At 42.3% G+C, this 576,716-nt stretch overlaps 12 protein-coding genes, 2 long non-coding RNA genes, 1 other non-coding gene and 3 pseudogenes across 29 annotated transcripts in view; 9 read left to right on the top strand and 9 right to left on the bottom strand.

Moving 5' to 3' along the window:
- NIP7 (nucleolar pre-rRNA processing protein NIP7) overlaps positions 1–45,039 on the bottom strand; it is a 66,794-nt gene extending 21,755 nt beyond the window's left edge. For 3 of the 8 annotated variants that reach the window (XM_060650321.2, XM_060650320.2, XM_060650324.2), the window contains exons 1-4: positions 44,930–45,039; positions 44,720–44,806; positions 44,486–44,624; positions 43,459–43,599 (exon numbers count right to left, since the gene is read on the bottom strand). In XM_060650321.2, coding sequence (XP_060506304.1) covers positions 43,459–43,599; positions 44,486–44,624; positions 44,720–44,806; positions 44,930–44,985 — 423 coding nt within the window. In that variant the 5' untranslated portion in view covers positions 44,986–45,039. Of the gene's footprint in view, positions 1–9,504; positions 9,586–22,608; positions 23,042–32,740; positions 33,347–39,361; positions 41,707–42,142; positions 43,244–43,458; positions 43,600–44,485; positions 44,625–44,719; positions 44,807–44,929 lie in introns of those variants that run through there. The other 5 variants (XM_060650318.2, XM_060650323.3, XM_078438927.1 and 2 more) reach the window with 5 other exon arrangements.
- On the top strand, positions 8,600–32,515 carry TERF2 (telomeric repeat binding factor 2). Of its 3 annotated transcripts, none has more exons than XM_060650312.1 (10): positions 8,600–8,993; positions 9,097–9,192; positions 9,844–9,974; positions 20,004–20,090; positions 21,141–21,287; positions 23,239–23,345; positions 24,677–25,069; positions 29,640–29,725; positions 31,753–31,793; positions 32,306–32,515. In XM_060650312.1, the coding sequence occupies exons 1-10, from the start codon at positions 8,615–8,617 to the stop codon at positions 32,462–32,464; spliced, it is 1,626 nt and encodes a 541-aa protein (XP_060506295.1). In that variant the 5' UTR covers positions 8,600–8,614; the 3' UTR covers positions 32,465–32,515. The 3 variants fall into 3 exon arrangements, with proteins under 3 accessions (XP_060506295.1, XP_060506294.1, XP_060506296.1); XM_060650311.1 differs by having other exon boundaries at positions 31,750–31,793; XM_060650313.1 differs by lacking the exon at positions 20,004–20,090 and having other exon boundaries at positions 31,750–31,793.
- On the top strand, positions 11,106–11,178 carry TRNAK-UUU (transfer RNA lysine (anticodon UUU)). Its single transcript has one exon. It is a non-coding gene; the product is annotated as a tRNA-Lys (tRNA).
- On the top strand, positions 35,755–41,660 carry TMED6 (transmembrane p24 trafficking protein 6). Its single transcript, XM_060650316.3, has 4 exons — positions 35,755–35,967; positions 37,209–37,335; positions 38,973–39,124; positions 41,427–41,660. Exons 1-4 carry the CDS (start codon positions 35,755–35,757, stop codon positions 41,658–41,660), a joined length of 726 nt encoding a protein of 241 aa, XP_060506299.1.
- Positions 45,040–45,263: 224 nt separating the features above from the next.
- COG8 (component of oligomeric golgi complex 8) lies at positions 45,264–53,959 on the top strand. 3 transcript variants are annotated; one of them, XM_060650309.2, is made up of 6 exons: positions 45,264–45,670; positions 46,898–47,105; positions 47,916–48,743; positions 50,557–50,725; positions 51,507–51,683; positions 53,578–53,959. In XM_060650309.2, the coding sequence occupies exons 1-6, from the start codon at positions 45,264–45,266 to the stop codon at positions 53,733–53,735; spliced, it is 1,947 nt and encodes a 648-aa protein (XP_060506292.1). In that variant the 3' UTR covers positions 53,736–53,959. The 3 variants fall into 3 exon arrangements, with proteins under 3 accessions (XP_060506292.1, XP_060506291.1, XP_078295052.1); XM_060650308.2 differs by lacking the exon at positions 53,578–53,959 and having other exon boundaries at positions 51,507–51,954; XM_078438926.1 differs by lacking the exons at positions 50,557–50,725; positions 51,507–51,683.
- LOC144614627 (uncharacterized) lies at positions 50,128–51,609 on the bottom strand. Its single transcript, XR_013552512.1, has 3 exons — positions 51,495–51,609; positions 50,545–50,720; positions 50,128–50,418 (listed from the first exon to the last, which is right to left on the bottom strand). It is a non-coding gene; the product is annotated as an uncharacterized LOC144614627 (long non-coding RNA).
- A 3,201-nt stretch (positions 53,960–57,160) lies between the features above and the next one.
- Positions 57,161–68,210, bottom strand: VPS4A (vacuolar protein sorting 4 homolog A). Of its 2 annotated transcripts, none has more exons than XM_060650315.2 (11): positions 68,002–68,210; positions 64,489–64,600; positions 64,258–64,405; positions 62,834–62,892; positions 62,599–62,718; positions 61,955–62,111; positions 61,267–61,415; positions 60,833–60,914; positions 60,382–60,601; positions 58,763–58,903; positions 57,161–58,049 (listed from the first exon to the last, which is right to left on the bottom strand). In XM_060650315.2, exons 1-11 carry the CDS (start codon positions 68,020–68,022, stop codon positions 57,948–57,950), a joined length of 1,311 nt encoding a protein of 436 aa, XP_060506298.1. In that variant the 5' UTR covers positions 68,023–68,210; the 3' UTR covers positions 57,161–57,947. The 2 variants fall into 2 exon arrangements, with proteins under 2 accessions (XP_060506298.1, XP_060506297.1); XM_060650314.2 differs by having other exon boundaries at positions 62,834–62,895; positions 68,002–68,209.
- Positions 68,211–73,571: 5,361 nt separating this feature from the next.
- On the bottom strand, positions 73,572–180,983 carry SNTB2 (syntrophin beta 2). The gene is made up of 7 exons (XM_060650325.2): positions 180,381–180,983; positions 134,145–134,358; positions 119,230–119,440; positions 108,078–108,220; positions 89,486–89,682; positions 83,560–83,744; positions 73,572–81,005 (listed from the first exon to the last, which is right to left on the bottom strand). The coding sequence occupies exons 1-7, from the start codon at positions 180,958–180,960 to the stop codon at positions 80,913–80,915; spliced, it is 1,623 nt and encodes a 540-aa protein (XP_060506308.1). The 5' UTR covers positions 180,961–180,983; the 3' UTR covers positions 73,572–80,912.
- Positions 180,694–181,428, top strand: LOC144614626 (uncharacterized). The gene is made up of 2 exons (XR_013552511.2): positions 180,694–180,808; positions 181,213–181,428. It is a non-coding gene; the product is annotated as an uncharacterized LOC144614626 (long non-coding RNA).
- A 10,012-nt stretch (positions 181,429–191,440) lies between these two features.
- On the bottom strand, positions 191,441–222,957 carry UTP4 (UTP4 small subunit processome component). The gene is made up of 17 exons (XM_060650326.2): positions 222,838–222,957; positions 221,556–221,716; positions 217,701–217,892; positions 216,479–216,563; positions 214,654–214,743; positions 211,820–212,031; positions 205,088–205,259; positions 204,893–204,984; positions 203,600–203,696; positions 202,778–202,842; positions 201,400–201,522; positions 200,861–201,017; positions 198,731–198,837; positions 197,612–197,707; positions 194,341–194,526; positions 192,754–192,864; positions 191,441–191,638 (listed from the first exon to the last, which is right to left on the bottom strand). Exons 2-17 carry the CDS (start codon positions 221,712–221,714, stop codon positions 191,522–191,524), a joined length of 2,061 nt encoding a protein of 686 aa, XP_060506309.1. The 5' UTR covers positions 221,715–221,716; positions 222,838–222,957; the 3' UTR covers positions 191,441–191,521.
- Positions 222,922–231,764, top strand: CHTF8 (chromosome transmission fidelity factor 8). 2 transcript variants are annotated; one of them, XM_060650331.2, is made up of 4 exons: positions 222,922–223,028; positions 230,701–230,758; positions 231,020–231,137; positions 231,540–231,764. In XM_060650331.2, the coding sequence occupies exons 2-4, from the start codon at positions 230,736–230,738 to the stop codon at positions 231,762–231,764; spliced, it is 366 nt and encodes a 121-aa protein (XP_060506314.1). In that variant the 5' UTR covers positions 222,922–223,028; positions 230,701–230,735. The 2 variants fall into 2 exon arrangements, with proteins under 2 accessions (XP_060506314.1, XP_060506315.1); XM_060650332.3 differs by lacking the exon at positions 222,922–223,028 and adding an exon at positions 223,305–223,425.
- On the top strand, positions 231,761–234,244 carry DERPC (DERPC proline and glycine rich nuclear protein). The gene has a single exon (XM_078438925.2). The coding sequence runs from the start codon at positions 231,761–231,763 to the stop codon at positions 233,393–233,395; it is 1,635 nt and encodes a 544-aa protein (XP_078295051.1). The 3' UTR covers positions 233,396–234,244.
- A 2,794-nt stretch (positions 234,245–237,038) lies between these two features.
- On the bottom strand, positions 237,039–246,320 carry HAS3 (hyaluronan synthase 3). Of its 2 annotated transcripts, none has more exons than XM_060650329.3 (4): positions 246,204–246,320; positions 241,772–242,407; positions 238,765–238,866; positions 237,039–237,962 (listed from the first exon to the last, which is right to left on the bottom strand). In XM_060650329.3, exons 2-4 carry the CDS (start codon positions 242,405–242,407, stop codon positions 237,039–237,041), a joined length of 1,662 nt encoding a protein of 553 aa, XP_060506312.1. In that variant the 5' UTR covers positions 246,204–246,320. The 2 variants fall into 2 exon arrangements, with proteins under 2 accessions (XP_060506312.1, XP_060506310.1); XM_060650327.3 differs by lacking the exon at positions 246,204–246,320 and adding an exon at positions 245,644–246,173.
- A 13,241-nt stretch (positions 246,321–259,561) lies between these two features.
- On the bottom strand, positions 259,562–452,677 carry TANGO6 (transport and golgi organization 6 homolog). The gene is made up of 18 exons (XM_060650333.3): positions 452,531–452,677; positions 436,802–437,442; positions 433,664–433,780; positions 430,614–430,755; positions 424,671–424,807; positions 421,423–421,585; positions 415,541–415,623; positions 399,167–399,279; positions 397,555–397,731; positions 394,142–394,274; positions 391,279–391,467; positions 383,925–384,059; positions 375,405–375,914; positions 372,249–372,306; positions 341,760–341,900; positions 307,563–307,714; positions 296,827–296,940; positions 259,562–261,708 (listed from the first exon to the last, which is right to left on the bottom strand). Exons 1-18 carry the CDS (start codon positions 452,625–452,627, stop codon positions 261,532–261,534), a joined length of 3,279 nt encoding a protein of 1,092 aa, XP_060506316.2. The 5' UTR covers positions 452,628–452,677; the 3' UTR covers positions 259,562–261,531.
- LOC132690222 (mesoderm-specific transcript homolog protein pseudogene) lies at positions 294,010–296,439 on the bottom strand (annotated as a pseudogene).
- Positions 419,647–420,311, top strand: LOC132691285 (ragulator complex protein LAMTOR1 pseudogene; annotated as a pseudogene).
- Positions 452,678–461,082: 8,405 nt separating the features above from the next.
- On the bottom strand, positions 461,083–544,499 carry CDH1 (cadherin 1). The gene is made up of 16 exons (XM_060650334.2): positions 544,322–544,499; positions 543,323–543,437; positions 485,957–486,174; positions 484,177–484,320; positions 483,922–484,077; positions 483,019–483,163; positions 481,498–481,673; positions 481,109–481,237; positions 478,918–479,100; positions 477,383–477,627; positions 473,466–473,611; positions 470,315–470,539; positions 469,770–470,000; positions 466,754–466,884; positions 465,022–465,165; positions 461,083–464,097 (listed from the first exon to the last, which is right to left on the bottom strand). Exons 1-16 carry the CDS (start codon positions 544,367–544,369, stop codon positions 463,888–463,890), a joined length of 2,646 nt encoding a protein of 881 aa, XP_060506317.1. The 5' UTR covers positions 544,370–544,499; the 3' UTR covers positions 461,083–463,887.
- A 7,142-nt stretch (positions 544,500–551,641) lies between these two features.
- Positions 551,642–554,108, top strand: LOC132691331 (peroxiredoxin-1 pseudogene; annotated as a pseudogene).
- Positions 554,109–576,716: the final 22,608 nt, after the last annotated feature.

Below are 576,716 nucleotides of genomic sequence, written 5' to 3'. Positions count from 1 at the left end.
GCCGTGATTCCCATGCACACTCAGAACCGGCAATAGCCACATAATCTACCCATGTCTTGCTACACTGCAGCAGATGGGAATGTGCTCCTATATCCTAATCTTCATGTGGTAACTCATTTGTTATTCACCTGATGCTTATCGAGTGCCTACTGTGTGTAAGACCCTATGCTCTCTCAACCACACGCAAGATTGTACAGGGGGTGTGGTATGGATTTCGCCACTGCCATGGGTGGTGGTGCTGGGGGCGAACGGGTGAGTTTGTCGGTATACGTGTTGGCCGGTGGCTGGGGTTTGGGGAGGGAGCAATGTGTGGGTGAAACTTGGGAATCCTGCAGCACGACAGTGGCAGAAATTTTTTAAAGGCCCAGCCCTGCCCTCAGTGACACGTATGTGTGTCTAACAAACATGGAGCCAGCGCAACTTCTAGCTCTTCTTAGGCAAGTGCTACCGAGGGTCGCCAAAAGCCGAGGAGTGGGGCGGGGCACAGTCTTTCCCCCCTGGGCCCTTCTAAGCCAGATAAAATATCATGCAGATGCGACACATGTGGGAAATGCGCCATGGACAGCCAACAGATGGCAGTCATAAAAAGAGATGACAGATTCCACCGTCATTCACGACCCACCCAAATGTCACGTCCGCTGGGCTCTTTCCCTGGCAGTTCCTGCCCCAAGCAGGTGTTGTTTTCATGTACTCCATGGCAGTTAAAATATAACAACAGAAGGGAAAAAAAAACCCACCAGAAAACAAACTGCTACTACTATTCCCCAAGGCTTACTGTATCAGAACTTCTGACCACATTACTGCATGACCCCATTTTATTCTCCCAACAGTGTAGCGAACTCAGAGAAGTTAAATAACCAGACAAAGGCTACACAACTGGTTTAGTAGATGATCTTCACATCCTTTTTGCTTGCACATCTCATCACGTAATTTTGAAAAATTGTGTATCCCTAGAAACAGACATTTATGTCTGAAATGCATCTACGGCCACTTAATTTATAACAAAGGAGGCACTACAGAAAGCAGGGGTGTTTTGTTTTGTTTTGTTTTGTTTTTTGAGAGAGAGAGAGAGAGAGAGAGAGTGGGGGAGAGGGGCAGAGGGAGAAAGAGAGAGAATCTTAAGCAGACTCCGCATTCAGCAAGGAGCCCAACAAAGGCCTCAATCCCACAGCCCTGGGACCATGACCCGAGCTGAAATCAAGAGTCAGACGCTCAACCGACTGAGCGCCCAGGCGCTCCTGGATTTTTTACTAAATGGTGCTGTAATAGCTAGATACCCATATGGGGAACACTACATCAAATCCAGGTGGATAAAAGACAAATGTGAAAGACAAAAATCTCCGGCTTTTTAGAATATATGAAAATATTTTCTCAGCTTCTGAATAGGAAAGGATTTATTAAACAAGCCACTAACTGCTCAAGATAAAGGAAAAGAATGATAAAGAGAATGACTCAATTACACTAAAGTTACACATTGTGGTTCACAAATACACTACATAGAGAGTATACTAGATAAACTACAGAGTAAGAGAAGACAATTGCAACAAATGTAACCAAATGCTCATCAGCTTGTTGCAACACTAGGCAAAGGCAACAGTGTTAAATGGTACAACTACTTTGGAAAACAGTTTGGCATCCTTTTTATACAAATGTTATACAGTTGCTCCTTGAACAACATGGGTTTTTTGAGTGAACTGTACAGGTCCACTTATACATGGATATACACTTAATATTTTTCCTTATACTTTTCCTTATTTTTAGTAAGTTCTACATCCAATGTGGGGCTGGAACTCATAACCCTGAGATCAAGATTCACATGCTCTGCAGACTGAACCAGCCATGTGCCCTTTCTCTTAGAATATTCTTTTTTTTTAATTTTTTTAACGTTTATTTATTTTTGAGACAGAGAGAGACAGAGCATGAACAGGGGAGGGTCAGAGAGAGGGAGACACAGAGTCTGAAACAGGCTCCAGGCTCTGAGCTGTCAGCACAGAGCCCGACGCGGGGCTCGAACTCACGGACCGCGAAATCATGACCTGAGCCGAAGTCGGCCGCTTAACCAACTGAGCCACCCAGGCGCCCCGACTCTTAGAATATTCTTAATAACATTTACTTTTCTCTAGCTTATTTTATAGTAATAATATAGTATATAATATACATAACATACAAAATATGTGTTAATCAACTGTTTATCGGTAAGGCTTTTGGTCAATAGTAGTTAAGTTTTGGGGGAGTCAAAAGTTACATGCAGATTTTTTACTGTATGGGGGTCAGTGTCTCTAAATTCTGCATTGTTCAAGGGTCAAGTATAGTTCACAATTAAAAAGAAAAGAAAAGAAACCATTGACTAACAATGTGTATCTCCTTCCATATTTTAAAGTTGACATCTAAAAGTTTCCATCTTGGGGCACCTGGGTGGCTCATTCAGTTAAGTGTCTGACTTTGGGTCAGGTCATGATCTCATGGTCCGTGAGTTTGAGCCCCACGGAGCCCAGAGCCTGTTTCAGATTCTGTGGCCCCCTCTGTCTCTGCCCCTCCCCCACTTGCACTCTCTCTCTCAAAAATAAACATTAAAAAAATTTTAAGCCTCCATCTTACTTTTTACTACTTGAACAACAATGCTTATAGAAGCCTTATTTTTAATTGTCCCAAATAGAAAACAACCCAAATATCTATGGAAAATGACTAACTAAATTGTTGATTTTCATAAAATACAACACCACTCAGCAATAAAAAGGAATGACATGGATGAATCTCAAAAACGCTGTTATGCAAATGAAGCCAGACACAAAGGGTATCTGCTGTATGATTCTATTTATATAAAATTCAGAAACAGATGAAACTAAGATGTTTGAAATCCAAACAGTGGTTGGTGGATGAGGAGTGACTTGAAGAGGGCATCAGGGAACATTCTGGGGTGATTCATCATACATTTAACTAGATGCAAAATATGTACTTTCTGGCACATTATGGATCTTAACATTTAAAAATAAAACTGTGATATCACTGCCATAAATACATCCAATGAAATATAAGTACCATACTGATTTGATACTCACCATCATCCATTTAAAAATTTAAAAATATGGACAAGCCCTTCTTGACTAGTCATTCATTTTAAATCATTCTTTTTATCCTTGAAATCCATGTCTCCCACCATCTATTACTCTAATGAAACATGTTTTTATGTTTGAAAGTCCCTTATTCATCATCTATTTCTCTGCAACAACAGATGACCATGTATTTACATTTTTTCTTTTTTTAGATTTTAAAGTCTTTAAAAATATGCTATCACCACAAGGGTTTAAATATTAATTTTCTTTGGACTTAAGCTAACATTATAAGTTATACCCTAATAATATCAATCAAAGCAGCATAAAGTTATGTCCACTGAAAGTGAATCTCTTAATGAAATGAATGAAGGAGTAGTTAATGGGACCTTAAGTAGTCTTTTTTTTTTTTTTTTAGTTTATTTATTGAGAGAGAGAGAGAGAGTATGCACACGTGCACATACAGGGAGGGGTAGAGAGAGAGGGAGGGAGAGAATCTTAAGCAGGTCCCAAGCTCTTACCGTGAAGCCAGAACCAGGGCTGGAACTCACAAACCATGAGATCATGACCTGAGCTGAAACCAAGAGTCAAACGCTTAACCGACTGAGCCACCCAGGTGCCCCAGGACCTTAATTAGTCTTGAACTATGCCAGTATTGGTATCCAAACTTAGTTTCTTACAACATAATATACACCAGAGTGGGATGTAGATTATATGCCTTACCTTTTGCAAGGTGGGAGACAGATGATTGGGGCAGAGAAACTGGCAGGATCTCTGACTTTGGAGTATTCTCAGATAAGTTTTAAGAAAGATAACACATGAAGGTTGATCCCCCTTGAGAAGCCTTCATGCTTAGGGATATGTATAATTCCAGTTTGAAGATGGCCAGTTTAGAATGTGCTGGAGATGGGATTCTATGTCTGACTACCAGCCTAGATTCTTTCAACTGTGCCATACAATCCTATTTTATTTCTTATCACTTTGACCTAAAACAACCACTTTAGGAATATTTATTTGCCTTTGGGGGATGGTGGGCAGCTATGGAAGGAATACATTACCATTGCTCAAAATTAAAATATAGTATCATTTTTACATGTCAGTCTTCCATCTAGACCTTGAACTCTCACAGGGAAAAATTAGTGTTTTATCTATATTTGTGGCCCTAGAACCTATTGAGCTTCAACTCACAAAGCAGGGCCTCAATAAATGTTGAGCAAATGCCCATGGAGGACTAGACTATTTTTTTTTTTCTATGATCTCACAGCATACTACCTAAAAAATCTTACCTAACATAAGACTGGAAATGTCCTGTCCTGGACTGGAAGTTATTAGGCTCTGAAGCTTTCTTGAGCTTCATACATGAGTCAGGCATCATGCTAAGGCTTCATTAAGGATAACATTTATTGGGGATCTTTTCCCTCTACTCCTGTAGAAAATTAGGAAAAATTAGAAAAGTCTAAGGAAGAAAATATTTGAAATCTCTTGTCATTCTATCTTGGTTAATATAAATAGATATGAATTTAAAATTGGACTCACAACAAAAATAAAATAAAATAAAATAAAATAAAATAAAATAAAATAAAATATAAAAATAGGAGGCAGACATAAATTCATTATAACATCTTGGGCAAGTCAACCTCCTGGAGCCTCAGTTTATCCATCTGTAAAACTGGCATAATAATACCATTTTTTGTAGAATTTTGATGAAGATTAAATGAAATAACAGCATTTACTTACCCTAGCATAATACATGGTAAATAGTAAATGTTAACAAAAAAAGTGTACATGATTATAACTTACATAAATTTGTGGTCACATTATATGTTTCAATTATTTTTCTCTTCTTATTATATCTTGAGCATGAAATCATCTTTGGGTACATATTTATTTATTTTCTTGTTTTTTATGGGGGGGACATAATTTTTATCACAGAGAAAATTTCTTACTATGAACACACCAGGAGTTACTTAATAACCTTATTTTTAGATCTTTCTAGTTCTAATTTTTTGTACACTATCAGTAATGCTGAGATGAAAATGCTTGCACTCAAATCTTAGTGCACTTTTACAATTATTTCTACAGAATGAATTTCTAGACAATGGAAGTTTTATGGCTTCTGCTATTTGTTGTTGTTTGCTTGTTTTTGTTTTTTGTTTTGTTTTGTTTTGGTTTCCCTGAATTGCTCTTTGGAAAGTTTTTATAGATTTACAGTTTCACCAGCACTGGCCAAAAGTACCTGTTTCACAGCACCCTCCCTGACACTGGGTATTATTATTTTTTTTTAACCTTGCCAATTTAATCGACATGTATCAGGCATTGTTTTACAGGCTTTACCTCATTTCATGTTCACTACAATCCGATGAAGTGTCCATTTGGCAATCTGTCCTCTTTAGCAGATGGGGAGAAACAAGACTACTAGAGGTTAAGTTCTTACTCAAGCCAGTAAATTATTAGGCCAGGAGAAGCCTGTTGATCATTAACTTGCTGACTGTAGCTTTTCCCCTATACCACACTGCCTCCTGCTGGTGCCCAGAGGGAGGGCAGGAAGCACTGAAGCTCCTCAAAGCAGAATCCTTAAATAAGAGTTGAATATTTGTGGTGAGTAAAGAAGAGACAACCATATGATGGTGGGACTTTGAAAAATGAGGAGAAAACTAAACAAGCTTTACACTTAATGTTTACACATTTTATGTAAGTTATAGCTTAATTTAAAAAAAAAGGAAAGGAAAAATGAGAATTTTGATAGAGAAGAGGAGGAAAGACTTTTCAGGAAAATACTGGATGTGTTAATAAAAATATTTTATGCTTATTGAGCCCAAATAATGAGCCAAGCCCTCTGTGAAGGGCACTGGAAATAGTAATTCACTTAATTTTCATACAACCCCATGAGGCACGTCTGTTGTTTGTGCCTCACAGATAATATAACAGAGGTAGATAGATGGCTAAGTAATTTGCCCAAGCTTATGTGACTAACAAGCAGAAGAATCAGAATGTGAGATAGGAAAATTGGCTCCTGGTTAAGGCAGGCAGGCTGGGATGGCTAAGTAGCCCAAATCACCAAAGATCTGTCATACTCAGAGGCCTCTTCCTATTCTGGAATGTCCACAACACAGAAACTTGGAAAGACCAGGATACTATACAGATTCAGGTCTATGTCTAACTAATTCAAGGGTCTAGCATGTGATTTCTCAACCTCAGTGATGCTGCCACTTGCCCACCTGAGTTATTCTTCAGTGGTCCCAAACTGGGTCTTTGCTGGCACTAACCCAAGGGGTCAGGTAGAAGAGGCTTTGAAGCTCAACCAGTTGCTGGGCCTCTCAGGGAGGGGGCACACCACTCACTACAACTGGTATTTCTCTATTTGGTATGGGTACTGGTTGGTAGATTCCAAGAGCATCAAAGACAGCTATTGGTGACTCACATCCTATGTCCCCACTTCCTTCCTACATTGACTCCAGGCCCACTTAGTTCTTTGGAAATACTCCTTACCCATTCATTCCCCTGGCTGTGGAAGATAGGGATAATGATGTTTCCAATGAAGAAGTGGGGAAAGGACTCTCCAAGGTCTATTGGCAAGCCCATCACAGAAAAAAAAAAAAAAAGTAAGGTTCAGGAATGTGTCCAGCAAGGTGACGGTTGCAAGTGGATTTGGAACTGGAGTTGGACAAGAAGAGAACCTGGAGAAAGAGAGAAGGACCATGATTTTTTTAAAATCCTCTCCAGGCCAATCTACAAGGCCAAAAGGGAGAAAAGAACTCAGGGAAAGTATCCTGTGCAGTCATAAAATTATATAGACAGCTGTTCTGTATCTAGAAAATCACAACACAAACACATAAGAACTGGGAGTTTGTCCTAAGAATGTCTCTGTTTTGGTAAATATAGTTTGCTGGTGGGCATGAAATTACATTTCAATAAATATAATTTGCTGGTGGTATGGTCTTTCAGTGTGTATCAAAAGCCTTCCTCATGTGCCTAGTCAGTTCGATCCAACCTCAAGAAATGTGTCAGGCTCTGGGCTAGGTTCCAGGATGTAGAGTGAACAAGAAACTAACTCTAAACAATGTATTTCAGGAAGGATGATATATGAGCTGCTAAGGAGGAAGCAACAGGGTGATTTAACCCTGCCCAAAAAGCCAAGAAAGGTTGAAATTCTCTTAAATGAGGCTTGACTGACAAGAAGGACTTAGTTAGGCTAGAATAGACAAGATGAAGCTTCCAGGGCGATTGAGTAGCAGGTGATAAGGAAATGTTACAAGTTGCACATATGTGGGGCACCTAGGTGGCTCAGTAGGTTAAGCATTTGACTTTGTTTCAGGTCATGATCTTGTGGTTCGTGGGTTCAAGTCCCACGTCAGGCTCTGTGCTGACAGTTCAGAGCCTGGAGTCTGCTTCAGATTCTGTGTCTCCCTCTCTCTCTGCCTCTTCCCCTCTCACACTCTGTCTCTCTCTCTCTCTCTCAAAAGTAAACAAACTTTTAAAAAAATAAAAAGAAGTTTTACAAACGTGAGCTCAAAATGAGGTTGGCAAATAGGCAATCTCTTCAGGCTTTAAATGTAAAGTTAAGGTGTCTGCAACTTGTTCAAAAACAAAAGGGAACTGTCAAAGAGTATTAAGTGAAATATTTGGATATGTGTTCTACTGTGTATCCTTCAACTCACTAGTTCTACTTTAAGGACATGATCTTAAGGAAATAATTATAAATTTGTGCAACTATACTGTTACAAGTATGTTTCTAATATTGAGACTGTCTAAAATTAGAAAATTTTGAAATTTCCTAAACATCTTACAGTAGGGGCTTAAATAAAGAAAACTTTGGTTCACCCATATATTAGAATGCTAAAGATTAGTAGCTGCTAAAGATGCTGTAGGGGAAAAAAATGTAATGGCATGGAAAGATGTTGATTATGCATTAAATGAAAAATGAAGGTTATATAAAATATATATAGTATAATACCATTTTTAGTAAATACACACACACACACACACACACACACACTAGGTATGCAAAAGACATTGGACATAGGCTATAAACCTAAACTGCACGTCAGTTTATTCTTGCCTGTGAGATTATGGGTGATTTAAATGTTAATCCTTTTGCTTATTTTTTTTTAATTGTTCCACAGCAGGTACTATTTTTGTAATTAAGAAAAATTATATGTCTTATATGTCGAGAGGTTTCTGGGGTGCCGGTCATATTCTTGACCTCGATTGGGTTTACACTGGCCTTTGCTTTAAATTATTTGTTAAAAAATGTAAATCTATTTAATAAAATTTCCATAATGTGTGCTACATTTCACAATTTTAAGTGCTAAATAAGCTGCACATATTTATCTTTCAGTATCTTATACGCAGTCCCAGTATCTTATAGTATTCCATCATTTAGGAGCAAAGTTGATACTTGACCGCAAACTGCGTTGGTTTACCCTCCTGGACGGCTTGGACTCCAAGCCCCATCAGTCATTGCGGCCTGCATACTGGGAACTACGGGGTCCGAGAGGGAGTTAGCGATCCATAGTCTTTTCCCTCCCAGAAGCCCGCGGGCGGCTAGGAACGCAGTCCGTGTCATGGCCGCGGGAGCCGGGACGGCAAGCCCCGCTTCCGGCCCGGGCGTTGTGCGTGACCCGGAGGCGTCACAGTCGAAGAAGCGGCCCGGCCGGGAAGGCGGGGAGGGCGCGCGGCGATCGGACGCGATGGCGGGAGGAGGCGGGAGCAGCGACGGCAGCGGGCGGGCGGCAGGCCGGCGGGCGTCCCGCAGCAGCGGGCGCGCTCGGCGGGGGCGCCAGGAGCCGGGGCTGGGGGGCGCCGCGGAGCGGGGCGCGGGGGAGGCACGGCTGGAGGAGGCGGTCAACCGCTGGGTGCTCAAGTTCTACTTCCACGAGGCGCTGCGGGCCTTTCGGGGTAGCCGGTACGGGGACTTCAGGCAGATCCGGGACATCATGCAGGGTGAGGGCCGGACCTAGGGAAGGAGGCTGGCCGGGGAAGGGGATTTGTGGGGCCCGGGTGTCGGGGCTGGGGGTCGCCGAGCCAACGATGTCTTCTTTCCTAGCTCTGCTTGTCAGGCCCTTGGGGAAGGAGCATACCGTTTCTCGGCTGCTGCGGGTTATGCAGTGTCTGTCGCGCATCGAAGAAGGGGAAAATTTAGGTATGGCAATTTTTGTGTTCTCAGGGCTTACTAATTTAGGGTTACGTTGTTGTTTTCCAACTTATGTCCAGAACTGAAGGATTCGGGGTGAAGGTGCACTACTATGTCTCGATCACAGTGGTCTTTTTCCTTCTAAAATGAGTCTATTCCCTGGGTCTAGTTTTCTCCAGTTAAGATTCTCTTGTCTGCTTTTCTATTTTTTATTTCCTCCCACCTGTTTCTTGCTTGCCCCAACTTTGCTGCGATCTAATGAGTTATGTTAAGATGGCCAAATTTTTCCGGGTAGAATGTTTTCCAGAGTATAAGCACTTTTTTTTTTAATTGAACTTAAGAGCTGTTAGCAAAACTGTCTCCAGTTTCTGGTCGCTTGTATCTGAGGAGGATGTGTGTAACCTGAAATTTGAGATGCAAATACATGGGTTAAAAAATAAATTTTTACCTGTCTTGAAAATTAAAAAACAGTCACTTCAAATTCATTGGCTTGAATTTGAACTCTTAACATGTTTGTAAGCTTGTAGCCAATTTGTTAGCAAGTTAAATGCAAATGTTACCACATTTACATGTGTCTTTCCAGATAAACATGTATTTTGGACATGTTGTTTCTGCTTCTTATAAAATCTCTTAAAGCGAAAATTGTGCTCTTTGTCCTAGACTGTTCCTTTGATATGGAGGCTGAGCTCACACCACTGGAATCAGCTATCAATGTGCTGGAGATGATTAAAACGGAATTTACACTGACAGAGGCAGTGGTGGAATCCAGTAGAAAACTGGTCAAGGAAGCTGTAAGGCTCTGTATTTATTTCTTTTTTTCTTTTGGCAAAAATCAGACGTCTTTGAGCATACCAATGCTTATCTTTTCTGTGTGATGATGGAGAGAGCAAGTGAACATATTGAAATGTAGACACACACAGATGTTATATCTCTTCAGGTGACCCCTTCCCAGGTCAGGCTTGGAAAGTGTTAATGGCAGGTACGCTGCTTTTGTAATTTTGGTTGCCTTCCTTGTGGCCTTGGCAGAAGAGGCATTACAAAGGAAATGGGTTGGCATTGAAGACTGACATTTTGGAGGTTATTACACCATTCAGGAGCATCGTGAAAGGGCTAGAAGTAACAGGCCTAGGATTTGGTCATCCTTGTTTATAATAAACCAAAGAGGATAACTGGGGCTTTGAGAAATGTGGGACTGACTTTGAAGAGGAACATTGCCTTTGAACAAACAGAATCAAAGGTGCTGGGATAATCAGCCAGTTAGAGAACCAGTAATGGTAGAAGGCTGGCATAGCCAGTGTTCTTAACAAGGAAAAAGCTACTGGGGTATCTGGGAATTTGAGTGTGTGTGTCATGGCTTAGCTAGCTTCAGATAGTAGAACTTACTTTTACTTAAAACACAACAGGCAGTGGAAACCAGTCAGAAAAAAACCAAGGCTGCGGGGGGGGGGGGGGGGGGGGCGGGGTTGTGGAAGCAGATGTGGAGGTGGGGAGTGAAGAATTAACAGCTGAGCATTGCCTTGGTGGTGGAAAGTAAGGAAACTGTTAAGAAAAGAAAAGGATCCTAAAAACATAGGATCTCAGGTAGGGGTGTGGAGATAAAACTTTGCTTAAGCAAGGAAGACTTTCTGTCCTTTGGCTGTGTGCTGGGTACTTAGGTACCCTGTTAAAAAAAACAACTAGTGTGTGTGAGGTACAGATATTTATTCAATTAAGGAGCTACTTTTGGTTTTGGAGAGAATGCTCAGAGAATCCAAATTCCAAAGAGGAATAATTCCAAGAATAGATTTTTAGTATAGGTAAGTCAAGTTTGTGATGGAGGGACAATGTCAGAGAAGACATATTAGCAAAGGAGGAGAAATCTATGCCTACTTTCAGAATAGCTAAAGATCTTTTGAATGGGAAGAAATGGTACACCATTGCGTGCCTGGCTGGCTCAGTCAGTAGAGCATGAGACTTTTGATCTCAGGGTTGTGAGTTCAAGCCCCATGTTGGGTATAGAGATTACTTAAAAATAAAATCTTAAAAAAAAAAAAAAAAAAAAAAGGAAGAAATGGTACCAGTTCAAAATAATTCATGTAATTCCTATTAAGTTAGGTAGCAGATTCAGAAGTGCAATTCCTTTAAAACACAACAGCTACATAGATTTATCTCTATCCCTTCTTCTGGAAGAGTATTTGTGGGTTTCATCTGCATATTTGTTGTTTTATTATTATTTTTTTTAAGTTTATAGATCACATTTGGGGCTTCCTTAGGAAAAATCTGTTAGCGAAATGCAAATGACCTTAAAACTGTCAACCATACTCTTAGTTGACCTTGTTCTTTTCCATTTTCCATCAGGTACCAGATTTCTTGTTATACTGACTGTATTATAAACTGTTATTGCTGTGGACCAAATACCACAAAATTTAGCAGCTTAAAACAGTTAATATGATCTCTCATTTTCCAAGAGTCAGGAATCTGATAGTGGTTCAGCTGAGTGCTTTTGGCTTGAGGTCTCTCATGAGATTATAGTCAGGCTGTCTGCTAGGATTGCAATCATCTCAAGACTCATCTGGGGTTGAAGGATCTATTCTCATGCTCACTCACGTGGTTGTTAGCAGGACTCACTTCCTTGCTGGTTGTTAGCTAGAGACTTCAGCTCCTTACCTCTCTGCAGGGCTGTTTACAGTGTGATGGCTTGCTTCCTTTAGAGCAAGTGATCCAGGAGAACAAGAGCCCAAGACAAAAGCTGCAGTCTTTTATAACCTAATTTCACAAGTATCATCACTTGTGCCATATGCTGTTGGTCACACACACCAGACCAACTATGGATTAGTGTGTAATGGGACTGTGCAGGGTGTGGGGATCACTGCAGGGCATTTTAGAGGCTGGCTACCACAATTACCTTGAACTCTTATTCAGTGATACTGTATCACTTGCCTCCTAATTTCTTATTAAAAATTTTTCATTTAGATTCCTAGAATCTGTTAATGGTCATCTTTGGGAAAATGCCATGGAGTACCTAGGCTCATTGAAGCTTTCTGATGCATTTTCAGCTTTTTGTAAAGTTTCACAACATTCATTTAAATGTCTATTAAATTTTTGTTCAAGTTTATCAAATAAGTTATTTGTTAAGTTAGAACTTTTCATTGTATGATGTAGGCATTTCTACAGGTCTTTGGTACCCCTTCAGGAATCAAAAAACTAGTTTCATAAACAATGCCAAAACATTAGTTGACTTTCTGTGCATTGACTTTGCACTAATGGTGTAAAAGTAGTGATGGGTAAAATTGCTAGTATCTTGGCATGACCAAGGTGGTGGTAACCTGTAGAGTAGTCATTGGAGTCTTCATTGCCACATTCTTGCAGTTTAAAAAACAAATAAAAGCCAGTTTCAATTTAGAAGATCACTGATAAAGCAGTAAAATTATTAATTTTATTAAATCTAGACCCTTGAGCAAAAATCCTTTCAGTATTTTGTGTGACAAAGTAGGAAGTTTGCTCGAAGCATTTCTGCCATATACCAAAACTTGATGGTTGGCTTCAGGAAATCACTTGTGTGACTGTTTGAGTTGCATGCTGATCTAGCACTTTTTTAATGGAACGAACACCTTTCTTTTTTTTAACTGAAAAGAACTGACACATTTTGGCTGTTTAGGTGTGGGCATTTGGCAGTCATTTTCTTATAAAAGAGCAAAGGGAATTTGTCACTTCAGAGAAAACAATGATAGTATTTGTTGCCATTGATAAAAACTGACGCTTTCAAGTAAAAATTTAAATTCTGGAAAACTGGTATTGATGTGCCTGACAGTTTCCCAATTCTTAGATTTTTCTGATAAGATTGATGGTGATTATTAATATCGGTTATTTTCAAGGTATTTTTAATGAATGTGTCAACATTTGGAAGATCTACATAATTCAGTAAATATTTTCCAAATGGCCAATGCAGTATATTATAAAATCATTCATGGGTAAAAGATCCATTTAAAATGCAAGACAGACTAACGGATTTTAATGTAACAGATGATGAAAAGTTCACTTGCCCAAGTTTGGTGTAGAATCAAAGAAGAATATCCACAATTTTCTCAAAGATCTGTTAAAAATACTCCTCCCTTTTCCAACTTCATATGTATGTGAGGATGGAGTTTTTTAGTATATTTTAACCAAAACAACACATCACATCAATATGAATGCAGAAGCAGATATGAGAATCCAACTTTCTTCTATTAAGCCAGATATTAAGGAGATTTGCCAAAATGTAAAACAAGGCCAGCTTTCTCATTAGACTTTTATCTTAGAAAATACAGTAATTTTTCATAAAGATATTTATATTACCCTGCAATGAGTTTGTTGTTTTTAATGCATTAATAAATATTTAAAATTTTTGTTTTATATTTGTAATATATTTCTAATATATTTCTATAACCCACAAAAACAGAAGTTCTTTGGGGTCCTCATTAACATTTAAAAGTATAAAGGAATCCTGGAACGCCTGGGTGGCTCAGTCGGTTAAATGTCTGACTTTGGCTCAGGCCATGATCTCACGGTTTGTGAGTTCAAGCCCTGCGTCAGGCTCTGTGATGACAGCTCAGGGCCTGGAGTCTGCTTCGGATTCTGTCTCCCTCTCTCTTGGCTCCTCCCCTGCTCACACTCTGTCTCTCTCTCAAAATAAATAAAGATTAAAACAAAAAAACGTAAAAAGGAATCCTGAGACTAAAAAGTTTGAGAACTGCTTCTGTAAGCTGTTAATGGTATTGAGGCTAAATTGGTTTTCTCTTCGTAACTGAAAGATTCCTCAGGTTTCTGTGGAGAACAGCAGAGAGTAACATGTATGCTATATTATTGGGAAAGCATTTATTTGTTGCTTTTTGCTGTGTATCATTCTCCCCTGCACCTTTGGTAACAGCACTTTTTCTTTTGAGGCCTTACCCAATTTGGGGGGGCTGGGTGCATAAAACACACTCTTTAAGTACCTTAATTTTTGAAATAAAAAGCTTTGTCAGAGCTTTTTGAGTATTCCTGTTTCCCACAACAGCCTGGTTTCTTTCTGAGTTTTTTTCTTTAGCCTTTCTTCCCTTCTGTGAGTTTTGGTTTTCTCTTTCTATGTGCCTTCTGCGATTTACTGCCCCCCCTCCCCCCCGGTGTTGCCCAATATAAACTTATCTTGCCTCTATTGGAAATCTGTGCTTGGAATTTCCTTTTTATTTAAGTTAGCCAGAGACCATTGCTATTGCTTACACCCTAAGAACCTTAGAGATATATACATAAGCAAAGAAATTATACTGCTTTCTGAAAACTTTCAAGTGAAAAAGAGTTCATTTCTTTAAAACAAACAAACAAAAAACTTTCCAGGAAATTAAAATAGATTTAAAAGATAAGCTCATAGCACAAATGTTGGAGGCAGACTTTTAATTTAGATTTTGAAAGCATTCATATTTCCTTTCTTATTTTACAAAGTAAATATAGTAGGACCTGGTTCTAATTCTGGAAAAGACAGAGTAAGCATATTCTCTTCTGTCTTACTTAATGCAAGTCTAAGTCCTGGACAGATTGTGTGGAGCACCTATCTGACAATTCAAAAATGTAAATGATAGTAAGCAGGTGAGGAAGAAGACGAGAATTTGAAGGTCCACCAACTGGTGATGAGTAGCTGACCACTTTTTCCTTCTCTGTTACCACCTAGCCTGGACTTGAAGGCTCCCGAAACCTAGAAGTGCACTCTAGGTGGGAAGAGAAAGAACTCCAAGAAAGGCTTTCTCTGGCCTGAGGAGCAAGAAAGAGATCTCCTGAGGGTCAGGGAGGGTGGGAAAAATCCCAGGCTTTTTTTTCTCCCTTCTCTCCTGCCCCAGCACCCAGGCAATACTGCAGTGGTGGCAGCAGTGGCCCAGTGATGACACTGGCAGCAGGGCTGGCACCTAAAACTGAAGGAAGAGAACCCTTTCTCTTTTAGCAGTGGAGCTGTAATCCCTAGAATGCAGAGCAAATTCCACTGCTTCTTTACTGTCTATCCTGCTGCTTGCTGTGGATACAGATGCAGTGTATAGCACAGTGGGGGAACTAAACCCCAGGAATGCAAGGCTGGTTTGGAACTTGAAAATCAATCAGTGTACTCCACTCTATTAGTCCAAAGAAGAATAAAACATATGATCTTTCAACTGATGCAGAAAAGGCATTTAACAAAGTTCCTGATAAGAACACTCAGCAAACTAGGAATAGAACTTTCTCAACCTGATAAAAGACATCTATGGAAAACCTATAGCTAACATCATCCTAGATGGTGGAGGATAGAATGCTTTGTGCTTATAATCCAAAACAAGGCAAGGATGTCCATTCTCACTGTTTCCATTCCATGTCATACTGGAAGACCTAGCCAGTGCAGTAAGTCAAGAAAAAGAAATAAAAGACAACAGACTGGAAAGGAAGGAAAAAAACTGTCCCTATTTGCAGATGGTATGACTGTCTATATGGAAAATCCCATACAATATACTAAAAAGTCTATAAGTAAGTATAGCAAGATTGGAGGATATAAAATCAACATACAAAAATTATTCATATGTCCAGTATATATTAGCAGTGAATGACTTGAAATTATCAAAACAGTGTCACTCATAATAGCTCCCAAAAAGAAGAAAAATAAATTCTTAAGTATATGTCTAGTAAAACATGGGTAGGATCTTTATGTGGAAAAACACAAAATACTAATGAGAGAAATCGAGACCTAATACATGGAAAGGCACACCACGTTCATGGACTGGAAGATGATATAGTTAAGAGGTCAGTTCTCTCCAGGCAATGGAATGAAGACCCCAATGACTATAGTACTAAATAACCAAAACAATTTTGTAAAAGAAGAACAAAGTGGAGGACTCACTACACAATTTTAAGACTTACTATAAAGCTGCTCAGGACTATAAACATAGGTTAATGGAACAAGAGTCCAGAAATAGGCCTACACAAATATGACCTTGATTTTTGACAAAAATTTGAAAGAAATGCAATGGAAAAGGTATTCAACGGAAAAGGATAGTCTTCAACAAATGATATGAAATAGCTGGATGTCCATATGCAAAAAATGAACCTTGACCTAAAACTTACAAAAATTAATTCAAAATAATCTAAATGTAAAATGTAGGTGCCTGGGTAGTTCAGTCAGTTGAGCAACCAACTCTTGATTTCAGCTCAGGTCAGGATCCCCGGGTCCTGGGATTGAGCCCAACTGTGCTGAGCGCAGAGCCTGTTTAAGATTCTTTCACTCTCAACCTCTGCCCCTCTCCCCCACTCATGTGCATACACTCTCTCTCTCAAAATAAAAAAATTAAAATAAATGCAAAATGTAAAGCTGTAAAACTTAGAGAACATGAAAGAAAATCTTTATGTCCTGGACTTAGACAAAAATTCTTAGCTATGACGCTGAGCATGATACATAAGAGGAATTTTTTTTTAACTATATTTATTTCAGGGCACCTGGGTGGCTCAGCTGGTTAAGTGTCTGACTTCAGCTCAGGTCATAATATCATGGTTCGTGGGTTCGAGCCCCATGTTGGGCTCTGTGCTGACAGCTCGGAGCCTGGAGCCTGCTTGGGATTCTTGTGTCTCCCTCTCTCTCTGCCCCTCCCCTACTCGCACTCTGTCTCTCTCTGTCTCTCAAAATAAATAAACATTAAAAAAATTTTTTTTTTAAACTTTTATTTTGAGAGAGCACCCGTGCAAGTAGGGGAGGGGCAGAGAGAGAGAATGAGAGAGAATCCCAAGCAGGCTCTGTGCTGTAAGTGCAGAGCCCGACACGGGACTAAGAGGAAATTTTGATAAGAGGAAATACTGGTAAATTGGACTTAACAAGAATTTAAAACTTTTTTTCCGAGCAAAACATTTAAGAGAATGAAGACAAGCCATAGACTGGAATATTCACAAATCACTATCTGACAAAGGACTTGTGTTCAAAATATATAAAGAAGCCTCAAAAAAAAAAAAAAAAAAAAGCACCATTTAAAAAATGGGCAAAAGTCTCCTCAAAGAGAATGTACAGATGGCACATAAACACATGAAAAGATGTTCAACATCATTTAGTCAATAGAGAAATACCAATTAAAATCAGTGAATACAGGACATACTATTATCAATAGAGAAATACCAATTAAAATCAGTGAATACAGGACATACTATTAGAATAGCTCAACTTCAAAAAATACTGACACTAATGATGTGGAGCAACTGGAACTCTCACACATTGCCAACGGGAGTGCAGAATGGTATACCCACTCAGGAAAACAGTTTAGCCATTTCTCATATAAAGTTAAACATACATTTTCTGTATGACCCAGCAATCCCACTTGTGGTTATTTACTTTAGAGAAATGTTATGTTTACCCCAAAACTTGTACATGAAGGTTTTAGCATCTATTCATAATCACCAAAATTTGCAGACAACCCAAATATCCTTCAGCGGGTGAATGGATAAACAAAATGTAGTACAGTAGCCCCCCACCCCACCCGCATCCATAGTTTCACTTTCTGCAGTTCCGTTACCCACAGGCAACTGTGGTTGGGAAGCAGATGATCCTCCTGACATAGTCAAAAGGCAGAAGGCCAGTAGTAGCCTATGGCTAAGTCTTGATACTTATTACATCATTCACCTCATGTCCTCACATAGGCATCTTACCATTTCACATCACAAGAAGGGGGAATACAGTACAATAAGATATTTTGAGAGACAGACCACATTCACATAACTTTTACTATAGTATATTGTTACAGTTCTCGTTTATTGTTGTTAATCTCTTACTGTGCCTAATTTATAAATTAGACCTTATCATAGGTAAGTATGTAGAGGAAAGGGGAGGGAGGACTACAATAAATTCATACAATGGAATACTACTCAGCTATAAGAAAGAAAAAAACTATATAGATGTTATAACAACATAGATGGATCTCAAAGGCATTTATACAGAGGGAAAGAAGCCAGTCTCAGGGCTACAGCCTCTAAAAAATAAGTGCCACATACTGTATGAGTCGATTTATATGACCTTTTTTTTTTTAATTAAATTTTAGTTAACATACCAGACAATATTGGTTTCAGTAGAATTCATTGATTCATCACTTACATACAACATCCAGTGCTCATCACAAGTGCCCATTTTAATACCCATCACCCATCTAGCCCACCCCCGACCCATTTATGACATTCTTGAAAAGATGAAACTGAGAAGATCACTGGTTGCCAGGGGTCAGGGATAGGGGAGGGGTGACTAGAAAAGTAGCACAAGGGAGGTTTTTGGATCCATGGTTTTTGTGTCCTCTGTGGCCGTTACAGGATTCAGTAGGTGTTTTTAAATGAAGAACACTACACCCCCCAAAAAGTTCATTTTACCGTATGCATGTTAAATAAAATTTAAAAACATGATAGGATCCAAATGATTTTATACAAAGTAAAACCTTTGAATTCTTCAAGAAAGTTCAGTATAGTCTTAGTATAGTTATTCTGCGGAAAATGATGTAAAAGCAAATGTGGTCATGACTAAAATGAAAAGACCTACTTTGTACCTTCCTTGGGCAGCAAGAATTTATATATGGTTGTGCCTGCTATTCAAGAGCATTTGAATTTGTATGTATATAGTATATGTATTTGTATACAGTTTCCTTTGTATGCTGAGGACAGAATCACCAGAGATTAATACTGAAATCCCCTTGCTATTCCTCCTTCTCTTCATCTGTATCTCCTTCAGTTTTTCTCTGAAATGAAGATTGAAAATATCTGTGGACGAGTTTTCCTTACCGTGTGTGTGTGTGTGTGTGTGTGTGTGTGTGTGTGTGTGTGTGTGTGAGATATGTTTCTTATACCTCTCTTTGACACAGGATTTAGAGTAGCTACTTTATTCTGTCAGATAACTCCAAATGCTCCCAACTTTCCCCTGGCTTTTCTAATTAAAAAAAAAAAAAAAAAAAAAGTACACATATATTTTTAAAATATCCCTTGGGGTGCCTGGCTGGCTCAGTCAGTGGAGCATGTGACTTTAGATCTCAGGGTTGTGAATTTGAGCCCCACATTGGGTGTAAAGATTACTTAAAAAATAAAATCTAAAAAAAAAAAATCCCTAAAAATTTTTGATCACTGTCATTTTACCTCTGCATATCTTTTCTTGGGGTTTCTTTATGAAAGGACTCTTCTTTTTCTCTGTAGCTGATGAGACTTTTTCATTCTGCCGGGAATTTTGCCCCTTTTGTGTGTTACATGTGGATGTGTTGGATTTGTTCATCTCAGTAATTTCCTGTACACTTTTAACTGGAGTTGCCAGCTGGGGTTTTACGGTAGTGAGAGGCTGTGTTGGTTCTCCTACAGAAATGGCCTCAGGCCTTTCCTGAATGGAGAGCCGAACCCTATGGTCAGCAAATGGCTTTTTCCCCCCCAACAGTCTATCATCCCCACTCTGTCCTCATCATTATATCAAAGCTTTGCGTCCAAAAAGAACAGATCCAATTGTTCTGGGGACCTGGAATGACTCCTGTCCATTTTGCTTTTCCTTGGGAGGCCCTATTCAATTTGGGTAAATGGTCTGTAATCCAGAGGATCAGATTTTGCTTTATCAGCTATTTTTTAAAAATCCAGTGTAATGTTGAAAATCTACTACCCTACACAATGAAAGAAGAGTGCTTACAGTTGTTCATAATGCCTGAGCAGTGACTGTTAGTTTTTAAGTACAGGAATTTGATAGATTGTGAAAAATTTCTTGGGTAAATAAGGCTCACTTTTACTTTTTAGTAGTTTATTTTAGTACCTGATTTTCTGATTACTCCTGTCATTATTACAACAGTTAAAAAAAAAAAGGTTTTTTTCCCCTTTTGTAGGCTGTCATTATTTGTATCAAAAACAAAGAATTTGAAAAGGCTTCAAAAATTTTGAAAAAACATATGTCCAAGGACCCCACAACTCAGGTAAATTTGATATACTTTTGCTTCCCTGACTTAAATCCATCTCATTGTTTTTTGTGGGGAAACAGGGAAAGGGTTTCTTTGTCAGGAATGTAATTTAAATATTTGGCATCCTTAGCATGTTGTCTTTTATATACGGGATAAAAACATTGTGAGATTGACTTTTCAAAATTTATTTTGTATTGTACAAATTTACCTAAATTATTTTCTTGCCCATTTCTGTCTGGTTTGTGGCAGAACTTTATTTAAGTGATCAGCACCAGTTATTAAGCTATCAACTTCGGTAACGCTCCTATTACATAAATGCTGATTCTGCAGACTTGAGAACCAGCCTTGGTGAGGACTTAACTCCTCTATTTTCTGGTGTCAAAAGCTCTGTTGGTGCCCTGCTCTTTTTTTTTTTCTTTCCTTTGTAAATCTAAATTTTAGTTTTTGAAAAGGTAATACATGTACATAATAAAATTCAAAAAGTACAACAAAAGAGCTTAGTGAAAATTCTCTCATCTCTTGACTTAGCCACCTCATTCATCTCCTCATAGACAACCAGTGTCTTTTTTTTTCTTTTATCCTTTCAGAGATAGTCTAGTCTATGCATATGCAAGCAAACAAGCCTATGTGTGTGTATACAGAGATACATACATATATCTATTCTTCCTGCTCTTCCCATATATACCTGTGAGCATATTCCTACACACTAATTTGAGCATTTTGTAAATTGCTTTTTTCACTTAATATATCTTGAAGTTCATTCTGTATTAGCACGTAAGGAGCTCCTTCATCCTTTTTTTCCTTAAGTTTAAAAATATTTATGTAAATGTGTAAAGGTACTTTAGATCCTAAGTTCTTCGTATTGTTTTATAGCTACATACTAACCCATTATGGCTGATCCATAATTTATTGCCCTGTTCTTTGTGGTAGGCTCCCCTTCCTATATATGAACACTGATGGCCATTGACAGCATTTGAAAGTAGATAGTGTTGTCTCAACTCACCATCACTGAATTTTTACTAGAGTTCTCCTTTCTTATGTTGCAAATATCGGTCCTTTGTGTAGAAGCTGAGAAATGATCTCCTGAACATTATCCGTGAGAAGAACTTGGCCCACCCTGTTATCCAGAACTTTTCCTATGAGACCTTCCAGCAGAAGATGCTGCGCTTCCTGGAGAGTCACCTGGATGACGCAGAGCCCTACCTCCTCACGGTGGGGCTTGGCCTTCTCTTCCCATAACTGTGATGTGGCCTTGAGGATGTGCAGGCAATTAGAAAAGGACAGCTCTTTTTAGAAGTGAAAAGAGTAAATGTGTGTAAAAGACTTTTGATTTATATGCACTGTCTTCCTTAATTAAATGCCTTAAATATACAGAAGCGGAGATTCTGACAGAGGCACATGGAACATACCTGGTTTCCTTCACCTTCCATTTATACCTCCTACATGTGATTAATCTGTTGTGGTTAAAGTAGGGGAACACTTGAAATGAGTGGTGGTTCCCAAAGGAGATGGAATTTGAGTTCAGTTCGGGAGCAAGAGTGGTAGATACAGTATAATAGGGTTGTTAAGAGGAGGAAGGAATAACTGGAGAAGAAAGGTGTGATGAGAAGTATAAGGCATAAACTAAATGAAGACGTTCTTTAATTGGATCAAAGTGATCAGCATAAAGAATGGCAGCAGTGAGGCTCAGGACAGCATGTGGAAGAATAAGAACCTAGTGTGTCCTATAGGGTGGCCTGTGATATTGGAAAACTGAGTGAGAGGGTTTTGTTTTGGTTTGATTTTGGTTTTAAATCACCAACATCTGAGAATATCTTAGCTCAGGGAGGCTGGCTGATTCAGTCAATAGAGCACATGACTCTTGATCTTGGGGCTGTGAGTTCGAGCCCCATGTTGAGTGTAGAAATTAATTAAAAGTAAAATCTTGAAAAGAAAGAAAGAAAGAAAGAAAATATCTTAGCTCATAACAGTAGATCTGCCAGGCCCATATTAGACTAGTGTTAGGTGTCCTAGCAGTCATTTGGCAGATGTGAAATTATCTGTAAAGCAGATAGTTTGGAATATTCAGGGAGCAAGTGTCAGGATACTTGAGCCTGGCCTGGGGTCCTTTATTTTGTATTCCAGATAACTGGAAAAATAACCTTCTACTGTTGGGGGGGTGTGGGGGACAAAACTTTGTTCTTTTTTTTTCTTTTTCTCTCTTTTTTTTTTTTAAGAGAGAGCATGTGCAAGTGGGGGAGGGGCAGAGGGAGAGAGAGAGAATCCCAAGCAGGCTCCATGCCCAGCGCAAAGCCTGCGTGATCCCAGGACCATGAAATCATGACCTGTGCCGAAATCAAGAGTCAAACGCTCAGATGATTGAGCCATCCAGGCACCGTCCCCTCTTTTTTTTTTTTAAGTAGGCTCCATGCCCAACACGGGGTTTGAACTCATGACCCTGAGATCAAGAGTCACACGCTCTACTGACTGAGCCAGCCAGACACCCTTAGAACTCTCAGTTCTTAAGACACCACTTGTTACAGATATGTATATCTGAAACAGAATGATACTAGACTAATTGGAAATGTATAAAACTTCAGTCAGAGGGAGACAAATGGGCAGTTGGAGTTAGAGCAGGATTGGCCCACTCAGGGCTTTATGTGGTATAAGTAAGGATTTTCAGAGTTAATAGGAAAAACATATTTGTGAAATATGTTTTATAAAAAAATTTATACACAAAGTAAAAGATATTAATATAAGCATTAGTTACCCCAAGTTTGGAAGAAAAAGTTTGACTTTTGTCCATGACCCCAAAAGTATATTTGGCGTTCAGAAACTAGATTAGAGATGAGATTAGAAGAATGGAAGAGGAAGTAGAGTCAAATCACATACTTGTTTGTTGTCCAAAAGGTTGAATTCTTGCAGTGTCAAGATGGTCAGCACCACTCAAATTGAGTTCTCCTTTAGTATAGAAAATTGTGAGCCATCTTTTGAGGAAAGAAAAAAGCAAGACATTTGAGATAGTTCTTGTGAATTCTTTCCCTTTGTATGTCCTCCTCTAGTTTATGCCTTGAGTGGATTTATAAGTGAACATGTTTGCATGTTGAGTATGTACATTCATGAAAGAAGAGATTTAATGAAATTCTGTGACTTCCTCTTCCTGATGACATCCTTCTTTTCCCAGATGGCCAAAAAAGCTTTGAAATCTGAGACTGTCGCCTCAGGTACAGTGAAGGAAGATAAACAGCCAGCACCAGAGCCTGTGCAGAAGCCACTCAGAGAACCTGCAAGGTGAGAGGGATGCCCTTTTGCGATCTTGGGCAAAACATAAGGGTAGTCTGTTGGAAGCAGTCTCCTTAGAGTAGAATCAGTTAGTTTCTCCTAGTACTGACATGTTATTTGGTGACTTATATAAGGCAGTGTGGGAGTTACAGAGCATACCTCGGGAAAATGAGAATATTGAAGATGCGATGTCATATCCCTGACAGAAGTTCCTGACTGGTTGTTCCTCAAAGGTTCTTTCCTTCTCTGTTGTCCTGTCCTTGCCCATATTCACTCATTACGTCCTTGTGGATACCTGATCTCTTAATGCACTGTTCAGACTTGTGAATCAGATTCCCAAGACAAGTTGTTAAATAGGGGTTACAGGTTTAGATGCCTTTGGGGGCCCAGTAGAAAATGTACAGGAGTGAGTACAGGATAATGCATTTCAGAGCATGTGAGTGTGAACCAGAGAGGGCATGCTTTTCAGCTTCGTGTGATTGTTGCAATGTGGAAATGTCCAAGGATGCCCAAACTTCAGTTCAAATTTTTATGTGAGACATCCAGTTTTGTTTTTGTTTTGTTTTTTGACGTTTCCCAGTGTGGGGAGGCAATTAGTCCAATTTAAAGAAAACAAAACTTGCATAGGTTAGGCAACAAGACATATCTGTCAGCTGGGTTTGGCTTGTAGGTTGCCAGTTTGCCCTCTCCTAACAGTTTTTAATTTAATTATACCAGTTATTCCAAATCATAGTTGAACTTAACTTTATTATGAAAAGGCAGTTTCTCATTGTTCCAAGACTGGCACACTTCTAACTCTGACAATTCTCAAAATCCCATTTATAAGTGTACTGTAGGAGAAAGGGGGCAGAATGGAGACCAGTCTTTTCCTTCTTTCACATGAGGGTTGAACTGGAGAGCTGGAAGAGTTTAGACTTCAAGGTGAGATTGCTGAATTGTCATTTGGTTGCCCAGACAGACTCGTAGCTGTTCGGCACTATACACAGTTCTGACGTAGTTGCTATAGTTCATGCAGACTAAAGGGATTAGCATGCTGGCTAAGGAGGTCTCTTGGAAGAGGAGTGTCATTGGCCCTAGTCCTTTAAGGTTCTCTTACTTGGGAGTTTAAACTCCAGAGCTCAACTTCTATATCATATAAAGCCTCTATTTATGCTTATAAATGGAAGCTTTATAATTAAAGGTTGTTTTGAGCAACTTTTTTTTTTTTTTTTTCCCAAATGAAGTGTCCTCAACTTGAGGAGTCCTCTAATTTGAAGCTTCACACTTTGGAAAAGTTGTGGCTGTTTGGATGAGCACCAGTAATGGTGAGACTGATCTTTGTATATCTGCTTCATGTGTAGGCAGTTACGGAGTACTCCAACCACCATTGGAATTATGACCCTGAAAGCGGCTTTCAAGACTCTGTCCAGTGCACAAGATTCTGAGGCAGCCTTCTCAAAACTGGACCAGAAAGATCTGGTACTTCCTAATCAAGTGTCTCTGCCATCACCAGCCCTCAAAAACAAGAGACCAAGAAAAGATGAAAATGAAAGTTCAGCCCCTACTGAGGGTGAGGGTGGCTCCGAACTGCAGCCCAAGAACAAGCGCATGACAATAAGCAGATTGGTTTTGGAGGAGGACAGCCAGAGTACTGAGCCGAGCACAGGCCTCGACTCCTCCCAGGAGGTCGTCCCGGCATCACCATCCAAGCCCACCGTTCTCAACCAACCCCTCCCTGGGGAGAAGAATCCCAAGTATGAAGACGTTCTTTGTGGCAGTTTTGGGGCTGGTTGGTGGTCCTGGTTGGGCCTGGTATTGCTTCCATGAATGAAGTAACTTTCAGCTAAGTTATTCACCACCAAGGCTTGCTCAGACTGCTAGAATGTGACTTGGGAGTGGGGAGTGACGACATAGCCATCCCTGCCAGTTCTGAAGCCCCACCCGTGGGCTTCGAGGCATTGCACTAGGCGTGAGTGAGGATGGAAGGGTTTCAGAGCCTCCTACTCATTGCTGCTTTCATTTTTAGCAAACTTCTGAGTGCCTTGACTACTAAGTACCAGTCTTCCTTGTTAAAAGAAATTTGTCTGAGTTAGGCCACTTTAGACTTTGATCCTTAAAAAAGATTTATGAATATTTATAGTTTTGCACCTTCTATGAGTATTTAAGACTTGGCAAACTCAGTAAATATCTCCTAATCTCTCACATTCTGCTAGGCTCTGTGGGGCAGTGGTTAGAATGCTTATATTTTGCTCCCTGTCATGGGCTGGCTCTTAAGTTTTGCTACCCTTTGTGCTCTCTTGTGGATCCTTCCTGTAAGCAAACTGGTTTGCTTGTTCTGTCTGGAACATACTCTCTTTGTTTCTACTGCTGTACTCTTCTTGCTTCCTCTCATTCCCCACAGTTGGGTTTTCATTCCTCCATCATTGCTTGTGAGAATCCCATCCCTCCTTCAAAGGGAAGAGAAGCTGATATTGATGAAGTACTTTCCATGGGCCAAGCACTTTTCACATATTATTTTACTGGATCTCTAGAATCCCCACTCTGTAAGTGATATGTTAGCCCCACTTTTAGATGACAAAGGTTTAGAAAAGTTATTAATTTGCCTGAAATCACAAAGCTGAAAAGTGGCAAAGTTGGGCTTTGGGATTTTTAACCCTAATCAGTCTTGACTCAAAAAGTCAATGGCCCATACACCACCTACACCAAGATGCTTCTTAAAATTCTGCTTCTTCCATGAATCTCCCCTGGCAACCCTGCTTTAAGTGATCATCTCACTGGTCATCCAAGGTCATTGCCATCTCTACCACTGCTCTGACATGCATGTGCTAGGTGCCCAGAGAGGCTGTGGCATCTAAATGATTAATACTCAGGCACAAATCTGCACAATACATACCATTACCTACATTTGGAAGTGAGTGAGTCATTGACTGGGCAAGCAAATGGAGCTCAACACACTTTTATTCTCATTTGATACATGATCTCCTTTATTCCTTGCAGCAGTCCTGTAAAGCATAGATATTACTGCTATGAACAGATGAGGAAACTGTAGAGAATGCATGATTACAGTGGTTTTATAAATGGGAAGATTCGTGAAGATTTAGACCTGTTTACCTCTCTCATGTGTCAAGCACATGAAGTTTGAAGGGTATTTTAAAGCAGAGGTTGGCAAACTACAGCTCCTGGGCCTAATATGCCTGGCACCCACTTTTGGAAGTCAGCCACAAACATCACATACGTATTGTTTGTGGCTGCTCTTGACGCTACACTGAGTTGAATAATTGCAACACAGACGGTAAGGCCTGCAAATCTGAAGGTACTCTCTGGTCCTTTACAGTAAAAGCCTGGCTAAAGGATTTGCTCATGAGGTACCTCGGAGCTCCAGGGAAGAAGAGTTCAGTCTGCTCAGCAAAGTTGTGGGTGGAACAAGCCTTGCAGAAGAGCAAATGTTGAGCTGACCTCGAAGGATGAATAAGAGGTCATCAAGCATATTGTGGGGTGGGGGTTCTAGACAGCAGGGATCTCTTGTATAGTCATGAGAAAGCCTAGTATGCTCCAGAAAATATCATGTATTCTGTATGGCAAAAGAATATAATGCACAGAGAGGATGAAGGGAAGAAATGTGTGGATGGGTAGATGGGCTAGGTCTTGAATTCTTTTTGTATTCTATCAGTCAGAGGTTCTTAAGCTGGGCTTCCTATCACAGTGACCTGTGGGATGTTTAATAAAATAGATAATCCCAGGATCCTGAGTACTGAATTAGAAGGGGCAGGATCTGTAATCTGCTTTTCTAACTATACCCCAGATAATTCTACTACAGCTAATCTGAGGGCCTGATGAACTACCACTGATGGCTTCTGAATAGGCACTGAGGCAAAGAGATCAGATAGGTGGCTGGAGACTGGTACTGAATGAGTAGTCAAGATCTGGAGGAAGCTGGGCTGGTGGAATCGAAGGCAGGATTAGGGTATATCATCTGGAGGGCAGGGTCACAACTAGATTTTTATATGTCCAATGGCACTTGGCACAGGGCAAATGCTTATTAGCTATTTGTTAACCAAATAAAATAATAATTCTTGGTTTCTTGCAATTTAAAGGGTCCTACCCAAAACTTACATAAAAGGCCAGCAAAGGGTTAACATTTTAGGCTTCCTGGCCACTTGTGTCTCTATTGCTTATTTTTGGTTTTGTTACAACCCGTTGAAAATGTAAAAACCATTCTTAGCTCAAGGATTGTACAAAAACCAGCAGCCAGAGGCTGTAGTTTGCTGACCCCTCTAGACCAGACCCCTCTAGCCCATTCACTGCTCATCAAGTTCTAACTTTACCAACAGGAGCTTAAGGACCAGGAAGTGACGTGACTTGCCTAGGATTGCACAGCCACCTCACAGTGAGATGCGGACCCAGATTTCAGCCCCTTCCACAACAGAAGTTAGGCAAAACCAAACGTGTGTACACAGAATAAGTGTTGCGTTCAAAGGAGGAGCAGGAGGTTGCCATAGTGGTCTGTGCAGATTGTCTGCAGGCAGAGTGAACAGACACATGGGTGAAAATGACAGTCCCAGAGGTTAAAATCAGTTTTATCCCAGCATGGGGATAAGCAGGCAGAAAACTAAAGCTGTAATTCTGACTTTTATTTATAAACAGTAACACAGTTAATATCCTGAAAAGGAAAAACATCATGTAATTTTTTTCACTTTGTCTCAAGCAAATTATTCTCAGAAATAATATTTTTGGGGATATGACCCAGCTTAAAAATAAAGTAAAGTAGATAGTTTACCATTTGTCTCAGCCATGTAGGCAATTTCATAGAAAACTCCTGGAACTCAAGGAATTTTTTCCAAGTCTGTGTACTTCTTAAGTGAACAGCTTTCATTACTCATTTGCAAAATACCTAGCCAGTCTTAAAAATAAATTTCCATTCATAGTTGGGGAAAGGCAGAGGTTTGTCTCTGTACTCTCTTGGTCAAGTTTTACAAGTCATTTGATCTATATAAATTCTTCAAAATTAAAATCAGATACTTTACATGTTTGCTTTGTAAAAGATGTTACAATTCTGAGATCAGATTTGTGCTGTGTTATGTTCCGAGGGCCATTTATTATTAATCGGGTAAACATAGTTAAAGTTGAATAGGAAAGACTGACTACAATTTTCATTTATTCACTAATTCAAGTTTGGGATTATTTCTTTAGCTTTGGGACTTTTTTTTGATTACACTCAGGTACTTAACATTTCACTTTTACAGGAAGGATTCTTATTTGTTTACACTCTGATCCTCAGTGGTTTAATTTATTTGCAGCTCTTTGATAATCCTGTTACTACTCTAGCATTTAACTTCTCCAGCTCCTGTTAGATTATGTGTTACTGTGCTAGATGGTTGAGGTAGACAAATGAAGATACAGAGCTTGCCTTCAAGGTGCTTATGATTAAGGGGTATGCTGTGAACTGGCTGTTTAATAAAGTGGAAGCACAACCACAAGGGCAGAGGAGTGGAGGCTTTTTGTGTGTATTCGGGGCCAGGACTTAGGGTAAGCTTCATTGGGAATGATGGCCTTAAAAAATGGGTAGAATTTTACTTCGCAGGGAAGGGAATCCCAAGCAGAGGGAAGTGTAGAGAGGAAAGAACAGAGCTTATAGAAGGAAAAGAGCAGAAGGCATGGCTGCCGTTTGTGCTGATGTGGGTGGAGAGAGGAGGCTTTGGTAGCAAGAAATTGTCTGGAGCCAGACTGGAGGATCTTCATTCACCCATACAGGCTTCAATGTTGAGGCAGGGAGAAGCCATCATGGAACAGAGATGAGGTAATTTCAGACTGATGTTCAGGTGGTTTTGGAAGGGGAAGGGGCTGAGGACAGAGACTCCAGTTAAGAGACTAGTGATACTGGTGAAAGGTACCAGTGCTTGGACAAGGGGAATGGAGAGGGAAAAGAATGCAGTTCAGAGATTGGACCAGGGCATGTCTTTGAACATGGAGCATGTCTTTGAAGAACTGGGAGCAGTTTGCATGTTCTGGGTTAGAAGAATGCCGAGTGAGACCTTTAAAATGAGAATCCAAACCAACCAACCAACCAAGAACAGGAAAATGAACAGATTTTGAGGGGGACAGTGGTGTATTCATTCATTGCTGAGTTTGAGGGATGATCCTGCAGCCTGCGGGACAATGACATAGAGACGCCTGGCCAGGTCAGGACTTTGGGAATTGTAAATGGATCTTCACTGTGGTCACAGAACAGGGAGGAGTACAGGCCATGAGAGAGCCGAGGGTAAAATATGGGATGACCCTGATGAATCTGTTTTACATCTTGTCCTCTTGTTGATCTCCCCTCAGAGTACCCAAAGGCAAATGGAACAGCTCTAATGGGGTTGAAGAAAAAGAGACATGGGTGGAAGAGGATGAACTGTTTCAAGTTCAGGGTAAGCTAGGACATTCTCCTTGGTCTCCTTGACAGTAGCTGAAGTATAGATGCCTGTTACTATCACATTAATGTTCCAGAAACTGCTTGTCTCCAAACTAGTATAAGTCTAGTAAGTTCCTCATTGTGATTCACGAGGAGTCAGTTTTATGTCCTTTCCCATTAAACGATGGAGACTGTCAAAGCAGCACTTTAAACAGAATTTTTAATTAAAAAAAAATTTTTTTTAGTAGGCTTCACACCCAAGTTCTCAGGGCTTGAACTCACAGCCCTGAGATCAACAACAGTAGCATCCTCCACCGACTGAGCCAGCCGGGCACCCCATGTTTTTGTTTTAATAAATCCTATATTTAATTCTAGCTGATGTTCTTACTAAAGTCTTTTAATTAAAGGTAGAAGTGGCCCTTCCCTGCATTTCTTGTTTAAGTAAAAAAAATCTCTTACCAGTTTATTTTTTTCCAAAGTAAGAAACTTTACTTTTCCATAATTAATATTAAAACTTGTAGCATTTGCATCAGAATATCTCCCACCACATACTTTGCATTCTAATGGAAATATCTTAAGTACTAAAACATAATCTTGGAGATTCTAAAGACTTTGGTAACACAGCAACAACAGTAAACCTTCCAATCTCAATTTTATCCTTAAAAAGTACCTTAATTGGCACAATCATAGTTGGCAAGATCAAGATCACACAGGAAATGGAAGTAACAGAAAATCAATAAAAGTGGCATAAAGTATTTAAAAACAACAGGATCTAAAAGTTCCAGAAAACATCTACTTCCAGTGCAGTCCAGATTTATCAGCTTTAAAATCTGCTTCCACTACAGTATGAAGTACTTCCACGATTTAAAAATAAATAACCTGACTCGGTCTGTAAATATCCCTTTTCCTGAACCACCACTACTGCTGTAGGAAGCACTGCTGGGACAGCAGCATCTGCTGCAGCAGACCTCTAGCAAGTTTCACCTGTGTGCAATTTTGCCTTTTCTTGCAGCTTTTTAATGGCTCTTGTTGGCTTGCAACGGCATGTCTTTTATACTAGTATACCCTCCTCTAGCCCTCTGGCCTTTCGAAAAATTATCTTTGTGCATTTTTTTGAGGCCTGATGTCTTTCCTTATGGTGAGAATGTGGAACTTGAGCAGATCTCACATGGTCTCTCTGAGTGGGAAACAATAATTACTATCCTGTTCTTGTTTAAGGCTTACTATCCTGTTCTTGTTAAGATCTTGAACCACACTTTACGTACATAAAATGATCAGGGATTTGAAAATTCTGGCATACGACAGTAAAATTGTGTTATTTCAAAGCAGTGGTTAGCAAGGGGTTGTAAAGCAGAAATTATACACACAACATTATAATACACTTCACTTGAACACAGGTTTGAACTGCACGGGTCCACTGACATGCATTTTTAAAAAATAAATACAGTATAATACTGTAAATGTATTTTTCTTAGGATTTTATTTCTTACTTTCTTAACCTTTTCTCCAGCTTACTGTAAGAGTATAGAATATATTACATATAACATGCAATATATGTGTTAATTGACTGTTTATGTTATTGGTAATGCTTCTGGTCAACAGTAGGCTATTAAGTTTTTGGGGAGTCAGTGTAGATTTTTGACTAGATTGCGGGTTGGGGCTCCTAACCCCCCACATTCTTTAAGGGTCACTTGTATATGTGCATATATTAGACTTTTAACACAGTCACTCAGTAATTTTAAAAGTCATGTAGGTTTTTACTAAAAAGCCTGAAATCCATCATTAACCTTAATTGAATGTCTTTATTGAATGTCTGTCTGTAAACTATTTGCTCTGTAGAGATTCTCATTGGCTGAAATGACTGTTACCTTGTAAACAAAGGACAAAAACAAATTACCATTTAGTGACAGCCTTTCTTCTCTCAATGTTGGGAAATTCCAATTAAGTTTTCCTTTTAAGAACATTTGATGTCTTTTTCTTGTGGTTTGTTCACAAGAGAAAGGTGAACTCTGAAATGAATCTACTTTTAATGTTTTCCAGCAGCACCAGATGAAGAGAGTGCAACCAGTATAACAAGAAAGCAGGTAATTTAAAATTACATTTTCTGACCTTTTCTGGTCGTGTGGATAGAACAAAGGTAAAATAAGTACGCACACCTCACGGCATACGGTGTATTTCCATGCACCTGGAACATGCATAGGACATAGGATGTTTCCATGCACCTGGAAGAAGGTCTTTCAATTTTCCAAATAATCCAGGATTATTCCACATAATCCAAAGTAAGTTAAAGGAAGAAATTCTCTGGAAGAAAAACCTAGGAGGACAGAAACCTGATACATTTTCCTATGAACAACATACGTTTGAAGTTTTTAATGCCGAAGTGATTATTAGTTGCCAATGAAATGGCAGGACACGGAAAATTATTAAATGTCTAAATCCACAGTGTTAGCTTATCTATATCATGTTTTAAAAACATAAACCCTTCTTTTGGGTTCAGATTATTGTCCTACGATTCTTGAGTTTACCTCTTCATTGTAGGAAAATGTTAATCAGTGGAGAGACAGGTTGTGATAAATATTTTGGTTTTCTTTTGCAGAAGTGGACTGTAGAAGAAAGCGAGTGGGTCAAGGCTGGAGTGCAGAAATATGGAGAAGGAAACTGGGCTGCCATTTCCAAAAATTATCCATTTGTTAACCGAACAGCTGTGATGATTAAGGATCGCTGGCGGACCATGAAAAAACTTGGCATGAACTGAAACAGGCTTTCATTTCCACAGAATTCACAGGAGCATGGTTCCTAATAATAGCCCCTGATAGTCTGTTTTTCTTTCAGAAGCTGGGCTGGGATGAGAATTTTGGGCATCCTCCTCCAACATGGGGGAGGTACCAGTTCTACTTCATTGCTGTTGAAGATCATGGAGCTGAGAAACAAAGCCAAGTCCACCCCATGTCCTTGGCAGAGATGACAGGCACATAGCTTGTACAGTGCCAGAATATCATTAGTATTTCCCTTCTTTAGTGGTTTGCTTGAATTTAAATCCCTGGTAATCAGTAGAACCTTCTCCTAGGAAATGGTGGAGTCTGTTAGGAGCCACTCATGACTCTGACCTGTTAAAACCAGCAACGTGAGCATTATTTGGAGTGAACTTGTTCCAGGTAAAGCTTTGGCCTTCTGATGCAAATGCAAAGGACCTTCATCTGTCATGAACCCAGGTTGATGAGAGACCAGTCCTGGTGGAATCAGTGTCTCTTTAAAAACTCTAGCCAGTTGTAACATCAACATCTAGACCTGACAGCCTTGGCATTTGCTCCCATTATTTGCTGGGCTAGGCAGGCAGGTTTAACCTCCACCTCTCCTGTGGTTGAACCAGTGTGTTTTTTGGTAAAATGGTGATTGTAGATAAGCTTAGCCCTTTACCCCAGTCCCCCTGCCCAAGTCTCTTCCTTATGCTGGACTTTTAAAGCTTAAAAAAATCTTGACTGAATATAAATGCCTAATTACATTCTTTGTGAAATGGTTGCTTCCGCCTGATTCCCTAATTGTGCTGTGTTAGTGTCTTGCTCTGAAACTCAACATTCCCTTCTCCTTTTGTACCTTGTTGTGCTTGCTGTCTCTCTCGGACATCCTTAAAGACTGTCTTTTTGGCAAAAAAAAAAAAAAAAGAAAAAAAAATCAGTAAAGTGTTTTCTGTAATCTTTTTTTAAAATATGAGAACTAATTGTCCATAACTTGTAGCACTCTTCATTAAAGTCTTGCTTCTCTCAAATGTTAAGTAGCTATTTAATTCTAGCAGAGCACGTATGAGCAGATGGAGGTAGCACCATGTTGAACAAACTTTGCTGAACCATGTTGACTGTGTTAAGAAGCTGATGTCAGCTTGTATTGGGTGTTTTAATCCTTGAAAGCCATGTCCAACAGAGATGTGGAAACTTCCTTTTAATTTGTCCATTTCTTCATATAACATATTTTGGGACAAAATTCCCCCTTTCTCACATTTGAGTGAAAGGCAAGTTGTAAAGAAATGCTACAGTTTTAAAATTCATCCTGTACCTACAAGTTAGAAACTTTATAGAGCTTTTTTATATATTTACATGTTTTGGAATTTAGTATCCTGTTTTCCTATCAGTTAATCCCAAATGAAGCTACAGTGAAAAGGTGAGACCCAAATCCCATTGATCTGGTTCCCCTAAACAGGGTTAGGATCCAGAAGCTTTTCTCTCCTCCACTCTCACATTATTAGACTCTGCTCTCTAGGTAGAAGAGAGATGTGGGATATATTCAGGGAAGCAGAGTATCCCTATCAGTGTTTCTCAAACTGAGAAATGCATAAGTCCATTAACGCTTTTTAATGTAACTTCAGAGGTGTTTTTATGATAGTATTATTGAAATGGGTACACACATAAAACTATGCCTACAGCTTCCATAGAACTATGAAATGTACTGTGAACTGATGATTCTTTTGCTGAATTTAAGTCACTGCTCATGACATGGGTAGCGTTGGGACTATAGCCGTGACAGGATGTGGGTGGGGGTGCCTGTGCCACCGTGCACTGAGAAGTGATCCCAATCTCTCGCACCTTCACCTTAGCAAGACTGCTGCAAACCACTGTGCCTGAAGGGTACGGTGATGTCACGTAGCCTTCGCTAGACCTGAACACTATTACGAAGTCTGTTCTTTGCCTATTAGCTTTGTGACACTTAAGATATTACCACTTGGAGTCAATGCACTGAATTCTGAAGCAATACTTGGTTAGAAGGTGCTAATGCTTTTTTGTTTTTTTGTTTTTTTTTTTAAGATTATGGCTGAAATAAAAACATTATACACTGTCAGCACTCAAAGACTGTCTAGAAACACTGTCCTGGTAGGTAAGAGGGTGAGGCTCACTCAAAGCCCCAGCTGCACCAGCCGCGCTTCTGGGACAGTGAGCCGGCCACCTCAATCTCTGAATGAACATTTCCTCATCTATAAGTCAGTAGGTAATGGTACCTCTCTTGCAGGGCTGTTGAGAGAATAAATAAGCAAGTAAATCTCTTAGCTCAATGCCAGCCATGAGGTCAGTGGATCAGTGAGCCTTTTTCCCCGCTGTGAGTGAAGAAGTGATAAATAAAAGAAGAAAGATCAAGAGTTTGAATAATAGAAATAGTCTTTTAAGTGGGTTTTTGTATAGTTTTAGATGAATATATCAGTCAGGTGGGAGAAAGAACAAGGATTATCAGTGGAGGGGTTTCACCACTGCCTCTCGCTCACTTTATCCATTAAAATTTTTGTACATACTCCTATGCTGTGCTTTTTGCTCTCTAACCTCTAGCACTGGACGGAACAAATTCTGTTGAAACAGATCTGCCCCATATGTCCTACTGGGGCAATAGGTATCATTTAGCAATTAGATATGAATAAGAGAAAGAATCTCCCCGGCCAAACCTTGTCAGTATATTCAGATGGTTGTAAATAAACTTACCAAATGTTTACCCCCAAGAAGCAGGTATGAAAAACCATAGCCCAAAGGAAGGAGAGAAATATCTCTTCTGAAGTAGCAGATTCTATCTAGCACCCATGAAGTAGGTTTGGTAAACCACTGAGGTATTTTTGTTTTTGTTTTTTTTTTTTTTACTGTTTGCTTATTTTTGAGAGAGGGAGAGGGAGAGAGAGAGAGAGTGTGAAAGCAGGGGAGGAGCAGATAGAGAGAGAGAGAGGGAGACAGAATCTGAAGCAGGCTCCAGGCTCTGAGCTGTCAGCACAGAGCCCAACTCAGGGCTCTACCCCATGAACAGTGAGATCATAACCTGAGCCGAAGTCAGATGCTCAATTGACTGAGCCACCCAGGCACCCTGCAGTGAGTTTCTGAGGTAAAAACAAAACCTCTTCCTGTGAGCCAAGCATGGAGGTATCACGCCACTTCTATTATGGAATATCCATGTGTGGCCCCGAAACTGGCCTAAGTGTGACTTGCGAGTTAATGATTACCCTAGCAGGTGTCTTAAACTGCTTGGTTTCACTGGGCTTGTGCAAACAGTTCACCTACAGAGGAATCTTCAGAAAGCGGCATGTTCCCTTTGCTCTCTGGAGCTGGACTGGTAGTTCTGAACCTAGTGACCTCTGCTAGGAGCCTGAAGACAGAACCCTTTAGTGGTTCTGGGGACCAGCCACACTTCCATGGAGCAGATCGATCTGACTTTGCCATCATGATCCCTCCAGGAGGCACAGAGTGCTTCTGGCAATTTGCCTACCAGACTGGATACTTCTATTTCAGTTATGAGGTAAGTACAAGGGCTCCTCTAGCCATACTGGGGACTTGTCTTTTTTGTTTGTTTCCTTTTGTTAAGTGGGTCAGGTTTTACTCGAATACAAGATTGTTTGTCTTTCTTATGCTGTGATTCCCTACCTGTTAATGAAATGGACCTGCAGTTAAGATGGAAACCCTCCATGAATGAACAATCCCTATAACATATGGATTGACTAATCAAAATGGGGGCAATGGAGGTGTGCTCAAAGCCATGGGACAAACAAGCTGCCTCTTCCCAGAGAGGTAATCGTATATTAACTCAGATTTGGAGATGAGAGGGGAGAGAATCCACTTTTTAAAACATTAAAATAATATGGATGTGGTACAAAGTAAAATGAAAACCTACATGAACTTTGGCAACAGACCCTGAGATTTGAAAGAAAGATGCTTCTTTACGGGGCTAGGGGAGCCAACATTTATTCTCTTGCTTTTAGGGGTAATTCTGGCAAATTAAAGAATCACTGACTCAAGATTGCTCCATTTGGCCAGTCTTGTTTCTTTAGGAAGGTAAATGTTTAAAAGTTGCCTGTTCACAGGCCAAGTACATTTATCCATCCTGTGGTCTTACACCACACTGCCCAAGGATGGTGAACTCAATAGTAAAGTCAGAAGCTGTTCATTTCCTTGTTCTTTATCTTAGAAACCTGTTAACTTTCTAAATTTTATTTACATAGTAATAGACTCTATTGATCTCATTCCATTCCACTGTAACTCAAAGCTTATTTTAAGTTAGCTTATCAGAGCCTTTTCTTATCTCTGAATTTGGAACAGTAGCTACTAACCAGCTCACTGTAGCCTGGGCTTATCAAGACACAGCTTGGGGACAAGTTCCTACTGAATGCCTTATTTATTTGCTGTCAAGCAGCAAATAAGCCTACATCAAGGACACTAGGGAAGTCAAAACCAAGCAAGTTCATTCAAGAACTCCATAGCCAAAACATACACATCAGTTGATACACGATGTATGGTCTGAGACATGTCTTCTTAACTGGAGTGCTATTGGCATTTTGGGCAATTCTTTGTCCTGCAATACTGTTTCTAACACAGCAGAATGTTCAGCATTGCTGTCCCTTCCTATCTCCCCAACACCACTGTTGTCTCCATCCAGATTCCCAGAGAACCACTGTGCTGATGATCATGAATGTCAATCTTACTATTTAGCTAGCTCTTGGTGATGTAGCAGGGGTTTTCTCCCTCTTTAATGTGTCTTGGCAGGTGCAGCGGACACTGGGAATGTCACATGACCGGCATGTTGCTGCCACAGCACATACCCCACAGGGTTTCCTCATAGACTCCTCTCAGGATGTTCGGGGCCAGATTAACTTCTCTATCAAAGAGACAGGTCTGTTTTTATCACCACAGCTACTGTAATAATCCTAAATTTCTTTGAAATTGGGTAAATAATGAGAAGTACTGAAATTACTTTTTTCAGTTTGAGAGAGGGCCAGTGAGCACGTTAGTGGAGGAGGGGTGGGGGAAGGAGACAGAGAGAGAGACAGAGAGAGAGAGAGAGAGAGAGAGAGAGAATATACCAAGTAGGCTTCACACAATCAGTGTGGAGCCTGACGTGGACCTTGATCTCCCGAACCCATGAGATGATGACCTGAGCCAAAATCAAGATCCGGATGCTCAACCAACTGAGCCACCCAGGCACCCCTGAAATGATAACCTGAGATATATTAGCCCTGGCTTTTTCACACGGGGATGATCAAACAGTAGGGGGAAGAACCCAGTTTCCAACATCAAAAACCAGCCTTCAACACCAATATCAAATCTTTCCCGGAGACTGCCTGTAGTGGAGGACATTAAGCAGCAGGCAGTTGCTGTCAGATTCAGGGCAGGGTCTCCAGGTGACTAATTACTGTAACTCCAGGGTCCAGAAGCTCAATTTTATCTCATCATCTCCAACTGATGAGGTTATGGGAAAGTGACCAAAAGAGAGACCCATTTATAATACAGAATTCCAACTAATAAATTTATTACATGATAACATTCCTTTCCAGTCACCAGAATACTTGAGCCAGTTATGAAATAGCAGACTCAGAACAAAAGGAAATGCATGGCCATGAAAATATCCACAAACAACAAAACACTTCCCCAGTCATCAGAAAATTCCTACAGCCAGATTGAGCCTATCCCCACCCTGGACAACACTGGTCAGTTTTAATTGCCCTCTCTACTAGCCAGGTGTACAGAAAAAAAAAAGTGTTTCTGAATCAGGGCATAAAACAATCCTTCACTGTGTAGCACAGGATTTTCAGCACCATATGGTATCTGGCATCTTTGGCCCCCATGTACCAGCAGTGCCTTCTAACCATTAGAACAATCAAATAACTGCCACGCCCTTCTAATCCCGCTCTTCCCTGCTCCCACACACACACACACAAAGGGAGGCACACACAAAAGGGAGGATCCCAGTTGAGAACCAGCACTAGTTCATACCCCAAACCGTTAGCTCCCGTACAAACCACCTTGCAGAAGTTACTCCATCCAGCAGGATAGCTTCTTTCATTCACAACACATCATTTTCTCTAGTTTCAAGTTCAAGACGGTATCCCCCAGTAATGGTGTACAAGAAGGCAAATAGCATGCTCTTAATTTCAACTCATTTTGTTGAGAAGAGCTTCAGTAAGAGATGTGGGAACTACAGGTGACAAAGGAGAAAACATGGTTTCCTATCTAGTATAGAACCAATTTACTTAATAAATTTACTTCTTATAAATTTACTATTTTATAGAACTCAGTTACTAATATTTGGCAAAACAGTATCATAACTGATACTCAGTAAAGTAAGTTTCATGGAAGATCACGTAAGGCCTTCCACCTTAAACATTCTATCTTTGTACTTCCTAAGTGAAAAGAAGGTATTAAGTAGCACATTTAACACTGGTAAACAGGTATCTCCAGGGAAATCTAGAGGGTGGGAGTTCAACAAAGGGTGGAGGCCAAGACTTGGTAATGATCTAGGGATTCCTACAGGTTTTTATCAGCTTTGTCTAAAAAATCAGCAAAATCACTTTGGTTCTGTCCAAGTTTACCTCAATTTTGGAGTTTTCTACGAGGGGCCTGAGATGGACCACAAACAGAAGAATGAAAGAAAACAACTGAATGATACTCTGGATGCAATTGAGGTAACTGTTTTGTGAGAGAAACATCTGTGGAAACATCCTTGAAAATTAGTAATATCATCTGAGGGCTCATTTGGGGAGAAACCAAACAGGCAAGAGGATTTGAAACCTTCAATTTTTATAACTTAGAGCTCTTAAAATTCCTCACTTGTTTATAACAGGAGTTGACAAAATATGGTGCACAGGCCAAATCTGGCCCAGTGCCTGTTTCTTTTTTTAAAGTTTATTTATTTATTTAGAGAGGGAGAGAGAGAAAATCCCAACCAGGTTCTGCGTTGTCAGCACAGAGCCTGACACAGGGCTTGATCCCACGAACCCCTAAGATCATGACCTGACCCAAAACCAAGAGTTGGATGCTTAACCGACTAAGCCACCTGGACGCCCGTTTTTTCAAATTTTAGATAGAATTCACTATTTTAAAATGTACAATTCTGCGGTTTTTAGTACATTCCCAAGGTCATGCAACTATTACCTGCATCTAATTTCACAAGTTTCATCAGCCCCAAAAGAACTCCATACCCATTACTCACTCCTCCTTCCCCATGCCCCCCTCCCCAGTCCCGGGCAATCACTCACTAATCAACTGTTTCTTTAAATTTGCCTATTCTGTGCACTTCACATGAGTGTAATCATACTATGTGGCCTTTTGTTTCTGACTTCTTTCACTTAGCATGTTTTCAAGAGTCATCCACATTATAGCAGGTATTAATACTTCATTCCCTTTTATGGATGAATATCCTCTTTTATGAATGTATCAGTTTCTTATCGACTCATCAGCTGATGACATTTGGGTCATCCACTTTTTGGCTATTAGGAATAATGCGGGTATGAACATTTGCATGAAGTTTTTGTGTGAACATGTTTTCATTTCTGTATACCAGTTAGTAGGATACTCTGGTGGGTCATATGGTAACTCTGTTTAACTTTATGAGTAACTGTTTTCCAGTGCCTAAACCATCTTACACTCCCACCAGCAGTATCTGAGGGTTTCAATTTTTCCACATCCCTGCCAACAGGTTACTGTGTCTTTTACTAAAGCTGCTCTAGTGGGTGTGAAGTTGTATCTTGTGGTTTTGAGGTATGTGTCCCTAATGACTAATGACATTGAGCATCTTTCCATGTTTTTTGGCCATCTGTATACCTTCTGTGGAGAACTGTCTATTCAAATCATTTTCCCGTATTAAAATTGGGCTGTCTTTCCCGGGCTGGCCTGAAACCCAGGCCAGAGCACAGGGTCTGGCCAAGGAGGAGGGATTCTTGACTCAGATTCCAGGAACTCCTTGATGCTTTTTGAAGAGGATGAAGGTAGCTAGCTTTATTACAGACAACTCTGACCGCATCCCCTATCTACCCAGAAGAATGCAAACCCCCTTTTTTAGTCTTCTCAGGGAGTTCTGAGGGATCATTCCCTATTCAGCTGCCACAGTTGGGAGAGAGGGGAGGTATGAATTAAAAGTCCACATCACAAAAAAAAAAAAAAGAAAAAGAAAAGAAAGAAAATAAAATAGGGCTGTCTTTTTATGGTTGAGTTGAGTTTTAAGTTTTTTATATATTCTGGATCCTTATCAGATAAATGATTTGTAAACATTTTCCCTATTCTGTGGGATGTCTTTTCACTTTCTTCATAGTATTTTTCAACGCACAAAATCCCACTGCGTATTTCTGTAAATGAAGTTTCACTGAAACACAACTATGCTTGTTTGACAATTATATATGGCTGCTTTTATGCTAATAAGAGCAGAGTTCAGTAGTTGCAACAGAGACTGTATCACCTACAAAGCCTAAACGATTTACTATCTGGTCCTTTAATAAAAAGTTTGCAGGGACACCTGGCTGGGTGAGTCAGTACAGAATGTAACTCTTGATTTCAGGTTCATGGGTTTCAGCCCCACGTTGAGTATAGAAATTACTTAGATAAATAAATACTAAAAAAAACCCCAAAAACCAAAAAAAGTTTGCATGCAAGCCCCCATCTTCTACCATCTACAAAAAACAGAAAACATCAGCCAGAGGGGCAATGATGTACTGAGTACATGTCTAAATCTAGAGATACTCTGAAAGAGTTTTAGAACTGAAATTTTTCATTACAAAAATTTTGTTTTTTAAACCAAAGTCCAGGCGATGTTTTCATAGAGAGCAAAACCAGGTTTACCAACAACTACAATAACCAACTTATTGTATGTATCATAAAATTATAGAAGTTACTCAGCTTCCAGATAACTTAGGTTAGTGCTTCTGAGCAATGGGGTGAGACTAGATGGGTGGTAGGGAGGACTCTTTTTTAATTTCATTTTCTGTCCCACAGGAGAGTACACGGAAGATGCAGAACAACATCTTTCACATGTGGCGGTATTACAACTTTGCCCGCATGAGGAAAATGGCTGACTTTTTCCTTCTCCAATCAAACTATAACTACGTGAACTGGTGGTCGACAGCTCAGAGCTTTGTTATTGTTCTTTCTGGAATCCTGCAGCTGTATTTCTTGAAGCGTCTCTTTAATGTCCCAAAGGTTACAGACACAAAAAAGCCAAGATGCTAAGCCAAAATGACTACAGCACCCTAGTCCTTTTCTTCTGAGTCACGAGCTTTGTAAAATTATTGGAAAAAAAATCAACTTGTTAGAACATATTAGTCTATTGCTCTCCTTTCCTATTGCCTCAAAATGGCAATAAATAATAAAAATGTATAAGTATTGATATTGGCTATTACAAAAGTGTGCGCTAAGTGATGCTACCATCAAAATACCGTTCATCATACAGCAGTCCCTTAACTCTAAGTTTATCTAGAGGGTTGAGAACCATGGGAGGGAGAAGAGTTGAAAAAAATGGGACAAAAACATACACATCTCAGTTTTATGCGTTGCATACAAAAACAGGAATTGGCAGACTGCTTTTTTGTAGTTGAAAAATGTTTTATTTTTAGAGATGTCACCTTTGGAATTTAAAATAAGCAGGAAAAAAAGAAAAGCAGTAGATTTAAAACAGGCAGTTTAAAAAACTTAGTGGAATTTTTTCATTAAAAAAAAAAAACATTTTAATAATTCCAAAAATAATTTTAGGAAGCATGGGAAGAGCTGAATTATATCAAGGTCTCTGATTAGTGCTGTCTAGTCGAGTTAAGTAAAGGCTCCCATGGGAAATCACATTTTAAGAAATCAAGGTGATGAAAATACCATTAGCCTGGGATCATACCATCTCAGAAAAAGAAAAATCAAGAACGAAGATATATAATCAAGCTGTATTCATAAGACCCTATCCTTAGTAATAGAAATACCCAGTATATGCAATATAAAAATAATTTTACCATTTATTTAACACCTATCATTTGCCAGGCACTGTGCTTAAGTGCTTTACAAACGTGACTTCTAATCCTAAAAACCATCTTTAGGTTAAAGCTGTTTTTTTTTGAAGAAGAAAATTAAGCTTAAAGTATAATGACTTCTAAGGCCATACAGCTGGTAGGTGTCAGAACTGGGGTTTAGATCCAAGATTTTCTTCCATACCACACAACACCCACCGTATAGAAAACTGGCAGGACAAATTGCTCTTATTATTTTATCCAAATTTCATTCATAAAATCCAACACATGGCCTACCATTCTCATGGCAATATCTAACTTTCATCATATAAACAATGAAAAAATCCTTTGTGTTCTTATCATGAGTTTGAAAACGGCGTTATCACAGATAACAATAAGCTAGCTATTCTTGTCCTCAGTTCCAACGACTTAGAACCTGTTACTCAAGACAAGAAGCCTTCTGATTCAAATATAAAACACAGCATTCTATTTAGTCACAAACACAAAGATCTGAAATGCCATTTTTGAACCATTTCCACTTAAGAATCCAGCCTGCATTCAATCGCAATAGAGAGAATATTAAACTAAGAAGTCCCTGAAGAAGTCAGTGTTGACAAAATTCAACATGATGATGGAGCCTACACAGACACGGGAAACAAAGCTAGGCCCTTCCACACAGCCACAAGTCCTTGCGATGATTTCGTTTTAAGTCAATGTCTCTTCATGCCGCACATATTCCCCAATGTCTGCTTGATGAAATACCACAATCGCCATGGGGTCTACTTTCCTGCAGTCTTGTGTAGACTTTGCTGCCACCCCAAAACCCTGGGATTCAAAAGAAGAGACACTGATTCACTCAAGTCATTCAACAAGCATGCATCGAGGGGTGGAAATAACGAAGATGAAAAAAATGCAGTTCTTATCTTTGAGAAATTCAAAAGGTGCTGAGAATTTAGTCTCTGAAGCGCACAGATGGAAAATGCAGCCTTCTAAATTAAAAAAGATACTTGACTTTTCTAACAGCTACCATCTCTACTCACCAGAGGGACGTCTGCCATGGAGTACACCACCACTCCCTGGTACTGACAGGTATTTTCAGTGATTCGACCCAGTCCAGATTTCAACACATGGTTCCCATACAGGAAGGACTGCTCTGCTCCAGGCTTTATCCAGACTTTATACTATAAAAAAAACGACAACAAAAAAACCCCACCATTAAATCTAAGAGACATTAAAATGCTAATAATTATATCCCATAGATTAGTCAGCTGTTGGATATGTGATTAATTTTCTTTTATTTTTTATTTATTTATTTATTTATTTATTTATTTAATTTTGCTGTGAAAAAGCTTTATTGTTTTAATTTGGTCCACGGATTAATTTTCTTTTAATAAGAAAAGGATTCTGTCTTTAGAAAATATATATGTTTACTTATTTCGAGACAGAGAGAGGGTGAGCACGGGCACAAGGTGGGGAAGGGCAGAGAGAGAGACTCTTAAGCAGGCTCCACCCTCAGCGCAGTGCCCAACTCAGGGCTGACCTCACAACCCCAAGATTATGACCTGGGCCGATATTAAGAGTTGGATGCTTAACTGACTGAGCCACCCAGGTGCCGCTATGTGATTAATTTCTCGAAAGCATTTTAAGGAAAAGAGAAAGACTGGACGGCTATCTCAAATTGTTCGTTCTCCGAACAGAACTCCCAGGAGGTTCTTTATTCGACTCTACAATCTCTCTCACGGATAGTTTAAGAACTCTTTTTCTGGATCCCTCTCTCTGTGCTCCTCACCAAAGTCACCTACTGGCTTTTCTACTTTGCTGAACGTTACCACGACTACGCAGCCACACAGCATTCCTATGCCAGAGCCCGAACCGTGCCCAAGCAGCAAGTCCTACAAACATCTCTACGTGTGGTAGTGACCTAAGCACTGTCGGGGACTCCGAGGCGGAGAAGCCGCCCAATTATCTGCGTTCTGACGTGGCCCTCATCTTTGACTTCCTTCATCCCCAGTTGCCGACTGAATACCACCCCGCTCTTGTCCCCCCCCCCCCCACACACACACAAACCTTGGCATAGGGTGCAAGGTAATCCAGAGCTGTGATGTGCAACCGGAACTTGTGAGTCTTCGTGAATTTTCCGAAGCAGGTCCCCAGAGACACCAGCTTGTCCCCAGAGATGTTGGCGGCCAACTTCAGGATCTTCTCGCTTGAAGGGTAAGGAGAAAGAAGGTGTCGGCTGCGGGAAGCCGGCGGGACCCAGTCCTCCCCCCGTCCACGTTGGTCCACCCGGCACCGCCTCACCTCACGTAGTACACCCGGTCGTTGTGCAGCCTGAAACAGTAGGTGCCGTCGGGCCTGTCGACCAGCAGCTGAAGGTTCTCCCCGATGCTGAAGGCAAAAAGAGCACTGGAGACGGCGCCCCAAAAGACTCCTCCCAGCGCCGCGCCCCCACTCCACCCACGCCCTTCCCTGCCACAAACACATTTCCCCTTCCCCTCGGCGTGCTCTTACTATTTCGCTATCTTCTCAAACATTACGCGGGTCTCTTCTTCAGTCAAAGGCCGCATTTTCCCGCTGGGTTGCAACACCGAATCCGCGTGCCTCAGCGTCCGGAAACGGAAGTCAGCCGCCAGCCGCTCCCTGGCAACCCCAAAGCCTGCCTCTCTAGCCGCATTCGGTTTGTTCCCCCACGCTAGCGCCCCGCAGCGTGGAGGACCGTCGGAGAAAGAAAGCCGGACGGATACGAAACCACAGCGATCGGAAGAGTGCCCCCGCTGCTTCCGGTGCTAGATTCCGAGCCAGCGCCCTTGCCGGGCGGGAGGTGAAGTGACGCTGCTGCCAGAAGATGGCGGCGACGGAGACTATTGCTTCGTCAACCACCGCCACGGCGTCGGCGTCGGCCGCAGCGACCGCCACTGCGGCGGCTCTCGGGGAGGTGGAGGATGAAGGACTCCTGGCATCGCTGTTCCGGGACCGCTTCCCCGAGGCCCAGTGGCGGGAGCGGCCCGACGTGGGCCGCTACCTCCGGGAGTTGAGCGGCTCCGGGCTGGAGCGGCTGAGGCGCGAGCCCGAGCGCTTGGCGGAGGAGCGGGCGCAGCTGCTGCAGCAGACGCGCGACTTGGCCTTCGCCAATTATAAGACCTTCATCCGCGGCGCCGAGTGCACCGAGCGCATCCACCGCCTCTTTGGCGACGTGGAGGCGTCGCTCGGCCGCCTGCTCGACCGCTTGCCCAGCTTCCAGCAGAGCTGCAGGTGCGGCGGGCCCGGCACTATAGAGGGGCTTTTAGCAACTGTAATAGCTGACGTTTATGATGATAGAAATAGCTAACGCTTACATAGCACTTACCATGCGTCAGGCTCTCCTTTGGGCATTTAAAAAATCCGTTTAAATTCCACAACAACTTTCGAGGTAGGTACTGTTATTCCCATTTTATGTATGAGGAAGTTGAGACAGGGAGCTTAGTGATTGTTCAGTGGGCACAGCTAGTAAGTTTCGAAGTCAGAACTGGGAACCAGCAGCACGTCCCTCCCTGACAGGACTGTTGGGAGTACTAAATAAAGAGATTCCATGCCAAGCGCTTATTATTGGGTCTGACATAGTTAACACTCTACGGTCGTCAGCAACAGTCTTCTCTCTCTCTCTCTCTCTCTCTCTCTCTCTCTCTCTCTCTCTCTGTCTCACACACACACACACACACACACCAGCTGAGACCGTCCAAAACTTCTAATGGATAGAAGGCTGACAAGGAAATCCTTCCAGTTGGAGGCAAAAATTATCAAAAAATCCCTTAAGCCGTAATTTGCCTCTCTAGATCCTCAGTGTATTATCCCTAATTCTGCCTTTCAATTTTTCACCATAAAAGCTCAGGTTTTCTTTTGAGTCTTTGGATATTTGACAATAGCTCCTGTACCCTTCCGCCTTCCAGAATAGGTAGGGGACCTCATAAAGCAGGTCACTGCAATTACGGAGGAGTGAAAACTGCTAAGAATTAAAGCTGAACAACAGCAGAAGAGAAAAATTAAAAGGGCTGAGGGAATCTAAGGTTAAGGTTGTAGCTTCTAAGCTAGTTAGTGCATTTTTATGAAAAGCATAGCTATTAAAGGAACATTTACCGTGTGTAAGGTTCTGTGTTAAGTTTGTTACACACATCTCATTTAATCCTCACCTCCTTGTGAGGTGGGTCCTATTACTATTTTACTAATGCAGAAAGAGTTCAGAGAGCCTAAGTTAAGTACCTTGTCACAGTTTAAGTGGCAGATCTGGGTTCACATATGATAAATAATCGTGTGATTTGGGACAAATTGCTTAGCCTCTCTGGGATTAGAGTTTCCTCAAGGGTAGTAGTACTTACCTCAAAGGTTTGGTGTGAAGATTAAGTCATAAACCATGCAGCTCAGTGCCCAGTCCATAGTAATCACTTGGTAAATGTAGCTGAGTTGTGGGTGTGGAGCAGTGAGTGACCGAAATTCTCTTACCAGAAACTTTGTGAAAGAGGCTGAAGAGATCAGTTCCAACCGCCGGATGAACACCCTGACCCTAAACCGGCACACAGAAATCCTGGAAATCCTGGAGATCCCCCAGCTCATGGACACTTGTGTCCGGAACAGCTACTATGAAGAGGCCCTGGAGCTTGCGGCCTACGTACGCCGACTGGAAAGGAAATACTCCTCCATCCCGGTCATCCAGGTAGCCAAACTGTCCCAAAAGGACTCAAGCTGATGTTCTTATAATCAGTAATTGTGTGGTCATCGCTGAACCTTTAGGCAGACACCTTAGGGAAACTGAGTTTTACATCAATTTCTGCCAGTCAGGCAGGCTTGAACATAAAATATTCATTCATTCATTCATTCATTCATTCATTCATTCATTCAAGTGATAAATACTAATCATGTGCCAGGCACTAATCTAGGTGCTAGGGAGAAAGGAGACAAGGCAGACAAGGCCCTGGCTTTCATGAATGAAAGCTGATAGTTGGTAAATAAATGATCCTTTCAGATAGTGGTAAATGAAGAAAATAAACCAGGGAATGTTTAGAAGGAGACTAGATGAGGTACCCTAGGTAGAGTGGTCAGGAAAGGCTCTGTTGGAGAAATAATATTTAAGCTGAGACCCAGATGATGAGAAGGAGCCCGCCACAGGAAGATGTGGGGAAGGCGCAAACCACAAAGTGGAAAAAATAAGTATAGCAGGCTCAGGAGGGAACACGTTAGGGGTATTTAAGAAATACAAAGATAGGAAAAAAAAAACACAGTGTGCCTGGATTGCAGTGAGCAGGGGGACAGTATTAGGAAGTGGGTGTAGCAGAACCACACAGGGCCTGTAGGCCACAGTGAACCAGACCTTTGTTGGTAACCCTGTACACATCAGCTTTAGGAAATCTTCGTAAGTCAGGAAAGCAGTGGTCTGCCTCTCTAGTCTGTAACATTCAGGGGTAGTGGAATGGGTTCCAGAAAGTATTTTTCCCATTGTGGTATGACTGACCCCCTTTATTGTCAGGGCATTGTGAATGAAGTGCGCCAGTCTATGCAGCTGATGTTGAGCCAGCTGATCCAGCAACTGAGGACCAATATCCAGCTCCCTGCCTGCCTCCGTGTCATTGGCTTCCTGCGGCGCATGGATATATTCACTGAGGCTGAGTTGAGGGTGAAGTTTCTTCAGGCCCGAGATGCTTGGCTCCGTTCCATCCTGACTGCCATCCCCAATGATGATCCCTATTTCCACATCACAAAAACCATTGAGGCTTGCCGTGTCCATCTGTTTGATATCATCACCCAGTACCGTGCCATATTTTCAGATGAGGACCCATTGTTGCCGCCTGCCATGGGTGAGCACACTGTGAACGAGAGCGCCATCTTCCATGGCTGGGTGCTACAGAGGGTCTCGCAATTCCTGCAGGTGCTGGAGACCGACCTTAACCGGGGGATAGGTGGCCGCCTAGACTCTCTGCTGGGTCAGTGCATGTACTTTGGGCTGTCCTTCAGCCGGGTGGGGGCTGATTTCCGGGGCCAGTTGGCTCCTGTTTTCCAGCAGGTGGCCATCAGCACTTTCCAGAAAGCAATTCAGGAAGCAGTGGAAAAGTTCCAGGATGAAATGAATTCCTACACCCTCATCTCCGCTCCAGCCATCCTGGGCAGCAGTAACCTGCCTGCTGCTGTGCCAGTCACTCAGCCAGGGACCTTGCAGCCACCCATGGTACTCTTAGATTTCCCACCCCTTGCCTGCTTCCTGAACAGTATTCTGGTTGCCTTCAATGATCTGCGCCTCTGCTGCCCTGTGGCCCTGGCACAGGATGTGACTGGGGCCCTGGAGAATGCCCTTGCCAAGGTGAGCACATACTGCTGGCTCTCTACTGGGGCTTTCTTTGGCAATAGGTGGCCAGACTTTTGTAAAATATAAACCAGTCCATGTGTTAGGTGGTTGCAGACTTAGGTTTAGTGGGGTTTTAGAGGTTTTTCTGATTGAGCAGCTCTGGTTAGCTCCCCCTCATGGGACCTAGAACAATTCATGAAGTGGCTTACCTGTAATAATGATTCAGTAATGTTCCATTTGTTTTCTGTTGTTGCATAACAAACTCCATAGCAGCCTAAAACAACATATGTGTATCATCTCCCACTCTCTGTAGATTGGGAGTCCTGGGTTCTCTGCTTAGGATCTCTCCCAAGGTTGCAGTCAAGGTGTTGGCCAGGCTGCAGTCTCATCTGAAGCATGACATCCCCTTTCAAGCTCATTCATGTTGGCAGATTTCTGTTCTTTGCGATTATAGGTCTAAGGCCTAGAGGCCACCTCAATCCATAAGCCCGTTCACAGTGGGGCTTTCTGATTCTTCAAGGCCAGTGGAAGAGCGTCTCTTAAGGAAGTCCTCAACCCTTTTTTAAAAGATTCGTCTGATTAAGTCAGGCCCACCCAGGATATCCCTTGATTAATTCAGTCAGCTGATAGGGGCTTTAATTACCTCTGCAAAATTGTTCACATTTGTCATATTATATTGGTTAGAAACAAGACACACATTCTGCCTGCAATCAAGGGGAAGGGATTACACAAAGGAGTGGACACCGGGGGGGTGGGATTCAGAAGAGCCATCTTAGAATTCTACAGAACACAATAAATACTAGCACCAGTCATATCCTACACATTTTTTACATATTTAAACCTTAAGATAGTGAGGTGCTTCTTAAAACTTACAGCATCTTATAATTGCTGTCAGCCAGATGGCAGCTGTGACATGATTATATAAAATCTTTCTGGGCCGGGGCGCCTGGGTGGCTTAGTCAGTTAAACATCTGACCTCAGCTCAGGTCATGATCTCAGGTTCGTGAGTTCGAACCCCGTATCAAGCTCTGTGCTGACAGAGCCTGGAGCCTGCTTTGGATTCTGTGTCCCTCTCTCTCTGCCCCTCCCCTGCTCACACTCTTTGTCTCTCAAAAGTAAATAAACATAAAAAAAAAAAAAATTAAAGTCTTTGTGGGCCCAGCTCTCTCTCTCTCTTGAGCTTGCCTGCTCTCATATCTTCGATACAACTGTTAATGGCCTCCTGTAAGAGGAAGCAAGCATGGGCAATGAAACTTTTTTGTCAGTGAAATTCAGGTAATAGTTATCTCCTAATGTTTATACAGAACTTACTCCATGCCAGGTAGTATTCATCATACTTTATACCTATTAAGACCTGATCCTCACAACCCTAAGAGGAAGGAAGGAAAGGTACGGAAACTGAGGAGCAGAGGGCATGAAGTGTTTAATCACTTGGAAGCCACAAAACCAGCAAGCGGCACAGCTAGGACTTGAACAAGAAAGTGTAGCTCTGTTATTTGTGTGTGGAACTTCTTTTCCAGGTCTGTCTTCCTTTCCAATTTTCTAGTGGTCTAGCTTCCTGGAACCTCAAAGGTCTTACTCAGTAAAAACCTTTTATAGTTTTGCTTCATTTTTCTGAATCCGATATAGTTCTGGTCCATCTCCTGAAGGAGTCAAGAACCTCTTGATGCTCTTCCACTGGAACTGGAACCTGTGCCAGTAATGAAACATGTTGAGTCAGAAATATATCAACGAAGTGACAGAATTGTGGAGAGTGACCACAATTCTGAATTTAAACAAGACAGTAATGTACTGTTTGGAAAGACTTTCTTTATGCCTTGTCCCCTAGGTAACTAATATAATCCTGGCCTTCCATCGTGCAGAAGAGGCTGCTTTCAGCAGTGGGGAGCAAGAGCTCTTCGTCCAGTTCTGCACCGTGTTCGTGGAAGACCTTGTTCCATATTTAAATCGCTGTCTCCAAGTCCTTTTTCCACCAGCTCAGATAGCACAGACCTTAGGTAAGACAAAGGAGGGGAAAGATCTTTAAAACGACAGTACTTTACTGATATAATTCACATACTAAATAATTCACCCGTTTGTAAAATTCAATGTTTTTTTAGTAAATACACAGACACGTAGAACCATTACCACTATCCAATTTTAGGACGTTTCCATCACCCCCAAAAGATCCCTCGTGCCCAATGCAGTCATTCCCCAATCCCACCTTTAGCCCCTGGCAACCAGTAATCTGCTTTCTGTTGCAGATTTGCCTTTTCTGGACATTTCATATAAATGGAATCCTACAATATGTGTTTATCTGGCTAAGTGGAAGAAATTAGAAAAGAATCACATATTGTATGAATGTCCAGAGAAGGTGTTTTAAAAAGATTTTTCCGAATCTGTCTTCACTTGCCTGTGCCCACTCTCTCTGTGCTGGGGATGGGGCATGGAGGAGACAGAGCTTCCCGAGGGGCAGTGGGCCGGTGATGACCACACCAGCGGAGTAGCTGTTGGGCACTTTCTCCCAGCCTTTTCCTTCCACAAGGAAGCCAGTGCCTTCTGACGTTCTCTTGGCTGTTAACTCCACCCACCTACACTGTGCTGTTCCAGATTACTTTCAAAGTCTCTCTTTACAGTAAAGCTTCCTGTCCCATATCACAAAGATGACTTTTACTGTATTGAAGAATGGAAATTGTATCTGTCACTCCCCCCCTCCAAGTGTTTTTTCCCCCTGTGATATCAAAATTTAAATTTATTGAACGTTTTTTTCTATTTCACTTTCTCTACCTTTTGGCTCAGGCATCCCTCCCACTCAGCTCTCCAAGTACGGCAACCTTGGGCATGTGAATATCGACGTCGTCCAGGAGCCTCTCGCCTTCATCCTGCCGAAGAGAGAGCTGGTCCTGTGTCTAGACGAAAAGGAGCTGGTGCCCGAGCTCCCAGCTCCAGCCCCGGAAGTCCCCCCCGAGGAGTCAGGCGTCGAGCCGGTCGCTGCGGCTTTCCCCGAGGGTGCGCAGGAGCAGGCTGACGCGGCCGAGCCGCTGCAGGCCGAGGTGCCGGGTGCGGACACCTAACTCGCGCCGGCGCGGGGGTGGGGGGAGGCTGGTGAAAGCTGGGGACAGCCCCGGAGGACAGGCTGCGAGGGCATTCATCACAGCCCGTGAAAGGGGGGACCTCCCGGTCACTCTTGCAAATGGTTCGTGATACTGTAAAAAACGGAATTAAACAATAAAGCTGACTGACGTCACGGAGGCCGGCTGCGCGCCGGGGGCCGGGCAGGCGCTCTCAAGGCGCGCGGGAACTGCGCTTCCCGGCGTCCCCCGCGACCGGAGCGCTCATCTACGGGGGCCGGGGAGGACCGCGGCGGCCGGGCAGCTGTGCTCGGCGCACCGGGGGCCGGATGGGGGCCGGACTGCTGCTGGGGCCGCTGCTGGGGCGGTCGCGTCACTGCTTGGGGCCGACACCGCCGTGGGGAGAGGGGACGGGGGGCCACAGCGTCCGGGCCTGTAGCTCCGCCTCCGCCCCGGACGGCCTCGAGGGCCCGGCGCGCCAGCGGTCTTACTGGCGCTACGTGCGGCGCCTGGTGCGGGGAGCGCCCGAGCCGCCGTACCCGCGCGTGTGTCAGGTCGGGGACCCGGCGCTGCGGGCCGTGGCGGCCCCGGTGGAGCCCGCGCAGCTGGCGGGGCCCGAGCTGCAGCGGCTGGTGCAGCGGCTGGTGCAAGTGATGCGACGCCGGCGCTGCGTAGGCCTGAGTGCTCCGCAGCTCGGGGTGCCGCTACAGGTGTTGGCCCTGGAGTTCCCCGAGGCACTCTTCCGCGCCTGCGCGCCGCGCCTGCGCGAGGCCCGCCAGATGGAGCCCTTCCCCTTGCGCGTGTTCGTGAACCCCAGCCTGCGGGTGCTGGACAGCCGCCTGGTCACCTTCCCTGAGGGCTGCGAGAGCGTCGCCGGCTTCCTGGCCTGCGTGCCCCGCTTCCAGGCCGTGCAGATCTCAGGTGCAGGGGGTGGGCAGTGGCCGTGGGGCGGTTGGATAAACAGTTGCGTCCCTCCCCCAGCCCATGGAGGCGGCGACCTCGGGCCCCACGAAACGGTTTTGTCAAAACTCCAGTTAAAAGTGGAAGCGCAGGCTCAATGAAGCCTTCCGTCAGGAACTAAGAGCAGGACCGGGGAGTGGATTTGATTCAAGACTAAGCAATTGGGATAGGGGAGGAGGCTCGTGTAGCAGCTGAGCCAGCTCGCTGGGAAAATGTATTGGGGCTGAGAAGGTGACCTAATTCGATGGTACCTCACTCCAGGTCCTCTGCTCTGTGCCCTTTAGTTCGCTGTCCCACACACAGACTTTTGCCTCAGTTGCATCTGTCATGGTCGAGTGGAAATAGTGGGACCCAGCTTTGCCCAGTCCAGGGTGATATGCCATTCCTGGTCTGTCGTAGTACAGGATGTTTTGTGAAATGGAATTCGTTGCTGGGATTAGGATTGTTCCTTTTAAGCAAGCCACTTGGTCCAGGTCAGAAGGTAAATGGTATCCCTTTATTTTATAATGTACTGAGTTGAAATGCTTTTAGGAATTGAAATCAAACAGTATTTCAGAAATGAGAGGAATGTTCAGAAAGGAAGCACCTTACGAAGATCATTTCTCATTTCAGCCCCATAGTAAGCCCAGCAACCTAATTGTAAGCGTTAGAGCCACAGTGAATACCTGGTAATGGGCAAAGTTAAGGCATCTTTTCTGGGAAGGATAGGGGTTGCTGTCTACATTCCCTTCTCAAGTTGCCTCTTGTGAACAGGAACAGCCAAGGGTCTGGGAAAAGTGGGGAGGTTAAAAACAATGCAGTTCGGCGTATTCTTACCCAGGCTGTAAATTACTTTGCAGGGCTGGACCCCAGAGGGGAGCAGGTGGTGTGGCAGGCGAGTGGATGGGCAGCCCGTATCATCCAGCATGAGATGGACCACTTGCAGGGCTGCCTGTTCATCGACAAAATGGACAGCAAGACATTTACAAACATCCACTGGATGGAGGTGAATGATTAGTTTTCCTGCTGCACCTGAGGATTCTGGAAACCAAAACACAAACACCTGGGCTCTGAGCTGGGACTGGCTTGCTTGACGTCAACTTGATATTGGCTTGGCTCTGACAGAAAACAATGGATTGCCAAACCAAACTGGAGAAATATGTTCAAAATGTTTGCCCTGAAATCGGCCATGGACAAAATACTGCCTCCAATTTGAGAAGAAAATAAATTTCTCCAAAGAGAGACATTTCCTGATGATTTTGTATGGTAAAACGTGAGGCAAATAAATAACCACTCTTAGTAGACAAGATCTCATAGACCTGTATAATCTATCCCAAAGCCAAGATTTGATAATAACATAGTCCCAAAATATCTGAAAGCTTTGCTTAAAAATGCAGGTTAAGGCTGTGGTTGACCATCTTCACAGAGTTCTTTTTACAAAGGGCTTGTGTATCATACCTGCGAAATCCTTCTTTGCCTTGGACACCAGTGTGCGTGTGTAAGTGAAACAGGATGGCCACAGTTCATGGAAGTGTTTAATGACAATATTAACGTAAATGAGTACCCACACATTTTACCAGGTTTACACAGTTTTGATCTCCACCTTCTGCCTTCTACCTTTAGCAGATTTGGGGATGATTTTCCTGCTGAGATCTCTTGGGCAGCTGGTACTCTTTGGGTGGAGGTCATGGAGCATGGCTAGGGGAAGGATGATAGTTGAGACGGAGCAATGAGCCTCTTCCTGTCACAGTTAGAAAGCAAAATGTGCTTCCTGGTCACCACACTTGTTTTGAAAAAATAAATTAGCATCATGTTGACCAATGAGTAGCCATAAGACACTGTAAGAGCTTTGTCAGGAGGTGAAGGAACTTGTTTCTCAAGATCCTGGTTTTGCCTCATTTTTATGTTGAGTGTTTTACAAGGCAGGTACCCTTACCAAACAGAGCCCTCAAAATCCAAGTACCCATGTAGTAAGTCCAGTAAGTTATTTAGAAAAAAAACGTGTTTTATTTATTTAACGTTTATTTATTTATTTTGAGAGACAGTGTGAGCTGGGTGAAGAGGGGAAGGAGGAGGGGCAGAGAAAGGAGGAGAGAGAGAGAATCCCAAGCAGGCTCCATGCTGTCAGTGCAGAGCCCAACATGGGGCTTGACCTCATAAACCATGAGATCATGGCCTGAGCTGAAACCAAGAGTCAAACACTTAACCCGCCGAGTCACGCAGGTGCCCCAGAAAACAACATGTTTTAAACAGCAGTTAGCTAAACAAACCCAGGAAAGACCCACTCTCCTGTGCAGCTTTCTCTAAACAGGCCATCTGGGGGTCATACTATAAGGCCAAGCAAAAGGGAACTGGCTCTCTGTGCATTAAACTTTGGAAGGGAACAGGTGCCAGCATTGCTCCAAGGTTAGATACTCAGCCCCTGGGGAAGTCTATAGAAAACTTATTCATACTAAAAACATGGATCCTTAGGAAATTAGAATTCAATGAGCCTCCATTCCCTTGGACAATGTTTATAACCTCCTGCAGGGTGGCATCAGAATATTCTAAAAATTTTTTTAATGTTTATTTATTTCTGAGACAGAGACAGAGCATGAACGGGGGAAGGTCAGAGAGGGAGACACAGAATCTGAAGCGGGCTCCAGGCTCTGAGCTGAAAGCACAGAGCCTGACGCGGGGCTTGAACTCACAGACTGTGAGATCATGACCTGAGCCGGAGTCGGAAGCTCAACCAACTGAGCTACCCAGGTGCCCCAGGCATCAGAATATTCTAATGTTTCCTTACACCTTACAGTGCTCTGAGGTTAACAGTTCTTACTGATGCCTTTGTAATGTAGGTCTGTAACATTTGACTGAAGCTTCCTGACCTGGGGGCCCAAGAGTATACGGTAGCTCAGAGTGGACCTTAGAGAAAGCTTGAAACTGTCTATATTGCTGACAACTTGAGGTTTACTATTGTAACCAAACCCACTTAGAGGAAGGATCTGTTCAACTAAATACTGTAGACCAAAGGCAACAAATCTGGATTTGTAATAAAATCTCTCCCATCTCAGGCAGATACATCAGCCAGCAATCAGCATCTTGAGCTAAGGAAAGTTTTAGAGGTCAACTACCAAAGTGAAAGTGAAGGTAGACAGAAGGTTTAGGATAGAATTCCCAAGTAGGGAAGAGGGGATTTCACGGTTAGCATGTAGGGGAGGAAATTCCTCTGCACATATTAGCCATGTTTAACATAGATGGTGAAGCCACCGCATCGGTTCAGCCCCAAATGTGAATAGGACATTCGTCACCCTGCTCCGAGTCACTGGTGGTGGAGACAGGAATGGAGAGGCATGGCGTGCTGTGATGAGCCACGGCAGCCCCAGTTTCCGTTAACCTCTGTGACTTGTCAAGGTGTTTAAGCAGTAGAAAGGAAGATTTAAAAAAATAAAGTGAGGAGCTCCTGATTCAAGTAAAGGTGACCGGAGGCAGAATAAGAAAACACAAAAGGCTAAAAGGAAACCGCACAAGCAGAGGCAGTGTCCTATGCTGGCTTCTAGTCCAGCACTTACAAACAGTAATTGGTGGCTGAGGCAGCAGGTTATCGAGGCAGGGCTAACGCACCCAAGTGGAGAGGAGCACTTGGGCCCGAGCCTTCGAGGAACCCATCAAAAGCTGGCTCAATTCAGCAGCCATTCCTAACCAAATCAAAGAACACCACAGTGGCAAGGCTAACGTGATCTAAGGTGGGCCACGTAATCCATTCTGGACAATTCGGGTTTTACTAAGATATAGAACAATAATACCGGCTTCTTGAGGGGGAGGAGGGCTGGAACAACGCGACGCTGGGCCTTCTGTATGTTCACATGCGCGTGGTCAAAACGCGACAGCCTCCTCGACAGACGGCATTTCTAGGGCTGCCCGCTCTGGAGCCTCGGGCGTCTCATGATCAGGAGTCACAAATCCAAATGGCCACAGGGGCTGGGCAGGCAACGCAAGGGAAAGAAGCAGTCCATGTGGGGATGGCTGCACCGGACAGCGTGTTCTCCTCCTGAACAGCGCAGCCCCTGCTCGGCTGCGGCTGACAGGATGTCTCACGGGGACGCAGGCCCAGAGTTGCCCGATGTCCCCAAAGCCAGAACTCTGAATTTCCACATCAACTCTCTTGCTTTTTCAATGCTGGCAGCAGACCAAAGCAAACACAGCTGCAGGCCGTGTCTGGCCCACAGGCCCCCCGGTTTGCAGGGAGAACTGTCCAGGTCCCACATTTGCAAGGCCTTAAGGCGAAAAAAAGTTCTGGCTGACCTGACCGGAGAACAGGCCGGGGAACTGTGACAGCTGGCAATGCCCTCCTCTGCTGACGAGAAGAGCACGGAGAGAAAACCAGAGGGTCTTTCCATTGGAAGCAAGCGTGGCCTTCAAGAAGCCCCAGACAGGAATCAAAGATGAGATCACTCAGGTGGCTCAAGAGGGAAAAGGATTTATTAGCCCATTTCCAGGGCAGGGTGCCAGGGGCAGTGGCTGGGTTCAGCGTTCTCACATTCAGAGGGAAGAGAAGGCAGCAGTGAAACCCTACCTGACTGCCCTCACTCATTCTGATCTACATAGCTTTGTGCTCACAAAAACCATCCTCTCCTCCTGCAGGGAGGACACAGGGCCGGGGATGCTGACGTAGGGGTTGGGAATGGCTTGGCTTTACTCTCAGCCTTTACAGGCAGGGCTCGGGCTGGCGACCCAGGGCATTTGCCATTGTGTGCATAAGGAGTAAAACTTGGGTTAGAAGGAAAGGGCGGAGGGAGCTGGCAAGCCATTCTGACGGTCTGCACCAACCCCACGGTGTGGGCTGCTCCTACTCCTTGACGCTTCTGGGAGATTTTAACTTTATTTATAAAGAAGACAAAAATCCAAGCAGCATTAATTTAGGGGAACAAAGAAAGGTTCAAAAAACAAAACAAAACGTGGAGGGGCAGGACAAGGAGTTGATGAGCATCCAGAAGAGGAGGAGAACCAGTAGGAAGAAGTAGGAAGAACCAGTATTCCACCCAGTGCCGAATGTGCTTCTGTGTCTCTGCGGCCCCGGAGGCCCTTCCTTCCCACTCCCCGGCTGGTGGCCAGACAGCAGAGGGGACGCCAGAGTGACGTGAAGATGAGCCCCGGAGCCCTGTCTGGCTGCTGACATGGGGGGGTGCCGTGGATTTTTTTTACCCCAATCAATTCCTCCCACCTTCACCATCACCGAGTGAAGAAATTTTTAACTCTCCTGTCCAAAGTCCTCTGAGAATTTCTTCACTTTCAGGAGGTCCTCTGCATTCACGGTGGGCCGAGTGGTAGCCAGAGACCGGAGCATGTCCGACTGCAAAGACAAGGGCATGAAGCTGAGGAGCCAGGCTCCAGGTCCTCGGCCTCCCCGTGTCACAGAGCCATGTGGTCCAGGGCAGGAAGAGGCCTCCCCTCGTGGTCACTCCCAGCCCCAAGTGCAAAGCTCCCCTTGGTTGCCCAGCTTCTGCTTGAATGTCTCCTGTGACAGGACAGCTCTTCCCTCCTGAGGCGGCTCATGTCGTTTCCAAACAGGCCCACTCCTCATCTGAGAGAATCCAAGCTCCCCTCATCTCTTAACTCCCACGAGAAGCTCTTTCTGACTCCACACCCACCACACCAGCCGCACTGGCAGGACACCTGCCACACACAACAGGCAAGACCGTCAGCAAGACCAGGATGAGGAAAGGGCCAGACTAGTTCCATGAGGCTGCCTGTGCAACAGCATCAAAGCAAACTGCTGAAAGACACGGTCTCCTTCTGGGCACAAAGCAAGCCAAACCCGTGGAATGATGCAGTCACACCAGCTGGCCTTTTTTCTTGCTGAAGAAAGTAAAATGCTAACACTATGGCCTCATCCTGGGCCCGCAGTAAGTCTAATGGCAGGAGCTCCAGCTACCCAGAGCCCCATCGGCCATTCTGTTTGGGAGGAGGTACAACAGCCCAGGACAGAGAAGCAGAGCTTATTTTCAGACCCAAGGCCCCAATTTTCTGGTCTCCGTGCAATCCCTGGCCCAGCCAGCTGCTTACCATGCAAACCACAGGCTCTAAGAGTTTGTCACCAGGGACATCCATCCAAGTCATCTCCATGGCCTCTGGGTCCCCTGGGGAACATGGGGTCAGGAGGTCATCGATCATAACGCTAGGGTTGGTGCGGGAAGGGCCACAGACCTGAAATCAGAGGAGTCTGGCTGGAGGGGTTGCCCCTCAGCGCTTGGGGAAGAGACAGGTTGCCTCAGGTTCTGAGTCACGAAGAGAAGGGAATGGTAGGGAATGAACGCACGCCTGGGTTTCGAGGTCATCAGTCTGAGAAGGCAATGACTCCTTCAAAACTCGGGTTGGTAGTCAAAGTAGCTCGAAGTAGGATCTCAGAGGTTTGTGATTAGCTTGCTATTCCAGGCGCTGTTCTCCAGAATCTCAGTTTGGGGTCCAGAGTGCCCTGATATCTTCCTCTTGCTCGTCCACTCCGTCAGATCTCACCACAAATGCAGTGACATCAGAAATGTCTTTCCAACCAGTCTGCTTTATTGGCAACATCCCCCTGAATATCCCCGAGGCTAAGTCCCTCCTTCCTTCAACTGTTGACTCAAATGTCACCTGGGGTGATGTACCCCTTAAGAGTACAACCTGGGGGCGCCTGGGTGGCTCAGTCGGTTGAGCGTCCGGCTTCGGCTCAGGTCATGATCTCGCAGTCCCTGAGTTCGAGCCCCGCGTCGGGCTCTGTGCTGATAGCTCAGAGCCTGGAGCCTGCTTCAGATTCTGTGTCCCCCTCTCTCTCTGCCCCTCCCCCACTCATGCTGTGTCTCTCTCTGTCTCAGAAATAAATAAACATTAAAAAAATAATAATAGGGGCGCCTGGGTGGCTCAGTCAGTTGGGCATCCGACTTCAGCTCAGGTCACGATCTCGCAGTCTGTGAGTTCGAGCCCAGCGTCGGGCTCTGGGCTGATGGCTCAGAGCCTGGAGCCTGCTTCCGATTCTGTGTCTCCCTCTCTCTCTGCCCCTCCCCCGTTCATGCTCCGTCTCTCTGTCTCAAAAATAAATAAACGTTAAAAAAAAAAAATTAAAAAAAAAAAAAAAAAAAGAGTACAACCTGCCCACCACGCTCCAAACTCCAGAACACCAGATGCCCTCCTCTGCTCTGTCCTTCCCCTCATCACCCTCAAAGAGACAAATTTCACCCCAACTAGACAGGAGGCTCCTACAAGGCAGAGATTTATTCTGCTCTGGTCACAAATGTCTCCCTGGCTCCTAGAACAGCACCAGGTGCAGAGTAGGACCCTTGGCCGACACTGGGCAGAGATGTGCTGTGTGAAACGAGATCCTCCTTCTAGCGTATGATTTTGTGCCCAACACTTTTCACACATCGAGTGGGGCCCCACATGTGGCGGCACAGCCGGGGGTGGCAGAGGTGGCTGCCGTGGCCTCTGGCTTCACAGTCTGAGGTAGTCACACTCAAGCAAGAACTACAGGAAAGGACGGAGCAGGGGCAACCACAGCCCCTGGAGCCAGAGGGCTCATTTTGTACTTGCCCTTGATTCTCCAAGAGACCAAAGATGTATCATCACCTGAGCAGCCAAGCTGCGGGCCAAGAAAACAGATATCCGTGTTCCTATGACACTCCCTAAGCGACTCCCTGCCGGCCACTCACCTTTTTGAAGTGTGTTGCCGACTGTACTTTTCGAACAGGTTGCATGAGGGAGTCCCGCACAATGATGCTGATGTCAGCGCCTGAGTAGCCTTCCGTCTTCCGGGCCAGCTCATGGATGTTGGCATCAGTGAGGTTGTGGGGGGTGCTCCCCAGATGCAACCGGAACATCTGGGCACGGGCAGCCTCCTCGGGCAGCGGGATGTAAATCCGCTTTTCAAACCTAGAGAGCCAAGCACAGGGCAGGACTTGAGAGCAGATGGTACAACGGTCTTCATGGAGAAGGGCGTCGGGGTCCTCCCGAAGCTGGCCTCACCATGGACCCTGCTCGCCACGCAGACACGAAGAAGCCTCCACGGAAACGGGGTCGGGTTGCACCCACGGCTGCCAGCAGCAGGACTGACCACAGGTGGAGAAAGGCCTCAGCCCCTGGCTCCTACTGGGGAAGACTCACCTCCTTCTAATGGCTGAATCCAACACCCACGGGATGTTTGTGGCACCGAGAACCAGGGTCCCATCGTTGTTATTCCCCACCCCTGGGGAGAGAGGGGAACACAGATGCTGACCCAGAACACCCGCAAGGACCAGGCAGAATCCGTGGGAAGCACCCGATGCAGGGCCATCCCTGTGCCACCACTGGCAGGGCCACCAGCAGCTCTGCGGGGCCCAGAGCCCCGAACCCTGCCTGGCTCGGGGAGGGCAGAGGGCCGGCAGCGGAGGCCACGGTGACCTCACTGAAGGCCTGGGGAGATGGAGCTGAGAACCGCTCCCCGGACATTTTCTCTCCTCCCTAAGGACAACCAGACCCAGCCGCGGCTAAACGATGAAGCCCGGGGCTGGCTCTAGGTAGACCGAGAACCAGGGAGGGCACCCGGCACGGGCACGCACCCTGCATCTGGACCAAGAACTCCGTTTTGATCCTTCGAGCAGCTTCGCTCTCATTTTCATTGCGGGACCCGCAGAGGGAATCCACCTCATCGATGAAGATGATGGAAGGCTTGTGCTGCCTGGCCAGCTCAAACAGGTTCTTGACTAGCCTGTGAAGGTGACAAGCGGGTCTGGGATCGGGACACCCACACACATGCCCGGCCAGGGGCCCAGTCACTGCTTCTCTCGCCTTTCCCACAGGCGGGTCAAGACTCCAGTCATGCTTGGATTTCAGAAAAAGTCATCACACATCCACTGGCAGCACTGTACCAAGGGGAACAGCCTGCCTTGGGGACAGCCTCACTCATTAGCTCTGGATTTAGGACAAGTCCCTTCCCCTCCGCTCACCCTCAGTGCGATCTTCTGCAAAATGGGAGTCGGTGTGGGAAATAACTGAACCACACGAAGTCCCCAACAGGGGACACCCACCTGATACCCAGAGACTGCAAGCGCATTTATTTCCCTTCCCTTCACGAGGGCTCCTCTCTCCCAAGTTCCCAGTCAACGTCAGCACTCTTCGTCAGGACAGCGTCCCGTGCAACAAGCTAGCAAGATCCCCCTCTGCTGGCTACTTCTCCCTGACACCCAACAGCGGCTCCTCTGGGAGGTGCCGTGAGGGCAGGGCAGCAGGGCCTGGCAGCTGACTTACTTCTCACTCTCCCCCAACCACTTAGACATCAAGTCTGAGGAGGACACAGAGAAGAAGGTGGAGTTGTTGGCCTCTGTCGCCACCGCTTTGGCCAGGTAGGATTTGCCTGTGCCAGGGGGTCCAAAGAGCAGTATCCCTCGCCAAGGCGTACGCTTGCCTACGAGAAAGAACAAACTGAGGTGAGCTTCTTCCCGACTAGGGAAAGGGAACAGAGAAAAAGAGGAGACTTAAGGCGGGAGAGAAAAGTTCTACAAGACAACAGATTCTAGAAACGAAGGAATAAAGGGAACTGAACAGCCTGCTGAGAACTTGCTCCCAGCCCCGGCTCGTGACCCCCAAGACCTTGCAAAGTGACACTGGCCGGCACTGGTTCCTGACCCTGATTACTCACTGGGGTGGTCAAGTCAAAGTTCTAGTCGCAAAGGTGTTTCTGACACCAGGGAGGAGCCAGATGACGGCGATGAGCAGGTCCCGAAGCCCCTCCCGACTCAGAGCCCGTGGGAAGGTCAGGCCCTCACCCACTGATGGCCAAGAGAGCCGAGTCGCTGCCTGCTCCTGGACACCTTCAGCGTGGAAGCCCTGAGCTGGCTTCCTCAAAAACCTGCTGCTTTTACTATCTGGACCTAAAGTAGCTCCACTCTTACCTGTGAACAAATGTGGGAATTTAATTGGCAAAATGACAGCTTCTTTGAGGGCCTCCTTGGCCCCCTCGAGCCCGGCCACATCATTCCACCGAATGTTGGGCTTCTCCATCACAACAGCACCTACAAGAGGCAAGCGGAGCCTTTGACCTGGAGGCTGACTGTGGAGCCTGAGCCGACCCTTCAGGGGTCCTCACCATGTCCCCCTCCCATTGCTGCAGGGCCTCGGGCCTCTTACCCATCAGTTGTTCCTGCAGTTTCTTTTTCTCTGGATTATCCCCTTCACTGTCACTATCGCTGCTGGGAAAGGAGACAGAAGAGGACATCTAAAGCGAGAGGCGGTTGGGCAAGGAGGCATTGAGAGCAAAGTCAGGCTCTGGCTGCTGGCCCAGTGGCAGAGACGCCTGTCCTGCTCAACAGTAGAGACCCACAAGCAGGTAACTCAAGAACATTCGGGCCGCCTGTTCTCGACACTCCCTCCACATCCTCTAGGAAATACTCCCGTCACCCATCCTTGTTTCTTCATTAAGGGAGCAAGAATAGAGATGTGTGCCCTCTCTAGAAGGCCGATGAGGGACGTGTGCTTTGGCTGGACTTCAGGAGCAGCTGGGGAGGCAGCTGGAGCCGTCCCCGGCCTTTCACACAGACTTACAGCCAGATGGCAAGTGGCTGTGACTCAGAGAAGAAGTGAAGTTTAAGTCTAAAGGGGAGCACTCAGGAAGGGAACATAGTCACTGGCCTCACCCCAGGGCCAGTCCCCTAATGGGACATAAGTGGTTGGCCCTCCTCAAAACTCTTCCAGCCCCCTCAAGATGCCTCACCCCCTGGCCCTCTTCCTCTCTTCTGAGAGCGCGTTCCCTGGCCTGGGCAAGCCCGTCCACCCGGGAGCCACGCCTCTCAGCTCTGGTGGGGCAGCTGACACATCACCTGCCTGTCTCCTGCTCCGTGACACTCCTGCCTGGGACCCTCCCCGTGGCCTCCAGGACACCACTGGCCTTGATGCTCAGCTACCTGGGATCTCTGTGGTGGGTAAACTACAGATGTGAGGAGAGAGGCTGCAGGGCGAGCACTGGCTTTGTAGCTGGAAACAGAAGCCCTGGGTGTGGGTCCAGACTCCATCAAGTACCGGCTCAGCGACCTAGACCGTATCTCTGAACTTGAGTGTGTTGCCCCATCGGTCAGATGAAGACAAGAACTCTGACTGTAACAGCGGCAGATACTTTTTCATCCTGACTGCAGGCAGAGCTCTCGGGGCTTTCCCCGTGTCCTCTCATTTGCTCCTTAGAGCAACACTGGGCGGGCAGGCCTGTTATCCCCCTTCTATAGAGGAGGAGCCTGGAGCCACAGGGGTCATGGCACTTGTCCACGGTCACTTGGCTAGGAAGTGGCAGAGCCAAGATATAGCCTGAGAGTCTGACTGCAGAATCCAAGGCCGGTGACCTCCACGCTGGCTCCCTGTTTCACTCACAGCTGAGGCACCGCCCACGGAAGTACTCTGCAAATCACCTGCGGAGAGCAGCTAGGGGCCTTGTCACTAGATGGGTGCAATTCCCCAGGAGGAAGGCGCTATGGAAGTCGAAGGCATCATGAGCACCAAGAACGGCAGGGAGGTGCTCACGGGGGCTCCGGTCCCGGCCGGGTCCTCCCCTCCTCCGTGCTCACCCCTTGCTCTCACTCTGATTTTCTTTGACTGGCTTCTTGCCATGCTTCTCTTTGTTTCGTAAATAATCCTTCAGCTTCTCCGCTCGGTCTAGGTACTGCATGCACTTGGCTCGAATGCTCTCCTTGGCCTTGTCGCTGTGTGCCTCATCTGCAAAAGGGGAATCAGAGAGGGGGTACCCGCTTTGCTCTTGCAGGGGTTCTGCAGCCGGGGAGGGCCCTGCTGTGACTCACATTTGATAGCGTGTAGGAAATACTCCACAGCATGCTGATAGAGCCGGAGTGCCTCCTCGTAATTCTTGGCTTTATCCTCTTCTGTGGCTTTTGTCACCAGGTCAATGGCTTTCTGGAAAGGCAAAGCAAGTACCTCAGTGCTTCCCAAGAGACCCAAAAAGCCCTTGGGGTCCCAGGCAGCAGGAATCCTGTGGATCTGTGGGTCGCACACCATTATGTCGGCCTCTATTTCCAACATGAACCAGAAAGGCCTTAAGAGGAAGCTTTAAATGACAGCCGTCCCTCTTCACAATGCGCTCATAGAGTGAAAAGCAACTTCCTTCTCAATTTCGCTCTGGATTTCAGCAAGTGGAAACCTGATCAAATATCTCAGGTTAGAGCTCAAAGGGAGAATCCACTTTCTATTCCGTGCCTCAAGGGAAAGAAAGGTGGACCTGGACCCGGACCCGGACCCAGCACCGGACCCAGTGCCTGGAACAGGGGAAACACCAGAACGAACTGACTGCTGTGCTGCTCAGCATGAAGGCCAGAAACCGCATTTGACCTCGAAGGCCAGAGAAGAGCCAGCCCTGAGTTTTATGAGACGGACGAAAGGGATCTCTACTTCCTTCTACTGGCCCAACTTGCTTCTCTAGGGTGAAAAGGGAAATTTGCTACTTAGGGAAGGGATGCTTGGACACATGGGTCAGTAAAGCAGTAGCTTCAGTGAGAAAAGTGCTTGCTTACCCCAGACCCAGATATGTGCTACCAATTAAGGGGAACGGTCCTCTGGAGTCTTGTAAGAACCCTTGAAAGTGTCTCTGTGAATCTCACAAACCCTGTAGGCCTGTGCTCTAGACTGAACCTAAAACACGCTGGATCTTTCAGGCAGCTGCCCCACACCTACATATCCAGTTTTAGAAACCATGGCTTCACCAACCCAGGAAGCATTACCAGAATTATCTTCCCCAAGCTGATGAGCACTAGACACGAGGCGGGCAGATCCCACTGTAAACACAAAGTTCCATCCACAGCAAACAATAAACCTCCTGATCAGCTCTTGGCAGGGCCCAGGCTTTGTGCAGCCCTTCCTCATCTGAAAGTAAGAGGTCTCCGAAGGACACAGCTAGTCCTACAAAACTAACAGACTGGAGTAGGTTAGGCCAGATTGATGAAAACTGAACTCACCAGGTTGAAAAGATGAGATAAGGTGAACGGGGTGTTGGCTACTATTTTCAAGCTCTGCTACCTCCACTACCTAAAAATAGAGAATGACCAGGAGCCCAGAATCTTCTGGAATGATTAGCTTAAACAATTTTTTTACATTTATTTATTTATTTATTTTGAGAGAGAGCTAGTGGGGGAGGGGCGGCGGGGGGGGGGGGAGAGAGAATCCCAAGCAGGCTCCACACTGTCAGTGCAGAGCTCAATGCGGGGCTCAGACTCACAAACCATGAGATCACGACCTGAGCTGAAAACTAAGAGTTGGACGCTGAACTGACTGAGCCACCCAGGCGCCCCCTGGAATGATTCATTTAAACACAAGCTTCTTGGGTCTACTCTCCCCGGACAGTGGCTCTTGAGCTAAGACATGAAACGAGTTCTCCTGTCCCTGATGGCTTCTCTTCTCCAGAACCAATATGCCCATCTCCTTGGACTTTTTCACTCTATATGCATTCTTGTTTGGGTCTGTCCTTTTGAAAGGCAGAGTTCAAAAAAGTAATCCGGGCATGCTCTGCCCACTGCCCCCCGCTTCTAGATACTTTATTAATTAATGCACCTAAGAGCACATTAGGTCTTTTTGGCATCTGCATAGTGTTTCATGTACAAGAGGCCGCTGGTGCAATGTGAGAAGGAGTAGTTTTGCCTAACACAACGGTGAGGTGATAGATAAAACTGCCAGCCTGCCACAGCTCTCGTAACACAGATGGCAGAGGATGAGGGAGAAAGACAAGGGTAAGGAAGATGTGTGAACACAGGGGCTGGCAAACTTTCCGTAAAGGAGCGGACGGTAAATGTTAGACTTTCCTGGCCATACAATCTCTGTTAGCAGCTGGCTACTCAACTCTGCCTTTGTAGCCCAAAAGCAGCCCAAAAGTTCCGATAAAACTTTATTTATAGACACTGAAATTTGAATTTCATGATTTTCACGTGTCATGAGGTATCTTTTCCCAGCATTTTAAAAATATAAAAACCTACGACATTATGATAAGTGAGGGAAACCAGTCAGTCACAAAGAACCACATATTGTATGATTCCAGTTATAGAAAATGCCCAGAATAGGCAAATCCATAGGGAAAGTAGATTAGTGTTGCCTAGGGTTGGGAGAGATAGAGGGTTTGGGGGATGACAGTAAAGGGTGTGGAGTTTCTTGGGGGGGGATGAAGATATTTTAAAGTGTGGTGACGGTCACACAACTCTGAATAACTAAAAGCCATTGAATGATACACTTTGAATGTGGTTTATGTGGTGAGTTAGATCTTAGGGTTTTTTTTTTTTAAAACATAAAAACACTCTTAGCTCAAAGAAAAAAAATGTCTGAGCAGGTGGGATCTACAGGCTAAAATTTACAACCCCCTGCGCTAACAGATCACAGCTTGTGCTGGTGGACGGTGGTGTCTGGCTTTGGACCCTAACTAATTCCTGGCCTAGTACCCCGATTTATTCCAGGCCTGTTCCCACCTTTTCCTCCGCCTTCAGGAATCTGAATGCCACCCATCCTGTCCTGATCCAGCCAAACGCCCCTTCTTCCACGAAGTCTTGCCTAACTCCCTCACACGCTTTATCTGTCATGACTTACTGAGCACTTACTATGTAGCACACACTGTGCCAAGAACGCTTTACCTGAATTACTCAATCCGGAGCCAGTGTCACAACAACCCTACAGGGTACTACCCCATTTTACTGACAGGAAACGCGAAATTCCAAGATCAAGTAACTGGCCCAAGGTCACACGCCAATGAGCGAGCGGCAAAGCCAAGACCGAAGCCCAGGTCGAGGCCTGAGCATGTTTCTGTTGGCCGGCACAGCAGGACCGGCAGCACCTGGAGGGTGGGTCAGTCATGCATCCAGGTGGCGCCACCCCAGCACCACCAGGCAAGATCTAGGGAATGAATGAAGGGTCGCCGGCCGACGAGAAGAAATCGGGGCCCCGGGGAAGGAGCGGGGACTCGTCTTCAGGGAGGCAGGGAGGGAGGGCGAGTAGCCCGACTGCGGGGCCGAGCTTCCCGGGCGGCGCCGGTGCGGTCCGCGAGAGGCTGATCCCCGCGGCGGGACCTGGGCGCCGCCGGCTGCACTCGGCGGCCTCGGGGCTCGGCCCGACTCGGCCGGGGGGCGGGGGCGCGGGCGTTCTGGACAGGAAGCGGCCCGTGGCTCCGAGCGCGTGAAAACAAACAGGCGGAGGCGGCGACAGGGCGGCGGGGCGGGAGCCGCGGGGCCGGCGCTCCGAGCAGGCCGCCCGCCCGAGTGCTGGCTCGCAGGCCCCGCCGCGCCTCCTCCGGCCTCCGGAAGCCGAGCCCGGCCGCGCCGTGGTACCTGGAGGGTTGACGTTGTCATTTCATCTCCTGGGTCCGCCCCACACCCCGCGGCGCTTCTTGCGGCCTCGGTCCGGCCCCGGGTAGCCGAGCTGCTGGGTCCGGCGCGGGGACCCCGGCGGGTTGGCGCTGGGCGCGGGCAGGGCAGCCGCTCGCAGCGGGAGCGAAGTCGGAGGGCGAGCGAGGAGCACGGCCCAGAGCGGTCGGGCCCGAGCCGCGCGACTTCCCCCCAGCGGCCACAGCCGGCACTGCAGGCAGCCCTCCCGGCGGCCGGGGGTCTGTGCCGGCGAGGTCCGGGGTGGGGCCGGGCGGAGGGCGTGTTAGGGGTGTGTTAGGGGCGGGGAGCCCAGCGAGGGCTGGGGTGGGGTTGGGTGCGGGGCGTGGCCAGAGTCAGGACCGAATAGAAACCTCCAGTCCTAGACCCCATTGCTGTGAAATAGCGCCTGTAGGTCAGTTTTTCTTGCACAGTATAAGCCTAATTTCCCAGAGCTTCGGGTTTCTGATATTTAAGAGGATGTACTAAAATTAGTATCTTGTCTGGCTTTTGGGGGGAATGAATGAGCTAACTAATGTAAACACAGCGTACCCCACACTGGGGGGATTCAGCCTGTTAAGTATTATTATAATGCTGGTGGCTCTGTCTAAAGCCAGCTTTTTATTTTATTTTATTTTATTTTATTTTATTTTATTTTATTATTTTTATTATTTTATTTTTTAAAAGATTTTATTTTTTTAAGTAATTTCTACACCTAATGTGGGGCTCAAATTCACGACCCCAAGGTCAAGAGCTCCAATTTCCACTTACTAAGCCAGCCTGGCACCCCTGTTTTTATTCTTGTTTGATTTTAGACTTTTTCCTCTTTTTAAATGTTTATGTATTTCTTTTTGAGAGAAAGAGGCAGAGAGACAGAGAACCCCAAACGGACCCACACTGTCAGCTCAGAGCCCCACATGGGGCTTGAACTCACCAACCATGAGACCACGACCTGTGCCTAAATCAAGAGTCTGATGCTCAACCAACTGAGCCACCCAGGTGCCCGTTTTTGTTTTTTAATATTAGCCCTTCTACTTTTCTCTTTAGGAAAGCGGGTCTTCTTCTTCTTCTTCTTCTTCTTCTTCTTCTTCAGATTTTTATTTTTTTAAAGTAATCTCGACACCCAATGTGGGGCTTGAACTTAAAACCCCGAGATCAGGAGTCACATGTTCTACCAACCGAGCCAATCAGGCGCCCTGGGAACATGGCTTTCGTAAACCTCCAAAGCTGGGGGCTTTAGCCTGGTAAACTTCAGTATAGTTTCTGGGGATACAGCAATGATCAAAACAGGTCGAGGGCAGCCTACAGTTTGAGAAGATGATGTTCATCAGGAAAAATGATGTGGTAAGTGTGTTGAGGCCCATGTGTGAAAGCTCCTGAGTGTCTAATAGGCAACTTACATAAGATAGGTGGTCAGGAAAGGTTCCGTTTAAGAAAAGGTAACTCTAGCTCTAGTATGCAGAAGAGATTGCAAGGATGGAGTGACTATAGCATGTGAAGCTACTGCTATAGTCCAGAAGAATGAGGGAAGCCTGGACTAGGGGCAGGGCCATGGAGAGACATGCACAGAATAGAGAGAGTTTGGAAGGCAGATCATAAGCACACAAATGGGTTAGATTTGGGGTATGGTGAGGGGCAGGAAGGGACGGAGATGACACCTGGGTTGCTGGCCTCAGAGCCTGAGGAGGTAGTGATAACACTGAAATAGAGACTATATTAAACAAAGACCAGGCTCAGGGGGGTGGAGGAGTGAGGAAGATCACAAATTTGAGGTGCATTTGAAACATCAAGGGTCAGTTAGGCATATGCCTCTGGAAGTCAGAATAAAGAGGTGGGAGACGTACGTCTGCGGGACGCGCGGGTATAGGTGGGAATGAGATCTCCTAGGGAAGAGCAGGGTGCAGGGGGAGGTGACGGGAGAGCCTAGGACAGAGCTTGGAAGTTTATCGACAAAGGAGAGGAGGATGAGCCTGCAAAAGCAGCTCAGAAAGACAGCTGGAGAGAGAGGATAGCCACAAGAGTGTCTTGAGAGCCAGGGAAGGAGCGCTGGATGAGGAGTGGGAAGCACAGTGTCTAACGCAGCTGAGAAGACAGACGGTGATATGAAGACACCAACCGCCTCAGCCAGAGATGTTTCAGTCAAGTGATGGGGGCGGAAACCATACCACAGTGGGCCGGGTGAGAGCGGGTCACCAGGGGGCACAACTCTTTCAAGAAGTTTGGAGGAAAGGAAGGGAGCCCTAGGGCATTAGCTGCAGGAGCTGAGGGGTCCAGGAAGGAATTTGTGATGGTTTTTAATGGGAGAAGAGTTCAGCATATTTAAAAATCCAATAGGAGGAATCTAGTTGAGGAGGCTAATGAACGGGAATGGGATCAAAACCGATGTAAGAGGACTGGCTTTAGACATGATAGGTGCAGGGAAGAAGATAAACAGATGCCTACCTAGGTCAGCCAGAAGATAACAAATTGGGCGGGTACTTCTGGGTGGCTGCGGTTTTCTCGGGGAGCTAGGAGGAAAGAGAATCTGTTGCGAGAGGGACAGAGACAGAGGTGGGAGGCCTGGGGTTTGAGCAGAGTAAAGACGGTTTGAAACCCTTTCAAGTGAACCCAAAGTGAGCAGTGTTAAGGGCATACCTGGTAAAGGCTGGCAACCTCTACAAATGTATAGACGTACCACTTTGCCTTGGATTTTTCTCCCCAGGAGTCAGCTGCTCGGGCAGATGCAGGAAGAGAGCTGGGTTCCCCCAGGTGGCTGCTATGAAGACAGAGGAGCAAGGGATTCACAGGTTTTGGTGAGGGTGGTGCCGCAATGGTAGGCTGTGGAATCAGAGCTGGGAAAGGTGCGGGACCGACAAGAAGGTGAAAGAGTGGGTAGACTAGTTAAGGACCCAATAGACTGAAGGGTTGTCACAGTGGGGACGCACTGGAGATGCTTCAGTTATTGATTTCGGAAGATGCTCTGTTCCAGCAATAACAGTCTAGGGGGCGGCAGTGGGAGTGGGAGGATGGGGGAGCTGGGGTGAAGGGGCCATCGTCATACATGAGGAGGTTGAGGAACCAAAAGGCCAAGCAAGGTGCTGAGCGTGTCTGTGGACGGTGGAGTCAGGATAATGGCAGGAGTGGCAGGACAGGGTTTGCTGAGCCTGGGTGACACAGGGAGACACACACACGTACAAGTCATGGCTCCTCAGCTTCTACCCTGAACACTGCTCTTTCAGACACTAACAGAGCTGAGTGGGGAGGCTTTTATTTGCTGTTATGCACCTGACAAAGGCACTGCCCTTTTATTTATTTAAATTTTTAAAAGTTTGTTTGTTTAGAGAGAATGCGCACATGAGCTGGGAAGTAGACAGAGAGGGAGAGAATCCCAAGCAGGCACCGTGCTGTCAGCACAGAGCCCAATGTTGGGCTCGAACCCACAAACCGTAAGATCGTGAGCGGAGACGAAACCAGCAGTTGGAGGCTTAACCGACTGAGCCACCCAGGTGCCCCAAGGCCCAGACTTTTTAAATCATTGAGAGGGCAGGGCTGGGTCTTTTTCAGGGCTTGATAGGGAACTCACTTCATATTTGCTGGATGTATTAATAACGAATTCATTAAGAAGAAATAAGGGACCCTAACTGACAGATGAGAGCGAGGCAGAGTTGAGAACATACTAACCTCCCACACTAGACAGGGCTGCACAAGTTGGAAGACAGAATCAAAACACAAGTCCCTACAATTAAGGAGGGCTGTGTTAGTCTGCTAAGGCTGCCATAACAAAATACCACAGGTTGGGTGGCTTAAACAATAAAAACTCATTTTCTCCATGGTTCTGGAGGCTGGAAGTCCAAGATCAAGGTGTTAGCAGGGTTGGCTTCTTCTGAGGTCTTTTTTCTTGGCTTATAGATGGCGATGCTTTTGTTGTGTCCTTGCATGGTCTTTACTGTATGCACAGGCATCCCTTATCTTTGGTCAAGCTTCCCTTTTTTTATAAGGACACCAGTCAGATTGGACTAGGGCCCACCCCAACGGCCTAATTTTAACCGAATCACCTCGTTCAAGGCCCTATCTCCAACTACAGTCACATTCTGAGGCGTGGGGGGTTGGGTTCAGCACTTGAATTTGGTGGGACACATTCAGCCCATGGCAAGAGCTGGGTTTGAGATCTACTGGCTCTGTGCTCACGTTCTCTTTGCTCTGCCTACTCAGCTTTCTTGGGACTCTTGCTTAGCTGCTGTGTTCCAAGAGCCTGAAGTACACAGACTGACCCTGCCGACAAAGCAGAGTTTCTCAGAGGAAGCTCCCCATCCTGGAGGGAAGCTGCTTCCAACGGCAGCTTGGTCACCCGTTTCTCCTTAAAGGATACCTTGAAAACAGACTCTGAGAACCCCTCAGTGCTGCAGTGGTGTGGCCATTGCTGGGGCTGGGGGAGTCAGTGGAAGAGGGAAAGGGGAAATAAAGGCATTAAATTTATTTGTGGGCTGGCACATGGAAGATGTTGAGGCTTCCTAAATCTGAATCAGATCAAGAACTTCCTATTCTAACTTTCTCACTAGAGCAGAAATCAGATTCTCAGCTCCCACACGTTAGAGCTCCCACACTTCAGGTAGAGAGTCATTGACTTGCAAATACACGGTTCCATTTGTTCTTTCTTGCACAGCACTTTTCCAGATAGGATTCTGCTGATGCTGACAATGTGGCACTTGTGGTAAACCTGAGCTTGGACCAGTGAGTCAACTTTGCTTAGCTAATACAGCCTAGTAAGATCAGACTATACAAACGTCAGCATTCTAGGGCTCATGCCAAGGAGTAGATTCTTAACTTGGTTAAGGAGCCCTTGGATGGGGGCCGAGAGTGGTGTGGAAGAAGAGGAACAAACACTGAGTTCAGGTGAATAACAGTTTGGGAAGGTAGGGCCAGGCCAAAATCTCAAGCAAAGTGAGTAATGGACACCCAAATAAATGGAGCACTGATGATTCCTAATATGATTCCCGAGAAACCATCTCCCCTCTTCTGTGTGACTCAAAGTATAATAAAGCTCAGACTGATCCAATGATTAAGCTCCTGTCAGTGAAAGTCAGTGATGGAACTAGAACCACAACTAGGTTTTTAGGAATTTGGAGTTGCCCTAAATCTGCTTAAAAATGGCACCAGAAGAGACTGATGAGACATGACCATCAAATGCCACATGTGATACTGGATAGGATCCTTTGCCAGAAAGGAAAAGGAGAGGTTGCTGGGACGATGGGCACAATGTGAATGGGGTCTGCGGATTGGGGGGTAGTGTTGTGCCAGTGTTGATTTCCTGGTGGGGAGGGCTGGACGGTGGCAATACAGGACGGTGTCATTATGTTTGGGAGGTACACACTGAGAATTTAAGGGTGATAGAGCATCATGTCAGAAAAGACAAGAAGATAAGAGATGATAATGGAACAAATATAAAATGTTAACAATTGGGAAATTTGGGTGAAGAGGATGTAGATCTTTGTTTCGTACCGCTCTTGAAATGTTCCTGTAGGTTTGAAACCATTTTAACATAAAACAGAAAAAAAAAATACAAGTCTAAAAGCATTTTTTTATTTACAGTATAAAGGTTACAAAGGTATATATGTATTTATATATATAATACCCTTAAGTTACAAATTTTCATTGTAATGTACAACGCTATATATGTTGATGTGCAACTCAAGGGGAAGTGTTGTCTATGCATTTATATTTATTGAGTACACATAAAGCTTTTTTTTATTATTATTAAGAACACAAATACTGCCCTGTTTTATGCCACAAGTTTTGATTTGGTAGCCTGGTGATACCAGATGATTTGAGAACTAAATCTTAAACAACACTTAAAAAGAAGTCCTGTTTAAATACAGTGTTCTAAAAAGAAGAAAAAAACAGAATATCACATACTTTTAATTTTTTGTAGAAGCATTACTCTAGCCTTCTAAGTCTTAATACTTAACAAAAATTAAAGTCGTGTGGAACAAAATACACACAAGGGAGTATAATCAGAATTTGCACAGATTAGCCATAATAGGCCTTCATAGGTAGTGGTTTGCCACATTATCTTCTAGAAGATCTTGGATCCGGTACCAAAAGGGAAATATTCTTTGGGCACCAAGGTCTTATCATGCTGAAGACATCCAACAGATTGTAAACATAATACTGGAGTCTTATGCCGGAGAAAAAAGTACAAAACTTTAAAAATGGGTTCTTGTAATAAGGGTAGATTTGCTATAGGTGTGAAGAATATCACTGAGAATGATGATTGTGCCAAACCCAAAACTTAGTTGAAATCATTTCCTCTCTCCCAAATTCAGGTAATTCACAAAACAGAGGTGAAAAACATAACCGACACCCACTAGAACAGGACTAAGATAGAAGGCAAGCAATTCTTCCAACTTAGGAGGAATAGACCCTTACACCACAATACTTATGTGCTGGTTCCAATTCCATATAATCGTTAGCACCTGATTGTCGAAGTGTAGGTTTAGAGTAAAGGCCATCACACTGAAGGCAAGCTGGATGGAAGGGACTGTTACTGTATGAAAATTATGAAAAAATTCAATTAACCTCTCGTTTCCTTGAGGTGTCCTTTTTATTGAGTTTGAATGCCAGAGTGTTCTAGAATAAGTGGAATTTTGCCAGGTTTAAAATATCTTCAATTGGACACACCATCTACCATGTGTAAGGACTTCCAACAAATGAGACATTTAAAGGGTCTAAGTGTGGAAATGAATGGGTCAGGACAATTTAGAAATAGGGGTAGATGAAATAAATATTCAGCTTTGCTATTTATAATTAAAAGAAACATTTCTTTAAAGTTTATTTTGAGAGAGAGAGAGAGAGAGAGAGAGAGAGAGAGAGACAGATATGGGGAGGGATAGAATCTCAAGCAGGCTCCACACTATCAGTGCAGAGCGTGACATGGGGCTTGAACTCACGAACCGTGAGATTATTATGACCCGAGCCCAGAACAACAGTCAAATGCTTAACCAACTAAGTCACGCTGGTGCCCCAAGAAGCATTTCTTTAAAAAGGCTTTCCTGTTGATCCACTTTGGGTAATAGAGCTTAATTTTTGTTGTTGTTGAGATTTATCTTCCTAAGGATGTTCTACACTGTTCTTCCCAAACTAAAGTCTATTTTTTTTTAATATTTTTATTTTTAAGTAATCTCTACACCCAACATGGGGTTCAAACTCACAACTCCGAGATTCAGAGTAGCATGTTCCACTGAATGATCCAGCCAGGCGCCCCACTAAAGCCTAATTTTGCATTAAAAAACTAAGCATAATGAAAAGACTAACCTACTTAAGTGTGCTTGGAGTTCTTTCATGTTGGCATGGACCAAAGACCAAGCATCATTTTAAACATTTTCCAGTTAGCCAGAGTAGCTGGACTGCAGATGTACTTTGGTAAAAGTATGAAGTGGTTAATTGATAAACAGATGGCAGGGTGTAATTGAGAAATAATGGGTTATGTGCTACTTGCAGGCAGGAACTTTCTTTTGGACCCTGAAGAAAGCCTGTGAAGAGTTGTGTGTTAATAACTGCTTAGTACATGGAATACGTGAATTAATGCGTCGTTAATTAGCCTTGCAGTGTCAGAATTTCCGTAGGCCCCCAAAGAACCTTTTGTCTATGCATAAAAGACTTCTATTACTTTGGAAGAGGTGACAGAACATTCAGGTTCCAAAGGTGTATATGTGACTGGCATAAAGAGGGGCTCAAAAACTAAAACAAAGCATTTGCGTCAACCGCACGGAGCTAAGATTACAACAGAACTGAGTAAGGTACTTAGAGGACTCAGAAGTTAGAAATCTATCAGGGTAGCTAATCTTACAATATAATAAAGTATCGCTTCTCTAGCATAGCTTTTTAGCTTCAACCAATCTATTTTGGAGCAATTCAAGAATTACAATTCAGATGGTGGATTTTGTTGAATATAATCAAATGTTCATTAGAGAGCAAGCAATCATTTGCAAACGGCCTTCTTTATGAATTACATCAAATTTAGATTCACTTTTAAAACTTAAATATACTTTGGTTCAGTCACCTGAAGTGGGAAGAATAAGAGGTGGCAAGAAGTTTATGTTCAAGTTTATCAGTTTGAAACAAAAGAAGAAATCTCGTTAAAATATTTTGTTGAGTTAATACATAACAACAACCATTCTTCTAGTTGGTGGTTTAGCTAGTGTAAAAAAAAAAAAAAAAAAAAAAAAAAAAAAAGACAACAGATGTACAGGTGTGCCCCATGAGCCTAGTTTTGGTTACCTTAACTTGAAATTCTATCTTTGATAGAATGAACTTGTATCATTGATCTGCCAGATGTGTTGTGTGTGTTGTAGAGAAATGGTTTCAAATCTGCCACTAAGTAGTCTATTACCAGCATAAAGTAAATTTCAGTTATCAGTACACCATAGGAGTAGCTAAATTGCTCAAAACCACATAATCCTGAAATACAACATAATTATTTTATAACTGTCTGCCATCACACATTTATTGTCTATACACCCAGCACAGGGAAGGAGACAGCTTTAAAAAAGAGGGAGGGGGGGACTGCTGCTGTCAGTATTAAAAGACAGTACGTAGAAAGTCAAACTAATTCTGGATTACCAAGCAATCTCGAGAGAGAGAACAGCAGCAAATGGCAGATTCTTATGCTTTCATCTTCAGGAGGGGGGTTGGGGGGAAACCGCAATAACATTTTAAACTTAACTGAAAGAGATTTCCAAACTTAAGATAAAATATAACACCACCTGGCATATTATAGACCTGATCGAGATCTACATACAAAAAGAATGAATGGGATTATGGCCAAATTCAACTTAAAGTTTAAGTAGAATCCCCAATTTAAAGAAGTCTTTTTTCCTTGGGTAGATGTTTGATCTGACTGGAGCAATTTGCTTTGAGACCAAAGAGATCTGACATTTCACTTCTTCATGATCAGCTGAAAAAAGATGACCTTTGGCTTTCTAACCAGCCATTCATTCATGCCACCAATGGTGGATGGCAGCGACAAGGAAATGTATGCTGGATATTTGGACAGTTTAAATATTATGTACAATCAATAGCTTATAACCAGTGAAAATAAGAACAGTTCAGCGTAAGTGTCCAAGATACAAAACAGCAGAGAAAGTGCTTAAGTCTACGGGTCTTCCCTGAAAGCTTCAAAAATGTTTAACTTTTAAGTAGGTAGGGCTTTTAATAGAATTTGCATAGCAGCGTACAATATAATTTGCATTAAAAAATATGGAGATTCTTCCATGTTTCTGAAAACATACAAATATATCCACATGCATATAAATTAATAAACAAGAAGACCTGGAGGTTCTCACAAAATTAAAAAAAAAAGTTCATCATAACTTTTTCTCAAAGTGGTCACGCTTTTGTCCATCAAAACCATTTACAGTGAAAACTTCTTCTGGGAGAAACATAATCTTGTCCAGATTCCACACAGCTTCATTTTATTTTTAAGAAAAAATTCTAGTTTATTAGCTAAGTGCATCTAATCAACTGAAAAAAGCTTGGTTACCATTCTGCCTAGGAAGATAAATTAGGAAAACAATCAGGGACAACTTTAATCATTTGTTGGTTAGATTAGATTGGTAGGTTAGATTAGAGAAGAAATAAATAATTCAATCTCTCCTGCCATCCAATAATGTTCAATAACAAAGTTTGTGAGGGTATAGCTGATAAAAACATGCACTATCAGACTTCACCTAGCCTAAAAAGTGCTCAAACATGGCTTTAAAATAGGTGAATGACAAATAAGGTAATATTTTTGATTGCCTGTACAGGTCCCAATATGTAATCTGAACCTGTCTACTAGGTAGGTGAGTTTTCAGTTCGAACTATCTAATAAATACTGTATAAACATACATTTAAGTATTACTTCATATAAGATAATAGATACTAATTTCTAGGTAAGGTTTGTTTGGTAACTTCAGGAAAGGACTTACCTTTTTCAGAATAAGAATGACAGCCTTTTTTTTCTTTCCTTTTCTTTCTTTTTTTGGAGAGGAAAGGGAGAAATTTTAAGGAATGAGAAGGAAGTATTTTCACACACCAGGTGGCTACTTCTAGGCTTCTGTGTGGAATATGGAGAAGATGTCTAAGCCCCAGGTCTGGGGGCGGGGGGGGGGGGGGGGGAGGTCGAGGGGCACAGGAAGCGATCCATTGGAACGAGGCACACACTACTCTGCAGGTTCCTTTCCGTTCTACACAGGCAAGCCCACAACATTCCCAACAATTTTCCTGATTTGAAATGAAAAAGAAATGAAAAGCTGTTCTATAAAAGATGTGAAATATCAAAAATGCCCATTTTTAGTTATCATTTGAAAATAATTTGCCATGTTTTGGCATCTTAATACAAAATACATATTAATCAAGGCTGTCCTATCCGTAAAAAGCTTTTCATCTGTGGTTTGAAAGTTCCACAAACACACTTAGTTGAATAACAATCTGGTCACCCACGAGTGGAAAGCTGCTGATGTTAAACAAGCAGCTTAAAGGCTCTTGCTCTCGGGGGTGCTAGTGGTCAAAGGAAATCTCCCACACATTTTCATTTCACATTAAGACTCGAAAGATTTAAAAACCTTATGGACCTTGGTGACAATTTAAGCTGGAACAAAATGAGCCAAAATGGCTCACATGCTTTTCCTTCTCCTGCCCACATTTTCATCACACCTTTTTTAGAGTTCTTTTTCATGTAAGTGATGAGCAGGGTGGCTCAGAAGTTCCCCCTGAAAATATTCTCAGTGGCTTAGCCTTTCACACTAACAAAGAAAACCTCCACCAAATGGCTTCGCTGCAAAGTCTGTGACTGCATTGTGCAACGTTTCAGATTAATAATGCTCTCACTGCAAAGTGTCTAAGCTCCCTTATCTGAGGGTATTATGTGTTGAAATTCTGCTTCCAGAAATCATAGCTGGACCTTCAAGATATTTTTTTTCCTTCCCTATTTGCAAATTTACTTCAGCTGGAGCCAAATACAGGTTTATGAACCTTTAAAACGTAAAAAAAAAAAAAAAAAAAAAGCCCTTGAAACACATATTCTAGTGTAGATGTCAATTTCCAGTTTTAAGTGGACCACATCATTCATTGTTGGAACTGTAGCTGGGGGGAGAACAGTTCTCTCTCCCCAGCCTGTGCATGTGGTTATTCTCACCGTACACAAGGGGAAGGAGGACCGACTTATGGGCACAGGGAAAACAGTGGGGTTACAATGTCTAACTCAAACTCTGTTCATAAGTCTGCTCTTTCAAATGTCCTACCTAGGTCAGTCGGCACTCACACCAAATAGCTCGTGTTTTCCATAGGATTGTGGGGTTTTTTTCCTTCCTATTTGGAGTGCTACCTTCCTCCACTCTCCAAAGAGCTCACACCCTCTTACGGCATACCTCATAAATCTAGTAAGTGAGAGCTCGGCATAGACTTTTCTTCGGAGAACACAGAACATCCAAGTCAATATTACCTTCTCTTTCAGATCTGGGGACTGTGGTCATCTTGACATTTTAGACAGCTCTTATATTATTTTGAATGTTTTCAGATATATACCTCCTTCATAATTAGGAAAAACAAGCTGAATGTGTTTCTCTAATACTACAAAATCAGCAATCTTACTGCTACTATGTCCTAAAGATGATGTCCGGCAACGCTTAGCAAAACCCAGGTAGCTATCCCATGGTCTCGTCACCCTGCCCACTGTCGAACGCATTACTACACCAACAGTGAGTCTTGAATTAGCAGCTGCCTGTCTGTACCAATCTGCTTCCACAAAGGGCCAGGGCCAGGGCCCTGCATGGGCTCACAAAACCCAAAGCAACGCAACATGATGTTTGTGAAGAGCTGCCTTTATAGAGTCTACTCTTTAAACAAGCAGGCTCTCCAGAATTTATCTTCCCCAATGAGATCTGCCCACTAGAAAAGATACTACTCAGGAAATCCATCTTAAAGACTATTCCTCAAAACTAGGATGGATTATCTCCCTGGAATGGCAGTGATATCCAGTTATTCATATAGTGACTAATAAAGCTCCACTAACCCTAACCAAAGGCACATTTGGTAAGCAATAAAAAATGGCTTAGGCTAAAATGAGGACTTTCTTTTAAAATAAATCTTATCCCCTGGCTCCTACCAAAGATAAATCAGAAAAATCTAAAACAAGCAAAACTCTTCTTTCAAATCAGTGGCTTCCAACTTGGTTACCACTAGAAAGGAAGTGGAAGGCAAGGCAAATAAAAATTTGCAAGTTCTAAGTCCTAAAGTTAGCACTTATGAGTGGCAAAGCTCGTGATGTGATGGGAAGTGATGGCCAGGGTGGGATGCAGGAGAGCCAGGACACATGGAAGAACACTTGGGTGTGCAATTCCAGGACTTCCTAGGGTGGAAGGAATAAATGACAGCCAGCTCCGACAGAATGTACAACCTATCTGGAATGGCCAAGAAGCACAGGCTGCTGCCAACTAGCACCTGGGAAGAGACGGTCAAATGAAGCAAGAGACCAAGGCTACGCTCGAAACAAATCCTGTAGGAAGAAGAAAACGAAAACAACTCTTCGATATTTGATTACGTCCCCAAAAACCCCCACAATGAGCCATCCTTCTTAACAGGGGAAATAAACCTAGTTACTTAGAAACCACATTAGGAAACTACACAGTCAATCAACAGCTTCATGTTGGAGCTTATTAGAGTACTAGAATTTCTGGCCAAGGTAGCTTGTGAAAGGCAGGCTCTTCTTTAAACATGGTTACTGTTCAGCAGTGATTTGCAGGTCCTTGTCAAGGCACTGTGCTGGAGGAGAGAGAGCTTTCTTTTTGTGCTTTTTTTTTTTTTTTTTTTGAGGTGGAAATACTTCTTGTGACATTCAAGACTCTTTTCTGATTTTCTGCTGCTCATACAAGCAGTCCCATACGAGTGACTTTGGCTGACAAGAACGTGTGCAACACAAATACAATCGGCTTCGGACAAGAGTGCAGGTCCATGGTCTGTGGAGAAAGCGCATCAGTTTAGCACTACCATACACAGAAGCTTTATTTGCAAAAAAAAAAAAAAAAAAAAAAAAAATTTAAGGTTTATTTTCAGAGAGAGTGTGTGTTGAGGGAGGGGCAGAGAGAGGGAAAGACAGAATCCCAAGCAGGCTCTGCACTGTCAACGCAGAGCCTGACACAGGGCTCGATCCCACAAACTGTGAGATCATAACCCAAGCAGAAACCAAGAGTCAGATGTTTAACTGACCGAGCCACCTAGCCGCTCCTACCCAAAAGCTTTAATAAACAGACACAAAATAAGCAAATTTGGACGTGATGTTCTACTTTTTAAAAAGAATTTGGATTAAGAATGTCCCAGATTTATAGAAATTCTTGGGAGTTTCTTAAAGCCACAAATGAAAGTATACTCTGAAGTAAGATCATTCAGTGGAGGAATTAAATACTGGTGTGAGCTCCCACATCACAATTAGAATACAACTGGTGGTGTACCAGATCCCACTATGCCTGGTAGAGAGAACTAAAAAGTAGAAGATGTAAAAGAAAGAGGAATATCTTATATGGAAACCATTCATTATGGTTATATTCCCAGGAGGAAATCACGGTGAACTCAACTGAAATGTGACTATGGATGGGTCTGATTTTTGACATCCCTCATAGGTTTGTAATGGGAATGAGAGCTCCCAAGGCTCGTTAGAAGGGCTAGCTATACCCTCCTAAGCACAAGTATCTAATCTGGATGGCTGACACCAGATGAACAAGGAGACCCGGCGTCAGGCTGAGTGAAACGAGTGATTCGTCAATCATTGGCGCTGATACATAGACTAGAAATTGGATCTTGTTAACTATGCCTTTTAAAGAAAAGTAAAACCTGATTCAAAATATAAATTACAGAGCACTAATTTCATCAAACTTTGTATATATTAAGTATAAAGCAGGAATTAAAACTATATAGCCAGGGGCGCCTGGGTGGCTCAGTCGGTTGAGCGTCCGACTTCGGCTCGGGTCATGATCTCACAGTTCGTGAGTTCGAGCCCCGCATCGGGCTCTGTGTTGACAGCTCGGAGCCTGGAGCCTGCTTCACATTCTGTGTCTCCCTCTCTCTCTGCCCCTTCTCTGCTCATGCTCTGTCCCTCTCTGTCTCAAAAATAAATAAACATTAAAAAAAAAAATTTCAAACTATATAGCCAGGATTGCTCTAACACCTGGCTTGCTAAATGACAACTGCTAATAATAATTTAATAGGTTAATTTAATAGAAGCATTTAACTCTCTCTAATGCTTCAGGCTTTTGAAAAGCCCTGGTCCATGCCCCCATCATAGTCTCCTAAAGGTTTATCTTTGAAAATAAGATTTTTAGACATAATTTCTTATTTGGAGGTTGAACTCCATTATCTCTAAGATCTCTTTCAGTTATAAAATTTCAAGATTCTGTTTTGCAAATTTCCACCTATGGTGATTGTGTCAAGAGACATAATAGTTCATGTGTAAGATTTGAACTACTGGCTGAAAACTGATAAGAGAGACAAGGCATTATTTTACTCCTTTATCTTAACTTATGATTTCTGAAGTATACTCAACACACTCTGTAGTTCACTAAGGGAAATCATGAATTCCTGTTGACATTTTTTTTTTTTAAAGACAAGGATATCAAAAAAAGAGCATAACTGTATGGAGATACCCATGTATCTTTTTTTTCTGATCATCACAATTTCTGTAGCGACCAAGTCACTCTGTTACTTTTAACTCTTATCTCAACCAACTGCTAATAATAGCAATGGATAGAATTTATTTATTATAGTTTACCAGCTTTTGTACTTTATATCTCATATTCGATAAAAGCCTGTTTCTTAAAAGGGCTGTATTTTTTTTATACCATTCAAACAAAACTTTTTTCTTTTAAGTTTATTATTTTGAGAGAGAGAGAGAGAGAGAGAGCATATGAGCGAGGGGCAGAGAGAGAGGGAGAGAGACAATCTCAAGCAGGCTCCATGCTGGCAACAGTGAGCCCAGCACAGGGCTCAAACCCACAAACCGTGACATCATGACCTGAACCAAAATCAAGAGCCAGATGCTAAAGTAACTGAGCCACCCAGCTGCCCCCAAACAAAACTTTTTAAAAAGGGAATGATTTTTGGGCACCTGGGTGGCTCAGTCGGTTAAGCATCCAACTTCGTCTCAGGTCATCATCTCATGGTTCATGGGTTCGAGCCCCGCATCGGGCTCTGTGCTGACAGCTCAGAGCCTGGAACCTGTTTTGGATTCTGTGTCTCCCTCTCTCTCTGCCCCTCCTCTGCTCACACTGTCTCTTTCTCTCTCACAAATAAATAAATGTTAAAAAAATTTTTTTTTAAAAAAGGGAATGATTTCCTAATGTGGGGAACAGAAAACACACACACACAACCCCCTAAACCCAAACCCAATACATCTTGAAGAACAATTTTCTGATTGCAAATGGACTATCAGTCCATAATTTTCTATGCAAAAGGTAAGAAGCAATGAGAAAACAAAAGAATATCTATTAGAGTAGACATGGTTTTCTGTGACACTCTTACCAGTTCTCCCTCAGGACCACCAAAATCCAAATACAGATTTCTGATGCCATCATCAGCAGACATTTTCAGCCTTTCAAAGGGGTAGCGGTACAGTATGCTGCTGGAACCTCCATTTTCCTTGGAGACAGTGAACCCATTTTCATAGTGGACAGTGAGTCTTACCTCTTGGCCATTTAATGTGCAGCCTGTTGAAGACAAGCAAAAGCCATCATTAATAAAGTTACTGCTTCAGTTATTGAGTGGAAAAGAATTCTTCTGACTGCAAAAAAAAGGAAAAAGAATCTTCTTTTGAGAATGTGCAATACCTAACCTACTTGGAACTCCTTCAAGTAAATCTTTTTCTGGTTGCTTGCATCCACATCTTGATGGAGATGAGAAAGCGATGGCCATAACTCTCCACGACATCTGATTTGATTCAGTTTAATTCAGTGAGAGTATCAATTAAACACCTGTGCTGGAAGTAGGCTGTGTGAGGTACCGGAGAAGTAACAGGCACGGTCCCTGCTCTCCAGGACTTCATAAATGAAAGGCATAAACATGAAATCCCTAACCACATGAGGTAGAATAGATAGAACACGACTAACAATAGAATGAATAAGGCCAAAGTCAAGGAAATGTTTCCTGGAGGAGATGGCACTTCAGATAGGCCCTAAAGAATAGGTCAAACTGCTTAGGCAGTGAAGTATGGGAAGGTTTCAAGTATGGGAAGGTTTCTACCAAAGGAGAAAAGGCAGAAATGCCTTTCAGGGGCAGTAACATGGTTTGGTTGGTATCTAGGAAGAGGACAAAGATAGTGTTTATTATCAAAGGCAAAGGCTATAGTTGGCAAAAGTCATACAGTCGGACCTATCAAAGATAAAATTCAAAGGGTTGATCTGAATTGACAGGACAAAAAAAATTTTGGTCATCAAGATTGGCAAATAAATGTCTTCTCTCAACACTGGTAAAGTTTCTGTTCCATTAACACCTGAGCACAGTTTTGTTGTTAGTGCAGTGTTGTTGGTGCTACAAGTGTGAGGCCCTCTGAGACCTGGGAATTCACATAGCAGTTTGTCAGTTCAAGTCCCGAGTCAGACTCCGCACTGACGGTACAGAGCTTGCTTGGGATTCTGTGTCCCTCTCTCTCTGCCCCTCCCCTGCTCTCTCTCTCAAAATAAATCAACTAAGAAAAATAATCTCTGGAGGTAGAACTTGGGCATCAGTATTGTTAAAAAAACCCTCCTGGGGGCACCTGGGAGGCTCAATGGGTTAAGCATCTGATTCTTGATTTTGGCTCGGGTCATGATCTCTTGGGTTCTTGATATCAGGCCCTGCTTTGGGCTCTGCGCTGACAGCATGGAACCTGCTTGAGATTCTCTCTCACCCTCTCTCTCTGCCCCTTTCCCACTTGCACATGTTCTCTCTCTCAAAATAAATAAATAAACTTAAAAAAAAAGCACAACTCTCCAGGCTATTCCACTGTGCACAGAGCATTAATACTGTTTTTTGGGCACAATTCCTGATGATTAGGCTAACCTTATTTAAATAAGTAAATATAAGACATTGGGATTGGGACAAGAGGGCCAGTAATACTCCATTACTAGACTTCACAGAAAATCCTCAAACTAAAATTCTAATGTTTCTTCTAGCTTCTCAGTGAATATTACATTGTAAAATTCTTTAAAGCGATGGTTGTGGTGATGAGGTTAACTCATGGCTCCTTAGGCAAAAAAATAAAAATTACTGTTTTTTCCCATTATACAACTATGATATAACTTTAAAAAGTGAGACATAAAAGTAGCCTATTATTGCACTTGGAGTTAGGTATGGAATAAAAGCCAGGGATGTCAGGTGTATAAGACAGTATCTTCCTCAACAGCTAGGATGTGGATGTACACACCCACCCATCCTCTCCTCTCTCTGTCCGTTTGTCCCTCTTCCAGGGACAAGGCCAATCCCTCCATCTGTGCTTTGGATCCCATCCATTCCCACCTTCTCAGAAACTGTCCAAGGTTGATTATTCCTTCTTCCTCTGCATTTTCAACATTTCCCTTTAAACTAGATCTCTCCCATTAACCTTTTTAAAACTTCAGGTTTCTCTCATTATTGGAAGAAATGCCATCACTTGACTCCTTACCTTCCTCTTTCTCTCTCTCTTTTTAAAAGATTTTCTTTTTAAGTAATCTCTATACCCAGTGTGGGGCTCGAATTCACAACCCCAAGATCAAGAGTTGCATGCTTCATGGACTGAGCCAACCAGGTGCCCCTTGTTCCTTTCTTATAGCTATTTGGTCAAAGGCATGAAGTAGGTCTTACTTATTTTTATTTCTCTCATTACAAAACATAGCACTTTGTAATTAATAAAACAGTAAATATTTGTTGATTTAGTGAATTAAGAGAAACTGATACTGTATATGTCCCCCAGGAGTTTAATCTGGGCATAAGAATGAGTCATTGAGAGGGGGAAATTCAGGGGCTTAAGGCACTGGTTTTGGAGTCAGAAGAGACCCAATTCAAGCCCTACCTACATTAACCCCAGTTCTTCATCTTTTTTAAGTTTATTTTGAGAGAGAGCATGTGCACAAGTAGGGAAGGGTCAAAAAGAGAGACAGGGAGGCAGAGAGAGAATCCCAAGCAGGCTCCACACGGTCGGCACAGAGCCTAATGAGGAGCTCGAACCCACAAACTGTGAGATCTTGACCTGAGCTGAAATCAAGAGTCAAAGGCTTAACCGCTTAACCAACTGAGCCACCCAGGCACCCCTCCAGTTCCTTCATCTTAAAAATGGAGGTGATAAAACTTGCCTTAGAAGGGTGTGTGTTAGAGTTACAGGAAACTCCTGTATTCCACTCATGACTTCTAACAACTCTGATATGTACTCACTATTCTTTCTGCTTCTCATTATTCAAAGGAATTATTCTTTCTGCTTCTCATTATTCAAAGGCACGGGCTATGCCTACCGTATCCATTTTAGTATAGCCAGTAAAAGCAGAGTATATACTCAATCAGTATTTACCCAGTAGATGAATAAAAAGGGATTCAAGACGATTTTATAAAACTGAGAACATGGATAAAGCAAACCCTTTGGTCATATGTCCTAACAATATAAATACTTTAAAATGCTCATTTTTCTGGGGCGCCTGGGTGGCTCAGTCGGTTGAGCGTTCGACTTTGGGTCAGGTCATGATCTCATGGTTTGTGAGTTTGAGCCCCACATCAGGCTCTCTGCTGTCAGCATGGAGCCTGCTTTGGATCCTCTGTCCCCCTCTGTCTGTTCTATCTGCTCTCTATTTATTTAAAAATAAATAAAACATTTTTTTATGCTCATTTTTCTTCTCCTCTTGCAGATTTTCTACATATTTACTAATGCAACTCTTCCCATGTCTACTACTTCTTAGTAGTAGTTCTTGTTTGATTTAAAAATTTTAATAAGCTTAGGTAATTGGTATGATGAAATTAGCCTTTAAAAGCATACTTCTTAAAGCTCTAACAATTATACACATATATGTATTTTCCTATTTTGAATTCCTGTGGAATTCACAGGATGGAAAATGATAAAGCTTAATGCACCCGAGGGAAATAACTGTGTGCTCTGCCTAGTGATCCTGAAGTTCACATTTGCTAGAAGGAGAAAGTCTTTGTGTATCAGAAGGATTACTGGTCAATTCTACTGTAATCTAATAAAGGTTTAAAGCTAAATGAACATTATGAAGTTCATGTATTGCATTCACTAGTAAAATCTCATAGGTAGTCCCTAACATTTTCCTAAATGAGTAAACTATATAATACATAAATAAATAAAACATAATGAAACACACGAGACAAAGAAACAGAACTTAAATGATTTCTTCTTGTCAACTTCCTTTCTTTAGGCCACAGATATCTGAATATGTAGTACAATGTGCCATAATTATAATTTTAAATAAACCTTTCTGAATCTCCCAACAATTTAACATCAAGGGGTATCGTGCATCTGAAGGACATGCTGGCTTACGTATGTGTGTGTGTGTATACGTGAAGGTGGATGTGCACAGTAAGCATACACATATTAAGACATAACAGATCAGGTGTGTGCATGCACGCACATACAAAAACACATCTGAAAGGAATTCGGGCTCTCATCAAAGCAGTTCACCTTCAGCCAGTTTAATATATCTGACAGAGCTCTAAATACAGTAACGAACAAGTACGTTTGTTGACCTGAATTGTGGAAATGAAAGTATTACCAAGGTAAGATTAAAATACAGCTGTGAATGAGAATAAAAAAGTTCCAGATTACCAAAAAATGTTTCTTTTGTCTATTTTAAAGTATAAGGACCCAACCAGTCCTTCTCTCTCCCCAAGCCATCTGCATTTAAACAACTGTGAGCCAGGGACTGGACAGATTTTTATTTCCTGCCACAAGTTTAGCTGTCAGACACAAAACAACATGAAACTAAAAAAAATGTTAAAAATCCAAGTTGCATTCTTTGTTTTGGGAAACATATCTCTCTGGATCCTTGAAGAGGATATGGTGATCCCAGATGCCAGTCAAGGGCCTAAAGAGTGTTCTTGGGCTCCCCAAAGGAACACGGGGCATTGTAGACCTTCACACTGAGGACACAACCCAGAAAGCACATTCTGTGGCCAAGACAAAAACCAGAGTCCTGCAGCCCTTGATGTGGTGACTAACATCTCCAAAGAGAAAATGGGCAGGAGACAGACAAGTGAGAAAGACAATGTGGATATGGTAGCCTTGGTCAAAATCCAATGTGTGGTCTTACTAGTCATTACTTGAGTCATCATTGTGGTTGTGAGGAAAGTACCGAGCAGGTCCTAAAGAGTTGAAGAATTAGGTCATTTTGACAACACTTAAAAAACTGTCGCTGTGCCAGTTTTAGAAGATGACCCACAGAAATGCTGCCTATGCAAATTCTAAAGCCATGGAGATCCCTCACTTTCCAAAAGCAATGGAAAGAAAGATAAGTATCACAAGACATTCTGCTCTTCACACATTTTCTCTTTCTAAAAAATCCTATAAAGCTATGTTTATAGAATAAAATGCATAGAGAAGAGGGGCAAAATCAAATAAACTGACTTTGCAGTCAAGATAATCAAAGTAATTCAAACCCTATTAGAAACTCAAACATTTTGACTATTCTTTGTTCTTGCTAAAATGGAAAGTAATCTGGAAATATCTATACAGATGTATATATGTACATACACACAAATATATACAAATGAAACCATAAGGGTGCCTAGGTGGCTCAGTCAGTCAAGCATCCAACTTTGGCTTAGGTCGTGATCTCACAGTTTGTTAAGTTTGAGCCCCACATCAGGGTCTCTGCTAATCAGTGCAGAACCTGCTTTGGATCCTCTGTCTCCCTCTCTCTGCCCCTCCCTCGTTTTCTCTCTCTCTCTCTCTCTTTCTGTCAAAAACAACATTAAAAAAAAGAAACCATATAGACTAGCCACAAGAGGGCGTTTCAACAATGAAAAGACACCACCAGGCTTCTTTCCTTTAGATGCTTATTTCAGTAAGTACTGAGCACACCCTTGCAAACTTTTGAAGACAAATTCCTACTCAAAATTCCTCATTTTTCTACAGCCATAAGCCTTGCCAGATGCTTATATTTTAAGGATGTCTATCCATATCTTAGACACCAAATCTTCTGAAATAGACGGTTAGTGCATCTAGTACTTCATTAATGAATCTTTATACTATCACATACAGATTAATATGAGGAACAGCAAAACTGCCATGTTGTACATAGGGTGTTATGAATGAGCCACGTACAAGGCTACTACTGAAACAGAAAAACCAGGTTTCTTTCTATCATGATAATTTTAAGCTGCCATATTTTGGAATATTTTTAAGTCTGGCACATATGTTAATAGTTTTTACTTTAAAATAAAGTATAACAGTTCCATTTAACTACTGCTAGAAGTGATACATCAGGATCTATACCTAGAGAGACTTCCTTAATTAGTTCAGCAGCAGCATGACAACCCTGAACGAGTATCCTGGTCCAGGTTGACAGATCCCGATGTGTCTCCACTCTGAAGAGATGCATCTCAATGCCCTGCCGAGAGCCCGTCCGAGTAGCAAATGTAAGGTCAGATCCAAGTGAGGGTGATCGACATCCAGAGCCAGAATGAACCAACCTAGGATCACAAAAAGGGCAAAGATCAAAAAGTAATTAATGTATCGTTACAGGAACATGTCAGCAATTTATACTGAAAAATAAGCAAAAAATTATAAAAGCCCTCAGCAGTTATTGGAAAAGTACATTTCAAAACAATATTATATAGTCTTTGAAGTATATACTATTCTGTTTTCCCATAAAATGGCCCCTATTGTCACAGGCACAACACTGGGCTGGATGGGCTAATGCCCAATTTTCCACTGGCTTTTTTATGCTCTCAAAAGACTATACATACCAAAAAAAAAAAAAAAAAAGATTCAGTTTTGGTTAGGAAGTGTTAAGCCCCCACACATGCACAGCCTCCCCTATTACCATCGCTCACTTGACGGTAATTTTTTTTTTTTAAACGAAGAATGAACCTACACTAACACATCATAATCATCCAAAGTCCACAGTTTACTTTAGGGGTGACTCTTGGTGTTGTACATTCTATAGGTTTGGACAAATGTGTAATGACATATATCCATCATTATAATATGCAGAGTATTTTCAATGCTCTAAAAATCCTCTGTGCTATGCCTATTCATCCACCTCTCCTCCTGGCAATCACTTATCTGTATACCTTTTACCTTCTTTTCTTAGTTGCATTAGCAACTAAGCATTGCTGGTATGATGTTGAAAAGGAGTGGCAAGAGGGGACAGGACATCCTTGCCATGTTCCTGACCTTAGTGGGAAAACTTCCTGTTTCTTCCCATTAAGTATGATGTTAGCAATAGCTTTTTTGTAGATAGTCTTTATCAAGTTGAGAATGTTCCTCTCTATTCCTAGTTTACTTTTTTTATTATGAGTGGGTGTTGGATTTTGTCAAATGCCTTTTCTGCATCTCTTGATAGAGTCATATGATTTTTCTTATTTACCTTGTTGATATGATGGATTACTTTAATTGATTTTCGAATAATGAACCAGTCTTGCATATGTGGGATAAATTCCATTTGGTCATGGTGTATAATTTTTTTTATACTTTTTTTAATTCATTTTGCTAATATTTTGTTGAGGACTTTTGCATTTATGTTCATGAGAGATACTGGTCTACAGTTTTCTTATAATGTCTTTGTCTGGTGTTGATATTACGGTAATGTGAGCCTCACAGAATGAGTTAGGAAGTATTCCCTCTGCTTCTATACTCGGAAACAGATTGTAGGGAATTTTTTTTTATATTTATTTATTTTAGGAAGGCGCATAAGTGGGGGAGGGGCAGATGGGGGGGACAGAGCATCTGAAGCAGGCTCTGCACTGACAGGCTGACAGCAGTGAGCCCGATGTGGGGCTCGAACTCACAAACTGCAAGATCATGACCTGAGCTGAAGTCAGGACACTCAACCGACTGAGCCACCCATGTGCCCTGGAATTTCTTTCTTAAATGTTTGGTAGAATTTATCAATGAACCCATGTAGGCTTGGTGCTTTCTGTTTGGAAGACCCTACACTTTTCACAAATATTAATTAAAAATGGGTGTTAGATCTAAATGTGAAATGTAAAAGTATAAAATTTCCAGAAGACATTAAAAGAGAAAATCTAGGTGATCTAAAAAGATACAACACCAGGGGCGCCTGGGTGGCTCAGTTGGTTGAGCGTCCGACTTCGGCTCAGGTCATGATCTCACGATTCATGATTTTGAGCCCTGCGTTGGGCTCTGTGCTGACAGCTTGGACCCTGGAGCCTGCTTCGGATTCTGTGTCTCCCTCTCTCTCTTCCTCTCTCTCTCTCAAAATGAATAAACATTAAAAAAAAAAAAAAAAAACTTTAAAAGATACAACACCAAAAACATGATCCACAAAAGAAAAAAGGTGTTAAGTTTGAATTCATAAATTAAAAACTGCTGCTCTTTGAAAGACACTGCTAAAAGAATGAAAAGACAAGCCAGAGTAGGAAAAAATATATGGAAAACAAATACCTGATAAAGGACTAATATCCACAATAAACAATGAACTCTTAAATTTCAACAATAAGAAAACAGAAAAACCCAGTTGAAAAATGGGCAAAAGAGTCACTTCTTAGTATATATCCAAAAGAAGTGAAATCAGATTCCTGAGATATTTTACATCTATGTTCACTGCAACATTATCCACAATAGCCAAGAGGTGGAAGCAACTTAAATGTCTACTGAAAGATGAATGACTGAAGAAAAATGTGGCATTTACATACAATAGATTATTATTCAGCCTTAAGAAGAAGGAAATCCTGTCATATACCATAACACACAAGAACCTTTTAGATAGTATACTAAGTGAAATAAGCTAGTCACAAAAAGACGAATACTGCTTGACTCTACTTACATTAGGTATCTAAAGGGGTACAACTCAGAAACAAAGTAGAATGGTGAGTTGAAGCCAGTAAGTCGTATCAACTACTGTGCATCTCAAGGGTTTCAATGAAATGCTTACGTGAACATTTCTTCATCTAACTCCTGGTTGACTAGAGCAAGGACCATTATTTCTGATAAACGTTGTGCCTGGGGACTTTGAACTTCAGTCTGTTCAGAGAGCATATATTTTTTAGGCTGTGCACATTATGATAAGAATGAGACATAATTAATTTCTGTTCCTAAAGTAAATAGCCAGTGAAAACTGATTTTCTAAATTTCGAAGCTACTCGACTATAACTCTTGACTTCCATTCACTTGAAATGTGATACTGTTCCGGGGCGCCTGGGTGGCTCAGTCGGTTGGGCGTCCGACTTCGGCTCAGGTCACGATCTCATGGTCTGTGAGTTCGAGCCCCGCGTCAGGCTCTGGGCTGATGGCTCAGAGCCTGGAGCCTGCTTCCCATTCTGTGTCTCCCTCTCTCTCTGCCCCTCCCCCGTTCATGCTGTGTCTCCCTCTGTCTCAAAAATAAATAAAACGTTAAAAAAATTAAAAAAAAAAAAGAAATGTGATACTGTTCCATTATATTAAAAAAACAAAAAATGATGTGCCATCTTTTTACTTAATTTTTTGCTTGTTTTTATTTTTATTATTTTTTTAAATGTTTACTTATTTACTTTTGAAAGAGAGAGAGAGAGAGAGCACAGCAGGGGAGGGACAGAGACAGAGAGGGAGACATAGAATCCAAAGCAGGCTCCAGGCTCTGAGCTGTCAGCACAGAGCCCGACGTGGGGCTCGAACCTATGAACCATGAGATCGTGACCCGAGCCAAAGTTGGACGCTTAACTGACTGAGTCACCCAGACACACCTTTTTGTTTGTTTTTAAATGTTTATTTCTTTTTGAGAGAGAGTGTGAGCGTGAGCAGTGCGGGCGGGGGGGAGGGGGGGGAGAGGGGGGAGAGAAAGGGAGACAGAGGATCCAAAGTAAGCTCTGTGCTGATAGTAATGTGGGGCTTGAACTCACCAACCATGTGATCATGACCTGAGTTGAAGCTGGATGCTTAACCAACTGAGCCACCTAGCTGCCCCCATCTTTTGCTTTAAAAAGTGAGTTCAAACTCATTTGTGGGGGGCTAGGTAGTGATGCTCTTGAAATACTTTTAGATGTAACAAAATGAGAGCCTGAACTAATGTTTTGGGGAGAAGGTTCAAATCAAGTATGAGACAGCAATGAAACAAAGTACAGAAGAGAAAATACTGAGAAACAATTAGCAAAAAACCCCAGAGTTTCTATCATACATTGTATATACTCTGTCCCATACTTTTTTTTTTTTTAATGTTTATTTTTGAAAGAGAGACAGACCGCAAGTGGGGAGGGGCAGAGAGAGAGGGAGACAAAGAATCCAAAGCAGGCCTCAGGCTCTGAGCTGTCAGTACAGAGCCTGACGTGGGGCTTGAACCCATGAACAGTGAGATCATGACCTGAGCTGAAGTCGGACACAACCGATTGAGCCACCCTGGTGCCCCCCCATGAGATTTCTTAAGAACAGAGTTTCAAGGACAAAGACATGTAACATTCATGAACTAAAAACTATTTTTAGATACAAGGGAAACAGCAGAATATTGTCTAAGAAAGTACTGAGTGTTAACAAAATATATTTTAAAAATCCTTTCAACTAACAGTGAAAAACTTCCCACGAAGAAAAAATCTCAAGCCCAGATGGCATTGCTGGTAAATTCTACCAAATATTAAAAAAGAAAAAAAAAGAATTAATGCCAATCTTTATGAACTCTTCAAAAAAAAAAAAAAAAAAAAGACAAAGGAACACTTCCCAACTCATTCTATGAAGCCAGTAGTACTCCAATACCACTCAAATATCCTCATTAAAATACTAGCAAATTCAATCTAGCATAACCAAATAAGATCTATCCTGTAAGTGCAAGGTTGGTTTAATACCTGAAAAGCAATATGGTAATATACCATATAAACAGATAAAGGACAAACCCACATGATCATTGTTATTAGATATGGAAAAAGCATTTGACAAACCCCAAACCCTTTCATGAAGAAAATACCCCAAAAACATGGAAGAGAATTTCTTCAACCTGATAAAGGGCATCTATGAAAAACCCATAGCTAACATCACACTTAACGGTAAAAGACTAAATGCTTTCCCATTAAGATTGGGAAACAAAGATGTCTGTTTTTGCCACTTCTATTCAACATTTACTGGAGATTTTAGCCAGAGCAACGAGGCAAGAAAATGAAATAATAGGCACCCAGAATAGAAAGTAGTACAACTACCTCTTATTTGAAGATGATATGATCTTGTACATAGAAAGTCCCAAGGAATCCACTAAAAACCTATTAAGCTAATAAGTTGAACAAGAATGCAGATCAAGATATAAAAATTAATGTCTTGATTATATACACTACCACCAAACAACCTAAAAAGGAAATTTAAAAAACAATCCGAGGCGCCTGGGTGACTCAGTTGATTAAGTGTCTGACTCTTGGTTTTGGCTCAGGTCACGATCTCATGGTTAGAGTTCGAGCCCCACATTGGGCTCTGTGCCACTGTGTGGAGCCTGCTTGGGATTCATTCTCTCTCTCTCTCTCTCTCTCTCTCTCTCTCTCTCTCTCTCTTTGCCCCCCTCCCTCCCCTCACCCCCCCACCCCGGTCTCTCTCTCTCTTTCTCCCATCTGAGTACTAATCAGGTCCAACCCTGCTTAGCTTCTGAGATCAGACGAGATCAGGTGCGTTCAGGGTGGTATGGTTGTAGACTCTGTGTCTCTCTCTCAAAAATAAATAAATAAACTTAAAAATTTTTTAAAGAAAACAATCCATTTAGGAAATAAATTTAGCAAATGAAATATAAAACTTATACTCAGAAAACTACAAAGCATTGCCAGAAGAAATTAAAAACCTAAATAAATAAAAAGATACACTGTATCACAGACTAGAAGATAATATTTTTAAGATGGCAATATTCCCTAAATTGATGAACAGATTCAATGTGATCTCTACCAAATTTCATGTCTTTTTTTTTTGCAGAAATTAACAAGCTGATACTAACATCCAAATTAAAATGCAAGGGACTCACAATCACCAAAATAATTTTGAAAAAACAAAATTGAAGGATTCATACTTCTGATTTCAAAACTTACCACAGGTATATAACTGATAGTCCAGAAAAAAAAAAACAAAACCTTACAGTTATGATCAATTGATTTTTGCCAAGAGAGTTCAATGGAAAAAGAATAGTCTTTTCAACAAATGGTACTATGATAACTGGATATTCCCAAGCAAAAGAATGATATTTGACCACTACTTCATACTATACACAAAAATTGACTCTAAGAATTAAGTGTAAGAGTTATAAAGCTTTTAGAAGAACACAAACAAGTAAATTTTTGTAACCCTGGATTAGGGAAAGACTTCTCAGATTAAGACACAATAATGAGACACAACATATGAGAAGACTGAGAAATTGGACTTTATCAAAATTAAAAGTTTTTCTGCTTCAACATTTTTTTTAAATGTTTATTTACTTTTGAGAGAAAGAGAGAGAGACACAGAGGCATGAGTGGGGTAAGGGCAGAGAGAGGGAGACACAGAATCTGAAGCAGGCTCCAGGCTCTGAGCTGTCAGCACAGAGCCCAATGCACGGCCTGAACTCACAAAGTGCAAGATCATGACCTGAGCCAAAGTCAGACGCTTAACCAACTGAGTCACCCAGGTGCACCAAAAGCTTTTGTGTTTCAAATGACACTATCAAGAAAGTGAAAGACAACCCACCGAATGGGAAAAACATTTGCAAGTCATATATTTAATAAGGTATTTGTCTACAGAATATATAAAGAATTCTTACAAATGAATAATAAAAAAGCAACCCAGTTAGAGGATCAAGGATTTGAATAGATATTACTCCAAATAAAATACACACATGCCAAATAAGTACATGAAAAGATGCTCAACATCATTAGCTATTAGGGAAATGCAACTTAAAACCATGAGGATGAGCTACAATGTATCATGCTAAGCGAAATAAGTCAATCAGAGAAAGACAAATACCATATGATTCCACTCATATATGGGATTTAAGAAACAGAACGGATGAACACATGGGAAGTGGGGGGGAAGAGAAGAGAGGGAAACAAACCCCAAGAGACTCTTAAGGATGGAGAATAAACTGAGGGTTGATAGAGGGAGATGGGTGGGAGATGGGCTAGATGGGTGATGGGTATTAAAACAGGCACTGTTGGGGTGCCTGAGTGGCTCAGTTGGTTAGGTGTCCAGCTTTGGCTCAGATCATGATCTCACGGTTCGTGGGTTTGAGCCCTGCATTAGGCTCTGTGCTGATGGCTCGGAGCCTGGAGCCTGCTTCGGATTCTGTGTCTCCCTCTCTCTCTGCCCCTCCCCTGCCTGCTCTCTCTCTAAAAACTAAGTAAAAACATTAAAATTTTTTTAAATAAATAAAAAATAAAAAGGGCACTTGTTGGGGTGCCTGGGTGGCTCAGTCGGTTAAGCATCCGACTTGAGCTCAGGTCATGGTCTAGCAGTCTGTGAGTTCCAGCCCCACATTGGGATCTGTACTGACAGCTCAGAGCCTGGAGCCTGCTTCAGATTCTGTGTCTCCCTCTCTCTGCCCTTAGCCCACTCACGCTTCTGTGTCTCTCTCTTTCTCTCAAAAGTAAATAAACACTAAAAAATAAATAAAATAAAATAAAACAAAATAAAATGACATAACATAAAAAGGGCACTTGTGATGAGCACTGGGTGTTGTATATAAGTGGTCAATCACTGAATTCTACTCTAAGTGGTTTCATGTCTCACATTTAGGTCTTTAATCCATTTTGAATTTATTTTTGTGTATGGTGTAAGAAAGTAGTCCAGTTTCATTCTTCTTGTGTGTTGCTCTCCAGTTTTTCCATCACCATTTGTTGAAAAGACATTCTTTTTCCCACTGGATATTCTTTCCACCTTGTTGAAGATTAATTGGCCATATAATTGTGGGTTTATTTCTGATTTTTCTCTTCTGTTCCATTGATCTATAGGTCTACTTTTATCCCAATACCATACTGTTTTGGTTACTACAGCTTTATAATATAACTTGAAGTCCAGAACTGTGATGCCTTCAGCTTTGCTTTTCTTTTTCAAGACTGCTTTGGCTATTTGGGGTCTTTTGCAGTTCCATACATATTTTAGTATTCTTTCTTCTAGTTCTGTAAAAGATGCTGTTGATATTTTGATAGGGATTGCATTAAATGTGTAGATTATTTGAGTAGTATAGACATTTTAACAATATTTGTTCTTCCAATCCACAAGCATGGAACATCTTTCCATTTCTTGGTATCGTCTTCAATCTCTTTCATCAGTGTTTTACAGTTTTTAGAGTACAGGTCTTTGACCTTTTTGGTTAGGTTTATTCCTAGGTATCTTATTGTTTTGGTTGCAAGTGTAAATGGGACTGTTTTCTTAATTTCTCTTTCTGCTACTTCATTATTAGTATATAGAAATGCAACAGATTTCTGCACATTGATTTTGTGGACTGTGATTTTACTAAATTCGTTTATTAGTTCTAGCAGTTTTTTGGTGGAGTCTTTTGGGTTGGCTGCATAGAGTAGCACATCATCTGCAAACAGTGAAAGTTTTACATCTTCCTTACCAATTTGGATGCCTTTATTTCTTTTTGTTCTTATTGCTATGGCTAGAACTTCCAATACTATGTCAAATAAAAGTGGTGAGAATGAACATCCTTCTCTTGTTCCTGACCTTAGGGGAAAGCTTTCAGTTTTTCCCCATCGAGTATGATGTTCGCTGTGGGTTTTTCACATAAAGTCTTATTATGTTGAGGTATGTTCCCTCTAAAACTACTCTGTTGAGGGCTTTTATCATGAATGGATGTTATACTTTGTCCAGTGCTTTTTCTGCATCTACTAAAATGATCATATGGCTTTCATCCTTCCTCTTATTGACGTGATGTATCACATTGATTGACTTGCAAATGTTGAAACACCCTAGCAACCTAGGAATAAATCCCATTTGATCATGGTGAGCGATTTTTTTAAATGTATTGTTTAAGTTGGATTGCTAGTATGTTGTTGAGGATTTATCCATCTTTGTTCATCAGAGATATTGGCCTGCATTACTTTGTGTGTGTGTGTGTGTGTGTGTGTGTGTGTGTGTGTGTGTGTGGGCGTGTGTGTGTGGTGTCTTTGTTTTTTTTTAAATTTTTTTTTTAATGTTTTATCTTTGAGACAGAGAGAGACAGAGAATGAGCAGGGGAGGGGCAGAGAGAGAGGGAGACTGAGAATCCAAAGCAGGCTCCAGGCTCTAAGCTGTCAGCACAGAACCCGACACGGGGCTCGAACTCACAACCCGCGAGATCATGACCTGAGCTGAAGTCGGGCGCCCAACTGACTGAGCCACCCAGGCGCCCCTGTCTGGTCTTGATATCAGGGTGATAATGGCCTCATAGAATAAATTTGGAAGTTTTTTTTCTTCTATTTTTTGGAATAGTTTGAGAAAAACAGTTATTAACTCTTTTTTAAATGTCTGCTAGAAATCGTCCAGGAAGGCATCTGGTCTTGGACTTTTGTTTGTTGGGAGTTTTTGATTACTGATTCAGTCTCCTTGCTGGTAATTGGTCTGTTCAATTTTTCCATTTCTTCTTGCTTCAGTTTTGGTAGGTTATGTGTTTCTGGAAATTTATCCATTTCTTCTAGGTTGTCTAATTTTTTTAGCATATAGTTTTTCTTATATTCTCTTACAATTATTTGTATTGCTGTGGTGTTGGCTGTTATTTCTCCTCTTTCATTTGTGATTTTGTTTGAGTCCTTTCTCTCTTTTTATAAGTCTGGCTAGAGGTTTATCAATTTTGTTGATCTTTTTAACAAATTGCTCCTAGTTTCATCGATGTGTTCTGTTGTTTTTTGGTTTCTATATCATTTATTTCTGCTCTAATCTTTATTATTTCCTTCCTTCTGCTGATTTAAGGTTTTGTTTGTTCTTCTTTTTCTAGTTCCTCTGACTGTAAGGTTAGGTTGTTTGAGATTTTTCTTGCTATAAACCTCCCTCTTAGAACCACTTTTGCTGCATCCCAGAGATTCTGGACCATCGTGTTTTCATTTTCATTTGTCACCATGTAATTTTTTATTTCTTCTTTAATTTCCTGGCTGACCCATTCATTGTTTAGTACCATGTTATTTAACCTCCATTTGCTTGTGCTCTTTCCAGATATTTTCCTGTGGTTGTAGTTTCATAGCAGTGTGATCAGAAAAGATTCATGGTATGACTGTGATTTTTTTAATTTGTTGAGACTTGTTTTGTGGCCTAATATGCGATCTAATCTGGAAAATGGTCTATGTGTACTTGAAAATAATGTGTATTCTGTTGTTTTAGGATGAAATGTTCCAAATATAAATGTTACATCGATCTGGTCCAGTATATCATTCAAAGTCACTGTTTCCTTATTGATTTTCTGTTTGGATGATCTGTCCATTGATATAAGTAGGGTATTAAAGCTCCCTACTATTACAGTGTTACTGTTGATTAGTTCTTTATGTTTGTTATTAACTATTTTATGTGTTTGCATGCTTCCATGTTGGGTGTATAAATATTTACAACCGTTATTTCTTCTTGTTGGATTGTCCTCTTTATTATTACATAGCATATAATAAAATACTTTGTTATATACTTTGTTAATATACTGACAGACTTGTCTCTTGCTACAATCTTTGTTTTAAAGTCTATTTCATCCAATATAAGTATTGCTACCCTGGCTTTATTTTGACGTCCATTTGCTCAACAAGTGTTTCTCCAACCTGTCACTTTTAATCTGTAGATATCTTTAGGTCTGAAATGAGTCTCTTGTAGGCAGCATATAGATGGGTCTTGTTTTTTATTTACTTATTCTGTCATCCTATGTTTTTGGAATGAGGCATTTAGTCCCTTTACATTCAAAGTAAAGTGGGTGATGGGCATTGAGAAGGGCACCTGTTGGGATAAGCACTGGGTGTTATATGGAACCCAATTTGACAATAAATTCTATATTAAAAAAAACAAAGTAATAATTGATAGATATGTATTTACTGCCATTTTGTCACCTGTTTTGTGGTTGTTCTGATAGTTTTTCCCTGATCTTTTCTTCTCTTGCTCTCTTTCATGGTTTGCTGGCTTTCTTCGGTGATATACTTGGATTTCTTTCTCTTTATTCTTTACATATCAATTACTGGTTTTTGATTTGTGGTTACCATTCAATTTGTATATGATATCTTTTGTATATAGCAGTCTATATTAAGTTGATTGTCACTTAAGCTTGACCACACTCTTGACTCCCACTGCAATGTGTTAGGTATATGGTGACATATTTTTTACATCTTTTATTTTGTGAATGCCTTGACTGATTTTTATGGATATACCTATTTTTACTGCTTTTGTGTTTCTTACTTTTCATACTCATAGTCTTTCCTTTCCTCTCAAAGAATCCCCTTTAACATTTCTTGAGGGCTGGTTTAGTGGTCATGACCTCCTTTAGTTTTTGTTTGTCTGAGAAACTGTTTATCTCTCCTTCTATTCTGAATGATAGCCTTCCTGGATAGAGTATCGTGGCTGCAGATTTTTCCCTTTCAGGACTTTGAATATATCATGCCACTCCTTTCTAGCTAGCAAAGTTTCTGCTGAAAAATGGGGTGTCCCCTAGTATGTAACTATCTTCTTTTCTCTTATTGCTTTAAAATTTTTTTTCTTTATCATTACTTTTTGCCACTTTAATTACTATGTGTTTTGCGTGAACCTCATTGGGTTGATTTTGTTGGGGGATCTCTGTGGCTCCTGGATCTCGATATCTGTTTCCTTCCCCAGGTCTGGGAAGTTTTTAGCTATTATTTATTCAAATAAATTTTCTGCACCCTTTTCTTTCTCTTCTTCTGGGATCACTATGATGTGAATGCTATTGTGCTTGATGGAATCACTGAATTCCCTAAGTCTATTCTCATTTTACATAATCTTTTTTTTTCTCTAACCTGCTCGACTTGATTACATTCATTACTCTGTCTTCACGGTCATTCATTTGTTCCTCTGCTTCCTCTAGCTTGCTGTTTATTCCATCTAATGAATTTTCATTTCATTTATTGTGTTCTTCAACTCTGGTTCTTTTTTAGCTCTTTGTTAATGGTCTCACTCATGTCCTCCACTCTTTTCTCAAGTCCATTGTCTATCTTTATGACCATTACCTTAAATTCTCTATCAGGCATATTATTGATCTCCATTTCATTTAACTGTCTTGCTGTGATTTTGTCCTGTTCTTTCATTGGGGATATAATCCTCAGTCTCATTTTTTTTTTTTAATGTTTATTCATTTTTGAGAGACAGAGACAGAGTGTGAGCAGGGGAGGGATAGAGAGAGAGAGGGAAACACAGAATCTGAAGCAGGCTCCAGGTTCTGAGCTGTAGCAAAGAGCCTGATGCAGGGCTCCAACCCATGAACCACGAGATCATGACCTGAGCCGAAGTCAGATGCTTAACCGACTGAGCCACCCAGGTGCCCCCCTAAGTCTTCTCATTTTGTCTAACTCTCTGGGTCTGTTTCTCTGTGTTAGAAAAGCCAGAGATGCTCTTCAAAGTAGTGGGTGGGGCATGTACATTTAAGAAGGTGGCACCGGTCCTCTTCCACAGGGGATGTGCAGCCATTGAGGACACTGGGGCCAGTGGGGGCCACCTCAAGCCTGTGTGGTTGGAGGATTAAGGTTTAACAAGGTGCATGCAACCTCCCTGGAAGGTGGCCAACTGCCACCACCAGGACCAAGGCCCAATAAAATGAGCAGGTTGGGAGACATGGTGTTGAAGTTTATGCAGGTCTTCTACGGGAGGGGACCCAAAGGCAAGTGTGACAGGAAAGGGTGGATAGGTGGCTCAGTCAGTTGCGTCTGACTCTTGATTTTAGCTCAGGTCATGATCTCATGATTCAGTTCATGAGATTGAGCCCTCCATCGGACTCCATGCTAACAGTGCAGAGCTTGTTTGGGATTCTTTCTCTCCCCCTCTCTCTCCCTGCCTCTCTGCGGCTCACACTCTCTCTCCCTCTCAAAAAATAAGTAACTTTTATTAAAAAAGAAAAGGGGGGATCCACCGAAGCACACGGTGAAGGGGTGGCTTGTTATAAGCAAGTTAGGTGGTGAGTAGTGATGGCCGTGTGTTTATGCTGAGGGGCAGGGGAGGGAAATGGAGAAATGGCACCTATAAGATCCTTTGTTCCTGGAGGGGGTCTCTCTGCAATCCCTGCCTCTCTGGGACCTGCTTTGAGATAAGTAAATTACTCTCCCTCCCATATGACCCAGGTGTTTTTCAAACTGCTGCTTCTACATTGGATCTCCTTGGGTGTTTCTTGTGCTGTCTCTATAAGGGTGGGGTCTCAGCTTCCGACAGCCCTTGGGGCTCTCCCAGAGCCAAGCCCACAGATTTTCAAAATTCCAGACTTTAAGCACGGCTGGTTATAAGAACTCATGAAATTTAGCCCCTCAGTTTCAAAGCCAAATGTTACGGGGATTTGCCTTTCCTGTGCAGGCTTCCTGACGTGATAGCCTGTTTCTTGCCCTTCTCTGTGCCTGTGGCTCCCTCTGTACTGCAGACGGCCAGGGTCCTTTTAGCTCCCCACCATGTCTCTGCCCTTTCTACTCTCTTCAGTGTAGCCTCTTCTCTACCTTTAGTTGTGGGGTTTGTTCTGCAAGCCCTTGGGTCGTTTTCTGTGTTATCTACATTGATGTGTTATCTAGTTGTACCTGGGGGATGAGGTAAGCTTAGGATACTCCCACTCTGCCATCTCTCCATAAGTTGTTTTTTTCAAGTAAAAAATGGCAGTCCATGAAAAAACATAGGGACCTAAACCAGCAACTCCACCACACACTTGTTTTTCTTTGAGACAGCTATCATACCACAGTACACGGCAGAGGTGCTTTGTGAGTACCTCCCACCTCATCTTACAGAATATTAAAACTATGAATATTCAAGGGTTAAGATTAAATAAACTCATATTTGTACTGCTCCAACAAAGGCACTTTGAAGTTAAACTGGCATTCCCCATCTCCTCCCGCAAATCTGTACAGTTTGGTGCCAAGAGCCTTGATTCATGCTAAGGCACCAGCAATTTTACCAACTCTCGGTACAAATATCAACAGGGAAAAAAGCAAATAATATCTTAGTATTACTATGAAAACAGTTTTCAACTCACAGACCCCCTGAAGAGGGGATCCTCAGAGGTCCATGAAAATATGCTTAGAGAGCTGCCTCCCTGAGCTGGTTCCTATAGAACCAACATGCCAATTAAACATGAATTATCTCAGCAAGAGTTACGTAGGTTTCAAAATTACTCCACATATGATCCAAGTAAGATAGAGCATGGGGAAAGTGCCAGGGTGGATTCTACCACATTCAGTTTGATTGTTAATCCCATGACAGACGTTAAAAAATATAAGGTCTAGGAGAAATTTTCCTACAGGTTTTGATTATGAAATATCTGGCAGAGGAAATCTAATTCAAACCAGCTGCGGACTCTTGCTGAGCAGCAGTTGGTTAGAACATACTGCCAAAAGGCCCCCTTTAGTGGGGAGGCCAGATGAGCTCATGCAAAGGCGTTTTAGCAGCTTTTGTCCCCTAAGTCCCATAAGCACAACACCACTTCAATTTTCCACACTGTAAAGTAGCCACACTTTCTTTGGATCTTTTTCTCTTTCAGTCAAAGATCAAAGTTTATAGGAAAAGACTACAAAATGCACATCCTGCAAAATCCACAGCCTTCTTAAAACCATTGTGTTTTTCTACCTGTGTCATGTTTCTGACTTACTCTCTAGAAATAAGTAAAATAAAATTAAATAAATTAAATAAAAATTCTCTTCATTTATCACTCTCATATTTTATTTAATTCGTCACCAATGTGAAGTAATAGCTATTAGGTACACAATACACATACACACACCTTGGTTTCTAGGAATCTGTAAATGTGCAAGCCAATAAATGATGTTAATTTATATTACTCTAGCAACATTCTTTGATTTTTAAACCACAATTAACTCTTATCAGGGACCACCTACCTTTGTGGGTAATCAAGGTCCTTGATTTCTTTTCCTTTCCTACGTCTTTATACTATCTTTTTTTCTTTGTCTCATCTACTCATAAGAACATTTTCCAAAGTATTAGAAGTAGAATTAGTGAAAGTGAATATTCAGCCCTTTCTCATTACTCATAAATCTCAAACCCTCTCTTTCCCCCCACACTAAAAAGACATAAACGTACCACTTTCTGGCCTTGCTTCTCTCTGCGGGATACCTCTTGGTCTGGTTCCAGCCTTTGGTTTCTCTCAGTGGCCAAATTCTACCCGCTCTGGGAGGCAGAGGATGATTAAGCCCCACTTAATTCTATCTTGCAGTGACTTCAACCAGTTCCACCTGGCTGACAAGGCCACATGGAAAAAATAAACCTCTCAGCTGCCTGTCATCTTAAGTTCCTAATCCCCTGGTACCTCCTGAACAAGGAGGAAAGAATCCCTACTGTTAAATTAATTAAACCTCTTAAGAAACAACATGTTCAGAGAACTACAGGCTCCACCCATTTAATTGATGGCCAAGTTCAATTTGCATGTCTAGGTTGATACAAATAATACATTTTAGTTCCTTAAGTTTAACATGAAACTTTCACTACTTACACAAACTAAGTTCCTCTTTTAACAATGGAAACAAACCATTTATACATTTTACACAGAATTTCTCTTTGACAGATTTTCACTCAATAAATAATAATAATTATAATTAAAGCAGCTAACATTGACTTGAGCATTTACAATGTGTCAGGTACCACTGTAGGCATTTTACAAGTATTAACTCATCTAATACTCACACCCACCCTATCTCATTAGGATTCACTTAATAAATTAAAATTCTACAGCACAAAAAGGTTAAGTAACATGCTGCCAATTACCCACTATACATGGCAGAATAAGGACTCAAACTCAATTTATTAAGGATTGGTCTTAGTCTCTTCTATTACATCTTTGGATTTTGGGGGCGGGGGGAGGAGTTGTTTTAATTATAATAGCTTTACTGAGATATAATTAATGGCTTTCAGCATTTTCAGAATTGTGCAGTCATCGCCACACTCAAGTTTTAGCACATTTTCGTTACCCCAAAAAGAAGTCCTATACCCATTAGCCATCACTTCCTATTTCTCCCAACCCCTGCCCCTTCCCAGGTAATGAATAATCAACTTTCTGTTTCTATAGATTTGCCTATTTGGGCCATTTCACATAAACTAAGTCATGAAATATGTGGTCTTTTGTGTCTGGCTACTTAGCATGTTTTCGAGGTTCATCCACATTGCAGTGTATTCTTTTTTACTGATGAATAATATTTCATTGTATTGATATACCACGTTTGTTTACCACTTGGTAGACACTTGGGTCATTTTCATTGTTTGGGTGGTATGTATAATGCTGTTATGAACATTCCTGTATAAGTTTTTGAGTGGACATAAGTTTTCATTCCTTTTGGTGACTCAATGTTTAGCCTTGCGAGGAACTGTCAGACTGTTTTCTACATCAATTGCACCATTTTACAATCCCATCAGCAGCGTATATGGGTTCCATTTTCTCCACAGCCTGGTCTACACTTGTTTTATAATTATAGCCATCTTGTGGGTAGGAAGTGGTATCTCAATGTAGTTTCAATTTGCATTTCCCTCATGTTGAGCATCTTTTCATGTGCTTATTGCCCATTTGAATATTTTCTTTGGACAAATGTCTATTCAGATCCTTTCCCTATTTTTAATTGGTAATTTACATTTTTATTATTGAGTTGTAACCGTCCTTTTATTTTCTAGATACAAGTCCCAAATTAGATGATTTACAAATATTTCCCCCCATTCTGTGGGTTTTTTCACTTTCTGGATGGTGACATTTGAAGCACAAAAGTTTTTAATTTTAATTAAGACCAATTTATTTTTTCTCTTGTTCCTTATGCTTTCGGTGTCCTATCCAAGAAAGCTCTGCCTAAACCAAGGTCATGAAGATATACTCCTGTATTTTCTCCTAAGAGTTTTAGAGTTTTAGCTCTTAAAACTTACTTATCTCTTTTCCCTATTTGCAAGTTAATGCCACACTGATAGTATACACAGAACCACCCCATTTCCTTCTGTAGTACGAAGTACTTTCGGGATCTAGGCCCTGTATGTCACTGGCCAGAACTTATCTGTTTATAGGACTGTACCTTCTAGTATTGAACTCATCTATGGGATGTCACAGATTTCTGCTCCATGCCTCCAGTGACACACAATTAGGGAAATGTGTAAGGATAAAGCTACCCTCCTTGCATTGCATGATCATAACTGAAGTAGAAGCTTCTTCCATAAAATTTAAACTTAAGAAATCTCAATAGTCATATTCATAAACTCTAAATTTTGGAAAATACAAATTTAATTGATATAATTATAACTACTGATAGGTCTACATGTTTTCATAGGATTCCTGTCAGACTCCCAATGTAACCATGACCAAGAAACTATAATTTAAGTAATAGAATTAAACTCAATTAAGATTTATTGAGGGCACACTATATGCAAAGCATCATGGGAGTGCTGAGATGACAAAGTCATAGTTCTTGACCTCAAAAGGTTATAATTTAGTGGGGATTAAAAAAAATCTGGAGGGGGGCGGGAACAAAACCAGAGAAACTCATAAATTCAGTCTTTCTGCAGGACCCTTATGTCCTCAAGGAATTAATGAGGGTGCACCTGCCTAATTCTGAGGCTCAACAAATCTTTTATCACTATTCTGTGATCTAGGTGCTCCAGCTCTAAATTACAGAGAAATTCCTAAAAGCTATATAAAAATTATATTTTTATGAGGGGCACCTGGGTGGCTCAATCGGTTGAGCATCTGACTTCAGCTCAGGTCATGATCTCACAGTTTGTGGGTTCGAGCCCCACATCAGGCTCTGTGCTGACAGCTTGCTCAGAGCCTGCAGCCTGCTTCAGATTCTGTGTCTCCTTCTCTCTCTCTGCCCCTCCCCTGCTCATGCTCTGTCTGTCTCTGTCTCTCAAAAATAAATAAATGTTAAAAAAAATTTTTTTAATTATATTTTTATGAAAATGGCATATATAAAAGAAATTGGCAAATTGAAGGAAATCCTATAAAACGTGCAAGTCTTCCTATAATTTAAAGAATATTCTTCTTCACATGAATCTTTGTCTACTCAAAGCAGGAACCCCATCATCCCCCTGACCCCACAACCACACTGCTCCCTGGGGGACACACCAGGGGTGACTCCATCATTTAGCTTTTTTTTTTTTTTTCTACCCAATACTTTTCTGTGGAGCTCCTTCTTAATGTGTAATTTTTGAGTTACTTCAAAACTGGATTATTTTTTTTAAGCCCAAATAAAGCTGAATGTGAATATGTTTTCTAGTCTCACACCAGTTTCCAGTTACATCTGAAGAAATCTTGGCCCCCAAATCTACATATCTCTATTCTTTTCCCTTCCAACTCTCCACATCTGGCATGCTAGAAACATCCTGTTGCTTCAGGTCAAATCAATGTTTATTTGCTGGCACCAAAATTGTGTGCTCTTATGCCAGAGACAGAATTGAAGAATATTTTGGCTGAGTTATGTGGTTTATCCACAGTACCACATTCTGGTTTAAATGATTTCATCACTCAGTCAAAAGGCTGCCACAATTTCAGTGGTTTTCTAGTCACAGTCAATAAAGTAAAGGAAGAAAAAAAACCCTACTATTTATCTTCATGACTAAGCAAGATTTGAAGGGAGCAATTAGGAATCTGCTTCAACAACTTAAAAAAAATGCTAATGAAAGAAAACATTTATTCTGAGCTAGGAGCTGCAAAATAATAAGGTTGTGAAAGATAAGTTTTCGTCTCAACCAACTATATCTCAACCAACAACTTAAATGCTATTTTAAATAACGAAGATAATAGAATTCACCTTACATTATTTTTAGATTTAGAGTAGGATAGCTTTTTTTTTTTTTTTGTCATTATACTTACCTTGTAGCAACAAGGGGGTAGCTATGACATGGTGATGCCCAGGCATCCCTTGTCCATGGCATACAGTCATAAAGCAGCAAATCCTTCTCAGTCACAGCCATAAGGACAGGTCTCCACTGTTGTCTTCCACCATCTAGCTTTGCCTGTAACAATGGTAAAATCCAGAAAGCAGAGCTAACTATAATGATATATAGCTGTAAAAGTCCCTTCAGTGATGGTCTAACATTGTGGGTCTCCATTTTGTTCCCTGATCCTAAGAGACTTGAGGAACAGGAAACATCCCATCAGGTTCCTTTCCACTGGCTGGGACTCTCCAATAGGAGTGTGAGGTGGACCGTGCAATCTGAAAAAAGCTCTCCCAGAGTTACAGACATTATCTAGTGATAGGACTCTGTTTTTACAGAGTTGCCCATTATATTTTAGGAAGTTTCTGTTTCTGTTTTAAATGTACCATTGCATTTACGTACATAAAGTTCAGTTAACTCTGTGAGGGCTTAAAAATGTAGGAAAACAACTACTCTTTATCCATACTGTCAAGGACCCAAAGCCAAAAAGCAAAAGACGATGCTCAAGAAAAGCCCTGGTATATCAAAAAATTTCCCCCATGAGATGAGGAACAGGGAATGCTTAATGATAGTGTTATTTTTTAACAACGATCCTTCAGCTATCACTGGTGGCTTCAAGGGATATCGAACTGATGAATCACTTATCTCTCAAAGAGTTATCTTTAAAGCTACTTCTTATTTTTTCTTCCTTAATGATTTCTGAAGGTAATTTGGACATGTCAGAGCACCTTAAGAATGTATCTATAATCTGAAAAGTGGCCTGAGTGGTTCGGTTCTGTGTTATAACATCTATTACCAGAACTTTCCCCTCTTAGTTATAGCCATCAGCTAATTCCAGGAGTTGGAAATGAATTCTATCCAGGGAAATGCCTCATGTTCTTGGATGTGCTGAAAGCACAAAAGGTATGACCCAACTCTGAGATTCCAGCAAAGTACTGTAGAAATAGTTATGCTTCTCTGGACAGTGAACCCAAGCTTTCTAAGATTCTATATTTAGTCTATGGGTAACTCTGGAGGGAAAATATCAGTTCTAAAGAGGTTGTCTTGGATTCTTACATTTTTGGGTCAAGATAACCCAAAGGGATTTCTAAGTCTTTGTCTCTGAGATTGTTATGGATAATACTGCAGTAGGAAAGATATGGTAGTCTTCCCTAGGCATGGTTTTGCTTTTCACGATTTCAAAACCTACAGTCAACCATGGTCAGGAAGCAGATGATCCTCCTTCTGATGTATGGTCAGAAGGTCAATCATTGCCTAATGCTATGTCATGATGCCTACATCATTCACCTCACTTCACCTCATCACACAGGCATTTTATCATCTCACATCATCACAAAAAGGGCTAATACAGTACAATAAGATATTGTGAGAGAAAGAAACCACATATAGCCTTTATTATAGTATACTGTTATAATTCTTCTTTTTCATTATTAGCTATTGTTAACCTCTTACCGTGCCTAATTTATAAATTAAATTTTATTACATGTACATAAGAATAGGAAAAAACATTATATATATTTTACATTCAGTGCTACCTGTGGTTTCAGCCATCCACTGGGGGTCCTGAAACAGATCCCCTCACTTGGGGTGCCTGGGTGGCTCAGTCTGTTAAGTGTCTGACTTTGGCTCAGGTCTGATCTCACAGTTCATGAGTTCAAGTCCCACAGCAGGCTCTGTGCTGTCAGTGTAGAGCCCACTTCAGATCCACTGTCTCCCTCTCTTTGCCCCTTCCCAGCTTGTGTGCTCTCTCTCTCTCTCTCTCTCTCTCAAAAATAAATAAACATTAACATAAAAAAAAGAAGAAATATATCCCCCATACAGAAGGGGAACTACTATAACATAAAATTTATCTTTCAAAGAGGTTAAAATGGCAACCTGACTTTTTAAAATTAACTTTTCCTCTAAGTTATAAGAGAGATTTTAAAGGCTCGATCAGAGTATATGCAGCTGGAAAACCCAAATTAAATGCATTTGTTCCCAGAGAAGATATTTTAGGCAATAAAGGAAAATCGCTATTATCAATAGAAACAATATCCACTTTTAAGATAGAACTTTTTGTTCAACTAACAACTTTTAGGGGCACCTGGGTGGCTCAGGCGGTTAAGTATCTGACTTTGGCTCAGGTCATGATCTCATGGTTTGTGAGCGCGAGCCCCGCCTTGGGCTCTGTGCTGACAGCTCAGAGCTTGGAACCTGCTTTGGATTCTGTTTCTCTCTCTCTCTCTCTCTCTCTCTCTCTCTCTCTCTCTCTCTCTCTCTCTCTCAAAAAATGAATAAGCATTAAAAAAATATTTTAAAAGACCCACAATTTTTCAAAACTATTCTTTGGACCTTTGGAGTCAGTGTTTGGAGAACTTCTTTTCCCTCTTCTACTTACCATTGTAGAAAAAAGAAACGTCAATTTAAGTCATTCTGTTTGCCTATTTGCCTGAAGTTATAAGGATACTATTTGCTCTCACTGGAGTCAAAATGCTGCCTGCTCTATAGACAGCATGTATTTTTGTTGTGGTAGCAGTCCAAGCAGCTTTGGGGCTCCACTATTAAGGTTTTGGCCAGAGAAAAAAGGGATACTAATGTTAGGGTTCTGGTCTGTTTGGGTTTCAGCACCCACACATACACACACCTGGCCAAACAACAGCCTTCTCCAGATTTTATTTTTTAATAAAGTTGTAGAGCACTAAAGATGAAAAACTAATGGTTACTATTCATTCCCTAAATCCTTAATCCTATAAATCAATCTTTTTGACAGGTGATGTACTTCTGTTCTTTATTTTGTTATTAGGATAGAAAACAGAGAAGAAACTAAATAAACCATTCCAGTAATGCTCATTTAGTGTGTATGTTCTAATTTGAGTCTTTACACATTTTGAGAATGATCAGGAACAAAGCTGTGGAAACAAAGCTTTCTTTGGCTGTCTTGTCTTTTCTAATGAATACTCAAAAGCCTAAAAACTACTGGTCTTAAAGGCAAATACGTCCCCCATTTGGTGGACTTAAATAAAATTCTCTTTTAAGACTATAACCAACTAAATAAACTATCAGTCACATAAAAATCAGTATCAATGAAGAGACAGAAGTCCCTATGGAGAGAAGAGCTTATCTATTGGTTATCAACTACCCGTATTATAGGTTTTCTCCGTTTTAAACAAACTGAGTTTTTAACAATGTGAAATAACAAAACAGATAAATGAGAGACTATTTAAAGTTAAATTAATGATCCTTCCTAAATTTATCCCTGTAAAATGACTATCTTTTCTAAGTACAACTGAAACAACTTCATGTATACAAGATTTTCAATAAATATATCTCATGCCAAAAGAAATGCTTATCTATATTGAAAAGATTATATAATATAAAATTATTTTGACCATTTTCACACTCAAAGAATTAAACAATGTTCCAATTAGAAAAGTTTTGGCATTTGCTTAGTCCAACCTTTATCAGATACATAAACTCAACATAACACTTCTGAGAAATGTATCCAGTCTTGCTTGAACACCCTATACTCTGATTTGGATAACCCCCCAAAAAAGTAAAAATCAAGAGTATTTTAGAAATAGTACTTGGAATTAGTTCAGTGGTACGATTTTTCAAAGTGATTAAACTTTCTCACTTAGTATTATTTCCCAAACCTGAGCTTGTGTTCTTGGATAATATTTTATAGTTAGTGACTTCTCTGCTTTTCTTATACATATGTATAAACATACACAAAAAAATTACTGAGCATCTACAGTATACATAGCATTAGGCTAAGTTCTTTGGAAGCAGGAAAGATTTGGGGAAAAAATGTGCTCCTGTGTTCTAAGAGCTCAAAATTGATCGGAAGACTCACCACATAAATATGGCCCATAAAGTACATATTGTAATGAACTGGTGGCTTTATTTTTCTCCTTTCTACTTGTCTTCGTGTAGCATAAACTAAATTAATTTCACTTTGAAAGTCTGACAGCTCTCATGTACTGCTGGTGGGAATCTGATGGAAGGCAATTTGGCAACATTTATCAAAATTACAAATGCATATACCCTTTTTAAAACATTACGTCCGCAAATTCTTTACTACTCTTCCCTTTAAGAGGTGGAACCTTTGGGTGTAGAGTGAACTTAGTAACTCACTGCTAATGAAAAGAAAAAAAGCAGAAGAAACTAGGTCAAAAAATGGCACTGTGGCTTCTATCTTGTTCTTTCTCTCAGATCACTCACTCTGAGGAAAACCAGGAGCTATGTCTTAAGGACACTCAGGAGGCCCTGCACCCAGGCCTCCATGGCAGATAACTGAGGCCTTCTGCCAACAGCCACGTGAATGAGTCATACTAGAAGCGGACCTGCCAACACCCCAGTCAAACTGTCAGATGACTGCTCCCTGGCTAACAGTTTGACTGCAACGTCACAAGGGATCCCAAGCCAAAATTACCCAGTTATACCACTCCCCTATTCCTGATTTTTAGAAACTATATGAAGTAAATATTTATTTTAAAGCCACTAAGTTTTGGAGTCATTTTTCATATAGCGATAGATAATTCACACACCCTGGGACCCAGCACTTCTGGAGATTTCTTCTCCAGGTATAGAAATATCCCCTACTTTCTAAGCTCTCAATATCCAAATACAGGAACTGTTGCATCAGTTACATTTTTGGATAAATCCCTTACTAACCAAAGTTTTACTACTCACTCCTGTAAACTGAAGAACCAAATATATTCAGATAATACAGGTTCCCTTATTATCTGGTATATATGAACTTGGAAACCAAAGACCATGGATCGCATATGTATGGAAGGATAAACTACAAGGTCATTCACAGTACCATCGCCTATAATGGCAAAAGATTGTAACAAAACTGGGAGGAGTGCTTATTTAATTATGGCCACACAATAGAAAACTATACAGTTATGAGAAAGAATGCTCTCTCTGCACTGATACGGAAAGACTGCCATGATATATTAATGAAAAAAAACAAGGTATAAAGTAGTATGCATAATATGTTGTCTTCTTTTATAGAAAAAAAGAATATGTGTTCATATTTGCTTTTATTTGCATAAAGACACTCTCAAGTGATTGTCTGGAAGGGAATGAAAGTGATTACCTCTCTAGGGGAAAAGGGTGGGAATTGGCTAGATGGGGGACAGAAAGGAAAGTAAGACTTTTCACCTATTAACTTTTTATTCTGACCTTTGAACCATGTGAATGTATTACCTTTTAAAATCATGAACATTTCTAACATGGCTGAAAGCACAGCACAATTACTACTCAATTGAGTTTTTCAATCAGCATATAAAATTTTATTTATTTATTTATTTATTTATTTATTTATTTATTTTAAATGTTTATTTATTTTTGAGAGATATTCAGACAGAATGAGAGTGGGGAAGAGGCAGAGAGAGAGAGAGACAGAGAATCCGAAGCAGGCTCCGGGCTGTCAGCACAGAGCCCGATGCGGGGCTCAAACCCACGAACTGTGAGATGATGACCTGAGCCGAAGTCAGACGCTCAATGACTGAGCCACCCAGGCGCCCCTCAGCATATAAAAATTTAGAAGCAATGAACTTATGTAACTCAACACCCAAAAAACAAATAATTCAATTAAAAAACGGAGAGAAGACATGAACAGACACTTCTCCAAAGAAGACATTCAGATCGCCAACAGACATAAAAAAGATGCTCAACATCACTCATTATCAGGAGAGTGCAAATCAAAACTACAATGAGATATCACCTCATACCTTTCAGAATGGCTAAAATAAAAAACACAAGAAACAACAAGTGTTGGCAAGGATGTGGGGGAGAAAGGAACCTTCATGCACTGTTGGTGGAAATGCAAACTGGTGAAGCCACTGTGGAAAAGTATGGAGGGTCTTAAAAAAATTAAAAATAGAACTACCCCACAATCCAGTAGGATTGTAATACTACTGGGTATTTACCCAAAGAATACAAAAATACTAATTCAAAAAGATACACACACCCCTATGTTTACAGCAGCATTATTTACAATAGCCAATCTATGGAAGCAGCCCAAGTGTCCATTGACAGATAACTGATTAAAGAAGATGTGGTACAGGGGTGCCTGACTGGCTCAGTCAGTAAAGTGTACAACTCTTGATCTAGTGGTTTGAGCCCCACGCTGGGTGTAGAGATTACTTAAAAATAAAATCTTAAAAAAACAGATGTGTGTGTGTGTGTGTATATATATATATATATATATATATACACACACACACACGTATACACATACATATATATACATATACATATGTACACACACACACACACACACGGAATATTATTCAGCCATAAAAACAATGAAATCATGCCATTTGCAATGACATGGATGGACCCTGAGTATATTACTATGCTAGGTGAAATAAGTCAGAAAAAGACAAATACCATAGGATTTCACTCATATGTGGAATTTAAAAAATAAAACAAATAAAGGGGAAAAAAAAGAGAGAGACAAATCAAGAAACACTTATTTTTTTTTTTGAGGATAAAAAGTGCATTTTATTTTTTTTTAAGTTTTTATTTTAATTCCAGTTAGTTAACATACAGTATTATGTTTCAGGTGTAATTCAAACAATTTCATACATGACCCTTGTGCTCATTACAACCAGTGCACTCCTTAATCCTCATTACTTATTTTACCCACCCCTCCCTCACTTTCCCTCCAGTAACCATCAGTTTGTTCTCTATAGTTAAGAGTCTGTTTCTTGATTTGTCTTAGTTTTTTTCCTTTGCTTGTTTATTTTGTTTCTTAAATTCCACATGAGTGAAATTATATGGTGATTTGTCTTTCTCTAACTGGCTTATTTCACTTAGGCTTATACTCTCTAGCCCCATTCATGTCATTGTAAATGGTAAGGTTTCATTCTTTTTTATGGCTCAATAATATTCCATTGTATCTATATACCACATTTTCTACAGACATTCATCTATTGATGGATGCTTGGGCTGCTTCCATACCTTGGCTACTGTCAATAATGCTGCTATAAACATAACAGTGCATGTATACTTTTGAATTAGTGTTTTTTGTATTCTTTGGGTAAATACCCAGTAGTCTGATCATAAGGTAGTTCTATTTTTAACTTTATGAGGAACCTCCATGCTGTTTTCCGCAGTGGCTGCACCAGTTTGCATTCCTACCAACTGCACAAATGGTCCCCTTTCTCTCCACATCCTTGCCAACACCTGTTGTTTCCTATGTTTTTTATTTTAGCCATTTTGACAGGTGTGGGGTGTTATATCTCATTGTAGCTTTGATTTGCATTTCCCTGGTGTTGAGTGATGTTGACCATCTTTTCATGTGTCTGTTGTTGGTCTTCTTTGGAGAAACGTCTGATCGTGTCTTCTCTCCATTTTTAAATTGGATTATTTGCTTTTTGGGTGTTGAGTTTTAGAAGTTCCTTTATATTTTGGATACTAACCCTTTATCGAATATGTCATTTGCAAATACCTTCTCCCATTTGGCTACTTTTTAGATTTGTTGATTGTTTACTCTGGTGTACAGAAGCTATTTTTTTTTAACTTTATTTATTTTGAGAGAGAGAGAGAGAGAAAGCACGCGAGCGAGCATGAACAGGGGAAGGGCAGAGAAAGAAGGAGAGAGAGAGGATCCCAAGCAGGCTCTATACTGTCAGCATGAAGCCCAATGTGGGGCTCAACCTCACCAACAGTGAGATCATGACCTAAGTTGAAATCAGCAGTCAGACACCTAACTGACTGAGCCACCCAGGTGCCCCAGTGCAGAAGCTTTTTATTTTGATATAGTCCCAAGAGTTTATTTTTCCTTTTGCTTCCCTTGCTTCAGGAGACATATTTAGAAAGGTGTTGCTATGGTCAATGTCAGAGAAATTACTGCCTGTGCTCTCTTCTAGGACTTCTATGGTTTCATGTCTCACATTTAGGTCTTTAATCCATCTTGAATTTATTTTTGTGTATGGTGTAATAAAGTAGTCCAGTTTCATTTTTTTCATGTTGCTGTCCAGTTTTCCCAGCACCATTTATTGAAAAGACATTCTCTTTCCCACTGGACATTCTTTCTGCCTTTGGTGAAGATTAATTGGCCATATAATTGTGGGTTTATTTCTGATTTTTCACTTCTGTTCCATTGATCTATAGGTCTACTTTTGTCCCAGTGCCATACTGTTTTGATGACTACAGCTTTGTAATATAACTTGAAGTCCGGAATTATGATGCCTCCAGCTTTGCTTTTCTTTTTCAAAACTGTTTTGGCTATTTGGGGTCTTTTGCAGTTCCATACATATTTTAGTTTTCTTTGTTTGAGTTCTGTGAAAAATGCTGTTGATATTTTGATAGGGATTACATTAAATGTGTAGATTGTTTGGGTAGTATAGACATTTTAACAATATTTGTTCTTCCAATCCACAAGTATGGAACGTCTTTCCATATCTTGGTGTCATCTTCAATCTTTCATCAGTGTTTTACACTTTTCAGAGTACAGGTCCTTGACCTCTTTGGTTAGGTTTATTCCTAGGTATCTTATTACTTTGGGTGCAAGTATAAATGGGATTGTTTAGTGTATAGAAATACAATAGATTTCTATAACTTTTTTTTTAATGTTTATTTTTGAGAGCAAGAGAGAGTGAGCGAGCATGAGCGGGCAGAGAGAGAGAGAGAAAGAGAGAGAGAAAGAGAGAGAGAGAGACAAAGAATCCGAAGCAGACTCCAGGCTCTGAGCTGCCCACACAGAGCTTGACGTGGGGCTCGAACTCACAAGCTGTGAGATGATGACCTGAGCCGAAGTTGGATGTCCAACCGACTGAGCCACCCAGGCTCCCCAAAATGCAACAGATTTCTGCATGTTGATTTTGTAGACTGTGATTTTACTGAATTCGCTTATTCTAGCAGTTTTTTGGTGGAGTCTTTTGTGTTTTCTACATAGAGTATCACATCATCTGCAAACAGTGACAGTTTTATTTCCTCCTTACCAATTTGGATGCCTTTATTTCTTTTTGTTGTCTTACGTCTATGGCTAGGACTTCCAGTACTGTGTTGAATAAAAGTGGTGAGAGTGCACATCCTCGTCTTGTTCCTGACCTCAGGGGGAAAGCTTTCAGTTTTTCCTCATTGAGTATGACGTTCAGTGTGGGTTTTTCATATACAGCCTTTATTATGTTGAGGTATGTTCTTTCTAAAACTACTTTGTTGAGGGCTTTTACCATGAATGGATGTTGTACTTGTCAAGTGCTTTTTCTGCATCTACTAAAATAATCATATGGTCTTATTCTTTCTCTTACTGATGTGATGTATCACATTGACTGATTTTCGGCAAATACTGAGTCATCTTAAAACCCCAGAATAAATCCCACTTGACTGTGGGGAATAATTTTTTTTAATAATATTGTTGAATTTGGTTTGCTAGTATTTCATTAAGAAGTTTTGCATCTATGCTCATCAGGGATATTGGCCTGCAGTTCTCTTTTTTAATGGTGTCTTTATCTGGTTTTGGTATCAGGGTAATGCTGATCTCATAGAATGAATTTGGAAGTTTTCCTTCCTTTTCTATTTTTTGGAATAATTTAAGAAGAGTAGGTATTAATTTTCCAAGAAACAGACTCTTAACTATAGAGAACAAACTGATGGTTATCAGAAAGGAGGTAGATGGAGGTATGGGTGAAATAGGTGATGGGATTTAAAGGGTACACTTACCATGAAGAGCAGTGAGTAATGTATAGAATTGCTGAATCACCATATTGTACACCTGAAACTAATATAACACTGTATGTTAACTATACTGAAATTAAAATAAAAAACTTTAAAAAAATTTAGAAACAATGATAAACATAACTAAAATACTAAAACTTTCAAAGTCAAAAGTACTTATACCATGACTTTCATTAGTTTCTTCTCTTCTTAGTTATCCTAATTATACTTCCTCAAAATTATCACGGTGTTAATTCTGTGTTATAATATATTATAAATTATTATCTGAAATGTTTATAAAATTTTAGAGTCATAAGAAAAACAGATTAGTAGAGTCCAAAGTTGGTCTCTATACAATCTCCTGGGAAGCTATCAAACAAGACTGCTGGGCCCCACCAAAGATCTATCAAATCAGAACCCTGTTGAGGTGGAAGGCCAGACCTCACAAACTGTAGTTAAAACAAAACAAAAACAAAAGAACAAAATATTCCTGGGCTGATATTGACATAATCCCTGCCCCCCTGGACACACATGAGGGATTTAGGATTCAAAGTGATGAAGAAACCTTTAAAAAGATCTAAAACCAGTGAAAGCCAGAACTACCACTTGAACACTCATCTTGGAACCCTTAGTCCAGTCTTCCTTTTTCAACAACTTTTGCCCCAGCTGACAGTGAAAGACTCAAAAGAAGGATGTACTGTAACATCATGTATACTCAGAGTCTCCCTTCCGTCAAAATGGGATTTAATCTAACTTGGATTAAGTTTTTCCTTTCCTTTTACCCAATGTCCCCTTAGGTTTTGTTTCTCCTTTTTTCATTTTGTAGTTGTGGAAGACAACTGTACATTTGTATTGAATGGCTTATAAGATAATTTGCATATTTTATGCTTTTCTCAGAACAGGGGAGTAAGCTTTCTGGCCCTGAAACTCTTGACAGTAGACTAGAACAGGGGTTGTGAAACTAGGGCCTATGGGCCAAATGAAGCCCAGTACCTGTTTCTGTAAATAAAGTTTTATTGAAACAGAGCCACACCTCTCCATTTTCATACTGTCTACTACTGTTTTCTTGCTACAACTGCAGAGTCAAGTAGTTGTGACATTGTCTGGCCCTTTGCAGAAAAATTTTGCTGATCCTACTCTAAAATCATGAAAATTACCCTCTGTCATTAAGGACAGAGATGGTAATAAGACTATCTTTTTAGTTATGTTGTAATGATGATTATCATGACAGTCAGTTCTTCTGGTGCAGGTGATAATTAGCAACAAATAACTAAATGATAGGGAGGAGAAACACAAGACCGACAAACAAAAGATCTGCAAGTTAGATATCCAGGACCTGACCGCATGATAAATATTACAGATATATGAAATGGGGGAAACACTTTGGCTCTGAATGGTGACCCAGGGGGACCCTGCCCTGCCTGTCAACCCACCTGTTCTGCCAGCCAGGCAATGTGCTTGACCTCCTTGCTGCCTCCTGCTGTACTGGTTGCACCAAGCATGGCATTGAGTTCAGCCAATACCTGTGGGAGGAGAGCCATTATGTTGGTGTGGATAGCTACGAACCAGGAGTGTGCTGTGGCTGTATCCTTGCAGCGTAGGATCAACGTGTTCCTGCTATCAGGAGAATGTAGTTCTATCAATCTGTGTGGAAAAAGAAAAAAAAAACAAACAGTAAGCTAGATCAGAAGTCATCAAACCTGCCAGAGTGCAACAAACATAACTGGAAATCTATTTTAATTTTAAATCCCAAAATAAAGATACTTTCTCTTAATTCCTTAGGGTCCAGTTCCAGAGAAAACTACATATGGAAAGATAATCATCAGAAAGACTAACTGCTGGGTCTGTTGTTTTAGTGTGTTAACATAATGACCTAAAATGAAGGAACCTATTGTATGGCCTATAGTAAAACACCTCACTTTGCTTTAATTTCCATGTCAAAGAAATGGAAACCATGCTTGTTGAATGTCATAGGCACATTGTAAAGAAGGAATTGATATTTTTTTAAATATGCAGAAAATTCTGGTATAAGGTATTGCTTGGTAAATACATCTGACTGCCAAATAGTGAACTGAAATTTCCACCATGTGGAATAAAGAAAAGAAAATAACTGAAGAATATGACTCTTTATGAAAATCTGAAACTGTTTTTTAGTATCTGGGTAACATTATATGATTAAATCAGCCACTGAGTCATAGTAGAAAAACAGTTAAGATATCTTCAACTCTATAACTATTACTTGTCAGTGCTCAACTGAGAACAGTCTATACTTCAAAAGTAACCTTTAGGAATTTGCTAAAATTTTTTACAACTACATTGGTCAAATTTCTTAGAAAGCAACTTATTGAGTGCTTTCTTCTGCTTTGGTCAAAGTTTTTGCCAAGATGAGTTTTAAAAGTCAAATAAATGTTGTGCTCTAACGGGGGAACATATGTACCGTTCAAAATGGGAAAAAGAAAAAGCTCTTAGGAGTGTTCTTCTTGGTGGGTTAGAAACTGACCAACTGCTACTGACCAAGGACAGATCTTTTTATTCTTTCATCTTTCTGAAGACAGTTTTTCCTGCCTTGAAGCACTGTCACGAGATCCTACACCACCTGTCAAAGATAAGCAGTTTACATGATACTAGCATTCCTGCCTTGAAGTTTGCGCCCCTCTCTTTTGCCACATTTCTAAACCCTTTATGATTACAAGTATTTTAATTTGACACAGTTAATATGGCAAATATTCACTGTCAATTGGTCAGTCTGTCCTTTCTTAAATAAACATTTATTGAGCACCTACTATATGTCAGTTAGTGTGAGACACTGACATTGGAGATACAGTGGTGAAAAAGAAAAAAAATAGTCTCTATCCTCATTGGACTTATTGTCTAATGGGGAAGGTAGAAATTACAGGTTACAAAAAGTGCTCCTATAAAGGACTGTGATTACTATGAAGTTCTTGTTTAAAGGAGGCAAGATGGTAGGGGTGAAACAGGACTGCAGGGGAGGCCCCTATACCTCTGAGGCACACTTACTGAGCTAGTGTCCTGCTTTGAAGCAGGTTTTATTTGTTTATTATTTTTTTAAATGTTTATTTATTTTTGAGAGAGAGAGAGACAGAGTGTGAGCGGGAGAGGAGGAGAGAGAGGGAGACACAGAATCTGAAGCAGGCTCCAGGCTCTGAGCTGTCAGCACAGAGCCCAACATGGGGCTCGAACTCACTGACCATGAGGTCATGACCCGAGCCGAAGTTGAGTGCTTAATCGCCTGAGCCACCCAGACGCCCCTGAAGCAGGTTTTAAACACATCTACCTTATATTACCTACTCACCTATCTATTCACTTGCCCTCACACTAGAGTTAGTCATCTAGTTATCAGTCTATCCATGTTTTATATGCCTTCAAAGTTCTAGGGCAATAGCCAAAAGACCAAGAAGTTCTAGAAAATAGCCACAACATAAAATAAAATCTGGGAACAATCAAAACTTCACTTAAGCCCATACTAGAAAGTTCATACTAGTCAGAAAAAAATCTTTAGATAGCAAGTCATAAGCTATTTGCTTTTATTTTACAGTTTTAATGAATTTATTTATTTGATTTCCTATCCTATAACTACATATAGTGAGAAGTAGCTTGAGACCAAAATTTAGGGGGTTTGAGTAGTAGGTTAAGTCTGGATACTAATAGGTAAGCAATGTGGAATCCTGAGGATTTTCAACAGGGGAACAACATACCAAAACAATTAAAAAATAATTTTATGAGGTATCTGTACATCCATGTTTATAGCAGCATCATTCATATAGCCAAAAGGTAAAAACAACCCAAATGTCCACCGATGGGATGGATAAACAAAATGTGGTATTATATAAACAATGGAATATTATGCAGCCTGAAAAAGGAAGGAACTTCTGACATAAGCTACCACATGGGTGAACCTTGAGGACATTGTGCTAAATGAAATATGCCAGCCACTATGGGAGAAATATTGTATGAGTGCACTTTATATGAAGTATCTATAGTAGTCAAACTCATAGAAACAAAAACCAGAAGAGTAGTTGCTAGAAGAGGGGGGGAATAGGAAATTGTTGTCTAATTAATAGGTACAGAGTTTTAGTTTTGCAAGATGAACAAGTTCTTGAGATTGTGGTACTATATATACACTTAAAATGGTTAAGATGGGAGGAGTTTGGGAGGCTCAGTCAGTTAAGCGTCCAACTCTTGATTTCAGCTCAAGTCATGATCTCGTGGTTCTTGAGTTCGAGCCCCATGTACAGCTCCGCGCTGACAGTGTGGAGCCTCCTTGGGATCCCCTCTCTCCCCTCTCTTTCTCTGCCCCTCCCCCACTCATATTCTTTCTCTCTCAAAAATAAATAAACTTCAAAAAAATGGTTAAGATGGTAAATTTTATGGTATGTGTATTTTCCCACAATTAAAAACTGTAAAATAAATTAATCAGAAATAATCTTATGGTAGCATGTAAGATGGATTACAGTGGAGAGAGAAATGGCCTGGGGAGATTTAATTGGACCCAAGAAAATCTACACAGAGCTCACCAGGAGGACAGACTCCTAGATAGGAGGAATTCATCCATCCTAAAAGGCAGCAAAAGTAGAAAGAGGAAGATAAACAAATACCTTAGTATTCATATTGACCTTTATCTAGTACTTCATGTTATTTTATCATATTTATTATTATTTTTGATGTTATTTTTCACTATATCAATTGTTGCTGTCATGGTATTTAAGGTATTTATTTATTTTTTATTAAAAAAATGTTTTTTTAATGTTTATTCATTTTTGAGAGAGAGAGAGAGAGAGAGCACAAGCAGGGAGGGGCAGAGAGAGGAAGACACCGAATCTGAAGCAGGCTCCAGGCTCCCAGCTGTCAGCACAGAGCCCGACATGGGGCTTGAACTCACGAACCACGAGATCATGACATGAGCCAAAGTCAGACGCTCAACCGACTGACCCACCCAGGGACCCCTTCAAGAAATTTATTGTCTAAAAAACTGATTATATTCTCTAGAAGAAAAATAGCTATACATCTGTTATGGGACGAAGATTTAAAACAGTACATTATACTCAATAACAATAAACTATTACACTAAAAGGTAGAATAATTTCTATTTTAATTCTTTGGATGAGTTAATAATTGTATTATTCAGAGAAACTGCTTGTCTAATCATTAAAGTAGCCAAACTTAGAGTAAATTTACTTAATGACAAGTAGTTATCTATAAAATACAATGCTAGATTATTAATGTGTGAATATAAACACAAAGCAAGCTGTTTTATATTTTCTTTATTACTTATACTAATCTTAAAAAAAAAAAAGTATTTCCAGTATTTCTAGAACTCCCTATATACCACAGCAATTGAGCAGCACACACATTTAGTCTATTCCTTCCTGAAATCCCACTAAATACAATTAAAGGGGATTTCTGAAAAACTTAACGGACTTTTTCTTTTAGCAGGAGTAGGTTTACATAGAAAAATGAGTAAGAACTATAGAGAACTCCCAAATACCCCTCTTTGCCTCTCCATAATATACCTTAATATTAACATCTTGCATTAGTAGGGTACATTTGTTACAAATGATGAGTCAATTCTGATACAATATTCCTTTAAAAAAATTTTTTTTAATGTTATTTATTTTTTGAGAGAGAGAGAGACAGAGAAACAAAGCACAAGAGGGGGAGGGGCAGAAAAAGAGGGAGATACAAAATCCGAAGCAGGCTCCAGGTTCTGAGCTGTCAGCACAGAGCCCGAGGAGAGACCTGACTTGAATTCACAGACCATGAGATCATGACCTAAACCAAAATCAGACATTCAACTGACTGGGCCACCCAGGTGCCCCTAAGAATTGTTAGTTAGGCGCCCCTCAATACAGATACAATATTAGGAACTAAAATCCCAGTTCACTCCTTGTGTTGTATATTGTGAGTTTTGACAAATGTATGGCATATCTCTACCATTACTGATAGAGAATAATTTCACTCCTCTAAAAATCCCCTTTGCTCCACCTATTGATTCCTCCATCATTCAGGCCCTGGCCCTGACTTCTGGCAACCACTAATCATTTTACCATCTCCATGGAATCACACAGTATGTTGCTTTTTCAGACTGGCTTCTTTCACTTAGCAATATGCATTTAAGGTTTCACCATGTCTCTTTTGGCTTAAGGGCTTATTGTTTTTGTTTTATTGCTGAATAATATTTCAATGTCTGGATGTACCACAATTTTTTTTATCCATTCACTTACTGAAAGACTTCTTGGTTGCTTTCAAGTTTTGGCAATTATGAATAAAGTTTCTATAAACATCTGTGTGCAGGTCTTTGTGAGAACATAAGTTTTCAACTCCTTTGGGTAAATACCAAGGAGCACAACTGCTAGGTCATAGAGTAAGACTATGTTTAGCTTTGTACAAAACTGCCAACTGTCTTCCAAAGTCTCTGTACCATTTTTTATTCCTACCAACAATGAATGAGTTCCCATCGCTCTACATTTCTCTCCAGCATTTGGTACTGGTGTTTCGGATTTTATGCGTATTGTGGTATCTCCTTGTTTTAATTTGCAATTCCCTGATCACATAGGAAGTTGAGCACCTTTCATATTCTTTAAAAAAATTTTTTTTCATGTTTATTCATTTTGAGAGAAAGAGACAGAGAGAGAGAGAGGGAGGGGCAGTGAGAGAGGGAGATACCGAATATGAAGCAGGCTCCAGTCTCTGAGCTGTCAGCACAGAGCCTGATGCAGGGCTTGAACCCATGAACTGTGAGATTGTGACCTGAGACAAAGTTGGATGCTCAACCAGCTGAGCCACCCAGGAGCCCCAGCACCTTTCATATTCTTATTAGCCATCTGCATTTTTTCTTTGTGAGGTGTCTGTTCAGATCTGCTGCCCATTTTTTTTTTTAATATATGAAATTTACTGTCAAATTGGTTTCCATACAACACCCAGTGCTCATCCCAAAAGGTGCCCTCCTCAATACCCATCACCCACCCTCCCCTCCCTCCCACCCCCATCAACCCTCAGTTTGTTCTCAGTTTTTAACACCCAATTAAAAATGGGCAACAGAGTTTATAGCAGCACTCTGTTGCCCATTTTTAATTGGGTTGGTTTCTTACTGTTGAGTTCTAAGAATTCTTTGAGGGGCACATGGGTGGCTCAGTCAGTTAGAGTCTGACTCTTGATTTCGGCTCAGGTCATGATCTCATGATTTGTGAGTTCAAGCCCCACGTCTAATGCGTGGAGCCTGCCTAGGATTCTCCCTCTCTCTCTCTCTGCCCTTCCCCTGCTTGCGCATTCTCTCTCTCTCTCTGTTTCTCTCTCTCTCTCTCTCAAAATAAATAAAAAACATTAAAAAAAATTCTTTGTATATTTTGGATACCAGTCCTTTATCTGATAAGTATTTCACGAAAGATTTTCTCCCAATCTGTGGCTTATCTTTTCATTCTCTTAACAGTGGGTGAAAATTAGTTTTATGTGTCACCTTAACTGGGCTAAAGGATGCCCAGATACCTGGCAAAACATTATTTCTGGGTGTGTCTGTGAGGATTTTTCTGGAAGAAAGTAGCATTATCAATAGAAAATGGCCTTGGGGTGCCTGGGTAACTCAGTGGGTTAAGTGTCCAATTTCAACTTATGTCATAATCTTGTGGTTCGTAAGTTTGAGCCCTGCATCAGGCTGTCTGATGTCAGCACAGAGCCCACTTTGGAGCTTCTGTCCTTACGTTCCCTGTCCCTCCCCTGCTTGTGCTCTCTTTAAAAAAAAAAAAAGGGTGACTGGGGGGTTCAGTCGGTTAAGCATCTGACTTTGGCTCAAGTCATGATCTCAGTTCATGGGTTTGAGCCCCACATCAGGCTCTGTAGTGATGGCTTAAGAGCCTGGAACCTGCTTCGGATTCTGTGTCTGCCTCTCTCTCTGTCCCTCCCCCAGTCACGCCCTGTCTCTGTTTCTCAAACAAATAAAATAAAATAAAATAAAAATAAACATTAATAAATAAATATTTTTAAAAAAAGAAAGAAAATGGCCCTTGCTAACGTGAGTAGGCATCATCCAATCCAGTCAGGGCATGAAGAGAACAAAAATGTGGAAGAAGGGTGAATTTGCTTTCTGCTTGAATTGGGACATCCATCCTCTCCTGCTCTTGCACACTTGCACTCTGGGTTCTTGGGCCTTTGGACTCAGACTGAATTACACCAATGGCTTTCCTGGTTCTTCAGCTTGTAGACACCAGATCATAGGACTGGCCTTCATAGTGCACTAAGCCAATTCCTATAATCTAGCTACCTCTCTATCCATCTAACCATCCATTCATCTAACCAACCACCCATCCATCTATCCATCCATCTACCTATCCATCTATCCACCCATCATCTATCCTACTATTTCTGTTTTCCTGGAGACCCTATTACAAGTGTCTTTTTTCAGAGCAGAAGTTTTTAATTTTCATGAAGTTCAACTTATCAATTTTTTTGTTTTCTGTATTGTGCTCTTGGTGCTGTATCTAAGAAGTCATCAGCAAACTTTAAAGGGGATTGATTGATAGATTGATTGTAAGTAATCTCTACCCCCACTGTGGGGCTCGAACTCACGACCCCAAGATCAAGAGTCACATGCTCTACTGACTGAGCCAGCCAGGAGACTCTAAAGGGGACTTTTAAACAGCATAATCCTGGGGCACCTGGGTGGCTCAGTCAGTTGAGCATCCAACTCTTGGTTTCAGCTTAGGTCATGATCTCATATTTCATGGGTTCAAGCCCCATGTCAGGCTGTGCGCTGACTGTGTGGAGCCTACTTGGGATTCTCTCTGTCCCTCTCTCTGTCTCTGCCCCTCCCCTGCTTGTGTGCGCTCTCTCTCTCTCTCTCTCTCTCTCAAAATACATAAATAGGAGCACTGGGGTGGCTCAGTCGGTTAAGCATCTGACTTTGGCTCAGGTCATAATCTCACGGTTCGTGGGTTCAAGCCCCGCATCGGGCTCTGTGCTGACATCTCGGAGCCTGGAGCCTGCTTCAGATTCTGTGTCTCCCTCTCTCTCTGCCCTTTGTCCACTCACACTCTGTCTCTCTCTCTCAAAAACAAACATTAAAAAAATTTTTTTAATAATAAATAAACATTAAAAATGTTTCTAATAAACAAAAAGCATAATCCTGGGGTGCCTGAGTGGCTCAGTCAGTTATGCATCTGACTCTTGGGTTTTGGCTCATGTCATGATCTCATGGTTTCGTGAGTTCAAGCCCTGCGTCAGGCTCTGTACTGGCAGTACAGAGCATCCTTGGGATTCTCTCTCTCTCCCTCTCTGCCCCTCCCCTACTCATGCTGTCTCTGTCTCTCTCAAGTAAATAAATACACTTAAAGATAAAAATAAATAAAAATAAAGAGCATAATCCTACAAGAAAGAAGAGAGAAGAGCAACTACAACAAAATTTTGGAGGCTGGCAAACAGAAAGAGGAGTGAAATAACTTAGCAGACTTAAGAAAAATGGGGAGAGTAAAATCCCAGCCAATCCATATTACAGAATACTGAAGAGGATGAGCAAATTAGAGGCACCACTTACCTCTGGGAGTGGGAGTAAAACACACAGCTAAAATGAAGAGGCTGGCTGAAAGTCTCTTCCAGCATTTCCCACACCCAGCAGCCAGTGACTGCCCCACCCTCAACCCAGCAAAAGATTCATATCCGCTCTCATCCCACTCAACTGGTAGAAGAGCCAGTGATGTCCCTAATTCAGTCCTTCTGTCAGGTTGGTTGTTCAGGGCCATTTATTTCCACCTGGCTGCTTTGGCACTGTAACCAGCTTAACATCCTTTAAACACATGCTAAAAAGTTTGGTTGCAAAACCATGACGAGAAATTTCTTTCACTCCTCCTACTGACCTACTTAGTACTAAAGATAGGAATCTGTTCATCCTTCTCTAGGCACAAAATGTTCACCTTCTGAAAAAGCCTTTACACTTCATACTGTTTCTGGGACAGTCTCTCAGACTCCTTCGACACAGTCTAAAGTCTGAAAATCCTGATGTCAAAGATCCTAGTTATTAATAACTGGAAGAATGGAAAATAAATCTGTTATAAAATAAAACTAAACCTGATTAAACAGGATAAGATACTAGGACCACTAGGCTGGAAAAAGATGAAAACAGACAGTACATTAGTTTATAAGGCAGGAGCACCAATTTTTCATGAAAAGAGAAATCTAAGTGGGTTGTTTTTTTTTTTGTATTTTTTTAAATGTTTATTTATTTTGGAGAGAGAGAGAGAGAGAGCAGGGGAGGGGAGTGGCAGAGAGAAAGGGAGACACAGAATCTGAAGCAGGCTCCAGGCTCTGAGCTGTGAGCAAAGAGCCCAATGTGGGGCTCAAACCCACAAACCGCAAGTTCATGACCTGAGCCGAAGTCAGACGCTCAACTGACTGAGCCACCCAGGTGCCCCTGAAATCTAAGTGTTTCTTAAGAACAGATTGTGAAATAGAAAATTAACTTACAAGAAACCGAAAAGAGACTCCAAAACAGGACTGAGGATTCTAGGATGCAGAAGACTTTGTCTTTGGAAAAGGAGCCCCAGAACTGATAAAGGAGACAAAGTATTTCAGAAAGTCTACTACTGTTTTAAAAGAAAAACTCGAATGAAAACTCTGCTAATAAAAATTTGAAGGCAGTCTGCCAGTAATTGTTCAGCCTACAGGAGAGAGGAGGAGACAGCTACAGTGTGAAAAGTTTTGGCTTCTAATCAAACCACTGAGGATTTCCTGAGAAATGCAAGTACATTTTGATCAGATGAATCAAATCAATGTTTAGGTACACCGGAACATAGGATTCTGTAAGTCTAGCCTGCCTATTTCTTCTTTTAGTAAAGTCTTGGAGATAACATATTTTATTCAGTAACAATCATATTGTTTTATAGGTCATAAAGCCAAAATTTAGCTTTTATGTGGAAAATAGCCAATGTGAAGATGACCAAGACTTTGTGAACCACCTCAAGGTTAAAGATTTATATTTCTGAAAAGTAGCATTTTAAAAAAAATGTTTGTTTATTTTATTTTTCAGAGAGAAAGAGCAAGCACAAGTGAGGGAGGGGCAGAAAAGAGGAAGACAGAGAATCCCAAGCAGGCTCCACACTGCCAGCACAGAGCCCCACACGGGGCTTGAACTCAAGAACTGTGACCTGAGCCAAAACCCAGAATTGGACACTCAACGGATTGAGCCACCCAGGTTCCCTGAAGAGCAGCATTTGAGAACATCTTGTCCTTGCTGAACTCCGTACTGCCCACAATGCCGTTTGTGACAGAATGGGCTCGTGTTCTCTCTCTGGACTCAATCATTATTTATTTAGCTTTCACTTCCCACAGTGAACTCCCTAAAACTATCAGAAGCATCTAGTGAGGTCTTGAGAACAAACTTCCTCCTCCTTATTTACTCATTCTGATGATCAGCACTTTTTTCAGCTCTAGATGTTGAAACTAAATCAAGGTAGTAAAACAGAAAAAAAGGATGTTTCCCCTCTCATGTCAAATAAACTTTATGTCGAAATGAAAGACGATCCAAAAAGAGATTCCACTACATACCACCAGAATAGTTAATATTAAAAAGACTGACTCCACCAATGTTGGTGAGGATGTGGAACAACAAAACCGCTCATATACTGCTGGTGTATTTAATTTGTTAATACAGTATTAATTTACTGATAATAGTATTCATTTAAGTGGCACAATCACTTTGGGGAAAAAAGTCTAGCAGTTCTTGGAAAACTAAACCTGTTTCTTTTAAAGATTTTATTTTTAATAATCTCTACACCCAGTGTGACTTGAACCTATAACCCCAAGATCAAGAGTCATATGCTCTACCATCTGAGCCAGCCAGGCACCCCCAAAACTAAACTCTTAGACCCTGCAATTCCACACCTAGGAATTTACCCAAGAAAAATGAAAATATACGTCTATAAAGGGGTGTACAAAAATATTCATAGTAACTCTATTAATATTAATTAATATTAACTCTGAACTGGAATTAACTGCTAAACTCTAACTTTATTAACATTAACTCCCATCAATGGGAAAATAGACAACGAAACTGTGATATATTCATATAACACCGTAGCATTCAGCAATAAAGGATAAAAAATTTTTGATATATGCAACAAGATAAATGAATCTCAAAACTTTAGGCTGAGTAAAATAATTCTACCACAAGAGTACATATAATTACATTTATACAAAGTTTTAGAATAGTTAAAACTGGGGCGCCTGGGTGGCTCAGTCGGTTAAGCGGCCGACTTCGGCTCAGGTCATGATCTCGCTGTCCGTGAGTTCGAGCCCCGCGTCGGGCTCTGTGCTGACAGCTCAGAGCCTGGAGCCTGTTTCAGATTCTGTGTCTCCCTCTCTCTGAACCTCCCCTGTTCATACTCTGTCTCTTCCTGTCTCAAAAATAAATAAAACGTTAAAAAAAAATTAAAAGAAAAAAAAACTGATCTATACTAGAAAGTCAGAACAGTGGTAACCTTCAAAGGTGGGAGAAAGAATTGACTGAGAAGGGGCACAAGAAGACTTTCCAGGGTGATGGCGATGTTCTTTATCCTGATATGCTTGGGTTACAAAACTATATCCACTTGTCAAAGTTTATGATTTGTGCCTTTTATTATATGTAAATATTTCCTCAAAAGGAAAAAAAAAACTACAATGAATCACCCAACTACTTATTTATATACATGCTTAAGTATTTAGGAGGGAAATATATTATCTGCAATTCACTTTGAAGTGTATCCAAAAAAAAGTAAGAGGGAGTAATGGATGGATAGATGGGTCAATCTGTGCTAAAGCAAGTATAGTAAAATGTTCATGGAGAATCTAGGTGGTGGGAAAATGAATGTTGACTATAGAATTCTTCTGACCTTGCTACATGCTGGAAGATTTTCCACAATAAAATGTTAGTAAAAAAAAAAAAAAAAAAAAAAAAAATGATGGGAAACCACATGCCTACCAAGGGCTTAAAAACCATATTAAGTATTTTCCACATTAGGAACATTCAGGCCTATTTCTTGCTCTGAGTTTTACAAGAGACTGTGTTGAAGATTAAAGTTTTCAAACAGAAATATGGTCAGTTATATAAAACTGCAACTTGATAAATGTTTTGCTCACAGATGTCCTAACGAGACCTGTTTTTACTGTTACCACAATGGACTATTTTTTAACATGGCTTTAAATGTTGCAGCTATGTTACTTGTCATGACATTTTCCTGTGACAGAGCTAAGATAAACTTAAGGATCAAAGAGCTTCAGGTGATTTTATAGATATTATCTTATTTATCCTTGAAGTAGTTCTAAAAGACTCTAGTTGAGCAAGCGTTATCATGTCAATTTTACAGACAGAGAAAACAGGACAGGGGAATTAAGGGATGTATTTAAGGTCCTAAGGACATGGCCCCTATAATAACAGTATACTGAAAGCTTACTATGTCAATTTTACAATCATTCTCTTATTTAATCTGCACATAAGCTTTCATTTTATATAGGAGGAAACCAAGGTTTACAGAAAACAAATAGCTTGGCTAAAGTTACAAAGCCCATCATCCTAACTTCTATCTAATTAGTTAATGGGTTCTGAACACTTAGCAGTTCTGACTGCTAAGACAGACAAGATAGATGTTCACATTCTTGTGGACATAACTGAAGTTATGCATAATCTTGCCAGGTACTTGTAATTCTACTTCTTCTCTTTTTGTCTAGTCAGCACACTGAAATGCAAGTAAGAGTGATATAGAAATAACTTTGAATCTCTTCCAATTTATATTTTATAAAAAGCAAACTATCTACAAATTTTAGTACTTCAAGTAATATGAGAAACAAATTACTTTGCAGCATTAAGACTGAGAATCTGCAATCGCCTGAATCTTTTAAGACCTTTCCTTGTATTTTATAACACGGTTCAGAAGACTAACACATCTTACTGAAGAGCAAGGTGTAATACAATTCTTGTATCCCAAACTGCCCTCTCCAATTGGTTTTGAAGGCCTATTTCAAACCTGATCATGCACCCAGTGTCTTTAGCATTTACCATTTATGCTACAGAGAATGCAGCCCCAAGTTTTAATGAACTCTAAAAGATGTCTAGGTAGAAGATAAAGTAGCACAACCTTCAATAATACAGCCAAGTCACATCACCTTCCTCCTTCTTTTTCTCCCCACTCCCGACACCCCAGAGTTCTACAGAAACTTTATAATACTTTAGCTTTTTCTCTAATATCCAGCTATATCAGCAGCACTAAGGGTGCTGTAGACTGAATGCTTGTGCCCCCCCACATTCATATGTTAATACCCTAACCCTCAATGTGATAATATTAGGACATGGGGCCTTTGGGAGGTGATAAGTTCATGACAGCAGAGACTTCACGAATGGGATATGTGTTCTTATAAGAGAGACTCCAGAGAGCTCTCTAGACTCTTCCGCTGTGTGAGGACATAGCAGGAAGATAGCCACCTATGAATCAGGAAGCTGGCCCTCACCAGACACTGAATCTGCCAGCGCCTTATCTTAGATTCCTATCCTGTCCCAGAAATGTGAAAAATAAATTTCTGTTGTTTATAAGCCATTCAGTCTATGGTATTTTGTTACAGCAGCCAAAACAGACTAAGACAACAAATAGTCTATTTTCATTCTCAGAAACGATTTACAATGAAGAGACTTAGCCTGAAAACTTTGGTCAGCCTGACAACCAGTTGATAAATTTAGTTGCTGTTCGCTCTTTATCACATTGTTTCTCTATTCTAGTTCCTTCTTTGTGGTCCCTACTAATTTTTTTAGGTCCATGATTAACCAAAGGCTCTATATAAGTATATCTCATTTGAAGAAAAAAATTAATTTTGGCTTAAGAGGCAGAAGTGATTCTTTACAAATTAAATTCTTACTTTATGAAAAAAATAGAGCATTTCATTAAAGACTAACGTTTACTGTATTTTGATATGATTTAACATGCACACAATCTTTCAAAAATAAACCTATATGTAACTCGAAACAATTTCTATAATATCTTGAACTTTTAAAAGAAAGCAAACTGAGCCTGGGTGGCTCAGTCAGCTAAGCAGCTGCCTTCGGCTCAGGTCATGATTTCACAGTTCGTGGGTTCAAGCTCCACATCAGGCCTCTCTGCTGTCTGTGCAGAGTCTGCTTAGGATCCTCTGTCCCCCTTTCTCTCTGTCCCTCCCCCCCTTCTCTCTCTCTTTCTCTCAAAAATAAATAAATTAAAAAAGAAAAAGAAAGAAATTATCCAATCCAGAGGTGCCAGGGTGGCTCAGTCCGTTAATCGCCCAACCTCAGCTCAGGTCATGATCTCACAGTTTGTGAGTTCGAGCCCATATGGGGCTCTCTGCCATCAGTGTGGAACAGAGCTTGCTTCAGATCCTCTGTTCCCCCCCTCTCTCTACCACTCCTCTGCTCTCTCTCTCTCTCAAAAAATAAATAAATTAACACTGATACTGAATCAGTAATTACATTGGTTGCTTTAAAATTAGATTGGGGGCACTGACTGGCTTGGGCAGTGAAGCATGTAACTCTCGGTCTTGGGGCTGTGTGAGCCCCACATTTGGTGTGGAGATTACCTGAAAATAAAATCTTAAAAAAAAATTATTCAATCCAGCTCTCTCTTTTTACAAATAAGGAAACTCAAGGGGCGCCTGGGTGGCTCAGCCGGTTGGGTATCCAACTTCAGCTCACGTCATGATCTCACAGTTCGGTTCATGAGTTCAAGCCCCACATCAGGCTCTGTGCTGTCAACAGAGCCAGCTTTGCATCCTCTGTCTCCCTCTCTCTCTGTCCCTCCCTCACTTGCACTCTCTCTCTCAAAAATAAACAAACTTTAAAAAAAATAATATGGAAACTCAAGAGACATTAACTTGCCAGGATCACATTGCTAGTTGATGCAGCCATACCTATGATCAAATCTCTGACTCTATACGCTAGCCACAATATAAGGAGTTTCCATCTAAGGGGACATTTAAAAAAATTTAACAAGATTTTTTAAAATTATAGAGTAATTTCATATTGAGAGAAGGACTAACACTCCAGAAAATATAAAATGAAGAGCAGAAGCCCTTCCTCTCCTACCTTCTAATCCTATTTCACTCCCTGGTAGTAACCACCATTAAATTTCCTGCCTGTTTTTCCAAAATATTTCTATATAAGTACATGTACATATGTGTGTGAAGTAATTTAAATATGGAACTCCAAAGATTATTCACTCATCTCAGGCTGATGTTTTCCTCCGTATAATATAGTCAACAGTCATATTATTAAAAATATACATAAGTTATATTGCAACATGTCCTTAAGTTTATAAAGCTGTAAATGATGTTCTTCTTAGGTACAGCTCACCTGTTTTCCAGATCCGGCATGCTTAGGTTTCTAGCAGCAAAGCACATTTTGAGAGGGATGACCTTCCTGTCCTTGGTGCTGTTCTGGTGTTTTGGAGAACCAGAGTCCTCACTGCCACTAAAGCTTGGTGACTGAGGAGATGCACCTTCCCACGGTAGATCTGATACTAATGATGGCTTCTTGATATATGGTGTTACTTCTCGGATGAACTTGACTATGAACAAAAATCAAAGAAGAAGGTTACTGTTTTTGCTTCCTATGAAAAAATGACAACTGAAATACACACAGACACATAATATCTGCCAGGAAGTGAAAAAAATACACTAAGTTAAAGAGCTAGCACACAGAATCTTAGGATTGGAGGGTATTTTGAGGCCACATAATCCAAATGAAATACCACTACTATGTTCTAAAAAGTTTAACTTTTGAGCTTTTGCATGTATTGTTCCTTCTGCTTAGGACTCCTCTCTTTCTGTCTGTCTGGTCAACTCTACTCCAAAGTCACCTCCTCGGCAACCTTTCCTGTCAACTCTCTGCAGGGTATTACCATTACACCTCTATAACAACCTCTTGGCACCCTGGGTTGTAATCCTTGCTAATACTTCCGTTTGCTTGCTGGGTCTGAGTTCCCTAAGGGCGGAATTATGATTTATTCTGTCTTAATATCCAACACCTAGAGCAGTGTGTGCTCAATATATGTTTGAATAAATGAGTAAAGAAATAAATGAACAATTAAATACTTGAATTATTTCCATAGTTAACCAGTCACAAATGAATCTTCTGGTGATAGATTCCGTACCTCCTGAGACAGTGCTACCTAGCTTTAGACAACTCAACATTTACAAACTTCTTGAAACTTCCACCATTGGTTTGCCTACCCACTGAAGCCATACAGAAAAAAACTTAATCTTGGGGCGCCTGGGTGGCTCAGTCGGTTGAGCGTGTGACTTCGGCTCAGGTCATGATCTCGCGGTCTGTTTGATTCCCGCGTCGGGCTCTGTGCTGACAGCTCAGAGCCTGGAGCCTGTTTCAGATTCTGTGTCTCCTTCTCTCTCTTCCCCTCCCCCGCTCATGCTCCATCTCTCTCTCTCTCTTTCTGTCAAAAATAAACATTTAAAAAAAAATTTTTTTAAAAAGAAAACAACTTGGGGCGCCTGGGTGGCGCAGTCGGTTAAGCGTCCGACTTCATCCAGGTCACGATCTCGCGGTCTGTGAGTTCGAGCCCCGCGTCAGGCTCTGAGCTGATGGCTCGGAGCCTGGAGCCTGTTTCCGATTCTGTGTCTCCCTCTCTCTCTGCCCCTCCCCCGTTCATGCTCTGTCTCTCTCTGTCCCAAAAATAAATAAAAAACGTTGAAAAAAAAAAATTTTTTAAAAGAAAACAACTTAATCTCTTCCACATGAGGATACTTCAATTATCTAAAGACTGAGATTATTTTTCTCTCTCTTCTCCCAACTCTCCCAACTAAGCTAAGTATCTCTAGTTCAATTCAATTCAACACAATGAATAGCTTTAGCTACCTACCATGTGTCAGTAATTAGGCTAGCCACTAAAAATACAGTAACAAATGAAGCAAGAACCCTGCCCTCACAGAATGCCCCATCTAGTAAGGGAGACAGCTATGTAAACACCATTACAGATTTGAAAACAAGTACAAAAATAAAGTGTATTCAAGATAAGGTATTTTGATTAATGGTAGCCCCAAATTAAAACACAGCTTTAGTAGATGGAAAACTTTTTTCTTTTTAAGTTCATTTTTAGGACTCATAAAATACTTCTTTTACCTCAGTCATGACTGGCGACTGCTGTCATTTGAGGCATAGGGTTCTTGTTTCAAAAACCAGATAAACCGCAGTTTATTAAAATTTCAAATCGCATTAAAAATGTAAATAGTTGAATGCAGACGCATCAGTTATCATTACCTCTGCTATCACGATCTATCAGTATTCTACTTCCCTCTCAAATTCTAATGTGGTAGGTCATCAGAGTAGTATCATGGGAATCGAAAAACTAGAAAGATGATCATTATCAATGTTTATCAATATCATAATAGTCAGTATTAATATTCTACAGCATTAGAAGCTTTACAAGCCTAAGAAACTAATAACAAATAGATTATTAAATCTAAAAAATAATTTCAGATGTTTCTAAAAACATGCTTAACAGTATTTAAAATATTTTGTCTTTTGAACTAATGTACACACACAAAACAAAATTCAAAAAGTATAAAAGATTTTATAGTAAAAACTCTAGATTTCTAGCAGCCCAGTTCCCATCCCTTGAGGCAACCATATGGTCTTTGAGGGATATGCTAGATATGCTAAGCGTATGTAAAAATAAACACACACACGTGTACATTACTTCACATAATGGTAGTGTATAATAACTACTGTTCTGCACCTTGCTTTTTTCATTTAATAATATTGGTAAGTCTTTTATAAGCCCATTCTACAGCTCATTCTACAGCATGCTTTGGACTCAGATGCACCTGGATCAAATACCAACTGTGTTTTCCAACTCAGTTACTAGACTTCACTTGACTGTTCTAAGGTCCTCACCTATAAAATGGAAGCAACACTAAACAAGTAAAAACTTCAGGCATATACTAAAAATTCAATAAATAATACATGCCTTTCTTTTCCTTCTCTAAATTGAACAGTTAGAAAAGTTAAAAAATTTTAACAGCCATCAGTAGAAAAATGAAATTATTTTCTTGTAAATTATTAAACAAGATCTGCTGAAATTAAGCATAATCCTAGAAAATGTAACAATGTTAATGCCAGCATGTAGATACAGTTTATGGGTGTTTCTGTATGTGTGTGGGTGCTTTCTATGCATAGTTGTAATATGTGCATTTCCAGGTGGAGAAGGTAAAAGCTAGCTGCCTCGGGTCACCAAGGAGATTTTTTCATCCTAGAAAAATGAGCAGAGGTGCAGCCAGTATATCCCTTGAGTGGCTGACTCAGGCATTTCAGTACATTTTTTAGTTTTATGCTTTCAAGAAAGAATTAGATCACAAGAACTTTAGCAGAAATTCCTAAGTTTCCAGTCACTGCCAATGGTAGAGATTTGTTTTCTCAACATTTAAGACACTATAACCACTATTGGGCTACCAATGAAAGGAAATTATAGGCATTCTAAATGACTACTCTTGAATATTATAGTGGCTGGAAAAGGACCCTTCACGATATACTCAGAAGTTTATTCAGTAACACAGTCGATCACTGAACTGATGACTGCACGTATGTTTAAACTGACATACGTAAAGAGCCTATTTCATGGCCTTATGAAAGAGCAGTAGTTTCACTTGAGTTGATGACAATGATGTCCATATCCCAATCTAACTGGTCATCCATAATGGGTAAAGAACTGTTTCTTTTCTTTCTTTTTTTTTTTTTTTTTTAAGTTTATTTATTTACTTAGTAGGGGGAGGGGTAGAAAGAGAGGGGGAAAGAAAGAGAATCCCAAGCATTAACAGCACGGAGCCTGACGCAGGGCTTGATCTTACCGACTGTGAGACCATGACCTGAGCCAAAATCAAGAGTTGGACACTTAACAGAGCCAACCATGTACCCCTAGACATCTGTTTCTAATTTACCTGAGATTTGGGAAAGGTGGGGAGTTAACAGTGTTCTGTTTTAGTCTTATTAGACCTCTCCAGTTACCACAGTACTTTAAAATGGACACCTGGCTAGATAAGTAGACTCTACTACACCCCTTCATGGCAGTCAGGTCGACTCAGAACTCAATATATTTCACAATCTCATTTTGCCTCATAGCTGAAAATCATCCTCAAAATGTTTAATTAAACACTATTTGTAGTGTTTTAGGTGTTTAGATGTTTATCACACTTACTGAAAATGAAAGAGGCTTCCCTGCACCCTAAGAGCATCATTATAACCCTTTTGTCATTAGAGTGACAAAAACACATACATGTACTGTATATGCCTCTGGAGAGATGTCTGGAAGGATTTTCATCAAAATACCAACAGTGCTTATATATAGGTGTAAGACTGCCTTCTTTTTATAATATAGTTCTATATATTTGACATTCTCATGAATCCATATAATTTATAAAACTTAAGAAATGAAGATAATTTATTCTGAAACCTTGCTCAAACTTTAATGATGGAACTATAATGCATTGGATGGGATCCAAGATCCAACTGATTCTTACCGAATTCCATGCTCAGGTTTATAGGAGGCCCATGTATTTTAATGAGGTACTCTGCTTTCCTGCTTTGGGGCATTAGGCAACATCGGATTTTGAGCTGAATGCCATTTTATGATTTTTTTTTCATAATGCAGACATAACTTACGCTGTAAACACCAGTGTTCTAGTAAATCAATCACCTTCTCCTCCAAACACCTTTTCTTCCAAACATCTCTCATACCGTAATTATCTTCCTCTTTATCTCTAACACTTATCCTTTTCTTACCTAACCTGGTGACCTTTACTATGAGTTTAAGTGAAACCAATGAATCAGACAATGCGGGCAGAATGGTGCCATTATTTTCCTAGATGGCCACCAGAAACATTAGGGAGGAATTATTTACTTTCAGTAAAAAGTCTTTTACATTCTCAACTTGCTGGTGTCTTTCAGCTCAAGTATCCTGTCATCTGGGGTTTGAGTAGACTGCACAATCTAGGGATTGGCACTATAAACCCTAAACATATTCAGAGTGATTATGGTTCCACTATACCTTTCTATTTTAAAGCAACATTGCATATTCACTAATTCACTGCACTCCTGGTATATGCCAGGAACTGTTTTAGCAACTTAGAATGATAAATCCATGAACAAGACATACAAAAAAAAAAAAAAAAAAGGATAAATGTAATTAATAAGTAGAATACTACTTGGTGATAAAAAGTAATGAACTATTGATACACTGAGCAACTTAGATGAATCGCAAAGATATGCTGAGTAAAAGAAGCCAGTGTTGAAAGGTTACATTCTAACGATCCCATTATTGAAAAGACAAAAATATGTGACTAAGAACAGATGAGTGGTTGCCAGGGTTAGGAATGGGAAAGATGTGATTCATTTTTTGGAGGATGGAACTGTTCTGTATTATGACTGTGGTGGTCATTATAATTTATACGTGTGTTAAAACTCAGAACTGTATACCATAAGATGGGGAAAAAAGGCAGTTTTACTGCATGATAATTAAAAGATAAGAAAAAAAAGTAAATTATATAGTATGTTTTAAGATGTTAGGTGTTACGGAAAAAAAACAGTAAGAGAAGGCAGATCAGGAATGCTGCAAGGGGGGGTTCATTTGCAATTTTATTTTATTTTTTTCAATTTGCAATTTTAAATAATACGGTGGTTAGGGTAAGCCTCATTAAGAAGACATTTGAACGAAGACTTAAAGGTGGTGGGGGAGTTAGTTATGCAGATATCTGGGAGAAGCATTTCATAGGGAGAACAGTGTCAAAGCAGTAAGGAAAGTCAGTGTGACTAGTACAGGGTAATCGAGGGAGAAAGAGTAGAAAGTGGGGTCACAGAGACAGTGGGAGTGGGAGGCAGATCATGTAGTGACTTTTAGGTTCACTGTAAGCACTTTTGGCTTTTATTCTGAAATGGTAATACATAAGGAGTTTTGAAGCAAAGGAGTGACATGATTTAACTTGTATTTTAATCGTCCTCACTAGTATACTGAAAATAGAATGAAAGAGGAAAAAGGCAAAAGGAGGAAGATCAATTATTAGTGACAGATTACCGAGGCACCTGAGTGGCTCACCCAGTTAAGCACTGACTTGATATCGGCTCAGGTTGTGATCTTGCGGCCATGAGATTGAGCCCCGCAACAGGCTTGTGCTGGGTGTGGAGCCTGCTTGAGATTCACTCTCTTTCTTTCTCTGACCCTCTCCCCTACTCACACTCTCTCTCTCAAAATAAATGAAAGGAAGGAAGGAAGGAAGGAAGGAAGGAAGGAAGGAAGGAAGGAATGGGGCGCCTGGGTGGCTCAGTCGGTTGAGCATCCGACTTTGGCTCAGGTCATGATCTCGTGGTCCGTGAGTTCGAGCCCCACCTCAGGCTCTGTGCTGACAGCTTGGAGCCTAGGGCCTGCTTCAGATTCTATGTCTCTCTCTCTCTGTCTCTCAAAAATAAATAAACATTAAAAAAAAAAGTGAAAGATTATGGTAGGGGGACCCAGGGGACAGGAATGAATGTGGTGAGAAATGGTGAGATTCTCTACTAAAGGTAGACCTATTTACATATCCTGACAGGATGGGGCAGGAGTGGGGGGGGCGGGGGGTGAGAAAAAGGGAGAAATGGAGAATAATTTTAAGATTTTTGCCCTAAACAACTGGCAGGACAGAGTTGCCTTCAGCAAGTTTAGGAAGAAAGATTAGTGAGTTGATACCTGTATTAAACAACCAAATCTAACTAGCAGCCAGATACATGAGTCTGTAGTTCAGGAGACAGGTGTAAACCCGAGCTACAAATTTGGGGACAACTGGCATATGGCTGATACTTTAAGCCATAAAACTGGAAAAGATTACAGTATAAGTCAGGGTCCCAGCAGCAAATGAATGAATGGCACAGGATTTAATAAAGAGACAATTTATAAAGTTGTGGGCAAGAGTTCAGGGAAACACAAGGGAAAACAGAGTGTGATATCCTGTTTACATATCTAGGCCTAAAGGAACCAGGACAGGAAGTGGTTACCAGACCCAGGGGAGTACTGTAGGGGGCTGACTAGTGACCTTCAGTCAATTCAGCTAGATTGGGAGCCAAGGGGATAAATGCTCCAATTTCACTTTCGTCCTTCTTTCCCTCCAGGCCCTCTTGTTGGGACTCTACATTGACCAAACTCAACAAAAGCCAAAGGGCAAAGCAGCTTGTTGATGTAATTCATGCAGGTCAGCCTCCTGGGAAAGAAAGCAGGTAGAGAAGGAAGAGTGAACCTAGAGGGGCAAATGGAAGACTTCCAGCATGACCGCCAAGGAAGTAAGCATAGATGTGGAAGAGGACTCTCTACTATTAAAGGACAAGGGAGAAGAGAATGAGCAGCAAAAGAGACAGGAGACTCGTGAGACAGAAGAACTCCATGAAAATACTGGCCTACAATAGTTCCAAGTTCACCCAAACTGAAAAAGCCATGCTCTGATCTTACTAACCCTGACTTGGTTCCTTCCTCTCTTTACCACATTTTGGAAAAAAAAAAAAAAAAAAAGTTTATGCTTGTTTCTATTTTCTCCTTTTGCTCTTTAAACTTTCCTGAATAAAACTGCATTTGAAAGAGTTACTAATGTTTTCTCACTCAATCCAAATTTCTCAATCCTTAATCTTGCCCATTTCAACATGTGACGGTGTGCTCCATCAACTGTTTTTATTCCTCCTTTCTATGCCTTTATTTTCAAAAGCCTTGTTTCTCCTCACATACCTGCAATGTAGCTGCTCCCCAAGGCTCCAATTTTAGCGCATTGTTCGCACTTTGTCCTCTAGTCCCTAGCAACTTTCAATGCTAGATCCCCAAATTTAACATGGATCTCTAGAACCAGTTTCTCTTGTTGGTCCCAATTCCTGCCACTTGGGTGCTGTCCCAGCCCTTCAACATCAACATATCCAACTGTGAACTAATCTTCATTATCCTTAATCCTCTCCTGTGTGCATTGTTTTCATTGCTAGCATTAGCATAAGCATTTTTCTAGCCATCCAGTATCTAAACCAGTAGTATAGAAAGTTTAGTTAAAGCCCAATAATCTGTATCTTATTTTGGATTAAAGACCTAAATGTGAGACCTGAAACCGTAAAACTCCTAGAAGAACGTAAGAAGTTATTTCTTTGACATCAACCAAAGCAACAATTTTCTAGCTATGTCTCCTGAGGCTAGGGAAACAAAAGCAAAAATAAACTACTGGGATTACACCAAAATTGAAAGTTTTTGCACAGTGAAGGAAACAATTAACAAAATGAAAAAGCAACCTACTGAATGGGAGGGGAGAAGATATTTCCAACTGATATATTTAATAAGGGGTTAATATAGGAGATATATAAAGAACTTACAAAACTCAACACACACACACACACACACACACACACACACACACACACACCCCAAATAATCCAATTAAAAACGGGCAGAGGACCTGAATAGACATTTTTCCAAAGAAGACATATAGATGGCCAACAGCCACATGATAAGATACTCAACAGCACTTATCATCAGGAAAATGCAAATCAAAACCAGAGTGAGATAACACCTTACACTCATCAGAATGGCTAGAATCAAAAGGACAAGAAATAACAAGTGTTGGCGAGACGGTGCAGAAAAAGGAACCCTCATGCACTACTGGAAGTAATGTAAATTAGTATAGCCACTGTGGAAAACAGTATGGAGGTTCCTCAAAAATTTAAAAACAGGAATACCGTATGATCCAATAATTCCACTACTATTTACCAAAGAAAACTAAAACAGTAAAAACACTAATTTGAAAAGATATATGCACCCCCATTTTTACTGCAGCATTATTTACAATAGCTAAGATATAGAAGCAACCCAAATGTCCATTGATAGATGAATGGATAAAGAAAATATGAGGGGCACCTGGGTGTCTCAGTTGGTTAAACATCCAACTTCGGCTCAGGTCACGATCTCACAGTTCTCGGGTTCGAGCCCCGCATCGGGCTCTGAGCTGATGGCGCAGAGCCTACCTGGGATCCTCTCTCTCCCTCTCTCTCTGTCCCTCCCCCTCTTTCTCAAAAATAAATAAACATTTTCAAAAATTAAATTAAAAAATAAGGGCATCTGGGTGACTCAGTCGGTTGAGTGTCCGACTTCGGCTCAGGTCATGATCTCACAGTTCGTGGATTCAAGCCCCACGTCCGGCTCTGTGCTGACAGCTCAGAGCCTAGAGCCTGCATGGGATTCTGTGTCTCCTTCTCTCTCTGCCCCTCCCCCACTCGTGCTCTCTCTTTTTCAAAAAAAAATAAACATTAAAGAAATAAAAGAGAAAAAGGCAGGAAATTCATGTCTCTTTATATTTTCTTTGTCTGAAGACATGGGAGGAATGATTTGTGAGGCTGTAACAGTGAGGAATAACAAGATGATCACCTGAACCTCAGATCTAATACAAATTTGATTTATAATACTTTGGATTTGCTTACCATCATTTCCAAAGTCATACTTATTTTCTCATTATTGCCTTATCATTTAACCCTGTGGAGTTAACTCATTCCTTCTTGCTAGTCACCAGGAGGGAAAAGTTCCCAGTACAGAACCCAAGCATGTCCTCAGAAGCAGTTCATGTGCCTGTAAGATACAATTTCTACATTTTCCAGTTAAAACAAGTAACTATAGTTCATGTTGGTCCTGTGATTTTCAATTCATTTCATTACCCGTCTTTCCTTCTCCATTCAATCCAAGCCCTTTCTAAGTCAATAAAAATAGGATATATCCTTTTCAAGCATCTCAAATTACTCTTAGAAAGACAAGGAGAATCAAGTTTCTTTTGGAACCTCTGAGCAATAGTGGGATGAGTCTAAATAAGACAGAAACAAGGTAGCTCTGAAATTTGTTCCCAGTAATTAAAACTTCAGGATTTTTGAAGTATAGCCTTTTATAATACACTTATGCAAACTGGCAAAAAAAAAATGATATAGTTTTTAGGCCTCAATCAAATTCTAACATGGATATCTATTACTTTTGTACAAAAGTATTAGCTTTCACACTTTGATATGTACAAGCATAGAACAAAACGCTAGATTGAAATAATTTGGGTCTTTGGACTCTTTACTGTATAATTTCTCCTTGGTAGTCTTTTTTTTTTTTTTTTTTTTTTTGGGACAGAGAGAGACAGAGCATGAACGCGGGAGGGGCAGAGAGAGAGGGAGACACAGAATCGGAAACAGGCTCTAGGCTCCGAGCCATCAGCCCAGAGCCTGACGCGGGGCTCGAACTCACGGACCGCGAGATCGTGACCTGGCTGAAGTCGGACGCTTAACCGACTGCGCCACCCAGGCGCCCCTCCTTGGTAGTCTTTAACTACTAATCTTACATGGTAAAATTAGCTGTGGGTCATTTATAAAGTAAATATATTTTAAGTGAATTTAAAAGGTGATTTTCTTTAGAATGTTTCCTCAAACTGGAAAAAATATGCAAGCTTTTCAACTTTTTATTAAAAAAAGTTTTAAACATCTTAGGTTTGCATTTTTAAATGTTTCTGTAAGGAAGAGAGCTACCAGCAAACTTCCCTGTGGAAAGTGCCATACATTAAGTATGTGTGTTTAAAATCCTATATATAACTAATCCAAAAACTGAGAAACACTGCATCTGAAAAATGACTTCAAATTACATATTTTTCTTTTTCTAATTGCTTCTCGGCCTTTTGGCTAACATCAAGTGTAGTACATATTTCTCTTTTCCTTTTGGTGTTGAGATTTGTATTTATTTTCTATGTTCTATCTCTGTTGTTATGAGTCAATTCCACTTTTAGTGCTTCTCTTTCTCCTAATAAAAAGAAGTATCACTTTATGAGAAACAGCCTTCCAATCTGTTTCAGACCATTCTGCTTACTTCAAAACGTACAAAGCAGAGAGAGAGGACAACTGACAACAGTAGAAAAGTCTTGACCACCTAACAGGATTAGAAAAAATAGAAAGATAGGACTTCATTTAATTTCATTTTCATTGAAGCAGAGGCAATTTGAAAAGTAAGCTGCATAAGAAGGAGGAGACTGGTTAGGAATAATTGATACTGCTTCTTAGTCTCCTGCTGAAATATTAAAATAGAGGCTAGTTTTTTGTGAGGAAAAAATGAACCCTACCATATTTTATAAAATACCATAAAATGACTCATACACTATAAAACTAAGGACCAGACTAAGGGTATCAGAGTTTCCAAGTGCCAAAAGCGAGTTCTCAGTTTTATATCCCCCCCAAAATTATATAGTTAGTATGTCCATACAGTGATCAAGAAAATATGCCACTTTGCTAATAGCAGTTATATTTGCACTGCAATTATAGGGACTTCTATTTTTGTTTTGTTTTGTTTTTGAGAGAGAGAGAGAGAGAGAGAGAGAGAGAGAGAATAGCTTAAGTAGACTCCACGCCCAGTGAGGAGCTGGACACAAGCCTCAATCTCACCAAGGTGAGATCATGATTTGAGCCAAAATCAAGAGTCAGATGTTTAACCGACTAAGCCACCCAGGTGCTCCGGGGACTTCTATTTTTGAAGTTAACTGTTCCTATAATGTTTAAGCTTTTTACAATAAACACGTGTTCTATTAAAGTTTACTTTAAAACACATGCTGCCAGTTAATAAAAATGAATTAAAAAAGTAATTTCAGAAATAGATTCAATAGCAGAAATTAGGCAATAGTGGCAGAAAAGTCACTATTCAATAAATGCTGAAAAAAATGGAGTATCAGTATCGAACTGTCTTAGATCCACAGCTCACACCCTATAATGCACTTGCATTAACCTATAATCGATGCCCTTTGCATCATTTTTATAAAATCATTAAAGTATAAAAGCAGAGCATCAAACTTTAAAGTCAAATGACTCTCAGTTCAAGTCTGGATATCACATTTGCTTTTGGGGACGTTTGAAGCACATAATTAACCTCTCTGAGCCTCAGTTTCCTCATTTATAAAACATAAAATACCATTCCTAAAGGGCTATTGTAGGTATTAAATGAGATAATGAACGAAAGGTACCTAGGCCTGTGCTTGAGTGTCGTAGGTACTGAATACTAGTGTGTACGTGTGCGTGCAATTATTACAACATACTTTGGAGGGAGTATAGTAAGATAGAGTCTAAGATTTGAGTTTGAACTGACCAGATTCGAAGTTCAGTTCTGCCAGTTATAAACTTTGTGATTTGGACAAATAATTTCATTTTTCCAATTTCTAATCTATAAAACTCTAATATTAATCCTAATGCCAGTTTTACTGAGTAAATGAGAGGATTAAATAAGATTAACTAATAAAATAAAATAAAAGTAAACTGTTTGAGAGCCTGGAAAATAGTAGGTGTTGAACAAAAATGATTTACAGAATGGGATTATTATGCAACTTTAATGTTAATTATTTAATGAAAATCTGGAGATGGTAGTGAAGATATCTCCAGAAAAACAGCAATTGTTCTTTGTCTCCCCTTTCACAAAAAGACCAATTTTGACAGCACATAGCCTTCTTCATTTATATTCCTGTAACACTCCCCTTATCACTGTAATGGTACTTGTCATGTGTCACAGTTTCTGTTTTGCCCATCTCTTCCACTTGACCAAGGTACACTGAAGGGATTAAACTCAAGACACCATAAAAGTCCACCATAATTACAATACATCGCTTCTATAGTGTTTATCTACCTGTGGTTCTTTTACTTTTTCCTTCTAGTCACTTGTCAGAGCTATGTTGCAATTTGTGCAGGACTATTTAGGGCCCTAATACATTCTCTCGCACATTCATGAGGCAAAATCCATGTGTTTTTCTAGTATGCACACAATCTTTCTGTGACCCTGGCTTGACATTACATTTGCTTCTAACCCTTTAGAGTAAGTTGTACCCCACTCCATATGACATCATTATAACAATATGCATGCTTAGAGGGCGCCTGGGTGGCTCAGAAGCAGCCGACTTCAGCTCAGGTCATGATCTCGCAGTCCATGAGTTCGAGCCCCGTATCGGGCTCTGTGCTGACAGATCGGAGCCTGGAGCCTGCTCCTGTGTCTGCCTCTCTCTCTGCCTCTCCCCCATTCATGCTCTGTCTCTGCCTTTCAAAAATAAATAAATGTTAAAAAAATATCTGCATGCTTAGTTACTGCACAAATGAATTTTATCCATTAGTCAAAATTTGGCAATATTATCAATAGTGTTCGTAGCAGCGATCACTAACACACAGAAGATGTGCTGTAAATAGTGGTTAGATGAAGTATGAGAAATTCTGTCACAAATATAGATATATTTTTGTAGTCCTAATTTCCCTGTCCTGGTGAATCATGAAAAGTATTTATGGCATGAGTAATAAAATCCAGTTAAAAAGTGTTGCTAATAATGGGTCGTCTGGCTGGCTCAGTTGATGAGGCATGTAACTCTTAATCTCAGGGCTGTGAGTTCAAGACCCATGATGGATAGAGAGATTACTTAAAAAAAAAAAAAAAAAAATGTTGCAGGGCTCAGTCAGTTAAGCGTCCGACTCGAGATTTCAGCTCAGATCATGATCTCACAGTTCATGAGATCAAGCCCCAGGTGGGGCTCTGTGAGCGGAGCCTGCTTGGGATTCTCTCTCTCTTTCCCTCTGCCCCTGCCCCCTGCTCACACACACTGTCTCTCACAAAAAAAAAAAAAAAAAAAAAAAAAAAAAAAAGTAAAGGTTGTTAATAGATATAAAGTTTTTGCAAATATTTGGATAAAGGATTATTGCTCAACACTGTTAGGTGCCTTTTGGATATGTGGGACCGGGTCACTCCTTCCATATACTATTGGTTATCACATAACTTCTGTATGTATCATCTTTGTTGAGGTTCTCCTCAGCTAAATTTGCTATTTGAACAAATCTGCCATTAGAACAAAACTCTCCTTAATAAACTATTATTTACTTAAACACATGGCTTATGGATACACAGTTCTCGCAGTGACATAAAAATTTAATCCTATTACGAGAGGTCAGTAATGGATTAAAAAATTCCTTTACAAGAAAATCCTTTCCTCAATAAACTCAGGCTTTCATCTATTCCTAACATAAATGATAAGAAATAATTTCTTACTCTTAAAAACTATGTTTCCCTCTTTCATCAACAAAGAACTCTCTCTTATGTATTAAGCATATGGGATATTTACAATGTCTGATATATATATATTCTGTCCTCATGTTGTGTAGTTGAGAAGGAAAAAGAAAACACGTACCCTCAAAAAGACCAACTAATAAAGTAGAAATTATAAAAGACAAAATGTGATAAATGCTATAAGAGAAATAGAAATAAAATGTTATATACAATTGGATATAACAAAAGCAAATAAAACAATTGAAAAATACTTAATAAAAATGCTAATACAGTAACATTTTCCCATTAGACCAAAAAAAATTTTTTTTAGCTGTTTAAGCTTCAAGGAAATCCTTATCCTTATTTTTGTTGCTAAGTGGATGTGTCCTGGACTAGCTGGACACACCGGATGGTTTGTTTAGATCAGCACCTAAGTGATAACTATAGACGGAAACACAATATTAAGCAAGCACAATAGCTGTGTTCAAGGGGTCAGCAAGCACTCCATCCTGCACATCCAGTCAGAGTTACCAGTGGGGAAGGAGAATGCCATCCAAGTTTCCATATCTTTAAACACTTGGTAATTTTTTTTATTGTACAAAAGAACTGCTATTCGTAACTGCCAAGCTTTTGTTGTCATTAGGGATTTTCTGACCAAATTGGCAGAATTAACTGAGTTCAGGAAGAGGAGAAGAGACAAAGATGTGTTCATGTTCTCTTCCCCCTCATTCTTATGTAACAAACAGCTAAGGAGTCAGTTTTAGTAGCCTGAGAATTGTCAGAGTTCATAGGAATCAACTGGTGAACGCTGAGCTGAAGTGCAGTCCATTACTCAGTCCACATCAAACAAATGGATTCACTGATAATTTTTTACTAATTTTTTAAATTAAAAAGTAATGAAAACAAAAGCTGGAACACTTGAGCATCAAAATAAATCATAGTGGCATGGAATTATAACCTATAAAATAAAGAAAATAGCCATGAGTCCATATTGATATAAATAATTGAACAAATAAATAAATGGGGGGGGGGGGAGAAGGGACAGCTCCTAGAGAACAATTCCAATTAATAAGTGTAAAAGAATGAGAGAAATAGAAAATCATCATTAGACCACTATAATAATAATTGTGACAGGCATGACCCGTTGATGAATGCTAAAATTACTGAAAAGTTTAAAGAGTAAAGGGTGAAAGTTTAAAGAGTAACAGGATATTTGCAGTTTCAATTAATCTCCCCCAAGATATCTGTTAATTACAAAGGGGAAAATGTAACATTATGTGGAGAAACCTGACAGTAATCAAAATTTACAACACTGGTATTGAGACATATTGATGTCATGGGCCCTATGTTCTCATATACACTGAAAAGGAAGTATCACCTCTGTGGCATTCTTGCTATAAACAACTAGTAAGCTCAGTCTATTCATGATAAAACCAGACAAATTGAAATTGACATTCTACAAAATGACTTAAATGATTTGAAACTGAATACCACATAGGGTTAGTTAGCAAATCTATCATCTTACATAATTAGAATTTTTTTGTGTGGTGAGAAAATTTAAGATCTACTCTCACAGCACCTTTCAAGTGTATGTAACACAGTATTGTTAACTATAGTCCCCATGCTGAATCCCCAGAACTTATTCACCTTATAGTTGGAAGTTTGTAGCCTTTGATCAACATTTTCCCATTCCCCCCACCCACTTTTACTTCATTCTTAATGAGCCAGAGTAAATTTGAGGTGTGAGAATAATGACAAAAGCAAAAAATACCGTCATTCTAAAGGCATCTATATTTAATTCCAAAATTCCATTAAGGTACTATTATAGAGCAGCTTTGGACATTTGAGGGTTTGCCCTTGCAACTGACAGTCAATCTGTGTTAATACTAGGTTCCTATAATCAGTAAGAGGGCTTATCTTGAGATTATATTTATCTTTATGCATGCTAAATCCTCCTCTCTCTCTCTCTCCTGGAGATTATGCCAGGAAAGAAGAAAGATTCACCAGTGTAAGCACACATGAATTACAGAGGTACACTCAATATAGCCTAAATAAATTACTATACTTAGAGATTAATGAAATAGCTATCAATTTCAAGTGTATTATGTTTGGCCCCCTTCTCTCTCTCTCTCTTTCTTACTCACTCGCTCACATTCGTCCAGTGTCTTGGGGACAAATAGTAATCTAAAAATAGATAACTTACAAATTGTAGGGCTAGCAGACACCTTAGTGATAATTCAGTCCAACCTGTTCATTTTTAAACTAAAATTAAAATTAATTGTAATTAGTTGAATTAAACTAAAGCCCTAGAAAAATGAGGCTGAGAAAAAAGAAAACTTCTTCAAAGACATACAATCTGTGGCAAAGCCATGGCTAAAAACCCATGTCATCTTTTCCCGAATATATCCTCAGCTTTCAGTTTGCTTTTTTATCTTCTTATTTTTATTTTTTTTTAATTTTTGTTTAATGTTTGTTTTTTTTACGAGAGAGTGCACATAAAAAAAAGAGAGAGAAAGCGCACGTGGGGGAGGAGCAGAGAGAGAAGGCAACAAAAGATCTGAAGCAGGTTCTGTGCTGAGAGCAGCAAGCCCATTTGGGCGCTCGAACTCACGAACTGGGAGATCATGACTGAGCTGAAGTTGGACATGCAACCAACTGAGCCATCCAGGCGCCTCTGGTTTTTTAGATAGTGTAAAATCATAACTAGCTGGCTAACAATCTTGCAGAAAAGTAATTTTATTACTACTACTTTACCGTTAATTTATTTTAAAGACTCAGCCAGAGTCCTTTCACCTTGTTATAATTCACCTTTTCTATATGAGACATAAGACTTTAAAAAAAATAATCAGAGATCAATGTTTAACTCACTAGTACACCCACTCTGAAACACATGGTGCTTTCTGAGCCATCAGAAGCACAGTGGGGCTGGAAGAGTCACAGACACTGTCTCCTTCCTTGTCATGACCATGGCAGCAATGGCAGGGGAGAGGGTAGTTAGAATAGTGGCACAGTAGCCCCAGCCAAGTGAAAACTAAATAAAAATCATGAGGTAAGAATACAATTTTTCAGGGGCACCTGGGTGGCTCAGTTGGTTAAAAGCATCCAGCTCTTGATTTCGGCTCAGGTCATGATCTCACAGTTTGTGAGTTCAAGCCCCATGTTGGGCTCTGTGCTGATAGCGCAGACAAGGCTGTTTGGGATTCTCTCTCTCCCTCTCTCTCTGCCCCTCCCCTGCTTGTGCGTGCTCTCTCTCTCTCTCTCAAAAATAAACAAACATTAACAAAAAAGAATACAAGTTTTCAAAAGAAAGCTATTCCTTTTTGGAAAATATTGTGCTTCCCTGTGACCATCCCTTTAGAACCTATATCTCCGTAAGTGTCTTAATGACGTTTCTTTAGATTTCAGTTTCTTTATATGTAAAACCTATCCTTTTTTTCTTTTAACGTTCATTTATTTTTGAGACAGAGAGAGACAGAGCATGAACAGGGGAGGGGCAGAGAGAGAGGGAGACACAGAATCTGAAATGGGCACCAGGCTCTGAGCTGTCAGCACAGAGCCAGACGCGGGGCTCGAACTCACGGACCGTGAGATCATGACCTGAGCCAAAGTCGGACGCTTAGCCGACTAAGCCACCCAGGCGCCCCTGTAAAGCCTATCCTTAAGGGGTCATTGTGAAGATTAAGTAAATTAAAGTATGGAAAATGATTTCAGAAATTATAAAAGCCACACAAATTTGAGAAATTACTGTTATTACCTAATGCAGAACTTGACAATCATTTCCACCAGGTTCAGAAGTTAGCATGGTATCTGGCAAAATGCAGATGCTCGGTGTTTATTAAATGAATAGTGAACAAACCTGGCTAAGACCTCCTCCCAAGGGCATTATCATAGAGCATAATGGATTACATGTGATGGGAATTCAGAACAATGACCGCAGTGCCTTTCTGAGTCTGACCTATACACATCAGAGAACTGTGAGAGCTAAGGAGATAAAGTTCACAAAGGAGACTAGGGCTCTGAGAAAAAAAGGGTCCTCTCAGTACCTGTGTTCTTGAATGTATAAGCCCATCACATCACACAAAGGACATAGAGCAAAATAAAGCTGAAAATTTAAGTGGAATACAAGCCTCTTAAAAGAAGACAAAATTGAATAATTCTTAAACTTGGATTATTCTGCTGAAATGTTCAGTGACTGGATAAAATGTTTTGATACCATACATACTAATTTTTAAAAATGCCTCAGTGCTCTAATTTTACAATTATATTTTTATTTTCTGTTGGTAGAAATCCCAAAAGTACAAAAGTGTGAAATATTATCTCAGCAATAATGCAAAGAGGATGCCTAGAATGAGTAGGAAAGCATACACATATGAACCATAATGGGATCTTTAATAGGAAATGTCTCCCTTTTTTATGTGGGTTAAAAATAAGAACTGGAAGAATACAAAAATACTAACTCAAAGGATATATGCACCCTGATGTCTATAGCAGCATTAGTTACAAGAGCCAAATTCGAGAAACAGCCAAGGGTCCATTGATTGATTAATGGATAAAGAAGACGTGTTACACACACACACACACACACACACACACACACACACACACACACTACAATATTACTCAGCCATAAAAAAAGAATGAAATTTTGCCATTTGCAACAACATGGATGGAGCTACAGTATTATGCTAAGCGAAATAAGTCAGTGAAAGAGAAATACCATATGATTTCACTCATATGTGGAATTTAAGAAAGAAAATAAACAAGCAAAGGGAAAAGAGAGAGGCAAACCAAGAAACAGACTCTTAACTATAGAGAACAAACTGATGGTTAGCAGAGCGGAGGTGGGTGGGGGGATGGGTTAAACAGGGGATGGGGATTAAGGAGGGCACTTGTGCGGAGCACAGGTGATGTATGGAGGGGTTGAATAACTATTTTGTATACCTGAAACTAACATTACGCTGTATGTTAACTAACTCGTTTTTAAATAAAAAAAAATAACCTGGAAATCTCTGACAACACATATGTCGGGCTCCCCAGCCTCATGCAAAATTACAAGTGTCCAGTTACTTTTCTCTTGTCTTCTTTCTCAATAATCTGCACCCTCCCCAAGAGACAATAATGTGGCTCCTTGTTCTCACATAAAATAACCCTCACTCTACAAGAACTTAAAATGCACTTCATAGATCCAAAACTGTGGTAAAATACTGAACTCCTGAGACCCTTAGGTCATGAAATCCTATTCTAACCCTGAACACAGCATATTTGAATTTATTTTTTAAAAATTTTTTAATGTTTATTTTTTTGAGAGTGAGAGATGGAGAGTGTGAGTGGGGGAGGGGCAAAGAGAGAGGGAGATACAGAATCCAAAGCAGGCTCCAGGCTCTGAGCTGTCAGCAGAGAGCCTGATGTGGGGCTCAAACTCCTGAACCTCGAGATAATGACCTGAGCGAAGTCAGACGCTTAACTGAGCCACCCAAGGCCTCTGAAGCATATTTGAATTTATAATTATTGGTAAGTAATTCTTACTAAGGGTTAAAATCGATATTTTTTGAGTTTTATTTGTGCTGAAGGCACAACACACTGTACAAAAATCTTAAAATAATAGTATTTCTCATAGTATAGCCTATTGGAATAAGGAAGAAGACAAGAAGTACATAAGTAGGAACATAAAAGAAAATAGATATAAAGCTCTCATGGTGTTAAGTTTCTCACTGAATCAGCATTTATAGATCAAACCTATTAGAGGCAAAATACTGGGAAACATAAGATGAAACATGACATTCCATGTCTTCAAGAAGCTCAAAATACAATAGAAGACATAATTACACAATCACCATCCTCACTACTCATCTGTGTTGTATGTGCCAAAAAGAGTTACGTGTTTTATGTGTATAATCTCATTTAATCTCACAACAAGTTGGGGTCACATTACCCCCACTTTACAAATGGAAACCAACATCTTAGAGAAGGTAAAACAAAACAAAACAAAACAACATGCCACTCTGCCATTAAATAGCAAAGATGGAAAGAAAGACCAAGCACATAACTAGTTAGTACTCTTATATTTTACCACTGAACAAATAATTAAGCATGATTATAGAAATATATATAAAATCTATTATACAAAGTAAAAAAGGTAACCTAAAAGAATACTTTACTTTGAAGACAGAAGATAGGATGGGGCCAGTCAGGAAAGGTTTCACATAGGACACTTGGATCTCTGAAAGATAAGCAGAAGTGCCTCAGGCAGACAGGGTAGAAATGAGTGATCATGGCTGGGGTTACAGCATAGAGGCAAGAAGGAACACGAAACATTCAGAGAAATGTAAGTAGGTAGGAAAGGCTAGAGTAGAGGCTTCAAGGTGGAAAGCAGTGATCTGCTATTGAAAGATTGGCTAGGGACTGCGTTCGCGCTTTCCCCTGGTTAAAAAAAAAAAAAAAAGAAAGATTGGTTAGGGGCGCCTGGGTGGTTCAGTCAGTTAAGCATCTGACTTCAGCTCAGGTCATGATCTCACAGCTTGTGGATTAGGGCCCTGTGTGGGGCTCTATGCTGACAGCTCGGAGCCTGGAGCCTGCTTCGCATTCTGTGTCTTCCTCTCTCTCTGCCCCTCCCTTGATTTGCACTCACTCTCTCTCTCTCTCTCAAAAACAAATAAATAAACATTAGGGGTGCCTGGGCGGCTCCATCGGTTGAGCGTCTGACTTCAGCTCAGGTCATGATCTCGTGGTTTGTGAGTTCGAGCCCCACGTCGGGCTCTGTGCTGACAGCTCAGAGCCTGGAGCCTGCTTCAGATTCTGTGTCCCCCTCTCTCTCCGCCCCAACCCTGCTTGTGCTCTCTCTCTGTCTTTCAAAATGAATAAACATTAAAAAAAATTAAAAAGGGGCGCCTGGGTGGCGTAGTCGGTTAAGCGTCCGACTTCAGCCAGGTCACGATCTCGCGGTCCGTGAGTTCGAGCCCCGCATCAGGCTCTGGGCTGATGGCTCGGAGCCTGGAGCCTGTTTCCGATTCTGTGTCTCCCTCTCTCTCTGCCCCTCCCCCGTTCATGCTCTGTCTCTCTCTGTCCCAAAAATAAATAAATAAATAAAAAGTTTAAAAAAAAAAAAAATTAAAAAAAAAACATTAAATAGAAAGAAAGAAAGAAAGAAAGAAAGAAAGAAAGAAAGAAAGAAAGAAAGATTGGTTAAGGGTTATCAGCCACCATGAAAAGTAGTCCTGGCTGTTAAGGATTATTCCTCCTTAAAGAGCTACGAAGGCAAGTGTACAAAAGGAAAGAAGGGCTCTAAAAACTACAAAAGAATTTTCTTTCAAAGCAGAGTCTGAGATCACTACAAAAACACAGATCACAAACTTCCTCAGATAATGCATAAATGTATATTTTATAAGAATTAAGTTAGGTATGTCTGGGTGGCTCAGTCAGTTAAGATCTGACTCTTGATTTTGGCTCCCAGGGTCATGGGATCCAGCCCTGAGTGGGGTTTGGCACTGAGGTGAACATGAAGCCTGCTTAAGATTCTCTTCTCACTTCCCCTCTGCCCCTCCCCTGCTAGTTTTTTTTTTCTCTCTCTCTCTCTAATAAAAAATTAAATTTTAAAAATAAAAGAAGTGAGTTAAAGAAAGTCCACAAATAGATTTTAATCATGCATCAAACATGTCACATGAGTTGTGAGCAGGACATTATAAGACACATACTACAGTGTTCCTGCCCTCAAGTAATAACATATAATCAGGTAAAGGGATTGTCTCTGTGCACTCCAAAGATACCTGCACAGGTTATCCCAAATTTAGCTTTAGCCTTAATCCACAAATCCAAGTAAAACAAACCGCAACAACAGAGGCCACATGGGAAAACCTTTTCAATATAACTTGCTTCTTTTTTATTTCAAGTTTATACTGAAGAATAGTTAAAGAATGATTAAATAGCATTAGAATCTTGACATTTATAATGGTTAATTAAGCAGCCTTAAATATATACACACAAAACAAGTTTTTTTAAGTACATGCCCAAAAGTACTATGGAATTTTGCCCTAAGCCTCAATCCAATAAATATAAGATTTCCTTTTTCCTTTCATTACTTTACAACAATTTCATCTCCCCCCTTTTTTTTGAATCACAAAAGTAATTGGTCACCCTGTAAACATTTTAATATCACAGAAGTACATAATATAGTAGATGAGATGGCTCTGTGAAACTTCCCTAAATGATCATCGTGAGAACACAAACTGCTTATCACTATTATAATAAATCATGTAGGTACATCTATAAGAATATAATAATATATTCTCTTACCTTATAAAATGATCCAAAATAAACTATAAACAGAAGAAATCTGGGGAAAGGGGAATCTTTAATTTATACACTTTCCTATTGATTGCATTTTTTAAAATACTCAATTATGTTGTGACAAAGTTATTTTTAAAAATTAAATAATGGGGCACCTGGGTGGCTCAGTTGATTGAGTGTTCAACTTCGGCTCAGGTCATGATCTCATGGTTCATGGGTTCAAGCCCTGCATCGGGCTCTGTGCTGATGGCTCAGAGCCTGCAGCCTGCTTCAAATTCTGTCTCGGGCCCTCCCCCGCCCCGCCCCTGGCTTGTGCTCTGTTTCTCTGTCTCTAAAATAAATAAACATTAAAAAAATTTTTTTTTAATTAATGACAATGTCAAATTTACCAAAAACTGAGGAAATTACAAAATAGAGATCTCCAGAATTTTGCTGTGTATATCTGTGTATATAACTATCTTGCTAAACTTTTAGGGTTTGTCCTCTAAAGTTGTACATTTTCCTAGTTATGTAAGAATCAACATTTGGAATGAATTTTGATCATAATTAGTAAAACTGTAGGCTCTGGAGCCAGATAGCCTGGGTTCCTATCACACCTTCTCTACTTGCTAGCTATTCATACTTGGGCATATCTCAATACTTCAAGTTACTTACCCTTAAAATAAGGGAAAACAGTCCCTCCTTCATGGAGTTGTTATGCTAATTAGTTAAATGAGGCAAAGCACTTAGAACAGTATCTGGAACACTGTAATTGCTCAATAAATGTTAGCTATTATAATTGCTACCCATTCTCTTAACAGTAGTAGTATTAATTTTTTAAAAATATGCCAGATATTGGGGTGCCTGGGTGGCTCAGTCGGTTAAGTGTCTGACTCTTGATTTCAGTTTAGGTCAAGATCTCATGGTTTGGTTCGTGAGATAGAGCCTCACATCGGCCTCCACACTGACAGTGCAGAGACTGCGTGGGATTGATTCTCTCTCCTTTCTCTCTGCCCCTCCCCACTCGTGCTCTCTCTCTCAAAATAAATAAGTAAAATTTAAATGAATGAATGAATGAATAAATACGGCTCACAGAAGGTATTCCTCCTGTAGGGAAACTGGAGATTAATTACCTACATTTTGCCCAAATAGTGTATTTACTGGAGACATGAGTAATGACAGCTAAACAAAAAGTTAAAAGGTAGGAGCCAAGAGTGGCTTCCCATATTCATTAACACTTCCTAATAGCATAACTATGCAAAGGGCCTGAATAGAAAGACAGGATTTCATGAATATACAATAGATTCTCTCTTGTTTTGTTTTGTTTTGTTTTGTTAGAGAGACAGAGCAGAGGGGCAAAGGGAGGGAGAAAGAATCTTAAGCAGGCTCCACACTCAGTGCAGAGCCTGACACAGGGCTCAATCCCACAACTCTGGGATCATGACCCAAGTTGGAATTAGGAACAGACACTTAACCTACTGAGCCACTCAGGCGCCTCTACAATAAAATCTTTTTATTTGAGGAAAAGTTACTTACCTTTTTCCTCTCTCAAATTCATCTAAAGTTACCAGAACCCTGAAATTGTGTTTGGGATCACTAGGGGACCATGTGTGTGAAATGTCAAAGAAGTAGACTGTAAATGTTAGATGTAGGAAAGAAAAAATGGGAAAGATAGTATTATCCAATTAAAAGAAAAAGCCCGCTAATTCAAAGGGATACATGCACCCCTATGTTTATAGCAGCATTACTTACATTAGCCAAGATATGGAAGCAACTCAAGGGTCATTGAAGATATGGCACACACACACACATGCAACGGAATATTATTCGGCCATAAAAAAAATGAAATCTTGCCATTTGCAATAACATGGATGGAGCTAGAGAGTATAATGCTAAGTGAAATAAGTTAGAGAAAGCCAAATACCATATGATTTCACTCATATGTGGAATTTAAGAAACAAACAGGCAAAGGGAAAAACATATGAGAGAGAGAAATCAAGATGTAGATTCTTTTTTTTTTAATGTTTATTTTTGAGAGAGATAGAGTGCTCACCAATGGGGGAGGGGCAGAGAGAGAGGGAGACACAGAATCCCAAGCAGGCTCCAGGCTCTGAGCTGTTAGCACAGAGCCTGATGTGGGACTCAAACCCACGGACTGTGAGATTATGACCTGACCCAAAGTCAGACCCTTAACCAACTGAGCACCCAGAGGCCCCTGTAGATCCTTAATTATAGAGAATAAACTGATGGTTAACAGAAGGGAGGTAACAGGAGCAGGGGGGTGGGGGGTTGGGGGTAGGGGGAGATGGGTTAAATAAGTGTTGGGGATGTAGTGAGCACTGAGTGAAGTATGAAATTGTTGAATTACTATATTTTACACCTGAAACTAATATTACACCGTATGTTAACTAACTGGAATTAAAATAGAACTTTAAAAAAAAATAAAAAAGAAAAAGCCATTATGTCACACACACCAAACAAGATGCCAGAACACACACCCAAGGATCAATGGAGAGAGGGAGAAGGAAAGAAGGAAGACAAAACTGCTGGTCTTTCTCCCTGCCTTATGAGGGATCACAAGAAGTATCTGTGAAATTTGAATTCCAGTAACAACCTCTTCCCTGGGATAGAACTGAGGGCAATTACAGAGAAATTACTGAATATTTCTTCCCTTGAGAGTAAACTGGGTCATGCATATGTGGATTCCCCTTTGCTAAGGGTGCCACTCTGTACACAGCCAATTTAAAATACAACTTTAGGGAAACAAAACAAGATTATCAGTACATAAAAACTGAACATATGTGGATGATGCAGCGGTAACATCACTGAATAATTTCCATTACTACTTCCATAACTGAATTCAACTCAACAGTTAAACAATTTAAATTAAGCAGAAAGGTAATTTGATGCCAAGAAAGATGTGGTAAACTGGAGAGTGGAAAAATACTTGCTTAAGCCACAGACTATTCATCTGAGATGGATCATTGAAGGGGCCCATGCTGTAGATTTCCTTATGCTGGTATATCATCTGAAAATATCTGGCTTCAGTTTAAAACAGGATATTCTTAAATGTCTTAAGTTTCCCAAAGCTTAAATCAGCAGTCAGTTCATTTAGTTTGTGGGCAATGCACTAACTTAAGATCCTTTCTTTCCACAAACCAAAATTAATCAATCATCTGTCTCTGTAAAGAATCTGTGCTTCTGAAAGAATTTTAAATCTATGTTAGGAAAGGCCTGAGGTAGTAGGTCTAAAAGGAGGAATTGTGGCAAAGTCTCACTTCTTAGAAACTGCTGTCTCAACATGTTTTTCTTCTGAGGAGCAATAAAATTCCATATATGATATAAGACTTGATGTGGGATGCCTGGGTGGCTCAGTCATTTAAGTGTCTGACGATTTTGGCTCAAGTCATGATCATCTCATGGTTGGTGAGTTTGAGCCTCGCACTGGACTCCACGCTGACACTGCAGAGCCTGCTTGGGATTTCTCTCTCTCCCTCTCTCTGCACCTCCCCTGCTTTCTCTCTGTCTCTTTTTCAAAATACATAAATTAAAGGGGTGCTTGGGTGGCTCAGTTGGTTAAGTGTCCCACCTTCGGCTCAGGTCATGAACCCATGCTTTGTGGGTTTGATCCCAGCATCAGGTTCTGTGCTGACAGCTAGGAGCCTGGAGCCTGCTTCAGATTCTGTCTCCCTCTCTGTTTGCCCCTCCCCTGCTCGTGCTCTGTCTCTGTCTCTCTCTCTCAAAAACATTAAAAAAAATACTATTCCAAATAAAAAAATAAGAACTTTAAAACTTTTTTTTAACATTTATTTATTATTGAGAGACAGAGACAGAGCACAAGCATGGGATGGGCAGAGAGGGGAGGAGACACAGAATCTGAAGCAGGCTCAGCACAGAGTCCGAAACAGGGCTTGAACTCACAAACTGTGAGATCATGACCTGAACCAAAGTCGGATGCCCAGCCAACTTCCCCCAAAAAGGGAAGGAAAGGATTTAAGGAAGCTGCTTTAAATGGAAAAGAAACAGCAAAAATCCAAAGATGAACATTATTTTTAAAAGTAAAATTATTTTAAAAAATAGTGCATAAAATTCATGACCTGCATTTAGTATGAATAGTAACCATCATATTATATTTGTTGTAAGCTCTATCTATCTATCTATCTTTAATTCAGAGAGACAGAAAGTGCAAGCAGGGGAGAGAGACAGAGAAAATCTTAAGCAGACTCCAGGCTCAGTCCAGAGCCCAACACGGGGCTTGAACCCATGACCCTGAGATTATGACCTGAGCTGAAATCAAGAGTTGGACGCTCAACTGACTGAGCCCCCAGGTAGGTACCCCATTAGCTCTTGAAAGGTACGAACTTTTGTTTGTTCAAAATAATGCCTACTAAATGGGAAGATGTGAGGAGTTACTCCTGCTTTCTTCATTAGCCTTGAGTGAAAATTGGGAAGGACAAAAACAATGAAAAAGCCTCCTAGCCAAAGAGAACAGAGGAGACAGGGCCAGAGGCTATAGCCCCTTGATCATATAATATGAGGCTGCAAAAAAGTGTGCCTAGCTCAAGGTTAAATTTGATATGCCTGTAAGGGATCACAGAAAGGCTGGGAACAAAAAGATGTAACTAAACATCACAGATACTCAGGTAATAGCTGAAATTATAGGAGCAAATGACCTAAACATAGGTTGTATACAAAGGAGATGAATGAGGATCCTATCACCTTCTATTGCTTCACTGACCTCCTAAACTAGCTAGCACCAGTTTCTCCCAATAGGCAGAATGAGATCCTGAAACAATTTTCCATGCAGATATGAAGTACAGAAAGGAAGTGAGGTTAACATTTTTTGAACACCTATCATGTGCTGGGTTATATAAAAAACTTGACATAACCTTCACAATCATTTGACTGAGAAAGAAACTGAGGCTTAAAGTTATTTTCCTGACATCATGCAGAACACTAGGTCTCCTTGGCTCCAAAGCCAATGCTATTTCTATAATATAACACAATCATCAGCACAGATTCACTTGGGTATATTCTGCTCAACAGTACTTTCTCTTTCCCTGGAAGAGAGGCAGCCCTGGCCTGTTCTCGTCACCTTACTGGGTCATAATAAGCCACTGATTCTCTAGCTCTTGCCTTAATTATGGCTCTCAGGCTGTGCCTCGACTGGCTCATGACAGCTGTTCAGCTTACTCCTACTGCTGAGGAGATGCTGCAGAGACAATGTCATGGAAAAGGCATGCGTGAACTGCTGGTAAGTTAAAAAACACGTAAGAAGCAGAATTCTACCAGGGTCAAGACTTCTAATTCTATCATTCTCACTAGTGGAAAGGATAAGGAAACAGTCCACAATAGTGGATATTTCACAAATAATTTACATCTTCACTATTTGTTGTTGTTTTGTAGCAGCAGCTTTACCTCTCTAATTACACTGTGCTCAAGCAAATATTAAAATTCATCTTCCGTCTCAGAGTAAATGCAGCAGATGTGGCAATTCAACGCTCCACCCGGAAACAGGACAAAAGAAACCTGACGGAGATGAAAAATTCTAGGAAAATAAGTAGCAAAACTGATCCATCTTACAAGAATCATTAAGAGTTGATTGCTCAGAGAAAACGTTTTAACCAAACATAAAACAAAACAAAACAAAACAAAACCAATTTATAAAAAAATAAATTCTGGGTGCAGTACAAACTTAAATATGAAAAATAAAACTTAAAACACAAGAAGGAAAAAAGAAAGAAAGAGAATGTTTTAACCAAATTTAAGATTATTATCCTCCAAATAAGAAATCCAAAATAACTTTTCAAACTTTTTTCCAAAAATCTGGGAATAGCTTCTCAGGGGAATCTCCTGGGAGGCGGAGAGGGAGATGTGTTGCTGTTGACAATAAACACAAAAACACAATCTAACAGGGTTAAACATTCCTTTCAGATGCACTTTGTTCCCAAACTGGTTAATACCCAATGATTTACTAACAGTCCCCACCCCCAACCTAAAAATACATTTCTCCCATAAATAATTTTAGATTTCTTCAAATGGATATAATGAATACCTTACTAAGCAGTATTAAAGGGTTTTATGTCCATGCCTTTTTAATCCTTCCTATTTCGCCACATCCTCCCCTCCCCATTCAGCGTATCAACTTGGCAAAAATAAGTTAGCCTGGTATTTTAAGTACAGACCTGCATTTGAGACAGTCTTACAAGTTCAAGACTGCAACTTTTGGCTCACTGCATTCTCTCCCATTTATTCACGTTAATGAGTAGTCCTCCTAGTTTTGTGGCATTAATACCATTACAATGCTACAACTGTACAAGATGCTTAAACAAAAGGTAAAGGAGGCATCAAGATCTTTTAAATAATCATGCATTCACAGGTAAGACTTCATTATTCCAGGTAGCAACTTCTAGGCCAGGATGCTGTTTTCCTATGGCTTTCCTGAATATTCTGCTTCAAAACCAGACCCTAAAAGTGTGATAGGGAGTAATTATAATAAAACAGAGAGAGAGGACTCCATTTGTCTGATACTTCAGTGATCCATTGCTGAAGAGGAAACACACATAAATAGGTCAGGAGCGTAGAGCAAAGTGTTTGCTAAAAGTTACACAGCAGTCTTCTGCCATCACCCCACAAAGAGAAAGAATGAAGATCTTTAGGGTAGAAGAACCTTGTCAACCAGTTGAGGACAAAGTGATAGCAAAGAAAAACAGTCAATATGAAAAAATTATTTCAAGATGGATCATAGGTCTAAACTTGAAATGCCACCATAAAACTTCTAGGAGAAAACACGGAATATCTTCGTGACCTTGAAGTTGGCAAAGATTTCTTAGACAGGACACACAACACCAACCGTGAAGAAAAAATTGCAGCTCAGCTAAATATCCTTAATGGAAACGAGTAGACAAGCTACAGATTAGAAAAAAAAATCACAACACACTCTTCTGACAACAAACTTGTACCTGGAATACAGAGTTCTATAAGAATAACTAAACAACTGAGTAAAAAATATATCTAAAAGAACTTGAACTTTAAGATATAAAAATATATCTTAAAGAACTTGAACTTTTAAAGATACATGAATGGTCAATAAACACGTGGAAAGGTGCTTTTTCTTTATTCACCAGGGAAATGGAAATTAAAAGCCACAACAAAATACCATTTCATAACTATTACAAGGGCTAAAATAGTAAGATGAATAACATCTGATGTTAGCAAGGATATGAAGCAATTGGAACTCTCATACATTGTTGTTAGGAGTGTAAGATGGTACATTTACTCTAGGGGATTGTTCTGCAGTTTCTTTTAATGTTTTTTTTTTTTTTTTCACGTTTATTTATTTTGAGAGAGAGTGAGAGCAGGGGAGGAGCAGAGAGAGGGGGAGAGAAAGAATCCCAAGCAGTCCAGAGCCTCACTTCCTCAATTTCATAAACCATGAGATCATGACCTGAGCTGAAACCAAGAGTGAGATGCTTAACCAACTAAGCCATCCAGACACCCCTAGAGCATATGGGGGTCATAAGATCGTGCCCCACGTTGGGCATAGAGCTTACTAAAAAAAAAAATTGATACAGATAAAAACTATGAATCTCAAAGGCATGATGACAAGTGAAAGAAGCCTTATGCAAGACAGTGCCTACTGTATGGCTCCATTCCCACATAAAATTCAAGAACAAAACTGGCAAAAGAAATCAGAAAGTAGTTATCTGGGCTGAAGATAGGGAGAGAAATTGACTTGAAAGAGCAAAGAGAACCTTCTGGGGGTGATAGAAATGTTCAACAGCTTCTGTAGTGGTTACACAGGTATATATAATTGCCACAACTCATTGGGCTGAACACCTAAGAACATATTATTGTATTAATTATATTCCAATTTTCAAAAATGTTAAGGAATCAGAATTAATCCAAGTGATAAATAGTCCAGCACAAAGAAAAATCTGACAGCTTTTTAATTTCATCTGAATTTTCAAGACTGAAATATTTAAAATATGCTAAAGGGGCGCCTGGGTGGCTCAGTCGGTTAGGCGTCCGACTTCGGCTCAGGTCATGATCTCACGGTTCGTGAGTTCGAGCCCCGCGTTGGGCTCTGTGCTGACAGCTCAGAGCCTGGAGCCTGCTTCTGCTTCTGTGTCTCCCTCTCTCTCTGCCCCTCCCCTGCACATGCTCTGTCTCTCTCTCAAAAATAAATAAAGAGTAAAAAAAAAAAAAAATTGAAAAAAAATATGCTAAAAAAATGTAGTGTCAATATCATGAACATTCATATAACTCAACTTGATCAATCTTAAACATTCTGTCATATTTGTTCAGGTTTATTTCCTCACAAAAAGCCCCCATGAACCTCTCTTTGACTCCATTCATCTTCTCATGCCCTAGTAGTAATCATATCCTGAATTTGGTGTATAACAAGTTCATTATTTTTCTTTTATTTCAACTCCAGAGACCTAAAAAATAAACTACACTGAAAGAGCATTTTTAGGGACCTGTATTTTAAATAACCTTTTTATACTTGAGATTTAATGCTCTGTATATTCCATCCTTCTTTCATTTAGCAAACATACGTGGTAACAGTGATACGAGTGATGTTTTGCTAGGTGCCAAGGACACAGTATACAGGAGAATCCCTGGCGTAAAAATAATTTCATGCCAGTGTGCTAATGCTAATAGAGAATACATAAAACTTTTTCAAAAGATGTTGATTCCTTACCTAATCAGAATATTCCAAACATCTAAATCATTATGAGTAGATTTGCTTGACAACAAAGGCCAACACAAATATAATATTTATTGCAAATAATTTCCCCCTTTCTCTTGATTTTTCACACTAAACAGGACAAAGAGAAAGGAATTATTTGGCATCTAAGTCCTAGAGTTTGGTCTTTCTTTGCCAATATTCATTAAGAGAGTCTTGCCCTCATTCACTAAAGAACAATGAAGAAATCTCAAGTTACACAATAATCAGTGGCAAAATTAATTGCAATCTAGATTACTCAATATTCCTTCTTCCTAAGTGATTCTTTTCTGCTTGAAGAAGACAGCTTTATAAATGCTGCCTGTGTTGGTCCAAAGGAGATTAGTTACAATGAAAGATGGAAAAGCAAAGGCTGATTTATCTGCAGATCTACAACATAAAATCTCTTATCTGATACTTGTGTTTATCTCTATCACAACAATAAAGTTCACAATAAGGTATTACAAATCCTGAGGCTCCATCTGAATGATCAAAAAGAGATTAAATTGTATTTAGGGTATTTTTAGTGTTAAAGATAACTTGATTATATTTTAACCCTCTGACAATCCATGATGTATTTGTACACAATCAGTTTATTTAAAAAAAAATCTTTTTACATTTATTTATTTTTGAGAGACAGAGCACAAGTGGGGGAGGGGTAGAGAGAGAGAGGGAGACACAGAATCTGAAGCAGGCTCCAGGCTCCAAGCTGTCAGCACAGAGCCCGCTGTGGGACTCGAACCCACGAACTGCGAGATCATGACCTGAGCCAAAGTCGGACGCTCAACCAACTGAGCCACCCAGGCGCCCCTACAATCAGCTTATTTTAACAACAACTCTTCATTCTCTATCTTATATTTAGAGTGATAAAATATGAGAACTAGAAGGCATCCTATTTTTAACAGATAAGAAATACAATGCCTTAATGCTGAAATTATTTTTTCCAAGGTTACATAGAATGCTAACGGCCGTCAGAAATGCTTTGCTTTATTTTTCTCCCAAGTATCTTGTCCTCTTGTGCTTGGGTTTAGAAGTATTTTTGGTGTCAGAAGACTCAGGTAGTTTCTGTAACGATCACGTCCCAAGGACTGGAGATATCTTAAAGATCCCAAAGACTTCTTTTGAGACCCAAGCACAAAAGAAATAGAAGAAAATATAAGAAAAAAACCCAAAAACAAAAAGATAAGAGCGGGAGGAAACTGGTTGGTTGAAGAATAACAAGAGTGGACCAGATCGTTCTCGCAACCACAATCTCCCTAGAGAGAAGCAGAGGGAAAACATTTTTCTTGTCAAAATATACATATGAAAATATATATACAAATATATATGAATATATTTATAAATCTGCCAGACCTGGCTACTAAAAAACATCTTGGCAGCATTTAAAATTATTTTATTTCTTTATTTACCAATATCAATGCCATAGACTAATCTTGTAATATTATTACTCCATATCCAGAAACGAAATTAACAAGTACAAAAATCAACTCTATGACACTGTAGGTAGACAAAGCAGATCAATATTAAAACATCTGTGGTAAGCAGTGACTTGCAGAAATATCACTTTAGTCTTTGTCTTATTTTTTGGCAGAATTTATATTTGCCCAGAGCCAGCTTAATTTTTTTCAATTACTTTTACTTTATGTTCATTGAAAAACAAATGCAGTTTTATTCTACAATGTAATTAATAATCTTTGAAGAGACTAATGCCAAACATTTATCCTTAGCACCTAAAACGTAGTACTGTTTACTAGGGTTTTTAAAAATATAGATAGCCCTTATTGCAATGAAACAGCTAACAATTTAAATACTTCTACTGGCCACCAATTACAGCAGAATAAGGAGGTAAATCCAAGACGCTTAGTGTTCAGTGAAACAGATTGTATTTCATTTGGGCAAACATTTATTTGTAAAAGTAAATATGGTTTAGAGATGTTTTTCAAAAGTAAACTAACACAGGGGCGCCTGGGTGGCTCAGTTGGTTAAGTGTCCGACTTCAGCTCAGGTCATGATCTCACAGTTCGTGGGTTTGAGCCCCGCGTCAGGCTCATGCTGACAGCTCAGCGCCTGGAGCCTGTTTCAGATTCTGTGTCTCCCTCTCTCTCTCTGCCCCTCCCCTGTTCACACTCTGTCTCTGTCTCAAGAATAAATAAACACTTAAAACAACAACAACAATAGTAAACTAACATAGTAATATACCAAAAATGGAAGAGCACCAAAAAAGTTTGGCTACGGGGTGCCTGGGTGGCTCAGTTGGTTGAGCATCTGATTTTGGCTCAGGTCACGATCTCATGGTTCGTGAATTCGAGCCCCATATCTCTCTCAAAAATAAATAAATAAACTTAAAAAAAATTAAAAGAGCTTAGCAGAGTGAGCTCTCAATAACATCATTATTATTTCCATTGTTTTAATTTTTAATTTACAATTTAGTTATAAAATATTTTGAGGCACCTGGCTGGCTCAGTCAGTACAGCATATGACTCTTGATCTAAGGGGTCATAAATTCGAGCCCTACGCTGGGCATACAGATACCTTAAAAAAAAAAAAAAAAGTTTTTTAATTCTATAGCTTCAACATTTGCACTGTAATAGCAGAAGCAAGTTTGCCTAGAAACCACCCCATTCCACATTTCAGTTTGGCGAGGATGCCAATCTTGATATAACAGCGTTGGGCACATGACCCAGGTCTAGATCACAGTCTCCATCACCTTAGAAATAGTGCTAGTTTGAAGAGGTGGACAAAGCAGAGCTAATCAGAGTCCTTGCCAGAGACTGAAATGCAGGTGCCAGAAGAAAAATGTTTCTTTTTTAACAGGGGTTATTAAGTTAGGGTGATATATTCCTAGACTGCCAATGCTATTTTAGCTGACTAGGCAGAATTAGACTCCACAGCAGGAGATGTTGCAGCCAAGATAATCTGAGCCTTTGGATCCCTCTGGACCTAAACCTAGATCCGCCCCCAGTCTTAAGAACTATGTGAGGCAATACGTTCCACTTCTGCTCAGTTTGGTATGGGTTTCTGCAACAAAAATACTTCTTACTAAAAACTGTATGCATCTATTTCAATAGACAAAGATTTTTCTCTATCCCAACCTACCTCTACCTTCAAGGCCTGCCCCTGAGCTCTATCTATACATTTTTGTTGTCTATACATGTTTGTATACATTTTGTTGTCTATACATTTTTGTTTGTATAGATGTAGACATCTATACATTTTGTTGTATCTATACAGTCATGATGCATACTTGTGAAGTTGCTTGAAATTCATACAAAAGTAATGTTCAAAAACTCAAATAAATGCTGGGAATGATTTATTAGTCACTTCAGAGTGTCAAAAGTTTTTGAAAATTTCCAACTAGCTCATCTGTACCCAAGTGTATTCTTCTTGTGTTCCTTTTATATCTGTCTATAAAGTTTCTAAATCCCTCAACTAATAGAGTAATTAAGACCATCTTCTGATGTTTTTAGAACATCATAGTAGATCACTGTTGTTTATGTCTGCCTGGTATCCATTTTCCTTTCTTCTAGTAACACCATGTTGACTATCCTTGGAGACACCCCACTTGCAGTCCACATAGAACCAGGGGAATTACCCTATTCCCTGACTCCAAGGTGAGTACATGATCTGGGCCTGGCCAATCAGAACTCCTTGCCACATGATTGGAACATGGATGAGTGGGGTCCAACTTCTGGCAGAATGATTGGGAAATAGGTGTTACAAAGACATTAGTTTTCTTCAAATGAATTTATGAATTTAATACAATTTTAATCAAAATCCTAAAGGATTTTTTAATGATAAAATCATTCTAAAATTTACCCAGAGAATTAAGTATACTCTCATACCACCCTGCAATTGTTTACTGTTATTTTTCAAATTTTTCTTGACTGGTATAGTTCACTTGAATGATCAGATATTAAATGTTAAAGGTTTAGTATGTTATAGTTTAGTATGTTACAAAACACTCAAATAGAATATAATACAAAATCCAGAATCAGACTGCAGAATACAACAAATTAATTATATAAAAGGGTCCATTTCAAATCAATGAGGAAAGGCCAGGTCATGCCTACGGTGACAGATACACAGCATGTGTACTATACCTCACCCGTGCGGCACACTCATTGCAGACATCACTAATTAAGCAGAGCATGCTTTCCTGTTGGACCCAGGTATGGCTCTGGAATCTTTCCCTACATGGCACTCCAGGCAGCCCCATCAATCTATTAGACAACTCATGCAAGAGCATTATTTGGCAAATAATGCTAAGATAATCAGCTGTTTGGAAAAATAAAGTTAAACCTCTATGGCAGACCATATGCCAAAATAAATTCTACGTAGATTAAAGAGTTAAATGTAAAAAAATGAGACCATAAAAAAGACTAGAACAAAGCTTTTGCAAAAGATATTCTCTGAGAGAAGCATAAGCTCTGAGATGAGGAAACGTGAGAGGGAGTGATGGCAATGCCTTGGTTCTTGACATCACTGATGCAGGGCTGCTTAGTTTTTTCTGGAGTCCTGAGACTTGTCTGTATCTTTACAGTACCACCACTATTTTACTTAAACTAGTTTAAATAGCCTTCTGTGCTTTAAAACCAAGAGCACATTAAATAAGGCATATATACTTTCTTTCAGAAATTTTTTTGTTGATCAACTCCTTTTACTACTAATAAAGAAGTTTATGATTTTTTTTTTTTTTTTAAATAAGAGAGAGGGCGCCTGGGTGGCTCAGTTGGTTGAGTGTCCAACTTCAGCTCAGGTTGTGATCTTGTGTTCCAAAAGTTCGAGCCCCGTGTTGGGCTCTGTGCTGACAGCTTAGAGCCTGAACCTGCTTCAGATTCTGTGTCTCCTTCTCTCTCCCCATCTCCCACTCATGCTCTGTCTCTCAAAAATAAACATTTAAAAAATTTTAAACGAGAGAGAGAGAGAAAGAAAGAGAGCACGCATGAGCAGGGGAGGGGCAGAGAAAGAGGGAGAGAGAGAATCCCAAACACACTCTGCACTGATGGCCCCTGTGGGGCTTGATCTCACAAACCATGAAATCGTGACCCGAGCCTAAATCAAGATTCGGACACTTAACTGAGACACCCAGGTGCCCCAGTCTATGACTTTTCTGAATCCCTTTCAAATCAAAGCTTCCCATTTTCTGACTGTGAAGTATAACATTTTATATACATGACAGATTATTCTTAACTGTAGTTATATGTCAAAGCATTCTAGCAACTTCTAGCGAGCCAGATTACAGAAACAAACCAAGTTGGAGTTTAGTAACTTTTACTCTTTCCAAAAAGCCAATCTACTGACACCATAATCACTGGCACTTTGTTCCTATACAAAATCATTTCATGAGATTTGTTTTTAAAATGAAATCAAACACAAATTGTATGAAGAAATCAGCGTAGCTTCCTTAGAATGGCACTCACATAAAGTGAGTAAATCAACTGTCTTTCTCCAGACACAAAACATTAAGTGTACCAGAACATACAATCATTTCTCTGAAGCTAACAGCTCCTTTCTCTAATCTAGGGGGGGAAACCCTTTAAAGGAAGAATATGCTCTCATGCTGTGTGACCAGATGTAAAGTACTGTTTATAAAACTAAAATTTTTCTTCTCAGTGCCCAGAGCCAGCAGTCATATCACCTAAGTGCTTTATAACAAAGCTAAATGGTATAAGCTTAACACCCTCCCAAAGTATTCCATTTTTTCCCACTGTCAACAACCATTCTCCTATTATCCCCGGAGAGAAATCTCAGGGCTAATTGATGATATCCAATCTGTACCCAAAGCCCATCATTTCTTCCTTGAAAACAGTGGCTCTCAATTTTCCACCCAATGTCTCTGATGGATCAAATGCCTGGCTAGCAACAGAGGCGCACTGCCAGAGATTCTCCACACGTGTCAAATCTTTGGGAGCACAGGCAGTCAGAAGGAGGCTTTCTGGGTGGAAAAAGGTCCCCGGCGGATTCTGCTGACCCCTGGCAAAAATCATCTGCTTTAATATGTTTCCTGAATTGCATCTTCGTATCTATTCCCTGCTACCACCACTACCCCATTCAATGATTATCATCTCTGCTTTGGGTTGCTTTTTACTCTAACAGCTGTAGTTTTTCCTACCTTTTGTCTTTCCTCTTTGCATTGGATCCAGATCATCCACTGCTGCCAACCCAAAATTCTGTTCCCATCATGTCACTTCCTGGCTCAAAAATGGATTGCATCAGTTCCCCACTCCTTCTATCTCTTCAGCCTCTTCCCTTGCCTGTTGGCCTTGTTTCCTTGCTCTACAAATATGTCCCAATTATTTCCCATGTAAAACAAAATAAAGAACAACCAACTACAAAACTAAAACGTTCTTTGGACATTTCATTCAACTCTAGTTACCATCTTTGCTTCTTTGATTTTTCTGAGAACTTTTAAAAAGCATAGTCTATTCACTGCCTTCTGCTCCTGTCATTCTGCTGAAATTGCTCTTATGAGAACTTTAATGATCCAGTTCTCTAATTACCAAATCCAACAGATTTCATTTTTGTTCTTTACTTTCTTGGCTTCTGATGCTGATCACATCCTCCTTTTCAGATTCTTGCCTCACTGACTTCCACAGGACCATTTTCTCCCGGCTCTCTCCCTACCTCCTGGACCATTTCTTTCCAGATTCTTTTCCTCCCACTCCTTGCTTCAAATGTAGGGGTTCTGCAGGGTTCCATCCTGGTTCTATCTCCCTTTTTTATTTGCATCCTCTCTTGATGATTATATCTATCCTCATGGCATCAATTACCACCTTACCCTAACATCTCCTAAGTCTTCATTCAGTTCTCACATTTCTCTTCACTATAGACCACACTCCAGACCCGCTATTGGACTTTTGTGCCAGAATGTCACACAGGTAACTCAAATTCAACACGTCCAAAACCAAACTTATCTTCACCCAAAACAGAGTTCCTCCCCTGTCAATTTTGTTATCTGGTTTCCTAAGCCAGAAATCTAGGAGTTTCCTCCACTTTCCTTTTTCCCTCAGTCCCCAAACCGATCATTTAGACCTGCTGTTTCTATCTCAATATTTTTCAGTCTCAATATCCTTATGGTGTCACAACAGCTTCCTAACTGCTTTCCCTTACCTCATGTCTTGAGCTCCTACACTCCATCTGCCACTCTGAACCTCCTAAGACATCACTCCCTCACTTATTTTTAGTATTTTCTATTTAATGTTTATTTATTTTGAGAGAAAGAGAGGGAAAAAAACATGAATGGGGAGGGGCAGAGAGAGAGACTCCAAGCAGGCTCCACACTGTCAACACAGAGCCTGATGTGGGGCTCAAACACATGAACGTGACATCATGGCCTGAGCTGAAATCAAGAGTTGGACACTTAAATTACTGGGCTACCAAGGCACCCCATCATTACCTCATTTAAAGCCCTTTAAATTAACCTGGTGGCTCCTAGGCCTAAAACTTCTGACAGCACACACCATTAGGAAAAGCGTGAGCCTACACTCTCAATCTGTGAATATTGTCTAATATATGTATATTATTAAACATCCATAAAATATAGAAATCAAGAAAGAATGAGATGAAGATGAAATAAAAACACTAACATATTTCTGATGATGTCATACTATCATTGTTACTACATTACTCAAACTAGAATATACTCTTAGGGTCAAGTTCATTAATAATGACAATGTATTAATCCACATTTCAAATAAGTCTTCTTGGTAATTTCATTTTTTAGGCTGACTTCTTGACGATAGGGTTACCTTGAGATGTGACAAAGAGCTCCCATTAGGAGAAATGTTGGCTTTGCCTTTTTGTTATTGTTTATAGTGTTATAATTGCCTTCAATCCACGGTTTCTTTGTGCAAATCTTTAAGGCACTCATTTATTTTGTGAAGACTAATTTAGTTAAAAGCACATGCAATATATCCATTCAATCATGCTCAAGAAAACTGCAGTAAGTCGCGGTATGAAAATAGCAGACTAAACAAACAAACAAACAAATAAATAAAACAAGAGCAGACAAATTAGTAAGGTCGCCACTAGCAATCCCTTTGCTTTGTGAAGCTTCCACTCTTTCCTTGAGATTTCACCTTGTGTACCAAATGTGTAATGGCCCTGTCTTGTAAGACTAAGAGAACAAGTGTCACCAATACATTAAATATTAATAAAGCTCAAATTCTTTTTTCAGGTTGAAAAGCAAATATAAGCCCCACTGAGAGACCATTGCTTGCACTGCACACAAGGCACTTGATGATCTCTGGCCTCCGCCCATCTTCCCAAGTACACACTTCCCGTACCTTACTTACCACGCTTTACTTCTCTCAACACACCAGCTACTTATCACTTTCCAACCTTTGACACGCTGTCTCCTTTGCACTTCTTTCTCTCCTCTAGGGCACCAAATTCTCACCTCTTTTAAAGCACTTATCACAAACCTATTATAACTATTTCCTTCCTAGCCTAAAGGGTGGGGATTACTCCCAATTTTTAATTCCCGGCATCTACCACAACACCTTGTTTGCAGTAGCTACTTAATAAATGTTGACTGACAGAATGAAAAAGGTCCAAATTCCTCTGGCTGGCTTTCAAGGCCTTGCATAATCTGGCTCCAATTTATCTTCCCAGCTTTATTTTCTTCCAAGTTCAATCCTATTCTCCTCACTTCCTATCATATGTCAAGTTCATTTTGGCTTTTGCTCAGATTATCCCCTCAATTTGGAAGGACTTCCACCTACAGGGAAGCAACCTGTCCCTCAAGCCTCCGATCAAACGATCCTTTCCCCATGACGGCACACTCTGCTCTTCCACCCTATAACTGATCATTCCCCTCAGGGAACTCTTGAAGAGGGAGTACTACCCATTTGATCAATTTCTGTGTGGCAGTTTTCTCTTTCCAATTTCAGTGTCAGCTCTTAGACACCAGGGACTACCTTCAACTTATTTTGCACGCTGACCTCTCACAACACATTACAACATGATAATGTTCAGGAGATCCTAAGAGACCTGAGTGACTGGCTGTACGTAGCACAGTACAAGGCAGAAAGCAATGACCTGGGTTTTAGTCCAAGTTCCACCACTAATTAGCTAGTTGACCTCAAACGTGTCGTTTAACCTCTCTGGTCATTAATTCCTCATCCAGAAGATGAGACTTTACAACTTTAAAAAATCCTGGTAAGAGTTTTCCTTTTGCCCAAAGAGCATTAAAATTTTTCCTCTAAAAATCAAGAGAAATTCTGAGACCTTTAGTAACTCACTTAACTTTAATGAACTTTAGCGTAATCATTTGTAAAACAAAGATAAAATGCCCATCACTTCCAAGGACTGTGTAAAGGTCAAATGAGAAAATACAGATAAAAGTGCATGGATAATTTAAAAATGTTAATAAAAATGTAAGGCATTATTATCTTATTTAGGGGAAAATGCAAGCAAGTGGCATTATTTGTTGTTCAATTAGGATAGGATGTAAACCTAACCAGGAACAGTGATTGGATCCTTGAATAGTCAGTCAGCTCAGAATAGCTGGACACTTCCACAGCCACAGGCTGTACCTCATTCCTTATGTACAAAGACACACATTTGATCACAAAGTAAAGCAACCTTTATCCCGGAAGAATTACACAGCAGGTAATATATTAAAGTTACTGAGTTATCAGTTAAGATCTAAATTAAAGCCTGGTTTTGGTTTCTAAAAATGTTCTTAGAATTTTCATAACCACTCCATATTAGAATCAATAAACTTCTCATATTTTGATAATAATTTGGGGGACATATTTTAGCACGAGACTCTATGAGAAGTAAACTGGTTACAAAAACATAGTTTCTCATATAAACATGTCTAATCATTCAAGTGAAACATGATGAGGCTAGTTAAACAAAAAGAAAGGAACACAGAAACACAAACTTCCTGACAATTTAGATGTTCTTGTAGAGATAAATGAATGACTACACACACAAAATCTCAAAGAAAATGTAAAATGTTTTCCTTAGAAGACTCCCAACTCGTCCAACATACACTGAAGAAACTGGCAGTATAGGAATCCAAACTAGCTTCTTTAACTTAGCAGCCTAGTAATGTCAGCAATATGTTACATGTCCCCTAACACACACAACGAACCATATTATATAGAACAGTGAAAATCTCAAGCCATTCTGGATACAAAAATTATTTTCAATTTTCAAGATACGTTTCATGCCAGTCCACTTCCTCTATACACTTAACCATTTTCTTTTCAGTAGATTTGATAACAAAACTTAGAATTACATTTAGGCAATAAATGATTTTCCAACAATATTCCAACGAGAATTGCTTCAAAAGTACTGATCATTTCTCAAATTATCAAACGTTTTTTTTAATGTTTATTTATTTTGAGTGCAGGAGAGTGTGTGTATGCCAGCAGGGAAGGGGCAGAGAGAGGGAGAGAGAGAATCCCAAGCAGGCTCTGTGCTGTCAGCACAGAGACTTAGGTGGGGCTCAAACTCACGAATCCTGAGATCATGACCTGAACTGAAATCAAAAGTCACATTCTTAACCAAGTGAGCTATCTAGGCATCCTTAAAATATCAAACCTTAAGTTGAACACTTTAAAACTGTCTTCCCTAACCTCTTCTGGAACATTTTCCAATGTATAGTCTAATTTATGTTCACTTAGTTTATTTCATAGCCCTAAAAAATATAAATGCTAGAAGCTACTTAGACCCTATTTTTAGCACTCAGGATACACTAAATTCAACATCTAATATCTGACAGGTGAGTAGTCACCTCTTTATGCTTAAAATCTGAATAACTCTGCATGGCATATCTTAGTATCAATGCTAACAGTCACTAGCTAAAACTGCAAGTACACAGTGAGTAGCAAATTTTAAGGTTCTGAGTGATAAAATCACTTCTTGACCTTTTGGCTAAAATCAAGGGTAAGGTATGGGGGTGCCTGGGTGGTTCTGTTGGTTAAGTGTCCAACTTCAGCTCAGGTCATGATCTCATAGTTTGTGGGTTTGAGCCCCGCGTCGAACTCTGCGCTGACAGCTCAGGGCTTGGAGCCTTCTAAGGATTCTATGTCTCCCCTCTCCCTGCCCCTTCCCCGCTCATGCTCTCTGTCTCAAAAATAAAACAATAAAAAAATTTAAAATCAAGGGTAAGATTCTACAATAAATAAATAAATACATACAATAACAATAAATAAAATAAAAAAGAAGAACAAAAAAATTAGAAAAAAATCAAGGTTAATGTTCTGAATGGTAAATGTGAAGAAGAAAAAATCAGAGGAATAGGAAACTAAATGCAAAATTTTTTAAGTTTATTTATTTACTTTAAGAGAGAGAACACATGAGCAGAGGAGGGATAGAGAGAGAGGGAGAAAAGATGAGCAGAGGAGGGACGGAGAGAGAGGCAGAAAAGATAAAGAATCTCAATCAGTCTCCACGCTGTCAGCGCAGAGCCCAGGGCGGAGCTCAGTGCGGGGCACAAATTCAAGAGCCATGATATCATGACCTGAGCTGAAATCAAGAGCTGGACACTTAACCAACTGAGCCACCTAGGTGCCCCTAAATGCAAATTAAAAATAAAAATGTTGGCCTATACAAGAGATGTTAGGAAAATAGGAAAACAAGAATCTTTGCTTCTAAGAAATGCAAACTCATTTCTTTCTTTCTTTTTTTTTTAATGTCTATTTATTTTTGAGAGAGAGACAGAAAGCAAGCAGGGGAAGGACAGAGAGGGAGAGGGAGACACAGAATCCGAAGCAGGCTCCAGGCTCTGAGCTGCCAGCACAGAGCCTGACATGGGGCTCAAAGCCATGAACCATGAGATCATGGCCTGAGCCAAAGCCGGACGCTTAACCAACCGAGCCACACAGGTGCCCCGCAAACTCATTTCTTAACCTGTTCGCCTAAAGTAATTCTTTTTCTTACCATGTTTTTCTTTTCAAGTAAAATGGAACCTTGGATTTTTAACTTGTTATCCTGGCTATTCTGAGAGTGCTCGTGTTAATTCAGAGCATACCTTCATGACCCAGTCCTACCTTCCTCATTCAGAGTTTTGTTTTTGTTATTGTAGATTACTGCCATATTCCCAGATATCAAAAAGTATCAAATGAATAACAACCCTTTGAAGGCGGTATTATCATCATCCTGGTTTTTCAGATGAGGAAACCAAGGCTTAGCAAGGTTGAGTAACTTGCCTAGGGGTTACAAACCACTACTCAGAAACAGACCCACGTCTGTCTGACCACAAAGTCCTCACTTGTACTTACCCTCACCGGGCAGAATAACTTCGTAATGTTTCTCATTTGTGTGTATTTTCTGGTGGCAGCTTTCTCTTAGGGGAAACTTTAGCTTCACCATCAACCTTTTCCCAGGCATCCTCAACCTCTGATCCCCATTAAGGTCTTCTATACATCTACTCCTTCCTTTGTGTCCTCTCCAGAGTTCTATTATAACATCACTTTAGCCCTTTGCTGCGGTTATTTCTCCCCTCTCTCTCTTATGTCAACTCCAAACTTCCTGAGGGCAGGAATCAGGGAACTTCAAGCGCCTCTGACACATGGCAGAATTGAGTAATGTTTGATGTATGAATGAATAATCCTGACAAATCCATGGGATAATAAGGAGCCCTTTAGCTCAGTTCCCTAACCACAGGCAACCAGAGACTACTGCTTTCCTTTACCAGGGGGTGGCAAGGGCATGCCTAAGATTCCCTGCCCACACCACAAAAGAGTATCACTGTGCTGCTTAAGACAGCTTTTCAAGTTTTGAGACATCTAATGGAGGAACACTATGGTTCCAAAACTTGAAGGGCTAAGCATAAAATCTATCTTTTAGCTCTCGATTTTAAATAATGTTTGCTTCAATTAAATGACTGTTTTCAGTGATTTTGCATATTCTAAGTAATTTTATTTTTATATCTCTTTGTCTTGAAAGTGCAATTGCATACTTCCACACACATATAAGGACAAAAACTACTTGCCCTTTTTTTTTTTTTTTTTTTTTTTTTTCAAAAACTACTTGTCTTTTACAAATTAGGAAAATAAAGTAGAACCTGTGTGTTAGGTAAAAAGGCACTCAATAAATATGTTATTATGCTGCTGTTTGTAAATCCTCCTCCTAAAAACACATGTGGCCTATTTTAGACTAATGAATACTGGGAAACATTTACTAGATGATTTTCATTTAACTGATATGAATACCAGGTTCAAAATATACCTAAACAAAAGCTGTGTTTTTAAAAAAATATATGGTGTAGGGGCACCTGGGTGGCTCAGTCGGCTAAGCCTCTGACTTCAGCTCAGGTCACGACCTCACTGCTCCTGAGTTTGAGCCCTACATCGGCCGGCCTTCTGCTGTCAGTGCGAGGTCCACTTTTGCTTCCTGTCTCCCTCTCTCTCTGACCCTCCCCAGCTCGTGCTTTCTCTCTGTCTACAAAATAAAAAATAAAAATTTGTGGTGTAAAGAGATGAAATATCTGTCCGTTACCACCGAGTACTACATAAACAGTACTACTTCAATATTCTGGCTCTGGGGCTCCTGGCTGACTCACCGAGTGCTGACTTTGGCTCAGGTCACAATCTCATGGTTTGTGGGTTCCAGCCCCGAGTCCGGCTCTCTGCTGACAGCTCAGACCCTGGAGCCTGGTTTGTATTCTGTGTCTTCCTCTCTTTCTGCCCCTCCCCACCTCAAAACTAAAATAAACATTAAAAAAAATTCTGGCTCTAAGAATTTATAACCAAATGCACATCGAGACCAATTTCAAGGTACATATTTAAGGTTACAATTTTTAAAATAATTTTTTTAAGTTCCTTTTACTCATTTTGAGAAACAGAGAGAGCACAGGAGGGGCAGAGACAGAATCCAAAGCAGGCTCCACATTGTCAGCATGGAGCCCAATATGGGGCTCAAACTCACCAACCATGAGATCATGCATGACCCGAGCTGAAATCAAGACTTGACCGCTTAACCAACTGAGCCACCCAGGCATCCCGGTTACAATTTTTTTTTACATACCCACTACCCAAGCCACAGTCTACAATTTTACTCCATTTATTAACACTAATTTCTGAGAAGTGTCTGGTCCCACCTATAGTGAGATATAAATAATACTTGTAAATAGAATATTATAAAGATGGGACACAGAAATTTCACACTTGGAGCACATACAAACTAACATTTTCCCAAATATTTACAAGCAGATTTGGAAAAAAAAAAAAAAAAAAAGTGAAAATCACTTTGCCAAGCTGGACTTCTGACCTCTCAGTTTGTGACTGGCCTCCCATTCCCCAATCCCTTCTGTTCTTCCTCTGCCAGGAATACCCTCCTGACTCATCTCTGCCTATGTCCATTACTTCCTTGGAGACCTGGCTCAAGATTCAGCTCCTTGAAAAAGGCCTCCCTGACGAATCCTGATTTCCACTACTTCCTAACTTTGCATTTCCTTGGCATTTATATATAGTTTGCATTACATAATCAGTAACTTGTAAGTTGTTTTGCATTTTTCCATCATGTCCCCAACTAGAGACCAAATACAGAAACATTATCTGTTATATCCTCGTCTATATAGCCAGTAATAAATGCTTCTTGAATGACTGAATCACCAGTGAAAGAAAGCCAATTGCTCACAAATTTCTGAAGTAAGCCAACTGGCTTTTCAGATCACATTTACAATACTCTACCACGTGCAATATGGATGGGTCCTTCAAAGAAATGAGATTTAATTGGGCCTGCCATAAATTCATCACGAAGGATCCAGGTTACAGGTCACTATACACTTAAAGTAAAAGTAGTGGCTATTCAAACCTATCTTGAGATTTAACATTTCAGGCTTCATTTAAAGCCTTGAAGCAGCATGCCTGTGAATGGTAGGAAGCTGGCACCAGTCTCGTGCAAAAGGGGCAAAACTCTAGTTGGCAGTAAATGTTCAAACACGTGAGCCTCCACTGTTAAACAAGGCTCATTAGCCACACGAACTTGCTGTTTCAGCTTTCCGTCTTCAATGAAGTGCTATGATCTCTTTTGGTTATTGTTGAGAGCCAATGATGGGTTAAATTCCCATAAATTAACCAGTAGTTTTGGTGGTTTGCCCAAGCATACCACTGGCATGGGTGTGGGTGATTTTTTATTTATTTATTTTAACAGACCCTCTCGCCCCAGGAAGCCAGATGTGAATGAAGAAAGCGCCAACCGGGCACTTCTCGGGAGGCAAACCGAGACCTCCAGGACTCGAGCCCTTCAGTTTCCCCCTAGTTCTTAGTGTCAGCTTATCGTGCAGAGGCGGGGCTTCAAGCGCGGCTGCTTTTTACTAAATCTCAACCGACTCTTCCTTAGGGACTGAAAGCCAACTTCTCCTGCAAGGACCATCAGTTTTTCCATACTCCAAGCCCTAGCAAGCAGAGTCAAGGGGGAGCCGGGCCACTAGCGCAAGGAAGCCGAGGACGCGGAGGGGGAGGGACCGGACCCGCTCCGTAAAGGGCAGGATAGAAGAAACAAAGTGAGCGCCGGCCGGCCCAGCGCCGCCCGCCCGCCCGCCCGCCCGCCGCCCGTCGGCCCCGCTCACCCTCCAGCAGCACCTCCTTGCCCGCGCGCTTCAGCGCCTGCACGGCCTGGTCGTGGGTGGCCTGGCGCAGGTCGGTGCCGTTCACCGACAGGATGGCGTCGCCCAGCCGCAACGCTCGGCTCTGGTCGGCCGCCAGCCCCGGGAAGATCTTGGAGATGAGGATGGGCATCCGGTTCTCGCGGCCGCCCTTGATGCTGATGCCCAGGCCGCCCGCCTCCTGCTTCACTACCCGCACCCGGCGCACGGGCGGCGACGCGCCCGCCTCGCCCGCCGGGCCCCGCGGCGGCGCGGGCGGGCTCGGGGGACCCAGGCCGCGGCTGGGACTCCCGGGCAGCGAGTCGCCGGCGCCACCGCCGTTCGGGAGGCCGTTGAAGGCGGCCGCCGCCGGCCCTAGAGAGGGCTCGGACTCAGCCGCTGCAGCGTCGCCGGTGAGGCTTAGGCTCTCTCCGCTGAGCTCGGCCACCACCCGAACCCAGCGCTCCCTTAGGAGCAGCTCCACAAGCCCCGCTTTGGTGGCCCGCGTCCACACCGCCATGGCCTGCCCCGCTCCCGCCGCCGCAGTCGCCGCAGCTACCCTCATTCCAGTCAGGCAGCCTCGGCGCTTCCCCCTTCCCGCCCGAGGGGGCGGGCCCGGCCCCCCCACCACCGCGGTCGTTTATTATTCATGAGGGGCCACGCCCATCGTCCGGAGGGGCGGGGAGAGGCGGGCGGAGCTGCTTCCGGAAGGTTAAGTTGCAGCGCTTAGGCTAGTTCTTTGCTGCTCGCTGGATATGGACAGCCTGAGCGCTTTGGGGCTCCATCTCAGGTTCTCCTCCTTCGTTTCGTCTCCAAGGGCCACCCCCGAAGCTCCTGACCTCCACCGCGTAGCTCAAGGGAGCAGCCCCGGCATTGAGAGCAAAATCAGCTTCAAGAAGCACTTTGCAAGTCTGCAAGACTGGGTTGCACGTTCACTCTTGCATTGATTGGTTCATTATGTATTTACTGAGTGCTCAGCCCTGTGCTCCTTTTGATGCTTGGAGATGAGCTGAATAAAATGTACCACAGTTGAGAGCTGGCGGTCTAGTGGGGGAGGAGAGTGGAGAACCAACCATCCTGGTGTGATACTGTGTTGTTAAGTAACATGTAGAAAACGCCCTGAAAGCAGAGTAAAAGAAACATTCGTTTGGGCTTGGGGTCAGCTTCACAGAGGTATAGAAGGTGAGTAGGTGTAGCAGAGGGAATTGCATAAGGAAAGGTCTGGAGACAAGAATACAGGCATTTGTTACTCTGCTTTGTAATCACCCATTTGCTTGCCTAGAGTGACAGAGGGGTTTCTTTTTCAGCCCTGCAGCCACTATAGGTAGGCCTCAAAGATATTTACAGGATGATGATTACTTAGGAAGATGTCAGAAATCCACTGTGAACAGAGCATAGGGTCAGTGGAGGTAAAAGGATAGGACTGTGAAAAGTTTCATATAATTAAACATGGAAGAGTTTGGACTTGGCTTATAGATCTAACCTTCTTGCCCTGGAGGTCATGGCCTTTTGCTGTGGCAAATGTTGGTGGGTGTCCCCAGAAACTGTATGCACACTGCAGAGCCTGCAGTGGCTTTTATCCAAAGATAAAGGTGGTGTAGTCCACCCCCTTGCAGCTTCATGGGCTGGGAGAGCTGAGGAAACTGAGGCCCAGAGGTCCGAAGTCCACAGTGAGGAAGGAGAAAAAACTCAGGTCTCCCAGATTCCTGGGCATGACTACATACCTCAAGCCTCGAAAATGAGGATCCAGAAATCACACTGCTGAGACAGATCTCAGCAAAAACATGAGGTCAAGGTGCCCTCTAACTTCCCTTCAGCCCTAAAAGCACAGTCCCCATGTTTTCACTTGTTGGGAGTAGGGCTACAAGCAGAGGGAATGTACACCGATTCCTGTAAAAGGGTCTGTATACCTGCTTGCTCATGAAGTACATGTTGAAGCTCGTGAGCCATGTTCTTGCACCTCTCTATGAATGCACATTCATGTGTGGGCAGGAACTTTCAAAGAGCCTCCTATACTAGGAGTTAAAACGATAAAAATGGAGACTGGAAAGTACCCAGAGCCCAAATGAAGAAAGAATTCAAAATGATAAAAGTATCTTACTAAAAAAAATCGTTACAGCAGAATCCTCTTTGCAATTAGTGGAGCAGGATTTTCCAAGCTGCAAATGTCAGCAGAAGCTCAAACCTCCAATCCTCTCCTAAATCAATTGTAGTGAGGCCAGTTCCCCGTTCCAGCAGGTCCCAATGTGCCTAAGTGCATCTGCAGTCACAGACGTTTCTGGCTTTGCTCCAGCTGAGGTGTGAGCCCCCAGAGGCCTGAGTTACATGAAATTTCTGCTTTTGAGAGAGCACTTGACAGCTGATTCCTTGGAGTATAAGCATTATTTTGAACACTTTTACATGCATAATTATCCAGAGGTTGGGCACTTGAAGACACCTTTATTAGCAAAAGAGAAGTGCTATAAATTATTTCTAAAAGTATCAATACCTTTTGATCAATAGAGCTGGAGGAAGTCATAGATCTTCCAAGTAGTAAAGGCACTTACATAAGATAGTAAGTTATGTAACAAAATATTTAGCTCTAGGAACAGAGAAGGTAATGAAGATTGCTATTTGGATTATTTGGGAGTTTTTAAGCTATTTTTAGGGACACCTGGGTGGCTCAGTGGGTTAAGCCTCTGACTCTTGATTTTGCCTCAGGTCATGATCTGAGATCTAGCCCAGAGTAGGGTTTTGCAAAAACAGCATGGAACCCGCTTGGGATTCTCTATGTCCCTCTTTCTCTGCCCCTCCCCTGCTGGTGCTCTCTCAAACATTTAAAAAATTATTTGTAAATATATCCATTTAAAATTCCAAATTTATTGAACTGCTTTCACAAGGTCCTCCATCAGAATCTAAATTTCAGTGTTCTCTCTCATCACTACTTTCAGATTAGCCAAACTCATCCAGTCAGTGTCTCCCAATGATGTCCTGCATGTTCCCCACTGAGGCATCCTTCCAAACACCTCCTTGCCTCTCTCAACTACTTTCCCACCTAGCAAGATCTCATCGTAGTTTTCACTGTCTACCCAATTTTGGGGGGATTTTTCCTCTAAACAATTTTATTGTATACCTGCCTGTTTTGCCCAAGTAGGTTATAAAATACAGAAGGGCAGGGACCACCCACTGACTTCATTTCCTGCTATTCCAAAAATATTGCCTTGCTGAGAAGAAACTCATTAAACATGTGATTGATTGAAATTCAGTGCCTCCTGTGCTGTAGTCATTTCAAATAATCCCTCTGAAGGTTTACTGGTTCCTTGCAGAGTGAAAATTACCATCTAGGAAATCTCAAGTAGTGGGAATCTACTTACTGTGGATAATGAAATCTGAAACAAAAAGAGTACACATCTGTTTCCACGGTTTCTTAGGGACAGTGAGACAAGATTAGATAATTCTTTGAACATGTTATTTTATCTACCTCTAAAAAAGGAAATGGCTGAGATAATTCCTAATAAGCTTTCATTCCTGTCACCTATCAATATGTAATAACAGGCTGTTATTACTATTCTGTTTCTCAGAACAAGGGATGGATCATTGCTAATTTATTTTTTATTACTCCTTTGTATATTTTTCTGTTTATCTTAGAGAGAGAGAGAGAGGCATAGGTGGAACAGAAAGAGAGGGAGACAGAGAATCCTAAGTAGGCTCTGCACTATCAGTGCAAAGCCTGACGTGGGGCTGGAACTCACAGAGTGGTCGTGACCTGAGCTGAAGTCGGACACTTAACCGACTGAGCCATCCAGGCACCCCTATTTTTGATTACTCCTTTAAAATGAGGGGGTTAAGGGGCGCCTGGGTGGCTCAGTTGAGCCAGTTGACCGCGAGATTGTGACCTGAGTCGAAGTTGGACACTTAACCGACTGAGCACCCAGGCGCCCCATGAACCTGTTTCTTATTCAGAAAAATTCAGATACCTTCTGCCTTTAATGGGGGTTGTAAGGGTTAACTGGGATGTCGTATGCTGTTTTACAATACTGTACCTTCCACCCTTTAAGAATTCCATAAAAAGTACCTGCTCCTGATATTGTTACCTGTTGATCTTAAGCAGCAGCAAAAATACAGCCTTTGGTAAGAAGTCTCAAATTAAGAGTCTATACTTTATCTAGGAATGTGTCTGCCATAATACCATTTGATTCCAGGATTAAAAAACAAATGGCCAAATTAATTTTGGTGACAAACAGATCTTGTATAAAGCTACAGTTTGGTTGAAAGGGAGTACATATTGCCAAGAGTCCGTCAAAGGAAAGAATTAGTGGATCTGGGGTTCGTTCCAAGGTTTGAGTGTTGTGTAATTTCATAAGGAAGGAGGGCCCCAGGCAAAATTGCAGCCCTTAGCAAGCCTGAAGGTCACCACCACAAAGGCGGCCAGATGCCAGAGGAGCAAAAACAAGAGCTGCTCAATTACTACTAAAGAAGAGACCAAAGGAAGAATGAAGCTTGTAAGAAAACCAATCCAACATGCAACTTTGAAAATTTATCCATGCGTAACTCTTTCCCAGTTATAAGACAGTGAGATCAATTGTCCCTTTCAATAGGCAGTACTCCTTTGCCTTCCAGGAGAAATATCCTAAAATGTGTTTTTCTTTCCAGCACAAACATGATGTGAAAAGAGGGAAAGGTGCATATATCGTTTAGCTGATGCAAGCACATTTTAAAATTCATCCCACCAAGATAAACCACTATTTATCTGAAACCCACAAAAATGTATTAACTATCTCATGCGTTATGACTATGAAAACCCACATCTGCTAACCACATTCTTAATGAGCAGCAGCTGGTGACAGTTTTGTAGCTCTGTGACTTTCTTTTTAGGAAAATATTCATAAGGACATACTAAGCAGAAGGTTAGTTTCATTGAATCCACTTACTTCTGGAAAACCATCAGTAGTTTTTTGTTGTTGTTGTTGTTGTTTAATGTTTATTTATTTTGAGAGAGAGAGAGCAAGCAGGAAGGGGGAAGAGTTTATTTTGAGAGAGAGAGAGCGCAAGCAGGGAAGGGGGAGAGAGAGGGGGAGAAAGAATCCCAAGCAGGCTCCATGCTGTCCACGCAGAGCCCAACACAGGGCTCCATTTCATGAACCATGAGATCATGACCTGAGCTGATATCAAGAGTCAGGCACTTGACCAGTCGACTGAGCCACCCAAGCGCCCTGGAAAATCACCAGTGTTTTTAAGTCACAGTCATAGAAATTGCACAATTTGCCATGAAATTTAAATAAGTTCCTCAAATAAAAATCCCCATTCCCTCAATACCAGTTCCAACAGAATTTCCAGTGCCTCACCATAAGTCTTGCAGTCAGCTTCACCTCTTCTTTCCTAGGTCACCGAGCTCCATATCATGTTTACTGAGGCACATGGTGTATTTAGGCCTTCATCTCACAGCTTCAACTCCTTCTTCAGTCAGTTAACACAATGGCCCATTAGAGGATCCTAGACCCCTTTGAAAATCAGCTGTATGCTGTGGACACACCTCAGACAAGTATTCACTTATGCAAAATACAGCATTCAAGCTCAGGGGATCAGGAAGCCTCTAAAGGCCTTCCATGGACTCTTTCATGGGCTGAATTGTGTCCCCTCAAGGTTTGTAGGTTGAGGTGAACCCACAGTACCTCAGACTGTCAGTGTATTTGGAGATAGAGTTTTAAAGAGGTAATTAAGTTGAAATGAGGTCATTAGGGTGGACCCTAATCCAACATGACTGTTGTCCTTATAAGAGGAGGACAGGACACATATACATACATAGGGAAGTCAAAAAGATGGCCATCCACAAGCCAAGAAAAGGCCTTAGAAGGAAACAATGCTGCTAATAATACCTTGATCTCAGACTTCTAGCCTCCAGAACTGTGAGAAAATAAATCTCTGTTGTTTAGGCCCCCCAGCCTGTATTACTTTTATGGCAACTTCAGTGGACACATACAGAACCCACATTAAGAACCTACACAACAGCCTGGTTTTTTGCCTCCCTAACTGCCAGTCTCTTCTGGCCCTTACACAAATGGGCATGTTTACTGTGTCATTCCTTTGAATTTGAGTAGTTCACAACTGTGTTTTCTACTGAATGAAAATTCTTTTTATTTATTTGAGATGGGGGGAGGGGGAAAGACAATCCCACGCAGGCTCTGCACTGTCGGCACAGAGCCCAGCACAGGGCCTGAACTCACAAACCGTGAGACTATGACCTGAGCCAAAACCAAGAGTTGAATACTCAACCGACTGAGCCACCCAGGTGCCTCTGGATGAAAATTCTTAACCACAGACTTCAAGGCCCACTCATACCTGGTCTTATTTCTCACTACCTGTTGGCTTAAGCGTTCTTTATCCAAAGTTTATTTACCTTTTCTACACACTTTTCTAAACTGCTTAGCTTTCCTCTGTGGAAATTGCTCTACTCTTAGCTTTTATAGGAACCTCACCTGCTTCTTAGCTACCATACGCAAGGGAAGCTCTCACCCTACGGGGCAAGCTTTCCTAAATAAGACATGCATGCTCTCATTACTTTGGTAGGGTCTGCCTGCCATTTTGGCCTTATTTTTCTCCATTCCCAATATATACGCTGTGTTTCAACCATGTGGAACTACTGGTAGTCCCTGAACCAGGCTATGCTCTCTCTTGCTTCAAGCCTTTGTACTGAGAATGATCTAGGAATGCCTCTTTTCTTCTCTCTTCCCCCTTGATCATTACCACCCAATTCCAAGAGTTATTAGCTCAAGGACCATCTGCTACCTTCACCTGATCTGCTAACTCTACCAGTTAGGTGCCCCTTATCTGTGCTCATCTCTAATGTAGCATTGTTGATTTAGTTGTTTCTCCCCTTCCAGCTAGGCTATGATGTTCTTGAGAGATGAGAACATCTTTTATCTGTTATGGGTAGACAGCATATAGTAGGCACTCAATAAAATTTCAGTTCTGTAACTTCCTAAAGACAAAGGACACAAAGCTAAGCCTTCATATCTGCATCTTTGCTGTCCATATATGAAAGCTACTAGCCACATGCGGCTATTTAAATTAAAAATCAAATAAAAATAAAAATTCTGTTCCTTTGCTGCACATTTAAGTGCTCAATAGTAGGTGGCTCAATAGTGGTTGGGCATCAAACTTCGGCTCAGGTCATGATCTCATGGTTCATGGGTTCATGCCCCACATTGGGCTTGCTGCTGTCAACACAGAGCCCACTTTGGATCCTCTGTCCCCCCCCCCGCCCCGCCCCTGCCCCTTCCCTGCATGTGCTCTCTCTCTCAAAAATTTAAAAAAAAAAAAAAAAAAAAAAAAAAAAATATATATATATATATATATATATATATATATATATTAAAGTGCTCAATAGTCACATGGGATAGTAACTATCTTATTGTACAGCACAAACAGAACATTTCCACCACCACAGATAACTGATCTGTACCTTAAAACACCTTAGAATATGAAAGAAAAAAAGCCAACACATTAGGGAAAAAGAAGAGGTTATGAATATGTAATTTAGTTAGCTCAACAGCCAAAACACATTTTAAAAAAGTGAGCAATCTCTTTAGTAAACAAATGCAAAATAAAATGAGATATTTTTCACCAATTAGATGAACTGAAACTGAAGTCTTCCACTACACTGGCAGAGCGTAAAGAAATGAGTACTTTAAAACACTGTGGATAGAAATCTAGCCACTCCAAAGGGCAATGAAAAGTGAAAGAAAACGAACACTATATGAGCTAGCCATTTCACTCCCCAGAGAAACACCCCCAAGGAACACTACCCCACTACAACACTCTGTATGATTTACACACAAGCCTGCCCAAAGCACTCAATAAATCAAGTTAAATCAAGCTAAATCGAGCTAAATCAAGCACTCATTCAGACCAAGAAATGCTTAAACACCTTCCCTGCAGCCTGTGAGATGGAAAATCTTTGGTGTATCATGCTTGCTAATCATATTTACAATTGGGTCCCTACAACCAAGAGACAGTAGGGGAACAACTGTAAGGATGCCACCTTGGCCTCTCACGAACTGTTGTGTCACCATGGGAAAAATAACTTCCCCTCTTGGTCTCCATTTCCATAAGTATAAAAAGGAGGCCATGAGGCAGTTTCTTTCGCAAATCTTATTTCTTCTACCCTCAACCGCAACAACAGTCAGAACAGCTTCACTTTTATCTGTATATTATGGTTCAGAGTACTGTTTGAAAAAAGTTTTGATGCTTAAAAAAAAAAAGCTTAAAAAAACCTCCACGCTATGCTTCTTGCCTCCAATATTCCAAGATTTTAGTTTCTGTCTAATCTGCTATAAATCTCCAGGCTAAAGGGTACATTATCCATCTAGAGATCAGATTACTAACTACTATATAAGAAAAGTGAACTTTTAAAGCATTTAAGTTGGCAAAAAAGACCTTTTCTAGGTTAGTTCTCAGATCAAAATTTTTCTGTAGAATCCAAGTAGGAGCCATAGTCTGCAAAATGCCCAGAACAGAAACAGGCTGCTTCTAGGTTTCAGAGATTCCTGAAGATAGAGTCACCCTGGAACACCACACATGCACCGAAGTGTTCCTCTTATTTAAAACTGCTTTGCCTTCCCTTCCCCTGATTTCTCTTAACTTGCCCCAATCAGTTTCTGCTTCATTGGTATTCAAAGTTCTCTACTTAGGAAGAATTTCAAGACCCAAAGATCTTACTTCCCATACCATTTATGGAAATCCAAATCACTGACTGGAAATGTTGCAAAGGAATGCTTTCTACTTTCAAAACTTTTACTTCTTCACTCATGATCTGTGAGCCCTTTCTGTCAGAATTACACCCTCCATAATCCTTACAAGATTCCAGAATATATTTAAGGTTAACTAAATCAAGTCTTAAACTAGACTCCAGTTCATACTTTCTGAATTTACAGCTCTAGAGTCAGTGAAAAGTGAGTTAATATTTAAGGCATCCTAGCCTCCTTCTAGTCATACTCAATGAACACCAGTGAATGGAACTTTGGTTTCAACCACACAAAAGACCTGAACACTTCTTAAGAAGGGCAGGATCTTACAGTCTACTGATCCAGTCTAAAGCAGACCAGGACAGAATGCCTCAGGAAATCTATTCAAGTAAGAAGAAAGGAAAATTATTTTATACAGAGGGCCTAAAAGCTTGCAGCTATTTGTTTAAATTACTTCTAGGGGCACCTGGGTGGCTCAGTCAGTTAAGCGTCTGACTTCAGCTCGGGTCATGATCTCACCGTTCGTGGGTTCGAGCCCTGCGTCAGGCTCTGTGCTGACAGCTCAGAGCTTGGAGCCTGCTTCAGATTCTGTGTATCCCTCTCTCTCTGCCCCTCCCCTGTTTGCACTCTGTTTCTCTCTCTCTCCCAAAAATAAATACATATTAAAAAAACTTAAAAAGAATTATTCCTATTATGGGAATTTCCATGTCTATGTGGATTCCCTGTATATCTGCTATTTAATGTGATTTTCTCTTGCTAAAAAATAAAGAACTCCTATTTCTGTAAAAACAAAAAAACCTGAACAGGGAGAGAAGTGGCATCCATTATAAACCTGTTTTATCTACTTCCTCTTAGCAAACCTGAAATAGGCTGTCCTTTATGTTATAAAGTACTGGGCTTTGCTTCTCTCTTATTACTTCTCTATTAACTCTCTTCCCACCTATCTACCTTAAATTCTCACTTTTTTAATTTCCCTTTCCAGGGTGGAGGATGGGCTTCATCTTAACAAAAATGTTTCTCACCAGCATTTTATTCATGATGTCATCAGAACCCATATCCTTCTCTGCCTGTACCACAGCCCTCCAACCGAAAACCAAACAAACAAAACCACACATTCTGGATTTCCACAAGCATGCAACAGAATACATCCACTCAGATGGGAAGGAAATCGATCTGCTCAGGTCAGGTTAACTTGAGTTCTTCACTTTCTAGTTTAAAAGACTACATTAAAACTAGTCAGTTGATAATACCCATGGGAGTAACAATGTGAAAGCAGTAGAAGATGGAAAAGGTAAGATATATGGCAGGCTTTCTGGTCCCACCCTCCACACCTACTCTCAACAAAAATCCCTGCCCAGTGTTTCCTTAATCTTTGAAACTGGCATATTAACATATTATATATTAATATGTAAACATCAACATTAATATATAAATATTAACATAAAATATTAATATTTATATGTTAATTTAATATCAACATATTAACACTAATATTAACATATAAATGTATACAGTATATATTAATTTTAACATAAAATATATACAGTATATTATATATGTATACATTTTTGTATACATATTATGTATGTATACCTATATTATATACATTTATATATGTGTATTAGGTGAAAGATGGTTAATGAAATTAGTATCCCAAGCCTGATTTTTTCCCTTTATTGGTTTTTTTTTTTTGAGAGAGACAGCAAGAGAGAGTGGGGGAGGTGCAAGGGGGGGGGTGCAGAGGATCCAAAACGGGCTCTGTCTTGACAGCAGCAAGCCCAGTGTGGGTTCAAACCCATGAACTGCGAGACCGTGACCTGATCCCAAGTAGGACGCTTAACCGAATGAGCCGCCCAGGCACCCCTGATTTTTTTCCCTTTAAATAAAATAAATGGCTGACTGTCAGAGGCCAAAGGCTTAAGTTTTTGAGATGGGGCTTTGCGTTAAAATTCTTCCTTGAAACATAAGGCTGATTATCACTATTGGTAGTTAAGCTATCTTGAGCAAACAGGCATAGCTCCCCTGCCCTCTAGGGCAATGCTGGGCAGGTCCCCACACCTCTGCATTGGCTGCAGGCAGGAGGCTGGCAGACAGTGAAGGTCATCAGCCCTCTGAAGCAAGCCTCAGGCAGGCGTTAGGGAAGAAAAGATAAGAACCATCTTTTTTCCCTGAGATTGTGGTCTAAAGAACAAACAGGATGAAGTGGTAGCTGCTTAGAACATTATCCCAACTACAAATACCTTGGAATTCCCATTCACTTGAGTCATTGAAGGGAAATTACTGTCCATTATTTTGGAAGATAACATTCATAATGACTAGTCCTAAAGAATAACTTTGCTTTATTATCATGATTTGTGAAAACAGAGCAGACAGTTCAAGGAAGGGCACAGACCGTGCCCTATTTTAGGTCCCAAATTTCTTCTTTTTGATGGGTGGTGGGAGCTGAGCGATGATGTCATCCAGAGGCCGTTCTACTGCCACCAGTGTTCTTTCATCCAAAAGATCCATGAAGAGCAGAGGCTGTAGAGAGATGACAATGACTCTACCAGGAGTTAGGCACCAGGGCTAGTCCTGAACAGACTAACTAGAGGTAAAAGGTCAGCCTCGTTCAAGGCTGGAGTAATTGAAATCTCTGACAATCCTTCCTGCCTTAGGACTCAAAGTAGTTGGTGAAGTTGGGAACTTTATTTTTTATTTTTTAAAAGTAATCTCTATACCCAACGTGGGGTTCCAACTCACGACCTCAAGATCAAGAGTCATACGCTCTTCTGACTGAGCCAGCTAGGCACACCAAGGTTGGGAACTTTTAACTGACTTCGTTAATAATAAAAGATTTCAACAAGATTTTTCATGTTTTTCTATATAGAACATCTGTTCCATAATTTCTTAGGAATCAATGTTAAGCGACGGCTTTGGAGCCTAGATTCTTGGCAAACAGCAAGTTACAAATGCATCAAGAAACTAATCATACTTAAATAATTTACAGATGTCCCTCTTAAAAAAAAATTCTTACAGACCCCTGAGAAAATGTTCCAGGACACCCAAGGAACTCTAATCTGAGAAGCATGAAAATGGAACTTTGGAGTTGGCACAAATAGTTGTAGTATCGTAAGTTCAATGAATATTTGTTTCATATACAATGAAAAGCTTAGCCAAGAAAGTAAAAGTCACAATGACTAAATTCAATGACTTCCACTTGCCTGAAATTTATCTTGTGGACCATTCTCCAATTAGAAGTCACATTAGAAGAAGAAGAAAAAGAAGGGGGGGGGGGAGAGGGAGGACGGGGGAGGGAGTGGGACAGGGAGAAGGAGACTGAGAAGAAGGAGAAGGAGTAGTAGTAACAACCTTTCAAGGCCAGCTTTAACACAAAAACACCACCTAAGATTCAACATAATTTCTCACCACCTACGTATTTCACTTTGGGGAAGTATGATGTGCACGCCTCTAATCACCTCAAAGATAATGAAATACAAATGTAAGGAACAGACACCCTCAGAAAGGTACCTGTCTCCCCAAATCAGGTATTCTGCATATAAAATGAAGGTGCTCTTGTCTGCTTAATGTGGAGCTTATTACATTTTGATAATATCACAAGGAACCAACCGTCTAGAATATAATGCAAGATGTTTTACCTTATATATCTTAGAAATTTTAAAGGCATGGGCGGTACGCCTCCTGATGACATCTGATTCGTTCGTGGGAGGAAGAGGATTGTACAGTAAGGTTTTGTCATTTGGAAGAGGCTAAAAAGACAAAGACATACTGTTTAAATCGTCATTTTATTGGGCTTCTACAGAACAAAGGATTATAGTGACTTTTCAGGCAAACACCACCTTCCAACCTTCATATTAGACATTTTCTACCTCCCTGGCTCTCCTTACTTCAGTAAGAAAGCTGTAGCCACTCTTCCAGGTATACTGTAGAGGGTGGGAGTATGAAGCAAAGAGCATGGTATTCTATACCAGCAAGATCAAAGGGCCCAGCTGGGGATTCTGGCCAGTCTTGTCAGTAACACTTTGTGAGACAGGAACAAACTGGCATGTACAGGAGCTCAGCCCATACAGGCTCTGCTTTCTAGACTCTTGCCCCAACCAGATCATGGACAGGCCAAGTGACTAAAGTTCTCCCCAGGCCAAAACTGAAACACAAACCACCCCCACTGATGTCACTGACACCTCAAGAGATGGCGTCTGGCCAACCAAGTGATATTTCATCTCTGACTTCCTTGGGAAATAGCTCTGCCCAGCATGAGGAAGTGATGGACTTATCACCGATGCTTGACAAAAAATATGGACAGCCCTGGGCTGAGTTACAAAGAGGCAAGTGAGTGGGAGAGGCCCTTCCTGTATCACTCATCCTGCAGAAGGCACTTGTCAGCCAGCTCTGTTTCCCACGCCCAGAGGATACAGGGTCCACGAAATGAGTTCCAGTGACACATCATGCACATCTCCTTGAGAGCCATCTGTTGCTTTCCCCATGGTTCCTTCCACCCCCACCTTTACAGATACACCAAAACACTGTGCGTTAGGTGTAACCTAGGCCCAAAGTGCATTACAGGCATGGCCACAGCTCATAGGGCTCCTAGGAATAAAGTATCTGCCCAGAGAAGACATTTAAATTTGGGGTGAATCAAAATAGCAGCTGGCAGAGGGTGGAATCTAGAACTGAAAAAAATGCTCACATACCACCTGCATCCTAGCCATAAAGAACAGAATTTTCCTGGATGGGCTTTTTTCAAGACATTAAGACCAACTCTTCAAGCTTACAGTGTTTCAGCATATTCAGGCAAGGGGCAAAAGTGGTCAAGACCTCAGCCTGTGTCTCCTTTAATAAAACTGTGCTATTTATTCACTCACCCCAGGGTGCAAAGGTGTAAGTGATTCAGCCAAATCAATGGTATTCCCCATGACAGTTACCTTCTGAACACTGACCTAATCACTTTCCTCCTTAAGTTTATATGTTCATACGCAAAGCAGAGAAATGGTCAAAATCAGCAAAAACCAGTGCACAAAGGCCTCCTTCTGCCCTGGGAGCCTCACAGGCCTGAGAATGAAAATAAAGAACTCTGCAAAACAAAAGTTCCTCTCATCCAAAGAATATGTCAGGACATTTTATTGATTCTTCCTTCTCTTAACTCATACTTGTTGCTTTTAGAACTTGAAAATTCTTAAGTACAGATGAATCAGTGTGAGCACAGGTAGTAGTAGTGGAGAACTCACCAATGACTTGTCTATGATGCAGAACATATAGGCATCATGGAGAAGGATGTGCATTGGTCTCTTGGGATGAAAACTGATGTGTGTGATGGGAGTATCCCTTTGGAGCCAAAGGTAATGAAACCCTTGCTTCTGGATGGTCCGGCTCCACTCTGTATACTGTTTGTCTGGGATGCTGTACTCAAATACCTGAGAAAGGATACGATACAGGAGAAATGCACACTAGTACCCAGAAAACCTGGAAGGGTATCTCTCATTCCTAATCAGAAAATATCTATACAAAACCTGACTATATCATGCTCAGCTTTACGCTTTCTACTGTTTTTAAGTAAAACATTTTTAAGGTAAACTATGGCACAGTAAACAAAATAGCACAGAAAGGTTTACAGTGAAAAGTCACCCTGTCATCTTGACATCTCCCTTTCCCAAGAGTAGTCTATTTTGTTCTTTTTAAAATTTATTTATTTTGGGAGAGAAAGAGAGCAAGCAGGGGAGGTGCAGAGAGAGAGAATCCCAAGCAGGATCTGCAATGACAGTGCAGAGTGGGGCTCAAACTCTCAAACCAAGAGATCATGACCTGAGCTGAAATCGAGAGTCCAATGCTTTACAGACTGAGCCACCCAGGTGCCCCCAAAGCAGCCTATTTCTGTTTAAAAAATGTTTTAATTTATATCCTAGTTAGCATATAGTGCAACAATGATTTCAGGAGTAGATTCCTTAATGCCCCTAACCCATTTAGCCCATCCCCCCTCCCACAACCCCTCTAGCAACCCTGTTTGTTCTCCATATTTAAGAGTCTCTTATGTTTTGGTCCCCTGCCCTGTTTTTATATTATTTTTTCCCCTTCCCTTATGTTCATCTGTTTTGTGTCTTAAAGTCCTCATATGAGTGAAGTCGTATGATATTTGTCTTTCTCTAATTTCACTTAGCATAATACCCTCTAGTTCCATCCATGTAGTTGCAAATGGCAAGATTTCATTTTTTTTGATTGCTGAGTAATGCTCCATTGTATATATATACCACACCTTCTTTATCCATTCATCCATCGATGGGCATTTGGGATCTTTCCATACTTTGGCTATTGTCAATAGTGCTGCTGTAAACATTGGGGTGCATGTGCCCCTTCGAAACAGCACACCTGTATCTCTTGGATAAATACTTAGTAGTGCAACTGCTGGGTTGTAGAGTAGTTCTATTTTTAATTTTTTGAGGAAACTCCGTACTGTTTTCCAGAGTGGGTGCACCAGTTTGCATTCCCACAAGCAGGGCAAAAGAGATCCTTTCTCCACATCCTCGCCAACATCTGTGGTTGCCTGAATTGTTAACGTTAGCCATTCTGACAGGTATGAGGTAGTATATCGCATTGAGGTTTTGATCTGCATTTCCCAGATGATGAGTGATGTTGAGCATTTTTCATGTGTCTGTTGGCCATCTGGATATCTTCTTTGGAGAGGTGTCTATTCATATCTTTTGCCCATTTCTTCACCGGATTATTTGTTTTTTGGGTGTTGAGTTTGATAGGTTCTTTATAGATCTTGGATACTAACCCTTTATCTGATATGTCATTTGCAAATATCTTCTCCCATTCCATCGGTTGCCTTTTAGTTTTGCTGATTGTTTCCTTCGCTTTGCAGAAGTTTTTATTTTGATGAGGTCCCAACAGTTCATTTTTGCTTTTGTTTCCCTTGCCTCCGGAGAGCGTTGAGTAAGAAGTTGCTGCAGCCAAGGTCAAAGAGGTTTTTGCCTGCTTTCTCCTCGAGGGTTTTGATAGCAGCCTATTTCTTATTTACATCTTTCCAGATATTTTATGCATACAATATATGCTATTCTGCATGTTGCATTTTTCATTTAGCATTATACCATGGAGACTGACCCATGTTGATACCAATAACTTTATCTATATATCACTCTTGCCTCCTTAAAGAACACACAACAAGCCATTCACTTTCTGGATGTACCATGATTTACTTATCTCATCTGTTTAATGGACACTTATTTCCAGTCTTTCACTACTGTAAACAAGGCTGCAATGATGATCTCGGTATCAATCTTTTTGCACAACTCAAGGTTTATATCTACAGGAAGAACTTTTAGAATTAGAACTTGTGAATCGAAGATTACATGGATTTAAATTTTTTTTTACATATCTCACTGTGTCCTTCCAGCACTGTGTACTATCAACTCTACTGATCTCTGCTAATCTAAAAGATATAAAAAATTTCCCACCAGCTTTAATAACTGAAGCCCCTATGGGACCAAATGCCAGGAAAAGGCATCAGGTGGACTTATGTGTGACAAAGACAAACATGTGGCTTCACTAATCTTTCAGACTCTAGTCAAGGACAAAAACCCACAAAACTGAAATGAGAGATTTCATTTTCTAAATAGAACATATACATGTGCGTATGTGTAAGATCATACTTAATCTTTCCAACAGCTCAGTGAGGAAAGTATTATGCCCATTTTACAGATGAGAATATATAAGTATTGATCATTTCACAATGTGTTCTATAACTCAAATATTAAAAAAAATTTTTTTTTAATCTTTATTTATTTTTGACAGAGAGAGAGAGACAGAGAGAGAGAGAGCAAGCACGCGAGTGAAAGAGTACAAGCAGGGGAGGAATATAGAGAGAGGAAGACACAGAATCCAAAGCAGCTCCAGCTCTGAGCTGTCAGCACAGAGCCCAACACGGGGCTCAAACTCACGAACTGCGAGTTCATGACCTGAGCAGAAGTCGGATGCTCAACTGACTGAGCCACCAAGGCGCCCCCACAATTCGGGTACTTTAAAGATCTTCTTACAACTTGGTATGGAAAAAAGCAGTAGGCTATGCACTCATTTTGGTAAGTCTGTTACAGACAACAGACTTCACTATGGCCTGATTTCGTTATTTCAAAACTGAAGGTGAAATACATGATCTTTTCGTCATTTCAACTCTTAGGACCTTAATACCCAGTCTAACACCTGGGTCTATGTCATCTCTAGTCTATAAACAATCAGTAAAATGAGTACTTAAAAACTGCTCCTCCTTCCTGTACTTCTTTACTCTATAATCTCAGTGCTTCATCATTCCATTGTGCCCATCAAGCCAAAGGATATTACTGGCCTATAATGTACCCAGGCTACACACAAAGTTTCACTTCACACAGGAGGAAACTACCTACATATCATCCAGTACTTTTAATTAAAAGCTCCTCCAAAATTGTCATTATCTTAGCTTCCTAGTTATTATCCAGCAGAAAGGAATTAGAAAGCGCTGGTATCTCTTACCTGCTGATCAGAATGAGCAATGACAAGGTTGTTGGTATTGGGGGCAATAGCCAGAGCAGTCACAGGGAAATTATAGGCAGGTACTGTGCAGTGAAGCTGAGAACAAATGACAGACACAAAAGATAACTCTATATACCTCTTTTCAGGAATGACTCGATGGTCTAGGTCAGTTTTTAAATAGCGTTCCTTAGAACTCAAAAGAGTTCTATGGAAGCTCCCACAAACATCAGGCAGTACCCACAAATAATATACCTTAATTTTATTTAAAATTAAAAAAAAAAAAAACCCACACATTTAACGCTCACACAACTGACAGCATTTGCAGAAAACTTCAGAGTAAAGCTTTTGCTGCTATCTCTCATCTATATGAATTGTTCATAAACACATCATTGAACAAGGAATCTGTAGCTCTACAGTAAATTTAAAAGAAACTAATGCCTTGACACGGACATTTATGCAAGTTGTAAGACATGTGCAACACTACAGTGTCAGGCAAAGCTCAAAGAGCAGTACATGCTTCTGCCACAACGTCATAAAGATTAAGTTATGCAGTTAATAGACAAACTCACTAAATGTTGCAGTTTGGTATTCTATAAACTTTTGATGCTCATTCCAAGTTTTGGGTAGTTCTTAACTGATTTTTAGGATGAAGATGAAAACTTGTAAGGGATCAGTAGTAATTCAATGTGTGAATGACAAGATCATTACTGATTAATGAAAAGTATTTTCCTGTTACTCCTTTGTCAAACTTCTGTTTAATTTAAAAATACCTTGAGATTACAAGGCAAGCTGTTAAAAGAAATTGTTACGATCTGCAACTAGTCATCTGGGTAAATCAGAATTTTCCTCACCATAATATAGAAATAATCTGGATGTGAATTCATCATCCATAAATCCTTAATTTCAAAATTTTGTACAAGCGTGTTTTCACTGTTCCAATTGACTGATTTTAATGTTGCAGATTATAGTTTTGGGGCTCCAAACAAATAAAACAGGAAAAATTCTTAGTTTAAAAAAAAAAAATGTCCACTAATTTTCCAGGTCATACCAATCTGCTTTGAGTCTTGTAACTGCACGGTTAACTTCCTCTTGTTTCCTACTACTACACCCTATGCTTACCTTTAGATGTTTTATGTTGTACACATGGACTCCAGCACTGGTACCTGATGCAGCTAGCCAATTCCCATCTGGACTAACTGCCAAAAGACACATGGACTCCACTGTCCCTGTGCAGACAGAACAATAGTTAATCTCTAAATTCAGTGTCCACAGCCAGCCCTGGCCTGGATATGATGGCAAAAGTCAATTAAGACTTTTATGTATTTATTTGTTATTATTTTGTATTGTTTTTAAAGAGGAAGAAATTTTTTTTTAAGTTTACTTATTTATTTTTGAGAGAGAGCACAAGGGAGAGAGGGGCAGAAAGAGAGGGAGAGAGAGAATCCCAGGCAGGCTCTGCACCGTCTGTACAGCCTAATGCGGGCCCAAACTCACAAACCATGAGATCATGACCTGAGCCGAAGTCGGGAGCTTAACCGACTGAGCCACCCAGGCGTCCCAAGACTTTTATTTAAATCACAATTGGATAATTTGATAGTTTTGCAAGTAAGTCTTACATGTTAGTCTACTATTTTCATTTAATTAGCCATCCATCATGTAAAGAGGAGCCAGAGATAAACCTGAAGGCATCACTTGCTCAAGCCTGAGTGAGACACTGCCTACCAGAGAAATGGAGAATCAAGGCAGCAGCTACCTAAAGTCTGTATTTTAATTGCTTCAAACTCCTTTCCTACCAAATGGTTTTTAATCAAAGCTAAGGACAAACAGCAAGCTCAAAAGGCTTGACGCATATCTTTAATTTATTTGGTACCTGCTGTATATTTAGCACTAAGGGAGCATGGGCACATATGGGCCATCTTTGTCATCAAGGGATTTTAAACCAATCTGGCAAAATGAAGACTTGTGGGTTAAAAATCAAACAGTGATGTTATATGCCAAAATTTGTGCTGCAAACAACACCCCCAAAGGATGAAAAAGCTTTATAACAAGACATAAACCAGATGCTAAAGATGGGTGGAAAAGGATGGAGAACATGAGCTAAGTGACAAGGACTGGAATACACAGGTTTGAGGGCTATGAAGAAACCAGCTTGACTATAAGAGGACAAGAGATGGAAGAGGAGGAGCAAATAAAGTAGTATCTATAATGCCGAGCCTAATTTTAAGAAATGTTAAATGCCAAATACAGAGTCTAAGTTGTTTTTAATAAAAACATATACAGGCACTCAAAATACACTGTCTCTTATTTATCTGCCTCCTAACTTGTGGGTTTCTTTTCCTGTATGCTTCTGGAGCAGCTTATGAATAGTGAAAGTTTAAGTTAAAAGAGTTGATGTTTTAGGCTGATGGAGTCTAAATGACAGTGAAGCTGCTATATCTAGGGCAAGAGAGAAGGGAAAAGGCCCACGGCAAGTACTGGGTACTAAGTTCTCAATCATGAACTCAGCAACAGTTAGCTATACATAGTTACTCAGTCATGCATACTCATGCTCTCAGAGAACAGGGGTGACAGGTAATACAAATGCATGTGTAAGTTCATCTTTATTGAAAACCACCGATCAAAAAAATTGACACGTCCAAAAAATTACCTATATATAAACATCTTATCAGAAATACACAAAAATAGCGGTGTCTGAGTGGCTCCATTAATTAAGTGTCTTGACTTCAGCTCAGGTCATGATCTCATGGCTCTTGAGTTCAAGCCCCACATCAAGCTCTCTGCTGACAGCTCAGAGCCTGGAACCTGCTTCACATTCTGTATCTTCCTCTCTCTCTCTCTGCCCCTCCCCCAATCACACTTTGTTTCTCCTTCAACAATAAATAAACATTTAAAAAATTAAAACAAACAAAAAAATACACAAAAATATTAATGGCAGTTATTTCTGGGTGTCAGTATTAAGATGATTTTAACTTTCTTGCTCTGCTAAAAAACTCGAAGGGTGATGAAATTTCTGGCCCCAAATAAGGACTAAAAAAATCCAGTGAGAAAAGAGTAGGTGTAAGGAACATTTCAGATCTCATCAAGCATTTTCACCAGATATCTCCTCCTACTTTAAATTGCAAACATGTGAGTATTTACAGGGTGGGGAAGAGCATTAGGGAGCCCTGACAATGATTTAGGTTTAAAAGGGAAAAAAAGATACATCAGAGACTGACAACTCTCCCCCTTGGCCAGTTACCAAGTTCCCACCTGACTGAGGCTGGAAAGTATGCAGGTGCTTGAAGCTTCCTTCCAATAGCCGAATGATATGTAGAGACCCTTGATTTGATGCCACAAAGAGCTTTGTTGAATCTTCAGAAAACAAAATCTGAAGGGCAGAGCGAAGGAATGCTGGCATTTTGGAAACCTTGGGTGAACCAGTAGTAAAAACCAGTAAGAGAGAGAAGTGAGACCTAGAATCCATCAAAAATAATCACAGCCTAGCTTAAAAGACATTAATACTCCCTGATCTAAGGAAGCCAACTGATCAAGAAACACTAACATGCCCATTATAACCTTTCCATCCCCCCTTTCATCTCTGCAAAAGCCTATGCTTTATTGCCACTTTCTGGCATTTCCCTATTCCTCCAAAAACATAATCTATTCAAAATGGAAATAAAATACTGTTTTATAAACAGCTGTCTCCAAATAGCTTTTCATGATTCATACTCAGTATGTTCTGCTTCACACAAAAATCACACACTTAAGGAATTTTTTCTTGTTCAACCAGACATTGGGTTATCACTTACCCTTTGGAGGCTTATGTTGTCATGTTCATAATTCAACCGATAAAGAAAAAAACGAGAAGTTGTAGAATAGGCTATCCAACTTCCACACGGGGAGATACAGCTGCAAATAATGTTCTCAGGACCCTGGCAATGTCAGAAATCAGGATGAATATTCATGAAAAACTTCACTTTGTCAAGGTTCACTGTGATATGAATCCTCAAGCTGTTGCCACTCTGGCCATAACCACAAATACCTACACATAATCTTGACACACATATGCTATGTGTCACTAGGATTATTTCAGAGGTACAGCACCTGAATGGTGTGGCTTGATTTCCAAAACCAAGAACAGAGGTCTATGAATATGTGAACTTCTCTCAGCCCTTCGTGTACCTTAAAGATGCCTTCACACTAAAACCTAACTAGAAACCTGAGAAGAAAAGCATTTAATACAGTAAGGTTTTGTAGGCCAGGTGACTTGGAAAACTAATTTTCTGAGTTATGTTTGTTTCATTTTCTCTATGATACCTAACAACCTGTAAGAAATAGCAAAAAAAAAAATCTGAAAAACAAAGGAAAAGTCCAATGTAACATTATATAATTCAAAAAACTCCCAAAATATCTAATTATATGTATGTATGTATACATACATATACACTATCACACAGAAAAATACCTGGAAGGAGAAACAGCTAATCAATTAATTATTCCAGGAGAGTTGACTAGAATTTTAAGAGGCATTCAAGAATATAAACTATGAATAGTGTATAAATTCTTGATAGTAAAACTGTATTTGCAAATATTTGTGTAATTAAAATAAGGACATTTAGGGGCACCTGGCTGGCTGAGTTGGAAAAGCATGTGTTTCTTGATCTCAGGGTTATGAGAGCAAGCTCCATGTTGAGTACAGAGATTACTAAAAAAAAAAATTAGAACTTAAAAAAAAAAGACATTTAAAAGGAAATTACAAGGCAGTGTGCATGTTATATTCTCATTACTGTAGAAGGGAAGGATATACACCTGCACACATGGGTGGAAATTTTTTCTAGAAGGACATGTAAGAAACTATTGGCAGTGATTATCTCTGGAGAGTGGGACCAGGATTTGGGTAAGGAAGAGGCTCATTTCTCATTGTATACTCTTTTACCATTTCAATTTTATAAAAATACACAAGTTATTTACATAACAACAACAACACACCAATTTTCTGTATTCATTCATCCAATAAATTCTGCATGCCTTACTTATAATCACAGGAAACCCAGTTCTGTTGACAAAGTACTTCATTCAAATAATTGAAGATTTTAGACTTTTATGATGTCGACTAAGCCTCAAAATTCATTATGAGAAAACGGTTCTGGATTTCACAGCCTGGACACACAGATAAAACTTCCTTACCTTTGTCTTGAGGTGCAGCAAATGATCTGCGTCTTTAGAAAGTGGAAGGGTATCCCCATTCTTTCCTGGAACAAGAAATTTCCCTGAGTTTTTCTTCTCAAAGAAACGTTATTTGTACATTTTTCTTCTAAAAAGTCATTTCTAGGTAGAATAAAATCTCTACCACTGGAAATAAAAAAAATGTCTGACACAGTAAACCCAGTTTTCTGGGTTTATATAAAGAGGAAAGCAGTGAGTACTTTCTTAACTTCTATTTTGGTGCCTCAGATGTGGCCCATGGTATATCACTAATTCTCTGAAGCTTTAACACACAGCCAGGCAGTGAGATGGGTGGGAGTGGGGTTTGTGAGACCTCGACTTCAACTTCATTTGCTCATTTTGGAACCTAAAGCAAAACCCTCCTATCTACTATAAAACAACAGAACCCAAACATTTTCTCAACTGGTCATACAAAAAGCCACTAGACTATCACCCCAGTAAGAACCACGTGACCTCCTCCTTCTCAATGCAGGGCTGTCACCACCCAATATTAAATCTTGTCATTTTCAGCAGTGTGTTTTGCTCCCAGGGCAACCCTCACCTCCACTATGCCCTGCAGGGCACCTTACAGAATCATAAACTTTTAGCATTTGACCCAGTAACCTGCTAACAATTCTAACACTGTGAAGAACTCCTTTGGTCTCTCCTGTGGCTGGGAAAACCAGAAGTTGCCAAAGACAGAAAAATACTTCCATTTTTCCACAAGCAGAATTTCAACTGCAATTCTAATCCCTCGCTTCTCTCTCCAGTCCTCTTAGTGGCAAAGACTTTCTCTCACTGTACCTGTTGCAACTGTAGATCCCAGTCGCCACAGTTCCAAGTGATGAGCAAACTGGAAAAGGAGAAGGTGCCTCTTTTTTGAACAGGAAATGAGACGTCGCTGTATCCAAGAATTGAAAAGTGATAAATAAGCAGGGTTATTTATCGCCTCAGTACTAGATACAGCAGCAACATCCTAGCACGTTTTTTACTGATGAAATCCATTTACTTCATAAAAATGTCCTAAGTACTACCATATGTCAGTACTGTCCTAGGATCTAAGAGCATAATGATAAATAAAAACATAGCTACTGCCCTCGAGCTCGTAGTCTAAAAGGACTGACAAAGAATTAAACAGGCAGTTGCACCAAGTGTGTTAAGAATTTTAATAGAACTAAGCACATCATGTAGTGAAAAAAAGTAGAAAGGATATCCAATGTAGCCTCATAAAGCCAGGAGCCCTGATGAGGCTCATTAATAAAGACAAATCAGGCAAAAAAAGGTAGGGCAGGACGTTCCAAGAGGAATGGCATATGAAATAGCTCAAAGGTAAGAGAGCATTACAGAGAATAAAGTCTTTCAGCACACTAAACTAGGTGGGGGTAGGGATGAGGTGAAGCACGTGTTGGACAAGAGAGGGGAGAGAAGATGCTGAAGGACGGGCCAGATCAAGACAGGTTTCAGAGGCCATGCTAAGGAATTAGGTTAGCCTGAAGGACCAACCAAAAGCTTTTAAGCATGGAATGATGAGCAAAGTTGTTTTTTGAATGGATCAATGGAGAACAGGCTGAAATGGAGCAAATATAATAAAATGAGATCATTAACAGGTGAATGCAGTTGAGAAAAGACACCGATTCAAACTAGGATAATGGCAGTGTTAAGAGAAATGACTAGATTCACAAGACAATGAGGAGGTAGACTAAGTAACGTTTACTGGTTGAATGGAACGTAGAAGCAGGTAGCGGGGAGAAGGGTTTCTAGCTTGGGAAGATGTCCTTTTACCTAGAAAGGAACACTGGAAGCCTGGATTTTCGTGCTCCCACCCAGAATAATAGAGTCCAGCCTTAAAAACAAAAAAACAAACTTCCCTAAACCACAACTATCCAGAAGAGGGAATGATTTCCCCAGAAAGTGAACTAGGAGTGTTGCTGTACATCTCTTGGCCCCTGTAAATGTTTTTACAGGACGCTTACCTCACAAACAGAAGAACGAAGAAGGTAGGTAACTATACAAGTCCTATAGATTTGCCCAGAAAGCGTGAGCTGTACTCAGTCTTATAGGACAGAGGGACGGTGGGGGCCAGGGGACAATACTTACATGGGGAAAAGTGATTTTTCGGAGAGCAGCATCGTAATTCTTAACCTCCACCTTCTCCATGAGAGGACGAATGACTAAGTGGGTGTCAGTGCCTGCAGTGGGAGGGGAGAGGGAAGGCAGCAGAGTTGGAAAAAGCCCCACGTGAAAATAACCAGAGCCGGGTAAAGCGGCAGCCTGGCAGCGAGTGCAACCCACCTCCAGATATCAGTGCCGTCGGGCTGTGGGCCACGGCTCGGACATCATGTGTGTGATGCTGGAATGGCTTTGTCCGCACCCACTGCTTCTCACTGCTGTTGGAAGTCACAGAGACCAGCTGAAAATGGAATACTGTCCCCTCGGCTGTGCCCACCACGAAACTGTCTTCTTGCTGAGAAATTAAATCATTAGGGAGGTACATTTGAGCAAAACAGGGCCCAGTTTGAAAAATATTCCCTGAGGTTTTCTGTCTGCACAGCTTAGGGGAAAACCTATGCCCAAAACCGTAAGGTACGTTATGGGGTCTTTTTCCTCCAGAAGCTGACAATTCCATTAGAGGAGCAAGCTCACACACAGGTAATAATGTGCCCTCTACTGACAAAATTAACAATGTGTACCTCAAACAATTACAGTGCTTTCAAACATACAAACTAGACCCCATTAGAAAAACAACAAGAAAGATCACCTAGGAGTAAATTTAATATAATAAAAACGTATCATCAAAAGACTTGGAAACAAGGACTCAGATACGTGTACGCCAATATTCATAGCAGCATTATTCACAAAAACCAAAACATGAAAATCCAAATGCACATCAACAGATGAACAAACATAATCAGTATATACATATAATGAAGTATTAGCCTTAAAAAGGGATCAAAATTCTGATAATGGTATTAATGTGGATGAACTTTGTTTGAAAACATTATGCTAGGTAAAATAGACAAAAACGGACAAATATTATATGATTCCACTTAGATTTCCTAGAATAGCAAATTCATAGGGACAGAGAGTAGAATAAAGGTTTTAAAAGGGCTTGGGAAAAGGGAGAAATAAGGAGTTACTTTTCAATGGGTACAGTTTGTGTGATGAAAAAGTTCTGAAAATGGATAGAGGTGATGGTTGCACAACACTGTGAATGTACTTAATGCCAGTGAATTGTACTTAAAAATGGTTAAAATGGCGTATTTTCTGTTATGTACATAAACAGTAAACAAAAAAAAAGTACTGAGAATAATGGAAGAAAGACTGCAAAACTGTAGTCAAAACCTGAAGCTCATTGCCTTCTTTTTTAGGGATGAAGAGAGGGTGGGCTGAGGAGGGAGGGAAGTAGCTATCACACAAGGACCCAGGTGCCTAGTCCTCAGTTTTAGGCTCTCTCTCACCAGGATGTTGAACACTGTGATTTGTGTTAGTTTTAAAAGGTCTTAGTATGTCCGCAATTTTTAAAATTCCTTTGTATGCTCAAAACCATTCTCATCTTAACTCCGGCTTAAAAAAAAAAACAAACATTTAACTTTGAGCAGGGGAAAAAAAATAGGATGGATCTTTGATAAGGCAGTGATTAACCTAGGAACCTGGACCAGCAGTTAACCAATCAAACAGTACCAAGACTAGGTTAGTCAGGTAAGAAAAATGAGATATCTAAACACGTATGAACATGTAGCTGGATCAACTACACACTCCCTGTGCTAAGAACCATATATATGTCGTGTAATCTCTAGTCCTTGAGTAACCTGCAAGGTTAAGTGACCATTTGCCCTACGAGGAGAAAGTGTGAATGACTTTGAAATAAATGTAACAGGGGCGCCTGAGTGGCTCAGTCAGTTGGGTGTCCGACTTCAACTCAGGTCATGATCTCGCAGTTCATGAGTTGAAGCCCCGCATCAGGCTCTGTGCTGACAGCTCAGAGCCTGGAGCCTGCTTTGGATTCCGGGTCCCCCTCTCTCTCTGCCCCTCCCCCATTCACGCTCCGTTTCTGTCTCAAAAATAAATAAACATTAAAAAAAAAAAAAGAAATAAGCATAACAAGTACGTATCCTTGTTTAGGGAGCGCTTTGACTGTCTTGGAGCCAGTTTACAACTCTGTAAACTCTAGTACTGAGAGTTAGGCCAAATAAGTTTGCCTGATGGAATGCAACTGCTAACTGCTCTGTGGACACGGAGTCTTGCAACAATTTGTAAAACTCATTTCAGCATTCCTAATGGCTGTATAGAACTCTGTGTTTGTGAAATTGTCCTTTGAACTGCTTATAACATCTTACTGGTTTCCTTGTTAATGAGTTACAGAAAATCTCTGACATTTCCATTTCATGTTTGTATGAGTAATGATTTTATCTCCTCCCCCCCCCCCCCCCCCCCGCCATCATCATTGAATAGCTCTTTACACAGGTAAGGAAACGAACTTCAAGAGGTCTACAGATACGACAAAGACACATGGCCATCTGCCTTCAAAGCCTTTGCTCTGGGCACACCACACCACCTCAATCTTGTGCCAGCTCTCTTTGAGGTAATTTGCAGGCACATGATTGTGAGAAGGAAGGAAAGCGTATCTGAAGGACAGCATATAACTTAACCCAAACCAGCCTCTCCCTTTCCTGCTCTAAGGATACTATTTGAAAACCATTATCCAAGGAAGAGTGGAGATACTGAGCAGCTTAGGAACTTACACACTGTCCTCCACACCCAACTAAACAGTTTATTTATATACAAGGGGGTGGGGGGTGCGGTTTGCACAAAGTCCCACCAAAAGAGAGGGACCAAAAAGACAACTCTAACTCACTCCACATCATCTTTCCCCAAAGTAGAATCATAAAAGAACTGAAAAGGAAAAAAGAAAACGCCTTTCTCAGGGCACAGAGGGAACAAACCAAGGCGAACGCTGACCTGAAAAGGGAGGGGGAAGTGTCCTAATTTAATCACAGAGTGACTGTTTCACACAGAAAAACAATCTCAAGACTGACCTCTAAATGAAAGCAAATGTTCCCTACAACTCTCTGCAGGAATCAGTACTTGCCTACTTGATCAGGGTGAAAGACATCTAAGATCAAAGGACTGGGTATTTGCCACCATCCACTCTTCAGTCAATGAAAATCCATTAAAAAGATATCTAAAAATAATCAACTGTGCTGGCAAGAGAATGTAGTGGAGAAAACCCTTGAAATTAGGATCAATTTCAAAAAAGATGTGAAAATGCCAATACCACACTCATTCTGTGCCAGGTACTGCACTTAGCACTCTACATGCACTACCCAATTAATCCTTCCCAAACGCTATGAAGTATGTATTACTAGCATCCCTGTTGTCACAAAGAAAGAAACTAAGATTTAGAAAGAAGCAGCCTGCCCAAGTAGCCTAAGTGCTACAGTTGGGGTTCAAAACCAAGTATGCCCTAGTTCATAGGGTATGATAAGCATTTTGAGGGCTGGAATTTGTACAATTACATTTGTCCACTAAAAAAATAAAAATAAAAAAATAAGTAACAGTTTACTAACTCTCAGGCACATATTTGCCCACATTTAACTATCTTTGAAATCAGGATATCTTATAGCTTTCAACCTAATGCATATGTATTATTTTCAGATAAAGAGCAGTATCAAAACTTGCAGAATGGGTGGCACCTGGCTGGTTCAGTCGGTAGAACATGCAACTCTTCATCTCAGGGTCATGAGTTTAAGCCCCAAGTTGGGTGTGGAGCCTACTTAAAACAACAAAAACTTGCAGACTGGTTGTCAAAAACCTGAAACAAAATCTTGGGACTACAGTAGGACATCATCTACCAACACTATGGATGGCTGAGAGGCATGTGTGGGAAACATGGACCCTGATGACAGAGTTGAAAGGTGATTCAGAGTCCATCTGTACATGTGAAGAAGTTTTGGGAAAACCTTATTCACTTTATTTCATTCATACTTTCCTGGTTATATATGCACAAGACTAATATAATAAAAATGTTATGCTTTGGTCTCAAAAAGCTCTTCAATAAGAGCTATTTAGAGAATAACTATTTACAAGAATGATAAGAATTTATAAGAATATGAATTCTATGTTTAAATTTTTTTTAATGTTTATTTTTGAGAGAGAGAGAAACACAGAGCATGACTGGGGGAGGGGCAGAGAGAGGGAGACAAAGAATCTGAAGAAGGTTCACTCTCTGAGCTGTCAGCACAGAGCCCGATATGGGGCTCGAACCCACGAACCACAAGATCATGACCTGAGCCAAAGTCAGATGCTCAACCAACTGAGCCACCCAGGTGCCCCAAAATTCTCTGATTAAAAAAACATCGTGTCAGTTTAAATCATAATAGTCTGTATTACAAAATACAAATTTTACATTTCAAGAAAATCACTGTTATAGTTTAATTGGCAGTGTTTTTCCTTTCCCATGATAACAAAATTATGGCATGTCTTACAATCATTTGTATCTAATGATTCAATGCAATACAGTAATTATAGGCACAGAGTAGAAGAAAGATCAAATAGTAAAATGGTATACAGTACAAATTAAACCTGCCTCCTGCCTGCCAGCCCCAACTTTAAAATTACCATTAGCGTTTTTTTAAATATATATATATTTTTTTAACGTTTATTTATTTTTGAGACAGAGAGAGACAGAGCATGAACGGGGGAGGGTCAGAGAGAGACGGAGACACAGAATCTGAAACAGGCTCCAGGCTCTGAGCCATCAGCCCAGAGCCCGACGCGGGGCTTGAACTCACAGACCACGAGATCGTGACCTGAGCTGAAGTCGGACGCTTAACCGACTGAGCCACCCAGGCACCCCTATTACCATTAGCGTTTTAAAAAAATGTTTACTTATGGGGCGCCTGGGTGGCTCAGTCAGTTAAGCATCCAGCTTCAGCTCAGGTCATGATCTCGCGGTTTGTGGGTTCGAGCTCCACGTCAGGCTCTGTGCTAACAGCTCAGGGCCTGGAGCCTGCTTCTGCCCCTCCTCTGCTCATGCTCTGTCTCAAAAATAAATAAAAACATTAAAAAAAATTTTTTTAAATGATTATTTATTTTTGAGAGAAAGACAGTGAGTGGGGGAGTTGCAGAGAAGAGGGGGAACAGAGGAGTACAGGTGGGCTCTGTGCTGACAGCTGAGAGTCCAACGAGAGGCTTGAACTCACAAACTGCGAGATCATAACCTGAGCTGAGGTCAGACACTCACACCAACTGAGCCATCCAGGCGCCCCTACCATTAGCATTTTTAATCTTTTCAGGAATGTTGTAAGTATATATATTAGCAAAACTACATATGCAGAAAATATCAAACATAAATATCTAATACAAAATCTGCTTCTTTTCTTAACACATTACTATGTACTACTTCATGCACTATACTGTGCTACTTTTCCCCCTTAATGTATTCTCTTAATTGTTACATAGTAACAAATATCCACATCTTCCTTGGTCTTTGAAACATGTGCATAATATTTGAGTGATTACACTTTAAAAAAGCACCAGGGCACCTGGGTGGCTCGGTCAGTTAAGCTTCTGACTTCAGCTCAGGTCATGCTCTCACCGTTTGGTTTGTGAGTTCGAGCCCTGTGTCAGGCTCTATGCTGACAGCTCAGAGCCTGGAGTCTACTTCAGATTGTGTGTCTCCCTCCCTCTCACAAAAAATAAACATTAAAAAAAATTTTTTAATGGCACAAAATTTAATAATTAAGTCTTAAGTTTAATAATTACAACCATTTTGGATCAAAACTCGATTTTTTTAAACATTTCTTTTTCAAAAATATTTATTTTTGAGAGAGAAAGGGAGCACTTGTGTGAGCAGGGGGAGGGGCAGACAGAGGGGGACAAAGGATCTGAAGTGGCTCTGTGCTGACAACAGACAGCCCAATGTAGGGCTCGAGCCCACCAACCATGAGATCATGACTTGAGCTGAAGTCAGATGCTTAACTGACTGAGCCACTCAGGTGCCCCTCAAAACTCTATTTGAAAAGGAAAATTTCTCTTGGTCATTTCAACTTGTTCTTCATTACACTTACATGTGACATCTAAATGTTTCACAGGGCTTTAAGACCCATCAAATTGGTCTCATGGAAAATCTGTGAAGTGGGATAGAAACAACTTACGGGCAAGAAAAGCCAGCATGAGTGATCTCTACAGTACATACTGCATGTCCACACTTAAGACACCAAACAAGCCTCAAACTAAGAAGACAAAGGATCTCGTCAGCAAATCTCGAAGTCACTTTCCATGCCCCACTGATAAAACAGCCAAAGGTTTCTGATTAAGAATTGATGTTACCAAAAGGGAAGAGGCACACTTGTTCAACACGAGTCTGCTTAAGTCTTACTGAAATAGGGATAATTTAATATTTTCTTATTTTAAATTTTTTTTAACATTTATTTATTTTTGAGACAGAGAGAGAGAGAGCATGAACAGGGGAGGGGCAGAGAGAGAGGGAGACACAGAATCTGAAACAGGTTCCAGGCTCTGAGCTGTCAGCACAGAGCCCGACACGGGGCTCGAACTCACGGACTATGAGATCATGACCTGAGCCAAAGTCGGAAGCTTAACCGACCAAGCCACCCAGGCGCCCCAAAATTTAATATTTTCAAAATCATCTAATAAAATCATCTAAATTCCCAAGATAAGAAGCAGGAGAAGAACTGCACAAAGAGAGGAAAATAGCACCTCTCAAGATTCTTCTAGGATACTTGTGGCCTATCTAAATCAGACTGGATTAACTGTGGGTGGGGAGTGTCTGAAGAAAACCTCCCTGCTAACTAATCTAGAGAATATTTTCTAACTACTTTTTAAGAGAATATGAGGGTTCAAAGAAATTATGTGGGTTTCAGATACATTTTCCTAAACTCATCTTCCTTCAATGCAACACTGAAGATTAGGGAACACCGTTTGTGTTACATTACTGATACAGCCTTCCCTACTCATCCCCCAGGTTATACAGTAACCGTTCAAAACAGGGACCATACTCACATCAGATACGGCAATAGACTGCACATCAGCATTTGCAATGAGATGGTTCTTCACAAGTGTCCCAGTGGCTGAGTCCCAGAACTGCACCTTCCCAGCAGAGTCCACACTTATGACAGTGCCATCAGACAAGAAGGCCACGCCCCATATGATACACTTCCGCTTAGACACACCCATATACTGCCTATCCACCAGCATCTTATGAACAGCGCTCCCTGAAAAATAAGAAAAGCCCAAATTTGAATGGTACTTACCTCTTTTGTCTTCAAAACCCGCCTGTGGTAGGCATCTATTAAGTCAGCTGCCTGAGCACATCGCACAAACAGCCAGTAAACAGTAGAGTAGTTGTGGTAAACTCAGTCTCGGAACACCAAAATGGTTACCTGAAGATTGTGGGGGAGAGGTGGGAGGGGTAGCTGGAGACAGAAATTTGGGAGGGGCAGGGGAAGGTGAAATTGAAAGAGACATTTGAGACTTCACTTAAAACTGCCTAACTGCAGTGTGCACGATACTTGGCTCTTTTCTAAAACCCCACGGGAAAGGGGGAGAATCAAACAGTACAAAATTTGGGGAATTAAAAAAGCAAACATGGAATGGTAACTGATGTAGCAGAGTTCTAAAAGCAGTATGTCTCAAGTCAACAGTGGGGAAAGACAAGAAGCCACACTTGATTTATACCATGAAATCCTTAGAAGACTTGGGAACTGCTGATGCCCAAAACTCTAGAAACAGAAGTTAAAGTGGAACTAAAAGGAGAAATTAGGTTGAAAGTAAGTTTATGAAACTTAACATCCTTCAGATACCTATCCCCTAACTAAAAAGCCAGGCAACTCCCCAACTCCACCTCAAACAAAACTGGAGACTTACTCTCTGAAGAGAGATACCAGGAACAACTGAGGGTAGGATTACTATATGGGAAATAAGGTGAAATGTTACTGAATATTGAGAACACTAGTTGTCTTGTCAGAATTTAGGTGGAAAGGCATATCATCATCAAGCAGGAGAATTAAAAAAACATTTCTGGGAAACATGACCAGCACAAGGAAGATGATTTAAAAAGCCAGTCTCTTTAGAGTTTCCCCAAACTAACAGTCCAGTCAGATCATTCTTCAGTGGAGCCCACGAGCAGTTAAGCTCCACTCTTGTGGTGAGGAAAGCCATCACCAGACAGGTAAACAAAGCTTTAATATGAAAGGCAGAGGCCAGAGAGAATACCAGAAAAAAAATGAATACCAGAGAGAAAACAGCTAAGATGAAGAACACTTGACAAATATAATCTTGAATAGCCTTAGAAAGAGAAGGCAGTAAATAAGGAAACAAACAAACAAAAAAGCACTATAAAAAAAAACACTCAGGAAACCAAAAAGAACTTTGGAAATGGCAGAAATGAAAAACTCAGTACATGACTTAAAAGATAAAGACAAGGGGCACCTGGCTGGTTCAGTCAGTAGAGCGTGCAGCCCTCAATCTCGGGGTTCTGAGTTGGAGCCCCACATTGAGTACAGAGAGTACCTAAAAATAAAATCTTCAAAATCAGTCCATCAATAAATGATAAAGAAAAACTCTCAGGAAACAGAATAAAAAGTCAAAGAGATGAAAAATAAGAGGGGGAGGGGCACCTGGGTGGGTCAGTGGGTTGAGTGTCCCACTCTTGATTTCGGCTCAGGTCATGAGCCCAGGGTTGTGAGTCAGCTCTGTGCTGATAGCACGGAGCCTGCTTGGGGTCCTTTCTCTGCCCCACCTCTGCACGCACACACACTCTCTCTTACAAAATAAATAAATAAGGTATAAAAAAATAAAAGAAGGCTCTGTGAGAGAATCGTTCAAGATAAAAGTGGTAAGGTGCCTGGGTGGCTCAGTCAGTTAAACATTCAACTTCAGCTCAGGTCATGACCTCATGGTTCTTGAATTCGAGCCCCACACAGGGCTCTCTGCCATCAGCACAGAGCCCACTTCGGATTTTCTGTCTCCCTCTCTCTCTGCCCCTCCCCTGCTTGTGTGCGCGCTCTCTCTCTAATAAACATCAAAAAAAAAAAAAAAAAAGATAAAAGTGATAGAAAGAAAATCAGATTTATATGAGCCTAATTTATGCAACTGGAAGAATCTGATGAGTCAAATGTATAAATATACATTTATATATGTGGAAGTAAACATCAAAGAATTAGCTAAGAGTTACAGGTGGTCGCCTTTGAGGAGTGAAAGAAGGAATACAGGGGGACTCCTGCTTCTTTGTAACAAGCCTCAAGGAGTTCTTCTTTGACTATGCGTGTATAACATACAATAAAAAATTTGTTTAAGCATGAAGGAAAAAGAAAAATGAGACAAACCAGATCTGTTTTACTTCCCATCTTAGATGGGAGTACAGATGGGCCTATTGAACAAGGTGAAGTCAGTCTCATCACTGAAGGATTCCATATTGCAATTTTTCAGGCCAAGAACAGAGAAAGTAGATGGTTCTCTACCTTTCTGATCTCATGCCTCACCAATTATGGTGCTAAGACCTAGTGTTCCTCAGAGAGGCACTTACTTTTACCAAGGTCTGGTATACACAAGTATTTTAACTGATCCTTTGTAGTAAATGTCTTATTGCTCCAGGGGGAATTTTCAAATGAATTCTTATTACAAATAAGATAAAAATATCCATCTGATTGAAGAAACAGGATTCCCCCAAAAGCAGCAGTAGCAATCCAAAAAAGGAGTGAAATCCATGGCTAACATCTCAGAAGGTTAAAGAGAGGTTAGGCCCTAGAGGTCACAAGGCACAAGGGCTCAAGCTTTTGGAAACTAGCAATGTGAATCAAGACCCAAACCCCAAATGAACTGAGAAAAACAGTCACCTGATTTGACAGCAAACACACTAATGTAGTCTATGGAGCCAGCTGCAATGTGGGTACCAGAGGGATGCCAGCTGAGACTCAGGATGCGACCTTGGGAGTTGTACAACAAAAAAAGAAAAGGACATACACATAAATACACAGTAAAGGGTAACTGAGTTCTCCTTTGACAATTACCTACAGGTCTGGCGTTCTACACTCTTAGCTCTCATCTACTACGCTCTGGTGAAGGACTGTTTTATAACAGATGAGGATCAACTCTGCCCAACTCTGGAATCCATAATGAAGTATTTAATATCACTTTAATAATGTAGAAACGGCTGATGGGAGTATAAAGAAACACAACCTTTTGAGGGCGACCCCTTTTGAGGGTGACCTGTTAAGAACATAACAAAATTTAAATCTGCTTATTTGGCTCAGCACTTTTACTGGGAATTAATCAAGGAGAAATACTTGTAGGAGTGTGAAAAAATATGTATACTGGAATAGTCATTGCCGTCCTGGTTGTAGTAGTGAAAAACAAAAAAAATCCATCAATAGGAGCTTGGTAAATAAATTATGGAACACCATTAAATGGAATGCCATGTAGACTGGCATGACTGGCATGGAAAGATGTCTGTGATACACCAAGTGAAAAAACAAGCACAAGCACTCGTGTGTATTCATTTATATAAATATACAAACACGTCTTGAAGATTATTTGCAAAATGTTGCCTACAGAACAGAACGAGATATTTCCTTTCACACTTGGCTAAGCACATGAATTTTGAATAAGCATTATACCACCTTTATAATTAAAAAAGAACACTCAAGGGACACCTGGGTGGCTCAGTCAAGTAAGCGTTGATGCCTGATTTTGGCTCAGGTCATGACCACGCAGTTCGTGGGTTCAAGCCCCATGTTGGGCTCTGTGCTGACAGTGTGGAGCCTACTGGGGATTCTGACTCTGCACCTTCCCCAACCACTTTCTCTCTCAAAATAAACTTAAAAAACAAAACACAAACAAAAAAACAAAAAACCAAGCCTGGTTGGCCCAGTTGGTGGAGCATGTAACTCTTATTCTTGGGGTTGTAAGTTTGAGCCCCATGTTGGAAGTGGACGTTACTTAAAGATATTTTAAATAAAGAATATTTTTCTTTAAAAAAAAATAGAAAAAGAACACCCAAAAGGCATTAAAAACAAAAGGGACTCTGATTAGCAGATGAAAAATATTACTAACAGACACAGAATACATGGGATAGTTATTATTTTCTAAGAGTCTGCAAGCTATGGCTCAAAGGCCAAATCAAGTCCATCAATTATTTTTATAAATAAAGCTTTACCAAAGCACAGCCATACCCATTTATTTATCTATGACTACTTTTATAGGACAAGAGAGTTGACAGAGCATATGGCCTACAAAACCTAAAATATTTACTAACCTCCTGTTTTTACAGAAATAGTTTGCCAACCCCTGCTCTAGAGGTCGGTGTCAACTGGGTGGAACATGGACAACTGTTTGCAAATTCTAGGTTTTAGTATTTATGCACTCTGTTACAACTTCAAAAAAAACGAGAAAGTGAGAACAAAGTGACTTACACAGAAACATTAGCTTTCCTACTCTGGATTTCTAGTTTACTATATTACTTAAGCAGGCAACCACCACTATGCAACGTGACAGAGAAAGCCTGAGTGGAGGATGGCTTCGAGCACATACCCTATATTGAGGTAAAGTTAGTGTGGAGAGAAAACATTACCTGGACCCATGGGAAAACAGCCCATCCCCAGTGGCACAGAAACATAACTTCTTGTTGAGGCTACTCACTGCCCCCACCAAAATGACCCTTACTTTTCTGCCGATCAAAATTTCTTTCAAACTGGATTTTATCTGGGGTGATTTGAAATAGCTTCACAGATCCGTCTTCACAGCCAACCTATTAGAGGAAAATAGAGAAGATAAGCATTTTACGTAACTAAATATATGTATTTATAAATATAAACGTTTCTTCCCTGAAGCTATCATTTGCTGTGAAAGAGAAAAATAGTTTGTGACAGGAAAAAAAAAAATTACTGCTACCAAGAAACTGGTAGTGTATTCTTGGCAGGCTTCACATCCTAGCCAGAAAACAGGCTAATCAGTGGCCTAATTCCTGTATAGGACATGGAATAGAAGTAGGATTTCACAGCATACCTCTGCTAGAGACCCAGAGCCTAAATAAAACACCCATTAACTATACAATGTAAGTGAAGAAACATCAAGATATTGTACAAATTAGTACAAATCAAACAAGAATCATAGGCTTATCCCAGAAAAATGAAACCTCTGGAAACACCCATTTTAATAAGTCTGTGTGAGGGGGGAGGGATAGTCTTCTCAGTCTGCACTCAATTTTTGAGACATTGTGGTAAAATAGTTCCACAAGTCAACTTGTGGAAGGACCTCTCAGAAGTTGTAACATACATTAGTGTGTTGTCAATCTACAGAAGAATTTTGTATTAACATGCCATATTCTGAATTGATATTTATCATAAAACATAAAGCATACCAGAGCAAAAAACAGCTTCCACATCTCCCAATTCCAACTAGTTTGAGAAATACTGAACCAAACGAACCCTCTCATTTCATAAATGAATAAACAAGGTCCAAAGTAGCAGTAGAAATGATGTAAAAAAACAAGAGATTTTTTTAAAGTTTTTTTTTGTTGTTTTTTGAGAGAGTGTGCTTACGTGGGGAAGAGGTAGAGAGACAGGAAGAATCCCAAGCAGGATCCAAGCTGTCAATGTAGAACCTGACACAGGGCTCAAACTCACGAACTATGAGATCATGACCTGAGCTGAAATCAAGACTCAGACGTTTAACCGACCAAGCCATCCAGCTGCCCCAGGACAAGAGATTTTTAATCCCCAATATCAATTCCAATCTTGCATCGCGGTTGCTGGAATCCACTTCAGAATGGAATTGCTACATGTCATAATATAACTTAACTTTACTCTCCTGTAAACACAGGGAAGAATGTTTACGTGAGCATAAGAGAATTCTTGCTTTAAATTACCAATAGCTGCTTACTGACCAAAAGTTGAGAGCCACAGGGGCTGACAGCCATGCTCCAAATGGGTCCTCCAAAGGCATCCACGGCATATTTGATGTTTAATGCCTGCAAATCATACTCGATAATCTCTCCATTGAGTCCAGCACTAAAGAGTCGCTGTCCTTTTGCCCAACACAGAGCTTCTGTAGCCCGAGACTCATGACCTGGAAAAAACTACAGAAACGCCATAACATGTCAACCCCCATTGAATTTATCAGCTAACAGCACTGAATGGTCACAGGCAACAACGTCAAAACTAAAACACTTGCCTAGAAATGACTACATGGGGTTTTGTTCTACCAGAAGATCATGTCTATTAATATTTTCATTTTTTAGATTCAAATTTTAGTTACCTATACAGTTGGTTTCCTTTTCCCAGGACTTGTCCTCCAAACCTTTTCAAAAGAATAAAGTTTGTATCCAACTGTATTTGATATATGAAATTTTTTACAAAATCAGTGTAAATATCTTGATTAGGTGATGGTTTCACAGTACACATGTATGTCAGAGTTATCAATGTATACACTTTAAATTTTTTTAAGTTTATTTATTTCGAGAGACAGAGAAAGAAGAGTGCATGTGCACGTGGGAGCAGAAAGAATTCAAAGCAGGGCCCTCATGGTTAGTGTAGAACCCGATGCAGGGCTTAAACTCACGAACCGTGAGCTCATGACCTGAGGGAAAATCAAGAGTCAGACGCTTAACCAACTGAGCCACCCAGGTGCCCCTTGACATGTATACTTTAAACACATGTTTATTGTGTCAATTTTACCTATAAAAAGTTTTCTTAAAAATAAAACAAATGGACGCCCGGCTGGCTCAGTTGGAAGAACATGTGACTCTTGAATTGAGGGTTGTGGGTTTGCGCCCCACCTCCAACTTCTCATTCAAGTCTCAGAATCTTTTTTTTTTTTTTAAGATTTTTTTTTTTTTTTTACATTTTAAGTTTTTATTTATTTTGAGAGAGAGAGAGAACGAGCAGAGGAGGGGCAAAGAGAGACGGGGACAGAGAATCCCAAGCAGGCTCGGCACTGTCAGTGCAGAGCCTGATGTAGGGCTTGAACCCACAAACTGTGAGATCGTGACCTGAGCCGAAGCCAAGAGTCAGCTACTTAACTATCAAGTCTCAGATTTTTTAATGTTTATTTATTTTTGAGACAGAGAGAGACAGAGCATGAACGGGGGAGGGTCACAGAGAGAGGGAGACACAGAATCTGAAACGGGCTCCAGGCTCTGAACTGTCAGCACAGAGCCTGATGTGGGGATCGAACTCACAGATCATGAGATTGTGACCTGAACCAGAGTTGGAAGCTCAACCGACTGAGCCATCGAGGTGCCCCTCAAGTCTCAGATTTCTAAGTGCTTTATGAGCACTTATAAAGGTTTCATGTAGGGTCCCTTGGGTTGTTTAGTTGGTTAAGCGTCTGACTCTGGATTTTAGCTCAGGTCATGATCTCATGGTTCGTGAGTTCGAGCCCTACATCAGCCTCTGAGCTAGCAGTGTGGAGCCTGTTTGGGCCTCTCTCTGATCCTCCCCTGCTCGCTTTCTCGCTCTCAAAATAAGTAAATAAACTTTAGGAAAAAAAGAAGTTTTCATATATATCAACACTTTATTCTTATATCTGCTCAGCACAAAAAGCACTGAGTAGGTACAATTTTTCTTCTCTTTACTTGAAAGGACACAAGTACTTGTGGGTTAAGGGGCTTGCCCAAAGTGCCACAGTCAAATGTGAAGAGAACATTTTAATTCTTATTCCAAGCCCCTACTCTTTTCACTCTAACGGACAAAGTTTTTTCTTGTTTTGAGAGTGATTAAGAAGTAGGGAAGGGACTATTGAAAAAGCAAAATACTAAATTATTGTTGAAATAAGAACAGATGAGAAAAAATAGGAGACATTCAGTAAAGAATAACTGACATATTCACTAAATAAACATGAATGCAGGAGTGGTTCTGCACTAGACACTTGCTAAATGCTGGGAATAATGTCATCAATATCACCCACATGGTCCCTGTTTTCACAAAATTTGAAGTTCAATGGGGAAGAAAAACATTAAACAAATGTACAAACTATTATGTAATTGTAATTGTCATAAATGATAAGAAAAACCACAGGGTGCGACAAGCATGTACCATAGCACATTTTTCACAGCATAGAATGTGACTTATTTATGGTAATCAGCAATTTTTTTAACTTTCTTTTTAAGTTTATTTATTTTGAGAGACAGAATGCATGCACAGCGGAGGGCCAGACAGAGAAGGAGAGCAATTCCCAAGCAGGCTCCGTGCTGTCATCACAGAGCCGATGGCAGGGATCGATCTTGTGAACCCTGAGATCATGAACTGAGCCAAAATCAAAAGTCGGACGCTTAGCTGACCGAGCCACACATGCACCCCAATTTTTTTTTTAACTTCTTAGTTCTTCAGGGGTCAACTCAATAAGTCATCCCTTTCCAGGATTCCTAAACCCACATCATCAGAGTAAAAGCACCTCTCCACTAAGATTCTAGGCCTGTGCTTAGCTTTTTTTTTTTTTTTTTAAGTTTATTTATTTATTTGGAAAGAGAGAGGGGACACCCATGTGCGTGCATGAGCAGGGAAGGGCAGAAAGAGAGGGAGTATGAAAACCCCAAGCAGGTTCCACACCGTCAATGTGGAGCCTGATATGGGGCTTGATCCCACAAACTGTGAGATCCTGACCTGAGCCAAAGTAAGAGTCTGATGTAAACAGACTGAGCTACCTAGACTGCTCTGGTACTTAGCTTTATCATAAAATTTACCTACTATTTGAAAACTGTATACTTCTATTTCCCCACTGGACTTTGAGCTCCTTCAATGTAGGGCCTCTGACATTTGTCATAATGCCTAATACTTGCCACTCATCACTCATTCATTTAGAAACAATTACAGGATGCCTTAATTCCAAGTATTAAACTGCTGGGCACTAAATTCATGCATTTATCCATCTACCCATTCATAGGCATCCATTCAGTGCTTAGGGCAATACACATTCATTAATGTAAAATGAATTATTTTGTTGCACCTGCAATCAGTAATCAGTACTTTTGAAAAATATGCTGCTATAACAGCTCTCTGCATACACCCAAATGGTATTTTACTTTTACTCCCAATTATAGGCAGTTCAGTCTACATTCTCTCAGATGAACTTAGAAATCCATCTTCCTACCATCGTCACCAAAAAGTTTGATATTAAAATGTTTTTGGGCACCTGGGTGGCTCAGTCGGTTAAGCATCTGATTCTTGATTTCAGCTCAGGTCATGACCTCAGGGTTTGTGAGATGGAGCTCTGCAATGGAGCTCTCTGCTTGGGAGTCTTTCTCTCCTCTCTGACCCTTCCCCACCCATGTGCTCTTTCTCTCTCTCTCAAAAAATAAATTAAAAAACTTAAGAAGAAGAAGAAAAAAAAAAAAGGATTCATTGTTTCTTCTGAATTGACAATGAAATAGGTATTGACAACCCCAGCAGGAAATTCCACCTTACCAAAGTTGCACTGGTGCAGAGACTGATTGTAAAGCAATGGGTCTTGACAATTTCCCTTTTTTGTTGTGCTCCAAAGATCCAGCAAACCTCAGTTTCCAACAGACAGTGGGCCACCATAATTTCTAGGTTTCTTTCTAACCAACGTTATAGATCAAAACTCTGAGCTCAGTCAAGAGACTGCATATTTACTACACATGTTATATAGTTCTAAATAACCCAGAGAGAGTACAGTCACTTTCTTTTGAAGTCCTTCAACACAAAAGACATACACGTTGTAGAATTCAACTTAGTAAGAAAATTAACTCAGCAACACCAAATCAGGCTTCCAAATGACTTACTTTTTCCTGAAAGTAGTTTGCTGACAAGTTATAAATTTCCACAGTGCCATCTGTTCGTGAAACAGCCAATCTGTTTGACTGGTTATTGTAAGCCACACAGCGGATCCCTGATGGAACATAATTAAAGAAACGTACTCGATGGACCTTAAATTCACCCATTCCTGGAGGGGGGCGGGGGGGGGGAGGAAAAAGAGTCATTATTGTGAAACGTTAACACCAGTGTGTCGCCTGTATTGTTCCTCACTATTGTTAACAGCAGTATATCACATGTATTATTATCGCCATCCTGTATGGAAGAGTCTAACTGTACCTGAGATTCACTTCTGAATATCTAACTAATGATGCTTTCACACCCCCCACCCCCGCAAGAACCTATCAAACTATTTCCAGAAGCGCAGGATGCTTCAGCAGAAAAATTAAAAGATCGACACACAGAGCATTCCCCAGACTCCTAACAATCCTGCCAATTACCTGAAAAAGTACTCTGGGAAAGAAGAATGACAAAATACTGAACATAACCTCATTCTCTAATTGGGTGTGCGCACTTTAAGGAAGGGAGGCACATAGAGTTGACCGGTTGTATTCGAGGCAGAAACTAAGGTACTCCTGGAAAACACCACTAATACTCGCAAAAAGCAAGAAATATTGACAGCCTAAATGGGTCTCTCAAAGCCCGGTCCACAGAATTTCTGCATCAAAACCATAAGGAAAAACGGCTTTTAAAAATGCAGGACTCTGGGTCCTACTCCACAGCTCCAGAATTCCTCTCTTGGCTGAGGAGAGAAAGGGGGTAGACTAGGAATCTGCATTTTAGCGAACACTTCTAACTTTATAGCACTCTAAGTTTACAAATTACAGACTCAAGCTAAGGTAGTGACTGACAGTGGGACTCATGGGGCTGGCAGAACCGAGAGCTCCTCAAGGAAAGAAGCGACGGGACTTAGTTTGGCATCTGTCAACTATCCCCTCCACACCGCCGCCAACAATCACACTCGGTGAAGACAGGGGCCGGGTCTGGTTCGCCGCTCGCTCGTCTTTCTTCAAGGTTAGGAACGCGCGGGCAGAACAGGCGCGTTCCGCCGGGCCCGGCCCAGCTAAGAAGGCGTCTGAAGTGCGCGCTAGAACTCCGCCGCCCCTTCTCTCTCCGGGAATCTACGAGCAGCACCCACCCACCCACGGCACAGGGGGGACAGCGAGCTCCGCCGGCGTCTGCCAAGAGCAGGCCGCAGCCCCTCAAATTTCTTTCTCTCCCGCTGCTAAACATACCCCTTCCTCAACTCACCTATGGCTGGGGGCTCGTCTCTCTCTACCGCGGCCCCACGTGCGCGCGCGCTCGCGTGCTCTGCCCCGGAAGTGCTCGCGGCGCAAGGCCGGAAGTGCGCAGGCAGTGCTCGCGGCGGCGGCGACGGCGGCGGGAGGTTCGGTTGTCGCCCGTTGGCCGCGCGGCGCCGCGCTCGGCGGCCGCCATTGCAGGTCAGGCCGCGGGCGGGGGTCGCGGGAGGCCGCGGGGATTGAGGGCTGAGCCTGGGTTGGGGGCGAGGGTGCGAGGGAGCGGGAAGCTAGGGAGCTGGGGCCGGGTGGGGCGCGCGGCTCGAGGAGAAGAATGGCGAGCCGAGGGGCGGGGAGCGCGGGCGGGGGAGGGGCGGCCGGGAAGGGGGAGGGGAGCGAAGAGAGCCGCGGAGAGGTGGGGGCGAGCCCAGAGGAGCCCCCGGGGTGGGAGGGCCGGGAATTGTGGGGGAAGGGAGCGGTGTAGAGACGGAAGGCGGAGGGAAGGAAGGGAGCGAGCGGGGCGGAGCGAGAGAAGGGCGGAAAGGGTGGCCGAGCGCGGGCGGAGGACGGAGAAGGGGGCGGCGCGGGCCGGAACCTCGAGGTACGTGCGGGAAGGGGTTCTTCCCCGGGTGGGGAGGGAGTCCAGCACGTGAGGCTTGCGGGAGCGGGGTAGAACTGGAACCCAGGAAGTAGCGGGCATATCAGAAAGCGTACTGGGGGGGGGGGGGGTAGGACTATGAGGTTTGTTCGAGGGGACATTTTTAAGTCGCGGTGGAGGGGGGAAGCTGCTGGTAGAGGTAATTGGGAGGGTGGTTGCAAGAAAGAGTGCTCCAGGCTCTTTGTAGGCGGAGTGAGAGACTGGGGAAGAGTGGGGTGGGGTCCTGGAGTAGCTAAGCACTTCAGATTGAAGAAGGAACAGGGCAAGATCTGGAGAATGAGGGTGGTAGAAGGACGTGTAAAGAGAAATCTTTGGGAGGAGGGTGGACGGTTTGGAAGATCACTCCAGTGAGGGGTGTGGAGGAATGCAGTTTAAAGAATACTTTCCTTGGGAGGTAGGAGAAAGGGTTAATTAGGTTGATAGGAGATCCCACCGAAAGTCTGGGGGTGAACTGGAGGGGGTTGGGGAAGAGAGGGAAAGCGGATCGAGAAGTCCCAGAAAGTGGGCGGGACTAGACGTAGGAAGTGTTTGTAACTGAAGGGATGGGAGGGGGTCAGGGGTGAGGGAGGAGAAAGTGGGAGCCGGTTGGGGGGGGAGAATCCCGGATAGTGTAAGACTTCAAGCAGGGCTAGAAAGGATGGGCTTTGGGGTAGATAGGGGTTATAGTAAGAGGAGGAAGGGTTCAGATGGGGCTGCAGAGTAGCAGAAGATGGAGAAAACTGGAGTAACTCAGATCGACTGAAGCCATCTTTTTCACCCATTGTCTACAAATACCAGTAACTGATTCCCTCCATCATGGGAATCCTAAAATGTGATGGGAAAGTACCACGTGTATGCATAGTATCCACACATGTTTTTGAACACACTCTTCACTAATGAAAAGTTTGGAAGCATTCATTTCCACCCACCCTCCATAGCCCCTCTTTGGAGGGGAGCAAGCTTCTCATTTAGAAACCGAATTTTAGCGGTTAATGACATAAGCCTGTCAAGAGACAAGATTTTCCCTTTGAAACTTAGACCATCTCCTTCAGTCACAAACCACAATGACACTGTTAATAAAAATAACCTGCATTCATATATGACAACTTCCTGAATTGTTGGTTTAATGGAAAGGCACATAGAGAAATAGTGATCTTTAGAGGAAAAAAAAACAAAAAAAACCCTTTCAGAACTTAATCCTTGAAGCAGTTTGGTGAACCTTGACTGTCCTGTTTGAATTGTTCTCACATTAATGTAAACTTGGTTTTACTCTGATAACCTGCTGCTTTTCTGGATGTTTTAGTCCACTGTAAATATTAATAATTATACAGTATAGTATTAAGACATTATTTTGGACATATACTAAGAAAATGTCACATTCCTCCCCATGTAATAAATAGTTTGACCCTAAAGGCATACCACGTCTTAGTCGCTGTTCTGAGGATTTTACATTCATAACCTCATTAAATTTTCACAACAATCCTTTGGGATAGGTTCTTTCTTATGCCCCATTTGTTGGTGGGGAAACTGAAACTTACAAAGTTAGATTACTCCCACCTCCTATATAGGGTAAGTGACAGAATCCAGGTCCGACAACTTGAGTTCTCACAGCATTTCTAAACAAAGAACAGTCCTGGGACTAAATAAAAGTTTGGTAAATGCTAAGTGTTGGCCTAGCAATTTGAAAACACTTTGTGTCATGGATTTAGTTTTTTTAAATAAAAAACAAAAATTTTTATATTGAGAACTGTAAAGTTTAAGCCTTTATTCCCTATTTTAAAAAACAACATACAAGATGCATTGAAAGGTGTAATGAAAATTTGTAAAATACTACTTAGCTCTAGTGAAACTTAATTTGTAATTACCCTTGAGTCCCCTTATTTGGGTAAAAACCGTATGTTCTGTTAAATCTATACCACACTTTGTTCTATCACTTTGTATTTTGGGGGCAGTTATCATTATGAGGCTCATTGCTCATTCATTTTCAGTTCTCTGTAAGACAGCAGTAATATTTTAAAACAGTTTAACAATTCAGAAAGCAAAGTATAAGAAACTCACTGACAAAGAATGTACTCTCTTCTTTCGGCTCATGTTGCCTTCTAAATTTTGAATCCTGGAGGTGACATTGAGTAGATCCCTAGAGATTTCAAAAATCTAAATTTCAGCAATTGAATATGTTTTCAACTACCTACCCCACAGATGTAATAGCTGCTTTGGCTGCAAGTTTTGTAGGTTACTTGGTGTGTTGTAGACATGAGAAAGGCTAATAAACACTGAGTGTAAAACACTCAGAAGTGATATAGATGTACTGTATTCAAGGGGCTGTGGGAGAGGACTGCTGGAGAGGCCATATTGTGGAAGCGTTGAGGTTCACATCCCAGCTCTACCGCTTACTAGCTGCGTGACCAGTTACTTAACCTTTAGTTTCTCTGAGCATGTTTCTTCATCTATAAAATGGGAATAAGTGTGTACATCATTAGGGTTGTTTTCATAGTTAAATGAGAAAATCAGATAAGTGTCCACAAAAGTTTAGCTACGGGAGAAATTAAGCTTTTTATATCATAATGCCTGGATTTTTTTTTCCTCTTAAACTGTGTTTGCACTCTGATTTTTCAGGTTTTTAATAACAACTTTACCAGTAATTAAGTTCAAATAGAGGTAGAAGTCAAATGATAGTTCTAAATAAGGTACATCCCAGATTGGTCTGGTTCTAGTTAAATCTTTTGAATTTTGGGTAGCAATCCATTTTAGCTCCGGATTGGTTTTAAGAATGCTGGTTCCTTTGCTGTAATTTGTTCAGGGGTCTCAAAATTATCAGGACCACTGTTCCTGAGAAACAATAGTGTGTTGATTTTACCCAGGACCTCCAGACTAGCTTCATGTCTGAAGACTGGGGATGATCTGGGGCAAGCCATTTCTAGAAATTTTTAAGCCCCACAAAGGGCTTTTTTTTTTTAAGGGAAAAAATTAGAGTTAATTAGAATGTATAAAGTGCTTTTAAAATTTCTTTTATAGAGCTAAAGTCACTTGACTAAGTTAGGAATACAGAATTATGTATTGTTTATTTAGCTATATGAAGGCCCAGAAAAATTAAGCAGAAAAAAATACCCCTTTGTTGAGATGTGGGAGTTGGGGGGGAGGGGGGGGTCAAAATAATTCATTTCAGGGAAAAGAGGTTGGGTTTTCTCCTCACTTTGCCATCTCTTCAGGTCCACACTCTAGCTGTAGCCTGTGAGGCTCCACTCTGAAGTACAGTGAATTAAACATCTTTTAAAAAGTGAATCACAAAATTCTCCTTGGCTCTACAGTTACACATATTGTCAACTTAGAATTATTATTCGTAAACCAAAGTAAGTTAGTTGGTCCTAGCCAGATCTGGGATTAAACTCAATACTGTTGAGAGAGAGGTGGCAAACAAGCTCTTCCATTGACTCCTTTTAGTTTCATGATTTGCTAGAGTGTATTCTTCAGGCTGTGTCTTTAAATGTTGTTTTTGATAAATCTGCAGTTTCTACACAGTGTTTTAAAACAAACGTAGAAATTGTTCTAGTTGCTTTATTGCTGGAATTAGTTGAAACTGAAGACTCAGAAATTTTTGTTTTGTTCTACAGGAAATATTTATTGTAATGTTACATCTATTATTACTAATAGGATTTGGTTTGCACTATACTTCTTCACTTCTTCATTTTCCTACTACCTGCCTATTGTCAAGGGTATAATAGGGACAGATTGGGCTGCATGTTCTCAGATCCTTTTTAGACAACTCCACATTAAGTGAAATACACATTCCCTGTTGCCTCCATCAAGTATGTCCTCAGTGAAGTACCAGGTAGATCTGCCTGCTCTGACCCTGAGAACAGTTGCAGACAGGAGTAATCTCAAGGAGCAAGAGAAGGAAGGAATAATAAAATTCAGGTGATAGGCTATTTAAAAACATTTTTTTAAATGTTTATTTTGAGAGAGTGAGTGTGTAGGGGAGGGGCAGAGAAGGAGGGAGAGAGAGAATCCCAAGAGAATCTCTATCTGCTCAGAGCCTGACTCGGGGCTTGATCCCACAAACCTCCAGATCATGACCTGAGCCAAAATTAAGAGTGTGATGCTCAACTGACTGAGCTACCCAGAGGCCCCCAATTTTTTTTTTTTTTTTTTTAATTTGAGAAAATGCGAGGGGGGGGGGCGGAGAGAGAGAGAGAGAGAGAGAGAGAGAGAAAGAATCTTAAGCAGGCTCCATGCTCAGCACAGAGCCAATGGGCTCGATCCCACAACCCTGGGAGGATGACCTGAGCCAAAAATCAAGAGTCCAACTGAACCACACAGGCACTCTGATAGGCTATTTTAAAGTCTAATTTTAAGGGGCACTTGGGTGGCTTAGTTAAGAGTCCCAACTCTTGTTGGCTCGGGTCATGATCTCACAGTTCCGTGGGTTTGAGCCCTACATTGGGCTCTGTGCTGGCAGAATGGAGTTCTTTTTCTCCCCCTCTCTCTGTCCCTTCCCTGCTCACGCTGTCTCTGTCTCTCTCAAAAATAAATGAATTTTTTTAAAGAGTAGAATTTTAAAATTTGCTAAAGGAATGCCCTCTCCTACATTTCTTACTACCTTGGTAAATACATCCTCGTGTACATAAATGTAGTCAGGCCAGTCTACAGGTTCCTATGAGCTAGATTTCTATAAGTAGGAATGAACTTCATTCCTGTTCACATCTGCAGCATCCCAGTAGGACTAGCACAAATTTTTACCAGCCTGACTAGGTACAGAAGCAGGATGGTGAAGATGGTGGAGCTGTAGGCCAGGGAATTTTTATTTTCAGGAACATTGCTGGATGTCTGCCAGCGTCAGGAGATCTACTGAGGCAGGGCTTCCTGCATAAGTGGGTAAAGCTGCGTGTGCTCTCAAGTACCAGGGATTAGTACGCAGGTACAGGTATTCCGGCCCAGCTATCAGGCATCTATTTTCCTTTGCCCACTTAGGCCACTGTTGTCAGTTCCTGTTCTAACAGGAAACTTTCCGGGAAATGTGGAATACAATTAAAATATTTCTGCAGCCCATATGTACTCGTCTCAAACATGCTTCCAGAGGCCTTAAAGATTGATTTCCTTCCTTGCCGTGGTCTTCCTAGAACCTCTGTATCTGTGTGAACATGTAATTGTTTCCCAAAGTATCTATATTTTGTTATAAATATACCCATCAAGTAATATGTAGTGCGTTGTCAGTCATCAAAAGCTTAGTTATAAGAAGCCTTTAATCTGTATGCATTTATTAACCTTGAGAAACCTTCCAACTTCAGTTTCTAGTTACTAAGTCTTTTTTGATTCATGGCTAAAGTATACCTACCATTCTCTAAATTACAGTCACAATTATAGTGTGGAAATACTGATTTATTTTTTCCCTTCTCTAAAAAACTAGCTATTTATCTTTAAAGCATTTATGCATATATGTGGTCTTCAAAGTAGGCTAATGAGTCAGATAATCTAGATGCTAGCCCCATAGTCATTAAGTGACTTGTGTATGATGACACAGTGAAGAGTTTCTACACTTCTAGGCTGGAACCTGACTTTAGGTCTTCTGATTTTAAATTGTAATCCTTTCTCCTTCAGGAAACCTTAGAAGAATTTTAACAGTTCTTTTGGTTATTCTGGGTGGTAGTGGTAGGGCCTCCTTATCTTGTCACAAGACGTTTGCCCTTGAGCCTGGTGTATTTGTTCTCAAGCAGTGCCACAACTGGTGCTACTGCGGAAGGTCTGTTTTACTCAGAGATTCCTTGATTCCCCCTTGCCCTTCTGACCAGCTCTTCCACGTATGCAGTGCCTGCCTGATGCTTTGGTGCCTTTTCATTCTCACCGATACTTGGTTTTCTCCTTTGGGAGCATATTGATTATGATGGGTGTAGCATAAAGTCACGAGGCCTAGGTTCTTATGTGTGAACAGCATCTGATTCGTAATACAAATTCAATAAATATTAGCTACTGTTTATATCTGAATTTAAGACCAGTGAATTGACTGACCTTATGTTCCCAAAGTGTTTGGTGCTCAAGAGTAGAGGTTCTGCTGTCCTGGAAGGCTTTTGTCAACATACTTTTCCCTGAAGATCCAAAATGAAGGTCAACATACCAGTGAAGAAACCTGTTTAACTTTTTAATCTGGTGTTTGCATGTGCTTGCTTCAGCAGCGCATAAATTAATCTGTTGTTTGCTAACCTTGAGCACAATTAAACCTATTAACCTGCAGTACTACAACTGGTAAACACTAGACTACTAACTTTCCGCTAAGTTCCATCAATTCATTGGAAGGACTTATACAGAACCCGTAGTTTAGGTTCTCCCTATCCCCCTAACCCCCCAGGAATGTATCCTTTCTAGAAAGACAAGTGAAGATAGTTGTTTCAGGCAAAAATTCATTTTAACCCATGCTTTTAGAGTACCACAAACTTGCCACCAGGTGGTACTGTTGTATAAAAGGAAAGTTGATGGAGTGCCAGGGTATTTTAGTACCAAAGTGAAAGATGGTCAAGGCGTATGATGAGAGTCATGTTAGAAATCAGCTTACCATTCACTAAAGTTGTCTGAAGGACTTTTTCGTTTCTTGGCTTTTGTTAAAGAAGGTCTTTTGAACCTTGAAACATAACCAAAGTGTTAGACATGAAGTTTATATCATCACCAAAGGAAAATGTAGAATCTAAATGAATTCTTTAATTTCTTAAGAAACATGTAGACTAGGGGTGCCTCAGTCTGACTTCAAGTGTCCGACTTTGGCTCAGGTCATGATCTTGCGTTCATGAGTTTGAGCCCTGCACCGGGCAGGCTCTCTGCTGTCAGCACAGAGCCCACTTTGGATCCTATCTCCCTCTCTCTGCCCCTCTCCCACTCACACTCTGTCTCTCAAAAATAAAAATTAAAAAAAAACAGAAAATAGAACATCCTTGAGAAGGGCAAGTTAGCATTGTGGTCAGCAGTGTGGGCTCTAGTGTATGTTTGGGTTCAAATTCTGGCTCTTTGACTAGTAAATATGTGACCTTGAACACAAGTATAATACGTGTTAACTTTCCACACTATTGTTGACCTTTGGTGGTCTTAAGCAATGTTACATGTACGGTGTCAACTCAAAAAGATTTACATCTTAAAAGAGTTGTTAGGGGAATGAAATAAAATTTGTCTAAAGCACTTAGAAAAATGCCTCACATACAGTACTTGATATATGTTAGCTATCATTATTATTGTCCTAAATTTTTTTTTCCTCTACAGCTTATTTTCAGTTGCTTTTTAAAGACGGAAAGCTCATGGTGCAAATTGTTATTTCCAGGTGAGTACATTTTGAGACTTCTTTTGTTTAGCTTGAATGATTAGGGTTCTGTAGGTTTGACATTTTCCTGAAAGAATTGGGGTTCTCAGGTGCATCTTGCACACGTCCTTGCATTTCAGTCTCTAGTTCAGTGCCTGGCACTGCCTAATTTCCCAAGAACTTATGCTCAACAAAGTTCTTCTGGGCCTTGAATGGTGGTGTAGGACACTATTCATCCTTCACCCCTCAAAAATATTGTAACCGCCAGCCCTTTGCTTGCAGTGCCGGGGCTGGAGGCCTGGCAGAATGGGTGCTGATGGAGCTACAGGGGGAGATCGAGGCTCGCTACAGCACTGGATTAGCTGGAAACCTCCTGGGAGACCTACATTACACCACTGAGGTGAGGGGACTTTTCTTTCCCTGCCTAATGCCTCAGGAAAGCAAGCTACACCAAGGTGGTGCTCCCAGGACCCAGAGTGAGGACTGCCCTCAGGTTTGTTATTCGAGGTCTAGCTAATCTAATGTATCTGCTTGTTCTCCCCCAACCCCTGCAATAGCAGGGGAATTTAGCTTTGGGGAAGCTGGAAAAGTCACTGTTCTAAAAAGTGGAAATTCTCTTACCTGGGGTTAGAAAGAGTAAAAAGGGCATGAGGGTGGTTGCCTGGTGTGGCTCTTCAATATTGTTAGAGCCAAACCAGGGAGTGGAGGTGCCAGCATTGCCTTCCAAGAGCATCTCTGGAAGGCACCTGAGTATTATGACCTTGCCCTGAACCTTAGGCGTTTCGTTCTTGTTCTGCTAAAGGGAATCCCTGTGCTGATCGTGGGGCATCATATCCTGTATGGAAAAATCATCCACCTGGAGAAACCTTTTGCCGTCCTTGTCAAACACACTCCTGGGGAGCAGGACTGTGATGAGCTTGGCTGCAAGACTGGCACCCGGTACCTGGTGACAGCACTCATCAAAAACAAGATCCTTTTCAAAACTCGCCCCAAGCCCATTATCACCAACGTCCCCAAGAAAGTATGAAAGAACCCCGGATTTTCCCTAGAGAGCGGCCAACTCCTTGGACTCGTGCTCAGTTGCCACCTCGAGGACGACTCGACGGTTCCTTGGGACCACAGGGGGGTCCTGTCCTAAACACAGGTCACCCGCTGGGCATGAACTCTGATCCCTTCCTTATGGCAACTGGTTCTCTTGGTGGAAATTTGGCCCCATTTCCAAGGAACCCATCGCCTTTTCCAACTTCATCAGGCTCATTGGCTTCAAATCCAGCACCTTTCCCTGCTGGTGCTCGTGATCCAGGCATGGCTTCTTTTCCAAGAGGGATGAATCCCACTGGCACAGGTGCAGTTTCTTTCCCAAGGCCTGGTGGCCTCTTGGGCCCAGGTCCAGGCCCAGGCCCAGGCCCATCTCTAAACCCAAGGGCAGGGGCTCTACCAGGCCCAGGGCCTCTGTCTAATCCAAGGTTAGGGGGTCTCCCGGGGCCAGGTCCTATGTCCAACCCAAGGGCAGGTGGTCTCCTGGGAACAGGTCCTGACCCCAGAAGTGGCGGCCCCATGGGCCCTGGATCTGGGCCCAACCTGAGAGCAGGTGTCCTGTTGCCTTCTGGGAATGGTGCTCCTAATCCTAGGCCTGTTGGCCTGGGACCAGGACCCAGTCCCAATCTGAGATCAGGCTTCGTTGGTACAAACCCTGCCCCGAGATCAGGTATGTTTCCAGGCCCTGGCCTTGGGCCCAACCCAAGAGCAAATAGCCTGGGCCCAGGCCTTGGGCCCAACCCAAGGGCAGGTGGCCTGGGACCAGGCCCAAATCTGGACACCAGAGCAGGTGGCCTCCTGGGCACGGGATCTGGTCTTAACTTAAGGATGGCTGGACCTCAAGGCCTAGATCTTGCCCCCATTTTAAGAGCAGCAGGTCTATTAGGAGCAAATTCAGCTGCTTTCTCACAGGCTTCTGGAAACGTGGGCACAAGCCCATCCTCTATGGCAAGAGTACCTGGCCCCATGGGCCCAAACTCGGGTCCTGGTTCTCGGGGAATTGGCCTTCCAGGGCCAAATCCATCTCCCATGTCCAGAGCTCCTGGCCCCATAGGCCCTAATTCAGCTCATTTTTCAAGGCCAGCTGGGCCTATGGGAGTAAATGCCAGTCCCTTTCCAAGGGGGACCGGTTCAGGGGGGCTGAATCCAGCTGCCTTTTCTCAGTCTTCTGGCACATTGGCTTCAAATCCAGCTACCTTCCAGAGGTCTGCTGGCCTCCAGGGCTCAAGTCCAGCAATTTTCCCAAGAACCTCTGGGCCACTAGGCCCCAACCCAGCTAACTTCCCAAGGGCCAGTGGCTTGCAGGGCCCAAGTCCTGCTGCCTTCCCAAGGTCTACTGGCCCATTAGGCCCTGGTCAGGTTACTTTCCCCAGGTCAGCTCCTGGGCCCCTGGGCTCTTCTCCAGCAGGCCCTGTGGGCATCAACCCAGCTCCTTTTGCAAGGCCAACTGGGACCCTGGGTCTAAACCCGGCTTCCTTTCCAAGGATGAATGGCCCCGTGAGCAAGACTTTGGTCCCATTTCCTAGAGTGGGGAACCTCCCAGGCACAAACCCAGCTGCTTTCCCCAGACCAGGGGGTCCTATGGCTGCAATGTACCCAAATGGAATGTTACCCCCTTAAACACTTTTCTCTCCAGGACCACTCTGGTTTCCAGGCACCGTGGTTCTGGGCAGGAGCTGTGTTTTAGGTAAAAGGGTAGATCTGGAGCTACAGTCTGAAGTACCATAGCTGGGGCTCAAGTTCAAATGAGCCATCTTTTTCCTCCGCTTCTTTCTTGACTGAAGGTGAAATGTTACTTGTGAGAGATGGACTACTGCAGGTGGGAATGATCCTGACCTTGAGAGAAAGGATCTCCAGCCCTCCAGAAGCCTGCTGTGCTTTTGTCCCACAGCTTTCTGCCCCTTGTTTCTTACTAGTTTCTTGAATTGTTCTTGTGGACTTTTCCTCAGGGATACATTGGCCTGCAGGTCCCAATTCATATGTAGTCCTCTGCTCACCACTGGAGAATCAGCTCACTGCTCTCTAGAACTGTTGCAATGGTGAATGGACCATGCTTCAGCAGCTCTGCCCTGGGCAGCTTGGACCTGGTCATCCTCTACTGCCATACCTTTCCCTGAGGGCTTGAACACAGAACAGGGAGGTGGGCAACCACTTCAAAGACCCACCAAATACAATTTTGCTTGATTAACTGGGCCTGCAGCTTCCTTCTCCTGGGACTCAGAGGAGGCCAGAATCAAGGCTCCACCGCTCACCTAATTCCCTCTCCACTAGTACTCCCGATCAAAGAACCTCAAAATTTAAACTGACGTCAATGGGAATATGGGAACTGGGGTAGGGGGTGGGGGGATGAAGGGGAGAAATCACTGTGCTTCGTTCAGCCTGAGGTGAAAGGATGGTTGGTGTTTTTCCTGCATTGTATCTTTTCTTACTGTTTCTTTAATAAATGGGATGAGAGGGCTGCCAATGTCACTCCATTGAGTTACCTGTTTCCACAGGAAAGGAATTTTACCCAGTGCTTTTCATTGTTTTAGACTGGCCACAGTCCTGTATTATCTGCCAGATAAAATGCTGTCACTCAAGGAGGAAATAGTGACCTTTACCTTAGCCAGGACTCCCTTGTCTGCCAGTGATTTCACCAGAGACCTTGCCCACCTTCAACAAAAGTTGGGCTGTTGTAGGTGTGCAGTTAACAGTAAAGTGGGCCTGCTGTATTCCCCAGGTCCAGAGGCAGCTGTGAACACTTACCTGTTTTGAGTTCCACTGCAACTACCTTGACAAAACCATTTCTATCTCAAGTACCTCTTTGGAAATGGAATAAACCAGTTTAAGGAAGAAGTAGTCCAGAGATAACCAGCATTATGTGAGAATCTTTATTTTGACAAGTGCAGTATAAAATTTTGACCTGAAAAGTAAAAAACAAAAACAAAAAGTAAAAATAAATATGTTTACAAATTATTGTAGAAAGAATACAAAAGGCTTAAAATTCTCAATGAGGAAAAACCAAAATGTGTCCAGTTGTATATAAAGGCTCTTCCCTTGCAAGAAACGGGGATAAAGCTGAAGACCCAGTTTGGTTTCGCTGCTGAAAAATGTACAAAATAACTTAGAAAAACCAGTCGAGGTCAAACGTTGTGGGCCCACTACTTGTACCTGCCTACCCTTGTTCTGAGCACAGTTGAAAACCACAGTGCAAGGCAGAGCTGATGGTAGGACAACCAGTTCTCCATCTGGAAATCCATCCGACATTAACCTTCAAGTAAAAGCTGAAGAAAAACAAGCCCTTAGTTAAGTGTGAGCTCTGCAGTTGGCTGGCTGACCGGATTTCCTCCATTGTAGTGCTCAAAATAGTTTACTTGGCCAGCAAAAACACGCAAGAGCCTGGAACAACCGCCTTTAGCAAATGCCTGCTGCCTGTTCCCAGCCTTCATGGGTTGGACCCAACACCGGCCAGCAATCTTCTCAGAAGCTCGAGGTCTGTGTGATGTAGCGATGTTGGTTGCACCTGGAAAACTCTTGTGTTCATGGGAGATGAAGGAAAGCACCAGGGTTTGCCAATCTGTGGCTCAGAGCACACTTTGTTCCTGTGTAGGAAGCACCTGGGCACACTAGAGTCTTGCCCCTTCAACTCCTGTCAACTTCAGTGCTGGTTCTGAGGGGCTAGCAGGCCCTGCTAAGAATGGACATTTGGAGAGCACAAGTACACCTGCAAGCAAGCAACCCCTAAGTCAAAGGGTTAGTCAAGATTCCCAGTTTCAAACTCAAGAGCTGAGAATTGTCTGTGGATTGCAAATGTCTAGAAAATGCTTTCCCTCGCTCCCCCCCCCCCAAAGGGCAGAGAAATAAAAGCTTCAAGGGGCGTGAGAGAGAAAACAAGAACCTTAGGATTTAGGAACCAATTCCATCTCCAAGCTTGGTTTCTGGAAAGAAGCAAATGCAATAATGACTATCCACAACTTGGCTGTAATAATCTCCTTGAGAAGCCACTGAAGAGAATGGACAGTTTCAAAGATGACCAGCTTGGATTGGAGGCTTCACTTAGGGAACACTGAAAAGGTTTTCACTGGACATGATTGTCAAGATCTGTAGCTTGAAAGTCATGCACGCTTAGCCAGCTGCTAAGGAATCTGTATAAGCACTTCCAAGATTGTGACTAATTTGGTCAGAGGCTCCTAATCATTTTTCCCCCCACCTGCTGAGGACAGGGTTGCTTATTGCAGAGGGGCTATGAGAGTCCAGACTCTGCCTCAGTTGCTAACTTGAAAAACTTACCAAATGAGAAGGAAGGTGGACGAGGTGACTTGGTGCATCACCTTGAAGCAAGCCAAGTGGAGGCTGTCTTAGACTCAGAGCTGAGTTTGAGAGAGGAATTCAGGAGTGTGCAGGATCAGGTACCCAAGCCCTCAACTTCTTTTCTGAGTTTAATCTTCCTGGTAGATGACCAAAACCTTTCCTCTCCCCAGCAGAGATCACAGACAAGCTCATCTCGATGTCGGGCAGTTTTCAGGTGAGCTACATTCAGCCTAAGGCCCCCATATAGGCCATGGCCTTTAGCACAACCACCAATCTTTGTTCCTCCTGGCAAACTTTCATTTTTAACATATATGTATATACACATACACACTTAAAAGGAGTTCAGTGCTAACTCTCTGCTAGTTTGGCTCATCCTTGGGATGTTGAGATGTGGAATGGAGTATGTCATGTAATAAAGCACCATTCCTGGACCCTGTTTTCTGATGCCCAAAGATCAGGCTTCTGGGCCTTGTATCAGGCACAATCTTATTGCATTGATAGATTTGGGGGTGAGGGTGGGGGACACATACTAGCCAGCCCAGATCTCTCAAATTCTCCCACCACCTCTGGTTGTGTTCAGATGGGCTAAGAGAACCCCTTCCCGCAGGCTGTCATTGCTCACTTACCTATCAGAAGTTGCCACTGATTGGAACTAATTGTTTTAGCACACTTCTGGGTTGCCTTTGGATCCCGGGGCAGGAAGTGGAATCTTTCCCAGAGGCCATGACACACGCAGAGGCCAACAGACAGGTGGCATGAAAACAAGTCGCCCCCTGAGCTGGAAAGGTGTTGCCTCTAAGCAGAACTGCCCCAGGCCATAGTACAGTCACCATTCTTTGCACTTCAGATTTGTCCTTTGGACCATTGACGGACTAAAACAGCACTCCCTCCTCCCTCCCACCCCATCTTTTCTCTTCCATTCCCCTTCCCTCCCTTACCCATTGCACTTTTCCCACTCTGCTTGGGGGCCGTGTCACACCTCAGCATAAGCTAGGCTGTACTGCTCTGGCTTCTTCCCACATCGCCGGGCGATGATGGCCAGATACAACATGAGGAGGGCTACCCAGTAGCAGCCATACAGGATGGCCCCAGAGACCAGGAAGGCTAGCTCTGTCTCGCTGAACAGATCCTGGCAATACGCCGTGTAGGCCAGTCCCCCTAGAAGGACTGCCACCCAGATGGACACAGGGATGAGGCCAATGAAGTTCACCACGATGGTTTTTCGGCCAGAGGTGCCCCAGCCAGACTTGTTGATGGTAGCAATGGCAAAGATCTTGGCTGGCAGGAGGCTGGACATATACAGAAGGGAATAGAGGGACATGAAGATCATTTCTGCATTGCCCCGAAGGAAGCAGGCATAGGTAGCCTTGATAATGCCCACCAGCTGCACCGTCAGCAGGAAGAGGAGAATATTCCAGATGCGGCCTCTGTAGAAAAGCTGTATGACTGTGGCAATGAGGAAGAAGGGGAAGAAACCTGTGACCACTGATTCGTAGGTCATCCAGAGGTGGTGCTTATGGAACCACAGAGAGTTGTAGAGCCACTCTCGGAAGTAAGACTTGCTCCAGCGGGTCTGCTGGTTGAGCCACCGGAGGTACTTGGTGGGAGTCTCTGTGAGGCACTTGGAGCGTGCTGTATACTTAGTCCGGTAGCCGAGGCTCAGGACTCGGTTGGTGAGGTGGCGGTCATCTCCGAAGCTGCACTTGCTGCCCAGGAACTTCTGATGGTACCAGTCCTCCAGGAATTGCTGGAGGAGGCTGTTGCGGTACATGCCCAAAGGCCCACTAATACACTGCACGCAGCCGAAGTAGGACTGGCAGGCCCGCTCCACGTTGAAGGCCATCCAGTACCGCACACTGCTCAGGAAGGAGATCCACGAGTCATACTTGTTGAGGATCTGCAAGGGAACCGGAGATGCTGGGCCTCCTCACCTGAGGACTTGAGCCCCAGGAGATAGACAGCAGAGACCATGAAGCCTCCTTACCCTGAGTTCTGAATCCCATCGCTCAAACTCCTGGCCATCAGTCCTAACCCAGCCAAAGCTAGAAAACCTGAGGCTCGGAGGAGCCAACCACACCCAGTCACTCTCACTGTGGTGTGGACTGGCCCAGTGAAGTTGCTCTAACAGCGAAAGCCACCTTCCATCTCAGCAAACAACTGGATGGTGGCAGAGAGAAGGGCTTGAAGATGCAGCTCATCACCCCAGCCCCCTATCCTGACCCTTCTGCACTCGGAAAGCTTCTCAGGAAGACTTGGTGTGTCACCAGCAGTACCCTCTGGAGGAAGATGTGGCCCCTTATTCTTAACCATACTGCCCTGTTCTTAACCATTCAGGGCAACTTCCTGAAGAACAAGGGTTTTCTGAAGGGTCCAACTTTGGAGGTGCTTGCTGCACCAGTGCCCCCAAAAAGCAGCACCCTCCGTGATCAGTAGCCTCAGGATACTGAGCCCCTCCCAGCAGCATAGGCTCTCTACATACCTTTAGTGATTTCCTTTTTCCTCAGGTTGAAAAAGAGCAGGATAGGGATGGGGTAGCAAGTGAGTTCTTTGATACTAGTGAAAACTGTCCAAGAAGAACCCTCCCCCCCACACACTTCCAAAATACTAGACATTCAAGACGCTCATTTTCCAGGCATATTCACTGTATTAGGAAGAAGAGTCTAGGCCCTACCCCCCAGGAGTCCCTGATTACTTCTTACTTGTACATCTCCTCCAACTCCCCCTACTTGGGGGTCCTCCTCCAGGACTCGAAGCATCTCGATGGTGCAGGCTGGATCCAGCACGGTGTCAGAGTCGCACACCTGTAGAGGGAGGAGTGCATTATCAGCCCATTTTGACCTGAGGCCTATGCACACCACATGCTGCTCACTGCTGCAGGGACATAGCCGCCTCTCCTAGGATTCACTTCCAGCTACCAGCAAAGAGATCTATACTAAATGCAAGAGGTGCGGCAAATAACAAAAAGAAGGAAAAGGAGACTTTAGATACCAGGTTTGACAGCCACTGGGCTGAGAGACAAACCCGGGAGACTTGGTGCCAGGCCTGGAAAGGGAGAAGGGCTTAGCACTGGGCAAGTTTTTAGCTTCTACGGAGACAGGCTCCACAAAAATGGCCGCCAGACATTTCCCTGGAGTCCCTGGGAAAAAAGGAACACATCATTGAAATCAGATGACAGTACAGTAGCTAGGCCAGGGCAGGCAGACCCTCCACATTAGGCCAAGAAATGGCTCTTGCCAGAGGCTACTGCCCGAAGCGCTCTCCTAGGATTCTTAACGAGGTCTCTTCCCAGTTTCAGCCTCTGGTACCAGTTTTGGACAACCTACAGCCCAAGAGCAGGATGCATCTACCCAGTCATAGGCCCCCCACTAATAGGGCTGCGAGGCCTTCTGTGCTCCTTTGGCCAAGTCTCTGAGGTCAGGGCGCGGTATGTTCAAGGGCTGCCCTCACCTGCATTCTCTGGGAAACAGGAGCTGGAGTCTGGCGCCTGACACCATTTGGCCATCCTGACACGACACCTGGACTTTATATACTCTGGATGAGTGTGGAGGCTGGCAGCTGCTGCCTCCAACTAGGGCCTAGAACAAATCCTGCCCACTTGTCCACATTCCCCGGGGAGAACTCATGGTCTGATTCTAACAGGTGGCTCCATTAGTAGTTGAATCTGAGCTATGAACTCTCACCCAGGTGGCTGACTCCTTGTCTATTTTCTAGAAAATTACACAGAGCCCAGATAACCACTGGAAGAACAACAGAGCAAAGAGCAATACCCACAGATGAGCCTACACTCGGCTTTCCAAAAGCCTAAAATCCTTTTACTGAAGTTGCTAATCCTGCGGGAAGGGGGCTGCCCTCCCACCCCATGCCCCGACCCTGCTGGAAGACGTGCTGGCTACAGACCAGCAGCTAAAGGTGGAGGGGGATCCAGGCAGAGCCATCACACCTGCTCCCTCCTACCTCCTCACCAACCTCGTGCTGGACTCCCAGCACTTCCTGAACTTTACAGGCCAAGTTTTCCAGGACTGCCCGTCTCAAGACCACTTCCTCCCCTGACCCTAACCCATTCTTCATGCTGCTCAGCTTCCCTCACTCCAGGGAGGTCTTTCGAGCAGAGCAGGGTTAGAGTAGTTAGAGCTCCTGCCTGCCTGGGTTTCCCCCTGGCTGAGGCAGGGCCGTCTCCCTCGGGGAAAGACCCACCAGTAGCAGGGCTGTTGGAAGACAGGCTGGAATCCACCAAACGTGACTGAAGCCCAAGCTGCCCCAGGCAGTGAGTCCAGAGCCATAAAGGCAAAGGCTGGCTCAGGTGTGTGAGCCTATTCGCTGATCCACCAGAACACACAAGTAATGGTCAGTAAAGGAAGATGTGTGGCAGGTCGGGAAATTCTGTGCTTCAAGAGAGCAGATGACAATGTCCCTGTGGTTTGAGCATGTGCCAAGTCTCAAGGGCTTTTCCTGTGTCCTCTGAGTCTCTAGGAAAGCTTTAGAGGCCCCTTGACTCTAGATGAACTAGAGAATCAAATGCCTCAACAGCCCTCCCTACAAGGCCGTGGAGGTCCTTGGGCCTAGGAAGACAGAAAGAAGTCAAGGTACCAACTCATTTGAGGATGCAAGTTTCAAAAAAAGCCAAAGCCAAAATGTCTGTGGCAAGCTAGTTTTAGGTGGGTACGGTACAGAACATTTCAATATCAGGGTCCTCAACGTGCTGTCACCAAGACTGGGTTGGTACATAGGTGGGCTACCACGACAGGCGCTATTTATTCTGGCATGTGCAGAGAAGGAATGCAACAGAGAAACGGACGGTGTGGATGCTGGACCAAAAATCTGGGGTTCTGGGTGCAGTTTCTACTTGGTACCGACATGTGTGTGGTTTCAGTCAGTTCTTTCTACATTTTGTTACTTGAGAATCGGAGCTATGTAATCAGCCTAATAAAATTTTCAGGCTAATGTCAATGACAGTTTGGACCAGAAGCTAGACTGAATCTGTTCAGGATCCCGACCTGCCGAGACTGCTGAAGGACTAAGCTGGGGGGTGACTCACTGCCGTGTCTCTCCATCTCACAAATGCAAATCTGACACGGGGTAGAGAAGGACCCTTTGGCCCATAACTAAAACAATACTTGAGTGCTTTGGAGCATGATTTATTTTACTCTTCACCACACCTTCTTATGGAGAGACTCATCTCCATGTTACCAGTGGCGAGGCAGTATAGCACAACAGGTAAGGGCAGACATGAGACGGACTGCCTAGGTTCAAATCCTATCTTTGCACCTTAGTGCTGTGTGAGATTAGGCAAATTACTTACCCTCTCTGTGCTTCAGGTTCACCTTCTATGAGTGAAAATAATAGTAGTACTTATCCTCTAGGAATCCTAGGAGGATTAAAAGAATGGTCTCTGAAGCTCCTGCAACGGTGTGTGGTATGCAGTAAATGCCGCACGCCGATCTGCTCTTCTTAGTAGTGGGATACCAGTCCAGAGACCCACCCAAAGTCACAGAGCTAAGTAACAGAAGAACCAGGATCCCATCCCAGGTCTTTCTGACCCCAGGACTGCTGTTCCGAGCAGCAGCTGTCTTGTTGCCCTTCTGAAGCGCAGAGGAGGGGTGTGCTCAACACAAGAGACCTAAACTGGACCTAACCTCCCTGGACAGTATAGGCCCAGCTGGCCGGACACACCCCCATGTCTGCATGCTTCTGGGAAGGCACGCTTACCTGGATGTAGTCCACTGAATCACCAAGAGCCTTGAAAGCCGTGTACATGACCTCTCGCTTGCCTCCCCACTTCTGCATGATGCAGGAGAAGGTGCTGGTTCTCACCACATCCCGCACACGGTCCATGCCCTCCTGCAGGCTGGCCTCGGTCTCCCCTTCACCTGCCTCATGGAAGTTGCTGCGCCACACAAAGAAGCCAGCTTGCTCAGTGCCGCCTAGCACCTCGTGGAAGATGTCCAGCATGTAGGCGTCCTCCTGGCGATTGCCATCCACCACCATGACCACCTTGAGGTCAGGGAAGGCGATGCGCTGGGCGGAGCGCAGGCACTTGCGCAAGTAGTCGGGGTCCTCCTGGTATGCCGCGATGCACAGTGCCACCGAGCGGCGCGATGGGGAGGCGAGTTTCAGCGGCCGGCCCGCCCGCCGCATGCGCCGGTGCTCCAGGAAGGCAAACAGGCTCTGGATGAGCAGGTGCAGGCCCAGGATGGCACCGTACAGGCCGAAGGACAGGTAGTGCTTCTCTGTGTGAATGAACTGGTAGCCTGTCACGTAAGCCGCCAGGATGCCACCCAGCACCGCCAGGGCAAACAGGCTGGTGCCCACCACACGCAGGGCTGTCGTCAGCTGCACCGGCATCTGGTGGGAGGAGGGAGGTGTGGAGTCAGGCAGAAGGCAGCGTTTCTAGTCCATGGGAGTGGGGGTGTTTTCTCTGGGCCTGGCCCAGAAGAGGGGAAATGATCCACTAATAAAAACCACTGCCGCTGACTGCGCATGACTAAGACTGTTTGTACAACTCGGTAGTCAAACTACTGGGGTTCAAATCCCAGCTCTCTCACTGTCTGGGTGACTGTGTTCTGCCCCTTAGTTAACTCATCTGTAAAGTGTGGACTACAGCTGTACCTTGTAGCATCTTTAAGGGTTAAATGGATTACATATGTAAAGCATTTAGAGTAGCATTTTTTGTTAGACAAACCAAAGCCAGAAAGAGCTAGGTGATCCCCACATGGTGGATGGCGGTCCTGGGGTGTGCATGACCCAAAGCTCTCCTAGGCAAGCTTCAGTTGGGGGGAACCTGAGGCCAGAGGCAGCTCTGAGCACATGAGAGGCCCAGGGAGAGCAAAGAGGAGGATGGCCAGGGAGGTAGCCAGTGGCCAAGAGCTTCTACCTGCCCTGTACCCACTAGGGAGCTGCACAGTGGGAGGGGAAGCAAAGCACAAGCACCAATGAGGCCCATGAAAAAGTAGGAGAGGCAAAGAGGAGAAAGAGCAGGAAACATAAAGAGGTGGAGGAGGCAGCTTCCCTTTCTTCAAACAGCAAAATCAGACAAAGTTCCCCCTGTGTTCTCTGCTTTCTCACCTTTTTCTCATTTACTTGAGAGGCAGGAAAGAAAGGGAAAGCAACCAGGGAAAAGCAGACAAGGACGAAAAGGAAATGAGAGTTGGGGTGTGGACAGCTCTCCTGGAAGCCCAGCAGTCAGGGCGTCGGAGGGAACTGCAGCCACCACTGCAGCAGCCTGGGAGGGGAGGGGGGGCGGCCTGGGAAGCCCCATCCACTCGGTCCTAGTGCCCGCACGGAATCTCTGTGCTCAGCCACAGGCCCTGCCACTCCTGGAGATGCTGCCGGGTTTGGTCTGCACTAAGTCAGGGCTCCCAGTAGCGCCCTGTTGGGAACAGCTGTGTTTTAATGAAAAGAGCCTAGGACTCAGCACCGGAAGACTTGTGCTTGAGACACAGCTCAACCGCCTCCTGGCTGCCTGACCTTGCCCAAGTTGTCTGAGACGTGGTGTCCCCCGCCTAAGAAGGGGTTCTAATGATTTCTGGCTCCGTAGGTCTCAGGTAAACAATTTGCCTGAAATTGGAAGCACTTCCAGCCCTGATGGACTATCCAAGTGGGGAGGCTGGGGAGGTGGGGAGGGTCTGATGAGGACAGCTCCCCCACTCCATTCATACCCAGGCCTCCTCCCCATCTACTCTTTGCCACCAGCCTCATCTGGAGGATCCCATTTCCAACACCACCCACCCGCCACAGGCAACGGGGTCTCACTTCCAACCTTCTCCAACTCTGGATCTGAGCCCCACTCCCAACACAAATGCACCTGAGCACAACTCCCCTGAGCCCCACTCCCAACACAAATGCACCTTCTTGCCAGGGGAACAGTGTCTGTTCCCTTACCACCTGCCACATAGGACGGGTCAGAAGCACGCAGTCACTGCCTAAATCAGTCTGAGATTCAGGCACCAACAGCATTCCAGCAGCTGCGGTCCGGAAAGTGCTGTTGGCAGCCTCGCCTCCTCGGGAAGCGCGGGCTCCAGGCGCTCTGCCCCGCCATCCCTGGGAGCCTGCTTCCTCTGCAGGACTCCCAGTCTTCCGTGCCCCCCACCCCCACCCCGCCGCCATGCGCCTGCTGCCCAGGGGAACCCCGGGGCTGCACCTACTCCAGAAGGGTCCCCGTCGCCCTCTAGACTTTACATGCCAAAGGGGCGCCTCTGGGCACCGCCGCCCACCTGCGCCGCAGGAAAGGGCAGGGGGCGCCGAGGCCAGCCCAGCAACCTGCCGGGTGCTGGCGCCCCGCCTCGGTGCAATGCCGGAGGCGGTGCCCACCAGGTTAATGCAGCCGGGAAGGCACTCGCCAGGCTTCTCACCCCCGCCTGAGCCTCGCCTTCTGGCACAGGCGGCGCCGGCCACACCCACGTGCCGGTTTCCCACGACTCAGCGGGGAAGGAACGGAAAACCCAAGAAATCAGTCGGACCAGGCCCCGCTCATCTCCTCTGGGCCCCAGTTACCTTGGCAAAGTGTGCCTGCAGACAAAGGCAGCATCTCCGATGTCGCCGGCCCCTTCCTTTCCCGGGCAGGACCCCCAACCCCGCACACGAATTGGAGGCACTACCCTGGCACCCCTACCCCACCGAGGGCCAATAAGGTTCCACAGCCAAAGACCCCACGAGCAATCAGGTGCTGGTGCGGTCTCTGGAAGGGGCGCCCCTGCCCAGACAGGGGGCCGTGCCAACCCAAGCGGGCGAAGGGTAGCCTAGATCGCCTCTCATCCACCCCCATTTCGCTCAGAAGGGATCCGCTAGAGCTCGGTCCCCCTAGTATAATGCGCACCCGGCTTCAAGGACACGAGGTTGGGGGGAGCTCCCTAGAACACTTCTCCCCCCCACACACCCAGATGACGGAAGGAGAAAATCCTCAGCCAAGGACGCACGCCGCCAATCTACACCCGAAACTTTGCGGGGCTGCCAGTGTGCAGCCTCTCCAGCTGACAGGTGTGCCCTGCTACGAGGCCCACACTCGGCGGGATGGAAACTTGTGCGCGGGGCTGGGGCTCTTTCCCTTGCGCCTGGCCGGCCGTCCACCCCCCCACCCCCCGCCCCTCCGAGCCTGCTAGGAAAAGGGAGGCTGGGCCCAAGGATACACGCGGCCGTGGCCCGGCTGACCCGCAGGGACCAAGGCGCTGGGCATTTCGGTGCCGGACAGGTGCGAACCCCCAGGGTGGAGTGGGGGAGGGAGAGACTCCAACCAGCCTCGTGCCCCGCACCGTCGTCCGCCCCCTAATCCATTCACAAAACAGGAGCCGCAAGGGAGGAAGGGAGGAGAGGCTGGAGGAAGAGAGGATGGAGGAAGAATGGGAGGAGGGGTCAGTGGGGAGGGGGCTGCAGGAACCACCGCCCGGGAGCCTGGAGATACTGCAGCCCTCAGCCGGCCTGCCGGCGCCGGACGCGGCGCCCGCACGGCGGGGGAAGCCGGTGGGGGTCGCCGGTGGGGGTCCGCCGTGCTCGGCAAGCGGCACCCCTGGAGCCCGGCGCAGCCCCCGCGCGGCGCGGCGCGGCCCGCCCCTCCGGTGTGGCCGGCTGGCCGGGCCCGCGCTCACCGTGCCGCCGGCTGCCCGCGCTCCGGTACTCAGCAGGCCCGCGGCGGCTCCATGCCCCTCCTCCTGCTCCTCGCCGCCGCCGCGCCTCGCTCCCCGGTGCACCGCCGCCGCTGCGCGCTCCGACTGACGAGTGCCGGCCCCACGGAGCCGCCTTTAAGTACCGAGCGCGCACCCGCCGGGAGAGGCGCCCTCCTCCGGCCCCAGGGCCGGGAAAGTTGGAAAGAGTGGGAGGGCTCCCCCAGAGGGCCGCGAGGAGCACCCCCTTCTTAGCTCAGTCGGAGAGGGCTACACGCGGCCGGTGCTCGGCGGGACGCGGGGTCCCCCGTGCACGCGGCTCCAGATTCGGTCTCTGCGCCCTGGTAAGGTGGGTTCCCCCAAGGCAGCCAGAGGCGGAGCTCCTCCGCGCTCGCCTCCGGACCAGCTGCCCAGGAGGAGGCGGTCATTGTGCTCAACCTAGAACCTGAAGCGTTAACTTTCAATATAACCCCTAGCGACTTCCAAAACTGTTAACTCTCCGTCCCCCATCCCCCGCGCCCCGCTAAGCCTCAAAATCTACTCACTCTGCAAGCCCGCGGAGGCGATGGAAATCTTCCTGCGGTTGCGGCACGCGGAGAGGTTGTTCGTTGTATAGGGTACTCCCTAAAACCAAGACAGTAGAACCTTCCTGCCCGCAAAAAAAAAAAAAAAAAAAAAAAAAAAAAAAAAAGAGGCAGAGGCGCAGAAGAGAATAATTGTCAAATATAAAAAGACTGTTCAAAGAAGGTGTTAACAATTGTGACAAGCTTAGCTTTGAATTCCGCAGTGGGGCGCTGATGACTTTAAGGGTTTGCAAAACCTCCAAATGGTTTTGCAGGAACCTTGGAAGTTCCGGTGTCTTAAAGCCAAAACCAATTCCTCCTCCCCCTTTTTTTTACACTTTTATTTCCGACATCCATAACCTCCTAAAATTCCCAGATGACCTTATAGCCAGTGTTTTTCAGGTTCCTTAAAAGCTGGTGCTAGACTTGGATGAGATGGAGTGGGGTCAGGGAGAGGTGAGGAATTGTTAGGAGAGGAAGTTTAGAACCAGCTAAATTAGAACCCTATTTCCAAATCTCGGAAAAACTTGAAGAGAAATTATAATTAAAGACTAGTAAAAAATGAATTTACGTGTCCTCCAAACACACCCGAGATAATTTCCATCGCTTCTTCCCAACCTGCAACACATTTATAGGAACCTGAGTTGCAGTCTACAAGCTGCTCCTGCCCACCCTAGGCTCTAGGCCACAGAACTCATTGCTGGGTCCCACAAGCAAACAAAGACCCCTGGCAAAGACACCTACTCCACCCACTCCCATCGTGCATTACAGAAATCAGATCATTTCACACTTTGGCTTGAGAAAATCATCACAAATATGCTATATGGTTTAAATATTCTTTTTTGTGTGTTTTAAAAACTAGTATTAAGGGGCGCCTGGGTAGCTCAGTCGAGTAACGGCCGGACTGGATTCCAGCTCAGATCCTGATCTCATGATCCGTTAGATTGAGCCCTGCAGTGGGCTCTGTGCTGACAGCACGGAGCCTGCTTCAGATTGTCTCTCTCCCTCTCTTTCTCTCTGCCCGGGCCCCCCAAATATAAACATTAAAAAAAAAAAAAAAACAACTAGTATTGAATCCACAATGGGAATGTGTTTTGAAACTTGAGACAGGACCTAAGAAGAGCTAATAATATGCAGGTTGATAGAGAAGCCTCTGGTTAAGAGGAAGGCTTTGGAGTCCGTCCTGACACTAGCTGCAAGGCCCTAGCCTCAGGGTCTGCCTCCCAGAAATGGGATTGAGTATCTACTTAACAGGGTTGTTACAAAATTGAAGAATGGGGTGAAAGCAGAGGCTCAGTGAAAGTTAACTCCAGTTATCCTCCACCAGAGACCAGCATCTGTTTGCAAATGCCGTGGATTCTACAGGCTCATTGCTCCAGGATGTGATACTTGTGACCGGAAATTCAGAGACCAGTGTTAATGAAAAAATGCCTTGTCTCAAATGCGTTATGGACTCCCAGAGCCCCAGGCCATCTCCTCCACCTTCAGGGGCATCATCACAGAGCCTGGAGTTGCCAGAGACTGAAAGAGCTATCTGATCCTACCTCCCACCCCAATTTGCAACCTGCAACATTTTAGATCAGGGAATACAAACGGGCTGGGTGGGGACAAAATGAGTGTATCTGCCTGGGGGGAGTGAATATCCCGTTTAAAGATACCCCAGTAAGGAGAAGGGCGCAGGTGCTCTGTTTTCAAGAGAAATCTGAAATCCAGATTTTTATGGGAAATCTCCTAATTTTTAAGTGTTAGCAACTAATTCAAATGTTGAAAGAAAAAAAAAAGAAGAAAACACTCCACAGGCCAGGCAAAATGTGTCTGTGAGTCATATACAGCCAACTGGCTGCTTGTAAGTGACCTGTTTAGAAGCTGAAGGAATGGAACAGCCAGTTTGGAAAGATCTGTCTGCCCTCAACGCAACAGCAGCATGACTTCTCTGGGATCAAGTTTCCTGGGGATGTTCCAGGATGGTCTCATGCCTAGTTAATTTCTAAGGCTTCAAATTTGCCCCACAGGCTTATTGCCTATCTCACTCAGTTGGCTCCAGGGAGTTTTATAGTTGGTGGGCTAGTCCATTAAAAACTCCTAAATGAACAGCAGGTCCAGATGCAACATCATGAGAACAGTAAACATTCTGCCCATACCAGTTGGCTTGGCCCCCTGAATGGCTTCCCATAAGAAGCAAATTCTCTTTTTCTAATCTGCAGGGCCAGCGACCCTGTGTCACCAGGCAGCAAGTAGGGTCTCTACCTTTGTCGCCAGCCTATGCCAGAGAGGATTTGACTGTAATTAAGATCCAGTTTGTGGTGCCCTATTTGCATTCAGCTCATCAAGGGCAAGAGGGGGGATCTTTAAGGGGCTGATACAATAAAGCTCAAGTTTATCTCTGCTTACCACTGGGGATTTAGGAATAGGACTAATTCCACACCTAATCATTTAAACGCGTGAATTCAGATGTTGTTGAAATGGCTTTTACACGGGTTCCAAAGGATAAGCCTCTTCATTCGGCTCAGTAGTAGAAGATGTGTGCTGTATTTCAACATTCACTTAACAAACACTGAAGACCAGCTCTGAGAAGAGAACGATGCTTTGACACCAGAAAATCTCAGGCTGGTCCCTGCCATCTAGACAGTTATCCATTTTGAAGACAAATACACTTCAAAAATGGTCATCATACAAGACAGTTTATATAATTAGATGTTGATAAGAGAATCCAACTAGAAGAGTTTGAGGATTTCAGGAAAGAGATCTCAGGGAGCTGGAATAGGCTGAGCAGAGTTTCATGGAGAACTTGAGATGACTGTGCAGAAAGTCAGGAACATTCTAGATGGGAAGAGTAGCTTAAGAACAGAGCAGGTAGAAGAATGGATGAGGCATGTTTGAAGGGCAGTGAAGAAAGGCCTGGATGAAACAAGCCATTTACACTGAAAGGGCACCTGGTTTGGCTCAGTCAGTGGAGTGTGCAACTCTTGATCTTGTGTTGTGAGTTCGAGCCCCACATTGGGTGTAGAGATTATTTAAAAAAAATAAAATCTCGGGGCGCCTGGGTGGCTCAGTCGGTTAAGCGTCCAACTTCGGCTCATGTCATGATCTTGCAGTTCGTGGGTTCAAGCCCCACGTCGGGCTATGTGCTGACAGTTCGGGGCCTAGAGCCTGCTTCGGATTCTGTGTCTCCCTCTCCCTCTCCCTGCCCGTCCCCCCCCCCCCCCCGCTCCCCGCCACCGCTTGTGTTCTCCCTCTCTCTCTCAAAAATATATAAATAAGCATTTAAAGAATTTTTACAATATCTTTAAAAAAAAGAAATTTGCACTGAAGAACTTGCAACAGTACCTGCTCTAAGACGTGCCAGGCAAATTCTAGCTGCTGAGGAGGAGGATGCTAAGGGCAGATTCTGGAAGCCTTGAATGACTGAATAAGGACTTTGGGCTTTATTTGGTAGTAATGGAGAACTATTGAAGAAGTCCGAGCAAGGTAGGAATAGGTTACCAGTATTGTCTGGGGACGACTGAACTGTGGTTTGGAGGTAGGGAGCGGGAATGGGTGGAGGAGGCATGTTAGCAAGCCCATGAACCAGAGCAAGGGGGCTGCATGCAGTGGGAACAGTTGGTGCCGCCATCAGGAAGCACCGCTAAGGGCAGGCAGTGTCACTGTCTTGGGCACAAGTGGCAGGAGAAGTGGAGCAATCATCAAGAGAAAGAGATTCCTATCGTTTGCAGGGTTGAGAGGGCCATTCTCAAAGCTTTGGAGGGCTTCAGGTCACTGAAGCTGACAGTTCCACAAAAAAAGATTTCATCTTTCCACCAGTTTTCAAATCCAAACTTGTGAAATGCTCAGACACCTTGCACCAGTAGGAGTCTGCCGTTCAATCTCCCTTGTCATCGCTGGTGCTTGAAGCTGCAGGCCAGCCCTGCCAGGAACCAGGTGCTGCACAGCTCTGCTCTGCTGGTCTCCTAGTGAGTGACAAGGCGGAGGGGCGGAGGGGCATTCGGGCTCCACAGCCGCCCCCCTCACCCTCGGACCTCACGCTTCAGTGCCCCTCGATGGCATGCAGCCCGCAGCTTCCAGCGAAGCAAAGCAGAATGGGGAATGGCAGCCAAGCCGTCCCTCCAGGCTGCCTCCCATCGGCTCCCCTGGGCCGAACAGAATCAAAACCTCCTGAAGCTAATGAAGGTGAATTTAAACTGGCCTCCAAAGAATAGCAGGTTATGTCCCCCAGCTGACTAAATAGGGCTTCCTCTTCGAGGCAGCTTAATCTGCAACACCAGGTTAATACATAATTCAAAGTGGAAAGTGTGTGCCTTGACTACAGCGAGGCAGCTACTACCAAACAAAGTTACCCTTTCATGACTTTCCCCTCCTACTGACAAGTACTCTGTAATCAGTACCATTTCTAGGTGCTATGTTTGAAGAAGCAGGTGTAAGGACTTTTCTGTCCTGCAGTTGCAGTGGTAAGAGTTTAACTCCAGTCTGCCTCTCTCTCTCTCTCTCTCTCTCTCTCTCTCTCTCTCTCTCTCTCTCTCCTTGGATGGAAGAATCATTTTCATTTCAAATTAAGGGGCCTCTGCTCTGCTGGCGGCAGAGCCATTAGCCCCTACCGAGGGGCCAGGTTCTTTTATGCTGGCTTGAAGGTCAGGATTAGGAGGGCATACCAGACCGATAACGGAATATCAGACCAGACCTGGAGATGCTTTTCTTGGAATCCTGAACAGAAAGAGCTCTTCCCGGCCATTTTTCCTTTCTCTCCCTCTCCTAGGCAAATGCAGAAAAAAAAAAATCCAGAAGGTGATTTTCAACCATAATCTCCTTCATGTTGGGATATGGTACAGCTACTAAAAACTATGTTCATGAAGATGAGGAAGATGCAAAAATGTTTCTGATGCAATGTTAAGTAAAAAAAGGCAAGATACAAAATTGTCATGTATACATGATTATGTTCACTTTGTTGCTTTCTTTTAAATCCTATAAAGTAAAAGGCAAGAGAGAAGTTCACCCAAATATCAAGATCAGGTTTGTCTGGGTAGTGGAACAATAGATTTTTTTCCCTTCACTTTTTTCTCTGTGGTTGCCAAATTTTCTATTAATAACTATAATAATTTTGCAATAAAAATGTATTTAAAATGATATGAGTCTTGAATTTGTAAAATTTCCTTCTAAGCTGGGGCAGGGTGGGATATAGTCTATATCACACACAAGTTCAGGTGTAAAGGGTTTAGGAACCTCAGTCTACAAAGAAAGCAGTCAAGGGGCACCTGGCTGGCTCAGTCAGTAGAACATCTGGCTCTTGATCTTGGGGTTGTGAGTTCCAGCCCCACACTGGGTGTAGGTATTACTTCTTTAAAAAAAAAAAAAGGCAGTAAAGTTGGGAAGGCGAGGATATAGATAGAATTAGTGGTAGTCAAAACTTCAGTAACTTGCTTTATTTAAATCCTTCCCACCGATCCTTTGAGAGAATTTAGCAGGGAAGGAGGCAGTGTGCATCCAGCACCTTTGAGTGAATTATAAAAAGACTTCTTCCTGGCAACATAGTCCTGAGCCAGCATACATGGTTTGCTTGGTACACCCCAGCTGATGCCAGCCCCCACTCACCCCCTCATCCAGGATCCTAGTGATCCCGGGTAAGGGAAGAGGGTGCACATGAATATGGGCTCTAGGCATACCCTGAAAGGATGCTTTTCCTGAAAAAAAAAGGGTGTCCAAGAATGATGTCAACAGCACGGCACTGAGGCTGGAGGAAGCCCCAGGGACAGGTTCTCTGGGCGTGGTAAAGAGCCCCTCATGCAAGTACCCGCGCGTGTGCCCATACCCACGTGCGCACCTCACTCACTGTACTAAAAGTGGACACATGCATACATGCTCATTACACAAGCACACACCCACTTTCTGGACTTTAGTAGAACACTATCCCAGTCTACAGTCCCAGCCGCTGTATCAGCAGGAGGGAAACAGATTGCTTAAGGTAACCTTGTTCCAAATTCATTTGGCTCTTGTTACAATAACATCCACAACAGTTTTTAAATGTGCTGGCATTTCTGCTTTATGTCCCCTTTCTTGATGAAAGACATCATTAGTCACTGTTACAGAGGAGGTCCAAAGCCGGATCCTCCGTAAAAGCAATTAGAGAAGAGCCAATGGTGGAGGCAGATCTCATCCACTCCTTCATGGGGAAGGACCTCCCCCAACCCCACAAAGTATGCCCAACTACCAGATTTTCTTTTTTCTTTTTTTGGCTAGGACACCCCCTGCCCCCAACACACACACACACACACACACACACACACACACACACACTCTTGCACAAGGTAAGCTAATGCATTGGTTCTGGCATCTGGCCGTTGCACGTTAGACTTTTAAAACCTTGGGGCTTTTTAAAAAACACTAATGCCTGGACCCTATCCCAGATCAATTAATTTAGTAAGAATCACTGGGGGTGAGCCCCAGGCTTGAATTTTTTTTTTTTTTTAATTCCTTAGGTGATTGATTCTATTATGCATCTGAGGTTAAGAACACATCCTGAGGATTCTCCTCGGCTGAGATTTGCAAGTACATATCTGGCACCAGGAGGACAGTAGAGAGCCAGCCAATCCTGGAGGTGAGCTCCAGAGAGTAGAAGTGTCTGTCCATTTCCCTCTAGCACCTTGCCTGCTGCACCTGACTGAATTAACTGACCTTAAAAACTGAACAATGAACTAATGAGCTACCAAGCCAGAAGAAAAGAAGAAAAAGGAGAAGGGATGCTGATTTAAACTGGAAATTAGGAAGGAGTGCCAGGGAGAAACACAGAGGAGGACAGGACCAGATGGGAGGATCAGTCCCCACATCCCCGCAATACACCTGGAATTGGATCGACATAGTCTTTTCTTTGGCTCAAGTGCTGCCTGCCTTCTCTAGGAGAAGTGGGGGGCGGGGGAAAGCAGCCAGCTCTTGTCAATGGCAGGACAGAGCTGCCAAAACCCAACTTGGATCAGCTTTCAGTTTCTAAACAACAGAACTTCGGCATTTTGGGGGCTCTTCCTATTAACCCAAAGGATGGGTTGGTACTGGGTCTGAGCTGCTCTCTTTTGGGGCATGGGGTCCCAATCTCTCTCCCTTTGTTCTGGCCTTGGCCATGGAGAAATTCCCACATGGCTGACGCTGGAGCCTCCAACACTGATACAGTTTCTTTGGGGAGTCTGGCCGGGAGCTCATCCCACCCTCCAGCTCTCTGAAGCATCAGTACCACCATTCTTTCAGTAAAGACAGCCTAATTCAGGCTGGCCCTTCCTGAGGATTAATATGGTCACCACAGGGTTTGAAGTCTTGAAAGCGGTGTGTGGTCTAATAGAAGGTGTGTGTTGTATGTGGGGGGGGGGGGGTGGGGGAGGGAGGGGCAGGGACGATTGTTCAAGTTCTAGAGACTCTGGAAGTAGGGAGCAGGTGGCTTTGTTCTCCCCAGTGCCAGGCTACCTTGGCGTGTGATGACTAGGGCTGTACATCAGAAAAGCCCCACCCAGACACTGTTCTGAGCAGGCTTCAGCTCTAAGGCAGACAGTGAAGATTAAATCTTACATCATTTAATAAGCCACTTAAAGGCCCCGCGGCTCTTCCTAGTTCCCCAGCAGAGAGGGCGCTCCAGCAGCTCAGAAGCTCCCCGCGAACTGCTCTCTGACAGTGTCACAGCTCTCACCGCCAGCTGCTCTGGGATGGAGGGAGGTGCTGGCTGTGTGGCCAAGCCTAAGAATCCGTGAATAGAGGAACGAGTTTCTCTGCCCTACTGCACTCTCCCCTCCCCTTCCTCTTTCTCTTCCCATATGCAAGAACTTACCTGTCTGGACCTTATGCTTCCCTTCTGCAAACGAAGGCTGTTAATTTCAGTCTCAATTTTTTCTCTCTCAGGGATGGTATGGGACAGAGCTATCAATGTATTTAAGCAAGAAATATAGACACAACAGATAATAGTTTAAACTGATCCACTGTGATCATTCTGAAAATGAAATCTGAGAACTGAAACGCTGCTTCCAGGAGATGAAAAGGTAAAAAAACAAAACAAAACAAACAGCCAACCTTCAAAGGGGACATTTCTGGGCTCTGGTAGAAGAGGGATAATAATAATACCTACCTCACAGGCAAAGTGGGAGGATTTAGTGAATTAATATACCTCAAATGCACAGAAGAATGTAATAAGCTCTTTATAGTGTTAACTGATTATTATGTACAGTGCTGGAGAGCAGTCATTTATCTTGGATTTTACAAGATGAACTTGATACTTTGAGGGGCCATCAGACCCTACGTCCTGAGTCTGGTTTGGGAACCATGGTCATTATCCTGGGGACACTCCAAACCCCCTGAGAGGGCAAACCCTACATCTCAGGACAGAATCTCAGAACTGAGAGTCTGGTAAAAATTATATTTTATTTTTTTAGCAGGCTGTACGCCCAACGTGGGGTTTGAACTCACAACCCCTAGTTCAAGAGTCACATGCTCACTGACTGAGCCAGTCAGATGTCCCCGGTTAAGAATACTTTTTGGAAGCCCTGTAGGGCCTCAGGATTTCTCTCCAGGATGAGGACTTGTAAGCTGCTGAGTGTACCTGCCAAGTGTGTTATTGTGCTCCCATTGGTGGTTTGGTGTACAGAAAACTCTAGCCCCTGAAGATTTCCCAGTCCTTGAATTATTTAGAGAACGGTGTCAACACTTTGCCGTGGAGACTGAACCTGTATTTCACGGTGTTAAAATGTCAACTGAGCATAGGGGAATGCATCCAAAAAGCACATACTTTTTGGTGGACATTTTGGTACTAATATTTTAAAATGTTCAGAGCATTTTGGTCCAACATTCTGTCCTCCTAGGACCTAGCTTATAGAAACACTTAAGTATGTAAACAATTGTGTTGAGAATCACTGGAAATTAGCAACAACTCAATAGACCATCAAGAAACAAATGCATAGGGCTCCTGGGTGGCTCAGTCGGTTAAGTGTCTGGCTCTTGATCTCAGCTCAGGTCTTGATCTCAGGGTCACGGTCTAAGGGCCTTGAGTTCAAGCCCCATGTTGGGGTCTGTGCTGGATGTGAAGCCTTCTTAAAAAAAATGCTTAGGGGCGCCTGGGTGGCTCAGTAGGTTAAGCATCCAACTCTTGATTTTGGCTCAGGTCATGATCTCACAGTTCATGGTGAGTTCGAGACCTGTGTGGGGCTTTGCACTGATAGCATGGAGCCTGCTTAAGATTCTCATTCTCTCTCTCTCTCTCTCTCTCTCTCTCTCTCCCCCCGCTTTGCGCCCCCCTCACTCTCTCTCTCTCTCAAAAAAAAAAAAAAAAAAAAAAAAAAAGCTTAAACCAGCTGTAGCTCACCTATACTACAGAAGACATGCCCCATCTCAAAGGAGAGAGATCTATAAGCTCTGGCAGGAGAGTGTCTCCAAGATATATAACTAAGAAAAAAATACGTGGGACCCTATTTATGGTTCAATCCTACTTTTGTTTTTGAAAGCAGTAATGCATGTCTGTATTCGTTTGGAAAAAGTATGAAAGGAAAGAAATATCTGAAGGGATATACATCAAGTTGTCAGTGGTAATCTTGGGGTAGGAGTGGAAGTGAAATTGTGGGCATTTTTCTTATTTTTGTTACATATATATATTAAATTTGTCAGTTTATGTAACATGTGTAATTAGAACACACACATACACACACACAAGCAGCCAGGGAATCCATACCTGAGGGCTCTATCACTCCCTGTCGTCCTCAGAGGTGTCACGGGGCAGGCACGGGGGTCTTGGTAGGCACACGGCAGCTTGTGTCAGCACAAATCAAACTATATCTTCGTGGGACACCTATGCTGAAACCCCTGAGCTTTCTTCCCAAACTGTGCTCTAGTTGAAAAGTTTTTGCTCCTATACTTATTTTTGGGGGATGGGGGCAGATGGGGAGAGCCTCTATAGTATTTAACAGGTGTTCAAGAGTCTCACTGAGACCCAGAAACACGGGGCCAAGTCCAGCCAAAGGCGGGTAACAACAGCTTGCCTCCCTGTTCCACGAGGTTGTTGTGAGAATCAGACACGGTTTTGGATGCACAACGACTTTCCAAACGAAAGGGAACACAGAGGAACTGATCCTCCTGTTCTAAGCCCCACGGGGACTGCAGAGGGCAGGGAGGGAGACAGTCCCTGAGCCCTCCGGGAAGCACACAGCTTGGGAGTCAACGTAAAGAATGGTCGAGAGGGACACCAGGAGATGATCCTTCAAATAAGTGGGCACAGCCCCTTCCAGGGCGGATTGTGGGGGTCTGCATTTCCTCTTCACCTGCCGGCAGGCAGCCCCAAGCCCCGCAGTCAGGGCAGAGAAGACAGCCACGGCGGCGGTGGCGGGCTCCCTGGAAGACAACTTCCCAGCCCCCAGCAGCACCAGTCTCAGCCAAGCTGAGCGGTGCGAGCGAGTCAGAGGTACGCGCACTGCAGTGAGGCTGCTGCATGTGACTGCAGAATGTCTGTGGCTGCAGAACTTGCCGAAGGACACGGCCAGGCTCTCACGGGTCAAGCCGGCTGCCGCCCAGGGGCTGGGGGATGGAGATGCCTCGTGGTCGGCGGGGGGTGGGGGGGAACAGTGGCGGCCTCTCACAGCCCACCCTGGAACTCAGCTCCCCTTTCTCATTCTCTCCCTTGCCGCTGACATTCCAGCTGAGATTCTGGATCTCTGTGCAAAAACACTCCAGAAGCCAGTCTGGTTTTGCACAGGTCAGAATCATCCAACTTCTTCCTCCCAAACGATCCACTTTCACATGTCTTAGCCATCTCTCCATCTCAGCAAAGCGCTGTTGAGGCGGGCAAGGCTCCATTCGGCAACCCTCCCACCCCCCAACGAGGGGTGGGGGCGGTGGGTGGGCGAGGGCAGCCTGACACATTTGCTTTCCAGGGAAGGAGATGGTGAAGCGATGGGGCTCACCACTTCATTCCAACTGAGAAAAAAAAGTGGCGGGGTATGAAACGCCTTTGGGCTACACGCATTTCCCGTTTTACGGCATTCACACACTCAGCCTCAAAGCACTGAAGCAGAAGTGGCTTCAGGGAGAGATAGGTCTGTGGCTGCCCCCGCCCCCTGCCCGCTCAGAGTGCCCCATAAGGCTTGAGAGATGTGGCATGTCACACTGCCCCATCCTCTCCGCGTCCCTCTGGCTCACTCTGCCACAGCCGCACTGGCCTGCCGGCCCTCCCTCAAACCTGCCGGACACACTCGTGGCTCCAGGCCCTTGCCCTTGCCATTCCCTCTGTCTGTAATGCTCTTCTCCCAAATATCTTCACTGTCAGTTGTGATCCTTACTCAAATCTCAACTTCTCAGTGAGGTCTTCTCTAGACAACTGACCTCAACTTACAGCTCCCATCCCTGTATGCTCTACACACACCCTCCTGACTTAATTTTTCTCCATAGGATTTAAGCTCACTTGACATTCTTCTATGTTATTATTTATTTATTGTCTGTCTCCTTCCGTTACAATGTAAGTTTCCCCTGAGGGTAAAGGTTCTGTCTGCTTTGTTCATTGCTGTGTCCTTAGTGCCTGGCACAGCATCTGGCACATAGTAGGTGCTCAATAAATGGCTGTCACTCTTGCTGTGATTTGCTCTCCTAATCTCCAGTCCCTGCCACCTCGGCCCTTATACGTAGATGGGTGAGCGGAGCCACAGGAAAGTAAAACAATGGAGAAGAGAGGTGAAGAAAGGAGAATATTAGGACGTATGGACAAGTATGTGTGTGGAGGGATGGTAAGGAGCAAAGTGAAGGTTAGGAGACTTCCGATTAAAGAAGAGAGGACTTGTAGAAGGGCAAGTGCTGAGGAGGAAGAGACACATAACAGAGAGGGAAACTCTCCAGAGTTCTGGGAAGTCTAATCTGAGCAAGCAGTATATGCTAGAGCAGCAGGCCTGGGGTCTGGCTGCAGCCAGGGCTCTGGGCCCCTGCATGTCTCTTGCTACAGGGCCATCCTCTGTAAGCCGAGGTGCTGTGTGAACAGTAGGCCTGGAAAGAGTTGGAAGAAACCAGGAAGGAAAAGGAGGGGGAGAAGGCAGGACAGGGCCAAGTAAGAGACCCCATGAGTGATCCAGGTGATCACTGGGCAGACTGCTGGGTAGTGGAAGGGACCAAAGGTGAGAGGCTAAGAGAAGTTCAGTGGGATGGATAAGGAAGCAGACTGGAAGGGCAGCAGAGGGAAGACAGCCTGGGAGGAAGGGCAGAGGTGGGAGGCAAGCCTGAGGCAAGTTGCTATTACATATTCCATAGAACCAGACATGCCTCCCAGGCCCTGTGCAGGGAGGCCCCGGGACTGCTGCTGCCATCTGCCCTGGAGTTCTGTTCTGTGCCTCTTTCTTTTTTCTTTCTTTCTTTCTTTCTTTCTTTCTTTCTTTCTTTCTTTCTTTCTTTCTCCTTTCTTCCTTCCTTCCTTCCTTCCTTCTTTCTTTTTTTCTTTCTCTCTTTCTTCTTTTCTTTACTTTTCTTTCAGTTTTGTATTTTTATTATCCTAAAGCTCTTTTCTTTTTTTTCTTTTAGTTTATTTATTTTTTCAGTAATCTATATACCCAATGTGGGGCTCAAACTTCTGGCCCTGAGATCAAGAATCTCATGCTTCTTTGACTGAGTCAGCCAGGCGTCTCTATGCTAAAGTTCTTAATTCTTGGGGCACCTGGGTGGCTCGTTCAGTTAAGCATCTAATTTTGACTCAGGTCATGATGTCGCAGTTTGTGGGTTGAAGGCCTACGTTGGGCTCTGTGCTGACAGCTCAGAGCCTAAGCCTGCTTCAGATTCTGTATCTCCCTCTCTCTCTGCCCCTCCCCTGCTCATGCTCAGTCTCCATCTCTCTCTCTCAAAAAATAAATAAAACGTTTAAAAAATTTTAAAATAAATAGGGGCGCCTGGGTGGCGCAGTCGGTTAAGCGTCCGACTTCAGCCAGGTCACGATCTCGCGGTCCGTGAGTTCGAGCCCTGCGTCAGGCTCTGGGCTGATGGCTCGGAGCCTGGAGCCTGTTTCCGATTCTGTGTCTCCCTCTCTCTCTGCCCCTCCCCCGTTCATGCTCTGTCTCTCTCTGTCCCAAAAATAAATAAAAAACGTTGAAAAATAAATAAATAAATAAATAAAGTTCTTAATTCTCATGTTCCTTCCCAAGGGCAGATGGAGATTATATATATTATATAATATATTATTTAATATATAATTAATTATACATAATTGATCTATAATTATATTATATACTATATTGTTTATATATTTTAAATATTATATAATATGTAATATAATATTATTTTATATAATATATGAAATAATATTATATAACATTATATAATATATATTATGGACATAAAATAATTATATATATATATTTGGAAATTTTTAATATTTGGTCATGTTTAGGAGGGTTACATTACAGTGTCTTTCCCTTGAATTTGGTAACAAGGTCAGAAAAAGTCACTCTCTGAAATGGAATCCATCAAAATCAATAAAGAACAGATGCTTTTAGCTACTTGCCAAATAATTCAAATTAAGAGGCAATTTATAAATGGAGATACAGGGACTAGAATGCTTGGTGAGACACTCCTTAGGAGTTCAGGTTTTGAGACTAGAGTTTCTCAGTCTAATCAAGGTGATCAGTTAGGATATATCTTCAGAACTGGAACGCATTTAATGCAAATGAAGTTGTAAGTGAATTCAATCATCTAACATATCCAATCTGATGATCTGAAGTAGGTTGTATGGAGTGTGGTTCAAGGAAGGCCAAGAAACAAGAATTTTTAGGATATATCCAGCTGGTTCAAAGGAGATTGTTCTCTGGTTTCAAACCCCAATCCTGATTCTCCAGACATCCTAATTTGGAGAATGGAGACAAATCCAGCTACACTAGCTGAATGGAAATATTCCCTAAAAGCATCTAATTGCCTTTGTTCTAATTCTTTGCTTACTAAGCTAACTCGTGATCCACATCTAACTGTAAGACAGCCTCTGTAAAGGAATGCGTGCCACAAAGGTTCTAAGCTAAGAACCACATCTGTAATCCTGCTGGAGAGAAATGTCCTGTTAATTGGCAAATGGGCACGCTCATACACGGTGCCTTCAGTCACCTAAGAGTTTTGGGAAATTGTGTTTTGGTTGCCCTAGGCCTGATTACCCCAGAGAGTGGAGATAAAATCCTGTACCTAGCCCCGAAAGCTGAGGACTGGTCCAGGAGCTCTGGGTTAGCCTTGCTGAGGTGTTGACAACAGGGAGGGCTCATCCGAAACACTCAGCCAATCTCTCCTTTTTCTCTTCTCTTTTAGCTGCAATCAAAATTCAGTGGCCGAAATACATAAATAAAGAGGAGCCCACAGTGCTATATCTGATAGGATTTCAATAAACCTTGCTTCAGGTCACCAATATGCTACACGCTTTCCAGCACACATTTAATTAACCCATTGTCTAAGCATTCCTTCCTGAAGGAGCAGAGCGACCAAACGCTATATATAAACTCTCTCATCTGAGATGTTTATGGCTCTCTTCTATAATCAGGGCCCTTTCATGCAAATAGCAGCAGGGGGAGCTAAGAAAATGGCCCGGGAGGACAAACACAGGGCTACTCTTCATCTCTGGAAGATTCAACAAGCTTGACTCTCTTCTCTGGAGTGCAAATCCTCCTCAGTGACACAGCTTTTCATCCCAATAGCCGAAGACCAGATTCAGACCTATTATTCTTTCCAGCCAAAATAATTTTATTCCATTTTGCATGTTTTGATAACAGTTTCCTTCCCCTCCCTACCTCCAACTGCATCTCTATACTCTGATAAGCCTCTTGAGTAGCCAAGGATGAGTAGCTCTGGCTGCTCTTCATTATCACAAGGAAGAACAATCTCACTATGAAAGAATGTCAAGATATATGACACATGTGCCACTCAGGAGGGTGGTCAACCTCTTCTGTTCAAGTCACAATAAGAGAATGGTCAATTAATCAAATTCTACCAGTTGTGTTAAAAATGTACTTCCATCGAATTATATATATATATATATGTATATATATATATATATATATATATATATATATATTTCCATCAAGTAGACTTCCTTCTCTAAATGCTCCAGGCCAGTGAAAAATGTGCAGATAAATGAGATTTGTAATCTTTTGTCTTCTAATGACACATGCTTCAGGCTGGATGCAGGATGCTAAATAGATGCTTTAGGAAGGTCAGCCTGAAGGCACAAATGACCAGATACATAAAGCCATCCAGGGTCAGCCATATTGCCAGCACCAAAGAGGCAGTGGGGCCACCTGCTGGAAGGACTGGGCACCGCTCTTGGTCCTCTACCTCCTTGATGTCCTTAGAGCCAGGTCTAGGGCAGGACCACAATCTTTTTCTCCAGCTTCTGTGGTGGGAAAAGGAAGTTTCTCATGATCTCATCCAGCTCTTCAAGGGCCAGCTGGGCGTGGAGCTTGGCCACATCATCGGGCTCCAAACGCACCACGTGTTTCAGCAGGTGGTAGAGATCCTTAAGGACATCCCTCAGCACCTGTATGAGAGAGACAGTGTCATGACTATCTGTCTACTGTTCCAAAATTGCTCACAAAGACCTATTTGCCTTCTCCTGAGAAGTTCTGTGAGAAAACTTGCAGGCTCCCTTAAGAAGATAGTGCATGGCCTTCTCAGATGGAAGGAGGAGCAGCTGTACTGAGATAGGCTTCCTCTGGGGTTTCTCATGACCCCTGACACCTCACTACACTGGCCTTGGGGGCTGCTACTCCCCAATATCTCCAGGCCAAAGTATAGATCCCAGACCCCTTCCTTCGGTCCCAAAGCATAGCAAAAACCTTAGAACCACAGACAGGGAATAGTGCCCAGACATGGTTACTCCTAGAGCACAATTACCAGCATCTTCCTCTCTAGCTCCCACAAAGCCCTCTGCTGACACCCATCTGCAGACATCTATCATATGAAACCCAGAAGGCTCTCTCTTCAACAAGCATGCCTTTCCTTGCCACTACTTTAAAACTTTTCTACCACAGGGGCACCTGGGTGGCCCAGTTGGTCAAGCACCCGACTTCGGCTCAAGTCATGATCTCTCGTTTGTGGGTTTGAGCCCCTTGTCAGGCTCTGTGCTGACAGCTCAGGGCCTGGAGCCTGTTTTAGATTCTGTTGTCTCCCTCAATCCCTGCTCCTCCCCTGCTTGCATGCTCTCACACACATTCTCTCTCTCTCTCTCTCTCTCTCTCTCTCTCAAAAATAAATAAACATTAAAAAAAATTTTCCACCACAGTTCCATCTCCATGCCGTTCCTCAAGTCACTATAATTTGGTTTTCAATTGCAACCCTGTAACAGGAGACGAGAGGGCTGTGTAGACAGAGCCACACCCAGTCCTCACGTCCCATGTTCTCATCTTATGCTCTGACACGGAATTGGGAGGGTGCCAACGCACCTACTCCCAGGAGCTCCTAATTTCCTTCAAAATCTTCCTGGCTTTGCAGTTAGAGCTTCTAGAAAGAAACAGGTTTCAGGGGTGCATGGGTTGCTCAATCAGTTCAGTGTCCCACTCTTGATTTCAGCTCAGTTCATGATCCTAGGGTTGTGGGATCAAGCCCATGTCCGGCTCCATGCTGAGGGTGAAGCCTGCTTGAGATTCTCTCTCTCTTTCCCTCTGCCCCTAAGAGGCCTTAGGGATCAAGTGGTCAAACTAGGGGACTGAAGACACTAGGTCACAGGGGGGGTCACATGACTTGTCTGCGACTACTTGTGAAATTACTTCTGGTCTGGGCTCAGTGCCTCAAAAGCTACTATTTTTGGATCACGTACTGTACTAGGTATTTTTCATATATTATCTAATTTTTATGCTGGTCATATAAAGGAAAGTTATTAGCCTCGTTTTACAGATGAGAACATAGAAGATTAGAGGGGTAAGTAACCTCCCAAGATTACTCAGCTAAAAAAAATGGTGGAGCCAGATTCGAAACATCCAGAACCTGTGTTCTTATTTATTTTTACTGAAAGGTAAGGGGCACCTGGGTGGCTCAGTCAGTTAAGAGCCCGACTTCAGCTTAGGTCATGATCTCACAGTCCATGGGTTTGAGGCTGGCATCAGGCTCTGTGCTGATAGCTCAGAGCCTGGAGCCTGCTTTGGATTCAGTGTCACCCTTTCTCTCTGCCCCTCCCCTATTCACACTCTGTCTCTCTCTCTCTCTCTCTCAAAAAAAATAAATAAATAAATAAATAAACTTTAAGAAAAAAAAAGAAAAGGTAATACAATACAAAAAATTATGTATGAAAAATATTAGCCTCTCTTGTACTCCAGACTCTTAGTTTTCTTTCTCAGAGACTATCATACTTAATTCTGAGAAATGTGCTAGGTGTTTACAAGCATATATGTTTCCCCCCTCCATTCATTCATTCATTCATTATTTATTGAGAGACAGCAAGACAGAGCATGAGTGGGGGAGGAGCAGGGAGAAAGAGGGAGACAAAGAATCTGAAGTAGGCTCCAGGCTCTGAGCTGTCAGCACAGAGACCAACGTGGGGCTCAAACCCACGGACCATGAGATCATGACCTGAGCTGAAGTTGGGCACTTAACTGACGGAGCCATCCAGGTCCTTCTCCCCATTCCTTTTGAAAAGCACAGAATTATATTCTACACTGTTATGTGCCATGATACCTGGTGACTTAATATACTTTGAAGATCTTTTGTATAATTGGCTGTATAGGATGAATGTCAGACAACTTATTTATACACACTCCCAATTAAACTCATTTAAAAAACTCTTTTGCTATTACAAATGTTGATGCAATACTCTGCTACTTAAGTCTTTGCAGACATGAACAAGTATATTTATAGGACAAATATCTAGAAATGGAATCTCTGGGTCAAGAGTTCATGCACACATAAAATTTTGATAGATGTGGCCAGAGAGGTTGCAACAACCTACATTTTTACCTAACACTGTGAAAATACCTGTTTCCCCATATTCTCCTCAGTGCTATGTACTGTAAACTCTTATCTTTGCTAATCCAGTAAGTGAAAAATAGTATCATGGTGTTTCAAAATTGCATCTTTTTTTTTTTAATTTTTAAAATGTTTATTCATTTTTGAGAAAGAGACAGAGTGTGAGCAGGGGAGCAGAGAGAGAGAGGGAGACACAGAATCTGAAGCAGGCTCCAGGCTCTGAGCTGTCAGCACAGAGCCCGACGTGGGGCTTGAACCCACAGACCGCGAGATCATTACCTGAGCCGAACTCGGGCCCTTAACTACTGAGCCACCCAAGTATACTCATGCCTATACTTCAGTTTGTAACTCGTATCACAACTATAGCTTAAATATTTATTGTGTAATTAAAAGTACGTTTTCCTCACTAGATCACATATACTACTGACACTGAGGCCATATCTTGCCTTGTTCATTCTGGTGAAGTCCCAATGCCTCATACAGTGACTGTCATGTGGCAGATACCTAAAAGATTTATGAATGAAAGAAGGCATGTATGCATGCTACTCCTGGCCAGTTTCTCACTTGGTAAAAACTAAAAATTTTAAGAATATCTATTGAAATGATGCCAGACAACCAGGCTCGCTTCATGGCTGTGTGATCTGTGCAGTCACAGCAGGTCCCCCAATCAACAGGGCCACATGCTTGGTTCAATGATCTCCTTTTGTTGTCCTACAATTCTTTTTTATTTTTTAAGTTTATTTATTTATTTTGAGAGAGAAAGACGGAGAGCAAGTGGGCACTAGCAGGGGCAGGGGGTGGGAGAGAGGGAGAGAGGGAGAGAGGGAGAGAGGGAGAGAGGGAGAGAGAGAATCCCAAGCAGGCTCCATGCTGTCCGTGCAGCACCCAAAGCAGGGCTCAATTTCATGAACCATGAGATCCTGACCTGAGCTGAGATCAAGAGTCAGACACCTAACCAACTGAGCCACCCAGGTGCCCCTAAAATTCTTTCTTTCACCATTCTTTTACAATTTATTATTATTATTATTATTATTATTATTATTATTGAGAAAGAGAGAGCATGGGGGCGGGAGGATAGGGGCAGAGCGAAAGAGATAGAGTATCTTAAGCAGGCTCTGTGCTCAGTGTGGTGCCTGACGCAGGGCTCAATCCCACAACCACGGGATCATGACCTGAGCTGAAATCAAGAGTCGGACACTCAACCGAGTCACCCAGGCGCCCCTATTGTCTTAAAATTCTTAATTTTCTCTTTGACTTTGTGTTTTGAAAGCGAAGTACAATGGGACAGAGGAGCCTCAGTGTGAGCAGATGAGATATGTCCCACATGTGTGTCCACCATTCTTTGCCAGTGCGTTCTGTCCACAGCATCGGCCATGCCCCTTGAGCACAGAATTCCGATGGACCCACAATGTGTGGGGGTTCAACAAGACTTGAAGCCAGTAAAAGGGCAGCATGCTTGTCACGATGGTGACTGAGCAAATGGAGGCACTAACAGCCCTGAGAGGCCACACTTCCCTGATGAATCAGAACTTGCTTCAAACACAGAAAGAAGGCAATGGTTTTCTAAGACACCTGGATGAGTCAGATACCCTACTACACCCTTCGTGTTGCTTTTCTGTTTTAGCCAACCATTTGCTCTGAAAATGATGACAATACACAATTCTTGTTCCTTTCAGTCCCTTCTTATTCATCAGTAGACTGAAGTTAAAGAGTGCTGGCAGCATGCGCACGAATCAAGAAGTGAGACAAAAGCAGTTGAGTTAGTTTTGTGCAAAGGTTCCACTGTTCTAAGAAGGAAACACATATGCGTGCACAAGCCACAGAATACAATTCGTGTAATTTTGGTGATTCTACATATGAGTTAAATGGTCTTATAGTTGCATTTAAAACTGGCATTGCACAATATAAGGAGCTACTGCAAACTTTGTGCTAGTAAGCTCACATTCAAAATTTCCTCTACTTAGAACAGCATTAGTGGCAAATCATACACACGTGACAAGTCGAAGGAGCGAAAGACTGTGAAAGAAAGGAAACAACCTTATATTTACATATCATTAATGGCATGTTTTCCTCATTTCTTTGAATCAGGGACACCACATTCTCATTTTCACTGGGCGCCACATATTACGCAGTGGGCCCTGCAGACAACTCTCGGAGCTCTTTGCCCTGGGTCACTACACCGAGCGCCCGAGTCCCGTGGGCCCACCTCACAGACACTCCGCCCCAGGCCTCGTGCAGCCGTTTCCTGGGTTTTCTCAAGGAGCTGCTGAGACATAAAGGAGTGGGTCTTCCGCGCAGGCGTGTCTGGTGCTGACTGGGGTGCTCCCCCGCTGCCCTCTGGTAACCTCTCTTTCTTTCCTCGAGGCTGGCGGCGTGAAAAGGAGAGATGATTCCCGAAAGAGGATGACTCCCCAGAGCTAGTGCCTCATGATTACTCACTCATTCAATAATCATTATTAAGGGCCTGCTTCGTGCCCAGGCAGCGTGCTGGTGACAGAAGGATGAATAATGCACGAACCCTACCCTCTGGCAGCCACAGCCCAGCGGGGAGGCAGACACACACACACCAGACGTACGACCTCCTCTCGAAGAGATAAGCTCCGCACTTCTGTGGAAGCAAAGGAAGTGATTTCTGCCTGTGGAGGTGGGTGTAGGGAGAACATTTCCCCACCAGGCGACGGGGGCTTCACTCAGACTTTTATGTGTAGCCAAAGGGTGGCACTGCCGAGTGGCTTGGGGAAGCCATTGATCAAGTCCCCTCAGCCTCAAGTACCCTCAGTTAAACGCAGATTCTAAGCGAGCCCAGGCTGCTTGTTATGTGAGGTTTATTTTATTTACTTTTGTAAAGGTTTATTTATTTATTTATCTTGAGAGAGAGAGAAAGAATGTGAGCACGACCAGGGAGGCGGAGAGAGAGAAAGAGAAAGAGAGAGAGGATTCCAAGTGACTCCAAGCTGTCAGTGTGGAGCCTGACTCGGGGCTTGAATTCATGAACCGTGAGATCATGACCTGAGCCGAAATCAAGAGTTGGATGCTTAACCGACCGAGCCACCCAGGTGGCCCGCAAATACAGTTTAAAGAAAGTCTCCTGACACCCTTTTACAATGGCATTAAGCCCAAAGTGTCTCTTACACAGAAATTCTAGAGTTCCCAGTGTTTATTACAAGGTCTTCTTTTTTCTTCTTCTTCTAGAGGAATCTTTCACTTACTCAGAAATATCTTCGACAATTTTTGCTAGAGCCTCCTAACATTCAAAATAAGGTTAGCTTTCACTTGTTAAAAAGGGAGCTTCTAAGGCATTCTGTTCTGCTAAGGTACTCTGCTCTTTCCTGGTGTGGGTAGGAATGTTCCCCTTGGCACTGCTGTGTCCTTAAAATAACAATAATACTTGTGCCAACACCACTTCATACTTGAGGGGTGCTGAGTTCCTTGTTATCAATTACCGGATCTCCTTTTTTGGGTAACTGAGTGTTAGGCAAAGGCTCCTTCTTAATTAATGGGTCTATTTTAGCAATCCACCCTGGCAAGGCTTCTTCCCATTCCCTGTATCGCTGGGGATCCCACACATCACAGGACTTCCTCTGGACTCCCCAAGGATCAAAGCTTCCTGCCAGCCAGGGATTGTCACCAAATCCCACGGATCAGGGGCTGAATACAAGGAGAGTTCAAAGGTAAAGTTACTCACAGGAGCCACTGTGGTGGGCAGGATATAGGCAATCCCATGGAGGAAACCTTTCATTAAGAGTTCAACACACCTGCTCTTCCTCCCCGCCTCAAGCATCAAGGCCCAAGGACTCCAGGGAAACGTAGAGGGGGTAAAGGTCTGAGTGGGGGTGGGTGCTCTCATACGGAGGAGATCTAGCTTAGCTTTTTGTAGCTGATGGTTGAAAGAAACATTTTCACCATCTGAGAAGCTCCTGAGCCAGGGATATCTTAAACAAGTACCTAGGTTCTTAGTCTAAAAACTCTTTGGAAAGGGGTGGGGTTCATTCAGGTGTTTTATTAAAAGAATTTTGAGCTTGCATGCCACACACACACACACACACACACGTGGGGGGGCGGACCTGATCAGAATGTGGGTGGTGGAAGAGTTCAACCAAAGGAGAACAATGGAGAGAAAAGCTTATTGAACACACTGCAAAGGATCAGCGGGCAGGACAGCAAAGGAGACAGTCGGCCAGTTGGCAGTGATGGGGCTGTAGTTAAGGAGGGGAAAAGAGAAGATATGGGAACATATGGAATTTTCCTCTTTTGGGTACCTGTGCCTGGTTGTAAGTAGTCCATTGGTCAACATATTTTGAGGTGGGTTGCCTAATGAACCTGTCTGCAATTCAGCCTGGGGTCACTGTGGGCCCTTTTACCTTTCTCAGGTTTCCACTGCTCAAGCCTGTTGCCTAAAAGCAGTGTCTACAACGCAAACACACACACACACACACACACACACACACACACACACACACACACTTTCTCACCTCCCCTCCCCCTTCCTCTCAGCTCCTTGAAGCACACAAAGCTGATGCTTCAGGGACAAGGGCAGTCTTTAGGGTTAGACATGGCTTACAAAAGACCAGATGAGGCAGGGCATACTAATAAGGAAACGGTGTGAGCAAAAGACTGCCTTGGGCACACAGGTGCATTTTCAATGGCAAAGGAGGAAAGCAGTTTTGACTCTTTCAATGACCTTGACCCTAAACATCCTTGAAGTGGTTGTTATTTATATCTTTGAGTTAAGATCAAAAGAAGAAATAAATGGCAAGTATCTTTCTTCTTTTTAATTCCTAAATGTATGTATTTATTTGATTATAAAAGCAATATAACCACAACCTATAATATCTGGAACAGAGGAAGAAAACAAGTCTCTAGTCAAAAAAGTACCTAATACAAGCTCCATTTGTAAAGACATTTTGTAATTAGATTCATTTACATTTTTCACAAATTATTTTAATATTAAAATTTTTTTAAATGTTTATTTATTTTTGAGAGAGAGAGAGGGAGACTGCAAGCTGGGGAGGGGCAGAGAGAGAGAGGGAGACTGAGAATCCCAAGCAGGCTCCAAACCATCAGCACGAGGCCCGATGTGGGGCTTGAACTCATGAACCGTGAGACCGTGACTTGAGCCGAAGTCAGGTGCTTAACCAACTGAGCCACCCAGGCGCCCCAAATTATTTTAATATTTTAAGTCTTTTATATTTCAAGGTGATTTTACAAATGGAATTTAGGTGGATGAAATTGCTATTCTTCTGTTATTATGTGGGACAGGACACAACACAAATGGTCACAAGTAAGACATTTACAGAAATATAAACTCTAGAAAGATGTTATCTAACAGAGGATTTCCCATCTATAATTTCTTAATGTTTAAGGGAAAATGGGCCGCTAAATTTAAAAGGATAGGGGCGCCTGGGTGGCTCAGTCAGTTAAGCATCCAACTTCAGCTCAGGTCATGATCTTGCGGTCTGTGAGTTCAAGCCTTGTGTTGGGCTCTGTGCTGACAGCTCAGAGCCCGGAGCCTGCTTCAGATTCTGTGTCTCCCTCTCTCTCTGCCCCTCCCTATGCTCTCTCTCTCTCTCTCTCTCTCAGAAATAAATAAATGTTTAAAAAATTTTAATTAATGTTTATTTATTTCTGAGAGAGAGAGAGAGAGAGAGAGAGAGAGAGAGAGTGTGTGAGTGGGAGAGGGGCAGACAGAGAGACACAGAATCTGAAGCAGGCTCCGGGCTCTAAGCTGTCAGCACAGAGCCCGACACGGGGCTTGAACTCACAAACTGCAAGATCATGAGCTAAGCTGAAGTTGGCCGCTTAACTGACTGAGCCACCCAGGCGCGTGCCACCCCCCAATTTTTAAATATAAAAGGATAAAAAAGTTAAATGCTAGCATACACTAATTGTACCTAGAAATCCAATCTTCCCATAGAACCAACAGATAAGGCAAAAAAAGGATGAGAAAGAAAGAAAACTAAATTCCATACAATCCTATCAACCTACCATTGTGGCTAAGAAAAAATATTGGGCACAAAGACAGAAACAGGGACATTTAGACATTGAAATAAAAGGTAGGGGCAGACAAGAGAATGGGGGGTTGGTGGTGGTGAAAACTGGAGTTAGTGGGTAGAAACTGGCCTGGCAGGCAAAAAGATTCTCTAAGTTGAGGCTCAGAAAAGGAGAAGACCCCAGAATCTGCCTAGTTCTGTTTACAAAATATTGGAATAAGCATTTGGCATAGAATGAATCTGTCAGAAAGCCACAGGCCAACTGCTAAGGGCCCTCATTTTGATGACTGTGCCTCCCTGTTAAGACCAGTGTATGACTTGGTGGCTGAGGGCAGTGAGAGTGGACAGATGGGGCTAAGTACAGAGAGTCAAGGATCATCAACAGAGCACAACTCAGCCACCTTTTCCCAAACCATGTGCAGGAGGCTCTGCTAAGCATTCTGGGTAAGAGGACCTGTGCCCACCCTTCAGGAGCTCACCACTGGGTGGGGGAGACAGACGTGCAGAGCTGAACCTAATGACCCAGAGGCAGGTGGATCAGGTGGGGTGAATTTTGATGCTCCCAGTCACTAGCTAGGGAATCTTGAGCAAAAGACTTCAGCTCTAGGAATCCCAGTGATCTCATCTGCAAAATGGGGATAATACTGCCTCCTTGTAAGGTGGTAAGAATGAGAGTTAATGTCTGTAAAGATCCAAGCACAAAGACCTGTGTATGGTGAATGCTAAATAAGTGTGTGTGTGTGGGGGGGTGCCAGTCTCCCCCACTAATACTGTAATCTGTGTCCTTCTTGTTACTCTTCTATCCTTGAGGCCTAGGACAGAGCCTGGCATGTAGCAGCTCTGGCGTTTGGTACATTTTTGTGTGTGTGTCTATTTACTTATTTTGAGAGGTTGGGGAGAGGGGCAGAGAGAGAGGGAGAGAAAGAATCCGAAGCAAGGCTCTGTGCTGTCAGCACAGAGACCTACTTGGGGCTCGAACTCTCGAACCGTGAGATCATAACCTGAGCCAAACCCAAGAGTCAGATGCTTAACTGACTGAGCCACCCAGGCGCCCCTGGTGTGTAGAAAATTTTTGACGAATGAATGAATGAATGATAACAACAGCCAATCCTTACATAATACCTGTTATGTGCCAGCTATGGTTCTAAGCATCTCATCTATAGTAACTCACTTAATCCTCACAACAATGCAATGAGAGAGGTACCATTATTATCTCCAATGTGCCCACGGCCACACAGCTAGTAACAAGCAAAGCCAGCATTCCGACCCTGGCAGCCTGACTTGAAGCCAGTGTTCTTTATTAATGACTACATTTTCCTGCCTCGTGAAGTGGCTATTATGTTCCCTCTGCCGAAGTGGGCAGCGTAAAAGCACACTGCCTACCTTACAGGTTGATTGTAGGATCAAAAGAGACGATGCAAGTGAGAGTACTCTGCTATGATAAGCCAAGTGATACATAATTCAAAGTAGTGTTGCTATTATTACTCTGACATTGAAATAATTGGATTTACCACCACGGGGCTAAGAAAATGAGGGGAAAGGCACGGCTCTGAAAATGAAAGGGAGCAGAGGCCAAAAAAAAAGAAAAAAAATGTGTTAGGAAGACGAAGGGGAATTAGAAGAACAGGTGAAAGAAGGAGAAAAGGGATTTAATGCAGTCTGAGTGCAGGATCAGGGCCAGAACCGGTCCCTGACAATGGGTTCCTGACAACTGCCCGTGTTATTCCACAGGGCTGCAGACACCAGAAAGAACTCTGCTGGGCAATCAGACAGGAGCCAGGCTCTGAGGTCTTGGAAGCGTGTAGCCTCTCTAAGATCATGGGCAGGAAACAAATAAATTGGGGAAGGAGAAAGGGGCTAGACAATTCGGACATCATTCAGGGAGCTCTGGCCTGACGAAGAATAAATGCTTTACTGACAAAACCCAAACCTTCACTTTGATGGGTGTATGAAAAAGAAATTAAGACTGATTCAAATAGAAAGACTGGGCTTTTGAGACACCTCACTGAAAAAACGATGGAAAGGTCGGCAAGGAAAGACAGGATTACTATTGTCTAAGAGATTTCTATCCATGCCTGACAGAGACTCTCAAACATGCTGAAGTTCACGGAAGCATTATTATTAACCAGAGGTTACTGAGCTTTTCAAAACCCTTTTATTTCCAAAGTATTTTTCTCTGCTAGACCTAGAGATAAATGGCATTTTTACCCTTTCTGGTTTGTGTCTGGCTGTTAAATGCGGAGGGTATCTCAAGTGCAAATTGGAGAAAGGGTGGGGAGAGGATGAGGGGAGTATCATGTGTGATTTTCACTGAAGAACGAAGGGGGAGATTTTTAACTGGTCAAGTGCCGAAAATGCAGGGACGTAGGCAGGTTGGCAGTTTAGGGACAAAGACCAAGACAGACACTATGGTTAACCCCTGGTAGGGGTGACAGTTCGGGAGTCCTAAACAAAAAGTGGGCGATCAGACTCACCGACGCAACCCCTAACGGCGTGCCCTTAGGCTGGCTGAGGCTGAGGCACGCTATCCAGGGCTTCGAGGGGCCAGACCCGTGCCCACTGGGCTGTATCCCTCTCTCAGTGGCAGGGCCAGGAGCGGTCGCAGCAGCATCTTTCACAATGTCTTTAAATAGCAACCTGAGGAAGGCGGCAGCTTTCCTTCACCCCCACAGGCACGGAAATAGAACAAAGAAGGCAGGAAAAATGGCCGGAGTGTGTGCAAAGGCAGCAGGCTGCTGCTTGTGGGAGAGGAGATGGGGAGCTTTGTCCTTAAAAGGTGATTACAATCTCAGCTTTTAAACTGTGCTCCGTGACCTCGCGTGGGGAAAGGGCTCCACTTTGCTGGCCTGGGAGGCTCTCCCCAGCAAACACCCTGCTAAGGGACCCCAGTCCTGCTCCCCGCCTGAGCTTGATGCCTCCCACGGGATGAATGCCTGCAAAAGGCTCACTACTACCATTTACTTACTGAGTGTTTATATGACGTTTCAGTCACTGTGCTAAGCCCTTCGCACACAGTATCTCATTTAATCCTATAAGACAGGTGCTGTTAGGTTCAGTTTAAAATTAGGGAAAAGAGGATTTAGAGCGGTTTCAGTGACTTGCTCCAGGACACGCCAGAGTTCAAACCTGCGTCAGGGCTAACTCTATAAACCTTGCTTTTAAATATGTGCAGTTACTAGGAAATCCAATATGCAAAAGGAAGCGATGGAGAAAATCTGACCTTTTCCCTGCCCCATCAAAGTTGTTTATTTGGATGGAGCCTGGGCAGGGAGCAGGGGGAGCTGTAATTGGGCTACTGGCTGACCATAGGTTTGGGTTTCTTTTGGGGCATCCTGCATCACCCCAGGCAAACCCCGATCACACAGTTTCAGGTCTAGCTGAAATCGTCCACAGGGGAAGGACAGGACACTCTCTTGAGGGCATCTACTCAATGGAATTCTAGACTCTGTGCACAATGCCTCAGGAACCAAAGGCCAGAGAAAACCAGTCACTGACGCATCAGAGGTCCTGATGGGGTTTGCATTATGTACTAATACGTACATGGTGTGGACTAGACCAGAAAGAAGAACCCTGCTACCCACACCAAAGTATGGCTACAAAGCCCACATGTTGCCTCTGCACAACAGCATCATTCTAGCGTAGTGATTTCCTACCCTTGTTACACATTACAATTCCCTGGAGAATGTTTAAAATGTCTGGGCCCCCACCTCACACCTAAGACTCAGATTCATAGGGGTTAGGACTAAGGGCTTTTTAAAAAATGTTTTAATTTATTTTTATGATTTTTATGCTCTCCAGGTGACTCTAATAAGGAGCCAGGATGCAGTAGTGTGGGAGGTTAGGAAAAAACCCTGGGTGGGAGACTAGGAGTTACACCATGGTTTCGAAAGTAACAACACTGCCTGGGAAAAATCTAAGTGCCAGTTTAATAAGGGTGACGTGATTTGGACATAACCTATTACACTTCTTGGAATTTTCTTAACTATCAACAGTCAGGTTTTTATTTTCCAAAGGGAATGGGGTCAAAATCATTTTAAGATCTTATTTTTAGGGGCACCTGGGCGGCTCAGCCGATTAAGCATTCGACTCTTGATTTCGGCTCAGGTCATGATATCAGGATCATGAGATTGAGCCCTGCATCAGGCTCTGTGCTGAGCATGGAGCCTGCTTAAGATTCTCTCTCCCTCTACCAGTTGTGCTCTCTCTCTGGAAAAAAAAAAAAAAATTTATTTTTAAGTAATCTCTACACCCAACGCGAGGCTTGTACCCACAACCCTGAAAGCAAGGGTCACATGCTCCACCAATTGAGCCAGCCAGGTGCCCCTCAAAATCATTTCTGATCCACAAATTGGCACTGCATCGTTTTTCCAAAATATTTAAAAAATTTCTTCTTAAACAATGTGTACGTGAAGTGCGATTCTGAAGACATAGAAAGTTACAGGCTACCAACATGCGTTCTTCAAGAAGATGAAAAGATAAAACAAATGCAGCTGTCTCTGTTGCTACGTTAGCTGGAATTATGGCAGAAACCTTTGCCCAGATGGGAGGAATTAAGGGAAATACATGCGTTAGAACTTTGAACAGAAGTGTATATATATACATACCCATACACATATACTGCTATATATATAGCACACACATAGTATATCTATGGGGTGTGTGTGTGTGTGTGTGTGTGTGTGTGTGTGTGTGTCAAGAAGCCAAGTTGTGAAATGCAGAAGGTTCTGGCGGAGCATCCATATGCATCCTATCACTCTGCCTCAGTTCTTCTTCTCCCAGCTGATTTGGACAGCATGTCTACAACCCAACTGCAATGAAAACTTTAGGCATTTCTAAGTAAAGGAGGGTAAAATTCCCTCCTAGTGAGAACTTGTTTCGACAACTTCTGCTCTTGGGAAACCTGAACACTGGAAGAGCTTGGAAATCCCAGAATTTCCAGTTGAAGATCTAGCAAATCTATTTATCATAAAGGCAGGTGGAAAGAAATTTCAGAGATGTGTTCCATGCTTCGTAGAGAAAAGATTTCGTGCACTCTCTCAACAAACATTCATTAAGTACTTACTTTGTGCAAAGCAGTGTGTGAGATGTGGGGAATACAAAAGTGAATGGAAGGAGTAGTCAAATTCACACAGACAGAGGGAATGGGGATTGCCAGGCGCTGAGGGAGGGGAAAATGAGAGTTAGTATTTAAGGGGTACAGAGATGAAAAGAGTTCCGTGGAGGGGTGGCGGTACTGGTTGCCCAGTAGTATGAATATACTTAAAGCTACTGAACTGTACATTTAAAAATGGTTAAGATGAGGGGTACCTGATCCCAGAGTCGTGGGATCGAACCCCATGTTGGGCTCCACAAGAGGCGTGGAACATGCTTAGGATTCTCTCTCTTTCCCCCTCTGCCCCTCTCCCCTGCTCATGCTCTCTTTCTAAAAATAAAAAAATAAAAGAAAAATATTTTAATGGTTAAGATGGTAAATTCTGTGTTATGTTTCTATTACCACAATTTAAAAAAAAAGGTGGCTGGTGTGTTCAGGGGTTCACAGTCACCTGTTGGCATCAAACATGAAGAAATCATCACACTATCTCCTCTAGTCCAGAGCTGATATGTAAAGTACTGTGGAGCCTGGAGAAGCGAGGACTAATTTCACCTGAGAAACCAGGAAAGGCTTTTCACAAAGAGTGTAAAATTTAAGTAGAGTCCTAAAGGATGAAAAAAAGCTAATCAGATGGACAGGTGAGGGGAAAAGAAGGCATTTGTGGCATAAGAAATAGTAGGGACTGGCACGCCTGGGTGGGTCAGTCGCTTAGGCATCTGACTCTTGATTTTGGCTCAGGTCAGGCTCCGTGCTGACAGCACAAAGCCTGCTTGGGATTCTCTCTTTCCCTCTCTGCCCTTTCCCTGCTCATGCACTTTGTCTCTCAAAATAAATAAACGAGCATTTAGTAGAGACCAAGATGTCGGCAAGAAACAGTCTGCAGATTATCTGGGGCTGGCATGAGGTTGTCAGGGCATTTGAGGAGAAGTACGGAGGAGACAGAGAAGTCGGGGGGGAGATCCAGAATATAAAGGGCCTTGTGTGTCATGTGAAGAAGCCTGGTTTTTATCTCATGGATCAGGGTAAAAATGTTAGCTGGGGACTAGGCTTCAGCAGATTTGCATTTCAGAAAGATCTCACTAGCTGCAGTTCCCCTACCATGCTGACTGAATGAATACCTGTCAACCCTGGAGAATTACAGAGTCGAAGCAAGTGGAGTGGTTAAGGAAATAGAAGTCATAGGAATGCAAGTTTGTCCCAATATACCTGTAACAGTTTACCTCTTCCTCAAGTATCATCTCAGGCCAGTTCTAATTAGTTCCGTCACAACAGCCAAGCTGGCAATAAGGGAGCCTGAGTTTGTATTCAGTTCTACCTCTTACTGGCTGTGTGACCTGTGCATCTAAATGTAAGTATTCTGGACCTCAATTTTCTTATCTGTAAATAGAGTTAATAAGCATGTTTATCTCAGAGGGGTTGTTAGGAGGATTCCACGAGATCATGAATGTGAAGAAGCTGGTGCTTTGCCTGCCATACATAAGCCCTTAATAAATGTTCTATTATTAAATACTAACCCTCAGAGAACATGCAATGTATTCAGAGCAGATTTGCTAAGAGCAAACAAACCATGGAGCAATGAGCAATGAGCAATGAGCTGGAACAGACTCCAGAGCATCAATCCTAACTGTCATTTCACTCCAAGGAGGGTAGGGTCAGAACTCCTTCCCTGCAGAGGATGAAGCAAAGAGACGTGGGTTTTCCAACCCAGAGGCCCATCTGATTATTACAGGAAGAAATGATTCCAATCAGGCTGCAGGGCAGAAGGAAAGTCCCAGGACTCTTACTCCCCAGCCTAGCAGCCCTGAAGGTGTTTGGTCTGCTCCCTGCTTTTTTCAGTTCTGTATACACTGGGGGAAGTTGCTGGATGGCGTAGTCCATGGTTGGCCTGAACTTTTGGCAAGAGATAGTGGAACATGTGGTAGGGTAAAAGGAAGCCAGGGCTGTTTCCTGTCTCTGCTCTGTGAAGAGTTCACTCTGGCAGGTCCTGGGAGGTCAGGGCACCTGGGTCCAAGGCCAGCCCCAAACACTGTCCTCTCACTGTTCCATCCTTCTCCAGGGCAGACAGTAAATAAGCTGTCAGGAGGTAGTCTGGCCTGTTTTCCTTTTGGGTATCAGGTTTCCAGGATCTGAAGCAGCCTTCTGTTGGCCGATTTGTGCAGAAAATGCCCAAGTGATTTGGTCGCTGAGTCCTTCAGATGACAGTCACTGAACATTCAGGCCTGTCCGTGCTGCCTGGGTTTATCTACTACTGCTCTGCCACTTACTAGTTGTTGGAGAAGTTACTTATCTTCTCTGTTAGTTTCCTCATGTATAAAATGGGGATATTAATCATACTTAAATGGACAATGAAGATTAAGTGAATTAATTAATGTAAAGCACTTAGATATAAGTGCTATCATAGAGTAAATGCTCAAAGTATTTTTATGGAGTTTCAGAATTGCAACTACCATATAAACTAAGAGAAAATAATATTTTCATTTGTTTAGAATTTTACAGACAGCAGTTTACTCTTTCGGAAAATCAAGCTCTACAATGTACTTCTGAGCTGCTCGTCTGATATCTGTATGATTTTGTGTTTGTAGGTGTTACATTCATGACGACTCTACATACAAGAGCAACCAAATAATAGTTCATCATATCTTAGAGTTGGCCTAGACATTTATATATCAAAATATATGTTATTTTGGGGGTACCTGGGTGGCTCAGTCAGTTAAGGGTCTGGCTTCGGCTCAGGTCATGATCTCACGGTCTGTGAGATTGAGCCTCGCGTTGGGCTCTGTGCTGACAGCTTTGAGCCTGGAGCCTGTTTCGGATTCTGTGTCTCCCTCTCTCTCTGCCCCTCCCTTGCTCATGCTCTGTCTCTCTCTCCCTCAAAAATAAATAAATATTAAGAAAATAAAAAAAGAAACCATGTTATTTTATTATAAACTCTTAGCCTTTTATTCCTCCTTTATATATTATAGTTGGGGCATTATGTTGATTTTTAAAATATACATGTAGGTTGGGGCACCTGCGTGGCTTAGTCGGTTAAGCAACCAACTTCAGCTCAGGTCATGATCTCACAGTCCGTGGGTTAAAGACTTGCATCGGGCTCTGTGCTAACAGCTCAAAGCCTGGAGCCTACTTCCAATTCTGTGTCTCCCTCTCTCTCTGTCCCTCCTCCGCTCACGCTCTGTCTCTCTTTCAAAATAATAAACATTAAAAATAAAATAAAATATACATGTAGGTAAAGAAGTTACAAATTTCATTTCAGGAGAATAAAGGGGAAACAACAAAATATTTGGTATAATAATTTGTTATAATAAAAGTGTGTTGGGTCTGATCAAGAGAAAGGGAGCTGACAGCAGATACTCCCAAATCTGGTGCTTTAACTTGTGCTCCCTTTATGATGTCACCTAAGATACCCTGGAGAATAAGACGAACCTTGTTCCAAGTGAATGAGTGAATTAAGTAAAAGGAAGAGGGAGAGATGCTATCTTTTTATTAGCACTTGGCCAATGCAAGTGACCAGGAACAAATGGAAATGAGTGCTCGTTCTTCCTGGCATTAGCTTTGGAAATTTGTAACCACTGTCTCTTCATGAACTTTATTTCCTCATTCATAAAATAAGCAGTTGGATTATTTCCCAAAGTATGTTCCATGGAACATTATTACTTGGCATGCTTATAATGAAAAAAGGGTTCCTTGGTAAAGGAGTTGAGGAATTGTTAGTTTTCTTTGCTGCAGGCCTTCTCAGACTCTTTAATAGGCTAACATGTACCTAATCGCCAAGAGAAAAACATATAGTCATATGCAGCATTTTCCAAACTTATTTGACCATGAAGACCTCATGTCAGAGGAACAACTCATAAGTTAATAAGCCAAGGAAAATTTTTGTGAAATAAAATTAAGGAGTCTCTAAGTCCTCTTCCACCTCTAACATTCTAAAGTTCTGAGTTTGGGGGTGCCTGGGTGGCTCAGGTGGTTATGTATCTGACTCTTGGTTTCATCTCAGGTTGTGATCTCGCAGGTTGTGAGTTCAAGCCCCATGTCAGGCTCTGTGCTGATGGTGTGGAACCTGCCTGGGATTCTCTCTCTGCCCCTCCCCTTCTCATGCTCTCTCTCTCTCTCTCTCTCTCAAAATAAACAAACTTTATATATATGTGTGTGTGTGTGTGTGTGTGTGTGTGTGTGTGTGTATAAATTCTGAGTTTGACAATACTTTCTTCTTTCTTCTTGGCCTTTTTACATCAGGAAAGAAGGGTAAGGGGTGCCTGGCTGGCTCAGTCAGAGGAGCATGTGACTCTTGACTTTGGGGCTGTGAGTTTGAGCCCCACACTGGGTATAGAGATTATGTAAAAATAAAATTTAAAAAAAAGGATAAGAAGGGCAAAGAATAGGCTATCCTACAGGAAATAAAATAGTGTGTCTGATACAGAAGAGGAAGACAAACCAAGTTCTAACATATGTAGATCTATGCAAATGATGGTGCAGAAGAGGCAGAAAGGGTACAGTCTTAAATGTCAGGGCTTCCAAACTGTCATGTATGTTATCACTAGAAAAGGTTGAACGTTGATATTTTAGCAGTCACAGTAAGGTACTGAGTTGTAATCTTTTTGGCTTTATTTCTCAAACCCATCACTACTGTCATAGGATTTGGCCAAGTTACTGTTGCGGCAATCTATGGGACTATCCCCTACTCCTAGGCACTGACCCCAGCTCTTCTCTCACAGATGGGTACAATGGAGGCTGAACGTGGTTTTACACAAAACAGCATTTCCATATACCCTACCTGGCCCATCTACGTTGGTCGATAGGGGGATGGGCATCTGATCCTAGCTGGAATGTTAAGTTTCTTTCCTGGAATTTTTGCATTTGGGGCCAGGTAGGGAGGGAATCTCTGAGTGTTGGGTGTAAGAGCAACCATGGGTCACTGTCAGTGGTCATATTGCTGTCACAGGAGGAAAGCTAGATGCCAGTGCAAAAGAACAAAGATGAAATACAGAAGAAGCAGAGACAAGATATGGGGCATTTTAATTCCTGATTCTAGGAGTCACTGGTAGCCAGCTCCATCCATATTTTCCCACAACATGACTATTCAGCCCTTCTTTGGATCTCGCAGGCTAAAAAGTTCTCTGCTTAAGCTAGTTTCTGTTGCTTAAAGAAACAGACTAGGTTTCTGCTGCTTAAAACCAAAAGAGTTCTGACTATAGTCACATATGTCCTCCATACCTACTTTCTTCATCTATAAGAGGGAAGAACAGAAGCTGCCGTCTCAAAGCTGGTGGACTGAACACATGCACACACCAGTCCTCTTTCCTGGAACCCCACTAAAAGGACAGCAAAGGGAGAAAAAATGGCATTAAGCTATCAGAACAAAAAGCACTAACAAGGCAATAGCAAGAAAAGTTTTGATGCTAGAAAGCAGATAGATGAATTCTAGGGTCATAATCCTGATTTGCCCAGGTTAATATGTTTTACATCTGTTGCACTTACATAATTAATAAGTGTCCTCTTTCTCTCTCAAAAGTGTCTTGGTTTGGATAAAAAATCCATTCACTAAACCCAGAAGCAAGCCTAATGTACCACAGAAACTCAAAAAAGTTTACCTCTTAAAATGGAGGTGAACAGAAGCCCTGGTTGGAAGTCTGTTTGAGTACTAAGTAGGTGGCCTGATGCCTTTCATTTTGTGTACCCAGGTAACTGCCCTTCCCCAACCACAGCAGAAGCTTGGAGTTTACCCTTTTAGAGGATCCAACCAAAGAGACTATGGATAGACAGACATCAGGTACTGATAAGGATGAGGCTACCATGTTGAAAATAGAAGGATTAAGTGAAAACCTGCATACAAAATGACGAGACTGCCACCCTCCTTCTTCCACTCATCTTCCATAACCCTGGCAGCTGGGCTCACATCCTCTAGGTAGAAGAACAGAAAATTCTCTGACCAGCCCCAAAGAAAACAACTTCAGAGAGTCTTGATGTCTACCAGTGAAAGTAAGTCTCCTAATGAAATGACTTGGCTATATCATCACCCTCCTATAAAGTTCACCAGTCCATAAGTATTGCCCATGCACACAAAGCATTGTTAACTTGTAAGTGCTGTGTTCTTAAATCTTGCAGTAGTCTTAGAAAGTAACTAGTCCACACAAGAGCAAGCGAATGAAAGATTATAGGAGATATGTCTCTCAGAAGGTGAAACTATTAGAGCACTTGATATGTTTGAATCTTTTAAGAGATTTATAAACATTTTGCATGGGGGACAAATTGGTAATAGGTACTTTTACAGAAAAGTAACAAAAATAAACCTGAGACATTTATTAACATCAGAAAAATCCAAAATTCATACAAGAAAGGAAATGTAACCATAGTAGATAATATGGCTCAGTTGTGGATAATATTTACAGTCATAGTAACATAAACACTAAATGTTGATATAGCAAAAACTGTAATGTAATTGTATAGGGAAAATGGGGAAGGAGAGTGCATATATTTGGGGCATATTAATAATAATACTAATACATATTGAGCTTTTAGAACCTATACGTTCTAAATGCTTTATATACATAAGGTCATTTAATTAAAAAATCTTAAAAAATTTTTAAATGTTTATTTTTGAGAGAGAGAGAGAGAGAGAGAGAGAGAGAGAGAGAGAGAAAGAGAACTCAAGCTGGGAAGAGGCAGAGAGAGAGAGAGAGGGAGACACAGAATCGGAAGCAGGCTTTAGGCTCTGAGCTGTCAGCACACAGCCTGATGCGGGGCTCGAACTCATGAACGGTGAGATCATGACCTGAGCCAAAGTCAGATACTTAACCGACTGAGCTACCCAGGCACCCCCTGGTCATTTAATTTTAAAAAACAGCCCTATGTACTATGATTATCCTCATTTTTACAGATGAGGAAATCGAGGCACAGAGAGGTTAACTAACTTGTGCAGGGTCTCACTGCCAGTAAGTTGTAAAGCTAGGATTCAATCCTAGACATTCTAGCTCTAGAATCTACATTCTAAGTCTAAGCCACTATGCTGCTTCATTGATTCTCACTGCAGGCCAGTCTTCTGGACCTTAGGAACATAATCACTGACGAAGTCCCACTTGTACATATTAGATCTAGCAGGAAGTCAAAAAGTGTGTTGAAAAATCAAGAAATAGCAATGTAAGCATGCTACTTAGAAATATGGAAGTAGGGGCACCTGGGTGGCTCAGTCAGTTGAGCAACTGACTTTTAAAAAAAATTTTTTTTAATGTTTACTTTTACGAGAGAGTGAGAGAGACAGAGCGTGAGTGAGAGAGGGGCAGAGAAAGAGGGAGACACAGAATCCGAAGTAGGCTCCAGGCTCTGAGCTGTCAGCACAGAGCCCAACGCGGGGCTCGAACTCATGAGCAGTGAGATCATGACCTGAGTCAAAGTTGGATGCCTAACTGACTGAGCCACCCAGGTGCCCCTAGTTTTGAGTATCCGACTCTTGATTTCAGCTCAGGTCGTGGTATTGAGCCCCGCGTCAGGCTTTGCACTGCAAGTGGAGCCTGCTTAAAAGTCTGTCTCTCTCTCTCTCTCTCTCTCTCTCTCTTTGTCTCTGTCCCTCTCCCCTGACTTGCAGACAGTCTCTCTCTAGAAATAAAAAAATAAAAATAAAGAAATATGGAAGTTAGGGTGCGTAGGTGGCTCAGTCAGTTAAGCATCCAACTTTGGCTCAGGTCATGATCTCATGGCTCATGAGTTCAAGCCCCACGTTGAGCTCTGTGCTGACAGCTTGGAGCCTGGAGCCTGCTTCAGATTCTGTGTCTCCATCTCTCTCTGTCCCTCCCCACTCATTCTCTCTCTCTCTCAAAAATAAACATTTAAAAAAAGAAATATGGAAGTAAACACTTAAAGAAACAGCTAATCAAATTGAAAACAGTTGCTAATGGGAAGAGAGAATGGAGGGTAAAAGGGAGGATGGGACTATGGATCTTTGATTTAAGCTTTGTAAAACTATGAATGACATTTTTAGATATGAAAATCCCAATTAAAAAACAAACACACATATGGGGCGCCTGGGTGGCTCAGTCGGTTAAGCGGCTGACTTCGGCTCAGGTCATGATCTCACGGTCAGTGAGTTCAAGCTCCGCGTCGGGCACTGTGCTGACAGCTCGGAGCCTGGAGCCTGTTTCAGATTCTGTGTCTCCCTCTCGCTGACCCTCCACTGTTCATGTTCTGTCTCTCTCTGTCTCAAAAATAAATAAAACGTTAAAAAAAAACTAAAAAAAAAAATAAAAACAAACACACTAACAATAAAAAGACAAGTAACCCAATTTAAAAAATGGGCAAAGATTCTGAATAGACATTTCTCCAAAGCAGATATCCAAATGGCTAATAAATCCATGAAACAATGCTCAACATCTTTAGCCACCAGGGAAATGCAAATTTAAACTACACCACCTCACACTCACTAGGGTGGCGATAATCCTAGCAAATGATAAGACAGTAACAAGTGTTAATCAGACTGTGGAGGATTTGGACCCTCAGACATTGCTGCTGAGAATGGGAGATGATGCAGCTGGAAAATAGTCTGGCAGCTCCTGAAAAAGGTAAATGCAGAGATACCATATGACCCAGCAATTCCACTCCTAGGCATATACTCATGAGAATGAAAGCATATGTTTGCATGGAAGTGTGCACACAAATGTTCACAGCAACATTATTTAAAATAGCCAAATAGTGGAAATAACCCAAATGTCCATCAACTGATGAATGGATAGACAAACATGGTATATTCATACAATGGAATATTATTCATCCATAAAAGGTTATGAAATCCCAATGTAGGCTACAATACAAGATGAACCTTGACTGCATTATGCTAAGTGAAAAGAGCCAGGCCCAAAAGGCCATATATTATGTGATTCCTTTGATATGAAATGTCTAGAAAAGGCAAATCCATAGACAATAGGTAGATTGGTGGTGGCCAGGAGCTGGGGACAAGCGGGGAAATGGCGGGTAATGACTGCTCTTGGCTACAAGGCTTCTTTTGGGGGGTAATGAAAATGCCCTGGAATTAGATGGTGGTGGTGTTGGAACAATTTTATAAAACACTAAAAACCCTGAAATGCACACTTTAAAAAGGTGAATTTTATAGATACGAGTTATACCTCCATTTAAGATTAAATGAGATTAAACAAAATACGAGGCAAGGGGGAATGGGGCTATTACGCTATCAATGAACACAGCACTCATTTACCTCCCTTTAGATCAGCAGCCGTGGCCTGGTGGGAGTGTCTTCATCTGCCTGGACCTGGCCTTGCCTTTCTCCCATTCAACTTCCCTTAGGTTGGCTCTGACTCCAGCCTGGCACACTCCTCGCCTGACACCTTCTAGCCTTCCTCTCTCAGACGCTAGCTCAGATCCTGGGACAAATACGCCCCTGAAAAATGCCCCGGATACTATCCAGGGTTTTCTAGCTATAAACCCTCTTTAACTCAGTGATGTAAGGGTATGATATCTGAATTACTATCCCATATACAAATCTTGTATTTGACAAATGGTAGAGATCCTTGGAAAAACAGGCATTCATTAATGACTAAACATCTGATTGTTACTGTGTGGGAACGAACATTTGAGAAGTTGTGCTTCTGGTCTGACTGGGTATTAGAAAGGAAAAGATAGAAAATTATATTGGGCTTTAACAGAATAAGACAAGCTTCTAAACATACATAACAGGTGTAAAAAATCACCATAGTTTTTCCTGGCAACCCCTTGCCACACAGAAGTGATGAGAACTTTGCTATTTACAGAAAACGTAGATGGCTGAATAGGAAATGGAACTTGGTACAAGTCTTGATTAACTAAAATGTTACTTTAAATATTCTCACCATGGCAAAGAACCTGGTGATTGCTTAGTGGATACTTTCATCAACTACTGGTGTACTTATTTGCTTTAAAATAATCTTTATTTGCTTTTATTTTATTTTATTTTATTTTACTCTGTTCTATTTATTTTTAAGTAAACTCTACACCCATTGTGGGGCTTGAACTCATGTCTGTGAGATCAAGAGTCGCATGCTCTCCTGACCGAGCCAGCCAGGCTCCCCTGTTTACTCTTTCTTTAAAAAGTCAGTGGCCGGGGCGCCTGGGTGGCTCAGTCGGTTGGGTGGCCGACTTCGGCTCAGGTCATGATCTTGCTGTCTGTGGGTTCGAGCCCCGCGTCGGGCTCTGTGCTGACTGCGCAGAGCCTGGAGCCTGTTTTGGATTCTGTGTCTCCCTTTCTCTCTGACCCTCCCCCATTCATGCTCTGTCTCTCTCTGTCTCAAAAATAAATAAACGTTAAAAAAAAAAAAATTTAAAAAGTCAGTGGCCCAGAGGCACATGGGTGGCTCAGTTGGTTGAGAGTATAACTTCAGCTTAGGTAATGATGTCACGGTTCGTGAGTTTGAGCCCCACGTTGGGCCCTTTGCTGTGAGCACGGAGCCAGCTTCGGATCCTCTGTCCCCCTCTCTCTCTGTACCTCTCCTGCTCATGCTGTCTCTCAAAAATAAAGTTAGGGAACAGAAAAGCCAGGTAGAGTACAGGTTAATCTCTGAGGGTCTTCCTTTAGTCATTTGTAAAATGGGGACACCTACCCCTCAGTGCTCCTGAGAGAATCAACTGAGATAGTCCAATAATGCACCTAGCTCAGTGTCTGCTTTATGAAAGCAGACAGCATTATTATTATTTTGTGGTGCTATAACCACTGCCTCATAGTGATACAGAAGAAAGGGAGTGTTGGAAGTCAAATCATGTCTGGACATATATTAAGTCCTTTGGTTCAGTAACTGCAGAGCATGTAGGTTCTCTCACTCTCTCTCTCTCCCTCTTTGATGTTTATTTATTTTTGACGGAGAGACAAAGTGCAAGCAGGGAAGGAGCAGAGAGACACAGAATCTGAAGCAGGCTCCAGGCTCCAAGCTGTCAGCACAGAGCCTGATGCAGGGCTCAAACTCATGAACCGTGAGATCGTGACCTGAGCCCAGGTCAGAAGCTCAACCGACTGAGCCACCCAGGCGCCGCCCCCCCTTTTAAGTTTTATTTATTTATTTTGAGAGAGAGAGAGGGTATGAGCAGGGGAAGGGCAGAGAAAGAGAATCACAAGCAGACTTCTCACTGTCAGCGCAAGCCTGACGTGGGGCTTGGACTCACGAACTGTGAGATCGTGACCTGAGCTGAAATCCAGAATCAGATGCTTAACCAACTGAGCCGCCCAAGTGCCCCCAAAGCATCTAGGTTCTTATACTTTTCCAGTCGAGTCGTTGTCCATGAGGAAGAACGAGGTGGCATATGCAATCATGAGATCCTTGCACAGAGTTAGAAGGCTGGATTCCACATAATAAAGTCTATCTTCCCAAGTCTGAGATGACCGATGGTGTGAGCCTGGTGTGACAAAGTGTAAGGTTCTAAAAGTTCCAGCCAGGAAATACTTGCCTATTCATTCAGAACAAATATGAAATTACCTTTGGTGGATTTAAAAATATTGTTCAAAACCCCAGCAAATCTAAGGATGACATAGTAGTAGTGGCCGTGGTGGTGGCGGTGGGGGTAGTAATAGCAATGACAATACCGCCACCACCCGAGATGAGTCGTAGTCATCATCACTGTCATCTTTCATATTGGCAACCCTTCACAGTGTGAAGCATTTGCCAAGTTATCCCTTCTAATTCTTGCCACATCTGTGTCAGGGGGATGGGACGGATGTGCAAATGAGGTTCAGGGGGGTTAAGAGATTTGCACCAAGGCCAAGAGTCCAAAAAATTATTCTATGCTCCTCCTTATTCTTTCTAGTCAAGTGTCAGAATTAAGTTCTTTCAAGGTAAGCATGTCACAAACACTGCTTCTCTGGTCTTCCTGAGGGTACAGTATGTGGTACAGGCCCTTAAAGCAGACAAAAAAAAAAAAAAAAAAAAAAAAAAGTAAGAGTGTGACAAAGAAGAGATACCCTACACAGAACAGGCTTCTTTTTTAAAAAAAATTTTTTTAAGTTTATTTATTTATTTTGAGAGAGAGAGAGAGAGAGAAAACAAGTAGAGCAGGGGCAGAGAGAGGGAGAGAGAATCTCAAGCAGGGTCTGCACTGTCAGCACAGAGCCCAATGTGGGGCTTGAACTCACAAACCATGAGATCATGACCCGAGCTGAGATCAAGAATCGGCTACTTAACGGACTGAGACACCAGGCACCCCCCAGAACAGGCTTCTTAAGATGTGGCAGTGATGAAGAGGTGGAGAAGCATAAGCACAAAAGAGAGAGCACTATGGAATTATGGGTTGAAACGTGTGTTCCCCCCCAAAAAGATACCATGAGGTCCTAACCCCCAGTACCTCAGAATGTGACCTTATTTGGAAATGGTTGTTCTGATGTGACTAGTTAAGGTCATAGTAGAGTAGGGGGGCCCTAATCCAGCACTGGTGTCCTGAGAAGAAGGAAGCCATGTGAAGACAGAGACACACAAGGAGAACACATGTGACAACAAAGGCAGAGACTGGAGCGATGTGGCTACAAGCCAATAAATGCCGAAGCCTGCCTGCAAAGCACCGGAAGCGAGAAGGAAGGAAGAACTTCCCTACAGGTTTCAGAGGGCGCATGGCCCTGTAACACTTTGATTTTGGACCTTTAGGTCTCCAAAACTACGAGACAACAAAGTTCTGTTTTCAGTGGCACTTTGTTAGGCAGACCCAGGAAACCACTGTGGAGCCCGAGAGGATCCCGTCTTCTAAGAATGAAATGAGGAGAAGCAACTATATTGTCTGAGAGAAAAGAAGGAAGTGTTTGGGGGGAAGAGACCATTTATAAACCTATGACTTATTTGAAAGTCCCTCTAAGCCACCGTCTCTTTTGACATTGTAAACGTTGTCCAACAAATGCTGAATTCCTTAAATCTTTTTTAAGCTTATTTATTTTGAGAGAGAGAGAGGGAGAGAGAGAATCCCAAGCAGGCTCTGCACTGTCAGCACCAAGCCCGATGTGGGACTTGAACTCACGAACCATGAGATCATGACCTGAGCCAAAACCAAGAGTTGGACGCTTAACCGACTGAGCCACCCAGGCGCCGCTAACAAATGCTGAATTCTTATTAAATGTCTTTAATGAAGAATATCAATACTGTAAACACCAAGCCCTGGCCATTGGCAGATGATCAGCAGAACTGCTGCCTTGATCAACCGGCTATAGCCCTGTGCTCCCAGGAAGGGAAGAATCTCTTTAATTTCAGTCCTGGAAGGGCACTCTCTCCCAAGCACTTTTTCAAAGTTTACAGGGGAATAATTATTACCTGGATCACAGTCATGTTTACATAAATGTTCTTTTCATTTACTCTTCACACAGAGCCTTCGATCTGTTAAAAGGAGCAATGTGTGAAACTGGCTCTGGGAAGGAACTGGGCCCGTTTACTGTACACATAGCACCAAAACCACACCAAATGTTGCCAAAATAACTTTCAGGATAGAACAAAACCAATAAAAGGAAGGAAAGTTTCCATTCAGCTTGCCCATTTACTTATAACTTGCCATTTGTGCCGTGTCAGAGATTAAGTGTCCTACCCTCCTCGGGTCCCAGTTCTTGGTCTGGACAGACAGGAAACAAGGTGAACCCAGGATGCACGCACTCAGTCTTTTAGATGGACCACGGGTAACTGCTGTAACCAGAAAAGCATCACGTCATACGTGAGCCTTTTTTTTTTTTTTTTTTTTTTTAAGCCAGGGTTTGCTTTCTCTGGACAGTGAAGTAGGAGAGTAACCTCTGACTGCACAAATGTTCACGAAGCCACTGCTCATTATGTTATCAGGAAGAGGTTTCTGTCATCCGAGTCCAACTCTGGATTCAAAGAAGGAATTAAAAATCATTCCTGGGTGGAGACCTGGGTTTGGCTCAGAACCTGCCTTAGCCATCAGTTAATAATTAATCCCAAACTCTTCCTCCAGAAGATGTTTCCAGGGTTTGCTTATTTTTAAAGACAGGACCTGGTGTTAAGACTCATTTATCATCTTGGGGCACCTGGGTGGTTCAGATGGAAGAGCATGTGACTCTTGATCTTGGGATTGTGAGTTCGAGCCCCATGTTGGATACAGAGATTACTTAAAAGAAGAAGAAGAAGAAGAAGAAGAAGAAGAAGAAGAAGAAGAAGAAGAAGAAGAAGATTTGTTTATCATCTTGAAGGAATGAATTCTAAAAGCCTACTACTTATCTCCTGCTAGACAGAATATAGATTAGGTTTTTGTCACCTAAAATTAGTGATTAGAAGGAAGAAAAGCTATGCTCCAGGAAATACCTTTTAATATTAAAAAGCAAGGGAGAAAGGAGCGCCTATGTGGCTCAGTTAGTTGAGTGTCTGACTCTTGATTTCGGCTCAGGTCACGATCTTATGGATTGGGAGACGGAGCCCCACGTCGGGCTCTGTGCTGATAATGCGGAGCCTGCCTGGGATTCTCTCTCTCTGCCTCTTTCCCTGCTCACACATGCTTTCTCTCTCACTCTCTCTCTCTCTCTCAAAATAAATAAATAAATATTAAGAATAAAAAATGCAAGGGAGAAATTTTCAATATAAAATGTTGCCAAATTTATAGTCACTGTAAACCCATATGCAAAATTCTCAAGTACCTGATAGTTCTTGGAAGTCTGCTTTCTGCAAACTGTGTAGAGGACTGTAGTAGTTCTCTCAATAAATCTAGAACTACAGTCAGTCCCAAAGTACTCATTCTTTTTTTCTAAGATCATCAATTTTTTTTCCTATTATATATAGCCAGTTCTCGTTATTCATGGTAGTTATGTTCTGCAAAGTTGCCATGAACAATGAATTAATGGAGACTGAAACATTGCTCCTAGAGGAAATATAGGTTTAGGTTTCTGAGAGCCTCTGGTCATTCCAGATCACTTATCTTTATTTTTATTTAATTGTTTTTAAATGTTTTGTTTATTTTTGAGGGAGACAGAGTGCAAGCAGAGGAGGGGCAGAGAGAGAGAGGGAGACAGAATCCCAAGCAGGATCTGCACCATCAGCACAGAGCCCAACATGGGGCTCGATCTCACGAACCATGAGATCATGACCTGAGCCAAAATCAAGAGATGGATGTTTAACCGACTGAGCACCCAGGCACCTCCTTCTTCTTTTTTAAAGCAAGCCTGTATCTTGCTTGGTCAAAGGTTCGGGAAGAGATTCAGGCAGACAGAATTTGGGAATCCTTTCTCAGGATCTATCCATCCCAGAATTTCCCCTCTCTGTCCTGAAACTGCGGTTTCCCCAGATCAACGTCCTGGTTCTCCAGGCTAGAAAAACTGTGGTATCTCCACCAGTGCCCCTCCTGCATTGCATTTGCTCCCGGATAGACTTTTTCCTAAGTTAAAAGCCAAGAAAACGGAAACTTACTCCATACAATGCCTGTCCTGTGAGCATGGACTCCCCATAAGAATCTGCCTGCATGTGACTGCTCTCCAGTGTCTCAAGGTAGCTGCTTACTATATTATGTCCAGAATTTATAGTTGCTATCTGAAGGAGGGCCAGTCTTGTCGGCTATTACTCAGCCATTACTACCCCAATTATTCATTATTGTCTTTGGAATGAATTTATGAAAATGGATGTTCTAAATATTTACAATACTTAAACAAGTCACTGTGCAAAGATCTGGGAAGGTCTGGATAGTTAGGCACAATTTTTTCATTCTGTTCCTCAGCTTACCCTCCACACGTGGAGGAAGGCTGTTCTGAACCCTGAAGCCAACAGAAGGCACATATCTAAACTTACCTCCTCCTCTGAACATCCCTAGTGAATTTAACTTCTAGCAAGGGTAAGGTAGAATCGGTTAAATGGGAGTTCCTTCTGGCCTCTCCTAGGCTTCAGGCTACAGTGGTAATAAATTAACAGTTAACAGACATGGCCATAAGGCCAAAATAAGGCTAAGCAGAGAAAGTAAGTTTTTCAATAAGAAAATGTATGTAATATCTCCCTCCAATGTGGATATTATGTTGACTGCACAAAATTCTGGCTACTTTTTTTTTTTTTTTAACGTTTATTCACTTTTGAGGAAGAGAGAGAGAGAGGAGAGAAACACAAGCGGGAAGGGGCAGACAGAGAGGGAGACACAGGATCCAAAGCAGGCTCCAGGCTCTGAGCTACCAGCACAGAGCCCGATGCCAGGCTCGAACTCATGAACTATGTAATCATGACCTGAGTCAAAGTCGGACGCTTAACCAACTGAGCCACCCAGGCCCCCATGTTCTGGCTACTTTTGAATGAGAAAGAGGTAAAAGCTACCTCTTGAGTGGGGGTAGTGAGGTCTTCCCTCTCTGATCCCAATCTGTCTTCTGATCTTCTGAACATCCACCTCTTCCTGGATTTCCTGCCTCCTTTCTGAGCTGCCAGAACCACAGAGGTCCTTAGCAGGCGCATCTAGCAGCAAGAGAAAATTCACTGAACCCTGGAATTATCTTTGGCATTCTGTAACTTTAAAAATAGTGATTAGAAGGGAAAAATGCGCGCGTGCGCACACACACACACACACACACACACACACACACACACACACACACACAACTTCATCAACAAAGTGGCACTTTCATTTCAGCTGTTCCTGGGGGCAAACAGCAGAAAAGATAAGTCCTAGATTGAAAGCTTTGTGGTTATCTCCGTTTCTCATTAAAGTGCCCCTGATTATAATCACACCCACGATTACAAGATTTAACACACCTGGTCTTAAGGATGCACCAGGAAGAGGAATCCTACATTCATCTCATCCCATTTCCTTTCCTTTAGTCACTGGGTGAGCACAATTTATAAATTTCTGTGAGTGCAGAATAGAGAACAGGAGAGAGGTTTTCCATTCACATGGGTTTTTGAAGGTGACAATCATCTTCCACAGCCACAAATTATGTTAGCACCGGTGAGACCAGGAGTGTTGCTTTCATTGGCTACACACAGATCTGAGAAATCTGGGTAGGCTTTCTATTTCTTCTCTCACTTTACTAACTAGACACACACACACACACACACACACACACACAGTCTCTCTCTCTCTCTCTCTCCCCCCTCACTCACTCAGGGTGTGTATGCACTTGTAGAGGTTTTCTTTTTGCTACTTTGGTAAAAATCCATTTTTATTAATAGAAAATAAACACTCAGTTTCAGTTGTTATACCTGTTGTTAATAAAAAAAAAGAATTTAAAATAATCACTTAATCCTGTTTTGACTAAAACAATTGAAACTGTGGCTTAAAAAAAAATATTCAGCACCATTTGCTCATAGGCCTTTCAGTATTTGTTCTTAAAGTTTCTGGAACTTTCCTGTCTGTGAAGTACAGGAATTACTAAGCCTCACGAGGAGGCCTCTCTGGGACGACCAATGAGAAGGCAAGCAATCGTCATAAAAGGAATCCATGTACATTCAGCACGGTAACTCGGACAATACAACGATTCCCTCCCCTCCAGCTCAGGAGGGACATGCTTCTGAGCACTGAGGGATGAAGAATCAGGCTGTTATTTGCTGTTGGAATTGGCTAATAACAGTAAATCTCTGGCACAGATGCTACTGGTTCTTAATATCCTGTGATTTTAGGAAATTCTGTAGATAGTTTGGATTTAATTCAATTTATTCAGAAATTAAACCTATGTAATAAGGTACACTACTCTGTCAGAGTATCTTCTGGTTTAGTATCTTATAAAATACATGTAATACATGCAGGCAAATCATAGTCTTAAAGTATACTTAGAATACTGCATTATTCAAACCAAAACCTATTTTAACAAAATGTCTATAATTAAAAGTAGCTGATGAAACGAAATCCAAAGTTATGACAAGGAAGACTCACTCTCACTAAGCAACTCACTGTTGCTTAAAGAACTTTAAAAAGCACGTGCCCTGGGGCGCCTGGGTGGCTCCTTTGCTTGAGCTGACTCTTGATTTCGGCTCAGGTCATGATCCCAGGGTCTTGAGATCAAGACCTGCATCGAGCCCTGCACTGGGCTCCACACGGAGCATGGAGCCTGCTTAAGATTCTTTCTCTCTCCCTCTGCCCCTCTCCCCAACTTGCACTCTCTCAAATAAAAATAAAAATATAAATAAAAAGCATGTGCCCCTACAGCCATTCAAGTACAGGTGAGGTGCACCCTCTCCTCATTTTTTACCAAAAGATTCCAATCAAGGATGGGCCAGAAATTAGCATTTCTAAATATTTCATAAAAGTCCATAGAAATATTAAAAAGACTTTTAAGAAATAACCCATACAGAGAAAGACAGATACCATATGTTTTCACTCTTATGTGGATCCTGAGAAACTTAACAGGTACCCATGGGGGAGGGGAAGGAAAAAAAAAAAAGAGAGGCTACAGTGAGAGAGAGACAAAGCATAAGAGACTCTTAAAAGCTGAGAACAAACTGAGGGCTGATGGGGGGTAGGAGGGAGAGGAGGGTGGGTGATGGGTATTGAAGAGGGCACCTTTTGGGATGAGCACTGGGTGTTGTATGGAAATCAATTTGACAATACATTTCATATATTTAAAAATAAATAAATAAATAAAAAGACTTTTAAGGGGCGCCTGGGTGGCTCAGTCAGTTAAGCGTCCGACTTCAGCTCAGGTTATGATCTCACACTCCGTGAGTTCGAGCCCCGTGTCGGGCTCTGTGCTGACAGCTCAGAGCCTGGGGCCCGCTTCAGATTCTGTGTGTCTCCCCCTCTCTCTGCCCCTCCCCTGCTCATGCTCAGTCTCTCTCTGTCCCAAAAATAAATAAAAACATTTTTAAAAAATTTTTAAAAAAGACTTTTAAGACTGTCTCTGTATCAGTGAGCAGTAGTGCCCACCAGAATTTCCTGAGAGCACAAAGACAATGGCAAGTCATATACTCGCTCAGATATTCGAAGGATGGGGGAGGGTGACTGTTGGGTCATCCTTAGCCGGAGCTTCTCCAGGCTTTTAACTATATGTTTCTCACCAATGTGAGTCAGGTGGACTTCTGTGAGAGAATGGTGTTCGGTGGTCAGGATCTCTTTTGTACATTTTTTCCTAAATGGAATACACAACAGATAAGGGAGTAGAGGAGGTAACACAGGGAAGATACTCCTTCTAGCTCAGAAGGAGTGGAATTGATAAAGCCCATATATGCATTCAAGAAGTCCATGGAGTCCTCTAGCTGTGGAGAGTGGCTAATGTGGTCATCTAGAATTGACACTGTGGAACATGGGAATGTTTTCCTGCACAGCTCCAAAAATTCTGCATAGAGGTTCGTGGGATCCTATGGCCCACCGATAAAATGACTGGGAATAGTCACAGAAGCAAGAGCTCTCACCCAGCATGTTCTAAACTTCTTTCTCTGGATGATGTACCGCAAGAGACTTGATAACTAAGTTCTCGTCATTGTTGCGTATCCCTGCCCACATGTCCCACAGCTCACTCCCAGAGCATTTGATGTACGGCCCATAGACTGGGGTGAGACCTCGAGAGAATACAAAGAAATTTGCGTCAATCGTGTGAGGATGGGTGACAGCATGCCTCCATTTAAAAACATTTTTTTAATGTTTATTTATTTTTGAGAGAGAGAGACAGAGACAGAGACAGAGACAGAGATAGAGAGTGAGCATAGGAGAAGCAGAGAGAGGGAGACATAGAATCCGAGGCAGGCTCCAGGCTCTGAGCTGTCAGCACAGAGTCTGACGCAGAGCTCGAAGCCACAAACCACAAGATCGTGACCTGAGCCGAGGTCGGACGCTTAACCAACTGAGCCACCCAGGCGCCCCAGCATGCCTCCATTCTTGAGCTGCTTTTGGAAGAGAGGACGGTGAATCTCAGGAAATATACCTCCATTTGACAGATAGAGACTCCTCACGGTAAGCTGACGAGATCATTTCTGCTCGAACCTATAGAGCACCTTCTGAGCAACGATACCTCTGTAATCATGAGACAAAAGGTTGATCCTATGGTTCTGGAGCCCCAGATGCCACAAAAATGCCTCTACGATGCTGGCCTGCTCAAATATGGAACAGTGATGTGGTCTTGTTTGTCACTGCAACCAAAGACCAAGAAACCCAGGGCAATCACTCGTTAAAACCTCCCGGTCAGACCTTCCCAAATCTTGTACTAATCACAGCTGGAAGTTGGAAACCTAGGTAAAAGCACAACTATCTCAGGATTTCCAACCACACCCACAGAGTCCTGGTAGAAGATGTGCAGTCTCTCATAGGTGAAAAATCTGCCTGACGACTTCCATGAGTGAAGAGCAGGAGACAGCTGGAGTGCCGGGAAACGCAGATAGGCCACAGACAGGGGCACGGCTAGTCACCCCACCTGAACCCACCACTCCTTCATTGTGTGGAGGTGATCTCGGTGCACCATGGCTGCGTCTTATCCCCTGCTGCCCAGCACAGCAGTTTGGAGCACCCGGTGCCACGGCGCCCGCAGCATGGCAGGGCCAGGCGGCAGCCAGGCACAGCACACAGCCCGCAAAGGCAGCGCCAGCCAAGACAAGCAGTGAGTAGTGGTAAGTACCCAGATGTGCTGGTTGCCACGGCCCACTCACACAGTTGTATAGACCTATTTCAATAATGTTGTAATTCATATTTTAAACTACAATTTTACTTTGAAATAATTTTAGACTTACAGACAGCACAGAGAATTCCTGTATACTTCTCACCCAGTTTCCACTCTTGTTAACAACTTACATATCAATGGTGTATTTGTCAAGGGTTTTGTAGATCTTAAGGATGGGTGAAAAATACTTTAACTCCCGCTTGTACAGCAGACTCTCATCAAGGGCAGTTTGTAGCCGATAGCAATTTATTTAATTAATCTGCATTATTGAGTTATGATCTTTGTGTTCCCCACCACCATCAAGACCCTAGATAATAACTAGGGGACAACTGATGAGTTCATGCTTGCACAAAAATGGTGTCAAGAACTTCATGTGGCAACGGTCTATCATGAATAAAGCCCGTGGGTCTGACAAAACAAACACTCTTCTAATGGCTTCACTGACAGTTAAATACTGATGTGCCAGCCACCAGTGAGCACTGTGGATGGCAGGAAGTGAATTATTAATGTAAACTCTCTCCATAAACTCATCTGGGAGTGGGTTTCCATTAAAATCAAGAGGCAAATTAATTTAGAGGTCACTCATTCTTAGCACACATAGGGATATATAAACTTTCTTCCCGTATTGGCCACACACTAGGGAGAAATCCAACCAAATCCACTTGGAGAAGGAAAAATGTTTAACTTATGTAGCAACTAAAATCTTGTGGATTGAATTCACAGCTAAAAAGGAAACATTTTTAAATGAGATCCTTTAGTAATTTGGTATGAACAGTGAAAGGAGTCAGGGAGACAAGTCACTAAAGATCAGGCTCCAGAGGCAGGCTTAGTGTGTTCCTGTTCGCTCACCTGGAGTCTGCCCCTCTGAGAAGAACACCAGGACTCAGAGTCTCGATCTTATGCTCTGGTTCTCCTCCAGCAGTAGGGTGTGGTTTGCCTACTATTTCAGAAGAAATAGGGACTCCTATTAAAGATGCAAGCAATATAACTTTCCTACTACAGAATAAAATCTCTGCTGATTTTATTCTGGGGATAAAGTCTGAGGTCTCCCGTGGTGAGATTGATGAGCAGGAAAAAAACCAAAAAGGTACGGAAACTGCATATGATGAGAAACTGACTTACCTCAGTGGCTTTCTGGCTGAGGCCCCGAAACAGCAGCACAATCACGTGGATGGCAGCTCTGCGCACTTGAACTTCATGGTCTGTTTTAGCCACAGCAATCAGGCAAGCTGTTACCTAGGAGGGCGAGGGGAAAAGTCAATAAAATTCAGGATTGCACAATTACCTAAAGTTTTTCAACTATGTTCCACTTTCTACACATCCACCACAAACAATCTGGCTTAGAGAGGGGTGGATAGTTACCTCATTCTCCATAAAGAGAGACAGATCTAGTGGTGGAGATCTTGATTTAGTCTGGCTTTTCCGGAAAAGGGCAAAATCCGGTTTGGAATTCAGGAAGAAGATTAGGGAGTCAGCAGGGATATGTGTATAAAACAAAGGTATGGTCAAATTCAAGTATTTCCTCAAAAGTAGGAAGAAATGTTACTTGTCCCCCTTTGGGAATGCTAAATGAAAGGAAGGAAAGATGATCCAAACCATAGTGGCTTTCTAGGGAGTGAGGACCATGGGGATTTAGCTAAGCAGGCTTTGGAGTTCAAGGCCCAGCATGAATATGAATGCGCCGTTGATGAAAGTTACAGCCCAGGGATAGAAAAATACATAAATATTCTAACTGATCTACTTCCACATGTCCAGGTGTCCTGGTCCTGCAATCTAGCATACCCCACCATGTGAGTCACCCGGGGCCAATTTCAGAGTCTCCCCGGGTTTCTTCATGTGTATAATAGGTCTTTCAGTGCTCATTTACTTTAAAAGACAGCTCTATAACAGAAAAGACTAGAAATTACTAGCACAGCATGTGCCAGATATATAGCTAATAATTATATGTCGTAAAATAAGAATGTTTCTAGACCCTGTTACCACCCTGCCCCCATCCCACTCCTGGTTAAGAACAAAAATATTTTAAAATCTCAGTAAAGAGATACTCCTAAAAACAATGGCAAAAAAATCTTCCTGAGGCATTCATGCAAGATTTAAAAATTGAAAACGAAAATTTTGAAAGTGTGACCAACGGAACAATAATCTGAAGGTAAGTCTCAATTATTCAATTGGCTTCTCACATATTTTGTTATTTCATTTACTGTGTGAGTGTATTTCTTGGCCAACCATGGAAGGATTTCTAACCATGATAAAAAAATAGCCAGATTGTGTGTTTGGAAACATGTATAAATACATATTATGTTTAAAGAATGGTTTTTAAAAAGGTTTTAAAAAAAAGAATACAGGCACAAACGAGGAAATAGGCTTGTGCAGAAATTTTAACTATGCAGGTTGTATTTTTCACAGCTTTCAAACAGTTGGGCATAGTTCAAAGTGTCTAATTAATCAGCGATGGCAGAGAGATTAGAAGAAGTAGCTTGTTCTTAAATATAATTGCATCTGTGATGTACTGGCACTTAATCAAGTTGTACATCTATTAGACAAACTTGCATGTTGCGAGTGAAGGGAAATCCCAGGAAAGCTCAACAATTTGGGGGCTGTTTTTCAGTAAGATCCAGCAAGCTGTTTCTGCTTTTGACCTGGGACACCCTGACCCAAGGCCATCAGTGGCTTCCATGCCTGTGGCATTAACGGTAGAAGCAATTCAGTCTTAGGAGGAATTCCTTGGGTGACCTCCAAACAGGTAACAATATAATAGCTACCTCCACTTGCACCCTTAGTATTTACAAGGTAAGAGCTGAAATCAGAGAGACAAGTTAGAGCTAGGTCTGAGTCCTTCCTGACACAAAGAGGTTTAGCTTATTCAGTCTAGTAACTAAAGGACAAAAACCAGCCTGGGGCCGCATAATGTGCAGATGCTCCCGAGCCTTTTGCCTGCCTCTCTCTGGGTTTAGTTTGGGGCCCAGGTTTCCAGGTTTGGTGGATCAAGGCTTCTTGGCCTAGAGCCCTGCTGGTATCCAGCTTTGCCACCTCTGTCTCCCACACTATGCTGAGCACGCTGTGCCTCAGCTCTCAGTGAGTCCAGCTCTGGCTGTCAGGTGTTAATCCCACAATCAGGAGAGGCAGAAGATTCCTGCCTGGAAAAGGGCTTGCCCCGCAAGGCCAGTGCTGTAATCCTTGTGCCACTTTGAAGGCATGGCTGAGAGAATAGCTGGTTATTACAAGCTTTGGTGAGATCAGTTGGAATGGCCTCCTGCTTGCTACAGACTATTATTATTATTTTTTTTTTTTAATTTTTTAACGTTTTATTTATTTTTGATACAGAGAGAGACAGAGCATGAATGCGGGAGGGTCAGAGAGAGAGGGAGACACAGAATCTGAAGCAGGCTCCAGGCTCTGAGCCGTCAGCCCAGAGCCCGACGCGGGGCTCGAACTCACGGACCGTGAGATCGTGACCTGAGCTGAAGTCGGACGCTTAACCGACTGAGCCACCCAGGCGCCCCCAGACTATTATTTATGCACTGAACAGGACCCAGTCCATCTGCAATCAGCCATCCAGGATGATCAGGAAATGGCCCATGAAAGGAAGGGTGTTCACAAACCTTCCTCAACACCTCTGTCACAAAGACTAAATCCTATGAAACATATGATGGTCAATTACGCAAAATGTTTTTTTTTTTTTTAAGTTTATTTATTTTTGAATGAGAGAGACAGAGTTTGAGCGGGGGTGGTGCAGAGAGAGAGACAGAGAGGGAGACACAGAATCTGAAGCAGGCTCCAGGATCTGAGCTGTCAGCACAGAGCCTGACGCGAGGCTTGAACCCACAGACTGCAAGGTCATGGCCTGAGCTGAAGTCGGATGCTTAACCAACTGAGCCACCCAGGTGCCCAATGCAAAATGTTTTTAAAGCATCAGAATTTTAATATGGTCTTGCAGATATCATCTGGAGACAAGAACAGCCTTCTGTTCAGGTCACGCTCCCATAACCAACTTGTAATGTTGCTCTCCTACAGGCCACTGAGGCAGACCCCTAGTCAAACCCTAGAAGCAGGGAGGATGCATAGCCACTCTCTTCCATTGACCCATTCGGAACAAGTCACTCTCATACCTAGTCTCTCTCACCTTCAACCCCAAGGACACACTTACCATTGACTTTCACCTCTAAAAGGCTTGGCAAATAGATAGATGATGTAAGGTCTTTACTAATTTATGAATTGGTGTCATATTTCTATTCTGTTCTGTTCTGTTCCTAAGTCCTCCCAGAGGATAAAATCCATCCTATGTGATCTTCATGTTGCCTGCCTTCAGGGTCGGCATACCTAGTCTAGTAAACCACACTGTGGAAGGCTTTCTTGTCATCACTGCCTAAAATACGTACATCATTCTGCCATTCTGAGAACCACGCAAAGAGGAAGATGATGATTCCTCTGCATACACTATAAGTCAGTGTAAGCAATTTAACACTTGATGGGAACTAACAGGAATAAGGAAAAACATCACTTCCCAAATAGCTGGCACACACCAAGCATACTCAGAACTACATAAATAAAGATAATACAAATGGCAAGATTACCAAAAACCAACTTTGGAAAATTCCAGGAGAGAAGGTACCATAGTTGAGGTATATGTCAAGAAAGCAGGACTTCAATTTTCCAACTGCATTTTCATCCCTTTTCTTAACCATTTCTTTGTTAAAATTTTGGTTGGTCTGCTTACTTATGTGAAACTAGACCATCTGCCCTTCTATTTCATCAACTAAGAAACCTTAAGAACAAAGGCAGTACAGTCTCCAATTCATACGTGCTCAGCTTGCTCACATAACTTGCTCACGGAACCATGCTGGGTCTGTTAGCTTCTGGAGGGTCTCCCAGAACGTGCACTCCAGTCCTCATCTCAGGGGCCTATGCAGCTTCAACACGCACTTAGGGAACTGCGTCAGTCATGGTGAAACTGGTAATCAACCCGGATCATCCAGTGGGATCAGAGGTGATAGCTTTGCATCAGACCTCAAAGCTCAGGTTTACGGAATTCTGGGCACCACATTAAAAGTGGATTTCCCTATGGACTTCTCACCTAGGGCACATCTTACTTACTGTACTGAGGATAGGCCTCTCACTGTGGTTCCCTTCCATCATGTTTACTTTCCAGAGAGAGCGATGAAGATGAAAATGCCTATCAAGATTTGGTTTCAAGCACCACAGCTCTTGATAAGAACAAGGAGAATTAGGGAAAAATAACAATGCTTTCCAAACAAGTTAAATCTTGACATCAACAGAGAGGAAAAACCTGAATTTCCAGCACAGGAACTGAAGGCATTGATCCTATCCTTTATATTCCTTCCCTACCAGCAAATGCCATCAAGAATAGACAGTGCCCAAATCTGGACCACCCAACAGGTAGGACAGCTTTCTGCAGATGCCCAACAGCTACAGCCACGACCCCCCAGGTCAGGTCATGTTAGAAGAGACCATGGTGGTTAGTTTGTTCAATTTCGTACCCAAACAGATTACACATATCCTCTTTCTCTGCCTGCCTGACACTTGATCAATGCAATCTTCTTGCTGCCCTGATAAGTCTAACTGAGGGTCCCAGCTGTGGTTCCCTCAGCACCTTGTGCTTATTCTATCATATCACTCTAGTTCAGTGTCTATTTATTCTTCTGTGTTTCACATTCTACAGAGATTTCCTTGGGGGAAAAGACTGTGTGCTTCATCTGTGTGCTCCAGTATACCTGGAACATGGCAAATGCTCACAGAGGAGAATTCCTTCAGTTTGCAGCCAAAGGTCAGTTTCCCCAAAGTTCCTTCTCCACCAGAACATACTACAAAAGACTTAAGAGCTTTCATGGGACACTTAACAAACTGTCACAGAGAATGACACGGTAACTAAATAAATAATATCATTTCATTCTTGGGGCGCCTGGGTGGCTCAGTCGGTTAAGAGTCCGACTTCAGCTCAGGTCATGATCTCGCAGTCCGTGAGCTCAAGCCCTGCGTCAGGCTCTGTGCTGACCACTCAGAGCCTGGAGCCTGTTTCGGATTCTGTGTCTCCCTCTCTCTCTGACCCTCCCCCATTCATGCTCTGTCTCTCTCTGTCTCAAAAATAAATAAACATTAAAAAAAAAATTAAAAAAAAAAAAAGATCATTTCATTCTTCTGCTTTGGTTTCCCAACTCACTCAAAGTAAAAGCCAAACTCCTTATGAGGCCCCATCAAGACTGCCATCACCTCTCTGATGCACTGGCCTTGCTGTTCAGTAGCATGTCAAGCATGCACCTGCCTCAGGGCCTTTGTACTTGCTGCTCCCTGCACCTAGAATGCTTTCTCCCCAGGTATCTGTCTGGATCAGCCCCTTGCTTCCTTCAGGTCTTATCTCAAATGTTACTCATCAGTGAATCTTTTCCTGTTCATCCAAGTTCACATACAACAACAAGTTCCCTTTGTGCCCCTTCCCTTACTAGATTCATTTCCTTAGCACTTACTCCATCGGACACAGTATATATTTGTTTACTTCCTTACTTATTCATTACCCACCCCTCCTTTCTAGAACATCAGCCACATGAGGAAAGGAACTTTGTTGTGTTCACAGCTGAATCCCCACCATCTAGCACACAGCTTGGTTGCAATTCCTATAAATGGCACAGAGTAAGTGCTCAATGAACATCTGTGGAAGGTATCAACAAATAAATGAAGAATTACTTCAGACCCATGTCCACTATCCCACTTTTTCCATGAGAATGGACAAGAGCGGTCTAACTATAGGAGGGCTCAATGGCCAAAACACTAGGGCTGTCAGGTGTCCAATCATGTTCAAACTTGTAGTCCACCCAAGGCAGCTGGTTTGGCACTGATGACATGGCAAGCGTGGGATGCTACATGAGAAGGATCATCTAAAAAGAAGAGACAAATTATGTGGGATGGAAACACCTGGTTTTTCAAATCAGAGGGAATATATTGCCTTCTGAAGTTTCATTGCCAAAAGCAAGGGCTATTAAGATGGAGCTACATGACCCTTCCTGTCAGTAGCTCTACTTGTATGGCAATTCTCTTCCTTTTTAAGCACAAATGCAATCTTTTTTTTTTTTTTTTTTTTTTTGGCAGAAAAGAAATCTTATAAGTGAACTGAAAACATTTATTGGGAGACAACATACAGTTTGGTTAAGAGCATGGATTCTGGAATTGCCCGCCTACATTCAATTCCCAGCCCTGCGCTTCCTATCTGCATGGCCTTGGCAACTTATTTCTCTGTGCCTCAGTTTCCTTTGTGAGTACTGGATCAGTTGGTACATGTAAGGTACTCAGAAAAGTATTAAGTGCTTGCTATTATTACTATTTTTAAGATTTAAAAAAAATTATTTATTTTGGGGTACCTGGGTGGCTCAGTCAGTTGAGTGTCCAACTCTTGCTTTTGGCTCAGATCATGATACTCACGGTTTGTGGGATCGGGCCCTGCATCAGGCTTTGTGCTGACAGCGCAGAGCCTGCTTGGGATTCTCCCTCTCAGTTTCTCTCTGTCCCTCCCCCACTCTCATGCTCTTTCTCCCTCTCTCAAAATAAATAAATAAACATTAAAAAATTTTATTTACTTTGAGAGAGAAGGAGAGAGAAGGGGAGAGAGAGAGTCCCAAGTAGGCTCCAAGCCATCAGTGCAGAGCCCAATGCGGTTCAGATCCCATGAGCCATGAGATCATGACCTGAGCCGAAACCAAGTCGGATGCTTAACTGACTGAGCCACCTAGGCAACCTCTTTTTTTTTTTTAAGATTAAAAAACAAACAAAAACAATTCTTTATTTCAAGAGAAAGAAAGAGAGAGAAAATTATTACTATTCTTAAAGCATGTAGGAACCAGTCTTCCCAAATAAGCCTTACCTTCTTCTTCATTCAATATTTATCAAGAAACACTGCATGTCAAGCATTGTGATGGGTGCTAGGGGGTATGCAAAGGTAAATAAAGATGGGCTCTGCCCTTGGCACGCTCACAATTTGTTAGTGATCATAAACACACCTGGGATTGATGTTTCAGGAAGTCCAGATCTCAAGAAGTAGGGCAGGGTGTCACTGGACAAGGGGCTGGCCAGGCAGGTACCCCCACAGCAGCAGCTCCTCACATGGAATTTAAAAGCTGTCTTTTGTGTTAGCACTCACGGTAAGTGAACAGCCTGCTACCTATTTACACTTCATTTCTGAAGGTTTAATAAGCAATCCGAGATTCTTGCTGTGAGCCAGGAAATTGTAAAGCTAAAAGACCCCTTATGATGTAGACCCTGCCTGCCTCTCTTGCCTCGGTTCTGCCACCAACTAACCTCCCACCCCCACTCCTTCACTCCAGCCTTTAGGATCTTCCTACAGTTTTCCAAATATTGCCAGGCTGTCCCACACAACACTGCCTTTGCACAGCTATTCTTTCTGCCGAAGTGCCTTCTTGGGCTACCCAATTTCTACTTGTTCTAAAGATTCAGGTCCAAACATCTCTTCCTCTAGCACCTCTTTGTCAACACTCAAACCTGACTGAGGGGCTCCTAAAATATGCTCCTCCAGCACTTATCACGAAGGACTACAACTGTGGCCATTGATGTTTGTGTCTTCTACTAGGTTACCCATGCCTAGAAGACAAGGTTGGTATCTTGTAGGGTTTTGTAACCTTGGCCCCTGACAAAGGGCCTGGCACACTGCAGGTGTTTGGTAAATGTACGAGCGGTAACATCTGAAGGAGGCTTGTTACCCCTGTTCTTCTCATTTCCTTGCTGCCATGATGATCACTGTCATCATCGGTCTCCTTCAAATCACCAAAATCCTCCTTAAAGAAAAATCTCAGCACAAAAACAGAACAAAACAAAAAACCAAATCATTACTCAAATGTCACCTTCTCAATGAGCTTCACCTTGAATACCCTATTTAACATTGCAACCTCCCCTCCACCCAACACTCTGGCCACCCAGATCCTCTGCTTTTTCTTATTTTCCAGATATACATTATCTCTAGATCCTTGTAACAATCCTTCACTGCAGGCATTTTAATCCCGCCCCCTTTTTTTAGTAATCTCCATCCCCATCGTGGGGCTTGAACTCACGACCCCGAGATCAAGAGTTGCATGCTCGACTGACTGAGCCAGCCAGACACCCCTTTGATCCCATTTTCTAAGTCAGACACTGAGTTCAGAGTCTAAGTCATGTGTGCTCGAATGAACGCAGGTAAGTAGGTGGAGGAGGTAGGCCCTCACTGATTCCCATCCCCAAGTGCACTTGGAAATTTCATTCTCTATCAACAGGTCAGGTGGGTCTCCAGAGAGATGATACTTCTTGAATGTTATAAAAACCTGCTTGAGCTCAATTTTTCTAATCAACCAAACCAAGAAATTTCTCTAACACTCTGATGGGAAATCATATGCCGCCAGCATGCTACAGTTTCCTTAAGAGAGAAAATGGGAAGAAGAGTCTAGGGACTCAAGAAGAAACATGGTCTCAGTTTTTTGGTTCAGAGAAGACCATGATGTTCAGGTATTGTTTGGGGTCAATGGTTTCAGAAAGTATATGGGATCCTGTCAAACCTAAGCTGATCCACTTGGAGATCCAGGGTAAGTTTTCATTCCATTCACAGCTGTGTTTTAAAAAATTTTGTGATGCTTACACAATTCTGCAAATATATTAGAAGCAGTTGAATTGTACCCTTTAAATGGGTGATTTATATGGTATGTGACTTCCATCTCAATAAAGCTGTTATTAAAAATAATAATGTTTGGGTTTGGTTCATATCACAGCTTATGGCTTGGTTTGGGTTGAGTCATATGAAGGTACCAAATAAACAGGAAAAAAATGTGGGAACTGCTTCCATATTTGACCCAGAGAAGTTATAAAAGGCTGAAATCTTTAGACAATATAATTAAATAGACCCGCAAATGCCTTCTATTGTGTTACAAGTTCATATACTAAAGGACAAGAGATTCACTCCTTGGATGAGTGACATCCAAAACAACCAAAGATCAGATATCTAACGGTTCACATATGGTAGAGCACTCTAAGGTGTTAAGTTGGTAAGAAGCATTATTTCTAAGTTTTTAAAAAAAGACACATAAATGGGTAGTGGGGACTATTAAGGAGGGCACTCGTGATGAGCATCGGGTGTTGTACGTAAGTGTTGAATTGCTAAATTCTACACCTGAAACAAATATTACACTATATATTAACTAACTGGAATTCAAATAAAAACTTTTTAAAAAAAGAAAAAAATATATAAAAAGATGGGCAGAGAGGTGTGTCCCTCATGGAAGAGTTAAAGGAGAGGAAGTGACTGACGCATAACTTTCTTAAAAAGCCTAAGTTGGAAAAAAAATCCTAAATTGGAATTTAAGGGCATGAGTAGCCTTTACTATCAATAAAACAAAGCCTATAAAGCTCAGGAATCAGGAAATGCCATAAATTCAAGGGTATGCGTACATCCATGAGTGTATTTTTCTGCTTAGCGATAAGACACAATCACGACATCAAAGAAAATTCCTTCTCCCTAGGAACTTCTTAAGATTTGTTGTTCAACATGGTCTGAATAAAGAAGCCAGTATTACAGTTTTGTAAGTTTTTGGTCTAGTGAAGTTATATGCTCTATGTGAGAGATATGGTCTCTCATAAATAAAAAGGTAATATAAACTTTTAAAAATTTATATATTTATAATTTACATGTCATTTTCTTCCAAATAAAGATTTAAGATAGTCAAGTGCATTGGTAATAAAACGACTCCTGGCTACTTATTAACTAATCTTTTTCCATCCAGCATCATCTTTAATAGCAGAGTGCCTAGCACACAGCAGGAAGTCAAGATATATATTAATATACCGATGACTAAATAAACGTGAGGGCAAAGATAAAACGTAAGGGGCTAGAGGAAGATGTTCGTAGAGGACAACAACAGGACGCACATTTCATTAACTCAGCAACTCTGAAACCAGGAAGAGCGTGCAGTGCCAACATCCTATATGGCTGCCCAGTCATCCTCGACCTACTATGTACCAGGTACTAGGTGTAACATGGTAAACAAAACATGGAACTTAATTAGTCTTTCTGGTAAATAACCTCGTCCCCCTGAATACAGGGCACCTCTGACCAAAGAGGACCAATTAGAATCTATGCCTGGGAATTTTCTGTGAACAGAGATGAGCTCACAGATGGCCCAGAGACCTAGGGTAGAGATGTTTATTTTTGAGAGAGAGAGACAGAGTGTTAGTGGGGGAGGGGCAGAGAGAGAAGAAGACACAGAATCCGAAGCAGGCTCCATCCAGGCTCTGAGCTGACAGCACAGAACCTGTGCCGGATTGAACCCACAAGCCATGAGACCATGACCTGAACTGAAGTTGGACACTTAACCAACTGAGCCACCCAGACGCCTTTTTTCTTTTTTTAAATAACATTTACTTCTTTTATTTTTAAGTTTATTTATTTTAAGAGAGAGAGAGAAAGTGTGCATGTGGGAGGGGCAGAGAGAGAGGAAAAAAGAGAGAGAGAGAGAGAGAGAGAGAGAGAGAATCCCAAGCAGTTAGTGAGGAGCCCGATGTGGGGTCCGAATCCACAAACCATGAGATCATGACCTGAGCAGAGACCAAGAGTCGGATGCTTAACTGACTGACCCACCCAGGCACCCCTCAATCCTCTTTTAATACATAAGGCAAGTTAAGGTGACTTGTTGTCACTTGCCATAAAAAATTCTTATGAATCTAACTTCCAATATACATATAAGACCAGTGAGGCTGAGGTAGGTTCAATGATTTACCTGATCTGGAAAAAAAACCAGAGATCTGACTCTCAACCCCAAGCTATATCACAGGCCCAAGTAAAAACAAGCATTAGAAAAACAATCAACATGCAGTACCTCATGAACCACAGAGCCCAGCAGAAAGTCCATCCTCTGGCACAGTTCTCCAAGGTTAGATAAGCTGCTGGCCCTGTGAGCACTATCTGGATCTCTTGCTCCCCTCAGGAATGTGTGGATCAAAGGTTCTCTGTACTTTGAGAGCATGTCCCCTATAGGAAAAAAGAAAAAAAAAAAAAAAAAAAGAAATCAAAATCTTTAAAAACAAATTTTCAGGTTCTTAAAGAAGGAATAATGATACTATCATAGTATATTGTATGGTGTTTTATACTTTTCAAAGTACTTGCATAACCAACCATTAGAAATTATGCACTGGGAGCATATTTAATGTCACGTTGGAAGAAAACTAATAACTGACCATTAGATTGAGTAACAATGAGGACACTGTTGACTCTGACGAGAACAGTTTTGATGGACTGGTAGGGGTAAGAGCATGACAGAAGTGTTGTTGTTGTTTTTTCAGTTAATTTATTTAAATTCAAAGTCAGTTAACATACAGTGTAGTATTGGTTTCAGGAGAAGAAGCCAGCAATTCATCACTTACATACAACACCCAGTGCTCATCCCACAAAATGCTTTCCTTAACGCCCATCACCCATTTAGCCCATCCCCCCACCCATATTCCCTCCAGCAACCCGTATTTTGTTCTCTTTATTTAAGAGTCTCTTATGATTTGTCTCCTTCTCTGTTTTTATCTTATTTTTCCTTCCCTTCCCTTATGTTCAACTGTTGTTTGTTAAATTCCACATATGAGTGAAATCATGTATTTGTCTTTCTCTGATTCACATCACTTAGCATAATACACTCTACTTCTATCCATGTTATTGCAAATGGCAAGATTTCATTCTTTTTTAAAACCATTTATTCACTTTTGAGAGAGATACTATGAGCAGAGGAGGGGCAGAGAAAGATGCTCAACCAAACAAGCCACCCAGGAGCCCCAAGATTTCATTCTTTTGACTGCCAAGTAATATTCCATTGTACCACTTCTTTACCCATTCATCAGTCGATGGACATATGGCCATAATGTGGCTATTATTTATAGCACTGTTGTAAACACTGGGGAGCATGTGCCCCTTCAAATCAGCATTTTTGTATCCTTTGAATAAATACCTATAGGACAATTGCTGGCTCATAGGGTAATTCTATTTTTAATTTTTTGAGGAACCTCCTACTGTTTTCCAGAGTGGCTACACCAGTTTGCATTCCCACCAACAGGGCAAACAGCATTCCCCTTTCTCTGCATCCTCGCCAACATCTGTTGTTTCCTGAGTTGTTAATGTTAGCCATTCTGACAGGTGTGAGGTGGTACCTCATCATGGTTTTGATTTGTATTTCTCTGATGATGAGTGATGTTGAACATATTTTCATGTGTCTGTTAGCCATCTGGATGCCTTCTTTGGAAAAGTGTCTATTCATGTCTTCTGCCCATTTCTACACCGGATTATTTGTTTTTTGGGTGTTGAGTCTGAGAAGTTCTTTATCTGATATGTCATTTGCAAATATCTTCTCCCATTCTGTCAGTTGCCTTTTAGTTTTGTTGATTATTTCCTTTGCTGTACAGAAGTTTTTTTGTTTTTAAGTTTATTTATCTATTTTGAGAGAGACAGAGAGAGAGAGAGAGAGAGATGGGCAGAGAGATTGGGAGAGAGAGAATCCAAGCAGGCTTCGCACTGTCAACGCAAGCCTGATGCGGGGCTCAAATTCACAAACCATGAGATCATGACCTGAGCCAAAACCAAGAGCCAGATACTTAATCAACTGGGCTACCCAGGCACCCCTGTGCAGAAGCTTTTTATCTTGATGAGGTCCCAATAGTTCATTTTTGCTTTTATTTCCCTTGCCTCTGGAGACATATCTAGCAAGAAGTTGCTATGGCTGAGGTCAAAGAGGTTGCTGCCTGTTTTCTTCTGTAGGATTTTGATGGTTTCCTGTCTCATATTTTAGGTCTTTCATCCATTTTGAATTTATTTTTGTGTATGGTGTAAGAAAGTGGCCCAATTTCATTCTTCTGCAAGTTGCTACCCAGTTCTCCCAGGACCATTTACTGAAGAGACTTTTTTTCCATCAGATATTCTTGCCTGCTTTGTTGAAGATATATGTTGGCCAAATATTTGTGGGTCCATTTCTGAGTTCTGTATGCTGTTCCTAGAAGTGGGTTTAAGACAGTATGGGAGAAGTGGAGACAGAAAGATCACTTAAGAAGTTTTTCAGCAAAGCAGATCAAAGAAATGGGGTGGCTGCTGGTCAAGGTAGGGAAGTATGTCAAGAGAAGTTGTTTTATTTGAAAAGAAGAGAAATAGCATGCTAAGACATCAGAATTGACATTTTATATATGGAAACAACTTCTTCCTCCACAGGCATACCAAGAGCTAAAGCTTTTTTGGCTTGATCTAGGTTCTGAGGCTCTAGTTCTAGAACCCAAGTATAACACTCTACCTTTAGCCTTTTTGTAGTACTAAGGCTACATGACATCTATCTGTGAGGTGACAAAATGGTTTCCAAAGCATTGCTTAAAGCCACCCATTCTTAATCACATAAATGATAAATCATAAAAAAAATCACCAACTTGTCCTATCAGGCTCACCTCAAATGCTATTTCCTTTGTGAAAACTTCTTCAGTCAGCCTTAATTAGTCCTCCAGGGAAGTTCCACAGTTCTTTGAACTTAAATCACCTGTGTCACTAATGCCTTGATTCCTAGAGGTTTTCAGCATCTATCTCTCCCATGAGTCTAAATTCCTTGAAGGTAGAACTTCGTTTCCATCAGTTCTCAGTAATCTTTTATGTATGAAGTACTCAACAAATGCTAATGTTGAACTGAGTTCATTAATTTGTTCAACAAAACAAAATTATGTGCTAGGTATCATGATAATGTTCTAGGGATAAAAAAACATAAACATAATCTTTACCCTTTAGAAAGCCCAAAGTTTAGGAGGTGGGTACAAACAGATAAGTACCAACAATTACAGTACTGTGGTAACTGCCATCACAGAGCCAAGCAGAGGTTGCTTGGAGACCCTAATCTCACTAATTTCAAACACTTGGAAGGGGGAGGAGGAGACTGTTTTGATTTCGTTTTCCCTCAAAACACAATGTATTTTCCACACAGTATGGGATAAAGATGAGGGAGAAATTTCTCTAAAAGGCTCCCAGTTCCTAATATACTACAGACAGTCAAAAGTCTCATCCCCTGCCCAGTTAACATGACTATGAATTGCAGAAATTGAGTTAGCAGTAATTCAGCCATAGCTTGTTTTCAGAATAGAGGGGACTTTGTGCCTACTCTGAGACCCAGTATTTGCATTTCTGAATATCAATCCTGAAGAGAGAGTCACATATATGCACAAGGATATCTGCATAAAGACTTAACTACAGAATTGTAACAGTGAAAAATGAGAATTAAATATTAATTAATATGGAAGTGGTTAAATAAACATATATATTATGGAGTACAATGCAGTCGTTAAAAAGAAAATGACAGAATTATATGCACTAATATAGAAAGGTCCCTGAAGACACTGTTAAAGCAAAAGGAAGTAATAGAACCAGTATCATTCCATTTGTGTATGTAAAAATGCACAGATGCAACTTCTCTCACTATTAACAAACCAAACTTACAGATTTAAATATGTATACGAAATATACAAATGTATAGAAAAATGATAGAAAGGATATACTAAAAGAGAAGATTTAAATAACTTGTCCGTAAAGCAAATACGCCCAAGATCAAAGTTACGTAGTTTGATACTTAACTCCTATAACATACTGATTGTATTTAAAATTTCCAACTAAGAGGAAAACATATATTTCTACTTTTACTGTAGTACTTTTCCTTTCTGGTCTTAGGAAGGAACTTGCTCATTCTGTAGTGTGAGATATAGATCCAGAGTTAAGAGATGTGTGTTCTAGTTTTGGCCCTGCTACCAACTAGCATTTTGACTTTGGGCAATTTGCTTCACCTCTCTGTACCAACTAGAGACAAGTCAATTAGACAAGACGTCTCTCAGGTCCTTTCCAGTTGTACGAATCTATGAGTTGATGAGTCACCTCTGGTTTAGTCATCAGGGGAATGAGGTTCAGGAGACTGGAAAAGGAAGAAGCATACATTCACCATCCCTAGAGGGAGGCTGTTGCTGTTAAAGGAATGAAGTTTCTTTGTTGGGAAGGAAGGCACAGGAAAATGAGAGAAGGAGGGGAAATTACAGGCTGAAAGGTAAGAGCAGATGACAAACAAGTGAATGGTTACTAATGTAGAGATTTAAAGTGAAAAATGCATGGTAAAGAAAAGGTAATATGTGCTAGGCACTGTGCTAGGCACTATACTAGGCCTGGGGATCCAATCATAAACAAGAAAGACACAGTCCTTTCCCTCATGGCATTCAAAGCCTAAATGGGGAAGAGGGAAAAAAACGACCAAGCAACAATGGAGTGAGATGTGCCCAACATGGTGACAGAAAAGATACTTTTATGAGTAATGTTTTGATCAGGTTCCTATTTCTATTAATAACAGCTCCAGTATTCTTATTCATCCAGACTCAAAATCCTGATGTTCTTTTTGACTTCTTTCTTTTACCTTTCATTCAGTCTGTGCATTTATTATTATCCAACATTTGTTTATTTCCATATAGAATTTGAAGAAACTTGTAATAAATAATATTGAAATTATGTATCACTGAAATAAGTACTTTTAAAAGCTCTACAGTAAGTGAGGGAGTGCAGATATCCCAAGCTAAGGATCCCAGAACTTAGCTTATCAATTCCTGGTGGCTAAGACATAAAAGGAAACAGAAAAAACATAGTTCTTATTATCCAATAAAAAAAGGAACATCAATTTGGTAACAGAGAAAAATTTTAGGAAGAACATCAAGAGATACCTTATTCATTCATCCAGCCAATCTTTTAGTTTTAAAAAAAATTTTAGTAATGCTATCCCCAGCGTGGGGCTTAAACTCACAGTCCCAACATCAAGAGTCACATGTTCTACCAACTGAGGCAGCCAGGCGCCCCTCATCCAACAAATCTTAAAGGAGTACCTACAATACTCCAAGAACATTCTCAGTCTGGAGGTGACAAAACATGAAAAAAAAAAAGTAAAGGTCCCATCTTCATGAATCCTACTTCTAGTGAGGGAGCAAGACAATAAACAGTAAACACATCTTCCTGCAGCAGTAATGGCTGTGAGGACAAACTAAGGAAGGTGTGTATGTGTGTGGAGGACGCTGAGAGCCAGGGGTGAGGGCTCAGAGGAGAAGCTCTCAGAGGAGAAGGTCTGAAGGAAAAAGTTGTGAAGACTCTGGGGGGAAAGTGAAGAGCAAATGGGCAACAGAAGTTTGATACTCAATGTAGATACCATACAGCTGTTTCTTATCCTGACCCACCATAAAAGTCGCGGCCATACCACTACATTAACAAAACCACAATTTAACGTTGCATTTATGTAAATTCTGGCCCTGCTTGAGTTTCATTACTACTTTCAGAATGAGCATCCATTTAACTGCATGCTCTACCAGTTCCATCCCCAAGCGCACCTAAGAACCAAGAGGAGCCAGTAGGAAGGTTAGCATCTCAAGAGCCCTGCGTTGTACCAGTCAGCAGGCCCTGGGCCCACATGCTACTTTCTTTTTCCACAGTGGAGGCTAGAAGAGCTGGAACACTGTATTCACCCTGCAGTTCTCAAAGTGCCCTGCCGTCATGTTCTCTGCAACCTGAACTCACACACACAGCCTAGATTTGTCACATCCTTGATCAATCCTGGTGTTCTTTGTGGATTTACATCTCTGCTCCCATTTCCTGGGAAGCTACTGCTTGCCTCTGACTAATCTTCCCTTCTCTTAGTGCCTACCATGCCATGTGGCTAGTTTCTCAAGACTGTACCGGATCCTAGTACCTAGGCTGGGGGTCAGTCCTGACCAGGTTTCTGTGCAGAACAAAAAATGAATGCATGTAGTCAGAGAATATAGCTCCCAAGGCTACATTTTGACATGGGCAGACAGTTTCAAGATCCTACATAAAAGGTACTTAATTTGAGCTTTAGGGATCCCAAAAGCCACATTTGTTATGCACATCGCATTGGCATTCTCCCATTCTTCCTTGCAAATAGCATTCTAATTTTGTTCAAGTACCCACCTTCCCCCGCCCTGTCCCAACCATCACCCATTTGATTCAGACTAAGGTCTTCACTGGTCTAAATGAATCATGGTGGACACATCCCTGTGCATTAATTGGTTTACATATGGGCATGTGACCTAGTCTGGACAATGAGGTGTAAAGGAAAATCTGCTGGAAGACATTTTGCCTCTGGCTATGATAACGATATGACACCTTAGAGTTACTGTAGCCAACTTGAAACCATGAGGGACTAGAGGACGAAGCCAAAAGCTGAAGTTGGCAGAGCAGAAAGATGAAAAGAATCTGGGTCTTGAAGGATATCATGAAGCCAAAAAATCAACCACTCCTGGACTTTTTGTTATGTGCAAGCGATTCATTCCTTACTGTTTAAGCCAGTTGAGTTGGGAATGTCTGTCACCTGCAGCCAAAAGCATTCTAACATATAATATGAAAAATGGAATGTTCTTTAAAACTATAGAGCACTTTGGGGTGCCTGGCTTGCTCAGTTGGAAGAGCATGCAACTTGTGATATTGAGGTCGTGAGTTCAAGCCCCGTGTTGCATGCAGAGACTACTTAAAAACAAACAAACAAACAAACAAAAAACCTTTAAAAACAAAACATAAAAAATAAATAAAATTGTAGAGCAATTCTATGTCAGTTTGATGTCTATCAATATAAAGTCAGGAAAGTTAGATTTGCCAAAACAAAGGAACTTAACACAGTATATGTTTTTTAAAGAGTTCAAAATCATTTTATAACAAAAGAAAAAAATCAAACCCAATAATTTTCTTTCTTCTAACTGCAATTTTAATTGGGACAAAAGCCTAGTACACAGCATGACTCTTACGATATTAGCATATATATATGACTTTCCCAAAGAGCTAAGTCATCTTTATACATAAGCCAACCTATTAAAAAAAAAACAAAACAGGTGAGTAACTATTTAAAGTAGTAGTTCATGTGAAAGGCTTAAATACTGAGTATATTTCCCAACCGCTGACTAACTCATTCCATTATAAACTAAAACCCTAGGCTCTGGGATACCTGCTACTATTCCTTGGTTTCTGATTAAGCAACAAAACCTGAATTATCCCATACGGGAGGGGTTAAATTTAGGGTGAGTTTTTTTGCTTTTGTTTTTGTTTTTTTGTATTTTTCTTTATTCAGATGAGATGTGCTTATTGCTTCAGTTGAAATTTATTTGAACCACAAAATTCCAAAATCCTAATGCACCTTTTGTCTTTAAGATAGTACATACTCGACCCCTGACAAGACCAAACATTCATTACCATCCTGTTGTTTCCTTAAAAACCGATGTATTATATGGCTTTTATAAAAAAAAAAAAAAAAGGTACTGATTTCTGAATTTCCCACCTCTCCACCCATATTCAGAAAATACTTACCACGGACTACAATATTTAGACTAAGAGATACCCACGAGAACTGAAGTTAGAGAGACCATAATCTTTTCCTTGGGCATTTCTGAACAGCCTCAGGCAAATGAACACGGTAAATCCAAGCTCACTTTTACAAACTTACTCAAGTAGATGCTAGTCAGAGAGGTATATCTTAGTTCAGCTCTGATGACTTCTACTTTGTGCAATGATGATGACAACACCTGGCTATTTGCATCTCCATGTTCTTTTCAGGAAGTCAGCAATAATCAATCTTACTGAGATGCACACAGCTGTGTGTTCAAGGAAACCAGAGAAGGATCTAGATTTGTTTGAACAAACTTAATGAAAGTGAGTTGCTTTGGAAGGTGAAAAATCAAATGCATAGTGAAAAGAGCTGAAAACCTTTTTAAACTGCCTATGACTTACTCGTACCAATTATCATCTATGTGAAAAGACTCTTAATAAATTAGGATTTGGAAGATTTTTTTTCAAAAATTTTAAGTTTATTTATTTTGAGAGATGGGGGAGGGGCAGAGAGAGAGAGAGAGAGAGAATCCCAAGCAGGCTCCTCTTGTCAGTGCAGGGCCTGACCTGGGGCTTGAACCCATGAACTGTGAGATCATGAGCTGAGCCGAAGTCAAGAGCCAGACACTTAACCAACTGAGCCACCCAGGATTTGCTAGATTTTTATCAAGTTTTTCTTTCTTTTCTTTTTTTGAATATAATTTACTGTCAAATTGGCTTACATACAACACCCAGTGCTCATCCCAACAAGTGCCCTCCTCCATGCCCATCACCCATTTTCCCCTCTCCCCCACCCCCCCATCCACCCTCAGTTTGTTCTCTGTATTTAAGAGTCTCTTATGGTTTGCCTCCCCTCCTCTCTGTTTTTAACTATTTTTTTCCCTTCCCTTCCCCCATGATCTTCTGTTAAGTTTCTCAAGATCCACATATGAGTGAAAACATGATATCTGTCCTTCTCTGACTGACTTATCTCACTCAGCATAATACCTTCCAATTCCATCCATGTTGCTGCAAATGGCATGATTTCATTCCTTCTCATTGCCAAGTAGTATTCCAGTGTATATATAAACCACATCTTCTTTATCCAGTCATCAGTTGATGGACCTTTAAGCTCTTCCCAAAATTTGGCTATTGTTTTATCAGGCTTTTCAATGGTACTTTAAGTCTAGACTGATAGATTCATTGATCAGATCCCATCTCCTTTCATGCAGAAGCCGAGATGACTGCAGCAAGAGACTCTTATATGGTGGAAAGGTGCTATCACATCCGAATTCACACAATCACTTTTGGAGCCAGGGGACCTGCTGATTTCAAGGGCTCAACCGTTCCCCTAGTTAACTGAAACAGGTCCTAAAAGTGAGAGTGAGAAAAGGAAATGCCACCCTTGGCCAAATCCTTATGCCATCCTATCAAAACTCCATTTTTTATGTCTGGTGACTCCTTTATTCTTTTTCTTCTCTCCCTTCCCTCCTTTTCTTTTAATTAAAAAAAATTTTTTTTGGGGCGCCTGGGTGGCTCAGTCAGTTAAGCGTCCGACTTCAGCTCAGGTCATGATCTCACAGTTTGTGAGTTCGAGCCCCGCATCGGGCTCTTTGCTGACAGCTTAGAGCCTGGAGCCTGCTTCAAGTTCTGTGTCTCCCTCTCTCTCTGGTCTTCTCCCACTCATGCTCTGTCTCTCTCTCCTTCAAAAATAAATAAAAACATTAAAAAATTTAAAAAAAATAAAAAAAAATAAAAATAAAAAAAATTTTTTTTGAAGACATAGAAATGAAGACAGATAAAACCACTCCTAAGTACTCTATTCAATTTACCAACAAGAAGTAAGTAAGAAATATCCTAGCCTGCTGGCTAAGGTACTGCTGAGTAAAACCAGTTATATTTTTCAAAGATTGAATGAACACTTACAGCCAGCACTCCTCTGTCATCAGAAGTTTATATACATTCTGACGAATGCTTCAGTCCAATGTTTCCCAAACACAAACATGGGCACTGAAATTGTGCAGTGCGACTTGATTATAATGCAGATCCAGGTGATTCAGAATTATCATTAAAATGAAAATGCAACATTAAAAAACATCTTTTAGATGGGGTACCTGTGTGGCTCAGTCGGTTAAGTGTCGGACTTCGGCTCAGGTCATGATCTTGCAGTCCATGAGTTCGAGCCCCGTGTAGGGCTCTGTGCTGGCAGCTCAGCGCCTGGAGCCTGCTTCAGATTCTGTGTCTGCCTCTCTCTCTGCCCCTCCCCTGCTCACGCTCTGTTTCTCTCTCTCTCTCTCTCCCTCTCAAAAATAAGTAAATATTTAAAAAAATTTTTTTTAAATCTTTTAGAGAATTCACAGACCCCTGAAATACATCAGAATTTAATCTCCAGACTTCAGTTTGAAAAATGTTCTTCCAACAGGCCAATTTAATGAAAACATTTAATAGGTACTGCTATGTGCTAGGGACTCCATGGGGCACTAGAGACTGAGAAATGAAAGAGATTCTGTTCTTATTTCTAGGAAACTACAGTTACCAAGTGGCACAAAAGCAACAGGGTGGGTGAGATTTAGTCTCTTCAGGGAAGACTTCATAGAGGAGGTGGCGTCTAAATCGAATCTTGAAAGATGGTGAGGATTTCATAGATACAATAGGAAAAGCAGGTAGATGGAACTATGTCTGTAGTCATGGAGGCAAGGGGGTGGTGGGGGGAGAGCAAATAAAATGGATGGCATATTCATAAAAAGCAGCTATACTAGGTGACTGTAACAAAGGGTGCACTAAAAGGTGAATATGATCAGAAATACCCAATATCAAACCACAGAGGCATGAAGGTAAGGTAGTGAACAATGGAAAACTGATAATGCTTTCTTCTGTTTAATAGATTTTATTTTTGAGAGCAGTTTTAGGTTCACAGCAAAATTAGGCAGAAAGTACAGAGCTCCCATATACCTCCTTCCCCTCTCTTTCCCTGACTCCCCCGCTAACAACATCCTGCACCGGGGCCATATGTTTGTTTCAACTGATGAACTTATATCAACAGATGATTATCAGCCAAAGCCCAAAGTTTACATTAAGGGTCACTCTTGTGTTGTACATTGCATGGGTTGACAAATGTATAAGGGCATGTATCCAGCATTATAGTATCATACAGAACAGCTTCAGTGACCTAACAATCCTATGCTCTGCCTACTCATCTCTTCCTTTGGGCTAACCCCTGGTACCTACTGAACTTACTGTCTCCACAGTTTTCCTGAATGTCATACTGTTCCAAAAATATCATATGGTATGTAAGCTTTTCAGATTGGCTTCTTTCACTTAGTAATCGGCTTTAAAAAAAAACAACTATGTATTTATTTTGAGAAAGGACAAGTGGGGGAGGGGCAGAGAGAGAATCCCGAGCAGGCTCCACGCCACCAGGGCAGAGCCCAGTGAGGGGCTCGAACCCACTAACCATGAGATTAAGACCTGAGCTGAAGTCGGGCGCTTAACCAACTGAGCCACCCAGACACCCCTTAGAAATAGGCTTCTAAGGTTTCTCCATGTCTTTTCATGGCTTGATAGTTCATTTCTTTTATGTGCTGAAAAAATTTCCACTCTCTATACCACAATCTATTTATCCATTCACCTACTGAAGGACATCTTGGTTGCTTCCAAGTTTTGGCAATTATGAATTAAGCTGCTATAAACATACATGTGCAAGGGAGCCTCAGTGGCACAGTCTGGCATCTGACTCTTGATTTCCACTCAGGTCATGATCTCACGGTTTGTGAGTTTGAGCCCCACATTGGACTCCACACTGACAGTGTGGAGCCTTCTTGGGATTCTCTCTCTCTCCCTCTCTCTCTCTGCCCCTCCCCCACTCTCTCTTTTTCTCTCTCTCAAAATAAATAAGTAAACTTAAAATTCTTTAAAAAAATTTAAAAAAATTTTAAATAAAAGAAATATATATATGCAGGTTTTTGTGCAGATGTAAGTTTTCAACTCATTTGGGTAAATACTAAGGAGCATGACTGCCGGATTATATGGTAAAACTATGTTTAGTTTTATATGAAGCCACCAAACTGGCTTTCAAAGTGGCCAAAGCATTTTACATTATTCCTTCCCCATTGTTCAAGTCCTAACTTCATGCCCTCTATGATGTGACTCTGCCTATTCTTGGTCATATTCATCTTGCTGCATGCCCTTTGTTATAGGCCCCTGGTATAGCTGATTAAAAATATGGTATATTGATTCAGAGGAATATTACTTGCCAATAAAAAGAAATGAAATACTGACACATCCCGCACCATAAATGAACTTTGAAACCATCATGTTAAGTGAAAGAAGACATCACACACAAAAAACACACGTGTATGATTTAATTTATAGGAAATGTCAGCAATAAGTAAATCCTTAGAGACAGTACATTTGCGATTGCCTGACTGGTAATGGTATGTGAATGGTTTCTTTTGGAATAATAACATTCCGAAAATTTATTGTGGCAATGGTTGCACAACCTTGTGAACACACAAAATAATTTAAAATTGTACATTGCAAATGGATGAATTGTATGGTAAATGAATTACATCTCAAAGCTGCTTTTTTAAAAAAGCAAGTTTTGAAAGTAGGAGGGGTAGGAGAATTAGAGAATCTATTTTACAATAAAGCTGGAAAAAAATAAATAACTTCTATAAAAATCTTCACATACTAGAAGAGAAGAGGTATATATATATAAGCAGAATCTGATGTGAAACACACTTCTGCCTTCTAAAAGCTCAGAGACCAAAGGCTTGGGGCGAATTCTACAGACAAATCACAATGGCTGTTCCCTTCAAACATGAGGCAGGAGATGCTTTGATGAGATGCCCACTACAGGAAACAGATCCTGCCCTTGACCACCAGTCAGGCAAAACCCAGAGCTTTCCCACTGCTCTATGAATGGCATTGCTTCTGCCAGCTCTTTGCTTCCTTATTTGTCAGTAAACGATGGTGCCAATACAATTTCAGTCTTTACTAACTTCAGAGCTGGCAGTTTAATGGGTGACATTTTTAAAAACCTTCTAAATTAACTTTCACTGCATCAGTTTTTTTTTTTTTTAATATTAGTGTAATTCAAAAGTCTCTTAAAAGAGGAAAGAAAAATATTGAAGATTTAAACCTAGAGGTCCTTATATGTAGTTAGCCATTTGGTCCAATATCCTATCTTGAGGTATGGCTGTGCCAAACCGCATTTGACAAACATTAACCCAGAGATAGTTAAGACCTCCTGCAAATATTTAAAAACCTTTGTGCTCTAGGCTTTTTATTTTGTCCAAACCAAATCTCTTCTGCTCTTTATTTCCTTTCCCTATATGGACCAGACTCAAGTAGAGATAGGGAATTGGTCTTTCTCTGCATATCTTTGAATTTTAATCTTATCTTTGCGGGCTCCCAGATCTCAGTCTTTAAATGCCCCTCGGTAATCTGACCAGTTCAAGTCTGCTCTTCCTCTTTCCAAGATGGTACTCTCTGTACTTTAGGTTTTTGTATTAGATATTTTCGGGAGGAAAAAAAGTAAAGGTGCAAGACAGTTAAATGATACAATACACACTTAGTTTCACTAAATCAGTTACCAAAAAAGAGTCCAGAGGAACTACTTTTCCTCTCATCTTGAATTCCCAGTTATTCTAGAATGAAAATGAATAGATCTTTAGGGGTAACATCATGGACAGCCACATGCCCTCACAGAAATACTGCTGCCCAATCAATAAGGAAACAGAAGACAAAATATAAATCTAATTCTCTCCATGTACCCTATTATGTCCTCCTTAACATCTATTCATTTTTCTTATATTTCAGGGCCTAGATCGCTACATAAGAATTACTGGTTTCTTGTAACACCTCATGAATACAAGTTATTGCCATGTGTGGACCAGAGTCAACAGAGATTATAATTTCTGTCAAGGTCAGAAGGAGATTTGATTGACAAGGCAGAGTCTGACAGGCAGGATTTCCTCTCCAAAAGCCATTTAGAGAATTAAATAATTTAAATGCAATTAATTTTTGATGAAATTCATCATTAAAAAATTCAGAGGTAAATTTTGATCTATTAACAACAATTACTTTTTAGCCTTGAATTTCCCCTGCAGCTCTGGGGAAATCATCTTTTTTCTGATTTCTGTTTCCCTTCCCCAGGGAAGGGAAGATCAGGAGAGAGATTTTATGATCAGGAGAGAGATTTTAGTTAAGATAAATTATGCAGCTACAGATATAAAATGCTGTGGAATAAAATGCTGTGCACAGTATTGTGTGCATTTGTAAGCCTCTTTATCTACAAAGCTCTGTGTGCCTATTATCTTGTTTGAACCTCACAAGAATCTGAGGTAGGTGGAAAAAAAATACTATTAACCCTGTATTACAAACAAGGAAAGAAAAGTTTAAAACAGGCTGATCCGAGGTCACACAGCTACTGAAGGACAGACAAGTTTTCAAGATCAGGCTCTTGTCTCCAGGCAAAAGGTGTTTTCTACTGCCATCAGGACATTTACTTGGCTCTCCGTTAAGATCAGCAGGAACTTCCGTTCTGAAACAAAGGATATTAATGTGGCCAGCTGATTCTCCCACCACATCTCTGACATTTCAGTCCTTGCAATTTTCACCTTTCTTTGTTTAACCTCATAAAGAAAAGGCAAAAGAGAAGCCAGGGACTTAGTTCTTAAAACAGTGTATAAGCAATAGGGCATAATGGGAATAAGTTCCTCTGGTCCATGGGCAAACACCAGAACTGTCACTTAATTGTCTTGTGTAAAGGCTGGAATCCTATTAATTCTAGCCTGAAGAGAAGAACAAAAAAAAAATTCCCCTCTTCTTTACCATTTTCAAAGTGGAAAAGAACTGAATACTTCAGATTTCCTAGCAGTAGGAGGTGACTGACAAGTGGCTTTGTAAAAGTGGCTGAACCCCTAAACCTGATGCACATATTAGGGCACTGCAGAGTGCTAGAGCCAAAGCCACCGTGTAATCTTGATAGGACTTGCAAGGGAGGCACGTCACAGTAGTCACTAGGCAAGAATGCTGGGTAGTCCCTGGATCGACTTCCCCCTACTGGTGTCTACATGTTAGGACCCACATTTCTCCCTAAGGCTAATTGTTGATCTGCTGCTTTTGGTTTTTCATTCATACTGTTATCCTTTTTAAGGTAATGTAACCAAGACATGACCCTGAGCTATGAGTAGGTTAGCAAAGATTTCCGGGGTTCTTACCCTCCCTTTCATGGGCCTAGTTTCACTGTACCTCATCACAGAGAGGGGCACAGGGATGGTTTACATGCAAATTGTATGTAGACAGACTTTGATAGGCTTAGATGTAACCAGAGGAAGACCCCTGTGGGACAAGTTATTAAATAAAAACAAACCTGTTAGTGGGGCTATTATGGGTGCAAGTGACCTCCCAGGTATGTTTTAAAGAGACAGAGAGACCTTCTTGTCTCCTAATAGTTCTTTTCTTAGCAGATTATACTGCCTTGGAATCTATTTAATGATTACAAATTTATTTCTTTGGGCTACATAGCCTCATTACTTAAAATGCAAAATCATCCCAAGAAGGGCAGCACAATGGGAAGCTGCCATCCACCCCTTAGTAAATATTAATATACCTGCTACCTCCTTTTTACAAGCTGGGAAGGAACAAGAAAGATTTAATGGTGAGATAATTTCTGAAATTTGATTACTTTTAGTGATGGTCAAGCCTGTGTAGGTACCTATAGAGAGAAGTTTTAAATGGGAGAGGAGAGGGAAAAAAAGAGTTAAGTGAAGGTAATGGGAGAAGTAGAGACCCGACCTAACACTTCAACATGCACAAGGATGTTTTCTTTCCTTGTCTTCAAATGACAGAGTGATGTGCAAATAAGAACCACAGATAAATATCTTTTGGACAAAGTAAGACAATGTACAGGAAATGCTTTGTACCAATGGACTTTTGGCAACTCAATGAACTAAAGTAACACAGAAACAAAGAAAGGTTCAAACAGGGGATGCCAAGACTTCTATAGTTATGTATTAACTAGGTTACTCATTCCATTTCATCAGCTCATTGAACTTCAAGATTGGTTTAATCAGTGTATAAACTATCAGTTTACACAAAGTCACCCTACAAGGAAAATCTGCAATAATTGACTCCACCCTTATGTGTTACTGACAAGAAAAATAGAGTAGTTCTGGAAAATGTGCTTGAGACGGTAACAGATTTCAGAAACAGGGTGGAATTTTCTTTTTTCCTTTTTTCACTTTTTTTTTTTTTTTTTTTAAGTAGACCTCAGGCCTAGCACAGAGCCCAATGTGGGGCTCAAACTCATGACTCTAAGGTTAAGACCTGACCTGAGACCAAGAGTCAGACTCTTAACAGACTGAGCCACCCAGGTACTTCTGGACTTTTCTTGAAGGACGGAAGTAACAAACTAAAGCCCAGAAATGTGATCACAAGGAAGGGAAAGTTCCAGGTTTATGGCAAGTTATTTTAAAAGATGAAAGGCGAAAAAAAAACTAGATATTTTAAATGAAGGAGATGCTCTTTACAATTCTGTAATGATTAAAGTATTAAAACCATGCCACTGACTTAATTAATTTAATTTGTTGCATAAATGTTCTAACTCGTTAAAGCATGCCCAAGTGTTAGTTAGCCTCATAATATTGACAAACACAAATCAGGAAGCCTGTGCCATGAAGAAAACTTCATGTTTGAATTATTAACAGAACATTCCTCAAGTGTTACAGAATCAATCTCGACTATATCAGATCAAAAAAGAGGAAAATTAAGTTACAATTTCTTTCTGAAGGGAATATTATATTTTAATTAGATTGTTGGTGTACTCTCTTGTAAGTCCATAAGTCAAAGCGAATGAAAGAATCTATTTCAAGACTTGCAAAGACAGAATCAGGTGCTCCACTGTACTGTATCCTTTCACATACGCAAGGAAGGATCCAAATTAATGCTTTGATTTGCTCTAAATTGGAATAGGGGAATGAGACGAGAAGACAAAAGTATGAAGACACTGAAAATAAAAATAGCAAAAGAAAACACTGAAGCATTCAAGTATAATTATATTATTATCTTTTAAGAAAGGGCCCTTGCCGATGGCATCCTATATGTATCCTGAGTTAATGATTCTTGCAGTTGGTGACTTACAGGAAAGAAATGCATTATCTACTCAAATCTAATTAAAGAAAACTAATTATAAAAGGTAAGGTTTCTGCTGTTTAGAATACAAAGCTTGGTTTGGGGGAGGAAAAGGACTTAAGAATGATTTGGAGGGGTGCCTCGGTGGTTCAGTCAGTTGAGTGTCTGACTCTGGATTTTGGCTTAGGTCCTGATCCCAGGGTCGTGAGATCAAGCCCTGTGTGCGGGCTCTGTGCTGAGCGTGGAGCCTGCTTAAGATGCTCTCTCTCTCTCTCTCTCTCTCTCGTTCTCTCTCTCTCTCTCTCTCTCTTTCTGCCCCACTCCCCAGCTTGCATGCTCTGTCTCTCTCTCAAAAAAAGAAAAAAGAATGATTTGGAAAGATGAGTCACTTCCAAAGAGGTTCCATTGAAAAGCACACAGTGAAGGGCTGTCAAACAAACAGATTTATGTACTGGGATAATGGTTACCTTAGAATAGAGGTCAGGAGACTTTCTGTAAAGAGTCAAAGAGTAAATACTTTTGGCTCTGAGGGCCATACAATTTCTGTGTAACTACTCAACTTTGCCATTGTAGTGCAAAAGTAGCCACGGACAATACATAAGCAAATAAGCTTGACTACTTCAATAAAACCTTATTTAAGGACATGAAATTTACATTTCATATTCTTACCATCTCACAAAAGATTATTATTTTTTTGCTCCCCTCCTCAAGTATTTAGGCTTCATTATTATTTTTTAAAATAATCTCTACATTCAACGTGGGGCTCAAACTTACAACTCCAAGATCAAGTGTTGCATGCTCTACTGACTGAGCCAGCCAGGTGCCTCTCAACCATTTAAAAATGTGAAAACCAGGGGCGCCCGGGTGGCTCAGTTGGTTAAGTGTCCAACTTCAGCTCAGGTCATGATCTCGCAGTTCATGAGTTCAGGCCCCGCATCGGGGTCTGTGCTGACAGCTCAGACCCTGGATCCTGCTTTGGATTCTGGTCTCCCTCTCTCTTGAACCCTCCCCCTCTGACTCTCTGTCTCTCTGTCTCTCTGTCTCTCTCTCTCTCTCTCTCCCCCTCCCTCCCTCTCAAAAATAAATAAAACATTTAAAAAATTAAAATAAAGAAAAAAAATAAAAATGTGAAAACCATTCTTGCTTATAGGCTGTGCAAAAGTAGGCAACCAGCTGGATTTGACACTCAAATATTTGTAAACGATACCACATATATTATTCCATTTGAGTCTTTCAACATTTCTATGAGAATAACAATTGCTGGATGGATTATAACTGCATCTCTACTAAATGCATCTCTACTAAAGGATGAGTCTCTCATTTCTTGCTCTGAATTGCCTATTCTACTTTTTCTCACCATTCACACAGACATCCCTCTAATCAAACTGCTCATCTCTTTGTGCCAAGGAATACCACATCAGGCCTCCCAGAGATCTCTCTGGCTCTAGGCCCTCCTTTCTTCATCCATTTTCCATGCCCCTGCCAACCACACCTACACGCCTCTCATGTTGCTTCCTTTCTTAAGAATTTATCATGATTCCCAAATGCCCATCATATCGAATCCAAGCTCCCCTGTCCAGCCTTCAGGGCTCTGCCCCATCCTCTCCATCTAGACTTACTTCCACAAGGCACTTAACACAACTTGCTGTAGGAAGACATTTCTCAATTCTTACCACATGCCTTCCACTTTTGTTCTGTTCTCATGCTTTCTTTCCTATCTGGGGACATCTTTTCTCCTTCTTTCTCACATACCCTGGTTGGGTATCCACCATCATCTCTTGCCCAAATTGCCCAAACAACATTCAAAGCAGGTCTCCTTGCTTCTGGTCTTATCCCACTCTCATCCTTCATAAGCATCCAAAGTGATTTTGCTAAACTGTAATTATGACCAATTCTTCCCTTCTTAAAACCTTTCAGTGGCCTCCATTTAAGGGGTCAACAGAAGTCCAAATCCCGTAACAAAGCACATGTGGTTGTTTACGATCTTGGCTTCTTGAACTAGGCCAGGCCATGGAATCTGGTCTGAGTTTGAAGATGAATGAGAATCATGATTTCTTCCCTTTTTTATTTAATTAAAAATGTTTTAAGTAAACTATATGCTCAACATGGAGTTGAAACTTATAGCCCCAAGATCAAGAGTCATATGCTCTACGAACTGAGCCAGCCAAGTACCCCTGATTTCTTCTCTTTTAGTTTTATTTACTCCTAAAGCAGCAAACATGCAGGACAAAGATATATGAGTTAGGTAAGGATTCAGGTGTGTGAATACAGTTTCCCACTGCCTCTCTTCAATCTCAGGGAAATGTGCTGAAATGTACAGATCAGACTCAAAGCAGCTTGCAGCTAAGGCTAAAAGTACTGAACTGAAATTTCAACTGCTGCACATCACAGGCATGACAAAGTCTGCAGTTTGAGTCTAAGTTAATTGCCTGTTAAAACAAAATTTAACAGTGTTTGGTGGACTACAAAAGTATCCACAGTCTCCCCAACATAATACCCATAATGTCCAGGGAATAATCCAAACTTAGTTGTTATACAAAAATATGACCTATTCTACAGGAGAAAGATGATCAACAGAAGCCAATACTGAAATGATAAAGATATTTTAACTACCAAAATGGATTTTAATTTTTTTGATATTTACTTATTTTTGAGAGACAGAGTGAGACAGAGCATGAGTGGGGGAGGGGCAGAGAGAGAGAGGGAGACACAGAATCCGAAGCAGGCTCCAGGCTCTGAGCTGTGAGCACACAGCCCAACATGGAGCTTGAACCCACGAATCGTGAGATCATGACCTGAGCCGAAGTCGGACACTTAACCAACTGAGCCACCCAGGTGCCCCTACCAAAATGGATTTTAAAGCAGCTACTATAACTATGTTCAAGGAAGTAAAGGAAAATACACTTCTAATAAATGAAAAGATAGGAAATCTAATAGAGATGCAGAAAAATATAAAAATAACCAAATGAGGAATAAAAGAACCCAAATATGAAATTCTAGAAATGAAAACTACCTAAAAAAATTCACTAGATGGGCTAAATTCACAGGATGCCAAAGAAAAGAATTTCTGAACCTGAAGATGGGTCAACTGAAACTGTACAATCTGAAGGAAAGAGAAAAGTTTGGGCAGGAGGTGGGGTGGTGGAAAGAGCACAGTCTAAGAACAATAACAAAAAAATTCTAGCACATATATAACTGGAATCCTAGAATGAGGACTAAAATATTAAACAAAGAGATAGTACAGCTAATAAGCCAAGAGTGGAGATTAAGAGTGATAAAATATACTTGATCAATTCATAAGAAATAAGAAAAAGAGGGAAAAGGGAACAAAGAATAGATGACACAAAGAGTAGGATGGTAGATATAAATTCAAACATATCAAAAATTATTTTAAATATGAACAACCTAAACAATTTAAAAGACTGAAATTAAAAGAGATTATCAAACTGAGTAAAAAAAAAAAAAATCCAATAATATGTTGTCTACAAAAACCCGTCTCAAATACAAAGACAAATACAGATTAATAGATAAAGAACAGAAGAAGTTATACCATAAAAACATTAATTTTAAAAAGTGGAAAGACCATATTAACATCACGAAAAGTAGAATTTGGAAGAAGGAATAAGAAACAAGGATAGAGGCATCAATTCAATAAGAAGATGTAACAATTCTAACTGTGCATACACACAGTAACAGACGTTCAAAATGCGTCAAGCAAAAATTGACAGAATTCAGAGCAGAAATAAGACACATCTGCAATTAGAGTTGGAGATTTCAACCTCCTTTTTCAGTAATTGATAGGATAAGTACACAGGAAATCAGTCAGGATACCGAAGATGTCCACAAATTATCAACTAACTTGATATAATTGATATTTATATATAGAACACACTTCCAAGTGCACACGGAACATTCACCCAAAGAGACCATATCCTGGGCCATAAAACAAGTCTCAACACACTCAAAATAACTGAAATAATATACAATATGTTCTCTGCCCACAAAGAACTCAGGAAGCAATAATGTAAAGTTACTTGGAAAATCAGTAAATATTTGAAGGTTAAACAACAAACACATTTTTAAGTAAGCTGTGGTAGAAATAGAGATCACAAGCAAGATTAGAAAATATTTTGAAATGAATAAAAATGAAAACACATCAAAATTTATGAAATGCAGCTAAGGTCGTTCTTAGGGGATAATTTGTAGTTTTAATGCTTACTTTAGGAAAAAAGAAAGGTCCAAAATCAGTGATCTAAGCTTTCACTTTAAGAAACTAGAAAAGTAAGAAAACTAAACCAAAAGTTAATAGAAGGAAGTGTTGTAGGCAACCTCTGAAATGGCATCCTATGATTCCCATCTCCTAATATTCATGCCTTGTGTAACTCCCTCCTCTCGAATTGTGGCTAAAGCCAGTGACTCGCTTATAACAGACTGTGACAAAAGTGATGGGATGTCAATTCTGAGATTAGGTTACAAAATGACTACCACTTCATCTTGCTTGCCCTCTCTTGCTCTCCTGCTTGCTCAATCTGGTGAAAGCTAGCTGCCATGCCTATGGAGAAACCCATATGGCAAAGAACTGAGGGAGGCTGCAGGTCAACAATCAGCAAAGAACCGACACCTTCAGTCTAACAGCTCACAAACAGCTGAATCCTACCAACCATGTGAGTGAGTGTGAAAACGGCTCTGTTCTCAGTTTATTCTTCAGATGAGACCGCAGCCCAGGCAACACCTTAACTGCAGCTTTATGAGAGTCTTTGAGGCTGAGACACCCACTTAAGCCATGCTCAGATTCCTGAGTTATAGAAACTGAGATAAATGTTGTTTTCATCTGGTAAGTTTTGAGGTAATTTGTTTCATAGCAATAGATAACTAAGAGAGAAAATTAATTAAAGGCTGGTTCTTTGCAAAAATAATGTCAATATACTCGGTAAACCTCTGCTAGACTGACCAGGTAATGAGTAGCACTGTGTGCATGAAAAGAGAAGAGGACTAAGGACACTGCCCTCGAGGATTCTGACCTTCGGAGATCTGGTAGTGAAGGAAGACTCAGCAAGGAAGACCAAGGAAGAATAGAGGGATAAGAGGAGAATCAGGCAACTCTACTGTCTGGGAGGCCTGAAGAGGAAAGTATTTCGAAAAGGAAGTGGTGGCCAAACACATCAAATGCTACAGGATGATTAGGTAAAGTGAGGATGAAGAAGGAATCAATGGCTTTTTCAATATTTTGGTGGATACGGGAATGTTGAGGATGAAAGTACCACTGGAGTGACTTGGGAAAAAAATGATAAAGGAGAAAGTACAGCAAACAAATCCAGACAGCTTTTTCTAAGAGTTTTACTATGAAAGAGACCAAAGAAATAGGGCAATAACTAGAAGGGGAGATAGTTTTCTGAGAAGTCTTTTGTTTATTTGTTTAAAAATTTATTAAGTAATGTTTATATATAGATGGAAGTAATTTAGTAGAAAGAAGAAACTGATGATGCAGACGACCCAATTCAGAAGCAGTTTTACTTCAGGGGCCTTCATCCTTGGGAAATTACTAGAAATAAGCCCTAGTCACCAGTGAGCACGGTCTGGGGGTAGGTGTGTCTTTGTTGACCTTCCAAGAAAGAAGCTTGTTCCCAGTGGTAACTGTAGCTTTAGTTCTTATGCGTGAGTGGGGGTACTACAAAACTGGTCCCTGGCTTTATGCTAGAAGCCTGGTTTGGGTTCAGTTCCTATTTTCCTGAGAAAGTTGAAATTCTACCCACTGCTGTCTGGTGTCCCAGTTGGCCTGAGGCTTTAGTCCCTGTAGAGTTAATACTTGGAGCTTCAGGTAATAATAAGCATCGACTGCTTATTATATACCTGGCATTTTAATCTTATTAACTCCCTGTAAGCCTCACAACAGTTCTATGAAGTAGGTGTTATTATTATGATTATTTTACAGATGAAGAAACTGAGGCACAGAAGTGTTAAGTAGCTTGCTTATGGTCAGACATTCAAAATTCAGGGATTTGAGTGCAAGCAGCCTGACTTCAGAACCCAAAGGTTTTGCAGTAATTTACAGAGAAGGAATATATGGGAGTAAGGGTTTATCTTGCAGCACATAATAATTTGGGCATGCTGATCTAAAAGAATTCTCCACTGTAACATCAAAATATTCACACTGTGGACAGTGATTTAATTTTAGCAAAACATGATATATCACATTAAAATACTGTTATAAATTTGATATTTTTGCTGCTGTTGGCATTAAAATTTTAATTATGGGGGGGGGGCCTGGATGGCTCAGTGGGTTAAGCAATCAACTCTTGATTTTGGCCCAGGTCATGATCTCTCAGTATGTGGGATCAAGCCCCACATCAGGCTCCATACTGATAGTGTGGAGCCTGCTTGGGATTCTCTCTCTCCTCTCTCTCTGCCCTTTCCCCTGCTTGTGCACATGCACACACACTCTTTCTCTCTCAGAATAAATAAACTTAAAAAAAAGTAAATGTGTTTGTTTTTAAAGCTGTAAATAAACTAAAAATTATAACCTAATTTTATGTTTTTGCATATTTACTTAATATTATAATAAATAAATATTATTTAACCAAAAAATTAATGTCTGCTTTTCAAAAGACACCATTAAGAAAAGACTGGGAGAAAATGTTCATGATACATATTCCCGACAAAGGACTTCTATCCTCTCCATGTAAAGCACCCTTACAACTCAATAAAAATAAATAATACAATTAAAAATGGAAAAAGATCTGAAAAGTTACTTCACAAAAGAGATACATGAATAGAAAGTAAGCACATAAAAAGACATGTGCTCAACATAATTAGTCATCAGGGAAATACAAATTAAAACCACAGTGAGATACCACTATAGGTCCACTAAAATGGCTAAAAACTAAAAAAAAAAAAAAAAAAAAGTATTGATAAAGGGATGGCAAGGATATGGAGCCACTGGAACTTTCATACATTGCTGGTCGTAATGTACAATGGTACAACTACTTTGGAAAACAGTGTGGCAGTTTCTTATACATATACTGTATGACCCAGCAATTCCAGTGTCAGTACTTAACCAAGAGAAAAAATATACATACATTCACACAGAGACTTGTACTAGAATGTTCATAGCAGCCACACTCATAATAGCTCAAAACTGGAAATGATCTGAATGTCCCTCAACAGGTAAATGTGTGAACAAATTGTAGTATATTCATATAAAGTAATATTACTTAGAAATAAAAGGTAGTGAACTAATGATAGACACAACAACGTTGATGAATCTCAAAAACAGCATGCTAAGCAAAAGAAGTAAACCCAAAGGGGTACACATTGTATAACTCCATTTACGTAAAACTCTAGAAAAGACAGATCTAACCCATGGTAACAGAATTCATCGGGGGTTCCCTGGGGTGGAGTGTGGAATGGGACATGGGAGATAATTTGAGCACAAAGGAACTTTTTGAGGTGATGAAAATGTTCTATACTTTGACTGTAGTGATGGTTACATGGATTTATATCCAACTTTGTTGAAATGTGCACTTAAAATGGGAGCATTTTATTGTATGTAAAGTATACCTTGGTAAAGTTGGCTTCAAAGAAAGGAAATTGCAGATTAATAGCATGTACTAATATTAAGAGTAATGGTAATAGTATTAAAATTTGTTTTTGTAAAAGAGGGAAAAAGCCCATATATGTCTGCACGTACCTATGGGAGCACAGGGAAAGGTATGACAGAATGTATACCAAACTATTATTGTTTTCCTTGGGAGGTAAGAATAGTAAATGTAACAAATATTTGGGAGAGACTGGACTTTCCTTTACCCGTATTGTTCGGCTTGTGGCAATAACCACCACTATTTTTGGTAGTGTGGTAGTTAGTACACAGAGGTATGGCTGCCAACACACCATCCCTGAACACAGTGCTGTTTCTCTCATCAAAAATTAGAGGCTACTTCCCCTCCCCTTGAACCTGGGCTGGATGTGCAACTTACTTTGATAGTAGAATGTGGCAGAAGTCATATTAAGCCAGTTCTAGGTTGAGCTCTTAATAGGCATGGTAACTACCAAATGATGAGTGTCCACACACAGGGAAGAGAATAACCATGTGGAAGAGCACTAAGCTGCCCCAGTCAGCACCCCAGCCAAGTGCAGCCTCCTGGGTGAGCCCAGGCTACACTCCACGCAGCAGAAGAACCACCAGCTGAGCCCAGACACCTCCATGTGAAGCAGACACGGGCTGCGCTGCCAAGCTTAATACATATTACGGAATTCTGAACGAACGAATGGTTGTTGCTTTAAGCCATTAAATTCTGGGGTTGTTTATGACACAGAAGAGAGCCAAAACGTGTTATGAAAGAAAAGCCCACAAAGTAAAATTTTTTCATCACTAAAGTAAAAGTTAAAATATTTCTGGAAACTACCTAATTAGAATGCCCTTGAAGTGAACGATATGATGCTGCACCTTTGAACAAATTTTGTTGAGTAAGATACTTCTAAAGCTGATTTGTCATTCCTTGACTAGTCTTGTAAATTGCTTAAGAGCAAGATGTATTAATAATGTATTTCTTAAAAACAAGACTTTTTCCCCCCATTGCAATCAAGACAAAGAAAATAACACACAACAAAGAACTTGCTTAGTCTGTTCCCTTTGAAAAACACAATTTTCAAAAGATATTTTTCTCTATCTGACAACACACATAGCAGGGGGTCCAAAGAGCTCTAGCTCACCCACAATTTTAGGAAGTAATCTGTTAGTATATAAACAATTTAAAATATAAACAGCTTTTGAGCCAGTAATTCCACTTTGGCAAATATCGATCTTACAGAAATAAAGGCCCAGTACTTAGCATGTACATATATACAGAAAATGCATATATACATATTAATATATATTTCTGTTTGCACACATATATGAGAATTCATATTGCAGTCTGTATGCCATAGGAAACACAAAACAGAAAAAACTGAAGGTCCAAGCACAGAGGAATGGTTGAATAAATGGTAAAAACTGTGTGATATATCCATACTATAACAATATTATAGTCATTTAAAAGCTCCTCTCCTCTACGGGAAACAGGGGGAAAAGAGGAGAGAGGGAAATAAACTACAAGAGTCTCTTAATGATCCAGAACAAACTGAGGGCTGCTGGAGGGAGGTGGGTGAGGGATGGACTAGACGGGAGATGGGTATTAAGGAGAGCACTTGTGATAAGCACTGGGTGTTGAATGTAAGTGATGAATCACTGAATTCTACTCCTAAAACAAACTTTGCACTGTATGTTAACTAAAACTTAAATTAAAATTAAAAATAATAATAATAATAAAAGATCCTCCTCTCATCTTAACTCCCAGGCCAAACCAACTGGAAATCAGAGTAACCTACTAGACAAATCCAATTATCCCATTTTCCTTTATTTTCTACAACTGGCTAGAAGAAGGTGGTTGTCAGAGCAGAATCTGGGGCTGAATTCCCTCCTCTCTGGGAAGACGATAGGTTCTCCAAAGTCACATTATGGGCTTCACCTGAGCTAGATGGGATCATGGGTTGCTCACGATTTGGATGAACTCTAAGGTAGCAGTGACTGCTGAACTAAAACTTAAAAAATGAAGCAGGTAATATGGAAAAGTTGACAGAGCACATTAAATAAGGGTGTTTTACAGGTTTTAAGAGTTAGAAATATACCCTCAAGCACAGGACCCACCCTTTTCTTGGAACATAGAGTAATTTGAGAAGAAGTGCCTTTTAACCTGGAAATATAAGCTGTTTTGCCCCACTATTCCCAGGTGATACTCTACTTCCCATAGCATACTCTAACAGAGACAAGAGATTTGGTTCTCTCCCCTCATTCCTCATTCCAAATATTAATTCCTGATCTTTCCTACAGGGTTCACTGAAGGTAAATTCTTCAGGTGGAGCAACATGACTATGGCTTTCTATTTTCACTCTCATTTTTAGAAGTTTCTGACCTACAGTAAACTGGAACTTGTCTGAGCTTGCTGATTAGAAGACTATGTTTTGCCTCTAAAAATAATTGCGTACTGTTCTTTGCATATCATGATGACACTACCAGATCTGAGGTGCGCTTCTGGAGCAGCAGTGGTTTCACACTGAGTCATGTATCCACCCTTCCATCCATCCATCAGTCCTTCCCTCCTTCTCCCCCTCCTTCCCTCCCTCCCTCGCTTCTTCCTCTTTTCATCTACCCACCCACGGACAAACATTCTCTGACAGGTTCCTCCATTCATTCTGGAAGCAAAGGTACACATTTTGGAGATGGCTGGTTAGGGTTAGAAGTTTGGTCTGAAGTCATGGAAGATTTTTTCTCTGTGAGAACTTAGCAGTCTCATTCACTGCTAAGAGTACACATCTCTGGAGGGCAACTTAGCTCTAAATATCAAGAGCCTTAAGCACATGCATATACTTTTTGACCTAGTAATTTTCCTTGTAGGAACCAATCCTAAGGAAAGAATCAATGACTTACCAAAAGAATTTATGTACAAGAATAATCAATAGCACACCTCATAATCCTCATAAAGTTCCTCATAAAGTAAGGAACTGGAAATAACCTAATAAACAATAATCTCTTTCTAAAAGATAATTAAATAAAATTATGATAAATTCAAGCTATTGATTATAATACAACCAATAAATCTTATATTCTCAAAATTTTAATGACATGGAAAAGTGCTTATAAGTAATGTTAAATGAAAAAAAAGCAGTATACATACAGTATGATTACGATTATGAGAAAGAAAAGGAAACTAGAAGAAGACATCAAAATGTAAACAAAGAGTGGTTACTTCTGAATGGTGGAACTATTAGTGATCACCTTTTTTAATACTTTTTCATATCTTCCAAATTGTCCAAGATGACCATGGATTACTGATACAATTATGAAAAAGGTCTATAAATAGATTTTAAAGTTACACCTCTCAAAAAAATTCGACATGAGTAAGAAAAAGAGAAGGAAGATGAGAAAAAAAAAAAAGCTATTCGGTCTGGGCCTCAACCTTCAATTCCAGCCAGATTAGTATTTCCAGTTTATATTAATATAAATATCTGTTACATTGAACTATATTGATGCTAACCTAGGCAGACTTGGCAAGAAGCATTTCATTTGATCCTCTGAATTTTGCTGAAAAATTTCTCCTTTTGGAATATGAAAACTCTAACCCTTGACTGTTGTCTATTGCTGCTGAAATCTATAAATACTCAACTCCCAGACTATCCAATTATTCACATGTCCGACCTACCCTTTTATCTTAATTCAGACATATGCTGTGAGTTGAAAATCTCTGAAAACTATCAGACAAAAAGCTATTTTTCAAAAATTGGCCTGCGGTGTGGTGATAAGGACAAGGAATTGATGCAGCCCCATAGTACAGTGCCACATTCAACTGCAGGATCTCAAGAAAAAGGACAAAGACCACTTCCCCTGCGCTCCTACAGCGCCCTCCACAAGCAGACCACCTGACAGAGGTGGTCTGTGTATGAGTCACTCTCTCCTACTAAACTGTAAGCTCCTTGCAGGAAGAGACTATGGCTTCTTCATGCTCTTACTTCCAGCCCCAGGTACAGAATCTGCCATTTAGTAGCTAATCAAAAAACATTTCTGAACTAAACTATATTGATACTCCTACCCCCAAGATTAAGAAAAAAATAAGTATACTCAAGACTAAAAACAAAAAACAAACCTTTGAGTATTAGGAAGAGCTATCATATAACCCAAGAATTTATATTATTTAGAACTTGACAAAAGCAGGAAATTAAATTAGAATGCAGAAAATGTTTGGGTATTATTATGGGCAGAGGTGGAAACTATTTTCCTGTCAAGGATTTCTGACCTAAGCTTTGGATTCACATGAGAGCCACGTACAAATAAAAAGCAATCTCATGTATTCTTCTCTCTCCTTTCTAAGAATATGAAATAGATGCTGGAAAAGTATATAAATCTTCCCTAAATATAAGAGATAATTTAAAAATATAATTTAGTTCATATTATGGTCCATTAAATGTAAAAGGAAGGCAAGAAAGGGTAGGAGGCATATATAATCACCTCAAAGGTAGACACAGGCTTTTTAATAAGGACAACTCCCGAATTCAGCAGGTATCAGAGAAGATATCACTGGAAATTACGGTCATAAGATTGGTATAAAATAGATAAACCAGGTGCACAAGCTCCCACATCCAAAAGGATGTGTAAATATATTACAGAAAGGAACAAATAACTTTTTCAAACTCTCTCCAGTGAGATGGCAATATAAAAAGTAACAGATGGGAGATAGGCTGGAAATTCGGTCAAGGCCACCAGGATGACTGAGTATTGTACAACTCCAGGGCATGCCATTCATACAATAACACCTCTTAGAACTTTTATGGCTGTGAACAACCTGCATAATTGTATGTTGTAGTCCTGCATTTATCACATGTGAGTAAGGTTATAAAGCAGAAACAGAATGGTCCACATGAGCTCTACAACAGGGTATATCAACATGGGGCCCTACTGACATTCCGGGCCAGATCATTCTGCATTGTAGGGGGCTGTCCTGTACACTCACTGTAGGCTGTTGAGGAGCATCCCTGCCTTATACCCACTAAATGGCCAGTAATATTCTCCTGCCCCCAGTTGTAACAACTAAAAATGTCTCCAGATATCTCCTAGGGAGCAAAATTCTTTCCCCTGCCTCCGTATTTGAAAATCACTAATCTAGAGAACAAAGGACGGGGCAATGTTTGTTCAGCCCTGCTGAAGAGAAAGCAGATATTGCATCTGGCATATGTGAGAAAGCTGTGTAGTCTTCATCAGATCAGGAATAATGCTCCAGGCGGCCTCAGAAGGAAATACCGTCGCATATGTATTCAATCCTCTTCACTTTAATTCTACTTTTTAAGTAATGTCCCAATTGCCGATTCACTATCTTGGGCACAGTATTCTAATGATATATTTTTAAAAGAAGTTTTAAAAACTGCAATGACAGATAACAGTCCACAGGTTATTGTCAACATCGACACTGGGCCATATAAGAGGAAACATATGGAGAAACATTTGGAGTGATTGGTAATTTAGCAATGTGTTAAGATTAAATTTCTCAAAGTACAATAAAAAACTAAACAGTTCCTTAAATAAAAGAAATGAAACCAAAATCTCTCCACAATATTTTCTACATTGAAGAGTAGAGATTAAAACATACAGATTAATATATAATCTTGGTTTGAGAAAGCCTTCCTATAGGAAGAAAAACCATAAAGGAGTAGATAGATTTGCCTATATCAAAATAAATAACTTCTGTGTTTCAAAATAAAGGGAAACAGAAAGTATGAACACAACTACAATGTAAACAACCCATAGAAAATAGTCACAACATAAATTTCAGTGGTTCACAATTTTTAAATAGGTAAAGGTTTTATAAATCATATAACAAAATCAATACCCCCAACAGAAAGATGGAGAAAGAATAGGAAAAGCCAATTTACACACACACACACACACACGCACGCACGCACACACACATACACACACACACTCTCCACATACAAAATTTAGTCAATAAATATATGAAAAATGTTTAACCTTATCAATGGAATTAATGGAAGTAAAAACAAGGTAGCATTTCTTTATACATGTGCTTGATAAAAATGATAATACATGGCATATACAGTACGGACAAGGGTATCACTCAAACGCTGAAATGTAAACTGGCACAATCCCAGGGGGACGGGCAAAATGGCTAAAGGAGAGTGGGAGGTACAGGCTTCCATGGAATGAGTAAGTCACAAGAACAAAAGGCACAGCATAAGGAATACAGTCAATGATACTGTAACAGCATTATATGGTTGACAGATGGCGGATATACTTGTAGCGAGCACAGTATAACGTATAAACTTCTCAAATCGCTATGTTGTACACTTGAAACTACTTTAACATTGTGTGTCAACTATACTCAAATTAAAAATTTTAAATAAATAAACTGGCACAACCTCCCTGGAAGACAACTTAGCAATAAATATCTTTAAAAATATGCACATGCTTTTAACAAATTCTACTTTTAGAAAATTGTTTTCCTAGGAAATGATCATGAATCTGCACAAAGGATTTAGCTACAAGGATATTCATCTTAATGTAATTCATAACAGCAAAAACTCGGACCAACCTGTAAGTTGGTCACTTGAAAAAATTATGGTACATTCAAATGATATATTACCATGCAATCATTAAAAATTACAGAGGATGTGGAAAATGTCCATGTTAATGACAGGAAAAAGGTGCTTAATAACATGGGAGAATATTCAGGATGCAACACTGTTTTGGGTAATAAGACTGGGTCTGGAGTCAAGCTGTCTGAGTTCAAATTCGGGATCTACCATTAATTAGCTGTGTGACATTAGGCAAGTTAGTAGCCCTCTCTGTAGCTGTTTCTTAATGTCTAAAAAAAATATACAACCCTTATGAAATAATGGATCTAGGCTACAACGATCAATGGTTACTTAAAACCATGAGGAGGAAGGTTGATGGAGAAGTTTATAACAGATGTACCTGACTAGAAACACCACTAATCGCTCTCAGCACCACTAAAATGAGACGACCAGACATTATGTACCTCCTCTTGTGAGACAACAGGAAAGACCATACACAGCATGCCTATGAAGTATTTTTACCCCCCAAATTTGACCCCAATTTACAAAAGTGTCTAGATCTGTTGGCATACTAGAAATATGGGGATTTGAGTCCATGAAAATGAAGTTTGAGAACAATCAAAATAAATGGACAGTGACAAAAAGTTTAGAATAGTGCTTACCTCTGGGGCAGGTAGAGACTAGGAAGGGACAAAAGGAAACTTCATGGGCTACTACAAGCTTTCTACACTGACGTTAGTATACTTTATATACTTCACTGTGTGTGTGTGATACCTCCGTTTTTAAAAATGGCAAGAAAAAAGCTCCTGATTTTCACCAGCGTCTAGCAGCAGGAAGGAAAGCAGACGTGCTTGGGGAACTAGGCATGATGCCAAGAGGAAGCATCAGTGTCCTGCACCCGGTTCCCACCCGTGGGCCTCGTTCTCCTGTGGAACTCCCCCTGCTGCAAAGAAGAGCTGGGCGTGGGGACAGAGCAAGTCCCAGGCCAATGAAAGCAGGGTACTTATTAAGGAAGCCTTCCAGAGAGGCTGTCCACAGAGATTTCCATATCACTGGTAAACTAAGAATACTGGCTATGTTGTAAAAACGGGCTTTAACTCCAGTGAAAGGATTTCAGCAAGCCACCTCGTCTCCGCACTTGGACATGTTGGTAATGTGAATTAGAAACTGGCAGGTAAAGCTAAAGGCGGTATCTATGGCTGGATACCCAAAAGAGTAGGCTATGGAAACATTAGAACTTTGAGAATTGATGGAGTTTTCTTTGAAACAGCCCGCAAAAGACTGTTTTGGGAATTGGGCTAATTATAGGCACATGTAAGGTGGAGTAAGGCCTCTCTCCCAATCCACCCAGTTCTTCACCTCCACTCCCACCCCTGGTCACTAGAGACCGAGAAACGTGCATTTCGGTGTTCATCATCCCGGCGGTAGAGGTCTACCAGAAGTTACAGAGAAAGTACATGTTACACTGATGTAGTCTATGTATGGCATACGTTCCTTCTTAGCTCCGATAATCCCAATGATAGACGCAAATAGAAGTCACAGGTTGCACTTGGACCTGAGATACTTGAAGCTTAACATTCACACCTCCTGTGAGAGAATGATTTCTTATAATGGTGCACTTGTCTGGTATGTTTCGGATCCATATTTAGGACTAAGGCAAATATAGAAAGTTGGTCTTTCTTTAAAGACTAGAAAACATTTTTTTTTTCTAAATTTCACTTTCATGAGATTTTTCTTTCACTAATCAAAAGATTTAGGCAGAAAAAAATTATTTAAGTGGGTAGAGATCTAGGTCCTCTTTTTTAACCAGGAGGGACGCCCAGAAATTAGGAAAATTCAGGGCTATATCTGAAGAAATAATGCATGGTTATTCAGAAGCTTTGTAAATACTTTGAATGCTGGTAAAGAAGAAATCAGTGTGATTTCTCAAAGCAAGTGGCAAAAAGCTATTTTGTTCTCCAAAATCTTCACCTATTGGGTAGAGTAACATTTATGAGCTCACAGACAAATTAGTCAAACTGAAGCTGAGATCACTTCTCTCTCTGCCTTAGGTCACAGGCTAGGGGATACATGATGGAATTACTAAAGGGCCGAGAACAAATCTATCGGTGCTTGAGAAGATGCTGATCTAGATTAAAGAAGAAGTCCAGTTCGGTGTGGCATTGTTTTCAGGCCGAAATATTAACCACTCATGCTACTACATCTCTTAATGTAATGTGACACAGACATACAGAGTGAGAATATGGCCCCCAAACACACCTTAATTCTCCAAGTTCAACATGGCAGCTGGTTGGCTCAATGGATACTATATACCACTGGCCACACTTGAACGACTGGTTTGCCTTATTTTAAGGCTTCAAGCTATCTATATTCAGTGTAGCAGTCAATGGCTAAGTTTATGTAATGCAAGTTAAAGAACCCCCTCCCAATTCTATGTTATATAGCCCGATATAAAAATAACAACAGTATACTTTTTGACTTATGGAGAAATTTGTTAGTTTATCTTAATTTAACCCCCATCTTTAACGTGAACAATTGTTTTCTTTGTCCTGACTCCCCAGTGTCCCATCTCCCAGCCCCTTAAGGGTACTCAATAAGTAGTAAATAATAAAGTATTTCTTTTCTTTAAAAAAGCAATCTTTCTTGTTAGCAAAAATGAAAATTTATTGAGCCTGTACTGTGTGCCAAACACTATTCCAAGTATTACCTTATTTAATCCTTACAATAGCCCTATGAGGTAAGTGCTATTAATATCCTCATATTATACACGATGACACTGAAGTACCAAGAGGTTAAGAAATGTTTCCATGGTCACATAGCCAATAAGCAGCAGTTTGAGATTTGAACCCAGATATTGTGACCCAGGAGCTCATGCTCTTACTTACAACTCTCAGCTTATGTAGTCTGGAGCAACGTCCTTTGAGTTGGGGGGTTCAATTCTCAGCACCACTATTTACCAGCTGAAAGTGTCTTGGGACAAACTGCTGAAGGTCTCTGCACCACGATTTCCTCACCTATAAAACGGGTCTAACAACAGCCTCTCTGTAGCATTTGTTGGGAAAACTAGATGAGACTATATATGCAGACGACCTGGCACACAGTAGCCATTCAACAAGAGCTAGTGCTATTCCTTCCCTGTCTGACATTCCTCCTGCTGCTGCTCAGCCAGTGTGAAACTTCTCATTCCAGCTCCAACGAAAATCAGGCCCCAACATAGCTGAGGGGCGGAGAACAAGCAGTGGTAGGAAAACAGGCACTATTGCTGCCAATCCCTTAGTGGGCGTGTGGATTGTTGCTAAATCCTTGAGCAGGAAGTAGTTCATCTCAGCCCTGAAACTGTCCTCCCCTTGCTAGCATAAGAAACCTCCAAGGTACACAGACTTTGGTTCTGAAGCCATACTGCCCCCCGCCATTTTCCAGGCCGTGGAAAACTCACCTAATGCCCTGACAACTCGCATCAGGACTTCCCCGACTTTCATTCTGGTCTCTGGTGTGTGCTTGTCTTTACCACCGTCATACTGAGCCAACAGGCCAAGCAAGATTTTCTCAGGGTACACATCTGAGAGCAAGGCAACCCCTGGGGTTAAAAATAAAAAGAAAGGATTCATTATGGTTTAAAATTGGAAAGCAAATAAACCCAGACAGCCTGTGACGGGATGAACACTGAGACACTTAAACCCACCTCTGTAATTCTACCAGGAAGGGCTGCCCTTTATTTGGAATGACAGCATAGTGAGAGCAGAGAACACGGGTCTGGGAGTTCAGACTCCTGGATTCTTCTAGTCTCAGTCCTATGTGTTCTCTAAGATCACTTCCAGCACTGGCATTCTATGATTTATGAATTCTAGACTCTTTTTTTTTTTTTTTTTTTTTTTTTTGAGAGAGAGAGACAGAGAGTGCAAGTGAGGGAGAGAGAGAGGGGGAGGAGGAGAGAGGGGGAGGAGGAGAGAGGAGGAGAGAGAGAAGGAGAGAAAGAGAGTCTTAAGTAGGCTCCATGCTCAGCACAGAGCCTGACTTGGGGCTCAATCCTACCACCCTGGGTTCATGACTGGAGCCAAAATCAAAAGTCAGACGCTCAACCTGATGCTCAAATGAGCCACCCAGGCGCCCTTGGATTCTAGTCTCTTAAAGCAGAGGGTAGATGATTATATATTGTGGCAGGGATTCACAAGCAGCAGGAGAAGACTGGATTAAATACCCTCCAGAGAGCCCTCCAAGTCTGAGACTCTATGGTTCTATGACTAGTATTATTCCTGCCAAAGCACAGCAGTGCTTCCTGTCTTTGCTGCGGTTCTCTGTTCCAATATGAGTATTCTCTGTAAAACTGTCAACGATGAGAGTAATTTCCACAAGGAAATATCTTCAGAGCATTTTGGGCATGATCAGTAGGAGACCTATACTTATGGCTGAGTTCCTTGATCAGAAGTGGGGAAGGTCCTGCTCTTGAGTCTCTCTTCCAAGTATGGTAGTAGCCCCCCCTTATTCGCAGGGGATATGTTCCAAGACCCGCAGTGAATGTCTGAAACTGCAGATAGTTCCAAACACTCTATATTCTATGTTTCTTCCTATACATACCTACCTATGAAAAAGTTTAATTAATTAATTTATTTTTTGATTTAATGTTTATTTATCTTTGAGCAAGAGAGAGACAGAGTGCAAGCAGGGAAAGTGCAGAGAAAGAGGGAGACACAGAATCTGAAGTAGGCTCTAGGCTCTGAGCTGTCAGCACAGAGCCTGATGTGGGGCTTGAACCCACAAACCATGAGATCATGACCTGAGTGGAAGTCGGACATTCAACCTACTGAGCCACCCAGGTGCCCCTAATAAAGTTTAATTTATAAATCAGGCACAATAAGATATTAACAACAATAACTAATCAAAGAGAACAATTGGAACAATTGCAATAACAATAACAACTGTCATAAGTGTTATGTGAATGTGGTCTTTCTCTCTCTCAAAATATCTTAATGTATTGTATTCGCCCACATTCTGCTTGTGATGACGTGAGATAATAAAATGGCTACATGAGCAGACGAAGTGAGGTCAGTGACGCAGGCATTGTGACAGTGTTTGGCTACTACTGACCTTCTGATGATTTAGTCAGAAGGAGGATTATCTGCTTCCAGACCACAGGTGACCGAGGCTAATTGAAACTGTGGAAAGGCAAACTGCAGATAAGGGGAGACTCCTTCACTTCCTGATTCCTTTTCCCATCATGCCAGTACCTCCTAGATGTGTAATCATTATCTGAGCCCCGCCCCATATCGAGCAAACTTTACACGGACGGAGAGAGGAGGGGATATATGATCTATGACAGAATTAGAAATAAAGCCCCTAGTCTCAAAATTATATAAATACAAATTGGGTTACTTGGGAAGAAAACGTTACACGCTTTTAAAGAATAGTGGGGAAGAAGAAAAGAAAAACAAAGGAAAGAAATACAGGTTTCAAAATATATCCGGGAAGAGACTGCTTCTTTTTACCACCTCTACTTCAACTACTCTGGTCCATTATTTCTGGCCTGTTGATTTCCTTTTTTTCCCCTCCAATAATCTCCTAATTGGCCCGTCTGCTTTTACCATTTACCTTCATCACAGCTGGAACCATCTGGCTAAACCAAATCAGGCCCCATCATTCTTCTGCCCAAAGCCCTCAATGGTTTCCCTCTCCCTTGTTTATGAGCAAACCCCATCTCCACCTGCCTTTGCTCACTCACTGACCTCATCTTTTACCACTACTCTCCCCTGCTCACTATCCTCCAGCACCTCTGGCCTCCTCACTGTTCTTAGAGTAGACCACGCTGCTTCAGGTCTACTGTCTTCCTCTGACATCCCGCTCTGCCCAGGCTTCTCCTCCTACAGGTAGCCTTAGGGCTTGCTCCCCAAGCCCCATCATGTCTCTGCTCAAATATCACACTTATCACATATAAAATGGCAGCCTCCTTCTCCTACCACTCCTTATGCTTGATTTTTCTTCTTAGCACTATACACATTATATATGGCATTTGCTTATTTATCGACTAGTCTCCTCCTCAGAAGGTAAAATTTGCAAAGTGAAGGATTTTGTTTTTTCCCTGCTGTAGCCTCCATGCCTAGAAGAGTGCCAGCACACAGCAGGCACTCAGTAACTATTTGTTGAATGAATGAATTAATAAAAGAGTTCAAAGATATAGTCTTGATATAAATTTCAGGAATTAAGAAAGATGGGGAAGGAGTAATAGAAATGCTTAAGAAATCTTTAATAATTTTTCATCTGAGTTTGCCAATCTCCCGTTTGAACTTGACATTCGTGCAGGCAAAGTCTACATACTATTTTCTATGTTGTAGGTTGTGATTCCATTCTCTGGTAAGTCAGATATACACAAAGGCAGTACACTTGCTAAAGGCTGCCTGTACCTGCTTCTTTTCTGCCTTCCCCACCCCTACCTTTTCATTGCTTCCAAAAAGCCTGGGAAGTCCCTGCATGTGGTCCTAACCACCACTTCCTTTATCTGGCCTCCAATCTTATAAAAGCAAAAGCTCTGCTCTTAAGGAAGTTTCAGGCTGTGACAGAACCTGAATCAGACAGTTCCCCTGTTGGCACAATGAGACACTGCATTTGTAGTTAGCTCTATTATGCAAAACGATGGGAAAGTTCTTGGATGTCCAAGATGAAGTTAAAGCTATCTTAGCAAAGGAAAAATGTCAGTGGCTAAGAAAAGATAAATAGAGGCGCCTGGGTGGCACCGTCAGTTGAGCATCAGACTTGATTTCAGCTCAGAGCATATGATCCCAGTGTCGCGAGATTGAGCCCCATGTGAGTCTCCGCGCTGAGCGTGGAGGCTGCTTAAGATTCTCTTCCTCTTTCTCTCTCTCTCCCTCGGCCCCTTTCCTCTTCTCTTTCTCTCTCCCTCTCTCTCTCTTAAGAGAGAGAGAGGGAGAGAGAAAGGGAGGGAGATTGTTTACTAAGGGAGGGAAAGGAAACAGCTTCCAAATCTGAAGAAGCCCAAAGCAAAAGTGAATTGGTAGTTGGTAACCGCAGTTCTGGGAGAATTGTACCACTGCTACATCGCAAGCTCTGGTAGGCACCACAGATCTACAGCAACCATAACTGCTTTTTCATCAGAAGTTCCCAAGTGAGAAATCTGGTGGATTTGTTCCCTTTTAGGAATACAGTTGTGACTTTATAATGGAAATCGGTGGGAAAATGGGGTCTGCTTAATAAAACTTTGATCTATTTCTAGCTTTTCTGAAAAACATTTATTACTGAAGTCCCTCCTATGTTGTTTATGCCTATTTCCTCTCATTAATCTTTAGCAGAGAACACATATTTACCTCTAACAACATTATCTTGCTATCTACTTCAAAACCAGGTGAGCTCTTGATTTCCTCTCTGTAGCAGGCAGAGATCTGGCTGCACATAGCATCTACTCTGTCTTCTGGTAGCAACACCTGATGGTCCTTTGGGAACTATCCTTTTCCTACACTTAGTCTAAGTGGTTTAAGTGGAGCCAACTGCCCACTTTCTCCCCCCTTCGTGTGTGAACTCATCTGGCCAGTTAGGACATTCCACCCCAAGCCCACATAATGATGGGCTCAGTAATGGGCAATGAGACTCAATTCTGGATCCCACATTGCAACTACTGGGACAAATAGGGTTTTGGGGTGTGTGTGTGTGTGTGTTTTCCCTGTTGAAGTTATTAGCCTAGAGCTGCCTGTGGCCACTATGTGGAGAAAGCCCCCTCAAAAATACAGCCAACACAGAAGAGGATCAAGCCAAGAGAGCGAAAGAGAAAAGGAAGAGACCTGATAATCACACTTTGAGCCTCTGGATTCAACTGTATTTCCACCCACTTAGACTCTACATAAATAAATCAATAAATATCCTTTTATGTGTATGCCGATATGATTTTTTTTCATCCAAAGGAATCCTAACATATCCTTCTTCAGATTTAAAAAAAAAAATGATTTATTTATGTATGTATTTATTTACTTACTTAAGTACTTTTCCTATAATGCCAAACTTTTAATTCCACTAGGGAGCTTTAAATCCTTCCACTCTTGCATTAAAAGGTTGCCAATAGCAAAGCCTGGTTTCCTTGTTTCCCACAGTCCCAGGTTAGCAACTGTTTATCTTCTTGCTGGCCTGCTCCCCAGACTGCTGCCAAATGGCCCTCTGACTGTTTGAGTTTTACCGTCTAGGATACAGCTGCCACCTAGGAGTTTATAAATCCCTAGAGGACAAGGGCACCTCCCTCCTCACTCTTACACCAAGCAGCAAAGAGAATTACATATGATGGTTAAGACTGCAGAACAATTAAAGAGATGAAATTTTGTGTGACCGTTTTTGTTTCTTATTTGAAAGCTCCCTGAATTTTGACAATGGAGGAAACACGGCCGTAACCTTCACATGACCCTTGGTCCCTTGCACTTGATAATTCCTTTGTAATTTGAAAGTGGGGTAACTTCTGGGTCAGCACAGGCTTCAAGGAAACATGACACATCAATCCTTTTGGCAAAATAAGAACCAAATGAGTCTGGGAGAGATACCTGCCCCTGCTCTGACTGCAGGAAAATGACTACGCACTTCAAGGTATGGTATAACAGGTAAGTGACGTAGAAGGTAAAGGTGAATCTAAAACCGGCTAGGGCTCATGAAAGCGTTCTGATCTGTATTTTCTGGCAAAGCTCGGGATATAAGCAAATTAACTCAACTGAAAAAAAATATTATTTAAAGTATATCATGCAACAAAATAGAGACAGTCAACTTTGTAAAATAACTGTGTGTTTCCCCCAAAGACTTCCCTTGCAAAGCCAGAAATGTATTCTAATCCCAACAGCACTGACTTCAAGATGATTCCTCAGCAAGCTGTTCACTGATTCTGTAGATCTTCAGCAGTAAAAATAGTCTAGGTATAGTCTTACCTTACACAATGCTCTTGCATTGTAGGAAAGATAGTTTAGCTCTGAATGTCTTTGCTGACTGGCTCTTTCCCAAGAATCTGCTAAGCCAATCTCCACTTTGAAACTAACCTGCCCCCTTCTCCTGGGCAGAGAACAACCTATCTCCCCAAATGCCCACATCAACCTGAAAAACCACCTACTCACTCAAACTTCTCAGGTACTTCTGAGACAAAACGGTAAGAAACATAAAAACCCACATATTGTGTGATTCCATTTATATGAAATATCCAGAATAGGTGAATCTATAGGCAGAAAGTAGATTTAGTGGTTACCCAGGGCTGTAGGAGGTAGGGGGAAATAGGGAGTGAGGGCTAATGGATGTGGAGTTTCCTTTGGAGCGATATAAACCTTCTAAAATGATTGTGATGATGGGTTCACACTCTGTGAATACACTAAAACCACTAAATTGTATATTTTAAATGAGTGAATCGTATGGTATGTGAATTATATCCCAAAAAGTTATTATTGAAAGTATGATAAAAGCTATTTCATATCTACCCTTTTAGGTTTTTAGAATAGAAGAAAAGGGGAGAAAATAATATATCACATCTTAAATATAAAGGGAAATCCACCTCCAAGAGCAAAGTATCCACTTACTTTTGTATTCAAACCTATTTTGGTTGCCCCTATATAGGGTGCGGGTGGACAGAAGGGGAAAAGGATTTGTCACTTGAATGGGAAAAAAGTCAAATATTTCACATTTCACAGAATCTGTCTTACAAGTGTAAGAAAATATAATACATCTAAAATTCTAAGTCCTGTGTTAAGCCAGAAATTCTATTCTCGGAATTTGTCCTAGCAGATACACAAGCACAAGGAGAAAATTACTTATGTACAAAATCATCACTCTACCACTACTGGTAAAGAAAAGACTGGAAACAAATTAAGTATTCATCAGTAGAGGACTGATTAAGTTGTGGTCACTCACACAATGTGATACAGTGTATCCATAAAAAAATTTAAAAAAGCTTTTAGGGTACCTGGGTGGCTCAGTTGGTTAAGTGTCTGACTTCAGCTCAGGTCATGATCTCACAGTTCGTGAATTCAAGCCCCGTGTCAGGCTCTGTACTGACAGCTCAGAGCCTGGAGCCTGCTTCAGATTCTGTGTCTCCCTCTCTCTCTGCCCCTTCCCTTCTCATGCTCTCTCTCTCTCTTCTCTCTCTCTCTCAAAAATAAATAAACATTAAAAACAATTTTTTAAATAAAAAATAAAAAAGCTTTTTAAGAACTGTTATAGAATAAATTCTAAAATCTACTGTTAGGTAAAAAGCAAAGTGCAAAACAATGTGTATAGAATTCAACCATTTCTATACAAAAGGAAACTATACTATAAAATATTCCTGGAAGGATACACAATAAATTAATGATATCGGTTATTTCTGGGGAGGGAAATGGGGAAAGATAGGAGAGAAAGTTTTTATTCTGTGTCTGTTTCTACCTTTTGAACTTTGAGCTATGTAATACACTATCTATCAAATATAAATTTTAAAAATATAAGTTAAAAAATCCTACTGAAGTGACAATTAAGGAATAAAAAGGTATAAACCCCAAAACAAGGACAAAGAGAATGGGATAGGTGTCAAAGGCTGAAGTCTGGGTAAAGAGAACAAAGATGGAATGACATAATGATACGTATTCGATACAGCTGTTAAATAATTAGGAAGAACTTAGCAATAATTACACAGAAAACTAAACAAATGTATAAGAAAGGAAGACTGAACTAGGCTCAGCAATGAATAATATCCAAGTAATCAATAGTAAATACAGCCCAATGATGTAGCCAAAAATCACGATGGGGAAAGGGCAGGAGGGAAGGGGTATGTACAGGTGTGCATGTGTGTGCTGGCATTAAATCCTCATCCAACACATGGAAAATGAGTAGATAATGTCCAAAGTTTGTTAAATCACAAGAAATATGTGTGAGCAATTTATTTATAAATAAGGAGGTAATCACTAGAAGAAACTACTTAAAAAGGGGTGGGAGGGGAATGGTTATCTCTGGGGACTGGAACTTCAAAGGGGAAAGAAGCAGGACAGGGGATAAGCTTTGTGACTCTTTACGAACTATGTTCAAATTAATAAAAGTAAGTTTATATTTGAAACTACAAAGAAGATACAATGCTATTAACCTGTAGAGGAAGCTCACTGTAAGAACAATAATGGGTAAGCGAAGAGGCCAGGCACAGGAGAATTTTCCTTCTGATTCCCAAAGATCATCACTAATCTGTGACTATCCTCTCTTGCAGCTCTACAACACAAAGATACAAAAGGCTAAAACCTGAAGGGAAGGAAAATACCCTTCCTTTTAGCAAGGTACTTCAGTTGTTGCATTAGAGCCCTCTCATTATGATGAAAGCCAACAGTAATTTCAGCTCCAAGAATCCAGGAAGTTACACAAACTGGGGAAGTTGGTTATTAAATCAAGGAAGTGTGGAGAATTCCACTGGATGGCTGGTCTGTCTTTATAATTAGAGTAAAAGACAACGTCTAGCATGCCAATTCGATGTTAAGTTTCTCAACAGCTCCAAACCTCTGCTAAGTGTGGACAAGCCCCAACAAATTTATAAAGATACAATATGAGTTGGTGTTACCCAGGCCTGAAGAAAAAACAGGGTTAGACTAATAAACTGTCACAGTTAACAGCTAAAGGTTTGTTAAGAACCGTACCTAGAGTCTATCTCTTTAAATCAGGATCTAAATAATACATTCGAGGGGCGCCTGGGTGGCTCAGTTGGCTCATTTAATGCTCCCAACAATCTTTTGAAGTAGGTATTATTATTACTCCTAATCCAACTCTTGATTTCAGCTCAGGTCATGATCCCAGGATTGTGGGATTGAGCCCCACATTGGGCTCCACGCCCAGCGCAAATTAAGATTCTCTCTCTTTCTCTCTCTCTCTCTCTCCCTCTATCCTTCTCCCTCTCTCATTCACTCTCTCACAAAATAAAAATTAAGTAAAAAAAAAAAAGAATTTAAATAATACATTCGAACAGTAAAATAATGTCAACGTGTTTGCTTAAATTATTTTCTACTTCCCTGAGTGCCTGGGTGACTCAGTTGATTGGGTGGCCGACTTCAGCTCAGGTCATGATCTCGTGGTTTGTGAGTTCAAGCCCCATGTCGGGCTCTGTGCTCGGAGACTAGAGCCTACTTCAGATCTTGTGTCTCCCTTTCTCCTTCTCTGCGCCTCTCCCACTTGTGCTCTGTCTCTCTCTGTTTCTCAAAAATGAATAAATGTTAAAAATTTTTTTTTTCATTCTTTTCTACTTCCCATTTTGGAGGGGGAATGTTAAAAGGAGTGAATAATCTATATTTACTGACAGTTAACTATACTTAATGAGAGCCATTTGGATCAAAAAGTATTACTGCAATAAATAAAAATCTAATAGAAAAGACAGTAACATTCCTAACATTTACTGAGTGTTTTCAACATGCCAGTCCATTCTAATGACTTCTATATGCACTCATCCATTTAATGCTCCCAACAATCTTTTGAAGTAGGTATTATTATTATTCCTAATTTTACAAAGGGAGAAACTGAGGAACAGATAGATGGGTGAAAAATATGACCCAAGATCTTTGGCACATGGCAGAACAGACGGGCAAACCTGCACTCTACTATGCCACAGCCCCCCCTAGAGGTCATGGAGAAAATAACTGCTGGAATAATGATATAAGCCCAAAGACAGCAACCTTACATTATTGTTTTATTTTTTTAGTTTATTTATTTATTTTGAGAAAGAGAGAGTGGGGGAGGGTCAGAGAAAGAAGGAGAAAGAATCCCAACCAGGATCACTGCTGCCAGGACGAAGTCCAACACAGGGCTTGAACCCATGAACTGTAAGATCATGACCTTAGCTGAAGTTGAACACTTAACGGACTGAGCCATCCAGGTGCCCCAAACCTTACATTTTCAAGTATATGCTCTTAGCCTCACTCCATAAAATTTACTTTCTATTCAACTTCAAGGTCAGAGGAAGGAGAGGCACTCTGCACACTGCATCCCAGAAGAGACAGGCCAGAATTCTCTACTGAGTCTAGTTGGGCTTCCTAGGGACTGCTTCATTCCTAGCTGGTATCTTTATTTAGCATGTCAAAAAGGGAGGTAAGTGATGTTAATGAAATTCACAAATGATTCTGACTTGAGATGCTGCTGACATTAGTGGTAACAGAGGAGCCATACAAAAGGAAATTGAGAACTTGGATTTTCGTGGGTTCCAGTTTTTAACCAGTGATTCTCTTTTTTTTTTCTTCAATATATGAAGTTTATTGTCAAATTGGTTTCCATACAACACCCAGTGCTCATCCCAAAAGGTGCCCTCCTCAATACCCATCACCCACCCTTCCCTCCCTCCCACCCCCCCCCTCCCTCCCACCCCCCCATTAACCCTCAGTTTGTTCTCAGTTTTTAGGAGTCTCTTATGCTTTGGCTCTCTCCCACTCTAACCTCCTTTTTTTTTTTTCCCCTTCCCCTCCCCCATGGGTTTCTGTTAAGTGTCTCAGGATCCACATAAGAGTGAAAACATATGGTATCTGTCTTTCTCTGTATGGCTTATTTCGCTTAGCATAACACTGTCCAGTTCCATCCATGTTGCTACAAAGGGCCATATTTCATTCTTTCTCATTGCCACGTAGTACTCCATTGTGTATATAAACCACAATTTCTTCATCCATTCATCAGTTGATGGACATTTAGGCTCTTTCCATAATTTGGCTATTGTTGAGAGTGCTGCTATAAACATTGGGGTACAAGTGCCCCTATGCATCAGTACTCCTGTATCCCTTGGGTAAATTCCTAGCAGTGCTATTGCTGGGTCATAGGGTAGGTCTATTTTTAATTTTTTGAGGAACCTCCACACTGTTTTCCAGAGTGGCTGCACCAATTTGCATTCCCACCAACAGTGCAAGAGGGTTCCCGTTTCTCCACATCCTCGCCAGCATCTATGGTCTCCTGATTTGTTCATTTTGGCCACTCTGACTGGCATGAGGTGATATCTGAGTGTGGTTTTGATTTGTATTTCCCTGATGAGCAACGTTGAGCATCTTTTCATGTGCCTGTTGGCCATCCGGATGTCTTCTTTAGGGAAGTGTCTATTCATGTTTTCTGCCCATTTCTTCACTTAACCAGTGATTCTCAAACACCTCCACTCTACCTGTTACTGCAAGTCCCCTAAATCTCTTATTCTACTATGCTCCCCAAATAAATAAAATCCAAAATAGCACCAAAAAGCTTAGAGTCCACCTTGTCAGACAGGGCTGCCTCTATTGAACACCTGTGGGTGACAGAGAGGAAGGGGTAAGGAAGAGAGCTGAGAAACACTGAGCCTCAACACCACCACAATGATCAAGCATTCTGTTGTATGTGCAGAAATATGCACAAAGCTGCCCTAATACTGGCTGAAGGCGTAAGTGAGGAAGGAAGGAAAAGAAAATAGCAATTACCGCTGCTTTGAGGGTAATCACTGCCCTACACATCCAAAAAACTCACATTTCAGCTGTTCCAGGGTGAGAAATAAAAAAGCAGGATGCCATTTGTTTAATTCTCTTTATGTAGCTTTCCCAGAGTTAAAAAAAATACATTAACATTCTCTTTATGATATCAAAACATTTCCTGATAAGAAAAGAGGGGCTTCTAGTTTCCCATAAAACAGTGAATGGTTCTCTTTTAGCTGAATCTTGGCAAAAAATAAAAGTCTCTACATCTCCTCCAGATCCCAAGATGGGTGGTCCTGCAGGAGGAGTATCTACCTAAACCGCGGACTCATTTTCTCCCGTTTTCTACTGGCATTTCACCTCAAGCGAATGTGAGGAGAAGCTGCAGCATCAGCAGAGCTGATGGATGCGTCAGGTTCTCATTCCTTCCGAGGGAAGCAACGCCTCCCGGGGGAGTTGTTGCCTGGCCTGAAGCTCTAACAAGACAGGGCTGATCTCTCATGTTCTCCAGTGTCTCGGAGCTAGGGGACTTGCTCTGTGCTTTGGGCACCAAGCAGTGATACAGGCAAGATATAAACTCTAACGAAATGCTCCTTTTTTCCTTAGTTAAGCCTAGCAGAAGTCCTGATGAGATGATTAGGCAAGTCTGTGATAGGCACTCCAGGCTAGGACTTGCTTGGAAAGTGTTTGTTGTCAAATCAGTAACCATGACGTGTAGGACTTAAACTGTAGTTTCACATGGAAACCAGGCAGAGCTATTATAAACTTCACCCACAGAGCCCCTTCTCCTCTGATAAAGGCACATACACACATAGACCCTGCCTGTAATTTCTGGGAGTGACCAGACCTAGTCACAGACCCTCTAGGAGTCCACACAGCCCTCAGGTTAAAATCCCTGTGCTAAGTAGGACACCCATAAATAGAGGGGAAAGGAGAAACCTTTAAAAATTTGCTTGCGCAATCAAAAAAACTTGACTGTTTTGTTTTGTTTTTTAACCCTGGTGGCATAAATAATGCATGGTCACAGTAAAAGATTCAAATACTAGAGAAAAGCAAAAGAAGAAAGTAAAATAAAAATCACCTTTGGGAGGTATGGGAGGGAGCATTGAGGAGTGAAAGTTAAGGGAAGTGAGTCTCTGTTAAGGTAATGAAGATGGTGTAAAATTGACTGTGGTGATAGATGCACAACTGTATGAATATACTAATAGCTATCCTAGTTGACATTTAAAGGGCATATTGTATGGTATATAAATTATAATCTAGTATTTTTTTTAATTACCTGAAATCAACACAAACATTTTAGTGCCTGCTCATTCATACACCATTCCTTGAATCAATCTCTCTCTCTCTCTCTCTCTCTCTCTCTCTCTGTCACTCACACACACACACACACACACACACACACACACACACACACACTCACATACAGTTTTCATTATGGACAATTTCATTTTATTTTAACAGCTTTCTTTTTTAAGGGAGGATGGGGGGAGATGGCATCCTCCCCAGATGTCATGGCTTTCACACTAGATCATTTGAAGTGGTCCAATGATAACCCTGAACACTTTAATAGTAATATTATTACATAGGACGGTAGAAACAGAAAGGATTTCTTTAAAATTTGACTTCAGTTAAAAAGAGGGAGAAATGAGGCACCTGGGTGGCTCAGTTGGTTAACTGGTCAACTTCAGCTCAGGTCATGATCTCATGGGTGGTGAGTTCAAGCCCCTCATGGGGCTCTGTGCTGACAGCTCAGATTCTCTGTCTCCCTCTCTCTCTCTGCCCCTCCCCCATTCACGCTCTCCCCACCTCCCCTCAAAAACAAACAAATAAACACTAGAAACAAAAAGAGGGAGAAGGGGAGCACTTGTCTGGCTCATTTGGTGGAACATGTGCCTCTTGATCTCAGAGTTGTGAGTTTGAGCCCCACAATGGGTATAGAGATTACTTAAACAAACAAACAAACAAATAAAATCTTAAAAAAAAAAAAAAAGAGGGGGAACACAGCAAAAAAACACAAATCAGTTATATAAGAGCATATAGAAGTACTCTGCAGCTATGGCATGAATCATAATGTTTGGAAAACATCTTTAAATAAAGGCAATGGAAAGAATTTCCATTTCATGCATTCACCTATTAATAGTGTATTATGTGCCAGATACTGTTATTAAGTGATACAAATGTAATATGACAGTGTCCCGCTAGAGAAGGACAAATCAGCCAATGACAACTAAGAGCCTGTGCTGACAGCTCAGAGCCTGGCCCCTGCTTCAGATTCTGTCTCCCTCTCTCTCTGTCCCTTCCTGCTCACGCTCTGTCTCTCTCTCTCACAGATAAATAAACATTAAAAAAACAACAACAACACAAGACAGTGTGGTTAATATGGCAGGTTTGGGGAAAACGACAGCACAGAGAAAGAGGAGTCAAAAAAGGGTGTGGGATGGGGGTGGGGCTTCCTGGAGAAGGGACAAGTGAGCTGTGCTGCAAAAGGTACTAGATTCTTCAAGTGAGAGCTATGACTGGGCCCAAGAGGTAACTGCACTCAGTGTGGGAAAAATTTAATAGATCTTTTAGACAGAACTACGATAGGCATCAACCTCCTATTTACACTCTTAGGGTAGATTCCCCAAAGAGAAATAACGGACTCCAAGGGCATAAACATTTTCAAAACTGAATTTCAAATATGTTCCCATTAGTTTCCCTACCAAGAGTGCTCAAGAGTGCATTGGGCAGTACTGGATTTTCTCTTTAAAATATGTGTGTGTGTGTGTGTGTGTGTGTGTGTGTGTGTGTGTGTGTGTTTTGTAAATGGCATAAAAAGTTACATTTAATTATTATTTTAACCTACCTTCTTTATTAGAAAAGTCAAATATTTTACCAAAATCTTATTATTTTTTCTCTACCATGAATTGCCTATTTATTTTTTTATCCATTTATCTACTAGAGATTTTTATTATATTGATCTCTATGAGCTCTTTATGTAGTTAAGGCATTGACTGTTGGCTTGTCATTTTTGTAAAAAAAAAACCACAGATTTACTGAAATATAATTCACATGCCATAAAATTCACAATTTAATGTGTATAATTCAGTAGTCTTTACTGTATTCACATGGTTGTGCAACCAATATCACTATTTAATTTCAGGACATTTTCATCACTCCAAAAAGAAATCTACCCTTTAGCAATCAGTTTCTTTTTCTACCCAGACTCCCCAGCTCTAGGCAACCTCAGATCTACTTTCTGTCTCTATAGAATGATGCTTGTCCTTTTTGCCACCAATTTTCCTGTAATCATATTTTGCGGTTTCATTAAGGTTATTTTTTACATAAGTGAGTTTTAAACTTTTAAGAGATCAAATTCATTAGTCTTTCCTTTTTGACTCCTCCATTGGAAACTATTGTCTCTCTGTGCTTCATTCTGCATTAATTTTTTTCCTTTCTACTTTGTGGTTCATTAATTCTCTCTTCAGCTGCATCTGTTGTAAAACCCATCCATTATGTTTTTAATTTTACTTATTCTTTTTTTTTTTTTAATTTTGTACTATGTTTATTTATTTTGAGAGAGAGAAACAGAGTGTGAGCAGGGCAGGAGCAGAGAGAGAGAGGGAGACACAGAATCTGAAGCAGGCTCCAGGCTCTGAGCGTCAGTACAGAGCCAGATGCGGGGCGTGAACCCACAAACTGAGATCATGACTTGAGCGAAGTCAGAAACCCAACCGACTGAGCAACCCAGGCGCCCCTACTTATTCTTTTTATTTTTAGACATTCTATTTGTCTTTTTCAAAATCTGCTATATCAGTTTTGATTGTTTCCAGTCTGTGAAGTTATTTTCAAGCTTATCTTGCATTTATTTTAATATACTAAGCGTGGTCAATTCATAGTTTATCTGTGACAATTCTAATATCTAAAATCTTCTTGGGACATTGTTTCCTTGTGCTTGGGTATTTTGTGACTACATACTGCTTATTATTCATAATGAAATGTAAAATAATTATTAATTAAATAATTATTATGGGTGAAGGGAATGGAGAGTTATTACTTAATGGCTACAGGATTTGGGGTGATGAAAATCTTTTAGAAACAGATAGCTATGACACAACATTGTGAATAAATATGGTTAAAATAGCAAATTTTATGTTATATATATTACCATAAAAACAATCTTATTATTAAAAAACTAAAAATAGGGGCGCCTGGGTGGCTCAGTCGGTTGTGTCAGACTTCGGCTCAGGTCATGATCTCGCGGTTCGTGAGTTCAAGCCCCGCATCAGGCTCTGTGCTGACCGCTCAGAGCCTGGAGCCTGTTTCAGATTCTGTGTCTCCCTCTCTCTGACCCTCTCCCGTTCATGCTCTGTCTCTCTCTGCCTCAAAAATAAATAAACGTTAAAAAAAAAATAAATTAAAAATAAAAAGTAAAAAGTAAAACTTATTGGGAGGGTTCTTTGGGGTCTGGGATAAAGGTGCCTTCCTCCACAGGAGATACAGTTTTGTTTCTGAAAGATATCCAAAGACATTACCAATGTAGACATTTTAAGCTCTGATTCCCTGCTTGAAATTTGTGGAATCCCATAATGCAAATCTGCAGAAGAGGTAGCCCATTCAGTGATTACAACCTCACAGGGACAGGTTTTCTTTCCTTACTGCTCTGCTTAGTGCCAAGACGATGCCTTCCCAGGCCCTTCTCATCCGCCTGAAGGTGTATTTATTTGGAGTCTAAGCATAAAGTTGGAGGTCTTCTATTCGACTCCCCACTTCAGGTTGGATTTGGGCTTTCATGTCTGCAACTTGCCCTTCAAAGCTTTGAAACTCACAGCTTAATTTCATCAAATGCCCGCAGGTCAAATGCAGGTTCTTACAGTCGTCAGTTTACCTTTCAGGATTTTGACTTAAGATGTTGGTTTGGGAAGTCTCTGTTTTCTTGTTAGCCCTCTAATGCTTTTTAGCTTTTTAAGTGTTTTAAATATGTTATCCTGCATAATAGTTGTTTTCAGCTGAGCTGTCTCATCATCATCAGAAATGGAACACAGAAATGTATTTTCTCCTAGATTTTGCCTGGACTGAATTTAAGATTTAATGTTTTAATTCACCTGACAAATGGGGTACATGCTGAGGTTTCTTTGTTATTAGTAATGGTTAGCATATCAAATATTCCAGTTATAAATTCTGGTATCCTAAAAAAAAAAAAAAAATCTTCACTACTGAGCCCCTCCTTTAAGGGGCTGTCTCAGAGCTTAACTTGGAGTTATCTTCACATTTTACAATCTTTGACCCACTGACCTAACTGATCCTCTCAGCAACCTAATAAGTGTTCCATGTCACAGCTCCTGATACATACTGCTGAAAGATCAAACATGCCGTGCCACCAGAGAATCACAGTTAAGAGCAGAGCAGGGTGCTTTATGAGCTGTCATTTTCCTTGTATGTCCTTGTCACAAACAGCATCTGGACAGACACATCCGGGTGGAATTTTGCTGCCGACTTAACTATTTGGTTGCTGAATTACAAGACAAGAGATAATGAACATACTCAATTTTATCTGATTAGTATTCTCTGACTTAATAATTTTCCAAACTGAACCACTTTATAAACTAAATATAGGAAAGTTACTATTACGGTCTGGTTTCTAAGCAACCATTTCATTAACAAAAGCCCCACTTGGGAAAAACATCTGTTTGTCAGTAAGGTTTCTGCTGTCATCATACAATTTCATGGTGAAAAAGCCATGGTCACCCTGTGCCTTAGTAATTCCTAGTTGTGAAAAGGTCAACAGGGGGTACTACAACAGAAGGAGCCATCTGTCTCGATTTGTGCTAGTCCCTGAACCTTGCTATCATGAAACGACTGTTTTCCTAAACAGCCACATAATTTAAAAATATTATCTTCTGATTATAAAAGCAATAAATGTTCATACTAATAAAGTGTGAAAAAATAAGAAAAAAAAAGGCATGAAGAAGAAAATAAAGATCACTCGACTTTGACACCACATTAGATCTCATTTGGAAAATGGATCCCACTGCTAAAAAAAAAATTATTTGAAAACCACTGGCCACAAATAACTCTTTATGGCTTTATCTTTTTCATCTGCAATTAGGATGTTTTTCATAATGGATAAAGGCTAAATGTTGAAACTGAATTCAGAGACTTGTAGAAATAGAGATTTGCTGTTGTTTTAAAAGCAGAACCTGGTTTTCACACGAAATCTTTAGAGGAGACTCAATGAAAGAGAAAAAAGCAGAGTCTTCTAGTTAGAGTGGGGCTGACTGGTGCTACCTCCTTCACTGACCCTAGGGTCCTGTAGAACACAGGCGTCCATGCGGTCCTCACTGTCTACAGGCTCCTCCCTGCCACAGTACCGTGGTTTTGCTGTTCCTTCAGTCTGGAACACTCTTTCCTGCCCCCTTTACTAGATTCATTCATAATCATCCCCCATATCTCAGCTTATGGGTCATTTTTCCCTCCCGCTCTCTGTCAGTAAAATGTCCCTAAGGCAGGCTCTCATATCACCATGTAATTTTTCTCCATAGCACCTGTCAAAGCCACATTTCACATTTGTTCATGTGATTACTGGATTACTACTTGCCCCCCACCATCTCCTCCCTGCATCAAATGTAAATTCATTGAAGGGAGGGAATCATTTTTTTTAGCAATGTAGTGAGCACAGTGCCTTTGCACATGGTAGATACTCGATAAATCTTTATGAATGAACGAATAAACGTTTTAAACCACTAAGAAAAAAAATCAATGGCCAAAGATATTTTACAATTATTTCTGCCCTTATCTAAAGTCAGGCTACCAATAATGGAAAATAGAAGTTGGACTTCAGGGCGCCTGGGTGGCTCAGTCAGTTGAGTGTCCAACTTCGGCTCAGGTCATGATCTCGCAGTTTGTGAGTTCAGCCCCACTTCAGGCTCTGTGCTGACAGCTCAGAGCCTGGAGCTGCTTTCGATTCTGTGTCTCCCTCTCTCTCTGTCTCTCCCCTGCTCATGCTGTTTCTCTCTCAAAAATAAATAAACATAAAAAAAAAAAAAAGAAGTTGGACATCAAGTGCAAACCTGCTTCTAAAACAGACTTCTCCTAAGAAAGCAAACTTTAGCAATCATGCCTTGGCAGGTGGACAGGAGGGATGACCTAATTAGGTCTCTGTAGCTCAGTGCCTGTGATCCATTCCTGAGGTTCAATTCATTCCCAACCTTCCAGCTTTTTCAAGCTGGCCTTATGGCCAGCAGACAGGCCATAAGGCCAGGAAAACTGAGTACAAAGGTCCAATGTAAGAATCTAATGATGAGTTGCCAAAACTCTACAGATACCATTTAAGTGCACTTTTTCCACCACCGCCCAAGATCTTGACATGACCAAAGAAGGATAAACTGATGCTTCAATCAGTTAAAAATGTTAAACTTATGACTCAGCAACAAAAGGAACTATGTCAGGGTTAATAAAAAAATATAATTGGGCTTATTAAGTGTGTGAACAGTTTCAAGGATCATTTTAATCACATCTGGTGAGATTAGGAATTTTAATTTGTATTTGAAATAAAGGGTAACATAGGCTGTCTGCTATTTAGTTTGGGAGAGAAAAGCAAGGGCAGGGTACCTCTCTAGCCACTACCTCAAAGCAGTTCTAGTAAAACAGATGGATTCCTTAGAGAGTCAAGTAATATCGTACTTAAACAGAAACCTAAAGAGGAACTCGCTATTTTACTTGTGAGTTCTATCACTGTTTTATCTTCTTTAACTCCCCTTCAAATTCCAACTTTACTAAAGACAGGGTGGCTCTAGGGCAAAATTGAAACAGCTGTTCTGCAGAGAAGGTACTTTCACCTTCTTAATAGCTTGTAAAGTAGACATCGAAACAACTGAGTCTTTATCCCAAGGTGTCTCACTACTGCCTTCTTGGTAGTGAATTCTACCTTTGTGACCACTGGCTTACATGAATAGGAGGTAAAACATTTGAAATGAACCCTGAAAACCAAGAAATTAAGAAGTATTTACTTGCTCAGCTGAAAATGTCAAGATCCACTGGTTCCATGGCTTAATTCACTGTCTGCGAGAGCAGAGGCCATGATGATTTAAGAAAGGTCAGAAAATGGAATGGAGACTATAAAGAACTTATCAAACTCAACACCCAAAGAACAAACAATCCAGTGAAGAAAGGGGCAAAAGACATGAATAGACACTTCTCCAAGGAAGACATCCAGATGGCCAACCGACACAAGAAAAAATGCTCAACATCACTCATAATCAGGGAAATACACATCAAAACCACAATGAGATACCACCTTACACCTGTCAGAATGGCTAACATTAACAATTCGGGCAATCACAGATGTTGGCGAGGATGCGGAGAAAGAGGATCTCTTTTGCATTGTTGGTGGCAATGCAAGCTGGTGCAGTCACTCTGGAAAACAGTATGGAGGTTCCTCAAAAAACTAAAAATAGGGGCGCCTGGGTGGCGCAGTCGGTTAAGCGTCCGACTTCAGCCAGGTCACGATCTCACGGTCCATGAGTTCGAGCCCCGCGTCAGGCTCTGGGCTGATGGCTCGGAGCCTGGAGCCTGTTTCCGATTCTGTGTCTCCCTCTCTCTCTGCCCCGCCCCCGTTCATGCTATGTCTCTCTCTGTCCCAAAAAAAAATAAAAAAAAAAAAAAAAAAAACGTTGAAAAAGAAAAAAAAAAAAACTAAAAATAGAACTACCCTATGACCCAGCAATTGCACTACTAGGCATTTATCCACGGGATACAGGTGTGCTGTTTTGAAGGGATATATGCACCCCCATGTTTATAGCAGCACTATCAACAATAGCCAAAGTATGGAAACAGCCCCAATGTCCATCAATGGATGAATGGATAAAGAAGATGTGGTATATAGATATACAATTGAGTATGACTCGGCAATCAAAAGAATGAGATCTTGCCATTTGCAACTACGTGGATGGAACTGGAGGGTATTATGCTAAGTGAAATTAGTCAGAGAAAGACAAAAATCATATGACTTCACTCATTTGAGGACTTTAAGAGACAAAACAGATGAACATAAGGGAAGGGAAACAAAAATAATATAAAAACAGGGAGGGGGACAAAACGTAAGAGACTCAAATATGGAGAACAAACTGAGGGTTACTGAAGGGGTTGTGGGAGGGCGGATGGGCTAAATGGGTAAGGGGCAGTAAGGAATCTACTCCTGAAATCACTGTTGCACTATATACTAATTTGGATGTAAATTTTAAAAAATAAAAAAGAAAATTAAAAAAAAAAAAAAAAGAAAGGGAATGGAGAGAGAAGGGGAGTAGAGACAGGTAGAATTTGGCTCTGGAGTTGATTCCAGTCTCCATCACTCACTGGTTGGCCTGGTAATGGCTTTCCCTGCACCCTCACCAACATCTGTGGTTGCCCGAGTTGTTAATGTTACCCATTCTGACAGGTGTGAGGTGGTATCTCATTGTGGTTTTAATTTGTATTTCCCTGATGATGAGTGATGTTGAGCATTTTTTTATGTGTCGGGTGGCCATCTGGATGTCTTCCTTGGAGAAGTGTCTATTCATGTCTTTTGCCCATTTCTTCACTGGGTTATTTGTTCTTGGGTGTTGGGTTTGATAAGTTTTTTATAGATTTTGGACACTAGCCCTTTATCTGACATGTCATTTGCAAATATCTTCTCCCATTCTGTTGGTTGCCTTTTAGTTTTGCTGACTGTTTCCTTCACTGTGCAGAAGCTTTTTGTTTTGATGAGGTCCCAATAGTTCATTTTTGCTTTTGTTTCCCTTGCCTCCAGAGACATGTTAAGTAAGAAGTTGCTGCGGCTGAGGTCAAAGAGGTTGTTGCCTGCTTTCTCCTCTAGGATTTTAATGGCTTCCTGTCTTATGTTTAGGTCTTTCATCCATTTTGAGTTTATTTTTGTGTATGGTGTAAGAAAGTGGTCCAGGTTCATTTTTCTGCATGTCACTGTCCAGTTTTCCCAGCACCATTTACTGAAGAGTCTGTCTTTATTCCATTGGATATTCTATACTCACCCCCCTCTTGACACCCTCCTGCCTCTACTTTTCCTTCAGGCTTGACTCCCTCACTCTACTCCCACACATCTCAACCTTGTCCATCCACCCTTCAGAGTCCAAGAAGCTCCATGAAAACTACTGTTCTGAATTTTTTTTATTAAAATTTTTTAAAAATATTTATTTATTTATTAAAAAAAATTTTTTTAACGTTTATTTTTGAGACAGAGAGAGACAGAGCATGAACAGGGGAGGGTCAGAGAGAGGGAGACACAGAATCTGAAACAGGCTCCAGGCTCTGAGCGGTCAGCACAGAGCCCGATGCAGGGCTCGAACTCACGGACTGTGAGATTGTGACCTGAGCCGAAGTCGGCCGCTTAACCGACTGAGCCACCCAGGCGCCCCCCCCAAAAAAATATTTATTTTTGACAGGGAGAGAGAGAGAGAGAGCAAGAGTCAGAGTGTGAGCAAGGGAGGGGCAGAAAGAGAGGCAGCCATAGAATCTGAAGCAGGCTCCAGGCTCCGAGCTGTCAGCACAGAGCGCAACACGGGGCTCGAACTCACGAGCTGTGAGATCATGACCTGAGCTGAAGTCGGATGCTTTAACCAACTGAGCCACCCAGGTGCCCCATACTATTCTGAACTTTTTAAGTTTATTATTTTATTTTTAAAAGTGCAGAATTCAGTGATTTTTAGTATATTTAAAAGGTTGTGCAATGATCACCAATATCTAATTCCAAAATATTTTCATCACTCGTATCCATTATCAGTCACTCCCCTTACCCCTCTCTTCCCCACCCTCTGGCAACCACTAATCTAGGTTTTCTATCTCTGTGGATTTGTCCATTCTGGACGTTTCATATAAATGGAATCATACAATGTGTGGCCTTATGTGTTGAGCTTCTTTCACTTAGCAGGTTTTCAAAGTTCATCCATTTGTAGTGTGAATCAGTACCTTATTCCTTTTTATTGGCAAATAATACTTCATTATGCAAGATATACCACATTTTATTTATCCATTCAGCAGGTGATGAATATTTAGGCTGTTTCTACTTTTTGGCTAGTATGAATAATGCTGCGATGAGCATTCATATATAAGCTTTTATACAGACATATGTTTTCATTTCTCTTGGGTATGTATCTAGAAGTGGAACTGGTGGGTCATATGGTAACTATGTTTGACTTTTTGAGAGCTGCCAGACTGCTTTCCAGAGCAGCTGTACTATTTTACAGTTTCCACCAGCCGTGTATGAGGGTTCCGATTTCTCCACAGCCTCATAATTTATATCATTTTAAAGGAAATTATTTTTAAATGTCACTTATTGGAGTCAGAAAAGCAACAAATGTCCAGAGTTCTGTACAGAAAGCTACATGTTTACCTGACCCACAATCTCTGATGATACAGCGATGAAACAGTCATGACCATCAGCAGGAAGAAAGGTAGGCAGTGTGAGGTCACACACTCAGATTCCACTAATGGAAGATGAATTTCAAAGATACACATAAAGAATGCTTAACAATAATACTGTACCCATTGCCAAATGGGCAAAGCCACACACACACACACACACACACACACACACGCATGCACGCTCGCACGCACGTGTGCGCGCACGCGAACATGAGTTCAGCACATTGTTATAGGAAGGGTTGATTTATAGTGAAACCATTTCCTATAAGCAGGCCCACTTCTATACCTAGGACCACCTGGGAACTCAGCCCTTGTACCTGGGCATGAGAACAGTGTGCTTCCTTGGATTAATCATTTTTCCCTGTGGCAACAGCATAGTTCTCAGAGCCAGACTCAAATTCTGATGTTGACACTTAGTATCTGTGTTACTTCGGGCCAGTTTCTTAATCTTTTTGAGTCTCAGTTCACTCATTTGTAAAATAGGGGTGATATGTAACTTGCAAGGTTGCTGTGACTGGCACATAATAGACACTAGTAAGTGGTAACTTCTATAATATTTACTTCCATTTCTCTTATATGGCAATTATCCAAGGCAATCTTAGGGAGTGAAAATAACCCTTGAAGTAGCCAGTACACCTTTTACTTACAGGTAAAAGTGCTAAACTGCTAAATATTCTGATGCAAATCTGAATGTTTCAATCCTCAATTGATAGAGGAAACCACAGGACAGATATTTGAAAAATGAGGCTAATGTAAAACTCAAGTGTTTTGGGTTTTGAAATGCAACCTGTAAATGGAGGAAGGGAGAGAGAGAAGGCATTATAAATTATATCACTGGGGCTGCAGCAAGATAAGGTACGGTAGACTGGGAATTCCTGAGAAATGGGTCTCCACCACCCTCCCGACTTTCGTGACTACAGGAAAGTCAATTATTCATTTATAAAAGGATGATCATATCTGCTTTTATTATATTTTGGGATTGTTGACACAATCAAAGGTTTCTAGATGATTAAGCATTATTCAATTTTTTAAAGTTTATTTATTTTTGAGAGAGACAAAGACAGCGTGAGTGGGGGAGGGGCAGAGACAGTGGGAGAGAGAGAATCCCAAGCAGGCTCCGTGCCATCAACACAGAGCCCGATGCAGGGCTCAAACTCAAGAAACCATGAGATCATGACCTGAGCCAGGTGCCCCAAGCATTATTCAATTATAATAAATACTATCGATAATCATAATATCTGTTTTTTTTTAAGTTTATTTTTAAAAGGGAGAGTGCACACAGGAGAGGGGCACAGAGAGAGAGAGAGAGAGACACCAAGGATCCAAAGCAGGCTCTGCACTAACAGCAGAGAGCCTGATACAGGGCTCAAACCCACCAACTGTGAGATCATGACCTGAGCTGAATGAAGTCAGATGCTTAACTGCCTGAACCATCCAGGTGCCCCTGTTTTTAATCTTAAAAAGCACAACAATAGAGCCAATTTCTACCATTATTTAAAAAGTTCCAAAGAAGTAACCAAGTGTACTGAAGGGAAAAAAAAAACAAAACATTTTTTGGAAGGTTTTTAGAAGATTTGGAAGCCATGAACAAGGTTCAAATTGCTTGCTAAGTAATCTTAGAAAAAAGACTTAAGCTATCTAAGTCTCAGAGTGTTTAGCTATAAAATGGGATTATCTCTCTTCATACCACAAAATTAACTCAAGGTGGATGGTAGACCTAAATGTAATTGTGAAAACTATAAAACTCATGAAGAAAACACAGAAGTAGATCTTCATTGTCTTGGGTTAGGCAGTGATTTCTTAGAAATGACACCAAAAATGCAAGCAATAAAGAGAAAAACTGGTAAGTTGGACTTTATCAAGAATAAACAGTTTTGTGCTTCAAATGACACCATTAGTAAGAGAAAAGACAACCCACAGAATGGCAGAAAATATCTGCAATTCATACATTTAATAAAGAACATGTTTCCAGAATATATAAAGAACTCTTATAACTCAATAATAAAAAGACAAACTATATCAGTTAAAAATGGGCAAAGAATCTATTCAGACATTTCTCCAAAGAAGATAAAGAATGTACAACAAGGGACACCTGAGTGGCTCAGTCGGTTACGTGTCCTGCTTCGGCTCAGGTCATGATCTCACAGTTTGTGGCTTTGAGCCCCGCATTGGGCTCTGTGCTGACAGCTGAAGCCTGCTTCAGATTCTATGTCTCCCTCTCTCTCTGCTCTTCCCCCACTCATGCTCTCTCTCTCTCAAAATTAAATAAACATTAAAAAATTAAAAAAAAAAAAGAAATGAATAACAAGCTCATAAAAAGATGCTCAACTTCATCAGCCATTAGGGAAATGCAAATCAAAACCACAATAAGATACCACTTCACACATAACTAAGATGGCTGTAATTAAAAAGACAGACAATAACAAATATTGGTGAGTATGTAGAAAAATTGGAACCCTCCTAAATCTCTGATGGGAAAGTAAAATGGTGCAGACACTTTGGAAAACAGTGTAGCAATTCCTCAAAATGTTAAACGTCGAGTTACTATATGACCCAGCGATTCTAAGTATAAACCTAGGAGAAATGAAATCATATGTCCACACAAAAACTTGTACATAAATGTTCATAACAGTGTTTGTTATTCATAAAAGCTGGAAAGTAAAAGCAACCCAAATATGACATCAACTTATGAATGGACAAACAAAATGTGGTTAATCTGTAGGGTGGAACATTATTCAGCCATAAAAAGGAATACGTACCAATCCACGCCACAACATGGATGAACCTCAAAAACATTATTCTAAGTGAAAGGAGCCAGACACAAGACCATACAATGTGTGACTCCATTTACATGTAACATCTCCAACAGGCAAATCCACAGAGATGAAAAGTAGTTTAGTGGTTCTCAGGGGCTAGGGGAAGTAGGAATGGAAATTCACTAATAATGGATATGGAGTCTCTTCTTGAGATGATGAAAAAGTTGTAGAACTGTATCTAGTTCTAGTAGTGATAGTTGTGCAACTCTCTAAATATAATAACAACATTGAACATTTTAAACTGGTGAATTTAGGTGTATAAATTACATCTCCAATAAAAAGTTTAAAAAGTGGGGATAATCTACTACCTAGAACTACTTCAAGAATTTACCCAGACAGCATATATGACAGACTATTTGTTAAAGGCTCATTTGTTAACTAGGTGGACGGGACAGGACATAAAAGCAATCTTCCCATTTCGAGGACATAAATGGAGATGATAAACTTCACAGGAACTGCATTCCAAATTTCAATGCCAGATCCAATTAGATGGTCCTTCAATGGATAGAATTATGTTCTGCTAATGGTTTCCCAACTTGCTTCACTTGACGTAGAAATCTGAGAATGAGATAGGGAGTTCGGCCTCTGACAAGTTAAGACTTGTAATCCCGCTCAGTTCGAAACTCAGTAAAAACAATTTCTATCCACCTCTCCCCCCAACACCCACCCGGCTTCCCGGCCTTTTGGTCTCCCTCCCCTTGTCTCTTTTGGCCAGAAATGAAAACTGTTCTCTGAGAGAAAGAGGCTAGAAGAGTTAGTGAGACCTGTTTGGGCATGTCAGGATATCCAGGTTGTCTCACTACACACACGGGTACACCTTCACCTCCCATGCTTGGCTCAGAGCCTAGGGTTTTGGTGTGTCTTTTTTTTGTTTTTCCTTTTTCTTTTTCAGTGAGTCTGGTAGTTTTACCCAAAGATCTTTCTGACACCGACAGGGATCAGTTGGATCTCTGAAATGCATCTGTCGCTGGTTGCTTTCAAAATGTCCTTTAAATAATTCAAAGTGACTGAGAGAATACGTGAGCAGATCCACAGGGTGATAAATAACTTGGCTATAATGTCTTCCTTGAAGAATACCACTTATTTATCATATTCATTATTGAACATCTATTGACCATTATTGAACTGAAGTGTGAAAAATACTCCAAATATTATGGGACCCTCAAGGACATATTTTAACTCCTATTTTGGAAAAAAAGACTTCCACTTTTTGCCTTATATATTTCCTGGTCAATTAAATGTTTTAAAACAATGAGAATGCATTAATTTGTGCAATTAATAATGATATACCAAAGAATTTTAAAAAAATATATAGATATACAAGGAATCCAAAAAGGAGAGACACTTAATGGCCACAGTCTAAGATTAGGTCTTCTACTTACTAAGGCTGGATTGCAACTCCAACGCAGCAATTTGGTATCTAATTCTCTGCCTGAATGACTCGCTACTAAGTACCACCTGGGAGCAGCTGCTGTGAGAATCATCAACCATCACTTTCTCAGTAGCACCACAAGGAGAGGCAGACCATCTTTCATAAAATTAAACTTTAACTCATAGGGAATTTAGTTCTCAGACTGTTGTGATGGACAGATAATACACACACCAATAGTTCTTACATCAGGTATCAATAAGGATCTGTTGAATGAAGAAGTTTAATTCCCCTCTGCTCTGTGCTCAGACTGCACAGTTGGTGAAAAATTACAAAGGAAATACAACTTACCAACAAATTAAGCAAAAGAAAGATTGTAATTTTCACATGGAGACATTTAGGCAGGTTAGAAAAGGAAAACTTAAAGACATGGATGGATGTGGACGTGAGCAAGTGCGTGTATACACACACACACACACACACACACACACACACACACACGCTCCCCACAACGAAATGCTACTCAAACCACAGCCACACACCCCTTGTACTGCATGTTTACAAGGGGGCTGGTCTTGTCTGACTGGGAATCCAGAATGGCTTGGTTCCTGGAGTGCTTTGTATGTAGGCAAAAGGCATTGGCAATGCAGGTGGGAAAATTCAGCTCTTTCTTTTCTTAATGGGAAATTCACCTAAGGCCTTGGCCGTTAAATGCATGTTACAAACACCAAAACATCAATTAATTCAAACTTGTCCATTGTGGGGAGCTGAGAACAGAAATTACACCTCTACCTCCCATGTTCTTCATCACCAAATTAGCTACTAACTGATTAGCACACCAATTAAAATTACTAAAAACAAACATAAAACCAACAGTTGTGATTTTTATAGCAGACCCTAGAGGCTAATGAGCTCAATGGGTTAATCAGCCAAGAAGCTTGTTCCAAACAGCAAAGTTGCCACATAAGAATGACATACCTCCTCTTCCCCCCAAAACCCTGTCCTAAAAAAAAAAAAAAAAAAAATCAAGAAACAACAGTATTATAGCTCCTTGAGAAAAGTACTGAATGACTTATTTTCTGAGACTTATTAATTATAGGTATTTGAGGTTCCTGCTTCATTGATTTACTATTTCCATAATTACCATTCATCGTCATGTGACTTCCTGAGCCCCAGGCTTATCTCAATTCTGAGCCTTCTTGCCCATTGACCTATAGATAGTTACCTTCTCTCTTGACACCCTCTACTCTTTTGGCTTCTGCTCTCACCTGTTTGACCTCTTTGGGTGGTTCTTTTGTCTCCTTGGAAGAATTTTCTTTTTGCTTTTTAACCTAGTCATGACAACTCACTGTTACAGTGTTTCGTATATAGCAGGCGCACAATAAATGTCTGCTGAATAAAGAATGAATTCCAAGGCTCTGAAAACTTCATTACTGGCTTCAATCCTCCACCTTTCCCTGCATTCATGCTCTTTGCTCTGTGACCTGGCAGCTTATCCCACTGAAGGGAACCAGTGTATTTCTCTCCCTCTTGACTTTTGGGTTGGGCCACGTTGACTTAGTGTAGCCAACAAATTGAGGGAGAAGTGATAGGATGCAGGTTCCAGCCTTAGACCTAAAAAGGCCTCTCAAGTTTGTTCTTGTTCTCTTACACTTCTGCCATGGGCCAGGGGTGTGGAGGCCACTGGGAGGCCACTGGGCCAGGGGTGACCAAGAATGGGCACAGCAAAGCTGCCACAGCCTGCCCGTAGAACCATCTAGCCAAGCCTGTCCTAGATCAGCTGAACCCTATCGGTCTACAGATGTGTGAGTGATAATAAATGATTGATGTTTTAAAGTACCGAGGGTGGGGGCAGTTTGTTACATAGCAGTAACTACCTGATAGAGTCTGCCTACTCAGACTTTAGATCTGAGAAGTTACATACATTACCACATTATTATCTAGCAATCTAACAGTAGAAGCAGCAGTAATAAGATGATGATGATAACACTAAAAGCATAACAGCTAAACCTATTTGGACACTTACTATGTGCTAGGCACTTTCAAGGTATTAACTCATTTAATCCTAATATTAATCTCCCTTCATAGACTTTTTATGATAAAATAGTTTTAGATTTATAGAATCATGGAGAAGATAGCCCAGAGAATTCTCATATTCCACACCCACTTGCCCCTATTATTAATTTTTGCATTAGCATGGTACATTTGTCACAATTAATAAACTAAGAATGACATTTTATTATCAACCAAAGTCCATAATTTCCTCAGATTCTCTCTGTTTCTTCTGAATGCCCTTTTTCTGTTCCAGGATCCTATCTACCACATTAGATTTAAATCATCGTACCTTCTTACTCTCTGACAGTTTTATTCCTTTTCTCCCCTTAAGAATTTTAATTATTTTTGGTAACAGCTTGAGATATAATTCACATATCATAAAATCTGCCAATTTAAAGTATACAATTCAATGGTTCCTACAATATAGTAGGAACACAGTTGTGCAACAATCACCACAATCAATTTTAGAATGTTTTCATCATCCCAAAAAGAAATCCTTACCCTTCAACTATTACCTCCCAACACTTTCCCCTTTCCTGCCAGCCCTAGGCAACTACTTATCTAGTGATCGATACATTTTCCTATTCTGCACATCTCATATAAGGGAACCATACACTATGCACTCTTTTGTGACTAACTTCTTCCACTTATAATGTTTTCAAGGTTCATCCCTGCTGTAACATATTTCACTACTTCCTTTTTTTAATGACTGGCTAATATTGCATTGTACAGATAAAGTATATTTTATCTACCTGTCAGTTGATGGATATTTGTATTGTGTTCATGTTTTGGCTATTATGAACACTGCTGCTATGAACATTCATGTACAAGTTTTTGTGCGGACATAAGTTTTCATTCCTCTTGAGTATATACCTAGAAGAAATGCTGCGTCAAGTGGTGACTCTATGTTTATCTTTTTGACAAACTGCAAGACTGTTTTCCAAATTAGCTATGCCATTTTACATTTCCATTTAGCCCTCTTTCTACAAATATGAAATTGAAACCCAAAAGGATCAAGTAATTTGCCCAAGTCCATATAGCTGAGCAGCACAGGAATGGAGGTGCACCCAGGTGGTCTGTCCCAGAGTCCTAGCTCTTGACGATTATACTCCACTGGTGAAGCCAAGAGAAGCCAAAAGATAACCAATCTTCTCACCATTTCTGATTCTCACTCTTCTAGGAAGGATGCCTATTCTCTACATCCTGTTGAAGAAGCCTCTCTCTAGACTTGGAATCCACAAATTAATGGAGGTGGGGAGAACAACAAAATTTGTTGTTGCCATAACAACAAATTATGGCAAAAAAATATTTCAATGAGGGGCGCCTGGGTGGCTCAGTCAGTTAAGCGTCTGACTTCGGCTCAGGCATGATCTCACAGTTTGTGGGTTGAAGCCCCGCGTTGGGCTCTGTGCTGACAGCTTGGGTTCTGTGTCTCCCTCTCTCTCTGCCCCTCCCCTGCTCATGCTCTCTCTCTCTCAAAAATAAAATAAACATTTAAAAAAGTGTTTAAAAAACATTTCAATGAAAAATTGGTATATATTCTGAAATTCTTTTAAATTAAAGGGAAAGCAATGGTGCATACTAGCAGTAGTCAGGTACAAAAAGGTTAAGGTAATGAGAGTTCATGCATGAGCCATTCTTTACTTCCTTGAATGAGAAGAAATGGGTTTTAATCTACAGAATGACAAAGACTTCCTCATCACTATCAGACACTGAAGCTCTGTTGGAACCCTTAGGAAACCATCCAGGAACATTATTATTATGACTTAAATTGAGTCCTAGCTAGGAGACAGGGAGATGAACAAAAGGACCAGCAGTCTTGTGGTTCCATGACTTTAGAGATTTTGTGCAAACATATATGCCACAATCTTTGGTCCACAGACTCAGAGTCCTTTAAACCAGGACTAACTTACCCTGAATAGCAGACAGATATACAAAGGTGTCTTCATGCTCCAAGTTCTCCAAGAATATCTGCAACCACAAAATAAAGGAGTGATATGATTTGCAAAGAAAAAACAAGACATAAGTGACCCTTATGGCAGCCTCAAAAGAATAAATGCTTTTCTTCTTGTTTGTCTTGGCCAGACATTTGTCTGACTTGAGAATCTTGTAGGGAAGATGGTGTATATGTTTGAAGACCCATTTTTACAATAGCTATAAAAGAGTACCAGTTAGAGGGAGACACTTCTTGAAGTGGCCAAGTATATATCAGAAGTAGGCACGGAAACCAAGATCTGGAAGAAGAATCCTCAACGTTTGCTCCACTACAGGCCATGGTGGGCAATACTCTCACATGTGACACGACAGACTACCAGTCATGAAACACAAGATGCCAAGTGTGGGGTTATGTCCAATTGATGGCATATTTGCTCTAATTTCATCCTTTTCCCTTGCATTCAGAAAGTATACGGAAATGCAAGTGACAGAGAGATGTTACTGAGATAACCCTGAATCTGTTCTAATTTATTTCTTTAAATCTTTTGCACATTTCGGCACTTCAGTTGACGTTAGTTACAAATTGTCTTCAACAGATTGTCTCACAATTGAGGAACGCACTGGGGTGTCAACTGCAGAGAGTACTTAAGCTTATGAAGAAGATAAGACAGTGACATATTAAGTTTAGGCCCTAATATGAGGGCCAGAGAAACACAGCAGCCATATGCCCATTTTTTTCCTGCTTGGGAGTCTAGGGGAAGGACGGGGGTATCTGTTCCACATTTAGTGATGCATCGTTTGCTGGCACAGTGAGTCTTGATACCAACTTGATGCTGCTGGTCCCCACATCTGCAGCATGTTAGGGAGAGCCGAAAATTAGTTTAATTGGAAAGAGGGCCAGGTTGGAAGGGGTGGGATCATGTAGGGAGTAAAGGAAGCTTAATCCAGGGTAGTGGCCATGAGAATAAAGAAGAAGAGAGAGAGAGGTATTTGACAGACTTCTTGGAAAAAGAATTGACAGGACCTGACCAATCATGCACAGAAGATGAAGGCTAAATAAGTTCAAGAAAATTCCAAAGACGTTCATAGCATTCACCATCTATTTGGTGTATGAAGGGATATCTTTGGTGATTGATTACTCAAAGGAGATACATAATTTGAGGCTTACAGTAATATTTTAATGGCAGCAAATCCTTGGCACATTAACAGGCCTTGGTTTTCTCACCTTAAAATGGGGATAATACCAATATTGCAGGTGTTGTGAGGACTAGAGACAATGTCTGAAAGGTATAGGACCAGGCTCAATAAACAGTGGTTATTATTATTATACTATTGATTCTAACACTTCAGTGACTAGAGATAAATGTTTTCAATCAGAATTATAACTCTTAATCTAATGGCTAAAGAATATGAAAGAGATGATAATTATGATGGGGAACCTTTTTTAGATGCTCATTGTGTGCTTATCTCTATAATTAGTGCTTTACGCAGACTTTTTTTTTCAAGGTGTCAGCAGGCTCATTCATTCCCTCTAACATATATATATATATATATATATATATATATATACACACACATATACATATATATATATATACACATATACATATATATATATATATATGTAAATGTATTCATTCATTCATTCATTTTAAGTAAGCTCTATGCCCAACATGGAGCTTGAATTCACAACCCCTGAGATCAAAGGTTGCCCGCTCAACCAACTGAGCCAGCTAGGTATCCATACATGACTATTTTATTTTAAATTTTAAATATTTTTCCTTCTTTCCTTTTGTTTCTTTTTTCAGGTTTTATTTTTATTTTGGGGGTGCCTGGGTGGCTTGGTCGGTTAAGCGTCTAACTCTTGATTTTGGCTCAGGTCATGATCTCATGGTTTGGGGGTTGAAACCCTGTGTCAGGCTTCACACTGACAGCTTGGGATTCTTTCTCTCTCTCTCTCTCTGTCTCTGCCCCTCGCCCACTCAGTCATGCTCTCTCTCTCTCAGATAATAAACTTAAAAAAAGAATTTCTTTTCAAGTAATCTTTATACCCAATATAGGGCTCAAACTCACAACTCCAAGCTCAAGAGTTACATGCTCAACAGACTGAGCCAGTCCAGGTGCCCCTAAATCTTTCAACATAAGGTGGGTCCTACTGTGATTACCCTCACTTTACAGATGTAGAAACTGAGGGGGAGGGGGTGCATGGGTGGCTCATTCGGTTAAGCCTCTGACTCTTGATTTCGCCTCAGGTCACAATCTCATGTTCACAAGATCCAGCCCTGTGTCTGGCTGTGCACTGACAGCACAGAACCTGCTTGGGATTCTCATTCTCCCTCTCTCTCTGCCCTTCCCCCTTGAAAAATAAATACACAGATGTAGAAATTGAGGTTCAGAAATTTTAAATGACTTGTCCAAGAAAATGATCTGGGATTGGATCAGTAGTCTCTAGACTCTTTGCTCTTAATCTCTAACCCATACTGAGGTCAGGAAAATTACCACAAAAGGGAAAAGATCCCCAACCAAGTATACATTTTCTCCCACATACATCTCTCGTGTACAGAACAGGCTCTTCACTGTGATGGAGGGAGAAGGCAGGAGTGAGGGGAGCCAGTTCTGCACAATTCCCCTACAAAGGGGGCCCAGAAAAAACAGGTGGCTTCTCTGGGAATTTGCTCATGCTCTGCCTTCCCCTTTTCTTTCCTGTTCAAGCTCAGCTGAGTGGTCTCAGGTGGTTATCTAAGTCTTTCCTGTGTCTACATCTTGCCTCCTCAGAACAATTACAATTTCCCTAAAGGTGGTCCAGGGCAGGGGCGTCTGGGTGGCTCAGGTGGTTAAGCGTCCAACTCTCAGTTTCAGCTCAGGTCATGATCTCGCGGTTTCATGAGTTCGAGCACCACATTGGGCTCTGTGCTGACAGTGCAGGGCCTGGTTGGGATTCTTTCTCTCTCCTCCTCTCTCTCTGCCCCTACCCTGCTCACACTGTCTGTCTCTCTCAAAATAAATGAATAAACTTGAAGAAAATTAAAACAAAAAAACCCAGGTTGTCCAGGGCAGTGCTTGGTACATAGTCAAGGCTCCCAGAAAGCTGCCCCACTCTGCGTGCATCTGTTTTCCCAGTATGTTCTACTTACCTTGAGAAGCTTCTCTTGCATCTCAAGGGCTTTTGCTTCTCTCTGCTCTATCCAGCAGGAAAGAGTTCGCAGGGCAGCAGCCCGCGTTGGAATCTGAGGATCATAAGCTGATAAAATAACCTCCTGGAGCTGGTCTGTGGTGATGCTTCCAGACTTGTGGTTTGTAGTAGTTCTGGACGCACTGACCTCCTGAGCAATGGGTGGAGTGTGAGATTTCAGGCCCATTTGCCTGGATTTCTCCTGGCTTTGCTGTTGTTCGAGGTCAGACCCATTACTGTTCTTTTCATGACTGGTTTGTTGCTGTTCTTCTATTTTCCCTTCTGGATCCTTTCTGTTCAGGGTACTTTGGGCAGCCACACTGACAGCATCAGTGGAAAACGCCCCATGGGTCGAGATGGTGATGCGGAGATCGGCAGCGAGCTCTTGGATGACAGGGTCAGGGTACACGTTGGAGACCTTTTCCAACAAAGGCAGCAATTGCTTCAGGACAGCGAAATCACCTGACTTCAACTACAAAATGAAAGAACAAATGCCAAACCCAAATCAATATAGCAGATGTTAATAATGCCTAAGCACAAGGGAACATATTCTGAGTAAGATCTTATTCATGGTGTAATCAGCATAGTCTAGCACTCAGTAACTATTGTTGAATAATTATAGCTAACACTTATTAAATACCGTGTGCAGGTATTTTTCTGAGTTAAAAATAAACTAGTGATGTACATGATTACACTTAATTTTTAGTGGGAATTTAGTGGGAACCTGGTGGGAAAAACATGATTATCCCATGGTTTTAATTTGCATTAGCCAGACTACCAGTGCTATTAAGATCCTTTCATGTTTTTTGGCTGTCTGCATTGCTTTTTTCTGTTAACACCCTGTTTACATCCTTTGGACCCACTTACCTGTTAGACTGTTTGTCTCTACAGCTATTCTCACCATCTCAGGTTTTAGTACCCAGACATATGGTAAAATTATTTTCCAGATTATTATATTTTGACTTTTATTATCTTTTTTACTGCATTGTTGTACTTTTAACTTCTATGTACCTTTTGCTATAAAAGATGAGTTAATATTAGCAACTTAGTGCCTGACACATAGTAAGTGCTATGTAAATGCTTTAAAAAGAAATACAATAAAAAATACGCACATATTCATATCCCTATAATCTAGTTATGATTATTATCTATATTATAAATGGGGGAAATGAGGCACAGAACAGTTAAATAATATGTACAAGGTCACACAACCGGAAGATGGTGAGATATGAATTCAGTAGGTCTGGCTCCAGAGTCCACACTCTTACCCAATACCCTACAGAGTCTCACTTGAACAAATAAAGCAGTTTTTAAAAAAAAAATTTTTTTTAACGTTTATTTATTTTTGAGACAGAGAGAGACAGAGCATGAACCGGGGAGGGTCAGAGAGAGAGGGAGACACAGAATCTGAAACAGGCTCCAGGCTCTGAGCGGTCAGCACAGAGCCCGACGCGGGGCTCAAACACACGGACCATGAGATCATGATCTGAGCCGAAGTCGGACGCTTAACCGACCAAGCCACCCAGGTGCCCCTAAAGCAGTTTTTTTTTTAAATGTTTATCTGTTTTTGAGAGAGAGAGAGAGAGCATGCATGAGAGTGTGAGGAGGGGCAAAGAGAGAGGGAGACAGAGGATCCAAAGCGGGCTCCGCACTGACAGCAGAGAGCCCCACACGGGGCTCAAACCCACAAACTGTGAGATCATGACCTGACCTGAAGTCAGACACTTACCTGACTGAGCCACCCAGGCACCCACAACTAAAGGAGTTCTTAACTACATTTTCTAAAGTGGCTGGTCAGCATACAAAGGCATCATAGGTCTGGAAGGTATCGAGACAATAATTGGCAAGAGGGAATTTTTCCTAGAAAGTGAGAGTGAAAATTACATAAGATTTTATTCTCTCCTGCAGCTTTGTTCTATAATGCCATATGCCTTACTAGGAAAAGTGTATGTGCAGGCAGTAGAGAAATGAGAATCAGTGAGAATCTTTTTCTCTTTGAAAACACTAGAAACATTATCATATGAGGCTTCATGAGCCCTTGATATTTGAAAACCTTGCAAGTCTTAAAATCCTTTTTAGAACAAGGCAGGGTATTTATTACTAACTCATTCACTCGTTTCATTACCCAACCAACCAATCAACCAACTGTCTGTGTAAGATCTATATAATATTCTCATTTAAACTCTAAGTCTGCAGAACTGTTACTGTTTATTTTCCCCATCACTTTCCTTCCAAGTAAATAAAAACTTGAGGTTTATGTCAGGTTTGTACCTATAGAATTTCACCACACACACCCCTCAGATTCCTTTGTTTAAACATCAGGAACTCTACAAAATTGACAGAAGGTAAAATTTCTAGCTTTGCAGAGTATGTTAACCTATCTGCATGTGTACGACAACTGACTACTGCATTGTTACTATATCTTAAAGGGAGAAGAGGATATGTATGTCCAGAATAAAAATTATGTTATCTGAGTAAAAGTTCAATTTTATCAGGAATCTGTAGAACTGGGAGAGATATTTTAGTAATAGACAGTGATAGATATTTAGATAATTTTGTGAGTATTACCATTATGCTAGACTTCAGCTCGTGCCTCTGTAGCATTATGGGCATTTGTTTTTTCTTTAAGTGTCTGAAATGGGAAAATCTATTTATAGCAGGAGTGTATGGCCTCTTTTTCATTTCTATTGTACACAACAATTACTTCTTAAAAAAAAAAAAAAAGAGGGGTGCCTGGGTGGCTCAGTCGGTTAAGCGGCCGACTTTGGCTCAGGTCATGATCTTGCAGTCTGTGAGTTCGAGCCCCGCGTCAGGCTCTGTGTTGACCACTCAGAGCCTGGAGCCTGTTTCAGATTCTGTGTCTCCCTCTCTCTGACCCTCCCCCGTTCATGCTCTGTCTCTCTCTGTCTCAAAAATAAATAAACGTTAAAAAAAAATTAAAAAAAAAAAAGATAACTAGACCAATGCAACAAAATAGAGAAACCAGAAAGAGACCTATATAAATATAGTCAATTGATTTCTTTTAAGTTTATTTTTTTAATTTAAGCACAGTTGCCACACAATGTTACATTAGTTTCAGGTGTGCAACACAGTGATTCCAATATAATCAACTGATCTCTGCCAAAGAAGGCAAGTCAACACAATGGAGAAAAGACAGATTTTCAACAAATGGTGCTGGAACAACTAGACATTCATGTAAAAAAAAATGAATTTAGACACTGACCTTACACTATCACAAAAATTAGAGAGAGAGAGAGACAGAGCACGAGTAGGGGAGGGGTAGAGACAGAGAGAGGGAGACACAAAGTCTGAAGTAGGCTCCAGACTCCGAGCTGTCAGCACAGAGCCCAATCCGGGGCTCGAACTTACAAACCACGAGATGATGACCTGAGCCGAAACCGTGAGTCAGTGGCTTAACCGACTGAACCACCCAGGTGCTCCTAAATGGATCATAGATTTAAATGTAAAACGCAAACTATTAAATTCCTACGAGAGAAGAGAAAATCTAGATAACCTTGGGTATGGCACTGACTTTTCTGATAAAATACTAAAGAAAAAAGTCCATTAGAGAAATAAGTGATAAGCTAGATTTCACCAAAATTTAAAATTTTTTCAACTTTTACTCTGCAAAAGACAATGTCAAGAGAAAGAGCAGACAAGCCACAGACTAAGGGGAAATATCTGCAGAAAGACACAGCTGATAAAGGACAGTGATCCAAAATACACTAAGAACTCTTAAAACTTAACAATAAGAAAACACGCAAGCAACCCAATTTACAAATGGGCAAAAGAGCTGAACAGACCCTTCGCCAAAGAAGATACATACACATACAGCATATGAAGAGATGCTCAGCATCATATGCCATCAGAGAATTGCAAATTAAAATGAGATACCATTATATACCTATTAAAATGACTAAAATCCAAAACACTGACAACAGCACAGCTGGTGAGGATGTGGGGCAAGAGGAACTCTCATTCATTGTTGGTGGGAATGCAAAATGGTACAGTCACTTTTGCAAGACAGTTTGGCAGTTTCTTACAAAACTAAACATACTCTTACCATATGTTCCAGCAACTGATCTCCTTGGTATTTACCCAAATGACATGAAAACTTCTGCCCATACAAAAACCTACACATAGATGTTTATAGCAGCTTTATTCATAATTGCCAAAACTTGGAGGGAACCAAATGTCCTCCAGTAGGTGAATGGATAAATAGATTGTGGTACATCCAGACCATGGAATATTATTCAGCACTAAAAAGAAATGAGCTATCAAACCCGACATACATGGAAGAAACTTAAATGCCTATTACTGAGTGAAAGAAGCCAGTATGGAAAGGCTACACAGTATATGATTCCAAGTAAGTTACATTCTGGAAAAGGCAAAACTGTGGAAACAGTAAAGAGATCAGTGGTTGTCAGGGGCTGAGGGAAGAGAAGGGTGAAGAGGCAGAGCACAAAGAATTTTAAAGGCAGTGAAACTATTGTGTAAACAATATCATAATAATAGATGCGTGTCATTACACATTTGTCAAAACCCGTAGAAGTGTTCAGCACCAAGAGTAAACCGTAATGTAAACTGTAGGCCATGAGTGATAATGTGTCAATGCAGAATCAAAGACGTAATAAATGGATCACACCAGGGCAGAATGCTGATAGTGGGGGAAGCCGTACTCTCTGGGGCAGAAGGTCTATGGGAAATCTGTGTAATTCCTGCTCAATTTTGCTGTGCACCTAAAACTGCTCTAAAAAAGAGTCTATTAATAAAATACCCAACCAACTTTTCTTCCAGTTTTCAAGCTTCTTAGTCATTGTTGGATTCATCTTATTTGAGCGAGTAACTTCCCTAATCACCATAGGCGTAGGTGGATTCTGAATCAAATAGTTTACAAGGCAATTAAAGTTATGCATTCCTTCAGTTTCATAAGCCTACAGATTTCCCACTATGAGAATAATTAGGGAAATCTAAGACTACAGGTGCCAACTATTTTGTTCATAGATGTTCAAAAAAATGTTGAGGTATAAAGTAATATTCACTTAATTGATAGATGAGAAAACGGAACCACTAAGTAATTATTAATAATTTTTCAAGGGTCACCGGAGGCCATATCAAAGTTGAGAATTAAACATAAAGCCCTCATTTCTACTCCTGTCACTGCTTCTCATCACAGATCTCATATCCAGACTTCAAAATTCTGTGTAGAAGGCCTGAGGCCTGAAGGAGCAGCCCGCAGGTGAGTGACAGATTCCTTTATCTGGCTGCCTCTCTTCCAGGATCTCTGGAAGGCTTCAGGAGTGGAATGGGCAGAGCTCTGTCAGCCCACCTCTATGATTTATTTCAGGGCGTCAAGAGTGAACCAGTTAGATGGTGAGTTGTTCTGAATTTCTGCAAGCTTTCAAATTTAAGAACTGGGGAATGGACTGGCAGGGGTGGGATTGGGGGTATGGAGTGGTGGGAGGGAGCACACCTGCTAAGGGAAGCATATGAGGACCAAAGTGACAGCCAGAGGACAGCATGCATACACTGAAAAAGCCCCACAGGAGGCTTTACAAAGCTAGCCTAAGGGGCATACGTCTCCTCATCCGGCCTTACTCTGCTCCAGTGAGAATCACTACTTTGGGAGAATCTGAGGGTTTCTTCCAGCAATAAAATGCTGACCTAATTCCATAAAATATTTATGTGTATTCTTTGTGTACTCATTTCTATATATCACCTATGTTTCTCCAGATACTTTGCTGAATAGTTTACATGTCCAGTTCTCATCTGTGTCACTGAATTTATTTACAAGTGGTATTTTAATTTTGGTTCTAAGTCAGCATGCAGTATGCCCTGTTTTATAATAAGCCGCACATAAAGATACTAATATGAATCTTTTTTCAAAAACTTAAGAATTCATTGGATTTACCACAGCCACTAGAAGGTAAGCTCCATGAGGGCAAAGAGGCACATGATAAATACTTCTTTTTTTAAAGTTTATTTATCTTTGACAGACAGAGAGAGCAAGGGAGGGGCAGAAAGAGAGGGAGACAGAGAATCCCAAGCAGGCTCCACACTGTCAGGGTGGAGCCCAATATGGGGCTCGAACCCACCAACCATGAGATCATGGCCTGAGCCGAAGTTGGATGCTTAACCGACTGAGCCACCCAGGTGCCCCAATAAATATTTCTTGAGCGAGTTCACTCTATGATACTCTCAGAAAATATGGTATGAGACCTCAGTATTCGGGTTTGTGTCCCAGCCCTACCACCCTGACCCTCTAAGCTCAGATCAGCTCCATGCAGTGGTGCTATAGGGGACACGGGCCCTGAAACATCATCAAGAAACTTTACCAACATCACACTTTTACTGACGACCAACCTTGAAATTTAGAAAATGAGTTTGGAATTACACTTGTCTTGTTAGCAGTCTTAGACCTACACTTTCTCTAAATTGACTCCTCTTCCTAGATACCGTGCTCTAATAATCATCTTAATTACATAAATTAGAAAGGAAAGAAAGAAAAGTTTAAATGCTGTTAGATTCTGTTTCATCAGCTAAAACAATGAACTCTAATCAGAGATTGATTTAGTATAATCTAGACTCTGAAGCAAAAGTCCTAGCCTGACAATGACCATCTGAAAACATAATTAAGAATCATGATTTTTTTTTCTATTACAAGGACAGAAAACCCAGAATTACTATAGAAGCCCCTTATGAATCCATGAGTCAAACAGAAAAAAAAATTAAGAGATCTAGGGCAAAAGTACAGGGTGACATGTTTATGTTCACTTAAGTAAATGCAAAGTCAGAGGAATCCAGAATGTCATCAGTGAGTCAGGATGGCTCATGGAAGGGCAGTGACAGGTAAAGGATGTACATTTGCATTAGCTAGGTGAATCGTCCTTAAAACATGACTAATTTACATAGCCAGTCCCCAAACAACGGGCTTCTAGAAAGGGAAATGGAAATATCTGCGTTCTATTTTCCATTTGGGATGTGGTAAAAAATGATAGGTGTTAAGTAAGAGAAAAGAAAAGCATAAAGACCATACTCTCAACTTATGGAGACAAAGACTATTCTTAATATTCAACCAGAAAAACAAAAACCAATCAGGCCAACCAAATCCAATAATACAACTTAATAAAAACTAGTCCACTGATGAACCCCTCCTTGACAATTTAATGGCAGGGATATAGTAGGACTTCAGAAAATGAACCAAAAATGTTTTCTTCAAAGTACATGGAAAATATAAAATTTGGAGTGCTAAGTACATCTACCAAGAAATGGGCTTCACATTAACAACAGACCCAAATAAAATTCCTCTTCCCCTTAAGGACAAGCTTTGAAAGGACACAAATTTGAAGATTTGAATCTTCATATTAAAAAATCCATTCCCAGAGGGTTCTCCACTCATTGCTACGAGTCATGACCTGTCTGATTTTGGGTCAGATTTCATTACATTTGCATCAAGCTTATTCTGCCTTCTTACAGTCTCCTAACATACACACATGCCCACCTCCCTTCTTGTCCGGCACTCCTCTGACTCTCGGTCTCTGTAACTCAGCTACACACTGGCTTCTGTTAGTGTTTAAATATACCAGGCTCTTTTCTGCTTCCCAGACTTTGTATGTGATGTTGTCTTTTAATGATTTTCCTCCATCTGCACCCTGCACACTCCCAAGCTCCTATTCACTGTTCAAATCTTAGCTCAAACTTCTACTTCTCGGTAGAAACTTTCCCAGCCTAGGCTAGATGTTATGTTCTCTTGATACCCTCCTCTTTTCTTTTCAGGCACTTCATTCAATTCTAAGTATATCTTCTGAAGAGTTATTTAGTGTCTGACTCCCTCACTGGCTGTAAGCTTCATGAGGGTAGGGACCACGTTTGCTTTGTCCACAGCAGTATTCCGAGACCCTTAGCTCAGTGTCTGGCACATAGTGGTAAGCAATAAATATTTTTCAAGTGAATGAATTTAAAAATTACAAACTAAGTATATAAAAGATACATGCACGGGACACAAAAACTTTAACAGGCCACATGATGTGGGTTGAACAATGGATCCTGTGCTAAAACAGAACTATTCCAAACAGATGGAGTCCTAAGCAATCAGGAGGTTATCCAAGTTTTCCCCCAACTACAGCAGTGGGGACAAGGGCTGAGTTTTGGAAAGCCCTCGGAGTAAGGGGCAGAAAACCTAGCATTCGCCACAGATGCAAAACACTGTGCCAGGTATTTCCAAATCGAGCTTGTGCCAGGTCAGAAAGGGCCCTGCTCTTCTGACAGTGAAGTCTGAGCAGGGGACGGGGTGGAAGTGGTACGATCTTCTCATCCTCTGCTTTGGGGAGCATTCTCTTTAGCAACCTGACCTGTTTATCCTAGTCCTCCTGAGCACAGCCTCATTCTGTTTTCTCACAAGGGTGAGAAGGGAAGCAAGAGGTTTCTCTCTTTCCTCTTCTCTCCTCCCTCTGTCCAGGTGGGGCTCATGTGTGCCACTCACCTGAACGGCTCCTCCCAGCATGACAGCCACCAGCCCCATGGACATGCTCAGCGTCTGCGATTCCACGGTGCTCTCTGCCTGGTGGGCCAAGCTTGCACACGCTCGCTGCAGGGTTGCTGCAACAAAGTCCACAACCTACACAGAAATAGAATTTAGAATCAGTGAGGAATAAGAAAAACAATCTCAAAAACCTCTTTACATCCTATGTCCACATCCTCACCTTCTTCCTCATCAACACATGAAGGCAAGAACCTGCAAGCACAGGCATGGTGCTCAGTGTCTTACACGCACAGTATCACCTACATCTCACGTCAGCTCTAGGAGGTCAGTGTTTCTGTCCTCATTTTTTTTTTTCCTAAGGTAAACTCTACCCTCAATGTGGGTCTTGAACTCACAGCCCCACGATCAAGGGACACATGCTCTACCGACTGAGCCAGCCCAGATGCCCCCGTCCTCATTTTTTGATGAAGAATCTGTGAGCTGCTCAAGCCCATACAGTCAATAAATGAGAAAGCCCATTTATACTTTCCCAAATGTTTTAATATACTAATCCAACTTCCTTGACTTTTCATGAATTTTGCCAGGAAATTAAAATGAAAAATAATTTGAGACTTTCTGACCATCTTAAAGGGTCCTAAATCTGCTTCTCCTAATGAGGCTTCCTCAAGGACTCCCCTGCCCCAACCCAGTTATGAAGGTCTGATTCCAATAAGCAGAGAATGGGGGAAAAGGCATTCAGTTTTATCTAGAATAGAGTCCTCAAACAATCAATACAAATGATCCAGCGTCATTTTTTTAAGTATCAAATATTTTTAAAGGATTCAGATCATTCATATATAAGATTTTATACAGCATTTGGCTAACAATTAAGCTTTAAATGGAATTAATTTGGTCAACTTCATTTTAGCAGCACTTGTATTAATCACCTTAAGTAGAAATACCTTTGAATAAAAGTGATCATACACACATCCGTGCTTGCGCACATACACATGTGTATGCACGCACACACACACGCATATTTAGGATTAATGGCTCAAAAGGGAAAAATCATTTTGAAAGTGGTACAGCTGACATAGGTCATAATAAGCCTCTAAATACCATGCAAGCTTGCATATTTAAATCTCTGGGCAAATCACATGCTAGGCTAGAGTCTTTATTGCAAGCTTAAAGTAAGGAGAACGGCTTGTTAACACTTGTCTTTGGAGCAAGGCAGGAAACTAGAAAGGTTATTAAAAGTTCCACTTACTGAAACGAACAAACGCTGGTTGTGGCAATTTTCACCACTCTCTCAAGCCTGAGACTTTACTGATATTAGAAGCTACAGACACTGGCCTTTCTAGAGAAAATGCTACATTTCTAGAGAAAATACTTGGGTCACCTATTTTGTCTCTGAAGAGTCTCCTAAAGCACCCCTTGATTATGGGAAGCTTCTGCTTCAGCACAAATGTATTGTTAAGTTGCTGGAATAGAACTATCTAGACTTTCCACTTTTTGTAAGTCCCTCTTTGCTATACATTTTTTCTTTCTTCTTTTTTTTTTTTTTTAGACACCACAAAACAAGTAGTATGATCCTATTTTTGTCAAGAAAGAAACTATGGGGGCACCTGGGTGGCTGAGTCAGTTAAACGTCTGACTCTTGATTTTGGCTCAAGTCACGATCTCACAGTTCGTGGGTTCAAGCCCTGCATCAGGCTCTGCGCTGACAGCATGAAGGCTGCTTGGGATTCTTGCTCTTTCCCTCTCTCTACTCCTCCCCCACTCATTACCTCTCTCTCTCTCTCTCTCTCTCTGTCTTTCTCATAATGGACAAATAGGGGTGCCTTGGTGGCGCAGTTGGTTAAGCATTCAACTCTTCACTTCAGCTCAAGTCATGATCTCACAAGTTCGTGAGTCAGAACCCCACGTCGGGCTCTGTGTTGACAGCGCAGAGCCTGCTTGGGATTTCTCTCTCCCTCTCTCTCTGCCCCTCCTCAGCTTGCTCTCTCTCCCCATCTCTCTCTCAAAAAATAAATAAACAAACATAAAAATAATTATTTATTATGTTTAATAAATAAACATAGGAAGGAAAAAAAAAGAAACGATGTTTGTATACATGTAAAAAAAAACCCACAAAAAACAAAAAACAAAATACCTGGGAGCTGTTAATTGCAATTTGATAGCCAGCTGTTACTGTCACCCCTGAAGTGCCCTTCAAGCTTTTTTCTTGTAACAGCAAAACCGCCATACCCATTTCCCATTTGGACAACAGCTCCTCCCTGCTTCTACTCATTTCCTGTGACCGGTGGGGCTACCAGCCACAAAGATAGGTAAGAAACGGAAGTGTGTTCTAGAATTCACATACGTTGTGGAGAGGAGGAGAGGTTTTTACTTTCCACTTAAGCATTTTTGTGAAGTTACATCATCTAAAAAGCCGAATATTCCTGCAAGTTTATAATGGAAAATAGCAGCGCCCTACCGCATTTCTCCCTGTCTATGGCTCTACAGAGGCAGCCACTTTTAATAGTTTAGGTGTTTAACAAGAACATAAAGCATTTACTATGTACCAGGTACTGCTCTGAACACATTACAGATATTAACTCTCTTAACCTCCCGATCACCCCCTGGAGCTGTATAAACCTGCTGCCGGCATTCTGGCAGCCGAGTGGAAGCGGGCTGAGGCCTCGCTGTTGAGTCTGCAGACAACAACCTAATCCTCTGCTTTTTCAGTTTCCTGCCGCCACCCAAGTTCAACGTCGCCCAAGAATATTCCTCCAGTCTTCTGCTGAGGAGGGGAGGTGTCTGCACAAAGTTGAGGAAGGAATCCAGGAGTCTACCGAAGCTTGCAGAGCCTTTCAACCTGTTTTAAGCTCTAAATTCAGCTCTATCTTTACAGCTTAATCTAGCACCTCCAGTCTTTCTACTGTTCTGGAAGCAGAAGTAGCTTTTTACTTCCCTAAATAAAATATTAACAGCTTTATTGAGGTATAGTGCTTTCCTTCTTGACTTCTCCCCTGCAGGCACTTAAGTTTTCTGAGTTGCTAAATCAGCTATTATTTTCCAGTTTCCAAATGGTGTTATTCTCTTTTATCTGCTATCTCTCCTCTCCTGCTCTGTTGGCCCCTGTGGTTTCCAGAAGGAGCACATAAACACATGCGTTCAATATACTATCTTTAATCAAAAGTCCATACTTAAATTTTGCGCTTCCTTGTGGTTTAAATGCTTTTACAATGAGCATGCGTTAACTTATGTTAGAAGTGTTTTTAACATATGAGAAAGAACGATCATATAAACCACTTCTACTGCGCCAAGTACAGCGATCCAAATACAGAAAGGTGTAAAGGGTGGTGATTTTCTGAAAGGGCAGAAAAAAGGAAATCTTGCTCATTCCATTCTATTTACACTGGCCTTCTTGCTAAGCCGTCCATACTTAGCTGGAACACTCTTCCCTGCAGTATCTCCCTGGCTCCCTCCTTCCCCGCTTCCAGATCTTGGCTCAAAAGTCATTTTCTCAGTGAGGCTCTCCACAACCACTCTACTTACCACATGGCCTCTACATCCCCTTTCTTTGATTTTTCTCCCTGGAATTACCACCATCTAACACTCTGTGTGCTTCTGCTTGCTTGTTGTCTCTCTCCCCCAAGTGCATGTGATCCCATGAGGATAGATATGTGTGTTGTTCACTGCTGTGTCCCTCGTACCTAGAAGTGTAGGTGGCACATAGTAGGCCTTCAGTAAATATTTGTGGAATGAAGGAATTTGGGAGTTGGTGCAGGGCACTGTATCTGTACAAAGACCACTGAATGCCTCAGTTCTCTATCTTCTTGTACATCATCTGCCAACACATTTTATTGAATTTTTAATCTTTTAGCCATAAATACTTTAATACACATTTCTAACAAGGAGGTGTTTTGTTTTGTTTTGTTTTGTTTTGTTAACATAACCACCACATCAGGGGTGCCTGGTTGGCTTAGTCGGTAGAGCATGCGACTCTTGATCTCAGGGTGGTTAAGTTAGAGCCTCAAGTTGGGTGTAGAGATTCTTAAAAAATAAAATCTTAAACACACACACACACACACACGCACACACACACACACAACTACCATACCATGATTATACTCAATAAAAATTCCTTAATACCTTCTATTACTTGGCCCATGACTGTTGCAAAAATGTCCTCATAGCAACTGGTATGTTTGAATGAGAATCCACACACTGCATTTGGTTGAGGTGTCTCTTAAGCCCCTTCTAAGCTAGGGAAGCCCTGCATCTTTTCTATGCCATTTATTTGGTGAAGAAACTGGATCATTTGTAGTGTACAATGTCTCACACATTCTGGAACTGGCTGATTTTGCTTCCTTATGGCACTAACTTGCTCCTGTACCCCGAGTTTCCTTGGTTAGATTCAGGTTCACATTTTATGGACTTTGGTTTTTTAGTTTTTGTTTGCTTGATTGTGGGGTTTTGTTTGTTTGCTTTTTGGGGGAAGAACCCTTCTCAGGTGGTGCCACATACTTCCTATTTCATTACATTAGGAGAACACATCATGTCTGCTTACCTACTTCTGGTGATGTTAAGATGAATCACTCCATTGCTGAAATATTTAGGGGAACATAAACCACTACCTACATTAACCCTGAAATCCACCAAAAATTAGAAGGAGGATAGAGAGGTGGAAATGTAGGTAAATATGTGCTAAAGCAAATATAATAAAATGCTAGGTGATGGGTTTACAGGTATTCATTATAAAATTCTTTCAGATTTGAAGGTTTTCACAATAAAATGCTGGGGAAAAAACCATCAGTTGTTTTGGATGTTTTTGACCTAATTACATTCATTATACCATACCCCTAATAGTTTCAGCAGACATTGATTACCACCTAGATCCATTATTTCATTAGAGGATTGCAAAATATAAATTTGTAGGTCTCTTTTGGAATATTTTAGCTGTGATTCTTACAGAAAGAAAATTTTTCGTTCATCGACTATTTGGTTACATTGAAATACAGTGCTGACAGAAAAGGCAAGATACATGCTTTGCGATCTTTCCTTTTATTTATCAATTTACAGAATAATGAGTTGATGTCCTAGCGACTTCCAAAGATACTCAAAAGGGATTTTCGGTGGGGGGGGGGGGGGGGGTAACTCAGGTTTTTATAACTTTGATGTGTTTCAATCCATTGCAGGCATTATTCTTTGTAATGCTCAAAATGCCCTAACCATGGCCAGTAGGAGATCTTTCACGTTGGCGCCTGAGTGCTACTCACATGACTTCATTAATCTCAGATATCTTCCTTTTATTCAGGTACAACAAGATGCCCTGAGGCTTACAGTGTACAATACCTGCCCTAGACCTTGAATGAACCTTTAATCCAATGAGCTTTCTGTTCTTTCCGCAGGACATGATATTTAGAAACCATAATCTGGCACTAAGGATGTTTATTGCTGCTCGGTTGTCTACTTCTTGACATGGACAGTGGAATGAGCAAGGAAATATCTATTTTTTAAAAAGAAAAACCTGTGTGCTCGCTTCGGCAGCACATATACTAAAAAAGAAAAACCTGTGAGTTCATACTAATACTTCCAACTGAAATTCAATATTATAGTGATCTTTCCTTTGATTTTATATTCATAACTTTTTTTCTCATAGTGAAAATCTTGGTTTCTAATGATATTAACAAAATTACTTATAACAAGTATTATTTATAACTTATCCATATGTGTGTATATTTCAAAATAAATACTAAAATTACCACTAGCAGTAAAACTACTAAGTGTAATTTTTTTGTGTGTGGTTCTTTTCGTCTTGATACATTTTAACCTTAGCTGAAGGATAATTTAATGGGACAAATCACTTTTGTATCAGCCTAAAACCACTGTTCCTTAATTAGAAGCAAAGGGAGCTAAGTGCAAAAGCTCAAGTAATAGAGTATTCAGGCCATTTTCCCTTCCAACTAGCATCTTGAGACAAAAATGTAGGATCTGGGTGAAAAAGTCTTTAGGGAGCTGATACAAACACAGGAGAAACAAATCACCCTAATGGGTAACACAGGATCAGTGAACTGAAGGAAGAGGAAGCCAAGAAAGAAATCATGAACATAATTCTCATTAAACAGGCATGATAAGTTGGAGCTGACAGACAGCTGCAAATTTTCTCAGCAGGAGCTATAGTGAAATGCTGCTTAGCAACACCCGAAGGCGGATGACAATGAGGACGGTACAAAGAGCTGAAGAATCAGATTTAAGCGTGACAATCATACCATCTTACAACTGACTATTCACCAGCAGAGGAACAACTAATTCTGTAATAATGGTAAAATATGGTGACTGCACTGCCTACACTTTATTACTTTTATTTCTTTAAAAAAAAATTTTTTTTTTCTGTTTAAGTAGGCTCCATGCCCAGTGTGGGGCCCGAACTCATCACCTTGAGATCAAGAGTCACATCCTCTACTGACTGGGTCAGCCAGGCACTCAATTTATTTCCTATTTTTAAAATAGCTGGTAAACATAATCTCTGAACCAATAAAATTCAGGCACTGATTCACATAGTTACACTACCCTTGAAACATTTAAAAAAACATCTTAAAACTTCATAGGCTGTTGTGGAGATAGGCTGTTAGGTAGACCTATAAAATTTAAAGTGATCTTATTATCATTAGCAATTGTTTTTTTCAAATTTAAGTTTTATAGGCGTGCCTAGGTGGCTCAGTCGGTTAAACATCTCACTTTGGCTCAGTTCATGAATTCGTGGTTCATGGGCTCGAGCCCCACATTGGGCTCTGTGCTGACAGCTCAGAGCCTGGAGCCTGGTTCAGATTCTGTGTCTCCCTCTCTCTCTCTGCACCTCCCCCGTTCTCTCTCTCTCTCAAAATAAACATTAAAATTTTTTTTATTTTAAGTTTTGGAATCATGCTCAATATTTGATACATATTAGAATCATCTATGAAGCATAAAAAAATACAGATGCCCAGGCATTAATGCAGACATGCTGAATCACAATCTCTACAAGTGGGCCAGGCATTCAGATTTTGAAAAAGACTCAGAGAATCGTATTCGCCCCCAAACTTGAAAACCCCAAACTTGATACAACACATAAAGGTTTACAACAATTCTCAGAGCTTTCTGTACATGAGAATCACCTCAGGAGCTTGTTGGACATGCCAGCTCCCAGAATCTCTCAAAGTGTTGATCCTGTCAGTCTGCTGTGGGCTCGGTAATCTGCATGTTTAAGCAGCATTCCAGGTAACACTGAGGCAAGTGTTATCAAACCATACTCTGGGCAACATTTTTTTTAAACATTTTTGGGAAAGCATGTAAAGAAACCAAAAGAAACAAATACTACCAGCCTGGGATATGGAATGTGGCAGCCACTGACCTGAGTGATATTTGTGAATATCTGCTCAGACATCCTCTCGCACAGAACGGCCAACAGCTGTAGAACCAGCAGCTTCTGGCCCTGGCCTTCCACAAGAGTTTGGTGCTGTTCTAACTCCAAGACGCTTTTGCTGGAGAAGGGTTTTGTTTTTAACTCTGTCTCATTTTCCATGGCCACATGAGTCAATTCCTATAGCGTGGAAGAGAAGAGTCAAGAAAAAGTCTGTAGAAACAAGGACTTCACAAACAGTGGGAAAACTGTTTCAAGTGTATGTTTAAAGATCTAGTCTAGGGGCGCCTGGGTGGCTCAGTCGGTTAAGCGTCCGACTTCAGCTCAGGTCACGATCTCGCGGTCCGCGAGTTCGAGCCCCGCGTCGGGCTCTGGGCTGACGGCTCAGAGCCTGGAGCCTGCTTTCGATTCTGTGTCTCCCTCTCTCTCTGCCCCTCCCCTGTTCGTGCTCTGTCTCTCTCTGTCTCAAAAATAAATAAACGTTAAAAAATAAATAAATAAAAAAAAAATAAAGATCTAGTCTATGTTCATTGCAGCATTATTTATAATAGTGAAAATCTGGAAACAAATAAATGTCTAGGAATAAAAGAATGGATAAATAAACTGTATCTACTATACTGTAGCAGTTGAAATAAATAAACCAGGTATATATGAAAATCAAAAGAGAGAGGCCTCAAAAACAGTGTTGAATGAAAAATGGAAGTTGTACAATAATATGTGTATTATGATATCATGTATATAAAGATTTAAAACTTCATAATAAGGGGTGCCTGGGTGGCTCAGGTCATGATCTCGTGGTTTATGACTTTGAGTCCCATATTGGGCTTGCTGCTGTCAGAGCGGAGTCCACTTCGGATCTTCTGTTTCCCTCTCTCTGTCCCTCCCTCACTCACGCTCTCTCTCTCAAAGATAAATAAAACATTAAAAAAAAAATTTAAGGGGCACCTGGGTGGCTCAGTCGGTTGCGTGTCCAACTGCGGATCAGGTCATGATCTCACGGTTCGTGACTTCAGGCCGTGCATTGGGCTCTGTGCTGACAGCTCGGAGCCTGGAGCCTGCTTTGGATTCTGTGTCTTCCTCTCTCTCTTTCCCCCACCCCCACTAGTGCTCTCTCTGTCTCTCTCTCTCTCAAAAATGAATAAACATTTTGTAAAAAAAAAAAAAAAAAGACCCCTTTGTTTAAAAGAAAAAATTTTAAACTTCATAATAAAAAAACATACATATACAAAGAGAACTAGTTTGACAGACTTACTTTATCAGTATTTTTTATGACGTCTACCACTAGCCCTATTGAACCGAGACCTCAAGCCAAATAACATTTCCAAACCCTTTCTAGGGATTATTAAATGCTTTTAGTACCTTCTCCCCTAAGATATTTAGAACTAAATCTCTACTAATAGACAATTCACTGCTATGGGTTTTACAGGCTCTTCCCCTATACTTTACATCGTCAATTTCCTTGGGAAGGGGAAACCTTAAGTTCCTTAACAATTAATGCTTTACCAAAGTAACTGACAGTTTAGAGCAATGGGTTCCTAACTGCCTGGGAAATTCTGCTCCCCAGGGGGCATTTAGCAATGTGTGAGGACATTTTTGGATGTCGTAATTGGGGAGTGATACATCTAGTGGATAGAGGTCAGGGATGCTACCAAACATCCTGCAAGGAAGCACAGGAAGTCCCCCGCCTCCCAACAAAAAATTATCCAGTCCCAAATGCCAATAGTATCAAGGTGTAGAAACCCTGGTTTATAGCAAAGCTCTTTGATTTTTGTTTTTAAACAATTTTTTTTAATTCTCCGATTAAGAACACATCTTCTTGGAATGTTATTTACAATGAGTGGCTAAGGAACACCTGGGTGGCTTAGTCGGTTGAACGTCCAGCTCTTGATTTTGGATCAGGTCATGATCTCATGGTCGTGGGATTGAGCCCTGTGTCAGGCTCAGTGCAGAGAGTGGAGCCTCCTTGGGATTCTCTCTCCCTCCCTCTCTCTCAAAATAAATAAACTTAACACACACATACACACACACACACACACACACACACACACACACACACACACAGAGTGGCTAGGTAAGGGGAAAGAATGTGAATATAGGAGTTGAGAAAAGCACCAAAAAAGTGGCCCCTACTTCAAGTTCTAGGAGTGTGTTAGTCCTGATTCTCTCCTTGCATTCCCCCATAACCACACCAACCTTAAACTCCAGAGACATTCTCTTAGAATAGACACTTTACTTAGGGAAAATAATGGAGAAGGCAACACGGGAGGACAGAGAATCAGAGATCACTCTGTTTACAGTCTCAAACAGTGCAAGTAAGGAGTACAATATGGGGTATAAGTTGCTGTCAGAGATTAGAGCAAGAGGAAGCACAACCATCAGCACTACAAACAGACATGAAGAAGGTTTCAGGTGGTTACAAAACGAAACGAGAAAGGCAGGACTGCTAAATCTCCTTCCCAAATATCTGACAAAACAACAGTCAGAAAGGATAAGGGATTACTCCATAACTGTAAAACCTGCTATTAACTTCAAAAGAGTTCTTACTGTCAACACAGAGCAAAGATTAACCCTTTCATAGATCAATAGCTATGCTTTGGTCATCTCTAAAAGCTCAGGGCAGATTACCTCAGAAAATAGTTAGATCATATGTGTACTGCTGAAGGTAAGTTTTTTTCTCTTTTTACCAACCCAAAGGCTACTAAACAATAAACTGCTCTTACATCCTCTTATTATTTCTGTTAGATTAGGACCTGAATTTAAGGGGTAAAATTACAATGACCCTGAAAATCTGAAGGGGATCCTGGTATTGCCCTGAAATCAAGCTGACCATGTCCTTACCATGCGTAGTTCTTACCTGCAAGCAGAAGATGAAGAAGTCACCTGCCAAACCACACTCCTGGCAGTGGGATAACAAGTCCCCAAGGTGCTCAACCCGGCACTGCTCTGAGGACACCTTCTGGTACAAGGCTTCATCCTCATCTTCGTCGCTGCAACATGGGGAAAGATTGATCTTGGCAGTGTCACCCAGAGATATTTTTTTTTGGAAACTCAACAAAAATCTTCTGAAGTAACATGGTATCGGGGCGCCCGGGTGGCTCACTTAGTTAAGCCTCCAGCTTTGGCTCAGGTCATGACCTCATGGTTCATGGGTTTGAGCCCCACGTGGGGCTATGTGCTGACAGCTCAGGGCCCGAGCCCACTTTGGATTCTGTGTCTTCCTCTCGCTCTGCTCCTCCCCCACTAGTGCTCTGTCTCTCTTTCTGTCTCTCTCTCAAAAATAAATAAACATTAAAAAAATTTTTTAAATTTAAAGTAACATGTTATCTTCGTATGGTAAATCACTAGAAAGATATCAAAACTTTGTTAAATTATTTTCCTCTTTCCTCATGCTGAAAAGGTATTTATTCTCAGAAGGGAGGATGCCGTGTCCTACATAACATACGCTAAGTGGGGAAAAGATTCATGAAGGAAGTGGCTTTTAGGATAGATGTTCAGGGGGCACCTGGGTGGTAAGTCAGTTAAGCGTCCAATTTAGGCTCAGGTCATGATCTCGTGGTTTGTGAGTTCGAGCCCCACATCAGACTCTGTGCTGACAGCTCAGAGCCTAGAGCCTGCTTCAGAATCTGTGTCTCCCTCTGCCCCTCCCCCACTCACACACACACACACTCTCTTTCTCTCTCAAAAATAAACATTAAAAAAATGTTTTTAAAAGATGGATGTTGAGGAATTCTATTATTTCAATAAACTGAAAGAGCAAGAAGGAATAAAGTATAGGTTGTATGCAGATATTCTGGTTCTGGAGGAAGAACAGAAAGAAAGAAGTCTGCAAAGCAAGGTCAGATCACAGAGGGCCCTGGATGCCATTCAAAGAAACTCAGACATTTTTTTGATGAGCCACTGAAGGTTTATGGGCAGTAAGGAAAAGACACTATCCTTCACTATCCTTACAGAGGGAGATCCAGTCAGTCTCAACTAATAAGAACCAATGAGTTGAAATATGAACAGGCATAAAGGCTCAGAAAACTGAGTAGGCCAAATTTCCAAGTAATAAAATATGGCTAAGTTATTAAAAGCAGTGTTACGCTTTCTGCAAAAAGTGTCAAGAAATTTCTCATGAGGTACTAAGGCTTTTAGTTTTAATTCATATGGTAAGTGAAAAAGCCAAGATACAATATTATCGTACTATATCATGGAAACAAACAAAGAGGCACAAGATGTACTAGAAGACAAAACACTAAAAAAATGTGAACAGTGAACAGGATAGTGGTTACTTTGTTTTCCTCTTTATGCTTTTTTGTATTACACAAAGAAGGTATGTTACTCTTACGATTAAAGAAGGAATAACATTTTTTTTCAGACCAAACTGAGAAAAGAATGATAGATGTTGCTTCTTCTCATTGAAAACTACAATTATTAAAGTTTATTTGGCCCCATCCCATTGGGCAGTAAGTCCCAATTTGGCAGTTCACTAATAACATGGCCTTTATATTCCTCTAGTAGAATAACCTATAAACTAAGCTTAAGATTACTTCCTACATTATCCCAGAATCTTCCAGCATCCTTCAGATCAGTCATGTTATCTCCACCACATTTTACGTTAGAAAAAAAAGCTGAAATGGATAAGTGTCACTTCTAAGCTTCTGTGAACCATCCTGTCAAAATGAAGTACTATGTTCAAATACTTTTTTAAAAAAGAGATGACAACAATTAACTTAAGAAGCTCTATTCTTAAAATTTCAATGGTAAACAGTCCATTCTGAATACTGTAGCTATATTTAGTTCCAGAAAAATAAAAATAAAAATAAAAAAGATCATGAAATCTAAGCTGCTCTTTTAGTGTTTCTTTAAACAAAGCTTTTAAACTGGGGCTTCTGAGCAGAATGATAGGGAAAAGGTAAGTGGTGATACTGACCTGCCCTGAAGGGACTAGCACCACAAGCAAGATCTTTAGAACAAAAGATAAAATCACACACACACACACACACACACACACACACACACACACCTCTGATACAGTGAATGCTAACTTTTTGGAGATATGGAGTGTCTTTAAGTATCAAATGAGAGCTATGGACCCTATTTTCAGAAAAAAATTCAGGTTCGCACATAAAATATTTCTTGCGTATAATTTCAGAGGGACTATGGACCGCTACAAGTCCATGGAGAAACCCCAAGTTAAGGATCCATTGCTTCTGGAAGTAAAGACTCATTCACTACTGCCTATTCAACTTTTGCCTACCATGAAAAGAAAAGCTGTTAATTTTGACATATGTGCACTAAGATATACACTAGAGACTTGTTAAGATAGCAATTAACTTTAACTACTGATAAGTCAAATACTATAAAATTCTCTACATAGTCACTAAATTGGTCCCAGATTAAACTCTTCCAAAGTGTTTTTAAAATAAACATGTTGAGAAATTTTAAACTCAGTTCAGGGGCAAAGTTACAACTCTAAAACCTACTAGAGCTCAACAGCTCTTGGGAAATAAGTAGCTTGTGTTTGTACTGATGATTCTGTTTGCAGTCAATGTATGTTTTTCATTTTCCTCAAGTCCATCATACTGAAAGAGCGTTTTATAACTTCACTAAGTTAACCCTGAATAAAAAATTAAATTTGCACTATAACAAACAGCCACACTTTGAATGCATGTAAAATCTGAGTAGCTGCCAGCAGTTAAGAACTATATGGATTCTGGTCAATAGGAACTTATATTAAGAGGTAATAATACCTACACGTATCACCTAGAAAGTGGAAATAAATTTAAAATATACTTGTGTGCCATTCCACTAACATTTATTAAGCACTTTCTAAACGATCTCTAGAAGAAAGAAACCCCCATCCTATAATTAACATAGAATATAGTTATCAGACAATTTCCTTTAAGAGCAAGTCTGACTCTGAACATACATATACCATTTAGAGAGTCAGAAAGAGAACTGGATCGTTACGGCGCGGAGAGTAAATGTGTGTCTGCCCTTTACTCTGATTCACTGGCAAAGCCTTTGTGAAGTAAGTGGGCTTATGAGGCAGAGCTGTGAGGCTCCAGCAAATTGCACCTACTATTAGCTGGCATCCGGGGGAAAAAAACCTGCAGGATTATTTAAGGCACTCACATTTCACTTAGCGATTATAAATAGCAGCACCTCAGCTGCCTCAAGTCCTCGTTCCCGTTCTACCAGCGCCCCTTAGTGGACAAGTCAGGGAAGGGCCTTTTGGGTGCAATTCCATCAGAAGAGAGAGGGTAAAAGGATGGGTGGACTCACCAAACGGTCTCTTTGACGGTAATCATGATGCCACCTTGAGTGGCCGCTCTAAACTGACACAGAGAAGGAAGAGAGGACACAGATTTGTCCAATCCTGCAAATCCTTTCAGGCTGGCAATTGCCTTCTTCCTCTCTAGCTTCCCCAGAATCCATAATAAGATCTCTTGGCAAAGTGACCTGGCAGAAAAAGCAGTTATAAATGAGCTTGTCATCTTACTCTACACATCTAACAAGATAACATAAAAAAAGAAAGGAAGACTGTCAGGTTCCACTGCATTCTAAATGCTGGCACAACCACCTAGTGCTACTGAAGTGCAGGACTGGAAAGTTATGCTTCCCGTGAATTTGGGAATATATCTAATATCCTGAAATTCAACGAGTGACTGGCTAATCTGGGCCCCAGAAGCAACACTGGTAAGACACAGGAGCTCCACATAATTTAAAAAAAAAAAAATCCAAGCGTACCATCGCCTTTGGGTCAGGCCCTGTGAACAGAAGTTTACACTGACAAAAACCGTCTATGAGTGGATCAAGAGCAGGTGACCAACAAACTCTTGCTGATGCCTCAGCCCCTTCCATCTGTGCCAATCAGCTAGGATAAGGAGGGAATAAACGTTCACTTATTCCTTCTCGGGCTCTGATGAGGACATGACAGTGCTGTGAGGATTTGGGTTTCAAAACTAAGACAAAGGTTATTTTATGGACAGTTATTTGAAGCCAAATGCACACACTCACAGTCTCCATCCTCCACTGTGTTTTCTCTTGTAGCTGTTGGACTACAGTGATGTGCTGACCAAAAGTTAGAGTCTAAGGCAGTATGTGAACTTTGAAAAATATGTAAGAATGAGTACTTTCCTTCACCACTTAACAACGATGATGACAACAATCATCTCTCAGCTATTTTCCAGGGACAGCGCTAGACACTTCCATGCACAGTCTTCATAAAATAACCCTATGAAGAAGGTAATGTTTGTAGGGGTTTTCCAAACACTAAAAGTCAGAATTCTCTAGGACTTTGAAAAGGATATAAACCCTTAAAAGGAGGAAAAAACAACATAAATATCTGTGAAAAAAGAGACCTGATACAAAATGAAGCCTACTTAAAACTCCAATACAAAAGATTATTTTCTGGGTGATTAAGAAATCCCTTCACTCCAAACAACACTGCGCAGCACTCATACTAAATCCAAGTCTAAATTACAGAGTGCCATGTTCAGATCCAGATTTCCCCAACTTGATTTCTCATTCCCCACAAGGTAGTTATGATCCCTTCTCTACTTCCTCCTTCCTAGACATGTAATTCCAGTATTTCTCATGGATCAAACACGGGCATGTTTACACATGTAAACAGGGGTTTCGTCTCTGATGTCTAGGACGGAGGCTGAAGAGAGCCATTCTAAAAATTACATCCAATCCCCAGCAATCTGAAAAGTGTTCTTTCCCTAGATGAGCAGAATAAGAGGATCCTCAAATGCTTTCCTGATTTTGAAACAAACAACAAAAAAAACAATTACAAAGTGGCACTAAGTTTTATATTCAAAATAAGAATAAGAATGACATACAAGAAAGATTTCACTATTTATAAACAAATAAGTTTCTCTAGATTGTTTACCTTATATGAGACACGCTTTGCTTGGTGAAACAGTATAGAGAAAAGAGCACACCCAAGACTGGAAGCAGGGAGTCCACTAAAACCGTCAAAGGTTCGTTCCCGACCACGTACACCTAGGGAAAAGAAAATGGCGAGAGGCACGGTGAGCACAAGGCCAGAGGAACAGGAATCAAACACTACACACCTACTAGCAGGGCTCAGAGTCTTATCTTAAGCAACGCTGTTGTCCTAAACTGAATAATTTTAGCTCTAAGACTAAGAAAACCATCTGAGATTGGCAGACAGGCTGAAGCACAGGGAGCCTGAACTGCAGCGGTGCCCTTTCATGGGCGGCCTGAAGAACTGTCAGGCAAAATGGGTAAATGAACCCATTTTCTGACCCCTTCCTTTCCTGCTTTTGACTACCTTTGTGTCTCCCGCTAGTCTGCCTATTACTCATCTATGCAATAACCGTCTAATTACCAAAGGGCCTGCTCTTAGGAACTAACAAGCAATGCCAAACAGAAAAACTTAAAACTAGATTTGAAAATCAAAACCAAAACCAAAAACACGGCCTGCTCTAGAGTTGTCACTCTAATGTGTGTCTGGGTGGCTCAGTCGGTTGCGCATCCAACTTTTGACTGTGGCTCAGGTCATGATCTCAAGGTTGTGGGATTGAGCCCCACGTCAGGCTCCTTAATGAATGTGGAGTCTGCTTGAGATTTTCTCTTTCTCTCTCTCTCTCTCTCTCTCTCCTCCCCTCTCGACTCATGCACACATCCACTCTCTCTCTGTCTCTCTCAAAATTGAAAAAAAAAAAAAAGATCTGTCATTCTTAACATGTAACTGCCATATGGGTATGTCCTATTCTCTCCAGTTCAATAAATGTTAAAAGAAATTACAACGTACTCCTAGCTCTGCATTGACTTTATAGGGTTAAGTGTGTGTGTGTGAGGATGCTGATTTTTGTTAACAGTAATTGTGTCACACGTTTTAGTTGTCACTTCAAAAAGGATAGCGCAAATGCATTCAACAAACTTTATTTGAACACCCACTGGAATCAAAGCATGGTCTTAGGCACTGTAGTGAATATAAAAATGAGTAAGAGTTGTTCTCTCTCAATTGCTTGTGATCTAACGGGAAGAATAAAACAAGGAGACCAATGACAAAAATAATAATTCAAAACAGGTAAGTTAAAGAATTAAGAAGAGCAAAACACTATTTTTTTCCAACATTCTTTCTGTAAATCAGGGCCTCTGTAAGCTTCCATTTCCTCATCCTTAAAAATAAGACTGACCTTGGGAGACTGTTATAATTTTTTTTCCATAGGAGACTGTTACAATTTTAATAAGCTAACTGTTTAAAGAATCTAACACAGTAGCTGGAAGATAAAAATGCTGGCATAGTTCCGGGAACACATATTAAGAGTGTCGGTTCCTCAGCTTTCTCCTTTTATCATCATTATCTGTGTCCACACTATCAGGTTCCAATTAATTTATTAATTAAGTTGTGTTGAAGTGAAGGAGGAATCATTGTTGTTTTGTGGGATCCTACAGGTCATGGAGGCACAAGCTGAAAGACGCTCTGTGCTTTTCCAGAGAATCCTGTCCCTTTAAATCAACCCTAATTTTTCACACTGCTTAAGCCTCCCAGCATCTCTGTGGAGCTTGATAACCAAGGAGTCAGCTTCCTGTGCATGATCTAATCTCCATAAACCCAGCTCAGTGGGGTGCATGGTATGGCAGTGTTCACAGTAATATGCAGGCCTAATTATGATATCATCAATTACAAGTGGTAAAAGAGAGAGAGAGAGAGAGAGAGAGAGAGAGAGAGAGAGAGATTGATTTCCCCAGATCACGTAAGGGCCTATTGTTTGGCTCTGTGGTCTGTGTTCCCAGAAGTAATCCCTGTGGAGCCATCCTTCCTTATCAGCATCTTTTATACAAAAAACAAAACCCAAATGGAGTTAACTCTCCTTTATTTACTGGCTTGACTGAGACAAAGCACCTAAAATTTTAACATGAATTCAATCGAGCCCATTTCTCAGGAGTATATGTTGTTATTGATAAATTCCTCCAAGTTTTAAGTTCTCTTGTCATACTTTTCTGAAGAAACAAGTACTGCTTTTGTATTTAGAAAAAAATCGATCAAAGAGTTTTCTCTGTGGTATCTCAAACAACTCAAATGGCCTCTTTTTGCCACTTATAGATTGTCATCTCCCTTCCAGTATTAAGAGGAAACTTCTCCTTATACTGAGCCCAAAGCTACCTTCCTCTAACTTCCTTGATAGTACTTTGTTGTTGTTGTTGTTGTTGTTGTTGTTGTTGTTGTTTGAAAAGTTTTAGATGGGCCATTCAAACATTCTACCTTTTCCACAGGCCTGCTATGTATTTGACTGTTCAACTATTCATCCATTCATTCACTAATTCAAATATTTAGTAAGCATCTAACCACCATTAATGACTTTCCTCCTATAAATTCCAATAGCACTTTGAGCTTGTAACACAGAATGTATAGTTCTCTCTCACCTTTTCAACTAGCCTAGAAGGCAAAAGTGAAGCTCTCTGTTTCAGCACCTATCACAATAGATGATTAAGTTGTGTTACCTGAATTTCTGGTGAATAAGCAGTTGTTACAGAAGTATACAATTTAAAGGAACCACATTGTTACTGTTCTTATGAAGCAAACAATAACTACCATTTACTGCAATGTCTACTCAAGAATAAACCAGGTTATTCAGCTAAACATTTAACATACAATCAATCCTCACCAGAGTCCTGCAGGTTAAGCATTTTTATTCCCATTCTAAAAATGTGGAAAACTAGGGCCCAGAGAAGCAAAGTTAGTGGAGCCAAGGTATTCTGTTAGTAAATGGCAGAATCAAGGTGAACAAAGGTCTGCCTGACATAAAATCCATGCACAATCCAGAGACAGAGAGCAGTAAAGGTTGTAAGGGGGTGGGAGTAGGGGAAAAGAGGGACTGACTGCTTCATGGGTACGGTGTTTCCATTTGGGGAGATGAAAAAGTTCTGGAACTAGACAGCGATGATGACTGTGTGACGCTGTGAATGCACTTAATGCCAGCCAATCGTATACTTTAAGATGGTTAAAATGGTAAATGTTATATTATTTTCTAAAAGAACGAAACACGTACTCATGGCCTCCCCAAACTCACCTCCCCCTGTGCCTGTTTGCATTGCTTCAGTCCCTAACCCACACCACCTTTATCCCAACCATCTCCCCTCAGAACCAGTAGGCCCCAGCCTGCCAGGCTATTAATAACTCCAGTCCTGCGAGAAGAGTTCCTGAGTGGCACCAGGAGCTCCTGCACCGCCTCCCCTTCCTCCCGCTGAGACTCTTCTCTATTATACAGCCGTCTTCTACCAAGTCTTCCAGGGGGGCTCCAGGGCCACAGCACGGCCTTTCCAAGGACAGCGCCCTCCTTCCAGTCTGTTGCCTGGCACTCAACTCATATGCAGGTTAACGGTTTGGTCTGGACCTCACATCCAACCTTATCCTCTCAGTATACTCCCGAAGTAGAATCTGGTCATTTCCCACTTCATGTGGACTCCCCAGGTCACTGAGTTATATCTGAGTTTAGTGACCCATAAAGGGACACAGGAGGCTGCACCGATTCAGCGATGTCTTGCTGACAGCACAGACAATGAGCAACTGCTCCAGGGAAAAAAAAACAAAACAACAGTCCTCCCAACAAAGTCATACTATATATGGAAGCAACTGTTAGGGCGAGTTCCTTCCAGTGTCCTTCATACTAGGCTGGTGACAGTATGGACTGAGGAAGCAGTGAGGGCACAACAGTAGGCTGTTCCTGCCCCACGGAGGACAGGGCCCTACTACCCTGCATCTCTGCTCTAACATCAGGTGTTGTGGAATTTCCTTGGACTGTGCTCATATGTAGTCTCCTGCTATCTGGGGTTCTTGAACTCTTGGGAGTTCAAGTTCTGAAACACAATCCCACATTGCATGTATTATTTCTACCTGTGGAAATTCCCTTTCCTCAGCAGTATACCTACTGGGTATATTTCACATAGGGTTGTTTGTAATACTTCCACTGACCAGCTGCAAGACTTATCACAAATCAATTGACTTATCTGAGTCTCAGTTTCCCTACCTAGGGAATAAGGAGGTTGGCAAATCTATCACCCTCTGACTTGACTGCAAATTTGCTCACTCCCTTCAGTATCCTTCTGGTACTTTAGCCATTAAGAGGTTTAAAAAGAAAACCAACTAGCTGGAAAACATGAAACAATCCTGCACCACCCGAAAATTTTTCCAACACTCAAACTGACCAAGATGTAAAAATTTCTAATCCTCCCCACATGCTTTCCCTTCTATAAGTTCTGAAATTAGAAATTTAAAGCTGAAATCCTCATTAGGTGAAAGATGTTCTGGTTACTTGAGATGTCTGTACGACCAGAGACCACCAAACAAAATACCAAGAGGTGGGAAAGCTGAAGCAGGGAAAGGAGAGACAGACTCTCAAGGTATCTTCAATTCTCTGGTGTGAAAAGCCTCTCTGAGAGTAAGTGAAATGGTGCTTCGAAGAAAAGTTCAACTTCCATGTCTATCTTTGGCTCTTCCAGTAGGACAGGACTGAGGGGCAAAATGAGAGACCAGTATGAATCTATGAAAATCATAATGGCTCAGAATAGATCAGTGGAGGAAACGGGTACCAATGACCCACTGGCAGCTTGGGGATTTCCTCATTCCTTTATAGGGATTTCCACATTCCTTTCTGAATGCATCTTGGCTCTCTATCACAGATCCAGCCATGAGAAGAGGTGTGGTTAAGCCTTACAACCCTTCATCTAAGCTCAGAGATCACTCTTACCTAGTAACAAAGACATGTTTCTGGATACTGTTAACAATCCATCACATTCTACTTGTAACTCTTTGTTTGCCTGACTGGGGGCTCCTTGAAGGCAGCAATTGGCTCTTAATCATTTCTGTTATTTGTAAACCTAGCCGAGTAGCTGGCATTTTGTATGTACTTGGTAAAAAAATGTTTTTTCTGACTGATTAACTGAATCAAAGAAAGAATAAATAAAGCACATTGAATGCTTTTTATTTTCTCAAAAGCTCTATTTTTGTGGGGGAATTACAATGCCCCCTGTATTTTCTTTTTTGTTGTCTAAGCTGCAGCTAGAAGCTAATCAATCAATGTTAATTAACTGAAGAATCCTAGAACTTCAGCCATGGAAGGGAGAGCAGACTGAACAAAAGGAGGTTTGATGTTACTGTTGGGGCTTAGTACCTATCTTCAATATCTAAAGGACTGAATTTCTCTGGAAGGACTGACTAGAAATTTAAATTAGAAAGGAACAGAAAAACCCAGAGGAGTCAAAATGGTCAAAAGTGTCACGAGCAAACATGTGTTTCTGATTCAAAGCAAAACAAAAGTGAAAGCGGTCCTCACATGCTCCGTTTCTCATCTACTAGACTTCCATTACATTGTTAGGCATATCCCTTAGAGATCACTGTAGAGCTGAAAGAACACCAGGTAGTCAGGAGTCAGAAATGGGTATGAATATTGTTCCTGACACCTATATGATTGCCCCAAATCACATATTAAGTGAGTGAACACGGATAAGACATTTAAACCTCCCTAGGATTCAGTTTCCTCATTTATAATGCAAGCGTTAAGCTTTTGGCATAAGTACCAGTTAAGATAATTCATTTAAAATACTTTGTAAAATACACAGCCCTGTGCAAATGTTACGTTTATTCCTAAATACTTGCCGATGCTGCTGTAAATGGAACTGTCTTCTTAATTTACGGCCTTATCTTTTATAGGGATGTATACGTGTGGAAATAGAAACATAAATCAAGCTGACTGAATCCTACCATTGAAATTCAGTACAGGCTGGGACTTGATTTTACCCCTGTTAAAGATTAAACTCGTCAAATGCTGCCTTCTAAAATATCACAGGGATCCTTTTGATAGTAATGTTCCAGAACTCCTAATGCACTTACTGAGTTTAATTAAGACTTGTGAGAAGCAAAGGACAAGCCAAGTTACCTAATATAGGATTTTGCACTAAGCATGCTTTCAGAGCGTACTGCATAAAATAATCTTTTTAAAAAGAGTTTCCTTAAACCAAAAGAGAACTGACAGTTTTCTGAGCACAAATCATTTGCTAAAGAATACAATGAACCTACCAAAAGTTACCTGGTTTTATCCCTGAGACTCAAGTGTTAAATTAAGTCACCTAATAGTCAACTCTAGAGCCAGACTAGGTCTGTTGGACTCTAAAGGCCAGGTGGTTTTCACCACACTGTCCCACAGAATCTGAATGTACTGTCTAACACTTGCATTTCCCACAGCTTTGAAGAATACCTCCTTTGGTCTTCTGCATGTTACTCAAGGTCATAGTTCAATTACAGTTGGAAATATCCGAAAGAACGACTGCCTTTAAGGAAGAGCCATAGGTGGGAGAAGACTAACTTTTTACTGCAAAGCCTTTTGCACTTTTTAAATGTGTACCATGTGCAAATATTAGCTTTTCTAAACACAGAGTGAGAGAAAGAGAGGAAATGAAAGGACTGCTTCCTGGACCAGATCTGGCACTCACTAGTATGATTCAGGACAAGTCACTTCGCAATCTTTTGTGTTTTTTGGGTTTTTTTAGTAATGTCGACACCCAACATGGGGCTTGAACTCACAACCCTGAGACCAGGAGTTGCATGCTCTACCGACTGAGCCAGCCAAGCACCCCAACTTCACAATCTTTTGGGGTTTGTTTCCTTTACTATAAAATAAGGGATTAACTTGGCAAACCCAAAGATTGTACCACACCAACAGTGAACCCTAATGTAAACTATGGACTTTGGTGATAGTGTCGTGCTAATGCCGGCTTATCAACTGTAACAAATGTCCCACTCTTAATGTAAAATGTTAACAGTAGGAGAGGCTGTGCACATGTGGGGGCAGGAGATATATGGGAACACTCTGTACTTTCTACTTGACTTTTCTGTGAATGAAAAACTGCTCTAAAAAACAGTCTTTTCAAAAACAAACAAACAAAAAAAGAAATTAAATATTTCTAAATTTCCTTCCAGCTCTAAGATTCTGTTATAACAATTTACTCTACAAAAACAATTAACTATTCAGAAAGAGGAGTCAATTGGCGAATCTGAGAGAGTAACTTTAATTAGAAATTTGTTAAGATTAAATGGGGAAAAAAGACTTGGATAATTAAAGTCAGGGATTCCCTGAATCTGGAAACAGAGAGATAAAATGGAAATGAGAATGAAGAATATAAACTAATTAGGTACTTCTAGACTTTCCTGCCCGAAAATTTCTTCTGCCTTAGGGAGTCTCAGCAAGTATGGTGAGGAATACTAAAAGGAAACATTCCCCATTCCCACCCCTGGCCCCACCTAGTATCAGATTCTGGCCGGTTCTCTTAAGAGCAAGAAAATGTCCAAATCGTGAGGAAGTATAATTCTCTCATCCTACCCTACCCAGAACCAATCTCTATGCAGCCCAGGCCTCTCTTTACCTTTCTAGGCTAAAGAAAAACATTTATCCCTCTCATACTAGGGAGGACAAAAAAATTAAGTATTCTAGGGTTAGGACCCCCGACATTCAGAGTCAGAAGAAAACAGAATAGGGGTTGCCCGGGTGGCTCAGTCGGTTAAGCATCTGACTCTTAATTTTGGCTCAGGTCATGATCTCATGGTTTCTGGGATCGAGCCCCATGTCAGGCTCCACATTGACAGTGCAGAGCCTGCTTGGGATCCTCTCTCTCCTTCTCTCTCTGCCCCTACACGCCTCTCAAAACAAATAAATAAACATTAAAAAAAATATGGAGACAGAATAGGAAGCCATTGGACTAAGTTATTTGAGCTGCAGGGTGCCTGGGTGGCTCAGCTGGTTAAGCATCTGACTTCAGCTCAGGTCATGATCTCACGGTTTCTGGGTTCAAGCCCCGCATCGGGCTCTGTGCTGGCAGCTCAGGGCTGGGAGCCTGCTTTGGATTCTGTGTGTGCCTCTCTCTCTGCCCCTCCCCTGCTTGCGTTCTCTCTCTGTCTCTCAAAAATAAATAAACATTAAAAAAATAAACTATAAAAAAAGTTATTTGAGCTGCAAATCTCTTTTTTGGCTTAAATCATTTTACCAGATGTAAGGTACACACATAGAAACGATGAGAATTATTTACGCAGAAGTACAAGTGGCTATGCCAAATTTTCAGTTCAGTGAGCATCTCTATGTACACCTGTTTTGTTGAGACCTTTCCACCTGGCCCACCAGGGCCACACTGCTCCACTCCATGCTGTATGTAAAGGATGCAAGCAGGGGCGCCTGGGTGGCGCAGTCGGTTAAGCGTCCGACTTCAGCCAGGTCACGATCTCGCAGTCTGTGAGTTCGAGCCCTGCGTCAGGCTCTGTCTGGGCTGATGGCTCGGAGCCTGGAGCCTGTTTCCGATTCTGTGTCTCCCTCTCTCTCTGCCCCTCCCCCGTTCATGCTCTGTCTCTCTCTGTCCCAAAAATAAAAATAAATAAATAAATAAAACGTTGAAAAAAAAAAAAAAAAGGATGCAAGCAAAGAAAGGCCTTCTCTTATAATTGCCCCTGCCACATTTTCATTCAGCAAGCTGAGGGCTTATTTCTTTAAATACCAAAATGTATTTATATTTTACCTCTTTCAGAAGAAAGTATTTTTTAAATGGAGGAGATGCAATCCTTGCCTCCTTAAATGAAGTATACTAAACATAGCACTCCCAACATACTTTGTTTTTCAAACTATTATGCCCTTTTGAATTTTTTTTTTTTAACGTTTATTTATTTTTGAGACAGAGAGAGACAGAGCATGAACGGGGGAGGGTCACAGAGAGAAGGAGACACAGAATCTGAAACAGGCTCCAGGCTCTGAGCTGTCAGCACAGAGCCCGATGCGGGGCTCGAACCTACGGACCGTGAGATCGTGACCTGAGCCGAAGTCGGACGCTTAACCGACTGAGCCACCCAGGCGCCCCAAACTATTATGCCCTTTTGGAGTACTTTTTCTGTCTCCTTTCTTGATCCTCTCCGCTGGCACTCTCTTGTCAGCATGCCTTAGTCTAACTAACTTCTAATTTTTTACTTCTAATTCCACTATGGTCCTAATCAGAAAACCAATCTGATCTGGATTGTGTATAAAGTAAAGAGGAAATTGGCTCTGAGGAACTAAGGGGCTTTGCAGCTAGGTATCAAGATGGCAGCCAGATGGGCACCTATTATGATACAGGTGACACAGGACATTCAGTTGGAAACATCAACTGAAACACTAAGATAAAATAGACTTAAAACTCCAACAGAAGATACCAGACTAAAACGAGAGCAGGACTATAAAAACTTTCCATTCAGAAAGAGAGTAGAGAAGGAACAAATGTGCGGAGACCAAGAGGAGACTGCTGAGGAAGATTTCTTTGGGGAGAGCCATTGGTGGGGAGAGCCATTGGTAGGCAGAGCATGTGACCCTTGATCTCAGGGTGAGTTTCAGCACCATGTTGGGTATAGAGATTACTTAAAAATAAAATCTTTAAAAAAAATAAATAAAAATAAAAATGGGCGAAGAGCAAACCCATAATAAAATACTCCCACCAGCAAGGCTATAATAATGGAGGAAAAGGGGAGGGCAGGGAGAGGAGGAGGAGGAGGAGGAGGAGGAGGAGGAGGAGAAAGAGAAATGGTAGTGGTAGGGTTGGCCAGAGAGGATAAACTGGAATTCTCACACTCTGCTGATGGGAATGTAAATGGTGCTGCCACTTTGGAAAATAGTCTGACAGTACCCCTAAAAGTTGAACACAATGTCATCATAAAGTCCAGCGATTTCACTCCTAGCTATATACCCAAGAGAAATGAAAACACATGTCCACACAAAAACTTGTACATGAATGTCTGTAGCAGCATTGTTCGCAACAGCCAAAATGTGGAAACAACAAAAATTCCCATCAACTGACAAAATGCAATATATCCCTAGAATAGAACACCGTTAGGCAGAATGAAATACTGCTCTATGCAACATGGATGAATCCTAAAAACATCCTCCTGGTGAAAAGTCAGCTACAAAAGACCACATATTACATAAGTCCATTTATATGAAATATCCATAATAGGCAAGTCTACAGAGACAGCAAGTCCATTTTAGTGGTTGCCTAAGGTTTGGGGACAAAATTAGAAGAAGGGAGGGTGCCTGGGTGGCTCAATCAGCTAAATGTCTCACTCTTGACTTGGGCTCAGGTTGTGATCTCACAGTTCATGGGTTCAAGCCCCACATCAGGCTCTGCGCCATCAGCTTGGGATTCTCTCTCTCTCCCTCATTCTCTGCCTGTCCCCCACTCACACGTGCTCTCTCTCAAAATAAATAAATAAACTTTTTTTTTTTTTTTTTAATTGGGAGAAGGGAGGGGCACCTGCGTGGCTCAGTCAGTAAAGCATCCAACTGTGGCTCAGGTCATGATCTCGTGGTTTGTGGGTTCAAGCCCTGAGTCAGACTCTGCACTGACAGCTCGGAGCCTGGAGCCTACCTCAGATTCTGTCTCCCTCTCTCTCTGCCCCTCCTCCACTCACGCTCTGTCTCTGTCTCTGTCTCTCAAAAATAAAGAAACATTAAAAATTTTTTTAAATAAATAAATAAAATAAAATTGGGAAAAGGGAGAGTGAATGGGGATGGGGATGGGTAATGGGTATGGGGTCCTTTTAGGGGGACAATAATTTTCTAAAGTCAGATTTGTGGTGATGGTTGCACAACCCTGTGACTACACTAAAAGCACTGAGTTGAACACTTTAAATGTGTGAATTGTGGCGTATGTGAATTATATCCCAGTGAATCTGTTAAAAAGAAAAGAAAAAGAGGGGCGCCTGGGTGGCTCAGTCGGTTGAGCGTCCGACTTCAGCTCAGGTCACGATCTCGCGGTCCGTGAGTTCGAGCCCCGTGTCGGGCTCTGGGTTGATGGCTCAGAGCCTGGAGCCTGCTTCCGATTCTGTGTCTCCCTCTCTCTCTGCCCCTCCCCCGTTCATGCTCTGTCTCAAAAATAAATAAAATGTTAAAAAAAAATTAAAAAAAAAAAAAAAAAGAAAAAGAAAAGAAAAAGAGAGAGAAAACCAGAGCTGGACATGTTCCCAAATGCCTCTCTAAAATTAAACACCCTCTTGTACCCTCTTGCTACCCAGTGAGCTGCTGGATCATTCAACTATCCCAGATGTTTTCCTTGTTTCCTGCCTTTGAGCTGTGCTCTGTAATTTAGTATTAGCAGAAAGTTAATAAAGACAACACAGCCTTTGTTGCTAAACTTTACACAGTGTTTACCATTTCCCCCCAACATACACATTTCCTCTGTTTTCCCAGTGCAGCTGAGCTGCCAAAACCTTGTAGGGAGAATAATTACCCTTCCGCACGCCTTCCTGCTTTCATAACCGCCCCAATCTTTTGTGCATAATCAAGTGTTTACAGCCAACTAATGTTTTGCTTGCCTCTCCAGGAGGTTTTAAATTCACCAAACTGTTCACCAAATTAGGAGGGTTTTTTTCCCTCCCCCTTTTTTGGGGAGCAAGAATAGGAACAATGGCAGGATTCACTGTTTCTGGATCTCTCCATTTTTTAGACGCTAATTCACTCGCCAGAAAGAAGCTGATTTGCTTTCTTTTTCCTCTAAAAGCAATTTTTTTTTTTTTACTTCCCAGAAATACTATGAGGGGTTTGTACCAGAGTGTAGTCACAATTAAGTTCTACCCCTGACACCACTTTCAAGTCTTTCTGACATTCCACACCCACCATTTAACAGTTTTCATCATGATGTTCCTCAGATGGTGTGTGACTGAAGACAACCTTTCGAGAGTTAGCTGGGCTTTGTTCTCTAATTCAGAACATTTGCTTTCTACACTGCTCTATATAATTTCTTATTTTTCTACAATCAAAAATGTCCTTACCTATGAATATGTAGAACAGGATATAAAAACTTTCTTTTCATAAGTCTCTAAATGAGGCATTAAAAATAAAAACAGCATTATAGTCACTAAGTTAGGTTTTATCTATAAACAATCTGATGCTATATTTGTATGCCAGGTCCCTTTTTTTAATAGTGAAATTAAATGAAACAGCTTACTTTAGTAAAAAGTTGAGTGTTGAACAGAACGAGTTTTGAATTTTTAAGTGTGAATTTTATACCTACAAATCATGAATATCATACATTAAGTTTAAAACAAAAGAAAACAGGGACACCTGGCTGGCTCAGTTGGAAGACTGTGTGACTCTCATTCTTGGGGTCTTGAGTTTGAGCCTCATGTTGGGTGTAGAGATTACTTAAATCAATAACACTTTGCTGAGGCAGAAACAAAACAAGAACAACCCCCCCCCCCCCCCAATCATCTGCCTTCTTATCTGAAAGAATACGACTTAAGGTTTACTCTACACCGTCACATACTGCTAGTAGGAATGTAAACTGGTGCAGCCACTTTGGCAGTTCTTCGAATGGTTAAACACAGGGTTACCATAAGATCTAGCAATTCTACTCTTTTTTTTTTTTTTTTTTAATGTTTATTTATTTTTGAGAGAGACAGACACAGAATGCGAGTGGGTTAGGGGCAGAGAGAGAGGGAGACACAGAATCCGAAGCAGGCTCCAGGCTCCGAGCTGTCAGCACAGAGGCTGACGCGGGGCTCAAACTCATGGACCGCGAGATCATGACCTGAGCCGAAGTCGGCCGCTTAACCGACTGAACCACCCAGGCGCCCCTCTAGCAATTCTACTCTTAGGTATATACCCAGGAAAATGAAAACATATGTATGCACAAAGACTTGTACACAAATGTCCATAGCAGCATTAATCATAATAGCTAAAATGTAAAAACAACCCAAATATATATCAAAGGGTGAATGGATTACAAAATAGAGTCTATATCTACAATAGGATATTATTCGGCAATAAAAATAAATCAAGTCTTGGGGCATCTGATTGGCTCAGTCAGTAGAGCATGCAACTTTTGATCTTGGGGTTGTGAGTTTGAGCCCCATGTTGGGTATAGAGATTACTAAAAAATAAAAGAAATCTTAAAAAAAAAAATTAGGTCCTGCTTTGTGCTTAATATAAACCTTAAAAACATCATGCTAAGTAAAAGAAGCCAATCACAAAAGACCATATAGTGTATAATTCCATTTATATGCTATGTCCAGAATAGGCAAATCTATAGAAAGAGAAAGTAGATTAGTGGTTGACTCGGGTTGGAGGTTGGAGGGGTTAGGAGTAGGGAGAATGGAAAAAAGAGTGGTAAAGGGTTTTGGGTATAGTGTGGGATTTCTTTTTGGGTAATGAAGTATTAGAATATACTTCTAATATGCAAGCCTTAGATTATGCTAAAAAGCCATTGATATGCATGCTTTTTTTTTTTTTTAAGGTAAGCTCCACAATCAGTGTGGCACTTGAACTCCCAAGATCAAGAGGTGCATGCTCTACTGACTGCGCCAGACAGGTGCCCTGATTTGCACACTTTAAATGGGTAAACTGTATAGTATGTGAATTACAACTCACAAAGCTGTTTGAAGAAAGATCTACTTTACATCCAAATGTCCATCAACTGATGAACAAATAAATCAAATGTGGTATATTCATACCATGGAATATTACTTAACAATTAAAAGGGACAAAATATTGATATATGCAACAACCTGGATAAACCTCCGAAACATTATGCTAAGAGAGGGTGCCTGGCTGGCCCAGTCAGTACACTTGATCAACAGTCCGTGACTCTTGATCTCAGGGTCATGAGTTCGAGCCCCATGTTGGGCAAAGTGATTACTTTGAAAAAAAACAAAACATGGAAACACCTCCCCACACACACACACAAAACATACTAAGAGAGAGAAGTCCGCCACAGAAGATCACATGTTGCATGGTTCCTTCCCATGAAACAGCCATAAAGGCAAATCCACAGAGGTAGACAGATTAGTGGTTGCCTGGGGCTAAGGGTGGGAACAAGGAGTGACTATAAATAGGCACAGGGACCTTTTTAGGGTAATGGAGATGTTCTAAAATTGTAATGTATTAGTTTCACAACTCTGTAAACTTACTAAAAATCATTGACTTGCATACTTAAAACATTATTTTATGGTCTGTAAAGTATATCTCAATAAAGTTGTCTTATAAAAAAAGATTTATTCTAGAGGCGCCCTGGTGGCTCAGTCAGTTAAGCATCCAACTCTTGGTTTCGGCTCAGATCATGATCTCGTGGATTTGTGGTTTGAGCCCTGAGTGGGGCTCTGCGCTGGCAGTGTGGAGCTAACTTGTAATTCTCTCTCCCTCTCTCTCTGCCTCTCTCTGACTCATGCTGCCTCTGTCTCTCTCAAAATAAATAAACTTAAAAAAAAAGATTTATTCGAAAAAAATTTTGAAGAGGCAATTTTTAAAACGGACAAAACGTGAATAGGCAATTTACAGAAGAAAAAAATATGAATAAACCTAGAACACAAAAAGATGTTCAACTCACTAGTAATAAGAGAACTAACTGTTAACTAAAACCACAATGTACCTTTAGATGGGAAGCCATGGCAATGTGACCAGGGATAGGTAGATAGAAGATTTCAACTGAACTGGTAATGTTTAATTTCTTAAGCTGAGTGGTGGGTACATGAGTGTTTTACTCTGCATTTTTTACCTGTTTGAATTATTTCATAAAAAACTAAACACTTTCTCTAAAATGCTTAACTTATTGCCATAGAAAAGAAATGAGAAATGTGGAGTATAATTTTTAAAATTATTGATAAGTAATTTACATGCCATAAAATTCATTCTTAAGGGGTGTCTGGGTGGCTCAGTCGGTTAAGCATCCAACTTCAGCTCAGGTCATGATCTCATGGTTCGTGAGTTCAAGCCCCACATCAGGCTCTGTGCTCACAGCTCAGAGCTTAGAACCTCTGTGTCTCCCTCTCTCTCTGCCCCTCCCCTGCTCATACTCTGTCTCTCTCTCAAAAATAAATAAACATTAAAAAAAATTCACTCTTAAAATGTACAAGTGGCTTTTAGTATATTCACAAGACTGTATAACTATCACCACTGTCTAATTCCAAAACATTTTCCTTACCTCACAGAGAAATCCCATACCCATTAGCAGACACTCCTAACTCCCCAGCTCCAGCCCCTAGCAACCGCTAATCTACTTTCTGTCTCTATGAACTTGCCCAGTCTTAATATTCTACATAAATGGAATCATACAACGTGTGGTCTTTTTTTTCTGGTTTCTATTAAAGTTTAAAATTTGTTACTTTTAAATGTTTGCGTTGTGTTTGCGTTAAATGTGTCCATACTTCATTCATTTTTATGGCTAAAAAATATTCCATTATATGCATATATCACATTTGTGTATCTATTTATCAGTTGATAAACATTTGGGTGACTTCCACGTTTGGGCTATTATGAATAATGCCGTGATGAACATTTGTGCACAGATTTTTGTCTGAACATGTTCTCATTTCTCTTAGGTATATACCTAAGAATGGAATTACTGTGTCAAATAGTAATTCCATGTTTAATGTTTTGAGGAACTGCCAAATTATTTTCCAAAGCAGCTGGACCTTTTTACATGGCAAATAATTTTGAAAGCTATTTACTAGCGTGGATATTTTTCATAGTAAAATACTATTATAAATTTATTGAAATAAACCTTAAAGAATATTTATCCCAGCTCCATCTGGCCCTAACGCAATGGATTTCATTTTTTGTCTAAAAATATATGTTTCATATATATTTATAAGACTGTAATCATAGAGAACATACATTTTTTTTTCACTTTCAGTAATATATTTAGGTAGTCATTTGCAAGATTCACTTATTCAGACTTACTTGTATATGACGGTGATTACTTTAGAAAGATATAAAGTAGACTCAATATTCTCATACACTTTTGGAAGCCTATAGCACTGCAAATGCCACTGTCAATTTCTTCAAAAGACATGCTTTCATCAGTGGTATGTGCCAGTTAGAGAATCTAAACTGTTTAACATTCAGAGTAAATGATGAAATTGACAGTTTCAAAACGTATCAGCTTTTTTACTAACAGCTTATATTTTCCAGTTTTCAAAGTGAAAAAATCATGATAGTTTGGAATTAACATTTTTTTAATGTTTATTTATTATTTTTGAGAGACACAGAGAGACAGAGTGTGAGCAGTGGAGGGGTAGGGAGAGAGGGAGACACAGAATCTGAAGCAGGCTCCAGGATCTGAGCTGTCAGCACAGAGCCTGACGCGGGGCTCAAACCCACAAACTGCCAGATCATGACCTGGGCCGAAGTTGGAGGCTTAACCAACTGAGACACCCAGGCACCCCAGAAAGGCAAAACTATTTTAAAAGACTATGTGTAAATGTTATCTAGAAACATTAGTGACTCAAATTACCAACCTTAAATACATCCTCAATACATCTATTAAGTTCCTCTTCTGTTACCAAAATGGTCCCTGGAGCCATGTCACTCTCTGGAATCTCTAGAGAACAAAAAACAAAATTACCCATATTCAGTGCCTCATTGAATAGAGCTCAGGACTTAAGGAAGAAAGTGTTGCTAGATAGTTCTGTAAGTAACACCTACAATTAGAGATTCAACATGATTACCAATGTACAATACAACACCAAACACAGTATTTCATGAAATCTATGATGCCAATGATTATAAACATTCGTTGTTATTTTATATATCACAAGAAAGAAGAAAGCCAATAACTTATGAAACATTATGACTTGAAATTTTACTTGTAAATTTAATGAATGAAAAATTAGGGATCAAATTAAATGAAAATGACAGTCAATGGTTACGTGGAGATGAAAACAGGGTGCCTGGCTAGCTCAGTTGGTGGAGCATAGGACTCTTGATCTTTGGGTTGTGAGTTTGGCAAGCCCTGTGTTGTGTGTACAGGTTACTCAAAAATAAAATGTTAAAAAAAAGTTTTAAAATAGATTTTACAAAAAGGATTAAAAGAGGGGAGGTCAGTGGGGAATGTGTGAAATAGGTGATGGTGATTAAACAGTATACTTATCGTGATCAGCACTGAATAATGTATAGAATTGTTCAATCAGTACTTGTACACCCAAAACTAATACAATACTGCATGTTAGCTATATGGAATTAAGATTTAAAAACTTAATAAAAAAAGTATTGAGAGCTCTTTTAGATTTATTTAGACATACAATTTTATTAAATATCATTCCTTATATAAGCTATATAATTGGGATAAACAGAATAAGAAATTCTGAACACTTCACATTTAAAAAGTCCAACTCTTCTGAAACATTTCGACACCATTACTGATATCCACATATTGCCATAATATACTGAACTCTGTGCCACCAAGAATGTAGGTGATGTGAAATTTCTTTTTTAATTTTTTTTTTTAACGTTTATTTATTTTTGAGACAGAGAGAGACAGAGCATGAACGGGGGAGGGTCAGAGAGAGAGGGAGACACAGAATCTGAAACAGGCTCCAGGCTCTGGGCTGTCAGCACAGACAGAGCCCGACGCGGGGCTCGAACTCACGGACCGCGAGATCATGACCTGAGCCGAAGTCGGACGTTTAACCGACTGAGCCACCCAGGCACCCCTCTTTTTTTTTTTAAAACTGTATTTATTTTTGAAAGAATGAGTTGGGGAGGGGCAGAGAGAGGGGAGAAAGAGAGAATCCTAAGCAGGTTCTGTGCTGACAGCACGGATCCCAGTGTGGGGGCTTGAACTCACCAACCGTGAGATCATGATCTGAGCTGAAACCAAGAGTTGGACGCTTAACCAACTGAGCCACCCAAGTGTCCCTGATGTGAAATTTCTTAAAAGTTCACCACTCTAGGGGAACCTGGGTGGCTCAGTCAGTTAGGTGTCTGACTTCGGCTCAGGTCATGATCTCATGGTTCATGGGTTCAAGCCTCACATCAGGCTGTGTGCTGACAGCTTCAGATTCTGTGTCTCCTTCTCTCTCTGCCTCTCCCCGGCTCATGTTCTGTCTCTCTCTCTCTCTCAAAAATAAATACAAACATTTTCTTAAAAAAAAAAAAAAAAAGGTCACCACTCTACTGTTGTCTTCACAGTTTTTTCCTAAGTCACTAACATCCATTCTATGAGTTTTAATGCTCATTTGCAGGCACAGATAATGCCATGATTGCTACCTGGCCAACAATAATTGTGAGATACATCTCGATACCAGAATTGTTAAAATGTGAAAAATATTTCCAAAATTCACGTTTTTTGTTTTGGGTTTTTTTTTGTTTGTTTTTTAAGTAGGCTCCATGCCCAATGTGGGGCTTGAACTCACAGCCCTGGGATCAAGAGTTGGATGCTCTACTGACTGAGCCAGCCAGAAGACCCCCCAAAATTAAAGCTTTTTTATGTTAAAAACATGTGCACCTTAGAATTGATAAAATATGGTAATTTATCATAATTGTCACATAGTCTTAAAAATGTGATACAATATGAAAAACAAAATAAGAAAGCCTGTATTTTAGGGGTTTTTTTTCCCCCAGTGGCAATGATGGGGCTGTCTATATAAAACCAGTCAGACTATCATACACCCTTTTTGTTATCCGGACACTGTCAATGCAAAACATGTAGCTGGTGTTACGAATATAACCTAACATATGAAGAAATGTCTGGCAAATAGATGTCCAATAGGAATGAACAATGTCCAGGACAATAATAATTGATCCACAAATGGAATGGATCTAGTTACCCTAAGAACAGTGCTCTTAGACCAGTGTTCAAACTTGAACACACACCTGAATTACCCAGAAGGGCCTGTTAAAACACAGATTGTTGGGACCCACACCAGCATTTCTGATTCAGTAGGTCTGAGGAGAGCCCAAGAAGTTGCATTTCCAATAAATTACCAGGTGATGCTGATGTTGCTGGTCCTGGGGCCACACTATGAGGACCACTGCCTCAGACTACAATACCTAATTCATAGATTAGGTATTAGACAAGAGAATAGATTAGTAATGAGGTATACTCTTAATACATGAAATTAGAGAGAGAGCACGCAAGTGGGGGAGAGGGACAAAGGGAGACAGAGAGAGAATCCCAAGCAGGCCTCGCACTTAGTGCAGAGCGCAAGGCAGGACTCAATCCCACAACCCTGGGATCATGACCTGAGCCGAAATCAAGGGTTGGACACTCAACTGACTGAGGCACCCCTTGAGCGATTTTTTGAAGCATATACTGGATCTAGACTAGGTTTCTATCAAATATGTAAAGAAATTTAAACTATTTACTCAAATACCATGTTTAGTTCAGGCCGATCCATGGACACCTATATATATATATATATATACACACACACACATACATGTATACATATGTATACATGTATATATGTATATATATATAACGTTTATCACACCTGAATAATCAAAAATTTCACTTCACCAGGTTCAATTTGGTGAAGTTTTACTATGCACAAAAATTAGACTTTCTTTATCCCTGCCCACCTCACCCCCACTACACACACCCAGGAAATGTTTACTACAGATGACTTCTTAAAAAAGTCTACATAGAACTAAATTTGGTTTAACCATAACATCAAACTTTTTCTTCATTTAAAACCTTGGAACTACTATCTAGAAAGGTTTTTTGTTTTGTTTTGTTTTGTTTTGTTTTTTAACAAAGAATGTTGAAATAATATTCTGCATCCAAGCATTAAATTCAGTAAACTGTGGGGGAAAAATTCAGTCAAGTATAAAAACATACTAAGGCAGGTGATGAGTTGGTGCAATGTCAATCTTCTAAGACATTAAAACAGAACTAAACCCACCAGCCAAATACGGGAAAATCTGAGCATCAAAATGAATGATAAGAGGGGAGGCTGGGTGGCTCAGTCGGTTAAGTGGCCGACTCTGGACTTTGGCCCAGGTCATGATCTCGCTGGTTTGCAGTGACAGCGCAGAGCCTGCTTGGGATTCTCTCTCTCCCCCTCTCTACCCCGCCCCTGCTCTTGTGCATGCACTGTCTCTCAAAATAAATAAATAAATATTTTTAAAAAAATGAATGACAAGAATGTTGGGTAACTCACTGAATAAAATCTTAAAAAAAAAAAAAAACTTAAAAAAAGAGATGAGGCAAGGAGAAAGAAAAGCTCTTCTTTATAGAAGAATAGCAACCTAACAAATTAAAATAACAAAGAAAGTAACCATTTTACTGGCAAGAATCATCAATGGATAACAAACCACAGCATGAAAGACTTAACAGGAAACAGGGCACACAGTCTCAGACTATCATCCCACAGATTACTTATTAATTACAGAGAAAGATATGTTAACAATGGAGAAATCAGGCTACTAATGAAATGATCAAATTTAATACCACCAGAATGGGATAAACTGATTACGTGTGCCCCCTAATCTAATGGAGACTGAGAAAAAATAGTCATCCTATGGAATATTGCTGCTGAAATGTTTACCCTGGATCTAATCATGAGGAAACAATTAGACAAATACAAATTGCACAACGTTTTGTTACCGAGGCTCTTCAAAAATGCCATGGTAAGGATGGATGCCTTCCCTCCTCGGCGTGGTCTGAGCGCCCAGCCTGACCCCAGCCCTGGGGTGCCGCTACAGCAGTGAGAACAAGGACTGGGACCAGGACGGAGAGGAGCGGAAGCTGCTGCTGGACCCTAGCAGCCCCCCTGCCCAAGCCCTCGACGGAGCTGAACCCAGTTCCCACAGCCTGCCTTCCGCTCACACTGACGAGCAGGCCCCGCTCTCGTCCGTCCCGGCTAACACAGCCGGCAACGTCACCGAGCCTGCTGAGGGCTCCCAGGGCCTCCCAAGGCGAACAGCGGCACCAGCACATGGAGCTGGCAGGCAGTTCAGCGCCCACCTGGCTGTGCTGAGCAGCAGCCTGACCCGCGGGAAAACGCAGCTGCCGCTGTCCTCTCACACCAGCCAGCCCCACCGAGTGCCGGCCGGCGAGCCCATCCCTTCTCCGACTTACAGCTGCTGGTGCCTACAGTGCACTTTCTCAGATCTGAGTGGTTGCAAAAGAGGAGCTGGGGGGCGCCTGGGGGGCTCAGTCAGTTGAGCATCCGACTCTTTATTTCAGTTCAGGTCATGATCTCACGGTTTGTGGGTTTGAGCCCCGAGTCGGCCTGTGAACTAACGGAGCCTGCTTGGGATTCTCTCTCTCCCTCTCTCTGCCCCTCCCCTGCTCACGCTCTCTCTCTCTCTCAAAATAAATAAACATTAAAGAAACATTTTTTTTTTAAAGGAGGAGCTGGATGTACACTTTGGCATCCCATGAAGAGAGGGATCCTTGGACAGACCTTTTTCTCCTCTCTTCACCTCGTCTCCACCCTATCTCCCTTGGCCCCCAGCCTCACTGTGACTCCAACAATACCCTAACTTACTACTATTCACAGAGAAAAGTATAGAGGAGGAGAAGAGTGAGGTTGAAAGCCTGAGCAAGTGAGGATGGAGCAAGGGAGGGTAGAATCATTTGGGACTGGCCTTAAACACCCTGGCCAGGGGTTGGGGTGCTCAAAAGGTTAGGGCCCGGTAGGTCTTCACTATCTCTGGGAGGGTGGAGGTACCACTTTGAGGGTGATCCCTAGGGAACCTATGGGGGCCCCCTTCACACCCTTTCTCTTGGCCTCACTCCTGTCCTCTCCCTAACTTGGTGTTCACATGCACCTCACTAAGGTTTGTGACCAGGGTCCAGATGAGCCTGAATTTGAATGAACTGAGTTTGTCCTTCTAACACCTTGGGTTTTTACATGTTTGGGGTTTCACGGTTTTGTTTCAGCTTGTCACTCTTGATAAAGGAAGTGTATTCATCTGGGGAAAAAAACATCATGGTGAAAAACAAACAAAAGGCTAGGGAACTATTCTACATTAATGGAAACTAAAAAGATATAAGTAAATGCAATGCAGGAGTCTTCACTAGAATCTAGACTTAAACGAAAAAATAACTACAAAGGAAATTCTTGAGACAATTAGAGAAATTTGAATCAAGTCTGTATATCAAATGACGTCTGCAACTAACAAGCGCTGATGTACATGTTATAAAAAGAGAGAAAGATAAAAGCGAATGTGGCCAGAATATGAGCAGCTGGGCAATCCAGGTAAAGCGTACAGGGGTGCTTCAAGGTACTTTTCTTGGAATTTACATGAGGTGGATCTTTCAAAGTAAAAAGTTGGGGAGAAAAGAAAGCAAAACTGGAGACAATGAAGTATGACAGACTTCAGTCACTGAAATCTGAAACACTGAGGAAGATCCCTGAGAGGAACACAGCCACCAGACTTCCCCCTTTACCTGCGGTGTTTAAACATCGATGGAGGGGGGCTAGCACCGGTTCAAGCAAATACTTCGAAGCCAATTGTGGGCGTTCTCTCGACATGGTTATAAAGGTAGTGGTGGCAACTCTCTGAAACTGTCGTGCTGTCAATTTATCTTGAAAGTGAAATAAATCTAGAATCTACGAGAAAAAGCACATAAAGGTAAATACAAGACTCTTTGCAAGGACTATTACATTTAAATAAAGAGAAAGCGGTATTTCTTTAAGCCAAAAAACAAACTTACTGCAATAATACTGATTCGACAGAATTTTTTTTTTTTTTAATTTAACAACCCAGTATCAGTGGTGTGAGAACCGAAGAGGCCATGCTTCTACTAAATAATGTTATCAAATTTATAAAATAGATGTTCATTATAGAAAATTTACAAAATAAAGTTTTAGGAAGAAAAATCATCCTAAATCACTAAAACATTTATGCCGGGATACTTTGCCGGGATATTTCTGTATAATTTTTTTCTTTTTAATTATTAAGGCCTCACTTAATATTCAGTTTTACATATTGTTGAAATCTTCTCATATTGTAAATTCCTCAAAAATATTATATTGAAGCTGTATGTAAGAATTTATTAAATTATTCCCTAATATCCAGACATTGAGTTTTCTCTCAAAATTTTGTTATCATAGTACACCTAAAACTACTATAACACTGTATGTTTTTTTTGTTTTTTTTTTTTTTTTTTAATTTTTTTTTTTTCCAACGTTTTTTATTTATTTTTGGGACAGAGAGAGACAGAGCATGAACGGGGGAGGGGCAGAGAGAGAGAGGGAGACACAGAATCGGAAACAGGCTCCAGGCTCCGAGCCATCAGCCCAGCGCCTGACGCGGGGCTCAGAGCCTGACGCGGGGCTCGAACTCACGGACCGTGAGATCGTGACCTGGCTGAAGTCGGACGCTTAACCGACTGCGCCACCCAGGCGCCCCGAACACTGTATGTTAACTATACTGGAATTAAAAGAAAAAACTTTAAAAAAAATTTTTTTTTGCTATTATAAGTAGCATGACCAAATGAAATTTCTGGATAGAGGCATATAAATATATTTAGGATCTGAAGAGCCTGTCATGCCTGAACTATCCCAGAAAGGAGTCTATTTTATTCTCAAAGATAAACATAGATCTCCTGTGCCTATAAGTGGTTCACCCTAGTATAAACAGCCAATAAAACGTGCATTTCTCTTCCTGACTTAAAAGTGAGTCTTGCACTTTTTTGCAGACAGGAGTATCTTCTGTCCAAAAATTGTATGTGACCTTTGACAGTTCCAGAGAGAGACTCAGCACGCATGAAACCTGTGACTTGTTTCATCATTTTGTTATGAACCAAAACTGTAACTACTAGATTCAGAAAATACTTACTCATCATTGCAAATGCTAACTTTTTTCTGTAGGAAGATTTATATTTAGTATTTTTCAATATAAGATCTTTGCATTGTGATATTTTGTTCTCATGCATGCCTACCCATGAGAACCCTTAAGATAAGTGTAACAACTGAATGACCTTCACTCCAAAAGGTGTGGGGAATACTGATTAAGCAAACTCCTTCCACATTTTCCATATATAAGATTAGCAAAAAAAAGGAAATTCTTGTAACACATTGGTTAAGCAAAGGTGTGGGAAAACAGATACATAAACAATATCAGTCAAAAATTTAAATGCACATAACCTTTGAACCAATCATTTCAATTTTAGGGATTTTTCCTATGGCAATATTTGCATGTGTAAAAAATCTATAGATATTAACTGTAGCATGGTTGGTAGCAGCAAAAGAATGGAAACAACTCAACGTCCATTAATAGGAGGCTGGTTAAATAAATTATGGTACATTAATATGGTGAAATACTATGTACCCATGAACAGAATGAGGCAACTCAGTAGGAAATTATCTCCTAAGTACATTGGGGGTGTTTTGTTTTTAATTTTGTTTAATGTTTATTCATTTTTGAGAGAGAGAGTGCTAGCGCTTGCAAGAGCAGGGGAGGGACAGAGAGAGAGGGAGACAGAGGATCTGAAGGAGACTCTGTGCTGACAACAGAGACCCCAATGTGGGGCTCAAACCCATGAACTGACAGATCATGACCTGAGCTGAAGTCAGATGCCTAACCGACTGAGCCACCTAGGTGCCCCTCTCCAAGGTACAATGTTAAGAAGCAAAATGAAGGGGTGCCTGGGTGGCTCAGTAGATTAAGCGTCTGACTTCAGCTTAAGTCTTGATCTCGCAGTTTGTGGGTTCAAGCCCCCCATCGGATCTGTGCTGACAGCTCAGAGCCTGGAGGCTGCTTCGGATTCTGTGTCTCCCTCTCTCTCTCTCTGCCCCTTACCTGCTTGCGCTCTGTCTCTCTCTCTCTCTCTCTCTCTCAAAAAAAATGAATAAAAAATGTTAAAAAAAATTTTTTTAAAAAGAAGCAAAATGAAAAACTATGTGTAGCATGTTATCATTTGGATAAAAATTAGAATATATATACGTACATAGACACATAATTGTATATACATTAATACACAGAATATCACTGAAAAATAAACAAGAAATTGGTAAGAGTGACTACCTCTGAGGGACTAGAAAACAGAGATGAGAAGAAGATTTGTTTTTCTGTTTACTCTTATGTGCTTTTTAAACTGTATACCATGTTAATTTACCGTGTTTACTTAATACCAGTTTTTTTTTTAAACTAAAACCACACAGAAAAGATAATGAACACAATGAAATTTTAGTTTCATATTCCAGCTCTGAGAGCAAGCTGAACTACTCATTTAACAATGGTGAGGCGTTCTTAAACCTAACAATTAGGTGGGTCTCTTTCACAGGTGTTTATTCACTTAATTCACAAGGCTCCTCACTGAACAATAAACTTAAATATTATATTTCTTTCACCTCCACATTAGATGGGGCGCCTGGGTGGCTCAGTCCCTTGAGTGTCCGACTCTTGATTTCGGCTCAGGTCATGATCCCAGGTTATGATCGAGCCCCATGTCGGGCTCTGTGCTGAGCATGGAGCCCTGCTTAAGATTCTCTCCCTCTGCCCCTCTCCCCCCACTCATTCTCTTTCTCTCTCAAAATAAATAAATCAACATTAAAAAAAAAAAAGCAAGGCCCCTCACTGAACAATAAACTTAAATATTACATTGCTTTCACCTCCACGTTAGAGAAACATTAAATGTCATTTCCATGAATAAGCAGATAATCCTCAGTGAAAAGAAACAAAACTGTTTACCTGGGGGCAGATATCTCTATAGTAATCCTCTGGTGAAAGAGACTGCTGGGGACAAGAGGCCAGGATCTTTGCAATCAAGTCACACTTCTTCCAGTCAGCAGCCATTGCCTCTGCATCACTCCCGCCAGCCGCCCCAGCTGTCAGAGATGGACAGAGATGTCAAAAAGTCATTACTAGTTCCCCATATGTGGTCCTTAAAATTCTGGCGTAAACGTGTTTTTTCTCTACTGAAAACTGTTTATTTCTTTCATAAGATAATCTACCCCTCTGCATTTTCCTTTCGATGTTGGTTTCTGCAAAGTTAAGAGGAAAAAGTAGCAGCTTAAACACGGTAATGTTATTGTCCACATAATTTGAATACTAGTTTCCTCTCAGTGCTTATTACTTTTATTATTATTATTTGATGATGATGATATGATGTCTCTTTATATGCAGCATGTCAATAAAACTGCTTTAAACCAAAGCTATGCAGTAACAGGTACCAGATTTACCTTACCACCTTAAATTATTGGAAAACTGGACAAAATATATAAACAACGGTTTTCAGACACTGGACAACAGGCGACCCAGGACACTGACCCCTAAGAGAAAAAAACAAACAAGGTGAGCCCCATGAATACCCTAGCTTACTATCTAGAGAAAATTTTAAGGCCTCAGTACAGGAAGGCAGAGCCGAAACAAAGTCTGGCATCTTGAGTTAAAGAAACCTAGTTTAGAGTCCTTAGTTTAGGAAGGCCAAGGCAGGTAGAATTTTCAGGATAAAATACCAGAAGGGAGGTATGTAAAAAGAGAGCTCCAAAGATCTGCACAGGAGTCCTCTTTCAAACCTTTGGCAGACTATAACCTATGCATATGTGCAAAAAACAAAACAAAACAAAACAAAACAAGGCTGGGGCAAGAACCACCAATAAGAAGTAGGGGGAAAATCCCTTGAGTTCACACAGGGCTGATGCTCTATTTTTGGGGTTTTTTTGTTTGTTTTTTTTTTCAGTTTTCTTTTCTTTCTGTATAATATCATTCCCACTAGTGAGCATGGAAAGGCCTCCAAATATGCAGAGCATCAAGAAAAATCTCAGAATGGTTATGCCTCAGGAGTGCGGCCAAATTACTTCAGATTAAAGGCTACTCTAGACCCACAGTAACAAAGCTTAAAAGCCAGGATCAAAAGGATCAAACTGATTCTAAGAAAATCAACTGCATCCCAGCATAAAGCCTAACAAAGAAATACAACAATATCTAGCAACCAACAATATAAAATAAATTTCCAATATCCATTCAAGAATTTCCAGGCATATGCATACAATGGAATATTATTCAGCCATAAAAAGGAATAAAAGACTGTTCATGCTACAATATGGATAAACCTCAAAAATGTTATGCTAACTGAAAGAAGTCCAACAAAAAAGAGCACATATTGCATGATTCCATTTGGATGAAATATCCAAAATAGGCAGATCCACTGAGACAGAAACTAGATCAGTGCTTACAAGGGGCTGGAGGAGGAAAGAATGGGGAGTGATTACTAATGAGCATAAGGTTTTGTGGGGAGGAAGATGGTGCAAATGTTTTGGAATTATATTTTCATAATGATTGTACAACTTTGTGAATATACTAAAAAACACTGACATGTACTCTTTAAAAAAGTGTATTTATGGTATGTGAATAACATCTCAATAATAAAAAATTAGCAGGCCTGCAAAGAAGCAAGAAAGTATGAACCATAATCGGAGGACCTATCATAGAAACAGACCCATTAAAACAGAGATGACAACATTAGGAAACAAAAACACTAAAACAGCTAGTATAAATGCATTCCCTATTTTCAAAAAGGCAAAGAATGATCATGATGATGAAATAAATGGAAGATATTTAAAAAGACTAATATTGAACCTCTATTAATTAAAAAGAAAATACGGGGTGCCTGGGTGGCTCATTCGGTTAAGCCTCCAACTCTTGATTTTGGCTCAGGTCATGAACTCACGGTTCGTGGATTCAAGCCCCATGCTGGGCTCTGTGCTAACAGCACAGTGCAGAGCCTGATTGGGATTCTCTCTCTCCTCTCTCTCTGCCCTTACCTGTACTCTCTCTCTCTCTCTCTCAGAATGAATAAACTTAAAAAAAAAAAAAAAAAAAAAAAAGAAAGAAAATATCTGTAATGAAAAACTCACTGGATGGGATTAACAGCAGATTAGACCCTACAAAAGAAAATATCAGTAAAGCTGAACACAAAGCAATAGAAATTAACCAAAATTACACAGAAAGAAAACTGAAAAACAAAAACAAACAAAAAAAACAAAAAAGAAAAAATAGAGCATCAGTAACTTGTAGGACACATTATAGTATAATATTAGGTATAACTCAAATTCCAAAAAGAGGGCCACCTGGTTGGCTCAGTTAGTACAGCATGTGACTCTTAATCTCTGGGGTCATGAGTTTAAGCTCCATGTTAGGGGTTAGAGTTTACTTTTAAAAAAAGTTAAAAAGAAAAAAAGAGAAGAGAGGATAGAAAAATATATTGGAAGAAAATGTCTGAGAAACTTCCAAATATGATGAAAACTATAAATTCTCACCTCTAATAAGCCCAAGAAACACGAAGCAGAAGAAACATGATAAAAATCACCCACACCAAGGAATATCGTAATCAAATATCTAAAAACCAGTGACAAGGAGAAAAAGCTTAAAAGCAACCAGAGGAAAAAAGATATATCATATAAAGAACATAGAGACAATGATGACACCAAAAACATTTTCAAAAAGGAAGATGAAATAAAGACTTTTTCAGGAATTCACTGTCAGCAGATCTGCACTACAAAAAATGCTAAAGTTCTTCAGGCAGAAGGAAATTTGAATTAAAATTCGGATCTACACAAAGAAATGAAGAACATCAGAAATGGCAAATGTGTGAGTAAATATAAACTGCTTCAAATCGGTTTTGAGAAGAAACAAGATTTAAATAGATAACAAAAAATATATACAAGCATAAGTAGAGCGGGAAAAAGCTCATGGCAAAAATAGGGTTCTAAGTGTCTTAGAGCAGCTCTCCAATTTGCATGGCCTTGGGTGAACTCGAACTTTTCTTTGGAAAAAAGGATGCAAGGACCTATTTGCGTGTGGCAACTTCTCGCAGGTAACTGATAATTTTTCACTTCATTGCCCCTAGAAGCCAATGCCAGCAGAACTGGAGAGGCAACATTACAGGCACTCTAGACCACATCTATCAATGTCTGCCAACCACTCTGACCTCACCTTTGTCTGACAGGACAAACGTACATTTACCATACCAGAAATGCAATGTCGAGACGGATTCTTCTGTCTCTCTTCTTCCCTCCTCACACATCCAGTCCTTCATTAAGTTCCGGCAATGCTACTTCATAAATACCTCTTACAGTCATTCATTTCTCTCCATTTCTACTGCCACTGCATTGATCCAAGCCACCGCGATCTCTCAGATGACACTTCTTACCTGATCTCCCTTGTTCTGGTCTTACCCATCCCATTCTTCACAATACATCTAAAATGTAGATTTGATCATGCCTCTCTCCTTTGTAAAACCTTCCAAAGGTTTCTTGTTGCACTCAGAATAAAGATCAATGCTCTACCCACACTGAAGCCTCCTCAAAAACACTATGCTTTTTCTTATACCAGTTTCTTCATATGTGCTATTCTCTCCGCCTGTTACTCTTCTCTCACTTTTAAAAAAAAAAATTTTTTTTTAACGTTTATTTATTTTTGAGACAGAGAGAGACAGAGCATGAACAGGGGAGGAGCAGAGAGAGAGGGAGACACAGAATCTGAAACAGGCTCCAGGCTCTGAGCTGTCAGCACAGAGCCCGACGTGGGGCTCGAACTCACGGACCGTGAGATCATGACCTGAGCCGAAGTCGGACGCTTAACCGACCAAGCCACCCAGGCGCCCCATCTCACTCTTTAATAAAGTCCTACTCAGTCTTCAGGGTTCAGCTTAAATGTCATTTCCATCAAAAAGACACTAAGTGTGTGGTAAATTGCCACATCAGCGATAGGAAACAAATGTGCATGGGATACGCGAGATAAGGAACTAAGCACAAAAGAAAGGCAAAGGAATCACCAGGATAAAGGTGGAGGGAGATCCTAGCATGTCTGCTATGTGAAAGATAACTAGTCCAGATTAGAGAAGACTCAGAGAGAGATGTCTCCAAGAAGATCAAACCAATAGAATATCAGGTGTATTTGAACATCTTGAAAGGAGACTTACACAACTGGAAGGGAATTTGAAAACAGATTAGTGAGACATACATGAAACACTAAGCAGACAAACAAAAATGGTATTTAACTGCAAGAAGTACAAAAGTTGTGTAAAAAAGAAAAGTAGTGGGGTGCCTGGGTGGCTCAGTTGGTTAAGTGTCCTACTCTTTATTTTGGCTCAGGTCATGATCTCATGGTGGTGAGATCGAGCCCCTCGTAGGGCTCCATGCTAGGCGTGGAGAGCCTGCTTAAGAATCTCTCCCTCCCTCTCCCTCTGTCCCTCCCCATGTGCATGTGTGTGCACTCTCTCTTGAAAAAACTAAAATTAAAAAATTTAAAAAGAAAAGTAGTCATGGCATACCACAGAGCTCAGCTGTAAATAGTAATAACATAGTTAGAAGAATACAAACCCCAACTATTGATCTCACCAAAATTAAGACATGAATATTTAGGAGATAATAGTGTGCCTGGGGGTGGTGGTGGTAGGGTTTTGAAAGAGAACAAAATCCTCTTCCACATATGGTGAGAAGTTGATAGATGAAGCCTAAAACTCAAACATTAAAAAGGTTCTGCAAACACCTTAATGGTAAAGACCAGAACAAACTCACTAAAAGAAGTCAAAATGCTTGCTTCTGAGGCAGGGAAATGGACAGGAATGTTCCCAAGGACTGACTGCTATTTTTCTCCATTAGCCTTGTAGACCAATTTGACTCTTTAAACTATGTATTTAAAAATATAGGGTGCCTGGGGCGCCTGGGTGGCTCAGTCGGTTGAGTGTACAACTTCAGCTCAGGTCATGATCTCGCGGTCTGTGAGTTCGAGCCCCACGTCGGGCTCTGTGCTGACAGCTCGGAGCCTGGAGCCTGCTTCAGATTCTGTGTCTCCCTCTCTCTGACCCTCCCCCGTTCATGCTCTGTCTCTGTCTCAAAAATAAATAAACATTTAAAAAATAAAATAAAATAAATATAGGGTGTCTAGGTCAGTCAGTTAAGCATCCAACTCTTGATTTCGTCTCAGGTCTTGATCTCACAATTTGTGAGATCGAACCCCAAGTTGGGTTCTGCACTGGCAGTATGGAGCCTGTTTAGGATTCTCTCTCTCCTCTCTCTCTGCCCCTCCTCTGCTCGTGCATGCTCTCTCTCTCTCAAAATAAATAAACTGTTAAAAATTTTTTTTCAATATATAAATTAAAAACTACTACCATGCTTAGCATGATAATCAACATTTTTCTATTCATGAGGACTTAGAGAATATAAATGGGGAAATAATCTACAACTTCATCCCACAGTAAACTTCCGTAAGGTCTTTCCAGCTACAGAGAACTGTCTTGGATTTTAAGTCCTGAGGTGAAGTACTCATAGCACCCTGGCACAAAGCCCTCTCCCATGGAGAATTTCACATTTGCTTTTGGGTTTTACTTTAACGTTCTGCACAATATTTTCCCCTGATATTATAAGTTATTTGAAACAGCCAACAATATTATTCAAGAATGTGAACAGTCTATTTTAGAGAAATAGTCTGTTTTAGAAAAATGGCAAGAAAATGAGTTTCTGTGATAAAGAAGCTCATTAAGGTTTAATCTCCAAATCTAACCTCTTTAGTCTCTACAAAGGCATCTCAGTCTGAATCAGGTTTTATAGTCCAATGCTAAAGACCAATAACTCACCCTGACTCAAAGGAAACTGGATACCAAAGTAACAGAAGCATTTTATTTCTTACCACCTGCTCCTTCCAGAATGCCCCGGACTACTGCCTGAACACCACTGGGTTTCATCAACCTTTCGGAGAGCAGCTGCCCACATAGACGCCGAAGCCAAGCTGGGGCCCGACACCTAACTTGTGTCTTTTCATCTATGCAGGACTGAAAATGGGAAAGTATGAATTGAATGTCAGTGAAATAGACAAGACATGTAGAAATTATTAAAATATATAAATATATACTGAGTCATACTGACAATAAACAATGTGATAAAGAGACTTCTGAAGAGCAACATTTTTTTCCAAAAAGACTCTCTTCTACAAAATCTTCTTCAGCATCACCTTCTAGGAAAGTAGAAATGCCATGAAACTTCCCATGAAATAACAAGTGAAATTGCAAACTCAGAAATACACAAACACACAAATGAATAAAATACAGATTTTAGAGGGCTACCTGGGTGGCTCAGTTGGTTAAGCATCTGACTCTTAATTTCGGCTCAGGTCATGATCTCACAGTTTATGAGATCGAGGCTCACATCAGGCTCTGCACCAACAGCAAGGAGCCTGCTTGGGATTCTCCCTCTCCTGTCTCTCTACCCTTCCCCCACCTCAAAATAAATAAACTTTAAAATACGTATATAATATAAACATATACACTTATTTCTTTTAGAATTAACATAACCAGTCTCTGAATGCAGTCCTTCCAATCAAATTTGGCCTCCATATAAGAGTCCTATGAACATTACTCACCACCAGGAGTATAGTTCATGACAATATGAGGACATGCTAGTCCTTGCCTCCACGGTCTCAGCTACTCCGACTCTGTGGCACAGCAGTTTCAAAAAAGAGTTGAATTGGGGCGCCTGGGTGGCGCAGTCGGTTAAGCGTCCGACTTCAGCCAGGTCACGATCTCGCGGTCCGTGAGTTCGAGCCCCGCGTCAGGCTCTGGGCTGATGGCTCGGAGCCTGGAGCCTGTTTCCGATTCTGTGTCTCCCTCTCTCTCTGCCCCTCCCCCGTTCATGCTCTGTCTCTCTCTGTCCCAAAAATAAATAAAAAACGTTGAAAAAATTAAAAAAAAAAAAAAAAAAAAAAAAAAAGAGTTGAATTTCTTCAAGCACTCCTTTTGGAGAGCTCTGCGGAGCCACCATGAACCCAATGGACTTGGGGGTCTTGTTTTGGATCTAGAATGTCAACTATGTTGCTGTCAACCATGGCACTGAACTATGTGAACATAAAAATTAGTGACAGACACATTTAACCCTAACTAGCCTGTCCTCTTTTATTTAAGGAGGACTAATAATTACCACTTATTGAGAGTGTTATGATTTGCCAGGTGCTATGTTAAATACTTGCTACATAATCTCAAAAGAGACTTGCAAGGAGTTACTATCCAATCAGTAAGGAAACCGAGGGATGGAAACATTCACTAATTCACACAACTGCATGCTGGGGTTGAATCCCAGTAGGCTGACCACCAGAGCCTTGGCTTTTTGCCACGCTCTTATAATGCATTTGGTTTTATCTGGCAAACTGTGGAGTCATGCAGAGAAGCAGAGCGTGAGGCCAGAGGGGCCCAACAGGAGGCGGCAGTAACATTCTAGGGATGAGATGAAAATGACTTCATCAAAGAGTATCTTTGTACCCAGCTTCAGCTAGTTCCTGACCTACCACTAATTCCCTTGGCTCCTCACTCTTTACTCACCTACATCCAAAACTAAACGTATTGCTAAATGGTTACTCCATCTACATTATCAGATTAAAACATTTCAGAAAATAATTATTTTTAAGGAAAAAAGGAACTATCTTATGCCTAGCAGGATATATACTATTATGTTTTTCAAACAAAGGAGGTAAAATTAGTCCCAATAATAGCCCTAATTTTAATTTCTTGATTACAGACATTCCATTCAAAGAATAAGATGTCAGGGGCGCCTGGGTGGCTCAGTTGGTTAAGAGTCTGACTCTCGGCTTCAGCTCAGGTCATGATCTCGCAATTCGTGAGTTTGAGCCCCACATCGGGCTTCATACTGACGGTAAGGAGCCTGCCTGGGATCTTCTCTCTCCTTCTCTCTCTGCCCCTCCTCTGCTCCTACTCTATCTCTCTCTCAAAAGAAACTGTAAAAAAAAATAAAAATAAATAAAAAATAAACAAATAATAAGATGTCAAAATACTTCTACCAGAAGAACGTACTGTCAAACAGCCCCCATCCCCCCCCAAAAAAAAAAAAAAAAAAAGAGTTCTAGGGTTCCTGGGTGGCTCAGTCAGTTAAACATCCAACTCTTGATCTTGGCTCAGGTCTTGGTTTTGGGGTCATGGGTTCGAACCCCACATTAGGCTCTGCGCTGGGCATGCTCTGCACTGGGCATGAAGCCTACTTAAAAAAACAAAAAAAAATTTTTTTGGGGGAAAAAAAAAAAAAAAGAGTTCCAGTTTCAGAATGAATAAAATATATGTTAAATAAAATTGCCATATTCCAGTCAAAAACAATTTTTTAATAAATAAATAAATAAATAAATAAATAAATAAAATGACCACATTCCTGAGAAGAGTGGCCATCATTCCATTAACAGAAAAATGCTTACAAATTATCCCAAGGGGCAGAGTACCTGGCTGGCTCAGTTACAGCATGTGACTCTTGATCTTGGGGTTGTAGTTTCAAGTCCCATGTTGGGTATAAAGATTACACGAAAGTAGAATCTTAAAAAAAAAACTGGGGCACAGTCAGTTAAGCTTCTGGCTCTTGATGTCAGCTCACATCATGTTCTCAGGGTCCCACGATGGGCTCTGTGCTGGGCGTGGAGCCTGCTTAAGATTCTCTCTCTCTCCCTCCCTCTTTCTCTACTCCACCCTCCACCACTCATGTGCTCATGTGTACCACTCATGCACACGCACACTCACTCTCTCAAAAAAAATTACCCTAAGGGTTATGGTAACTTAGTTTTACAAAAATCACTGATTGCTCTAGAAAATGAAATAAGACTCAACTAGATTAGTGCATTGCCCAAGAGAAGACAACATTCTGCACATTATCATTAACGATTCACCCACAAGAGTCCCCAAGTCTGAATACCTGGGGTGGTCCTCCCTGGAGGATAAGTAATTCTCGGACTGCTAAGGGTTGATACACTTGATCCAAGATGTCTCTCAAGGCCTCCCTAGAAAAGGTTCTTTCCTCTTCCGTTAAAACCTAAAGGAAACACGAACTGAGCTTTAGCAGGCAATAGAAGGTAATGCTTTACAATACTGTACAAAAACACTGAGGAGAGGAGAGGAGGGTAGGCTTCTTTCCCCTCTTGACTCCCTTCCACATGGAGGAAGTTACAATACTGAAACTCTCCTGGCCCTCTCTCCATCCCCTCACTCACCTCTGGGCAGGAGATCTTGGGCACCTAACTTATTGGTGAGTTTGGAAAAACTTACTTATTGGTGAGTGTTGGCATGTACCACTTAGCTTGTTCCTCTTCTGTGTCTTGGGAGTAAGTACACGTTCTGCCCCGCTCCTCCTTGCTGGACATTTTACAGAGGCATAGCCTTGCCATAGGGCAGAAGGTGCTGCCGTCCTCCAGCAGTCCTTACAAATGGGTGAGGAGGAAGTGTGTCTAACTTTGGAATGCACTGTTAGAAAGCCCGACTGTCTCCAACACTAAGCCATATCCCTGGGGCACCTGGGTGGCTCAGTCGGTTGAGAGTCTGACTCTTAATTTCAGCTCAGATCACGATCTCAGGGTCGAGAGCTTGAACCCCACGTCAGGCTCCGCACTGAGTATGGGAGCTTGCTTAAGATTCTCTCTCTCTCCCTCTGCCCCTCTTCCTGGCTTGCGTGCTTGCTCTCTCTCTCTCCCTCTAAAATAAAAAAAAAAAAAAGGGGAGCCTGGGTGGCTCAGTCAGTTGAGGGTCCGACTTCGGCTCAGGTCATGATCTCACAGTCTATGAGTTCGAGCCCTGTGTCGGGCTCTGTGCTGACAGCTCAGAGCCTGGAGCCTGCTTCGGATTCTGTGTCTCCCTCTCTCTCTGCCCCTCCCCTTCTGATGCTCTGTGTTCTCTGTCTCAAAAATAAATAAACATTAAAAAAAATTTTTTTTAAAGAAATAAAATTTAAAAAAACTATTTAAAAAAAGGCTATATCCCCACCTTTGCACTTAGGAGCAATAGCGGTGACAATTTGAGTTTTCATTTCACTGACTCCATTAATGGTCTTTTAATTCGTTCAGAAGTTGGTCAGCAAAGAGGGGTTCTATTTGTTGGGTCCCCTTGAACCCAGCTGTCCCCTTTGGGTAACTCAGTGAAGCAGTCAGGGTCGTGCCCGTTGCCAGGGAGCAATCTGAAGCACGGGCACTGCTTAGAGCAGCTCCTAGTGCTGGGACTTGCCCAGCTTCATAACACACCACTGTTTCCCCTTCTGTCAACCTCTTTCGCCTTCCTACTTGGTCCTTTCCGGGTGCTTTCCTTTTCTCCCTCCTGCTCGACACTCCGGGGCACTGCTTAGCCCCAGTAGTGGTAACAAGACCTCGCAGCCCAGAGCCCCCTCAGAGAAGTAGAGGCAGCAGGCACGGATGGCAACGTCCATCACTCATACCCTGTACTAAGAGCACAGCACACTGCTCTACATAACAGGAAGCCACCAGGGAAGCTCATAATTTCAGGTCACTGCTCAGATGATATAGCTTTTAGACAAATGTTTATGAACATATGCAGGAGAGAGAACAGAGAAGGGAACAAACAGAAAAGAAACAAGTTTGGGGGCATCTGGGTGGCTCAGTCGGTTAAGCATCCGACTCTTGGTTTCAGCTCAGGTCATGATCTCACAGCTCATAAGTTCAAGCCCCGCATCAGGCTCTGCACTGTCAATGCAGATTCTCGCTCTCTCTCTGCCCCTCCCCTGCTCACACAAGCTCTTTCTCTCAAAATAAATAAATAAACTTAAAAAAAAAAAAATACGGGTAGCCGGGTGGCCGAGTCTGTTGAGCTTCCAATTTCGGCTCAGGTCACGTTCTCACGGCTCGTGAGTTCAGGCCCCGCATCAGGCCCTGTACTGACAGCTCGGAGCCTGGAGCCTGCTTCAGATTCTCTGTCTCCCTCTCTCTCTGCCCCTCCCCTGCTCCTGCTCTGCTTCTGTCTCTCAAAAATAAATACATGATAAAAAATTTTTTTAAAAAGAAAAGAAATAAGTTTGAAGGGTGACACAGAGAGAAATGAGGTGGGCAGGCATTGTGAATCTGGCTGCAGCGCTAACAAATTACCGCACACGTGAGCCACGCTGACTTTTAATACATTTGTATCTCAACAGCTTCTTCTGGCAAGGCTCCTATGTTGATGGTCCTCTCATGGGAGAGTAGTGATCCCTGCTATGTCGCACTTAGGAGTCCTGTCTCCTCCGTTAATGTCTTATGCTTCTGTAACCTCCACGGCACCTTTACAGTCCAGGTACCCAAATCCTTACTATGTCAGCAAAAAACAGCCACGTCCCCCTAACAGCTAATAATAACAACAAACAGCGTTTGAATTATACAGCATACCCTGTGCTTTACATATTTCATTTCATTTAATCTTCCCAAGAACTTAATGAAGGAGAGATGAATAGTTTAATACCGATATTAGTAGTAATTACTTTTTGATGAGCACTACTGAGGATGGGGTTCGGTACTTTATACACATTACCCTTAATCCTCACAACCACCTTCCAAGGCAGGTATTATTATACACATTTTATTAAAAAGGAAACAGAAGAGGGGTGCCCGGGTGGCTCAGTCGGTTAAGCATCTGAATTCGGTTCAGGTCATGATCTCACAGTCCGTGGGTTTGAGCCTCACCCTGGGCTCTGTGCTGACAGCCAGAGCCTGGAGCCTGTTTCAAATTCTGTGTCTCCTTCTCTCTCTGCCCCTCCCCCCGCTCTCAAAAATAAATAAACATTGAAAAAATTTTTAATTAAAAGGAAACAGAAGCTCAAAGAAATAGCCTACAGTAGTTGTTGCAAAATGACAAGAAGAAAGAGGCTATATGGACTGCCTAGGCATGCTAAGGACTGGCATCTAATAAATGAAGCCCCAGCCCTGTAAAAGATTCATTTATCCACGGATATGCTTTGGCATTCAAGAGGAATTCTAGACCTTTCCAACAGCCCTTTTCCAAAGAACTAAGAGTTGTCTTTTATAACCACACACACAAATATTCACACAGACACGAAGACATGCACTCAATCTGTGTTTACCTCTTCCTCAGGTTTTAGCGGTTTTCTCTTGGTGGGGCAGAATCCCAGCTGACACAGACCTGCTGCAATATCCCCAAAATGGCGGCAGAAAATCAAGCTCCCCAGGGAAGTGTGATGCGCAATGTTCAGAAGAATCCTGCAGCTGGTGTAGAGTCTCCGGGTCGCATCGGGAGGAGCGCTCAGACACACCACATCCTGAACAACGGCACCAAACGCGGTCCTGCATCTCAAAGGGACTCCCACACCAGGCACGAGATACGGGCAGACGCCGAAGGTGACTACAAACTGCAACACGGACTGGACAGTCTTCTGCTGTGAGATGCTAAGTGTATCTGGGCTCAGGGCAGGAGCGGCTTCCGGAGTCCTCAGGCTGGGTTTACCTGGACTGAAGTCAGCTGCAAGGTGGATCATGGTTTCCTTCAAGCACAAGAGCAACAACAAAGTTTGAGAGGTAAAACTCCAGGTGACATCCACAGAGTTTTGTGGCCATTCTGCCTTATTAGCAATTTCATCCCTTAGGAGTTTCAGTTTCTTCCAGTGCGGATCCTTCAGCAATTTGTCCTCCAAAGCAGACAGGTTGGAGCTTAAAGTAGCCAACAGGACATCATGTTTTGTGATCTGTAGTGAACCTGAATCCGATGCTTTTGAAGAAAAAAAAAAAAAAAGATTATCTACCTGGGAAACAAACTGTACTCTATGTGGAATGCCTTGCCCTCTCCCAGCTCATCCCCTGGGGCCTGGCTCAGATATCATTGCCCCTGGAAAGCCTCCCCAAGTTGTGCTGCCCTAGCCTAGGCAGAATTCAAGACTACATTTTCTGCCTACCCACAGCACTTTGGGATGTAGTTAGAACAGGGTACCTAACATGGTTCATCTAGTTGGTTTCTATTCCCCGTGTGTTCTGAGGGCAGAGGCCATGTCTATCGCCTTAGTGGGCTTAAGTTGTAGGCAGAACAGAAAAATAAAAGGCTGAATAGTTACCACAGTAGAGTCATTCAAACTGTTCTAAGTGCCAGAGATAAACCACTGAATAAAACAAAGTCCCTTCCCTCAATGATACTTACGCTCTAGTGAGGTAGACCACAAAATACAGGCCCAAGGTGCAGAGGGATTCATTCAATCACCTCTACACCCAAAATATCTATTCTCAATGCTTCCCGACCCTTCTTAAAATGGTCTTTTCTGCCCTCTACTGATGAAGGAGTGCTCACATGCTCACAGCAGTAGCTGACATAGTTAACAACTCCCTCCCTGAAACGCTCTTCTCTCTTTTTTAAAAATGTTTATCTATTTTTGAGAGAGAGAGAGAGAGAGAATGTGGGGGAGGGGCAAAAAGAGAGGAGGACAGAGGATCCGAAGCAGGTTCTGTGCTGACAGCAGAGAGCCCAAAGTGGGGCTCGAACTCGGGAACTGCGAGATCATGACCTGAGCTGAAGTCTGACACTTGACTGACTGAGCCGCCCAGGTGCACGGAAACACTCTCCTCTCTCAGCTTCTGAGACACCTCAGTGGCCATCCTTCCAGTGCCTCCACTGCCAGCTCCTCCTCTACCAGGTCTTTACATTCCCTGGGGCTTATCCTGAATTCTGTGCTCTCTTCAAGGATCTTCCCCAGGCCCATGTCTTTAAAAACCATCTATAAGCTAACCACTCCCAAATTTGTATCCCCAGCCCATGTGTACCCTCTAAGAGCCAGGATAAGTAAAAAGAAAATCACATCTATGCATAGTATAGTCAATTGTTAAAACTAGAGAGAAAGAGAAAGTCTTGGAAGCAGCCAGAAAAACATGACGCATTATATATAAGGGATGATGCTGTGAATGACTGTGAACTTACCACAAACAGTGACTGCTAAAAAGATGGTAGAAAAACATCTTTAAAGTATGACAGAAGAAATAAAATGTCAACTCAGAATTCTGTATCTAGTAAAAATAATCTTCAAAAATGAAAGTAAATATATTTAGATCAATGAAAATCAAGAGAACTGACTTCCAGCAGACAAATGATAAAGTGAATTCTTCAAGCTGAAGGAAAATAATACTAGATGGAGACTGGGAACTTCAGAAAGGAATGAAGAGCATCAGAAATGGTAAATATGTGGATAAATATAAAAGACTAATTTTTTCCTCAATTTCCTTAGATACATATATGTGTCTAAAGCAAAATTTATTTGAAGATTGTTTTTTTTTTAAGTAATCTCTACACCCAATGTGGGGCTTAAACTTACAACCCTGAGGTCAAGAGTTGCACATTCTACTGACTGAGCCAGCCAGGTGCCACTCTAAAGCAAAATTTATAAAGTTTTATTATGGATTTATAACTTATGCAGATATAATAAACATGAACACTCTAGCGTAAATCCCAAGTGGGGGAGGGGGAGCTATAAAATGACCCTGAAAGTTGCAAGGTCCTTAAGTGTTATGTGAAGCAGTACAATATGAATTCTAAGCAGATTGTGAAAAAATAAGAACATATATTGCAATTTTCCCAGGACAACTATTAAAAACACAATGCAGAGGCACCTGGGTGGCTCAATCGGCTAAATGTCCAACTCTTGATTTTGGCTCAGGTTATGATCTCCTGGCTCATGAGTTCAAGCCCCAAATCAGGCTCCAGGCTGATAGTGTGGAGCCTGCTTGGGATTCTCTCTCTGCCCTTCTCTCCCTCTCTTTCTCTCAAAAATAAATAAATACTTAAAAACAACAACAACAACAACAACACAACGCAGGGCTCAGTCTCTCCCTTTCTGCCCCTCCCCTGCTCACACATGCACTCTCTCTCTCAAAATAAATAAGTAAACATTAAACAAAATTTTAGGGGCACCTGGGGGCTCAGTTGGTTGAGCATCCGATTTCAGCTCAGGTCATGATCTCATGGTTCGTGGGTTCAAGCCCCACATCAGGCTCACTACTGTCAGTGCAGAGCCTGGTTTGGACCTCTCTCTCTGCACTACCCCCAACTTGCACTCTCTCTCTCTCAAAAGTAAATAAAACATTCAAAAAAAAAAATTTTACCACAATGCAAAAATGAAGGTTATAGTTATAAAACCATAGTAAAATGTTGAAAATGTAAATGAAAACAAGCAGTAAGACTTCAGAATGAAAGTTAATATATCTTCTAAGAGGCAAATTAGAAATGGGGCACCTGGGTGGCCCAGGGAGTTAAGTGGCCAACTCTTGATTTCTGCTCAGGTCATGATCTCACAGTTCGTGAGTTCAAGCTCCCTGTTGGGATTTGCACTGACAGCACAGAGCCTGCTTGGTATTCTCTCTCTCCCTCTCTCTCTGCCCATATCCCACTTGGGCTCTCTGTCTTAAAAATAAATAAATAAACCGTTAAAAAAAATTTTTTTAAAGAAGCAAATTAGAAAGGATTAAAATGGAATAACTAAAAGAGTGCTCAACAGTGCATTACTTATAATGCGTAAAATGAGGAATACATATCCAGTAACAGATTGGATGAGTAAATTGCAGTCTACCTATATCTAACATACTATATGTATGTATAATATTTATTTTGTTTATTGTTTATTGTCTCTCTATAAACTAGAAAAAAAGCTGCTTGAGGACAGAGATGTTGCTCGTTTTGTTCACTGCTATATTCTCCTTGCCAGAACAAGGCCTGTCTGATATGTAGTAGCTGTTCATAACAAGTAGTTGTTGAATGAATGAATAATGGAATATTTGCAGCCATCAAGTAATGTTGAGGGACGCCTGCCTGGCTCAGTCAGAAGAGCATCTGACTCTTGATCTTGGGGTTGTGAGTCTGAGCCCCACATTGGGTGTGGAGATTACATTAAAAAAAAAAGTTACACGGAACATTATTTAAGACATACTCATTAAATATATTCTGAAGTGAACAGAGCATGAAACACTGTATGAGCAAAAGATATGAATAGTTTATAGAAAAAGAAATGCAAATGACTTCTAAAATATGAAAATATGATCAACCTTGCTCATAACAGAAAAGTAAATTAAAACTGTACTGAAATAGCACTTCCCATTTATCAACTGGCTAAAATCCAAAAGTTTTATAACACATTATGTGGCAAGGTTTTGGGAAATCACACACTCTCATACATTGCTCTTAGAAACTAAAATGGTACATTCCTGAAGAGAGCAATTTGGCAATATCTAGCAAAATTACGTACATATTTAACGTTTGGCCCAGCAATCCTGCTTTTTAGGAATCTATACTACAGATAAATATATAGGCAAAAATGCAAAATGACATATACACAAGCTTATTCATTGTAGTGCTTCTTGTATTAACCTGAGACAACCCAAATGCCCATTAATAGGGAACTGATGAAGTAAACAGTGTATATCCATATAATGGCATGCTTGTAAAAGAGGAAGATTTCCATGAACCACTATGTAGTGACCTCCAAGACATAGTAAATTTAAAAGTAAGGTATAAAAGAATGTCTATCATATGCTACCTTTTGTGTAAGAAAGGGAGGGAATATAAAATACATTATTTGTTTTTATTTTCAAAAAGGCAGTGAAAGAACAAGGTAAAAAGTAAAATGAGTTGTCTACAAAGAGAAGAAAACAGTGGGGAGGAGCTAGGGATAAATTGATCTAGTTCTAGAGTTTTCATTTGGGGACCCTGTGTATGTTTTTCAAGTTAAAAAAACAATTAAATGAAAAATTTTTCAAAATAATTCCTAAAAGTAAAACACAAATAAACCTAATAATTCTGTACGTTATGTCCAAAGTTGTCAAACTACTATCTGCAGGTCAAATGTGGCCCACCACCTATTTCCATAAATAAAGTTTGATTGGAGCACAGTCATGTCCGTTTACTTACATGTTATCTTGCTTTCAAGCTACAGCAGCAGAGTTGAGTAGTTGTAACAGAGACAAAGCCCAAAATATTTACTGTCTGCTCCTTTACAGAAAAAGTATGCAAACTCCTGCTCTATACTAAGTTAGAGGCATAAATGGAGAGAATTATTTCAAGTGACTTGAAATATAGAACTTTAGGAGCACCTGGCTGGCTCAGTCAGTGGAGCATGTGACTCTTGATCTCAGGGTTATGAGTTTGGGCCCCATGTTGCATGCACTGTATTCAAAAATAAAATCTTAAAAAAAGAACTTCATACATCCTGAGGACAACAAATAAAAATAGTCTAGGACCAGTAGGTTTGTTCATGGTGGTAATGCAGGATTTGTTATTTTAAAATATTATATGCATGTGTGTGTGTGAATGGGTGAGCATATATTTATATATGTAAGTATATATAGGAAATAAATAATTACATTAATTTCACTGGAATCAATATTTTCAGATAAAAGAAATACAAATATTAAAATATAAAATATAGAAGAATGGCTAGGTGGACAAATATGTGATCAAGAAAGAATCTAGGTCATGGTATATGGGTTTTCACTGTAAAATTCCTTCTGCTTTTCTATAAGCTTGAAAATTTTCGGGGCACCTGGGTGGCTCAGTTGGCTAAGTGTCCGACCCTTGATTTCAGCTGAGGTCATGATCTCACGGTTGTGATATCAAGCCCCATGTCCGACTCTGTGCTGAGCATGGAGCCTGCTTTAGATTCTCTCTCTCTCTCTCTCTCTCTCTCTCTCTCTCTCCCGCCCCCCCCACCCCCCGTCCTTCTCTCCTGCTCAGTCTTTCTTTCTCTAGAAAGAAAGAAAGAAAGAAAGAAAGAAAGAAAGAAAGAAAGAAAGAAAGAAAGAAAGAAAGAAAATTTGCATAACAAAATGTTAAAAAAATTTAAACTCCATCATATTTCATTGTAATTAGAATATCAGTAAGAACTGGGGCACCTAGGTGGCTCAGTCAGCTAAGCACCCAACTTTAGCTCAGGTCATGATCTCCTGGTCCATGAGTTCGAACCCCACATCAGGCTCTGAGCTGACCATACGGAGCCTGGAGCCTGCCATGGATTCTATGTCTCTCTCTCTCTCTCTGACCCTCCCCTGCTCGCACTCTGTCTCTCTCTCTCTCTGTCTCTCAAAAATAAATAAGCATTAAAGAAAAAAAAAGAATATCAGTAAGAACCACAGATTTATGTTTTGGTTTCTGAAAACCCACAAAGTTCCTAGCTCTAATAATTGAAAAAGTCTGGAAGCAATGATATCAGGGGTAATGAATATGCCTATTACCCATATTGTGGTCTCTACCATTTCTCCTTAAAGAGAGCTGTTTTCAAGAACAGGGCAAGAAATGTATGAGTCTGAGACATCTTGTCATGCCTGTAAGGAAGGAGACTATCAAAGACTACGGGTCATTGCAAAGAGCCCAAGAGCCAATTTGGAGTGGTTTCCACAAACCACAATTTGAGTATCAAGAATAATGAGTACAGGAGCACCTGCTGGCTCAATCAGAAAACATGCGACTCTTCATCTCTGAGCTGTGGGTTTGAGCCCCACTTGAGGTGTAGAGATTACTTAAATAAATTTTTAAAAAAGAAAGAGAAAGAATAATGAATACATATTGCATGTACAAAAAAATCTATCAGTTCATAATAAAACAAAGAAATCACTTCACTGGTTACCTTTGGAAATTAAGACACTATCATTCTGAAAATGGATCAATAATAGGAACGCTATGAATCTCTTATTAAAATATACATATGTACAGGGGCACCTCGGTGACTCAGTTGGTTAAGCGGACGACTTTGGCTCAGGTCATGATTCCCCAGTCCATGGGTTCGAGACCCACGTCAGGCTCTGTGCTGACAGCTCAAACGCTGGAGCCTGCTTCAGAGTCTGTGTCTCCCTCTCTGCCCCTCCCCACTCATGCTCTCTCTCTCTCTCTCAAAAATAAATAAAAACATTTAAAAAATTTTGAAATATACATATGTTTCTTTGGAAATTAAGACACTATCATTTTGAAAATTGATCAATAACAGGAACACTATGAACCTGTTATTAAAATATGCATATGTAGGGGCGCCTGGGTGGCTCAGTCGGTTAAGGGTCTGACTCTTGGTTTTGGCTCAAGTCATGATCTCACAGTGAGATCAAGCCCTGCTCTGGGCTCTGTGCCCTTCCCTGACTCGCGCGTGCTCTCTCTCTCTCTCAAGAATAAATAAACATTATGAAATAAGTAAGATAAAATAAAATATACACATGTATATATACATATACATATATACACACACATAGAAAAGTGTCTTAAAGGTTATATGTCAAGTGATGCCCGGGTGGCTCAGTTGGATAAGCGTCCAACTTCGGCTCCGGTCATGATCTCCCGGTTTGTGGGTTCAAGCCCCGCATCAGGCTCTGTGCTGACAGCCTGGAGCCTGCTTCAAATTCTGTGTCTCCTTCTCTCTCTCTCTACCCCTACCCCATTCATGCTCTGTCTCTCTCTCTCAAAATAAATGAATAAACCTTTAAAAAGAAAAAAGGTTGTATGTCAAAGTATTAAGTGATCATCTCTGGGAGGAAGGGTTATGGGTGATTTTTCTTTTTCGCTTAATCATACTTAAAATGTTTTTCAAGAGAGAATATGTATAGTTTACGTATTTGAAAAAGTTATTTAAAAAAATTTTTTAATGTTTATTTATTCTTGAGAGAAAGAGAGAGCATGAGTGGGGGGTGGGCAGAGGGAGAGAGGGAGACACAGAACCTGAAGCAGGCTCCAGGCTCCAAGCTGCCAGCACAGAGCCCAAAGCAAGTCTCGAACCCATGAACCATAAGATCATGACCTAAGCTGAAGTCAGACGCTTAACCAACTAAGCCCCAGGTGTCCCTAAAAAAGTTATTTTAAAGTTATAAAACAGGGGTGTCTGGGTGGCTCAGTCGGTTAAGCATCTGACTTCAGCTCAGGTCATGATCTCATGGTTTGTAGGTTTGATCCCCATGTCAGGCTCTGTGCTGACAGCTCGGAGTTTGGAGACTGCTTCAGGTTCTGTGTCTCCCTCTCTCTCTGCTTCTCCCAGCTCATGCTCTGTCTCGCTGTGTCTCTCAAAAATAAGTAAACATTTAAAAAATTTTTAATAAAAATAATAAAGTTATAAAACAGTATGTAGTCTATGAGACTTTTTTTTTTTAAATATGAAATTGTCGAGGTGGTTTCCATACAACACCCAGTGCTCATCCCAAGAGGTGCCCTCCTCAATACCCCTCACCCACCCGCCCCTCCCTCCTACCCCCCATCAACCCTCAGTTTGTTCTGTTTTTAAGAGTCTCTTATGTTTTGGCTCCCTCCCTCTCTAACCTTTCTTTCTTTTCTTTTTTTTCCTTTTTTTTTTTCTTTTTTCCTTTTTTTCTTCCTTCCCCTCCCCCATGGAGACCACTTTTGTTAAAAAGAAAATAGTATTTCCCAAAATGCAATTTCCATATACTGGAGATTAGGGTCATCTTAATGTTCTTCTTTTAGTTACCCTATTTTTTTTCTTTAAAAAAATTTTTTTTAATGTTTATTTATTCTTGAGAGAGAGAAACAGAGCATGAGCAGGCAAGGGGCAGAGAGAGGGAGACAGAGTATCCGAAGCAGGTTCCAAACTCTGAGCTGTCAGCATAGAGCCCGATGCAAGGCTCAAACTCATAAGCCATGAGATCACGACCTGAGCCAAAGGCAGACACTTAACTGACTGAGCCACCCAGCTGCCCTAGTTTCCCTATATTTTAAAAAACTTTACTATAAGGAATATCAACTACTTATATAAAAAGAAAAAGGAACATAAACTACTCATTAAGAATAATGAAAATCAGAAAAGTAAGAATTTTTCAGTACTTCTCTAAGATTGTCCAGGGCAAGCATTCTGACCCACTAACATGAATATCTGGTTCCTTTAGCTAATATATACCTAAATAGGAAATAAGTGCTTTCCTAGTTTATCACCACCAACCATTAATATCCTTAAACAACCTCTCAGGGACTTCCTGCAACTTTATAAGATCTTTGAACCCAAACATGGGAAGCAAAGTGATTTCAAACAAAAGCTTTGTTTTTCAAGAGCCACTTAATAAAGTAGTCTCCTCTGCCCTCTACTGGTGAAAAACAAAATCTACTTGAAAATAAAGGCATCCCCTAAAGCAGCAGTTTTCAAAGCAGGGTACAGGGACTCAAGTTTTCAGGGGTTTCAGATTTTGAGGGACTCTGCAGGTTCCAAACTATTTTCATATTAATACTAGGCCATTATTTGCCTCCTACAGTCTCATTCTCTCATGAGTGTACCAAGTGTGAAAAGTTCATTCAGTTTAGGGGCACCTGGGTGGCTGTCAGTTAAGCATCTGGTTCAGTTAAGTGTCTGACTCTTGACTTCGGCTCAGGTCATGATCTCACGGTTCATGGAAACAAGCCCTGTGTAGAGCTCCGTGCTGACAGCGTGGAGCCTGCTTGGGATTCTCTCCCGCTGCCCCTCCCCAGCACGCGTGTGTGTGCTTTCTCTCTCTCAAAATTAATAACCACTAAAAAAACAGATTCCATATCATAACTAACCTTTAAGAAATTACCTCTCGTTCAGTTTTAGTACAGTATGAAAAAATACAATTCTCTGAAAAGGCTATTGAGTTCTTCCTTTTCCAACTACGTATCTATGTGAGTCTAGATTTTCTTCATCTGTTCCAATCAAAACAACCTATCATGACAGATTGAACAGAAAAGCAAATACAAAAATCCAGCCGTCTTCTAGTAAGCCAGACATCAAAGAGACTTGCAAAAATGCAAAACAATGCCACTCTTCCTGATAAGTTAACTCTTGATCACTACACTACACCATGCAGCCTCGAAATGTTACTGTATGTACCACGTAAAACTACATCACTATCACACTTCAGGAAATGTTGCCCTTATGGACAGCATTATGGATTCTTCCCAATCACCAATTTGAATGCCTATGCTTTGTGACATTTAAAAGCAGACTTCACAGTTTGTGTGGAACTTTTTATTATGCTCAAAGTGCAAAGCAATATGGCATGCAAGATTAAGTATGGTGCATCTTCATTATACACAGATTATCAGATTTTCCAGCTCCTTCCCCACAACATATTCAAATTCAATGATAGAATTTGGTCTGTATTTAACACAGAAAGATATTTTTTAGGAAAACTATTGCTGAGATGGCCTCCATTTCTTAAACACAAAACTTCACTAAAATCGACAAATCCCTTTCAAATTCTGCTTAGCACATTTCTTAACAAGAACCTTAACCCAGGTGGTGAAACTATTATTTGCCCCATGATTGACAATAGAAATGGAAGGCAGAGGAGAACACGCTTAATGCAGCAGAACATTTGATGCCTCACAAGTGAAAGACTATTGGCATCTCCCTTCCTTTCTACATAATTCCCACCGAGACCGAATTCCTCTTCCTCTTGTAGCCTTCCACAGCTCCACTCAGGGGTGACTCCTCTATCCAACTGCCATCTGCACTAGCCTCTCACCATTAGTGTGATCCTACTGTGTGAACTGTCTCTTCATCTACAGACACACTACCATCTCCCCAAAAGACAAGATACTTGAGAGCACACATTTTTATGTAATTTTGTTTCTCCAAGAGCAGTGAGGACAGACTATTATATACAGATGACTCCCAGTGCATATTACCTCAAAGGGAGTCAATTTAAAAAACTGTTTTAACGCTTATTCGTTTTTGAGAGTGAGAGAGACAGAGCATGAGCAGGGGAGGGGCAGAGAGAGATGGAGACACAGAATCCAAAGCAGGCTCCAGGCTCTGAGCTGTCAGCACAGGGCCCGATGCGGGGCTCGAACTCGGACTGAGAGATCATGACCTGAGCTGAAGTCAGACGCTTAACCGACTGAGCTTAACCGACTGAGCCACCCAGGCACCCTTCATGGGGAGTCAATTTAAAGACAGATCAGGGGCACCTTGGTGGCTCAGTTGGTTAAGCGTCTGACTCCTGATTTTCGCTCAGGTCATGATCTCATGATTTGTGGTTTGAGCCCCCTATAGGGCTCTGTGCTGACAGCGTGAAGTCCGTTTGGGATTCCTTCTCTTCCTCTCTCTCTGCTCTTTGCCACTCACACTCTGTCTTCCTTTCTCTCTCAAAATAAATCAAATACTTTTTTTAATGTTTATCTATTTTTGAGAGACAGAAAGAGACAGAGCGTGAGCAGGGGAAGAGGAGAGAGAGAGGGAGACACAGAATCTGAAGCAGGCTCCAGGCTCTGAGCTGTCAGCACAGAGCCCAACGCAGGGCTCAAGCCCACAAACCATGAGATGATGACCTGAACCAAAGTCAGACGCTCAACCGACTGAGTCACCAAGGAGCTCCAAATCAAATAAACATTAAAAAAAAAAAAAAAAAAAAAAAAGACAGATCAAAAAAAGTTTAATCTAGCTGCATGTAATTTTAACCAGTACTTTCACCCTAACTCCTCAATACATCAGGGACATCTGAATACTCATGATGCACAGGTATTTTTTAATTCCCTCAGCAAGTGATATGATAAAACAGCAGGCAGATGCACACAATATATAATAGACTATATGTGCAAAATCATACCATTTTACCACAGTACTTATCCTTTTTCAAATAGGAATGCCTGAATTCCTGTATGTTAAGTGAGCACATGTATGTGACTCCACAACACTCTTGGAGATTTAGAGAGGTCTTCTATAAACGTGTTTTGTGTACGTGTGCTTTATGATAGATGATTACTTCCAGATTTTTTGCTTATTTAACCTTGTTCTCAGTCATTTGTAGATAGTTGCAGTTACTAGACAAGTGACCTCTCAATTAGCAAGTTAAAACCGTCTTTTGCAGTTTTCTTCTTCACTGGGGCAAAGTAGTATAGTTATCATACTATAGTGGAAGGTACCGGAACTTAAATCCTGGCTCTAGCCAACCCCCCGCCTCCCACAAAAAAAGTATCCAAAATATATAAAGAACTTATACAATTCAACACCCAAAAAACAAATAACCCAATTTAAAGATGGGCAGAAGGGGTGCCTGGGTGGATCAGTCGATTAAGTGTCTGACTTCAGCTCAGGTGGTGATCTCACAGCTCATGAGCCCGCTTTGGATCTTCTGTCCCCCCCTCTGCCTCTGCCCCTCCTCCTCTTGTTCTCTCTCTCAAAATAAATAAACTTTAAATAAATAAATATATAAATATATAAATAAATAAAAATGGGTAGAAGACGTGAACAGACACGTCTCCAAAAAAGAACTGGGGGTGGCTGGCTGGCTCAGTCGGAAGAGTGTGCAACTCTTGCTCTCAAGGTGGTGAGTTTGAGCCCCATGTTGGGTATAGAGATTACTAAAAAAAATAAATAAATAAACTTAAAAACAAGAAAAGACATCCACATGGCCAACAGACACATGAAAAGATGCTCAACATTGCTCATCAAGAAAATGCAAATCAAAACTACACTGAGGGGCACTTGGGTGGCTCAGTCGGTTAAGCATCCAACTCTTGGTTTTGAGACAAGAAGAAACAACAAGTGTGGCCGAGGATGTGGAAAGGCATCCTCGTGCACTGTTGGTGAGAATGCAAACTGTGCAGCCACTGTAGAAAACAGTATGAAGGTTTCTCAAAATATTAAAAATAGAACTACCCTGGGGGTGCCTGGGTGGCTCAGCTGATTAAGCATCTGACTCTTGGTTTCGTTTGGCTCAGATCACGATCTCACAGTTCATGGGATCGAGCCCCACAGTGGGCTCTGTGCTGACAGTGTGGAGCCTACTTGTGATTCTCTCTCCCTCTGTGTCTGCCCCTCCACCGCTCACAAGCTCTCTCTCTCTCTCTCTCTCTCTCTCTAAAAATAAATAAATAAACATAAAAAAATAGAACTACCCTATAACCCAGTTATCACACTACTGGGTATTTACCCAAAGAAAACAAAAACACTAATTCAAAAGGATATATGCACCCTACTTTCATTGCAGCATTATTTACAGTAGCCAAATTATGGAAGCAGCCCAAGTGTCCATCAATAGATGAAAGGATAAAGATGGATAAATATGGCTGAATATTATTCAGCCGTAAAAAAGAATGAAATCTTGCCATTTGCAACAACATAGATGGAGCCAGAGAGTATAATGCTAAACAAAACCAGTCAGAGAAAGACAAATACTGTATGATTTCACTCACGTGGAATTTAAGAAGCAAACAAAAAAACCACAAGGGGAAAAAGAGAGAGAGAGAGAGAGACAAACCAAGAAACAGCTGTAGCTAACAGTTCTCTTAGCTACAGAGAACAAACTGAGGGCTACCAGAGAGGCCAGATGGGTAAAACAGGCGATGAAGATTAAGATCATTGCACTTGTAATGATCACCAGGTGTTGTATGGATCTGTTGAATCACTATATTGTACACCCAAAAGTAGTGTAACACTGTATGTTAACTATACTGGAATTTTAAATGAAAGAAAAAAAATAGGGGCACCTGGGTGGCTCAGTCATTTGAGCTACTGACTTGATTTTGGCTCAGGTCATGATCCCCAGGGTCGTGGGATTAAGTCCTGTGCCGGGCTTCTCGTTTAAGAAGATCCGGCTTAAGATTCTCCCTCCCTCTTCCCCTCTGCCCTTCTTCCTCCCTCACACTCCTTCTCTAAAATTAAAAAAATATATATTTTTTAATATTTGTTTAGAGAGCGAATGTGTGTGCTTTGTGTGCACATGCAAGAAGGAGAGGGGTGGAGAGAAAGGGAGAGAGGGAATCCCAAGCAGGCTCTGTGAGGTCAGCACAGAGCTGAATGCAGGGCTAGATCTCACTAACCCAGAGATCAGGACCTGATGGTCCTGGGATGACTTGGATGACTGGGGAGCCTGGGTGGCTCAGTCAGTGGAGCAACTGACTTGGGCTCAGGTCATGATCTCACAGTTCATGAGTTTGAGAAAAGTATCAAGCTCGTTGCTGTCAGCGCAAAGCCCGCTTCAGATCCTCTGTCACCCTCTCTCTACCTGTCCTCTGCTCACACTCTCTCAAAAAGAAAAAAAAAAAAAAAAAAGAACATTAAAAAAAAAAAAGAGTTGGATGCTTAACTGACTGAGCCGCCCAGGCAACAGCTGCCTCCAAAAACCTTTTAAATAAAATAAATAAACTGTTTTAAATCCTGGCTATGATGCACCTGACTAGCTAAGTGAGTAGAGCATGCCACTCTTGATCTTGCAGATGTCAGTTTGAGCCCCACGTTGGCAGAGAGCCTACGTAAATACATTAAAAAAAAAAAAAAAATCCAGCTCTACCACTTTATTAGACTGACATCGGGCAACTTCCCCATACCTGAGCCTTAGTTCCTTCATCTGTAAAATGGAATACAAAAAATATCTATGCTATGGAATTGTAAGGATTAAATAATACATGTAGGGGCACCTGGGTGGTTCAGTCGGTTAAGCTTCCAACTTTGGCTCAGGTCATGATCTCACAGTTCATGAGTTCAAGCCCCACGTCGGGCTTTGTGCTGACAGCTCAGAGCCTGGAGCCTGCTTCGGATTCTGGGTCTCCCTCTCTCTCTGCCCTCCCCGGCTCGCACTCTGTCTCTCTCTCAAAAGTAATAAATAAACATTAAAAAAATTAAAAAAAATATATATATATATATGTAAACAGCATATTATTGGGCCTGATACTTGGTAGGCACTGAATTACTATTACTTTTTTTTTGAGAGAGAGAGAGAGTGAGAGGGCCCAAGGGAGTAATGGGCAGAGAGAGAGAGAGAGAGAGAGAGAGAGAGAGAGGGAGAAAATCCCATGAAAGTCAGAGAAAGAGAGAGGGGAGGAGAGAGAGAGAGAGAGAGAAGCAGGGCTGACCCGAAGCAGGGCTCGAGCTCACTAACGGTGAGATCATGACCTGGGCGGAAGACAGATGCTTAACTCACTGAGCCACCCAGGCGCCCCTCAATGACTATTATTAATGACTTCTTTTCACTTCTCCCAGGTATGGTATAATGTTTGTGGAAGTTTCTGCATTTTGGGGAGTATCTTAAAATTTGAGACTTGAAGCATCACCTCATGGCCCTTCATGTACCTTACTTTGCTCACGAACAAACCCCTTCTTGCACATATACGGTCCCTATCTCTCGTGTCCTTTCTCCAAACTCCAGATAACATCAGAGGCTCCACACTTAATAATCTGCCTTGATTTGAGAAGGGAGTTCGGTAGACCTCGGCCCTAGGTCCGTGTTGCGCCCCTAATTTGCCCACATAATCTGTGTCAGGTCACTTCATCTCTTCAGCGAGCCTTAAGTGTCCCCAGGTGTAAAAGGAGAGCGCCAGGCTAAACCACCGCCATGGTCCCTGCAGATTCTAAATTGGGAAGATCTTGCCAACTCACCAGGAAAGATTACAAGTGACTGTAAATCCCTAAACGCTGTCCCCAAACCCAGCTCAAACGCCACTGCTTCCATCTTCTGCACGCCTCGCCATTCTGTACAAATCTCCAGCGTCCACATTAGACCCTGAACCCTCAGGAGGTGGGACCTCACTTAACGCGTCAGGAGCGCTACCCTCTCGGAAGCTCTTGCCGCAGTCCCTACCTCAGAGGGTGACAGTAAGGACTGAATGGAACCAAGTACCCAGGGCGCTTAACAGTGAGTGCCTGGCACAAGGTTGGCGCTCAAGAGACGTCGGTTACCATCAGTGTTCAGCAAATCCCATCCCCTCCTTGAGCTTCGGTTTCCTCAAGTAAAATGAGGCTGGACGGACAATGCCCAAAGCCCCCAGGAGCCTCAGAGCTGGGGGTCCCGGGGAGGGCCTGAGAGGCGCACGCTGCGGAAGGCAGGGCAGCCCGGGAAGACTGGTGGCCCTGAGAGTCCCGAGTGCAGCCCGGCGCCGAGATCCGTCCTCTCACCTCCCGGGCTCAGCAGAAGCTTCAGCGCCTCCAGAATGCTCTCCAGACCGCACGTTGCCAGAGCCCCGCTGCCCGCGACCTGTCGGCGGGCCGCCATGACTGGAGTGGAACGCGCCACTAGCGACCTGCCCAAACGCCTCTGCGGACTGGCGTCGCCGCCATACTGAATGTGGCGGAAGGCGCTAGGGGTGGGGCCCGCCGCAAGGGGCGGGGCCGACGTGGGCGGAGCGCCCTTTTACACAAGTTTTCAGTCCCCGTTTAGTCCCTTGGGCAGAAAAAACAGTTAACACAACCAACCTACGTGCACAATTTCAGAAACTCAATATGATTAACCACTAAGTAACGAAGAAGAGAGAAGTATAGTAGTTTATCATAAAATGATACCTATTTCACTATGAAAATAATTGGGTACCGGAGCACCAAAAGACATAGTGAAGTAAACAGATGCTGTGCCTACTTATGATGAAGTTTGGATACATAAACATCACTCAACTGAATATTTTTTAATTTCTTTATGAATGATATTTAAAAACAAGTGCTGGGGGTGACTAGCTGGCTCAGTCAGTAGAGCATGCGACGCCTAACCTCAGGGTCATGAGTTCAAGCCCCAGATTGGATGAGGAGCCTACTTTCAAAAGAAATTAAAAATAAGTGCTAAACACAGACACATGCATTTGAATAACCACAAATATTGTTATTGGTGATACGATTTTTGAAACGTAATAATTACCGGTCCCAATAAAATGTTGATCTTTGCTGTGTTTATATTCTTGGAAAATTCTGGGTACATTAAAATTGTGCCCTCCCCACACCCCATTGTGTTTAATTTTTTTAAATGTTTGTTTATTTTTGAGACAGAGGGAGACAGAGCATGAACGGGGGAGGATCACAGAGAGGGAGACACAGAATCCGAGGCAGGCTGCAGGCTCCGGGGAGTCAGCACAGAGCCCGCCTGGGGCTCGAACTCACAAACTGCGAGATCATGACCCCAGCTGAAGGCGGAGGCTTAACCGACTGAGCCACCCAGGGCCCCCCACCCCATTGTGTTAATAGGTAAAACAGAATTCATTTGAGAGTCACCCCAACAGGGACAGGCTTTCACCTACACGAATGCTGGTGGGACATTCTAAAGTCATGTTGTCTGAAAGTCATGCTACAAATCTAGGAGAGTACTTCTGAGGGCAAGACCTTTAGCTTCCCTTCAGTAAAAGTCAATAATCATTGTCACGGCCACCCCCACCACCCATTTTCTGAAAGTTCTCCCAAACAGGCTGTCTTGTTTCTCCTTGAGATTCCCTGAACTAGCCTGAGTTCATCAGACCTGATGACTGCCCTTCAGCATTTAGCTGTTGGAAGTCTTAGGAAGTGGGATGTGCTCCACTGCGAGCCCCTGCCACTGGAGAAAGAAGCTGGTCACTTGACTCCTTTCTCAGACCCCTCCTGGTCACTCTCAGGACTTTAGGCTCCAGCCCAAATCCATCAACCATTTCCTACTCTCTAAAGTGAATAGGTAACAGAACCATTTGCACAAAGTTATCTTAGGGAGTTAAAGCGATACTGTTCTTAAGCATTTAGCAATGTCTCCCACAGAGGGGATAATTAAAAAATTGTACGTGTGTCTTACTCTCCATCTCTTCCTCAAATAAAATCCTGCAAAAATATCTTTAAATTGGAAAAACATTTTTGAAGGGGAAATAAATGACCTGCGAAATTACTACAACGCTCTCTTTATTGTGTTATACATCCCACGCCAGGCTTTGTGAGTAGACAATTTTTCTCCAGTTATGTGTGTATCCAAGTTCATTTTGAGGAATAAAAAATTTAAGGTCTCCCTGTACAGCTCCCCCCCCCCCCAAAAAAAAAGCCTAAAACAAAGCAAAAAACTTAAGGTCATTTCAAAATATTAAACATTTAGTGAGTTTGGCATAAAGATTTGTGTGGGAATGGCCCAGCCCTAAGATTTGTGGGCACTAGGGTAGAAATACAAGTGGAGGCCTCCATATCATATGCTTAAGTTTCAAAGTATAAATCAAACGAATAGCCTGTTAAATAAAATCTTTTGTTCTCCTACTTTGAAAAACATACCAGGTTTCAATTGAGAATTCTCAAATTTGGCCTCAGAAATCCATATTGGATGTGGCAGTATGGCAGAAGTCAGCCTCCCACCTCTGGCCTGACCCCTTTCCTTCTCATTAGTGTCTCCATCCTGCATTCACACATGTGGATATCCCAGCCTGGATGTGCACACACCTCTAAGAAACTGCCCCTTGGCACCCCCTTAGTGTTAGGAATACACGAACAGGGTTCAGCTTCCAGAGGGAAGACCAAGCGAAGAGGCCCACGTAGCACTGGAAGCAGGCTCAGGGATGATTGGACAGGGAAGTCCAGAGTCCCAGAACTTGGAGTGAGGTCTGGAGGGAGGATTTGGGGTGGGCAATTCCCCTAGGACTGGCGTATTTCTTGTCCGTGAAGATGCGAATCATGGAGGAGGCCAGGTGGGGCCTGTAAGGATGGGACCCAGAACGGAGGCCCTACTAGACAAGCCTAAGGGCGATACTGGTGTGGGAGTTACAAAAGATGGTAAGAGGGGTCCCCAGAGCTAATCATCCTTTATCCCCAAACCAGATATTGGCATAAGATTTTATTATTTGGACTCTAAAAGGCTCATATACCACAAAATGGCATGTTCAGTTTTTTTTAATTTTTGTTTTGTTTTGACAGAGTGTGAGCAGGGGAGGTGCAGAGAGAGGGAGGGACAGAGGATGCAGAGCAGGCTCTGCCCTGACAGCAGAGAGCCTCATAAGGGGCTTGGAGTCAGGAGCAGTGAGATCACAACCTGAGCTGAAGTCGGACGCTCAACCGACTGAACCACCCAGGTGCCCCTCACACGTATAATTTCAAAAGCAGTGTCAAAAAGATCCTATAAAATTTTTCCAGCAAAAAAATATATCCCACGTAGAATATTCGGTGCATCTTAACACATATGATAGGATGTCAGAGGAGTGCCTAGGGCCTATAAGTTGATAAATAAGCTCTGCATCTGAAAAAAAGGAAGTGTTCTCAAGCTTCTCCCGCCCCCACAAAATCATTCAAATTGGCTTTTATTTTATTAAAAAAATTTTTTTAACGTTTTATTTATTTTTGAGACAGAGCATGAACGGGGGAGGGGCAGAGAGAGAGGGAGACACAGAATCTGAAACAGGCTCCAGGCTCTGAGCCATCAGCACAGAGCCCGACGCGGGGCTTGAACTCACGGACCGCGAGATCGTGACCTGAGCTGAACTCAGACACTTAACCGACTGAGCCACCCAGGCGCCCCTCAAATTGGCTTTTAACTACCCTACTACTTCCTTAGAATCCGGTATTTACACTTACAGGATTTTAGTTTATAGAAATTGAATTTTGGCAGTCCCCTCCTCGTTTTGCTCTGGGCAAACACATAAGAAGAGCTGGGAGACTCTCGGGCAATCATGCTGTGAAATACCCATCACGACAAATATTCCAGAAGAGCTACATCGGAGAGGCTGCTGCTTCCCCACAATGAGCCATCCGGGGATGTTCAACACACACACAGTCTATATTCATGAAAAACGTATTCCATTGATTTTAAGTCAACCAACAAGGAGCCCATTATCAGGGACTTGGGGGACAGCAGCTCAACAAGATACCCCAGCCTGCTGGGGCTGCTTGCTTCAACCCAGAGAACTAACGAGGCTAATGGCACCCTGTAGTTATCCATTGTCTTACAGTAACGATTCCCAGTAAAGACCCCAGCAAATTAAGTGTTCTTATGGGTACTTATCTTCTAAAGCCACATGTGATGACTGGAGTGGTTGCATGCCATTTTCCATAAATGACCCTTAAATTCTTACCCTACTCTTGTCAAAACTTTACTCACTGTGATAATCCTCACCACTCCCTCCACAGAGAAGGGGCCCCTGAAACTCACCTAATTTTCATTTTTTTTAAGTGATTTTATTTTTAGGGCTTTTGTTTTTTAAAGATTTTAAAGTAATCTCTACACCCAACAAGGGGCTCAAATTTACAGCACTGACATCAAGTCTCATGCTCCAATGACTGAGCGAGCCAGGCACCCCAATTTTCATGTAATTTTTTAAAGCTTATTTGAGAGAGGGAGAGAGGGAGAGAGGGGGAGAGGGGAGGGAGGGAGACAGAGAGAGAGAGACAGACAGACAGAAGGAGGTAGGGAGGGAGGGAGGGGCATAGAGAATCTCAAGCAGGCTCTGCCCTGTCAGCACAGAGCTCCATGCGGGGCTCAAACACACTAACTGTGAGGTCATGGCCCAAGCCTGGATCTAGATCTTAACCGACTGAGACACCTGGGCGACCCTTCATTTACTTAAAAAAATTTTTTTAATGTGTACTTATTTTTGACAGACAGAGCACAAGCGCGCAGGGCGGGGGAGGGGGGTGGCGGAAGGAGGGAGGGAGGGAGAGAGAAAATCAGAAGCAGATTCCAGGCTCTGAGCTGTCAGCAGAGAGCCCAGCGTCCCTTTATTTTATTTTCTTAATGTTTATTTTTGAGAGAGAGAGAGAGAGAGAACGAGTATGGGAGGGGCAGAGAGAGGGAGACACTGAATTAAAAAAATTTTTTAATGTTTATTTACTTTTGAGAGAAAGAAACAGAGGTGTGAGCGGGGAAAGTGCAGAGAAAGGGACACACAGAATCCGAAGCAGGCTCCAAGCTCAGAGCTGACAGCACAGAGCCCAACGTGCGGCTTGAACTCACAGACCACGAGATCATGACCTGAGCTGAAGTCGGACACTTAACTGAGTCACCCAGCCGCCCCCCTTCACTTATTTTAAAGGAAGGGGTTTCTCTCTGTAGTACCACTCTTTGGCATCAATCAGATATTTATCATAGAGGAAGAACTTTTCTCTATCCTCTTAGGTTCTGAATAGGAAGGTGTGTGAATTAAACAGACAAAAGATTAGAAGACAGATTTTTATTCACATCCAAGGGAGTTCATAGGAAAATGTGACTCAAGAAGTGATTACAATTTGGGGCTTATATTCCATCTTAATAGGGGAAGGGGAGAAACAGCTTACATCCCGTCTTACTAGAAAAAGGGCACTTATGGGAAAACACGTGACTTTGAGAGAAGATCAATGAGATGGGAGCTATGATTTCTGTCACACTATGTGTTTAGGTGATTTCTTATCCTGAGGTGCCAATTTCTAATCTCCGGTGGTAGGAGTCAATCCTCCCTACTTAGGAAACTCCTTGGGAGATGCTTTATGACTGCCAAATCCTTTGAAGAGGCTCTGCTTTTAGGGAGATAAGGGGAGTCTTTGGGAAAAAGCCTCTTCACGGTGCTGTATTCTGGATCCTTCATTTCTGTTTCAACAGACAGAGGCTCTTTACTGTCTTGGGTACCCTCCCCAGGACAGCTCATCACCCCTGCAAACAGATGCCATCTTCACACAACACCGCTTTCCATCGCATACTTCTGCTCACAACACTTGAGTTGTGCTCTCTGACCCACTAAATCCAGTCCAAAACGCAACGGTTGGCCTTTTCTCTCCAAACACGCTGCGTCCACTTAAGTGATTCTCTCTACCCGAACTCCCTTGTTGTGCCCCTTATTCAATAATAAAAACAAGAGCTCACATTTAACAGACCACTACCATGTGCCAGGCACTCCTCTAAATGCTTTATACACATCAACGCTTCCTTTGGAGATAAGGAAATCGAGGCATCGAAAGGTGAAGTAACTTGCCTAAGCTCACAGGTGGGAAGGACAGGATCAGGATTGGAATCCAGGTTGCACGGCTCCAGGGTCTCATGTCTTCTCCACATAACTGCCTTGTCGGTACCCGTGGAACCAGCAAGAGGGAAACCGAGGCGCTGTTTTCCAGGCTCGATGCAAACCCCTTCTCTGTAGCCTTTCTCAGAAGTCACGTTACCTGACTGGTTATAGCCCTTTGCACGTGGTGGTACTTTGTAAACAGTTTAATTCTGTATAGAACCATTTTATCATTTGTCCTCATTGTAGTTTTTTCCCCTGACCTTTTTTTATTGTGGCCAAATACACACAACATAATGCCAAATCTGGCGTCATGATGTTTTTCTCTCATTTTCTTCTGAGGGTTTTATAGCTGTAGCCCTTATGTTTTAAAAAGTCTTTCATTTTGAATTTATTTTTTGTATATGGTATAACAGTATGACTAATTTCATTCTTTTGCATATGGACACCCAATTTTCCCAGCACCATTTGTTGAAAACACTGTCCTTTTTGGCAGAGCATAAGGAAAATAGTCAATGATATTGTAATAGTGATGCAACAGGACAGATGGCAACTACACTTGGAGTGAACATAGCATAATGCATAAACTTGTCAAATCACTAAGTTGTAACACCTAAAACGAATGTAACACCGTGTCAACTATAATAAAAACATATAAATTTTATTTTTGAGAGAGCGTGAACACAGGCGAGTGGGGGAGGAGCAGAGATAGGGAGAGAGAATCCCAAGCAGCCCCTCCCACCCCCCAATGAGAGGGAGACACAGAGTCCGAAGCAGACTCCAGGCTCTGAGCTGTCAGCACAGAGCCCTACGTGGGGCTCAAACCCACAAATCGGAGGATCATGACACAAGCTGAAACCAAGAGTCTGATAAACAAATGAGCCACCCAAGTTCCCCAACACTGTGTGCGCGTGCACACACGTGCACACACACACACGTAATTTTTGTGTCATCTGCCCCCCCCCCCCAAAAACTGTCCTTTTCCCAATGGTCTTAGCACTCCTGTAGAGTATCAGTTGACCATACATATGAGGGTTTATTTCCAGCTTCCTAATTTCTCCCCAACTTTTAATTGTGAAATACTTCAAACTCGAAGAAAAACCAAAATAGTACGTCAACACTTACATGCCCTTCACCTAGATTTAGTCATTATGAACATTTTGTCACATCTGCCTTCGTGCTACCACTCTTCACACTTTTTTGTTGAATCATTCTTAATTTCGAGATGTAACACTTCATCCCTAAATTCGTCATCATTTATCTCCTAATAAGGTTCTCTTAGTGAACTATGTCCCCAAGAAAACTAATGTTTAGGGGCATATGTGTGGCTCAGTCGGTTAAGTATCTGAATCTTGATTTTTGGCTCAGATCACGATCTCATGGTTCATGAGTTCAAGCCCCTCCTTATGCTCCGGGCTGACAATGCAGAACCTGCTTAGGAGTCTCTCTCTCTGCCCCTCCCCCACTCATGCTTTCTCTCTCAAAATAAACTTAAAATTTAAAAAAAAGTTTATGGGGTGCCTGGGTGGCTTGGTGGGTTAAGCGTCTGACTTCAACTCCGGTCATGATCTCACAATCTGAGTTCGAGCCCCCCGTCAGGTTCTGTGCTGACAGCTCAGAGCCTGGATCCTGCTTCAGATTCTGTGTCTCCCTCTCTCTGCTCCTTCCCCCACTTACACTCTCACTCTGTCGTAAACAAACATTAAAATAAAAGTTTATTCAGGAATATAATCTACTCTACTTATTACAATGTGCCCAATTTCAAAAAAAAAAAAAGTCTTTTATGGATCTTAAATTTTCACTCCAGGACCCAACCAACCAAGGTTTCGATATTGGAGTCTCTCAAACCACACACAGAATTACCGTATGACCCAGCAATGCTCCTCTCAGGTTAATAACCAGAACTAAAAACAGTTTTTGTAAGCAAGCATTCACTGCAGCATCATTCACAATAGCCACAAAGTAGAAACAACCCAAGATAAATGGATATATAACAACATGTGGTATATATGCGCATGATGGAATATTGCTCAGCCGTAGAAGGAATGAAGTGCTGATACAAGCTGCAGTGTGGACAACCCCTGAACACATTAGGCTACATGACATCACCAAGTTTAAAAGCACATAAATTACATGACACCACTTACATGAAATACCTAGAATAAATTCATAAAACAAGGTAGAATGGAGGTAACTGGGGCTGAGAAAGGGGAGAACGGGGAGTTACTTATTGCCTATGGTTATAGAACTTGTTTGGGATAACGAAAAGGTTCTGGAAATAGAGATGAGGGTTATACGTGCACTTAGTATCACTGAATTGCACGCTCAAAATCCACACACATTCAGTAGAAACCATACTTCCAATTTTGATCTTTTCCTGGGCTAGTGATACGCGGTCGGACTTTCTCGTGATGCTGGGCAGTGAGTGGCAGCCACGGCTTGTCAGTTCTGTGATCAGGAAGGTAAGCAACAGACACACTTAACCATTCCATTTCTCGCTGTCCATATTCAATAAATGACACGAGCTCTTCAACACTTTATTATTATAAAATAGGTTTTGTGGGGGCACCTGGGTGGCTCAGTCAGTTAAGCATCTGACTTCGGCTCAGGTCATGATCTCACGGTTCATGAGTTCGAGCCCCACATCAGGCTCAGAGCCAGGAACCTGCTGACAGCTCAGAGCCTGGAACCTGCTTCAGATTCTTTGTCTCCCTCTCTCCCTGCCCTTCCCTGCTCACGCTCTCTCTCAAAAATAAACAAACATTAAAAAAATAAACAAAAAAGGTTAATATGAGGGACACTTGGGTGGCTCAGTTGGTTAAGCATACACACTCTTGACTGATTTCAGCTTAGGTCATGGTCTCATGGTTCATGGGATCGAGCCCCTTATAGGGCTCTGTGCTGACAATGTGGAGCCTGCTTGGGATTCTCTCTCTCTCTCTCTCTCTCTCTCTCTCTGCCCCTTCCTCATTCATGATGTACTTTCAAAATAAATATTAATTTTTTTTACATTTATTTATTTTTTGAGAGACATAGACAGAGCACAAGTTGGGGAGGGGCAGAGAGAGAAGGAGACACAGAATCCGAAGCAGGCTCCAGGCTCTGAGCACAGAGCCTGACGTGGGGCTCGAACTCACAAACTATGAGATCATGACTCGAGCCGAAGTCAGACGCTTAGCCCATGGAGAGACCCAGGCACCCCTCTCTCAAAATAAATATTAAAAAAATATTTAAATATTTTATTTAAAATATTTATTTTAAATAAAACAGGTTTTGTGTGAGATGATTTTACTCAACTATAGGCTAATGTTAAGCATTCTGAGCACATTTAAAGTGGGTTACGATCTCATGTCTGGTGCCTTAGGCAAATTAAATGCACTTTTGACATATTCTCAACTTATGATGGTTTATTGGGATATAACCACATAAGTCAAGATCTGTATATATATTTGACCACCACTTAAAAAAATTTATATATCTATCTCAAGTCCTACACTCCAGCAGAGGAAAGTGACAGAACTGTAACAGGGTTTCTCAACAGCAGCACTACTGACATTTTGAACCTGATGATTCTTTGTTGCACATGGCTGTCCTGTGCATTGCCGGACGGTCAGCAGCATCCTTGGCCTTGACTTGATGTCATCACAATCAAAGTATCTCCAGAAATTGCACAAAGTCCTCTGGGAGAGGGAGCCATACTCTCCCCCAGTGGTGAACCACTGGACTACACAAACTTTTTGCTGACTGACTGAATTTGTCTGAAGCTCTGCTAGGTCCCTCAGCAATGCCCACAGTAGTTTTTCCATTAAGAAGAGAATGTTAATGGCTTCTCCACATACCATATGGACAGTTTTCAAGTAAAGTGAATTTGTAAATGCAGTTTCCCACACTCTGCCCGCAATAGAAGGACACAAAGTTCTGGAGGAGTCATTTCAACATGAAGCTTCCTTCTCCATGTTTTGAATAAGCCCAAGTACCACTGGTCTTGCATGGAATTGTGGCTAACCAAATAAAACATGTGTCTGACAATGTTTAACAAAATTCTTTAATAAAATTTATAAAAATGAATATTTAAGAATTCTCTCAGCTTGAATTGTTTTCCTTTTCCACTCCCAAAGAAAATACAAAATTATCAACACCCACACACATATATACTCAAAACTATAGTGACATTCTCTATACAGGACTACATTAGAGTTTAAATTGTTGAAAAATCAAGACAATTCCAAGATGTGATTGCAGGGATGATTTTTTTTTCTTCAAAAAACACCTGACAGACAGTAAAGCAATTTAGATAAGATTATTTTCCATGGTTGTCAAAAGGTTCTTGAAGTTCACATTTCAACTAAAAGAAGATCCAAATCAGAGTTCTCCCCACACTCCCCTTACTAACACATTTTAGGGCCATATTTTCTTCCTGCTCCTAAGGAAAATAAATTGGATTTCCTGATATTGTTTTCTATGCATGCTTGGAATTTCGGGCAGATGTTTCCAGATCAGCCAGCATATCCTGTGGACATCAACAACAGCAGGCACTTGGGGGGTTCTGGGCTGTCAGGAAGAAACTCTGGTAGCAGGATCCTGATTGGAGTCACATGTTAAGATTCTTCCATTGTTTCTCAGGACTAGAGGCAGAGCCACCTCAACCATCCTCAGCCTCAGTTTCCTAAATTGCCAGGCTCAACAACTTGTCTCCTGCCACCTTCAAACCCATTTTTCACGTTGCTCTCCGCTGGGACAAACACCTTCTGTCTTTGGCTGCAGCACTCGAGGCACTACCGTAAGTGTTGGAAGAGATCACTCTCTTGTTTGAGTGTTAGATGAACATTAGATGTGGAGTGGCACCTGAAAACTCACCACCCTTTCTGGTCAAGGCTTCCTGTTTAGAACCAGATCACCCCAGTAATGACATACACATAACAAACATTCTTATGCACAACCAGTAAGTGGATGGATACCTATTTCAAGTTATATACTCAGAAGATTAAAGGTCTTAAGAGTAAATAATACCCAGTCACACTATGGCCAGACTAAGACCACACTTATCCTGAAAGGGCCCCACAATTTCTGCATCAGAGAACCCCTGTCTGGGGCAATGTAGGTTCAGAAGGAGTAAGAGTGGATAGTAGAACAAGGGGTGCTGTGCAGTGATAGGAGGAAAAAAGTACACAAATTAAAAATAATTACACACACATACATACATACACACACAAAATAATAGGGCAGTTGACCCCTCCCTTCCCTTAAAAAATGAGACCAAAACCCTTAAGGAAATCTGCAAGTTGCTAGCAGAACCTTTTGAGGCTGAAGCTATTGTTCTGAAGTATTAACATATGGGGGTCTTTGGGACAGCATCACCACTTAAAGAGTGAGGAAAGAAAAAAAGATTCAAAAATTAGGGTGAAATCATTCGAACACACACAGATTAGATCTATAAAGTGGAAATCCCAACTATCCTAACTGCATCACCGAGCAGTCTCTCTTCCCCAGAAAGTCATCTCAAGTGAAGGGAGCTGAGAAACCATGAGCCCTGCATTTTCTGTCACACGATGTAGGGGCCCATCTCCTTCCCCATTTGTCTCGAGTCCCCTAGTCATCCTCACCACCTCCGTACATGTCTGCCAGCTTCTTGAAGCGATTGCCCCATTCATTCAGGTAGTCATAGTCCTGATCTCGGTCTGATTCCGAGGAGTTTAAGGAGCTCAGACTAGCAGCTTCAGAACCGCTTCCTTCATAGTCAAACACAAGCAGAGAGTCGTAAGGAGGAGCAGTGGGGTCACTGTCTGCTGCCTTCAGGTTCTAAAGAAGAAGGAAGACGATAGGATCTTTCAATGCAAGGAATCGCACACCTGTCATCTGAGGCAAGATGCCTCCTCTAGGTGCCTCGAGCAACGAGTCACACATGACCATGCAACCATCCTGCGACACCAATAAGGTAAATTTATACAAACAGTCAAGGAAGACAAATCTAATATATATTTCATGAAAAGAGAACATTACAGGTAAATTGCAGAATCTTTTCCTCTATACTAATGATAAGTTATGTGTAGGCAGGAGACAAACAAGCCCGTCAGGATGGACAGAGGCTGAAAACAGTCATATTGTAACATATAGAATAAACTCCTTACTTGGCAGTAACAGTTTGCTTGAATGAAAATTTTTGGCTTCTACCCTACCCTTCCTACTTCTTCTTGACTGGAATACAGACCCAAGGCCTGGAAGTGTGGCAGCCATCTTGTGCTCATGAGGTAACAAGCACAAAAACAAGGTACCCTCTGTTATATCTGTTTAAGCTCCTGGAATTTAAAGCTGAATGCATTTCTGACATATACAAAGGGATGCTATTTTTCTGGCCCTTAGGTAGACTTATGATACACACTTAATATCACATCCCAACCAGGAGTGGGATGCAGGGGCAAAAAGACTCATTAGTGAAACCAAACTGGATCTACTTTGAATTCCTTTAGCTTCATGTCTACTTTTACTAAATCCTTTCAAGTCATTCTTGGTTTTGCCATATGGACTTCGCAAATTCGCTAGGAACAATTTGAAGTGCTCTAAGTTCTGAAATTCAGATGAGACACAAATAAAAAATAGCAGTCAGGGATCAGACAAGGAGAAAACATAAAGCAAAGAATCTAAAGACTTTTTCCTGACTTTCAACACAACTGTTCCTGAGTTTAGAGATGAATGGCACCATGGCTTTTGATTTTGCTAACTTACTTCATCAATAAAGTTTCCAATTTCATCAGGATTGGCAGGGCGGGGCCGGTACTGGGGCATGCTCAGGAGGGTTGGTGCCACATCATTGCGAGTCACTTCAGGCCGAGCATCCAGGCCCCTGTGCAACTGGCTCAAGTCAAAGTCCTTTGGAGAAAAAGGTAAAAATAGACCCGAGTAAAAAGAAACAGTCACAAATAAGGGGATATATTTGGATTATAGATTCTGGTATCAGATAATACCCTGTCAACTGCATGATAGTTGCAAGCATTTGCCAGTGTAAACTAAAATGACAAATTTCAACCTAAGAGTTTTCACAATAGCCCTAGAAGGAAAGACATCAGGGGTGCCTGGGTGGCTCAGTCGGTTGAGCGTCCGACTTCAGCTCAGGTCAGGATCTCAATGGTTTGTGAGTTCAAGTCTCACATCAGGCTCTGTGCTGACAGCTCAGAGCCTGGAACCTGCTTCGAATTCTGTGTCTCCCTCTCTCTCTGCTCCTACCCCACTGACACTCTGTCTCTTTCTCAAAAATAAACATTAAAAAAAAAAAAAAAAAAAAAAAGGAAAGACATCAAATGATCATGAGGAGCACCTGTGGTAAGGATGTAGGGTGTTATACCTTATTAACTAAGTCCTAGCCAGTCCACAGATTCTTGTGAGCCTAGCTGCCATATACTCAATACCTGTGTCCTTCACAAAATTCATACGTTGAAACCTAATGCTCAAGGTGGTGGTATTTGAAGGTGGGACTTTTGGGAAGTGATTACGTCAGGAGGGTAGATGGAGCCGTCAGGAGGGGGACTGGTGCCCCAATAAAAGACACCCTAGATTCCTTTCTGCCGTGCGAGTACATTATGGCTGATTATGAAGGAGGAAGCAAGCCACCACCAAACACCACATCTGCTGGTGCCTTGATGTTAAACAACCCAGCCTCCAGAACTGTGAGAGATGAATTTCTGTGGTTTTTAAGCAATGTCTGTGGTATCTTGTTATAGCAGTCCACACAGACTAAGACAGTAGCTGAGACCAGCAGTTGTCCCACAAATGCCTGAAGGACATTTCTCTGTACCCCTTAATATGTTGTGCAAAACAGGCATTGAAATTCTAATCAATGGCTATTCTTCCAGACCACATCGCTCAGCAAATGTGCTCATGCATGGCGGGAGTCAAAAGCCGAACTCCGAGATGGGGCCCAAGGTTCCCTTTCTAGATAGAATACACTTTCAAAAACTCTCCAGAAAGGTGCCCGGCTGGCTCAGTCAGTAGAGCATGTGACTCTTGATCTCAGGTCCCTGAGTTTGAGCTTCACGTTGGGCATTAAGGTTACTTTAAAAAACAAAAACAAAACAAAACAAAAAAACTCTGGGGCAAGGTAAGATCATCTCCAAAATCAGGGAAAATAAAGAAGGCCTGAAGATTTAACATCTACAAAAAGAAAAGCAAAAGTTTAGCATACCTATAAACTCAAGGGACAAAATATCACAACAGATTAATTGCTTTATGTCTAAATAATTTGAAGTTCATGTCCTGAGAACAGCCATGAGTCAGACTACCTGGTTTGACTGCTTCCTACCTGTGTGACTTTGGGCAAGTTATTTAACTGCCCTTTGCATCTGTCCATTCATCTGGGTGCTGAACAGAACAACGGTATTTTAAATGCCTACCTTCTCCTAATCATTGCTTCTTCCAAATAGAGATCACCACATAGCTTTTTGCCACAGTTTTAAAAAGGTACCTGATCCTCTTCTCCACCTCCTTCTTCATCATAGTAATAAACATTGTCCCTGGTGTCATCTTCTGGGGGTAGTAAGGGCTCTTTGACCACCCCTCTCCTCCGAACAAACAGCAAAAGCAGCAGAATCAGGACTGGTGTGGGGAAGAGAGAACAAGGAGAGCCACAGGTCAGGAAGGCCATAAAAAGCAGCTATCACACAGCACCACTGCCTTGCCTACCAGACAGATGGCTGTCAGACAACCCACATGGCGATGCTCACATACCTGAAGTTAACGTATACAGTATAAAATAGTGGACAATTACATGGGAATTCAAGCGTGTCTTCAACTGGACTATTTATCTTTTTTTAATGTTTATTTAATTTTGGGAGAGATAGAGCATGAGTGGGGGAGGGGCAGAAAGAGAAGGAGACACAGAATCCGAAGCAGGCGCCAGGCTCTGAGTTGTCAGCACAGAGCTAGACTCAGGGCTCAAACTCACAAGTTGGGAGATCATGACCTGAGACGAAATAGGATGCTTAATGGACTGAGCCACCCAGGGGCCCCTAACTGGACTTATTAAACCAGTCAGTCATTTCTCAGAATCTGAGTTAAAATGCTCCAGGCAGAGGAAGTGGTAGTAAGGACAAAGGACCTGAGGCAGGAGCATGATTGGCATGATTAAGAAAAGTGAAGTCAGCATGGTCACAGCAGGGTGAGTGAGGGGGAAAGAAGCAAACAGAGGGGTGGCAGGGATATGTCAACTACTAGAAGGACTTTGGCTTTGATTCTGAGTTGGAACCATTAGAGGTTCATGAACAGGGCTGAGTCACCCTAAATGTGATTGACAGGTGCACATTATTTTTAATCAGTTCTGAGGAATGGGACACAGACCATATAATCACCTGGTATATTCCCTTAAGATAAAAATCATGTGGGCAAGCTCTATGATCTGTTTAATTTCCAAAGTTTTCATCTGATCATGGGATGTTTCTAGGGTATATATGATTAACAGCTGTTAAAAACTTTTAAACTACTTATTGTGAATGAAAAAATGATGATTCAATGTGTTTTCTTCATAAATGCTTGTGCCCAAGTACCTCTAAAGGACACCCTACAGGGGGAGGGAGGAGGGAAAGGACATCCTACTGAAACAGTATTATTAGACTGAAACAGGAGGTTGCATAGACTTGGGGAAAAGATTTCTTAGAAGTACCCAAACTCCCTATTGTTTCTGAAATCAGCAAGTTTCCAAGACTTTATTCAGATAAGCAAACTTCCTTGATCACAATCCATAAACACGAACAGTGAGCACTTGCTGGGTCGCCCTAGACCTGCCTTGGCACTGAGGACACGGCCCTGAAGACCATATAAGATGTCAACAGTCACCATCCACGTGGAGCGTAGAGCAAGTAAGAGCAAGGAGCAGGTTATCATCTCCAAGAAGATGTTACTGATCAAACGTTACTCAAATGTTATCCCTTTAGAAAAGTAACAACATATTTTTACTGCTTCAGGAAGTACCACCCTATACACTGTACCAAAACCTCAGTAACCCCAGTGGGATCCTCAAAAAGCCTGGCACAAAGCAAGCAATCGAATATTGAGGGATTACACGAACATCCACATGTCCCGGCATCTTTGTAGAATCACCTTTAGAAGGCTAAGTTCTACGCTTGCCCACAAGGAACAAGAAGCTAGAAGTGTGGATCCTGGCGTTGCTTCTGCTTTCGATGTTGTTCCACATTTAAGCTTTCTGCCATGTTGTCCTTGGCCTCTGTGTCTAATAAAATATACCCCAAACAAATTGAGGTAAGGCTATTACTAAAAAATCGGTATTTTAAGTGTAAACTCCAGTCTTGAACATTTTCCTCAGAATGAGAGTACTAGTTTGTAACTGCTGTCCCCAGAGCAGACTGGCCCGTTCAAATGTGATTGGAGTGGGAAGTAAGTGGGCAGGCAGGGCTTGTGCTGTCACACCTGTGCTGATGACACAGGAAGGTGAATTAACCTCATCCCACGGTGGCAATAAAGGCCATGTGAATTCTGAGGAACACAAGTCCAGAAAGCTCACTGAATTCTAAACAACACTCTCCTTCCTTCTGAGTTTTGAGACGACACAAGCAGCAAAGGGCAGGAGCAAATGAATCTGTTGAAGCAGCAAGCGGCAGGGGAAAGAACACCTGTGCTGAGTCGAACTTGAAACCCCAGAGGTGGCCCCACTGCTCCCTCTAAGAACTTTCTTCTACTCCAGCCACGTTGGTCTCCTCCCTGCCTCCCCTTCCTCTCTGTGCCTTCACTAGTGTGGGAACCGTCACGAATGCCCCTCTGTCCATCTGGATGCCACCAGTCCCTGTCCCGACCATCCTACATCTTCCACCAAACCTTCCTTGAGGCTCAATTAACAGCCCCCTCTTCTGAATGCAAAGGCATTCATGACCTGGACCGCCCTTTTCAGCCCCTAATTATACACGGTCTTTCCCCCACTCTGTCCTGATAGTCATTGATACTCACTATTCACCCTGCACTCCACCCCTACTCTCTGCCAAGTGTTAAAATGGGCACATGGCCACTCAGTTAGGGTGGGACATTCTAGGTGTGGCTGTGTTTGAGCCATCGGAATGGGAGTGAAGGTGCACTTTCCAGATACGTGCCTTCCACTTCCTCTCTCATCCCTTCTCCAGGACGGAAGGTGGGGGTGGTGAGCTGGTAGCTCCGACCATGCTGGTGAGAATAGTACCCTAAAGCCTTGCTGCTCCGGGTTGCTCTAAGAACCTCCAACATTTGCACCCCCGGGAGCTGGTGACAAAGGTGGAATGTGAGGTCCCACCCCAGATCAGAATTCTCATGCAGGCGATTTGTGTGCACTGCCCTGAAGGATTCAAAGAACAACAAAATAGACGGACTGGGCTCCTGTTGATTTAATGGAACAGTGCTCCCTTCCAGTCCTGGTGAACTCAACTTTAAAATGCTCAGTAACAGATAAACCTCCCCCATTTTAGAAGCCAAAGACTGAAACGCTTGCCAGGCATACTTACTTAGTAAGGCGAGGATTCCTCCGAGAATGCCCAGAATGGCAGGAACTTGCAACCCCGCTTCAGCGTAAGGCATGGTCCTCTTGCAGTTGTTGACGACCCCTTCGCAGTCACAAACGTACACATCTAGGGTGGTCACCTGGTCCTTGTTCTGGTTATCCACGAGTTTGAGATTTATCTTGTAGTCGCCCAACTCTAAGGTTTTCTTTGGCTTCAAAATTAGAGATTCACGGGCTGGAGGAAGCAACAAAAATAAATGATGGGACCAGGAGAAAAAGAACAAACAAACAAAACAACCTCATTCTAGAATTATTAGGGTAAAGAAAATGGAGCTGCTTGGGTGGAAGATCACTGTGCAGTATGTTACAGAGTCAGATACCAGGAAAGGAAAGGGACCTTTGGGGGAATGCCTCAAATGCAGATGGGGCAAAGAAACAAGCATCAAACAAAAGAGGTGACATCTGAGAAGCTGAGAAGGGACTTTCAGAAGTGGGTGGGGGGCAGGAGCAGGGAAAAGCATGGGGTCAGAGTAAGACTCCAGTTCCCACCTTGGTCACTGTAGTCAATGGTCCAGTTGACACTTGCCCCGTGTGTTAGTTCTGCCGTGAAGGGAGATGTGTTGGGGGGAAGATCTGGATCAAAGATGTTGATGATATGAGGCTGTGGATTTTTCTGGCAGAAATCCATACTTCGAGGTTCTGGTACGGGGCCATTGTCATTCACATCAGAGAGGATAAGGAGAAGGGTTCCCGTTCCAGTAGCAAGTGGAGAACCTAAGAGAAAATATATAGGAAATACCACAGCTCAGGAACATTCATGAAGCTCTATTGCCTCGAATCAGACCAAAGGCCAATCCTGGCTTGGCTCTTCAGAGATTCATCACCAGGCCCCACCCTCCCCATCTCAGGGCATCTTCACTTCTGGTCAGGCAGCTCTCCAACACGCTATTCCTCACTTTAACAACAATTATTCAAGTTATTCCTCACACCAAGGACAGGCTCCCTACTCTTTTGCACGTACCTTTATGCATCCATTAAACTTGAACCACTCCAAGAATTCCTCTTTGCCCCCTACCAGTTCTCCCTTTCCGAACTTCTCTGGCTTTAAGGTCATTATCAAAGGGTTGAGCTTTTGAAATTGCTACAAGTTGCAAGTTGATTTTCAAAGTAGACTTGGGGAAAAAAAGACTTGGACACTTCCGTGTGCATTTCGTTTACATTCTGACATATGTATTCTACCATTTTATGCTAGCACCTAGCATAAAATGGTAGAAAGAGTAGACACTCAAGCATCATCATTAATATTAGTGTGGGTTTTTTTTTTTTTTCTTAAGTAGGTTCCATGCCCACCATGGAGCCCAATGTGAGGCTCCAACTCACAACCCTGAGCTGAGATCAAGAGTTGGGCACTTAACCAAGTGAGCCACTTAGGTGCCCCAATATTTGTTATAGAAAAAAAAATGCACAGGACTATTATCTCAAACCTATAATCATGCTTGGGTGGCAAGAATGTGGTGATTATTTTTTCTTTTTACTCTTAAAAAAATTATGGCTTAAAAAAAAAAAACCCACATAGCATAAAATTTACCATGTTAACCATTTTAAAGTTCATTTTACATTTTAGGCTCAACAGTATATTCGCATTGATCTCCAGAACAGTGTCATCTTGCAAACTGAAACTCTGTAGCCATTAAACAACTCCCTGCTTTCCTTCTCTCCCCAGCCCCCTCCCCGCCCCTTACCACCATTGTACTTTGTTTCTATGAATTTGACCACTTTCACACCGTAAGTTAAACTATACAGTATTTATCTTTTTGTGACATGGCTTTTACTTAGCACAATGCCCCCAAGATTTATCCATGTTTTAATATTCCATTGTATACATATACCATACTTTATTTATGCATTCATCCATGGATAAATCCTTTTACCTTATGGGAGAGGAAAAAAAACAAAAACAAAAACCCAGCAGGGGCCATTTAAAATTTTTTCTAATTAGGGGCACCTGGGTGGCTCAGTTGGTTAAGTATCCAACTTTGGCTCAGGTCATGATCTCACGGTTCGTGAGTTCAAGCCCCGCTTTGGGCTCTCTGTTGTCAGTGCAGAGCTCACTTCAGATCCTCTGTCCCCCTCTCTCTGTCCCTCCTCAGCTTGTGCTCTCTCTCTCTCTCTCTCTCTCTCAAAAATAAATAAACATGGGCTGCCTGGGTGGCTCAGTCAGTTAAGCGTCTGACTCTAGCTTAGGTCATGATCTCTCGGTTTGTGGGTTCCAGCTCCACGTCGGGCTCTGTGCTGACAGCTCAGAGCCTGGAGCCTGCTTCAGGCTGCAAATGGGACCCAGTCAAGGTCTAACTTGCCTTCCTCACTAACTCCCAAATTACAGCTCCAGGGACAGGCTTTAAATTCTAACAGGTTTATCTTTCCCCAGCACATTCACAATGTGATGGAGGCTGCATCATTCAACAGCCATCCGCCCAGCCCCATCATGGCCTTACTCGCTTTCCTGTGTTTTCTAGGTTGTCAACTACTTCAGAAAGCTGGTAAGTTAGTGAGGGAAAGAGACTCATTCACAATGTCAGGAAGTGAGTAGGTTCTAACAATAATTCTATTTCTAAATATCTAGCCAGGGGAAATACTTGCACACAGAGGCATGTACAAGGATGTTTACGTATGAAAGTCTTGGAAATAATGACCAAGTAGAAACCATCCCAGTGTTCTTTAATGTGTGAATAATTAAATTATGCTAGATCCAGGTAACAGTTTATTATTTTTTAATTTTTTAAATTTATTTTTGACACAGAGAGAGAGAGCGAGAGCATGCGTGTACAGGAGAGGGGCAGAGAGAGAGAGAGAGAGAGAGAGAGAGAGAGAGAGAGAGAATCCCAAGCAGGGTCCACATTGTCAGGGCAGAGCTCATTGTGGGGCTCAAACTCACGAACCACGAGATCATGACCTGAGCCGAAATCAAGAGTTGGATGCTTAACATACTGAGCCACCCAGGCAGCCCTAGGTAACATTTCTTTATTACCAAGAGGTAAATCTATAAAGTGCCAAAGTAAATCTGTGTCTTAAAGACATATTGTAAATAATAATAAATTACATATCAAGTAAATGAAAAATTTAATAGAAATCAACATGTATAAAATAATGGTTTTTACAATAAAACCAGGCTATAAGCTAGATAGTGGCTTTATAATAAACTATAATTCATATGCAGAAAAACGAATTCAAACACACAGAAACAGCCTGGAGGGAGTCACATTTCACTAATAATGATGATGATAAAAATAATGATAGTCCTTATAGAGTAGTACTATGTAGCAGACACTCTTCTAGGCATGTTTACATGAATGAATTCATTAAAAATCTAGATGGGGTATTATCATTTTGTCAGAAAGAGGAACTGAGGGACATAGAAATAAGCTTGTAAGTCCAAAGTCACATAGGTATTATGTCCTAGGCTCTAGACCCAGGCAGTCTGGCTCCTGTGGGGAAGGAGTGGGTTCAGGTATAAAGAGGGAATGGTGAAAAGCACTTCTACTTGACCTAAATTATTTGTACCCTTAAAAATCATATGCTTTTTGTTTAAGGATAAAAGAGGAAGAATGAACTCTTGCCTCTAAAAGAAAGGTGGGGGGCAAAGAAGCAAACGAGCTGGGAGGGTGAGGCGGCCAAGGCCAAACCCTAAGGACATCCTTACCATTGTCGGTGGCGATAATGAGGGCCGTGTACGTGCTGTTCTTCACATGCTCAAAGTCCTCTCTGTCTAATTCAGCCCGAGTGAAAATGGCACCAGTGTCTGGATCAATCCTCAGCCAGTTGGCAGCATCCCTCCAAATCCGATACCTGAAAAGGCACAAGCTCTGGCTTAGAGTACAAGAGTGAACGGCACATAGCTAAGAAGGCTAAGGTTCCTCTTTGTTCGCCATTCACATCTACAGGAAAGTGTGACCATCCATGTCCCCTTCACCTGGATTCACCCATTGTTGAACCATTTGAGAAGAAGTTGCAGCCATCATGTTCTCTTACTCATAAATACTTTGGCGTATTATCCCCTCAGAACAGAGGCATTCTATTATATAATTACAATTGGATTTTTAATTTCAGGAAATGTAACATTTAATATATGGTACATATTTAAATTGTCAATTTCCCCAAAACTGTCCTCCGGAGCATCCCTGCCCTGATTCAGGATCCATCTACGCATGACATTTAGATGTCACGTTTCCTCAATTTGGAAACATTCCTTAGCCTTTCCTTTCTTTCTCAACACTGGTATTTTTGAGACGTGCAGGCCAGTTGTTTTGGAGAAAGCTCCTCAATCTGGGCTGGTCTGATTATTCCCTTCTAAGTAAACTCAATTCATGTGAGGGAAAGGGAGGCAAGAGCACTGGATAAGCGATGACTGTCCTTCTCAGGAGGACATTAGGAGGCACATGACATCTGTTCTTTTCTTGGTTAACTTTGATCACTTGGATAAGGGATAGGGCACCTGATTTCTTCCCATTAAAGGTACTTTTTTCCTAAGGGGAAAAAAGACCATTAGTCTATGGTCTGAGGGGAGAAAATGTGACAATATCCTGTTCACCAACTAACTTTCACCCAATAGATTTAGTATCTATGGGTAATTTTTGCCTGAAGCAAGGAGTACTATGAACTTTAAGGTTTTTTTTTTTTAAGTTTATTTATTTATTTTGAGAGGGAGAAGCAGAATGTGCAGGGGAGGAGCAGAGAAAAAGGGAGAGACAGAATCCCAAGCAGGCTCTGGGCTTGATCCCACAAACAGTGACATCGTGACCTGAGCTGAAATCAAGAGTCGGACACAACCAACTGAACCACACAGGTGCCCCTCCTTATGTATTTTTAAAGCAGAGTCTTACAGGCCAGCTCCCCAAAGGGTACAGTACTCAAATGGTGGCAATATGCCACTCAAAACCCCCACCACGAACACTTGGAAACTCGTGTTGACACAGTGACTGGAGGATGCGCTGTAATACTGGCCTTTCATGGCAGGTGCCAGAGAAGCTCAAGTTCCTTCTGGCCTTACAAAGGAAGAGAAAAGTTTTATTCAAAATGCCAGAATGATTCGTTAAGCTATACCTACTTAGGAGTACCAGAAGCAGTCAATCAGAGAAAACAAAGGCATGAAAAAGAGAGATATACTGCCCAGCTATCTGCTAGGGTCATGGCAAGGCTCAGAAAAAGAAGCAAAAAAGCTAAGGATGCAAGAGCCCTGGATACCTCCAGGTATATCCCCACTTCCTTAGGAGTACAAAGCCATGAACTTAGCAAGTGGTCTTTGTTCCAGGAGTAAGGGCCTCTACACACAGACTTGGTCCCCGTACTTGCCCAAAGAGAAGCTTTAAATGACCCTTACGCTACTGCAAGCTAAGGCATCAACTGGCCTGGAAACCATACAGTCCAAGGCTTCATCATTCAACGAAAACCATACAAGAGGTCTTTGGTTTCCCACTATAGTTTTCAACCTTGATTAAAAACACTTCTTACTAGCCCTAAAAGTTTGGACCACCTAGAGGACTCCTTGGATTATGAGCAGTACATTGGATACATGTACAAATTCAACACATTTGAAGTATTTTAAGATTTTAAGTAATCTGTACACTTCACATAGGGCTTGACCTCATGACCTCCAAGATGAAAAGTCTTATGTTCTACTGACTGAGCCAACCAGGTGCCCTGAAATTAAGATTATTTTAAAGCAAATCTCAAATGTCAAAAGATTTTTCCTGTAAATATCTTAGCATGTATCCTATATAGATAAGGTTTTAAAATTTTTTTTAATTTAATGTTTATTTTTGAGAGAGAGAGAGAGAGAGAGAGAGAGAGAGAGAGAGAACCAGTGGGAGAGGGGCAGAAAGGGATGGGGACAGAGGATCCAAAGCAAGTTCTGTACCAACAGCAGAGAGATCCAATGCGGGAGTCTAACTCATGAACCATGAGATCATGACCTGAAGTGAAGTCAGCCACTTACCCAACTGAGCCACCCAGGTGCCCCACATAAATAAGGAAATTAGAAAAAAATAAAACATAATCGTAATGCCACCAACACATCTAATAAAAACAGTTAATAATTACTTACTGTCATCTAATGCCACGTCCATGCTCAAATTTCTCTGACTGACTCAAAGGTATCTTTTATAGTTGGAGTGTTGAATCTATCTTCAAGTTGTAGTCTACATATTACAATTGGTTCATTTGCCTCTTAATACTCTTTTGATCTACAGCAGTCCTCCCTGCCCTTTTGCCACTTATTCCAGTGTCATTTGTCATATAGTTCCCACATTCTGCATTTGGCCAGATTTGTGGCATTTGTTTCTTCATTCTCTGCATTTCTGCAAAATCAGATTCTAACGCTTAACTAGGTTTTGCCTCAACTTTAGTTTACTCCAAAAAAAAATATTTCCATAGTGACGTTGTGTGCATGCTACTGAATCATACATATCAATTGGTACATTATGTTATATTGTCCTTACTTTTTTTTTTTTTTTTTTAAGTAAATGTTAAATACAATCAGAAGGTTTGGGTGTTATCAGCCTGGTTCCTTCATTTAAAAATTCCCCATCACCCTTGACCTAATGACTCAGTGCTAGCAGCCTTTAAGATCTCTACCTGCACCTTTTATATAGCTCCCCCGATACAGGGCACATGTGTGGTCCAAAGGTATTCAGGAGCCCTTTCTTTCACTTAGGACAGAATCAGCACTTCCCAAACTAACCACTGAGGCTGAAATCACACTTAAACTCTGTTTGAACTTCAACTTGAACCAGTCAAAAGCACTGATGCTAAAACGCAAACACCCCACCAAACAAGAACACACTCGATTACTATGCAAGACGCTATTCTGGATTTGTATGTTTTTCTCTAAATAGTTGAGAGCCTGGGGCACCTGGCTGGCTCAATTGAAAGACCATGTGACTCTTGATCTCCGAGTCATGAGTTCAAGATTGAGGGTAGAGATCACTTAAATAAACTTTAAAAGAAGATAGTTCAGGTGTCGTGACAGTTTCCCCTAAAGTACATGTTAACAGGTAGGAACCTCCCTCTCCAAGAAGAGGAAGTGGGCACATTGGCGGAGGCCCGTTACTTCTTGGAAATCATGGTATTACTAACAAGACACATGTGTTCTCTTTGGATTTGTATTCTCATAGTTTTTTCCTAGTCAAATCCAGCCCTCAAAAAATTAAGAACATTCTTTATCATACATGGTTGTGGGGTGTTGTTGTTGGTTGGCAGGTGTGGTTTCAACATCTGTGGGTGTGATTTAGATTATGGCGTGACTTCAAGTTTAAAAGGAGAAGAAATACTGAGCTACTTCTAACACAACATCATGTATGTAAATTAAAACCACATTCTTAGTACACTGCATGAACTTGCAAACAGGAAGCAACAGTAAATCGGGAATGGCTGGCTATGGAGGGAACGGAACAAGTGTGGAGAATGAGAGTAAAATGGAATTAGAAAAAAACGGGGGGGGGGGGGGGGGGACACGACTTGCACAGACCGATGATGGTAAAATGCTATGAACAAAGTGTTTTATACACACACATACACTCATACTCAATTGTTGCAAGTCTGTTAAAAAATCCTCACACTTACGTTATCCTCTGTTCCATAAACTGGTCCGGATCCTCAGCAGTGTAGGACGTGATTTCCAGGCCCACACCAAAGTCTTCAGGTATGTGCACTTCCTTTTGGAGAGGCACAAAGATGGGGGCTTCGTTCACATCCTCCACGTCCACGGTGACTGTGGCTGTGGAGGTGGAGAGAATGACCTCAAACGGGGACACATTCTCCACGGCCACATACAGAATGTATTGTCGCTTGGTCTCAAAATCCAAGCCCTAAGGAGCAAAAAAAAAAAAAAAAAAAAAAAGAAAAAGAAAAAGAAAAAAAAAGAGTTCAAAAATACATTTTATGTTACTTAAAAAAATAAATAAAATTAAGTCCTTAACTATTGCTTTTGGTTAGCAGTATCCTAGGGGTTCTCAAATCTAGCTAATCTAGTTAATTAGGAAGAATTAACTTGAGAACTTTTTAAGAAAATGGAGACCTGCACTCTAACCCAGTAAATAGCAGTCTCTGAGGGTGGGGCCCAGACATGCGTAGTTTTGAAAAGCTCCCAATGACTACCATGCAATCATAATAAAGATGAGAACCCTAGGAGAAGAATAAAAACAAACTACGGGACACGTCAAACAGCAAACCCCAGTGAACAAACACTAGCACATTAAGTCATTCATTATTCAAGTCCAGTAAGAATGTTCTCATCCCATGTGACATGCCATCCATGTGACAGCAGATGGACAGAAGACCCTGCTTGTCCACCTCAATGACCTCAATTAAGTTTACTGTCAACATGCAGTTCAGATCAGTCAGCAACAAGGTCAAAGCCCAGCTGGGTCATATCCTAGCTGTGTGATCCAGGCAACTTAACTTCTGGGTCTGTTTCTACATCTAAATATGTAGGAAAAGGAATACTTCATGGAGTTGCTGTAAGGAAAAAACTGGGAACTGTGATGAAGGACTTTGTCTATGGTAGGGACTCATTTTACTAGTTTCTTTCTTTTGTTGGTAGCATAGACAATGTTGACATTGGATGGTTAGGGGGAGATAAGATTATGTAGTAAGTAATGCATAAAGTAATAATGCAGAATGGTCTGCTCACTTGCTCAAGAGGAAGTCAAAGCCTTGGGGCTGATTCAGGGATCCATTAACTCTGAGTAATCTCAACAAGTAAATCACCCAACTTCCTAAGTCTTCAGGTTTCCAAAACATTTCTCAAAAAGTCATTTGTCCCACTTCTAAAATAATCCAGCAAAATGGCAGAGACCAGTAAACTATTTTCCTTTTTATTTGCAAAATGGATATGGAGGGGAGGAGTAGATAAATGTTTAAGGGAGCAAGCCTTTTAAAACACACGGTATTTTCTTTCTCTTCAACCTCAAGGAGCTTCCTGAGTCTCACATGTGCTGGAATAGTCACTGCAAATCCCAAATGGTCCAACAGATCCTGGGAAAGCCTCCCAGCCTTACCCCACCAATGCCATGCTACTTCTACTTCTGAGAAGACACCAGTGGACAGGGGAGTTTCCAAGAGGTCAGTTTCTGCATCTTGCCAGGCACCATACAAACCTTAGCTGTTTTCAAAATGCCATCGTTGGTTACTGGGTCTGTGGTGACAACAAACTGGTCATCCTTATTGTTCAATATGGTGTACACGGCCTGCCACGCTGGGGTATTTGGGACATCGGCGTCAGTCACTTTGAGTAAGGTGATTTCGACATTAGCTTCGTTCTCAGGCACCTGCCCCTGGTACTACAGAGCAAAGGAGAAAATGGACCACTTATGACATCCTGAGACCCAATAGATGAGCCAGGGCCTAGAGGGCTAAAGCAGTCCTTTCTGAGCCCAAGATTCAAGGAGAAGAGTCTTGGAGGAAATGCCCACTCCATCAGTAGAGCCTCTATTTCTTATTGGTGGAGCAGCCAATACTACTCAAGGAACATCATCCTTCATGACTACCTGAAGAAGCTTTTTAAGGACCTGGCTACCTGAGCCCCTCACAGCACACTCTGACCCAGTTGATGACTATGCTCTTAATCAAATTCAAGACACGGTGGCTTATCCATTACTCTCCTCTTCCTATCATTCCCAGTGGTACCAATAATTTTCTTACAACAAAAGTCTGGTCAGTAGAGTCCTCTGCTTAAAACCTTTGATGACATCTCCTTGCACTCAGGATAAATTCTAACATTCTTACCTCAGTCTACAAGGTCGTGCAGGACCCAACCTCATTTAGTTCACTACACTGACTGGTTTTCAGTTCTTGCTATGCATCAAGCTTTTCAATGATTCAGAGCATGTTGCATATGCTGCTCCCTCTGCCTGGAGCACTCTTCCATTGTCCCCTGTCCCGCGTTGGCCAACCTCCTGTCAAATCTTACTATAAATGTTACTCACAATGCCTAGGTTAGGGTGGCAGACACTGCTAATTGAATACTAATATCCATTCACCCCTTCTTCGCGAAATATATTGTTGGAGGCAGCAAAGTGCCCAGACAATGTATTTTACTTCCAGACATCCTCGAAGACTGCAGTTGCTAAGAAGTAAATGGAACTTGTATGGGTCTGCACAGAAATAAGAGGACTTCACTTAGCAGCAATGCCTTGTGCTCCCCGTGGCCTTGCTTCCTTCCTGAACGAAGCACAGACATAGCTGGAGGGCTAGCAGCCATTTGGGGCCATAAGGGGACACCGAGGATGGAAGCTATGCACCAAGGATGGTGGCAAAGTAAGGCAAAAGAGGTTTCATTGACAGCACAGATAATCTAGCTCCGGGCTTTTTGTGACACTAGAGAGTTTACCCTATTTGTTTAGGACGTAAGAGTCAAGTCTCTGTTATTAACCACTGAGCTGATTTCTAATTAATGTATTAAGACTCAAGGTTCTGGGGTGCCTGGGTGGCTCAGTCAGTTAAGCATCCGACTTGGGCTCAGGTCATGATACTGTGGTTCATGAGTTCAAACCCCATGGCGGGCTTCTGTGCTGACAGCTCAGAGCCCAGAACCTGCTTTGGATTCTGTGTCTCCCTCTCTCTCTGTTCCTCCCCACTCGTACTCTCTCTCTCTCTCTCTCAAAAATAAATAAAGATTAAAAAAAGAAAAGAATAGAAAGAAAATATTTGTTCAATGAATAAACAAAACCTGGTAGGACTTGTGACCAAGATACCCAAAATGAAAACATGAATTCAACAGGTGCCCCCTCCCTTTTTTCTTTTTTAAAGTAATCTCTATACCCAACATGGGGATCAAACTCACAACCCTCAGATCAAGAGTCACATTTTCTGTGGTGCCTGGGTGGCTGAGTCAGTTAAGCTTCCAACTTCGGCTCAGGTCATGATTTCACAGTGAAGTTCAAGCCCCACGTGGGGCTCTGTGCTGACAGCTCAGGGCCTGGAGCCTGCTTTGGATTCTTTGTCTTCCTCTCTCTCTGCTCCCCACCAACCCCCCCCCCCCCCACCAGCCATGCTCTGTCATATCTCTCTCTCTCAAAAATAAATAAAAGCATCAAAAAAATATTAAAAAAATTATAAAAGAGTCACATTCTCCACTGACTGTGCCAGCCAGGCACCTCAGGTGCCATTTATAATTTCACAAACGTGTGTCAATAGGGCCCAGGCTGATGATGGCAGGGACAACTGCCACCCCAATCTGCTTGCTTTCTGAAGTTCAGTAGTCTAGGGAAAGCTGTCAAAGGCTTCACCCATGAGCACTGTGAAACAACAGAGGACCTTTCTTTGAAAACCGAGGGGCTGCAAAATTACCGTGGTTGGTTCAAAGATGGGAGGGTTATCGTTGATGTCAGTGACCGTGATCACGGCTGTTGCGGTTGTACTTAAACCTTCGCCTTGCAGGTCAGCAGCCTGAACCACCAGGGTGTACATGGGGACACTCTGCAGAGATCAAACACATTGGAGTCAGGACCCAGAACCATATCAGGCCCAGCCCAGCCCAGAGCATCAAAACACTTTATCATTTGCTTGAATGCTAGCCTGCCTTCTAGGTATAAAACCTCTACACAGATGTTTAGATGCAAAGCTCAGACCATAACATGCTACATGGCAACTGGCCTCTGCCGAGTTTTGCACGGTCCACGTGATCTAGCTGATGTCTATTTGCCCTCAACCCCCTCTATATCCTCTTGACCCCTGACCTCCCGGTCCAGCCCGGTGGTGACCACACTGATGACTCCTGTGTCCCTATTGATGGTGAACATTGTGCTCTGAGGCAGTGGGGGCTCTTGGGAGAGGATGGTGTACGCGATGGCGGCATTGTAGGTATTCTCGTCGTCATCTGCATCTGTGGCCGTGACCTGCATCACAGAAGTTCCTGGAAGTGCCAAACGAGAGGAAGATTCAGTTAAGCTGCACTTTGGATTTTGGCCAACATTGCTCAGCTCAATTCTGTCCAGAATGTTCCAGGAGGAGCCTAGGGTTGGTACCGTGTCATGGCTCTCCATTTTCTAATTTCCAAAATTCTTACCAGTGCGGGGGGGAGGGTTGACAGCATCCCACCAAATGAGCAGTGTTCCAAGGACTCAGCTTTTCCACAAGATACTTTGGATTGGGCTGGAGGGGAGGGCTACGGGGAATAAGTAACCTTAAACTGAAACAGTGCCATGACTCTCAAACAGAGTGAATGAGGTGAAAACTAGGAAAAATCCCACAAATTTCCGACGTGGCTTATAAGTCACGGCTTCACCAGAGAGGATGGTCACTTGAGATCACTGCCTTCAAGGTAGAAGAGAATACTTATAGCACCTGTGACTGACAAAGGACTAGTGCTGATCACATCAAAAAAAATTCTTTAGGGATCACTAGGAAAAGGAAAAAAATAGCCCAAGGGGGAAAAAAAAGAGCAAAAGACGAAGAAAGAAGTCATAAGAAACCCAAAGGGCCGGCAAACACAGAAAATGCTTAGCCCATTAATAAAGCAGAAAAATGCAATTTAAAATTGTATGGAGATACCACCACACAGTCAACAGAGCTGAAAAGTCTAAAATTCCAGGATATATATGTTGCTGATGGGAGTGTAAACTGGTCCAACCCCTTTGGAAAACAGCTTGTCAGCAAGTATCACACTGAACAGGCACATACAATACAACTGAGCCATCTACCATTATGGATTTATACCCTAGAGAAAGTCTTGCACGTTTCCATCAGGAGATATATGCAAAGAAATACTACATGACAATGAGAATGAATGGACTTGGACTGCTATAGGCACCAACACAAACAACCGTATGTACATAAAGCTAAACGAGAGAAGCATGTCACAGAAATACATGTAGAGTGTGGTTCCCTGTACATAAAGTTTGAAAACATGCAAAACAAACAAGAGCTTATATAGAGATAAATATACACACAGTGAAATAGACAAATGAAAGCAAAGGAATGATTACCACAAAAGTCAGGGCAGCGGTTACCTTTACAGGGAACAGAAAAGAATCTGGTCATGAATGGCATGCATCTGTTTCTTAATCAGGAAAGGTTCTTAAACTGCTATTTTATAATACACATTTCTGTAGAAAGGATGTTTTATACACATGGTGCAAGCTTCTAAAGAAGTTCTATCGCTATGAAGGGCCTGACCCCAAACACCAGCCCCAACACTCTTAAGTCCAAAGAATCTAAGCGTCTTTCTGGGAACTATGCGCCTTATGTATTGGCCATACCTGGAAGAGCACTTTCCATGACAGAACCTTCAAAAACCTGCTGGGTGAACTCCGGCTTGTTGTCATTCTGATCTGTCACCGTAATCACAATCTCCATTGGGTCTTCGACTGCATGCCCATTTGAAGACACAGCATGAGAGTACAGCTGAAACAGCCAAGTGAAGGTTACATGGGTCCCAACCAGGGGGAAGAAAGGGAAGGAGTCATGTGACCGGCCTCCATCCCCCTCCCACTCTCCAAGACCCAAGGAAGGACACCCTAGCAGAGAACTTTTCTCGGACATGTGCTGCTGCTTCAGTGGTGTCATGACAATGTTTGAGGTCATGATATGTAAAGATTCATGGGCTGGAGAACACAGCTACCAGGTCAGAGCTCCCATTTCCCATAGGAGGGGCTAGGGAGCCAGGCCTAGGGGAAAACAGTAGAACCCTAAAACACTCTGATTCGTTCCCAGCCGGCTAATGTTTGCTCTGACTGCTCCAGTCTAGTGTCTCCCCAGATTTTTCTACATTTGGCCTCAATGCATTACCCTTCAGCTCTCCAAGCTTACTCTGATACCAAGGTCTAAGAATGGCTTTTGCTCCCCAATGTCATCACTGGCCTCTTCCTCTGGGTCAGGGACTTTTGGCCCCAAGAGTAAGTTGCTACCTTGGGTCTTAACTCATGCATAAGGACTCTCCTCTCTTTATTCCTAACAAAGAAAATATTAATGCTCCCCTCCCCTTCCCCCCCCCCCCAATTTTTCCCCAGCTCTCCTGTCATCTCCCTTTATTAACAGGTACAGAGCTATCAAATTAAGCCTCACATGTCCAGAGCATCTCATCTAGGGATCCAACATGGGTCGACCAAAAAATTTTGGGAGGTTATGACCCCATTGTTAACAGGCTTCTGAGAGATACTCACAATGTACTTGGCAATTTGTTCTCTATCCAGAGGCTCCGTCACTTTCAGCCATCCTGTTTCTCTTTCAATAATAAACACACCAACAGGAGGTGTGTCAGCCCCTTGGCCAGTGATGCTGTAGAAAACCTTGATTTCTTTGTCCCTGTTAGATTTGATCTGAAGACCAAACAGAAAGAAACAGCATTATCCCTTTTTCTTCTTAGTCCTTCTCTGACAAATTGCTCCCAGAGAAGCAAAGAACTTCCTGCTCTCTACCTGAACCAGATTTTTAGGGAATGGGCCTTTCTCATTTTCTGGGCAGCTGATAGGAGGGATAACCCAGTCTCTCTTCTGTCTTCTAAGACCATGCTGGGAGTTGGGAAATGTGAGCACTTCTGTCTGGGTTTCGGAGAGAGTGTCCTAAAAGGAAAGGAGATGAAGAACAAAATCAGGTAATTCGGGAGAAATAATACAGGCCCAACAGTTCCACCTACCCAGCCAGCATCTCCAGCATTCTGAGGGCAGTCGATGATTTTAACTTAATAACAAAACACAACCCAATGAACCTCTCTGCCATATAATAAAGATGGCATTCTCTTTTGATCCTTCTCATGTCCAGAGTTCAAGTAATCAGTATGCATACACAACTATACATTTGAGAGTTTGATATTATTTTGCAAGTTATTTCAAGCCTATATATATTATACCTGTTGTTTTTAAAAGAACATTACACTCTGATGATGTAATATCAGAGCTTATTCAACAACTGGATATTCAAGTGTTTCAATTTTCTTTTATGTTTTTCCTTGGGGTATAGGCCTCCAAAGTGGAGTTATCAGCCAAGATGAGGTAAGTTTTAGGAATTGGTGCTAAGAACTACTTTGTGATCAATACAAATTCTTTAACCTCATTGTGTTGTTTTATCTATTGAGTTTCCATTTGTTCTAACTAAAGCTGTTGGGATGGGAACCAAAAACGCCCTTTGAGATGCGTATTGAACAGTTTTCATGTGTGATAAAGATAGCTTTATGCACACACAGGGAAATAAGATAGTTGAAGATGGAAGGAAAGTTTCTTCCAAATTGTTTAAGTGCTTTAAAGTGATTAACCATAATACTGTAAAGGTTCCAGAGGACAATTCCATCTCCCACTCCCCACATACAAATGTGATTTAAGCACTATTTCCTGGCTTTTCAAATTTGTTTCAAAATGCACAAGACAGACATGAGATAAGAAATCCTTCCCAGTACTGCATTCCTGCATATTAGTTACTCACATACCCCATAACACACACACACTCTCTCTCTTTCCCTCCCTCCCTCCTTCTCTGCCCTGCCCCTGCTCACGCTGTCTCTCTCTCAAAATAAATAAAACTTAAAAAAAATGTTTCCCATTGAGTCTTCTCTTCCCCTCCCAAGACTCTCCCCACTAGAAACACAAAGAGTAAAATAAAATGATCAGAGGATTGATCTCCTGCTCATTCTCCCTCCAAGAAAAAGACAGTTAACAATTACTGAGTACTTACTGTATGCCTAGCACAGTTATATCGTTTCACATGTGTTAATTCAGGCACTCATTATTATCTGCATTTACAGATAAGGAATTTCAAGCACAGAGGGGTTAAGTAACTCTCCCATGTCTATTCAGGCAGTAAGTGGCAGGGCTATGATTCAGTCCCAGATAGTGTCCATGCTCTTACCCACTATTCTACGCTTCCCACAGAAAATACAGATATTCACACTGCGCCATCATTCCGGCTGATCCCTCCCCCCACCTACTCAAAAAAATTCCCAACGATTAGTTCAGTTAGACCAATGGTTCTCAACTAGAGGTGATTCTCCAACCCGGGGGGCATTGGCTGTCTGGAGACATTTTTGGTTATGACAGCTAGGGGCATGCTGCTGGTATCTATCTGGTGGGCTACAGCCAGGGATGCTGCTAAACATCACAACAGAAAACCATCCAGCCCCAAATGTGAATGGTGCCAAGGCTAGGGAACCTGCATTAGCCAGAGGACTAAAACAATGGTGAACTTCCAAGAAACGCTCCAACGTACGTGATGGCGGCGGTGATGGCGCACTGCTGCCTTCAGCGTAACTGTGGTGGACAGCTTCCTGCGGCTGGAGTCCCAGGCGTGGACGAGAAAACTCATCTCTGGTTTATGAAGCTGCAGAGGCCGTCTGACGCTAACCACACCATCGCTGCCCACTTTGATTCGCGTGTCATCAGAAAAATAGGCTGTCCTTGGTCGACCGGTGCATCCTTCAAAACTCACTGCAGGGCACATGTCACAGCGATTAGGAAATGGGGCAGATTAAAGACATGAGTGTTCCTTCTCTAAAAAGCAAACGTGGTTCACCCACCAAAAGCCTGACTCACTCAAAACAAGCCATCGTCTGGAGACAGAACAGCAAAGATACCAAAGCAGTCAATATTATCATCATGTTCTTCACAATTACAGGAAGACTGTTCATTGTGGTCTGATTTTCTTTCTTTTTTTTCTAAAATTTTTTTTAACGTTTATTTATTTTTGAGACAGAGGGAGACAGAGCATGAATGCGGGAGGGTCAGAGAGAGGGAGACACAGAATCTGAAGCAGGCACAGGCTCCGAGCTGTCAGCACAGAGCCTGATGCGGGGCTCGAACTCACGGACTGCGAGATCATGACCTGAGCCATCCAGGCGCCCCTGATTTTCTTTCTTATCTACTTGTAAACTACAAACAGTGACCTGTCTAGAAAGTAACTTCTTTTCAATAACAAAAGGGACCTCTCCTTCAGTTGGCTGTTGACAATATAAAAACAGACCGCTAAGATTACTGAGACAGAATGCTTGCTAAATCCAAAAGTTAGAGACTAGGGTACAGTGAGACATTGCAGAGTCTACATTTAAGTAGCAGGTGGGGTAAATGAGCCTGGGTGGCTCAGTTGGTTAAGCATCTGGTTAAGCATCTGACTCTTAACTTCAGCTCAGGTCATGCTCTCACAGTTCGTGGGATTGGGCCCTGAGTTGGGCTCTGCACTGACAGCATGAAGGCTGCTTGGGATTCATTCGTTCTCATTCTCATTCTCTCATTCTCTCTCTCTCTCCACCCCCCTCAAAATAAATAAAATAAACATTTTAAATAAATACATAAATGTTGACATTTCAAAACCAGTGGCAGACAATGAGAGAGGGACATGGCATGATGATAACGAGTATGGACTCTGGGGGTGGCCCCCTGGGTGGCTCAGCTGGTTAAGCATCCCACTCTTAATTTTGACTCAGGTCGTGATCCCAGGGTCATGGCATCAAGCTCTGGGTCAGGCTCTGAGCTGTGTGTGGAGCCTGCTTGAGACTCTCCCTCCCTCTATCTCTATCCCTCTCCCTCTTTCACACTCACTCTCTCTAAAGAATATGGACTCTGGAACAGGCTACCTGGTTCAAGTCCCAGCTCTGCTTATTATTAGCTCTGTGACCTTGGGCAAATTAATCTCCCTGTGCCTCAGTCTACCCATCTGTAGAATGAAGGCAATAAAAGCAACTACCTACAAGGGTTGATTTAAGTTTGTTTTTTTAACGTTTGTTTGTTTATTTATTTATTTATGAGACAGAGAGAGACAGAGCATGAACGGGGGAGGGTCAGAGAGAGAGGGAGACACAGAATCCAAAGCAGGCTCCAGGCTCCAAGCACAGAGCCCGACGCGGGGCTCGAACTCACAGACCGCAAGATCACGACCTGAGCCGAAGTTGGATGCCCAACTGACTGAGCCACCCAGGTGCCCCTAGGGTTGACTTAAGTTACATCTCTATGTGCTTGGCACATAATAAGCACTATATTAATGTCTGTCCAATTAAGTTTTTGAAAACAAATGTGACTTTGGTTAATCATTTATTCAACCCTCATGAGTATCCCACAGAAGACATTGATAACTGTAAATAGTTGTTGAGTGCTAACTCTATTTTTATTATCTCAGGCATAGAGAGGTAATACCTGCTTTCAATCTGATGCAGAAGAGAAACTGATCATTGTCAGGGGAGATAATGAAAGTTGCACAGGAAAGTCTTCAACCTGATCATACAGGGCAGCAAGACAAATGCAAAAGACAGGGAAGGACTACTTGGGTGGGGGAATGTTATGACCAATGACTTCCAAACTCTACTTAAAACTTCATAGCTATTAAGGTATTAAAACTTAAAGACCACCAATACCCAAAGGTGGTGACGCTGGTGGTGAAAAATGTCCTAAAGGGCTCATTCTACAGGTTTCCACCAAGCTCTATGCCAGAAGCTGTGCTGAGCTCTAAGGACAAACTTGTAGACAAGACAGACAAGGCACTGCTCCTCACTGAGCTTACACTGTTGTGGAAAACATGGACAAATACAGAAATCAATCATCTCAGGAAGTGATAAATGCTAGACAGAAAGGAATTAAAGAGAGCAATACAAGAGTGATCAGAGGAGAGGGGGATTCAGAAAGGTGTAACTATTACTGGATGATGAGAGCAAGCCTCTTGAGGTGGAGGTGGCTGAGCAGAGACCTGAAGGAGACAGTCTTGTCGAAACCTGTCTCAAGAGCCAGCTAGACACAGGGAACAGCTGATAAAGCAGCTCATTCTGGGAAATTCTCAAGGTGGCCTGTTTTCATCCCTTTCAAATACTCGCCCTTCATTTCTCTAGTGTAATTTTTACTTTGTCCAAATAGATCTTTTATAAAAACTCCTGCTCTTGAGCCTATTTTACAAGGCTAGACACCTCTACATTCATGAGGATCACGTCTCTGCCACAAAGTCCTAAGGCCACCCCTAATTCCTGGGCTGCAGTTTTCATTTTCTTCCACCAGGGGCCACCCTTGCAAATGTTTCTGAAGCCAATAGCCACACCCTTTCCAGAGAAAATAAGACCTGACTGGTGTGGGTGGGTGAACACCATGATCATTTCCATTTTGAAGATGAAGATATTCAGAAGATGAAGAAATCCAGGCTTGGAGAGCTTAAGAAAATTGTTTGACATCCTATACTTAGTGAAAGCAGAGCTGGGACTGGCCCTTACCCTGAGTTACTTAGTCTTATGACCGCGTTCCCTTGCCCTGAAGAGACTGTTAAGGCCCTGGTTTATTTTGCCCCCTAGCTAGAATCCAGGGATGACAGAAATCTGGGGCCACCTTGTACAAGTAACTGGGAGTCGCTATCCAGCCAAACAAAAAGATAGTTCACAGGAAGGGAACAGGGTCCTTCAAATAATCACCCACCCACCCCCCGTCCTCCAGGTTTATACAAAAAAAAAAAAAAAAAAAAAAAAAAAATCACAGCCATGGTCCCACCTCTACCCTCGCCTTATAGGCTGGTTCTATATCTACTATCTGTGACCAGATAATAAACCCAGATTCCACCATGTTCTTGCTGAGTGGCCTTAAACAATATGCTTAACCCCCCTGGGCCTGTTTTCTCTACTGGGACATGAAGGATACCACCATCGATGGAGCCTACCTCTTCAGGGTTTTTGTGAATATTAACCAAGACAGCAAATGTGACCACATTTTGAAAGTGAAAGAGCAGTGCGAGCAGTAGATAATGATTATTTTTTCTGTGCATTTGGGTAGACAAGCTAGAAGTATTTGCTAGAAGCCAAGTATGTGCTACATGAACAGGGGAACCAAAAATGAGAAGAACAAAGGCAAAGTCCTTGAAGGATGGGCAGACACTGCCTTTTAAGTCTAAAATAGGATCTCCATCTCAAACTAAATGTTTTTCAAATAACCTCCCCAGAACCCATCCCTGCAGAAGTAATGGGGTGATCTGAGGGGTGGGGTGGGGGGGGGAACCTGTCACAGAAACAAGGACAAGAGCTGCTCTGGTTTATGCATGGATTCAATTCCTTTCCCCAGCTGGCCCAAATCTGGGCAGTGAAAGTTGGGACAAGCAGGACTGGACTTGCCAAGGGCGGCAGCCTGAACATTTTTAAATGGTTCTGCAAATAACTTTGAGCCAGCTTAACCAGCTTGGGTCATCTTGTCTTAATGGTGGCTAAGCCCCACCCCTTGAGAAGTGACAAAGAAGTGTGCGCTGCTCCAACCTGAATTTCCAGGTGCTCATTAAGGCCCATTATCTTTCTGTGCAATCTGATCCTCTGGGCTGAGAAACCAGAAATTACAAGAAAGATGAGGGAATCTCCAGCTTCGGAAGGCTCCTTGCTTCAACCTTGACAAGGACCAGGCCATGTCTCAGAGCCACAGTGACCACTAATGGCAGCATGGGGGACTCAAACAAGAAAAAGAGAATCGGTCCATGAGGACAGGGTATATTTGAACGTTTCCACGATAAAAAATTAAACAAAAATAAACATAAAGCCAGCAAGGGATTAAGTAAGTGTTCTTTAAGTCAGGATGACCTCCTTTCCTAAAACTGGTCATTTGGTCATTTGGTCTAGAAACCAAAATCCCAGTGACAAGAGCCAAGAACCCAGGTGGCCATCTCTAGGTGTGGACATCTTTTCACTGCAATAACATCATCCCCACCACCACCAAAAACCACAGCCTCGACTAATAGCTTCAACTACCTTTTATCTACTATTCTGTTAATATTTTTACACACTTGTAGAACACTAAGTGTCAGGCTCCATTCTAACCACTTTACAAATATTAACTCACTCCATTCCAGAACTCTGAGGGTGGTACTACCAGTGTTTCCTTTTCACATGTGGGGAACAAACCCAGGCAAGCTGTGAGGCCCAGAGCTGGGACTGGAACCCAGGCCGTCTGAGAGTTCTTGCTCCTAACCACTCGGCCTCATGGTGTTCTCTACAAGCCAGACCCTTGCACTGTGCTCTTTGTGTTGTAATTCCTCCTCACCTTCTGCCACCCTTTGGGGTAGGGACCACTACCTCCGCTTTCTTTGTCCTCAATTATATGCTTGTGACTGGAGGGGCTGAGCTGTCTGGCTCCAAAGTGAGCATTCTTCACCACTGTTTCCATTTGCAAAATGGGGACATGCTTATCTAGCAATAATAAAAAGGAATATATATTAAGGAGAAAAAGTCTTTAAACATCCCCCAACAGTAGGCAACTCTACCCACCAGGAGCCTAATGGTAATTGTTGGATGGGAGGGGCAGATTCAAAGTGTGGTTGAAGTGGGGGCAGGGGGCGATTCTGATTTTTTTTTTAATGTTTATTCATTTTTGACAGGGAGAGAGACAGAGCATGAACAGGGGAAGGGCAGAGAGAGAGAGGGAGACACAGAATCTGAAACAGGCACAGGCTCCACGCTCTGAGCTGTCAGCACAGAGCCCGACACGGGGTTCGAGCTCACAGACTGCGAGATCACGACCTGAGCCGAAGTCGGATGCGCAACCGACCGAGCCACCCAGGAGCCCTGATTCTGGTTTTTTAAACATATTTTCCTTCTATATCTTTGTACATATTATATGGTGCATCAGAATTACAATGAATTCCTTTTAAAATGACGAAAAGAAAAGTGACTTTTAAAAAGCATTTTTAACACATTGTGACTTTTGCAGGCTATTTATCCTAAAAGTGCCCTATTTTCTAACTCACGTGGCACCAAGTAGTAGTTTTAATCAGAGGACCCTGGAAGAAGTGACTGAGGTTCAAATAAAAATTAAACCCGGGGCGCCTGGGTGGCGCAGTCGGTTAAGCGTCCGACTTCAGCCAGGTCACGATCTCGCGGTCCGTGAGTTCGAGCCCCGCGTCAGGCTCTGGGCTGATGGCTCGGAGCCTGGAGCCTGTTTCCGATTCTGTGTCTCCCTCTCTCTCTGCCCCTCCCCCGTTCATGCTCTGTCTCTCTCTGTCCCAAAAATAAAAAAAATAAAAAACGTTGAAAAAAAAAATTTAAAAAAAAAAAAAAAAAAATTAAACCCAAGTTCATGAAAAGCTTCTGGTCCAGGGCAGGGCTATGAGCACTGAGCAACATTCTTTGCTTGGAATTGCCACTGTGGCTCAAACAGTCCTGCTTTAAGGATTCCGTTTCTTCTTCCACCCCCACCCAGCCCCACAGCTGGAATGTGAGTGGGTGGAACCAGACAGTCTCAGAAGCCTTCATGTATTTCTGGGAGATGTTGAGATGTAAGGACAGGGACCTACAATCAAAGCCAGCTAACCATAGTTGAGTTATTTGCTAACTAGTGGGATAACCCAATCTCTCAGCGGCAACTACTTGAAAGCAGTGTTTTCCCCACACTATACACAAAGGCATGCATTATGGATTGTTTCTCTCTCATTGGAACGCATTTCCCACAGCCAACATCATAGAACCCTGCATTTAGATGTATTTCAAGGACCATTTGAACTTGAGCACTCAGCCTGAGGAAGACAAAGTCACACACACAAGATCAAGAGCCTCCTGAGGCCCCTGGAGCTGCCGGGGAGGGGTCATGTTGCCATTGCATATCTCCAAACCAAGGACTCTGGTTTCTACCTTAAATATTGAAGATACAAGACAAAAAGTTTAACCCGATGGATGAAAGAAATCCTAGGGAGACAGACATATTACCACTTCGCTAGGTAGGAGCCTCTTTTTGCTGGTTAGGCATGGTGTTTCTAACTCCAATCACAAAGCCGTAATTCTCCACGGACACCACAGCCTATAAAATTTCTTTCTAGGTTCCATTTTCTTTGATGCACTGGGTGATATTGGAACACTTTCCTTTGATGGGTGTCCATGAAATTACTCAACATTATGGGTTTACTAAGCACACACGCTCAGCAAGAAAAAAAAAATGCACGTTTAAAAAATGGGAAGAAGGGGCACCTGCGTGCCTCTGACGGTTGAGGGTCTGACTTCGGTTCAGGTCATGATCTCATGGTTTGTGGGTTCAAGCTCCATGTCAGGCTCTGTGCTGACAGCTCAGAGCCTGGAGCCCACTTTGGATTCTGTGTCTGGCTGTGTCTCCCTCAAAATTAAAATAAATATTAAATAAATAAAAATAAAAATAAATAACGGGAAGGAAAGGACTATCAGGCCTCTATTTGAGATTCAAGTTGTACCAAGTTGTACCAAGAAGACCATCGTCTACCAAGAAGACGATCTTCTTAGCCCCTAGACATCTCTGTATGTGTCCATTTGCTATAAAAGAACTAGCAACCCGATAGCCTTACTTGACACGCTGGCCATGGGTGGTAGGAATTTAGCAGCCTGGCTAATAAATGAGGAAACTGAAGTCTCAGTGGAGACACCTGGCTAAGCCACATAGCAGAAGAAGTGGTAGAACCTGTGGTCTGAGGCAGCTTCAGGACTTAACCACCTTAGTATCAGTAAGCTATGCGTCAACTAGTTCCTAGCTGAATGGAGAACAGCAAGTTCCCACAGGAGAACAGGACAGGTAGAGTAACAGTAATAACAGGAAAGTGTCCCCTGTCTCCATCTTCCCCTTATACACATATACTCCCTCTCTCTCCTTGAAGGAATGCTGTGCCTTGGAAATTCAGTCCCAGCGCCACAGAAAAACATAGGGACAGTCAGACAGCCAAGTGAAAGAGGAAGTTTTAAATTTCAGATCCACGAATGTGCTGCTGTGGGTCACACCATTACAGAGCTAAAATAAGTCGAAGTTCCTCTCATCGGTTAGCTTACACCTCAAACATTTTTCTGGGGAAGATAAACAGCGTGGACTCCCGGTGCACCAGCATGACTTACAGCCTGTGCCCATAAAACCTGAGTGGCAATCCTCCAGGAGTGCTGTCGGCTGGGGTGCCTGCACCCGCCCAACCTCCCGTGCTAACAGGCAGCTCCCATGGAATCTCAGGGGTGGGAAGTGTACTTTCATGAAATCTACCACGTTCTTACTACCGGCCTCTCGACACGACCTTGCCTGGAACAAATTATAAGTAGTCTCAGATGTGGTGTGTGTACATATACATACACACACGCAGACACGCGCACGCACACACACACACGCGTACACATACCATGGAATATTACTCAGCCATCAAAAGAAATCTTGCCATTTGCAACGATGTGTATGGAGTTAGAGTGTATTATGCGAAGTGAAGTAAGTCAGAGAAAGAAATACGGTGTGATTTAACTCATGTGGAATTTAAGAAATGAAACAGATGAACATAGGGGAAGGGAGAAAGAAAAAAGAGAGGAGGCAAACCACAAGAGACTGTCAATGATAGAGAAGTGAGGGTTGATGGAGGGAGGTGGGTGAGGGGTGGGGATTAAGACGGGCACTTGTTTGGGGTGCCTGGGTGGCTCAGTCGGTTAAGCGTCTGACTTCGGCTCAGGTCATGATCTCACGGTCCGTGGGTTCGAGCCCCGCGTCACGCTCTGTGCTGACAGCTCAGAGCCTGGATCCCGTTTCAGATTCTGTGTCTCCCTCTCTCTCTGCCCCTCCCCTGTTCATGCTCTGTCTCTCTCTGTCTCAAAAATAAATAAACGTTAAAAAATAAAAATTAAAAAAAAAAAAAAAAAGAAGGGCACTTGTGGTGAGCACTGGGTGTTACACTTAAGTGATTAATCACTAAATTCTACTCCTAAAACCAGTATTACACTATATGTTAACTAACTACAATGTAAATAAAAACTTGAAACAAATACAAACTGTAAAACTAAATAATAAATAAGTGGACTCTGTCTTTATTTATTTTTAAAGTGCAGGCTTAGGGAGGCGGGGGCACCTGGGTGGCTCAGTCGGTTAAGCCGCTGACTTCGGCTCAGGTCATGATCCCCCAGTCCATGGGTTCAAGCCCCATGTTAGGCTCTGTGCTGACAGCTCAGAACCTGAAGCCTGCTTTAGATTCTGTGTCTCCCTCTCTCTCCTCCCCTCCCCTGCTTGCATTCTGTCTCTGTCTCTCACAAATAAACAAACATTGAAAAAAATTTTTTTAATAAAGGGTTTTTTTTTTTTTTAATGTTTATTTATCTATTTTTGAGACAGAGAGAGAGCATGAACAGGGAAGGGGCAGAGAGAGAGGCAGAGAGAATCCCAAGCAGACTCCTTGCTATCAGTGCAAAACCTGATGCGGGGCTTGAACCCATGAACTGTGAGATCATGACCTGAGCAGAAGTCAGATGCTTAACCGACTGAGCCACCCAAGCACCCCTCTTATTTTTTATAAAATTTTGAAAGTTATTTATTTATTTTGAGAGAGAGAGATAAAGGAAGAGACAGAGAGGATTCCAAGCTGCTCCACATGGCCAGTGCGGAGCCCAATGTGGGGCTCAAACTCACAAACTGAGAGATCATGACCTGAGCAAAAGTCAGATGCTTAACTGACTCAGCTGCCCAAGCGCCGACTGTGTCTTCATTTAACTAACACCCTAAAAACAGACATCAACAATGATCCTGGCCTGGGTAGGAATTAAGGAGCAGGCTCCTTCACATCTGTTTCCATCAAAACATATTGAGGAATGGGGTGCCTGCCTGGTTCAGTCAGTCGAGTGTATGACTGTTATCTCAAAGTTGTAAGTTCAAACTCCACACTGGGTATAGAGATTAAAAGTTAAATCTTAAAAATATAAAAACCATAAAACAGACTGAGGTGGAGAGCAGGGTATCATTGCACAGACAAAAAACAGTGAGGTTACAGATCAAGGAACAATTAGCCCAGGCCCCTCCTCTCCAAAGGGGAGCCGGCAAGGATAAAGGGGTGACCCAGCACCCCTGATTCCCCTGCTTTAAGGTTACTCATGCTGACTCGGTCACTCTGGTGGTGGATTTTTGCTTCCCAGTTGTGTTTCTTCATAGGCTAATGCCCTGTTCGTTCTCTGGAGAGCAAACACCAAGGATGCTGATCAGAATCAGCAGAATAAAAAAGTATCATCAATGGCACTTTTTTCTTTTTTTAAAACCAACTCCAACTGTGGAATCGGTAAAAACCAATTACACACAGTTTTATAGTTGTACATTGTGTGAAGGGGGTCAAACTGAGTCAGGTTCAAATCCCCACTTTGCTTCATATATGTGCCACTGTAGGCAAGTTACTTTGACCCCCCCACCCCCACCCTTGAGCACCGGTTTTCCTATTCTCTAAATGAAGATGTCCATCTATCTCCTTGGAGGGATTGTTTTAAGGATTCTTTGTTCAACAAGTATTTACTGAGCCCTTACTCTTTGCCTGGGAAATCTAAAGACTGGGAAATACACTCTAAAGACTGGGAAATACAGCAAGTAGACAAAGTAAGGCTCCTGCCCTCATGGGGCTTACATTCTGGTGGAGAACAGGTCATTAACAATTCAGTTAACAAATGTCATGAATGAAAAGTGTTGAGAGAGAAAAATAAGCAGGTAAGGGGGTTCCAAGGCTTCATGCAACAGCCAGGGTGGAGGGGACAATTTAATAAAGGGCATCTGGGAAGGCCTCCAGAAGGGGCATTTGAGAAGCTTCTCCCAGCTTCTGGCTGCATACCAAAGCAAGGTAGTGAGGCATCTGGCAGTGTGGGGGACAGTTCCAGGGCTACTCAAGCCCTGCACACCCACCAAACACCTACTGTTCTAGTACTGAAGACACAGCCATGAACACGACAGGGAAACAATCCCTGCCCTCCTGGGGCTGACTTTCCAGTGCAAACAAAGTGACATTAGCATGTGGATCCCACACTGGCAGCAGTGGCTCCTGCTTCCTCCAGTCCAGAAGAGCCAGAGTGCCTCCCCATCCCCCTTGTCCTTTTGATATCAAGGCCAGAAAACAACTGCTTTAAATCCTTTGCCTTTCCAGGCCTCCACTGGACAGTTCAGAAATGAGCCAGCACCCACTGATAAAACCTCACACAGTTTAACCTCAATATTCCTGCCTTAGTGGGGCTGCAGTGGCTCAGCTTGAGAAGCCCGAGGACTTGGCTTCCATTTTCCAGGGCGGACACTACCAGGCAAAAAGGAATCCCATCTCAATTCATTTAAAAAAGGGAAGTGGGCAAACACTGAACTTCACTCTAACAGGAGCTGGCACCTTGCTTGTTGCAGAGGTGGAGCAGGGACTTCTTCCCTGACAGAGGGAGGGAAACTTGTTTGGTTTCCTCAAAAAGAACAAAGAGAATGGGGAGGCAGACCCTCTGGCTTCCACATTAAATTGGGAGCTTTACTGTCTCCTCTTCTGGCTGCATGTTAAGTACACAAACACCGACCCGCCTGACTAAATACAGAGGCGATAATTGATCATTCCCACAGGCTGCAATCCAGGAAACATTCCTGTGGCCAGGTTGGGCAACTCCAGGAACTGTTTGCTTATTGATTAGAAAGAAAAGGCTCCCCCTCACACCACAGTTTCTGCCCACTTTTCCTTTCTATTGGTTTGCCTGCGGCCAGGAAGGGCACTCTGTTCCAAATTCCAAGGCAGCTGAACCCCTCCTCCCTCCAGCTCCTGCGGAGGCCTCACAGGTAAAGGCAGCTCACAGGCCTGGGGTAGGGGACTAGATCCTGGCCGCTAATGCAACAGGAAGGGCTCAAGTGTGCAATAAAGCACCTTGACCAAAATATCTCTAACATCATCTCCAACCAGGGTCTAACATGTTCCGCACATGGATTCTCTGGGATGCTTTTTAAAAATACCCAGGCCTGAGCATATTTTAAATCTGCCCCAGGTGCTTAGAGCACCCAGTGGGGTGGAGAATGGCTCTTCAAGGGCTCCCTTTGTGCAAGGCCAGAGGTAGAGTAAGTCCTTTATATTATCACAACCACTAAGGGAAGGATCACTCTCAATTTTATCAGTTAAGTGACTGATGTTAAGTGACTCTCCCAGGGTCACACACCAATGAACGGCAGGGCTGGAATTCTAATATAGGTCTAACTGAACCCCGAAATCCATAGTCTTAACCCTTACATACGCTATCTTCTCCACAGCCTGACTTCTTTTGGGACCCCCTCTTTTCTCCACCACTGTCTGGCAGTAAGATGAGCATACCCAGTGATTTCCCTTCCAATTTACCCTGGGCCAATGAATGCTGACACGATGGGAAAAACTTACACACCTCACATTTTCTGAGTCACTTTTTATGAGGGTGCTTTGTTACCCACACCAACTCCCTACCAAACCCTAGTTTTTTGTTTTTAATTTGATAAAGCAGCACCGTGTATCCATCAAAGGAAAAATGTAAGAAAACATAGATGCATAGCAGCCAAAAAGCGGAAACTTAAGTGTCCCTCAACTGATAAATGAACAAAATGCAGTCTATCCATGTAAGAGATTATTATTCACCAATAAGAGGAAATTAATTGCTGATACATGCTAGACCATGCATGAATCTTTTTTTAAAAAAATTTTTTTTAATGTTTGTTTGTTTGTTTGTTTGTTTATTTATTTAAAGAGAAAGAGACAGAGCATGAGGTGGAGAGGGATGAGAGAGGGAGACAGAGTCCAAAGCAGGCTCCAGGCTCTGAGCTGTCAGCACAGAGCCCGACGAGGGGCTCGAACTCACAGACCATGAGATCATGACCTGAGGTGAAGTTGGACGCTCAACCAACTGAGCCACCCAGGCGCCCCAGACCATGGATGAATCCTGAAAACATTTCCCTAAGTGAAAGAAGCCAATCATAAAAGATTGCTTTTTATGGTTCAATTTATATGAAATGCCCAGAATAGGTAAACCTACAGACAAAAAACCAATTAGTGGCTGCCTAAGACTGGTGGGGTTTGGGGTGGGGAGAGCTGAGGAGTGACAGCAATGGAGTGAGGGATTTCATTTTGGGATGATGAAAATGTTTTAAAATTGTCTGTGTTTGCACAACTGTAAATGTATTGAAAAGCCACTGACTCCGACACTTTATTTTTTCTTTGAATCCTACACTTTTAAGTTTATTTATTTACTTTTGAGAGAGAGAGGGAGAAAGAGAGAAAGACCAAGCAGGGAAGGGGCAGAAAGAGGAAGAGAGAATCCCAAGCAGACTCTGCTACAGCCCAACATGGGGCTCAATCCACAAACTGTGAGACCATGACCTGACCATGACCTGACCCAAAATCAAGAGTCTGACACTCAACTGACTGAGCCACCCAAGCGCCCATGAATCCTATACTTTAAATGGGTGAAATATCTGATATGAGAAGCATATCTCAATATAAGCATTTAATTAACCAAAAATAAAAAATAAAAGAACAAGCCAAAAGCACAATGTCCTCAAGTTCCCATTCATACAGAAAAGCCACTGTCTATGCCTATAATTTGTTCCCTCAGATTTCTATAGCCCTCTCCTAATTCACTCATTTCCCCTGTCCTGCAATCCCTTGATAGCCTGTTTTTCTTTTTTTTCTTAAAGTTTATTTATTTTTGAGAGAGCACGAGCAGGGGAGGAGGGGCAGAGAGAGGGCAAGAAAGAGAGAATCTCAAGCAGGCTCTGCACTGTCAGCACGGAGCCTGATGCAGGGCTCGAATTCATGAACCGTGAGATCATGACCTGAGCCGAATCAAGAGTCCCACGCTTAACTGACTGAGCCACCCAAGATGCCCCTGATAGCCTGTTTTTCTAAAATTAGGGCATGGGGACACCTGGCTGGCTTAGTCGTAAGAGTGTGTGACTCTCGATCTCAGGGTCATGAGTTGGAGCCCCACCTTGGGCGCCTGGGTGGCTCAGTCGGTTGAGTGGCCGACTTCAGCTCAGGTCATGATCTCACGGTCCGTGAGTTCGAGCCCCGCGTCGGGCTCTGGGCTGATGGCTTGGAGCCTGGAGCCTGCTTCCGATTCTGTGTCTCCCTCTCTCTCTGCCCCTCCCCCGTTCATGCTCTGTCTCTCTCTGTCTCAAAAATAAATAAAACGTTAAAAAAAAAAAAAAAGAAAAAAAATAAAAGGGGGGGGGGTGTCTGGGTGGCTCAGTCGGTTAAGTGTCCGACTTCAACTCAGGTCATGATCTCATAGTCCATGAGTTTCAGCCCCACATGGGGCTCTGGGCTGACAGCTCAGAGCCTGGAGCCTGCTTCAGATTCTGTGTCTCCCTCTCTCTCTGCCCCCCCCCCCACCCATGCTCTGTCTCTCTGTCTCAAAAATAAACAAACACGTTAAAAAAAAAAAACTTAAAAAAATAAAAATAAGATTAGGGTATGGACACTATAATACTCTTAAGAACCTTCTTTCCTAAGTTTCTTCTTTCTCTCCATTTACCCATTAAAAAACAAACTTAGGGATGCCTGGGTGACTTGGTTGGGCATCCAACTCTTGACTCTTGATTTGGGCTCAGGTCCTGATCTCACAGTGAGATTAAGTCTCGCTTAAGATTCTCTCTCTTGCTCTGCGCCGCCCCCAACTTACGTGAGTGTGCTCTCTTTCTCGCAAAAAACAAAACAAAACGAAACAAAAACATTAACCCATGCAGTTATTAGGATAGATATAACTAAACTACTCTGCAACAAAAGGAAACAACACACCGCTAAGGGCAATAGCACTGATGAACATTATGCTCAGTGGAAGAAAAGGACAAACACTGGAAAAGATTGCCAGCTCTGGAAGATCAGATTCAGTTAGTCTGGGACATGGCCCAGGCTTGGTTATTTTATTTATTTATTTATTTATTTTTTTACCAGTGCAGTAAAGAGTACCTTCTTATTTATGCAAAAATTCTAGAAAACTAGAGACAGAAAGCAGCGGCGGCAGGCTGAAGCTGGGGGTGGGGTGGGCATGAGGCTTGATTGCCAGTAGGCAGGAGGGGATTTGAGGAACGAAAGCATTCTAAAAGTAGATTGTGGGGATGCCACACAGCTGCGTACATTTATAAAAATTATCTCTCTGTATTCTTGCTGTGAGTAAATTGTGTGGTATGTAACTCACATCTGGATGAACCTGTAACAAAAATAAGTTACTTGGGTCTCCTCTGAGTCAAAGTCCCATGGTTCAGCAAAGATACAATCCATGCACCCCATAATCCCAAGGTTAGGGTGTTAAAGTGGGGAGGGAGAAGAGAGGCGATAAATAATTCCTAATTAACAGCAATTAGAAGAATAAATATCCAATATAAGGATACTCATTATGCGCAAGCTTTGTGCTGAGCACGTGAAAACCTGGACTCCCAAGCTGGTATAAAGCAGGTGGTGTTCTTTAAACCCTGGATGCTGATGAGCCAGAGGCCCAGAAAAGCCTAAGTCCTTTGCTCAAGGTCACAGAGCTAGTCGTTCTCTGAAGCAGAATTCACACCCAGGACCTGCCACCACAGGCTCTGACTTGAGGAAGGAGAGAGGCTCCAGGGAGAGGTAAGAGCAATGTGAAATGGAGGCAGACCCATCCTGGCCACAAAGATAGACCACCAAAGCCAGACCAATTCTCTATAAAGAACACAACCCAGATAGAAATATGCGCCAATCTGGGGGCAGCAGTTCCCAAGCCCTGGCTCACACAGAAATGTGCTGACGTTGGCTGCGGAAACACGGAAATCTGCTGCAGAGTTCGGAATTTGGAATCATTCAGTAAACTCAGGAACAAGGTCTGGAAACCTCTTTTGCGACACAAAGAAGGCTTGCACCTTTTCCAAGTGTGGGTTGTGCTGGAAAAGCTTGGGGCCTCCTGCCTCTGACATTTGCAACAAAACTCCTAAAACGGCTCCAAAGAACAGCTGGAAGCCAAGGCTGCAGAAGTGAGGCATTTCCCACAGAGTCTCTGGGTCACATGCATTTGCAGATGACTCCGAAACAAGTGCTCACTTGTCCAATAGAGCTTACAAGAGGAGGCTTTCTCTTCTTCAATAGATGCTAGCATCATTTTTCATTATCAAGAACAAATAAGCATTGATGCGAAAGTGAGTTGCTTCCAAGAGCGTTTGCTAAATCCACTCAGCTGGCTCTAAAGGTAAACCCTCAGACCCCACGTGTGTGCCCTTGCACAGGCTCCTGAGAAATGAACCCTGCAACCAATCCTACATCGCTCCAAGCACCAGGAAAAAGCAGAAATATCTCAGATTAGGGTGCTCACTCCAAGAATTCCAAGTAGGATAAAAAAAAAATGACATGAAGACCAGGTCAAGGTTTGGAGACATGGACTGTGCCATATGCTGGGGCAGAGCCACAGGCCACATGGCCACTGTTGCAAGATGCAACTGTATGTTTGCTGCCACCACAGTATCTGTGGCCCCTGTCCCAGCAGCAGCTCCCCAACTTCTCATTTTCCTGGTTTCAACTCTGACAAGACTCCACGGTCCTTTTACCCAGACTCTTACCATTTTCCCATGGGATCAAAACTGGAATATTGCACCATGCGAAATGAACTATGTACAACGTTATCCATGAAGGCAGTTTGTAGTAGCAAAATATGGGAGACAATTCAAGCATCTATCAAGAGAAGGTCAGGGGGCGCCTGAGTAGCTCAGTCGGTTAAGTGTCCTACTTCAGTTCAGGTCATGATCTCACAGTTCGTGAGTTCAAGCCCTGCGTCCGACTCTGGGCTGACATAGCCTGGAACCTGCTTCGGTTTCTATGTCTCCCTCTCTCTCTGCCCCTCCCTCGCTCGCTCTCTCTCAAAAATAAGCAAACACTTAAAAAAATGGGAAAAAAAAGACAGGTCAGTTATAAACTATGGAATTTCTTTAGTTTCCAAAAAAATACTATTGTGGCTACAAAACAAACGAGAAAGCTCTTTATGCACTACCATGGAATGAAACTTAAGACATATTGTCAAGTGGTAAAAGGCACAAAGCAGTACACAGGATAATATATATTCATACTTGCTTATGTTTGCATATACAAATTTGGAAGAAACCATTAAGCAAGATTACAGGGTGGGGGTAGGGCTGTTATTGGACCAAAAAAAGGACAGTGTGGGATTCAACTTTTCATTGTGTATGCTGTTTGTACCGGTCACATTTTCAGCCATGTGAACATATTGCTCATTCCTAGGTTAGAAAAAAGAAAAAAAAGAATCGTAGGGGACCACATATAAGGTGTTTTCTGTTCATTCTACAGGAGAAGAATTTATATTTTTGAAAATGCTCAGAAGACTTGTCCCCAGGGGACCAGGACCCCTCTGAGAATCTCAGCAACCCAGGATGCAGGAGATCATAGGGAGGGGGTCCACATGGGTGGCATGAAGGAAGGGGATGATCCACACATGACCAGACAAGGAAGGGGTGCTGCTGGGGAGGACTCTAGTCTGCCGGTCTAGTAAGAAAAATGCTGGATGCCGAGTTAGGTGACCAGATTCTCTCAGGGGTTTGCCAGGAAGATGAGTAGTCAAGTCCTTTCATTATTCCTGGGTTAGTTTTCTCATCAATGACACACACCATCTGAACTGTATCAGCAAAGATGTGGGCTCAGGGGTCTTCTTGGACATCATGACAAGTGGAACCAGTACACCTTTTTTGGACGGCATTCTGACCACATTTAGAGATTTTCCATTCTTACCACCTCTTGTCCAGCAAAGCCCACGTCTACAACCTCATCCCACAGCCAGACTCACACAGGTAAACGAGGATACGTATTTAAGGAGAGTCACTGCAGGCGTGGGGAAGTGGCAAAAGACAGAAACGGCATCGACCGAAGACTGGTTAAATAAAAAATAAGCATCCACTCAACAGAAAATAGTGCAGAAATTACAAAGAATGAAATGGTTGTGAAAAAGAATCACGTAGGGGCGTCTGGGTGGCTCAGTCGGTTAGGTGTCCAACTTCGGCTCAGGTCATGATCTCACGGTTTGTGGTGAGTTCGAGCCCCACATCAGTCTCTGTGCTGACAGCTAGGCGCCTGGAGACTGCTTTGGATTCTGTGACTCCCCACCCCCACCCCTCCCCCACTTGTGCTCTGTTTCTCTTTCTCAAAAATAAACATTAAAAAAAAAAAGATTCATTCTTTCTCTCTCTCTCTCCCCCCCCCCACCCCTTCTCTGCTCACTCCCAGGCACCCTCTGTAAAATAAAATTTAAAAAAAAGAATCAAGTAAATCTATGTGTAATAATATGGAGGAACTTGTCTTTAAATAAAATCAAAAAGCAAAATGGGATGAAGAACACACTTAGAATATCTTCAGAAAGAGGGGCACCTGGCTGGCTCAGTCGGTAGAGCAGGTGACCCTTGATCTCGGAGTTGAGTTTGAGCCCCACGTTGGGTGTAGAGATTGCTTAAATGAATAAATTAATCTTTAAAAAAACAACATTCAGAAAGATACAAGAGACTGGTAACTTGGGTTGTCTCTAGAGGCAAAGTGCTGATGGGAAAAGTGGGAGACTTGCTTTTATATCCTTTTGTGCCATTTGAACTGGTTCATGTTTGCTTTCTATCTTCACATAAACTGACAGTTTTTTCTTTAATGACAGAGTTAAACTGAAGGAGGGATAGTGTTTAGCCAACTAATTTCAATAGGAAAGCCCTGCATTCAGGCTTCCAAAAACCCCTAACGCAGACGTCAGTTGCATTATCAGAAACAAGACACTCAGGATATGAGAGGCTATCTGGTCCTGTTCTATCCAATTCCATCTGTGGCTTGAGAAGTACATTCTCAGGGTCATAGTCTAATGAGCTAAAGGATGAATGCTTTTTTCTTTCCAAAAGTCATGCTTTAAGAGGGACACTGACCCCTGGAACTAGTCCAGAGGCAGAGGGGCAAGAATGGCACACTGCCCTCTACAGAATGAGGGACAGGCTGGGAGAAGAGACAGACTGTACAGGCCTGACGCTTAGAAACATTGGTAACGATGGCACCAGAGGGCAAGATAAAGGTCGGGGGGGGGGGCGGGGAATCGAAATAGTGAGACCACTTGGGAAGGAAAGGAAATGTCTTATGCTAAGATCTACCCTCAAACGGAACTGGGCTGCCAGGCCTCCCCAACACCCCTCACTCGCTGGAGCACAGATGGCTTCAGCAGGTGTAGCCCCCATGCAGCTGAGCTGCATAAACTTGTAGGTGCATAAACTTGGGAGTCCAGATAGATCTGGATTCTAATCTCAACTAGGCCTCTAACCAGCTGTATACCCTTAAGTCTCAGTTTCGTCCATTTTAGAAAGAATGGTCCCTACACACCATGGAAATCTGTTGGTAAGATAAGAATTCTCATCAAGCACTCAGCCAGAGCATCCCATGTGGCAGACCCTGTAAACTGTGCTGCAGTTACTGTCACATTATAGACATTCGGAACTGGAAACTTGTGCAGCTGCCTCTGAGGCCACCCTGCAGGAGAGGAAGGGCCACGAAGGTGGTACAGGCTCTATGGCCCTCCAGTAGACTAAAATCCCATCAGTGCCTCCCTCCGGACTCACCCATACCCCTCAGGACTTGCCACTCCTACTTTTGGGTGTGGTGGCCCCTTGCCTATGGGCAAGATCTAAATGTGAGGAAGTCAATGCTTTCCCACTTCTTCAGATCAAAGTGAAGGCAACACAGGGAACAGTGTCCTCCCTTCTCAGGCCACCTGGAAATAACTCCATGCCTGTGAAACGAAGTTTCCCATTACTCTTTTCCTTTTCTGTGTCCCTCCTGAGAACTTATTAGCAGTGAGAACCTCTGAACCAATTCAAGGTCTATGGGGAAGTCCATGGAATTACCAGTAAAGATGTAGACACTAGTAGGAAGCTCCATGGCCTTTGAGAATTTCCTGAAGGGGCCAGAGATTCCCAAAGCAGAGCTCTGGCCTAAGGACACACTGAGCGTGTGACTGCTGGGAGGGAGAATGAGAGAATGAAGGGGCTCAAATGATGCCACAAAGATTGGTTGTTTCCAATGCCACCCCAACCTTCGAGCACCAGCAAGCAGAGAAGTAACTCCAAACCTCCTGCTGGCGTGTTTTGAGGGCTATGAATAATAAAAAACAAAGCACAGGTAAGGGGTTGGGGCAGGGAAATGAAAACGGGAAGCGAAGAACATGGTGACAGTTAAGCACTCGACACTTATTTCCCCAGACCCACCCAACTCATCTCTTGATGCTCAGATCATTGCAGTAGCCTCCTGAAGGTCTTCCTAACCCTGCCCCAGGTCCCCTGAGCCTCTGCTCCACACAATGGCCTGGTACAACCAGTCAGATCAGGATCTGCCTGTGATCCACTCAAAGTCCTCCAAGGATCTCCATTTCTTCCCAAATAAATGCCCAACTCCCTATTGTCAGGCCCCAGCTACTTCTCTGACCTGTCACCAACCACCCCAACCTCACTCACTGTTGAAAACTAACATGCTAGAAATGCTCCTAAGTCATCCATATTTGTTGTTCCCTTTACCCAGAGGACCATGGTCTTCATGGCCCCTTCTCGCCTTTCCTCCACTCAAAGGTCAAGGTGAATGTTACCTTCGATGCAGTTCCTGAACGTTCTAGTTAAAATGGCACCCCACTGTCTCTAGTATTCCCTCCTCATGCTTCTGTTTTTTCTTTATGGCATTTGCCACCTCATTATAGATTTACCAGACCTATTTACTTATTATTTACCTACTATCCCTAAGTTCCATCCAGGAGAGCAGAAGTTTTGCCGGTCCCTGAAATGTTGTGTTTATTACTATATATCCACAGCAGACTCAACACTGCCAAGCATTTAATAGGTACTCAATAAACATTTGTCAAGTGAATAAATGGTGCCTTTGTCTTCCCTAAACATTGGTAAGATATTATGGGCCAGACGGCCCCAAAGTCAATTCAAGAGCAAATAAACCCTGAACAAGTAGACCAACAGAGGTGAACATACTTTCCAGAGACCATGGTGGAGCCTGGAAATGGCCAGGAATTGAAGGCTCCGAATCCCCAGTTTTAGACACTGACTAAGGGACTTGGGGTCAGCCCCAACAGAAGGGGGACAAGGATACTCATGAGTCAGGAGTACCCATCTTACCTTCATGAGTCTTTTCAAACAGGCTATGTTATAATGATCTCACACCTATGATTACTAGTTAAGTGTTCAAGTTTTAACCATCACAAGCACCTTGCAGATTCTTAATTAATCCTCACAATCCTAGGAGGTAGGTACTGTGGTCCCATTTTACAGGTGAAGAAACCAAGACTGATAGAAGTGAAGTGACTTCCCCATGGTCACACAGCTAGCAAACATGCAGAGATGAAAACTGAACTCAGGCCAGCCTGACCCCAAAGCCTTTATAGTGTCCACTTTGCCCTACCTCTCTCATCTGTTCTGTCAACTCTCTTCCCTGGTTCTATCATTTCACTCTTCCTGCACAAGATCACCAAATGGGAGTGTCAGGTTCCAGACAGGAGAGGTTTTTTTTTCTCAGAGAAGCCACTGGGGCATTTCATTAAAGTTGGCACTCCAGGTAGAAAGCTAAGTGCTGATGGGGCAGGCAGTGTGTTGACATCTGACAAGGCCCATTTAGAGGAGATCTTTGGAGATTTTCAACAGCACAAGAACTAGCTCTAAGAGCTTTAAGTAAAGTTGGCTCAACACTTTGGCTGATACTGGACCTCACTGACCCTAGTGAAACCGGAGTGGCGACCTGACCATCCCCAAAGGCCTTACTTGCTTAAATAAGGGTGCAACTTTTGGGTGTTAATTCCCAGAGAACTTCCTGCCTTCTGACAAAGGAGGCATGCCAGAGGAGCCAGGGAGAGAAGGAAAACCTTCTGCCCATCAGTCAAATGGGAAAACAGTGCACTAACCAAACTCCATACAACAAGGCAAAGACCTGCCAACGATCCCAGTTTTAAATACTTTCCCCTCTTAGTCTCAATGTTCCATTTCTGCTGACTGGGCAGGAGTTCAGACCAGTCAGGATGCAATGTTCTCCTTTAATACACCCTTTTAAGCCATTAGCTTAGGCTCATCTGGAGAGCCTGCCTGCCTTTGCATTACACAATACATCAAACTTATCTTGGGTGTTCATTTTCTTCAGCAGGTAGGTGGCTGTGGTTTCCCAGAATCCCTTCAGGGTTCTTCAGGGAGTGGGGCTGTGCGGAATCACCTACATTTCAAGGTTGTTTCCTGAAAGCTCAGATAAAGCTCTACTACTCCAAACAGGAACTGTTTCACTAATAACGTATTTTCTAGCCCTTGGCATTTTTAAAAATCAAGACATAATTCACATAACATAAAATCCACCAATTCAAAGTGCATAATTTCAGTGATTTTTAAGTTATTCCCTATGTTGTGCAGCCATCACCACAATCCAATTCCAGAGAATTTCCATCACCCCAAAAAGAAAACCATACCCATCAGCAGCCCAATTCCTCTCCTTCCCTCTCCCCCCTCCCCCCCAGCAGTCACTCATCTGTTTCCTGTCCATATGGATTGGCTTATTCTGGACATTTCACATAAATGGAATTACACATTATGTGGCCTTTTGAGTCTGTCTTCTTTTGCTTAGCCTGTTTTCAAAGATACCCATGTTGTACCATGTATCAGCACCCTGTTCTTTTTAATGATTGAATCTCATCCCATTATATGGGCAGACCATATTTTGCTTACCCATTCATCAACTGATGAACACTTGGGTTGTTGGTTTTGTTTGTTCGGTTTTTGGCTAATAGAAATAACGCTGTGAACATTCACGTACAAGTGTTTATGCAGACATATGTTTTCAAGTCTCTTGGGTATATACCCAGGAGTGGAATTGCTGGCCCACATAGCAGTTACGCTCAACTTTTTGAGGAAATGCCAGACCGTTTTCCACATCTTTACATTCCCACCAGTAGCATATGAACAAACTCCTCCACATCCTTGCCAACAGTTGTCATTTTCTGTTTCTTTGGTTTTCAAAGATCTTATTTATTTAATGTTTATTTAGTTATTTATTTTGGAGAGCAAGAGAGCATGAACAGGGGAGGGGCAGAGAGAGAGGGAGACAGAGAATCCGAAGCAGGCTCCACACTGTCAGCATAGAGCCCAATGTGGGGATTCCACAAAACGGGAGATCATGGCCTAAGCCGAAGGCAGACACTTAACTGAATGAGACACCCAAGTGCTCCTGAAGACTTGATTTTTATTTACTTATTTCTTTTCTGAAGACTTTATTTTTTAAGTAACTTCTACACCCACTGTGGGGCTTGAACTTACAAACCCGAGATCAACACTCACACGCTCTACCCAGTGAGTCAGCCACTTGCCCCTCTGTTTTTCATATGACAGCCATCGCAGCGAGAGGGTGCGGAAGTGCTATCTTATTGTGGCTTTGCTAATCATCTTTCAAGGAAACATGTCACCGCCCCTAGAAAATCACCACTTCAGACAGAGTTGCTTTGAAGGCAGCCCCGGCTGAAGCCTTTTGGTGGTGGTGATTACAACAACTACTATTTCTCCCACTGACCTTTTCTACGCACATACTATTATTGCCACTAACACTTTGTATAGCGCGTACTATGGGGCAGGCTCACGATATCAGACATCTGATCTTCACAGTAACTATAAGAAATGCTAGTATTATCTCCACTTCCCAGATGGGAAAACTGAGGTGCAGAGGAGTTGAGTAACTTGCTCAATGTCCCACAGCTTATAAGTTACTGACATGAAACTGCAATCTGAGCACAGGCTGTGTGGCCCCAGCGCTCTTGACCACTGTGCTTTCACAGATGGTTTTCTGAGCACACGGAGTTTGTGGAGAAACCCTGGAGGTGGCACAGGAAGGTGACATACCTGAACACCACACTCTATAAGGCTTATCAACACCAATATCACATGTGTGACAGGGCTATCCATAGGAGATGGGACCGCCTGGTAGTAATTAATCACACACACACAGACCTCCAGTTCAAGTTAACTCGTTTGTCCTCCGCCAGGCCTCAGTTTCCTCATCTGAGAGATGGGTCTAATGGCAACCTCTTAATCTGAGGACTGCGGAGACGATTAAATGAGAAAGTGCAGACAGAAAAAGACTCTAGCGGACCTACAAGTCCGTCACACTTGCATTTTACACACAGGTTGTTTTGCTAAAAATGGTGCGTAAATTGGGGCGCCTGGGTGGCTCAGTTGGTTATGAGCATCAGACTTCAGCTCAGGTCATGACCTCGTGGTTTGTGAGTTCGAGCCCAGGATCAGTCTCACTGCTGTCAGTGCTGAGCTGCTCTGGAACTTCTGTCTGCCCCTCTCTCTCCGCCCCTTCCCGGCTCGCTCACACACGCACACTCAAAAATAAACACTAAAGAAAAAAAGGACATGAAAAAATACTGCATAAATCAAAACGTGTTAAGTTTTCCTGTAAAAGTAGATGTGAAGGATTCCTATTCTTTAAAAGCTGCAAACAAGGGGCGCCTGGGTGACTCAGTCGCTTAAGCAGTTAAGTGTCAGACTTCAGCTCAGGTCATCATCTCACAGTTCATGAGTTTGAGCTTCCTGACAGCACAGAGCCCACTTCAGATCCTCTGTCCTCCCCCCACCCCGCCCCTCCCGGTTGCACTCTTTCTGTCTCTCAAAATAAATAAATAAACTTTAAAAAAAAAAAGGTTGCAAACAAAATGAGACTTTACTATGTAAAACATTTATAGGCAAGTTCAAGTCTGAGTGAGTCAAATCCGCATGTGAGTACACGGTAGGGTGGCTAACACTGAACTCAGTGCACATCAGGCATAATACTAAGCACTTTTTGTGTTTGTAGAGAACATAATTATCCAAAATAGCAAAATTACAGGAACTGTCCTTGTTACCTGCTACTACATTAAAAGAAATCCAAAATAGCTGTCTTTGGGGACTTTAGGACTTTCACTGCTAAATTTCCTCTCTTTGGGGAGTCTGTGGAATATAGATAAAAAGTGGAAATGGGGTATTCAGCTCACGCTGAACACCCAAGCATCATAAGTCAGTGTTCTGGAAAATGCTTTACACCAGAGTTTATACTGTCTTGACCTTGAGGTCTAACTTCAGGGCCTATTAAATCATAACCTTTTATTCTTTTTGAAAGCAACATGCTGACTCCACCAGCTCTGTTTACTTCCCAAAGCTTCAGATCTAGAAGTCCCAGCTACGCTTTATTACAGGGGAAGGAAACAGAAGAAGTCTTTTAAAATTACAAACTTGAGTTCCATGTGCGGCTGATATGTACACGGATACAGCTTACATGAAACTCACGTGCTTACAAACACAAAAACAGAAACTTCCATCGCCTCCTTGCAACCAACAGATGCTCTAAATTCTATCCCCAAAACGGGAGAATAGAAGGAGGCCAGCGGCTCTGATCGGAAGGGAAGAATGCCACCACTTCTCATGTCCCCTACCGTCTACACGGTGATCAGAGAAGCCAACATTTTATAAATGGCTTGCAAGATTCTATAATCAATAAAAGACATTCCTGGGAGAGTTGGGGATATTTTAACATGGAATGGCTGTCAGAGGAGACTGTAAATTTTCTTTGTTGGGACAATGGTGATTTTTAGTTGTGATTCAAAAGGAGAATGCCTTTGCTCCTAAGCTACAGGCTAAAATATGTAGAGGTGATACATCCGTAACATGCTTTCAAATGGCTCACAGAGCAAACATAAATACACGGACGGTAAATCTGACGGTGTTGATTGTAAAATGAAAAGTATTCAAGCGTTCACGGGACTATTTCTTAACTTTATGTATGTTCTAAGTTTTTCGTAATGAGAAGTTGTAGGAATGGGGGAAGAACTAACCAAACTAACCAACCACGCGCTTACTGAGGATGCAGTGAGGACTGACATTCAGCTCAGCTTGGAGGCACGGACAGCTGCACCAATGGCTGATCCACTGAACAAGTCCCCTGTCAGCGGGTGAGCGGCCTCCTCCCGGAACCATGGGGTGATGTGAGGTGGGGTGAGGTGAGGTGGGGTGGGGTGGGGCGGGGTGGGGAGGGCTTCCCCCATGCCCACAACCCTCCCCCCCCCAGCTGCTGTTCAGGACCACAGGATCTGTTTGAGCACTTGATGCCAGGCATCCACACTTTGATTGCAAAGGGTCCATGCTAGACTGGACATTTTAATAACATCCACTCCTGAATATTGGTAACTCCTGGCCATTTGCCAAAACCCTTCTTTCTTCTTAGGTATGTTCCAGAGTCTCTGCTCTTGGCCAGCTCTGCTAGCGTAACTTGCTTCCCCCGAATGAGAACAGGAAGAGCCCTGTGGCATTGAGCATTCAGGAGAACTTGAGTTTAAACCCTAGCTGTGCCATCTCCTAGCTGCATAAGCCCGGGCCAGTCACTTTGCTTCTCTAAGACTCAGTTTTACTTCACTGCAAGATACAGATAATACGGTCAGTTCTATTATACTTGTTTCGAAAATGCAAATGTGTTCCAACATGAATGACTTATTAGGGAAAAATTTGAGCATAACTCCAATTTCAAGTTTGCTCATGTGTGTAATTTTGTCTGTGAGAAACATAGGTGAATACAGAGCAGTATACTCTGAAGGGTAGGAATGCACAAAACACACAGACCTTCCAGCCACGCCCATCTGCATCTGGTGTTACCACTTTCCATCCGACTTCCGATTATCCTCCTTCCACAAGAACTCACAAGATGCAGCCCCATCGCACCTACTCCCACAGGCAAAACTTTTTTTTAATGTATCACAATGAAGTATTTGAGTGCTGTGCCCCTAGCCATTTCCCTTTAAGTCCTGTGGTTTTTCTTGGGTGATTTTGCAGTGTGGTGATTTTTAGGAAGGCCTCTGTCCTGTTACAATGTAGTAGTAACAGTAGTTGCTACCTCACAGAGTGTGGGAAGATACATGCAAGGTACGTACATGCAGGGAGGCTGGCTCCGTGGGTGGAGCATGCAGCTCTCGATCTTGAGGTTGAGTTCGAGCCCCACGTTGGGTGTAGAGATTACTTAAATACATAAATAAACTTTCAAAAAGGGAAAAACTTAAAAAAAAAAAAAGACACATGGAGGGAGAGGTGAGTCCAGTGCTGAGCACACTGTAAGTACTCAATAAACGTTGGCTAACATCGATCTCTCACTCTGAATGCAGAGCCTGGCGCACAAAAGATGCTCTGAGAACGCTTATTGAACTTTCCCTGAAAGGTCTATGGTTTATTAACCTCAGTGGACTAATTAAAGAGACTTATCCTTCTCTCCCAAGAGGTTGGGAGGAGTAGTAACTGTCAAGCCATAAATTAGAGAGGAGGCATCACAGAACTAATGGAGCCCTTCCCTTCCATGCCTGGCCAGAGGACAAGAGTCATGAAGACAATGATCCTGTCTGCAAGGAGTCCAGGACATAAACTCTTGGCCATCATGTGGCAGTATGAGGTCGACTGTGAAACAAGTATCCTAGAGTCCTACAGGAAGCCCCACAGTATAGTATTAAGTGGTTAAGAGCCCATGTGAGAGGTCAAATGACTAAGTTCAAACCCTGGCTCCATCACTTAGCAACCACCTCCTCCCACGGTACTTTCCTTATCTGTAGAGCAAAGATCACAATGGTCCCTGTTTCCTCAAGGGGTGAGATGATTCAACAGGTTAATCCATGTAAAGCCCTTAGCGCAGGGTCAGACACAAGAGAAGTTCAGTGAACATTAGCTGCTATTTCAGGCCTGGAAGAGAAAACCACATGTTACCTGCAACAGAGCTGGAGCGGGAAACCGCATATGTGTACAGCAGTCAGGGGAGGGTGGTTCTAGCTGGAACCGAGAGACAGGATACAGGGGTAGGAGCTCATTTTCATCAACCGTCCACTCCAAATCCTCTGACACAGAGCCTCCACTTAGCTACCTATATTCATTGAATAAACTTCATGTTCTGGTTTCCTAAACAAACAGAAAGAACCGCCTCCAGTTGAGGGCAAAGGTGGTTCCCTGATTTACCAGAAGGATAAATCAGCTGAATGGAATGGTTCTATCATTTCATCAGGGTGGAAGCTGACACGGAGGTATTTACCTGTCTTTCAGAAAAGACTATCTTTACACAGCCATAAAAAAGCATGAAATCTTGGGGCACCTGGCTGGCTCAGTGGGAAGAGAGTGACTCCTGATCTTGAGGTTGTGAGTTCGAGGTCCATGTTGGGTATAGAGATTACTCAATTAAAAAAAAAAAAAATCTTGCCATTTGCAACAACATGGAATTTAAATATCTGTATATGGGGCGCCTGGGTGGCGCAGTCGGTTGAGCGTCCGACTTCAGCCAGGTCATGATCTCGCGGTCCGTGAGTTCGAGCCCCGCGTCAGGCTCTGGGCTGACGGCTCGGAGCCTGGAGCCTATTTCCGATTCTGTGTCTCCCTCTCTCTCTGCCCCTCCCCCGTTCATGCTCTGTCTCTCTCTGTCCCAAAAATAAAAATTTAAAAAAAAAAAAAAGTTGAAAAAAAAAATTTAAAAAAAATAAAAAATAAAAAATAAATAAATATCTGTATATAAATAAATATAAATATAAATATAAATATAAATATAAATATAAATATAAATATAAATATAAATATAAATATAAATATAAATATAAATATAAATATAAATATAAATATAAATATAAATGAAGGGACCATCTAACCCAGAGACAGGATCTGGCCTCTGCCTACCCCTTCAATGCAGTCTCCTACCTGTTACCACACCACATCCACCAGGCCCTTGCCACAGGGCCTCTTCTTCCCCCCATACACTGTGCTCTTTGCTGTCTTGGGCTCTGGGTCTTGGCTTTTCTCTGCTTCTGACAGTTCTTTTTCTGGCATCCTCCCCTCCATCACTACACATAACACACACTCCCTCCTAAAATTTGCCTGACCCACTCTTCCCTACATGAGGTCCCCTCCTCACTCCATTTACTCTCTACCCCATTTCTCTGCTTTATTCCCTTCATAGAATGTGCCACTCCCTGAAATCCTTTTCATTTACATGTTAATGTCTATTCAGACACTAGAACGGAAGTTCCCTGAAGGCACGGGCCTGGCACGTTGCCCTCTCTGCAGTACCCTGGTGCCAGCAAAAGGCAGGACCCGAAAAATATAGATTGACTGATGTCTGCTTGACAGAACATGAGTCATTCATCCATCCATAAACATTCCTTGAGTGCCTACTCAATGCCAAATTCTATGTATGGGGCTGGGGTCAGGGTAGGATAGAAAAGAGATCCAAGTCCTTACCTGTGGGATCATTTCCAGTCCCAGGGGGAGAATGGAGGCAGAGGGGACCTGGCCAGGGTTGGCATCCATGGGAAAGAGGCCTGAGTCCAGAAGGTGACATTTTGAGCATGTGAGGCAGAGCTCCCTGGAGCTCACACCAGGTGGTGGTGAGCAAGACTCTCAGGATGGCAGGTAGGAAGCTAAGCTTGACCATCTAGGCCAGAGAAAGGGGTGGAACAAGTGTCCTCCAGGAGCCCCTCCAACTACTGATTCTCAGACAAAGGTGAAGAAAACATAATAGTGGCGAAGACAGTCCTAAAATTTGTGTGGAACCACAAAAGAACCCAAATAGCCGAAGCAATCTTGAAAATGAAGAATAAAACTGGAGGTATCACAATGCCAGATTTTGAGATATACAGAAAGCAACAGTAATCAAAAAAGTACCAGCACAAAAACAGACATATAGCTCAATGGAACAGAATAGAGAGTCGGTTAAGCGTCTGACATCAGCTCAGGTCATGATCTCACAGTTGTTGAGTTCGACCCTCATGTTGGGCTCTGTGCTGACAGCTCAGAGCCTGGATCCTGCTTTGGATTCTGTGTCTCCCTCTCTCTCTTCCCTTTCCCCATTCATGCTTTGTCTCTCTGTGTCTCTCAAAAATGAATAAATGTTAAAAAAAAACTTAAAAAAAAAAAAGAATATACAATGAGAAAAAGACAGTCTCTTCAACCAATGGCATTGGGAAAACTGGACTACTTTCTTACGCCATCTACAAAAAATAAACTCAACACGGATTAAAGACCTGAAACCACAAAATTCCTGAAAGACAACACAGGCAGTAATCTCTTTGACATCATTTGTAGAAACACTTTTCTAGGTATGTCTCCTTTGGCAAGGTAAACAAAATTATTGAGACAACACCAAAATAAAAAGCTTTTACACAGAAGCACCTGGGTGGCTCAGTCGTTTGAGCATCTGACTTCGGCTCAGGTCATCATCTCGTGGTTTGTGAGTTTAAGCTCCGCATCGGGCTCTGCACCAACAGTGCAGAACCTGCTTGGGATTTTCTCTCTCTCTCTCTCTCTCTGCCCCTCCCCTACTCATTGCATTCTCTCACTCTCCAAAATAAACATTAAAAAAATAATAACATCCAAAATATATAAAGAACTTCTATAACTGAACACCAAAAAAACCCCCAATTATCTAATTTAAAAAAGGGGAGAAGACACAAACAGGTATCTCTCCAAAAAAGACATACAGATGGCCAACAGATACATGAAACGTGCTCAACATTACTCATCATTAGCGGAATGCAAATCAAAACCACAATGAGGGGCACCTGGCTGGCTCAGTTGGTGGAACATACAACTCTTGATCTTGAGATTGTGAGTTTGAGCCCCATGTTGGGTATAGAGATTACTTAAAAAGAAAATCTTTAGGGTCTCCTGGTGGCTCAGTCAGTTAAGCATCCAACTCTTGGTTTTGGCTCAGGTCATGATCTCGTGGTTCGTGGGTTCGAGCCCCACGGTGGGCTCTGTGCTGACAGCTTGGAGCCTGGAGCCTCCTAGGGATTCTGTGTCTCCCTCTCTCTCTGCCCCTCCCCTGTTTGTGCATGCGCACTCTCCGTCAAAAATAAATATTAAATAAAATAAACTTTCAAAATGTTTATTCACACTCTCTGTAATTAAATTAAATCTTAAAAAAAAACCCACAATGAGCTATCACCTCACATCTGTCAGAATGGGTAAAATCAGAAACCTAAGAAACAATAAGTGTTAGCAAGGATGCAGAGAAAAAGGAACCCTTGGGCACTGTTGGTGGGGATGCAAACTGATGCAGCCACTGTGGAAAACAGTATGGAGGTCCTTCAAAACATTAAAACTGTAATTGCCATATGATCCAGTAATTCCACTATTGGGTATTTCAAAGATTACAAAAACGCTACTTTGAAAAGATATATGCACTTCTATGTTTATTGGGTTATTTCCAATAGCCAAGATACAATACAAATTTACATAGCAATCCAAGTGTCCATCCATAGGTGAATGGATGAAGAAATGTGGTATGTATACATACGGAATATTACTCAGCCATAAAAAAGGAGAATGAAATCTTGCTATTTACAATATGGATGGAACTAAAGGGTGTAATTCTAAGTGAAATAAGTCAGACAAACACCATATGATTTCACTCATACTGGAATTTAAGAAACCAAACAAATGAACAAGAAAAAAGACAAACAAAAAAAGACTCTTAAATACAGAGAACAAACTGATAGTTGCCAGAGGGAGGGATGGTGAGGGCAAGATGGGTGACATAGGTGAAGGGAATTAAGAGTATACTTATCATGAGGCACCTGGGTAGCTCAGTCAGTTAGGCGTCCAGCTTTGGCTTAGGTCATGATCCTTGGTTCATGGGCTCAAGCCCAGTGTCAGGCTCTGTGCTGACAGTATGGAGCCTGCTTGGGATTCTCTCCCTCCCTCTCCCTCTCCCTCTCCCTCTCCCTCTCTCTACCTCCCCCCACTCACACTTTCCCTCTCTCAAAATTAACTTAAAAGAAGTTTTAAAAAATAATTTTAAAAGAGAGTATACTTATCGTAATGAGCACTGAGTAGTGTATAGAATTGTTAAATCATTATGTTGTACACTGGGAACTAATATAATGCTGTATGTTAATTACACTTGAATTTAAAAAATAATAAAAACAGGGGCACCTGGGTGGCTCAGTCGGTTGAGAGTCCAAATTCAGTTCAGGTCATGATCTCATAGTTGATGAGTTCAAGCCCCGCGTCGGGCTCTGTGCTGACAGAGCAAAGCCTGAAGCCTGCCTCTGATTCTGTGTCTTCCTCCCTCTGTCCCTCCCCCACTCATGCTGTGTCTCTGTCTCAAAAATAAATAAACATTAAAAAAATGTTTTTTAATAAAAAACAAGTAATAAAAATAAAAAATAAAATAGCAGCCAAGACAGGACATGGAACTGACTGGGAGGAAAGGTCTCCAAGATGGACTAAGACTCGAAAAAAGCCAGGTGCACAACAGTACTCCTTGCCAACAGGGGCGCCTGGGTGGCTCAGTCAGTTAAGCATTGGACTTTGGCTCAGGTCATAATCTTACAGTTTGTGAGTTTGAGCCCCATGTCAGGCTTTCTGCTGTCAGCACAGGGCTCACTTCAGATCCTCTGCCTTCTCTCTGCCCCTTCTCTGCTTACACACACACACACACACACACACACACACACTCTCTCTCTCTCTCTCTCTCTCTCTCTCTCTCTCTCTCTCAAAAATTAAAAGACAAAACAAAACACAAAAAAGGGGGGGAAAAAGGAAGCAGCAAACAGATGTTAAGTATCTATAAATATGTTAAGTAGGTATAACATAGCAAGATCATGGTTTTCAACTGTACATATGTACATACATCTCTATAAAACATTTACATAGCTTCTGTAATTTTTGATATAGATCACATATGTAATAAACACAGAAATAAGAGCTATGTATAGGAATTCATGCAAATACCTGAAGACCTACTATGTGCAGGGTGGTGTTCTGGGCCCTAGAGGTATGGATAAAACAAACTAAGTCCCACCCTCAAGGGGCTCACATTCTAAGAAAAGGAGACAAGGAAATAACATACAATATAAAGTTGACAGTATTGAGGGCCATGAGAAACAACACAGGGTAGTGGGGTACAGTGACAGGGTACAGGCATGCACCATTATACAAGACAGACTCTGATGGGGGTGAAATTGGAGCAGGGACCTGAAAGGAGTGAAGGTGAGAGCCATGAAAAACCTGGCGGTGGGTGTCCCAGGCTCAAGGAACAGCAGACACAATCGCCCTCTGGCAGCAGAGTGCTAGAGAAACATGCAAGAGTAAAATCTCCACCATTACATTATTATTGCTATAGTATGCATTTAAATTATATTACTGCCTAAGAGATATAATAATAGGGATCTTACTTCTAGGAGGATACACACTAAAATATTTCCCATTCTAATATCTAAGCAGGGATAGTATGCACAATTTAAATCTTTTCTCTCTTCTTAGTTGTCCACATCTTTTATTATTTTCCCGACAACAAACAAGTATCAGCTGTATAATAAAGACAATTACAAATGGGAAGTCTGAGGTATAAGGAGTGTTGCTAGAAGTGCAGGAGAACAAGCTCTCCAGAGCATCTGAGTTCCCCACTAAGGGACTGATTTATGCTTAATACACAAAACACCAACCAAACAAGGGATCTTATTTCCCTCTTTACTTTGGTAGGAAACTCAAAGCCAAATGTGTAGCCTTTTAGCAGGGATACAGCCTTTAGAGCAAGCATGTGGCTACTCAACCCTCCTCCTATCTTCATCTTTTATCCTGAATTTTCCTGTGTTCATTTCCTAATCCCTATCTGAGACAGGAGATATTATGTTATCTAGGTAACCCATGCCTTCAAATTCTTCAAGAAAGTGAAGAAATAGACCAACAGAAAGAGGAGGTTCTTAATGAAGTCTTAAAGGAAAGAACATTGTTTCAAGAAGTCTTGGCACCATGGGAAAAAGAATCCCCATCATCTGGGGGATCCCAACTTCCCCATTATTGGAATATCATTGTCTAAAATGTGGAAGGGGGGTGGTTCAGACAGTGGAGCCTGCGACTCTTGATCTCAGGGTCGTGAGTTTGACCCCCAGAATATTTGTAAAAATTACTTAAAAATAAATAAATAAAGGGGCATTTGAGTGGCTCAGTTGGTTGTGTCTGACTCTTGGTTTCAGCTCAGGTCATGATTTCATGCTTCATGAGATCTAGCCCTGCGTCAGGCTCTGTGCTGACAGCGAGGAGGCTGCTTGGGATTCTCTCTCTCCCTCGCTCTAAATAAATAAACTTTTAAATTTTAAATAAGTAATACACTTTTAAAAAATAAATAAAATGGGGTGCCTGGGTGGCTCAGTCGGTTGAACGACCAACTTTGGCTCAGGTCATGATCTCACGGTTTGTGGGTTCAAGCCCTGTGTTGGGCTCTGTGCTGACAGCTCAGAGCCTGGAGCCTGCTTCAGATTCTGTGTCTCCCTCTCTCTCTGCCCCTTCCCCACTCATGTTCTGTCTCTGTCTCAGAAATAAATAAACATTAAAAAAAAATTTTTTTTAAATAAATAAATAAATAAGGGGGCGCCTGAGTGGCTCAGTCAGTTAAGCGTCCAACTTCAGCTCAGGTCATAAACTGGTGGTTCATGAGTTCGAGCCCCACGTCAGGCTCTGTGCTGACAGCTCAGAGCCTGGAGCCTGCTTCGGATTCTGTGTCTCCCTCTCTCTCTGTTTCTCTCTCTCTCTCTCTCTCTCTCTCTCTCTCTCTCAAAAAACAAAACAACATTAAAAAAATTTTTTTAATAATAAATAAAATAAAATTTGGAAGGGATGATCCAGTTCATCATATCCTACCATGAAGAGGTCAAAAATGGCCTTAAGACCTTCTAAGCAACAGATCTACATGTCATGGTGAACCACAATCTAAATGAACCTCTCTGGGGGCACCTGGGTGGCCCAGTTGGTTGAGTGTCTGACATTGGCTTAGGTCATGATCTCATGGTTCATGGGTTTGAGCCCCACGCCAGGCTCTGTGCTGACAGCTCAGAGCTTGGAGCCCGCTTCGGATTCTGTATCTCCTTCTCTCTCTGCTCCTCCCCTGCTGGTACTCTCTTTCTCTCAAAAATAAACATTAAAAAAATTTTTTTTAAATAAATAAATAAATGAACCTCTCTGGGCCTCTATTTCCTCATGTGAAATCGGGTGGAGAACCTACTACTCCCACAGAGTGATTGGGAGAGTTCTATGTTGCTATACAAATGCTCAGCACAATGCCTGGCGTATGTTAAGAGCTTTATCACTGTAATAATAAAAATAGGGGCACCTGGCTGTCTCAGTTGGTTGAGCATCTGACTTTCACTCAGGTCATGATCTCGTGGTTCGTGGGTTCGAGCCCCACGATGGGCTCTGAGCTGACAGCTGGGAGCCTGGAGCCTGCTTCGGATTCTGTGTCTCCCTCTCTCTCTCTCTGCCCCTCCCTTGCCTCACACTCTGTCTCTCAAAAATAAATAAAATAATAATAAAAATAGTGATTATGTTTTACAGTTATCAGCAATAGCAATAACTACTACTATTTCAGAAGGCCCAATGCATGCCTGACATTCTTTATTGTTCATCTCATTTAATCTCCCCAATAACCTTATAAATAGGTACTACTAATCCCATTTTGCAGAGGAAGAAAACAGAAAGACAGGACATCCTTGAAAACAAATCCTTTTAGGAATGTCCCAGGACTGGACTCCTGAGACCTTGGACAGCCTGAGTTAGTTACCTCAGTGAAGGGCAGCTGTGCGTCCTAGCACTTAGATCCAATTGTAAGTCCTCACCCTGCCACAAAGTAGCCAAGGGGACCTCCTAGAGCCTCATTCTCATCTCTAAAATGGAAATGATCATCATGGGGTTGGTGTGCAAACTAAATGAGCTTACAAATGTAAAGCCAGTGCCTCTCAGTGACTGAAAGATTCTTGGGGCACCTGGGCAGCTCAGTAGTTTAAGCATCTGACTTCATGCCCAGGTTATGTTCTCATGGTTCAGGAGTTTGAGTTTCACATTGGGTGAGCTCAAGACCTGCTTCAGTTCTCTCTCTCTCTCTCTCTCTCTCTCTGCCCCTCACTCATGTATGCGCTCTCTCTCTCTCTCAAAAAACAATGAAATGAAATGAAATGAAATGAAATGAAATGAAATTAAATTAAATTAAATTAAATTAAATTAAATTTAAAAAGTAGTAATAACTGAAAGGTTCTTAGAAATGGCCTTCAATTATTTGACTTATACTAAGGATGATTAGTTGAGAACAAGTCACGAAATAGAAGGAGAAACCAGATCCAACTATAATAGTGAACTTCCCCATGAGAGAAAAATAAATCTTTTAACAAATGTTAAGTGTTTGAAAGCCATGACATGTCCAGAAAAAAAAAAAAAAAGAAGAAAAAAAAGAAAAAAATATATATATATATATATTATTTCTTTTTTCAAGGAGATAAATCAGGGGTGCCAGGGTGGCTCAGTTGGTTAAGTGTCCAACTTCAGCTCAGTCATGATCTCACGGTGCTGACAGCCCAGAGCCTGGACCCTGCTTCAGATTCTGTGTCTCCCTCGCTCTACCCCTCCCCCACTAATGCTTTTGTGTGTGTGTGTGTGTGTGTGTGTGTGTGTGTGTGTGTGTCTCAAAAGTGAATAAACACTGGGGGAAAAAAAGGGGGGGAGATAAATCACCTGTCTCAGAGCAATCTTTTTAATAACCCATGAGTCCTCAGGTTCATGATTAGTAGCCCTCTAAAATCTCAAAAGCGCATTTGGAATCACATTTCCAAAATGCCTTACACATTCGCTGATTCTGTTATCAGACTCCAGGTGGATTACTCATAACCGAATCCCACCCCCTGTCCCCCCACCCAGAAAAGTAGAAAAGCAACTGTAGTCCCTGTTCACAGGAAGGAAAGTCCCTAAAATTCTTACTTGGCCCAACCTTACAACTGAAACTGCAGCTGCCTTATCTCCATGTTGAATCTGTTTTCTGCTCAGCTTGAGTTTCATGCTGGCTTCTCCAGGACAGCGGCAGGGCTTGGTGATGCATTTTAATGTTGACTGGGCAACTCCTAACACCTCAGTCGAAAACCAAATAAGTTCAAATCATCTACTCGTCTTGAATCATCCACGTTGCCCTTCCTGTACTAACAGCCTGGATCACTGAGGATCCTGGAGATGGCAGGTGCCCAAAGACTACCTGAATGGAAGATGAATAATGGAGGAAAGAAGGACAGAGAGAAGGAGAGAGGAAGGAGAGAGGCAGGGAGGGAGGGGAGGGAAGAGGGAGGGGAGGGAGGAGGGAGGGGAGGGAGGAGGGAGGGGAGGGAGGAGGGAGGGGAGGGAGGAGGGAGGGGATGGAGGAGGGAGGGGAGGGAGGAGGGAGGGGAGGGAGGAGGGAAGAAAGGACCAAAGAGAGGAAAAGCCCATTGGCCATCTAAGCTCTCCTTTCCAAACACAATAGAATTCTTCCTCCACCTCAATTTTTGTCATTAGGCCACATGATTTGCCTATTTTGTTCATATCTGCTTCTCCAAGAAAACATGCAAGTTCACAGTCCTCAATGTAATTTCTCTTCACCTCTGACTTGATAGACACTGGGGTGGGTTCCCACTCTGCTCTGCTGCACAGAGCCAAGCCTTAAACGTCTCTTTTCAGGGGAGTTGGGCGTCTCAAAGTCTGATGAAAGCTGTGGACCCACTGAACCCATCAAAGGCTTCTAAGTGCACTTGTGCACACAAACCCACTTGGTTTATATTCAGGTGGGTTCATGGATTCCCCACCCCAACTAAGCCCAATCAAGAATCACCAGAAGAGAGTACATATGTTTTTAAATGCGCCAGTTCCCCTCCGATCTCTAGACTCTGGATGTCTCACGGGGAGGTTCCTCCAAGTCTGCGCTTTAAGCTGTAGCCCAGGTTTGGGTGAGACAAACTGTAGCCCAGGTTTGGGAACCAAAGCTGTGCACCAGCTTCCTTTGAAGTGCAATCCCAGAACCTCCATCTAAGCACAGAGTGGGGTTTAGTTAAAAATGTAGATTCCCAAACCCCTCCCAGATTTATAAATGGGGATCTCTGAGGTGTAGGGCCCAGTAGTCTGCATTTTTAATTAGTTACACTGGTGGTTTTGAAGCACAATAAAGACTAAGCTATTTCCCAGAATTACGGCTGAAGAGCTGTAAACAATTGCTAATTAACTAATCACCATTTCAAATGGCAGAGCATTCAGGGTGTCCACCTTCCGAGGAGTGGGGACAGGAGCCTGAGACATCCCCCCCATGAATATTGACTTCCCTCCTTCACTTCCAGGTCCTTCCTTTCCTCACCCTCCCAGCCACTTCCTCAACTGTCTCCATACCCTCCACCCTCAGGATTGCCAGTAGTTTCCCTCTCTAAACTCATCATCTGTGTAATGGGAATGGGAATGGCCTAGGACACCAAGGACGTGGTGGTGGCAATGATGAGATTACAGATGCAACCCCTACCCCCCACACACACACCCTGCTTTACACGGGTCTTTTTCCCCCAACTTCCTAATAACATTGTACTTACTCAGTTAGTTGTCCCTCCCACTTCTAGAATGGAAATTCTGCAGAGGGGGTGGTGATTTTCACCAGCAGCCCTGACCTCCCAGGAGTGTCTGGTAAAGGGCAGGCTAAGTAGGTTAAAGAGTGACTTAAAGTTCTGAGCTAAGTGGCTGGCTGACGCTAAACACTCTAAAAAGTAAGTAGCCATCACCCTAATTTGCCTCCAATGTAAAAAGCAGAGAAAATGAATACTTTAAATTAAGCTGCTTTTTACACCTGACTTATCTTTAGGAAACAAATAGCCATGAGTGGAGGGGCAGATAAAACTTTTTAAATTTCCTATGATAGTAAAACCTTGGATTGCGATAACTTGTTCTGCAAGATGAGCAAACATTTCTCATAAATGTTAACTTGAGAAAGGAGCGACATCTTGCAATAGGAGTAGTACGTGAGGCCCAACGTCACAAGATCACAACTGAACCAATGGTTCTTGAAATTCGTATGGTACTTGAGTGCTTTGGATTACAAGCATGTTTCCAGAATGAATTATGCTCGCAAACCAAGGTTCTACTGTACTGATTAAAAGAATGGCCAGAGGAATCCCATCCAAGCTCAGCTAGAAGTGGTTTTTTGTTGTTTTTCAGAAGAGGAAGAGCAAAATGTGATTAAAAAAATAAGAGGTCTAGGAATCTGACTTCCTCCTCTACATTATAATACACTTCCCCCTAAGTCCTCAACAGATGGAAACAGGTCACCCCAAGCTCCAGGGACCCTAGACCCATAGCCTAATTCTCCCCAGTAAATAGCCTCTCCTCAAACACTACTCAATTGAGTGCCAACTACATTTTAGGTGCTGTGCCGGGGACCTTCACAGGCACCCGACCTGATGGGAAGAGAGAATTCAGGGGATCCCAAACCTGAGAAGGGGCTGGTAAAGGGCTGGAGGGTAGATGTCCTGACCAAGGCCTGAGAGCAGAAGGTCAGGAAGCCTTCCTGGAAGAAGCACCAACTGAGCTAGCCCTGAGAGATGAGTTAGCCTGGCAGAAAGCACAGGAAGTGCTGCTGGTGGAGGATATAGAGTCTGGCTAGCCTGGGGATGGACCACCAGCAGCATTAGAAATGTGAATGCATGGGCCTTACTCTGGACCAGGGTCTTAAACTTGAGCAATCAGGGGCCAGGACCCAAGCTCTTAACCTCCAGCATGATACTCGCCCATTGAAGAGCCTTTCTCGTCAAACAAGTACTTATGAATCTTCCACTGCCTAGAATGGAGAAGGGAAGAGATAAGGCAAAGAGACAAGAACTGGTGTGGGGGGGCGGGGGTGGAATCTGGACTAAGGCAGGGAAAGAAGGGGCACCTGGCTGGCTTAGTCAGTAGAGGATGCAACTTTTGACCTCAGGGCTCTGAGTTCCAGCCCCACGTTAGGCATGGAGCCTACTTTATAAAAAAGAAATTGTGAAGTCAACGGGAGAGAGGAGCCAGGAGTTAAAGACAAAGTCCTTACAAGGCCCTTGACCCTGGGTCATCCCCCTCTGCCCTTCTATCACCCCCTCCACTTTGGTCACTCAAATCCATGCACAATGGCCTTCTTGCTCTTCCATTCCACCTCAAGCCCTCTGCCCTGCTGTTCCCTTAGTCTAGAACACCCTTCCCCACATAGCCTATTCCGTCACCTCTCTTGGATCTATGCTTAAATGACCTTCTTCAGTGAGGCCTTCTCAAACCAACCCACTGCTTCCCAGCAATTCTTCACTCAGATTCACCTTTCCTCAACATCTGTCACCATCCCAAGCCCCTAAATGTTTTACGTGTTTATTATGTTTACAGCCTGTTCCCATCAACATACTAGAACACAAACTCCACCTGGGTGAGGTGTACATGTCTGGTTTTCTGCTGTATCCCAGTCCTAGAACAGGGCTTGACACAGAATAGCTCTTAATCACTATTTACCAAATGAATGAACAAATGAATGAATGAGTAATGAACAAATGAATAGATAGGATGGGTGGTGCCATTTGCTGAGATGGGCACCTGGAAGCAAGGCAGGGGACAGAGGTGGATTTTAGATAAGCATTCAGGTGGCTGTGGGACAGCTGGGTGAATGCCCTAGATATGATGTCCCAGGCCAGACCATGCCCGCCTCTGAGGGCCTGTGGTTCATGCTATGGCCTATTCCAGATTACTCCAGCAGAGCCTGGGACTGACTCAGCCCACTAGCCCCAGGGCAGGCAACCTGCTGCTCCTGTTCTCCCAGCTTGCCCCGGTCTCTGCCAACAGGGTCCCACCCAGTCAGCCAGCAGCAGCCACATTACTGTCCTTCTATGGTCCTGTTAGGCCCCATCAGCCCCAGAGGCCAGCTGGAAGGGCCAAAGGCGGGGGGGGGGGGGGTGCGAGGGACTTTCCTCTTAGCCCCACACCATCCTGCTGTGACTCCGGAGCTGGGAGCTCAGTTTCACTTCAGCTTCCTGAGACACCATCCAAACATCCCCTTTGTCATGTTCCTACCCCCAGAATCCCCACGGGTGGTCTCCTCCACACCCACTGGCTAATGGCATCCTCCTCTCAGCCAACAACAGACTCCTCCCCACCTTCCTGCTCACATGCTACCCAATACCACAGGCCAGGCTCCACCTGACTCCCCCTGGAAGAAGCTTCTCCAGCTGCTCCAGCCCACACAGGTCTTACCCCACCTGGATTCTGAATGCGCCCATTGTCTGAAAACCTGGCATCTCAGCGTTTTCCAAAGCTCCGACCCGTCACCAAACCCCACAAGACAGGAGAAACTTTGTGACTGACACAGAGCACACAGTAGGCACTCAAACACTGTACTGAGGGGAACTCAATCAGCTTCTAGGATATTAAAAACACCTTCCTAGGTTAAAGAGAATGAGGGGGAAAAGTTCAACCACTGATGTGCAAAACTGCCCAGGACATATTATAAAGGAGGGGCAGGAGATGGTTACATTTTGCAGAACAATTCATACTTCCATTTACAGAAAACTCCAATTTAGCAAAAGAAAACCACAAATATGGACACACATGTTCTAAAAATGCTTAGAAAAAAGTCTGGGAGGATACATACCAAACCATTAACAGCAGCCACCTGAGAAGGGGAGAGACTTTGAGGATGTTTAAACTTTCTATTCAGGTTTTCTTTGTAGAATTTAAGCTTTATAATGGAGAATATCAAACATGTCCAAAAGTAGAGGAAACTGTGTAATGAGCCCCACATATCCATCACGCAGTACTGACCATATTGAACTTGTGATTTCATTGATGAAATCACAACCCGTCTCCCTACCCATCCCAGGCGCCTCCTTCCATCTGTAAACATGTCAGTGTCATCCTTCAGAGGATTAAGACCAGTCCCCCACTTAAAAAATAACCCTAATCCGGGGCGCCCGGGTGGCTCAGTCGGTTGAGTGACCGACTTCGGCTCAGGTCATGATCTCACAGTTTGTGAGTCTGAGTCCCGCATGCATCGGGCTGTGTGCTGACAGCTCAGAGCCTGGGGCCTGCTTCAGATTCTGTGTCCCCCCCTTCTCTCCAACCTACCCCTGCTGGTGTTCTGTCTCTCTCTGTCTTTCAAAAATGAATAAAGATAAAAAAAAATTTTTTTTTTTAATAATCCTAATCCACTACTACTATTAAATTTTTTTAAAAACAAAGTATGTTCCCTCTGATCCTGCTTGGGAGGGAGATCAAGTAAGCTGAGGCATTCACACAGTTAAATAGTTTAAAACCTCCACCCCCAAGTGATTAAGAACAAACTTTAAGTGTTGGTTTAGAAAAGAAAAATATAATAATTAAAGGAGACTATGAAGCTCTAAAATGGCGGCTTGCAAACTTTTGTCTCTTGCCACACTTCACCATTCAGATTTAAAAGGAGCTTGGGGGCGCCTGGACAGCTGAGTCAGTCAAGCGTCCAACTCTAGATTTTGGCTCGGGTCATGATCCCAGGGTTGCCACACTTTGGGCTCTGTCCTGAGGGTAGAACATGCTTAAGACTCTCTCCCTCCCTCCCTCTCTCTCCCTCTCTCTCTCTCTCTCTCTGCTCCTACCCCCCACTAGTGTGCATGAGCTCTCTGACAAAAAAAAAAAAAAAATTTTAAATACTAATAATGAGGGGTACCTGGGTGGTTCAGTTGGTTTAACGTCCCACTCTTGGTTTCAGCTCAGGTCATGATCTCATGGTTCGTGGGTTGGAGCCCTCCATGGGGCTCTGTGCTGAGGGCTCAGAGCCTGCTTGGGATTCTCTCTCTCCCCCTCCCCTGCTCACTCACTGTCTCAAAATAAATAAACTTTTTAAAAAATAAAAAAAGAAGGGGGGTGGAGCTCAAGGGCACCAGTACCACCCCTTTCATTCTGGGTTTTCAAAGGGGCAGGCCATCTTGAAGCCCCATTTACCCCAAGGGCCAAAACTGGGCAAGGACTTCGAAGGCTGTATTGGGTGGACCTTAAGCCTCCTTTCTAAGCCAAAGTGAAGAATCTGGAATACAGATATTCCCAGAAATGGAGCTGCTGAGCACAGGGATGGTAAAAAACCAGGCGAGGCAGAGAGATGTGCCTCTAGGTGTGGGATCCTGGGTTGGTCAATAATCTCTAGAAGCTTCCATCTTATTCTGAAAATTGAACTGTCATACTACCTCAAAGGTTAGTGCCAGAATTAAAAAATGAGATCCTATATGAACAGTTGAGTACTCAATCAATAAACGGGCGCAATGATTATTATGGTGCAGTTTAACAATATTCTTATTCTAACATCTACCAGTTGTGTGCCTCTGGCCCACTCACCTAACCTCAGTGAACGAGCCAATTCATGTATAAACTAAGAAACCAGATTTATTTTGAGAGAGGGAGAGAGCAGGAGCAGGGGAGCGGCAGAGAGAGGGAGAGAGAGAATCCCAAGTAGGCTCCACACTCAGTGTGGAGCCTTAAGTGGGGCTTGATCTCACAAGAGCCAGACACTTAACCAACTGAGCCACCCAGGCACCACAGAAACTAGATGATTCTTGGGGTGCCTGGCTGCTCAGTTTGTAGAGTATGCAACTCTTGATCTTGGGGTTGTGAGTTTGAGCCCCATGTTGGGTATAGAGATTACTTAAAAATTTAAAAAAAAAAAAAAAAAAAAAGAAAAAGAAAAACGAAATCATTCTTAAGGCCCCTTCTAATTTTGCTCCCAAAGAACGGATTTTTTAAAAACATGCTCTTTGAATTTAATATTGAACAATTCTGAATCTTTCTCTGGAGGGAGGGTCTGAGGGCTACGGAGACCTTGTAGTTCACGGTCTGGAACAGGGCTACAGATGCAGGGTGATGCTGGGGTTAACCACAGATGTCTTCAGGGGCACAACTGGAAAAGGAGCTATCAGTACACAGAACATACATTTCCAATGCTTCAAGCCAATCTCAGAAGTCTCCCTCCTGGCTGCATTTCTGCCCCACTGCCGTTCAGCCCATTCTCCATGGGGCCACTGGAGGATAGCCTTTACAAGTATTTCAAAGCAGATTAATTGGTTCTCCGCTTTCTCAAAAGGCCAGCAGTAGAGACCATGGTAGTTAGTCATCCATAAAACTTCCCACTCAGGGAGGCTTAACGATCCTGGGCACAGGGTAAAAACAGTATTACTGAACTACTGATAGGCACCGTGGGAGACTGAGCAAGAACCCCTGGCAAGACTAAAGTCCTCAGTTTCGATGAGAGAATCTGCCCTTGGCTCAATACTAAGAACAACCCTATTTCATGCATTATCAGGAAATCCTGAAAACCCAGTACTTCTCCCATGACAGGACTGGCGTGGGGAGGAATCTGTCTCCTATGACCCATGACCATCCCAAGGGCCACAAATACCTCCATATCACAAGCATCCTGCACACAGCATCTAGAATGCTCTTAACAGGGGTGCCTGGCTGGCTCAGCCAGTAGAGCATGCTACTCTTGATCTCAGAGTCCTGAGTTTGAGCTCCACATTGGGCATAGAGGTTACAAACAAATAAATAAATGGAAGGCTCTTGACATTACTTGTAAAAGACCAGAAACAGTCAATATCCATCAAGAGAAGACAGGGGCGCCTTGGTGGTTCAATCAGTTAAGTGTCACGGGTTTGAGCTCTACCTTGGGCCTCCTGCTGACAAGCCTGGAGGCTGCTTGGGATTTTCTCTCCCACTTTCAAAATAAATAAACTTTAAAAAAAAATGAGGACAATCTTTAAGAAATATCAAGTAAAGAAAACAAAGTACAGAACAATGTATATATAATATGCTATCTTCATGTTAACGGTGGGGGGAGGGGGGGCAGCAATAAGTATCTAAACATACTTAATTCAAGAAACACTGGGGAATTATATTAAATAGTAACAGCAGGTATGAAAGGGACCCGAGCAGTTGGAGTTCACAGAACAGCACCAGCCAGGTAAAGGTATCACATGGAGGTGGTGGCATAAGCTTTGGTTTAGCAGCCCAGGGTTCAAATCACTGCCATTTCCTAGCTCTGTGGTCTTGGACAAGTCACTAACTCTGGGTCTGTTTCCCCCTCTGTAAAATGGAGACAATATTACTGTCAGGTTCATAGGATTGTTGAACCCATAGGTTTGACTACAAATTAGCATAAAGTGGCTTCATGACAGTGTACCTGGTTGGCAGTGGTTGACATATGGACAAACTATGTGAACTTGAATGGGTGTTGGGTAGAGCGCATCTTAGATTTGGGGAGGGCAAGGAGCAAAGACACAGGGGATGGAGCCCTTCCTCATCCGTAATCCTCCTCTCTGGCTCCTTTGGTCTCTAATATTTAACCATTTTTTTCACCCCCTTGACACAAATCTAAAGCAGAAACATCTCATAATAAAAACTCAATACTTAAGGGGCACCTGGGTGGTTCAGTCAGTTAAGCCTCCGACTTTGGCTCAGGTCACGACCTCACGGTTCATGGATTCAGGCCCCACGTTGGGCTCTGTACCGACAGCTCAGAGCCTAGAGCCTGCTTTGGATTCTGTGTCTCCCTCTCTCTCTGCCCCTCCCCTGTTCATGCTCTGTCTCTGTCTCTGAGAAATAAATAAACATTGAAAAAAATTAAAAACAAAACAAACAAACAAACAAAAAAACACCTCAATACTTAAAAGCGTTTGTTATGTGCCAGGCACTGAAAGCACTTTAGACATGCTAACTCACTGAATCCTCTCTCAACCCTGTAAGTCAGGAACTACAATTTATCCCCTTTTTAAAGGGGAGAGGACTAGGCACAGAAAGGTTAAGTAAATTGCGCAAGGTCACATGGCAAGTAAGAGTCGGAATTTGAACTCAGACAATTCTGCTCCTCCTACTGCCCTCCCCAATTCATCTTTACTCGCTGAGGGAGCTCAAGGAGACTCTTTCCTTCACTTTACAGGATAAAAAAGAAATAAATAAGCGCTAAAGATTAAAGGCACAACGTTGACATCAAATCTGTTGAAATTGGGAGTGCAACCTCACACCTGGTAAAGTTTCCTGAGCTGAGCCACCTCCCAGGTATTTCATTCCCGAAGTTTTTAAGTACTCCCATGGTTTGGGTGAGAGGATTAGCAGAAAGGAGGAAGGAAAAAAGAGAGAGAGAAATTACAACTAAAGTCCAAAGAAAAATCAGCACAATTTACATGAAAAGTTTCCAATTCAAAGATTTTAATGACAAGCTCTGAAACATCCATCTGCAAGGCATACAAGAGCATTTCTTTACCAACGCAGACTTAAATCAGAAGGTACAGGAAGTACACCCACAAATTCTAATTTCTCCAGAAAGTTTAGTCATTATAAGCCCAGGAGCGGAGGTGCTAATGAAATCGGCCACGTGAACTCCACCAAGCAGCTGCTGAGCCCTGTCATTTCTGCAAACTCCAGGCTTCTGGCAAAGAGGAAAGAGATCTTAGGGCCAGTATCCTGGGACTCATGACTAAGAGCAGTCACCTAAAGTACCTGTTACTGTGAATATGAGGTCAGAGTGGATTCAACCTGATCCTGATAACCTCACCAGGGGAGGCCTCTCAGCTGGTGATTCAGCGCTCCACCCCACCTGTCAATAAGAGCTCAGGCTATTGTCCCATGGCTGACTCAAGGGATGACGTTTCCTACAAAAAAGGCACAACTTTTCCCACAAACAACTTGGTCATCTTGTTCCCTTTTCAAACACTCCCACACAAGTGTGATGAAGAATTTGAGGAGGAGGAAGTTTGCAGTCTTTGAAAGTCCTCATACTTCATTCCGACCAAAGAGGTCCTGGGACACCAGGATACATGTAACTCAACCCCCCACCCCCCAACACACCAAAATATGCCCAAGAATCATGATGCTTACAGGACAATCCCATCCCTCCTCCATGAGGAGGTTAAGAAAACCAGACTTAAAGCCATATGCCTCTTGGGCAACACGCCAAAGGGCGGGTGGCTTGGAAAGCACATTAGATCCTGGTTTGAATCTGATACCTTTTAAAGGAGACGTTAGCTCTCAGGATTATTCCTCTAAAAAAAAATACCTGCCCAAAGAATAGCCTTTTTTCCTCCTCTGAGGTGTAGCCAGCCTACAATGTATTAATTTCAGGTGTGCAACACAGTGATCCACGTTTATACACATTACAAAGAGATCACCAGATAAATCCAGCTACCATCTGCCACCACATAAAGGTGTTCGCTACTGTTAACTGTATTCCCTATGCTATACAGTGTATCCCGTGTCTTAATAATTGGGAGTTTGTACCTTATAAAGAGAATAATCTCTATTTTATTTTTAAGAGAATAGTCTTTAAATGGCACCAATTTGGGCTTAAAAGAATGTGGCAAGTCCAATTCCTTCAAAGACACAGTCCAATTCTAACATCTATTGAGCACCTCACCTCCTCAGGTCTTTAAGTAAATACAGTTCTTAGTGATGATTCCCCCAAATGCCTCCACTCCACCACACACAGTTCTTTCTATCCCCTTTCCTGCTGTATTTTTCTCCTTCTGCAGATCACCACATTGCCTTCTCCCGCCTCCTCTGATTAGAAGGGAAGGGGCAAGGGGGCAAGGATTTTTGTCTGTTTTGTCCCGTTATAGCCTCGGTGCCTAGAAAGCACAGTACTAGTGTCGGCAGGTGGTCCACACAAATGTGTTCAGTGATCAGACAGAGGATGCTCATCTAGAAGGATTTCCCTCCCCCTGAGACCTTGAGAGCAGGAGTTACCCGTCCCCTTCACTTGGTCAATCGCAGACCATCTGGTTGGCTGTCTTTTCCTGCCATGAGGGGCACGGGCTTTGCTGTGCTCTGGAGTCCAAAAGCCACCAGAACATACCTCCAGGCTCTCCAGTTTCCTGTTGGCATGAGCTGCACTATCTTACAGCCTCTCAGAGCCACGACAGTCACTTCTCACTGGTTGTTGTGAGGTCTGAAGGGGAGAGACAGCATATGGAAGCAATGCTGTTTACGGGAATGCAGGTTGAAACAATAATGATTCTTTCTGAGAGACAGAGAGCATGCGTGTGCGTGCAAGTGGTGGAAGGGCATAGAGAGAGAGAGAGAGAGAGAGAGAATCCCAAGCGAGCTCCATGCTGACAGCGCAGAGCCAAACTCATGGCCAGGTGAGATCCAGGAGATCGTGACCTGAGCCAAAATCAAGAGTCAGTCACTTAACTGACCAAGTGAGCCACCTAGGTGCTCCAATAATGATTTTTTTGGTAAGTATGTCTCAACTATTGCATGGGACATACTAATAAAAAATTAATCACTGTGTATCTGAAATTCAAATATAAATAAGTGTCTGTATTTTTATTTGCTAAATCTGGCAACTTTGCCCATTAGGTAGTTACCTTCCTGAAGGCAGGGTAATGTATCTTACATAAATTGCCGTATAGTACCTTCTCAATACTCATCAATCAGATGGACTTTGGAGTTGTGAGATTTCTCTCTTGGCCATGAGCTGCTAATTAAGTCGGCTTTAAATTTTTGTCTTGGGAGTTTTTTGCATCTCACAGCAAATTCCTTCCAGGCTTCTGTGCATTGCCAACATCTGGAAGAATGGATACCAGGTCTTGAACAATTAATGGCCTTGAAGGATGCTGCAGATACCCAGGAAGGTGTTGGGTGCGTCTGGGAGTCTTGCTCAAGGAAGGTGTTACCCAGACAATAGGAAACCCAACAGATGGCCCTGGCTGGCTCAGGTATCTGTTTAGATTTTGATCTGGTGCTTCCTTACACCAAGAAGTGTGGGCAGAAATGGTTCCTCTGACCTTTAGACTAGACTGCAAGCTGTTTTGTGACAAGACAATTAGGTAAGGTTACACCAGCGGTGTGCAGGGCTCCGAGAAGCTGGAGAGGGCCAAGCTGAGACACATGCCCTGTGAACGTCCCCTCCTCCTCATGTCCTTCTATGGCTCACACTGACAAAGTTCTAGCTTTTCTTAAATACAAAAACCACCCTGGGATATCTCCTAAATACAAAAAATATATAGGTCTATACATACACACACACACACTCTGAAACCTCATTTATTCATTCAACAAATACCTGTTGAGCACCTATTATATGCCAGGCACTGCTCTAGACACAATACAGCCAGTAAAATATACAAGATGAAATTCCCTGGCCTCCTGGGTGGCTCAGTTGGTTAGTGTCCACCTTCAGCTCAGGTCATGATCTCACAGTTGGTGAGTTCGAGCCCCATGTCAAGCTCTGTGCTGACAGCTTGGAGCCTGGAGCCTGTTTCAGAATCTGTGTCTCCCTCTCTCTCTCTGCCCCTCCCCCACTAATATTCTGTCTTTCTCTCTCTAAAAACTAATAAACATTAAAAAAAATTTTTTTAAGAAAATGGACAGGAGAAATAAGTGGAATACATAGCATGCTAGATGGTGAAAAGTGCTACAGAGGAAAATAAAGCAAAAAAGGAAGGGGAGTGCAAGAAGGAGTAACTACCTTAAATAGAGGCTCAAGAAAGGCTTCACTGAGAGGGTGACATGTAAGCAAAAACATGGACCTAAATGAGTGAGCCATGAGAGACACCTGGATGGCTCAATCAGTAGAGTATGTGACTCTTGATCTTGGGGTCGTGAGTTCAAGCCCTACGTTAGGCATACAACTTACTTAAAAATAAAGTAAATGAGTGAGCCATGCAGATATCAGAAAAGTATCATTGACAGCAGCAATAGCCAGTGCAAAGGCCCAGGGGTACAAGTGTGTCTGGTGTGTTTCTAGGTAGAGTCAGGAAGAATTGATAGCAAGAAGTAAGGGGTAGGGGAAGTGTTTGGGGGTGGGGGGCAGATCACGGAGGCCTTACATGTCATAGAAAGGACTGTGACTTACATTCTCTGTGAAATGAGGAACCACTGGCCAACTCTGATTTTTTTTTTTTTTTTCAACGTTTTTTATTTATTTTTGGGACAGAGAGAGACAGAGCATGAACGGGGGAGGGGCAGAGAGAGGGAGACACAGAATCTGAAACAGGCTCCAGGCTCCGAGCCATCAGCCCAGAGCCTGACGCGGGGCTCGAACTCACAGACCGCGAGATCGTGACCTGGCTGAAGTCGGACGCTTAACCGACTGCGCCACCCAGGCGCCCCCCAACTCTGATTTTTAAGTTAATTTTTCTTAAGTATATTTGACAGACATTTTATTGATTTCAGGCATGCAATACACTATTCACTATTTGTATTAAATTTTCTTTCTTTCTTCCTTTCAGTAGGCTTCATGCCCAGCACAGAACCCAACAAAGGGCTTGAACTCATAATCCTGAGATCAAGACCTGAGCTGAGATCAAGAGTTGAACACTTAACTAACAGAGCTACCCAGGAACTCCTCAAATTTTAAAAACCATCACTGGTGGCTGCTGGATGGAGAAAAGACTGCTGGGGAAGGGGTAGAGGAGAATGACCTAAGATGCTCTACAACAGCCTTCAGAACTCTCCTGGGAACAGAGAAGGTGTAGAAGTATGTCTGAATGCCAAACCACAGAAACAGGTGTTCTCCATAGCCTTCAACTTGCCCAGGTACCATAAATCTGAAAGGATTTCGGCTTGTTACACGTTTTCCTAATTACAAGGCCCACTAATTATTATCTAGGCCTTGGCCAATTATCCCACGGGGGCCTGTGCTGGCCACCGTTTATGATTTTGCTCATGGTGAACAGGTTCAACCTTTCCAGACAGGCCCCATTAGATTTCAGCAGTAATGCCTGAGCTCACAGGGATCCAGGCCCAGATCTCTCCTGCACCTTGAAAAAGTCCCAGTTTGGTGGGGGAGGGAACACTTGGGTGGCTCAGTTGGTTAAGCATTCTGACTTCAGCTCATGTTGTGATCTTGGGATTAGTGGATTCGAGCCCCACATCGGGCTCTGTGCTGACAGCTCAGAGCCTGGAGCCTGCTTCAGATTCTGTGTCTCCCTCTCTCTCTGCCCCTCTCCTAGTCACACTGTTTTTCTCTCTCTCTCTCTCAAATATAAACATTAAAAAAATATTTTTTTAAGTCCCAGTTGGAACCTCATTATACTACAGTTTCCCTCCCAAGCTCTAATTCTGAATGCCAATAGAATTGCATTTTCAGGGACCCAGAAAGTTGAAGACAGAGTAAAAGAAGTGAGGTTCATGGATGCCTGGGTGGCTCAGTTAAGGGTCTGACTTTAGCTCAGGTCATGATCTCATCGTTCGTGGGTTCAAGCCCCGCATCGGGCTCTGTGCTAATAGCTCAGAGCCTGGATCCTGCTTCAGATTCTGTGTCTCCCTCTCTCTCTGCTCCTTCCCTGCTCACACTCTGTCTCTCACAGATTAGATAGATAGATAGATAGATAGAAAAAGAAAGAAAGAAAGAAGTGCAGTTCAGCTAGCATTTATTTGGAAGTGAAGGTAACAGGCAAACAGGCTGGAAGTTACCCACACATATAAGACAAAAGAGGCCCTTCAAAAGCAAAAGAGGATGAATTCCAGCATCACAGTTAAAATCAGTGAGACACAAAAGGTATAAAGACATCTTTTCCAAGGAGAAGGCGGGAATTCCTTTCCCTCAGAAAGGGGACTCAGCTTCCACTGGAGATGCAATTTGGCAACAAGACAGATGAGGGGCACAATGAGGGCACAAGTCTTAGAAGATTCAAGGGCAGGACTGGAGCCCCAGCTCTGCCACTTCCTGGGTCGGGGTGGGAAGGAGAATTTTTCACTGTTGGCAATACACACACACACACACGCACACACACACACACACATATATATATATAATAATATATATATATATTATATATATATATTTTTTTTTTTTTTTTTACTATATATTTTTAACCAAGTGAAAGATTTCTACTAAAAGAAAAGGAAGGAATGAAAGGAAAAAAAAAAGAATAGAAAGAGAAAACCCGTGGCCCCTGGCTGGCTCCGTTGGTGGAGCATGCGACTCTTGATCTCACAGTCATGCACCCAAGCCCCACATTGGGCATAGAGATTTCTTAAACAGCAAAGTAAACCCTCTATTACCTGCAGACTAAAGTCCAAGGCCCTGCAATAGCCTGGTTGTGGTCTACACCTAGGCACTCTCTTCCTGGGACCATCTCCTGCAAGCACAGCTCCAGCCTGACTCCTTCATGCTCCGCCATGCCTTTGGGCACCCCGTTTCCCATACCTGGAGAGTCTGTTCACCTCTGGCTGGCTGGAGCCTTATCACTCACCAAAGCCCAGCAGGTAAAACTGAGCGCTCAATGAATCCTCTGAACATTTTCCCACCGCAGAGACCTTCTCAGAATGTACTGAAATTACCCCCTGCAAGGGTCTCAGAGATTTCTGGAATCTCCCTGAGATCAAAGGCTGGGTCTTAAGTCAGTGCCCCAAGCAATAGGTGTATGGTGGGGAGGCAGCTACTTCTCTGGGTCCCCCATTCCCACCCCATGTGCCCCACCCCACACCCACAGAGCACTCCTTTGCCAGCATGGCAGAAGGACCAGCCTTATCCCTTCCAGATCAAGGGTGCCCTTGGATCCCTGGCCTCAGGCTGAACGAGATGTTCATACCCCGCTGGCACCAGGTATTTACTCATCAAACATTGTGACCTAGCTACTGGAGTCGTCCAGGACAACAAATCTGGTGGCAGCAGACACCTGGGGAGCTTTAAAAACTACCATGTCCAGATCTCCACTCTCAGAAACTGTAGTTCAGTGATGTGCAGGAGGGCAAACGTGCATCTTTGAAGTGTTCCAGGTGATCCCACACGAAGCCATGCAGGCAACCCACACTCTCAGGAGCTAGGGCGGAGCATTTTTGGCAATGGGAAAACACACAGTATCCTACAGCATGTGTATTATAAAATAATTTAAATTTTTTAAAGAGTTTAAGTAATCTTTACACCCAACGTGGGGCTCAAACTTACAACCCAAAAGGGCACCTTTGTGGAACGAGCATTTGACTCTCGGTTTCAGCTCAGGTTGTGATCTCCTGATGGTGAGAGTGCTTGCTCGTATTCTCTCTCTCTCCTGTCTCTCTCTCTCTCTTTCCTCTTTCTCTCTCTCTCAAAATAAATAAACAAACAAAAACCCACTTACAACCCCGAGATCAAAAGTCTACCTCCGTACTCTACTGATTGAGCCAGCCAGGCGTCCCATGAAATAATTTTAAAAACCAGGCAGAAGCTGACAAGTTCAGGGTCATCTTGTTTTCCCACCCCCAGCTACTCCTTGCCCCACCCCTCCCACTCCATCTGCAAACAATATTCACAAGCAGGTCCACAGGCAGCCCCACCGTGGAGTCTGCTGGCAGAGGCAAACAAGAAGACTGTCACCAAATTCCCTCTCCTAGCAAAGGGCACTTTGGTCTGTCACTGTTTGCAGAGCAGTGTTTGCTTTAACACAGAAGCGGGGAGAGTGAGGAAACTGGTTTGGCTGGTTTACGGGGTGGGAAGGAGCACAGGGAAAAGTTCTGAACCACAGGTAAAACACATGGGAGAGACGCAAGCAAAAGGCACCAAATACTTCGGGGCTTTAATATTTAGTATTCATTGAGCACTTGGTACTGTTAGGCCCACTTTACAGATGAGGAAACTAAGGCTTAGAGGATAAGGTCCTTGGCTGACCTCCCCTCAGGTAGCAAGGGACATTCCCTGGGTTTCAATCTAGGCAGAGTGACTCAAGAACCTTCTAAATGATGGAAATACGCCACCAGAGCCTTGGCAGGGGGGGTGGAGGATTAGATGAAGAGGAAGGAAGAGGAAGGAAGGCGAAGAGGAAGGAAGGCGAAGAGGAAGGAAGGCGAAGAGGAAATGTGCAAAAACAAGGTGGCTAAAGCCCTCTGGACAGCAGCAAGCATGAGCTCAAGCGTATGAAAGATAAAGTTCAAGTAGCAAGAGAGAGAGGCAGAGAAAGGACGAAAGGCCACCACAGGAATTTCTTTCAATTGACCAAAGATGAAAAACACTTAAAAATGGCTGCCTTTCCCCTTCCAGATTCAGGTTTGAGGGCTCCCACCTCTGCCCTCTGGCATTCAGAAGGAAGCACTCAGCATGCTGTAATCCTGGGACACACTTATGGGGTAGCCCAGCTTCTAGAAGCACAGACTGGGTGTGCAGTGTTCACGTGCATCTTAGAAGGTTCTAACTGACAACTCTTCTGGTCCATTTAGATCTAGGACGGGCCTGAGGCCAAAGAATTTGAGAGGGGGAAAAAAATAAGCCAATATATGAGGGGTAATAAACATTCATTCATTTCTTCAAAATAATATTTGAGTGCCTACTCTATGCTAAGAATATGAGGCACCATTTAATATTTCCTGTTTCTTTACATCATCTCTCTTCTTTATGTTCAGCCCAGATCTGCTTTATTAATTACTGTAACCCCAGAGTCTAGCCCAGTGCTGGCACTCTTACTTGTTGGCTAGCCAAATTAAAACAAACATGCCTTTTAATCCTCACAACAAACCGATAAGTACTACTACCCACTCCCCCCATTTCACAGGTGGGGAAACCGAGACCCAATCAAATAAAGTGTTTTACCCAATGTCACACAGCTAGGAGCTGAAAGGCAAACCTGGACCTTTGATGTGCTTACTCACAAACTCTCCTGACCAGCCATACAGACTTCATTCCCCTCCTTGAAGGCCTAAAGCCCTAAAAAGAGATGGGAGTTGAGGCAGAGTAGAAACTCAAAGTCTGAATTGTGACAGGTGCCTCTCGGGGATTTTAGGATTTTGGCAGCTCCTGGGAGATGTGAGAGGTGATTGCTTCAGCGTCTGGCTTATCTGGGGTTACACTTGGAAGGGAATGTGTAACAGACACCAAGGTGAGCATTTCGGAAGAAAAGTCTCACCCAATAAAAAGCTCCAGAGAGCAAACAGGGATTTCCATAACCATCTGGCAGAGGCAGGACAGGTCCGGCAGGCAGGCCCCAGGGGGAGCAGCAGCCAGACTTCCTTACATAGCCTTGCAGGGCCCAGGACCTGGGAGGACCCAGATCTCCTTCCCCGGTGAGCTTGACATTAACCCTTGTCACAGATGTGAGTAATCATGAAGTGAGTGAGTTTGAGGGACAGGGGAGTGGGTGTCTGATGATGTAAGGAGATTCCCAAAGCAGGTTTCTGTATTTGTTTTTTTTTAAGCCCAGTTTAATTAGGAGGCCTGCACCCTGTTTCTACCACCTTTCAGCACATCTTTTAGAAAGGGGGAAATGGATGTATTTAATCCACACAAGTGGGTGCTTGTGAGCTAGGTCAATCCATCAAGGAGCCAGAGCTCAAACCCAAAACAGAAGCCCTGTACACCTGAAACCAGGTGGTGAAGCAAAGCAAGAAGCCATTGGTTTCCAAGCCTGTCTGCTTTTTTGCAGCTCACCCCTCAATCAACTTAAAGCTGAAGGCAATATGAAATAGCCGGGGTTTCTCAAACCAGTTTATGCCAGAAAAAAGAAAAATTCTCAAACTCTAGAGAACCAGTTTAAAGTTGTTTTTTTTAAATCATTCTCCATTCTAGAACCTGGAGAGTTACCAAAGACATAGATTCAAGGCCGAGGCCGTGGGGTCGTCCATCTCACAGAGCACAACAATCGCCCCAGCAAACCACTCCAGGGTCCCCTGAGTTCGGTCAAACCCTATTCGTGACACCCTATGGCAAACGGTGGACAAAAAGTAACAGGTTCCTTATTTTCAAACTCCCGTGAAGCGAATATTTAAACCTGGTGCTAATGTCACATCCTTCCACTTCCCTGGAGGGTCCAAAGAGAGTGAGGCCACCACCCTAAATCCTAACTGCCTTTTAAGTCACAAAGCCAGTCTTCTAAGGTCACATGTGTGATTTTACCAGAAGGGCACTTCCGTTCTGGGGTAATTCCACACTGGACTCGGAGGAAGGTCTAAACGGTGAAATGTCAGAAAATCTGCTGATGGGATGGCTCTTGGACATAAAGGACACTGAACTCAGCCACACAGGCGGCCTTTCAGAAGCTGCCTCTCCCACCAAGCTCACCACCACAGGCCTCCCTCCACTTCCCACCTGTTGTGACCCATCTCCATCACCACCTCCTCCTGTTCTCGGGGTCCTGCTATATCAACACCTCTGCTCTCTCAGGCACACAGGGAAGACAACGTTTACTGCACAATGGACACTAATTCTCCAAACACCTCTTTTTTTGAAATTATTGAGAGGGGGAGAGAACAGGACAAAGACCAGCTGTGGATCTCTGAACAGATTACTAAATTGCTTTACGTTTCAATTTCCTCCCCTGCAAAATAGAAATAACAGTGCCTACCCTCATAAGATTCTTGGGAATAGATATACATATTTTTTAATGTTTATTTTTGAGAGCAAGAGTGCAAGTGGGGGAGGGGCAGAGAGGGAGAGCAGGCTCCACACTGACAGCACAGAGCTGGATGGGAGGCTCAAACCCACAAACTAGGGAATCATGACCTGAGCCAAAGTCAGACGCTTAACCGACTGAACCACCTAGGTGCCCCAGTTCTTGGGAATATTAAGTGGGATAAAATTGAGCACTTGCTCCAGAGTCTGGTTCAAAAGGAATAGGCTGCTATTAATAATAATGGTAATATGTATATTATTATGCAATAATATTCTTGGTCGGACCAAGAGCTTGTCTGGGGAAGAGGGGTGCAGGAGTGATAAAAGCAGACTAACTCACATCTGGACTTACCAAAAGCCTTGGTACGGGAAAACAAAGTGACCGGCGCTTGTCTTGGAACACCCCCATATACACAGGCACACCCCCAATTTCTAACTCCTGCCCCAATCTTCAAGGCCGGGTCAACTTTGCCTCCTCCAAGAAGCCAGCAGCCCTCACTGCCAACTGATACTCATCAAAACATCCCACACCACCCACATTCTTTGGCACCTGAATGCCCATGTCCCACAGTGCCCTCTAAGCGGGTCCTGGGGCATTCTCCATAATCTGCTGGAACGTGAAATACCAACAGCAGGCTGGAGTGTCTCCATATCTCTTCAATTCATTCCTGAGTTACCCAGCACAGGGCTGGGCAAGCTGTCAACCATCGACTAATGGTGGACCCACTGCAAAATCAGACACTTCCTTTCTCACTTCATAGAAAGCTCCACACAACACAGGCAGGCCTCAGAAAACCAAGTATGTTTAATCAATGGAGCTGCAGTTTCTCTGTTTGGGTGGGGGGGGAGGGCGGGAGGGAATGCCGCCCACTATTGGAACAACTTCCAAAATTCAAACAATTTTCACACAACAGCGTGATTGCTCAAGTTTTCATGTGGCCAAAGACTGGAAGAATAAACGCAGTGAATTTCCTCAGGGGAATTGTGGGTGATTTCTCATTTTAAAAAGTGTCTCTTTTATACTTATGATACTTGCCCAATCAACTGAAATCAAGAGGAAGAAATCGTCTGGTAGGAAATAAGCATCTGGGAATCAATGAAACCAGAAGAGAAACCAAGCTTCCCTTGCTCTCTCATTTCTGGGCAACAGTGAAATAAAGCTAACTCTAGAATCCTGATTATCACAGTGATAAGGCCCAGAAGTACATTGTGTGTGTTTTCATTCCTGAGTCACAGCTACTGGTTTTTTTTTTTTTTTTTTAAAACCATTATTCATTGGGGGAATAGTAACTGTATCAAAATGTTTTCATCTCTTTGAGCAAATGCCACAACCCTTGGCACCTCAGTCATCCCAGAGATGGTGCAGAATGGGGCCTGGGAATCAGTCCTAGTTCAAATTCCTGCTTGGCAGACCTGGGGCAAGTGGACTCCACCCTCTGAGCCTCCGTTTGCTCATCTGCAAAACGGGAATTACTGCCGCCCCTCATCCCACACATCAGGTTTTAGCAGCCTGAAATGACAGACTCTCAAGTGGTCAGGACAATTTGAGACACATTAAAGGCCTCTAAAAAAATGCCCCCCCCCCCCCCCCCACATAATTACCAATACCATAGCTCTCTCAACCACAGTAAAAGTTTAGATCGTTACATCTGTGTAAATTCCAAAGGGGTGCCATTTGAGCCAGGAAAAAAGGGTTTGCGCAGTCCAGCCCAGAGCCGTGGGAGCAATTTCTCGGACCCTTCCCACTCCCACCGCACCCAGCTCAGAACCCCAGCAGTACGTCCTCACCTCTGCCCAGGACTCGGCCTCTCTCCAAATGTCGACGGGGCACGGTGAACGTGTAGCTGTCGGCGCCAAAGCCAGGACGGCAGGGCTCGGGCTCCTGGCAGAGCCCTGATGTGACCTGGAGTAGGGGAAAGGTATGGAACCAGGGTGATCGGGGGAGGGGGATTCCCTCCGGGGAGGAGGGGTCGCCTCCTGCCCACACCGAAACCAACCGCGCCGCCCCTCCCTTGCTCCCAGCGTCGGCCTGTGGGAGGGATCCACCCTCACCCCCAACCCCCAGGGCAGGCAGCCACGCCAAACTCTTTCATTCCGAAACTTGCTGCCGCCAAGCTCCCAGGTACTCCCGGGAGAGGGGGGCTGCTGGGTCAACCTCCTCCCGACCAACCACTCCTTTCTTTGCATTCTCCTTTTTAGTTTCAATAGACGCAACTTTACTGTTCCCCACTTCACTTTCCTTATGCTGGGAACACCCCCACTCCTAAGTCTAGTTCCTCACACCGAGGGGCGCCCCAACACCTTTTGAGCCCTTTATTAACCCACGGCGCCCCATACCTGTTTACGAGCCTTTCTTTACAGGCAAGTGCTTTTATTTCTGTTGACTTCCCTTTCCTTACCTCAGGGGTCATCTCCACTACTCCTGGCTCCCCCGACTTGCAGCGGAACTCCCCTTTTCTGTACCCCGGCCCCCACCCTGCACCACGCCCCCCAATGCCCGCCCCCAGCCTCTACCGCCGCCAGCTCGGAGTCCCCAGAGCCCGCAGCGAGGCTCGCCCCCCACCTCTAGTATTTGCGCGAGGGAGAGGGCAAAGCCACGCGCTCTCCACCCGCACCCGCTCCCACTCCCACCTCCGTGGAGCCCAGAGCGCGGCGCAGCTTCCAGGCCATTCCTGGACCTAAACTTTCTTGGAAGAAGAGGGGACGAGAGGAGAGAGAGGAACGGGGCCGGGCGCGTGATGGTGGGGCCGGAAGGCGTCCCCCGCAAAACCAAGGGACGCGACGTACCTGTAGCAGCAGCAGGAGCGCGGAGACGCTACGGGACGGAGGGCCCATGGCGGGCCGGGCAGAGGTCGGGTCGGGCTGGGTCCCGCGGAGCTTGGCCGGGCTAGAGTACGGCAGGACTTCCGCGAAACCACAGGTGCTCTGCGGTTCCCGACGCCACTGAGCCGGGCAGAGTCGCGGCCGCCAGGTGAGCCTGGAAGGCGCCGCCCCCCGCAGCGCTGATTGGCTGAGGGTACACCTGCGAACCGCAGCCAATGAGCGGCGCGGCTGGGTCTCGGCTTTCCCCGCGGGCTGGGGGCGGTAGGCCCGCCCCTGACCCCGCCTCGCAGCCTCCAGCCGACCGGGTGACCGGCTGGCCAGCGATGGATTGCTAGTCCGGGTAGGGAATAGGGGCTCCAGGATTCCTGTTTCCACCAAGTTCCCTCCCAGCCGCGCGGTGGCTCACTAACACCTGGGGGCAGAAAGGACTTCTCTCTTTATCGGGGCCTGTCTTCTTAACTGCAGATCTCCACAGGTTCGTGAGTGTACAAATCAATCCACTGGGCAGGACCTACCTTTCAAGTCTCAGTTTCTCGACCCTCCAAATGGGAATAATAATCACAAAATCCTCCCTATGTTGTTGTGAGGTTGCCAACCAATTAATAAGACCAATGTTTTGGGGCGCCTGGCTGGCTCCCTCGGTAGAACATCTTGATCTCAAGGTCGTGCCCTCAAATCCCACATTGGGCATGGAGCCTACTTAAAAATAAATAAATAAATAAATGAAAATAAATAAATAAGGGGCAACTGGGTGGCTCTGTCGGCTCTTGGTTTGGGCTCAGGTCATGATCTCACAGTTTTGTGAGTTCCAGCCCCGCATGGGGTTCTGCCCTGACAGTGCTGAGCCTGCTTGGGATTCTCTCTCTCTCTCTGCCCCTCCCCAAGTCGTGCTGTCTCTGTCTCTCTCGCAAATAAATAAATAAATAAATAAACAAACAAATAAATAAGACCAATGTTTCCTGCACCATAAAAGCTCTATACAGATGTGAAGGATAAGGATAACAATAGCAGCAATAGGTGCAGAGCATTGAAAGGTACTGAGCCAGGCTCTATGCCAAGCATTTAACATTGACCCTCTCACTTAATATCATCTCCAAAACAGCCCAAGAGCTTTTATTATTCTCATTTGCTAAGCAACTGAGGCATAAACATTTGGAGGCAAGGAGGTGAGGGAGGTGCTCTGATTCCAGGACCCTTCTTTCTATCAGCTTCACCGCGTGTAGACCCCAGATTGTCTTGGAGCTAGAGCTGGAGTTTTCAATCTGTCCTTTTTTTTTTTTTTTTTTTTTAATGTTTATTTTGAGAGAGGTAAAGAAAGAGAGAGTGTGAGTGGTTGGAGGGGCAGAGAGAGAGGGAGAGAGAATCCTAAGCAGGCTCTGAGCTGTCAGCACATAGCCCTATGTGCTCTCACAAAGCTGGAGATCCTGACCTGAGCCAAAATCAAGAGTCGCACGCCTAACCAAGTGAGCCACTCAGGTGCCCCTCAATCTGTCTTTTAATGTTGACCTGGAAGAGACCCTTTAAAGATCATCCAAGCCTGTTATTTGCAAATAACTTTCTTTTTTTTTTAATGTTTATTTATTTTTGAGAAAGAGAGAGACAAGAGTGTGAGCCGGGGAGGGGCAGAGAGACAGAGAGAGATCCAGAATCCAAAGCAGGCTCCAGGCTCAGAGCTGTCAGCACAAAGCCCAAGGCAGGGCTCTGGCTCGTGAACTTCAAGATCATAACTTGAGCTGTAGTTGGACACTTAAGCAACTGAGCCACCCAGACACCTCTGCAAATAACTTTCAATGTCCCATAGCAAGTTAACATCAAAGCCAAGACTAGAACCTGAGATCTCCAGATCCCTAGATTGGGGCTCTTAACACCACGCTCTTGCCACCACTGCCTTCTCTAGAGAATTCTGTCCTTAGTGAAATAATTTTAGGGTAAAAAAGAGAACAGACATGCAAACGTTGGGTCAGATAGCTTCCCTGTCCGACTGCCAGAGGCCAGCCGTGTCAGTGTGCTTTGGCTACCCTGACAAGGACTATGTTTCCCTTCACCCTCCTAAGCACGGTCAGAACTACAAAACAGTGTGGAGTCAGCCGCTCACCAGCTGTAGGACTTTGGGCAACTCGATGCTCTCATCTGTATAAATGGGTCGATGGAAGCCATGCAGGAAAATCACTAGGGAATACTTGGCACCAGGTAGCAACTGCTTGGTAAATGTTTGGTGTGGTGGTTGTTCTTTAGGAGGGATCACCCCGTGTCCCCCTTCCTCACTGGGGAGGCCACGTTTAGAATACCTCATGCAGACCTAAAGGTGAATCTGAGCTCGCCGAGGCTACTTTCTCAGCCCAGAGGAGAGGTATTGTTGCCAACCAAGGCGATCTTTGGAATCAGCCCAGCTCCCCTCCCCCACCTGGCCCCTCAGTTGTAATGGGTTTCCTCACCTGTCCCCACAGTTTTAATGGGTTTCTGAGCACCGGCCCAGGCCATTTGGATTTCTGCATCTTGGCTCTCTCTGCCTCTTAACCCACCAGGAGGCTCATAGGGAAAAGGCTCCAGTATTTCCTTTCCCACTGCGGCTCCTGCCCGACTGTGCATTACACAAGATAATGGAAATACGGAAAGAGGCGTTTCCCCCACGGGGTGGCTTGTCCGTTTCTTTTTTTTTCTCCCAGTTATGTAAAAATACATATTTTATACCATTGCTCAGCCCAGGGAGCCTTTAGGGCTTTGCTTTTCTCCACCCAGCAGGCCCTGGCCTTGTAACTCTGAAGCGACTCTCATCGACTCTTCCATTACACTCTGATAATTCAATAAAAAGGATTTTAGAAAACAATTAGGGGCAGTGAAGACAGGTCAGCATGATGCTCTCTTCAGACTTCTCAGCAAGTCCTTCAAACTCCAGGGAACGGTCGTGAAGCACTGCCCGCTCTCAGCTTATTGGAGTGAGGAGGGGACACATGGGGGTTGGAAGTGGAGCACTGAGTGACTGTGGCCCTCAGTGAATTGCCTGTTTCCTCTTCCATCAGAAAAGGATGGCCTTTGATCTTAGGCTGATGGAGGCCTCAAATTCCCCCTCGGCCACTAACTGCATAGCCTTGTCACTTGAACTTTTCTAGTCTCAGCTTCCTCATCCATAAAATGGGGATGCTGGTAGCACTTAATTCACAAGATTCTTGTAAGTGCTCTATAAAGTTAGCTATCAGCACTCTTGGCTCACTACATTCCCTTCCCAGTGCTAGGCAAAACTGTGAGCCCCTGTGCAGCCTCCCCACCCCAGCATTAAAATCTCTTATGCTATCTCTGGCCAAGCTTGGAAAAACTCTTTCAAACAGGCTGGTTAGTCTTTTCAACCCTCCCAGGGATCATTTGCATTTTAAAGAGGGCTCTAGGGTGTGCTCCTTTCAAAAGAATGAGAACTTTGGAGCTGTAAACTCTGCCCAGGGTTCTTAAACTGGTGTCTGTGGATGGGCTTCTGGGAGGGCCATGTACTCTCTGAAATTGTATCCAACCTTGTCAGTGCAGGTGGTAAGGTCCACTGCGTTCATTAGCTTCTCAACTGAGGGGAAGAAAAATCAAAATCTTGGAGTTAGATCTCTCTGAAGGCCGGTCCGCTGTTAATGGTAGAATTTCGAGTATCTACAGTGAAAAGAAATGTTGACCAGAGGCCTTGCTGGAGCCGCTCCAGGTGGATGACAGACCCTACCGCCGGTGTTCACTGGGCATCCATCACTGGGAGAGCAATAAGATTTCCTTATTGCAGGGTGTGACTTGGATGAACTTTCATTTCCTGGGTGTCCTCGCCACTGATCGGCCGGGAGGCTGATGATTAATTCCTCAGGCACTCTGGTTGCTTTCATCTCCTGGCAAAGCGGTGGTAATACTGGTACTCAGACTGAGAGGGGCACCCCCTCCCCAAGCCTCTCTGACAGGAGCTTAACCCCCCGCTGGCTGGAGAGGAATCCCGGGGAAATTGAAATTCCTAGAAATTCCAGCCAGATCAAGCACCCAGCACTGTGGAGAGAGGAGGCTCTGTCTTAGGGGCTCCTGGAACCTCTGCTGGGCCAGGCTGCCTGCCAGCACACATGGGAGGGGACTGGATATCCATCTTCAGCCTCCTGTTAAAATAATGGTAACCGATAGGGGTGCGGCCCTTGCCCTTTGCTGCTCAACCACTCACGTCTGCAAAAAACATTTTTATTTCAAACACAAAGTAAAGAAGGTAGTGTACTGCGTACCATGTAGAGTGTAATGAAATACCACGTATCTATCATCTAGCTCCAATCATTATTTTTTGCAATTTTCATAATTTCCTAATTTGTAAACTTTATAGTTGTACCAAGTCTTGTTGCACCTTTCACCCCTCTTTAAAAAAAAAAAAAGACTGTTTTACAGCAGTTTTAATAATTAAAAAATTTTTTTAATATTTGTTGATTTTTGAGAGAGAGAATGAACACAAGAGGGGGAGGATCAGAGAGAGAAGGGGACAGAGTATCAGAAGGGGCTCCATGCTGACAGCAGAGAGCCCAAAGTGGGGCTTGAACTCATGAACCGTGAGAACATAACCTGAGCTAAAGTTGGAGGCTTAACTAACTGAGCCACCCAGGTGCTCCAACAGCAGTTTTACGTTTACAGCAGATTTGAGAGCAAAGTACAGAGATTTCCCAAATACCCCTTGACACATCATAGCATCCCCTAACACACCCCACCGGAGTGGTACATTTGTTACAGGTGATGAGCCTACATTGACACTTACAATCACCCAAACTTTACATTACAATTCTATGCGTTTGAACAAATGTATAACGACATGTATCCCCCATTATAGAGTCACACAGTCACTTCACTGCCCTAAAAATCCACTGTGCTCAAAACAAAACAAAACAAAATAAAATCCTCTGTGCTCTGCCTGCCTGTTCATCCCTGCCTCACTGCTAACTCCTGTCAACCACTGATCTCTTCACTGTCTCCATAGTTTTGCCTTTTCCAGAATGTCATGTAAGTGTTTGGGGGCACAAGTCAACCCCCCCCCCCCATATGCCCTTTTGGCATATCAATTATTTTAAATTATTTAAGAAATAGCCAGTGCAAAAAAGACACTTGGACCCTCCTTTGTCTGCCTGAAAGTAGGAAATAAATCTCCCGTGTGAAAGGTACCCTCCCTGTACCAGGAGGTAAATAGACATCCATCCGTATGGTGAGACACAGAGAAGTGAGAGCCAGGGAAGCTTATATAAATAAACCTTGTTAGTTGTACTCATTTACTACCTCAGCCCAAATTCTGTTTAGAATTCCTTATTAATTGGAGCTCCCAGGGCGCCTGGGTGGCTGAGTTGGTTCAGCGTCTGACTTCGGCTCAGGTCATGATCTCACGGTCCGTGGATTCGAGCCCCGCGACGGGCTCTGTGCTGACAGCTCAGAGCCTGGAGCCCGTTTCAGATTCTGTGTCTCCCTCTCTCTCTGCCCCTCCCCTGTTCATGCTCTGTCTCTCTCTGTCTCAAAAATAAATAAACGTTAAAAAAAAAAAAAAATTGGAGCTCCCAACCTAAATTTTCTTTATCCTGTCAATTCCTTACAGATTATATTTCTTCATGTAAAATGTATGAAAGCTCTGTGGGGGATGCCCAGCTGGCTCAGTCAGAAGAGCATGTGACTCTTGATCTCTGGGAGTTCAAGCCCCACACTGGGTGTAAAGATTGCTTAAAATAAATAAATAAAATTTAAAAAGGGGTGCCTGAGTGGCTCAGTAGGTTAAACGTTCGTCTTTGGCTCAGGTCAGGATCTCACGGTTTACAAGTTTGAGCCCTGCATTGAGTTCTCTGCTGTCAGCACACAGCCTGCTTCTGATCTTCGGTCACCCTCTCTCTCTGCCCACCCCCCCACCCCTCTTGTGCTCTCTCCCTCAAACAAACAAACAAATAAACCAATAAACATTAAAAAAAAAAAAAACTTAGAAAAAAAAAGCTCTGTAGAAAACAGTATGGAGTTTCCTCAAAAAATTGAAAATAGAATCGGGGCTCCTGGGTGGCTCAGTTGGTTAAGCATCTGACTCTTGATTTCACTTCAAGTCATGATTTCCTGGTCTCCCGATTGTGAGATCAAGCTCCACATCAGACTCAGAGCTGAGCATGGAGTCTGCTTGGGATTTTCTCTCTCCCTCTCTCTCTCTGCCCCTTCCCTGCTCTCTCTCTCTAAGTAAATAAATAAACATTTTAAAAAACAAAAATAAAAATAGAATCACCATGTGATGTAGTAATTCCACTACAGGGTATTTACCCAAAGGAAATGAAAACATTAATTCAAAAAGATATATGCTCTACAATAACCAAATTATGGAAGTGTTCCAAGTGTCCACTGAGAGATGGATAAAGAAGATGTGGTATATATGCACAACAGAATATTACCCAGCCATTAAAATGAATGAAATCTTTTCATTTGCAACAACATGTATCTGGAGGGCATAATGCTAAATGGAATAAGTCAGAGAAAGACAAATACCTTATAATTTCACTCACATGTGGAATTTAAGAAACAACACAAACAAACAAAGAAAAAAAAGACACAAACAAAAAACCAGACTCTGAACTACAGAGAACAAACTAGTGGTTGCCAGAGGGGAGGTGGGGGGGACGGATTAAGAGTACACTCGTTATGATCAACACTGAGTAATGTGTAGAATTGTTGAATCACTAATTGTACACCCGAAACTAACATAATACGGTATGTTAATTATATTGGAATTAAAATTTTAAAATGCATAAAAGCTGCATGCCTTGATCATTTCTTTGGGTCTCAATTTTATGATTCGGCCTCCACGTGCATGTAATTAAGCTTTTTTTCCTTCTGTTAATCAGACTCATGTCAATTTTATTCTTAAGTCACCTAGAAGAATTTTGAAGAATAAAGAAAAATTTTCCCTCCCCAACTGTTGGAATCATAAGGTTTGTAGACTTTTCAGTTGGCTTTATTTATGTATGTATGTATGTATGTATGTATGTATTTATGTATTTATTTATGACTTCTTTTATTAATATAATTTAAGATTTCTCCATGGCTTTTTGTGGCTTCTTGTTTGCTTGGTTTTTTTTTTGGGGGGGGGGCACTGAATAATATTCTACCGTCTGGATGTACCATCATCTAACTATCCACTCACCCCTGAAGGGCATTTTAGTTGCTTCCAAGTGTTGGCAATTATGAATAAGGCTGCTATAACCATTCGTGTTCAGGTTTTTGTGTACATTTAAGTTTTCAAGACCTTTGGGTAAATAAATACCAAGGAGCATAGTTGCTGGAATGGATGGTAAGAGTATGTTTAGTTTTGTAAGAAGTTGTCAAGCTGGCTTGCATGCCACCAGCAGTGAGGGCTCCTATTGCTCCAGGGTGTCATCAGCATGTGGTGGGGTCATTTGGCCATTTTAACAGAAGTGTACCTCTGCATTTTATTTTATTTTATTTTTTAAGTTTATTTATTTATTTTGAGAGAGAGAGAGAGCACGAGAGGAGGAAGGCAGAAAGAGGGGGGAAGAGAGAGCATCCCAAGCTGGCTCCTGTGCTGTCAGCGTGGAGCCCAATGGGGGGCTCGAACTCATGAACTATGACATCATGACCTGAGCTGAAACCAAGAGTCGTACACTTAACCGACAGAGCCACCCAGGCACCCCTACCTCTGCATTAAGTTTTTTTATTTTTGCAGAATATTTTTTTAAATCCCAGATAACATGTCACTTCTCCTATAAATATTTCAGTCTACATCTCTGAGACATTTTTAAAGAATGACTATCATCCCATTATGTAATGATGCCTAATAAAATTCACAATAATTCCTCAATATCATCCAATGGCTAGGCCATATTTTTAAAGATATCTTTTTTACAGAGGGCACCGGAGTGGCTCAGTTGGTTAAGTGTTGGACTTCAGCTCAGGTCATGATCTCGGGGTCCGTGAGTTCAAGCCCCACTGAACTGTGCTGACAGCACAGAGCCTGGAGCCTTTTTCAGACTCTGTGTTTCCCTCTCTCTCTCTCTCTCTCTCTCTCTGCCCCTCCCTGGCTTGCACTCTGTCTCTCTCTCTCAAAAATAAGTAAACATTAAAAATAAATGTCTTTTTTACAATTAGTTCATTTGAATCAGGATCCTGGCAAAAGTCACAGTTCACATTGGGCTGTTATGTCCCTTAAGTCTCCATAACAGTCTCCCCACCCCTTTTTGTTTAGCTTTTTGAAATATAACTGTACATATTTAAAGTATACAATTTGATGATGAGTTTTGGCATATGCTGTGAAACCATCAACACAATCAAGATAAAGATAATGAACAGATCCTCTTTTCTCTAATTTGATATAATCCCATTCTATTTTGATTTTTTTTTTTTAAGACACTGGATTATTTGTCCTGTTGGAGGTCTTATGTTTTGTATTTGGTCAAATGCATCCTCACCATGTCATGTAACATGTACCTCTATCCTAGATGTGACACAAACTAGTCCTCAGATCCAGAGGCTTGATTTGATTCAGGTTCATTTTTTTTTTAGGCAAAATATTTCATATGTGATACTATTTCCTGCAACATCATATCTGGAAGCAAGAAATTCGTCAGCTCTATTAGAATACTAAGATTCAGTTAGTGTCACCCGATCCCCCATTATCAAGTTCTCCAGCAGCCTTTTTACCTTGTGGTTTTAGCACCTTAGATGACGGCTGCTCAGATCCATAACATTAGGGCAAACAACAAACATTTATGAAGCACTCCCATGTGCCAGGTACTCTGCTCAGCACTGGGGACACAAATAAATATGTTTCCTGCCCTCGGGGTGCCTGGCTGGCTCAGTTGGTAGAGCATGCAACTCTTGATCTTGGGGTTGTGAGATGAAGCCCCATGTGTGGTGTAGAGTTCACTTAAAAAAATTAAGGCGTCTTCTTCCTGATTGGTCTTTGGTGCATTCTGTCTCAGAGCTGCTGACAGCAAGAGGTCTTGAGGAAATGCCAAAACTGGGCATCCCGCCCCCAACTTCAAAGCCACGGCTGTTATGCCAGATGGCCAGTTCAAAGACATCAGTCCGTCTGACTACAAAGGAAAATACATTTTGTTCTTCTTTTACCCTCTTGACTTCACCTTTGTGTGCCCCAAGGAGACTATTGCTTTCAGTGACAGGGCAGGAGAATGTAAGAAACTTGATTGCCAAGTGATTGGTGCCTCTGTGGATTCTCATTTCTGTCACCTAAAGGGGAGCCATGCACCCAAGAAACAAGGAGGACTGGGACCCACAAACATTCCCTTGGTATCAGACCCCAAGGTACCATCACTCAGGACTATGGAGTCTTAAAGGCTAACGAAGGCATCTCGTTTAGGGGCCTCTTTATCATTGACGATGAAGGTATTCTTCGGCAGATCACCGTGAATGACCTTCCCATCGCCCTTTCTGTGGATGAGACTCTGAGAGTGGTTCAAGCCGTCCAGTTTACTGACAAGCATGAGGAAGTACGCCCAGCTGGCTGAAAGCTTGGCAGTGATAGCATCAAGCCTGATGTCCAGAAAAGCAAAAAACATTTCTCTAAGCAGAAGTGAGCACTGGCTCATTTTAGGGCCGGGCTGCAGTGGGGGGCCATGAAAACAGAATCTCTTTTGTATTATTGTCATGCTTAAAACACAAGACTTCAGACTCAGTGCAGATGTGGTACGAGACAGGACAGGCCTTTGCTTCAGGGGTTGAGGGGGCCCGCCTTTCTTCCTCTGGAGAGAATGGCCTGAGCTGTGCTACGAGGGTAGGCCAACTGATCTGTATGGTAGTGGGGCATCCCTTTGGATCTTTTGCCATTTCTATTAAACTTGAACTGAGACGATAATATAATAATAATTTTTTTTTTAATGTGTCCTGCCCTAAGAAGCTCAGAGGCAATGAGGGATGCAGACAGGTAAACATTATCCATTTATTTATTAAATATTTATTGAATGCTAACTATGTACCAGGCATTGTGCTAAATGTCCGTAATTGCAATATGTGGTATCATCAAGAAGATAGCTTGACAAGATTTGTCCAGGGTTACACAGTACAAGTGATAGAACTAGAATCTGAACCCAGGGCCACTGGCCTCCAAAGCCTCTTAATCTCCATGCTACGCTGCTAGGGTCAGGGCAGGCTTTATTTATAGGTACCATTTTAACTGAGAGGCAAACCTTGCTTAATTGAGCAACGATTGATCTGTCAAGTTGACCTGAAATTCCGGACCCCAGGGCAGCCGGGAGAAGGTGGTAAGGGCATGGCTGGAGCTGGTGATTGTTCAGCCAGGCTGGGGCTTCAGTGCATCAAGGGGTGGGGTGGGGTAATGATGAGAGCTAAAACCAGAGGGGTGGGCCCTGGTGGGGGTGGGGGGGGGTCATGTGGTTCTCCAACCTGCCTACAGAGCAGAATGTATTATACCCATTTTCCAGAAGAGGTGACTGAGGCCCAGAGAGATGAACAACCAGGTCATAGCAGAGTAGGCTTGAGGCTGGTGATCGGGCTCCAACACCAGTATGACAAAATGGTTCCCAGCATGGAACTGGCATGGATAGGTGCTCACTGCCTGAGCCTGAATCCTGCTCCTCCACCGGCTAGTTATAAGCCTTTGAAGGAGTCAAACTCTCTTTGGGTCTCAATTTTCTCATCTGCACAAACGGGGATAACAGCAGCACCTACCTGGTTGGGTGGTCATGAGAATTGGGTGAAATAACCTGGGTAAATGTGGCAGACAGGAAGTACTAAAGGAACATTAACTATTACAATTTCCACATTTCACGATGCTCAGGGTTTCCCTCAGTGCAGTCTGTGGGCAGCGGGCTCCCTCCAGCCTCTCACGCTCTCCCAGGCCTGCTGAAAGCGGGGGAGCTCCATAGCTGGCTGTGTGCCCTCTCTTTGCACCAATGTCTTTTTACCCGGTAACTCAGGAATGACAGATAAGCTGCTGCAGAACTGCTGTCCAGGCGGGCCCCACAGACCTGTCTCCCACCTTCCAGCAGAAAAGGCCCCTCGCCTCCTCTCAGAGCCAAGGACACTACCCAGAGGGGATGGAGAGAGAAAGCCCCTCCTACTCTTACCTTCACCTTTGACAAGGCCACCCTCCAGGCTCTGCCAAGGAAATCTTGTCTCTAAAATGACTCAGCTGGCCTGGAAGGATTCTTTAGTTTCCTTCTGCCTCTAAAAACCATGACTTTGGGGCACCTGGGTGGCTCAGTCGGTTAAGCATCCAACTTCAGCTTCGGCTCAGGTCATGATCTCCAGGTTTGTGAGTTCAAGCCCTGCATTGGGCTCTTTGCTGTCACCTTGAACCACCGTTTCAGATCCTCTGTCCTCCTCTCTCTCTCTGCCCCTCCCCCCTCGCACTCTCTCTCAAAAATAAACACTAAAAAAAATAAAAATGAAAATAATAAAAACAATGACTTTGAGCTTCTTGAGATAGGAAATTGGGTCATGAGCCAGGTTCACGTTTCCTTCTTTTGAGGCCAGGGGTTCTCAAGTGAGTGACATTTATGGAATGTTGATGTTGCCTTTTGCTTTCAGTTTTTAGATTTAACCTCCAGACAAAGCACAGAAGACTTAATTATAGTCACAGAACAAAATATAAGTATTATGAATAATATATAACTATTAAAAATTGGGTTGGCGTGCCTGGGTGGCTCAGTCAGTTGGGCGTCTGACTTTGGTGCAGGTCATGATCTCCATGTCAGGCTCTGTGCTGATAGATCAGAGCCCGGAGCTGCTTTGCATTCTGTGTCTCCCTCTCTCTCTGCCCCTCCCCTGCTTCTTGCACTGTCTCTCTCTCTCTCAAAAATAAACATTAAAATTTTTTTTCAAAATTGGATAAAAAAATTGGGAGTTGTTTGAGAGGGAAGCTGGGACGGTTGGGAGGACACCAAATCCTCATCTTCCCACAGATATTTCTATGAAGAGGGAAATTTGGGGTGAGTGGCAAGTGCACAATTACCCATTATATTATGTTTTGTAACATATATATATTTCTTCTTTTTTTAAATATTTATTCTTCTAAAAAAACTCAAATATTATCTCTTTAAAAGGTAAAGAAAATATAAGGGGCGCCCGACTGGCTCCGTTGATAGAGCATGTGACTCTCGATCTTGGGGTCATACGTTCATCTGGGGCATCTGGTGGCTCAGTCGGTTAAGCATCTGACTTCGGCTCAAGTCATGATCTCACGGTTTGTGCTGACAGCTCAGAGCCTGGAGCCTGCTTCAGATTCTGCTCCCTCTCTCTCTCTCTGCCCCTTCCCTGCTTGCGTTCTGTCTCTCTCTCTCTCTCTCAAAAATAAATAAACATTAAAAAAATTTACAAAAAAATTATAAAAGTAAAAAAATAAAATAAAATCTGAGCGGGGGGGGGGGGGGAACGTGCCTGGGTGGCTCAGTTAAGCAACTGACTCTTGGTTTCAGCTCAGGTTATGATCTCATGATTCGTGAGTCTGAGCCTCACGTGGGGCTCTACACTGACAGCACAGAGCCTGCTTGGGGTTCTCCGTCTCCCTCTCCCTCTGCCCCTCCCTCCCTCTCTCTCAAAAATAAACATTAAAAAAAATAAGCAAAATAAAGACAAAAAAGATTTTAAAAATCAATAAGGAAGAGCAAAAGAAAATGTAAGATATAATGAATAAAAGAAACAGATATAGGGGCGCCTGGGTGGCTCAGTCGGTTAAGCGTCCGACTTCGGCTCAGGTCACGATCTCGCGGTCCGTGAGTTCGAGCCCCGCGTCGGGCTCTGTGCTGACTGCTCAGAGCCTGGAGCCTGTTTCAGATTCTGTCTCCCTCTCTCTCTGACCCTCCCCCGTTAATGCTCTGTCTCTCTCTGTCTCAAAAATAAATAAATGTTAAAAAAAAATTAAAAAAAAAAAAGAAAGAAACAGATATAGCAAAAATAAAAAATTATTTGGTCTCTGTCTCCACAAGCTCAAACTTGTTCTGACTTGCCGAGTGTCTAACCCTTTCTAGATATATCTAAAATGGATTGAAGGGGGGCGGTGGGGTGTCAGGCATGAAAAGGATGAAGGTCTGATACACACTACTGACATGGATGAACCTTGGAAACATGGTGCTCAGACAAAGAAGCCACATAGTTTATGGTTCCATTTTTATGAAATGTCCAGGATAGGCCAACCTATTAGAGAATAGGTTAGGGGTTGCCTAGGGCTGGGCAGGACTGGGGGGTTGGAGGGAAAATTGCAAGCGACTGCTAACAGGTACCGGACTTCTTTTAGAGAGGGAAGTATATGTTCTAAACTTAGATTGCGGTGATGACGGCACAACCTTGTGAATACACTAAAAGCCACTGAACTGGATGCTTGAAATGGGTGAATTGTGTGGTTTATGAATTTTATCAGAAGAAAGCTTTCTTTTTTAAGTGGGGAGGAGAATCTTGCTAAGAGTAAGCTTAGCCGAGGGGTGAATTTTGTAGCCCTATACCTCCTACATTTTCTGTTTTACAAATGGAAAAATCCAGAAACCTTTCATCCATGTACATTTATAATGGTAACAACAACAACAACAAAAATGGCCCTCATTTATGTAATACTCATTGTGTTCCAGGTACTAGTACCAGGCACTTTTCATATTATTGACTCATGCACATCTCTGAGGAAGATACTATGCTGTCCCCTCTTGAGGATGCCAAGAGGTGAGGTGATTTTCCAAGACTAGTAAGTGGCAGAGCTGTGGCAAACCCACCACGTGCCTGGTCCTGGGCTCAGCACCAGCAACACAGAAGTCCATCTGAAGGCCATCACCCCTCCACTGTCCATGAAGAATGACTCAACCAACCTTCAGTGCTAGAGACCAATCATCCCTATTTGCCAGGGATAGTGGATGTTCCTGGAGTATAGGACCCTTGGTGTTAAAACCAGGAAAGTCCAGGGGCATCTGGGTAGCTCAGCTGGTTGAGTGCCTGAGTGTTTTGTTTTTTTTTTTAATTTTTTTAATGTTTATTTAATTTTGAGACAATGCAAGAGACAGAGTGCAAGCAGCGGAGGGGCAGACAGAGGGAGACACGGAATCTGAAGTGGGCTCCAGGTTCTGAGCTGTCAGCCCAGAGCCCGACACATGGCTTGAACTCACAAACCCATGAGATCATGACCTGAGCGAAAGTCGGACGCCTAACTGACTGAGTCACACAGGCGCCCCTCTTTTTTTTTTGTTTAATGTTTATTAACTTTTGAGAAAAAGAGCACTCACATGCAAGCAGGGGAGGGGCAGAGAAAGAGGATCTAAAGAGGGCTCAAATTCACAAACCATGAGATCCTGACCTGAGCCAAAGTCGGATGCTTAACCAACTGAGCCACCCAGGCACCTAGAGTGCCCAACTCTTGATTTGGGCTCAGGTCATAATCCCAGGGTTGTGGAATTGAGTCCTGCGTCAGGCTCTGTGCTGAGCATGGGACCTGCTTAAGATTCTCTCTCCCTCTGCCCCATGTGTCCTCTCTCTCTCTCTTTCTCTCTCTCTCTCAAAAAAAGTAAAACCAGGAAAGCCCAGGGTAAACCAGGCTCAGTTAGTCACCTTACCACAGTCAGTGAGCATGCTGACTGTCCCCTCTTGTCTTTGTGCGTGTTTGCCTGTGTATATGGACACACGTGTGCTTGTCTACTCATGGGCTCATGAAAGAAAGGGATCCATCTTGGTCCTCTCAGGGTCAGCAGTTCTCAGTGACAGTCCATGTTTTATAGGAAGGGAAAGTGAAGCTGAGAAAGACTGTGGCAAGTGGACGGAGCCTCCTGCAGGGGTGGAGACCAGCACAGAGATAAAACCTGGGCAAAGAGCAAGGTCTCCATGGCAGGAAGGAACTCCAGAGTCCAGACGGAAGATGAGAGGCCTGTAATTTTCCGGAGTGACTCTCCAACTTTTCAGGGTGCATTCATTCCTCACTCACTCATCCATCCATTCATTTGGTAAACACACATCAGGCACTTAGCATGTGCCAAGAGTTTTGCTGGTGAAGGGGGTGGCTTCCTGCCCTCAAGGAGCTTTCCATTTGGTGGAATAAATGGACAACATAACCAGATGTTTACAACCCAGGGCAATAAGCAAGAATGACATTAGTAATATTTAACAACTGGCAAACCCAGGTACCACTCAAAATAATAAACACCAGCCCTTAACACCAGAACAGGGACCCCAGGCCCTTTACCCTTTTGGTTACTGGGTAGTAGGGAGGTTTGGGGGCCATGGGGGCAGGCAGCAGGTGTGGGGAGTCCTTGAGGGCCTCAGGGAAGCAGTTGATTATGAACTAATATGAAAAAATGTCAATATAGTATCTTAGCAACTAGAATAGCTGTATCAGTGACCCTAGTTGGAGCGTGTGACTCTTGATCTTGGGGTTGGGAGTTTGAGCCTCATGGTGGGTGTACAGATTACAACAAACAAACAAACAAACAAACTTTAAAAATAATAATAATAAAAATTAAAAAGTAACTTTCTGGGGTGCCTGGCTGGGTCAGTCAGTAGAACATGAAACTCTTGATCTCAGGGTTGTGAGTTTGAGGCCCATGTTAGGTGTAGAGATTACTTAAGGTTACTTAAAAAAAAAAAAAAAAAAAAAAAAAAACCTTAAAAAAAAAAAAAGTAACTCTTCCTCTCTGGTTCCCCAGCTACTCTGTTCCTCTCCCCAAAGGCAAGTACTGTTACCATTTTTAATGTATCCTTCAGGAATAAACTACCTAATTCTACCTGTTCTATAAAGTAACCTGTGTTTTACTCAACAGCAGTTCGTGAGCACCCTATCACATCAATAAATAGAGATTTCCAATAGCATTTTAATGACTGTATACTTTTCCACTGTTAGATGCCTATAATTTTTTTTTTTAATATTTATTTTGAGAGAGAGAGCAAGCATGTGCACATGTGTGAGCAGGGGAGGGACAGAGAGAGAGAGAGAGAGAGAGAGAGAGAGAGAGAGAGAATCCCAAGTAGGCTCTGTGCCATCAGCTCAGATCCCAATGCAGGGCTCACTCTCATGTACAGTGAGATCACGACCTGAGCTGAAATCAGGAGTGGGACACTTAACTGACTGAGCCACCCAGGCACCCTGATGCCTATAATTTATTAAACTAATCCCTTTTCTGGTAGACCTGGGGGGTTTTCCAGTGATTAGTCTTATAAACAATGTTATGAGGAACTCCTTTATATATACACTTTTGATGAATCTCATGGATAGGTTTTGCCAGGGGAGTTACCGAGTCAAAGATAATGTGCATATTTCAGGGGGTTGAGCCATATATTGTGCCCACCAGCAAGAAGAGAGGGTATTGTCTTTAAGAGGTCTGGCAGCAGAACTGGTACTGTGAGGTCTTTTGTTACTAAAGCTACTTTAGAGGTTATTCATCAGCAAAGCAATGTTAACCATTCCCAGGACCTCCCTGTGGGGTAGCAGGAAACGGGGTGGCTTCTCTGGCAGAGGAAAACAAGTCTTTATTAAAATGCTATACAGCAAGAACGCTTTATTAGTACAGATTTTGGCCTTGCATTTGGGCAACTCCCTGCAGTCTGGCATGGGACTATGTCTCCTAGGAGAAGATGAGCAGGAGTTCAGGGTGTACCAGGCTCCTTACCATCAACCCTACTTCCGTTCATCACTATGCAGTTATTATCATGCAGTGGGTAAGAGTTCGCACTGGAGCCAGATGGCCTGGATTAAAATCCTTGTTCCTCCACTTCCTGGCCGTGTGACTTTGGGCAAGTTTAGAATCTCTCTAGTTTCAGTTTCAGTTTGCCCTTCTGGAAAATGGGGCTAATGATACCCACATCCTGGGATTGTTCTGGCATTTAAATGAGTTAGTATACAGGGGTGCCTGGCTGGCTCAGTCAGTACAGCATGTGACTCTTGATCTTGGGGTGGTGAGTTTGAGCCCGACATTGGGAGGAGAGTGTATTTTATTTAAAAAAAATTTTTAGGGGCGCCTGGGTGGCTCAGTCGGTTAAGCGGCCGACTTCGGCTCAGGTCATGATCTCGCGGTCCGTGAGTTCGAGCCCCGCGTCGGGCTCTGTGCTGACAGCTCAGGGCCTGGAGCCTGTTTCAGATTCTGTGTCTCCCTCTCTTTGATCCTCCCCCGTTCATGCTCTGTCTCTCTCTGTCTCAAAAATAAATAAACATTAAAAAAATTTTTTTTTAAATTAAAAAAAATAAAAATAAAAATAAAAATAAATTAAAAAAATATTTATTTATTTTTGAGAGAGAGAGAGAGACAGACAGACAGAGAAAGCACAAGCCGGGGAGGGGCAGAGACAGAGAGGGAGACACAGAATCCAAAGTAGTCTCCAGGCTCTGAGCTGCCAGCATAGAGCCCAACGTGGGGCTTGAACTCAGGAAATGCGAGATCATGACGTGAGCCCAAGTAGGAGGCTGAACCGACTGAGCCACCCAGGTGCCCTGGGGTAGAAAGTACTTAAAAATTTTTTTTTAAGTATGCATAAAGTGTATATGTTAAGTGCTCAAAACACACTGGGCATGCTGAAAGTGCTCTGTAATTATTAACTATCACCAAGTACCTGCCCTGGGCTAGACCCATAGTCCCTTACCCTCAAGGTATCCTCAGACTAGTGAAGGAGATAGTTAGGTAAAGAGGCATTTATAATTCAGGGTGATAAGTGCTAATGCAGGCGCTAAGGAAATGCTCATAGGAGGGAAACTTCAAACCTGGAAGACTTCCTGGGAGAAGTGACATTATGGCAGGAGCCAAGTCACTTGTAAGCTAAAGGAGGGGCGAAATGGTATTGAAAGTTGAGAGGCCAGCCGTTGATTAACTCCCTTTACTGGAAATGTGAAGATGGGATTCAGAGAAGGTTTTCGGTCTTGGATTTCAATTCAGCATTTCTTAGCACCTGCCTGGGTCCCAGGTACAGTGCGTGGTGCTGCAGTGAGAGTGTGGGCTGGAGGGGCACCTGGCTGGCTCAGTCGGTGGAGTGTGCCACTCTTGATCTCAGGATTGTAAGTTTGAGCCCCATGTTGGGTGTAGAGGTTACTTTAAAAATAAGTAAAAATCTTAAAAAAAGAAAAAGGGAATGTGGGCCTGGAATATTAAGGCAGAGGCCCTCAGTGAGCTCAAGACATAGAGGAGATAGACACAAAACGCCTAAGAGTTAGACTCTCATGGGGCACCTGGGTGGTTAAACCTCAGACTCTTGGTTTCAGCTCAGGTCATGATCTCATTTCTCATGAATTTGAGCCCCATATTGAGCTCTGTGCTGACAGTGTAGAGCCTGCTTGGGATTCTCTTTCTTTTCCCCTCTCTCTGCCTTTCCCGTTCTCTCTCCCTCTCTTTCTCTCTCAAAATAAATAAGTTTTAAAAAACTTAAAGGGGCACCTGGGTGGCTCAGAGCCTGGAGCCTGCCTCAAATTCTGTGTTTCCCTCCCTAGCTCACACTCTGTGTGTGTCTCTCTCTCAAAAACAAACATTAAAAAAAAATAATAATAAATAAAATAAAATAAAATAAAATAAAATAAAATAAAATAAAATGTTTATAGGAAAAAAGAGAGCTAGGCTCTCATGAGCTCTACTAGCATAAGGAACAAAATGTCAAGGGAATAGGTAATTCTGACTCTCCTAGGATTATATGGAAGGCTTTGCAGAGGAAATACTTGTAAGAGTTTACCAGATTCAGGGACAGGTGGGGTGAGAAGGAAAGACTCTCAGGGGAACAGCACAAGCAAAGGAGAATAGGAAAGCGTATGTTCTGGAAGAGTGAACTGCCCAATGTGGCTTGTGGGGCCTGTACCTGGTGAGAGGTGATGAGCGGGCAGGAATTAGGCCTGTAAGGTCAATTCAGGCCAGGGTTTTGAGAGGGCTTCACATGACATGTTACTTGGACTTCATCTAGTAGGTCATGGGAACGGAACTGAAGTGTTTAAGCAAAGAAGGGACATGATGAGATCTATGTTCTGAGGTCACTCTGGCACAGAGGGGGGAGGGGTAATCCTTGGGAGGCAGCGAAACTCAAAAGCAACAGTATTTGTCTTAAGCAAGAAACCTGGTAGGTACAGGGAGGATGGGCAGAGTGTTTGTAAGCAGCCCTCTGAAACACTTGAAATGAAAAACCTGAAGTTATTCCCTGGTGGCTCGTGAGTCAAGATGCCTAATACCTCTGGAAAAATAAACTTGCTCCTGACCCCAGCCAGCAGGAGCAAGAGCAACCTGATTAGCATTAGGGAAACTTTTCCTCTTTAATTGTGGGTCAACTGAATTACTAGGGGAAATAAAAAAGAGTGACGTATAAGAATGAATTGACTTGGTTTTATTGTTTTTTCCTTAATGGAAACAATATATGAGATCCACATTTAAAATATTTCTCAAGGATCATAAAGTGCATTCCACCAAAAACAATCTTGACTTCACTTCCACTGAGATATAGGGAGGGAGGGAGGGAGGGGAGGGATGGAAGGGTGGAGAGGTATCAGGAGGAGAAAGAGGGGGAAACACTGGCCAAGGGCCAATATCAGTGGGAGGGAGAAAATGCCACGCCAGGGAGGATGATGTGTTGGGCCTAGAAATGGACTGCATAAGGACCTCAGAGCTAGGAAATCCTGAGTTCAAATCTCAGCTGTTTCCCTACCTATCTTATCCCCATTTTCTTTTTATTTCTTACTTATTTTTTTAAAGATATTTTTAATTTTTATTATTTTTTAATTTAAATTTGCTTTTTAAAATTTTTATTTACAGTAAAACCTTGGTTTGTGAGCATAATTCGTTCCAGAAACACGCTTGTAATCCAAAGCACTTGTATATCAAAATGAATTTCCCCATAAGAAATAATGGAAACTCAGATGATTCTTTCCACAACCCAAAAATATTCATATAAAAATGATTATAATACTGTAATATAATACAAAATAACAAAGAAAATACAAAATATAAAGAAAAATAAACAAATGAATCTGCACTTACATTTAAAATACTTCATGGCTCGTGTGAGGGAAACAAGAGAGAGGACAGTTATTATGTAGGACAGATTTTCCTATCACTAATGGAATCACTGCTATCTATTGGCTCAATGGAATCTTCTTCTGCATGGGGGCCACTGTATACACTCACATGCATGTTGACTACAGTAAAGTATTGATAAACTCTTGTCATATACTGTATTTAATGTAACCGGCAATAAGGCAGCAGAAGACAGGGTCTATATCTGCAGGCAGCCTGACTTAGAATGAAGCAAAACATTTCTAAGCTTACTCTTGTTTGGAAAAGCAAAGGACTGTCCATACGTGCTTTGAAGTGACAAAAAATAGGCTAGTGCCAGTTGTGGGCACCTTCTAATGTTCTGGAAAAGTCACTGATTTCTGCCAAACACCGGGCTGAGACAGAGCATTGGAGCATAGCAGACAATCACCCACAATCCCGCAGCAAGAGAAAGAAAGAGAGAAGAACCACTGGCTTAGTTGTGATCATGTGACATTCAGCATCACATACTACTCCTATTGTAAGGTGTCGCTCGTTCATCAAGTTAAAATGTATTAGAAACGTTTGCCCGTCTTGGGGAACACTTGCAGAACAAGTTACTCCCAATCCAAGGTTTTCTTGTATTTACTTTTTTATATTTATTTATTTAAGTGTTTACTTATTTTTGAGAGAGAGCACAAGCAAGGGAGGGGCAGAGAGAGGGGGACAGAGGATCTGAAGCAGGCTCTGTGCTGACAGCAGTGAGCCAGATGTGGGGCTCGAACTCACCAACTACGAGATAATGACCTAAGCTGAAGCCAGAAGCTCAACCAACTGCTCCACCCAGGCATCCTTGTATTTACTTTTTTAGAGAGAGCATGAGCAGGGTAGAGGCAAAGGGAGAGGGAGAGAAAGAATCTTAAGCAGGCTTCATGCATAGCACGGAGGCTCGATCTTATGACCCTGGGATCCTGACCTGAGCCAAAATCAAGAGTCAGATGCTCAACCAACTGAGCCAGCCAGGTGTCCCTCCCCATTTTCTTACCTGTCCAATGGGGGTCATAATATCCTTATCATAGAGCACAATGAATGTTATCAGATCTATATCTTAAAAACATTAGATTGCTCTGGCCACCTGATTAGAATGGGTTAAAAGAAAAAAAAAGTATTCTGCAAACTACTTGGCTTTTACAAGTTTTCTTAAGCTCTTGAGACAAGGGGGTTATTATTATTATTATTATCATAGCTTTACTGTATTATCATTTCCTTTGAAGTTCTCATTGGCTACTTGTTATTCAGCTTTTCAGCTGCTCTTGTTGAAACTTTCATAGACTCATTGATTCATGGGGTCATCCAGGATGGGGGTACTCTCTTAGATTTTCTGTACTGGGGTTGGCCCAGTGACATCCTACTTCCCCCATCCCCAAGCTTTCTCACTGCTGGGCTGCCAGGAAGCACAGGGGTAGACTGGGTACCTTGTTCCTCTTACTGCCCGTTCCTCCCAATTGCCTGGCAAGTCATGAGATGAGAAGCTCTGTTTCTCCTTCATGCCCTATACTTGGGTCTTGTCCCTCAGCTTTTACTTCTTTCCCCAGGAAACCACTCCATAGAAATGAGAATTATGACATAAAGATCTTGAAGGGTCTCCCCACTTCTCCTTTACTCTTCTTCCTTCCTCTCTATCTGGTGGCCACTTCCTTCTTCCATCTCTAGTGGGAAGCAGGATGGAGGCTGTGGGAAACTAGCACCAGTGCCCCTCCCTTCCAAGGTCCCCTGGCCTGGGTGTGGCCCAGACCTCTCTCCACAGCCTGATTCTCATATAACTGTACTGCATCTGAACATCTGCACTGACATGTCCCATAGGCACCTCAAAGTGTTCAAAATACAGGCATGTCCAAAACCAAACTCATCACTGCCCTTCTCCAACCTGTTCCTCTAATTTTCTTCTTCATTTCAGAAAATGGCACCATTATCAACCAGTTGCCTAAACCAGAAGCTTGAACATCTAGTCTGTAACACCTTCCTTATTACTTTTTTTCTTTTCTTTTTTTTTTTCAACATTTTTATTTATTTTTGAGAGACAGAGAGAGACAGACAGACAGAGCACAAGCGGGGGAAGGGCAGAGAGAGAGGGAGACACAGAATCAGAAGCAGGATCCAGGCTCTGAGCTGTTGGCACAGAGCCCGACGTGGGGCTCAAACCCACCAACTGTGAGATCATGACCTGAGCTGAAGTCAGAGGCTTAACCGACTGAGCCACCTGGGCACGCCCCCTGCTTTTTTTTGAGTAAATCTACCCCCCATGTGGGGCTCCAACTCACAACCCTAAGATGGAGAATCACATGCTCTACTGACTGAGCCAGACTGGTGTCCCTGTAAGTCCATCCTTTCACTCACCTATCAGCCCACATCCAATCAGCCATCCAATCCTCCCAAATATCCCTGAATCTACTCACTTCTGTCTACTCCTCACTACCACTCTTGCCCCACCCATCATCACCTCTACTTGGGTCACAGCAATGTTCTCTGTGCTGGTTAGCTCCTCTTTCCATATGTGGCTATTTAAAGTTTATTTATTTTCTTATTTTTAGGTAATCTCTACACCCAATGTGGGGCTCGAACGCACAACCCCAAGATCAAGAGTTGCATGCTCTTCTGACTGAGCCAGCCAAGCATCCCTCCACAAGTGACTATTTGGATTTAAATTTAATAATTAGTAAATTAAATGAAAGAAACATTCAGTTCCTCAGTCACACTGGCCATATTTCAAGTGCTATGTGTGGCTAGTGGCTACAGTGTCGGTCAGCACAAACATTTCTGTCATCACAAAAGGTTCTTTTGGATGGTTATTCTATTCTATCCTAGAGTTTCTCTCTGCGTGTTTAGGTAAACAAAAACAAAAACAAAAAAACTCATATCCTCATTCCCCCCCCCTGCTTTTTTTTACACAAAAAGTAGCACACTTTACACATTGTTCTCTAACTTGCTCTCTCACTTGGCAGATACCTTAGAGATCTTTCCACATCAGTCCTTAAAGAGCTTCTTCCTTCTTTGCTTTCAGTTGCAGAATATCCATCCCAAGCCTTGAATATGGCAGTTTATTTAAGCAGCAACCCCCCCCACCCCACCCCCCGCCAAAGTAAGCGTTGTTACCAATCTTTTGTTCTTACAGACAATGCAACAACATTGAATGGCTTTGTCCATCTGGAATTTTGCATATATGCAAGTATATCGGGGACACATGCTAGAGGGATCATTCTAGAGTACTAATTTGGTCATGCCCCTCTCCCTGCTGATCACATGCTGTTCCTCCTGATCTCCTTCTCCAGCTCCTGACAAACTTCTACACAGACCTCAGGTCTCAGCTTGGGTGTTACCTCTTCTAGGAAGCCCTCCCTGACTCCATCCACACCAGGTCAGGCTAGGTTCCTCCTGGTCTGCATTGTAATTGCCTGGTTCCTCCTGGAGCTTTATGAGGAAGGCATGGGGTGGGGCCTTCTTGTTTTTCCATATATTCTTAGGGCCTGGCACTCAGTAGCGGCTCAATAAATATTTGCTGAACGATGAGGCAGGCACCAAGTTCTAGTAGTTGTTCTTCCCTGTACTCCATGGGCTCCCACACCTCACGAAGCTGGAAAGGAGAACCCCCAGAGAGCAGGTGATTCAGATGGGAAACTGAGGCACAGAAGTGGCAGCCTTCTTATCAGCATCCTTTTTTTTAAAATAAATTTTTAAAAAAATGTTTATTTAGGGGCACCTGGGTGGCTCAGTTGGTTGAGCATCCGACTTCGGTTCAGGTCATGATCTCACAGTTCATGGGTTCGAGCCTCGTGTCGGGCTCTGTGCTGACAGCTTGGAGCTGGAGCCTGTTTCAGATTCTGTGTCTCCCTCTCTCTCTGCCTCTCCCCTGTTCACGCTCTGTCTCTGTCTCAAGAATAAATAAACATTAAAAAATATATATTAAAAAATGTTTATTTATTTTTGAGGGGGAGAGAGAATGAGTGGGGGAGGGGCAGAGAGAGAGGGAGACAGAGGATCTAAAGTGGGCTCTGTGCTGACAGCAGAGAGACAAACGTGGGGAACCACCCAGGCACCCCAACACATTTTTTTTAAGTTTATTTACTTGAGAGAGAACAAGAGTGAGGGAGGGGCAGAGAGAGAGGGAGAGAGAAAATCCCAGGCAGGCTCAACACTGTCAGCTCAGAGCCCAATGTGGGGCCTCAACTCATGAACTGATAGATCATGACATGAGCTGAAATCAAGAGCCAGACACTCAACCGACTAAGCCACCCAGGCGCCCCTTGATCAGCATCCTGACTCCAACGTCTTGTTATTTCCAGTCCACCCTATAGTTAGTAATAATAATAACTATAAGGATTAATATTTATTGAGGACTTGCTATATACTAAGTGCTGCTCTAAGTTTGTTACATGCATCAACTTATTCAATTGTCATAGCAACCTTGTGAGGAATGTACCCTCATCATCCCCTTCTTAATGAGTAGAGAAATGGATAACTTGTCGTGAATGACAGAGAGTGACTTAAACCCAGGCAGTGGGGCTCCGGAGCTCATGCTCTTATGCACTCTGCCTACCTGTTTGCTGTTCTTAGGGGCCTCTCCCTTTTTCCAAAGCCCACTGGGACTCCTTACTGCCTCAAGCCCAAAACTTCTCTTGTCCTCTCCTCCCCACACCCACTGCCACCCTGGTCCTTGTTGTCCCTCCTTTCCCTGCCACCCCTGGTCCTACCTCCCCTGGCTTGGCTTGGTTTATTTTCTACTTCATTGGGTTCCCTCAAGACTTGAGCTATAACTACTCTCTGGGCCTCAGTTTTCTTACCTTACTTGATGACAAGTGAAAACAGGGGACTCTTCTTTTTTTTCAGCCCTTATCTAACTCCTATATATACTTAAAAACAATTTTTTTTAATGTTAATTTACTTTTGAGAGAGAGAGAGAGAGAGAGAGAGAGAGAGAGAGAGAGAACGAGTGGGGGAGGGGCAGAGAGAGAGAGAGGGAGACACAGAATCCAAAGCAGGATCCAGGCTCCAAGCTGTTAGCACAGAGCCCGATGTGGGGCTCTAACCCATGAACCGTGAGATCATGACCTGGGCCTAAGTCAGATCCTTAACTGAATGAGCCACCCAGGCGCCCCTAACTCCTATGTATATTTTAAAGCCAACTCAAAGGGCTTCCTCCTTCAGGAAGCTTTCCTGGATTTCTCCAGTCCCTAAAGTTCCCTCCCATTCTCCTCTGAACTGTAGGCAACTTTAAAAAAAAATTATTTTTTAATGTTTACTTATTTTTGAGACAGAGAGAGAGCATGAAAAGGGAGGAGGGGGATCAGAGAGAGGGAAACACAGAATCTTAAGCAGGCTCCAGGCTCCGAGCTGTCAGCACAGAGCCTGACGCGAGGCTCAAACATACAGACTGTGAGATCATGACCTAAGCCAAAGTTGGACTGAGCCACCCAGGCGCCCCTGTAGGCAACTTTTAATACCCAGATTAGCACATAATTTTTCTTTTACTTTCTGGATGTAAATTGCCACCCCCTCCAAAAAAAGTGAATACTCTTTGAAAGAACATCTAAAACGTAGAGCATGGCTTTTAATTTTATAGCTTCATTCTTTGAAATACCACCTTCACTGCTTATGGCTTCCCTGAGTTCTACCTTCACTAATGTTTACTTAATATTGTTTCTTTAAGTGGATTCACTATTTGTTTATTTGTTTAAAAAATATTTATTTTGGGGGAGAGAGAGAGAGTGTGCTCACGCGCATGTGTAAGTGAGCAGGAAAAGGGCAGAGAGAGAGGGAGAGAGAGAATCCCAAGCAGACTTTGCACTGTCAGTGCAGAGCCCAACACGGGGCTCAAATGAGATCATGACCTGAGCTGAAATTAAGAGTCAGATGCTTAACCGACTGAACCATGCAGGTGCCGTTAAATGGACTATTTTTTTTTTTAATTTTTTTAATGTTTATTTATTTCTGAGACAGAGAGAGACAGAGCATGAGTGGGGGAGGGGCAGAGAGAGAGGGAGACACAGAATCTGAAACAGGCTCCAGGCTCTGAGCTGTCAACACAGAGCCCGACGCGGGGCTCGAACTCACGAACCGTGAGATCATGACCTGAGCCGAAGTCGGATGCTCAACCAACTGAGCCACCCAGGCGCCCCTTAAATGGACTATTTAAAATTTAAGGAACTATTATTTATTTATCTATCTATTTATGTATTTATGTATTTATTTATGAAATATATTTTGTTTTAAAGTTTTATTTAATCTCTACACCCAACATGGGGCTTGAACCCATAACACCAAGATCAAGAGTCACCGTGTGCTCTTCTAACTGAGCCAGCCAGGTGCCCCAAGAAAATATATTTTATTTCATGAAACCTCATTCATTTATTTTGAGAGAGAAAGAGAATGCAGAAGGGGCAGAGAGAGGGAGAGTGAGAACCCCAAGCAGGCTCTGCACCATTAGCACTGAGCCGATGCAGGGCTTGAACTCATGAACTGTGAGTTTGTGACCTGAGCTGAAGTCGGTCGCCTAACCGAGTGAGCCACGCAGGCGCCCCAAGGAAATATATTTTGAACGCAAAACATTTACAGTAGTGTAAATGGAAAACCAGCATCATTTGCCATAACTAGAAAGTAAATATAAATATAATAATGACAGAACGATGCCATTAAATTCTAGGCCTTCTAAAAAAATTTTTTTTAAATGTTTATTTATTTTTGAGAGAGAGAGAGAGGTGAGGGGAGCAGAGAGAGAGTAAGACACAGGATCAGAAGTAGGCTTCAGGCTCTGAGTTGTGAGCACAGAGCCCAACCTGGGGCTCGAACCCAAGAACCATGAGATCATAACCTGAGCCGAAGTCAGACACTCAACTGACTGAGCCACCCAGGTACCCCTAGGCCCTCTTAGCCAGAGTGAGAACCATAAGTCTTAAGTCATTAGACTTGCTAAGGACAAAAAAGGAGGACTCTTTCCTTGATGCAAGCAGGATTGCAGGAAAATTGAAAATAGAGTAACTTTCTAGGTGAGTTAGGATCATTTAATACTTCCATACCTGCCTGGTGTATGGGCCAAAGTCACCTCAAATCCCGCCACAGGCAAGAAGCCCTTATTACACAAAAGAGTGGCTTGATCAGGACAGAACCAGCTTCACCTCCCACCTGTGCCACTCTCCGGCCTTGGTTTGCTCCTCTGTAAAATGGGATGATCATAACCATTCCTGGGACTGCTGTCAAGGTTAAATGAGATGTCACACATGCTGTTCCTGGATTCTCTCAGCTCTGCTGCTTGTCATCTGTACATGACCCCAGGTGACTTGCCCTGCCTCCCTGGGCCTCAGTTTCCTCATTTCTGAAAAGGAACTTCTAAAACCTGCCTTGAGAATTTAAAGCACCTTTATTCAACAAATATTTACTGAATACCTGCTATGTTCCTATCACTATTTTGTGGCTTGAGGATGTAGCAATGAAGAAAAGGGACAAAAATCCCTGCCCTCACAGAGCTAACCTTCAAAGGGTACGGGGAGGAGAAAAACTAAATAGGACGATAGATGAAATATAAAGTATAGTATGGTGGGGAACAATAAACACTATGGAAAAATAAGGTGTGGTGAGGGGGCAGCGTTGCCAGTTCTAAACTGGGTAATCCAGGCGTTGAATCTCTGACAGACTGACATTTGGATGATGTCTGAAGGAGGTGAGGGAGTCCTGAGATATCGAGGGGAACGGCAAACCAGGCAGAGGGCACAGCAAATGCAAAGGCCCTGAGGTGGGAGCCAGCCTAGAATTTTTCAGGACAAACAGGAGGCTGATGTAGTCATAACAACAGTGTGAATGAAGAAAAAGAGCAGTAGGAGGTGACGTCCCAGAGGCAAAGGGGTCAGATCCTGTAGACATAACTCTGTTTTTGATTTGGAGTGAAACTTCAGCATATTGCCTGGTACATGGTAAGTATCTAATTCACACGAGCTTTAACGATAATAATTGCTGTAATCACTTAGCACTGTCTCCCCACAATGTCTTGGTCGTCAGGTTCCAGGGTGACACACAGAGGCCTGCCCTGTCCTATCAGCCGGCCCTGGTTTACTGGAAGGCAGGAGGCACAGAATGGATGGAACCCAGCCCAAGCATTCCTGGCCCACCCATCCCCTCTCAGATTCCTCCCCAGGCCCGCCACACCCCTGCAGCTTGCTGGGCAGTGGGCACAGGAATGCTGAGGCAGCTGAGGGTTGGGCCTAACTTGGAGAAGGCCAAATAACAAGCAGCAACAACAATAACAGCAGTCACCACTTACTGAACGCTAACTGAACACGAGGCAGAGCGCTGAGTGCTTTCCAAGTGTTACCTCCCAGCAGCCTCTTTTCAGCCCTGAGAGAGAGGGCCGTCTTAGGAACCTGAGGCTTAGAGAGGTCACACCCTCAGGTGACTCACACCCATTCTGTGCCCTCTAGGGGCTTCACTCTTCACCAGGACTCTGCCCCACTGGACTTTGAGGACCCTTTCTGACAGGCTCCCCCACCCACTGAGAGAAGAATCTCGCAGCTCCTGCCTGCCAGCTCTGCAGCTGCCCGCAGGCCTGGACAGGTCCTGGCTGCTGCCTCCTCAGCGGCTGTGGATGGAGCAGAGGAGGAATCAGGTTTCACCAGCTCTGGGAGAGAACCCAGGTTGCTGAGTCAGGCCTTTTTCCAGGGCTTCTTAGACTTAGCCTCCAGCCCTGGAGTAGAGGCAGCGGTCCAGAACTGGGAACCCTGGGCCAGGCATCTGACCTCACCTCCCACTGCCCTTTGACTCCTGCTCTGCTCCAGGCACACTGGCCTCCCTGCAGAATCCCACCCAGCACACTCTTGCCTCAGGGCCATTGCATTTGTTGTTCCTTTTATCCAAACATACCTGCATACTTGCTCCCCAGTACCCTCCACTCTGCTCAAAAGCTCCCTTCTCAGTGAGGACTTCCCGACTATCAGAACTGAGCCCCGCCCCCAGCCCCATCCCTCCTGCACCCGATCCCAGCTTTCTCTTCTATAGCTTCACCTTTCATTGTACCATGTATTTTACTGATTTATCTTATTTATGGTATGTCTCCCATTGAATGTTAGCAGGATTGCCCTTAGACTGGGCAGAAAGGGCCTCTGCACTGTGCTCTAGAAGGCCCTGCTCTGGCCCTCCAGCTCCTTCCATGAGGCCAACGAGTTGTGATTGCTAGCACCTGGGTCCCCTCCCTTGCCATCGGGACCTTTCCCCGACCAAATGGCCCTAGGCCTTCACCAGGTCTGTCCAGAGGGCAGCCAGCATAGCCCAGGTACATATTCCCAGGCTCAGGGGATGGAAGGCAGTCTGTGGGGGATCAGTAGACAAAGCTTGGATGCATGGGCTGCGGTATACACACAGGAATGTCATGGTGTGGATGGAGCATGAGGTGGGTAGAAAAGTGGATTGACCTTTGCTCCTGGGCTGGGGGCTAACTCTGCCTGTGCAGCCACATTCTGGCCCAGTACTCTGGATGTGTGAAGAACCAGATTAAAACCTGGCCTTCCAGATAGCTGTGAAGCCATGCTTGTTCCAGCAGGAAGATAGAATATCTTTTATTTAACAGTTTGAGTCAACTCATATGGTTTGTGAGTCTTATCCACAATTTTACCCAAAGTCCCCAGTATATTAAGGGCTGGGATTGTGAATATTTTCTGCATTTCTGTATCTCCAGCACCTAGAACAGTGCCTGGTACAGAATACATGTTCAATAAATAGTTAAGTGAATGAATGAAAAAGATGTAGGGCAATGCTCCACATAATCAAGGGGACCCCAGAAGTGGTTGGAAATGCTGTGGCTTTTCAGTGTCAGGGCCTCAGAATCTCAGGGTCAGGTACGGTCAACTCTGCCTTGCATGGGGGACCCTGTGCCTTCTATGAAGACCCTCTCTCACTACCTGTCAGCATCCACACCCCCATCATAGCTGGAATTTTTATTCCTTTTTTTTTTTTTTTAATTAAGATTTTAGGGGTACCTGGATGGCCCAGTCGGTTAGGCATCCGACTCTTCATTTCTGTTCAGGTCATGATCTCACTGTTCTTGAGGTTGAGCCCTGCATTGGTCTCTGTGTGGACAGCATGGAGCCTACTTGGGATTCTCTCTCCTTCTCACTCTGCTCCTTCCCAGCTTGCATGTGAGCTCTCTCTCGAAAGAAATAAAGATTTTAAGTAATCTCTACATCCAAAGCAGGGCCTGAACTTACAACCCCAAGATCAAAAGTTGCGAGCTCCAGGGGGCCTGGGTGGCTCAGTCAGTTGAGCATCAGCTCAGGTCACGATTTCCCAGTTCATGAGTTAGGGCCCACGTTGGGCTCTGTGCTGACAGCTCAAAGACTGAAGACTGCTTCAGATTCTGTGTCTCCCTCTCCCTCTGCTCTACCCCTTCTCATTCTGTCTCTCAAAAATAAATAAAAACATTAAAAGCAATTTTAAAAAAAAGTTGCAAGCTTCACCAACTGAGCCAGGCAGGTGCCTTGGAGTTTTTATTCTTAATAGTAAAAAGAGATCATACTTGGGAATCAAGGAAACCTGGATCCCAAAACTGCCTCGGTCATTCATTGTCTGTATATGGCCTTTACTCTCTTTACTCTCAATTTCCTCTTAAAAAGGGAAGCATAAAACCTGTTATGACTGTTGGTGGAAGAATGCAGGTAACTGACTCCACCCACGTGAAAGGCAGGGCCAGTCACTGCCCAATACGGACTGCCGCTGCCTCCACTATCGTCACCAAAATGTCCAAGGCATTTCCTGGCGCACAGCAGACTCCCGTTGTAAGGTGCGTGCCAGCCAGGGAGACTGTTCCGCCCTCAGATTGCCTTCCTGTAGACTTTGCCCTCAGTCGCCAGAGTGGAAGGCGCTCGGGACGGTCTGCGGTTCTGATGAATAGTGCCCTCTGCTGGGCATGTGGGGAAGGGCTTGCGGAAAAATCATGGCTGCCCTCACTACTTTGTGCAGACAGGGAATGTCTCTCTCCAGGTGGGAAGTGCAGTTTCCACTCAGGCTGTGGGTGTGGAGATAAAGGAGCAGTAACTGGCCCTGTCAGTCTCAACAACCACCACAGTAGAGATCACACTTAAAGCAGCTTTGTATGCCAGACACCCTTGTAAACATTTTATAGATACTAATTTATTTACTATGACCATTTTACAGATGAGAAAAGTGAGGCACAGGTAGGCTAAGTGGTTTGTCTAAGGCACATACACTGGAAGTGCCAGAATTTGAATCTGTGCCCTGAACCGTGGCTCCTTAGTGGAAGGTGGGAAGTAGCTCTACCTTTAGCCCAAGAGTTGGCCCTGTGGAGTTCCCATGCGAGTTTGAAACTGGACATACAGGCTGTGGGCTGAAAAGGGGGCTTTCCAGTGATTGCCCCCACCCGTTCAATAGCAGGCCACCAAGCTGACCTCAGGGCCCCTTCCCGACTGGCCATCCTTCGGCATTTCCTTGCCTGGACCTTTCTTGGAGTGCCTTTGTGTGGGCCTGTGGTTAAGAAAGGTCCATGCCTTGCAATGGAGGCCATGAATTTGAGGCCTCAGCTACTTGCCCACCTTCCAAGGATGATAGTCATTTTCCTCAGGCCCCTTCAAGGGCCTGGACAAGCCCACCTGGGGAGAAGGGTCCTATCTGCAGCCCCTCAGCTCAGGTCAGCAAGGGAAAACGCACTGTGTGAAGTGAGGCCTGGGCTCTGCCCATCTCTGCCCTGCTGGATGATCTTAGGGGAGGGCTTGCTTTTGGAACCTGTATCTTTTCCTATCTGAAAAATGACAGGGGTGGATTGGGGGCAATTTTCAAAGTGCTCTGCATTTGGGGGTTTAAGGAGAAACACTGGGAAGATGAGGCCAAACAGGCATGTCTCTTGGCCATCTGAACTCTTATTTCCAACAATTTCATTTTTGTAAGATTTTTAAGCAATCCCTATACCCAAAATAGGACTTGAACTTATAAACCCCGAGATCAAGAGTTGCATGCTCCACCAACCAAGGGAACCAGGTGCCCCTCCAACAACTTCATGCTTTTTTGGATTAGGGATCTGGGACCTTGGCTTTTAAGTCTGGATGAGGGTGAGGGGGGAATCACTTAAAACAATGAGCCCAAGGGGTCCTTTCAGCACCAAGCTGTCATCCTTGACTGAAACCTCCACTTGGAAAACAAGCAGCCTTGATCCCAAACAGAACCACAGGCCCCTCTCACCCTAGTGAGACTCATTCCTAGTCACTGGAGGACTGGCTTTGAAGCATCTGCAGAGTTGGGTGCTCCAAGGAGTTTATTTCAACATTGTTAAGGGCAAAAAAGTAGAATCATTCATGTCCATGGATGATGGTGGGGACATTGAATAAATGCTGACATCCAAACTGGGTATGTCATAGGCAGAAAGGCAGCCTCCGAGGCCCTGTTGTGAAAAGGTATAATGCAAAATGTGCGTGTAA

The sequence above is a fragment of the Panthera onca genome, chromosome E2, assembly GCF_046562875.1.
Source record: "Panthera onca isolate mPanOnc1 chromosome E2, mPanOnc1 haplotype 2, whole genome shotgun sequence".
NCBI lineage: Eukaryota > Metazoa > Chordata > Mammalia > Carnivora > Felidae > Panthera > Panthera onca.
The sequence above is the reverse complement of the archived record's forward strand: the minus strand, read 5'-3'. Positions and strand labels throughout refer to the sequence as shown.

Bases quoted from the DNA above. Each gene is read 5' to 3' on its own strand.
- TERF2 (XM_060650311.1), top strand. From the start codon at position 8,615: ATGGCCGCGGGAGCCGGGACGGCAAGCCCCGCTTCCGGCCCGGGCGTT. The intron at 29,726-31,749 runs GTAAGCTAGGAC...AATGTTTTCCAG, and splicing joins TGAACTGTTTCAAGTTCAGG to CAGCACCAGATGAAGAGAGT. The intron at 31,794-32,305 runs GTAATTTAAAAT...TTTCTTTTGCAG, and splicing joins CCAGTATAACAAGAAAGCAG to AAGTGGACTGTAGAAGAAAG.
- TMED6 (XM_060650316.3), top strand. From the start codon at position 35,755: ATGTTCCCTTTGCTCTCTGGAGCTGGACTGGTAGTTCTGAACCTAGTG. The intron at 37,336-38,972 runs GTCTGTTTTTAT...GGATTCCTACAG, and splicing joins CTTCTCTATCAAAGAGACAG to GTTTTTATCAGCTTTGTCTA. The intron at 39,125-41,426 runs GTAACTGTTTTG...TCTGTCCCACAG, and splicing joins ATACTCTGGATGCAATTGAG to GAGAGTACACGGAAGATGCA.
- COG8 (XM_060650309.2), top strand. From the start codon at position 45,264: ATGGCGGCGACGGAGACTATTGCTTCGTCAACCACCGCCACGGCGTCG. The intron at 45,671-46,897 runs GTGCGGCGGGCC...TTCTCTTACCAG, and splicing joins AGCTTCCAGCAGAGCTGCAG to AAACTTTGTGAAAGAGGCTG. The intron at 48,744-50,556 runs GTGAGCACATAC...CTTGTCCCCTAG, and splicing joins TGGAGAATGCCCTTGCCAAG to GTAACTAATATAATCCTGGC.
- VPS4A (XM_060650314.2), bottom strand. From the start codon at position 68,022: ATGACAACGTCAACCCTCCAG. The intron at 62,896-64,257 runs GTGAGCACGGAG...CTCCTTTCCCAG, and splicing joins AATCAGAGTGAGAGCAAGGG to CAGCGATAGTGACAGTGAAG. The intron at 58,904-60,381 runs GTGAGTGGCCGG...CTCTGATTTCAG, and splicing joins CGGCAACACACTTCAAAAAG to GTCTGTGGCCCTTCCCGCAC.
- SNTB2 (XM_060650325.2), bottom strand. From the start codon at position 180,960: ATGAGGGTAGCTGCGGCGACTGCGGCGGCGGGAGCGGGGCAGGCCATG. The intron at 134,359-180,380 runs GTGAGCGGGGCC...TTTTGTTCATAG, and splicing joins CAAGGAGGTGCTGCTGGAGG to TCAAGTTCATCCGAGAAGTA. The intron at 108,221-119,229 runs GTGGGTTGACAG...CCATTGTTACAG, and splicing joins TTGCCTGGCTGGCAGAACAG to GCAAAGCTAGATGGTGGAAG.
- UTP4 (XM_060650326.2), bottom strand. From the start codon at position 221,714: ATGGGTGAATTTAAGGTCCATCGAGTACGTTTCTTTAATTATGTTCCA. The intron at 202,843-203,599 runs GTACAGTGAGAG...TTCTTGTTCCAG, and splicing joins GGGATCTACAGTTGCAACAG to GAAAGAATGGGGATACCCTT. The intron at 197,708-198,730 runs GTAAGCATAGGG...ATTTGTTCTCAG, and splicing joins ACAACATAAAACATCTAAAG to CTTCACTGCACAGTACCTGC.
- CHTF8 (XM_060650331.2), top strand. From the start codon at position 230,736: ATGGTGCAAATTGTTATTTCCAG. The intron at 230,759-231,019 runs GTGAGTACATTT...CTTTGCTTGCAG, and splicing joins GTGCAAATTGTTATTTCCAG to TGCCGGGGCTGGAGGCCTGG. The intron at 231,138-231,539 runs GTGAGGGGACTT...GTTCTGCTAAAG, and splicing joins ACCTACATTACACCACTGAG to GGAATCCCTGTGCTGATCGT.
- DERPC (XM_078438925.2), top strand. From the start codon at position 231,761: ATGAAAGAACCCCGGATTTTCCCTAGAGAGCGGCCAACTCCTTGGACT.
- HAS3 (XM_060650329.3), bottom strand. From the start codon at position 242,407: ATGCCGGTGCAGCTGACGACAGCCCTGCGTGTGGTGGGCACCAGCCTG. The intron at 238,867-241,771 runs GTAAGCGTGCCT...CTCCCTCTACAG, and splicing joins ATTCAGTGGACTACATCCAG to GTGTGCGACTCTGACACCGT. The intron at 237,963-238,764 runs GTAAGAAGTAAT...GTTCCCTTGCAG, and splicing joins GAGTTGGAGGAGATGTACAA to ATCCTCAACAAGTATGACTC.
- TANGO6 (XM_060650333.3), bottom strand. From the start codon at position 452,627: ATGGCGGCCCGCCGACAGGTCGCGGGCAGCGGGGCTCTGGCAACGTGC. The intron at 397,732-399,166 runs GTAAACAATCTA...TTTTTCTGCCAG, and splicing joins CAAAGCGTGTCTCATATAAG to GTCACTTTGCCAAGAGATCT. The intron at 372,307-375,404 runs GTAAGTAGAACA...TTGTGGTTGCAG, and splicing joins TGCAAGAGAAGCTTCTCAAG to ATATTCTTGGAGAACTTGGA.
- CDH1 (XM_060650334.2), bottom strand. From the start codon at position 544,369: ATGGGCCCTCCGTCCCGTAGCGTCTCCGCGCTCCTGCTGCTGCTACAG. The intron at 484,321-485,956 runs GTACGTTGGAGC...CTTTCCTTTTAG, and splicing joins GCCATCACCGCCGCCATCAC to GACACTCTCTCCGAAACCCA. The intron at 481,238-481,497 runs GTCAGGGGTCAA...TGATCTCTGCAG, and splicing joins CCACCGGGCTGGACCGGGAG to AGTGTCCCCATGTACACCCT.